This window comes from Tamandua tetradactyla, chromosome 8 (assembly GCF_023851605.1).
Source record: "Tamandua tetradactyla isolate mTamTet1 chromosome 8, mTamTet1.pri, whole genome shotgun sequence".
Classification (NCBI taxonomy): domain Eukaryota; kingdom Metazoa; phylum Chordata; class Mammalia; order Pilosa; family Myrmecophagidae; genus Tamandua; species Tamandua tetradactyla.
Window position 1 is genome coordinate 89,877,243 of NC_135334.1, and position 576,716 is coordinate 90,453,958.

The 576,716-nt window shown below is 37.4% G+C and overlaps 5 protein-coding genes, 1 long non-coding RNA gene and 5 pseudogenes across 11 annotated transcripts in view; 6 read left to right on the plus strand and 5 right to left on the minus strand.

Annotated features, from left to right (window-relative positions):
- Nucleotides 1–24,437: 24,437 nt before the first annotated feature.
- PSMA1 (proteasome 20S subunit alpha 1) lies at nt 24,438–36,665 on the minus strand. Its single transcript, XM_077114069.1, has 10 exons — nt 36,535–36,665; nt 35,107–35,151; nt 34,740–34,841; nt 34,518–34,621; nt 32,491–32,579; nt 31,658–31,728; nt 31,418–31,547; nt 29,343–29,422; nt 26,101–26,211; nt 24,438–24,807 (listed from the first exon to the last, which is right to left on the minus strand). Exons 1-10 carry the CDS (start codon nt 36,535–36,537, stop codon nt 24,751–24,753), a joined length of 792 nt encoding a protein of 263 aa, XP_076970184.1. The 5' UTR covers nt 36,538–36,665; the 3' UTR covers nt 24,438–24,750.
- A 1,276-nt stretch (nt 36,666–37,941) lies between these two features.
- On the plus strand, nt 37,942–38,863 carry LOC143645235 (purine nucleoside phosphorylase pseudogene; annotated as a pseudogene).
- Nucleotides 38,864–102,909: 64,046 nt separating this feature from the next.
- On the plus strand, nt 102,910–103,969 carry LOC143645236 (KATNB1-like protein 1; annotated as a pseudogene).
- Nucleotides 103,970–137,622: 33,653 nt separating this feature from the next.
- Nucleotides 137,623–140,563, minus strand: LOC143645237 (V-type proton ATPase subunit d 2 pseudogene; annotated as a pseudogene).
- Nucleotides 140,564–176,856: 36,293 nt separating this feature from the next.
- On the plus strand, nt 176,857–389,294 carry PDE3B (phosphodiesterase 3B). Of its 3 annotated transcripts, XR_013156831.1 has the most exons (18): nt 176,857–177,971; nt 312,865–312,915; nt 324,041–324,289; nt 327,899–328,041; nt 334,673–334,779; nt 344,718–344,928; nt 346,013–346,089; nt 353,919–354,070; nt 355,554–355,691; nt 356,510–356,621; nt 358,079–358,192; nt 368,862–369,061; nt 373,957–374,160; nt 376,198–376,359; nt 383,400–383,655; nt 384,755–385,009; nt 387,567–387,698; nt 388,688–389,275. XR_013156831.1 is itself a non-coding variant. In XM_077114071.1 (17 exons), exons 1-16 carry the CDS (start codon nt 176,970–176,972, stop codon nt 384,967–384,969), a joined length of 3,393 nt encoding a protein of 1,130 aa, XP_076970186.1. In that variant the 5' UTR covers nt 176,857–176,969; the 3' UTR covers nt 384,970–385,009; nt 387,567–389,294. The 3 variants fall into 3 exon arrangements, 2 of the variants coding, with proteins under 2 accessions (XP_076970186.1, XP_076970185.1); XM_077114071.1 differs by having other exon boundaries at nt 387,567–389,294; XM_077114070.1 differs by lacking the exons at nt 387,567–387,698; nt 388,688–389,275 and having other exon boundaries at nt 384,755–387,486.
- LOC143644719 (CCR4-NOT transcription complex subunit 7 pseudogene) lies at nt 181,440–204,344 on the plus strand (annotated as a pseudogene).
- A 1,492-nt stretch (nt 389,295–390,786) lies between the features above and the next one.
- CYP2R1 (cytochrome P450 family 2 subfamily R member 1) lies at nt 390,787–415,377 on the minus strand. Of its 2 annotated transcripts, none has more exons than XM_077114072.1 (5): nt 415,106–415,377; nt 408,652–408,793; nt 397,106–397,738; nt 396,181–396,510; nt 390,787–395,363 (listed from the first exon to the last, which is right to left on the minus strand). In XM_077114072.1, exons 1-5 carry the CDS (start codon nt 415,319–415,321, stop codon nt 395,188–395,190), a joined length of 1,497 nt encoding a protein of 498 aa, XP_076970187.1. In that variant the 5' UTR covers nt 415,322–415,377; the 3' UTR covers nt 390,787–395,187. The 2 variants fall into 2 exon arrangements, with proteins under 2 accessions (XP_076970187.1, XP_076970188.1); XM_077114073.1 differs by lacking the exon at nt 415,106–415,377 and adding an exon at nt 410,704–411,230.
- A 58,768-nt stretch (nt 415,378–474,145) lies between these two features.
- On the plus strand, nt 474,146–474,463 carry LOC143643668 (peptidyl-prolyl cis-trans isomerase A pseudogene; annotated as a pseudogene).
- Nucleotides 474,464–489,754: 15,291 nt separating this feature from the next.
- Nucleotides 489,755–493,261, minus strand: LOC143643669 (calcitonin-like). Its single transcript, XM_077112257.1, has 4 exons — nt 493,166–493,261; nt 491,996–492,090; nt 491,090–491,227; nt 489,755–490,130 (listed from the first exon to the last, which is right to left on the minus strand). The coding sequence occupies exons 2-4, from the start codon at nt 492,079–492,081 to the stop codon at nt 489,929–489,931; spliced, it is 426 nt and encodes a 141-aa protein (XP_076968372.1). The 5' UTR covers nt 492,082–492,090; nt 493,166–493,261; the 3' UTR covers nt 489,755–489,928.
- Nucleotides 493,262–504,338: 11,077 nt separating this feature from the next.
- LOC143643670 (uncharacterized) lies at nt 504,339–534,643 on the minus strand. Its single transcript, XR_013156317.1, has 4 exons — nt 534,472–534,643; nt 531,991–532,098; nt 530,425–530,493; nt 504,339–505,432 (listed from the first exon to the last, which is right to left on the minus strand). It is a non-coding gene; the product is annotated as an uncharacterized LOC143643670 (long non-coding RNA).
- A 41,650-nt stretch (nt 534,644–576,293) lies between these two features.
- CALCB (calcitonin related polypeptide beta) overlaps nt 576,294–576,716 on the plus strand; it is a 5,025-nt gene continuing 4,602 nt past the window's right edge. The window contains exon 1 of one of the 3 annotated variants that reach the window (XM_077114077.1): nt 576,294–576,428. Coding sequence is in view for 2 of the 3 variants with exons in the window: in XM_077114076.1 (XP_076970191.1) it covers nt 576,488–576,580 (93 nt within the window). In the remaining variant the exon portion in view is untranslated. The other 2 variants (XM_077114076.1, XM_077114074.1) reach the window with 2 other exon arrangements.

Sequence of the window (576,716 nt, forward strand, 5' to 3'; positions counted from 1 at the left end):
GAGAATAGATCCAAATAGACATACTCCAAGATATTTAATAATCAGAATGTCAGAGGTCAAAGAGAAAGAGAGGATCTTGAAAGCAGCAAGAGAAAAGCAAGCCATCACATACAAGGGAAGCCCAATAAGACTATGCGCAGATCTCTCAGCAGAAACCATGGAGGCGAGAAGGCAGTGGGATAATATATTTAAATTATTAAAAGAGAAAAACTGCCAACCAAGAATTCTATATCCAGCAAAATTGTCCTTCAAAAATGAGGGAGAAATTAAAACATTTTCAGACAAAAAATCACTGAGAGAATTTGTTACCAAGAGACCAGCTCTGCAAGAAATACTAAAGGGAACACTAGAGACAGATGCAAAGACAGAAGAGAGAGATGTGGAGAAGAGTGTAGAAAGGAAGACTATGAGTAAAGGTAAAAAGAAGGAAAATTAGATATGACATATCAAACCCAGAAGGCAAAATAGTAGAAGAAAGTACCACCCATGCAGTAATAACACTGAATGTTAATGGATTAAACTCTCCCATCAAAAGACATAGTCTGACAGAATGGATTAAAAAACAGGACCAACCTATATGCTGTCTCTACTCAAAGGACACGAGGCAAGGACACAAATGGACATTTACACACCAATGTTTATAGCAGCATTATTAACAATTACCAAGAGATGGAAACAGCCAAAATGTCCATCAACACACAGTTGACTAAACAAACTGTGACATTTACATAAGATGGAATATTATGCAGCTTTAAGACAGAATAAAGTTATGAAGTATGTAACAACATGAATGGACCTTAAGGACATTATGCTGAGTGTGATTAGCCAGAAAGAAAAGGACAAATACTGTATGGTCTCACTGATATGAATTGACATTAGTGAATAAACTTGGAATATTTCCTTGGTAATAGAGACCATCAGGAGATAGAAATAGGGTGAGATATTGGGTAATTGGAGCTGAAGGGATACAGATTGTGCAACAGGACTGAATATAAAAACTCAGAAATGGACAGCACAATATTACCTAACTGTAATGTAATTATGTTAAAACACTGAGTGAAGCTGCATGTGAGAATGATAGAGGGAGGAGGGCTGGGGACATAAATGAAATCAGAAAGAAAGATAGATGGTAAAGATCAAGATGGTATAATCTAGGAATACCTAGAGTGTATAATAGTAGTGAAATGTATAATGAACAAATTTAAAAAATGTATTTGCATGAGGAAGAACAAAGGAGTGTCATTATTGCAGGGTGCTGAAAATAGATGATAATTAATACTTTAAAATGTCACCTTATGTGTGAGACTAAAGCAAAAAATGTTTATTTGTTACAAAATTTAGATTTTGACTAGAGCATTTCCTAATATAACTCATGTAGATAGTTTGATTGAATGTCATAAGCACTTGGAATCTCAGGTAGGACATGAGATTTTGTTGGTTTGTCCAGAATGATGCCCCAATGAATCCCAGAGTGATTTGATCAGTGACTGGAAAAGTATTTGCAAGTCCCCTTCGGGGAATGGTGAGAGTGGGGGGAAATTCAACTTCCCCAAGTTGAATTCTTGATATTCTCACAAGCAGTGTGGACAACAAAAGCTATAGGCTGAGCCCCCAGGCTTGGGGTTTGTTCATATGAAACTTAACCCCACAAAGGATAGGTCAAGCCTACTTAAAATTTAGGCCTAAGTCACCCCCAAGAGAGCCTCTTTTGTTGCTCAGATGTGGCCTCCCTCTCCAGCCAACATGACGAGCAGTCTCACCACCCTCCCCCTCTCTGCATGGGACATGACTCCCAGGGATGTGGACCTTCCTGGCAACATGGGTGTCATGGTTAGGGACAGGTGTCAACTTGGCCAAGTTGTGGTACCTGTTCATCTGATTGGGCAAGCGCTGGCCTGTCTGTTGCAATGAGGACATTTCATAGGATTAGGTCATGATCACGTCAGCTACATCCACAGCTGATTCCATTTGTAATCAGCCAAAGGGGAGTGTCTTCTGCAATTAGTGATGCTAAATCCAATCATGGGAAGCCTTTTAAGGAGGACTCAGAGGAGACAGGTTGCATTCCTGCTTTGGCTGGTGAGCCTCTCCTGTGGAGTTCGTCCAGGCCATCCATTGGAGTCATCAGCTTCGCAGCCTGCCCTGTGGATTTTGGACTCTGCGTTCCTACGGTCACGTGAGACACTTTCATAAATTTTATATTTGCAAGTGTTCCCTGTTGGTTCTGTTTCTCTAGAGAACCCTAACTAATACATCTTGGTACCGGGAGTGGTTCTTAAGGAACAGAATCTTAAAATGGGTTTTTATGAATGGTTTTCTACTCTGACTGGGCTCAGAGACACTAAGGACTCTGATTCCCGTAATCAGAATGACACTCCCAATCCATGGACTGAGTTGGCAAAGGAGATAGTCAAAATATCATCATTTGATTCTCCTAATGCTTCGCTTGTACGAAGCCAGACTCTGGGGGATAATGTTTTTGACACCTTTACAGAGTTTTGTAGGAATAAGAGTTATAGAGATGTTGGTTGGTTGTTGTTAGATACACTGTCTACATTAAAGGCTGAAAGGGATGGGCTTAAGGCTTCAAACAAGAAGCTTAAGTGCCGTCTGAAAGATGTAGAGGTTTCTATGAGTATCCTGAAGGAAAATTTTATTTCCTGTAGCCGTAGACTTGAGATCTCTGAAAATCAGACTCAGAATCTTATTGTTAGAGTAGCAACTTTACAATGTAAACTGAAATCTCAGTCTTGCATGGTGTCTGCCGTTAAAGTGAGGGCATTGATTGGAAAGGAGTGGGACCCTGAAAAATGGGATGGTGACATATGGATTGATAATGATGTTGGGGGTGAGGTTGAAACCCTAGACCATGCTGAGCCTTCTTTAGATAACCCTGTAATAGTCTGCCCTGAGGACATAGCCGCCCCACCTCCAGCTTGCCTTGAGGAATTGGCCACCCAACCTCCTCCTGAAGGGATTAGCCCTAGAGTTATTAATCCTGTTTCACCAGATGAAACTACAAATGAAAGCCCTGAAGCAAATGGCTTGGAAGATATTTCTAATTCTTTTCATGACCCACCCCCACCACCCCTCATTTCTTCTAGACCTATAACTAGACTAAAGTCCCAACAGGCCCCTAAAGGTGAGGTACAAAGTATCACACATGAGGAGGTATGTTATACTCCAAAAGAACTGTGTGAGTTTTCCAATTTATATAGACAGAAATCAGGGGAATATGTGTGGCAATGGATCTTAAGAGTGTGGGATAATGGTGGGAGGAATATAAGGCTGGATCAGGCTGAATTTATTGATATGGGCCCACTAAGCAGAGATTCTGCATTCAATGTTATAGCTCGAGCAGTTAGAAAAGGTGTTAACAGCTTGTTTGGGTGGTTGGTTGAAACATGGATCAAAAGGTGGCCAACATTACCTGAGGTTGAAATGCCAGAACTGCCCTGGTATAATGTAGATGAGGGGATCCAGAGGCTTAGAGAGATTGGGATGTTAGAGTGGATTTATCATGCAAAGCCTGCTCTTACACCCCAGGAATGTCCAGAGGATGCACCTTTTACCAGAACAGTGAGAAATAAATTTGTGAGACTAGCACCATCATCCTCAAGAGCTCTGTGGTTGCACTTCTCTGTAGGTCAGATATTACTGTAGGAACTGCTGTCACTGAGCTGGAATCCTTAAACACAATGGGGATGACAGGATCCCGAGTTGGCAGAAGCCAGGTGGCAGCACTTAATCACCAAAGACAAGGTAGACGTGGGTATTATAATAGACAACAAACTCAAAGGAGGCATCAAAATTATATGACACGCAGAGATTTGTGGCATTGGCTAGTAAATCATGGGGTGCCTAGAAATACAATAGAAGGGCAGCCTACTAAATTCTTGTTGGAGCTGTATAAACAAAAGAGTTCTAGGTCAAGGGAACAGAAGTCTAACCTGAATTACAAAAACACAGAATCACGGCCCCTTAACCAATTTCCAGACTTGAAACAGTTTACAGACCCTGAGCCCCTTGAATGAAGGGGAGGCCAGGTCCCTATGGGGAAGAAACCTGTTACACTGCCACAAATTTATACTGTTAACCTTCCTCTAAGTCTTCCCCAAGGAGACTGACGGCCTTTTACCAGGGTAACTGTGCATTGGGGAAAAGGAAATGATCAGATATTTCGGGGATTATTAGCCACTGGTTCAGAAGTGACATTAATTCCAGGGGACCCAAAACGTCACTCTGGACCACCAGTCAGAGTGGGGGCTTATGGAGGCCAGGTGATCAATGGAGTTTTAGCTCAGGTCCCCATCCTGTAGTTATTTCCCCAGTTCCAGAATGTATAATTGGCATAGACATACTGAGCAACTGGCAGAATCCCCACGTTGGTTCTCTAACTCATGCAGTGAGGGCTATTATGGTGGGAAAGGCCAAGTGGAAGCCACTAGAACTGCCCCTACCAAGCAAAATAGTAAATCAAAAGCAATACCATATTCCTGGAGGGATTGCAGAGATTACTGCCACTCTTAAGGACTTGAAAGATGCAGGGGTGGTGATTCCCACCACCTCCCCATTCAACTCTCCTATTTGGCCTGTGCAGAAAACAGATGGGTCTTGGAGAATGACAGTGGATTATCGTAAACTCAACCAGGTGGTAACTCCAATTGCAGCTGCTGTTCCAGATGTAGTATCATTGCTTGAGCAAATCAATACATCCCCTGGTACCTGGTATGCAGCTATTGATCTGGCAAATGCTTTTTTCTCAATAGCTATTAGTAAGGACCACCAGAAACAGTTTGCTTTCAGCTGGCAAGGTCAGCAATATACTTTCACTGTCCTACCTCAGGGGTATATCAACTCTCCAGCCCTATGTCATAATCTTGTTCGCAGAGACCTTGATCGTTTCTCCCTCCCACAAGACATCACACTGGTCCATTATATTGATGATCATGTTGATTGGACCTAGTGAGCAAGAAGTAGCAACTACTCTAGATTTACTGGTAAGGCATTTGCGTGTCAGAAGATGGGAGATAAATCCAACAAAAATACAGGGGCCTTCCACCTCAGTAAAATTTCTAGGTGTCCAGTGGTGTGGGGCATGTCGAGATATCCCTTCTAAGGTGAAGGATAAATTGCTGCATCTGGCCCCTCCCACAACCAAAAAACAGGCACAACGCCTAGTGGGTCTTTTTGGATTTTGGCGACAACATATTCCTCATTTGGGTGTGCTACTCCGGCCCATTTATCAAGTGACCAGAAAAGCTGCTAATTTTGAGTGGGGACCTGAACAAGAGGAGGCTCTGCGACAGGTCCAGGCTGCTGTGCAAGCTGCTCTGCCACTTGGGCCATATGATCCAGCAGATCCAATGGTGCTGGAAGTGTCAATGGCAAATAGAGATGCTGTCTGGAGCCTTTGGCAGGCCCCTATAGGAGAATCACAACGCATACCCTTAGGATTTTGGAGCAAAGCCTTACCATCTGCTGCAGATAACTACTCTCCTTTTGAGAAACAGCTTTTGGCCTGCTACTGGGCCTTAGTAGAGACTGAACGCTTAACCATGGGCCACCAAGTTACCATGAGACCTGAGTTGCCTATCATGAGTTGGGTGTTGTCTGACCCACCAAGCCATAAAGTTGGGCGTGCACAGCAGCACTCTATTGTAAAGTGGAAATGGTATATACGAGATAGAGCCAGAGCAGGTCCTGAAGGCACAAGTAAGTTACATGAAGAAGTGGCCCAAATGCCCATGGTTTCCACTCCTGCTGCCACATTACCTTCTCTTTCCCAGACCAGAGCTATGGCCTCTTGGGGAGTTCCTTACAGTGAATTGACTGAGGAAGAGAAAACTCGGGCCTGGTTTACAGATGGTTCAGCACGATATGCAGGTACCACCCGAAAGTGGACAGCTGCAGCATTACAACCCCTTTCTGGGGTGTCCTTGAAGGACAGTGGTGAGGGGAAATCCTCCCAGTGGGCAGAACTTCGAGCGGTGCACCTGGTTGTTCATTTTGCTTGGAAGGAAAACTGGCCAGAGGTGTGTTTGTATACTGACTCATGGGCTGTTGCTAATGGTTTGGCTGGATGGTCAGGGACTTGGAAAGACCATAATTGGAAAATTGGTGACAAAGAGGTCTGGGGAAGAAGTATGTGGATAGACCTTTCTGAGTGGGCTAAAAACATGAAGATATTTGTGTCCCATGTGAATGCACACCAGAGGGTGACTTCAGCAGAGGAAGATTTTAATAATCAAGTGGATAAGATGACCCGTTCTATGGATACCAGTCAGCCTGTTTCCCCAGCAACTCCTGTTATTGCCCAATGGGCTCATGAACAAAGTGGTCATGGTGGTAGGGATGGAGGTTATGCATGGGCTCAGCAACATGGACTTCCACTCACCAAGGCTGACCTGGCTACAGCCACTGCTGAGTGCCCAATCTGCCAGCAGCAGAGACCCACACTCAGCCCCCAATATGGCACCATTCCCCGAGGTGACCAGCCAGCTACATGGTGGCAGGTTGATTACATTGGACCACTCCCGTCATGGAAGGGGCAGCGATTTGTTCTAACTGGAATAGACACATACTCTGGATATGGGTTTGCTTTCCCTGCATGCAATGCTTCTGCCAAAGCTACTATCCGTGGGCTTACAGAATGCCTTATCCATCGTCATGGTATTCCACATAGCATTGCTTCGGATCAAGGAACACACTTCACAGCAAATGAAGTGCGAGAATGGGCACATGCTCATGGAATTCTCTGGTCTTACCATGTTCCCCATCATCCAGAAGCTGCTGGATTGATAGAACGGTGGAATGGCCTTTTGAAAACTCAATTACGGTGCCAACTAGGTGGCAAAAACTTGAAAGGCTGGGGTAATGTTCTCCAGGAAGCTGTGTATGCTCTGAATCAGCGTCCACTGTATGGTGCTGTTTCTCCCATAGCCAGGATCCATGGGTCCAGGAACCAAGGGGTGGAAATGGGTGTGGTGCCACTCACTATTACTCCTAATGATCCACTAGGAAAATTTTTGCTTCCTGTCCCTGCTACCCTGAGTTCTGCTGGTCTACAGGTTTTAGTTCCAAAATGGGGTGTGCTTTCTCCAGGAGAAGCAACAGTGATACCACTGAACTGGAAGTTAAGATTGCCACCTGGCCACTTTGGGCTACTTATGCCTCTGGATCAACACACCAAGAAGGGGATTACATTATTGTCTGGGGTAATTGACCCTGACTATCAGAAGGAAGTAGGACTGCAACTACATAATGGAGGTAAAGAAGAGTTTTCTTGGAATATAGGAGATCCCCTGGGGCGTCTATTAGTACTACCATGCCCTGTGATTAAAATCAATGGAAAACTGCAACAACACAATCCAGGCAGGACCACTAATGGCTCTGAGACTTCAGGAATGAAGGTTTGGGTCACCCCACCAGGCAAAGAACCATGGCCAGCTGAAGTGCTTGCTGAGGGGAAAGGGAACATGGAATGGGTAGTGGAAGAAGGTAGTGATAAATATGAACTTCGACCACGTGATCAGTTACAGAAACGAGGACTGTAATGCTGTTTTGTTTGTGTTATACTATTTAAGTTGTAAGATATCAAGTTTAAGAATGAATGTTGCCCAAGGATTTGCACGCTATTCTGGAGAGATTTAATGTGTTTAATATGCAGGACAGTTGAGTTTTGTCAAAAAAAAAAATGTGCGCTTATTTGTTTTCATTTGGAAATTAAGTATGGTCTAAGGTGATATATATATATGTGCCAAGTTGACAAGGGGTGGACTGTCATGGTTAGGGACAGGTGTCAACTTGGCCAAGTTGTGGTACCTGTTCATCTGATTGGGCAAGCGCTGGCCTGTCTGTTGCAATGAGGACATTTCATAGGATTAGGTCATGATCACATCAGCTACATCCACAGCTGATTCCATTTGTAATCAGCCAAAGGGGAGTGTCTTCTGCAATTAGTGATGCTAAATCCAATCATGGGAAGCCTTTTAAGGAGGACTCAGAGGAGACAGGTTGCATTCCTGCTTTGGCTGGTGAGCCTCTCCTGTGGAGTTCGTCCAGGCCATCCATTGGAGTCATCAGCTTCGCAGCCTGCCCTGTGGATTTTGGACTCTGCGTTCCTACGGTCACGTGAGACACTTTCATAAATTTTATATTTGCAAGTGTTCCCTGTTGGTTCTGTTTCTCTAGAGAACCCTAACTAATACAATGGGACAGAGATCCTGGAATGAGCTGAGACTCAGCAACAAGGGACTGAGAAAAACCCTAGAATGAGCTGAGAATTAACATCAAGGGATTGAGAGAACTTTCTCAACCAAAGGGGGAGGAGTGAAATGAGACTGTCAATGACTGAGAGATTCCAAACAGAGTTGAGAGGTTATCCTGGAGGTTATTCTTATGCATTAAGTAGACATAATCTTGTTGTTCAAAATGTAGTGGAGAGGCTGGAGGGAACTGCCTGAAAAAGTACAGCTGTGTTCCAGTAGCCATGTTTCTTGATGATGATTGAACAATGATATAGCTTTCACAGTGAGACTCTGTGAATGTGAAAACCTTGTGTCTGATGCTCCTTTTAGCTACTATATCAACAGAAGAGTAGAACATATGGAATAAAAATAAATAATAGGGGGAACAAATGTTAAAATAAATTTAGTTTGAAATGCTAGCGGTAAATGAAAGCAAGGGGTAAGGGGTATGGTATGTATAATCTTTTTTTTTTCTCTGTTATCATTTTATTTCTTTTTCTGTTGTCTTTTTATTTCTTTTTCTAAATCGATGCAAATGTTCTGAGAAATGATGAATATGCAACTATGTGATGATATTAAGAATTACTGATTGTATATGTAGAATGGAATGGTATCTTAATGTTTTGTTTTTAATATTTTTAATTAATAAAAAAGTTAAAAAAAAAAAAGAATCAAGGCCACTGGAATAGAGTTTACTTCCACCTATTCACTCCAATACACCATACATTAAAAAGGGATATCTATATAATGCATAAGAATAACCTCCAAGATAACCTGTCCACTCTGTTTGAAATCTTTCAACCACTGAAACTTTATTTTGTCTAATTTCTGTCTTCCCAATTTTGGTCAGGAAGACTCTCTCATTCCCATGATGCTGAATCCTGGCTCATCTCAGGAGTCCTGTCTCACAGTGCCAGGGAGATTTACACCCCTGAAGTCAAGTCCTCTGTAGGAGGAAGGGCAGTGAGTTAACCTGCTGAGTTGGGTTTGAGAGGCCACATCTGAACAACAAAAGACATTCTCTGCAGTGACTCTGAGGCCTAATTTCAAGTAGGCTTAGCCTATCCTTTGCAGTAATAAGTTTCATAGCCCCAAGTTCGCAAGTTCAAGGGTCAAGGGTTCAGCCTATTGAATTGGTTGTCCCCACTGCTTGTGAGAATATCAGGAATTCCCCGGATAGGAAAGATTTCACCAGTTTTGTATGCACTTTTTTTTCCTTTTTTAAAAATGTTTTTTTTATTGTGAAATATAATAGCAAAAAAAAAGAGAAATAGCAATAATTTTCAAAGTACACTCCAACAAGCAGCTACAGAAGAGATATCATAGTTTGATATGATTTACCATTCCACAGTTTCAAATTTTTCCTTCTAGTGCCCCAAAGCACTGGAGACCAAAAAAATATCAGTATAGTGATTCAGCAGTCATACTTATTTATTAAATCCTGTCTTCTCTGTTATAACTCTTCCTCCTCTGATCTTTATCCCATTCTATAAGAATCTTTGAGCTATGCCCTTTCTAACGTTTTCATGTTGAAAATGGGTGTTTATAATATAGGATAGGGGGAAGGAATTAGTTGATATTCTTGGCGAGGCTGGCTCCTCTGGATTTCAGGGCTTATTTTGCTTAAGAATCCTCTGGAGGTAACATGTTTCATGAAAGTAAACTAAGTACATGAAGCTTTTATAGAGTCTCAGCTAGAGACCTAGGTTTTCTTTAGGGTTACTAGGCGTGATGTTGGTTGGGATTTGGCAAACAATGGCAATTAGTAATATCTAGCTGAAGCTTTCTTAAGAATAACCCCAGAATAGACTCTCGACTCTATTTGTACTCGCTTAGCTACTAATATCTTGTTTTGTTACCTTTCTTTTCCCTCTTTTGGTCTGGAAGGCATTATTCATCCCATGGTGGCAGGGAAAGGTTCATCCCTGGGTATCATGGCCCACATTGTCAGGTAGACTTGCACCCCTGAATATCATGTCCCCCGTGTGGGGAGGGGGGGGTGTAATGATTTTCTTTGCAGAGTTGGGCTTAGAAAGAGAGCAGCTACATTTGAGCAACTAAAGAGGGTTATTGAAGGCAACTCTTAGGCATAATTATATGTAGTCTTAGCTTCTCCATACAGAAATAAGTTTCATAAGGGCAAGCCTCAAAATCAAGGTCTTGGCCTATTTTCTTGGGAGTCCCAGATGTCTGAGAGAACACCAGGGGTTTCCCAGATGGGAAATTTAACAGTTCCATATTTTTTCTTCAGTCTTTCATTGGACTCTATCAATACTTTTAATCATCAACTCACCATACTCTGGGATGTTTCTGGGTGTTACATTAAGCCATGTAGAATGACGGGGCCTTGTTCCCATTCTGATCTCCATGTGTTTGGGTTGTTTACATGAGCATCCAGCAGATTGATTTAGATTGTATGTTACAGAGAATTTAGGTTCTAGACACAATAAACCTCTCTGCATTTGGTCTCATACATAGGTGAAGCTACTGTAGAGTACATACACTATCATCTTTTGCCCTGTATTCTGATTTACCTTAGTCCCAACCGGATTGGCTTCGTTTTTATCTCTAATTGAAGCCTGATCTCTTTTTTATGTAATGGTAAATCATATCAAACTATGAAATCTCTTCTGCAGCTGCTTGTTGGAGTGTATGTACTTTGAAAATTATTGAAAGTTCCAGTTCTGAATCTTAGGTATCACAAAGGTACTTAAAGTTCTAGGGAAATACCAGTGTATTCACATGTAAATCTGCATATCAGAAACTAGAAATACACTTACAAATTTGGCTCCAATTTTCTTGTATTTTCAGAGAGACCATAGCATATCTGTTCATTTGCTTCTGGCTTATTTTGCACAATACATTGTCCCCAAAGTTCATTTAGTTCATTGCATGCCTCACGACATCATTTTGTAGGAACACAGTATTTCCATATATAGATATATCACAGTTTGCCTTTTGGCTTCTCACTCATTGTTTTCTTTGGTCCTTTCTATCCATTGGGCATCATGGATAATGTCCAAAATAAGCAAACCATGTCTGACAGTGTCCTCACTTCATTATACAATCAGTTGCACTCTCAATCTTAGACAATTTTCATTGGCCCAAAGAGACAAAGAAACTATAAACACAGCCTTACCAAATTATTTACCCCTGGTATTGCTGTGGTACTGTTGCTCTTCCTGTTAACTATAAGCCACAGCATGCAATATTAATTTTCACCCTATAGCTCTCTATTATTGTTTCTTTGTACAAGATCAAACCTTTGAAGGAGTTCATGCCAGAACTTAAAATTGTAGCATTAATCGGTGGGAAACATGGTACTACACATCCCCTTTCAATAATATTCACCTTCAATCTTACTTATAACCCACTAATTAGCTATCATCACTTCTATCCATTACTTACATTTAAATTCAACCTCATTGGATAGCCTTTCCCCCATCTCTAGCTTCTATGTATCTCTAGGTCCCCTGTATTCTATAGTGTAAACCATTGAGATTACCTTGGTCAGAATCATAATAGTGAAATCATACAGTATCTATCCTTTTGTGACTGACTTATTTCACTCAGCATTATGCCCTAAAGTTTCATCCATGTTGTCGAATGCTGCAGGGCCTCATTTTATCTCACTGCTGCATAATATTCCATCATATGTATATACCCATTTTGTTAATCCACTTGTCTGTTGATGGGCACTTGGATTGTTTCCATCTTTTGGCAATTGTGAATAGTGCTGCGATGAATATCAGTGTGAAAATGTCTGTTCACGTCACTGTTTTCAGCTCTTCTGGAGTATTGGTATTGCCGGGACATAGGGTAACTCGATATTTAGTTTTCTGAGGAACCACCAAAATGTCTTCCATAGCGGCTGTACCATTATACATTCCCAACAGCAGTGAATACGTGTTCCAATTTTTCCACATGCCCTGCAACATTGGTAGTTTTCTGTTTGTTTAATAACAGCCATTCTTATAGGTGTGAGATATTTCATTGTGATCCTATTTTTAATTTTAATGCAATTTTACTGATATATATTATATATTCACATACCATGTATCATCCAAAGTGTACAATGGTTCATAGTATCATCATACAACTGTGCATTTTTCATCACAATGAACTTTTTTTTCTTTTATGTGAATAATAACATATATACAAAAAAGCAATAAATTTCAAAGCACACCACAACAATTAGTTGTAGAACAGATTTCAGAGTTTGGTATGGGTTACAGTTCCACAGTTTTAGGTTTTTACTTTTAGCTGCTGAACAAGCAGCTCCAAGACACTGGAGACTAAAAGAAAAATCAATATAATGATTCAGCAATCATACACATTTGTTAAACCCTACCCTCTCTGCATAACTCCGCCATCTCCTTTGATCTTTCTCCCACTCTTTAGGGGTATTTAGGCTATGCCCATTCTAACTTTTTCATGTTGGAAGGGGCTATCGATAATATGGGATAGGGGAATGGAACTAGTTGATGTTCTGGAGAGGCTGACCCCTCTGCATTTCAGGACTTATCTGGTCTAGGGACCCATCTGGACATTGTAGGTTTCCTAGTGCATGGAACCTTTGTAGAATCTTGTATTATGCCTTAGGTGTTCTTTAGGGTTGTCAAGAATGGTTTTGGTTGGGGTTTGGCAGACTATGATAGGTAGCAATATCTAACTGAAGCTTGTGTAAGAGTAGCCTCCAGAGTAGCCTCTCAACTCTATTTGAACTCTCAGCCACTGATACCTTATTTGTTACACTTCTTTTCCTCACTTTTGGCCAGGATGGGATTGTCGATCCCATGGTGACAACACCAGACTCATCCCAGAGTCATCTCCCCCCACTTCTAGGGAGACCTTAACTCCTAGATGTCATGTCCCATGTAGGGGGAAGGGCAATGATTTTGCTTGCAGAAATGGGCTTAGAGAGAGAGAGAGGCCATATATGAGCAACAAAAGAGATCTGCTGGAAGTAACTCTTAGGCATACCAATAGGTATGCTAAGCTAAGCTTCTCCACTACATAAATAAGCTTCATAAGAGCAAGCCTCAAGATTAAAGGCTTGGCCTATTGATTTAGGTGTCCCTAATGATTGACACAGTATCAGGGGTTTACCCAGTGGTAACGTTTAATAGTTCAATGTTTTTTCTACCATCTCTCAAGGGACTTCGCCAATACTTTTAAAAATATATTTTTTTATTGAGAAATCTTCATGCACATGCATTCCAAACATGGTGCACAATCAGTGGTTCACAATATCATCACATAGTTGTGTATTTATCACCATGCTCATTTTTTTTAGAACATTTGCCTCACTCCAGAAAAAGAAATAAGAAGACAAAAGAAAAAACTCATATATATCATACACCTTACCCCTCCCTCTCATTGACCTCTAGTATTTCCATCTACCCAATTTATTTCAACCTTTGTTCCCCCTATTATTTATTTTTTATCCATATTTTTTACTCATCTGTCCATACCCTAGATAAAAGGAGAACTAGACACAAGGTTTTCACAATCACACAGCCACATTGTAAAAACTATATCGTTATACAATCATCTTCAAGAAACAAGGCTACTGGAACACAGCTCTACAGTTTCAAGCACTTCCTTCCAGTCACTCCAATATACCATAAACTAAAAAAGGGATATCTATATAATGTGTAAGAATAACCTCCAGGTTAACTTCTCGACTCTGTTTGAAATGTCTCAGCCACTGACACTTTAGTTTTTCTCATTTCTGTCTTCCCCCTTTTGGTTAAGAATGTTTTCTCAATCCCTTGATGCCGGATCCCATCTCATCCCGGGATTTCTGTCCCATATTACCAAAGAGGTTTACACCCCTGTGAGTCATGTCCCATGTAGAGGGCAGTGAGTTTATTTGCTGTGTCAGCTTATAGAGAGAGGCCACATTTAGAAACAAAAGAAGTTTTCTGGGGGTGACTCTTAGGTCTAATTTTAAATAGATCAGCCTATCCTTTGCAGGAATAAGTTTCATAGGGGCGACCCCATGATCCAGGGTTCAGCCTATTGATTTGGTAGTCCCCACTTCTTGTGAGAATATCAGAAATTCTCCAAACAAGGAAGTTGACTTTGCCAGTGCTTTTTGATTATCTGATTAATATACTCTGGGATGTATTCAGGAATTACATTAAGCTAGACAGGATCAAAGGCCCTCATTCTTATTCTGGGCTCCCTGTGTTTGGGTTGTTTAAATGATCTATCCACACAGGTTGAATTAGAGAATATGCTACATGGGCCACGGTGGCTCACCAGGCAAGAATACTTGCCTGCCATGCCAGAGGACCCGGGTTCAATTCCTGGTGCCTGCCCATGTTAAAAAAAAAAAAAAAAATCTGTAGAGTATATGCTACAGAAAATTTAGGTTCTGGACAAAATAAACCTGTCTTCCTTTGGTTTCATATAGTAGGTGAAGTTCTAAAATACAGACAATGTCTTCCTTACCCCTCTATTCTGAATTACCTTAATCCTGAGGTGATTAATTCTTATCTCTAAATACCACATTATACATATATAGCACAGCCTCTCAAAATCCAGAAATAACAATTACCACGTGGGACTAAATGTGACTGCTATAAGAGCTTGCAATCCAGGCCCCTGTTTTCTTATAAGTATTTTGTAAATGAGACCATACAATATTTGCTCTTTTTTTTTTCTGGCTTATTTTGCCTTACCAAATGTCCCACAGGTTTCTAGGGTACATAATCCTTTCAAACTAGTACAACCCATCTCTAGCTTCCATATATCTCTAGGTCCCCTATATTCTGTATTATAGGCCCTTGACTTTACCTTTACCATGATCATAAGTGTGCAATCATACAGTATCTGTCCTTTTGTGTCTGGCTTGTTTCATTCAGCATTATGTCCTCAAGGTTCATCCACCTTGTCATGAGCTTCAGGGCTTCATTTTGTCTTATTGCTGCATAATATTCCACATTTTGTTAATCCACTCATTTGTTGATAGGCACTTTGATTGTTTCCATCTTTTGGCAATTGTGAATAATACTGCTGTGGACATCAGTGAGCAACTGTCTTTTTGTGTCACTTTTTTTAGCTCTTCTGGGTATATACTGAGTAGTGGTATTGCTGGGTTCTCACTGTGATCTTGATTTGCATTTCCCTTATAGCCAATGAACATGATCATCTCTTCATTTGATTTTTAGCCATTTGTATTTGCTCTTCAGAAAAATGTCTCTTCATATCTGTGCTGGTTTGAAAGGATTGTATGTACCCTTGAAAAGCCATGTTTTAATCAAAATCCCATTTCATAAAGGCAAAATAATCCCTAGTCAATACTGTATGTAATTAGATCATCTCCTGGGGAGATGTGTCTCCACCCATTTGGGTGAGTCTTGATTGGTTTACTTGGAGTCCTATAAAAGATTAAACATTTTGGAGAATGAGAGATTCAGGGAGAGCAGAAAAGAACGACATAGCCATGAGAAGCAGAGAGTCCACAAGCCAGCAACCTTTGGAGATGAAGAAGGAAAACGCCTCCCGGGGAGCTTCATGAAACAGGAAGCTGGGAGAGAAAGCTAGCAGATGGTGCCTTGATCACCATGTGCCCTTCCAGCCAAGAGAGAAACTGTGACTGTGTTTGCCAAATGCCTTCTCACTTGAGAGAGAAACCCTGAACTTCATCAGCCTTCCTGAACCAAAGTATCTTTACCTGGATGCCTTTGATTGGACATTTCTATGGATTTGTTGTAATTGGGACATTTTCTCGGCCTTAGAAATGTAAACTAGCAACTTATTAAATCCCCCTTTTTGAAAGCCACTCCATTTCTGGTATATTGCATTCTGGCAGCTAGCAAACTAGAACAACACCTTTTGCCCATTTTACAATTGGGTTGTTTGTTGTTGAGTTTATAATTTATTTGTGTACACAGGATATCATCAGACCTTTACCCAATATGTGGTTTCCAAATATTTTCTCCCATTTAATTGGCTGCCTCTTTACCTTTTTGACAAAAAGTATGTATAATTGTTCATAGTGAAGTCAAAACTTTTGATTATAAGGGGTACCCATTAAGGAGCACCCATCTGTCAATTTTTTCTTTTGTTGCTTGTGTTTGGGGTGCAAAGTTTAAGAAGCTACCTTCTGTTACTAGGTCTTGAAGATGTTTCCCTATATTGTCCTCTAGGAGGTTTATGATATTGGCTCTTATATTTAGGTCTCTAATCCATTTAGAATTAATTTTTGTATAGGGTATAAACTGGGGTCCTTTTTCATTCTTTTGGCTACTGATATCCAGTTCTCCCAGATTATTCTGTCCCAGTTCATTGGATTTGGGGCCTTGTCGGAGATCAGGATTTGGTGGTCTATCTCCCTACTCTCTATTTATTCCATTGGTCCATACTTCTATCTTTGTGCCAGTATCGTGCTGTTTTGACCACTATGGCTTTACAGTAACCTTTAAAGTCAGGAAGTGTTAATCCTCCCACTTTCATCTTCTTTTTTTAGGATGTCTTTAGCTATTTGAGGTCTCTTTCCTTTCCAAATAAATTTGATAACTAGCTTTTCCAAGTCTTCAAAGTAGGTTGTTGGAATTTTAATTGGTATTGCATTGAATCCATTGAGCAATTTGGTAGAATTGGCATCTTAATGACATTCAACCTTCCTATCCATGAGCATGGAATGCTTTTCCATCTATTTAGGTCTTCTTGGATTTCTTTTAGCATTGTTTTGTACAAGTCCTTGACATCCCTGGTTAAGCTTATTCCTAGGTACTTGATTCTTTTGGTTGCTAGTTTGAATGGAATTTTTTCTTTAATTGTCTCCTCAATTAGGTCATTACCTGTGTATAGAAACATTACTGATTTTTGTACATTAATCTTGTACCTCACCACCTTGCTGAATTTATTAGCTCAGGTAGCTTTGTTGTGGATTTTTCAGGGTTTTCCAAGTATTGGATCATGTCATCTGCAGATAATGATAGTTTCACTTCTTCTTTTCCTATTGGAATGCCTTTTATTTCTTTCTCCTGCCTGAGTGCTCTAAATAGGGCTTCCAGTACAATACTGAATATATGTGACAATGGTCATCCTTGTCTCATTCCTGATCTTAAGGGAAATGCTTTCAGTCTCTCACCATTGAGTATGATGCTAGCTGTGGGTTTGTCATATATGCCCTTCATGATATTGAGGAAATTCCCTTTGATTCTTACCCTTTGAAGTATTTTTATCAGAAAAGGATGCTGAATTATGTCAAATGCTTTTTCAGTATTAATCGATATGATCATGTGATTTTTCCCTTTTGATTTGTTAATGTGCCATATTACATCAATTGATTGTCTTATGTTGAACTTACCTTACATTCCTGATATAAACCCACTTGGTCATGATGTATAATTCTTTTAATGTGTCATTCATTTTGATTTTCTAGTATTTGTTGAGAATTTTTGCATCAATGTTCATTAGGGAGATTGGTCTATAGTTTTCCTTTCTTGTAGCTTCTTTAAACAGTTTTGGTATTAGAGTGATGTTAGCTTCATAAAACTGGTTAGGTAGTATCCCTTTTTCCTGAATTTTTTGGAAGAGTTTGAGCAGGATTGATGTTAGTTCTTTTTGGAATGTTTGATAAAATCCCCCTGTGAAGCTGTTTGGTCCTGGGCTTTTCTTTTTAAGATTTTTGATGACAATTGAATCTCTTTACTTGTAATTTGGTTTGTTGAGATCTTCTATTTCCTCTCAAGTCAGTGTACATTGTTTGTGTTTCTAGGAATTTGTCCATTTCATCTAAGTTTTCTAGTTTGTTGGTGTATAGTGGTTGATAGTATTCTCTTATGATTTTTAAAAATTTCCTCAGGATTCATAGAATGAACACTCTCATTTCTGATTTTATTTGCATCCTTTCTCTTTTGTCAGCCTAGCTAGGGGTCTATCAATCCTATTGATTTTCTCAAAGAATAAAATTTTGGTTTTGTTGGTTCTTTGTATGGTTTTTATTCTCCATTTTTTTTTCATGTTTTCTTTTTTAAATATCTTTATTTTACACAACAAACATACATTCTATACATGGTGTACAATCAATAGCTCACAATATCATCACATAATTGTGCATTCATCACCATTATCATCTCTTTGAACATTTGCATCTCTCCAGCAAAAGAAACGAAAAAAGAAAAAACTCATACATGCCATACCCCTTACTCCTCCCTCTTATTGTTTTGTTCTCCATTTTGCTTAGTTCTACTTTAATCTTTGTTGTTTCTCTTTGCCTGTTTGCTTTGCACTTAGTTTGCTGTTCTTTTTCTGATTTCTCCAGGTGAACAGTTAAGTTGATTTTTGCTAATCTTTTTTTTGTTTTGTTTTGTTTTGTTTTGCATGGGCAGGCACCAGGGATTGAGCCAGGTCTTGGCATGGCAGGTGAGAACTCTGTCACCACCGTCACACTGCCCAATTCTTTTGTTTTTAATATAGGCATTTAAGGGAATAAATTTCCATTTCGGCACTGCATTTGCCACATCCCATAAGTTAAGTTATGTTGTATTCTCATTATCATTTGTCTCCAGATATTTACCGATTCCTCTAGTAATTTCTTCTTTGACCCACAGATTATTTAAGAAGGTGATGTTTAATCTCCATTTATTTGTGAAAATTCTGGTCTTTGGTAATTATTAATTTCCAAACTTCATTCTATTGTGGTCAGAAAAAGTGCTTCGGATAATTTCTAACTTAATTAAATTTATAAAGACCTATTTTGTGTCCCAGCATATCATCTATCCTGGAGAACGTTCCATAAGCACTAGAGAATAATGTATATCCTGGTGTTTTGTGGTGTAACCACCTATATATGTTTATGAGGTCTAATTCATTTATGGTATTAAGTTCTCTATTTCCTTGTTAGTCTTCTGTCTAGTTGTTCTGTCTACAGTGAAGAGTGGTATATTGAAGTCTCCCACTATTATTGTTGAAACATCTATAGCTCCCTCAGTTTTGTCAATGTTTGTCTCATGTACTTGGGAGCTCCTTGATTAGAAGCATAAACATTTATAATCGTTATTTCTTCTTGGTTTTGTCCATTTTATTAATATGTAGTGTCCTTCTTTGCCTCTTATGGTGTCTTTACATTAAAAATATATTTTATCTGAAATTAGTGTAGCCACTCCTTTCTTTTGATAACAGCTTGCATAGAACATCTTTTTCCATCCTTTCAGTCTATTTGTGTCATTGGGTCTAAGATGTGTCTGTTGTAAGCAGCATATAGATGGAACATATTTTTTAATCCATTCTGCCAATCTGTATCTTTTAATTTGCAATTTCAGTCTGTTCATGCTCAAAGTTATACTGTAAAAGCAGTTCTTGAATCTACCATCTTAATCTGTAATTTTTATTTATCAAATCTATATATTCTTTTCCCCCTCTCTTTTTATCCTTTAAATTGCCCTTATTGGTGCTCTTCAGTTTTGTGCCCTCCTCCAGACCTTCTTCTCCTTCCTTTTTTCTTCAGCTGACAGGACTCCCTTTAGTATTCTTTGTAGGGCAGATCTCTTGTTGACCAGCTCTCTCAGTCTTTGTCTTTGAAGACTTTAATCTCTTCCGCAATTTTGAAGGACAGCTTGGCTGGATACCCAGTTCTTGGGTGGAAGCCTTTCTCATTCAGGATCTTAAATATATCATACCATTGCCTTCTCTTCTCCATGATACCTGTTGAGTAGTGCAAACTCATTTTTATGTGGTTTCCTTTTTATGTAGATAGCTTTTCTCATGTGGCTTTCAGGACTTTCTGCTTCTCTTCAACATTTGGCAGTCTAATTAATATGTGTCTTGGAGTTGGCCTATTTGGATTTATTCTATTTGGGGTTCATTGGGCCTATTTGATTTGCATATTTATGCATTTTAAAAGGGCTAGGAAGTTTCCTTAAATTATATCTTCAACTCACCTTCCCAGCCCTTTATCTTCTCTTCTTCTGGGACATGATTCTTACATTTGAGCACTTTTTGCTGTCCATCATTCCCTGAAATCCAGTTCCATTTTTTTCCATGTTTCTTCCCATTTGTCTTTTGTGTGCCCTGGTTTGATTGTTCTATCTTCTAGCTCAAGTATTCTTCCTTCCTCCTCTTCAAAGCTGCTATTGTGTGTCTCTAGTATATTTCTAATTTGGTCTACAGTATCTTTCATCTCTGTGAGATTTGCTACTTTTCTATTTAATCTTTCAAATTCTTCTTTATATTCTCCTAGTGTCTTCTTGATATTCATTATTTAAAAAATAAATATCCTTGAGTAGTTGTTCCATATTCTGTGACCCTTCTGGTGTTTTGATTTGGCTGTTTAGCTGGCCCATTTCGGCCTGGATCTTCACACGCTTTGTGATTTTCTGTTGTTTGGGGTATTTGATGATCTTAATAAGGTTATTTTGCAAGTTGGTTTCCTTCACTCACCTAAAGTTTTCTGCTTACTTGCCTTTGCATTGAAGGTCCCCTTTGCACTTGGTTTGTGAGTAATTCCCTACCAAACCAAGTCCCGGAGCTCATGTATGGGGTGCAATTCTTCTTGAGGGTCTATTAAAATCTAGGTAGGTGTTTCATGGCTAGTTCAGTGGCAGAACACCTCCCTGAAATGTTAAGAGACCGGGCTGAACTCTCAGCCAATGCAACCCCCGCCCCCACCCCCCATTCATGCCCCCAATAAAGAGAACAAAAGAAAAACATCTCAGCAATAGTAGACCCTGAAGCCAGGAGAAATCCCAAGATATATTGGGAATGAACTCAGACTGGCGCCCACAGAAGAGAAAGAGAGAGAGAAAAGAAAAATAAGTTAAAATTAAAAAATACAGAAAATTTAAAAATAAACACTAATAGGGAGTTTGGCAGACTGCACTTAGCACTTCTTCCCAACAGATGTAGCCCTTGAGCCATCTCATCCCCTTAGGCCTGCCTCTCCCCAACAGCAGCTGCCACCTGGGCGAACTGGTATGCATGCCAGAGGGCTGGTTCCAGCATATGGCAGCAGGACGGCCAGTCCCAGCATGCAGGACGGACAGCTGATGACAATGCCTGGTGGGGCAGCTGACTGCAGTGCCTAGTGTCTGGCGTATCCGTTGCTCACGGCGACGATGGTACAGCTATTCATGGTACCTGGCAGAATGACCAATCCCAACATACAGTGGGCACATCTTTTTTGTGGTGAGTAACTAGGCTTGCCTCTGGGATACCCACAGGAGCTGCCGGCTGCAGAGCCCCACTGGGATGTCTCCCTGCTGGGTCAGGTTGGATTGGAGGGATGGTTGGTGCCCTTGGATCTGCATTTCCCCATGTGCTGCCACCCACTCCTTGCAGGGTCACAGACTCACCTGACCCTCCTTGTCCCAATCTCCCCACTGTCTCTAGCAGGACCTCCCTACATAATGCTGAAGACCCTCTTTGATGCGTGCACCCCCCAAGATTGCAGTCCCACTCATTTTACTGTCCCCTCTATTTGTCCCATGGAGCAGGGGTGAAACCAGCTACCCTATTCTGCCATCTTTCCAGAATGCTCTTGTATGCACTTTTGTATTGTTTTATGCAATTTTATCACATTTAGATTCATGTGATCATGACCACAATCAACATACACTTCTATTACAAGGATCCCTGGTGCAATGCTTTTACAGACACAGCCATCAGGGAGGCTATTTCCCCCAACACCTGCTCTCCTCCTTAACCCCTGGTAACCACTCATCTAGTCTATAATACTGTCATTTCAAGGACATTATACAAAAGGAATCATACAATGTAACCTTCCTGAGATTGGCTTTTTCCATTTCAGCATAATTCCCCTTAAGATCCATCCAAATCAACAGTCTGTTCCTTTTTTGTGTATTCATTTTAACTAGGCATTCTCACAGATACAGTTATCTGGTTTCCAAGCCCACTGACTTAGAAAGTGACCAACTATCACCTGGAAATGAAACAAAAAGTAAAAACTAGACTTAGCAATAACAAAGCTCAGCAATTTAGTGCTACCTGTAGTGTAGGACCAACCATACCTACTTTAGTTGCTTCAGAGGCTCATTGTGTTACAGAATAAAATTTGACATTTAACATGATGACCCTTAATCATTACAGAAACTATTAAATATTTAAATGCAAGAAAATGTAGTGTTTTATAAAACCCCTTATAGTTCTATACCTAAAACTGTCACCAACAGTGCATATTTTTTTGTGTATGTGTTTTAAAACTTTTTATTGCATAACATATAAACAAAGCAAAGTAATGGTGCATATATTTTTGTGTATTCTTAAATACAGAACTTAGAAGAGTATCAGGACTTTATTTATTTAGCCTCATTAATTCTTCTACTTGACCTCTTGTAACATGCATGTGGTTTTGGGGGTTACTTTTACTTTAGCATGTAATTATACCATTTTGAATAATTTTCTAATTATAAATTATTTGTGAGCAAAGACTTGTCATATATCAAGAATCACAAAAATCCAATGTTTAGAAATTGAGGCCTAGAGAAAGTTAGTTGTACAAAATCACACAATGGTCAAACACTGGAAAAGCTAGGACCAGAACCTATTATCTACTTTAGTGGCTTTTATTTTTAAACATGCCAGTTCTTCATGGCCACACATAAAGATGCTCAATAAACTCCAAGTCAATTTAGAATTATCTTCATATCAAAGTGACAGGTTTTATATATCCTACAATTAGTAGAAGGAATATTAGGAATTTTATTGCTTATACTTAACTCAGCACAGATTAAATAGAATAACTGAGTATAATAGACTAGACAAAACATTTGAAAGGGCATCAGTTAACTCTGTGTATACTGAGACTGAATCTTATTGAGGGTGGGAAGAATTTTAAGTTCCAAAGACAGTCTATAAGACTAAAATCACATACTGAAAAAGATGATTAAAATTGTTCCCAAAGTATAATGCAGACTCCTGTTTTTTTTTTTTCAGCTGAGCACAGTCAAGAAGTTTGTTTCAGATAGAAATTATAAAACAACAAAAAGACACACACAATTTTTTATCTTTAAACAAAAGAATGATTCAGCAGAGAGAGCTCACACAATAAAAAGCCCAGGGGAAGCGATACCTACATGATAAAACAACATATTATTGAATTTTCCACTTTGCTCTTTTCAGGATATAAACTCATTGAACATCATGTGATGGCAGATGGGAGGAGTTCTTCTCATTCACTATTTTATTATTTGTGTGCGTGAATGTGTGAGAGTTAAATGTGCTTGATGCACTCTACTGTAGATCACATAGTTCTTGTGGACTAGTACCAGGCTAACAACTCTTAAGGCTACTTCCAAAGCAGAGACTGACATCTCACACAAATTCACTACTTAGAGGACTTTCTCAACAAGGCCGCCAGGAGTTTTTCTTACCACTCTTCCTTTAAGAAGTCAGATTTGAACCTATTAAGACTTTAAGATTTGGGCAACACGTAAAAAATATTAAACTAACATTTAATGAATTTTAGAGTTTACAAGTGTTTTCACAGAAATTCTTCCATTTAATTGTCACAATAACTAAAATATGGCTAAGTAAACTGTCCAAAGCCATTAGCAGCTAAATAGAATTAGGACTAAAATCCCAGTTCCTATCTATAAGTGAACATTTCCTCTCCAGAAAGATGCAGTATTTCAAAAAATAAAATAATTCCTCTAGGCTTCTTAGCAGCAAGTTTGGATTGCTGATTTTTTTTAAAAATCAGATTTCCTCTAATTTCTTTTTGCATGGTTATTCTGAAATATTATTCATTAGAGTACATAGCTCCATGGGAAGGCAGTCTGCTGGATGGGGGTGGGGAAAATAAGAAATGCTGAATTGGGATTAAAGTTTCCCTTCTGTTATTTTGGCAATAGTTCCCTACAATGAGACCAGAGCTATCACTACTGCCACTTGCAGGTTAGGAAGAAAAGCAGTTCACATATTAATTATCTTGCTACATTTGTCGGGAAGTGGTGGTTTCTTAGGTTTTAATCAGAATCTCTGGGGCGAATCCTGGAAGCTGTATTCTGAACCAAATCTTCATGGATTCTCACGCAGCCAGTCCATACCTTGGGGAATTATTATAATGCTGTATGATAGATAAGAGGTATTATTTTCCCTAAAACTAAAAATAATTTAATTTGGAAAACAAGGCAAATGAGTAACTATAATGTCAGACTGCTATTTACACTTGAAGACACCTGGAAAAAACAAAAACAAAAACCCACTACGCCAGCAGGTGAAACAAATTTATTTCACAGTTGAGTTTTAAAACCACAAAGATACTAGGTTCTTCATATAAAAATGGTAGTATAGATACCCTATACTTTCTAGAAAATTATTATATAGTCCCTCTCAAAGAAAAAAAGCGCTCCATTGTATGGTTTCAGTTAGGTTACTTGGAAAAAACTCACTTCTAGGCTGATTCTTAAAACACACCATTCCACCACTCTGCATCATTTGGTTCAAAGTACAGATTATTGTCATTCCGGTTCATGTTCCTGCACTGTTACATATTTGATAATACACATATAATCTGGTTTATCGCTTAATGTTCCATTGGTTCATCAGCCTTTTCTGCAGGTTCATCAGAAGGTTGAACAGGCTTAAGAGGGGGGAAAAAAAAGAATATGAATAAAAGAACATTTTTAAGATCAATATACACTTCTAACCACAAATATTACATTTTTTTTTAATTAATGGGAAAAAGGGATAGGAAATGAGATATTCTGGATACCTAATTTTAGTTCATTGTCTTGCTAAGATTTCTGAACAAAGATTTTTTGTTTTTTAAACAGATATAATTTCATGGTTCTGAAAACCAAAATATGATTGAAGAATTCCAAATTCTGGCATTTATCATTTTATCTTGAGCTCTTTTTCAATGGTAAAAAGACATTCCTTAGATTATCACTACTAGCTTTAAAGAACAATTAGCACTTTTTAGACATTCTTATCTTCTTTACCACTAACACTCAAAAGCATTCTTCCCACTGTTAGTTTTTGCAATCAACAGCAATTTAAATAATACAAACTTTGAAACAACGCATGCTATAGAAGAAATTTCTGTACAGGACACTTTTTATTTTCAATCACAAAACTACCATATAAGCATCTATAAATAGCAAATGTGTATTCTAAATATCCAGCAAGACCCATATTTAACCCAATATTCACGAATACTTCCTGATCCTTTTACATGTGTGAAGAACCAACTTAGTTTCCAAGCTATACACCCATAAACCACTTCTCCTAGTCTCCACCCACACAGAATCTGGGCTGGCCCTGTGACTCCCTTTTACCAACACCAACTGAATTCATAGAATTGATGTTGTGCCAGGCTAGGGCCTCAACCTTAAGAAAGCTAGCAGTTTTCACTTCTGAGCTTTTGAATTTCTGCAAGCCCTGTGACAAACTACAGTGTTAGAGAGCCCCTGACAGTACATGGGTAGAGGCCCAGCCATCCCAGCAGAGGTCTTAGTCTTCTAACTGCTCCTCCCAGGCACCAGACAAATGAGTAATGACAACTTGGATGTCCCAGCCTCATCTTTCATCTGACTGTAATGACTGAGAAGTGAGACCAGGAAAAGAATCACCCAGCTGAGCCCCAGTCAATCCAGAGAATGGTGAGAAATGTTTGTTGTTTTAAGTCTGTAAGTTCTGGAGTAACTAATTACATAGCAATAGATAATCAAACCATCAATTCTTTTCCCTCTTCATATTTATAAAGATCACTGACTCTCTTTGATACTTTACTCATTTCTTAATTTTCCTACTGCCCTTTGAATTACAGATCCATCTCAATAATTAAAGACAAAATTGGTAGATTTTTACACAGGAACAGTAGCTTAAGATAGAACTAAAGTCTCTTCTGTTTATAATTTGTTATATTATATACCTGTGCCTTTCTCTGTGGTCTTTCTTCAAGACCTTCCAGGAATGGAGACACATCATCATCATCATAGATTGTAAATTCCAAGTCTTTACCAACAATTCCAATGGAAACATTCTGAATGGTAAAGAAAAGTTTAGAAAAAATAAACAGAATTTAAAGTTAAAAATGTTTATGCTAAAATGGGTAATAAAAGCAGAATAAAATTTTACATAGTATCTAAATAAGACTTAAAATATACTTCAGGGTAGGGAGGGTAAGCCATAAAGAAAGTAGTAGACCCTTGCCATTTGCAGATTTAATAATCAGTTTTGATCATCACAAATAACCCTAAAGGTCTATGTCATGCAACCTGGCTTACAATGGGAACGTGCCGAAGATCTGTGTGAGGGAACACACCACTTGGCTAGAAAGTTAGCCTTACCCCTAAGAAATAATCAAATTTGTTCTTGTTTGAGCTAAGAAATGACTGGTTATTAATTAGGGAATAGAATTAGTTTTGGGTTCTAGAGTATTGAATTTGGTGAGGGCTTGGAACTATTGACTATACACATGGAAAAATTAAAGAGCAATTCTTAAAATGTTCAGTGAAGGGCGGGCCGCGGTGGCTCAGCGGGCAAAGTGCTTGCCTGCTATGCCAGAGGACCTCGGTTCGATTCCCGGCCCCAGCCCATGTAACAAATACGGAGAAACAGAATACAATAAAAAACAAGAAAATGTTTCCCTTTCTTCCTTCCTTCCTTCCTTCCTTCTCTCTGTCTTTCCTTTAAAAAAAAAAAAAAAAAAAAAAAAAAAAAAAATGTTCAGTGAATGGTAACCAGAGCAAAAACAATTCCTGTGAGATTAAAATTTCAGTGAAACCTTGATGTATAAGGATATATAGGCCTTTCCCTATGATTCAATAAAACATGAAATCAGGTACAGATTTTTCCAAATTGTGAATGTCAAAAGTCAACTGCATACTCAAATTTAAATGACAGTTGTTTTGGGATGATGGCATTATACGTATTTTAAACAAATACAAACAATTTAATGCATTTCCCTAATTTGTTCTGGAAAGAATATTCATTACTTTTTACAATAGGAAAAAATGCTTTAAAAAAGATTATGCATGCCAAAGTCTTCACATAGACATTAAATAATTATCCAATCACTATATTAAAATAGATGTAACAGTGACTGATCTCACTTTCATTGATGATCATTCACCTCAAGTAGGCCTTTAGAGGTTCCTGAATCACATTGTACATTTTCCTAGATAATCCAATTACCCACTCTCCTGAACAACTCTTTCTACATTCTCTGTCTTTTCAGCTGATAAACTTCCTATTTCACCAAGAAAACAGAAGTAATTAAAACAGAACTTTCACAAGCTGCACTGTAGCTATTCTCTTTGCTGCATCTATGTCCTTAGGTACTCTCCCATTTCTGTTACTATGAACGAACACATCAACATTCCTCTCTAAGAGGCAGCCTTCCACCTGTGCACTATTCAAGGACATCGTTCCAGCAGTTTTTCTTCTATTTTCCCAACAGAAAATTCTTCTCTTCACACCTGATTATTCTCATTACCATGCGACATATTGTAATTTCCCCCATCTTAAGAAAAACAACGCACAAAAAATCCTTACTATATTATTTTCCAGTCACTACCCCATTTCTCTAGACTCCCAACAGATAATCTTCTCCAAAGAGTTGTCACCAATTTTTCTTCTCCCATTCTCTCCTAATTCCATTCCTATCAGGCCTTTGTCCCACCATTACATTAAAACTGCTTTGTCAAGTTCCCAATGACTACATCACTGCTAATTCACTGGTATATTCTCAATCTATACCTTCTCTGATCTATTAGTTTTTGACATAGTTGATCATTTCCTCCTGGAAAGTTTCATTTGCTTTCAAGGATACCTCATTTTCCAAATTTTCCATCCTTTTCAGTCTCTTTTGCTGATTCCTACTCATCTCCCAATTTCTAAAATGTTACAGTACCCACGGCCCAGTACTCAAACCTACTGTCTAACAAGCTCATTCCTTTAGGAATCTCATCTAGTCCAGTCTTGTGGTTTTAAATACCATTCTCACATAAAGATTCCAAAATTTCTATCTCTAGCTAGACTAGGCCATTCTATACCAAACTCTAAGAGTGCATATCCAACAGCTTATTCTATACCTCAACTGGACAAACAACAGGTATTTCAAACTTTACATGTCCTAAACTGAGTGCCTGATCTTCCAATGTAACTCCCAGCCCAAACCCATTCCTCCCAGTCTTACCCATCTCAAAATATCTTAAATCTCTCTTTATAGTTTATCAAGCCAAAAGCTCTGGAGACATCCTTTTTTTTCTTCCATTCATACCCCATAACTAATTCGTTCGTAAATCTTTTTGGCTCTAATTTCAAAACCTATCTAGTAGTGAACCACTATCTATCATCTTCAACTCTATCACTCTGCCTCAATCTACCATGATCTCACCTGATTTATAGCAGCCTTAAGGCTATTTCTACCGGTGTACCCACTAAAATCTGTTTTCAAAATGGCAACCAAAGTGAATCTCATAAAACCTAAATCAAATCTTGGTATTTCTCTAACAACTCAGTCAAGTGCCTACAATGGTTTATAGGACGTACATAACCTGGGTTCAATTACCTCTCTGAACTCTTTCCTTCTACTCCCCTCCCCCCACTCCTTGCTACTGAGTCTAACTAACATTACTAGCCTTGAACACTAATAATTTTCTGGCCTTGGGGATTTTGCACTTGTATTTTTTCTCCTGGAAATTGACCTTACTCTAGATAATTGCATGACTTACTCCCTCCCCTCTGTTAGGTCTTTTGCTCAAATTTCACCTTCTCAGTGAGGCCTTCCTTGACCATCCTATTCTAAATTACATTCCCCCTGCCACAGTACTTACCTATAACTAAACAGTCATTTCTTTTTCTCTTAATCTGTTTTATTTTTTCCTAAAGTATTTCTTAACTTCTAATATACTATATAATTTATTTATGTATAATATCATTCCACAAAGGAATGTATGTTCCATAAGGGCCAATATTTTTGCATGTTATGTCTGCTATATTCCCAATGCCTAGAAAGTGCCTTGCACATGTAAGTGCTCAATATATATGTATATTTGTTGACTGAATTAATAATACCAAGATATACCTCTCTGCTGAAGATATGAAAGTCATTCTGCATCAGATTTACTGTTTGTTAGTTTACTTTATACCAAAAATAAATTCATTTACCTTTGTAGTTAAGTCCTGCTCTGCAGGAAGTGTTTCTCTTAAGGCACGGAGACCATGTTTAACCAGTTCATTCAAATTACCTATATGTAATAAATTAACAATTATTTCTTATAATTACTTATACAAGAAGTATAAGACTTGCATACAGAAAAGTACAAAACATTGTTGAAAGAATTAAAAACCTAAATAAATGGAAAAACATCCAATGTTTCTGGATTAAAAGCCTTATAATATTAAGATGGTAATACTCCTTGTACTGGTTTGAAAGGAAGTATGCCCCCTAGAAAAGCCATGTTTTAATCAAAATCCCATTTCATAAAGGTAGACCAATCTCTATTCAATACTGTGTGCATGTTTGAAACTGTAATCAGATCAAGAGTGGTTGTTAAATTGGATTAGGTGACGACATGTCTCCACCCATTTGGGTGGATCTTGATTGGTTTATTGGAGTCCTATAAAAGAGGAAACATTTTGGAGAATGGGAGATTCAGAGACAGCCAGAGAAGAATGACATAGCCATGAGAGCCCACAAGCCAGCAACCTTTGGAGATGAAGAAGGAAAATGCCTCCTGGGGAGCTTCATGAAACAGGAAGCCAGGAGAGAAAGCTAGCAGATGATGCCTTGCTCACCATGTGCCCTTCCAGCCAAGACAGAAACCATGACTGTGTTCGCCATGTGCCTTCTCACTTGAGAAAGAAACCCTGAACTTCATTAGCCTTCTTGAACCAAGGTATCTTTCCCTGGATGCCTTAAATTGGACATTTCTAAAGACTACATTAACTGGGACATTTTCTCAGCCTTAGAACTGTAAACTACCAACTATTCAATTCCCCCTTTAAAAGCCATTTCGTTTATGGTATATTGCATTCTGGCAGCTAGCAAACTAGAACACTCCTCAAATTGATCAAAAGATTCAGTATAATCCTTATTAACTGCCCTCCAGATTGGAATGTGCTAGACAGAGGATGCTTACTTCCTCAGCTCTCAATCAAAATCTTGGACAATAAGTATCTAATGAGCTTCCCTGGGCAAAAACATATATTACTATATTTTTGTTACTGAGTGTGCTCTGTGATCCATTATGGAAGGGAAAAAGCACAGGAAATTAAGCATGGATTCCTTTAGGATCTCCCTTTTTCCTTAATTAATCAGGCTGTATATCCTTATTTTATTCTTACTACAAATCTTAGCCATGAGTACAAGTATATGCTGAGTCTCATGAGTCCCAGAGACTCCAAATGTTGGGATTATCTTGGGAACCCCTGACCCACTTACCATAATTAAAAATGTTTACTTTTAACCCAGCATCTCCCAAGCTGATAGGACCAAACAACACCTTCTCCCAAAGTTAAACCTATATTAATTTACAGCAGTTTGCTTTGAATACTATTAATAAGGCATCTATTTTTCTAAATTCACAGATCTTCGATTTCTTCCTTAGAATGCTATATATTGCATTAAGGAGTCCTTAATGCCACAAGAAAACCAATAGGAAGCTAAAGAGAAATGTTAAAGTTCGGTTAAGTGTTAAAAAAAAAAAAGAGAAATGTTAAAGCTTCCAATGTGAAGCAGAGCACCTGAAAACCCGCCCTATTATCACATCTTACATTTTTTTTACTTTTTTTACAATAGCTTTACTGCCTTTTTACCAATTGCTTATGGACTACTTGCTATAGAAATATCTGTGTGGCTAAAAGTAAGAACAGAATCACAGAAAGCTAAAAGTTGGAAACAGAATTCATAATAGCAATCTAGTACAGTGTTCTAGTACAGTGTTCTAGTACAGAGTTCTCAACTCTGGCTGGGGCAAAATTAAGACCAACTGAATCAAGAATTTTCTAGGTTGGGGTTATATATTTATATTTTGAAAAAAGTACTACTAGTGATTGAATCTACCATAGTGACCAAAAAGGGGAAAAACTAGTATGTGACAAACACTTCATGGATTTAATTTTATAAAACTCTTTCTTGAAGGCTGATAGTTTTCTTCATTTTGGACATGTGTTTATTTATGACGTAAAGACTGGAGTCGGGGGTAGGGCTAAAAAAAAAAAGCAGCAAGGCTGTCACTTACACTCCATAAACTCAGACATATGTCTTTCCAAGTAAGTACGAGCTGATTGAGAACGGGCTCCAATGGACATAGCTCTGCAATCAAAATAGTTAGCAGATGGACAGGTTTGGAAAATATGAGGGCCCATATCCTACAAAAATAAAAATATATACTTTATAATTCTTGACTTTGGTTGGACAGAAATACAAAATTTCTATAGTTAGAAAAAAAATCTGTTATAACAACACACTATGCACTTACATCATAACCAGCAATGAGCAGTCCCACACCGTATGGTCTTCGACCATATCGTTGTGTTGGTATCTGGGTCTCTTAAACCAGTTAAAGAGCCTACTCTAACAAGAAATAAAGTACTATCTTTATTTTCAACATAGCTCAAGCCAATTAAACATGATTAACCATGGTCTCTGGCTTTTTTCTTAGTTGCCGTAAAACGGACCATAAGTTAAACACAAGAAGAAAAAAATAAAATACAGCAGCGGCATTTCTTTGTATAATACTAATTTTTTTTGTTTGTTTTTTTTTTTTTTTACATGGGCAGGCACCGGGAATTGAACCCGGGTCCTCTGGTATGGCAGGCAAGCATTCCTGCCTGCTGAGCCACCATGGCCTGCCCAATATTAAATTTTTGATCCTCCATCAAATTCAAGAACGCACACTACCAAACTCTTCCCATTTAGTAACTCATTTTTTTGGAAATGACATGTCCAAAACTTTTAGACTTTTGGTACATCTTGAACCACTAATAAGAAACTTTAAATTCACTCTAAAAATGATGCTAGGATAGTTTTCCTGAAACTGGCCTTATTTATATCTGGAAAATATCAATTGCTTGTAACGGCTAATGAAAGAGTCTATGTATTTCCTTATTTAGAACCCATTCTTCTACAACTGTTCCCACCCCTCTCTCTATATAATTGAACATACAATATGTGGAAAATGACTTCCAAATTTAAATATTATTAAAAATTAACTAACTTTGTTATATATTATATTCTGAATAACTAATAGATGGATTACATATCGAAACCCTTTAAAGGTCATGCTTATAAATGCTAACATAAAAAGGATACTGCTTCCAATTAGAGAAACAAGACGAGACACGGGAAGAGGTCTGTCAAATACAAATCTGGAATCCAAACATTCCTGGCGCATGAAATTACTAAAAAGGAAACAGGATTTTATTAGTAATTTCAAACCTAAGAGTTAATCCAATCTAAATAAAATAGTTTGGTTTCATTTTTGCTTCCTTTCATCGTTTATATGGATTACCTCTGTATAAAGAAATCAGAAAGGTAAGAGAAACACAACCATAAGAATACATTTTTGAACCAATGTCTGAGACGAAATGAGGTTTGTAAAAAGACTAAAGTATGTCTTAGCTCTAGAAAACCTTTGTCTCAGAGCACTTTACAGAATAGAGAAGAAAGGACTGAGCAAGAGAATAAAAACAATCGCTCTTCTCTTATCCTTCCCACTGTCAGCAAGTTTGTCTTAATTCTAGCTCTTGAACCAGCAAAAGAATACCTATATTGCTTTTTCTCTGAAAGCAGACTAACATTTCCCCAGTACAGCAATTATGAGAAATAGATTCCATATTAGAAGACACCTTAACATGTTCCTGCCAACGTTACGTCTCTCTGTAAGCAGAGCTTTAAAGGAGAGGCTTAACACTAGACTGTAGTCTCATCATTAAACCTGCCAAGATTCACACAAGAACACTGGGCAAAGGGGATTTCATGCCTAACTATTAAAGCCAAGAGGATAAACAATAAGAAATGGGTATGCTCCTTTCTTTCCATGTTGCTTTATCCAATTTATGCGTATGTCATATTGCATGATCAAATTTTAACCAAAGGCAGCAAACTATTCAAAACTTTTATTTAAGTCCATTTTCCAAGGTGTCTAAAACTACACTGTCCAACATGGCAGCTACTATCAACCTGTGGCTGATGAGCACCTGAGAAATGACTAGTCTGAATTGAGATATGCTGTTTAAGTACAAAATACACATCAAATTTCAAATACTTAGTAACAAAAAAATTTATATTTTCTCCTGTTTCTTTTGACTTTTAAAAGATATAGTCACCAGAAAATTTTAAATTATTTATGTAGATTGCATTATATTATTTTGCAGGGTAGTACTGGTGTAAAGGGTTTTGCTTGAATCCCTGTATTCGTGAAATGTTTGACAATGTAACACATTCTACATTTTCAAGAGTAGATGGAAAAGTACAATGCTGTCAAGATGACTTAGAGCAAGGGTCTGGCTGGATAACTTGAAAATTTTAAACATCAGCATTACTATTTTGCCTTTAAATTACTTTCTTAATTAATCATGGACATGAGTTTAGTTTAGCTAAATCTCACCACCACCCCCAACATACACATGTTCACATACTACTTGAAAGGCACTATGTTAAGTGCTCTACAAGTTAGGCTGTTTAAAAATAATCTTGAGAAAGAAAATACTGAGTAAAAAGCTACATGATTTACAGAGACTCCAGCTCTTCATTTATATATTGCTTCTCAATTAGAAAAAAAATCTCTAGCTCCTATGGACTCTAGTGGAAATTTATCTGTTACTTTTACAAAACTCACCACTTTGCACATTGTATCATAGACATTATACTTATTATGTAGAGTTAAGTTAGATTTTAAGCTTCTTGAGAACAAGATCCTTGTTTGATTATTAAGTTTTGCAAATAATAAAAGTCTAATAAAAATTGATATATGGAAGAAACCAAGGGTGGTTCAGTTCATTCTTGGAAACTAGAGAAAAATTTCAAGCTTGTCTTAAACATAGCATTATTAAAATATTAAAATTAATATACACTGATTTAACAAGCATTACTTCATTCAATGACTTCTCAAAAGCATATTATTAATATGGCTAATTCTATTAGTTACTACTACAGGGATGGAGAAACTGAATACTTAGTAAATCAGCCCAAGCACTAAGGCATTTACAATCTTTATACACCTTTTAGCAAACAACTTCCTACAACACTTTATTTGGATCTTTTCTAGAAACAGAGAATAATCAATTATAAATCTAAAGGGAGTGTTTCTTTTTTTTTTTTTAAATAACCATACTCACCATAGCAGTCTAGCATCAGCAGTAAGCCCCGCAATTGAGATACCAATATGGTTGTCAACATGGAGAATTTTTTTTTGATGGGCTGCAAGCTCTGATTGTGCCCTCTAAATAAAAACATTATAAGACATAAAGACAAGTTTACAACTTTACCGTGTATACAGTGGACTTTACATTTCGTAGCTATGTTTTTCAAAGGAGAAGACAGATTTGCTGTTTACTTACCTTCAATGCAACCAACACTGCATGGGTTTTTGATTTCAGACCAACTGTAGCTGACCCTTGCTTGACAGCTTCCATTGCATATTCAATTTGATGAATCCTGCCCTAAAGAGTGGAAAAAAAAACCTCACATCTCAGAAGACACATTTATAAAGTAAAACCTAATTTAGAGCTCTCAAAACTCAGGCAAGCATAGTTAAACCTCAAATAATTTTTTTAAAACCAGGAAATTTAATGATAAATAAAAGTTCCAGGATGTCTGAAATGATTATATTCCATTTTCTTACAGTATCCAATCTTATGAATCTCTAAACATATTGCAGCCACCAAAAGTCACGTCATAGAAATGGTATAAAATCTATTATTCTACCTGAGGGCTCCAAACAGTGACATCATTGTCATACTGGTTGCGAAACTGAAAGTGAAGGAAAAAAAGAGCTATTAATATAAGAACATTACAAATCTCAATTCTTAAAATGTGCTATCATTAAGAAATAAATGTTCTTGAATCCTCTGCATTCAACATTAACCCAAGTCTATTAACGTAACCTTATATAAGATCACTACTGTGTTCAGTTGCAAGACAATCCCACAAACATTTATGAGGAGGAGGTGGGTTGGGGATGGGGAAAGAAGAGGAGTGTAGGCAGAGCTGGACAGAACTTACTTTCCCAAATTCCTATTGTACCACTCTCCACAGCATATATTTTTAGGTTGAATACCAAAGTTCATAACTGTCAACTTTCCTTTATGTTTTTGCTTATGCATTCATTTACCCTGGGCTCTAATAAATCCCCCCAACCCCTACTTCTTCCTTAAATCAGCTCAAATATTTTAATCTTGAATTCTCCGTCTCTCCAAAAATCTCAGCACACGCTCCCATAGTTCTTTATATACACTTCCTTTCTTTTTTCTATTATGAATAGGGGCATGTCCGACTTCTCTTTGAACTCCCACTACATGTAAAACAGTGTTTGTATGTGTAAACACATAAATATTAATCAACAAACACAAAAATGTCCTCAGGAAGTTAGAGGTGGACACAAGTAATTACAGCAACAGAACCATTACTATTATAATGATGGTATTAAAACAAGTCTAGAAGCATAGTACTGGAGAGAACAATCACTGGGATGAAAGGATTGAGTGCTGCCGGAAAGGCAAACACACAACTGGAAGCCCAGAGCCCTATCATGTAACCCTCATTCTAGCACTCCGGCTCTCACTCTTGGTTTCCCATCTCTAAAACTAGTTTACTGGACAAAGTGATTGAAAAGGGCCTTTTCTGATTAAGCCCTAGGGATGAGAATAATTATAAATCATAGGGATATGATAAATCATTCATTCATCATTAATGATCATTTCCTGGTCCACAAGGAAAATCGGCGCCGTTCAGGAACCCAAACTCTGAGTCAAGTTCTCACTGGGGGTACTGGGGGGCCTCCAAGACCCTATTTTCTCCTCATCTCTCCCACACAGAACACGAGAAGCCATACTGGACCGTTCGGGATTTACTTCACTGAAAGACGCTGAAGGGAAGACTGGGCTAGCTGATAGAGTAAGGAACTGTCCCAGACCACTGGGAAGCGAAATAAGTCCCGGGGAAAAGGCCGCAGCGGACCGACTCTCGACCGGCCTGGCCGGAGATGCTGAATCACTGCCCGGGCCCTCGCGTCGGCTCAGGCTCCCATGCCCCATGGCCCCGGTCCGCTCTGAAGATGACAGGAAAGACGGTTCGACATCTCCCAAGCCACCGGACCTCAAACCCAATCCTGCTAGAGCTGGAGACTAAACGCACCATCGTTCCTGCGCGGGACCGGCTGCGGCCTCCTGAAAAGCTCCCGATCGAGGCGCGACGCCGAAACTACCGCTCGGCGGTCGACAGAGAAGTCTGCGAGAATTTGACCGCGGCAACGCAGGGCAGGGCAGTCTATTCCAGAGGCATCGATAGACCTTCACCACATCCGGGACTTCAAAGCTGTCAGGTCTCTCAGGGATGGGCGGGACTTAAATTGATCAAGGAACTGAGATTGGCCGGAAACCTGGCCAATAGTGCCTCCGGCGCCTAAGAGCAGCCGGGCAGACGCTTACCACGTTGACTTTCTCCGATCCGCCTGAAGTTATCTGTGCTGTAACCGTTTGCGTGTGTCAGCCATAGCCTTTCTCGAGTGTACATGCTTAACCCTCTATGTTGAAATACTCTTCCCAAAGATGGATAGTCATCTTTGAAGGCTGTTGTCATTTATCACTCTTTATTATAATTGTTTCCCCCACCAGACTGACATTCCGTGAGGGTGCTCTTGTATTTCTTTTTCATGTAATTCTCTGCCCTCAAAATCAAGCACCATGCCTGGTAGAACAGGCTGCTGAAAAAAACATATTTTTCTCCACATTTACAAATTTTCTCTTTTGAAAGCATCTTTTGATAAATCCTTAAGTGAATAGCTCCGCAGACAACCGCCAACCTAATATCTGCCCACTGCTAATAGTGACTTATTTTCTTTATACAGAATAAAGGCTAATACCTAGACTCAGGAAAGGTAAGAGGTGAAAGAGACCTTAAGTCCAATCTGAACTTTGCAGATGAAGTCACAGATTCAGATCACTTAACGATGACTCTTAGGTTCCCAGCAATTTAGTGTGGGAACCTTGGTCCAGTGCTCTTTCTTCTCTAAAAGGTCTGTCGTTTTTTAAACGGAGGGTCTTTTCATTTAGCTGCTTTCAAATGTCCCTTTTTCTTTTTTTTTTTAAGTTTACCTTTTTCTTTTTTTTTAAGCTTACCTGCTGTTAAGGATTTCAGTATACTTCTAAATGACTTTTTTCTTATTTCAAACATGAAACATGATCATTGTAGAGAATTTAAAGGAAAATGAAAACAGCTGACTCAGAGATAATTACTATGAATATCTTGTTGAAGTTGTTTCAGATTTTGCTTTTAATTCTTTTGTACATGTATTTATTATCTTTTACCAGCTTGTGACAAAAAGGAACATAGTTTTAAAACTTTTTCCACTTATTTATTGTGAATCTTTTTCCATGTTAAACATTTTCCATGGTAAACATAATTACCTAATATTATGCATTATAAACATATGATATTTTATTTACTCAAATCCTTATTGTTGACTAGTGTCAACCACACCCAGCGACTGCAGTTTAGCAAAATGGAATACAGCTGGCTCATCAAGAAGGCGCAGGCAGGACCATGGAGAAAGAATTCACATATGGAGATTATCAGAACACTACAGAATGGCTTCTATTCCACAGAAAGCACTGGCCTTAAGTGGCTGAGATCTGTGGTTCTGTGTTAGGAGGTCTGGTTCATAAAGTAACTCAGGCCCAGAACTTTGACTACACTGAGATACACAACTTCTCTCAAAATAGAGTACCAATTCCTGTTGGACAATGGGTATTTGGGTTCCTGAATGACTAATCCTGTGTGGTGATGCAGGACAGATTCCACTTTCATGAAGGTTGCCTGCTCTGGAAAGTAACATTCCGAGTGTGGGTTTTCTGACTTATGGGTGAGAATCCCTAGTAATCACCAATGCAACTGGAGGGCTCAACTCTTAAGTTCGAGGTTGAAGATATCATGCTGATCTGTGACCATATCAACATGTCTGTTTTCTCTGGCCAAAACCCTTTCAGAGCCCCCAATGATGAAAGGTCTGGCCATCATTTTCCTGCATTGTCTGATGCTTATGATCGCAATCTGAGTCAGAAGGCTAACTGTGCTTGGAAACAAATGGGGTGGGGGAGCAGCGAGAGCTACAGGAAGGCCCCTTTGTGATGGTAGGGGGCCCCAACTTTGAGACCATTGCAGAGTCTCATCTGCTGCAGACACTGGGACCTGATGTACCAGAAGTTATAGTTGCATGGCACTATGGACTTTGAATTTTTGGCTTCTCTTTCACCATGAACACGGTCATCATGAATTATGAAAGCTTAGAGAAGGATAATCATGAGGAAGTACTGGAATCGAGAAACAAGCTGTGCAGAAATTGGAAAAGTTTGTCCCCATTTATAGCTGGAATTCCGTCCTCTGGCATTGCCATTTGACCAGCCTTGGAGCAATGTGGTATCTAAGTAGCTGCTATCTTGTTGGGGTCACCTTCCTCCCCCCTTAAGGAGTAGCAGGAAAGAGGAGGATCCCTATCCTCCTGGTGAGCTTCTCTCATCAGACCGTTTTGGTGCCAGTTCCTGTTTTGTTCATTTATCTTCTCCAAGGAATTTCCATTCTTGTTGATCCCCCAGAGCTGGAGCCTGTACCCTCCCACATGTCTGTGGATATTCCCATGATTTGACTTCGGCCTTCAAACTTGACATTGTGATTGCTACTAACTTTAAAATGATGCTTTTACATTTCTGGGGACTCAGTTCTGCCATCCCCTTAGCATTGGCGACCACACAAGGACCAAACCCAAACCTCTCAAACTTTAATGTCATTTTTTTTTTAATGAAAAGAAAGATGTATGATAAAAAAATCTCTATTGTTGAATATTAAGGTTTTTTTATCCCCCACCTCCCAGGCATCTCATCTATAAGCTGTTTTATACGTATATAAATATATTTATATAAATATGTGTATTATCAGCATTCATACTCTTTTCTTTAGAATAAATTCCTAAACATGAAATCACAGAATAAAATGAAATGCACATTTTAAAGGCTTTTTATAAATAGAGCCAAATTGCCCTCAAGGAATATTTTATTAATTCATATTCTCAACAGTAGTGGATGAGATTGCCATCGTTTTTCTTTTTCCCTGCGTGGACTGGAAATTGAACGTGGTCTCCCAGCATGCCAGGCAAGCATTCTATCTCTGAACCCAACCATGCATCCTGAGGTTCGTTATAAAATCACCAACACTGACTGCTCATTTTACAATTGCCATTCAGTACAGAAACATTTTTGCAATTCTTTTCCATATGTATATACATGCCTCACACACACATATATAATAAATATACTTTTTTTTTTTACAAATAAGATCACTCTAAATTGTTTTATACTAATACATTTTAAAAGTTTGGGCCATCTTTTAATTTCGTTAAGTAATTATATTATTTTTAATAGATGCATAGTATTCACTGTGTGGAAACATAATAATAGCTTATTGGTGAGTAATTAGGTTATTTACAAAATTTGCTACTCTAAAAAAAGCTATAATGACTCTTCTTGTACATTTGCTTATTTTGTTTACTTTCCGGATTATCTCCTTATGATGAATTTATAGGCATAGAATTGCAGGTCAAAGGTAACCTACATTTACAATTATGGTAAATGTGGCTAAATGGAAGAATATACATTTATTTTCTACAGTGCTTCAAAGTCTACTTTCTTTATATCCTTATCAACATTTGGTATTGGATTTTTGCCTATATCAAATTGATGGGGGTGGCACCCTCTTCTTTTAATTTTCTTTTTTTTTGCTTACTAGTAAAAAATCCTTTCATAATTCTTGGCTATTTGTATTACTTGAGTGAATTGCCACTTCATTTTTCTTCTCAAGTTTTTATTGACGTTGTGCTGATTTGAAAGTATTATGTGCCCCAGCAAAGGGAGGCAAGGTTTCTTTTAATCCTGATTCAAAAGTGCAGGGTGGAAACTTCTGATTAGATTATCTCCAGGGAGATCTGACATGCTAATTGTGGGTGGTGATCTGACCCCACCCATTCCAGGTGGATCTTGATTAGTTTACTGGAGTCCTTTAAAAGAGGAAACATTTTGGAGAGAGCTTAGAGCAGAGCTGATGCAGACGCTTGGAGGGCAGTTGTTTCAGAGCTGACAGAGCTGATGTGAGACCTGGACATTTGGAGATGGGGGGCTGGCAGACGTGTGGCCCGGTGGACATGAAGCCTAGTGACATGGAGCTCGGGGGGCAGCATCACATGCCTTCCCATGAAATGCTGAGCAGGCCAGAACCCAGAGTTGTGTCCTGGAGGAGCTAAGTGAAAGCCCACAGATAATGGATCAGGAACCCCCTCAGGAAACAGAGATTGAAAGCACCAGAGTCCAGGAGCAGGGAACCAGCAGATACCAGCTACCTGCCTTCCCAGCTGACAGAGGTATTCCAGACCCATTGGCCTTCATTGAATTAAGGTTTCTTTCCCTGGATGCCTTAGTTTGGACATTTTCTCTGCACTAGAATGTAAACTTGTAGCTTATTAAATTCTTGTTTTTGGAAGACATTAGCATATTGCATTCTGTCAACTTAACAAACTAACACAGATGTGTTAATGATTTTCCTCATTGATTTGTTTGTACTTTCTGCCATTAGGTTACTGTGTTACTTTTATAGAAGGAGACTGTTGTATACAAAGAAAAAAAAAAAGAAACTGAAGCTGGCCTAAGTAAAGTTGGGGGAAGGGTAAAATTGTAAACATATAATAGGGAATTACATAAACATCCAAAGATAGGGATTTTTACTGTTTTTTACTGGCTAAGGTCTTCCTAATGCCTGGAACAAAGCGTGTCATATAGTACACACTCAATAAATACTTGTTTAATGAATAAATAAATCTCTGATTCTAAAACCTGTCCTTTTGATTATTTCCTAAGCACATATCTGGGGCTTTGTGATACTACCTTCATTCATAGTGATTGGCTGAGTCTTCAGAGTGTCTTTTATGAAAGCTCTACTTGTAGATAACTGGAGGGTATTTGGTTGATCTTTTTGTCAAAGCTGAAGGTCCTAGTTACTTAACTAAAGTTTTATATGGCTTTCAATTCCTCTATGCATATTTTAGGGATTTGGCTCAGGATACATCTTGATCCTTAACTAGGAGCTGAAAAATTGATCAATAAAGATATTTTGTAGGAAACTGAGCCAGCAAAAATAGCTCTAATTCGTTCATTGAAAGGCCATAGGTAACTCATGTCAAGCTTTTCTAGAATCAAAAAAAAAGAATTCTAAATGAAAGCCAAGTTGAAATTTTTTCCATGACCATGTAAATCTTGTGTCATGCTATTTAGAAAATGTACCCAATACATTGAAGAAAATGAAATGTATAGGGTACAATTAGAAAATAACTTATATTTGCTCCGACAGTACTTATGGAGTTGGTTCTTCCCTGCTCCTTTTTGAGTAGTCTGAACTCAGTCTTATTTGATTTCCCTTGTATGTAGTAGATTGTTTTTCTCTTGCTGCTTTCAGGATTTTCTGCTTCTCCTTCAATATTTGACAGATTGATTAGTATTGCCTTGGGGAAGGCCTATTTGGATTTATTCTGTTTGGCATGTTTTTTATTTGGTCAACAGAGTCTTTAATCTCTGATTTCTGCAATTTTTCTATTTATTCTTTCAAATCCCTCTTTGTGCTCTTCTACTGTGTTCTTGATCTCCTTTATGTCATTTGCTATCCCACTTATTTTATTAAGTAGAGTTGTATGAACAGCTTTAATTAGTTGTTCCAACGTCTGTGTCTCCTCTGGTATTTTAATTTGGTCATTAGGCAGGGCTATATCTGTCTGCATTGTGATATTCTTAGTGATCTTCTGCTGTTTTACTGGCATGTAAATATCTTGATTGATTTGCTTTGGGAGTTGATTTCTTTCAGTCATCTAAGGCCTTGAATTTGCAGGATGGTTGTACAGCAGGGAGCAGGGCGCGGGGTGGAGAACTCAGTGCAGTGATTTGCTTCAGGGCAGGTATGGGCACAGGTTGGGGATGTTACGCTGATGCTTGTGAACATGGGCTTCCAGTGGCCAGGGAGGATATAACTGTGTGGGTGCCCTGGTCTGAGGGGCGTAACCAGGGCTGTGCCCTGGTGTGTGCTGGTCTATGGCATGGGGCTCTCTGTGCGCAAATGTAGAGCTGTGGCATTACGTCTTTGTGGATTGGGGATAGGGGATAGATGTGACCTGGCTGTGCAGTTTGGCATTTTCTCAGAGCTGGGAAGTGAGAATGCATGTACAGTTCTAGGACTGCTGTAAAGTGCGGTTCCCAGAGCTGAATCACGTGATTGGGGCCCTGTGTATGTGTGGGCCTGGGAGTGCCATAAATGGATGTGCTGAGCTCAGGGAGGGTGGGGTGAGGCTCTGTGACACCATGTGGGGGGGGGCGGTAGTCTAGGTATGGAGGTTAGTGCCCACCACCTTTATGCACTGGCAACAGCCTTCAGGGAACAGGGAGGGGGAGGTTGTGCTCGTGAGGGGTGCAGGAGAGGTGGTTTGGGCTGCATTTGGGGTGGGGTGTGGGGCAGGTATGTGTACTGAGGGCTGGCGGGGTTGGGGCACCTGGATGATGCCCCAACATTACAGATGATGGGGTTCAGGTGTGTGGGGTGAGTTGCCAGTTACTGGGCTCTGCTGGTGAGGGTAGTCCACCCAAGGAACACGGCCTGGCTTACTTCTTAGTCCCGTGTTCCCGTCCGTGCACTCCTGTGGGCTCTGTGGCTCCACGAACCTCTGTGCCAGGCTCCAGCTTTCTGCCTCTTATTCTCGGCCTCTGCAACCAGAGCTGCCACATGTGGTGCAGAAGGCCCTCCCAGGTCACCACACTCCCTAACTGCCACCTTAGTTGTCCTCCTATCCCTTCTCTAATTTTTCCATGGAGCAGGGCTAATCTCGAGCTACTCTAGTTGGCCATCTTCCCAGAAGTTTCTCTCTGCTCCTTTTTTAAAAAAAAATATTTTTATTGAGAAGTCTTCACACACATACAGTCCATCCACAGTATACAATCAATGGCTCACAATATGATCACATAGTTGTGTATTCATTACCATGATCATTTTTTAGAACATTAGCATCATTCCAGAAAAAGAGATAAAAGAAAAAAAGAAAAAACTCATACATCCTGTATTCCTTAACACTCCCTCTCACTGACCATTAGTATTTCAGTCTACCCAATTTTTTAACCCCTTATCTCCCTTTTATTTATCTATTTTTCCTTATTATTATTATTATTTTTTGCTTATCTATCTGCCCATACCCTGGATAAAAGGAGCACCAGACACAAGGTTTTCACAATCAAGTGATCGCATTGGAAAAGCTATATAGTTATGTAATCTTCTTCAAGAATCAAGGCTACTGGAACATAGTTCTACTGTTTCAGGTACTTTCCTCTAAGTTGCTCCAATGCACCATAAACTAAAAGGGATATCTATGTAATGCATAGGAATAACCTGCAGAATAACCTCTCAACTCTGTTTTTAATCTCTCAGCCACTGAAACTCAGCCATTTTTAGTCTCATTTCTCTCTTCCCCCTATTGGTCAAGAAGGTTTTCTCAATCCCATGATGTCAGGTCCCAGCTTGTCCCAGGAATCCTGTTCCATGTTGCCAGGGAGATTTACACCTTTGGGAGTCATGTCCTGCAAGGAAGGGAGGGCAGTGAGTTCACCTACCAGTTTGGCTTAGATTGAGAGGTCACATCTGAGCAACAAAGAGGTTCTCTGGGGGTGACTGTTAGGCATAATTATAAGCAGGCTTTGCTTCTCTTTTGCAGGAAAAGTTTCATAGGGTCAAACTCTGTGCTGGTTTGAAATGATGTATGTACCCTAGAAAAGCCGTTTTTGGGGTTTTGATTCTAATCCTATTTGTAAAGGCAGCCGTTTCTTCTAATCCCCATTCAGTATTGTATGTTTGAAACTGTAATTAGATCATCTTCCCGGAGATGTGATTTAATCAAGGGTGATTGTTAAACTGGATTAGGTGGAGGCATGTCTCCACCTATTTGGGTGGGTCTTGATTAGTTTCTGAAGTCCTATAAAAGAGGAAACATTTTGGAGAATGAGAACGATTCAGAGAGAGCAGAGCAGAATGACATAGCCACGAGAAACAGAGTCCACCAGCCAGTGATCTTTGGAGATGAAGAAGGAAAATGCTTCCTGGGGAGCTTCATGAAACAGGAAGCTAGGAGAAGAAGCTAGCAAATGATGTGGTGTTTGCCATGTGCCCTTCCAGATGAGAGAGAAACTTGGACTGTGTTCACCATGTGCCCTTCCACTTGAGAGAGAAACCCTGAACTTCATTGGCCTTCTTGAACCAAGGTATCTTTACCTGGATGCCTTGATGAGACATTTCTATAGACTTGCTTTAATTGGGACATTTTCTCAGCCTTAGAACTGTAAACTAGCAACTTATTAAATTCCCCTTTTTAAAAACCATTCCATGTCTGGTATATTGCATTCCGGCAGCTAGGAAACTAGAACAAACCCCAAGATCGAGAGCTTAGCCTATTGAATTGGTTGTCCCTACTGCTTGTAAGAATATCAGGAATTTCCCAGATGGGGAAGTTTAATATTTCCTCCTTTCTCCCCGGTTCCCCAAGGGAACTTCACAAGTACTTTTTATTCTCTGCCCATTAATCTGGAATATATTGGGACATCACACTAAATTGTAAAAACCAACAAGATCTCATGCCCTATTCAAGATTCTATGTGTGCCAGTTTAAAAATATTATGTACCCCAAGAAAAACCATGTTTTAATCCTGACTCAGTCTTGTGGAGATTTTAATGCTGATTCAATACTGTAGAGCAGTAATTTTTTATTAGGTTTTCTCCACAGAGATGTGACATGTCCAATTGTGGGTGTGACCTTTTGATTACCTGGAAATGTGACTCCATCCATTTCAGGTGGGCCTTGATTAGTTTACTGGAATCCTTTAAAAGAGGAAACATTTTGGAGAGAGTCAGATATGACAGAGCTGACAGAGAGAGAGCCAATAGGAACTTCAGAGCTGACAGAGAGAGAGACTAAAGAATCAACAGAGCCACTAGAACTGACAGAGCAGACAGAAACTTCAGAGCAGAGCTGGCAGGCAGAGAATAGAGACAGTTATTTGGAGATGCTTGGTGCCCAGCAGATGTTGCCATGAGATGTTGAGTAAGCCAGAATGTGTACAGAGCTAAGGGAAGCCAAGATATGAAAGCCAGTCCCAGAGAAGCAAAGTGAGGACCCCCATAGGAACAGAGGCTAAAAGCAACGGAACCCAGGAGCAAGGAGCCAGCAGATGCCAACCTCATGACTTCCCAGCTGACAGAAGTATTCCTGACCCATCAGCCTTATTTGAGTGAAGGTAACCTCTTGTTAATACCTTAATTTGGACATTTTCACTTCTTTAGAACTGTAAACTTGCCCTTTCAAAAGCCATTCCAGTTCTGATATATTGCATTCTGACAGCTTGCAAACGAACACACCATGTAATGATGGTGTTCAAATTAACTGACCATACAAGTTAACTTAGATAATGTACTAACCAAAATATAAATTTTGCATAAAATAAATATCTCTGCCTTTGGTCTTGCACAGAAGTTCAAGTTTTAAAGTATGGACCATATCATCCTTTACCCTGTTTTCTAATTTGCCTTGGTCCTATACAGATCAGTGTCATTCATATCTCCAGTTGAAGTCTGATCACTTTTTCAACTTTTTAACGTTGCTGAATGGGATACTGCTGTCTTTCATGGCTTCAGAGCTTTAACTCTGAGTCTCAGGTGTTACACGAATACCCGAAGTTTCAGGAAACAAACAGGTTATACACAAATAGCTCAGTGTCTCAGAATTTAGAAATAACAGTTACAACTCCAGAGTACATGTGACTTCTATAAGAGCTTACAATCTAGGATTCTTTACAATAGACCCTAACCTCAAAACCCGTGCTCTCCACTTCAGTTCTCCGAGTTTGTATATTATAGTTAGTTCATATGAGTGAGGCATGATAATATTTGTCTTTTTGTTTCTGACATTTTATTCAACATACTGTCCTCAAGTTTCGTTCACCTAGTTGCATGCCTTACAACTTCATTCTTTCTTGCAGCCTCTCAGTAGTACATTGTATGTATAAACCACAGTTCCCCCTTCCTTCCCTCAGTCCTTGTATCCTTAGGCCACCTCCATCCATTATGCATAGTGAACACTGCCACTGTAACACCACTGGGCAAATATCCACTCATGTCTCCACTCTCAGTTCCTCCAGTTGTAGGATCATATGACAACCCCACCCCTGGCCTCCTGTGAAACCACCACACTGCCCTCCAAGGGGCTGCACCTCTCAGTTTCCCTACCGACAGTGAATAGGTACATCTCTTTCTCTATATTTTCTGTGGCACTTATTTCTCTCTGTTCATTTTTAAAGAGTTCTGTTCACACATCATACAATCCAACCTAAGTAAACAGCCATGCCTTCGCCACCCTAATCTACATGAAAACATTTACTTTTCTTCTGCAAAGATCCATACCCCTCCCCCTAACCCTCCCCCCCCCCGCCTTGTTAACATTTAGTTTTGGCATAATGCCTTTGTTACATTCATTTCTTCCCTGCTTCTTGAATGAAATATCACACAAATCTCAGGACTTTTCTGGCACTCAAGTAAAAAGAGTTAACTAGCCTATCAAATAGTCTCAGATAAGTAAGTAATATGTCCAGTTACAATAATAAAACTTTAAGGGTAAAGTTCTTCCCCCATCTTCAGCTTCCCATGGTAAAAGGGGATATGGTTGACTTCTTCTCCTATGTTCCTGTATAAAATTTCTCTCCTAAAGCCCCGTTCTCATCACTGCCACCAACTAAGTTGTCTTACTTCTTCCAAGTTGAAACAGGAAGGGACAAGAAAGTTCTTAACTTGGATATACAGTGATTAAGGGTTGGTCTTGGCAGGTGTTTACAGTTGACACCAGTTACTCTAAGGATTCTTTGGAATCATCTCCATCCTTCCCTAATAAGCAAATGTTAGCAATCTCTCACTTGCACTTATAGTCAATTTGGTTTCTTTTGTGCATCTATTTGTTCACCACTGTATTCATCTCTATGTAGAAAAGTGAGTGTCACTTAATAAGTACCATATAAGTATTGAATTAATTCCTCAAACATGAGCTAGACACCAATACACTGTGACACCTACCATCTTTCTCCAGATCTAAAGATTTTATCAAAGTTCCATTAAACCCCTCTTGCTGGGCATGAGGTGAGGGAAAAGCAACATTCACTAACAGCACAATAACAACCATCTCAAAGTCTTCTAAACTCCAAATTTTTCTGATTAGAAGTGGATGGACAGTTAAGGGTTGCAAAAGTAACCTCTTTTTTTTTTTTTTTTTTTTTTTTGGTGATTACTACCTTGATGTCTTTCACCTCATTGTGGATTGTGGGAGTAGTTGGCATTTTATTTCCTTTGCGCCTCAGCCAAAGCTGAGCTAGAAAGAGTTGAACTTTAACATTGCACATATTTGTTTTATGTGTCATTTCTATTAAATCAGAAGCCCCATGAGGGCAGGGACTGTATCATATTACCCTTTGTTTATTTAGTGTGTTGCAAAACTATATGTGCAATAAAGTTTAAAGATTTTTAGTTAAATCTTTTTTAACAAAAAAAGATTTTTAGTTAAAAACTATGAATAATAGTTGCAATAGCAGTTCCTAATACATTATATAGTACAAAAGATTGAAGAAAAAAATGCTATATTTCTAGTGCTCTTCTAATAAAAATCTTTAAATATGAAAAATTTACAGCAAGATTGTGGAATTGCTTGTACTTTTATGTTACTATGCTAGAAATTCTCTCTTGCCCCTATAGATATACTTCATCTTTTCCAGACTACATCAGCAGCTCCCTTCCCCTCTGACTTCTGATTGGGCTCAGCTAACAGAAGGCACAAGCAGGAGAAGAGAAGGCAACAGGGAAGAGAAAGGTTAGAGTATTAATTACCCACCCCCCACCATGCTGGCAACAGGTTGACAGAGTCACTGCATCATCCTTGCTGTCTCCTTGCCCACATTTCTGATTAAACTCTCTTCAATCACCCCTAATGAGCATGTCATCTGTTTCTTTCTGGGACCTTAACTTATATAATAATATTTTTATTTTTTACAATGTGCAATATATCTTTTTTTATTTTTTATTTTTATTTTTATTTTTTTAAATTAATTAATGGAAAAAAAGAAATTAACCCAACATTTAGAAATCATACCATTCTACATATGCAATCAGTAATTCTTAACATCATCACATAGATGCATGATCATCGTTTCTTAGTACATTTGCATCGGTTTAGAAGAACTAGCAACACAACCGAAAAAGATATAGAATGTTAATATAGAGAAAAAAAATAAAAGTAATAATAGTAAGAACAAAACAAAACAAAACAAAAACCTATAGCTCGGATGCAGCTTCATTCAGTGTTTTAACATGATTACTTTACAATTAGGTATTATTGTGCTGTCCATTTTTGAGTTTTTGTATCTAGTCCTATTGCACAGTCTGTATCCCATCAGCTCCAATTACCCATTATCTTACCCTGTTTCTAACTCCTGCTGAACTCTGTTACCAATGACATATTCCAAGTTTATTCTCGAATGTCGATTCACATCATTGGGACCATACAGTATTTGTCTTTTAGTTTTTGGCTAGACTCACTCAGCATAATGTTCTCTAGGTCCATCCATGTTATTACATGCTTCATAATTTTATCCTGTCTTAAAGCTGCATAATATTCCATTGTATGTATATACCACAGTTTGTTTAGCCACTCGTCTGTTGATGGACATTTTGGCTGTTTCCATCTCTTTGCAATTGTAAATAACGCTGCTATAAACATTGGTGTACAAATGTTCGTTTGAGTTTTTGCCCTTAATTCCTTTGAGTAGATTCCCAGCAATGGTATTGCTGGGTCGTATCGCAATTCTATATTCAGCTTTTTGAGGAACCGCCAAACTGCCTTCCACAGTGGTTGCACCATTTGACATTCCCACCAACAGTGGATAAGTGTGCCTCTTTCTCCGCATCCTCTCCAGCACTTGTCATTTTCTGTTTTGTTGATAATGGCCATTCTGGTGGGTGTGAGATGATATCTCATTGTGGTTTTGATTTGCATTTCTCTAATGGCCAGGGACATTGAGCATCTCTTCATGTGCCTTTTGGCCATTTGTATTTCCTCCTCTGAGAGGTGTCTATTCAAGTCTTTTCCCCATTTTGTAATTGGGTTGGCTGTCTTTTTGTTGTTGAGTTGAACAATCTCTTTATAAATTCTGGATACTAGACCTTTATCTGATATGTCGTTTCCAAATATTGTTTCCCATTGTGTAGGCTGTCTTTCTACTTTCTTGATGAAGTTCTTTGATGCACAAAAGTGTTTAATTTTGAGGAGTTCCCATTTATTTATTGCCTTCTTCAGTGCTCTTGCTTTAGGTTTAAGGTCCATAAAACTGCCTCCAAATGTAAGATTCATAAGATATCTCCCTACATTTTCCTCTAACTGTTTTATGGTCTTAGACCTAATGTATAGATCTTTGATCCATTTTGAGTTAACTTTTGTGTAGGGTGTGAGATATGGGTCTTCTTTCATTCTTTTGCATATGGATATCCAGTTCTGTAGGCACCATTTATTGAAGAGACTGTTCTGTCCCAGGTGAGTTGGCTTGACTGCCTTATCAAAGATCAAATGTCCATAGATGAGAGGGTCTATATCTGAGCACTCTATTCGATTCCATTGGTCGATATATCTATCTTTATGCCAATACCATGCTGTTTTGACCACTGTGGCTTCATAATATGCCTTAAAGTCAGGCAGCGCGAGACCTCCAGTTTCGTTTTTTTTCCTCAAGATGTTTTTAGCAATTCGGGGCACCCTGCCCTTCCAGATAAATTTGCTTATTGGTTTTTCTATTTCTGAAAAATAAGTTGTTGGGATTTTGATTGGTATTGCATTGAATCTGTAAATCAATTTAGGTAGGATTGACATCTTGACTATATTTAGTCTTCCAATCCATGAACACGGTATGCCCTTCCATCTATTTAGGTCTATTTAGCAGTTTTTTGTAGTTTTCTTTATATAGGTTTTTTGTCTCTTTAGTTAAATTTATTCCTAGGTATTTTATTCTTTTAGTTGCAATTGTAAATGGGATTCGTTTCTTGATTTCCCCCTCCGCTTGTTCATTGCTAGTGTATAGAAATGCTACAGATTTTTGAATGTTGATCTTGTAACCTGCTACTTTGCTGTACTCATTTATTACCTCTAGTAGTTTTGTTGTGGATTTTTCCGGGTTTTCGACGTATAGTATCATATCATCTGCAAACAGTGATAGTTTTACTTCTTCCTTTCCAATTTTGATGCCTTGTATTTCTTTTTCTTGTCTAATTGCTCTGGCTAGAACCTCCAACACAATGTTGAATAATAGTGGTGATAGTGGACATCCTTGTCTTGTTCCTGATCTTAGGGGGAAAGTTTTCAATTTTTCCCCATTGAGGATGATATTAGCTGTGGGTTTTTCATATATTCCCTCTATCATTTTAAGGAAGTTCCCTTGTATTCCTATCCTTTGAAGTGTTTTCAACAGGAAAGGATGTTGAATCTTGTCAAATGCCTTCTCTGAATCAATTGAGATGATCATGTGATTTTTCTGCTTTGATTTGTTGATATGGTGTATTACATTAATTGATTTTCTTATGTTGAACTATCCTTGCATACCTGGGATGAATCCTACTTGGTCATGATGTATAATTCTTTTAATGTGTTGTTGGATATGATTTGCTAGAATTTTATTGAGGATTTTTGCATCTATATTCATTAGAGAGATTGGCCTGTAGTTTTCTTTTTTTGTAATATCTTTGCCTGGTTTTGGTATGAGGGTGATGTTGGCTTCATAGAATGAGTTAGGTAGTTTTCCCTCCGCTTCGATTTTTTGGAAGAGTTTGAGGAGAGTTGGTACTAATTCTTTCTGGAATGTTTGATAGAATTCACATGTGAAGCCGTCTGGTCCTGGACTTTTCTTTTTAGGAAGCTTTTGAATGACTAATTCAATTTCTTTACTTGTGATTGGTTTGTTGAGGTCATCTATGTCTTCTTGAGTCAAAGTTGGTATGTCTTCTTGAGTCAAAGTTGGTTGTTCATGTCTTTCCAGGAACCCGTCCATTTCATCTATATTGTTGTATTTATTAGCGTAAAGTTGTTCATAGTATCCTGTTATTACCTCCTTTATTTCTGTGAGGTCAGTAGTTATGTCTCCTCTTCCATTTCTGATCTTATTTATTTGCATCCTCTCTCTTCTTCTTTTTGTCAGTCTTGCTAAGGGCCCATCAATCTTATTGATTTTCTCATAGAACCAACTTCTGGCCTTATTGATTTTCTCTATTGTTTTCATGTTTTCAATTTCATTTATTTCTGCTCTAATCTTTGTTATTTCTTTCCTTTTGCTTGCTTTGGGATTAGTTTGCTGTTCTTTCTCCAGTTCTTCCAAGTGGACAGTTAATTCCTGCATTTTTGCCTTTTCTTCTTTTCTGATATAGGCATTTAGGGCAATAAATTTCCCTCTTAGCACTGCCTTTGCTGCGTCCCATAAGTTTTGATATGTTGTGTTTTCATTTTCATTCGCCTCGAGGCATTCGCTAATTTCTCTTGCAATTTCTTCTTTGACCCACTCGTTGTTTAAGAGTGTGTTGTTGAGCCTTCACGTATTTGTGAATTTTCTGGCACTCTGCCTATTATTGATTTCCAACTTCATTCCTTTATGATCCGAGAAAGTGTTGTGTATGATTTCAATCTTTTTAAATTTGTTAAGACTTGCTTTGTGACCCAGCATATGGTCTATCTTTGAGAATGATCCATGAGCACTTGAGAAAAAGGTGTATCCTGCTGTTGTGGGATGTAATGTCCTGTAAATGTCTGTTAAGTCTAGCTCATTTATAGTAATATTCAGATTCTCTATTTCTTTATTGATCCTCTGTCTAGATGTTCTGTCCATTGATGAGAGTGGTGAATTGAAGTCTCCAACTATTATGGTATATGTGTCTATTTCCCTTTTCAGTGTTTGCAGTGTATTCCTCACATATTTTGGGGCATTCTGGTTCGGTGCGTAAATATTTATGATTGTTATGTCTTCTTGTTTAATTGTTCCTTTTATTAGTATATAGTGTCCTTCTTTGTCTCTTTTAACTGTTTTACATTTGAAGTCTAATTTGTTGGATATTAGTATAGCCACTCTTGCTCTTTTCTGGCTGTTATTTGCATGAAATATCTTTTCCCAACCTTTCACTTTCAACCTATGTTTATCTTTGGGTCTAAGATGTGTTTCGTGTAGACAGCATATAGAAGGATCCAGTTTTTTAATCCATTCTGCCAATCAATGTCTTTTGATTGGGGAATTCAGTCCATTAACATTTAGTGTTATTACTGTTTGGATAATATTTTCCTCTAACATTTTGCCTTTTGTATTATATATATCATATCTGATTTTCCTTCTTTCTACACTCTTCTCCATACCTCTCTCTTCTGTCTTTTTGTATCTGACTCTAGTGCTCCCTTCAGTATTTCTTGCAGAGCTGGTCTCTTGGTCACAAATTCTCTCAGTGACTTTTTGTCTGAGAATGTTTTAATTTCTCCCTCATTTTTGAAGGATAATTTTGCTGGATATAGGAGTCTTGGTTGGCAGTTTTTCTCTTTCAGTAATTTAAATATATCATCCCACTGTCTTCTAGCTTCCATGGTTTCTGCTGAGAAATCTACACATAGTCTTATTGGGTTTCCCTTGTATGTGATGGATTGTTTTTCTCTTGCTGCTTTCAAGATCCTCTCTTTCTCTTTGACCTCTGACATTCTAACTAGTAAGTGTCTTGGAGAATGCCTATTGGGGTCTAATCTCTTTGGGGTGCGCTGCATTTCTTGGATCTGTAATTTTTGGTCCTTCATAAGAGTTGGGAAATTTTCAGTGATAATTTCTTCATTAGTTTTTCTCCTCCTTTTCCCTTCTCTTCTCCTTCTGGGACATCCACAACACGTGTATTTGTGCAGTTCATATTGTCCTTGAGTTCCCTGATACCCTGTTCAAATTTTTCCATTCTTTTCCCTATAGTTTCTGTTTCTTTTTGGAATTCACATGTTCCATCCTCCAAATCACTAATTCTATCTTCTGTCTCTTTAAATCTATCATTGTAGGTATCCATTGTTTTTTCCATCTTTTCTACTTTATCCTTCACTTCCATAAGTTCTGTGATTTGTTTTTTCAGTTTTTCTATTTCTTCTTTATGTTCAGCCCATGTCTTCTTCATGTCCTCCCTCAATTTATCGATTTCATTTTTGAAGAGGTTTTCCATTTCTGTTCGTATATTCAGCATTAGTTGTCTCAGCTCTTGTATCTCATTTGAACTATTGGTTTGTTCCTTTGACTGGGCCATATTCTCAATCTTCTGAGCGTGATCCGTTATCTTCTGCTGCTGGCGTCTGGGCATTTAGTCAAATTTCCCTGGGTGTCGGACCCAACAAGGTTGTAAGATTTTTCTGTGAAATCTCTGGGTTCTGTTTTTCTTATCCTGCCCAGTAGGTGGTGCTCGTGGCACACGTTTGTCTCACGTGTTTGGAAGGGATCCCCCCGGTCACCGATCTTCGCGGCCTGGGGATTTCCGATCCAATTCTCTCCGTTGGTTCGGGGGGCCGCGCGTGGTGGGGGCGTCAGCCGCTGCGGCTTGAGGGGACCCTGTGGCTGGTCGCAAGCCGCAGCGGGCCTGGGGAATTCGCCACCGGACCAGGAAGTCGCCCGCGGCGGAGGGGCGTTGGTCACTGGCCGCCACGGCCTGGGGAATTCCCCACCGGACCAGGTAGCCACCTGTGGTGGAGGGCCACTGCGGCTTGGGTAGCCCTCTGATCCGAGACTCGTAGCTGGACCAGGAGACCGCCCGCAAAAGAGGGGCACCGGCCGCCTCGGCTTGGGAAACTTGCCTCTCCGAGACTCTCAGCTGGCCGGGGAAGGAGGGAGGGAGGAGCTCCGGCCGCCACAGCTGCCACTGCTCGGGAAATCGCGCGCCGCTCGGGGATGTCACCGCAGCCGAGTCTCACAGTCAGACTAGCCAGTCCAGACTGGGGTACACTGTGTGTCCATTCCCTGCCGTGGCCCTGGGAGCTGTTCTGCACTGTTTCAGTTCACCTAGTAGTTGCTTTGGAGGAGGAACTAAGACGCACGTTCCTTACTAAGCCGCCATCTTGGCCCCGCCCTCCATCTTTTTTTTTTATTTTGATGTGAGAAAAACCTGTTCCTTCAAGTTGAGTTTGTTACACTTCTAAGAACATAAATATAGATAGGTCTGAAACAGCTGCAAATGGAACCCAAGTTTATGAAATACGCACTTCCCTGTTTTCTACCTGGTGTAATGCGTAGGAAAAATCAACCTACAGTTGATTTGATAATATTTTTTATTATAAAAGAAATACATATTTATTTTACATTTTGTTAAAAGCAGATAATATGAAAAATAATCCTCCTTAATTCACTAGATAGAGAAAAATCACTTTTAAAATTTTGGTAATTTTTTTTCTCCAAAAATATCTAAAGAAGGGAAGAAAATTACCTTGAGAGTATATTTCCTAGTATGTATAGTATGCATATACATATTATATATATATATAGATTTTATATCTATATAAAATATGTATATGCATACTATATATATATATATATAATGAACATTACTCTGTCTATAAAAATATTTAATTTCTTTGGATCACAATGGAAATTTAACCCTGAGCTCCACATGATGAGAAATTCTATCTCAGTTATTTTTGGGCTTTTCATCACCACATAACTTTAATTGTTATAGAAGTATCCAGAAGTACCAAAAGTTGTTTGGTCATCTGCTCACTTTGATTTACTATGGAGATTCCCTTTTGTACCATCTTCCTTTCAGATTTCATGACTCTGATATTCTTTTATCAACCTTGGAACCCATGAATCTTGAGTGATACTGGGAGCCCCTGCATCAGGATGCACCTCCCTAGGCATCCCATATAACTTTCTACCTTGAAGTTTTGTCATATCCTGCATTCTGTCACAGAGCAAAATGCGAGTCCTAGCTGTTCACACAATCTATAATTTCAGACACCTAAATCATGAGAAATCTCTTTTCCACCTCACTTTGAAATGCATTATTTCCTTTTTTCCCCTTTCTCATTTCAAAAGATGGGAACAGAGGAGTTGGGGCAAGATAGTGGCATAGGGAAGTGTGTAATTTAGTTAGTCCTCTAGGGCAGTTAGTAAATAGCCAGAAACTGTCTAGAACAACTGTTTGGGGGACTTCCATGACCAGACAGACATTGTACACCAGTCTGGTATAGGTGGAAGGGCCAAGATCACCATGCAGAACTGTAAGTCTACCAAACTGTGGAGGCTTATCCCTCGCCCGCTGGCATGGCAGGCTGTTTTGGAGACACTTCCCCCTGGTGAAAAGAAGCAGCCTCTATTAGGAGTAAAGGCAAGGAGAGTTCAAATAAACTCCAATTGCAGACTTAACTAACACATTCAGACTGCTGAATATAAGCTCTGAGCACAGATAAACTAGAGCAAGCATGAAAGCAACCCTGAGGTCTCTTCTGGCAGAGAGAAGGCAGGGCTGATAGGGGAAATGAACAAACAAAAAACCCCAGAAGCTTTGGGGTTGGCTGAGCTCAGAATACTGGAAAGGACTGTGCCCCAAGAAAGGGGCACATAGAGCTGGGTACCAGTCTGGCTCTTGATTGGTGAACCCAGGGGACTGGGACTGGTTCAGAAAAGGATTTTTTTTTTCACTTTTGTAGCAGTCATTAAAGAATGTCTCAGGCATTTTTCAATTGTCAGCACTGACCCAGGCAAGAACAGAGTTAAGTATGTTTGAGATAAAGTAACTGTCAGATGAAGGAGATGATTCCTTAAAGGGCAAATCTTCCCCTCCCCCCCAAAATGGGAGGCAGGGCTCAGCAAAAGTAGCAACTCTCTTTCAGAGAATTCAGACCCCAGGGACTTGAAAACAGAAACAGCTTAAACCCACCTTCTACCTCAGCCTCTGTCTCAAGTACATCTCTGGCAGGGACAGGATCTGCTGAGAATTAAAGGTACTGTACCACTTTACACTGGTGGCAAGCTGCAAGCTGAAAAACATGTTATTCTGGGCAGGATAAGAAAAGCACAGAGGGGAGCGATGCCACCGCAGGTCAGTCAGCAGCTGGAGAGGGAAGATGGACGCTGGTCTGCACCCACAGGAATGGATTAAAAGGACATGGCCTGACTTCCGGGTCAAGATGGCGGCTTAACAACGTGCGCATTTTAGTTCGTCCTCCAGAACAACTACTAAATAACCAGAAACAGTACAGAACAGATCCTGGGGCCATGTCAGTGACCAGACACACAGCGTACCCCAGTCTGGACCAGCTGGACCAGCTGCAAGCATCCCCCAGAACCGTGAGTTCCCAAAGCTGTGGCAGCCAGCACCCCTCCCCCACAGGCCACTTCCCAGAGGGGAAAGGAAAGGACTTTACCAGCAACACGGGTTGAGCACAATCAAACGCCAATTGTGGAATTAATTAACAAATTCTGACTACTAAAAATAGGCCCCCAGCTTAGGTGAACCTGATCAAAGTGGAGGTTGCTCATTTTTGCCCCAGTGCCAAGGGGGCAGGGCTGACAGAAAAAGGAGAAAAAAAAAGAAGGAAGCAGAGGTTTTTGTGGCTGTGTATCTACAAAGGCTTGACTGCCTCTGGATACAGTGGCAGGACTTCTCAGTCTGCAGCTGCCCCAGGCATAGGCAGAAGTGAGCTCTTTTGGGGGCTTATCTGGAGCTTGTGCCTTCCCCAGGGGAAGGGTGTAGCCCAACTTAGGTGGAATCCCTCCCTCAAGGAATTCAGACACCAGGGCTTGGTAATTTGAAGCCACTAAAGCCAGCCTACAACCTCTCCTCTGTCTCCACCACACCCCCAGCAGGGAGAGTCTGCCAAAATTAAGGTACCACATCATCTTATGCTGGTGGGACCTGCAGTCAGACAAGCGCCACATACTGGGCAGGATAAGAAAAACAGAGTCCAGAGACTTCACAGGAAAGTCTTTCAACCTGCTGGGTCTCACCCTCAGGGAAAACCGACACAGGCAACTCTTTCCTCCTTATAGGAGGCCAGTTTGGTCTGGGAAAATCTGGCTGGGGTCAATAATATCTAAGTAGACCCTCCTAAGTGTGTGTGTGTGTGTGGGAGGCACCAGACAAACAGGGCAAGAAACAAGAAAACAAGAACTGAAAAATTCTCCTCTGTTAAATAAAACTTAAGCTAAAGGTCCAGATAAAGCTGAACGGAATGTCAAAGAACAGACAGACAACAAATTCATCCAGCAAGAAAACCCTAGATAAAAGAAGTGAAAGCAATCTCCAGAATAAACTAATTAAGGTAATTAAATGCCTAGACGCCAGCAAAAAATAACAAATCACACTAGGAAAATTGAAGATATGGCCCAGTCAAAGGTACAAACCAACAATTCAAATGACATACAGGAGCTGAAACAATTAATTTAGAATGTATGAATAGACATGGAAAACCTCATCAAAAAGCAAATCAATGAACTGAGGGAGGATTTAAAGAAGGCAAGGAAAGAACAAAAAGAAGAAACTGAAAGTCTGAAAAAACAAATCACAGAACTTACGGGAATGAAAGACACAGTAGAAGAGATGAAAAAAACAATGGAAACCTACAATGGTAGATTTCGAGTGACAGAACATAGGATTTCTGAACTGGAGGATGGAACATCTGAAATCCGACAAGAAACAGAAACTATAGGGGAAAAAATGAAAAAATATGAGCAGGGACTCAGGGAATTGAAAGACAATATGAAGCACAAGAATATACGTGTTGTGGGTATTCCAGAAGGAAAAGAGAAGGAAAAGGAGGAGAAAAACTAATGGAGGAAATAATCACTGAAAATTTCCCAACTCTTATGAAAGACTTAAAATTACAGATCTAAGAAGTGCAGCGTACCCCAAAGGGAATAGATCCAAATAGACATACTCCAAGACATTTAATAATCAGAATGTCAGACGTCAAAGAGAAAGAGAGGATCTTGAAAGCAGCAAGAGAAAAGCAAGCCATCACATACAAGGGAAGCCCAATAAGACTATGCACAGATCTCTCAGCAGAAACCATGGGGGTGAGAAGACAGTGGGATAATATATTTAAATTATTAAAAGAGAAAAACTGCCAACCAAGAATTCTATATCCAGCAAAATTCTCCTTCAAAAATGAGGGAGAAATTAAAACATTTTCAGACAAAAAATCACTGAGAGAATTTGTGACCAAGAGACCAGCTCTGCAAGAAATACTAAAGGGAACACGAGACAGATGCGAAGACAGAAGAGAGAGCTGTGGAGAAGAGTGTAGAAAGGAAGACTATGAGTAAAGGTAAAAAGAAGGAAAATTAGATATGACATATAAAATCCATAAGGCAAAATAGTAGAAGAAAGTACTACCCATGCAGTAATAACACTGAATGTTAATGAATTAAACTCTCCAATCAAAAGACATAGTCTGGCAGAATGGATTAAAAAACAGGACCCATCTATATACTGTCTCTACTCAAAGGACATGAGGCCAAGGATACAAACGGACATTTACACACCAATGTTTATAGCAGCATTATTAACAATTACCAAGAAATGGAAACAGCCAAAATGTCAATCAATAGACAGTTGGCTAAACAAACTGTGACATTTACATAAGATGGAATATTATGCAGCTTTAAGACAGAATAAAGTTATGAAGTATGTAACAACATGAATGGAACTTAAGGACATTATGCTGAGTGTGATTAGCCAGAAACAAAAGGACAAACACTGTATGGTCTCACTGATATTAACTGACATTAGTGAATAAACTTGGACTATTTCCTTGGTAACAGAGACCATCAGGAGATAGAAATAGGGTAAATATTGGGTAATCGGAGCTGAAGGGATACAGATTGTGCAACAGGACTGAATATAAAAACTCAGAAATGGACAGCACAATATTACCTAACTGTAATGTAATTATGTTAAAACACTGAATGAAGCTGCATGTGAGAATGATAGAGGGAGGAGGGCTGGGGCATAAATGAAATCACAAAGAAAGATAGACAATAAAGATTGAGATGGTGTAATCTAGAAATGCCTAGAGTGTATAATGATAGTGACTAAATGTACAAATTTAAAAAATGTTTTTGCATGAGGAAGAACAAAAGAATGTCATTACTGCCTTGTGCTAAAAATAGATGTACTTAATATTTTAAAATTTCAACTAATGTGTGAGTCTAAAGCAAAAAAATGTTTATTTGGTACAAATCTATACTTTGACTAGTGCATCTCCTAATATAACTTATGTAGATAGTTGATTGAATACCTTAAGTACATTGAACTTTGTATAGGACATGAGATTTTGTTGGTTTGTCCAGGTGATGTCCTGATGAATCCCAGAGTGATTTGATCAGTGAGTGGAAAAGTATTTGCAAAGTCCCCTTCGGGGAATGGTGAGAACAGGGGAAAACTCAACTTCCCCAAGTTGAATTCTTGATATTCTCACAAGCAGTGTGGACAACCAAAGCTATAGGCTGAGCCCCCAGTCTTGGGGGTTGTTCATATGAAACTTAACCCCACAGGGGATAGGTCAAGCCTACTTAAAATTAAGCCTAAGAGTCACCCCCAAGAGAACCTCTTTTCTTGCTCAGATGTGGCCTCTCTCTCCAGCCAACACAGCAAGCACACTCACCACCCTCCCCATGTCTAGATGGGACATGACTACCAGGGGTGTGGATCTTCCTGGCAGCGTGGGGCAGAAATCCCAGAATGAGCTAAGATTCAGCATCGAGGGATTGAGAAAAACTCTAGAATGAGCTGAGACCCAGCATCAAGGGATTGAGGAAACCTTCTCAACCAAAAGGGGAAAGAGTGAAATGAGACAAAGTGTCAATGGCTGAGAGATTCCAAACAGAGTCGAGAGGTTATCTTGGAGGTTATTCTTATGCATTAAGTAGATATCACCTTGTTATCCAAGATGTAATGGAGAGGCTGGAGGGAACTGCCTGAAAATGTAGAGCTGTGTTCCAGTAGCCATGTTTCTTGATGATGACTGTATAATGATAAAGCTTTCACAATATGACTGTGTGATTGTGAAAACCTTGTGTCTGATGCTCCTTTTATCTACCTTGTCAACAGATGAGAGGAACATATGGAATAAAAATAAATAATAGGGGAAAAATGTTAAAATAGATTTAGTTTGAAATGCTAGTGATTAATGAAAGGGATTAGTAAGGGGTATGGCCTGTAAAAATTTTTTTCTGTGTCTATATTTTTCTGTTGTCTTTTTATTTCTTTTTCTGAATTGATGCTAATGTTCTGGGAAATGATCATGATGATGAATATGCAACTATGTGATAATATTGTGAATTTCTGAGTGTATGTGTTGGGAATGTTTGTGTTTCTTGTAATTTTTTTAATTAATAAAAAATTTCAAAAAAAAAGAAAGAAATGCACAGAGTCTAAAGACCACATAGAAACATCAGACAACCTGCTGGATCTCATCCTCAGGGAAACTTGATACTGAGGATGTCTTGTCTGGTAAAATCTCATTGGCATTGATCATAACTGAGGAGACCCTCCTCAATAAAGGCTCCATATAGGAGGGCAAGAACAAGAAAAACAAGAGCTAAAAAATTCTGATACACAGAATGCTTAGACAACAGCAACAAATCATGAGCCATACTAGGAAGCATGAAGATATGGCCCAGTCAAAGGTACAACCTAATACTTCAGGCAAGATACAGGAGTTGAAACAACAAATTAAGGATGTCAAACAAATATTCTAAATCAAATCAGTGAGATGAAAGAAGATATGGCAAAAGAGATGAAGGGTATAAAGAAGAAATTGGGTAACCAAAAACGACTTGAAAGCTTGAAAAAACAAATGGCAGAAATTAAGGGAATGAAGGACACAATAGAAGAGATCAAAACATAATGGAGACTTACAACAACAGATTTGAAGAGACAGAAGAAAGGATTAGTGAACTAGAGGACATGACATCTGAAATCCTACCACAAAAGAACAGAATGGAAAAGAATGGAAAAAATATGAGCAGGATCTCAGGGAATTGAATGACAGCATGAAGCATATGAATATATGTGCTAGGGGTGTCCCAAAAGGAGAAGAGAAGGGAAAAGGGGCAGAAAGAATAATGGAGGATATAATTACTGAAAATTTCCCAACTCTTATGAAAGACATAAAATTACAGATCCAAGACACACAGCATACCCTAAACAGAATAGATCTAAATAGACCTACTCCAACACACTTACCAATCAGATTGTTAAATGTCAAAGACAAAAGGAAAATTCTGAAAGCAGCAAGAGAAAGGTGATCCGTCATACACAGGGGAAGCTTGATAAGACTGTTAGCTGATTTCTCAGCAGAAACCATGGTGGTGAGAAGGAAGTAGTATGGTATATTTAAGATTATGTAAGAGAAAACTGCCAACCAAGAATTCTATATCTAGCAAAACTGTCCTTCAAAAATATAGGAGAGTTTAAAATATTTTCAGAAAAATAGACATTGAGAGAGTTTGTGAAAAAAAAGACCTGCTGTACAAGAAATACTAAAGGGAGCACTATAAGCAAATATGAAAAGACAGGAAAGAGGTTTGGAGAAGAGTGTAGAAATGAAGATTATCATTAAGGGTGAAAAAGGAGAGAGTAAAGAATAAGGTATGACATATAAAATCCAAAAGATGAAGTGATAGAAGTAAGTACTGCCTTTACAGTAATAACATTAAATGTTAATGGATTAAATTCCCAAATAAAAGGGAAGAGACTGCCAACATGGATTAAAAAAACAGAACCCATCTATGTACTGTTTACAAGAGACTCACTTTAGACTCAAGGACAAAAATAGGGTAGACATTACAACACAGTGAAAATGGGATAGTATATGGAAAAAACACAATCAATGCAAACTAAGATCTATAGTTAACAGTAACATTGTAATATGCTTTATTAATTGTAACAGAAGCAATATAGCAAAGCTAATTGTCAATAAGAAGAGAATATAAGAAAAGGGTATGGGATTATTGTTGTTATTTCTCCTTTTTATTTTTCATTTCTTCCTCTTTCTTTGTGGAAGAAATGGAAATGTTCTCATATAGATTGTCATGGTAAATATATGTATATAAATATAACTGTGATTATACTAGTAGCAATTGATTATTTACTCAGGATGGATTGTATAGTGTGTGAATAAAACTGTTTAAAGAATAAGCACAAAAATACAAGTGCTGGAGACAATGTGAAGAGAGTGAGGTAACTATTCACTATAAGTAGATGTGCCAGTTTGAAAGGATTATGTAATTTAGAAAAGCCATTTAGTAATCCTGATCCATCTTATGAAGGCAGCTATTTCTTTTAATCACTGTTCAGTATTGTAGGTTGGAAATTTGATTATATTACCTCCAGAGAGATGTGACACAATTCTGGGTATTAACCTTTGATTAGAGGGTAATGTGACTCCACCTATTCCAGATCTTGATCTGTTTACTGGAATCCTTTAAAAGAAGAAACATTATGGAAAAGCTCTAGATCCATGAGAACCACAAGAACCATGAGAGTCCATGCAGCCAGAGGCCTTTGGAAACAAAGAAAGAAAAACATCCCTAGAGGAGCTTCATGAAATAAGAAGCCTGGAAAGAAAACTAGCAGATGCTGCCATGTTTGCCATGGGCCTTTCCAGTTGAAAGAGAAGTCCTGAGATTCATCAACCTTTCTTGACTGAAGGTAACCTCTTATTGGTGCCTTAATTTGGACATTTTTATAGACTTGCTTTAATTTAGACATTTTCACGGCCTTAGAACTGTAAACTTGAAATTTAATGCATTTCCTCTTTAAAAGCTGCTTTGTTTCTGGTATATCGCATTTCAGCAGCTAGCAAACTAGAGCAGATTTTGGTACCAGAGAAGTGGGATGCTGTTGCGGTTTACAAAACCAAACATGTTGGAACAGCTTTTTAAATGGATAAGGAGAAGATTCTGGAAGAGTTGTGAGGAACTTAATAGAGAAGGCCTAAAATGCTTTGAAGAGACCATTGGTAGAAATGTGGACTCTAAAGATACCTTTGGCCAGGTTCTAGACAGAAATGAGGCATGGTTATTGCAAACTGGAAGGAAGGCGATCCTTGTTTTAAATGGCAGATAATCTGGCAAAATTGACTGTGGTTTTGCCTGGAAGACAAAATTTAAAAGCCATGAACTTGGATGTTTAGCAGAAGAGATTTACAAATTAAATATGGAAATTAAAACCTGGTTTCTCCTTGCAGCTTACAGTGGAAGGCAACAGGAAAGAAATAAGCTGAGAACTGAATTCTTGGATACAAAGAAACCAGAAACTGAAGTTCTGGAAAATTCTGGGCTTCCAAAATAAAAGTGCCCCATGTGAGGACTTAACAAAATGTGAAACCAGTTAGCCATTTCAGAAAAAGTGAGGATTGGAGATGGAGTTATCCTTCTGTCTGATGAGCATGATTCTTGCTTACTACATAGAAAGCCAACCAGAGTGCTGTGGGATCTGTATAAACACAACCACTGCCAATCTGGACTAAAAGTCTTAAAAAAGGAACAAAGTGAAGGTAAAATAACTTCAGAGGCAGAACTAGGAAATCTGAAGTCTGAAGTCAAGAAACCTCAGGCCCAGAGAGTGGACCAACCCAAGCACTTGGAGAGGGTGAGTTTGCCCCGATGGCAGAGGCTGGGCCTTTCATCTCCTTGCAGTGGAAGAGTTGGCTCGCTACAGGTCTCGGAGTGGGTGGAGAATACTCCTTGGGGGTTGGGGAGAGCCTGGTTGCCACCACACAGAGGCATTGACCGTGTGCTCCAGAGATGGCAGAGAGCCCGGATGTGGCCCCAATGGTGGAGCTGAGAAAAAGAAGGTCTCTCCAATGTCCCTCCAAGGTTGCATTCAGAGACAGGCAGGCACTGCATAGGCCCTTAGAAAGAGTGCAACTGCCACTTTCTAAAGCCCCAAAGATAAATCACTCTCAGACTTTGAAATCTAATGGCGTTTGCCCTGCAGGTTTTTGAAACTGTTTGGATCCAGTGACCTCTGTGTTCCTTACAATTTCTCCCTATGGGAATGGTGGTATTTATCCTATGACTGCCCCTCCTTTTTATGTTGGCAGCAAAATAACTTGTTCTGAGTGTTACAGGTGCAGAGCCAGTGGAGAATTTTGTGTTAGGACAGACCGTGCTTATAGCTGACTTTGATGAGATTTTGTACTAGTTTTAACCTTGTATTGTATTTGTATTGTTACTGAAATAGTTTAAGGCTTTTGTGATATTGTGTTGGAGCAAATGTATTTTGTATATAGGAAAAACATGTTTTCTTTTTAGGGTCCAGAGGGTGGAATGTGCCAGTTGGAAAGAATTATGAACCCTAGAAAAACCATGTTTTAATCCTGATCCATTTTGTGAAGGCAGCTGTTTCTTTTAATCCCTATTTAGTACTGTAGGTCAGAAACTTGACTAGATTATCTCCACAGAGATAACACACTCAATTAATTGATACACTCAATCTGGGCATTAATCTTTGATTAGAGGGAGATGTGACTCCACCCATTCCAGGTGAATCTTGATTCGTTTACTGGAATCCTTTAAAAGAGGAAACATTTTGGAAAAAGCTCAAGAGCCATGAGATCCTTGAGAGTCATGAGAACCATGAGAGCCCATGCAGCCAGAGACCTTTGGAGATGAAGAAGGAAAATACCCCTGGAGTAGCTTCATGAAACAAGAAGCCTGAAGAGAAAGCTAGCAGACATCACCATGTCTGCCATGTACCTTTCCAGTTGAGAGAGAAACCCTGAACTTTATTGGCCTTTCTTGAGTGAAGGTAACCTCTTGTTGGTGCCTTAATTTGGGCATTTTTTAATTTAGACATTTTCATGGCCTTAGAACTGTAAACTTGCAACTTAATAAATTCCCCTTTTAAAAGCCATTCTTTTTCTGGTATATCACATTCCAGCAGCTAGCAAACTAGAACAACAGGAAAGTAGAATGGTACAGCACCTTTGGAGGGCAGTGTGGTGACTCCACAGGAGGCTAAGTATAAGGTTCCCATATGATCATACAACCCTGTTATTATGTATCTATTTGGAAGAATTGAAGAAAAGGGACACAAAAGGACATTTGCACACTGGTGTTAATCACAGCAGTATTCACAACTTGTGATGGATAGCTGTGGCTTAAGGGTATAGCTACCGGTGAATGGAAGGAGGAACTATGGTGTATACGTAAATGGAATATTGAGCAGCTACAAGAAGGAATGAAGTTGTGAGACTTCATCCTTGAGGATATTATGTTGAGGAAAATAAACCAGAAGCAAAAAGACAAATATTTTAAGTCATCACTAATATGAACTAACTATAATTTGTAAACTCTGAGAATTGAATTCGAGAGCATAGGTTATCAGAGAATCAACATGGACAGAGCTCATGCAATAAATGACTAAAGAGTACAGAATATTCAATAATGCTTATTGCAAAGGTTCTTGATTGTAAACTTTTATAGCAGTCACATCTATTCTGGAGTTTTAACTGTTATTTATAAATTCTGAGATGCTGAGCTCTTTGTGTATAACCTGGTCTTCCCTTCAAACTTCAGGTATCTGTGTGATACTTGAGACACAGAGCCAGAGCTCTGCAGGTATGAAAATCAGTATTATCCCATACAGCAACTGCTAAAGAGCTGAAAAACAGATCAGACTTCAATTATGATTGAAGATATGGATGAAGATATGAATGAAGCTGATCTGGTTAGGATTAAGGTAAATCAAAATACAGGTAAAGTATAATATTGATCATATTTTAAAACTTCAACTTCTGCCAGAGACCAAAGGAAGAAATGTTTATTTGGTACAAAGTTTATATTTTCTGTAACACATTATCCAATCTAACCTGTACGGACAGTTTATTCCAATAACATAATTACATGGAACCTCAAGTAGGGAGTGAGATCTTGTTATTTTGCACAGGTTAATGTAATACCCTGATATATCCCAGAGGTATTTGGGCAGAAAAATGTAAAAATATTTGTAAAGCCCCCTTGAGGGACTGGAGAAAAATATGAAGCTATTAAACTTCCCCACTTGGGGAATTCCTGATGTTCTCACAAGCATTAGGGACTCCTAATGTAATAAGCCAAGCCCTCTATCTTGGGACTTGTACTTGTGAAAGTTACTCCTGCAAAGAAGAAGCTAAGCATACTTATAATTGTGCCTGAGAGCCACCCTTGAGAGCCTCTTTTGTCATTCAGATGTGGCCTCTCTCTCAAAGCCAACTCTGCACATAAACTCACTATCCTAGCCCTTACATGAGACTTGATTCCCAGGGGTGATTGAGAAAGTCCTCTTGACCAAAAGGGAGAAAAGAAATGAAACAAAAGACTTCAGAGTCAAAAAGTCATTCTGGAGGTTATTCTTATGTATTATATGGACATTTTTTTTTAAGTTTCTAGTGTATTAGAATAGCAAGAAGGAAATACCTGAAACTTTTTAATGGTAATTCAGTAGCCTTGATTCTTGATGATTGTATAACTATATAGCTTCTGCAGTATGACTGTGTGACTATGAAAACCTTGTGTTCTAGTTTGCTAGCTGCCAGAATGTACCACACCAGAAATGGATTGGCTTTTAATAAAAGGGGATATATTTTGTTAGTTCTTCAGAGGAAAGGCAGCTAACTTTCCAGTGAGGCTCTTTCTTACCTGGAAGGCACAGGATGGTCTCTGCTGGTCTTCTCTCCAGGCCCCTGGGTTCCAACAACTTTCCCCAGGGTGAGTTCTTTCTGTATCTCCGAAGGCCTGGGCTGAGCTGCAAGTGCTGAGATGAGGAATGCCGAGCTCTCTCATTTAAGCACCAGCCAATTAAGTCAAACGTCACTCATTGCAGTAGACACGCCTCCTAGCTGACTGCAGATGTAATTAGCAACAGATGAGGTTCACGTACCATTGGCTCATGTCCTCAGCGACAAAACTAGGTATGCTCACCTGGCCAAGTTGACAACTGAATCTAACTAAAAACACACCTTGTGACTGTCACTCCTTTTATCTAGCATATAGGCAGGTGAGGACAAAAATTAAGACAAAAATAAGTAATTAAGTAATAGGAATAAAGGGTATGGATGTTTTGGCTGTTCTTTTTTCTTTTTTTGGAATAATGAAAACTTCTAAAATTGATTGTGGTGATGAATGCATAACTATATGATGATACTGTGAGCCATTGGATGATTATGTGGTATGTAAATATATCTCAATAAAACTGCGTAATAAAAAAAGACAAGAAGAACTTCTGTTGTCTTTAGGAGGATTTTGGCTTTTGCATTATAAAAATTCCTGAGGTCTGGATATCTCTTTGAATGGGAGTGAGGGGTGAACAGATAGAATAAATATCTCAACAAAATAAAATGCCACTAATATTTTGTATCAAATTTTATATGCTACTTCAAAATCTGCTTTGTATTTTACCATTAGATCACAAACATTTCTTCATGTTACATGCATTTAAACATTTGCATATTTGTAAGTTATTCCATCATATAAATGTATTATGATTTATTTAACCAGTATTTGATTGCCTTTATGTAGCTCATACTAAAGCTATTCTTCTTTGCACTTAACCCTACTTTCATTGTTGGTGTAATTATTATTATTATTATTATTATTACTAGTAATTCAGAAGCTAAAGTTATCTTCTGGTTATAGCTAGAGCCTGGTACAGAGCAAGTTGAAATTAATAGACAATTTGGAAGAGTAATAATTTAGGGTTCTACCTAATTATATGATATAATTTCTCTTCCTCAATGTAGGTGGCTAACAGAGGCGCCTGTACAAAAGCCGTTGGCCTACTTAAGAGTTGTTTAGAATTTTTTTTCCCAGAAATTAAACAATTATTATAGAATATTATCTAGATAGTTGAGTAACACAATGAATATTACATGTCCATGGGAAATTTTCAACTTAGCTCTTATGGGAATTCATTTTTATTTAATTCTTTAAAAATCCTGAACTAACTAACAATGGGTTTTCTGGTCTATTCTTCTTACAAATACTCTTTATTGATCAATTTTTCAACTACTGATTAAGAATCAGAGTGTAACCTGAGCTAAAACCCAAACCATATGTAAAGGAGCTGGAAACCATTGAAACCCCAAGAGACCAAACATCTCTTTTATTGGTCCACAAGTGGGACTTTGCTATAAAAGCCATGTTGAAAAAAAGTAGAGCCAACCACCTTCAACTCACAGTGCAACAATGTATGCATAGAAGGTAATGCTTAAGAGGACAGGTTTTGAAGTCTCATTCATTCAGCAAATATTTATTGATCCCTTATTATATGCCAAACATTGTTACTAAGATGCTGAGAACACCTCAGTAAACAAAATAGACAAAAATTCCTGAGGGGAAGAGTGGTAGAGGGTGAAATCAGAGAGGAAATGGGAGGAGACTTGCAGGTAGTTTAGGGTCATACAGCCATAAAAAGGCCTTTGACTTCCACTGAGATGGAAAGTTACTGGAGATTTTTTTTTTTAATTGTAAAGCATGATATATATATATATATATATATATATATATATATATATATATATAAAGCAATAAATTTCCAAGTACATTTTAACAAGTAGTTATAGAACTGATTTCAAAATTTGGTATGTGTTACAGTTCCACAATTTCAGGTGTTTCCTTCTAGCTGCTCCAAGACACTGAAGACTAAAAAGAAATATCAATATGATTCAACAGTCATACTCATTTGTTAAATCCTATCTTCTCTGTTATAACTCCTCCTTCTCCTTTGATCCTTCTCCCAATCTTTAGGGATATCTGGGTTATGCCCATCCTAACTTTTTTCATGTTGAAAATGGGTATCTGACAATAAGGGATAGGAGCATGGAACTAGCTGATGTTCTTGGAGATACTGGCACGTCTGGGTTTTCAAGACTTATCTGGCCTATAAATCATCTGAAGGTTTGAGGTTTCTACAGAGTAAACTTCTGGCGGGTAACAAGCTACTTCCTATTACTAGGCCTTGAAGATGTTTCCCTATATGGTCTGCTAGGTGTTTTATAGTACTGGCTCTTACATTTAGATCTTTGATCCACTTTGAGTTAATTTTTGTATAGGGTGTAAGGTTGGGGTCCTCTTTCATTCTTTTGGCTATTGATATCCAGTTCTCTCATGCCCATTTATTGAAAAGACTAATCTGTCTCAGTTCAGTGAATTTGGGGGCCTTGGTGAAGAGCAATTGACCATAAATTTGGTAGTCTATTTCCACACTCTCATTTGATTCCTTTGGTCAATACTTCTATCTCTGTGCCTGTACCATGCTGTTTTGATTACTGTGGCTTTATAAATAAGCTTTAAATTTAGAAAGTGTTAGTTCTTTCACTTCATTCTTCCTTTTTAAGGATACTTTCAGCTATTCAAGATCTTTCCCTTCCAAATAAATTCGATAACTAGGTTTTCCAAGTCTTCAAATTAGGTTGTTGGGATTTTGGTTGGTATTGCATTGTATCTATAGATCAGTTTAAGTAGAATTGGCATCTTAACAACATTTAACCTTCTTATCCATGAGATTGGACTGTCTTTCCACCTATTTAGATCTTCCTTGATTTCTTTTAACAATGTTTTGTAGTTTTCTGTGTGCAAGTCCTTCACATCCCTGGTTAAATTTATTCCTAAGTACTTGATACTTTTAGTTGCTATTTTGAGTGGATTTTTTTTTAATTGTCTCCTCAGTTAAGTCATTGCTTGTGTATAGAAACTTTATTGATTTTTGCACATTAATCTTGTATCCTGCCACTTTGCTGAATTTGTTTATTGGCTCAAGTTACTTTATTGTAGATTTCTCAGGATTTTTCAAGCACAGGATCATGTCTTCTGCAAATGATGTAAGTTGTACTACTTTCCTTCCAATTTGGTTGCCTTATTTCCTATTTTTCGCTGGATTGCTCTAGCTAAAACTTCTAGCACAATGTAGGTAAAAGTGGTTATAATGGGCATCCTTGTCTCATTCCCAGTCTTAGGGGGAATGCTTTCAGTCTCTCACTGTTAAATAAGATGCTGGTTGTGGGTTTTTCATGTATGCCCTTTATGATATTGAGGAAATTTCCTTAAATTCCTACCTTTTGAAGTATTTTTATCAGAAAAGGATGCTGAATTTTGTCAAATGCTTTTTCACTGTCAATTGAGATGATCATGTGATTTTTTTTTCTCTTTTGATTTTTTAATGTGCTGCATTACATTGATTGAGTTTCTTGTGTTGAACCACCCTTGCATACCTGGTATAAATTCCACTTGGTCATGGTGTATAATTTTTTAAATGTGTCATTGGATTAGATTTGTTAGTATTTTATTGAGAACTTTTGCATTTATATTCATCAGGGAGATTGGCCTGTAGTTTTCTTTTCTTGTAACATCTTTATGCTGTTTTGGTATTCAAATGATGCTAGCTTCATAAAATGAGTGAGATAGTGTTCCTTTTTCCTCAAATTTTTGGAAGGGTTTGATCAGGATTGTTAGATTTTTTTTTTTTTTTTTGGAATGTTTTGTAAAATTCCCCTGTGAAGTCATCTCACCCTGGACTTTCCTTTGTAGGAAGATTTTTGATGACTGATTTAATCTCTATACTTGTGATTAGTTTGTTGCAATCTTCTATTTCCTCTCAAGTCAGTGTAGGTTATTCATGTGTTTCTAGGAATTGTCTGTTCATCTAAGTTGTCTGGTTTGCTGCAATATAGCTGTTCATAGTATCATTTTATGATTTTTTTAAATCTCTTTAGTTTCCATGATAATAACCCTCCTCTCATTTATGATTTTGTTTATTTGCATCCTCTCTCATTTTTCCTTTATCAGCCTAGCCAGAGGTCCATTAGTTTAATTAATTTTTCTCAAAGAACCAACTGTTGGTTTTATTAATTCTATTTTTTTTATTTCTCAATTCATTTTTTTCTGCTTTAATCTTTATTATTTCTCTTCTTCTATTTGCTTTGGGGTTAGTTTGGTGTTGTTTCTCAAGTTCCTCCAGGACAGCAGTTAAGTCCTCATTTTTTACTCTTTCTTCTTTTCTAGTATAGGCATTTAGGACAATAAATTTTCCTCTCAGCACTGCCTTTGCCATATCCCATAAGTTCTGACATGTTGTACTATTTCCAGATATTTACCATTTTCTCCTTTGATTCACTGATTGTTTAAGAGTGTGTTATATAATCTCCATATATTTGTGAAAGTTCTGGTTCTTTGGTGGTTATTGATTTCCAGTTTCCTTCCTTTGTGATCAGAAAAGTGCTTTGAATAATTTCCATCTTTTAAAATTTGTTAAGATCTGTTTTGTGTCCCAGCATTTGATCTATTCTGGAGAACATTCCATGAGCACTAGAGAAGAATGTATATCTTGGTGTTTGGGGGTATAAGCATCTATATATATATTTATAAGGTCTAATTCATTTATCACATTGTTTAACTTCCATATTTCCTTGCTGATCCTCTGTCTGGTTGTTCTATCTGTAGTGGAGAGTGTATATTGAAGTCTCCCATTATTACTGTTGGAATGTCTATTGCACCCTTCAGTTTTACCAATGTTTGCCTCAGGTATTTGGGAGCTCCTTGACTGGGTACATGAGCATTTATGATTGTTATTTCTTCTTGGTGAATTGCCCCTTTTGTTGATATGTAGTGTCCTTCCTTGATTCCTATGATGTATTTACATTTAAAGTCTATTTTGTCTGATATTAGTATAGCCATTCCTGCTTTCTTTTGGTTACAGCTTGCATAGAACATCTTCTTCCATCCTTTCACTTTCAATCTATTTGTATCCTTGGATCTAAGATGCATCTATTGTAAGAGCATAGAAATGGATCATATTTTTTAATTCATTCTGTCAATCTGTATCTTTTAATTTGTGAGCTTAGTCCATTAACATTCAAAGTTATTACTGTGAAAGTAGTTCTTGAATCTATGATATTTTTCTTTGGTTTTTATTTGTTATCTCTATATATTCTTTTCCTTCTCTCTTTTTTTATCCTTTAAGTTACCGTTACTGATGCTCTTCAATTCTGTACCCTCCCCCAGATTTTTTTTTTCAACCACTAGGTCTTCTTTTAGTATTTCTTATAGAGCAGATCTCTTGTTAACAAATTCCTTCAGTATTTGTTTGTGAAGATTTTAATCTTTCCTTCACTTTTTAAAAGCATTTAAAAATATGAAATGTAGCATATATACAAAAAAAAAACAATGAATTTTGAAGTACATTGTAACAAGTAGTTATAGAACAGATTTCAGAATTTGGTATGGGTTACTGTTCCACTATTTTAGGTTTTCCTTCTAGCTGCTCCAAGACACTGGAAACTAAAATAAATATCAATATAATGATTTGGCAGTCATACCCATTTGTTAGATTCTGTGTTCTCTGTTGGTAACTCCTTCTCCTTTCACCCTTCTCCTAACTTGTAGGGGTATTTGGGCTCTGAACTATCTAATTTGTTCATGTTAGCAATGGGTGTTGATAATATGGGATAGGGGGATAGAACTAGCTGATGTTCTTAAAAAGGCTGGCCCCTCTGGGTTTCAGGACTTATCTGGCATAAGAAGCCATCTGGAAGTTGTAGGTTTCTAGAAAGTTATCTTAGTATGTGAAACTTTGTAGAATCTCAGGTAAAGTCCTAGGTGTTCTTTAAGATTAACAGGAATATTTTTTTGTTGGGGTTTTGCAAACCATGGAAATTAGTAATATTTAGCTAAAGCTTGCATAAAAGTAGCTTCCAGAATAGCCTCTTGACTCTATTTGAATTATTTTAGCCACTGATACCTTATTTTGGCTACATTTTTCCCCCTTTTGGTCCAGAAGATATTGTCAATCCCATGGTGCCAGGGCCAGGGTCATCCCTGGAAGCTGTCTCATGTTGCCAGGGACTAACACTCATGGATGTCATGTCACACATAGTGGGGAGGGTAATTACTTTACTTGCAGAGTTGGGCTTAGCGAGAGAAAGAGAAGAGGCCAATCTGAGCAACAAAAGAAGTTTTCTGAAGTAACTCGTAGGGACAACTATAGGCAGACTTAGGTTCCCCAATTACAGAAATAAGCTCCACAAATGCAAGCCTCAAGATCAAGAACAGTATCAGGGATTTCCCCAGAGGTAAAGCTTAATAGTTCCATATTTTTTCTCCTATCTCTCAAGGGACTTTACCAATACTTTTTAATTAACTCCCCAACATACAGTTTCCCTCACTTTTGAAGGACAGCTCTGCTGGATAAAGAATTCTTGACTGGAAGTCTTTCTCTTTTCGAATCTTAAAAATATCATCCTATTGCCTTCTTTCTTCTATGGTGCCTGTTGATTAGTCCAAACTCAGAATTATGTGACTTCCCTTGTATGTAGTGAATTGTTTTTCTCTTGCTGCTTTCAGGACTTTCTGCTTCTCTTCAGCATTTGAAAGTCTGATTAGCATGTGTCTTGGAGTGGGTCTATTTGGATTTATTTTATTTGGGGGTCATTGGGATTCTATGATTTGCATATTTATGTCTTTCATAAGGGCTGAGAAGTTTTCCCCCCATTATCTCCTTAAGTAATCTTCCTAGTCCTGTAGTTTCTCTTCTCTTTCTCAGACACTGATGACTTTTATGTTTGTGTGCTTCATGTTGTCTATCATTTCCTGAGATCCAATTCCAATTTTTCCATCCTTTTTTTTGCCATTTGTTTTTTTGTATGTTTGAATTCAGTTGTTCTGTCCTTTAATTCACTTATTCTTCCTTCTACCTTTTCAGAGCTGCTGTAGTGTGTCTCTAGCATATCTTTAATTTGGTCTACAATATCTTTCATCTCTTTGAAATCTGCTATTTTTCTATTTATTCCTTCAATTCTTCTTTATGCTCTTCTAGTGTCCTCTTGATATCCTTTATGTTATTAGCCAACCCACTAAATTTATTTGGGAGATTTGTCCAAATGTCCGTGATTAGTTATTCCAAATTCTCTGTCTCCTCTAGTGTTTTAATTTAGTCATTTAGTTGGGCAATATCTACCTGCATGTTCATGTGCTTTTTGATTTTCTTTTGGCTTCAGAGCATTTGATTATCTTGATAAGGTTATTTTGAAAGTTGATTTCTGTCATTCATCTAATGTTTTGTATTTGCTTGGGTTTGCATTAAAGGTCTCCTTTTGCCATTGATTTGTCAGTAATTCCATGCCAAACCAAGGCCTGAATCTCAGGCAGGAGATACAACTCTGCTTAAAATTCTATTGAAAACTACCAGATAGGCAGTTTGCCAGACTGCACTTTCCAGGTCTTCCCAGCAGATTGTGCTTTTGGGCCATCTCTTCCCCTCAGGTGCACCTCTTCCCAACTACGACAGCAGGGTGAGCAGGATGGAGACCCAGTACAGTTTCAGCCAGTGTGTGCTGAAAGCTGCCAACCCCAGGGCTGGGGGTAGGCAGTGTGCACTTCAGTGGAGAATCCACTTGTGGGCCTGATGGGTCTGGGAGCAAGACACAATGAGTCTGTTTTGCCAACCAACTATTAGAAAGACTCCACTCTGTGTCTCCCCCTCCACCCAAAAGGAGAGCACCCAAGTCTGCCAAAAAACTAGCCACCCACAGTGGCCTGCTTCAGGGGTTGGAGGCAGACACTGTGCACTGGCTGGAAGGTTTTTGCATAGGCAAACCAAATCTGTTGGCTTCTGGGTTCCCCACGGGAGGTCCCAGCAGTGGGGCTGAGAGGGAAGATCATTCAAGCTAGCTGTGTGATCAAGGCAAGCAGGAGTGCAGAAGCACTCTGCGCCTTTGGGATTCGTTCCTTCCTGTGTGCTGCCAATTGCCCCAGCTGGAGTCATGACTGAGCACACTCTCCCACGTCTCTCCATCCCAATTTCTCTGCTTTATTATCCAGGACCTCCCTATATACTGTAGAAGACCCTCTCTCATCATTCACACTCTGGAATTGCTGCCCTGGTTGTTTCTTTGTAACTTCTCTAGTTGTTTCTTGGAGCAGGAATGAACTCAGCTGATCGTATTCCTCCATCTTCCCAGAAGTTCTACTGGAATTTTTTTTTTTTAACAAGTGCACATTTTTTTATGATTAGGTTCAGCAGATATAACATCATATTTCAATAAATTTAATCAGAACAAACAGTTTTGTGTGGGGTCCCAGCCATTCCACCCATTGAGGATTGGTATTCTGTGTGTTCTGTCCCCCAGCAGTTTTTCCATATAGTTCCTGGCTATTTACTAGCTCCTCTGGAGGATGAACCAAACTCCACACCTCACTATGCTGTCATCTTACTACTGCAGGGTTCTGAAAAGAGTATTGTCATGTCTGACATTGTAAAAGTATTACCTGGACTCCTGTGTTGATAGTACACTATGGGGAGCCAGGGAGAAAGCACACTAACAAGATCAAGATTATCACAATAATCCCAGTGAGATATGATGGTGGCTTGGACCAGAGTTGTAGTAGTGAGGTGATTGGAAGCAGTTGGATTCTGTATATACTTTGACAGCAGAGCTTGTAGGACCTTGCTAAAGGATTGGATGTGGGGTGTGTTTTGGTTGGCAAAAACTATTGGAATGCAATATATCAGAAATGGGTTGGCTTTTACAATGGAGATTTATTAACTTACAATTTACAGTTTTTAGGCTGTGAAAATGTTCAACTCAAGGCATCAGCAGGATGATAACTAGACTCCGAAGAAAGGCTGCTGGTATCCGGGACATCACTGTCAAATGGGAAAGCACATGGCCAGTGTCTGCTGTGTCCTTTGCTCCTGAGTTTCACTGCTTTCAGGTTTTGGTTCCGGTGTTTCCTCTCTAACTTCTGTGGGTCCTTTATTAGCTTCTCTGGGGCTTTTCATTATAAGCTTCTCTTTTTAAAGGACTCTAGAAAGGGAATTCTGACCCACCCTGGGGCAGGCTTCAACTGAGAAAAAACTAATCAAACGGTGCCACCTATAATAGGTCTGCACCTACAGGAATGGAGTAAAAGAACATGGCCTTTTCTGAAGTATATAACAGCTTCAAACTACCACAGGGTGTAAGAAAAAGAGAAGGCTCAAGATGATGCCAGTATTTTTTGCCTGAGCAACTTGAAGAATGTACTTAATGAAGTCTAACACCAAAAAGAAAGGCTGCTTTTCGCATTCTAGGCCTTCCCTGCATCCAGACAGCCTGTCTGTAGCCTCACCAGAGCCAAACCCTTCCTGCTGCCTTTTCATATTGGCCTTGGATGACAGCCCCAGGCTACACCAACTTCCAGATCCCTTTAACTCTTCAATGTCCAAGAGTTTTCATGAGAGTTAGGACTTGCAATATGAATGTGGTTGGTAGGTAAATCAAATTTTAAGTTTTAAGCTTAGAGTTTAAAATATTTAACAGAGAAGAGACAGGAGGAGCAGGTTTGCGGGACAAGATCATGACCATAGTTTTATACATTTCAAGTGTGAGATGTCCATTAGACATCCAAGAGGTGATATGGAGTAATTGGTTGGCACATGAGATTGAAGTTCAGTGGATAGGTTCAGACTAGAGATGTAAAATTGGAGGTCAGCATTCATTATCATATAGAAGCTATTTAGAGCCATCGGACTGGAATGAGAGTAGATGGAAAAGACTTCCAAGGATTGAACACTGGCATTCCGACATTAAGATAGAATTGGATTTGCATGTGAGCTAAGCTTCTTACTCTGGGGCCTTGGATATTCACCTTTCTGAGCTTTCAAGTTTTTTGTTTGTTTGTTGCTTGTGATTTTATTGTTGTTTAAACCTGTAAAAATGGAGATAATATTGTTTATTATTTTCTATGATTGTTGAAGGGATTGAGTTTTTCCATTTAAAATGCTTGGTGCATGTTTGAGCTGTTATGTACCCCAGAAAAGCCTTGTCCTTTTTTCCTGATTTTTTCTTGTGGAGGCAGCCATGTTTCTTTTAATACTGATTCTGTATTGTGGGGAGGAAGCTTTGACTGGATTACTTCCATGGAGATATGACACATCAGTTTGGGCATGACATTTAGAATAGATGGAAATGTGACTCTGCCCATTCAAGGTGGGTCTTGATTAGCTTGCTAGAGTCCTTTTAAAAGAGGAAACATTTTGGAGGAAGTTTAGATACTTGGTGAACAGAAGTGACAGAGCCAACACTAAACTCAGACATTTGAAGATGTAGAAAGAAAATGCTCCTGGGGAAGCTGTTTGAAGAAGCCTGTAGAGAAAGCTAGCAGATGTCCCCATGTGCCATCCAATTGAACATCATTGGCTCTTTCTTGAGTCAAGGTACTATTCCTGGATGCCTTAGTTTGGACATTTTTATAGCCTTAGAACTGTAAACTTGCAACTTAATAAGTTCCCTTTTAAAAAATTGTTCCATTTCTGGAATACTGCTTCTGGCAGCATTAACAAACTACTACAACATGGTAAATGTTCAATAAATATGAGCTATTATTATTATTACTTTTGGAACCATACTTACCTTTCAAAATGTTGCTGGTTTCCTCAGTGTTAATATACTTAGATATCAATACAATAATATTGCCAATTGCTTATGTAAATAAAGAATGGCAAACTGGAAGTTAAGTAAGCCATCTTTGTCCTCCATTTCACATCTCTTAAATAAGGTACAATTTAGCCAAACATCCTTCTTTTCATTTTGCTAACTTTTAAATTCCCCTTACATATTTAATTTTGTTTTAATTTCTTTTGACAATTTTTAGTTATTTTTATTTAGCTGCTAAAATCTATGATGTACAATAATACAGACTCACCTTTAAAACTTTGACATTCAGGATGGGCTGCCTGCCACAAAAATAAAAGCACGGTAAAATTTGAAATAAGGACACCCTTCTTTAATATATTTGAATTATTTGATCTGTATATTATTTCATACTTTATAAAAATGTCTTCTAATTTTGAAAATAAATTTACTCTTATTGTTTTAGCATAATAAAATATATTCTGGTCTCACTTTTATAGAAACCTACGCTGAGATTATTTGGGAAACTTTTTTCAACATTAAAAATAGGTATTTATTCCTTTAATGGGCCAATGTCAGCATTTTAAACTCAGTGTCAGGATGACATTAGAATTTCTTTACCTTTGGCTTATTGTTGGGGTGGCAAGGGAAACAACTGAGAACAAAAGAGCAGAAACATTTTATAATGAAAAAGAATATTCTTCTAAAGAAATTGAAGATATTCTTTTGTTTTATTTACTTTTCTATTCTTTAAGACAAAAGAAAAAAAAAGTCAATCCCTAGTCTACTATTAGGCTACTAATTCCTAAGATATTGGGCACAATAAAAGGAAAGTGCCCTTTAAAGCAATGATTTCTAGAATCTAAGTCCAAGCTAAGTGCGCAATTCTCTTCTCTGCTGCTAGGTGGCAATTAATGCCTTGGAGAGGAAACAAAACCCACCAATACCACCCTGGAAAAATACGTGCATTTTCTCTTCCCTGAGGTAAGAATTCTCTTAAGGATAATAGTCTTTTATTTTCTGCTTAGTTTTGCCCCAGTCAATTTACATTCACCTTTTCCTTTAATTGTTAAGAATAACACGTACAAATCTAACAGACTGCTATAGCTAAGGAAGAATAGATAATATCTTTTAAAGAGGGTGGTTTCCAAAGGGAGTGTATGCTCATGAGTGATATAGGGTAGGAAGTTGCTATAATTTCCCTGCAGGGTTTTTGTTTTGTTTTTTTCAATTTTACTAAAGAAAAATTTCCTGTGAAAAGAATGATAAATGGCCAATGCTAACATCTTGCCAAATGCAATTAATTATAAATGGAATATGATTAATATGAAACAAAAATGGAGAAGGAAAATAATTTTAAAAACCAAAAAGCAATTTCAATGTGCTAAATGCCTTTTTTTGTGTGTGTGCATGGGCAGGCACTGGGAATCAAACCGGGTCTCTGCCATGGCAGGCAAGAACTCTGCCTGCTGAGCCACCATGGCCCACCCCATGCTAAATACCTTTTTCAAGTAAACTATAGGAAGAACAATTAAATAATTCCTCACAAAGTAGCAGAGGGGTACAATATAAAACGACATAACTAATTTTAAGTTCAGACAAACTTATCCAGATTTACTCTTCTTGTAAAATTGGGCAACACATATTTTCTACGTAATTATAAGACTGTGAATCAGGTCCATGTCTTTTTCTAACTAAGTTTAATTGTGTAAACACTGTTCTTTGTGATCTTCTTTACCAAAAGAATATAAACTGTGGGTGTTTGTTTAATATATAATCCAAAATATCAAATCCTTGTTCAAAGGAGATTCTCAGCCTGAATTTTAAACCAAAGACTCTGCAAGCTGGACTTAATGACGTCTAACACCAAAAAGAAAAGCTGCTGCTGGCATTCTAGGCCTTCCCTGCATCCAGATGTCCTGTCTGTTGCTTGGCCAGAACCAAAACCTTCCTGCTGCCTTTTCGTGCTGGCCTTGGACGACAGCCCCAGGCTACACCAACTTCCATACCCTTTAACCCATCGATATCCGAGATTTTAAAGAAGAGATAGGCTTTCCAAAGTGAATGTGATTGGAAGGATGAGTATTTTAAGTTTAGTGTATAAAACCTTTATCCACATCCCCAAACCATAAGCTTCCTCCCACAGGAGCTCAGTCAGCCCATTGGCATCAGAAGAGCACCGTTTGGAAGCGAGAGTGTGTGGCCAGCTTGCAGGTGAGGCCAAGGCTGCCAAGGCAGACCATGCGGTTTGTCCTGTGCCGACACCCAATGCCTGACTTGTGCATTTCCAAAGCATTTGTATGCACACAGCACTTCTGCTGTGTGGGGTGTGGGTAATTTCAAAAAATATATATATTTTAAATAACTCGTTGACAAAACTTATGTAATGGCAGATATAAAATGACCATGCGTGGATTTGAATGGGGGCATTTCTGAGTCATTGTGCCAGAAAAAAAAAAAAATCTATTCTGTGTTTTAAAAGCACTCTTGGAAATCTTACTAGTGGCAGCTATTGTTTTCATTTGGGGTTTACAAAAGTTCGCTTGGGTGTGGAAATTTTACCAGAAGCTAATGCACAAAGCAAGCTCTACAGTTGAAGGTAAAATGTACCTGCGGTTTTACTTTTCTCCACGTAGGGGAACATTATTAACTGATTTGCAAGGCTGATTCTCACTTGGCCAGAATAGATATTTTCAGATGAACGTTTATACTTCTATGTCAACATTCCTTCTTATTTTCAAATCTCATTTCTTAGTTCTGCATACACTGTTATTTTTAATTATTATTACTATGCCTGTTGCCAAGCCGTTCCACTTTCCACAGAGTTGATTAGAGTCCTAAAAATATCCAGGCCAAAATAAAGTTCTGGTTTCCAGATCAGACTGCATGAAAAAAGAAAAAAAAAAAACTTGCAAGAGTGTTAGCTTTTACCGAGCTCTTAGAAAAAGGAAACAACAACAACAAAAAACCTCACAAAGGAAACTAAAGCTATAGAGAAGGCGCTTCAAAACAGTACCCAGGGAAAAAAGAATTAAAGGATAAAACAACAACAGCCACAACATATACTACTGAGATGAAAAGGATTTATGGAAGTATATAAAAGAGAATAAAAATAGATGTGGTATATCTATAAGCTGACAGTGCCTGAAGTACTGGGTGGCTGGTTTAAAAGCTGAACCTCTCTCAACATCCAACATAAAAGGCGCCCGCCCTCTGGCACAGACTTTTCATTTGTGGCTTCAGAACTGAAATGCTTCCTTTGACCCTTTCCGTCCCCTAAGCTCTGTTCAAATCTTCCCTCCTCTGGTTTCAGCTTCAATACTTGCTTCTCTGCTTTTGCCTAGCCCACAAACACACATGGTTGCCTTCTGTGCCATGCCCTTGTCTCCTTTAAACTGACATGCTGAACAGAGGGACTCCCCACCAGCTACGTCGTCTCAGGCACCGTGGGTAACATTCCTCCCACTTGGACCCAGTCCTCAGGATTCTTTCCCCCTGTGAGAAACAACGAACTAGACCCAGGCATTTAGGAAAGGTTAGGTTATATCCTCAGGAGAGGTATGATATCACTTCTAATTCAATGAACATTTCCAGAAAGTAAGCTGAGGTCACCTAAATGCAGAAAGAGCAAAAATGTCCATCATTTCTGGACATAAAGTCTGTTTTTTTGAACATAAGTTTCCAGTACTAATAACTGCTACCTGACAGATTGCAATTGGGTTTTCACCGAAAGATAAAATAGTACAACCCCTGGAAAGAAAATATGATGGAAAAACTATGAAAGCAAAAACAAGAACTAACACATGGAGTTGAGATCAACTTTTCCTCTTAGAAAATCTGAAGAAAATCCTCAATTAATAAGGAAGATTGTTTTATAATAATTCATCTAATGTAGGTTTAATGCTCTTTTTTAAAAAATGTGCATTTTATTTCTGTGGAAAGAATTTTAAATCCCCTTTCATTTTGGGGACAAAAGCATGGGAGTACTAGTCTCATGTTCTATGTAAAAGAAACTAACTGCTAACACAAAAAATGTTATAAATTGATTTAAAATAGTAGTTTTCTCCCCTAATTAAAATATGACATTTTCCTCTACTTTTCCCATTGCCATGAGAATATGTATACATATAAAAGACATCCTTGCATAAAACCCTTTGACCAGATTTCATAACTCTAGTCCTATGCCAATAAGGACTTTATTTAGTTTTGGTCTTTCCACATAAGCCTGTAAGTTTCTGACAACAATACCAGTTTAGTCCTCTCTGTCCTCTGTCCCTTGACCCCCTCCTAAAACCTGGCTTGGTCCATTCACTCAGAAAGGTGAAACTGGACCCTGGTTCTACAGAGCATTTTGTCTTTATGTGGGGAGCACAGAACTGCGGGGAACTGATCTCTGGCCAGGGAAAGATACAGAGATTGGCTGTCATTCCAATTCAGTTGGCTCAAGAGAAGTTCAGCTTCCTTGCCCTCTCACAGATGGTCCCTTCCGAGTTGACCTTTAACTAATGAGCCAGGCTCTACATTTCTGACCCTGCTTCATTTGTTCTCTGCATATTGCTGGTACCTTCTGGAAAGGAGGTGTTAGGGAGAGGAAAAGTGGAAATCCTGATTTGAAGTCTCTACAGAGATATCCCCCCTCCTTGGCAAGAGTGCAGTATTGTTAATTAAAAAGGATATCAACACGTGGCGTGGAAAATTCATAAAAAAAACACAGAAAATTGCACATGGTCTATGTATCAGGGTAGTCAGCCCATAGAATCTTAGGGGAAAATTCTAGTCCTTCTGCAAATATCCTATCATCTTTTTTAAACTCCATATTTAATGGAACTTTTGCAAACATCTACATTTTTTTTCTTTTAAAAATCGTTATCACCACTATTTCCACACTGTAGAAATTAACTTCAGGAAAAATTATAGTACATATAGATGATGGTCAAATATGTTATAAAATTTGATGTGAAAACTTTAAAAATGCAATGTATACATATATATCATTACCATTTAGTTAATTTTGAAAGAGACACAACCAATTGTAAATATAGATTTAAAATCTATTGCTGCAAATGTTCTAAAAATGATCACAGTAATGAATATGCAACTATGTGAGGCCCTGATTTTATAGTATAGTTGGACTGTATATGTGTGAAGATTTTTCAGTAAAAATTTTTTTTTAAAAAAAGAAAGCTATTATGGTAAGACACAAAATCTTTGCTATCCAGGTGAAAAAAAGAGAAGTGACATAACTTAAAACATGGACTACAGTTAGTAGTATAATTATAAAAGTGTGCCATCATCAAATGTTCCACACTAATGCAAGTTGTTAATAATAAGGTAATATATGGGAATCCTGTATTTTATGCATGATTGTTCTGTAAACTGAGACTTCTCTAATAAAGAAAAAAATAAATTGAAAACCCTCCATGCCATGTTATAAAATTTTAAATATGTATATGTATGTATGTATGTGTGTGTGTGTGTATATATATATATAAACAATACAGTGCAGCAATTACAAAATTGTGAAAGTATTTTTACAACTGTGAAAGTAAAGATTTGATTTCATTTTCCTGATTTTTGTTGTACTTTGATGACTTCAGGGATGGTGATTTAGTTGCATGCTTGGTCTCTCTCTTTGTATCTCCTTCCTCATTTGGGGGGCGGTCTTGTAATCATTGATCCAGTTCATGCTATTAACCTTCCAAAAGGCATTCAGCTAAAGCCAGAAAAAAATTTTTTTCCAAACAATTTGTTGGCAACTTCATGAAGGCAATTGACTGCTTTTCAGTAGAAAATATTTCCTTCCCTATTGTGTCACCTCTACCCCCAAAACACTTCACAAGGCTCTGGCTTAGCCCTCCGGTGATTGCCAGACAATGGCTTCCTTTGAAAGATAACTTAGAAGCAGTTGGTGTCACAGGCCTGAGGTAGTTTCTTAAGAAAATTGTCATGGCTCTTCACCTATTCTCTCTGCTGAAGGAGTGGTGGTATCAGAGAGCTGGAAGGGGATTTGAAATCATTTAATCCTACCCATGATTTTACAGGGGAGGAAACTGAGGCCCAGAGAGTAAGGGCATAATCCAAATTCTAGAGCAGAGGCTCTTGATCTTTTCTGTGAAATGGACCACCTTGGGAATCTGGTGAAGCCTATGGATTCACTCTCAGAATAATTTGTTTCAGAGCATAAATTAAAGTATTTGAAGTTGGCGTATGGTATATATCCAAAAACGAACTCAAAACAGACATAGCAATAGATTTCTTCTGCAGGAAAGGAAAAGCATCTCGGAGGAATCTAAGAACCAACCAGATGGGAGTGTGACTGGGCCTCAGGAGCCAAGGAGGCTCTTGGACAAAAGCAGCAGGAGATGTGTCCTCTCAAAATAGCTAGAGAATGCCTATTTAAATTAATGTAAAGTGCAATTATCCACTTCACACCCACTGGAGTTATTTGAAAAATGGAAAATAACAAATGCTGGAGAGGATGCAGAGAAATAGTAACCCTTGAACATTATTGGTAGAATATAAAATGGTGCAGCTGCTGTGAATTGTTTGACGATTCCTCAAAAAGTTAAACAAAAACTTATCAGATGACCCAGATTCCCATTTCTAAGTATATACTCTAAGGAAAGGAAAGACTCGGAAGGTGATATTTGTACCTCAAAGTAGCATTATTCACAATCGCCAAAGTTTGAAGGAACCCCAATGCCCATCAGCAGGTGAAAGGATAAGCAAAATGTGACATACACATACAATGGACTATTACTCAGCCTTAAAAAGGAATGAATTTTTGATACATGTCTCTACTTATGAATGAACTTTGAAGACATCCTGTTGAATGAAATAAGCCAGACAGAAAGGGGAAAATATATATGATTCCACTTATATGAAATAGCTAGTATATACAAACTCATAGAGACAGAAGTTAGAGTAGCAGTTTGCAGGGCTGATAAAGGGAGGGAATGGAGAGTTATTGCATGATGTATGCATGGCTTCTCTTTGGGCGGGTGGGAAAGTCCTGGTAATGGATGGTGTTAGGGGTAGCACAGCATTGTGATTATAGTTATTCCCACTGAATGCTATGCTTGGGAGTGGTTGAGATGGGAAATTTTATTTGCACAATTTTATAAAAGAGAGTAACTAAAGAGACAATGGCAGTGACATGCAATACACATTCCTCGATGGATCTAATAATGGAGAAGAAAAAAATAAAAAAAAGATGTCATTGAGACATATGAAAATATTGGGATATAGACTGTAAGCTTCATATCAATATCAATATAAATTTCTTGAACTTGATAACTGTAGTTAAAGTGGTTATATAAATGAAGCCTTTGTTCTTAGACAATGTACATAGGAGTATTGTGTGTTCAAGGAACATGATATATATAACCCACTCTCAAATGTTAAGAAAAACAGAGAGCTAGGTAAATGATCACAGATGGATTGATAGCCAGGTGGATAGATAGAAAGTGATATGGCAAATGTGACAAAATGTTAAAATTGGTGTATCTGGGTATCAAGGGGTAGAGGGTATGTTGGACTTCTTTTATGGGTGTTGTATTATTTTTACTACTAAGTTTGAAATTAATAAAATTAAAGCAAAAAATGGACATAGGTCCTAAAAGAGCTAAAATGATAAAACTCTTAGAAGAAAACTTAGGATAAATTTCCATGACCATGGATTAGACAATGATTTCTTTTTTCTTTTCTTAAGCAGCTTTTTTGAGATATAATTCATATACCACAAAATTCATCCATTGAAAGTGGATATGATTCATTGATTTTATTTACAGACTTGGGCAACCATCACCACGATCCCATTTTAGGACCTGATTTATTTTATGTTTTTTTGAAACAACAGGGGGAATTTATTGGTTTATGTTCCCAGAAGACTAAGCAATGACAACAAGATCTAGATTTTTCTCAGTCTGTTTATTCTTTTCTTCTGCAGTATTGGCTTTTTTTTTTTAAGGCAGATTTATTGAGCATAAGACACATACATATATATAACTCACTCATTTAAACTGTACAATTCAATAATTTTTAACCGAGTTGTATAACCATCACTTAGGTAATTGTTTCTTAGATATGAAACCTAAAGCATAAGGAATAATAAATAGATAAATTATACTGCATCAAAAATTTAAAAATTTTATGTTGCAAATAATATTATCAAGAAAGTAAAAGGAGCTCACAGTGTGGGGGAAATATTTCTAAATCATATGTCTCATAAGGGACTTGTATCCAGAATATACGAAGAGCTGTGACAGCTCAATAATAAAGAAAAACAAATCAATTTAAAAAGGGATAAAGAATTGGAATACATCTTATCCAATGAAAATATACAAACGGCCAATAAGCACATGAAAATCAACAACATTAGCGATTAGGGAAGTGCAAATCAAAACTATGAGACACTAGTTCATACCCAATAAGATAGATAAAATCAAAATGATGGCTAATAACACATGTTGGGTAAGATATTGAAAAATCAGGACCCTCAAACACTGCTGGGTAGGAATGTAAAATGGAAAACAATCTGGCAGTTTCTCAAAGGGTTAAGCAGAGAGTTACCATCTAGATTCGCAATTCCACTCCTAGGCATATATAGAAGAGAGTGAAAACATGTATACATCCACACAAAAAGTTGTACGTGAATATTCATAACAGCCTTATTCATAATGGCCAAAAAGGGTAAACCAAACATCTATTAACTGCTGAATGAATCAGTAAGATATAATATATCCACACATAGCAATAAAAAGGGATGGAGTTCTGATATGTTCCACAACATGCATGAACCTTAAAAACAGTATGCTAAGTGAAAAAAAGCCAGTCACAAAAGGCTTGAGTCCATTTATGTGAAATGTACAGAATAGGCAAATCAATAGAGACAAAGTCGGTTGGTTGTTGTCTAGGACTGAAGGGTTGGGGAGAAGGGGATGGATTGTTAATGGATATGGGGTTTCTTCTAGTGGTAATGAAAATGTTCTCAACAGATCATAGTAATGATTTCACATTTCTGGGAATATACTAAAACCCCTGAATTGTATACTTTAAATGGGTGAATTTTATGTTACATGTATTATATCTCAGTGAAGATATTACAACAGAAATACATAAGAATCCAAAGAAAACCAATTCTATTAAAGTACAATGATCAAAATATTAAAAACAAATTTATGATATAGTAATGTATCTGTCTTTTTTTATTAACACATTAAATTATAAGATGTAACAGCAGGTCCATTAATTTAACCATAACTAAAACTAACTAAACAAACAAAATACAAAATAATCAGAGGTCTGCATGGCAATCTAAGCTTACAAATGGGAGGTTCTTGGAATCCAGGTTTAAAAGCCTACAGGAGAGATAGTGAGAAAACTGGTTTAAATACAAGTCTCCAGACTCTTAGCCTAGTGCTCTTTTGACTTAATTTCACCCTTTTCCTTCTTTTAATAAAGGGGTTTAGTTGGAAGTGAATGAGTTTTATTTTTAACTACTATACTGAATCTGTAAGAGAGGGTCAACAGAGTTAATTGTGTGGTAGTTTCAAAAGAAAAGAGGATTTAGAAAAATTTATAATATTTTTTATTGTGAAATATAACATATATACAAAAAAGCAATAAATTTCCAAGTACATTTTAACAAGTAGTTATAGAACAGATTTCAACGTTTGTTATGGGTAAGAGTTTCACAATTTCAGGTTTTTCCTTCTAGCTGCTCCAAGACACTGGAGACTAAAAAGAAATACCGAAATAATGGTTCAGTAGTCATACTCTTTTGCTAAATCCTATCTTCTCTGTTTAACTCCATCTTCTCCTTTGTTCCAGAAAAGAAGATTTTGACAATGACCCTCTCCTTCCTACTCGACTCCTGACCCACCCTCACAACCACCAACCCCAACACACCACTGCCACCGGATGATGCTATAATTCTCATCCCTTGCAATAGAAGGTATTAATTTGGAGAAAAAAATTGGCAGTAAATTTCAGTATAGAAAAAATGCTTTGATGCTCCTTTGTGGACTATATTGTATCATTGATCCCTATCAATCCTAGATCTGCTATGTTGCTATAAGAAAAATGCTGATGAAAAACATGCTTGCTATCACTGTTTGTTTTCCATTTAAACTCATAAGAGTCAGTAGTGACAAAAATGCATAACAAGGTCTATGTATGGCTTTTGATGAAATGTGCTTATGGGTTGTTTTGAATTTTATATAAACCTCTGGATGTGGATTAACTTCCTTTGCTCAATATTTATTATTGTTTCATCTGCAATGAGATGGGAGGTGTAAGCACTTTGATTAGTGAGCTGAAAGGCTTCCAAATTTCATTCAAACCTTTCAGAGTGAGCCCCATTATGCGCAATCATCTGTCTTGATAATTTCCTGAAGTGAAAACCAAATCTAAAGGGACATTCTTGCCACTTCACACAAGGCCACGGAGGGCAGCTCTCCGGTGCCCTTTGAGCTTCCTGGCAAAATGACGGTCATGCTGTGTGTGCAAGGCCAGAGCTCTGGCTGACAGGGTGAGAATGTGAACAGATTCTGTTCTGATTGATATTCCAACGGCAAGAGGATGGAGTCAATAGGTAATGATAATAATAATAATAATAATAATACACGAGACTGGTTCTTTTTTATTTCATCAAGACAAAGTGTTAAGCCTTCTCAGTCTCATCTTCCTCCACAACCTGTTATTCTGTATTTAATAAAGACATGTGTTGGGTGAAATGGCGATCTGAAGAGATTCTGAGCAGTCATTTCCTGTAATCATGCTGAGAGGCAATGGAGACCATGGACTGCCCTCTGGGGCTACGACTACAACTTCTCATCTCAAAGGACGAGGCTGAACACAACTGGCTTATCATTTAAAAGGGTCATTATGAATAAGTTGGAGGAAAGCGAAGTTCAAAGTAAATATATTTATGCATTTCATAAACATTCATATGTTTCATAAGTAGTCAAGGAATTGAATCAAAGTAAAAACAGCATAGCTTGATAAAAACATTATGCTAAGTTTTACCCCAAACCAGCAGAAATGAGCTTTAAAAAACTTTGCTTTTTCATATACTGCCTTTGGAATCCTAAAATTGTACTGAAGTTACTCAGAAGCCCTAAGATGCTACACCAAATACATTTATTTGGTAGATAAAGCTATTACAAGATCATTCACGAGCACTGTCAGCTGGTGTTCTTTCTGGCTTTACTGAACACAATGAATTGATTAAGGTTGGGAAAAGCTCATCAGTGAAGATGAGTACACTGCTTGTGACATTTAAAAAAAACAGATAAGGAAAAAAATGGACAAAGAGACATAAGGCAAGCAAAAAGATACTAATAAATGTAATTAAACAGAGGCGGTGCAATCAGCTTTTTCTTGCTTTATGGGTGAAGTAACTTGTTAAATATTTTATGGAAAAAATAATCTTAAACCCTATAATTATCATTGTTATTAATAATTTTTCTTTGCATTTTTCTATATGCAAAATAGAAAACGGGATAATAATTCCTGATGTGCACAAAGATATATATGTGAGTAATTACCATAAAATTACTTTTAAGTACTTAGCAAATTCAGAGTACAATACTTTAATTAGTATGTCCATTATTTCTTGCAAAGAGTGGGAAAAAATGTCATGGATTTGCCTGTCCTATACCAGATTACTAATATGTCTGAAATTGAAATGTTTTAACACAGTGCACATACAACAGTCCAAAAAAGGATATTCCTACTCACCAAAACATAAAAGACCAAGAACTTTCACAATAAGATCACCTTGTGCCCTCAACACTCAAGAATCTGACTTCATTGACATTACTATTGGATCATTTGCATCCAGTAGATTTCTTAATTTTTTTAGTATTTTTGTTGATACATCTTCACATACATCCGTTCCATACATAATGTACAATCAGTGGCTTACAATATCATCATATAGCTGTGTACTCATTGCCCACATGATGTAGTCAGCAGCTTCCATCATCATCATGCTCAGTGCAATGTACTATTCTTACAATGATTACAAGTTTGTAATTTTCAAACTATAATTATTTGTAAATTACTTGAGGGCAATTCTCTTTTTTGGATGCTTCTAGTGTTTAGACTCTCTGATTGAAGCTCTAATATGGTTTGTTTTATATATTCCATTATCAGGATCTGGTGAGGAGCGGAAGGCCAACCCAAGAAATAAGAAATTATATAGCTCTCTGAGAGTTCACATTTAAGGTCCCTATGAAAAGGAATCATCCCAAAGAGACATGATTCCTTGGCCAGCGGGACTGGTCTGCTGTTTGATGGGAGGGGTAATCAGTTGTGGAAGCATGGAAAAAAGAAAGTCTCTAGGACAAATGCTGATAGTGTTTATCCAAGAACTCTCCAGGGAGAGGGATTCTTAGCCAAATGTCTCTGAATATTGGAGTGCCACTAGCAAGGACATTCTCAGTGTGGACATGTGTTCAGGGATTATACCCAGTGAATTTTGAGTTTCTCAAGCTTCCTTAGCATGATGTAAGTATCCCTACTGTGGGATTGATATATCCAGCTATGATAGCCTGACTTCTTACATGTTCAGTTATTCTAATGCACCTAGTTCTGATTTTAATTAGAATCTTGAAAGTCTTCTTTAAAGAAGGGAGAATCACTAGCCATGTTGATGTAGAAAATCTGTTGCTATGATATTCACTCCTCATTGTAAACTCATAAGGTGACTTTTCTGACTCAATGTAGTTTTGACAAAATGATTAGTTAAAATACTAATTTGATCTTGTTCTCTCTATATTTTTCTCTTTCCCCACAGTTCAGAAGGTACTGAGACTTTATAATTCCTCACCACAGGGATTTTGGCAGGACAAAAAGGAGAAAGAGCTTCAAGTTAGTGGTTTCTCCCACCTTGTAGAAAAACTGAGCTGGGTATCCTAGAGGGATGGGAGACAAAGAGGCTTAGAGACGTAAAAGGCTTCCCCAGTTGTCTCCATGAGGCTGAGAAGGGAAGGGTCAGAGCTGGGAAGGTGGGAAGCATGTCGGAGAAGATTGGCTACAAGGAGTGTTGAGGGAGGCTGGATCCTAGGTTCTGAAGGCTCCCAAGTCCCAAGCATCACAAAATCCACAGTCACCAATCCTAGGGAGTAATCTTCAGACTGGAACAGTTGGTGCCTGGGAAGTAGCCAGGCCAATGGCACCTTTGCAAGGAATTACTTAAGCAAGCTGAATTTCCCTGCAGCTTATGGGATCAGGCTTTGGAGTCCAAAGTAAGCTGATTTAAAGAACAGAAAGAAACCTGGTTTTACTTGCACAATTGAATATTGGTGGCTAAGATTTTTACCCATAGCACATCAGTCTTATAAACCCAGTTCATGTGAATGTATGCTCAATCTGCTAAGAGAATTTGGTTTTTGAACTTGAAAAACTGAGGACCAAACCCTGGTCTATGGTAATAAGTGCCATTTGGTGAAGGCTCTTGGAGATCAGCTACTGGACTTCTTGTAACAGGTCACACCTGCATATGCACGTCTCTACACACACTCGTCTTTGCCTTCGTGTTTTGAAAGAAACGCTAGTCTTAGATGAATTTCTACTGACCCTTCAAATATTTAAATGATCATTTTATACACTCTATAAAGAAGTAGTCTTTTTTATAATCCCCCAATTAATAAGGTTGTTTTTTCTTTCCTTTTTTTTTTTGGTGCATGGTCTGGGAATTGAACCTGGATCTCTTGCATGGAAGGCGAACATTCTACCACTGAACCACCTGTGTACCGGATGAGGTTTTATTGTAGAGCACAGCTAACATTTTCCATACTATCCATTTCTTTTTCTATTTTGAAATAATTATATTTTTGCAGGAAATTGCAAAAGTAGTACTGAGAGGTCCCCTGTACCCTTCACGCAGTTTCCCCCAATAGTAACATCTTACATAACTATAAAACAAAATCAAATCCTGAAAATTGATATTGGTACAATCCACGGGCCTTATTCACATTTCACCAGTGTGTATGTGTGTGTGTATAGTTCCATGAAATTTCATCACATATAGATTCATGTAACCACAATCACTATCAAGATACAGAAATGTTCCAGTACCACAAAGATCCCTCATTCTATCCCTGTACAGTCATTCCTATGCCCCTTCCTTTCCCATCCCATCCCTAATCCCTGGAAACCAACAATCTGTTCTCTAGCTTTATAATTTTGTATTTTTTGAATTGTTAGATAAATGGAATCCTACAACATGCAACCTTTTGAGATTGGCTTTTCCTACTTAGTATAATGCCCCTGAAATCTGTCCAAGTTGTTGCATATATTAACAGTTCGCTCCTTTTCATCACTGAACAGGATTTCATGGTATGGATGTAGTTTGTTTAACCATTTACCTATTTAAGGGCATTTGGGTTGTTCCCAATTTGGGGCTGTTACAAATAATGCTCCAGTGATAATTCTTGTACACATCTTTGTGTGACAAATTTTTATCTCTCTGGGTAAATGCCCAGAAGTGTGGTTGCTGGGTCATTTGATAGGTACATGTTTAGTTTTTTAAGAAATTGCCAACTAATTTCTGGAGCAACTGTGGTACTTTAACTCAACACCAGCAGTGTATGAGAGATCCAATTCTTCCTTCAGCATTTGGAATTGTTACTATTTTCTATTTTAGCCACTCTAATTGGTGTCCAGTGATACCTCAACATGGTTTTAATTTGCATTTCCCTAATTTATAATGATGTTGAATTTATCTTTATTTGCCTACATGACATCTGCATATTCTTTTTGCTGAAATGTGCCTTCATGTCCTTTATCCATGTTCTAAAAGGATTGTTTGTTGTTATACTGTTGGGTTTTGAGTTTTTAAAAATACATATACTATATACCAGTCCTTTGTTAGGTATATGGTTTGTAAATGCTTTCTCCCAGTCTGTGGTTTGTATTTTCATCCTAACAGGATCTTTTGTAGAGCAAAAGGATTTAAGTTGATGAAGTCCAATTCATCATTTTTTTCTTTTATGGATCATGCTTTTGGTGTCATATCTAATGACTCTTCACCTAGGACTATGTTCTCATCTATGAAGTTTCATTGTTTAATATTTTTACAGTTAAATCTATAATTCATTTTCAGCTAATTTTTATATAAGATGTGAGCTTTAGATTGAGGTTCATTTTTTTGGTCTGTGGGTATCTAATTGTTCTAGCATCATTTGTAAAGAAGACTGTCTTTCTTCCATTTAATTGTTTCTGCACCTTTGTCAATAATCAGTTGCATGTAGTGTGTGGATCTATTTCTAGATTTTCTATGCTGTTCCATCGATTTATGTATCTCCCCCTTCACCAATAGCATACTGTTTTTTTATTGCTATACACCTGAAATATGAGATCTGTTTTTTTAAAAAAAATTTCTCTGAATAACAGCTATGGTTACTGTATATATTATATATTTGCAGGCATTGTTTTAAGTGCTTCACATGCTTAAACTCATTTAATCCTCGAAAAAATCCAAAGGTGATAAAATGTAAGCCTATTTTATAGGTGAGAAAACTGATTTCAGAGCAGTTAAGTAACTTGTTGGATGGTGAAGAGACCTTTTGGAACCCAGGCCCATGTGCTACCCAGCAGGCTTTATTACCTGGCTGCAGTGATCGGATTTTAATCTCCTCACAGAATTGCTTTTACTGGACTATGTGCCAGCATCTTGCCATTGGCTCGTGTTGAGGAACGTGATAAGAAACAGCCCTGTGAAACTGATTCTTGCATTTACTGTAGGCAAGTTGATGAAGATACGGGTCACTGTATCACAGTGTCCTCTTTAGGAAGACAAATGGAAAAAATGTCTCTCAGATCTCAGTACCAGGAATAGATGCGTTTCTCCTGAGTAAGTGGTTTGTTTTTATCCTTTGGACGTTGTGAAACTATAAATGACTACATTTCCCACTTTGTGCTGACTGCAATTTCTCAGTACCAAATTCTCAGCTTATCTTTAGCAATGATGTGTGATGGATCTAATATTACTTCTGACTTCATCTTATTTTTCTACCCTAATTTTCTCTTCTCTCTTATTTCCTCTCTCTAACTCATTAAAAAAAAAAAAAATCTCCAGTGGGCAGTCCCGTTTCCCACTCCTTCCCATCTCTGATTTCTGCTCTGCAGAGCCAACCATAATCACATCTTTTAGCCATTTCTCCTGGCGGATATAACGTTGTTTTTTATCCCTTGACTTTCCAGTTTTAGAATTACCTATTGATTTCCTGTTTTGGAAGTTAGGATTGAGCTCTCTTATATCACTGTCTGCTACAATACCCTTTACCTACTCCTATCTTCCCATTATTATATTCCACAAATTTTGCCTAAATTGTTTTTTTTGGTTACCTTATTATGCCTATGGAAATATTGTTCACTAGGTGAGCTAAGAGGTGTTCACATTCTACCTTATACAATAATTTTGTTTTCCTTCAGGTTAATAAGCATTGCTTTTTAAACTGCAATCTCCATGCACAATCACTAATTTCTTCCCAACTTCTCTGACAGAGTTATAAATTGCTCAATCAGGTTTTATTTATTTTTTTCACAGCTATATCTTCTGGATGTCATCTTGGAGCCATCTGCTGCATAGCTCCCTCTGCAGAGCCGATCTGTACGCCCATTGTGGGCCACTGGCCCCAGTTCCAGAGGGAGAAGAGTAACCCTTGTGCACCTACTGGGAGATGTGTGTCTGGCCCAGTCTGTCTGGTGGTGGCCTGATGGACTCGCCGTCCCAGAACTTTCTCTGTGTGTAGAAGTTGGCTCACTGGGTTTTCCACAGCTTTGGGAGAGAAGTTAAGTCATGTTGCCTGGGGCAAGGGATTGCTGGCTGTAGGATATAAGGTGCAATGCCCAGGACTGTGGAGAAAGTGTTTCCTAAGGAAAAGTGGACATTTGTATCTGTATAAATGGAAGGATTCTTTGTGTCATACGTGCATGCCCAAGACAAGCTGCTTGCACAGAAAAGATCAGAGAGGGCCTCTATGCTTTGGCATCAAGCTATTCTATAAACTCATATGGATAAGCCCTGAAGAAGAACATTCTTACAGGTCAATCTGCAAAAACTGGAAAAGGTGTTTTCTTTTTCCTTTTCTCTGTCTCTCTCACTTTCTTTATTAGCTCCTGGTATTTAAGGAAAGTTTTGCTGTAATACTAGCTAGATACAGCCTTAAGCAACAGATGCCTCTGAGTCTAAATTTCAGAGGTAATGCATAAAAATATCACAATGTCTAGGTTTCAACAAAATAGAACAAAACATACAAAAAGGGTGGTGCGATGGTGGTTCAGTGGCAGAATTTTTGCCTGCCATGCCAGAGACCTGGGTTTGATTCCCGGTGCCTGCCCATGAAAAACAAAAAAGGAAAACATACAAAGAAACAGAAACTGAAAGTCTAGGCAAAGGAGATTAAAGCATTAGAAACCATCAATGACAAGGACCAAATTGGGGACATTCCACACATAGACATCTAAAAAATAGTCCTAAATATTTTCAAAGTGCTAAAGGAAGACACTGGACAAAGAACTGTAGGAAATCAGGAAAACAAACAATAGATGAGCACAAAGAGAATATTAATAAAAAATTAGAATTATGTAAAATAAAAAATTAGAATGATGTAAAAGAACAGAACTGAAGACCGCAGTAACAGAAATGAAATGTTCCCCTGAGGGATTCAGTAGCAGATTGGAGTTGGCAGAAGAAAGAATCAGGGAACTTGAAAATAAGATAATTGAAATCACTCAGTCTAAGAAGCAGAAAGAAGAAAGGATTAAGAAAAGTAAACAGAGCTTGAGGGACCTGTGGGAGATCATAAAGTCTACCAATATATGTTTTGTGGACATCCCAGTAGGAGAAGAAAGAAAGGGGCAGAGAAAAAATTCAAAGAAATAATGGCTAGAAACTTCTCAAATTTATCAAAAGCCATGTTATACACATCCAAAATGTTCAATGAACTCCAAACAGGATAAATACAAATAGAGTCACATGGCAACGTATTATAATATAATTACATATATAAATAAATATATAATATATATAAAATAATATAATGTAATTATAATCAAACTGTCAAATGTCAAAGATAAAGAGAATTCTGAAAGCCATAAAAGAGAAATAATGTGTCATATACAAGGGAACCTCAATGAAATTAAGTGCTGATTTCTCATTAGAAATCATGGAAGTAAGAAGGCAGTGAGATGACATATGTGAAATACTGAAAGCTAAAAAGTCCCAACCAAGAATTATATATCTGGCAAAACTTTATTTCCAAAATGAGGGAGAGATTAAACATTCTCAGGTAAACAAAAGCTGAGGAACGTCATCATCAGTAGATCAGCTCTATAAGAAAACATTCTTTGTATGTTTTCCTTTTTTGTTTTTCATGGGCAGGCACTGGGAATCAAACCCAGGTCTCTGGCATGGCAGGCGAAAATTCTGCCACTGAACCACCATTGCACTGCTCTTTTCGTATGTTTTGTTCTATTTTGTTGAAACCTAGACATTGTGATATTTTTATGCATTACCTCTGAAATTTAGACTCATTCTGGTGGTTGAAAGGAAAGGGCAATAGACAATAGATCAAAGTCACATGGAGAAATAAAGGTCTTTGGGAAGAGTATCAATATTGCTAAATATAAATGCCTGTGCTATTGTATTTTTCGTTTGGAACTCCACTGTTTATTTCCAACAGGATCTAAAGGGCAAACACACAAAATGTAATGATACATCAGTGGTTTGGAACTTGTATAAATAAGTGAGTTTTTACAAGAACTACGTAAAGTTGGGGGGATCGAGGGATATAGAAACATAGTTTTGTATTCTAATGAAGTTAAGTTGAAGCCACAGCAAACAAATTGCTATAAACTTAGAACACTAAGCTTAAACCCCATGATAACTACAAAGAAAACAGACAATGTGCAAGCTCATAGAAACAGAAAATTGAGTACAGGTTGTCAGGGGCTCAGGGTGTGGGGCAGGTGCAATGAGGAATTAATGGCTAATAGGTGTAGGGTTTCCCTTTGGAGAATTGGGAAAGTTTTAGTAATGGAGGGTGGTGAGGGTAAACATTGTATATGTGATTAATCCCACTGAATGATATGATATACTTCAGAGTATTTAAGAGAGGAGAATTTAGGAGATGTGTATATATGTATATATATATATATATATTGTACAGAAGGCGGAGTAAGCCGTGATGCAGTCACAACAAAAGCTCTTTTAGGGAGAATTGAGGTTGGAATGGGCCTTCAAGTGTGTCCTTTCTTTGAGGCAAGGGGTTCTGGCCTTTATGCCCTGCTCTCCATCACTGACAAGCTATCCAAAGTGACTACAGAGATGTGACCTTGGGCAAGGCAGCTTTCTTCTGTTGAAGACAATTGTGGAGAGGCACTCAGATGAGAGCTGTCAGCCAACACTCCCAGTAGGTGGAGGAATGGGTCCCTCAGTGCTGTGTACCACAGCATCCACTACAATAGCTAAATTGTTCCAAATTGCAGCCATACCTAGGAGTGGGATTGGGGTGGGAGAGGAAAGACGAGTGTGAGATATGTCATCTACCAATTTTCATAGCTGATATCTGGGAAAAGTCATTGAAAATTGCAAATATTTTAATTTTATATGTATTTAATCAAATTTATAGTCATTCCAGGTCAAAAGTTTCTTAACAAAAGCTTCAGATCAATGAAATTTACAAAGAATTCCTCTATCATAGAATACCCACCATTTACCAAATTTTGTTTGTTTTCTTTCAAAATCTATTATGCAGACATGTTTACATGTTATAATCAACAAGCTGTATTCATGCTATTTTTTTTGCCTTTTTAAGTTTTTATTGTTACACATTTTTTTTGTATTAAAAAGAAAAACATAATTACCACAAATTACAAAGGACTAAAGCAGGACTAGAATAATGAATGAATCACTTCAGCCTGAAAAGCAGATACTCTCAAAAATACTAATGTAATACAAGCTCATTCAAGTATTTTACATTTCTTCTTTTTTTTTTTTTTTGTCCTTTTAAATGTGATATCTTAGTACATGGTAAAGATAATGTACTTTGAGTGAAAGGTGGAACCTTCTCCACAAAGCCAGATGATAAGTTTTCCTCTCTCGTGAGAAATGGGCTCTAAGTTCTTATCTTCTCTGCCTTTGCCATTAACATGGCTGGAGGAGAAGGTGGGCTGGGTCAAATCCAGGGACCTTACACATGGGAGATACTTGGGGTCCCATCCAGAAGGGTGCCAATGATCACGACCACTCAACCCAGGCTTTTCCTAAAAACACCCCTGTCTTCCCTAAGTGGCCTTCCTTGTCTCTCCTCCCCACTTCCGGGGACTTCTGAGCAGTTTAATTTCTTTCTGTTATAAAATCATCAGGAAAGGGGTAAAAAAAAAGCTACAGTGGAACCAAAAAAAAACAAAGCAACTCTTACAGTGAGTCCCTGGGGTCCAGGCCGGGGCAGGACTGTTGGCCGTGTTGTACTGGTAGTGCATTTGCTCCTAGGTTCAGGGGAAGACAAAAGAAATTGGTCCCTCAACAGGACTGAAACAGACCTCCTGACATCTGGTGCTCTAAGGTTATGCTGGCGTAGACAAACCTTGGAAGGTTACAGGATGAACAGAGATTTGGAGCAGGGTGTTGTTTTGTGTCTTAACCACCACCATGGGAGGATGGTGGCTATGAAGTGGCCTAGCCCTGATGGCCCTGCCACTCTGGTATGCTTGTCCCAGATAAATTGGTCCTAAATTCAGGTGTCTTCAGAAAATGAAGATGTAAACTACTTTTTGCAACATTAACTCCTAACATGTTACCGAAAACAAAAACAAAAACAGAAACAAAAACTCCCTTCCTCCCCATCCTTAGCCTACATTGAGATGAAGCCTCACCCTGCCACCCCAAAGGGGCTTCCTCTTTCTGGGATGTCTGTAGGGGAAGATCGGGGGAAGATGGTACCCCCGTGGCTCGTGTGTCTGGGGTCGACTCTAGATAACAGCAGCCTTTACTCATACCCCAAGGCTTCCTTGTGCCCCCAACCCCAGCAGACGACAAGCACTGAGGTTTCTGTGGTGCTGGATACAGCACAGGGCAGAGTGATCTGAAGGAGAGAAAAGAGGATTAAAAGGAAGGAGGAGGGGTTCCAGGACAGTGTCTGTGGTACAGGCACCAGACTGGGTAGGGAAAGGCCTCAGATCCCACTGTCCTAGCATAGACCAGACACTCATCTAACATCCTTGGCTTTTAAGATGGTTAGGTCAGAAGAACTCAGACAGGCTTCTCACATACTAACCACCAGGTGGGCAAAGATGGGCGTGGTGTGTACAGGCTAAAAACATGAGGTGCTCAAATCAGAACACAAGCTCTTGCCAGCTTGGGATACTGTCTACTGCTCCCAACTTTTGGGCCCAACAGAGGAAGCAATCAAGAAAGAGAGCCAATGAAATTCTAGCAATTGAGCAACAAGACCACAAACTTCTTCCCATTGGCCAGTCCTCACTGAGGGTGAACACACCATCATGCCCATACCCAACACACATCCCACAGTCTGTGAGGGTCAGGTTCTCACCACACCCCGGGATCTAAGACAGTAAGTAGACTCTCACCACTCTGTTGTCATTCACAGCCCAACCCAAGCAGTTACTGTCTGGAAAAGATGTCAGGTATACTCTACATCCACTAATACCTTCCTGCCGCAGGGTTTCAATCACTGGCAGGATTTCCCTCCAGCTTCCTATTTATGCTATTTTAATTTCTGTTTTCACTTTTTTGTAAATCACATAGCCGATGATTTATAATTTTTATTAGCAATTCACCATTCCATCAACACTAATACTTTCATAATGATTTATTCCCTGTATTTGGGGCATTTGACTTGTGTAAGATTTTCACAATAATAAGTGTTACAGCTATAAACAAATAGTTAAAAAAGTTTTTCTTTTTTCCTAAAGTGGAAATTATTTCCTTTTTCCCTAATAGGCATGCATTCCAATGCTGCTTTTTAGAATGTTTATCCTAATTTATAGTACTATAAGCAATGTTTGAGTACCTGTTTATCCATAATTGTAACATTGGGTTTATCTCATTTTCACTTTTGCTAGTCGAGTGAATTGTTGCCTCAGACTTGTTTTAATTTCAGTCTTCTTAATTATTAGTGAGGCCAAGAAGTTTACGTTTTGTATTTTTTGTTATTTATATTTTTTGGTCATGTATCCCTTAGAAAAGCACACTAATCTTCCATACTTTTTTTTATCATTTCCTTGTTTATTATAATAAACTTTATTTGACAATTTATTATTAGTGTTTTCTCATCCTATTGCTCTTTACCTTAAATTTGCTTTCTTATTAAATATTTGACTTTTTGTTTTATAGCACAAAACCCATTGGCTTTGCCATTAATAATTTCTCTAAATGTTTCAATATTCCAAAGTTGATACTTTGTTTCCTATTGAGAAATTATTGTATTATAATATATTACTGTATTGTCTTCTATATTTTATGATAAATATTTAGTTTTTTTAGTGCTATTATTTTATGATTTATTGGAAGATTTCTATGAAGATGAAAATATCAAATACATTGGTTTCAGCCAGTTTTCCATTCCATTTATTTATTTATTGAAGTTGTAATTTTACAGAACAATCACACATAAAATACAAGATTTCCATATGCTACCCTATTAATAACACCTTTCATTGGTATTACCTATTTTAATAATTGCACTATTAGCTATAGTACATGATTTAACATAGGGTTCACTGTTTCTGTTGCGCAGTTTCTTGGATTTGTTTTTTTTATTTTGTTCTAGTAACATATATAAAACCTAAAATTTCCATTTTGTTTTTTTTTTTGCATGGGCAGGCACCAGGAATCGAGCTTAGGTCTCTGGTATGGCTGGCAAGAACTCTGCTTGCTGAGCTACCATGACCTGCCCTTAAAATTTCCCTTTTTAAGCATATTCTAATATGTAATTCAGTGCTATTAATTACATTTACAATGTTGTGCTGCCATCACCACCACCACAAAATTTTTCCATTGTCCCAAATAGAAACTCTGTACATTTTAAGCCTTAACTCCCTATCCCCTACCCTCACCCTGTCCCCTGTAACCTATACACCAAAGTCTGACTCTATGAATTTGCTTAATCTAATTATTTCATATGAGTGAGATCATGCAACATCTGTCATCTTGTGTCTGGCTTATTTAACTCAAAATGATGTCTTCAAGTTCCACCCATGTTGTCGCATAGATAAGAACATCATTCCTTTTTATAGCTGAATAATATTGCATTGTGTATATGTATATATATATATATACATATATATATACACAGTGTATATATGTATGTATGTGCTGGTTTGAAGCTATTATGTACCAGAAAAGGCCATGTTCTTTTAATCCGTCCCTGTGGGGACAGACATATTGTGGGTGGGACCTTTGGATTAGGTTGATTCAATTGAGATGTGACCCACCCAATTCAAGGTGGGTCTTAATCCTTTACTGGAGTCCTCTGTGAGAGGACAAAAGAAACCCCCAGAGACATGTGGAGAAAGCTTAGAGAGAAAAGTCCTGGAGATGCTAAGAGAGGAGTCACAGAAGCTCAGAGAGGAGGCCACTTGAACCAGAAGCTGAAAGCAACGAGACCCAAGAGTGACCAGCAAACGCCGACCCTGTGTTTTGCTAGCTGACAGAAGAATGGTAGATGCCAGTGACCTGTCTTCAGAATCCAGAATCATCCTGTTGATACCTTAATTGGGACATCTTCATGGCCTTAGAACTGCAAATTTTAAGTTAATAAATCCTCATTGTGGAAAGTACCTGAAACTGTTGAGCTGTGTTCCAGTAGCCTTGATTCTTGAAGACATTTGTATAACCATATAGCTTTTACAATGTGACTGTGATTGTGTAAACCTGTGTCTGATGCTCTTTTTATCTAGGGTATGGACAGATGAGTAAAAAATATGGACGGAGGATGAACAAATAATAGGGGGACAAAGGTTAAAATAAATTGGATAGATGGAATTACTAGTGGTCAATGAGAGGGAGGGGTAAGGGGTATAGTATATGTAAATTTTTTCTTTTTATTTCTTTTGCTGGAGTGATACAAATGTCCTGAAAAATGATCATGGTGATAAATGCACAACTATGTGAGGATATTGTGAGCCATTGATTGTAAACCATGCATGGAATATTTGCATATTAAGACTTATCAATAAAAATATTTTTAAAAATCCCTATTGTAAAAAACCAATCAATTTCTGGTATATTGCATTCTGGCAGCTTTAGTAAGCTTAAACAATACCACATATTCTTTATCTATTCATTGGTTGATGGACACTTGGGTTGCATCCATCCTGTGGCAGTTGCTATGAACATCAGTGTGCTGCTATGAGATGTGTGTAAAAAATATTAACATTGTATTGTCGTCTATAGTTTATGATAAATTTTTAAAATTTTAATCTTCAAATGAAAATGATCTTTAATTTAATTATTTAATTCCTCTTAATTTATTGTGGTATATGGTATAGAGCGTGGTCATGAATTTAGATTCTTTACAATGCTATTTAGTTTTTCCTACATTGTTTAACAAGGATTCCTTTCTTCGTGACTTATTTCACCAGCCTTTGCACGCACTAACCTATTGTGCAGGTTTGAATTTATTTCTAAAATTGGATTTAATCAATTGGTCTTTAAAAAAATAAAAATAAAAAACCCATCAATGTTATTAGACTCTTCCTCCTTATTTCTCCCTCAAGGAGTGGAATAATTTTGGTTTTAAAATAATATGCATATGGGGGAAGAGGTATCCCTGCGGGCGGTGCATGCGGCCACGTTTGAACCAGTTGAGCGGCGCTGGCCCCCGGGTGGCGCTAGGCTGCCGGGTGGCTCATCACCAGCATAAGGGTTGCAGTGAGGCGCCTCCATATTGGGAGGCGTCGGGATTTCAGAGATTATGGCATGTGAAACCCTCAATGTTAAAAAATGGAACTTCTGTAATACTACAGAGAATCATTCCATTGATCGTCCTAGAAATTTCACTAATAAGAACATGAAGGAGGTTGAGAAATGTCTAAATCAGTTGGCTACTTTCATTAATGGAGAAGCTGGACAAGCTGTGGAAAGCCCAGATAAATTACATAAACTAATCTACTGCAAAAAGCAAGTTCATCATCCTTTTCCAGATCCTTGTTACAGATGAAACAGTCTCCGAGGAGTGGGGGCTGTGACATGACAAATAAAAACCATGAAGTGGCTTGTACAGGTCACCTGCCTGAAAGATTATGCCTTGATAGTGGAACATTGTTGGTTAACTCCAGGGATTCTGATTTCGCAGACAGAAAGTTCATTATCAAAATATACTGGATTCCCGGTGCCTGCCCATAAAATGTATATATTATATATATATATATAGTGGGGTTTTTTTCCCTGAGGTTTCTCAGGACCACCAAACGATGGCCCACATTGTGTTCAGCTGAAATTTGAGATTGAAAGTAGCCTTAACTTTCTGGAGGAAGAGAAATATAAATGAACCTGTCGCCTATTTGGTGAAGGTATCGCTTCTCGGCCTTTTGGCTAAGATCAAGTGTATTTGGTGAAGGTGGAAGAAGATCTTGCAGTTGTGGATTGCTTTCCTGTGCTCACCAATAGTTTACAGGAAGAAAAACAATAAGTCGCCCTTGGCAGCTGCTTAGACTTGTTGCCTCTACTGAAGTCACCACTTTAAAAGCAAATGTCAAGGTATGTAATAGTTGGTTTAGACTGGTTTCAAGTAGTCATCAAAAGGTGGTAGTCAGAATGATCATTCCAAACAGAAATTATAAATAATAGAAGTATTCAGTTTTTAAAATAATAATTCCGTGGGTTGTGGGAATAGCAAAACCATCTTACTTTGGTAACAGGATATAAATGGCAATATAGCTAAGAATGCAGAAGCTTAATTCTTACAATTGTATTGGGAAGTTTCATCTGCTAAAGAGTGCTTGGGTATTCAAAAATATCCTTGGACTATTTGATTTCCAAGAAAAAAGTCTTGTCTGAGAACTGTGAGCTGTGAAAGAAATCAAATCATTCTTTTTTTCTTTTAAAAAGCCGCATAACAAAACTGCTAATGAAACTCTAACAATCTATTTCACATTGAAGTGGAAAATGTCCAAAAGGAACAGCTTCAACTTCAATGAGGTGAAAGTGCACTAAGAAGATTGTTTGCCTTTGCTGCATTTTGGATTTATATGGTTATTTGGTAACATTGTTTAAGAACTACTGGCTCTTTGTGCAATCCTGCATATTGCATAAGAACATAATTTATATTATGGGAGAAAAAAAGACAGGACTTATCGCTAAGAACCACAAAGACCAATCGTCATTAATTTTTTAAGATTGTGTTTTATAAGAAAACACTTAAATGTGTGCAAGTATTTTTTTATGTTGAAAAGACTGAAAGATGAAAACATAACAAATAATCAATATTAAACATTTTTTTTTGTCCACACTAAATACTATATTTGTTTAAACATTTTTTTTTTTGTCCACACTGGGATATTATGTTTGCAGAATGTTAATAAGCCGATATGTTGTTGTGATACCAGTATCTGTTAAAGAATTTAAAAGCAATCATGTTTCTGGCATGATAAAATCACGGAATTAAATCAGCAGCTTTACATTCAGGTAGAATGTTGATGTATGAAACCTATTCACCATTTTAAAAGTGAAGAATACTTTTAGTACCTCTGATTTTTTTTTTCCAGAATCATCATATCCTGTATGTTTGTGTTATGCCTGTATAAAATTTTAAAAAGTGAATACATATTTGCATGAATGCTTAACTGGAAATGTCCATGAAGTTGGCTCATTTATGCCCAGTTTTTATTGTATGTAGATTTCTAACATTTTCAGTTTTGTTTGAGAAAAAAATATATCTATATGCATATGGTCGTAGGTATATGCATATGTATATGTGAGGCTGAAAAAGTCATGGAAGGAAAATTTTAGCAATTGTTAACTTGCATGGTTGGATTACGGATCACTTTCTACTTTACATTTACCCATAAATTCTAATATATATTATGTTACAATAAACATCACTTCTTTGTTTAAAAAAGGAGAAACTGTTTAAATGAAGAAAATAAAAATATTGACTGTGCAATCAAAGTTAATTATTAAGAAAAGAAAGATGGAGGAAGATGAAGAGGAAGAGGAAAGAAAGGGGAGGGTTGGGAAGTAGGCCACTTTAGGGACAAATTCAGATAAGTGGCATTTGCTCCCATGTTCCTTTATATGACAAAACCTTATCACTGCCAGTCCTCTGTCTAAGCACATCTCAGCCTAGCTGTCCCTGATGATTCTGATGTGCCCACTTCTCTTGTCACAATCTGTCTCAGTCCTGCTCCTGGAACCTACCCTCTGTGACTGCACCCACACCTGCCTTTGGCCTTTGACCCAGTTGGTCACCACCATGACTGTCGGCTTTCTTTCTGGAATTTTGGTGTCAGACTTTGCTCTTTGTCTGTTTAGGTAACTGCTCAGATCTGTTTGTAGTCCTCCTTCAATTGCCAACCCTCCGCACCCTTATTCCACCCCCACCCCTAGTTCCACCAGCTTCTGGACTATCCTATTCTTAGCTGCGCCAGAAATTTGGGGTGACAGATCACTCACTCAAAACTAGTTATGCACTTGACATGGTGTTTTGGACCAGAGATAGATACCTGCCCACAAGAGTGCCAGCTTGCCGTTTGTGCACTCTGACTCAAAGAAATAAACGAAAGTCAGCATTGGAGCTGGCAATGTATCAATCAGGATCCAATTAGGAAAACAGAAACCGCTCTAAATACTTTAAACAGAGGGATTTAATTCAGGAAATTTGTAACACAGCTGTTGAAAAGCTGGAAGAGGCAGCTAAAAAAAAATGGAAATTTGTATCTGCAGAACTAAAGTGAAGAGGTAATATGAACAGGCTCCAGAGCTGCCAAGTGCCCCAGGGGTTGTGGGGAGAGAAGTGTCACCCAATAGTGCTCAGAACTTGGAAGGGGCACCGGGAAGGGTTTCTGAAGTATGGATAGAGCTGCCTTGGTTTATAGTTTTAGCACAGTGAGGTCCTTTGATAGGGCAACATAGCTCATTATATTTAAAATAATCCCTCTTTTACTTGAACTACTTTGAAGGAGTTCACTGTTTTTTGCAAAGAAAAAAACCGTTTCAGGACATCTTTTCCTCTGAGTGTCTTTAGCCCAGCACTTCTCCCCTCTTTTCCTTCCCTTTTTCCTTCACAATGCCGATTCCCTTCAATGGAGAGTTGAACTGTTTAAGAATTTTGTACAGTGTTGCTTTATAACATCACAATGTTTTAAAATTCTGACATTTTTGCATGCTTCTTTCATGTACCTTTTACACTTATTTTGTCAAATTTTATTTAATAAAATTCTTAATGTCCCATTAGTTAGCATTGTATTAAACCTATGAATTGATATGGGAAATGTTATTATATCACTTGAGTCTTTCCAGTTCTGAGTGGGGAGACATCCATCTAATCTGACTTCCTTTTACTGTCTCGTTACGGTTTAGGAGTTTCTTTATAGTAATTGTTAGGTTGGCATTAAAGTATTTAATGGGTATTTGAGGTCTCAGTTGTGAATAGGTTTGCTTTTTACGCTTTCTTTTCTGGCTATTGTCCCAATTTTTAAAAAGTCTGTTTATGTTTCCTGCTGGTAATGCCATTTGAGGAAATGAGGAATTTCCCAGTGGCAGAAGGGGTGCTTAGCAGAGATGAATTTGCTCTGTCTGTTCACTGGTACACGTTCGTTTCTCTAGTGGACAATGCTTGAGTAGTGCCTGGCCCGTGTGAGCCACGTATGTGTATGCCTTTACAATTCCCCTCTGTGAGGAAGCCAAGTTAATTGACCTGCACTGGGATTGAACTCATGTCCTTAGACGCATTTGAAGGCACAGGCAGTACAGACCTTTGCTTCCAACAACCCTCGTTTCTAATAATTAGAGCTGCTTGGGCTGCTTTGGAAGGTATTGGTTTCTGTGATATTAAAGGCTGAAAGGCTATTTGGGAATTGGTAAGCAGGTTTACAATCTATGGATTAGGGGTAAGTCTAAATAATGTCTTTAAAAATACGGTGTCCTTTTAAAATTACACAAGTAAGATGTTTTCACGGTAGAAAAATGAGGAAAATCAGATAAACTGAAAAAAAAAAAAACAAATTTCCGTAATCCTATGATTTAGAGATAACTGCTGTTAGTGTCTTAGTGTATTTTCTTCCAATGCATTCCTTTAATTGATGTATATAATTATACAAATAAACACGCACTTACTGTATTTCCTAGTTTCTAACGTGGGCTTTTCCACATTTTAACAATTCTGAAATTGAGATGCATTTTTATAATCAACGATTAGATTTAATGAAATATTTCTCTTCTCCACCAATATAGTTATACTTAAATGTAGTCAAATGGTATCTTAAAATCGAGGTATGTATTTGTTAATTACATTTTTTATTTCCAGGTAATTTTAGATTCATATGCATTTGTAAGAAATAATACAGAGGGATCCATTGTACCCTTTACTCAGTTTCCTGGAATGGTAACGTCGTGCAAAACTACATTACCCCAGCACAGCCAGAATGCGAACACTGATACTGAACATTTTCATCCCCAAAAGGCTCCCTCATGATGCCCTTTTTTAAAAAATTGTTTATTTTTATTGATGTATGTTATATATTCACATGCCATGTAATAATCCAAAGTGTACAATCAGTGGTTTATAACATCATCATATAGCTGTGCATTTATCATCACAATTGACTTTTTCTTTTTGAAAAGTAATATATATACAAAATAGCAATACATTTCAAAGCACATCTCAACAATTAGTTGTAGAACAGGTTTCAAAGTTTGGTGTGGGTTACAATTATACAACTTTAGGTTTTTACTTCTAGCTGCTCTAAGACACTGGAGACTACAAGAAATATCAATATAATGATTCAGCAATCACACTCATGTGTTAAACCCTACTTTTTTGTTTAACTCCACCATCACCTTTGATCACTCTCCCACTCTTTAGGGGTATTTGGGCTATGCCTTTTCTAACTTTTTCACGTTGGAAGGGGCTGTCGATAATATGGGATGGGGGATGAAACTAGTTGATGTTTTGGAGAGGCTGGGCCCTCTAGGTTTCAGGACTTATCTGGTCCAGGGACCCATCTGGATGTTGTAGGTTTCTAGAAAGTTACCCTAGTGCATGGAACCTTTGTAGAATCTTATATAATGACTTAAGTGTTCTTTAAGATTGGCAGGAATGGTTTTGGTTGGGGTTTGGCAAGTCATGATAGGTAGCAATGTCTAACTGAAGCTTGCATAAGAGTGACCTCCAGAGTAGCTTCTGAACTTATTTGAACTCTCTCAGCCACTGACACTTTATTTGTTACACTTCCTTTCCCCCTTTTGGACAGGATAGCATTGTTGATCCCACAGTGCTAGGACCAGGCTCATCCCTGGGAGTCATCTCCCACTCTGCCAGGGAGAATTTCACCCCTGGATGTCATGTCCCCTATGGGGGAAAGGGGGCAATGGTTTCATTTGCAGAGTGGGGCTTAGAGAGAGTGAGGCCACATCTGAGCAACAGAAGAGGCCCTCTGGAGGTGACTTTTAGGCATACCTATAGGTAGGCTAAGCTTCTCCACTACATACATAAGCTTCACAAAAGCAAGCATCACAATCAAGGACTTGGCTTATGGATTTGGGTGTCCCTAATGTTTGACACAGTATCCAGAGTTTTCCTGGTGGTAAAGTTTAATAGTTTCGTGTTTTTTCTCCCATCCCTCAAGGGACTTTGCCAATACTTTTTGAGTATCAACTTAATGTACTCTGGGATGTATTCAGGCATTACACTAAGCTATTCAGGATTAAAGGCCCTCATTCTTCTTCTGGGCACTCTGTGTTTGGATTGTTTAAATGATCTATCCAGACAGGTGGAATTAGATTATGTGCTACAGAAAATTTAGGTTCTGGGCAAAATAAACCTTTCTTCCTTTCTCAAAGGGTAGAGAAGGTTCTGAAATATAGACGATGTATTTCTTACCTCAAAATACACCAAAATATTAACAGCAGTTATCTCTCAGTCATAAATGGTGCTCTTTTATAATGGATCCAACTACCTCCTCTTACCTGCTCCTCTATCCAGCTCCTCAACCCTCTGGAAAATGACCAAACTGTTTTCAATTTTTGAAATTTTGTTATTTCTAGAATGTTCTACAAATGGAAACATAAAATTTGCAAACTTTTGGATTTTGTACTTGGCATAGTTCTCTGGGGATTAATCCAGGTTTTTGTATGTATCAATGTCTGTTTTTATGGCTGAGTCATATTCCACATATGGATGCATGACACTCTGTTACCCTTTTCACTCACTGAAATACAACTAGGTTGTTTCCAGTTTTGACTATTATGAATAAAACTGCTGTAAACATTCATGTACAAGTTTTTAAATTTTTAATTTATTTTTTAACTTTTTTTATTGTGAAATAACATATGTACAAAAAAAGCAATAAATTTCCAAGTACATTTTAAAACATTGTTATAGAACGTATTTTAATGTTTGGTATGGGTTGCAGTTCCATGATTTTTTATTTTTTCTGCTAGCAGCTTCAAGATGCCGAAGACCAACAAAAATTTCAATATAATGATTCAGCAGTCATATTCATTTGTTAAATCCTATCTTCTCTGTTGTACTCCTCCTTCTCTTTAAATAACAATATACATAAAAGCAATAAATTTCAACGTACATCTCAACAATTAGTTGTAGAACAGATTTCAAAGTTTGGTATAGGTTACAATTGCACAATTTGAGGTTTTTATTTTTAGCTGCTCTAAGGTATTGGAGAGTAAAAGAAATATCAGTATAATGATTCAGTACTCATACTCATGTGTCAAACCCTACCTTCTCTGAATAACTTCACCATCACCTTTGATCTGTCTCCACTTTTTAGGGGTATTTGGGCTATGCCCTAACTATTTCATGTTAGAAGGGGTTGTCAATAATACGGGACAGGGAATAGAACTAGTTGATGTTATAGAAAGTTTGACCCCTCCACATTTCAGGACTTATTTGGTCTAGGGCCCCACCTGGAGGTGGTAGGTTTCTGGAAAGTTACCCTAGTGCATGAAACCTTTGCTGAATCTTATATAATGCCTTAAGTATTCTTGAGGCTTGGCAGGAATTTTTTTTTAACTTTTTTATTGTATAATATGACATATATACAAAGCAAAGAAAGAAAAAAGCAATAATTTTCAAAGCACTCTTCAACAAGTAGTTATAGGACAGATCCCAAAGTTTGTCATGGGCTGCCATACCATCATCTCAGATTTTTCCTTCTAGCTGCTCCAGAACATTGGAGGCTAGAAGGAAATATATATATTTTCATCATCACAATCGACTCTCCTTTTTTCATTTTTGTAAAAAAAATAGCATTTATATGAAAAAAACCAATAAATTTTCAGAGCACAGCACAACAATTAGTTGTAGAACAGATTTAAGAGTTTGGTGTGGGTTACAATTCTACCATTTTAGGTTTTTACTTCTCGCTGCTCTAAGATACTGGAGGCTAAAAGAAATAGTAATATAATGATTCAGCAATCATTTGCTAAATGCTATGTTCTCTTTGTAACTCCACCATGGCAAAACCATGGCAGGAATTGTTTTGATTGGGGTTTGGCAAGTTATGATACGTAGCAATGTCTAACTGAAGCGTGCGTAAGAGTGACCTCCAGTGTAGCCTCTTAACTCTATTTGAACTCTCTCAACCACTCATGTACAAGTTTTTGTATGAACATAAGTCATCAATTCTCTGAGATAAATGCCGTGAGTACAATTACCAAGTTTTATGGTAGTTGCATCTTTAGTTTCTTAAGAAGCTGCCAAATTGTCTTCCAGAGTAGCTGTGCCATTTTACATTTCAAAAGCAACACACGAATACTAGAGACCTGGGTTCAATTTCCAGTGCCAGCCCATGCAAAAAAAAAGAAAAAAGCAACATATGAGTGATATGGTTTCACTGCATCCAAATAAGCATTTGTTTTGTTTGTCCTCTCTGATGGATGTATAGCGTTTCCTCATTAGTTACAATACTATTCAAATTATTTGGTGTTGGGTGAGTTGTGGTAGTTCGCATTTTTGGATTTGTTTTATTTCATCTAAGTCATCCAATTTTATGTGTGAGGGGTGTTTGCAATATTCGTTTTTATCCTTTTGATATCTGCAGGGTCTGTAATGATATTCCCTGTTTTATTCCTGATATTGGTAATTTGTGTCTTCTCTCTTTTTTCTTTGTCAGTCTTACTAAAGGACTATTAATTCTACTGATAATTTCATAGAACCAACTCTTTGTTTCATTGATTTTTCTCTATTCTTCTGTTTTCAATTTCACTGATTTCTGTTCTTTGTTATTTTGTCCTATCTGCTTGCTTTGACTTTATTTTGCTCTTTTTTTCTTAAATCCTTGAATAGGAGTTTACATTACTGATTTGAGGCTTTTCCTCTTTTCTAAAATATGCATTTAGTACCATAAGTTTCCCTGAAAGATGCATTTTATGTTGAATAGATATATTATGTGTTAGTCGGTATCACTGCCATGTTTACATCAACAAATCAACAAATATTTATGCAGTATTTAGACCAGGCATTGCTTTAAATCCTTGATATGCACCAGCTTACAAAAGTACCAAAGTTTCCTATCTTTGTGGTGCTTACATTTTATCAGAGGGAGACAGAAGATAACTAATAAATATATTTGACATAGCATGTTAGAAGGTGATAAATGCAGGAACTAAAAGTACTGCAGGGTAAGGGGTAATAGATGTGTTGCTGACTATAGCGTTTAATGCTTCAGTATATACTGTACTGCATTTAATGCTACTGCTGTGGTATTAAATAGGGTATTCAGTTATGCCTTGTGAAGAAAATGAGATTTGAGTAAAGACTTAAAGGAGTTAAGGGAGGGAGCCAAGTAAATACCTGTGATTGATGTGTTTCAGACAGATGGGGAAGCTAGAGGAAAGGCTCTAAGGTTGGCACATGCCTGGAATCTTTGAGAAATAGCAAGGAGGCCAGAATGGCTAGAGTGGGGTGAGTAAGGAGGAAAGTGGTAAAGATGAGGTCAGAGAATAATGGGGTATGAGGACTTTGGCTTTTACCCTGAGTGAAGTGGGGAGCCATTGTAGTATGTGATGTGAAAGATTCACATGACCTAAATTAGGTTTTAAAATAATTACTCTGGTTGCCATGTTGGGAATGGACTATAGATAAAAGCAGATGTTGTCTTGGAAGGCTACTGCAGTAATTCAGGTGAAAGGCAGCATGATTTGGGGAAGTGTGGTAGCAGCAGGAGTGATGAGAAGTGATTATAATCTAAACATATTTTGTGAGTAGTGCTAATAGGATTTCTTCATAGATTGGATGTGGGGTGTGCCAGTGTGAAGTTGTTATGTACCTCAGAAAAGCCATGTCCTTTACTCCTCATTCAATATTGCTGGGTGGAATATTTTTGATTGTTTCCATGGAAATATGACCCACCCAATTGTAGGTGGTAACTTTTGATTAGATGGTTTCCATGGAGATGTGTCTCCACCCATTCAAGGTGGGTTGCTTACTGGAGTCCTTTAAGAGGGAACCAGTTTGGAAAAGCTTTAGAGCCAATAGAACAAACAGAGCCAACAGAATGAATAGAGCCCTGGGAAAGCCATTGAAAAAGGCTGGAGAGAAAGCTAGCAGATGTCACCATCTTTCCAGTTGAGAGAAACCCTGAACATCATCAGCCTTCTTGAACCAAAGTATCTTTACCTGGATGCCTTAATTTGGACATTTTTATAGGCTTGCTTTAATTTGAACATTTTTCACAGCCTTAGAATTGTAAACTTGCAATGTAATAAATTTCCCTTTTTAAAAAGCCATTCCATTTGACGTATATTGCATTCTGGCAGCGTGAAAACTAGAACACAGGGTGTGAGAAGAAGAACGAGGTCTACGTAAGCAGCCTGATGTAAATCATTAGCCATAGGCAGTCACATCCAATATCACATGCACCCTCTACCTTACAACACTTGCCACAGCTTGTTGGGCAATGGCAGTCACCTTCCCTAAGGGCAACTGATCTGTAGGCTGGACATTAGTATATACAGTGTCCTGGCATAAGAAAGTTGTCAAAATAAATGGCAACTAACTGGGTTAATAAGATCTTTTTCTTTTAGGCATCAGAGCTGGAGAGAAATCAAATTCATCAGTGAGAACAGAAACTGAAAGACATGGAGAGAATATAGTTTCAGACTTTATGAGTAAGCAGAAACCCTGAATAAACAGGAGTGCTGAGCAAGCAAAAGCATGAGGCAGGAAAAAGCATGAGGCAGCAAAGTATTGGAAAAGTGATAGAAGATAACCAAGAAAGTATCAAATTCTCAGGAGAGACACTTAATGGCCAGGCCTGAGTCATGGGCCAACCCTGGAGTGAGAGCGTGAAGTTAGTCCTTCTATTACCAGAAGTGGGAGAATGGGGAGAGATGGGCAAAAAGACAAACGTGGACTGGCTATGTAGAGGTAGACTGAATCGGTGCCATGGAAGATAGTACCATTTATAAGCCAGAATTGTGAGGGTGTAAGGAAGCCAGAAGAAGCAGAGGAAACCTATCTGCTGAGAGCAGCAGAAAAGCATAGCAGACATTCAGGGAGAAGCAGTGATGGCAGTCTATGCTGCTGCCTGAGAGAAGGCACTGTTTCTCATCTTTCTGTTTTTGTCCCATCCCAGGACAGCCTGACTGTGCTGATCCTTGCATTTTAATGCTCTAAGTTGTATTAGTGCATTCCCAGTTGTATTCTTTCCAAATACAGCCTTTTCTACTTGAACTAGTATGAGTTGGTTTTTGATTTATGCTCTAGGGATAAAGAGGATACACTTGGCTGGCAGTTTCTCAGTAGCTACTTATCCGTCAGAATTGAGCATGGCAGACAAGGCACAAAAGGCAAAAAATGAAAATACATGGTATAAAATAGAATATCTAACTGGATCGTGTTAGCATTTTACATACCCTCTTCCAATTAGTCTGCAGTTTGAAGAAGGTACCACTGACCTATTCTACACATGAAGAAATTAATGCTCATTGAGGTTAAGTAATTTGTCCAGATCATGAAATCTATGGAAGAGTGCAATACCCAGCTCTGAAGTCATGCCTCTCTGATTCTGGGGACCTTGGGCTCATTCCATCACACTATGCTGCCTTTCAGAGGAGAAGAAAACTGTTCTGCTCAGTTTCCATTGCTCCTTCTACTGTATAATGCCTTCTCTAGAGCCTGTTGCCTAGTTAAGAAATGAACAGATATACAACAGCTGTGGAAAATTTAAGATAGTCAACATTCAAGCTGGGGCATATTTGCTATCATTCATATCTTACACATGCATGGCAGGTATTGCCAATCTATCACAGCCCCCTTTTCCTGCTGAGCCCAGAAAGGGTTTCATCATCCTTTTCAACACAGGATTCTAGGCAGCCATTACCAGTCAATCTGAGTTGACACCTAAGATGAAAACTTAAATTTCTTTGTATGATGATCTGTTTCCTTATAAGATCAGGCATAGATCTGGAGGATCTGAGTTGCCAGGCTTAAGGAACTTTAAAGTTTAGGCAAATTTGTCTGTTTTTTACCAGGCCTAGACACTGATGTATCTCTGATTGTCTCTGCTGACTATGCCTTGGAAAGATTTTTTGTATTTTTTTTTTTTTACATAAAACTTTGCACCTATAAGATTTGTTTTTGATGAGAATATCTTTCTTGTTCATCTCTAAATCACCTGCACCTAGAACAGTGTTTGACATAGAATTGGTTCTCAGTGATGTTTGTTGAATGAATGTTTAGGCATCTAGGCTTACACCTATCTTTCCCAGAGAGAAAGAACTAGAATTTAGGCTAATGACAAAATGGAATGCTTAAGGGGACACAGTAGGGCCAGTGTGGTAGGGGATGGATCTTTTTGGAGGAGGCAGCCAAGGAAATATAAATGACACAGGTTGTAACAAGCATTCAACTGAATTTCTTTATGCCTATTCTTCATTTCTCTCCATGTTCTATGCTATGGGAACCTGTTTACCTCTGGTAAGATGGACCTGGGGATCACAAACAAGAATGGGGTAGAGGCATGCAGGGAAGGGGAGGCATGTGGTATACAGCTTGAGCTGGAATCTAGTCTTAGCTCTGAACCTAAGGGCCCCAGCTTCAGCCTCTGGACCTGCTGGACACCATTATTGCCCATTCTCAGACTTCCTCACATAGGGCTCAGGACTCTTAGCCCACTACCAGCCCTGTACAATTCCCTCCCCCTACTCTACCTTCTTTCCCCTTATTCTTTTTTCCATCGATCATAGTTAATGGACTTTGAGAGGAAAATAGGGAAGAGGGGATGGGAAATCAGACTAGAAGGAGATGGATATATTTGGCTGTGAACCTGAGAAATGGGCCAATATGTCATTGAAGTCGGAATTGGGATAATGCTGTCAGATTTCCGAACCCTATTTGTTATTTTCTTACCCTGATTATTGGAAGTTATTTTCAGTCGAAACCTGTGCTCTTGTGTACTGGCTTGAATACAGACCCTCCAAACTCATGTCCACCTTCAATCTCAGACTGTGACCTTAATTGGAAATTGGGCCTTTGCAGATACAATTAGTTAAATTAAAATGGGGCCATACTAAATTAGAGTGGGCTCTAATCCAGTGGCTGGTGTTCTCATAAGAAGAGAAAAGAGAGACACAGAAACACATAGGGAGAATGCTATGTGACAACAGAGGCAGAAATTACAGTGTGTTCAAGGCCAAGATATGCCAAGGATTGCCAACAACCAGCAGAAGCTAAGAGAGAGGCATGGAAAAGATTCTCCCTCAGAATCCCTGGAAGGAAGTACCCTTCTGCCATCACTTAGATTTCAGACTTCCGGCCTTCAGAATAGTGAGAGAATAAGTTTCTGTTGTTTTAAGACACCCAGTTAGTGGTATTTTCTTCTGGGAGCCCCAGAAACCAATACACCTGTATTGGGAGAACTCCAGGAAGCTGCAGTACAGCACTTAAGGCTATATGGGAGGCAGGGGCAAAATACCTAAGGTGTTAGCTTTGAATTAAGATTGAGGTAGGCTCCACTTACTAGCTCTATGATTTTGGTAGTCTCTTTAATTGCTCTAGATTTTAGCTCTTTTATCTTTCAGATGCAGATAATAGTACCTACCTGTTTTAGTTTGGTAAAGCTGCCAGAATACCAGAAAGAGAATGGTTTTTTAAAGGAAATTTATTAAGTTGCAAGTTTACAGTGTTAAAGTCATGAAAATGTCCAAATTAAGGCTCCAACAAGAGGTTACCTTCACTCAAGAAAAGCTGATGCCATCTGGAACACCTCTGTCAGCTGGGAAGGCATATGGCTGGCATCTGCTGGATCTTTGGGTTCTGGACACCTCTCTCAGCTGAGAAGGCACATGGTGACATCTGCTAGCTTTCGCTCATTTCATGTGGCCTCCGCAGAGGCATTTTCCTTCTGCATCTCCAAAGGTCTCTGGCTGTGTGGGCTCTGTCATCACTGAAGCTTTTTCCAAAATGCTTCCCTCTTAAAGGACTCCACCTTGAATGGGTGGTGACACATCTCCATGGAAACCACCTAATCAAAGTTTCCCACCCACAAGTGAGTGGGTCACATCTCAATGGAAACAACTTAAACAAAAGGATCCCACCCAGCAATATTGAATGAGGATTAAAGAACGTGATATTTCTGTGGTACACAACAGTTTCAAACCAGCACAATACCTTATGAGATCATGATGGTTAAAAGAAATTAGGTCTCTAAAGATTTTTGTAAAGCGGGTTTAGGAAAAAAGTGGGTTCAAGTGCTACCTATTGTTATCATTAATAATACTATCATCTTTGGTATATACTTGCACATAGTGAAGTATTTTCTTCCTTTCTCAACACTGAGAAAGAAAGAAAAATAGACTGAGTTTCTGAGAATCTACAAAATAAATAAAGGAATTTATGGGGACTTGTGAATCTGTGTCCAAGAAGAAATCTTGGAGGTCAGCAAGCCTACAGTATTCCCCAGCAGAGATTATAGTAGGGGCCTTTGGAGGCCAACAGTTCATAAGACCATAGGGTGACTAACAAGGACAAGTATAAAAGGTTTACTTTGGGAAAGTTTTCCCACATTGCCTGTGCACTACTTCTTGGGACAGGCCTGGAAGATAAGGAGTGACCATCTCCAACTTAGCCAAAAAGTTAACCAATAAGACAAAAAATGGCTGTTAAGCCTTTAAGCCTTGACACATCTGGCCTTCCCTCTCTTTGCTTCTGTGAACTCAGTTTCTCACAATTAGACTTGTTAGTATAGATGCTGTGCTCTACCACCCTCCCCAACTCCTGTATGATGCCCCAGTGTTTGCCCATCACCCACTGTATTAGTTTTATAATGCTGCTGCAACAAATTATCACAAATTTAGTGGCTTAAGCAACACAGATTTATTCTCTTACAGTTTTGGAGGTCAAAAGTCCAACATGGATCTCACTGGTCTAAAACCCCAGTGTCAGCAGGGCTGGGTTCCTTCTGGAGGCTCTAGGGGAGAATCTGTTTTCATGCCTTTTCCAGCTGCTACAGGCTGTTTACATTCTTTGGCTCAAGGCCTCCTTCCATCTTTAAAGCCAGCAAGGTGGGCAGAGTCCTTACCACACTGAATCACTCCACTTCTGCTTTGTTATCATATCGTCTTCTCTGACTCTGACACTTCTGCCTCCCTCTTCCACATTTAAGAACCCTTGTGATTATAGCTATATAATCCATGAGAATCTATTATAAGGTGAGCTGATTATCAACCTTAATTCCATCTGCAACTTCCCTTTTGCTATATAACATAAAATGATAGTCATGGGTTCAGGGGGTTAAGATGTAGACATTTTTGAGAGGCCATTATCCTGCCTACCACATCCATTACCATTATGTCCTGCTTTCTGATTCTAGAATTGAGACTGAAATGAGTAAACTTCTTCAGCTCCTGGGCCTGAGCCATCCTCTCTGTAATGTGCCTATGAAACTCCTGCCTGAGAGAGCTGGTCTCTGTCTGGCCTGACTGCCTCCCGCCCCTTCACTTGACCTTTATATAAAGTGACCCATAGTGCCTTATATTGAGTGTTAGAACACTGGCTGCTTTGCTTAATCAGATATTCAATAATATTCAGATTTTTAATTCTGACAGCCAGGCTAGTAGATTCAATTTTTCTTTAATGAATATTTTCAAACATTAGAAGCCTGTCCATCCATACTATGCTACAGCCTTATCTGATAGTACTTTCATTAACTCAGTTAATGCCTGGGGGCACTTTGTACAAACTACAATAATCATTAGCTGCCAATTCCTAAAGCTACCCAGAGGTTACCTGTATTTTTTAAGGCACATGCATAAAGGAGCATTTATGAACACACAAAGTGGTCAGTGTGGTGGGAAAAAGATATTAAACGTCTATTAAAATGTGTTAGATGTCATTTTTTTAAAGGGGAAGGAAACAAGGAGGGGACTAACATTCATTGAGAACCTGCCCTGTGCCAGGAATTGCGTATTCATATTTATGTACTCGCTTTCATTCTCATGGCAATGTAAGGAAGTAGCTTTCATTATATCCATTTTACAAATGGGAAAATTGAGGCCCAGGGGTCATACAACTAGTAAGAGGTAGAGCTCAAATTTTGAGCTCTGTCTGTCTAATTCCAAAGCTTTTTTCCTTTCTCCTAAAGCAAAGGAATAGACAAGAATAAGGGTGCTCAAACTGAGAATAGTGGAATGAGCTCTCAGCTTCCACGGGGGTACTTCCAGGGGCGCTTGGTAAGAGGCAAGCTGAGTGAGCTGGGCCTTAGGGCCTGTCTTCCTTTAACTAGATCAGCTCTGCTGTTATCAGTTTTACACATTGGGATGTAATGTAAAATTTCAATAGAGAAAACTGTGGGGTGAGGTTCAGCTAGAATAGTCGTGTGAAGACATTTAGACCGGAACTGTGATTTTAGGAAGTCTATCCTAGATGTCCTCAGTTAATTGATCAAATCTTCCAATGCACTGGTTATTCACTGGATGTGCATCAGAGGCTTTTGGAAGGTTACCACTTTCTAGAATGAAAAGAGATCACATAATGTATCTCAGTTAATAAGTGATACAGGAAACGCTTAGATAGAGAAGAAACAAGATTCTCCAGTCACTTGTTTGCTCCACAGTCAAAGTGTGAGCTGGTGACAGAAGGGAAGTCAGACTCACTGAAGATGGTGCTGATCAGGCTGTAGACAGTAGAAGTTGCTACAGAAAAGAAATCTCTCGTAGTGATAGTAAAATGGGGTATGAGGAGGGACAAGGATCTTTTGAGAATCATCTCTTTTGGAGACTATATATGGTTAAAAATCAGTGTGCTCCCTTTTGAGAGTCCTCCTTGTCATGTTACCAGGGGCTCTAATTGGCTCATACTGAGTGCCAGAGATAGTCTCAAAACCAGCAAAGTCCCATTAAAGTATCACTTACTTAGATCCATGACAGAGATAACAACTTCGAAAATTTTAAGCCAGTGCCTCTTAGGCTACAATGTCTGGGTGAGTCACCATCTTAACAAAGAACAGAGGCTAAAAAGAAACCCTTATCTTCTCATTCAGGGGATCTCTCTGTGGCAGATGGAGCTTTGCACCCCAGAATAAAAACATATTCTTAATCTTAATTTCACTCCTGTGAGTGTGAACGCATTGTGCATAGGATCACTTGAAAATGTTATTTTTTGTTAAAGTGTGGTCCGTTGAATCAGGGTGGGTCTTAATCTATCGCTGGAGGCCTTACAAAGAAAAAGCCGCAAGGAGAGGCTGCTAGTCAGAAGTTAATGGAACCCAGAAGAGAAAGGAGATGGCATTGCCATGTGACAGAAAAGCCAAGGAACCCAAAAATTACTGATCCCAGGGGAGGAAGTAAGCCTTCTAGTCTTTGAAACCATGAGCCAGTAAATTTCTGTTGTTAAGGCAACTCATTGTGTGGATTTGTCATCACAGCCAGAAAACTAAAACACCCTCTCACCTCTGCTTCTCCAACTTGCTCCTTAATAATCCTTCAAGGAGGGGATGCAAGAGGCTCATTGGTAGAATTCTTGCCTGCCATGCAGGAGACCTGGGTTTAAGTCCCAGCCCAATGCACTTCCCAACAAAAACCAAAGAAAGAAAGAAAACAAACAAACAAAAATTCAACAAATATTGCTGCGGTAACAGGATACTCACATGGAAAAAGAATGAAATGTGATGCTGAGCATATAGCATACAAAAAAGAAAAATCTCTCAAAGAAGAATATTATAAATAGCCAACATTTATTTATGGGGCACTTTAATCTTTACAATAAATAACTTAAGTAACAAAGCCTTATAATTTTTCTCCCAAATCCACATTACCCTTCTTTCATAGTAATAGGGTTCTCTATTTTAAGCTGGGCACAAGGCTGCTTGGAATTTCCTAGCCTCCCTTGCAGCTAGGTATAATGCTGTGACTAAGTTCTTGCCAAGAAGATGTGAACTAAAGTGTTACGTGGCAGCTTCTTGAAACTTTCCTCAAAAAAAAAAAAGCTCTATTTAATTTCTTTTTCATCCCTATTCCATCCTACTTTTTGAAATACAAATGTGATGTTTGGTGCTCTAGTTACCATCTTGGATCATGAAGGTGAAAGGTGCAAAGAATGAAGAACAGGTGGTGAGGTGAGCCTGGGTCCCTGAGGACACTGTGGGATAGATGCATCATAACAGCCCAGGACTCTATCTGAGAGAGAAAGAAACTATATTGTTAAAGTCATTATTTTGTGTTTCTGTTTCTCACAGTCAATACTATTCCAAACTGATATATTCTATACGTTAGCTCCTGTTATTACTCCAATTTTGCACATGAGAGAATTGTGGTTTATCCAGATCAAATCATTGTCAAGGTCACTTACCTAGAAGATAAAGGAGTCGGCATTCGAACCCTGATTTGTGCCAAAGCCCATGTACCCTACTCCTTCTAAAAGTTCACTTTTAGACGACAGGGAAGCTCGTTTTTGAACTTCTGTGGTTGGGAAGAAGCTTTTCAGCAAAACATCTTGCCAGTATCTTCCCATGAGACTAGAGTCTACAACTTGTTCCCTCATACCCCCTCAAAACCCGCATCCTCTATTTCTTAAGTTACATTCGAAAGCCACAAAGGTCATGGTGAGACTGAAGTGCATATCACCTGAGAGCTCTGGGATGTCACAGAAATCACCAGTGGTCTGATTTGTATGAAGGCTCTTCAGCATTCCAGGAGGAATGGTAAAAAGCATCCTGGGAATTAATGGGGGACCCTAGATAAATGGCTGATACCCTTGAACAAAGAGGGCATGATGAAGTAGGCCCAGTTCCTAGGAGAAGAGCAGAACCTGGTGCTGGAAAGGCAGCAAATCATCTTGAGGGGCGGGGGTGGGCTATGAAAGGGCATATCCATCTTCCTCTGGGGGACTGAATTAGATAGGTGAAGAAGGCTGAGCAGGTCGTGTCACTGAGGGACTGAATTCAGGAACAGATTATTAAAAGAGCTTCATGGGGAACAAAGAGGTTTATGGCCATCTTTTTTAGTCCAAACAAGCTTGTTTAGATGCCAGACCACCTCAGGTTTGTTGAAAGAGCATTCACTCTTTAGAGAGCACTTCCATTCCACTGCAGTATTAGAGAGGGCTGCAGTGTAATTAAATGGAGGTAACATTGGCAGTGGTGATCAAAGTTGAGGAATGGACGAGAAGAATGGTAGCACCAATAGAAACAATGGAAAGGGAATTAAGTGGATCCCTTCCTCTCGACTGCACACACCTGCATCAGTGGGAGAGTCAGAACCAGTGGTGGATGAGTGGCAGGGAGTTGGTTTATTTGAAGCCCTAGTAGAGGCATGACTAAGGGTACATCTGACAAGATGTTACTTAGGATCTTTGAGGGGATATTAAAAAGATATATTTCAATGTGCATGACATACATATTTTCCCCAACCTCTACCTCCCATTGAAGACAGGGAGCTCCAGGTAACAGAGTTCTGTGACTAGAAATCCTTTTGCCTCATTCCTGTCTTGACACTGTCTTCTCTGTTCTTGCATTTACCTGCTTCTCACGTTGGACTTGCATTTTGAACCATTCCTTGTTCCTTGGCCTTAACCCACATATGCCTCCTAGGGTTTAATTGCTGCCATATATTCCTGGAATCTAGACTTGCTCTTTCCCTCAGTCTTTATCATATCCTGGTGGCTCTGGGGAACTCTGCATCTCTACTTCCCAAAGCTTCTCCTACCTCCTGGGCTCCACTTTTGCCTAGACCTGTCTGGCCTAATCTGACCTCCCTCAAGTGAAAATCAAATACATAATCACCCAGGCCCATACTAGCAGCCTAGATTCTAAGACCTAGAGCACTTATCCTCTACATATGAAAGCCCTTGGATGGGAAAAGAGCTGAGACGTTTATAGACCAGGCTACTCTGGGGATGAGGGATAGGACATGAGGCAGACAAGCCCTAGAAACAGGATGGAGTAGCAGAGAGGCCCATTTGTGGGCAGAGACTCATGCTCTACTTCTGGTAGAAGGCCATTTTATGTTTTGCTTCCTCTCCTGCTGTAACCAGGATAAAAACAAGGGCTTCCTTATCAGTGAAAGCCAGATAAGATTGCCCAGTTACCTGATTTCACAATGTGCCTAGCACAGTTCCCAGCTTTTTGGGAATTTTAGTAGGTTTATGCTCTCCTGACCCTGTCGGTCAGCAGGTCTCTGCATTTAATCATGTTGGCTCTACTTTGACCCTGGTCAACCCAAATGCAAAATTCATTCCTTTCACTAGTTCCTCCCAAGCAAAACATGTACACCAAATATTTCAAGTTATCAGACATTTTAGGAAGGAGAGCGAGTTGTAAGGCACTGTATGGTGCTGAGTCCCCTGCCATGTTGCCTCCATCTTCCTTTCTCTACCCTTAGTTCCTTCATCCCAGAGGGCCCTCCAAATTTCACATTCTTTTCCCCTTTGGTGCAGAGAGGATTCTGCCTTGTTTACACCTTTGGATTCAAGAGGTTAACAAAGTATTTCTTTTCAAGCAATTAGTTCTCCCCCTAACAGGAGCACTAGTACCAATCTTTAAGGCGATACAATTTTCTCTGTTACATTCCTTTAGTTTTTTTATTTTCATATATCAAATAAACACAAAAAACTATCAGTGTGATCCATGTTACTCAGAGAAAATAAGAAGTTCAACTCTCCCAAATCAGACATTATATGATAGCCCTCCCCAAATTTAACCCATACAGATACGCTATTTCTTCAGGCTCTTTAGATCGTGCAGAAATTCCTAAATCTGACAGGATCTCTGGGGGATAGTCTCAAATCAAACTGCAGAGATTCTAATACAGTACAAGGAGGGGCCTAGGATTCTGCATTTTAACAAGTGCTCCACACAAGGATGAGTTTCAAGGAATACTGCACTGGCCACATCCCAATGGCTCAGTAGCCGTATGCTGCTAGTGGCTCCCACACTGGACAAGCCGATACAGAAGTTGTCTGTTATCATCAGAAGTTCTGGCAGATAGTGCTAGTCTCGACCATTTACTGTCCAGAGCACCTACAGTGATGTTTGGCAAATGTTGTTTTACTCCCATCTTTTGTCCACTTTCCAGACTCTGACCTTCCTTTGGGGCTGCCTCTCCCTAACCTGAAAACTCCCCCACAGCCTCATTTTCTCTGACTGCTCACTTTGCCTCTTTGCCTAAATTTATTTCCTCAGCTCATGGCCAGGATGTGGTGTTGGGGTCTTCTTGTCTCCACACAGGTGCTTCTAGTCGCTTAGGAAAGTCTCTGCCATTAGGAGGCTAATGATATTTGGATATTTTAATTGTACCCTCTTTTTATTGCTTTACTACCAGCCTCTTGGTCGTATCATTCAAGACCTAATAAATTTTTTCTCATGACTAGGAAGAAGATCTGCTGCTTAGCTGATAGGTCAGAGCAGCAGTTTGTGCTTCATTAATGTGACGGCTTCTAGAAGCAGAAAGTAGGATGATAGAAGGAGAGCGAAGAAAAGGTATTCTTGGCAGAGATCCAGGGCAAAGAGCAGTTTGGCTGAAACCCTTCAGCTCCGTTGGCCAGGAAGCAGCAATCTACATAAACAGGAAGTAGAGAAGGTTGGGGCAGAGGGCAGTGGTTAGTTGGTGAGAAATAAGAGCTGACACCAGATGTGTGTAAGTGGTTACTTGCAAAAGAGATTCCGATACTGGTCTCAGATTTGCATGCTAACTTTTCTGGCTCTCTCTTGGGAGGCCTTGATGACTAAGTATGTTGGTGGAGTCTGTGTTGGTTCCCATTCTCAAATGAATAAATCTTTGAGCTGGATAAATAAATCTTATTTATTCTTATCACACTTTGAGGATAGGATTACTATTTCCATGCTTTTAGGTGAGAAAACTGACTCAGAGAGATTGTTACCTTTCCCAAATCGTTTTACATTATGCTATTATGCAACACTTTGGATAATTATCTCCTTTATGAAAAGTGACTGTTAAGTGTAACCTATTAGAAAGAGGGTGCATTTTATATAATATATAGACATATATAATTAAAGAGATTTATTACAGAAATTGGGTCCCACAAACTGTGGGGCTGACAAATCTAAAATCTGTACGGCAGGCCACATGCTGGAAACTTGGATGAAAGTGAAGTTGTATTCCCCGGGAGGGGCAGGTTGGCAGAAGATAAGGCAGAAATTCTTTCTGACTTCTGAAATACTCAATTATTTCTGTAAGATCTCCAATTAATAGGATAAGGAGACCCTCCTTATTGCTGAGGGCATTCTCCTTTGTTGATTGCAGATGCAATCAGCCATAGATGCAGTCAACTGACTGATGATGTAAATTCTTTTATGAAATACCCTCAACCGTAACAATCAGGCCTGTGCTTGCTTGACCAAACAACTGGACACCATAGCCAAGTTGACACTTGAAATTAACCATCGCAGATCCTTAGGCTGGAAATATCTAATGAGGTCTTAACATACAAGATCTCCTTAAAATGATATTGATAGAATAGTGCAATGATTAGGAATTCAAGGTCTAGAGCCAGAGTGTCTCTACCGATTGGACCAATTATTTAACTTCTGTGTGACTCAATTTCCTCTTTAATAAAATGAATCTGATAATACTAGCACTTATTTCATACGGCTGCTTTTAAGATACAATAAGTTAATATGAGTAAACCCCTTAATAAAAGTGATCAATAAATGTTAGCTATTATTATAACTATTAAAGGCAAGAAAACTAAAATACTACCTTCTTATCAGAAATAATAGTTATTGTTTTTGTAGCGTGATAGGTTCTGTATTGGTCTGGATTCAATCAGTTGTAAGTAACAGAAACCTAACTCAAACTAGATTAAGTGGAAAAGGGGCTTTATTGACTTGTCTATCTGAAAAGCCCAGGATTATGTATACCAGCTTCAGGTTTAGCTGAATGACTTTATTAAGACTTGGCTTCTTTTTATCTCTTAACTAGGCTTTCATTTATGCTAACTTCATTTTCAGGCATGTTCCTCCTATAGGGGCAAGATGGCTGTTAGCAATGCCAGACTAATGTCCTCACAACTTAACAACCATGGTACAGAGATCCAGAAAAAATTATGGTGATTCTCATTGGCCCAAACTGGATCACACTCCTGAACCAATCACTGTCTCTCTGATTGTCTAGGCCCGGATCACGTGCCCATCACTGAGTGCGTGGCAGGTGTTTCCACAAAGGGAAATTAAGGTGTGGTTACCAGAAGAAAGATAACAGATGTATGTAGAGACAGATTCCTATTTTGTGGAGCCTGAAACTTTATAATTTTAGGGACTTCTTTAATAAATATAGGTATAAAAGTGAAGTTTCATTTGAAATGAGAAAATAAATCACAATAAATTACTGGAAACTTAGAGACCTACATTCTATTTAGATGATTTGCCGGATGTAAATGGTTGTAAATGGTTCTCCATTGCAACCTGGCTTCCCCTCCACACCTAGAACACTCCATAACTCCCAGCATCTTCAACACTTACAGGGGCTCTGCAAATGAAGGACAGTGAAGCTTAAGCTTCATTAGCTTCACAATACATTTTGCCCTGGATACAGGGCAAGAAAGAAGAAGCAGACTTCCATTTTCTTAATAGCAGATTTCTTGTCATTAAGAATCGAGATCTGGTTTTAAATCCAAGTAATTGCTCAGGCCACCGAGTCTGGAGAACTTGGATCTTGGCAGTACAAGCCGTCATCATTTCGTACTTTGTGGCACTGTCTAAACCCAGCTGGATTTTTGCTACACTGATTTTAACAGCTCTGCACTCACGTAATTCAGTGCTTTGAAAGGCCATGTTTTATTTGGCACTGATGTTTTCAACAAACTTTCAGGGACCGTTGGCCCTGGGAGCCAAAAACTGAACCTGTCCTGCCACAACTCCTGGTTCTGTCCTAACTTGCTTCCTTCTTCTCCTCTACCTTTTCTCCCACCTCTTCTCTTCTTCCTCCTTCTTTTACTCCATCTTTTCTTCCTCCTTCTCCTCTTTCTCTCTGATTGTTTTGACAGATCATTGAGTTCAGACGGTACATCATACATGAGGCCTAAATTAGGAGCAGATTCCACTGACGTCAGGCCATTTGTACATCCAGTGAACTTGGCTCAATTTTTGGCATTTTTAAGCCGTGTCCATTGGAGACGCAGACAAGTGCCTTCAGGGCAACAGAGACATTCCAGATGGTCATGATCAGATAGGCTCTCCAGAGGACTGCTTCTCTTCTGGGCCAGCACTTAGAGTGCCATAAGCCACTCTCGGTACATCCCCACAGCTGCTGTTGACTCTTGGAAAGAGCGCAGCAAACACACTGTGACTTATCTGGGGAAACCTGCAGATGATTAACTCTGGCTCATTACATGCTGCATTTCCACCCAAGCAGACTCCAGGCTGGGGGTAAAAGCAGGGTAGGAAAGAGGACAGACACAGTGGAACACCAGGAGTTTGGCAACATAGCAAACGTTGTCCCCCAGCAATGCAGACACATTGGGAGAAAAACGTGGAGGCAGAATGGGCTTTGGTCCCTGCTGTTTGGCTCACTAATGTGTGAATTTGGTAGATTGCAGTAGAGGTCTGCCCAGCATTCTCTCCTACATGCCTCCTTCGGGGAGCAGTACCTTATTTTCTTTGGGGCACTCCTTTCCTACCCTCTATGGCCTCAGGGTTCTCCTCCTTTTCCTAACCCAGCCTCTCTTCCAATCTCCAGTGATTGTACTCAGCTAGTGATTGTACAGTGTAACAGCCCCTGGACAGAGCAAATAAGCATGTGGTTTTATGCCAACCCACTGTAGTCCTTCCTTGAAATTTGTCAAAATATCTAAATTGGATCAAGACTATTTAAAAATATTCATATATCTTACAACTCTGAAATGAGAGAGAAAGGAAAACAGCTGCCACTCCAGCTGGAGAAACAGAGACATTCAGAGTCAGAAAGCCACGCCACCACTTCTCTGAATCCCTGCCACAACTACCTAGATTAATGGAGTCAATGTAGGATTACACATATGTGACTTTTCCTGGCAGCTGAAGGTTATCCCTTCAAGTGTGAAAGGCCTCTTATTTTTAACCATATTATTTGCAGACTTTAAAAAAATGTCACATACTTCCATTGCTTTTTCTTTCTTTCTTTCTTTCTTTTTTTTTATCTTGCATGGGCAGGCACTGGAAATCAAACCCAGGTCTCTGGCATGGCAGGTGAGAACTCTACCTTCTGAGCTACCGTGGCCCACCCTCCATTGCTTTTTAAAAAGGAGATACCACGTTTAACCTCTTCGGGATGTCTCAGGGTCATTGAAAGAAGCATCAATTAAAAGGTTTTATGAAAATATAGTTGGGGCTTATTTTTTTCAGACTGTTGGAAACCTGCACTTCCTACCTTCTGTTCGTTCACCCAAGCACCACAGAAAAGGCTTCCAACAAGAATGACCTTCAGGTACACTGGTCCCATTCATATCTGAAGCCCTGATTCTCTTCCTGCCTTGCATCCCCCGTTCCTGATGTGTTCTTACATTCCTCTGGCTCCTGAACTTCTGTTTGCTTCCTGCTTTTAGTACAGCAGTTTCCCCTTAGATCTCACCTGTGATACAGCTGCTCTGTGACTGACCTTTGGACCTTTTCCTCATATACCATTCACCTTTGCCCTTGGGCCCTGTTCTGCCTCCAGCTGGCACTTGTACTAAGTCAGGCTGGGGTCCCTTGACGAGGGGTCAGATGTTATGTTCCTGTCCCCTTTCACATGGTTAAATGGACTGGGATCATTTACAGCAGTGACAAACAGCTTTACACACCACAGTAACCCCTAGGGTAAGATTTTAAATAGCCGGGGATAGGGGAAGGGTTACAGAAGATAGTAGTATGACCACAGAAGGCATATTGTAATTGGCAGTATAGAAATCAATTCTCTGCTGCGAGTCAATTACCTTTTTTAATTGATTAATTGGGTTACAACTGCCTCTTCAGAATTGTCAAATTTCCAAACCTGACAGGATCACTTGCTGGTCTCTGTCCTACCCAAGGCCACCCAGATTATAGCATTTTCTTCCTGCCTTAACTTGCCCAGCTCTTTATCTCCATTAAAATGGTTTAAAGATGAGTTGGTAAAAAATGAAAATGCACATATTAGACTTCTCAAGAACTGAAGGGAGTGAACATGCTAAAAGTATCATTCTGAAAGAATGGATATTCTTGTTAAAAGCTATAGGAAACATTGCAAAGGGTGAATCATATCAAATTGAAAGTTTAAGTATAAACTTTCCAGCTTATTTTAAGAACTTCAGAGGATCCTGGTAAATTCCAGGTTCTCGATAACCCACTCTTGCCTCTTTGCATGGAGCTGGCCCACGGCTCATCCTGCCACAGAAAATACATAAAAGTTCAGCCTGGAGCAATAGTTCCAACTCTGATATGCACTAAGAGGCTTCCCCCTCACTTTCCACTTCTCCTGCTTCCCCTGTGCCCTGTTCTGCTCCCCTGGCTGTGTGATGCCATGACGTGCTTTAGTGCGGGGGTTTTCACCCCGGCTGTGCATTGGAATCGCTCAGAGAGCTTTTTCAAAACTCTGGTGTCCAAGCCCAAACACAATCAATTAAATCAGAATCTCTGGGTTTGAGGTCCTAGTGTGGGATTTCCTCCACCAACATTTCATTGAGAAATTGTTCAAATGTATAAGAAAGTTGAAAAACTTTACAGGGCGTCTGTATACCCACCATCTAGATTCTACCATTAACACTTTATTATACTTGTCTATCCATCAATTCACATCCTTCTAATCGTCCATTAATTCTTATTGTTTGATACATTTAAAAGTAGGTTGTAAATCATGGTCTATTAATCCCTGAGCCTGGATAAAATGTATATGGGTGCTTACTTGTTATTATTCTTTGTACTGTACACATATACATATATTATAGATATTCCATTTTATCTACTCAGTAAAAATTTTAGAAAGGATGACTAGTATTTGTTGCCTACAGGAAAATACTTGGGTGGGGGTTCCCTTTGTTAGAAACACCTATTCTCTTTTCTTTACCTATAGAAATCCTACCTTCCTTTAGGAATTCACGTAACTCCCCCTTTCTAAGGAGTTTCTCCCTTGCTAAAACCACCATTAATCCCCCTTCTTCTGAATCATTATCATTTATTCTACCCTCAAATTAAGCACTATTTCATTTCGTAGTCCCTTTTATTTCAGCTAGAGAGGTGGCATGTTTCTGCGAGTCTCAGATCCATTCCCACGTTTCCCCTGTTCTGCCTTATTATTTCCTCTCTTGGGATTCCTCCCTTCCCTTAGCTCTTCATAGGTTCAAGCCATGCGAAGCACCTGCAGAGGACTGGAAGCAGGGAAGGGAGAAGTCAGAGTATTTCCCACTCACTCTCTCTCCCTGTTTCCCGTGGAATCTGGCAGTGGCCGTGTCTCTGCTTCCTGCTGGACCACCCTCCCTTCCAGCCCTTACTTGGATAGTCCCCACGGTGGTTCAAGCTTCCTCTGGTTGACAGCCCAGGCGTTTGGTCTTTGGTAATATCATCTCCTCCCAGTGTCCCTGTATCACAGTGGAGCGACTTCTTGCCATTGTTGATCTCTGGGTGACTTCATGCTCCCCTATTTGGCTTTTCCATTCATCTGTCTAACTAATTCTCTGAAAGCAAATTCCTTTCCTCTGAAAGATCTGTCTATTTTTCTGGCTGGACTCCAACTGATACAATGTATAGTAAAAAGAGCACAGGTTTGGAAGATGGAGAGACCTAAGTTTGAATCCTGTTGCTTACTCTATTTGTAAACTTGGGCAAGTTACTTAACCTGATCTGTAAACTGGGAGATATTAACACCTACCTCACTGGGTGGCTATCTGTGTTAAATGACATACTATTTGGAAAGTGTCTATACCACAGTCAGGATTAGTAAGTAGTAGCTACTAACATTGATTTATAAATTCCTTCCCAGGTTGACCACATTATTTTCATTGTGTCACAGTGCTTTACTTAAATGTGTTTGTCACATTCCTGCCTTTTAAATTCAATTTATCAGATGCTTATTGAGCACCTACTGTGTGCTAGCAATTGTGCTAGATCCTAATTCTAGAAAATAGGAAGCCCTTGCCTTCAACGTGCTGGCAATGTAATGGGAGTGACAGCAATGTAACTCTACAGGAAGACAATTGGAGAAACACACTGTGCTGGTTTGAAAGGATGTATGTCCCCTAGAAAAGCCATGTTTTAATCAAAATCCCATTTCATAAAGGTAGAATAATCCCTATTCAATACTGTGTGTTTGAAACTGTAATCAGATCATCTCCCTGAATGATGTGATTTAATCAAGAGTGTTTATTAAGCTGGATTAGATGACGACATGTCTCCACCCATTTGGGTGGATCTTGAGAAGTTTCTGGAATCCAGTAAAAGAGGAAACATTTTGGAGAATGAAGGAGATTCAGAGAGAACAGAGAATGCTGCAGCACCATAAAGCAGAGAGTCCATCAGCTAGCGCTTTGGAGATGAAGAAGGAAAACACTTCCCAGGGAGCTTCATGAAACAGGAAGCCAGGAGAAGAAGCTAGCAGATGATGCTGTGTTTGCCATGTACCCTTCCAGATGAGAGAGGAGCCCTGATCATGTTCACCATGTGCCGTTCCAGATGAGAAAGAAAACTCTGACTGTGTTTGCCATGTGTCTTTCCGCTTGAGAGAGAAACCCTGAAATTCACTGGCCTTCTTGAACCAAGGTATCTTTCCCTGGATGCCTTAGATTGGACATTTCTATAGACTAATTTTAATTGAGACATCTTCCCTTTTCTTGGCCTTAGGACTGTAAACTAGCAACTTATTAAATTCCCCTTTTTAAAAGCCACTCTGTTTCTGGTATATTGCATTCTGGCAGCTAGCAAACTAGGACACACACCAACCTGAGGCACGAGTGACACTGATGGTACATGGTTGAAGGACTGACCGATTCTGTCTAGGAATATCAGAAACAACTTCAGAGACAAGTGTAGATTGCTGGTTTTGAAGAATGAGAAGACTTCCAACAAGCAGAGGACATAGGGAATGAGAATTCAAGTCGAGGGCATGGCATAAGCTAAATTATAGAACTATGATCATGAGTGTATATTCAGAGAACAGTTTGTACGTTTTGCACCCTGAACAAGAGCATGTGGAGAGAGAGCTAGAGAGAATCCTTGAAATTCTTGTCAGGTACTGGGTGTGGACTTGATTCTACCAGGAAAAAAATCTACAGCAATTTTTGAAGAGAGAAGTTATTTGATCCGATTGTTACTTGCAACATATGAAAAAAGAGAGTTTGGAGATCTAGCAACAAAATTCTACTATAGCCCTGCCATACAATTCACAACACTTGGGGATTGATTAATATGGGATGAGCAAGAGGGGCTAATTAAAAATGCTAAGGCAGCATTTCTCAAAATGCTGAAAAGATCCCTTTCAAATCTTTGTCATCTTTTCAGTGAAGCATTCCTGCAACCCTGTTTAAATTTTGAAGTTAAAATTAAATGCTCTTTTCCTTTTTTCTGTTTTCTTTTTCTCCATAGTACTTATTGCCTTTTGATATACTATATATTTTTCTTCTCATTTTGATCTTCATGCACTGGCATGTGAGCTCCATTACAGCAGATATTCTTATCTAATTTTGTTTATTGCTCTATCTTTAGGGCCTAAAACCATTCTTGGCATGTAGTAAGTTCCCATAAACATGTATTGAATCAACAAAATAAATGGATAAATGACTCGAGTCACCTCATATCTCTGGTATCAGATAAAATGTCACTTCCTTAGAAATGCCTTCCTTGACCCCTTATCTAAAACAGCTATTCCCACCATAGTTATCTTTTATAGATTCATCATGTTTTCTTTCCTTCATAGTATCCATCATTATCTGAATTTACTCTATTTATTTATTTGTTATGGTCTGTTCCCTCCAATCGCCCTTACAATGTCGGCTCCACAGGAACTGGGACCTTGGCACAAGTAGACTCTCAATAAATATTTGCTAAATGAATGAATGTGAAAACCACTGTGCTAAAAAGCTTTAGATGGACTATCACATCTACTTCCAATAGTAACCCTCAATTATGTAGTAATTAGACCTCCCTTTTCTCAAATGAGGAAACAGAGGTTTAGAAAGCTTTTGCAGGTAATAAGTGGTGAATCCCATTTTGAAAATAGCTAGTTTGATTCCAGAACTCATTTGTGTTAGTTTATTTAACTACAGGACTTTTCAGAAGCTTTACAATCTACAAGAGGGGGAAAGTATATGCAATATTGCACAAACTTACTTGACTACAGAATCCTCTTTAGTGGTAGGATATTCCTAGAGTTTTATGGATGTATTTATGGAAATGCTACCACAAGGTTTCTAGCCCATTTGACTGGGAACTTGGTAGAGCTTATGTGGCCTAACATGCCTACAAGATATGAGATGAGGGAATAAAGAGCTGCTCAATGGAAAGAACAGAGAACCCAAGGAGGCCAGAAGAAGCTTTTTACTATCAAAAAAGGCAATAGAGCAGGAAAAGTGTGTGTGAGAAAGTGAGAGTGAGAGCGAGCAAGAGAGAGAGAGAGAGAGAGAGAGAGAGAGAGAGAGAGAGAGAGAGAGAGAGAGAGGTTGAGAGAGAGAGAGAGAAAAAGAAAGACAGAGTAGGCCTTCCTAGTAAGAAAAAGTGAAAGTGCAAAGATCACTATTTCTTCAGCAAAAGCTGTGACTGTCCAGTATGTAATCCCGAGGAAGTAAAGCTTGGTCTGTAACACAGAGGAACCTGCAGATCCCCAATGGGTGAGGAGACAATGGTGGCAGTGGTAATTTACTCAATATCTGTTCTCTTTCTTCCTCTTTTCTAACAGAACCCTGTGTTTCGCCTGGCAATCTACTCTCCCTCACTGAGCCTGTGCTTCTCTGAGCCAACTGTGGCCACCCGTTTCTTCTCACCAGTGAATGGTTTAGAAATGGATAGGTCACTTAATGGAATTCTGGTCAGTGTGACATAAAGGCAAGTCTGTCTGGGGCTTCTGGGAAAGGTTTTCTGTTCTTGAAAGAGAGATATTCAGGAAGAAACATTGGGTCTGTATATAATGCCTGGGACTGGACAAAACCAACATTAATAAAGAGAATGGCAGAGCAAAAAAGTTGAAAGAACTCGGACTCATGGTGTATCCAACCGAAATCCTTAGCTGGACTTTTAACTATGTGAGATAATAGATGTTTCTTTTTATTAAAACCATTTTTTTGTAGCCAAAGCATTTCAGCTGATAAAGTAGGAAACAGAACCCCTCACATCCTCTCTATGTGTTCATGCAGGCCACAGTGAATATTTGGAAGGGGCACTGCAGCATCAAGGAAGTCCAAATAAAGAAATTCTACATTTCTTTGAGTGACACACATTAATAAGTTTGGGAAATTGGTGGCATGAGATTGGGGGAGGGGGCAGTGTTCAGTTTTATATTTCACTCACATCTAAGCCAAGCCATATGGGTGCCCAAGCAAAAATAATTTCACAGTCCTTTAACCCAATATTCTATAAATATTTGTTCAATAAATACATTTTAATAAGGATGAGAATAGCTGATTTTTCAATTAATTGAAATTTTAGACCCCTTTCTTTTTGTTCGAAATAAGAAATTATACATATATTGATGGTAATGTAACATTTTAACTTATTTGGAACTGTTTTTCTGTAGTACAATGCTGGATTCTAGTTGTCATTCATATTATTTAAGGATAAAGGTAACACGTTAATAGAGTTATCACAAACTGTATACATTGTTTTCCTGGCTTTTACGTTGGCATTCCTTCCTACTTTTGTATAATTCTTATTTTCTTTTTAGTTTTCCTATTTTTTTTTTGGAACCAGATATCTTAGGAGATATATTAAAGGGATTAAATTTTAGCTAAGGAAAGAAATAACTCATTTCCAGTGAATAGCATTATATGCCACACATTATTCAGTTTCAGAACTTTGGTCTGACTTCCTATTTTAGGTGACTGTCAGTTGACTGTCTCAGGATTGGGTGGCAGGGCCTTAGTTACGCATTCAACTTGCTCAAGGTGTTGCAACAGAAATGGTCCATGCCAACTCCAGGGTGCAGCCTGATTTGGCCGGAGTGGGACTTGTGTTGGAAACAAACATGAGGGGAGTAGCTGAGTCAGATCGATGATGGAATTCTAGAGCAAAGATCCCAAAGTAGTGCAGCCAAGGATTTTAGGGATTCTCCCTGGTCCTAAACTAGGCTCTAGCTTTCTTGGTGCCCAGCTATATGGCTTTCCTGGGTCATATACAATCCCCACTTGAAGGGCTACAAGAGCTACAAGGGCTGCTGTTCTTCCACCTCAAAAGAAGATGGTGGTCGGCTGCATTCTTGCCTGGCAGCCTGTAGATATGGCCTGGAGAAGAGGTAGGCCTTGCCAGACTAGTCCTTTGGGTGGTTGGTAACTCTGGGGGACTGGAAGCTCAGTAAAAACAGAACATTCTCTTTGTCTAGATAATCCTGTCTATATGTTCTCTTCAAAGAATATTAGACTGTCATGGGCTTCAGAGTCTGATTCCAATAGATTTTTAAAGATGTTTTAAGGAGGAAAAGTGAGCCCTCCTTCCCACTATCCCATGAACTTGCCCAGATAATTTTTCCAAGGCTACTCATTTAGTAAGTGGCAAAGTGGGAATAAAAATCCGTGTTGTTTAACTCCCAACACCTGTCCACATAATCATTATATTGCATGAGACTTCTGTGTCACAGTTTGTGCCAAATAACTTCATACAGTAGAAAATCCTGTAAAGGGTTTGCTGTCAGAATAAGATAAGAAGACCAATCCCCACTCCCATTCCATATCTTTCCGTCCTCCACTTTTCACTTCTATCCAAAATTTAAGCAATCCTCTCCCACTCATTGAATAAAGTAGAGTACTGCTTGCAGATTATAAATGCATGGCTTCTTGCTTCACCACAAATAAGTAAATGGGTCCTATCTCAAACTCAAGGGGAGCATCTCAGTGGGCATATTTATCATTTAAATCCCTCCCACCAGAGATAGGGGATCCAGCAGGCTGGAGGAACTCATAATCCACTAAATTTGGATTGGAGAGGTAATCACAGTCACTGTGACAAAGATGGTATCCCAGAAGTGGGCACTTGTTCAAACCTATCTTGGTCAATAAAAAGGCTGGACTATCACCAAGTTATTTGGGAGTAGCAAGGAAAGTTGTCCTATTCATCACCACCCCTTTCAGATATTTGTTTGAAAGAAAAGAATGGATCATGTTTCACATTTCTTCCTTAACCTTGGTAGAGAGATCTCAGGCCTTCCAGCTACCTCTAGGCACTCAAAGTTATTAAAGTATGGTAGTTATAGAAACTTATTTCTATATATGTGTACACATTATTATTTTGTAAGCTTATAATCTACAAAGTGCTTGCAATTTGACCTTTTCTTGGAAGGAGGATGGGTTGAAAAATAAGCAAGTCGTGCTCGTAATTTTAGAGTAGCCTTACTTGAATAGGTACTGACAATGGTACTCAGTGATGTAATGGATGTGATAGTGATGAAATTTAAATAAATGAACTTGAATGGGCAAGACAATAGGCCGTAGCTATTGGCTTAATGTGGACAGAAGCAAGAGGGGTGGGGGAGGGAGAGAGAAAGAGAAAGAGAAGAGAAGAGAAAAAAGAAAGGGAAAGGGAGAAGGGAAAAGAGGGAAGGGATAACTTAGCAGGGACAAGGATTGTGTGTGTTTCTTATGGATTATGTACAGGCTTAACAGAAAAGAGAGCCAATCTGAAGCCAATTCAAATTTCATCCGAACAACAAGTTCAGAAAGGTGAAGTGATCCCCACAGAGGATTTGTTCACCTGATTCTCACAACTTTTGGGAGGAAATAAAAGCTGAAGATAAATACATCAACCCACATGGCAGGCAGTTCAAAGTGGAGACTCCAAAGTACCCACAAGAAGCACTCATGAGAAAATAGTCAACTTTGAATGCAGCCAGAAAGAGCTCACTTTGCCAGAGCTAGGGGAAACCAATGCCAGGTTACAGTGCCAGTCAGGCAAGGCATTTCTTGTCCCTTTGTCCTTATTTGTCTCCCTGTTTTTAAGACTGCAGGATCAAGAGACAACCTGTTGGTGGTTAGGCAAGGAGGTGTAGAAGCACTAGGTAAGGAAATAGAGATGAAGTTAATTAAGCCCCCCTTTCCTGATGCAGGCACTCTGTCAAGGGGAGAAACTTTAACTTTAAATGAAATTTGGAATTTTGACTCTTACATTTAATTATTGAGCATTTAAATAAAAAGAAATAGGACTATTTGTATGATTGGATGTAATCACAAAACTTTTAATATCTAGGAGTGATCTGCTCTGGATTTCTCTGAAGGGAAGGAGTAGCTAGCTCCTCAAAATGGGCAGTGGGATAAAAGAATAAATTTGTTTTGGATTGCACCCCATTATTCCATGAATTTAAAGTGCCTGCCACAGTGGTTTTTTTTTTCTCCACAAGAGAGAAATGCATCTTTTATTTAAAGAAATTTGTGCAAAACTATAAGTAGTAGCCTTACTGACAAATTTAACACTATTTGTATCTGGGGAATATGAGCTTGAAGTGTGCTGCTTTCCAAGCACACCAGATCAAAGTTCATTGGGGAAAAAAAGCTACAGTATTTCCCAAAAAATGTGATCCATGTTGTCCACATACAGCTTTGGACTTGTATGGACATGGGGAAGAAAAGATGAGTTAAAAAGTATTTAACTCAGTATTTGGGCCTATGGAGCTGCATGGAAAAGCGAGACTAAATGCGTTTATTAGGTCTAATTTTTAACAACCAAACAAGAATGTGACAAACGTGGAAACAAGATTTGAGGCTGCTGGAAAAAAAATGCTTTACTTCAGGTTGCTTTACTGTGCTTTCAGTGGGTCTGCGATTTATGGATGTGCAACCTGGTTTACTTCTGTGTAACCTAAATAACACGATTCCTTTTATTTTCCTCTATAATTTTCTTTTATTTTCCTGACTTTGGCCGCCCCCCCAGTTGAGTTATAAAACTGGAATGTAACTGTTGATTTTAGTCCAATGTCTCTGTGAAATGCTGCTATCCATACAATGTTTCTCCCTCGTTCCTTCAACTTTATGTTTACATAAGACACAGTGCCGTGGAATTGTCTGTCGAATGCCAGCACACCCATTTGTTACCTCATGCTCATAAAACACATCCTCCAACATCTTCCCCACATCGCTGTCACCCATGGCCTTGAACAAAGGTTTTTATACTCCGTATTGATATGCTACACTCTTCAACTGTTCAACGTCATCTGCTTTGCCCAAAAGGTGCAAGCCCTCAGGATAGAGCTTGCCACAGGTTGGCTAGAGGGACTTTCAGTCATCTTTGCTTAATTCAGGGCCAAAGGAATTAAGAATGACGATAAGAGTACATCTGTCAGCCTCAAACTCAAGAATGGGACACATAATTTCTGTTGTGACAACACCATGAGTCTTACAGAAATTATAGAATGCCTCAAGGGAAGACTTAGACAGCTTATTGAGAAGTATTGCAATATTCAGTGCATCCAGTGTATTTTCAGACATGCAGGCTTGAGAGAATGGAGCTAAAGGTGTTTCAAACAGAATGACATCAAAGAGATGTGAGGGTGTGTTGCAATGTTGACTGCTTCCATTTCCGTGAAACTGCCTAGTGGGTGGTACTTCAAAATTTCTTTTACACATTTTTTTTTTTGCAATGCACCATTCATCAGTAGAATCACATCGTCTATCATGTAACTGCACATAATGTAGGTGTAGGTGAAAAATGTGCTGAATGGCTCCAAGGAATGATTCCAGAAATAGTGAAATTCTTCACATAGCTTTTACCTCCTCTCAGTGTCAGTGGTGGAAACAGTGAGAGGACTTCTTTGACTAGACAAAAAGTTGCCATAATCAGTGGTCTGGAGAAGAATTTTCAGATCTTCCAAGGTCCTACACTGGACCAGGTTGATGTAGCCCTGCTAGGTCAGGAGGCTAACTTTGCACCCTGGCTCCAGGCCCTCCAGGGAGACATGGTCTACCTGCTATAGTGTTTTGAGTTTTGTTTTTTTTTAATCTCATGGGCAGGCACAAGGAATCGAACCCGGGTCTCTGGCATGGCAGGTGAGAACTCTGTCCCTGAGCCACAGTCGCATCACCCATGTTTTGAGTTTTATTTTCCTATTGTATATTTGCAACTGAAAGGGTTCTAATACCAACCAATATATTTCATGCATAAACAGCAAATGTACATAAAAATGCATTTACTAAAGTAATGTCTTACTTCAATTTCTAGCTCTCTTAGCTTACTGGAGAGGACATTTAGTAGTTAGAAGAAATGTACTTTAATATTGGGAATGGCTTGCTGAGGGTGGTTTTTCAGTGAATTTTATAGGGGATCAAATAAGAGATTGTTATGCTAACTTTCTCAAGAGAGAGCTAAGCAACAATTTTCTTTTTCTCCCTCATAGAGAACTCAAGCCACAGCTGTATTCCTGAAACAAAACTATGGAACTCAAATGTCTCTTTGAATTTGGAGTCTTGGAATGTTTTTTGCTGCTGATTTCCAATTCATAATCTTATACATCTCTCTATGTTCTCTGACACTGCCTTTCTTCACTTTGCACAAATTTTTACATTTTGTTCCTTGAATTTGTAATTAAAGAGATAACTAGTTTAACTCCAACAAGAACTGAATTGAAGCTAAATATTTACTGCTTTTAGCATGCCTGATAATTTCCATTTTTGTCTTACTTAAATACCCATAGTATTAGCATGTTTTTGTTTTCCACTCAATTTTTTTAACCTTTTAAACTGTGAAGTATAACATATACAGAAAAGCAATACATTTCTAAGTATATTCTAACATGTCATTGTAGAATAGATTTTTAAGTTTGGTATGGGTTACAATTCCACAATTTTTCGTTTCTTCTTTTAGTTGCTCCAAGACATTGGAGACCAAAACAAATAATAATATAAAGATTCATCAGTCATACTCATTTGTGAAATCCTATCTTCTCTGCTATACTCCTGCTTCTCCTTTTTTCCCTTTTTTGTGAAAAAATAACACATATAAAAAAAGCAATACATTTCAAAGCACATTGCAACAATTAGTTGTAGAACAGATTTCAGAGTTTGGTATGAGTTACAATTTCACAATTTCAGGTGTTAAATTCTAGCTGCTCTAAGGTACTGGAGACCAAAAAAATGTCAATATAATGATTCAGCAGTCATATTCATTTGTTAAACCCTACCTTCTCTATTTAACTCCACCATCCACCTTTGATCTTTCTTCAACTCTTTAGGGGTACTTAGGCTATGCCCATTCTAACTTTTTCATGTTGGAAGGAGCTGTAAATAATATGGGATAGGGGGATGGAACTAGGTGATGTTCTGGAGAGGCTGGGCCCTCTGCATTTCAAGACTTATCTGGTCCGGGAATCTAGAATCTTATATAATGCCCTAGAAGTTCTTTAGGATTGGCAGGAAAAGTTTTGGCTGGGATTTGGCAAGTTAGGATAGGTAGCAACATCTAACTGAAACTTGAATATAGTGACCTCCAGAGTAGCCTCTCAACTCTATTTGAACTCTCAAATACCTTATTTGTTACACTTCTTTCCCCCCTTTTGGTCATGATGTCATTATTGATCCCATGGTGCCAGGGCCAGGCTCATCCCTGGGAGTCATCTTCCATGCCACTAGGGAGACTTTCATCCTTGGATGTCATGTCCCACATAGTGGGAAAGGCAATGGTTTCACTTGCAGAGTTGGGCTTAGAAGGAGTGAGGCCACATCTGAGCTCGTTGCTGGGAATAACTCAAAACCTTTTTTCCTTTTGTCTTGAAGAGTAGGTAAAGTCCTAAAATACAGGCAAAGTCTTCCTTACCCCTGTATTCTGAATTACCTTAATCCCAATGTGGTCGGCTTCATTCTTGTCTCTAAATACCACATTATACATCTATATAACAGCTCCTCAAAATCCAGAAATAACAATAACCACTCTGGACTAAATGCAACTGCTATAAGAGATTACAATCTAGGCCCCAGTTTTCTTATGACTGTTTTCTAAATGGGACCATACAATAGTTGCTCTTTCATTTCTGGCTTATTTTGACTTACCAGATGTCCCATAGGTTCATTCACATCATTGTATACCTCACAACTTCATTCCTTTTTGTAACAGCACAATGCTTGATCATATGGATACACCATCGTTCACCAATCTACTTCTCAGTCAGTGCATCTTTAAGCCACTTCCATCTACTGGGACTCGTGTATTACTTCAAAAGTCAACAGTCCATCAACACTCTCAATTTTAGATAATTCTATTGTTCCCAAGAGAAAGATAGCCAATAAACACACCCTCACCAAATGGAAAATCCAAACCTCACCCTAACCCTTGTCCCTTCCCTGTTATATACCCCTTGTATTGCTGCGGTACTGTTGATGTTTTTCTGTTAAACATAGCCCGTAGCATACAATAGCATTTCCCCCCTATACTCCCAAGCTATACACTCTTTGTACAAGATTCATAACTTTGCAGTACTTCATGCAAGAACTTATTTATATTTATAGTGTTAATCAGTGGGACACATGAGTCTGTACAATCCCTTTCAATCATGTTCAACTTCAATATGATAACGTTACTTATAGACCCACTAGTGAACAGCCTTCACTTCTGTCTATTCCCTTATGTTTATGTTCAACCTTATTAGCTAAACGTTCACCCGTCTCAAGCTTCTGTGAATCTCCAGGTCCCCTATATTCTGTATTTTAAGCCTTTAATTTGACTCTTACCATGGTCATAAAAGTGGAATCATACAGTATCTATCTTTTTGTGCTTGGTTTATTTCACTGAGCATTATGTCCTCAAGTCTCATCCACCTTGCTATGCAGTTCAGGACTTCATTTCATCTTACTGCTGCATAATATTCCAGTAAGATAAAGGTCGTCTTTCATTCTTCTGGCTATTGATATCCAGTTCTCCCATGCCCATTTATTGAAAAGACTATTTTGTCCCAGTGTAGTGGATTTGGGGCCTTTGTTGAAGATCAGTTGACCATAGATTTAGTGGTCTATTTCTGGCCTGTCAATTCAATTCCGTTGGCCAATACTTCTATCTTTGTGCCAGTACCATGCTGTTTTGACCACTGTGGCATTATAATAACTTTTAAAATTGGGAAGTGTAAATCTTCCCACTTCATTCCTCTTTTTTTTAGGATGATTTTAGCTATTTGGGCTCTCTTTTCCCTCCAGATAAATTTGGTAACTAACTTTTCCAAGTCTTCAGAGTAGATTGTTAGAATTTTGATTGGTACTGCATTGAATCTGTAGATCAATTCAGGTAGAATTGACATCTTAACTACATTTAATCCTCCTATCCATGAGCATGGAACATCTTTCCACCTATTTAGATCTTCTTTGATTTCTATTAGCAGTGTTATGTAGGTTTCTGTGTACAAGTCCTTCACATCCCCAGTTAAGTTCATTCCTAGATACTTAATTCTTTTAGTTGCTATTTTGAATAGAATTTTTTCGTTAATTGACTCCTCAATTAGGTCATTGTTTGTATGTATAGAAACATTACTGATTTTGCACATTAATTTTATAACCTGCCACCTTGCTGAATTTGTATATTAGCTCACATAACTTTGTTGTAGATTTCTCAGGATTTTCCAAGTATGGTATCATGTCATCTGCAAACAATGAAACTTTCACTTCTTCCTTTCCAGTTTAGATGCCTTTTTTTTCTTTTTCCTGCTTGATTGCTCTCACTACAACTTCTAGTACAATGTTGAATAATAGTGGTGCCAGAGGGCATCCTTGTCTCATTTCTGATCTTAGGGGGAAAGCTTTCAGCCTGTCACCATTGAGTACGATGCTGGCTATGGGTTTTTCATATATGCCTTTTATCATGTTGAGAAGTTACCTTTGATTCCTACCCTTTTTTTCCTTTGGGTGCATGGTCCAGTAATCAAACCCGGGTCTCCTGCATGGAAGGTGAGCATTCTACCACTGAACCACTCATGCACCCCCTGACTCCAACCTTTTGAAGTGTTTTTATCAGAAAAGGATGTTGAATTTTGTAGAGTGCTTTTTCAGCATCAATTGAGAGGATCGTATGATTTTTCTCTTTTGATTTGTTAATGTGCTGTATTACATGAACTGATTTTCTTGTGTTGAACCATCCTTGCATTCCTGGTATAACCCCCCACTTGGTTGTGGTGTATAATTCTTTTAATGTGCCATTGGATTCCATTTGCTAATGTTATGCTGAGAATTTTTGCATCTATGTTTATTACGAAGATTGGTCTGTACTTTTCCATTCTTTTAGCATCTAATCAGGTTTTGGTGTTCGAGTGATGTTAGCCTCATATATGAGTTAGGCAGTGTTCCTTTTTCCTTAATTTTTGGGAAAAGTTTGAACAGGATTGGTATTAGTTCCTCTTGGAATGTTTTATAAAATTCCCCTGTGAAGTCATCTAGCCCTGGGCTTTTCTTTGTAGGAAGATTTTTGATGACTGATTGAATCTCTTTACTGTGATTGGTTTGTTGAGATCTTCTATTTCTTCTTGAGTCAGTATACCTTGTTTGTGTATTTCCAGGAATTTGTCTATTTCATTTAAGTTTTCTAGTTTGTTGGTGAATAGTTGTTCATAGTATTATCTTATGATTTTTTTTTCTTAAGGGTCTGTGGTAATGTCCCCCCTCCCATTTCTGACTTTGTTCATTTGCATACTCTCTCTGTTTTTCTTTGTCAGCCTTGCTAGTGGTCCACTGATTTTATTGATTTTCTCAAAGAACCGACTTTTGGTTTTATTGATCCTTTTTATTGTTCTTTTGTCCTCCCACTAATTTAACTCCAGTTTAATCTTTGTTATTTCTCTTCTTCTATTTGCTTTCGGGTTAGTTTGCTGTTCTAACTTAAGTTCCTCCACGTGATCAATAAAGTCCCCAGTTTTTGCTCTTCCTCCACACAGCCTTTGCCACATCCCATAAGTTATGATATGTTGTATTCTCATTTTCACTCATCTCCAGATAGCTACCAATTTCTCTAGCAATTTCTTCTTTCACCCATTCATTGTTTAAGGCTTTGTTATTTAATCTCCATATATTTGTGTAAGTTCTCATCTCTGGTGGTTATTGATTTCCAGCTTCATTCCACTGGGATCAGAGAAGGTGCTGTAAATAATTTCAATATTTTAAAATTTATAAAGTCCTGTTTTGTGCCCCAGCATATTATCTATCCTGGAAAATACTCCATGATCACTAGAGAAGAAGGTATATCCTGGTGTTTTGGAGTGTAACAACTTATATATGTCTGTTAGGTCTAATTCATTTATCAAATTGTTTAAGTTCTCTATGTCCTTGTTAATCCTCTGTGTGGTTGTTCTGTCTATAGAGGAAAGTGGTCTATTGAATTCTCCTACTTTTATTGTTGACACATCTATCACTCCTATCAGTTTTGCCAATGTCTATTTCATGTAGTTTGGCGCTCCTTGATTGGAAGCATAGATATTTATGATTGTTATATCTTCTTGGTTAATTGGCCCTTTTACTAATATATAGCATCCTTCTTTGTCTCTTATGATATCTTTACATTTAAAGTCTATTTTATCTGATATTGGTATAGCTACTTCTGTGTCCTTTTGGTTACAGCTTGCGTGGAACATCTTTTTCCACTTTCACTTTCAATCTATTTGTATCCTTGTGTCTAAGATGGGTCTTTCGTAAGCAACATACAGCTGGATTATATTTCTCAATCCGTTCTGCCAATATGTATCTTTTAATTGATAAATTTAGTCTGTTAACATTCAAAGTTATTACTGTAAATATATTTCTTGAATCCACCATCACATCCTTCGGATTTTATTTGCCATATCTATATATTCTTTTCCCTCTTTCTCTTCTTATCCTTTAAGTTATCTTTACTGGTACTCTTCAATTCTGTGCCCTCCTAAAGACTGCTTTCCACTCATTTTAATAAAATCAGCTCAAATTTATAAAAATAAACCAAAATACTTTAAAGAAAAATAAACTAGTATAGACAATACAGAATCATCATAAAATCTTTATCAAAGAACATGTGTTTAAAAGTCCCAATTTAGGCATAGAAAAGGTGGGCTCATGGATGTCAATGGAGGAAAGATCAGATCTCATTCATCTGAGGGTCACTACTACCTAGAAGTAGGCTGCTCCATAAATGCTTGCTTAAGGAATAAATTCCCTTCTTGGAAAAGATGAGTACAGATATGTATGTTTGATAAATGTTTACTTAATTTTCAAGATGAGTACTTTATCATTTTAATTCTACTTTCTTGACTATTATGTTCAGGCCATTTGAAATCTTTAGACTCAAGCCTTTCCAGATCTCCCGTGCAGAGATGAAAATATTTAAGGCACCTACAATTTTTCATCCTTTCCTTGTCATATGCTAAAGGTTATCTGAGAGGATGCAATTAGAAGTTATATTTTACTTCAAATAACCTCTTCTGGAGTATTTGCCATGACACTAAATGAGATTTCAAATGTAGCAATTTAAAAGTTTGAAAATAATCCATGATAAATAAATGAATGACTGCAGGACCAAAGTTTATCAATATAATTTATGTATTCACTAGCTGGATGTTTCTAATTTGTATGTGTTAGACGCTTTCATGGTAAAAATTGAGCTATAATTAAAAAATGAAAAGATTAAAAAGCATAGGGTCTAAAAGTTTAGATTTAGAGTCAGATTTCTATTTGAACTCTAACTTGGCCACTTGTTAGCTGTACGATCTTGGGAAAGTTATTTGCCTCAATTTTTTTCCTAGGCTAAAAGGGAATAAATAGACACTCTCCCCATTGGCATTCAGAACCAATCATGACACAGAAAAAGAGAATAGATGGGGTTAGTTTCCTGGGCTTCCATAACAAATTACCATGGACTTGAGGCTTTAAAACAACAAAGATTTATTCTCTCACACTTCTGGAAGCCAGATGTGTGAAGTCAAGGTATTCACAGTGCTGCATACCTGTGGAAGGCTCAAGGGAAGAATCATTCTGTGGCTCTTGCAGCTTCTGGTGGCTCTAGATGTTCCTTGGCTTGCAGCAGCATAACTCCAAATAAGTTAAAGTCCAAACAGATTAAATCCCTAAATCAAATTCTTTTGATTTTCTGAGGGAAAGTTAAAAAAAAATTAGAGTCCAAAATGTTTCCTCTCCAATTTCTCATCCTACTCAATCTTACTAAGAGAGGGTAGTTATAAGGTTGAATCCCCTTAGCAGCACAGCTCCTGGAATGGACATGGCTTCTTCAAGAATTCAAAAGTCAAGTTGGTCTTCATGATCCCCAACTTCATAAATTCTGCACTTTATAAAAAGTCCAAAGAGCTACTAGAATGTTCAAAATCACAAGAGTTCTAGATCAGTACCTAAACAATTTAGAAAGCAAGCTCCTTCTTCGATTATATGGCAGTTATGATAGGGAAAATCACTTGGATCATGTCATTTGGTGAGACCAAAAACTATATCAAGGGTATCCAAATGAAGGTTTTGGTTCACTAAGATTCATCCATTCATATTATAAATATTTGTTGAATACCTCCTAGATACCAGAAGGTATTCCAGCAGTGGTAAATAGACAAAAGTCCTCGCCCTCCTGGAACAGAATTGGATTCTACTGGGGAAAGCATTCTTTAAATAAGATAAGTAATTAAATATATAATATGTTAGTGAAATGCTAAGGAGAAAAAAATGAATAAAATAGGATTATGAAATGGTGGAGGAAGAGATTTTAATTTTAGCTAAGATGACCAGGGAAGGCAACTTTTTACTAAAAACATAAAGGATGTTCAAAAAGCAGGCAAGCAGGCCATGTGTTGGATACATCCCAGAATATATTAAACAGATAATCAAAAAGTATTGGCAAAATACAAGCAAGATCATGGGTTAATCCAAAGCATTATGCTAGGTGAGAGAAACCATACACAATAGACAACACACTGTATGACTCCGTTCATATGATGTTCTAGAAAAGGGAAAACTATAGTGAGAGAAGACAGAAGAAGGGATGCCAGAGGCCAACGGTGGTAGGAAGGTATGATGGTTAGGTTCAAGTTTCAATTTGGCCAAGTGATGGTGCCCAGTTGTCTGGTCAAGCAAGCACTGGCCTAACGATTACTGCAAGGACATTTAGTGGCTGGTTAATAAACCAGGAAAAATTTATCAGTAAGCAGAAACAATACCTATGTCATAAGTTTTTTGCAAGGATTAAACGAGAAGCTCTAAATAAAAAAAAAAAAAAGTATCAGCAAAATCCCTTGAGGGATAGGAGAAAAAACATGGAACTATTAAAGTTTACCACTGGGGAAACCCTGAATACTGTGCCAATCATTAGGGATACCCAAATCAACAGGTCAAGCCCTTGCTCTTGAGGCTTTCTCTTGTGAAGATTATGTATATAGCTGAGAAGCTTAGTCTACCTATAGGTATGCCCAAGAGTCACCTCCAGAGAATCTCTTTTGTTGCTCAGATGTGGCTTCTCTCTTCGTAAGCTCAACTCTGCAAGTAAAACCATTGCTCTCTGCACTACATGAGACAAGACATCCAGGGATGAATGTCTCCCTAGCAATGTGGAAGATGACCCCCCAGGGATGAGCCTGGCCTTGGCACTGTGGGATCAACAATGCCACCCTGACCAAAAGGGGGAAAAGAAGTGTAACAAATAAGGTATCAGTGGCTGAGAGAGTTCAAATAGAGTTGAGAGGCTACACTGGAGGTCACTGTTATGCAAGCTTCAGTTAGACATTGCTATGTATCAACCAAAATCATTTCTTCAAATCCTAAAGAATACCTCGGGCATTATATAAGATTGTACAAATGTTCCATGTACTAGGGTAACTTTCCAGAAACCTACAACCTCCAGATGGGTCCCTAGACAATGCAGAGGGCCAGCCCTTCCAGAACATCAACTAGTTCCATCCCCCAATCCCATATTATCGACAACCCCTTCCAACATAAAAAAGTTAGAATGGGCATAGCCCAAATATTCCTAAAGAGTGGAAGAAAGATTGCAGGTGATGGTGGGATTATACAGAGAAGGTCAGGTTTAACAAATGAGTCTGATTGCTAAATCGTTATATTGTTATATATTTTTGTCTCCAGTACCTTAAAGCAGTAGGAAATAAAAATCTTAAATTGTGGAATTGTAACCCATACCAACCTCTGAAATCTGCCCTACAAGTAATTGTTGCAATGTACTTTGAAATTTATTGCTTTTATGTATGTATATATTATTTAAAGAGAAGTATAACAGAGAAGATAGGATTTAGCGAAGAAGTATGACTATTGAATCATCATATTGAGATTTCTGTTGATCTCCAGTATCTTGGAGCAGTTAGAAGAAAAAACAAAAAATTATGGGACTGTAACCCAAACCAAACTTTAAAATCTGTTCCAAAACTACTTGTTAAAATGTACTTGGAGGGTGGACCATGGTGGCTCAGCAGACAGAGTTTTTGCCTGCCATGCTGGAGACCTGGGTTCAATTCCTGGTGCCTGCCCATGCAAAAAATGAAACAAAACAAAAAACCAAACATTTAAAATACACTTGGAAATTTATTGCTTTTTTGTATATATGTTATATTTCACAATAAAAAAAAAGCAGGCCATATGGATACGAAGGGAACAATCAAAGGCTGGAGGCAGGAGTGTTCCTGGAGTATTTAAGAAATACTGTGACTGGAGCACAGTAAGCAAGGCAGAGAGGGATAGGAGATGGGATCAGAGGGACACAGAGGGACCAGATCATTCAGATTCCTGTAGGTGTTTACTCTGATGATATGGGAAGCCAATCGAGTGTTAAGGACAGAGGATTGACCTGAACTAACAAGATTACCCTGGCTGCTCTCTTAAGAACAGTAATGGGCCGTATATGAAGGGCCTTTCCATCCTATCTAACACATTCAAAACCTATTAATTTCCTTTATCTCTTTGACACCCATGTTTCTGGCACCCTGTGGTGAAAATAGCGGGGTTCTGTCTAGTGACAGCCTCTACGATGGCTTACGAACAAGTACTTCAGTGCGGTGCCGCAGTGGCTGTTACCTCTTTCTTGCTATGGCCTTTCTTGCTATGGCCTGCTCCCTCTGGATAGTTTCCTCTTGCTTCCTACAATTGTTTCAACAGGATAATCACTTTCAGCAGAGACCTGAATTAAAGCTCTTTTGAAACCTGTGTCCCTAAGGGCCTATTGAGTTTCTATATCTATGTCATGTCAAGACTTTGTCTTTCCTCCACTTTGAATATTAAAAGCTTTGAGTAGCATTTCTTTCAGCTGTGTATTTTATTGGCAGCTAGATGATAGGCTTCTGGGTGTTTTATTTTTGTGCTCTGTTTCCCTATTATTTTTGAGAAAGACTCATTTGGGTTTATATCAGCTCAATCTGTTATTTAGGTACGTCCCTTTCCTCTTTTGTACCTATACCAAGTTAGTTATATTTGCTGGGTTTGAGCAACTTTTTTTTTTTTATCTCTTTGTTCTTACACAAACATTTTTATTTTGTCACTCTTTTGCTTTCTGACCCAGACATGTATTTTTCTTATGCACTTTTCTGGATTTTGCTTTGTGGGGTCTCCCATTGTGAAAAATATGAAATCTATGGATTCTGTGTTTGCCAAAAGCAAAGAAATCCTCACATTCCATTCACCTTTCTGTGCTGCCTAATCCTCCCAGGAGACAGGTGTCCAGCAGATCAACTCGAACCCAGGCCTGGACTTAAAACTGTCTTTTCTGTCTCCCCATTACCCCATTTTGTCTTTGCAGAGCGAAGAATCCTAATTCCATATATTTTTTGGGTATGCACTCTCAGGAAACAGGTAATACCACCATACTCATTTATAATATCTGCATCACCTCATCCATTAGTCTTCGAATATTTTAACCTTTTTTTTTTCTAGCCTTCCCCTTTCAAATATGTCAAAATTTTATGTTCCCAATTTTTATGGGGTCCCAGTCTTCCAGGGGGACTCCCCATGGATTCTTCATCTACAGCTCTAAGAGTGAATTTCTTGAATGTACTTTGAAACTTACTGCTTTTCTGGTTTTTTTTTTTTTTGTATATATGTTATATTTCACAATAAAAATGTTATAATTTAAAAAAAGTGAATTTCTTAATAACTTCCAGAGTCTTCTCATTCTGGGAATCTGCCTTCTGAGATTCTGTCTCTCTTCTTTTGTTAGTTTACTTTGGGATCTAGTCATAGCTTATGAGTTAGTGATGATTTAATCATCTCCTCTTTCTAATTCTCTCCTTAAGAGAAGCTAGAACTGGGTACATTTTATTTTTCCTTTTATTTTCTCTTATATTTTCAAATCATATTTTCTCTTTCATGTCAGTCCAGCCTCTTCCAAGATCTCAACTTTCCTCCTGTGGAAATTTCTTCCTCTAACTAAATCGACCTTTCTTTCCCTATGTTGTAATTCTCCCATTACTCCTGTTAAGATAGGAAGATTGAAGCATGTTTTTTAAGCCATTCCAGTTCTTCCTAGATTTCTTAAACAAATCTATAGGCACTCTTCTAATATAGGATTTCCTGTCTTCTTAGCCTTTGAATTTGACATAATTTCATTATTTCTTACATGGCTAGCACTTACTAAAACCTAAGGCTTACCTGCCTAGACCACACACGTTAAAAGCTGATCTAACTGTACAAGTGGAAAAACTAGCTAATGATATGGCAGAATAGAAACCCTTGTGAATTTCCAAGTTCAAATGTTTTGGCCCAACCAACAGTTCAGTTTTTGTGTTTCTTAATTTCCATTACTTTTCTGTTTTTTAAGATTTCTAGCTGATATAATAATTGCAGGGGAATGAAATTTTCAATAAAGTATACCTCTCTTTTTCTGTTGAACTTCTGAATTAAGAGCTAGATAGGGAGTAAGGCACATGGAGAAAAGAATATTGCATTTATTATTGAAAAAGGTTAAGTTGGAGAACATGGTTTTGGTGTGAAGCAGCAATGGGGCTTCCTAATATTAAATCCGTAAATTAGATAAACTTACTTATGTAGCTACAAATAGTTCAGTCACCACAGGACAACCACCAACCTTGCAGACACAGAATCTTTACAAATCTGCTACCAGCCTTGCCAAGAGCAGACCATAACAATGTTTTCTGCAGGCTAGAATATCTGAAAAAGAATGAAGAAGGGAAAGGAATATCGGATATCTCTCATTTCTCTATCTCCCTCCTTCTCTCATCTATCTATCTATCATCTCTCTCTCTTTTCTATCTATTTACCTACTTATTTTAAAAAATAGTAATAACATAGATCTAACATAAATTTTGCCATTAATTAATTTTTAAGTGTAAATTTCGGTGGCATTAATTTCTTATACATTGTTGTGCTACCATCAACACCATCAATTACCAAAACTTTTCATCATCAAAAACAAAAACTCTGTTTTCACTAAGAAATAACTCCCCATTCCCCCTCGTCTAGCCCCTAGTGACTTCTATTCTGCTTTTTTGCCCTATGAATGTCCTTATTTTAGATATTTCATATTTTTATGATAATGGAATAATAAAATATTTGTCCTTTTGTATCTGATTTATTCACCGAACGTAGGGTTTTAAAGATTCATTCATGTTGTAGCATGTATTGGAACTCTTATTCCTTTTATGGCTAAGTAGTATTCCATTGTATACATGTACCACGTTTTGTTAATTTATTCATCTGTTGAGGGACATGAGTGGCTTTCACCTTTTAACTATTGTGAATAATGCTGCAGTGAACACTGATGTACAAGTATCTGTTTGAGTTCTTACTTTCAGTTCTTCGGGGTATGTACTTGTAAGTGGAATGGCCAGGTCATATGGTAATTCTATGTTAAGTTTTATGAAGGAATTGCTGAATTGTTTTCCACAGCAGCTGCACTCATTTAAATCCCCAAGAACAATAATGCACAAAGGTTCCAATTTCTCCACAACCTCTTCAGTACTTGTTATTTTCTTTTTTTTTTTTTTAAATAGCCATTCTGGTGGGTTTGATTTTCATTTCCCTAATAACTAATGATGTTGAGGTCTATTCATGTGCATTTTGGCATTTTATATATCTTTTTCAGGAGAAATGTCTATTCTAGTTCTTTGTCTATTTTAAAATTGATATGTACGTCTTTTTTCCCCCTGCAGTTCTGTTTATTACAATTTATATGATTCTGTAGAGATTCTACTATCTGAAGTTTCTCACACATTCAGGTATTTTGCGTGATGTCTGATGTGATCAGTAATAAAGTTTGGAACGAAGTAGTAGCTGTGATTGTATCCCTCTTGCAATCTAAAAACAACAGGAACTTCCTTTTCTGTACAGGCAGCTATGAAGTTGCCAGGAAGTAACTGTCCCTCTGAGAGGAACTGGTCATCTTTTCCTTGATCAATTAGTATGTCGAGCTGAGACCCTGGATGTTTCTTCACAAAATGGGTGGCATCATAAGCCTTCCATTACTTTGAACGGATCCCAAATATCCACTAAAGGTTTTTTCCCCCCAGGGACAGAGCACTGGATTACAAGTTGGAGCAAATGCTGACACGGATTTGTATTTTTCCTGCATTCTTCAAAGCACAAATCAGAGCTCCATGGCTTCCCATGTAATGGCCAAAAATAGACATCCTTTTGGGGTCCACTGGGAAACTGACATTTATGAGTTTGGGAAGCTCCTCTGTTATGTAAGAGGACATTCTGTAGTTAGTTTTCCAAGGATCTTCAGTGGCATCCACATCAGACCCAGCATCAGAGCCAAAGTCCCAGCTCTCAACTTCTCCTTTAATTTTGCAGCCACAAGGACTGGTATCTGGAGCAATGATGACAAGACCACGTTCTGAGGCGACTTGATGGTAACCAGTTTTTTTTTGTATGCTGTATGGCAGGGTCACATTTCATTATTTTTCCATGTGAGTATCCTGTTATTGCAGCACTGTGTGTTGAATTTTTTGCTGATTTGTTTTGCTTGTTTGTTTTTGGGGGGAAGTGCATGGACCTGGAATCGAACCTGGGTCTTCTGTGTGGCAGGCAAGAATTTTACCACTGAACTACTCTTGCACCCTGGTAACCGAATTTTGATATGACATTTTGTACAGGCAAGTTGAGCCAGTAGAGTGTGGGGTGTTTTCCAGTGTCTGCCTTTGGTGGTAGGTGCACAGCAAATTTCATTTCTATTATACATAGAAAAATAATTGAAGAATCAAGATGAAAATTATTTTCCAGTTTGTAATTTATGGAAATAGTTAAAGAGACAAACATAAATGGTAGAGGCAGGGCAACCAAGCAAATTTTATAATAATGGATTTTTTTCTTAGAATTTTTTAGAGTAAAATGCTAAGCCTTAAAATATCCTTGTAATGAACGTCTACGAACACAATTTTCTTGAGACATCGAACCAGCATTCAGACCAATGAACATGATTAGGTCAGGTATGAATTAATTTTCCTAGGTTTCAGGATCAGAGAATTAGATTGACCTTGACCATAATCCTTGGTTATGGCACACTCTCCTCCACCCTTCCTTCCTTCTTTCCTTTCTTCTTTCTTCCCTCCTTACCTCTGCCTTCACTTTCTCCCTGTCCCACTTCCCTCCCTTCCTGCATTACCTCCTTCCAAACTTGCTCCCTCTTCTAGGGAGTTTTACAATATCAAAGCCTTAATCTGTTTTTAGATTTCCCCTATCCTCAACCTCCTTCTCCTCCCAGGCAATTGCTTTTATTTGTTGTGCTGAGTTTGGAATTTGAATAAACATTGAATATGACTGGTATGCCATATATGGAGGAAAATAACTCCATTTCTTCTGGTTTCCCCCATAATTCTAAATTCATTCCTGAAGCTCAAAGGAAAGGCATTATTTGGTCTCAAAATTTGCTCTGTGTGCCAAACCAGGGAGTCTGGGTTGGGGTTCAGGGAATGTAGAAAAACCTGACAATGAACAAGTCTGAGGTGGTTTGGAATTTTATTATTAAACTTCTGGGTTGTTCTGCTTTTCACCCAGTTGTGTCAGAAGAAAACAACCAAAACATTCATTTCAGTCTTTCGCTAATCATTGCTTAGAATAACACAAATACATATTCAATATTTAAATATCTGTATTGAAACTAAGAATTATCATAAAGATGCCCAAATTGTATTATATACTGATTCACAAGTCACTTTAAAACTATTTCCTAACTTTTCTTTCAATTACAAGTTTGAGTATTTACAGTCTGTACAACATCCTATACACATCAAAAAGCAAATAAAATATTGGGTCTTTCAATTATTTTTATTATACAAGTGGTTTATATCCATTAAAGAAAGTTTGTATAATACAAATAATTAGAAGGGGAAAATTCATTCATGGGTAATTCCTGAATCCATTCTACTAAAGCAACTGATACTGTGCTAGATGCTGAAGAAAATACATAGATGACTAGAAAATAGACTGTATCCTCTAGGAGACAAGCATAAGAAATACATTTTGTTTCAAGTATTCAATGAAAGATTAAAGTTTATGAAGTATCCTCAGTATTGCTGCATTTTCCTGTTACCTTTAGTGCAGTCACTTAGAGGGAAGCTTTCTTTATGCAGAGATCATATGATCTGTGGGTCCCTGAGCCACATTATGCTTTAACTTGAGACCTAGTTCTCCTTAGACCACATGTACCTGCACTTCCTTCTTTAGAGAGGCAAAAGTGAGGAAGAAATTTCCCTGCTTGTTACATGGGCTAGGAGGGCTGGGTGGTTGGGTGATGAAATGTGGAGTGTTGATGGAGTTCCACCCAGAAGACAAAGACATTACATTAAGATTGAGGAGTATTGATTCATTCCAAATTTACATGGAAGAAAATCACCAATGTAGAACATTTTTCTAAAATCAATCTGAATAAAATTTTGAGAAGAGGATTTTAATGAATTTAAGTATAGTCAATCACACTGTAATTTGTATAGGTAGAAATTACCCATACAGTTAAGGTAATATATTGGTCATGTATAAACTTAGGGCAAAAAAGTCAATTGGTTTTACTTGTGCTTCATTTTGTGCTATTAATGGTAGATTTCCACTGGTTTCAGAATATTAGGATTATATTTCTAAGTTTTCAAAATAATTGCGTTGAGAACTATATCAAAAATATAATTGTGAGAACCTCTACCCATAATTATTCAACATGGAAAGGAACTGGAAGAAAAGTATTTCAGTTCTTCTTAAGTATTTCAGTTCATCTTAAGTAAGGTGGTTGAGGCAGTTGAACACAGGAGAAATTGACAGTTGTCTAACTATTCCAGCTCTCTTCCACTGGTAAAGCAAAACAGAGAGTTTTTAATTCTCCTTTGCTTATATTTTTTACAAACTTGTATTTTCATATTAAATTAATAACAAAATCAACATTAATTTAATCTTTTGCTTTTATTTGCCCATTTTTCTATTAATTCATCCAGTAAATACTCATTATGTACTATGAGGCAAAATACTCTGCTGGACATAGTATTATCATATGCTTCAGTTAAAGTATAATTGCATGCCATTGAGGTATGGATTTATATAATAAAATGAAGCTGCTATGAGGAGATTTTATTTACAACATAATTTACTTTAAATTCAAAGAGCAAATAGCTCTCAGTTTTGAAAACTGAGAGCTGTTTCTTTGTTTGTTAGAGAATACTCTTAAACTACCATGCAATTCTAAGTTATGAATTTTTATTACTAAGCAAATAAATGGAAAACGCTTCCCATGACAAGGAGCAACGGCAGTGGCTTTGTTTATGGTTCTCATTGTGGTTTGTTTCATTATACAATGAGTCACATTTTTTCCTTTGTTAGTTATGGAGGTTGAGAAAAATCTGGTGATGTTTTACATAGGCTACAAAAATAAGTGATTATTCCCCAAACTGTATATCTAGCCCTTAAGTCTCTCTCCAGAGTCCTGGCCCTATATTATCAATTGCCAATTAGACATTTCCCTCTCAGTGCTCCACAGGCAAAACAATCTCCATATGTATAAAGCTGAACTCTGTAGTCTCCCATAATGCAATCTTCTTGAATTCTTCTCCTCATGGATAGTACCACCATCTATCTAGTTTCTTAACCTAGAAATTGGAAACTCAACTAGAACCCGTCTTTTCTGGCACCCTTCATAGTTATTAGGCCATGAAGTTCTATTATACCTTTAGAATATCTCTAAAACCCACATCATCATTGCCACCACCACTTTAGTGCCACTTACCTTTCTCTTGCTGGACTATTGCACAGACATTCAAATAATCTTTCTGTCTCTGGTCTCTCACTACTCTGTGTCGCCATTAGAGTTTTTGTGTTTTTTTCAACCTTAAATATGTTTATGTCATTCTCCTCCTGAAAGTCTCTGAATAGGGCTTCATTAATTGCAGGATTAAGTCCAATCATTTTAACATGGTATTTAAGATGGCATTAATTTATAATCGGGTCCTAACTTTTCCTTTTAGGCCCATCTCTCTACCAGTATCTTCTACATCTGCCAAATGGGATTGTTTTTCTAAATATACCATACATGCTGTTTTCGTATCTATGAGTTATGGAATATGCTATGCCTTTGCCTGAAAAGTCATTGCTCATCTCTCCAAATGGTAAACTTTACTTATCCTTCAGGACCTAGCTCAAATATTACCTCCTCTAAAATGCCTTCCTTGAAGTCCCCAGGAAGTGTTGGTCCCTTTGCTCTCTGTGTTGGGCTATTCTTTGCTTTTTCCTCTGGATCCTCTCACTCTTCTCTATCCTGCCCTGTGTCATGGCAAACTGACCTCTTTGGGCAACTTTAAACAGCTTTTGTTGCCCTCTGACTTTCTGGTGGATTTGTACAATGGGAGGTCCTGGAAGCTCAGTGGGCAGAGGAGAGAGAAACTATGGTATTATTTTCTTAACTCCCTCTCTGGCCTTGGATTGGCGGGGGCTACATTAATATACTGAAACACAATTCCTGATGGGCAGTCCTTTCCCATAGCTAAAGCCTTCTTTCTGGATTTTGCTAATAGCGCCTTCCCTTTGCCTCTTCAGGCCTTAGGCCAGGAGCAATTTCTCAGTGTTGATGTTTCATTATCCCTAACCCTGCCTACACCTTTGTAAATAGATCCTTTATTAAACCCTCTTTAATCACTCCTTTTGAGTATGCCATCTGTTTCCTGTCCTGACTGGTACACCCCTGTGGTACCATTTAGATATCTCTTTAACAGTACTTAACACATTCTATTCCAATTATTTTTGCTGTCTGCTTCCCCTATTAAGCTGTGAACTCCTTAAATGCTGATCTGAATCCAGAGACAGAATCATTGTGACTAGAAAGAAAAGAGGCTCTTTTTTAGGAGAGCTTGGCAAAGGCCAGGGTAGGACCAAAGGTCAGAGCAAGGGAGCACATCTGGTAGAAAACCTGAAGGTCATGGTTGTAATCTTTGAGAATCAGGTAGGGAGCTGCTTGCCTGCCTTACCCATGGAGATCAGAGGAGTCAACTTGGTTGGGAGGGGAGTCCATACATACTTAAAGGGGAAATCAGAAGGCAGGTGCTGAAAGGGATTGAAAAAATCAGACCCAACTAATTATCTTTGCCAACTTCAATCCAATTTAGACTAAAGTCTGAGATACTTGGCCTGGCATTTGGCATCCAATGATAGAGGCTTCCAGGTTTCACCCAGCAAAAGGGCCAAGAACAAAGAGGCAATAATTCAAAGTCCTGTGTATGATTTCTTAAACTTTTACAACTGTTTTAGGTGAGAGTTGGAAGATCCCATTCGATATCACTTCTCCTTTCTGCCCAAGTTTTCAACAAATTGAGAAATAAAGGATTAAGATAAATAGAAGGCCAACAAAATAATGAAAAATAGAAATGATAGCTCAAACTTCTAGAGCACTTACTTTGTACCAGGCACTGTTCTAAGTGCTTTACATATATTAACTCAATCTTTACAATAGATACTATTAGTTCTGTTTTGTAGGGGGAGAATTGTAGGGAGAGAATTTGAGTCAGTTCCCCAAGTCACATTGCTATTATTAAATGGCAAACCTGGGGAAGAAACCAGTTTGGCTTGAGTCTGTGCACTTAATCATCACATATATGGCTTTGAGAAATAACACTTATTTATTATTGATAAAACTGATATTAGAGAATGTGATTTGTATCCTCGAGCAAGAGGGATTCCTAATAGTGAACTCTTAATCATAGGAAGTTATAGGACTTCTGCAAACTTCCCTATAAGGGGCCTATCTCTAGAAAACCTGAGGTACGGTGATGCAGAACAGAAGTCATCATCTCTGAAGGCAGACCGGTTCCTGAGAAAGTGATCAAGCAAGAGCAAGCAAAGAAGGGGCTTGCCTATACATGTCCACTTTCTTTTCTCATACTCATCAATCAGATTAAGTAATTTCTCTTCTATTGGGAAGGAGAGTATTATACTAGTGGAGCCCCCTCCACCTAGAAGGAAGCATCAGGAATTGGGAAGAGGTATTTGCCCTCAATGTAACTTCCTTATGTTTATTACTTTTTATTACTTTTTTAGTTCCTGATATCAATGCCATATTGTACTGTAATTATTTACTTGTCTGTCTCTACCTCTCCCTTCCTCCCTCAACTGTGAGCTTCATAAGAACAGTAACTTCTTTTTTTTTTTAACTTATTTCTATCTCCAGTGATTAGCGCATGATACGTACTCAATAATTGCTAGTTAAATGAAAGAATGAATACATAGATATTTTCTCCTAATTTGCAGAAAATATAGAATTAAGGATTTAATACATACTAGGATAAGTGGTAAGCTCAAAAATAGATTACCTGCTTCAGAATTCTAGCTACTTGGTGTCACTTCACCTTCTGCCTCTTTATTTCCTAACCTTTTTTTTAATTGTAAGGGTTTAACAAGTGAGCTGGACAAACAGTGCTTCCTACTCTTACAGTTGCTACAATTCAGGACTTCTCTGAAACTGAAATCAGAAAAGGTGGTAAGTAGGAACACAGCCTGGCAGTTTGGTACAAAGCTTGGTTGTTCCTTGTCTAGTGGAAAGAAGTACAGGGAGGAGGACATGGATTTTGGAGTCATTCAATAAGGTTTTGACAGCCCATTTTGCAGTTAAGAAGCTGTGTGACCTTGGGAAGGATCCTGCTTGTAGCACAGGAGCTTTGTTCTGGTAGTTCTGGGGCACTTCCCTTCTGAGAGGACGTCACCTGCTTTTCAGAAAGATTCCCACTTGGTCGCTTTTATGGAATTACTCATGCCCTAGCCCATGGCCTCCTTTTCCATTTTGAAATCTGCCTGCTTTATCTTCCAAACATCAGATTCTGCTACCTGATAGCATGTGACTATCGAGAAATGTGATTATTTCTCTTACCTCTTTAATTTTATCCTGTTTTTCTAGTTTGTGATTGTATCTCAATTAATTATTTCCTTAGTTACTGATTGACTTAATGGAATCCAGTTTCATTGACATAATTTCTGAACTTTGGCTACCACTAACATCTATTTGAACCACAGTAGCTTGTCAAATTGCCCTGATATTTTTATTGCCTCTTCCAGAACCACTGAAGCTTATAGCAAATGGTCACTTCAAAATGCGTCAGTTATTTTAGCATCTCAATAGAGTTATCCAAACGTGACACATGTTTCTTTGACCAATCAAGCCTGTATGTAACCTGGTAACACCTGGTAACACATATATCTGGTAACACTATGTAGGGTTATCCAAATCCTAAGCATCTAAAGAGATGGTCATGTTTAAAGTAGGATGCAGAAATAAGTATTTGGGAAAGACCTCAGCAAGACTCAGTTTCCCAAAACTGAACTCCCACTAGAGCATGAAAAATTTCTTGTCAACTTACTTCCGTTTACAGATCCTTCCTGGTTCTCCTATTTTCAATGAGCCAAGTTCATTCTTGTTTTTATAGACTGTTGATTCACATATTCAGAATACTCCCTGAAGGCTAAGTAATGAGCAATAATGACACATGCTCACATTTATATGAGATTTCACAGTTATTATAGCATTTTCACATCCATTCTCTCACTGTATTTGTGTTCTAGAACAGAAGATATTATACTGACTCACCTTTAAACTACTAGAATAATGGTTCTGTGCTTGGTGTTTTTTGACATTCTGGGAATGCTTCTTCCTCCAAGGCCTTTGCTCATTAATTAATTAATCAATTCAGAAAACACTTATTGATCCCCTTCTGTATAAAGCACTGTGCTGAAAACTCTGGAGAAAAGGACAAATATGATATGGGCCTTGCATTTAAACCTGGGAGGAAGATTTAAAGTTAAACAACAAAAATATGATACACAAGTAGTATAATATACATTTATATAAAAGACTAAAAGAATATAGCAGGAGAAGAGGTGAATTTTGAGCCAAGTTTTAAGGTAGTTCAAGTGTGAAAGAAGAGGAAGCTATAAAACCAAAAAAATCCCGAAGTAAAGTAGGATTAAATTAAGTGTTTTTTTTAAAATGTCATATAATAGAGTAATTTTGTCCTTGGGAGACTATATGACAGAGGAGGGTTAGTTGTGAAATCCAACAAACAAGATAGTGTGTCACAACTTTAAAGAGGTTGGAAATAATTTCCTTGGTACTGTAAAAGTTTAAACATTGTATTTCCCAGACCTTGTTACATATAATTTCTAGGTAATAGGCATTGGAGAACTTTGTGCCAAACATGCAGGACTAAAAGGTTTTAATAGCTATCATTTACTAATCTTTATCTTAATAATCATGATAGAGGTGACTACATGGCATCTGAAGCTACATAATTTTAGTATTTCCCATTTCATAAATAGGGGTATTTTTAGTTTCATACTTGAAGGGTATTGGGCAAACACTTTGAATTCTCATGTACCTAATAGTAAAGACAAAGTGATTTCCTTTCTATTTGGTTACAAACACTCTCGATGTGTGTGTGTGTGTGTGTCTGTGTGTGTTTAAAGGGTGTTTTTTTTTTTTTAACATTATAACATATTAAAAAGCTCTACTTGAATTGTTTTTTAAAAAGCAACTACAACAGAAGAAAGAACAAACAGTATTTCCCCTATAACTAATATTGACTTAACTTTATAGGGTCCCAAGCCTGAACTTCTCTATTTATTCATGAAACAGACCAGGTTATTGGTCCATTCGGATTTACTTCCAAACTTCACAGTTCAGACCGTATAGCCAGTTTAGTTCTTGGCCTCTCAGGTGACGGGTCTTACAATAGTTATGGAAAAGGCCATAGCAGTGCTAGGAGATTGTGAAAGAACCCTTTACTCTGGCTCATAGCCCAGTAGACTAGAGTCCCTCAGGAAAATAGCATTTCCACTCGTTCCAGCTTTAGCCTTTGTCTCAGACCATTCTATTCCAATTAGAAGAAAGGACCAGAAACAGATCACATTCCTGTAATATTCATATTCATTTACACTTTTCCTTCAGGGCTACATTAACTCTCCTGCCATCTGTCAAAGTGCACTTCTTGACTGCATGGACATCCTACTTAAACATTGCACAGATGGCGTTATGCTGATTCTTAAGGTTGAGAAAAAGGTGGATAATATGCCAAAGCCCTTGTTAAGACCCAGTATTCCATAAGTTTGGAGATAAACCCCATTATGAAACCCTTCATGAAACGTATGAAGTTGCAGGTACCTGACACTTAAATGAAATTTTTAGGGGTCCAGCGATCAGGTGCATGATAGAATATCTCTGCAAAAGTAAAAGACAAACCCCTGTATCTTGTGTTCCCTGCCTCAAAGAAGGAAGCACCATGCCTGGGAGAGGCCTCTTTGGGCTCTGAAACAACACCTTCCACACCTATGACTATCCACCCATATACCGAGTGAAAGGCAAAGCTGCTAGCTTTGAGAGGGGAGGCCCAGGCTGCAGTACAAACACTTGAGGTTATAGAATCCTGTAGATCTTACAGTGTTGGAGATGTCAGACACAGGAAAAGATACAATGCATAACTTATGGCAAGCATGATTGGGAAATAATAATGCAGGCCCCTGGGATTCTGAAGTAAGGCCATGACTTCTGCAGTATAGAATTACAAGCCTTTTCAGAAAAAACTCTTGGTTGGTTATTAGGTGTGAGAGAGGCAGAACACCTAACTATGGAGCACCAGTTTCCAGAGCTGGGCTCTATTGGATATGTCAAGTTATAAAATCAGACAGGTCCAGCCGCAGTCCATTGTGATATGGAAATGGGACATCTGGGATTGAGTCAGAGGAGGTCAGAAGACACAAGTAAACTTCATGAGCAGGAAGCCCAGACCTCCGTGTCACTCACCACAGTTGCAACAGCATCATTCCCTAGCTTGTTCCTATGGCCATATAGGGAGTCCTGGACAACAATCTGAATGAAAGGAAACGTTCAAGGTTGATTGACAGATGTGTTAGTTTTGTATGTGTGAATAAGATAAAAATGAATTGTAGGGCCACGGTGGCTCAGTAGGTAAGAGTGCTTGCCTGCCATACCCGAGGACTCGGGTTCGATTCCCAGTGCCTGCCCATGTGAAAAAAAAAAAAAAAAAAAAAAGATAATTGTAATTTTTTGAACTACAAAAACCTTTGCAGATATATTTGAAAGAGAGTGGAGAGAGAAAATCTCCCCAATGGGAGGACTAAGTACACTTAGTCATCAAATTTTTATGGAATGAGAAGTGGTCTGAGACTATATATATAGACTTGGACAGTGCCCAACGGCCTGGTTGTCTGGTCAGAGGCCTGGAAAGAAAAGAACTGAAAGATTGGAGACAAGAAATTCTAATATAGAGGCATGTAGATGAACATTAAAAGTTTTGTATCACAATTACAGACTAACAGAAAGCACCCACCATGGGAGAGGCACTGACAACCAAGTAGATACAATAACTAGGTGAGTTGACATGAGCAAATCTTTGTCATTGACCACCTTGGAATTGGCATTATGGGCACATAAACAAAGTGGCTGTGGTGGCAGAGATAGAGGGTATGCATGGGCCAAATAACATAGTCTTCTAATTGCTAAAGCCAATGTAGTTTCTACTGCTTCCGGATGTCCAACAATTAAGCAACAGAAACCAATGTAGATATGTCACTATTTCTCAATGAAACCAACTGTCTACCTGGTGATAAGTCAACAATGAGGGCTAGTGGTTTGCCCTCACAAGGATAGATACCTATTCTGGATACAGACCTGTCTTTTCTGATTGCAGAGACTCAGTCAATACCCATGATCCGAGGCTTACAGAATGCCTGGACCCCACAGACATGGAATTCCACACAACATAGATTCCAACCAAGGGGCCCATTTCATAGTGAAGGAGGTACAGGATTGGACTCGTGACCATGGGATTTACTGGTCATGTCACATTCTTCACCATCTAGAAGCAGCCAGCTTAACAGAACACCAGAACAGGTTCTAAAGGCATAGCTGAAATATCAGCTCAGAAGTCACACTCTGGAAGGATGCAGTGTTAACCTTTTCAAAGAGAAGTGCAGGATTTTTCCTACTCCTTCAGCTAGTCATATGGGATTTCTCTCCTCTTCAACCCCATATAGGCCCATATATGAGCTGGAGGTAGGGTGCTGTGGCAAATGTGGTGGGTGCCATAGGGAACAGACTTAAACCAGAGACCTCTAAAGAGTTCTGCATCCCAATAGGAGGAATACAATGGAAACCATGGAATGGAAGCAGGAGAGGTCCCACTTGCTATCATTCTCAATAACCCACTGGCTACTGTGGGATTTTGTGCTTTCTGTATGTGCAATTCTAGCCTCTGCAGAGCTGGAGACTAGTTAACAGAGAGGTGGACTCTTACCAAAGGCACATCAGGAGTCTCACTGAATTGCAAACTCTGGTTGTTGGCAGGGCACTTTAGACTCCTTGTGTCCAGAGACCAGCAGGTGAGAAGAGGAATCACCATTTTGGCAGAGATAATCAATACTGATCATCAGGAGATAGTGCTGCTTTTACACAATAGAGGCCGAGAGGAAATCATATGACTTGTGTGTATTATTTGGTAGTCTCCTGGTACTCCCTCTGCCCACTGTAACTGTGAGTGGACATGTGCAACAAACCTAGCTTGAAAAGGATATTATTGTTAAGGGATAAGAACGCTTAGGAAGGCTTGGGTTGCACCACGAGGTAAGCCACCGAGACCGGCCAAAGAGCTAGCTGAGGGTGAGGGGAATTTAAACCAGATAATCAAGGAGGGAAGTATAAGTACTTCTTATCCAAGACTGAGTGCAGCAATGGGGTCTCTGGTTCATCTTACCAACCTCTTTTTTGTAACTTTCCCCTCAGGAACCATGGAGGACCTATTCACTAAAACTGCGTGGAGATGCAGATCTGTGCAGAGAAAGGAGTGGACTGCTGGTAACCTTGAAAATGTGCTTTCAAATCTTCTGCTGTAAGGTGCACACTTGACTGTTGGACTCAACTGTCACCTTTCTGGATATATCCTTGTTTTTGTGCTGAGGTAACCTTCCCTTGGGCTTTTCCTAGTCAATGACAGCATGGCAGGGGTGTTAATGCATGTCCATGCCTGTGAGATGAGGGATCCCTGTAATGGGTGACTTTGGCTTGGGCTTCCCCATTGGCTTAGTTGAAACTTTCTGAGAACTTGTGCTGTAGACTAAATCTGTTTCTACTCAAGCCTCCTTCCTTCCCTCTCTCTTTCATTGGTGTCAGACATGTGCACTTTGAAAACTCTCCCTATTTTCACTGGCTTTCTTCCTTTTATCCTTCACAGGCATTTCCCCCAATAAATCTTTTGTATATCTAATCCCCATCTTGGTATCTGCTTCTCAGAGGATAAAAATAAGACAGTGCCACTGTGGACTAGAGACTTTATCCAACAAGAAAATTGTAGAGTATGAAGAAGGCAAACTTAGAATCTACCCTCCTATACTAGATCTCCGGAAATTGCTCACGTAATGTTGACATTGTTGTCTGAGAATACCAACTCATAATTTCTTTATTATTTTTGCTATCTTGAATAAGGAAAAGCTGCTAGTAGACAAAGAGAAAAATGAAAGGAAAGGAATCACTTACTCTATCTTTAACTGCTCTTTCACTTTTTTTTTTCCTATTTAAAATTTCTATTATGACTTAAGCTATGGGTCATTGTACAGTCTGGCATTCTTCAAATTTCTATAAATTGGCATCGGAGCAAACTTATTCCTATCACTAGGAAACCACTCAGAAGTGTGTACCTTAATGGACTCAAAGCATCAACTTAATCCATATAAATGGGAGGATTTTATTATTGCCTTGTCAATTGTTTGAGAAGAGAACTGGACATTAGAAATCTTGTACTATATTCTGATCTCATCTTTTCTATTAACAGTTGATCACATTCCCTGAATTTCCAGAAACCATACCTTAACTAGGAAATAGGGTTAAAGGTGTTAAAGGAAAGATATTTCACTCAATGAGACTTTAACTGTATTGACCATACTTCATTGAGTATGTCCATGTGTGTGAGTGATGTAGGAAAAAAAGGCTTAGGATCTTGAATCAGAAGACCCGAACTTAGCTCTACAATTTGCATGAAACCTTGGTAAATCCTACTGCCTCATTGAGTCTTGATTATCTCATAGGTTGGTATAAAGTTCAAATGCCATGGAGTATGTGAAAGGGCTTTATGAATTATAAAATGCCATATAGATGTGACCTTTTATGATGGTAATGATAATTAGGGATCTTCTTTGAGACAGCTCCTGATATATGACAGATGTATGTGGCTTAAGAGAAGCAGGAAGTTAATTTAGCACATCACATCAACAAGTATGTTCAAGGCCATTTTAGGTCTTACTCAATACTGCCATGGCCAGCCTTAGAACAATGTAGTTCCTGGACCTTCTGCTTCAGGATCATTTGAGGTATTTGGTAGAAATACAAATTCTTCTGTCCCACTTTGGGTTTACTGAATCAGGATCTTTGGGGGTAGGGCTTGGCATTGTTACCACCTGGGTTAAAGTTACCTGGGTGATTCTTGTGCACCAAGGTTTAAGAACTACGGAAACAATGGAAACACCCAGAGGTTTTGGAGTCACACTGCCTGGGTTCAAATCCTGACTCCACCAATTACTAGGTACACAGTCTTTGCCAAGTTAATCTCTCCATCCCTCAATTTCCCCATCTGTAAAATGAAGATTATTAATTTAGCAACAGGGTGTTATAAGGAATGGGATTGAGGATTAGAGTCTGGTATGACATGGGTACTGCATGTTCTTTTATTTTTATCATTTCTCTACCTTATGTTCCAATGCCTAATTCATGCCACCTTTCCTGATCTAGCATTGCAATCTTTTAGGGATTCCATTTTTTATTATAATTATTTGAGCACATGTTGTTCCTCACTGGTCATCAACAAGCATCCCCATTCTAACACACACACACACACACACACACACACACACACACACACACACACACTCCATATTGAGAGTACATGGAACAGTGCCTGAATTAATAAGTATTTGCTTAATGGAATCAAATAACTGATGGGGATCTATTTTTTCCAAGCTGAAGATCCAGCTTAATTTTTCACAATAGTCAGGCTTTCTATGCCCATGGTATACTACTTACATACTCATGATTTAGAGGCTGGTAGTGTACAGGAAAACTGGAAACAGAATTGTGATGTGAGTACATACAAGGAATAGTTAACATTTTCCTCCATTCTTACGTTCCACTAAGATAACAGGACTGGATCCTTTAGTTCTTATGTATATGTGGCCAAAGAAACTGCTTGCAGTGTAATTCTGGAGGAGTAAAGGGCTTGAGGGCAAGATTGATGAAGGATGGGGGGATTTTGATTATTAGAGAAACTTGGAGCCTGCCGTTTATTTTGAAATTATTTTTAGTAAAGATTTAGTTAGGCTCATTCCTATGAAGGTTTGGAAATGTTTGGTCTAATTTTATAGCACAATAAAACCTCATGGTTTCTTGGTTGGCTGGTATTTGTTTAAAGAGAGTTGGTTGCTGGTCCGGACAACGTTTGAGAGGTTATAATAAGAGGAAATCTGATGTAAATCTTTTCACCTGTAAAAAGGAGGGGGTCACTAAGGAATAAAATCAGCCACACCTATTCAGTCTGATGGGTAAAAAGCCAAAGTTTTGATTTGTTTAAAGTCTTGTTCATATTAGAGTGGATGTTAGTCATCCTTTTAAATACGATTATACGTTCCAAAAAAGTATTAAAACCCCAAATTTATATATAAAGTTTCTTGTTTTTTTTCAGCTTATTTTCTTCTTTTTTTTTTGTTCTTGTTATTTTTCACAGTTTGTACTTATATTTAATATAAATACCAAAAACACCAAACTATGCTGGAGAGTTGCTCACTGGAAACAGTCCAAGCATAATGCTAGTGAAGACTGATGTTAGGTTAAAAACTGGAGCACTGCGGTTAATCCTTGTTATATAGCAGCATAAAGGACATAAAATACCCTTTTTTTGTCTCAATTATCTGACAAGACATTATAAAAATTCCCTAAATGTACAAATCTTGCTCTGCATGAGTAGATCTAGTTATATGTTTACTATTTTCAGAGGTCGTGAAAACACTGTGATTTTAAACAAAGAATGTTGAATAAGACCGTTTAAATGGCTTATCATCTGAATTTTTTTCAAGAACTGAGATATCTCAATGACTTCTAAGGGGTACAAGATAAAAAGACAATTAGACTAAGATACGCAACTCACTGAAGCCAGGTAATTGTTCAGTCAGAGGTATGTTAGATGTTTTTATTTCTACACTATACAGGACCTGTAACCTCACATTATATTTTTCATTCCTTTATTTATAGGACACCACTATGAATATAAAATAAGTGCTATTTAATAATATTTATTTGTAAAAATATAAAGTTACTATAGGCATACCATTAAGAGAAATTGCTATTTTATGGTTAGATTTCTTTTTACAGGAACCAAATACATGTGTGTGTGAATTTCTTTATATTTCATCAGTTATCCATTTAAATTATGGAATTTTAGCTAAAATTAATAAAGATAATAATGAAACAAGGTGAAGCCTTATCCTGGCTAAACGTTTTAGAATGAAATCCTTTCTTAATGCCAACATAAGTACCCATTTATTCCTCAGTCCACTGCAGTCTGGCTGTTGCCCCTTTTATGACTTAAAATTTATTCCATGTAAGATTATTAATGACCTCCTGAAGACACTTTTCTGTTCTCATCTTTTTTAGAATCTGGCATTTTATTTTAATGTCCTCCTTCCTGAAACTCCCTCATTTTGATTTGTGACACCACTCTTTCTGGTCCGCTTTCTAAATTTGATTCTTTCCTTTCAATTACCCTTTGGAGCAATTTGCAACTCGTCCCTTATACGCTGGTGCTCCTCAGAGTTCAGACTGTGATCATCTCTTCTTACGCTCTATAATCTCCGGGAGGACATCTCACTTTTTTCCCCAGGGTTCCACGTCTACCTAGATAATACAGCCCTCCAATCTACATCTCTAGGCCAGACTGTGCTCCTGAGCTTCAGGTTCATATATCCAACTGCCAAGAAACATACACACATGGATTCAACATGTGCAAATGAAACTTACAATATTTACTCCCAATAATTCCTTTAAAGGGTATTTCTTATTCTGGTTAAGGCTTCAAGATTCACCTAGTGACCTAGGTTAGACCTGGGTGTCACTGTCTTCTTAAGCTCTTTCCCTCCACCCCAATCCCATGGAATTGATCAGGAAGTCTATTGATGCTATTTATTATATTAATTCAATCCTTTCTAACTTTACTGCTGCTGCCTTAGTTCAGACCTTTTATGTTTCATTTGGCCTGTTATAATGGTTCTTTTTAATTAAAAAAATTTTTTTTAACTAGAGAAGTTGTAGATTTACAGAAAAATCATGTAACAATTAAAGTGTTACCATATACCCCCTATTGCTGACACTTTGCATTAGAGTGATACCATTGTTACAATTAAAAGAATATTAAAATTGTACTTTATTAACTATAATCCAGTTTATATTGGTATATTTTCTCCCCATGTACCACCTTATTATTAACACTTTGCATTAGTGTGGTGCATTTGCTATAATTCATGAAATAACATTTTTAATCTTGTACTATTAACTATAGTCATTTACAGTTGAATTCACTGTGTTATACTGTCCTATGTTTTAACTTTTAATTTTTATTCTAGTAATATATTTATAATGTAAAATGTCCTCTTTTAACCTCTTTCATATATATAATTTAGTGCTATTAATTACACTTAAATAATGTGCTACTATGACCATCATCCATATCTAAAACTTTACAATCAACCCAAACAGAAATTCTGTACAAATTAAGTGTTAGCTCCCCATATTATAATGGTTTCTTAAATAAACTTCTTGGCTTTGGTCTTATATTCTCCCAAACTATTCTTCATGTAGTACCGGGATTGAATTCTGTAATGCACAAATTAAATACAGTATGCCTCTCCCATGCTTTAAAACCTTTAACAGCTCCTTATCATCCATAGAATAAAATCCAGGCTCCTCAGAAGACCTATAGGACTTTCCATGTTTGGTTTCTATCCATCTATTCAGCTTTTTTCTCCATGCCCACCCTCCTCCCCATCCCTAACCTGGCCTGAAGTCCTACTAACCAGATTACAGCTCCCCAAATGTCCATGACATTTCATGCCTCCATACCCTTGCATATACTGCTGTCTCTGTCTGGGATGCTCTACTTTTCCCTTGTCCACCTTGAAAACACTATTTATTCTTCAATTTCCAGGCCAGCATCTCTTCATTTATACCCTACTATTGTACATGGTAAGAACCTTATTAGAGTATTTCATACTGTCCTGCATTTGTTCACACATTGTCTCCTCTACTAAACTAAGGGCAAGGATAATATCTTATTCATATTTGTACCTTTAGGATCTAGGGCAGTGCCTGGCACATGTAGAATGAGTGAATAAATATTTGCAGCCATAAATGTTCTCTTGTTTTCACTACTTTTTTTTTTTTTTTTGATTGGGCCGGCACTGGGAATCAAGCCCGGGTCTCCAGCATGGCAGGCGAGAATTTTGCCACTGAGCCACCATTGCAAAACATTTTTAAGGCCACAATGGATGAAACAGGTTGTTAAAATTTGATTTTTTTTTCCGTTTCTCCTTATCACCACACATGGTCCTAAGTCAACATCTTTTCTGCAGAATGAGATCTAAGCTAGTAGGCCCCCCAAATTTTTGAAAAATTTCTGCATTTATGGTATAGAATTAGAGAAGAGGCATTAAAATTCCTGTAGTATTTTCCTTGTGATGAAAGAAAGCCACTAATATATCTATTTAGTTAGGAAGACAAAGGTTTAGTTGAAAAAATAGCATTGAAAGTAAGTCTTGAAAAAGAGTTGATCAGATGATGTAATCTGGAGATCTCTTTAGGAAAAACTCAAATTTGATAGAATACAGGAAAGTAATGAGGAAGGGTAAGGAAGAGGGTAAAATGAAAGGAAAAGAAACCAAATTTACATTTACTGAGCATCTACTCATTGTTAGTCACGTCACATATGTAAGTTATTTAATCCATAACTATCACCCTATGAGGTAGACATTGTTATTTCAGATAAGCGAAAATAGGGATTGAGACATTAAGAGACTTCCAAGATCGTGCAACTAGCTACAAAGTGGTAACAGATCTGACTGACACTAAAGTTTCCTGCCTTCCTATGAGGATAACCTGCCTTTCAAATAAAGTTCCCAGAGTTTCTGTGCTGATGTGTGCTGCTTAGTAACACACACAAAGACACATTATTTACTCCTATTTGCAATAAGTTGGGGGTTCACTTAGCAGCTAAGCCATATAACTATAATTTTTAATTTCCATTCCCAATGCCTATCTTAAAAATTCACAAATGAATAGTATTACATATATTGATGATGGTAGACAATGAATTGCATGAATAATTTTGAGCTTCTTTTGCTAAACAACATGAATACATTTTAAGAAGGTTTAGTGGAGAAAGTATACTGCTAAGTTTTTCTCTGGTGTGCCTCACTGCTGGCTCCACTTGGAATCCAGAAATGACTGCTGTCTGGGGTAAAAGGCAGTTTGCTCTTGTGCCTTTGGTATATTGCTTGGCCTGGCAGTGTGTCACTCTCCTGGGCAAGTATCCAGCTTGTGGTAGTGAGGTGGTTTTGTGGCAGAACTCCACAATTAACCACAAGTTCAGTGTCAACGGTAGGCTGCCACCGTCGTGGCTGTGATCCTACAGATCTGCTTGGATAGCCAGAGCTGAAGAAACTACTGCTTGTCTAAGGAGGGAACAAGAAAACTTGGAAAGAGTTTGCATTGCTGTTTATTGTTCAAGATTCGGGTTTTAGATTTAATACGAAAAACCCAGGAAATTTCTGATTAACAGATATAGATTTAATACTTGTGCCAGTTGTTATTGTAAAATATACAGTGTTTGTACAGATACAATTGTTATTCTGAAAACTAGAAATAGAAAAAGGAAATTCTAGAAGTATTAGAATATACTCTTTCATAGCAAAAGAAATCCGGGTGCCATAGCTTGAATGAAAAATAAAATCACCCACACATCTCAACCATTTTATATTGGAAATTAAATCAAACATAGTTTTCTGTAAATCTAAGAGAAAGGGTTTCCTCACTGATTTTATGCAAATGGGTGCTAAGAAGTATATTTTTTCAATAAAAATATGGAACCTTTTTCTATTGTCATATTTTAAGTATCTTCTATTAAAATCCACTGATCAATATGGAAAATAAAATCAACTAAAAATATGATTTGTTAAAAAAATTTTGAGAAATACATACTTCAACAAAAAATTTGGAAACTTACTATGGGATGAACACTGTCCTAGGCATTGGGTTAAGACTGAATGGGACTGAATTTTTGTGCTCAGACAGTACATTGCAGAATATCCACATAAATAAAAAAATATGATAAAAGAATATAAATCTTTATATAACCAACAGGTACAATAAACTCCATTTCCATATTAGGGCCATACCACCTCTAGCCTCACTTTTTTTTTTGTCCCTGCGTACCTTATACTCCAGCCATAGGATACTTGGAGTTACGCAAATGCTCCATGGTTGTACTCCTTCAGATTTTACCACTTGCTTTCTTCTTTTTCTCAGATAATCTTTTCTCCCTACTTTACTTTGGTAAATTCTACTCATCTTTCAAAATCCAGCCCCAAATTCACCTTCTGTGACTCCTCCAGAGTCTGCTTCTTACCTGCTAGTATTACTCAGGTTTCAGTTGGGTTGGGTCAGGTGCTCTTCCCCTGAGCTCCCAAAGGATACTGAATTTACTTATCTCTATATCATAGCTCCTATTACACTGGCTTCTAATAGTATTTTTACTCTTCTAGTTTCCACTAGACCATGTACCCTTAAGGGCAGAGTCCATGCCTTTCATCGTTGTATCCTTGCCATTCAGCTCAGTGCCCAGCACAACACTAGGCACTTAATGAATGTGGAATGAATGTACTCATTAAAGGAGAGAGATTAACTGTTCTTGGAAAGGGGGTATATACAGAAGAATAGACCAAGTAAAAAAGGAGTGGGGGGATTAAACATAGAGATGAAAGGAGGGGGAGGGGGAAGAGGAAAGGGAGTGACATAAACTCCCCAGGTTAGAGGATAAACAAATCATAAGAATAAGCTAAGATAACCACACAGTGGGGAGAATCTGAAAGTGAGTGATCCCTGAAGCCCTGTTCCCAATAGCTTTTTTTTTTTTTTAACTCATATCCTCTTGCGCTCTTTAAAAATGTCTATGTGCAGACTATCTTCCAGATAAAGATGCAGCTCTGAGGAAGCTGCGAAGGAACTTCATAATTCTTTTATGTACTAAACATCATCTAGCACAATGCTCTGTATTTAGTGCACTCAGTAAATATTTGTTAAGATAAGGTAAAGAGAGTTAAAATGCAGCGTGGATTCTGAATATTAGCTGGGAAGAAAATCAAAATTGTAACATGCTTGGGCAATACAGTAGCCATGCACATTGAAAACAGAATTCTCTTTTTATACTGGAGAAAAGCTACTCTGTTCTTATTTTCAAATATTAGTTTGTAAACGGTAATTATTTCATGAATTGTTACAAAGTTTTTATGTATCTTAAAGGAGGACTTTAGTTTTAGAAAGTTGGCACCTCAATTATACTGGTTAGTTTATATTTATAATATAATATAATATTTATATTATAATTCCTGAAAGTTTTCTTTGATATTTAAAATGGTCAGACTCCTTTATCCTTATCCCTGAGATAAGTTCTTCTTTATTTGAATTCTGGAGGATTTCATTTAGAAGGAACACTCAGTTCTTCTAACGGATCCTATTCCAACCTATTTTTATGGTCAATTTCAAATGTTTTCTTTTTTAGCTTGAGAGTTCCAAAGAGGAGCGTCAGAGTATTATAGACCTGCTGAGGTGTCAGGTTCTGTGCCTGGACACTCAGTTCAACCAGAGCAGTCTGTTTTAATTTGCATAGCATTTTCCTAGAAAAATATTTAAAACCATGGCTGAGAAAAGACAATATAGGATGGGGACAGTAATAAAAAGCCCTTTAAGAACTGGTAACCATTATTCACTGTAAATGTAAATATAGTAAATCTTGAGAGGCTTCTCTACAAATCATTCTGAGAAGTCAGATCCTGAGGAATCACCTGATCATGGAACTTTTGTTTGACAAATGACAATGGCTGGACAGGATCCTATGCCTCATCCAACTTCCCGTACCAGCCTTTCCTACTGCTACTTCATTATAATAATTATAATAGAGTCACCAATAGGTGGAGCTAAGATTCATTTAAAAAATATTTCATTTGGAAAGGTATTTATGGGAATCTTGCTCTAGAAATGGATTTAGAATTAGGAAATAATCCTACCTTCTTTTAAAGAGGTTGAAACAACAAGACATGGAGGGGAGGCGCTATACTTACCACAAGACAGGGCAGGTGGGAAGGAGAGGATGAGACCTAATATGAGATCCAAGCATTATTTTGGCTTCTCTGAGAATGAAGGTTCAAGGACAGGGCAGGAAATTCATAAGGAGGGCAATTCCCAAAATCCAACCTACCAGTGATTAGTACTAGATGTCCCAGATGCAGAAGTGGGTATTCTACAATAATGGGACATCCCAACTGGTGCTTGTGAGTTCAGTCAGGTGGGCAGGCAGGTGGCATCATAGAAAGTCTATCATAATAGCAGGGTCCTTAAACTAGTATTTAAGGGCTTTAGGCTCTAGGGCTGAAAAAAATCTAGGCAGGGTTTAAATTCTTCCATAGTTAATTGGGGCATTGGCAGCTTATCGGTGTAAGCTTAAAATGGAGAACAAGACAAACTTCTTACCCTATAAACTGGGGCACATGGGAAAACTGGGTCTTTGGACCCTGAGTGTAAGGATCCATTATTAGAAAACACAAGGGGCTGCATTGCACCAGAGAACTCTGAGCTTGACTGTAAGCAGCAGGAGCCCATGTCATGGATCATGGATCATTCAAAATAGGAGAGTGATTCTAGGTGGGAATATCATGGATCAAGATGTAAGGGAAGGTAAAGTCAGGAAAAATGAGAGTGGGGTACTGACTGATGAGAGAAGTCAAAGGTGTGGTGAGACTTCAGGCCTTTTTTCACAACAGATAATGCCTACACATTCTTGAACCTAAAGACAAGGACTCAGTAATTCCATTGGTTGTTTGAGTCTGGCAGAAGAATAATTAAATAATTTAACCTCTAAGAAATGCAGCCTAGTAATAATCTTTGACAAAGACTGTAAACAGAGAAGGGAGTTGCTATAAACAGTTAGCTCATTCTTTTTGAGCATATCTTTAGTTAAGTAAACTTCTGATGGTCTTTGGTCACGTCTTTGCATTTTATTTTAGAATCCTCTCAGGTGCTGGTGTTCAGAGGGATAAACTCCAACTGTGGGTTATTTCAAGAGTAGAGCTTTTAGCCTTATAAAGTCCAGGGATGACAGCTGAAGGAACGCTGAGGGAGAATTTTGAAGTAAAACAGCTTTATAAAGAGGGCTTTGAATTTCCATTCTTTCAGATAGCAGCCCTTTAATATAAATCCTTTTATTTTTGTCAACACAAAGTTTGGTTTAGTTTGTGGTACAAATAATTCAAAAGTTGCTCTTGGCAATCTGAAAGGTGGATCCTAAGGATATCTATATTTTTGGTATATAGGCACCATAGCTTTTTATTCCTGAAGAGATCTTAGAGGCCAACTAAATTAAATTAGTTCATTACAATTGAGGAGACTGAAGCCTGTGAAAATTATATGACTTGCTTTAGGCCAGGGTATAAATGGCTGGGTCAGGACTAGAACACATGAAACTGGATATCTAGCCTACTACTGTTTCCATTACTATGCTTCTCCAACTCAAATGGCAATCTAGGTTAAAAAAAAAGTAATTTGAATTTGTTCTGATTTTTAATCAAATTATTATTTCCTATCAGGGCTTATAATGAGCAATTCAGTAATGCTGATGCTAGTTTTGTCATACCTTTCTGTACAAGCTCAAAATGTACCCATAAAGTTTTCTATTTTAATCTTTGGTGGTGATGAATTCTGTATATATCATTTAAAAAATGTATTTGTTGAGTTCTACTAAAAGATTTTTTTCCCCCCACTTTCAATTGTTGTAGTGGAAAAAGACCCAATGGATCGTTTTCTTTTAGGACAAACCTTTGAGAAAGCAATTAGAAAATGATATTAAATATTTTTTCCCTTATCTGGCATACAGAAAAGGAAAGGGAATTCTGGTCTTTCAGCTTGGTCAAATTCTTGTGCTCATTTTTCAGTGATTTTTGCTTATATGTGAACTATGCCCATATACAAGAATAGTCTGATTTAGGTCATGGCTGTGGGCAGAGATTAATTGGTGAAAAATGGGTCTGTTTGTGGGATTTACCACACAGTAAGGTTTCTCATCTCTCTGGAAAAATGTGGAATTAGCTCTTTGAGAAATGCAGGCCTGTCATGAGGTTGAAGGGAGAGCTTGGGTGGAGGGAAACACAGTTCACTCTCTAAGGCAGTTATGATTGGTTAGCTTCCAGAGCAGTCCCTTTGGTACAGCAAAGTTCTTTTCTTCCGGATTTCAAGTCAGTGTTTCCTACATATTGCTCGTTTTACCTTGGCTTCCTTCAAAGCCAACCAATCCAAACTGGGGAGTGGTCTTGGAGAGGACTCTTGGCCTTCCCATATCCCCTCTAGAGAACATGCTGTTACAGTGAAAAAGCCTTCAACTTGGAAAGAACATCTGCGACCGCGGCAAATTTTCTGTGTTGTGTTGGAGGGGCATACAAGATGTGAACCAGTGGGTATACATGGCAACGGTGCAGTGGAGGATGGGATGTTAGCAGTTCTTCTCCGCTGAAGATATTGAGAAGATAAGATCCTGCGTACTTGGATGGTCCCAAAGAGTACTCCACGTGGATGCCTCTCCTGGGAGAGCCACTGCAAGTATCCTGGGCCTGCTGCGTGGCTCAAATATTCACGCTCCTTTGGAAGACAAGCCTAGCCACAGTGATTAGGGTTTCTTCGCCATGCCCACGGTGGTGGCTGACCTTCATCAGATCGCAGCTGGGTTCTGACAGTCCAAAGGCCCACCCTGAACCGGGCTGAGGTCAGAGAAAGCCCCCCTCCCTCAGCGTGGTATCCGGACTAGGCACTTACCGCCCCTTAGGGACCACAGACATTGCCTTTCCCTGAGACCCAGTATGATCTGTTGGGGTCTGGCCGGGTGTCTGTGACTTACTCCCAAAGGGAACCTGCGCGACCCGGGTTCCAGGATGGCTGGCTTGCCGCCTTCTATACGAAGATGCCGGCGGGTCTTCGGGCTGCAGTACTCACCTCCGCCCCGGCACGCTCATTCAGCGGGGTCCTCGGCTGGTGTCCCCACCGGGTAGAGCGCCGCGGCGCGGGAGTCGGAGGCACCGGGCGCGAGCGCGCGCGGGCGGCGGGCGGGGCGCGCGGCCGGTCCCGGGAACCGCGGGGGAGGAGCGCTCGCCGCCCTCCCGCCTGCTGCTCGCGCGCCCAACGGACCAGGCAGGGGCAGTGAGGTAACTGTTGCAGCCAGCGAGAGCAGGGAGGCGACGCCGAGTCTCCAGTCCCGAGAGGTGGCGAGGGAAAAGGAGGGGGTGGCCGAAGCGGTCCCACAGAGAAGCCCCTTCTGCTCCTCTTTTGAGCCAGCATGCCGCGGACCCCGCCGTTCCTCAGCCCGCGCGGCGGGGACCCGGGGCCGCGGCGGCGGGCGCAGCCCTGACGCGCTGCGGAGCCGAGGGGTGACTTGAAGGCTGGGGCTGGGGGTCCGGGAGGGCCAGCGGCCGCAGCGGTCCGATCCGGGCGTCCGGAGCCCCACGGCCACCCCCGGGTCCCGGCCATGAGGAGGGACGAGCGAGACGCCAAAGCCATGCGGTACTCGCAGCCGCCAGACCGGGCCGGCTCGCCCCCTGAGAGTCTGAGGAACGGCTACGTGAAGAGCTGTGTGAGCCCCTTGCGGCAGGACCCTCCGCGCGGCTTCTTCTTCCACCTCTGCCGCTTCTGCAACGTGGAGCTGCTGCTGTCGTCGCCGGCCTCCCCACAGCAGCCGCGGCGCGGCTCCCCCTTCTCCCCGGCGCGGCTCTCGCTGGGCGTCCTGGCCGCCTTTGTCCTCGCCCTGCTGATCGGCTCCGGGCCCGGGAGCTGGGCTGCGGGGGCCGCCCTGTTGCGGACCCTGCTGAGCGTCTGCTCGCACAGTCTCAGCCCCCTCTTCAGCATCGCCTGTGCCTTCTTTTTTCTCACCTGCTTTCTGACCCGGACCAAGAGGGGCCCCGGCCCGGCTCGGAGCAGCGGCGGCGGCAGCCCCTGGTGGTTGCTAGCGCTACCCGCCTGCTGTTACCTGGGGGACTTCTTGGTGTGGCAGTGGTGGTCTCCGCCTTGGGGGGACATAGACGCAGGGGGTCCTCACCCGCCGCCGCTCCCGGCCCCGCAGACGCACCCGGCGGTGGCGGGCAGGTTGTTCTTGGTGCTGAGCTGTGTGGGTTTGCTGACGCTCGTGCACCCGGTGAGACTCCAGCACAGCATCCTGGTGCTGCTGTTCTCCAGCTTCGTCTGGTGGGTCTCGTTCACCAGCCTCGAATCGCTGCCTTCAGTCCTCAGGCCGCTGCTTTCCTGCCTGGTGGGGGGCGCTGGATGCCTGCTGGCCCTGGGGCTGGATCACTTCTTTCAAATCAGGGAAGCTCCTCATCATCCTCGGTTGTCCAGTACCGTGGAAGAAAAAGTGCCTGTGATCAGACCCCGGAGGAGGTCCAGCTGCGTGTCGTTAGGAGAAAGTCCAGCCAGTTACTATGGCAGTTGCAAAATGTTCAGGAGACCTTCGTTGCCTTGTATTTCCAGAGAACAGGTATGTTACCAGAAAGCCAGGCTTGGTAAGGAGGTGATTGTGGTTTTATCGCCTGAATCCCCGAGTTGAATTAGGATATTTGAAAGCGTGTTAGCTTTCAGGGTGAAAAAAAGGGAAAATAAATTTACTCTGGAAAGAATTCCTAAAATACAGGAAGCTTTTTAAAAATGCTGAAGCAAGTACTGTGGAACTATCTTTTATCTTTGGGTAAAAATGAAACAGTAGGGTAATTATATTTCGCTTTGTAAAAGACTTTGTGCAGTTGATGAGTTCTCAGAAAAACGAGGTGAATTATTTGTGGTTTAATAGATTGACTACTCCCACCCTTAGCATCCACTAATGTATATCTTTTGGTGACGTCTGTCTTTTGCTGTTATGGCGATGATGCCTCCCCAAATGAATATCTGTCTGTCTAATCTCTATATCTATATGTGTATATACACACACATACATATATGCACTCATTCAATATGACTTTTGAGAGGAATTTTAATCACTATGGTTTCATTATTCATGATAATCCAGAGGGGGGAAGCTGAGATCTTATCATTAGAACGGTGATGAGCTTTTGAACTGAGACCTGTTAATTTAGATGAAAGATAGTTGGAAATAATTTTTTTAAGAAACTTAAAAAAATTAATTTAAACAGCATAGGCCAGAATAATCTTTTACAGCTAACTCATGATCGGTCTTGTGTGTTTGTTGCATAATTAAGAGAATGTTTGAACAATTTAGCCTTTAAACTTAGTAATAACTAGAAACTTTGCCAAAAACATTTGCATTTTTTTCATAGGTCTAAATGTTTTTGTCTTTCAAGGATTGAAATCTTCATTAGGGAATGCGTTTATACGTTTATCTTACCTTGGAAAATCTACCTGTTCTGTAGCAGTAATGAACTCAAATATAGCTACTATTTGAGCATTTACTAAGTACAAAATGTTTTTCATATTTTGTTTCAAATCCTCACAAGAACTCCTTATGGTAGGTGATAGTAATCTCATTTTAGAGATGAGAAAATTGAGGTTTATAGAGATTACCCAACTTCACACATATAGTAAGTGGCAGTCCTGGGATTTGAACCTAGATTTTTCTATTCTCAGTGTTGTGTTTTGTACATTGAAAAGGATGTGTGTAAAGGTTTTGTTCAAGTGGGTGTCTATCTACACCACTCATTTTCAGATTTTTTTGATTAGTGATATATTTTATACTTTGACCCAGTATGTTTGAACAAAAGTTTCTTGTTCTACCTACTTCAATGCACTCTTCTTTACTGTTGTCTTCTGTTCTTGTCTTTTCTCTTCCATTAAAAGTAATCTGCAAACTCATACAGTGATTTTATGATAATATGTTGAATACTGGTCTGTAGTGTTCCAATGAGGTGACGCTTTCCTTCTTGAAATGGCTTTGGAGGCTGCTTTTCTGGTTTCTAGTTATTTGGCCAAATGCTTGAAAAAATTTTATTATGCTTTTGTTTTCTCAGTTTCCTACCATGAATAATCGACACTACTTAGGAAAGTGTGTATTAGAAGAAAATTGTGAGAAGATACACTATAAAGCAAAATAGTATAAATTGTTTTTGTAGAATGAACTAGCATTTGACGTTTGACTATTGTGAATAGACTACCTTTCCTACTCACTGTTTTTGCAGTTTTCTTATTTTTATATGCAATTTACCTGAACTTAATAACATTACAGTTTAACATATTCTAATAGTAATTTTTGGCGTGGTAAATCATATCCTTTCTCTTGCAAATTGAAAAAAAAATCCTAGTCTTCTTAATCGGAAGTGGTGCTCTTTCCATCAAAACAACCTTTATCAACCTTCAAACTAGAGTGCAGTGCCAGGTAACTTTATGTGTTATTTGTATTAGAGGAAAATACAATTCATGCTTCTAAAAATTGCAATATTTTCTTAGTGCAGAAAACCTTATTCACACTCCCTCTCTGAATGGGAACAATTTTGGAATCTTAAAATATTTGCTAACTGTTGATGGATTTACTTACACATAGTTAATGTTCACAGTCACAAAATAATACTATTTTGGCATTAAAAAAAGGGATATTTTTAACTCGGCAGGGATTGTAATAACAAGAATTTTAATTTATGCTTATTCCTGAAGTTTAACAGTACATCTGTGGGTTTTTTTTTGTTTTTCTTTTGCATGGTATAGCAAGTGAAGGAAATTAAGAGGAAATCAGTACTTTTGTGGAACTAAAAGATCAAGAGATGTTCTGATTTCCAAATCATAAACTTTGTATATGGCAGTTGTAAAACCTTTGTCTTATTTCAGAAAGTGAATGAAGATTAAAATATTTTGGGTAGAACTGATATAGGGGGACATGTCCTGGATTCATAGGCAGGGAATCGAGGATCAAGTCTTGGCTCTGTTTTGGTATCTTGGAAAAGTCACTGAACATTTCTGAGCCTCGGCATCTTGTCAAATCAGAGAATCCCAGTATATGAATTCTAAATTACCTTCCAATCTGAGAATCTATTTCATTTAGCTTACACTTTTTTGTAAGGTATAACTTAAAGTATGAATAAAACTTTATAAATTGGAAGTACTTAAAATTTTACTTAAGTGATGGATATTGATATCACTAATCTATATTTTACAAGGTGTAATATCGGAAAAGATGAGCAAATATTCTGTATTTTCTTGCTAGAGAAAACTTTATTTTTAAAAGTGTATGTGGATTTGCTTTTGTGATGACAAAATTATTGTGCTTTCATTTGCCTAAGAATTTAAACATTTTTATTAGCATCTTAGAAAACCATATGGAAACTTACATCAATATAAATGTTTTAAATTGAGTAAGAATAGATTTAAAGTAATTTTTAACTTCTGGGATGTTATGTTAGGTATTATGTTGGAAAGGATGGCGAATGTTTGTAAAACATGAGATTTTCGTAGTCAGTTTAAATATTTGATGTAAATGCTATATATGCATCGGTTCTTAACTGATAAGTTTTTTTTTTTAACAAAGACTTTAGAGATTTGAAGTTTAAATCTATCTACTGCTGACTGTGCTATGTTTTGGTGGGATAATAAAAACACTGTGGAGAGAAACAGTTTGTAGTAGATTTGCTAGTAGTCAGCTGAAATGAATAGGAAGTTAAAAGGCCAAACATTGCACATATATATTAGTTGTCTATATCAGAAGCTTTGACCATAATTTAAGACATATTTTGTGCCATTTTTGTTGTATATTCTGCAAAGTAATTTTCAGCTTTTCAACCAAATCATTTTGTGTGTGATAGATTAAGTAAATATGAGGTTTTGAAAGGTATAAGTTAGTGTGTGAGACATTTTTCTATACCTAAAATTCTAAGTGTTTTCTAAATGGTTAGGTAAATATTTAAAAATTCTGTGGTCTTAAAGCCCATAAATATTTTAAGTGTTAATTTTATTTAAAAAAAGGTGTGTGTATATATATATATATATACATACCTTTTTTTTTTTAAAAAAAGTAATTTTAAGATTAAGTAAATCTTTGCCAACCCTAAGGAATTTACAAGGCATTATATATTCTGCTGTGAATTTAAGAATAGAATAGTATATGTTAAATTATGACTTCAATGAATGAGTATTTCATTCTAATATCATGTTAATATTTTGCAGTAAAATACCAACCTCTGTAATAATTTCATGCTCTATTTCATAAATATTATATGTACTCTGCCATCAAAGTTATCTTTCAAAATCACTTTGACCAAGTTACTCCTGTTTTATTTATTTATTTTTTCAAGTATTTATTTTAAGGTGACCAACTGTCCCAGTTTGCATGAGAATGAAGGGTTTCCCAGGATGTGAGACTTTAAATACTTAAAACCAGGGCAGTTCTGGAAAACACTCCTTCTATTTTAAAAATCTCTTATAGCCTTTCATTGTCCACAGATAAAGTTCATGTCCCTGACCCTGGCTTGCAAAGTACTTCAAACCTGCTCTTAATAATTTTGTTTGTTTTCTTTGTTTGCTTTAAAAAGCAACCTAGGACTTAATGAACTCCCCACTCCCCACCACGTTCATCCTTGATTTAGCTATTTGAGGGTTGCTATTGTAATGGAGCTTGTTGTGGATTTTCCTTTTCTCTTTTTCTTTTACATTCCTACTGGTTGTAATCTCCTTTAAGAAACAAATAAGATTAAGAAATCTTGTGATACTCTAATTCACACGTAAATCAAGAAGAAAGCTCCATGAAAGCAAATTAGCTGTGTTTAAAAAAAGCTGATAAATCACGTGAGGCAGTGATGTGTGATGGCATGTTTTCATCATATCGCATGAGGTAGAAACATCTCAATAGTTTGTTTTCCCACACTGAGTGGAAGGTCAATAGAGTCAAATGTAAGTAAACTATAAAGTTTATTTTCATTGTCCTTAGATTTTCTATCCCCCTCAGAGGCAGGCCCTGTTCACTTTCTTTTCCCTTTCAATTACCGAGTCTACTTATTCCTTAGCTCACTGTCCTACCGTTCTGTTGCCCATCCAAAGAAGGAAGAATCTATACCTGCTAGAAAAGTTTATGTAAATATAAATGTGTACAGGTATAGAAGAGATTTAGAATTTATTTAAGTGAAGTCGGCTCATTTTATAGAAAGGAAAGAAATTCCAGAGAGATAAAAATATTGTCTCAGGGTTTTGCAGCAAGATATTGGGAAAACAGGGACTACAGCTTGGGTTTTGACTCTGTCTACTGTTTTCCATAGAAAGCATATACACCTGCAGTCATAGTTTTCCAAGGCTGTACTTAATTTCACCAGCCATCTCTAATTAGTGATAAAAGGCTATGTTCCTAGTTAAAGGAGGTGGGGGATAGTGGTGGCAGATAAAGAGGGAGAGAGGACACAGTTCATAATAATGACCTTGAAAATAAGCTTAATACCGGATATAGTTATTTCAGGGTGACTTGTCCTTACGCAAGTCACCCTGAAATAACTCACATCAATGTAAATGTAAGTCTTCAGGGGTCCCGCATATAGCATAAATGTAGTGAGAAAGGAAGAGAAGGTAAAAAGAAGGATAAGAAGAATGAAAATGAACTTGACTATTGCTTTCTTTGCCTGAACACATTCAATTTATACAAACCAAACCAAACAATTGTGTCAGCCAAACAAAACTTTAGAAGAACTGGATTCTGTCTGTGCTAGTTCTTGACATTTTAGTTTGGTGTTCATCTTGTCAATTGCAAGCTGATCTATGCTTATTTGAGTGGTTGTTAGAAGCCTGTTGTTAGAACTTGGGGACAGAAGATTGTATCTCGCACTGTCTTTTTCTTATAAGGCTTAGAACCTTCCCTTCAGCATTGATTTACCTAGTCAGTGTCTTATCTCTATAGATTTTCCTTCCTCCGTTAGCCAGAGTACCTTGTTCGACTACTTCTTTCTCCCTCACTTTTCTTACAACTTGTGTTCAGCATATTTTAAATTTCAGTTAGCATTTATATTTTTAAATGAGAAGTGTCATACATAAAAGACTGTACGTGTATTTATTTTATATACTTTAAAGAAAAATAAAACAAAAGTAAAAAACAAAAACAAAAAGTTTACTCATTACTCCTTTCCTTTGAAGCCCCCTGTGTAACATTTCTCAGATCTGCTTTTTCTCTGCCGTCGGTAGCATATCTCTCCTGAGCTTTTTGTCATTCATTCCCTTGTTTGTCTTTATAATTATAACCCCCTATAAATGTATTTCTAAGCAATATATTATTAGTATTGCTTGCTTTTGAATTTTAGATAAATAGAATAATATTGTATGCATTCTTCTGTAATCTTTTCTTGTTATTTCTGAGATTCAACCATGCTGATGAGTAGTTAACTTTTCGCAATGCTATACAATATTTCATTGTATGAACAGAGCAAAATGTATTTATCTACTTCACTATTCATGGATCCTTCAGTAGTTGAAAGTTTTTTGCTAATATGAATGACGTTTCTGTAACATACTTGTAAATGCCTACTGGCACATGTGTGTGTCTACAAGTAGAATTGTTTGGTTTGCATGGTATGCTTATATTTACCTTTATGATGTGTGGTAGGCAGAATAATAACTCTTCCAAAAATGTCCACATTCTAATCCCTGGAATTAATGAACATGTTACCTTAAATGGCAAAAAGGACCTTGCAGATGTAACTGAGTTAAGGACCTTGAAATGGGGAGTTTATCCAAGATTATTCAAGGGGGCCCAGTGTAATCGTAAGGATCCTGAAAAGTGGAGGAGCGAGGCAGAAGAGGTCAGTAAGGAGATGTGACAACGAAAGCTGAGTTGGAATAATGCAGTGTTAGAAGGACTCATTTCAACCTGCTGCTGCTGGCTTTGATTATGGAGTTAAGGGGCCATTTGCTAATGAAAGTAAGAAGCCTCTAGAATTGGAAAAGACAAGAAAAGTTTCTCTAGATTCTCCAAAAAGAAGCAAAACCCTGTAGATTCCTTGATTTTAGCCTAGTAAGACCTTAAACTTATAACCTATAGAACTGTAGGATGATAAATTGGTGTTGTTTTATGCCATCAGGTTAGTGATAATTTGTTTTAGCAGCAACAGAAAACCAAGACTATGTAAAGCAGAATTGTTTTTTTGCTGGTTGCAAATAAGAATGCCTTTGAATTCACATTCTCACCAGTGAATGGTTGCTATTTGCTGACTTTAATTTTTACCAGTCACGTAGTATGAAATGGTATTTCTTTGTGCTTTTAATTTTAATTTTCCTGATTACTAATGAAGTTGAGTATTTTTAATGTGCTTATGGTCTATGTTTCTTATTCAGGGATTACTTGATCATGTCTTTTGCTCTTTTTAAAATTAGGTGGTTTGTTTTTTCTTAACAGTTCATATGAGTTCTTTATATATTCTGGATACTAATGTTTTGTTTGTTATGTGGGTTGCAGATATCTTCTTCAAATTTGTGATTTGTCTTTCACTCTTTTTGTTTCTTAATAGAAGTAATTAATTTTAACATAGCTAATTATTTCCTTCACTCTTTTCCTTCAGTGGTAAGAGTATTTGTGTCTTTTATGAACCCATAGTCTATTGGACATCATAAAATATACACTTAAATTGTTTTGTTTTGTTTTTTGAGCCACTGAGTAGTTAAAATTTATTTTTTCCCTCTATATTGCAATACTTGATAAATTACATGAAATGTATGATTAAAAACAGTTTAATTAAGGGTGCAAGGGTAGTTCAGTGGTAGAATTCTCACCTGCCATGTGGGAGACCTGGGTTTGATTTCCAGTCCATGAACTTCCCAAAAAACAAGCAAGCAAGCAAGCAAGCAAACAAACAAACAAAAATTCAACAAACAAACGAAAATTCAACAAATGGTGCTGCAATAACGGGGTACCCATTTAGAAAAATAATGAAATGTGACCCTGCCATATAGCATACAAAAAAAAAAAAAAAGAAAAAGGAAACAGTTTACTTGCATTGAGCAGCAACAGGCAATTTGGACAAAGTCACAAACTAGATGGATTTTAAGTGAACTTCAATTAAGGCCCATTGATTATATGATAAGCAGTTTTCCTTTTGTTCATCACGCATACACACATCATCATCATAATCTCCCAATCTATTCATTATTGTCTTTAAGAAATATATGTTAGATGGAATCTGCATATGGCAATATTGTCATATTTGGATATTCCATCAAAAGAAAAAGTGTTCTCTAACACTTATCTGCACATAATCTTGATATTTTCAGTGGCTGTTGTGTTTTTAGGAAGCTGTTATTAGGCATTAGAATTAGGTTAAGAGAATATCTGAAGAGGGAAATATTATAAGTGGTCTGGAAAATTATTATACGCCTCAAAAGAGAAGAATTACATAAATTATTATGTCTTATGTCAGTTTATCCCATTTGCCAAAGCATTTCATCATAATGTGGACACTTGCAAGGACATTAATGTATTGCATTCAAATTTTATTTTCAAGATGTAAAAATAAAATCCCAACATCACATATACTTAGATATCCACTTTATATGTAAAATTAGCTTCTTCTGGGTGGTCCACAGTGGCTCAGCAGGCAGAGTTCTTGCCTGCCATGCTGGAGACCCGGGTTCAATTCCCGGTGCCTGCCCATGCAAAAAAAAAAAAGTCTAAAAAAAAAATTGAGGTTCTCCTGAAGGAGGAATTTCTCATTCCTATCAAAATAGCTAAAGTTTGAAAAGACAGTTGAAATTTCTGAGCTTCTGTAAGAGTTTTATTAGGAGAAAAATGGAAATGCAAATTTATCTTTAATGGAAAATAGTTTTGTTTTCTTTTTTCTATATTTATTTTTTTTACATTTAAAAAAATTATTTCCTTTATTTTTTTAAATTTTCAAAATTGTATAATATAACATATATGTAAAGCAAAGAGAGAAAAAAGCAATTATTTTGAAAGCATTCTTCAATAAGAAGTTACATAGCAGATCCCAGCGTTTGTAATGGGCTAGCATTCCATTATCTCAGATTTTTCCTTCTAGCTGCTCCAGAGCATTGAAGACTAGAAGGAATATATATATATATATATTTTATCATCACAATCGACTTTTTTTCTTTTTTATGAAAAATGTCATATATACAAGAGAGCAATAAATTTCAAAGTGCATCACAACAATTAGTTGTAGAACAGATTTCAGAGTTTGGTATGGATTACAATTCCACAATTTTAGGTTTTTACTTCTGACTGCTCTGAGATATTGGAGAATAAAAGAAATATCAATATAGTGATTCAGCAATCATATTCATCTGTTAAACCCTACCTTCTTTGTATAACTCCACCATCACCTTTGATCATTCTCCCACTTTTTAGGGGTATTTGGGCTATGCCCATTCTTGTTTATGTTGGAAGGGGCTGTTGATAATATGGGATAGGGAGATGGAACTAGTTGATATTCTTAAGAGCCTGGCCCCTCTAGGTTTCAGGACTTACTTGGTCTAGGGACCCATCTGGAGGTTGTAGGTTGTAGCTTTCCGGAAAGTTACCCTAGTGCATGGAACCTTTGTAGAACCTTATATAATGTCCTAGGTGTTCTTTAGGATTGGCTGGAATGGTTTTGTTTGGGGTTTGGCAAATTATGGTAGGTAGCAATGTCTAACTGAAGCTTACATAAGAGTGATCTCCAGAGTAGCCTCTTGACCCTATTTGAACTCTCTCAGCCACTGATACACTTTCTTTCCCCTTTTGGTCAGGATGGCGTTGTTAATCCCACAGTGCCAGGGCCAGACTCATCCCTGGGATTCATCTCCCATGCTGCCAGAGAGACTTTTATCCCTAGATGTCATGCCCCATGTAGGGGGAAGGGCAATGGTTTCACTTACAGAGTTGGGCTTAGAGAGAGTGAGGCCACATCTGAGCTGCAAAAGAGGTCCTCTGGAAGTAATAGACATACTTATAGGTACGCTAAACTTCTCCACTACATACATAAGCTTCAAAGAGCAAGCCTCAAGGTGCAGGGCTCGGTCTTTTGATTTGGGTGCCCCTAATGTTTGACACAGTACCAGGGATTCCCTCCCTAGTAAAGTTTAATATTCCATATTTTTTCTTCCATCCGTCAGGGGACTTTGCCAATACTTTTTGATTATCTGCTTAGTCTACTCTGGGTTGTATCCAGGCATTACATTAAGCTATACAGGATTAAAGGCCCTGTTTTTATTCTGGGCTCCCTATGTGTGTATTGTTTAAATGATCTATCCAAATGGTTGAGTTAGATTATGTGTTATAGAAAATTTCGGTTCTGGCCAAAATAAAGATTTTTCCTTTGGTATCATAGGTAGATGAGGTTCTAAAATATAAACAGTATATTCCTTACCCTATATTCTGAATTACCTTAATCCCTACCTGATCGGCTCTGTTCTTATCTCTAAATACCAGGCCATACAGATATAAAACAGCTCTCAAAATCCAGAAATAACAATTACCACTCCGGACTAAATGTGACTGCTATAAGAGCTTACAATCTAGGCCCCTGTTTTCTTGTAAATATTTTCTAAATAAGACCATATAATATTTGCTCTTTTGTTTCTGGTTTATTTTTCCTCACTAAATATTCCACAAATTCAGTCATAATGTTGCATGCCTCACGACTTTGTTCCTTTTTTGTAGCAGCACAATATCGATCATATGTATACACCATCATTTGCCAATCTACTTCTCAGCCAGCGATCCTTCAGCCACCTCCCCTCATTGGGCATCACATATAACATCCAAAGTCAACAGTCCATCAGTACTCTCAATTTTAGATAATGTCATTGTTTGTTTTCTTTTTATTAAAGGCTTTAATTTCCTTGTGGAAATGAGAAAAGTAAAATGCCAAATGAGAAAATATGTTGGATTATCTTCACTAAGGAGTGGAGAAACTTAGCTCACACCTTTATTAAAGGTCATTAAAACAGTTTTTAGTAAGAATTTCAGAAGTTGCAGGGTTTTGCACTGAAAACAAAAAGCAAAAATCAGGCAGTGAAGAAAGAGGACCATGCTGAATAGCTGTCTCAGTTTTGAAATTTCTTTTTGCTTTTTAGAAAAATTATGAGTTTACAGAACAATGACACATAAAACACAGGATTCCCATACAGCTCCCCATCACCAATACCTTGTCTTTGTTATAATTGATGATAGCACATTTTAATAATTTACTATTATCTGGAGTCCATGGTTTAACTTCGGATTCACTCTTTGGTTAGTATAGTTCCATGAATTTATTTTAAAAATTTTATTGTCATGTATACAATCTAAAATTTCCCCTTTTACTCATATTCAGATATATATTGTGGTGCTGTTAATTGCATTCACAGTGTTATGTTATCATCACCACCATCCATTTATCAAAACTTTTCCATCATTCCAGATAGAAACCCTGTACATTTTAAGCCTTAACTTCCCAATCCCTATCCCTACTCTGTTCCCTGGTAACCTGTATTCTAGATTCTGACTCTCTAAGTTTGCTTATTCCAATCATTGAAAACAGTGAGATCATACAATATTTGTTCTTATGCATCTGGCTTATTTTACTCAGCATGATATCTTCAAGGTTCATTGATGTTGTTGCATGTTATAAAGGCTTTATTCCTTTCTATAGCTGAATAATACTCAATTGTATGTATATACCACATTTTATTTATCCATTTTTTGGTTTATGGGCATGTGGGTTGCTTTCATCTTTTGGCAATTGTGAATAATTGTTTTTTTTGTACTTGTTACCACTTATATCTTTGTATATTAAATGTCCGAAAACAAAGATTTATCATTGCTTTTTATGCATTTGAATTTTAGCACCTGTAGGAAGTAAGAAGTGGAGTTACCTACCAAACAGTACACTAACATAATACTAGCATTTATAATTACCGAAATTGTTACCTTTATGGCAGACCTTTATTTCTTTATGCTGCTTTTAACCACTGTCTAGTGTCTTTTCCTTTCAGTCTGAAAAACTTCCTTTAGCATTGCTTTTAGAGCAGATCTAGTGGTGATGAACTCCTTTGGCTTTTGCTTATCTGGAAATGTCTTAATCTCTCCTTCATTTTTGAAAGAGACTCTCACTGGTTATAACATTCTTGGTTGGCAGATGTGTTCTTTCAGCACTTTAAGTATTTCAACTCATGGCCTTTTCCCTCCATAAAGTCTGATGAGAAGTCAGCACACAGTCTAATTGGGGCTCCTTTGATATGACACATTGTTTTTCTGATGCCCTTTATATCTTTCTTTGCATTTTTCTTCATCACCTTGAGCATTTCTAAGCTTTTTTAAAGGCTTTTTTTCAATATGTCCACATTCTCATCTTTCATGGTGTTTTCTGGATTTTTTCCTATTTCTTTGAATAGGCAATCATCTCCTGTCTTTTTGTTTGCCTTGTACTCCTTTGTTGCGCACTCTACATTGGAATAATTTTCAACTGTTAACTTTGGGATTTATTCCCTGAGATGTATGTTTCTTGATTTTTGTAAGCAATTGATGATAGGACAGATACTTTCATGTGCTTCCAAGGCAAATGCAATGTGTAAGGTTTTCCCTATTTTTCTGGGCCACTGTCTTGTCCTGGGTCTTTGCTTGTTAGTTTGTCCCCTGTGTTTCCCAGTACACAAATCTCCCTTTCCTGGGTGTTTCTATCTTGCTGACCTTTGCCCCAGAATGTTTTTTAGATTCCTTTTGTTGTCTCCTGTTGCTTTTGCCTGGAGGGCACAATGGAGAGTACCTTTCCAAGCCAGTCTTTTCCAACCAAATCAGGGCTAGGAACCCACAAATGGGGCACAGGCCCACTCCAAAGTGCCCTAAGGTGGGAATCAAGAAGGGCTCCAAAAGTTTCTCCAACAGAACCCCAAAATTCAGCTTTCCTTGTCTGCCCTGCAAATGCAGCCCTTCAACTAACTTGCCCCTGCAACTCTGAGGAAGCTTAGCATCTTTAGTTGCCACCCCACCACCACAGCTCCTGTCTGGGGAGAGTTGAAACAGTGGCTGCTGTCACCTTTGTCCTGGGTTGGTTGAAGCAATAGCTGCTCTCAGAGCTGAGCCCCCAGTGATCCAAATTTGCTAATCAAAAGCTGTGAAGAGCAACACAGCTCTGACTTCCCTTTCCCCCTCACTGGGTGAGAGGTCTCTATAGGGCCCTGGATACCGCTGCCACTAATGCTACCATCGTTGGGTTCTGTCTCTGTGGCAAGGAGGAGGAGGAGGAGAAGGAGGAGCATGAGCTCAGCATCGCAAGTACACAAGTAGAGGATAAATTATTTTTTGAAACAAATCTTCAATCAAGCATAACATTTTGATGCTTGGCATCTAGACTCTCTTGTGCCCTCACTATGCCAGCAGCAACTTAGATCGTAGCCAAAGAATTCGTGAAGTTTAAACTTGCAACCTGGATGAAGAGATGAAGAAAATTTGTTATCCAAAAATTTAATGACATTGCTATGGATACCAAATTTACAGGTGTGGTTGCAAGGCTCACTGGGGAATTCAGGAGCAGTGCTGACTATCAGTACCAACTCTTGTATATAATGGAGACTTGTTAAAGATAATTTGGCTGGACTGACATTTATGTATGAGCAAGGAGAATATACCCTCCAGGAACTTTACCATGGCAGTTCAGTTTTAAAATTAATTTGATGGAGGGCATGTATACCCAAGACTCTATAGAACTACTAGTAACATCTGGTATCCACTTCAAAAAAACATGAAGAGGAAGGAATTGAGACCCAGTACTTTGCAGAACTTCTTATGACATTTGGAATAGTCCTCTGTGAAGGAGCCTTCAAGTGGTTATTTCATAGTGGTTATGACTTTGTTTATTTAATCAAAATCCTGACCAACTCAAAGTTGCCTGAAGAAGATCTTGACCTTTTTTGAGATCCTTTGGATGTTTTTCCCCCTGTCATTTATGATGTGAAGTACCTCATAAACAGCTGCAAAAATCTCAAAGGGGGATTACAAGAAGTTGCTGAGTAGTTAGAGCTGGACCACAGCATCAGGCAGGATCTGATTCATTGCTTACAGGAATGGCCTTGTTCAAAGTGAGAGAAGTACGAAGACATCAGTGCCTTTTTCAGTTGGTTTTTAGGTCGAGAGTATTAAAAATCTTATCTCTGGCATAAGTTTCTGGGCAATAAAGTACATAGTAAGTGAAATATATAATTAAAAGTACCACATAAGTCGTATGCACCACACTTGAATGAAAGTATTCAAGACTGTCATCTTGAAATGTAGTGCAGAGGAAATGGAATAATAAATTCTTCATGGAATCACAGCTTTAAATTTAAAGAATTTAAATCGCAGCTCTAAAAGCCTTGCAATCTAAATATTATTTCTTAGAGGAGAAAACAGAGGCCAGAGGGAGGAAACAGGCCAGAGGCTAGCAACTTTTACCCTAGATCACACGATTACGAGTGAGAGAACTCCAGAGTTATTTCTGTCACATTAGCACTGCTTCAACCAATCAAGGAATCCTTATGCTAGATTTTCCCTAGCATTACCTTCTCATACACATCAAACTGTTGATAAACATAGCATTTGCTCATACCCTCTTCAGTTTTCTGGCTCCAGATTTGCAGGGTAGGACCCATGCTTTTATCCTAAATTGAAGCTTATTTACAAAGGGGGTTTGAATTCTAAAGCAATTAAATCTGAAGTGATAGCTGCATAAAATTCATATTGGGCAGACCCTACTTAAGTGCCAGAAGGCAGAGATCAATTCCTAAAGTAAATTGAAGGAAATCAGTCAGAGGAGAATGTGAAATATAATGCACCCCATTCTACTCTCAAGTTATATAAAGATATATACAAGTACATCCTGCTATAGATAACGTGAAGAAAATTAGTTGTACGTAAACAACAACAACAACAAAAAGCTGTGACTAGTGACCCGTGGTACCATCCCTGTTCTTGAGAAAGAGGATTTTTATGTCCTTTTCTGTTACCTGTGAGCTAGCCAGGGGCTGGACCCCAAGGTGGCCTGCTGTGAGAGTAGGAGATGTGTGCTGGTAGCTGCCCTGCTGAGAGAGCAATTTGCAATTCTTTACCGTAATTTAGTCACTCTATATCTTTCCCTCTCTTTCCTGGATGCTGTATAGTGTTCTGGCCTCCAGAGTTTCAAAATAGCTGTTTCAGACATTTCCTGCCTGTTTAAGAATTGTTTTGGTGGAAGGACTGAGTCCTGGAGTCCCCTACTTTGCTGTCTTCCCACAATCCTCTTCTTGTCTCAGTTTTTAACAGAAAGTTTAAGAATCATAAGTGTAGTCCAAATCCATCCAATTTCCTGAATGCAAACTTCCCACAGTGGAGTGCTCTGGAAGTAGAGAAAACAGAAGTTCAATCATGACCTTTTTCTTTTAGTCACTTTTTGCCTATGAAGTTAAAAGAAGAAAAACCTATGTTTCACAAGGTAGATACTGTTATTATTTCTATTCATATAGTCGGTGCTGGAATCACCTTTCCTCCTAGTGCATTGAATCTAGAAGCAGTTCAGACAAAAATGACAGGTTCTTTTCTTCCTTCCTAATCTTTAAAATTTTTCTTTTTCTTTTTTACTGCACGGCTAGGACATTCAATACAATGTTAAATGAATGTGGTAATAGGGGACGTACTTTTCTTTTTTATTTTAAAGGGAATGTTTTCAGGATTTATATAAATTATGATGTTTGCTGTAGATTTTTGTTGATGCTCTTTTTCTTTTTTTGATCTGAAGAGACGTTGAATTTTATTGATTTCTTTTTCTACCGCAAGATGAAGAAATGATCTATGTTATTATGTTTTGTTTGTTTGTTTTACATTGGCAGGCACTGGGAATTGAACCCAGGTCTCCGGCATGGCAGGCGAGAAGTCTGCCTGCTGAGCCACTGTGGCCCACCCTATGTTATATGTTAATTGATGAATTGCTTGAATATTCTAATATTAAACTAATATTATCTTCTTATGATACACCTGGTTAAGTCTTGATATATATAGATATATATATCTATATATATCAATAGATTGCTGGATTTGGTTCACTGCTGTTTTGTTTAGGATTTTTCCATTACATTTGTGAGGAATATTTGGCCATAATTTTCTTTTCTTCTCTCACCATTGTCCATTTTTAAAGTATGGGTTCTACTCACAACATGGATTGAAGAATGTTGTCTTTCTTACTTGCTAGAAGAGTTTGTGTAAGATTCTATTTGTTCTGTGAATATTTGCTAGCATTGGTGTATATAGTCATTTTGAGCTGTTGTTCTCTTTGTTGTTAGTGCCAGGATTGGTGAGATCTTTTAATTTCTTTTTGGTTAAATTGTTAAATTTCTAGGAATGTATTAATCTAATGTTTTAAAATTTATTTCATAATTTATAATATCTTTTATTATATGTTTAATCTTTTCAGCACATGCACTTATGTCCTCACTTTCATTCCTAATATTATTAATATCTTTTATCTTTATTTCCTACTCAACCTTGACAGAAGCAAGTTTGTGTGTTAATCTTTTTAAAAAAAAAATCCAATTATCTTTGTTCCTCTTATTGGTGCTTTTTGTATATTTTATTATTTTTTTGTATATTTTATTTATATCAGTTTTTATCTTTATTATTTCCTCCTTTTTTAAGAAACAATTTCTATAAGTCTTTTTCTTGCTTATCTAACTTTGTAAATGGGATGCTGTGCCCGTTGATTTGGAATCTTTTCTATTATGCATTTAAGACTGTACATTACCTTTTAAATACTGTTTCAGTTGACTCTCACAGGTTTTGATGTGTAATACTGTTAGTGCTCAGTCCTAAGCATTTTCTAATTTATCTTTTTAGTTGTTTATATTTAAAAAAATCTCTTCTGAGAATGTCTGACCACAAGATGGTCGTTATATAGTTTTTTTAAAAATCTAAATTAATGCTCCTTATAGGGACTGAGAATTGTTAAGTGAAAAATATAAAGTAGTCCCATGTTCGTGGTATTCCCAGGCAACTGCTAGAAGCAGATTCTCTCAGGCTTCAAATAATTGCTACAGAAAAATTCCAAGGAAATTGAGCAGTCCATGGTCAAAATCCACAAAGTATACAAAGAAACAAAACACTATGAGTAAGAGCCTGCAGGAAATACATATAGCAAAAAGATACCCACAAAGGCTTCAGATGTTTAAATGACTATAAGTCAATTATAAAGATATATGTTTAATATGCTTAAAAAATAAATAAAAGTTTCAGAATTTTTTGGGGAAGCAGGAGATTAAAATATGAGCATACAGATTTGAACAAATAGAACTTTTCAAGCTGAAAAAAATAATCACAAATTGTAAACTTGATGCACATATTAAACAGCACTTTAGATACAGAATTTGTGAACTGGAAGGTGGATCCAGAGAAATTATCCACCATGTGGTACAGAGAGAAGAAAAGGAGAAGACTAAGAAAGGTCAAAAGACTTCGAGAATAAGGAGAAAAGGTTTATCGTGGATTTAATTGGCATTCCAAAAGGAGATAATAAAAGGGAAAAGGGGCAATACTTGCAGAGATAATGACTGAGGATTTTTATACAACTGATGAAAAATGCCAATGCTAATATCCAGAAAGTCTTCTGAGTCCCAAGCAGAATAAAACAAACCAACAGCAACAAAAAAACCCTACCCTTAGAAACCCATCATTATAAAATTGCAGAATACAAAAGATAAAGAAGTACAAAAAGGAGTCAGAAAGAAAAGAGAAATTACCTACAGAAGAATGAACAGTATTAGCCTGAATGCAGGTTTATTGATAGCAACAATGGAAGCTGTCAAACAGTGATGTGCTTCCTGTGCTGAGAGATTAAATAACTGTCAACCTAGAAATCAATGCCCAGCCAAACTATTTTTATTTTTTAGAAAGAAAGCAAGGTTAAATCATTTCAGAAAGCAAAAACTGAGGGTTTTTTACTGCCAAAAAAAAATGCTCCAAAAAAAGTAGAACTGAGATCCAGAAGGAATGCTAATGATAAATATGTAGATAAAGCTAAGTAAACAATGATGTTATAACACATTACTCACAGTGTCTAAATTGTGAGAGGAAAACAGGCCAGAAATAAAATACTAGAAGACACTGGAAGGAAAAATTAGGATAGTGTGCTAAAAAGTTACTGTATTTTTAAGAGGAGAGTAAAGATTCTGACTATAGATTTTGCTAAGTATACATGTTAAAACAGACAGTAAAACTGCTGAAAGAATAGAAATTGAGCATGTAATTTCTAAACGTGTAGAGGGGAAAAAGGAGAAAGGAGGGAAAAAATCAATACAATAGAAGAAAGGAGAGAGAAAAAAAGGAACAGAGCAAACAGGACAAATTTAGAAAACATGTAAAAAGATGTTAGAAATAAACTCAAATACTGAATATCAGAAATAACAATAAATAGAGATGCGAAAGTGTTACTTTAAAAGGAGATAAAGATTGTCCACTTGGGTTTTTTTTTTTTTAAATTGACTATATACTCTTTACAAAGATAAGAATATATAAAAGTTGAAAATAAAATAATGGGGAAAGATGTATAAGACAAATACCATAAAAATTTGATAAAACATTAATATCAGACAAAGGTAAAAACATTACTAGAGGAAAAGATGCTTATTATATAATTATAAAATATTTAATTCACCGAAGAAGATAGAATACTAAACTTATAGTGTACCTAATAACACACATAGCAACAGACACACACACACACATACATATACACACACTCACATATGATCAGTTCTCCAAATTCATCTCCAATAGGGAGCATTCCTTGTGTGTACTATTTTTTTTATACCTTTAATTCAGTCCCATCATGTTTGTACGTTATACTTTGTGTATGCACTCTTAAGTACCCTCCTAATTATTACACAATGCTTTTTTGAGTATGACAATGTGCTGGGTAGGCTGTTTGGGAAATATAAAGATGAATTTCTGTCCTTAAGGAGTTTGTATTTAGTAGTGATAGATGTGTAAACTAGCTTACTCTGAGACGGGATTAAATTAATGCTGTATTTCCAGACTGAGTTTTTATGGCAGGAAGACATGTTTTGGAAGTCTTCAAAGAGGAGACATTTGAAAGACACAAAGGGCTTGATTAAGTACAAGACATTGCGATTGATAAAAATTGTGAAGGTAAAGAAAATTCATGGCTTGTTGTTGAAACCAGAATGGGCAGCCAGTAAAAGGAATGTAGAGTTTATGAAGGAATATAATGGAAAAAGACACTGGAAAGTTGTTTGAGAGTAATGTGTGGAGGGTCTTATGCCATTTGAATTTTTGGATTAATTTCATAGGCAGTTGAAATCCATTGGAAGATTTTCAGAAAAAGAGACATTTTATTTTAGAGAGGTTACTGACAATGTAAAGGGTAGGACAGAGAATCAAAGGATTGGGAGTAGGAAGGCTATCGTAATCATTCATACTAGAGACTTGAGAACAATCCCTTTTCGTCGTCCTGATACTTCTCTTGTAAACAGTATTAAGTAAAAGAGAAATTTGCCCAAGGGATTATATGGGAGCAATTCTTTAAAAAATTGTCAGTATTAATTAGGACAGTAAAGAAAAGTTACAAGTGATATTTTTGAAAGTGGTTAAAGGGGTAATTTGGATTCCTTATCTATTGAAGTTTCAGAGTTAAAGATTAAAAACCTTTTACTAGAGGAAAATTTTGTCAGCTGCAACAATCATAACTTACCTTCCTTTAAGCTTATGCTTCCAGTTTTGTCACTTTGGAGTTGGAGGTGTACTTACCCTAGTTCTTGCTCTGTGGTTCACTGCTACGCGTATTGACAGCTATGCGGACTCACCCCAGGGGTGGTAAGAAGGAAACCACAGGTGAGGGGACAGACAGAAGAGAGACAGAGTATATAAAAGGTGACTACTCCAAACTTCTTCCTCGGTCTAGCCAGGTATTAGGAACCTTGCTTTGCTGCTTCTTTCTCACATGTTTCCCGCTGTTTCTGCTTATTGAATGCATCCTGAAAATAAGTCATTGTAGGTCTGATAAATAAGAGTTGTTATTTTTAATACTGTTTGTCGTACTGTGCCATGATGCAACAGTGTCCTAAGTGGTTTATAAAGTCTCTCTTTGCTCTGTGTTATGTGATTTCAGACCTTTATGTATTTTGAATTCTTACCTGCTCTTTAATAGTTATTTTGCTTGCTCTTTCTGTTTTAGCTGTTGTTTCTTACTGTTATCAATCTTTAACAGACCTTCCCTTTCTTAGTTTGTTACTGATTATCAGCAGTGGGAAACTACTTAACCTAGTTAATTAGAAATGACTGTAAAAGTAAGGATGAAAAGGCCTGAAAGTCTTTCTCGCGCATAAAATATTTGGACTTTGTAACATCTGTTTGATTGCTCAGAGTCGTTCTTTGCTTGTTTCAGTAAAGAACATTTGGATAAATGAAATATTAGTCATATTGTTTCAAAATTCAGAAATATAGATGTATTTCTTTCCTTATCTTTTTTTATTGAGGTACACTATATATACTGTAAAGTGAACAAGAACACAGTTCAGAAAATTTTTATCTATGTATACACCCATGTAATTACCATTCAGACCTAGATATAGCATATTTCCACCATCCTAGTTTGGCTCCCTCTTACTCTCTCATAGTTAATAGCCCTCAGTTCTGAACTTTATTCAGAGATATCAGTTTTGCCTATTTTTGAACTTCATATGTATGAATTTATTTATTATGTACTTTTTTGGTCTGGCTTTTCTCACTCAGCATTATGTCTGTGCGATGCATCCATGTTGTGCATAGCAGTGGTTATTCTTTCTTCATTACTGTATAATAATCCACAGCTTAATTATAACAAAATGTATCCGTTCGACTTATGTTGAACATTTGGGTTATTTTCAGTTTGTGGCTGTTATGAATAAAGGTGCTGTGAAAATTGTCATACATGTCTTTGGTGGATGTAAGCTCTCATTACTCTGATATGTTGTCAGAACTGTATTTCAGGGACCATAAGGTAATGTATGTTTAGCTTTAAGAGATACTGCCCAGCAGTTTTCTAGTGATTGTACCAATTTGCATGCCCATCAGCAGTATATGAGAGTTATATGTATGTCACATCCTTTCCACCACTTAGAATTGTTAGTCCTTTTACTTTTAGCCATTCTAGTGAGGGAATAATGGTATCTGGTTTGGATTTAATTCACATCTCCCTGATGAGAATGATAAATATCTTTCTGTATAATTTTTGGCTATTTGGATAACCTTGCTGTGCCTTTTCTGATCTTTAGCTCTTCTCTCCCCCCTTCTTTTCTTTAACTTTTTATTTTGAAATATTTTCATACTTAAAGGAGAGTTATTAAAAGTAATACAAACCCCATACAGAGAACTCCAGTATATTCCCACCCCCCATACCTGGATCTACCAATTTGAACATTTTGCACATTAGCCATATCATTTTGTCTTTCTATCTGTCTGTCTATCATCTCTATCAATCCGTTATCCATATCTCTGTACCAATCCATATTTTGAATACCTCAGTGAATGTTGTATTTATCATATTAAGTATCATATTAAGTATCAAACACTTACTACTGCTATATGTATGTCCTAAGAACAAGGATATTCACTTATGTAAACACCTTAAGTACAGTTAAATTCAAGAAATTTAACACTGATGTCTATATTCTACTTTTTTTCATATGTCTCAACAATGTCCCATTGGATCTTTTCTCCCTTGCTAGATCCCATCTAGGATCATATATGGCATTTAGTTATTGTTGTCTCCTTACTTGCATTTTCTTTTTTTTTTTTAAATTGTGGAACCACATATACAACTTAAACTTTCCCGATCTCCGACTCAACTAAGCATATCATTCAGTATGACTACTCATATTTACAGTATTGTGGTACCCTTACTACCTTCCATTATAAAATGTACCCATCTCCCTAAACAGAAATCCTACATCCAATATGAATTAACTTCCCACCATCCCTACTCCCTGCCCTTGGCAACCTGTACTCTATTTTTTATCTCTATGAACTTGAATGTTTTCCAATTCTTGCTCTCTCTCTCTCTCTCTCTTTTCACGTTACTATGGGGCTTATATTTAATGTCCTAAATCTATAACAATTTCATTTGCTTTGATACCAACTTAACTTCAATAGTGTACACAAACTTTTTTCCTATACCTATCCATTCCCCTATCTTTGTGTAGTTCTTTCACAAATTTCATGTATATACATTATATGCCCCAAACCACTGATTTATCATTGCATTTTATGAATTTGCCTTTTGAGATCCTGTAGGAAGTAAAAGTAGAGTTACAAACCAAAAATACTGTTGTACTGGCATTTATATTTACCCATATCATAACTCACCTGAGATCTTTATTTATTCATGCAGTTTTGATCTGTTTTTTTTGTCTTTTCCTTTCAACCTATAAAACTCTCTTTAGCATCTCTTGTAGGCTGATCTAGTGGTAACACATTCCCTCAGCTTTTATTTATCTGTGAATGTCATAATCTGCCTCTCATTTTTGAAAGACGGTTTTGCCCTATATAGACTTCTTGGTTTTCAATTTTTGTTTTCAGTACTTTAAATATGTCACCCCACAGCTGTCTTGCCTTTATGGTTTCTGATGAGAAGGAGGCACTTAACCTTACTGAGGCTATCTCTTCTCTGTTGTGGCTTTCAGTATTCTCCCTCTATCTTTGGTATTTGACAGTTTGATTATAATATGCTACAATGGGGGGGTCTGTTTAAGTTTATCCTGTCTGTAGTTGATTGGGAATCTTGTATGTGTGTATATCCATGTCTTTCATGAAATTTGAGACATTTTCAGCCATTATTTCTTTGACTATTCTCTCTGCGCCTTTCTTTCTTCACCTTCTGGGACTCCTATAATGCATATATTAGCATATTTGACGATGTCCTAGCACTTCCTCAGGCTCTGTTTACTTTTCTTCATGGTTTCTTCTTTCTAATTCTCAGATTAAATGGTTTCAATGGTTTTATCTTCAAGTTCCCCTATTTTTCCTACTGCTAATTCCAATCTCCTTTTGAACCTCTCTAGGGAATTTGTAATTTGTTACTGTGGTCTTCAGCTCTTTTTGGTTGCTTTTCATAATTTATAATTCTTTACTGATATTCTCTCTCTTTTTTTTTTAACATGGACAGGCACCAGGAAACGAACCCGGGTCCTCGGGCATGGCAGGCAAGCACTCTTACCTGCTGAGCCACCGTGGCCCGCCCTGATATTCTCTTTGTGTTCATCTGTTATCTTGATTTCCTTTAGTTCTATGCCCATGTTTCCCTTAGCTCTTTGAGTATTATTTAGGACAATTTAAAAAAATTTGATATTTCCCAGATATGGTCCTTGTTATTGATAGTTTTTATTGCTTTACTCTTCATTACCTAGACCATCACTTCCTGTTTCTTTGTATGTTTTGTGAACTTTTTTTTTACATTTTAAATAACTTTATTGACATATAATTCACATACCATACAATTCACCCTTTCAAAATGTACCTATTCCCAGAATTGTTCAGCCGTTACCTCTTTTGTGAACTTTTGTTGAATCCTGGACGTTTTGATATTTTAATATATTATCTGTAGAATTTAGACTCTGAGGCATCTGTTCCTTAAGCTTTTATCCAGCTATTATTCTGATGTAGCTGTTCTTGAGTGCCAAAAGCTCACCAAAAAAAGAAAAGAAAGATGAAGAAAAAAAGTGAAGTAAACACCTTTCCCAATCTTGGCAGATTGATCTAAGCAAGTTCTCTCCCGCAGGGCTCTATATGAGTTTAGAGAATACCTCTAGACCAAAGTACAGAGGTCTCCCTCACCCTTTCTGCACATGCATCTTCTCTTGTGTATGTACTTGTAGCCCTAGAAATTCCCCTGATTGCACAGATGCAAATGTTCCCTCTTCCCTAGGGAATAGTTCCCTCATGGTCCAGGACATTGCACTATGTGTCCTGCAGGCAGTAATCTCTTGTCCCAGACAGCATGACTTGACTGCTCTACCTCAGAGTTCTGTAGGAGAGTTCTGTCAGCTGCTTTCTACTTGCTGGCTAAGTTCTGGAATGGTGAATCCCTCAGGCCACCACCAGACTGATTGGGTCAGACATTCATGCTCCCAGTATGAACATGGGGGTTACTCTGTTCTCTGTGGAACCAGGAGAAGAGGCCTGCACTGGGAGCACATGCTGGCTCCATGGAAGGATGGGAGAGGGGCCAGCCAGGACACTGCAAGATTTTACTTCTACTTGATTTGGTGCTCACCCTGTTAACAGAAGTCTTTTAATGGTTTTCTGTAGCTGTTGAGAAAGATGTTTCCACTAATTCATGGTTGTTCAAAGTTTATATGGGGGGGGTGGAGCCCTGAAGTGTCTCAGTGTGCCTTCTTGAACAGGGTGTATTTTCCCCTCTTAAAATTTTTTTTTTGTTTATCTTTTTCTTTTTGATTTTAGGAGTTCTTATATTCTGAGTATGAGTCCTTTTTATGATATATGTATTGTAAATATTCTTTCATTCTGTGACTTGTGTGTTTACTTCCTTAATGTTGTCTCTGATAAAGAAAAGTTCTTGTTTTAATGAAGTTCCTTGTATCAATATTTTCTTTTATGTGAGTGTTTTTATGTTCTAGTTAAGAAATATTTGCCTTTCTCTGAGGTCATGATGCAATTCTCTTATGTTTTCTTTTAAAACACTTATCGTTTTAACTTTCATGTTTAGGTTGGTTTTCCATCTTGAAAAACTTATCCAATCTTGTGTGAGATAGTGATCAAAGTATATTTTTACCCAGTATGGGTACTCAGTTCAGTCAGTTCCATTTACACACAAAAAAGAAAACACCCTTTTCCTGTGTCTGAATGCTCTGATGCATTTATCACAAATCAGGTAACTGCTATGGCTCTTTGGTTCTACTAATCCATATTTACTGTAATACAAACACCAAATTTACTGCTGTTGTTTTATTTTATTTTATTTTTTAAAAAATACATGGGCAGGCACCAGGAATCGAACCCGGGTCCTCTGGCATGGCAGGCAAGTGTTTCTTGCCTGCTGAGCCACCGTGGCCTGCCCCTGCTGTTGTTTTAATACTTAATATCTGATAGTGTAGGTCTCTCATGTTGCTGTCCTTTGTATTGTCTTGGATATAATAGGTCCTTTGCACTTCTTTATACATTTTAGAACCTGCTTTTCAATTTCAACGACAAAAAGTTTATTTACCCTTTTTGGTACTTTTTATTCCTTCCTACAGTTATATCTGATATCATTTTGTTTCTTGTGGTGCAGATTTGATGGCAAAAAGTTATCTTAGTATTTCTTAGTCTGAAATAATCTTAACTGATTTCCACCTTCACTTTTGAAATATATTTTCACTAAATACAGAATTCCAGATTGGCAGTCTTGTTGTTTTCTTTTAGCACTTTACAGAAGCCATGTCATTGTCTCTCAGCTTTCATAATTTTTGTTGAGAAGTCAGTGATAAATTTAGTGTTACTTTGAAGGTAATGCACCCTTGCTTACATCTCCATTTACATGTTAGATCTTTTGACTATTTCCAACCTATCTTTTATGTTTGTTCTTTTTAACTTTTTCCAATTTAGTGGGTGTAAAATGGTGCTTTTAATTTGCAGTTTTCCTGTTACTCTAATGTGATATTGTCTTAGTTATTTCTATTTTTATTTGCCACTCGTATTTCGTCTTCCATAATGACTATTCCCTTTTTTCTTTATTTTCTTAATGGTTTATACATACAATTTTTTTTTTTTGAGTGCATGGTCTGGCAATCGAACCCAAAATATATATTTATTTTTGCATGGGCAGGCACTGGCATTCGAATCTGGGTCTCCAGCATGGCAGGTGAGAATTCTGCCACTGAGCCACTGTCACACCTATACACATTTTAATAGTCATAATAATAATTATATATTTTTGGTTATATAGATTGCTCATATCTTTTTCCAGTTTGTAGGCTTTCATATCACTTTCTTTTTGGTGTCTTTGCTGAACAGAGTTCTTCATTTTAATATAGTTAAATTTATTGATCCTTTGCTTTAACATTAGTGCCTTTTATATTTTAGTTAAGAAATCCTTTACAGTTCCAACCTGATAAACTTGTTCAGCTGTATTTTCCTCTAAATTTTTAAATTTTGCTTTTTTATGTTTAAGCATTTAATGTAGCAGAAATTAATTTTTGTTCATGGCGAAAGGTAGGGATTAATTTTTATTTCTCCATTTATCACGATACCATTTACTGGATCATTCCTCCTTTGCTTAATGATCTTTAATCTAACTGTTATCATTTATTTAGCTTTCATCTGTTTTGAGGCTTTGGATTCTATTTCATGTATCAGTTTTGCATCCCTGTGCCAGTGCCATACTTTCTTAATTATGATAGTTTTATAATATGTCTCAGTATTTGAAAGGCAAATAGCCTCACCCTATTATTCTTCAGGGATATCTTGGTTATTCTTGGACCTTTGCTTTTGGCAAATATCCCAAAGTAGTCTGATGAAATTTTCTTTGGCATTACATCAGATCTATAATATTAATTGTTTTTAGAATATTTATAGAAATGAAATAAATTTTGATTTTTTATTGATCACATATGTAATCAATTAGATAAACTCGTTTCTTTTTTTTAAACATAGCAACATACAAACCTAAACATTCTTACCATATGATCATCCCATTATTAGTACATAATCAGTAACTCACAATATCATTACATAGTTGTATATTCATCACCACGATCATTTCTTAGAACATTTGCATCAATTCAGAAAAAGAAATAAACAGAAAAAAGAAAAAAACTCGTACATACCATACCCCTTACCCTTCCCTCTCATTGACTGCTAGTAATTCCACCTACCCAGTATATTTTAGCCTTTGTTTACCCTATTTTTTTCTATACCCCTTACCATTCCCTTTCATTGATCACTAACATTTCAATCTACTAAATTTATTTTAACATTTGTTCTCCCATTGCTTATTTATTTAATTTTTTTTAAGGAGACCCCACCCGCCCCGCCGAGGCCCAACTCGCAGGCCGGCTGGGCGAGACCCGCCCCCCCCCCCCCCATTGCTTATTTTTAATCTGTATGCTTTATTCATCTGTCTATACCATAGATAAAAGGAGCATCAGACACAAGTAAACTCTCATTCCTAATAATCATGTGTTGATTCTTGGGTATTCTTTGTTGATAATCAGGTTTTTTTTCTTCCTTTCTAATCCTTAAAGCTTTTAATTCTTCTTTCATTCTGCCAACTGGGACCTCAAGGATATAGTAGAATAAGAGTGCTGGTAAAAGTCTTGTTTCTCATTTTTGAAGACTAGTTCAATGTCAAAACTGATATTCATGTAGCTCTAGGTGGATATCATTTGTATCTTTGTGAAGATTCTTTCAGAGTCATGAATGGGTGCTGAATTTTGCCATTTTTTCCTGTAGCTGTTGAGATTATCATGTGGTTTTTATTTTTCTAATTGGCTAATGCAGTAATTATATTATTATTTTTGAAAACTTGTATTTAACTACTCTTTTACTTCTGAAATATACCCAACTTGGTATATTCTTTCATATATATACTGTTTAATTCAGTTTGCATTCATGTTATTGAGTTAGACTTGTCTGAATTTTCATTTCTCGCTCTATTCTTGAATGGCTTTGGTATCAAAAATATATTAGCCTCACAGAATAATTTGGTGAGTATTTTCTCCTTTTTAAATATACCACAGAAGAATTTGCAAAAATTGGCATAATCTCTATTCCCTGAATGTTTGACAGAATTTACTTGTAGTATAATTTTAGAATGGTGTATTCTCTTTCAGAAGATTTCTGTTTGTTTTTTGCAGGGTTTCTCAACATTGGTACTATTGACATTTTTGGCCAGATAATATTTTGTTGTGGAGGGCTTCCTGTACATTTGGATGCTTAGCGGCATCCCTGGCCTCTATCCATGAGATACCAGTACCAGTCTCCCAATTATGACAACCAACAGTGTCTCCAGTCATTGGCAAGTATTCCCTGGAGGGCAAAATTCACGCTAGTTGAGAACCACTGCTTTAATGGTTATAGAATGATTCATACTTAAATATTTTTTTGAGTCACTTCTGGTGGCTTTTATTTTTTAGTGAAAATGTATTATCTGGGTTTTCCTAGGCCCCATGCCAATGAATAAGCTGGAGGGTTTAATTCCTTGACATATACTGCAACCCTTGTTAAACATAGTGGTCGAAAAATTTTGCATTAGTATAGATCTATTGGTAAATTCAAGTTTTTCTTTTAACCCAAAATGTTTGTATGTAATTCTTATTCTTGAACAGGTTTTGCTAGACTCACAATTCTGGATTGATGGTTGTATTCATTCTGCACTTTAAATGTGTTATTCCACTGCCTTTTGGCTTTTACTGTTGCTTTTATTCTCACTTTTGAGAGGTCGTTGTGTTGTTTTTTAGATTTTTTCTTCATTTTTGATATTCTGAAGAGTCACAACAGTGGTCTAGATGTACTTTAAAAATTTTTTAAATTTATTCTACTTAAGATATGTTATGCTTCCTTTACCTGTTAATTTATGTTTTTACATTATTTCTCAGGTTCTAAGTTGTTATCTCTTCAAACAGTGCCTCATTTCCCTTTTTCTCTCTTCTCTTCTTCTGGAATTTTCATTAGACACAAGTTAGATATTCTCATTCTGTATTCCATATGTGGAATGAGTTGCTGTATGGTACACAGACTCAGGCACAACCAAAACTTTCAGCAAATGACCACTTTATTACTTACACAGTACAAAGGGTCCAAAAGAGCAGGGGAACAGATGCTATCATCGATAGTTTCCCAGGGAGGCCAACTGTTCAGGTCATGGGCAGTAAATGGCAGCAGCATGTTCCTCTTTGTGAGAGAAGAAAGAGACCATGTACTGCAGAGGGAGGTACACTCCCATTGAGAGTTCCTGCCTTGAGAAGTATCTTGGGCTACATTTTCCTGGTTTTCTTGCTTAAGGTATATTTGGGCCTTGTCATTAGATCTAACATCCCACTTGGTGTGCAGAATGGAAATGGATTGAAACATCTGTTCACAATCAAAAGGGGAAGGTAGGGTAGGTGAGGGCTGGGAGATGGCTGTTGAGTGTGCATCTGTGATTTCCTTAGCACCATAATATCTTTTAACTCCTTCATATTTTATATCTCTTTGTTTCTTTGTGCTACACTTTTGGAAATTTCTTCAAATCTGTTTTCTAGTTTAGCAATTCTAGATCTTGTTTACTCTGCTTTTAACACATTTATTTTGTTGTTATTTCAACAAGTTTTTAAATTTTTGGCTATTTTTCAAATCTTCCTGATCATTTTTTTTTTTTTTTTTTTTTTTTTTTTTTTTTTTTTTTTTTTTTAAGGAAAGACAGAGAGAAGGAAGGAAGGATAGAAGGAAGGAAGAGAGGAAGAAAGGGAAACATCTTTTAAACATTTTCTTGTTTTTATTGTATTTTGTTTCTCCGTTTTCGTTACATGGGCTGGGGCCGGGAATCGAACCGAGGTCCTCCGGCATAGCAGGCAAGCACTTTGCCCGCTGAGCCACCGCGGCCCGCCCTTCCTGATCATTTTGATATCTTATTCTTTGCTCATTTTTCATATGTTCTGTCTTTTGATTCTTTAAACATTTCATACTTTGTTACTTTATATTCTATACCTGCTATTCTAGTCTCTAAAAAGTACTTGAGCGTTCAAAACTGTTGTTCATTGTTCCTGCTAGTTCTCATTCATAGTTGTTTCAATCACGGTTCTCTAGGAAAGCATAACCAACAGGAAATACATGTATATTATATAAATATTTTGAGATTTTTTATAGGAATTGTGTCATGTGACTGTGGGGATAGGCAAGTCCAAATTCCATAGTACAGACCACAAGCTGGGAACTCTGATTTAGGTTTTTGATGATTCCCCATAAGAAGGTGACTGGTTGAAGTAGAGGTGGAAATTCTTCCTTCTGACTGCTAAAATCGTCACTTCTCCTTTTAAGTCCTTTAACTGATTGGATAAGACTTCTCTCATTGTTGAATGCCATCTCCTTATCCTTAGTTGATTGTAGATATCATCAACCATACATGCAGTCAACTTACTGATGATTTACGTCTAAATAACCCCATAGCAACAGTCCGTCCAGTGCTTGCTTGACCAAACTAGCCAAGTTGACACATGAACCTAACCATCACGATAGTGATTTGTTTCTTTTTTCTGTTTGCTGATCTTTGATTGTATGTTCCTGTTAGGTTGCTCTTGGTTTGAGAATTCTTTCCTTCATGAAATGATTTCTTTTCTGCTTCAAGGAACCAGAGGACACTACTGACCTTGGTCCCCTTTAATCTCCCTACGGGTCCCCAATCAGATTTTGGAGTCTCAAGTTCTGTTTATTAATTCATTTTCTCATTCATTCATTCATTCTTGAAACATTCATTTAGTGAACTATGATTGGGGAGATTAAAATATGAATAAAGCATACTTTGCCATTAAGAAATTTGAAGTCTAGTACAAGGCATAAGAAAAGGCCATGAAGGAGGCATAAACAAAAAGTAGAGAAGGCTTAGGGAAAGTAATGGTCCTGTCTTGGTCAGGACCTTGCTATAAAAATAGATGACACAATCAAATGCGTAAACTCTAGAGAATTTAAAGAAAGCATTATTTATAGGAGAGTAAAACGGGTTAGGGGAAACCACCATGGGGATGGTGTAGTATCTGGCTAGCAACAGAGGTTAAATATTACCACCCTTAGATTAGTGCAAAGATAGGGAGTTGTTATCAGGATTCAGAGAGTAGCTGTGTAGAGGTGCTTTTGAGAAAGCTATGACTTCTGGTAGAGGGACATTGTTAACCAGAGGTGACTTCATGTGAGAGCTGGGGGAGTAAACACCTCAGGTTCACACTCTTCCTGTCTTTCAATCTCCCCCCAAAGTCTTCCATTGACTATATCCAACCAGAAGACATAGGGCAAGGGAAACTTTTTACGCAGTTTTTCCAGGACAGTTTTCTGGGGCATAGAACAGAGTGGAGATGAATGGAGAATGGAACTGGAGGAATAAATGAAATATATGCAGCACAATTGGCTTTTTAAGGACACAAATGATACCAATATCTGTGCAAGTTGGGGAAGGGGTCTAGAAACAGGAGGAAATCTTAAACAAAGATAGAGGAGTATGGAAGTAGAGTGTGTTCAGAAAATGGAAAGTATGTCAGACAGTTTGGAGTATATGTTGAACAAAGAGGAATAATAGGCCATAAAAATAAAAAGATAATTTAATTTTTGGAAAGAAATGCTAATCTTTGCACAGCTTTTCCTTTTATTTATTAAATCCTACATCATATCATACCTTTTATAAATGCATGAAAATCAATATTGTCTTCATCACTCAGTGGAAGAGACTGTGTCAAGCTCTGTGCCTCAGTATTGCTGACTGAGTGATTCACTAGTAGTGGTTTCATACAAATAATAGAAATAGTGGAAGCCATTTAGAGAGTGTGGCCTACAGTTAAGAATGTAGGCTCTGGAGTTAGACTATCTGTGGTTGAATTCTGGCTCTACTACTTTCTACTCTGCTGACTTTAGGGAAGTTACCTAATATAGGCCTCTGTTTTCTTCTCATTTGTAAAATATGCGCAGTAATATTACTATATCATAGAGTTGTTTTCAGGATTAAATGAGTGATTCATATACAGTACTTATCCCAGCTAAGTACTGTAAGAAAAAATGTTACCTACTTTTTTTCACATTTTGGAAAGGGAATTATAGCTGTCTTCAAATATTTGAAAGGCTATCATATGAAATAGTGATTAACTTCTTATTTTCATGAGAACTTCTAGGGTCAGAACTAAAACTAGTTGTGTGTTTAAGTAATGGGCAGGCAGATTTTGAATTAATATAAGAAAAATTTTTGATCCTTCGAAGTTGCTTAAATTAGAATGGATTTGCTCATGAGATAGTGATTTGCATATTTAACCCAGTTTAAATGTCATTCGTATTTATTTAAAATTATTTATTGAGCACATTCAAATGTGCTTGATTATTTCCTAGTTACTTTGATTAGTACCATGAACAAGGCACATAAGATTCATGCCCTAATGGAGTGTTTAAAAATTCTAGCAGAGGGAGTTAGAAAATAAAACATAGTGAGATAATTTTAGGTAGTTTTAAGTGATGTAATGTGTAAGGAAAATAAAACAGAACAATGGAATTAAGGGATACAAGAGCCTGGGGTGGTGGAGGTGATGTTTTTGAGTAAGATGGTCAGGGAAAGCCTCTGTGAGGAGGTGACATGTTAACTTACACATAAATGTTGAGAAGAAATTAGTCATGGAAGATCTGGGAGAAGAACCTTGTAAGCCAAGGATTAGCAGAGGCCCTGTGTTGGGAAAAAGCAAAGTGTGCTTGGGGGTTAAAAAGAAAGCTGGATGGCTAGAGAGTGATAGGAGAGCTAAGAGGATCCACGGATCACATAGAGCCTGTAAACCATGTTGACATTTGGGTTTCATTCTAATTGCATACTTACTGTGAAGCCATGAAACAATTTTAAGACATAACTTTTGTTCTAAAAAGATTATTCTGGCTTTTTAATGGGCTGTTGATAAAGGGTAGTTACAGCAGAAGCAGGAAGATGGGAGGCTGTTGTAGTAGTCTGGGTGAGAGATACTAGTGGCTTGGACTATCTCAGGAGACTGTTTGCCCTTTCTCCAACCCTCACTGATCCTTGGATAGAATTTCCTTTGTTTATATTATTTATAGTGTTGTGCATGTACTACTGTTAACGTACTTTTACACTGCATTTTACATGGCCTTTCTCATTAAGAGTCTGAGTTTCTTAAGCATAGGAACAACGTCTTATATAACTCTTTTGCCTTCTGAACCCTTAACACTGTAGGTAATTAATAGATGACCATCAAGTAAATCTATGAAAGTTATCTTTATATGAATGCAGGGCTTTCTATAGCTGTTATAAAGTGTTCAAAATATATAGCTATAAAAAATAAAATCTGGATTAGAAATGGAATAAAAAAACATAGTTCCCTGCCCATATATAGTTAAAGAAAACCTGCTAAGAAAGGAAAGCTTACAACTTTTTATTAGAGATTAAACAATCAGAGAGATTTAAGGAAAATAAAATAGGAATTATAGACTTATTGCTCTGTTAATTAGGATAAGACTAAATTTATGTAACACAGAGACCCAAATATAGTGGCTCAAATAAGATAGAAGTTTATTTCTTACCTAACATCACACATTTGGGCCGGTGGATCATCCATGGACCCAGTTTCCTTCCTTCATGAGGCCCTGCCACGTGCGGGGTTTTGTCCTTATCTGTGTGGTTGAAGCTAGGACATTGCCACACTCCTTTTTCACGGTGAGAAGGGGGAAAGAGAGAGAGCCCAGAGCAAGAATTTCCTTTTAAGCAAGTGAGGCGAAAGCTGCACATAATCATTTTTGCTCTCATTGCATTTGTATGAACTTCGTTGCTTGGCCCCACTTATTTCAGAAAGACTGAGAAATCTAGTTGCTAGGTGGGCAGCCATAGGAAAATGTACTAGTTTTGATTTTTAGGTAGCTGTAGTCACTGTAATTAGGATTATTTAATGTGAATTTAGGAATTTTTGTTTTGTTATTAAGAAGTGAATTTTTTTGGTACCTCAAATTGTGAGATGAGTTAGTGGCACAATAACTAACATTTAATTTTTATTGCTGTAAATGTCAAGAACTGGAAAGTGCAGGATATTTTTCAGATTTATAACTTTTTGTGCTATGTTATAGCTGCTAAAAATGAACTTTATTTTGGTGGCTTAAAATTCTGATCTTGTTTCTTTTAATAGTTTCAGTTAATAACTTAGAGCTCATGTCTGGAATATAAAATATTTTACAATTACTGATTGGTATGTCTCTTTATATTCACATAGCAGAAAAGTGATCATATTAAAATTGCTAGATATCCCAGATAAATATTAATCCAAACAACCTGAAAATAACTTACTTGCCTTTCATTCTAATTTACTTTTCTTTTCTCTGTTCACCCCCTCCTACCCTCTGCTCATAATTCTTTAGTTTTGTTCTTGCCTGGCCAAGACAGTCAGGAAAACTAGAGACTGGATAGTGAACAGACATATGTTTAAATACACAGCTATAACCATAACTAAAAAAGTATTTTACACATCTTTATGTTACTATTTGTATACTAGTTAATTCATATAATACAATTGAATCTATTTGGAGCTTTTGAGCACTGTCTTTTGTAATGTTAAAAAGCAATATACAGTAATGCCAAATGCCACACTTTTTTTTTTTGTTTGTCAATTTACAGTTACACTAATTTGTTTCGGAATAGTTAAGAATACTCAGAGTTGAGGTGATTATTTCAAGTGTCGGAGATAAGATTTATTTTAGGTTAATGAGAAATAGGTTATAGTTACCTAACTATAGTTTCGTTAATTAATCCTCCATCGATTACCTAATCATGGTTAACTTTATTGCACTTTAACTATGTACTCTCAAGTCTCTATACCTTTTCTTAAGTTACTCCTTTAACTCTGGAGATCCTCTTCAGCTTACTGAAATCCTTTTATACTTTAAGAATTCACTCAGGTGCCACTTTCTTCAAGAACTACTTTCTCCTAATACTGTGGTAAAAATTTACTCTGTACTTTTCATACCCACAGGGGAAAAAAGCTAGCATCTATAGTTAGGAAAGAGGCATCTCTTCAAATTATTTATTTATTTTATTTTATTTTTTAAAAATATTTTTATTGAGGTGGCTTCACACACATGCCTTCTGCCTGTATTACACAATCAGTGGCTCACAATATCATCACATGGTTGTGTATTCATCACCATGATCATTTTTAGAACATTTACATCACTCCAGAAAAAGAAATATAAAGAAAAAGTTCATGTGTCCCATACCTGTTACCCCTCCCTCTCATTGACCACCAATATTTCAATCTACCCAATTTTGTACCCTTTACCCTCCCTATTATTTATTTAATTTTTATCTTTATTATTATTATTATTTTTTTATTAATCAAAAAAAGAAAAGAAATTAACACAACATTTAGAAATCATTCCATTCTACACATGCACTCAGTAATTCTTAGTATCATCACATAGATGTATGATCATCATTTCTTAGTACATTTGCATCGATTTAGGAAAAGAACTAGCAAAACAGCAGAAAAAGATATAGAATGTTAATATGGAGAAGAGAATTAAAATAATAATACTAATAAAATATATATATATATATATATATATATATATATATATAAAAGGAAAAAGAAAAAAAACAAAAACAAAAGATACAAACAAACAAAAAACTATATTTCAGGTGCAGCTTCATTCAGTGTTCCAACATAGTTACATTGCACTTAGGTATTATTGTGCTGTCCATTTTTGAGTTTTTGTATCTAGTCCTGTTGCACAGTCTGTATCCCTTCAGCTCCAATTACCCATTATCTTACCCTGTTTCTAACTCCTGCTGGTCTCTGTTACCAATGATATATTCCAAGCTGATTCTCGAATGTCGGTTCACATCAGTGGGACCATACAGTATTTGTCCTTTAGTTTTTGGCTAGACTCACTCAGCATAATGTTCTCTAGGTCCATCCATGTTATTACATGCTTCATAAGTTTAGTCTGTCTTAAAGCTGCATAATATTCCATCGTAGGTATACGCCACAGTTTATTTAGCCACTCGTCTGTTGATGGACATTTTGGCTGTTTCCATCTCTTTGCAATTGTAGATAATGCTGCTATAAACACTGGTGTGCAAATGTCCGTCTGTGTCTTTGCCCTTAAGTCCTTTGAGTAGATACCTAGCAGTGGTATTGCTGGGTCGTAATCCATTCTGCTAGTCTATGTCTTTTGATTGGGAAATTCAGTCCATTAACTTTTAGTGTTATTACTGTTTGGATAATATTTTCCTGTACCATTTTGGCTTTTGTATTATATATATCATATCTGATTTTCCTTCTTTCTACACTTTACTCCATACCTCTCTCTTCTATCTTTTCGTATCTGACTCTAGTGCTCCCTTTAGTATTTCTTGCAGAGCTGGTCTCTTGGTCACAAATTCTCTCAGTGACTTTTTGTCTATAAATGTTTTAATTTCTCCTTCATTTTTGAAGGACAATTTTGCTGGATACAGAAGTCTTGGTTGGCAGTTTTTCTCTTTTAGTAATTTAAATATATCATCCCACTGTCTTCTAGCTTCCATGGTTTCTGCTGAGAAATCTACACATAGTCTTATTGGGTTTCCCTTGTATGTGACAGATTGTTTTTCTCTTGCTGCTTTCAAGATCCTCTCTTTCTCTTTGACCTCTGACATTCTAACTAGTAAGTGTCTTGGAGAACGCCTATTTGGGTCTATTCTCTTTGGGGTGTGCTGCACTTCTTGGATCTGTAATTTTAGGTCTTTCATAAGAGTTGGGAAATTTTCAGTGATAATTTCTTCCATTAGTTTTTCTCCTCCTTTTCCCTTCTCTTCTCCTTCTGGGACACCCACAACACGTATATTTGTGCGCTTCATATTGTCATTCAGTTCCCTGATCCCCTGCTCAAGTTTTTCCATTCTTTTCCCTATAGTTTCTGTTTCTTTTTGGAATTCAGATGTTCCATCCTCCAGTTCACTAATTGTAGCTTCTGCCTCTTTAGATCTACCATTGTAGGTATCCATTGTTTTTTCCATTTTTTCTTCTTTGTCCTTCACTCCCATAAGTTCTGTGATTTGTTTTTTCAGATTTTCTATTTCTTCTTTTTGTTCAGCCCATGTCTGTTTCATGTCCTCCCTCAATTTATTGATTTGGTTTTTGAAGAATTTTTCCATTTCTGTTCGTATATTCAGCATTAGTTGTCTCAGCTCCTGTATCTCATTTGAACTATTGGTTTGTTCCTTTGACTGGGCCATATCTTCAATTTTCCGAGCGTCATCCATTATTTTCTGCTGGTGTCTGGGCATTTGATCAGATTTCCCTGGGTGTGGGACCCGGCTGGTTGAAAGGTTTTTCTGTGAAATCTCTGGGCTCTGTTTTTCTTTTCCTGCCCAGTAGGTTGCGCTCGTGGCGCTCATCTGTCTGCGGGTCCCACCAGTAAAAGATGCTGTGGCTCCTTTAACTTGCCAATCCGAATCTCGCAGTCGGCCCGGGAAACTGCGCGTGGAGGGGAGGTCGCCGGCCACCGCGGCTTGGGGGAGTGCCGGTCCAAATTGCCCAGCTGGCCCGAGACGCCAAGTGTGGCGGGAGGGCCCCGCTATCCAACGTTCCCAGTCAGACCGGGGAGCCACGTGCATGGAGGGGACCCCAGTCGCCAGCCGCCCCGGCCGGGAAAATGCGCGCCCCTCGGGTATCTCACCGCAGTGGATTCTCCCTGCCCGTTCAGCCGTTCCAGAATGGGGTACGCTGTCTTTTTGGTCTCTGTCGTGGCTCCAGGAGCTGTTTTGTATTGTTTCTGTTTCTTTAGTTGCTGTTCTGGAGGAGGAACTAAGACCTGCGCGTCTTACTAAGCCGCCATCTTCTCCGGAAGTCTATTATTATTTTTTTAACTCATCTGTCCATACCTTGGATAAAAGGAGCATCAGACACAAGGTTTTCACAATCACATGGCCACATTGTAAAAGCGATATATTTATACAATCATCTTCAAGAATCAAGCCTCTGGAACACAGTTAAACAGTTTCAGGTACTTCCCTCCAGCCACTCCAATACACCATAAGCTAAAAAGGGATATCTGTATAATACATAAGAATAAACTCCAGGATAATCTCTCAACTGTTTGAAATCTCTCAGAGACTGAAACTTTATTTTGTCTCATTTCTTTCTTTCCCCTTTTTGTCAAGAAGTCTTTCTCAATCCCATCATGCTGGGTCCCAGCTTATCCCAGTAGTTCTGTCCCACGTTACCAGGGAGATTTACACTCCTGGGAGTCATGTCCCACGTAGGAAGGAGGACAGTGAGTTCACCCACCAAGTTGGCTTAGAGAGAGAGACAACATCTGAGCAACAAAAGAGGTTCTCTGGAGGTGACTCTTAGGCATAATTATAAGTAGGCTTAGCTTCTCCTTTGCAGGGATAAGTTTCATAGGGGCGAACCCCAAGATTGAGGATTCAGTCTATTGAATTGGTTGTCTACACTGCTTGTGAGAATATTAGGAATTTCTCAGATGAAGAAGTTTAATATCTCCTTTCTCTCCAGTCCCCCAAGGTGACTTTGTAAATACTTTTTTATTCTCAGCCCAAATCACTCTGGGATATATCGGGGCATCATGTTAACCTGTACAATCCTACAAGATCTCATGCCCTATTCAAGATTCCGTGTAATTATGGTGTTCAAGTAAACTGATCATGCAAGTTAAATTAGATAATGTGCTACCCCAAATATAAGTTTTTCACCAAATCAACATCTCTCCCTCTGGTTTTACACAAAAGTTGAAATTTTAAAATATGGACCATATCATCCTTTACCCTGTATTCTGATTTACCTTAGCCCTATCCAGATCAGTTTCATTCATTTCTCTAGTTGAAGTCTGATAATTTTTTCAGTCTTCTTAACAGTTGCTGAATGGGGTAATGCTGGCTTTCACAGCTTCAGTGATCTAACTCTGAGTCTTTTGGGTGTCACATAAATACCCAGAGTTTCAGGGAATGTTCAGTCAGGTTATATAAAAATAACTTAGTATCTCAGAATTTAGAAATAAAAGTTACAACTCCAGAATAGATGTGACTGCTGTAAGAGCTTACAACCTAGGACCCTTTACAGTAGGCCCCGATCTGATAACCCATGCTGTCTGCTTCAATTCTCCAGGTTTGTGTATTATAGTTAGTCCATAAGAGTGAGGCATAATAATAGTTGTCTTTTTGTTTCTGACATTTCATTCAACATACAGTCCTTAAAGTTCATATACCTAGTTGCATGCCTCACAATTTCATTCCTTCTTATAGCAGCTCAGTAGTCCATTGTATGTAAACCCCACTATTCCCCCTTTCATTCCTCGGTTGTTGATCCTTAGGCCACCTCTGTCCATTGTGAATCAAACACTGCTGCCATAAACACCAGTGTGCAAATGTCCACTCTTGTCCCCACTTTCAGTTCCCCCAGGTATATACCTAGCAATGGGGTTGCAAAATCAGACAGCAATTGCACCCCTAGTCTCCTCTGGAACCACCACACTACCCTCTGACGGAGTTGTACCTCTCAACAGTGAATAGGTACAACTCTTTCTCCACATTTCCTCTAGCACTTGTTTCTCCCTGTTCATTTTTAAACAGTTTTATTTACACATCATACAATCCAACCTGAGTAATTAACCATACCTTTGCCACTATAATCTATATGAAGACATTTCCTTTGTGGGAAGAGGCATCTTGATCCTAGTTTAAACTTGATGGGAAGGCAATTTAATGTTCTAGGAGAAGTTTTTATTAAAAATGAGGAGTTATATTGAAATGAAAGCAATTGTGAATTTGGAAAATTGTTTCTTTAGCAAAGAAAAGCCAAAAATACTCTCTATTTTTATTCTTTCAAAGAAAAAAACCCTTGCCCACCAGACAGCTTGTAGAAACTGTGCATCTTTTGTCCTAATGGTGGAGATGAAGGATGCAGATATATGATATTTCTTTATAGGCGGTTTGGGATAGCCTTCTGAAGATTTTCCTGGCAATCTGATTGCTTTTATTGCTACCCAGAAGTATTTCAAGCCAATCTGAAGCATCATATCTAGGCTGTGCTAAGAGCAGACAGTAGTTCCTGGGGGAATCTTTCTTGCTGACCCATAATTTGAGATAGTGTGACAGTTTATGGAGCCATGAAAAGTGATCCTTTTAAGGTTGCCGCTGTTTCTGTTTTAAATGCCTAACAAACTAATTTTTGGTTGCTTCTTGTCTCACAGACCATATTGATGACTTACAATTATTTTTTATTGGTATCTTATTGAAAAGATATACTCTTAAGATGATACCTCTAAAAGCGAATTAGATGCTAATTGGAACAGCTATTACGAGTTTACTCAGATCACCATGTAGTTTCCTTTTGCTGCATAATACAAAATATGTACTTACTTATTACACAGATTCGAAGGGTTTCTGAATTGATAGGAGGTATTTTCTTATAAAGGTGTATTCAGAATTTTATTTTTAGAATAGTAACTTGAAGGTATACAAGTTCCTTTTTCATTTCGTTTTGTTGAAATTGAGTTTTATTGTTGCATTTGGTAAAGAAATTAAAATTCTCATCTAGATTTGTTTCACCCTAGGGAAATCATGAGTGTTTTCTGGAAATTAGAGATTTGAATTCACAATATTTTTCATATGATCAAGTCAGTCCATCAGTCTTCTAACTGTGGAATCTCCAAAACATCAAAGAGTTGCATGTTTTTAAGCTCAGAGAAAAATGGGTACTTTGAATCCTAGCAACCAAAGGCAAATAGATATGTCAGTGCCACACTGATGTCAGCACTCTGTCCTATTTACTTGTGAACCCTTTTGTTTTAGAAGTGTGTTTACAATGTGGTCTTTCTGGGGAGTAGGACTACATGACTGAATATGTAAACTCTAAGACATTGTATACAGACTTATTTATTGTTATTTGTATTTAGTTTCATTTTTGCTGGTCTTTACATTTATAATTAATAGTGTCTTTGTACAGGACACTGAGTGTGCTTATCTGTCTGATGAGCCACATTACTTAAATTTTTTTTAGAACAATTATAGGTTTATGGAAAAATCATGCAGAAAGTACAGAGTTTCCAGATAACCCTTCTTATGTAGTTTTCCCTATTATTTACATTTTGCATTAGTATGGTAATTTTGTTCCAATTGATGAAACGGTATTATTATAAATATGCTATTAAGTTCAGCCCACTGTTTATATTAGAGTTTACCCTTTGCGTTGTACAGTTCTCTGTTTTTTGTGGTAACTCATATAGAATCTAAAATTTTCTTTCCTATCCCTTTTCAAATGTACAACTCAGTGGTGTTAATTACATTCACAAAGTTGTTTCTCCATCATTATCATCCATTGCCAACATTTTTTATCACCACAAACAGAAACTGTATGCCAATTAGGCATTAACCCCCTATTTTGCTTCCCCACCTGGTCCCTGATAAATTGTATTTTAGTTTCTGACTTTATGAATTATGTCATATAAGTGAGTTTATACAGCATTTGTTCTTTTGTGTTTGGCTTATGTCACTCCAACGTGATGTCTTCAAGGTACATTCGTGCTGTAGCATACATCAAAACTTCATTTGGTTGAATAATATTCCATTGTATGTATACACCAGATTTTATTAATTCATTGACCAGTTATTGGATACTTGGGCGGCTTTCACTTTTTTGCAATTGTGATTAATGCTGCGGTAAGCACATAAGATCTGTGCAAATATCTGTTCCAGTCTCTGGTTTCAATTTCTTAGATATTATACTGAGAAATGGGCTTGCTGATTCATTTTAATTCTAATTTTCTAAAGTTAGTTTTTAACTTTTTGAGGAATTGTCAAACACTTTTCTACAGTGATTGCACCAGTTTACATTCCCACCAATAATGAAAGTGTCCCTATTTCTCTACATCCTCTCCAACACTTGTTATTTTCCTTTTTTTTAAAAAAAATACAGCCATTTTAGTAAGTGTGAGATGGTATCTTACTGTGGTTTTCTTTGCATTTCCCTGATGGCTAATTATATTGAACATCTTTTCATATATTTATTGGCCATTTGTAGGCATTCTTTAGAGAAATGTCTGTTCAAGTATTTTTCCCAGTTTTTAATTTGGGTTATCTGTCTTTTTGTTGTTGAGTTGTAATTCTTTTTTTTTTTTTTTTTATTTATTTATTTTTTTTTATTAATTAAAAAAAGAATTAACAAAACAATTAGAAATCATTCCAATCTACATGTACAATCAGTAATTCTTAATAACATCACATAGTTGCATATTCATCATTTCTTAGTACATTTGCATCGATTTAGAAAAAGAAATAAAAAGACAACAGAATAAGAATTAAAACAATAATAGAAAGAAAAAAAACAAAAAAAACAAAAACAAAAAACCTATACCTCACATGCAGCTTCATTCAGTGTTTTAACATAATTGCATTACAATTGGGTAGTATTGTGCTGTCCATTTCTGAGTTTTTATATCCAGTCCCGTTGTACAGTCTGTATCCCTTCATCTCCAATTATCCCTTCTCTCTTTTTTTTTTTTTTTTAATTAACGGAAAAAAAGAAATTAACCCAACATTTAGAGATCATACCATTCTACACATGCAATCATTAATTCTTAACATCATCACATAGATGCATGATCATCATTTCTTAGTACATTTGCATTGGTTTAGAAGAACTAGCAACATAACCGAAAAAGATATAGAATGTTAATATAGAGAAAAAAATACAAGTAATAATCAAAACAAAACAACACAAAACAAAACAAAAACCTATAGCTCAGATGCAGCTTCATTCAGTGTTTTAACATGATTACTTTACAATTAGGTATTATTGTGCTGTCCATTTTTGAGTTTTTGTATCTAGTCCTGTTGCACAGTCTGTATCCCTTCAGCTTCAATTACCCATTGTCTTACCCTGTTTCTAACTCCTGCTGAACTCTGTTACCAATGACATATTTCAAGTTTATTCTCGAATGTCCGTTCACATCAGTGGGACCATACAGTATTTGTCCTTTAGTTTTTGGCTGGATTCACTCAGCATAATATTTTCTAGGTCCATCCATGTTATTACATGGTTCATAAGTTTATCTTGTCTTAAAGCTGCATAATATTCCATCGTATGTATATACCACAGTTTGTTTAGCCACTCTTCTGTTGATGGAGATTTTGGCTGTTTCCATCTCTTTGCAATTGTAAATAACGCTGCTATAAACATTGGTGTGCAAATGTCCGTTTGTGTCTTTGCCCTTAAGTCCTCTGAGTAGATACCTAGCAATGGTATTGCTGGGTCGTATGGCAGTTCTATATTCAGCTTTTTGAGGAACCGCCAAACTGCCTTCCACAGTGGTTGCACCCTTTGACATTCCCACCAACAGTGGATAAGTGTGCCTCTTTCTCCGCATCCTCTCCAGCACTTGTCATTTTCTGTTTTGTTGATAATGGCCATTCTGGTGGGTGTGAGATGATATCTCATTGTGGTTTTGATTTGCATTTCTCTAATGGCCAGGGACATTGAGCATCTCTTCATGTGCCTCTTGGCCATCCGTATTTCCTCTTCTGAGAGGTGTCTGTTCAAGTCTTTTTCCCATTTTGTAATTGGGTTGGCTGTCTTTTTGTTGTTGAGATGAACAATCTCTTTATAAATTCTGGATACTAGACCTTTATCTGATATATCATTTCCAAATATTGTCTCCCATTGTGAAGGCTGTCTTTCTACTTTCTTGATGAAGTTCTTTGATGCACAAAAGTGTTTAATTTTGAGGAGTTCCCATTTATTTATTTCCTTCTTCAGTGCTCTTGCTTTAGGTTTAAGGTCCATAAAACCGCCTCCAGTTGTAAGATCCATAAGATATCTCCCAACATTTTCCTCTAACTGTTTTATGGTCTTAGACCTAATGTTTAGATCTTTGATCCATTTTGAGTTAACTTTTGTATAGGGTGTGAGAGATGGGTCTTCTTTCATTCTTTTGCATATGGATATCCAGTTCTCTAGGCACCATTTATTGAAGAGACTGCTCTGTCCCAGGTGAGTTGGCTTGACTGCCTTATCAAAGATCAAATGTCCATAGATGAGAGGGTCTATATCTGAGCACTCTATTCGATTCCATTGGTCGATATATCTATCTTTATGCCAATACCATGCTGTTTTGACCACTGTGGCTTCATAATATGCCTTAAAGTCAGGCAGCGCGAGACCTCCAGCTTCGTTTTTTTTCCTCAAGATGTTTTTAGCAATTCGGGGCACCCTGCCCTTCCAGATAAATTTGCTTATTGGTTTTTCTATTTCTGAAAAATAAGTTGTTGGGATTTTGATTGGTATTGCATTGAATCTGTAAATCAATTTAGGTAGGATTGACATCTTAACTATATTTAGTCTTCCAATCCATGAACACGGTATGCCCTTCCATCTATTTAGGTCTTCTGTGATTTCTTTTAACAGTTTTTTGTAGTTTTCTTTATATAGGTTTTTTGTCTCTTTAGTTAAATTTATTCCTAGGTATTTTATTCTTTTAGTTGCAATTGTAAATGGGATTCGTTTCTTGATTTCCCCCTCAGCTTGTTCATTACTAGTGTATAGAAATGCTACAGATTTTTGAATGTTGATCTTGTAACCTGCTACTTTGCTGTACTCATTTATTAGCTCTAGTAGTTTTGTTGTGGATTTTTCCGGGTTTTCGACGTATAGTATCATATCGTCTGCAAACAGTGATAGTTTTACTTCTTCCTTTCCAATTTTGATGCCTTGTATTTCTTTTTCTTGTCTAATTGCTCTGGCTAGAACCTCCAACACAATGTTGAATAATAGTGGTGATAGTGGACATCCTTGTCTTGTTCCTGATCTTAGGGGGAAAGTTTTCAATTTTTCCCCATTGAGGATGATATTAGCTGTGGGTTTTTCATATATTCCCTCTATCATTTTAAGGAAGTTCCCTTGTATTCCTATCTTTTGAAGTGTTTTCAACAGGAAAGGATGTTGAATCTTGTCGAATGCCTTCTCTGCATCAATTGAGATGATCATGTGATTTTTCTGCTTTGATTTGTTGATATGGTGTATTACATTAATTGATTTTCTTATGTTGAACCATCCTTGCATACCTGGGATGAATCCTACTTGGTCATGATGTATAATTCTTTTAATGTGCTGTTGGATACGATTTGCTAGAATTTTATTGAGGATTTTTGCATCTGTATTCATTAGAGAGATTGGTCTGTAGTTTTCTTTTTTTGTAATATCTTTGCCTGGTTTTGGTATGAGGGTGATGTTGGCTTCATAGAATGAATTAGGTAGTTTTCCCTCCACTTCGATATTTTTGAAGAGTTTGAAGAGAATTGGTACTAATTCTTTCTGGAACGTTTGGTAGAATTCACATGTGAAGCCATCTGGTCCTGGACTTTTCTTTTTAGGAAGCTTTTGAATGACTAATTCAATTTCTTTACTTGTGATTGGTTTGTTGAGGTCATCTATGTCTTCTTGAGTCAAAGTTGGTTGTTCATGTCTTTCCAGGAACCCGTCCATTTCCTCTAAATTGTTGTATTTATTAGCGTAAAGTTGTTCATAGTATCCTGTTATTACCTCCTTTATTTCTGTGAGGTCAGTAGTTATGTCTCCTCTTCCATTTCTGATCTTATTTATTTGCATCCTCTCTCTTCTTCTTTTTGTCAATCTTGATAGGGGCCCATCAATCTTATTGATTTTCTCATAGAACCAACTTCTGGCCTTATTGATATTCTCTATTGTTTTCATGTTTTCAATTTCATTTATTTGTGCTCTAATCTTTGTTATTTCTTTCCTTTTGCTTGCTTTGGGGTTAGCTTGCTGTTCTTTCTCCGGTTCTTCCAAATGGATAGTTAATTCCTGAATTTTTGCCTTTTCTTCTTTTCTGATATAGGCATTTAGAGCAATAAATTTCCCTCTTAGCACTGCCTTTGCTGCGTCCCATAAGTTTTGATATGTTGTGTTTTCATTTTCATTCGCCTCGAGGTATTTGCTAATTTCCCTTGCAATTTCTTCTTTGACCCAGTCGTTGTTTAGGAGTGTGTTGTTGAGCCTCCACGTATTTGTGAATTTTCTGGCACTCTGCCTATTATTGATTTCCAACATCATTCCTTTATGGTCCGAGAAAGTGTTGTGTAAGATTTCAATCTTTTTAAATTTGTTAAGACTTGCTTTGTGGCCCAGCATATGGTCTATCTTTGAGAATGATCCATGAGCACTTGAGAAAAAGGTGTATCCTGCTGTTGTGGGATGTAATGTCCTATAAATGTCTATTAAGTCTAGTTCATTTATAGTAATATTCAGATTCTCTATTTCTTTGTTGATCCTCTGTCTAGATGTTCTGTCCCTTGATGAGAGTGGTGAGTTGAAGTCTCCAACTATTATGGTATATGAGTCTATTTCCCTTTTCAATGTTTGCAGTATATTCCTCACGTATTTTGGGGCATTCTGATTCGGTGCGTAAATATTTATGATTGTTATGTCTTCTTGTTTAATTGTTCCTTTTATTAGTATATAGTGTCCTTCTTTGTCTCTTTTAACTGTTTTACATTTGAAGTCTAATTTGTTGGATATTAGTATAGCCACTCCTGCTCTTTTCTGGTTGTTATTTGCATGAAATATCTTTTCCCAACCTTTCACTTTCAACCTATGTTTATCTTTGGGTCTAAGATGTGTTTCCTGTAGACAGCATATAGAAGGATCCTGTTTTTTAATCCATTCTGCCAATCTATGTCTTTTGATTGGGGAATTCAGTCCATTGACATTTAGTGTTATTACTGTTTGGATAATATTTTCCTCTAACATTTTGCCTTTTGTATTATATATATCATATCTGATTTTCCTTCTTTCTACACTCTTTTCCATATCTCTCTCTTCTGTCTTTTTGTATCTGACTCTAGTGCTCCCTTTAGTATTTCTTGCAGAGCTGGTCTCTTGGTCACAAATTCTTTCAGTGACTTTTTGTCTGAGAATGTTTTAATTTCTCCCTCATTTTTGAAGGATAATTTTGCTGGATATAGGAGTCTTGGTTGGCAGTTTTTCACTTTTAGTATTTTAAATATATCATCCCACTGTCTTCTAGCTTCCATGGTTTCTGCTGAGAAATCTACACAAAATCTTATTGGGTTTCCGTTGTATGTAATGGATTGTTTTTCTCTTGCTGCTTTCAAGATCTTCTCTTTCTCTTTGACCTCTGACATTCTAACTAGTAAGTGTCTTGGAGAACGCCTATTTGGGTCTAATCTCTTTGGGGTGCGCTGCACTTCTTGGATCTGTAATTTTAGGTCTTTCATAAGAGTTGGGAAATTTTCAGTGATAATTTCTTCCATTAATTTTTCTCCTCCTTTACCCTTCTCTTCTCCTTCTGGGACACCCACAACACGTATATTTGTGCGGTTCATATTGTCCTTGAGTTCCCTGATACCCTGTTCAAATTTTTCCATTCTTTTCCCGATAGTTTCTGTTTGTTTTTGGAATTCAGATGTTCCATCCTCCAAATCACTAATTCTATCTTCTGTCTCTTTAAATCTATCATTGTAGCTATCCATTATTTTTTCTATGTTTGCTACTTTATCCTTCACTTCCATAAGTTCTGCGATTTGTTTTTTCAGTTTTTCTATTTCTTCTTTATGTTCAGCCCATGTCCTCTTCATGTCCTCCCTCAATTTATCGATTTCATTTTTGAAGAGGTTTTCCATTTCTGTTCGTATATTCAGCATTAGTTGTCTCAGCTCTTGTGTCTCATTTGAGCTATTGGTTTGTTCCTTTGACTGAGCCATATTCTCAATCTTTTGAGCGTGGACAGTTATCTTCTGCTGCTGGCGTCTGGGCATTTATTCAGATTTCTCTTGGTGTTGGACCCAGCAAGGTTGTAATATTTTTCTGTGAAATCTCTGGGTTCTGTTTTTCTTATCCTGCCCAGTAGGTGGCGCTCGTGGCACCCGTTTGTCTGCGGGTCCCACCAGTAAAAGGTGCTGTGGGACCTTAAACTTTGGAAAACTCTCGCCGTCCTGGGGGTTCGCTAGCCGAAGCGGCTTGAGCCGGCCCGGGGTCCGAACGCAGGGAGGGTTGCTGGTCGCCGCAGCCAGGGAAAGAGCCCGTCCGAATTTCCTAGTCGGCCCTGGGCAACAAGCGTGGCGGGAGGGCGCCAGCGGCAGCGGCCCGCCCGAGAGAGTGCACGTTCCCCGGGAGTCACGGGTTTGGAAGGGTCCTCCCCCACCCGTCACCGTTCTCCGCGGCCTGGGGGTTTCCGATCCAATTCTCTCAGTTGGTCCGGGGGCTGCGCGTGGTGTGGGCGCCAGCCGTCTTTGTTTCAGGGGACCGCCTCTCCAATTCTCCCAGCCGGCCCGGGAAGGGGGAAGGGAGTAACTCCGGCCGCTTGCCACCCCGCCCGGTAAGGCCCGCGCGCCTCGGCGATCTCACCCGAGCTGCTTCTCTCAGCCAGCCAGCCGTTCCAGGATGGGGTACGCTGTCTTTTTTATCTCTGCTGTGGCTTTGGGCGCTTTCTGTATCGTTTCTACTCCCCTAGTAGGTGTCCTGGAGAAGAAACTAAGATCCGCGCCTTACTAAGCCGCCATCTTCCAGGAAGTCGTCTGTTGTAATTCTTTATGTAATCTGGATATTAAACCATTATCAGATATATGGTAACAAAATCTTTTCTCCCATTCTGTAGATTGTCTTTTCATACATGGCTTTTTTTTTTTTTTTTTTTTGCTTTGTTTTTTATTTGAGACCTTGTAGATTTTCTGAAAAATCATGCAGAATACATGACTTGTTTTTAAGAAAGAAGTTCAGGCTCTTAGAGGTGAAATAATCTAGCTTTGTCTTGATCTAGGCCTATAATTTCATTGTGCCTTAATTTTCTTAAAGGCTACTGTTTCCTAAGAGTTTAAAATATGTGATTGAGTGTTAAAATGAAGTTCAGATTACTCCCTGAAGTATGGGATTTTGTGTGTGTCTTTTGCAGGGTCAGAAGAGACCCAGGTAGAAAAGGCCAGTGGACATTTAGATATTGCAGGTTTGGTGCATGGAAAGAGAGAATGAGGCCAGATATCTAGCTTTATAAGTTTTTCTGTATGTTTTATTGAAGGCCTACCATATGCCTCTGGGGATTCAGGCCTTGGAATTAAAGCAGACAACAAGACTGGCTTTTCCCTTGCTCGTGGAGTTGATAGTCTAGTACCTAGATTCTAGAGGGTAGATTATTTTTGCATAGAAGATCATAGTTGAGTTCATGAGAATAGGTGAGATTGAGGAGGAAAAGGAGTATAGTAAAAAGCTGAGGACAAAATAACTTTGGAAAGTCCTATATTACAGATGTTTCAGTGGAAAAGCAAGGGTTCTGGGAAGTACATTTTGTGGTTGGCATGACAAAGATGAGCATGCGAAGAAGACAGAGTCAGAGTGGTAAAATGAGGGGGATTTACCATGAGGCCAACTGAACGAACGTATGCTCCAGGGTCTTTCAGTTTCAAGTTGTGTGTGTGTGTGTGTGTGTGTGTGTGTATTTCAAGAATGGTTAGACATTTAAATATGTTCAAGAGAGGAAAAGGATGCATACAACACAAAAGGAAAAAGATCAATAGCAAGAGAAGTTAAAGCAGAGCAGAAATAGTAGCTAGAGCAAGAGGTAAAAGGAAATGAGATCAAGACATAGGAGTGAACTCAACAATGGAATACAGTGAAGTAATGAACATCCTTCTCTGTACACTTTAGTTCTTTAGCCATCACTGTATTAGTTCTGTGTCAGTGTTCAGTATGCTAATTAATTTTCATAATGCTGATCTGAAGCAGTTCTTCCTAAACCCATAACATATTCTGTGCTTAGTTGGCTTCAAAAGAATAAAATTTTTAAAGAGATTTGCAGTAGGATAGTTAAAATATAGTCTTTGTTTCGTGGCTTAAATGAAAGATCATTACCTACATTAATTTAACATGTTAAACTGGGTCTTCCAAATTCTTCTTTGGCTACATGAAGCGGTTGCCCAAAATCAGTTTCAAGATACATGCCAAATCTTTTGCTGGGAATATTATGTAAACTGATTGTTATGAAAGATATGAGATAAGGCTATATGCTCTTAGTTTTATAGATGGTATGGAAAAGTGTTCAGAAGTGTACAGTATTAGGTAGGATGTTTATTATTACTTTTTCCTTTCAGTCAAATATTTATTGAGAGCCCTTTGTATGTCAGGCATAGATCAAGGTGCTGGAGATAGAACAATGAGCAACATGGACACGAAGTCTTTGCCCTCATAGAATTTACGTTCTAGTGGTGGTGATTGAAAATAAGTAAATGAGCACATAAATGTAAAATGTGTTGTCAGATAGTGAGGAGTGTTATGAAGAAAAATTAAGGGAGCATAAGATGACAGAGAGTGGTAGAGGGTGATATTTTAGACAGTGATGAGGAAATCCAAGTAGGACATTTAAATACCACTTTTTGTCAGTGTATTTAGAAAATAATCTTATGCAAACCAAAATATGCTTTACTAATATCAGTTCATTTTAATATCAGACTGACATTTACTCACCTCAGTTTTCTCATGTCTGAAATGGGAATTAATAATAATTCCCTATAGATTTGTTGCAGGATTTAAATAAGATTGTATGCGTGCATGCGTGCATCAATGTGTCTGTGTAGGTATAATGTAACTTTGGTACAATGCTTGAGACCCTATCGACTCTCAATTTAGCTCTTTTCATCATGACTTTATTTCCTATTATTAATTATATATACCTATATTTACACCAAATAGATTCTAAGATATCAAACACCTGTTTAAATACCTTCTTTTTCTACATATACCTCCAAGTCCCAACTTCTGTTGTTTACTTTTTTAGGTATTAAAAATATTTTAAAGTTGAAATACAACATACTGCAAAGTGCATAAAGTGCACTAATCTTAAATATACTACTCAATGAATATTTTCTTAGGTATACACCTGTGTGATCATCACACTGATCCAAATAGAGCATTCCCAGCACCTCAGAAACAATCTTTTTTCACCGTTTGCAATAACCCTTTGACAGGTAACCACTATTCTACCTTTTTTCCCCATTCGTTTTTGCATTTTATAAATTGATTCATAAATCGAATCAAATGGTATGTTATTTATATAAGGCTTCATTTGTTCTAAATGTCTACAAGATTCTTCCACATTGTTACATGTACCAGCAGTTTGTTCTTTTTCAGTTCTGTGTAGTATTGTGTGCTATAAATGTACCACAGTTTCTTTATCCATTCTCCAGTTTATGGACATTAGGGTTATTTTGGGGGTAAGTTATGAATTAAGATGCTGTGAGCCCTCTTATACATCTCTTAGTGGACATACAAACTGGTTTTTGTCGACTATATACACAGGAGTGGGTTTACTGAGTTACAAGGTAGATACATGTTTAATCTCTAGAAACTGCCAAGCTGTTTTCCATAATTGTACCAATTTTTGTGCCTGCCAACGATAGGTGAGAGTTAATTCTCACCAACATATCCATATAAGTAGTATTCAGATTTTCTGGTATGTATGTAGTGTGTCTCATTATCACTTTTGTACTTCTTTGATGTTAATGATGCTTCAGTATTTTTATATGTTTATTGGCAATTTGTGTATTCTTTTTTTGTGTGAAATTCTGTTTATCTCTTTTGTCTTTTTATAAAATGGGATTGTTCATCTTTTAAAATTGATTTGTAGTAGTTTTATTTATATCCTTTATGTGTTCTTGAACAAAACCTTTGTTGAATATATATTTTGGGAATATCTTCTACTGGTCTGTGGTTTATATTTTCATTCCCCTAATGGTATCTTTTGATGACTGAATTTCTTAATTATAATGAAGTCCAATTTATCATTTTTAGTAGGCTAATACTTTGTGAATATTAGTTAAAATATTTGATTACACCAAGATTATGAACATATTCTCTACATTTTTTCTAGAAGCTGTATAGAAAACCTTTCACTCTTAGTTATATGATATAATTTGAATTAAATTTTGTGCATGTCCGAGAGAGAAGCTGTAACTGATTCACCGTGTGCCTTCTCACTTGAGAGAGAAACCCTGAAGTTCATCAGCCTTCTTGAACCAAGATATCTTTCCCTGGATGCCTTTGATTGGACATTTCTATAGACTTGTAATTGGGACATTTTCTTGACCTTGGAACTGTAAACTAGCAACTTATTAAACTCCCCTTTTTAAAAGCCACTTGAATTTTGGTATATTGCATTCTGGCAGTTAGCAAACTAAAATAGACTTCTTTTCCAATATCCATTACCTTATTTTAATGATTTCATCTTTTTTTCAAATTACAAAGTAGCAATTGCTTAATGCTTAACATGTGAGCAGTAAAAAGAAAATAAAAATTGCATATAATGAAAAAGAAATTTGTGCATATATGAAATCGGGGTCAAGATTCATTGATTTTTCCATACTGGTTTCCAATTGTTCTAGCATCATTAATTGAAAAGACTGTCTTTTCTCCACAGATTTGTAGTTGTGGCTTTTTCTTATTGAACTCTGATTCATTAGTCTATGTGTTCATCTGCCTGCTATTGTCACACTATCTATAAAATAATTCTGGGAAATTTGAAAATTGGGAATGTAAGTTTTCTGATTTTGTTCTTCTTAAAGATTGTTATGGCTATTTATGGCTAGAGTACAAATCCATATACATTTTGGGGTTAACTTATCAATTTCTAGAAAAAAACCTGCTGGGATTTTGATTTGGATTGCATTGGATCTATCGATTGATTTGGGGAGAATTGATGTCATAACAATAATGAGTCTTCCAAATGAAAAACTGTGGTAATTTTCTCCATTTATTTAGATCTTTAAAATGTTTTTCTTATGATTGCTTTTTTAGCTTTCAATGTAATGTCTTGTCCATCTTATATAAGATTTATTCATTGTTATTTGATTTTTTGAGGTTATTGTATAAAAATGGCACTTTATAAATTTCATTTTCCATTTGTAATTAGTATATAGAAATACAGCTGAAAAGTCTTGACCTTGTAGCCTAGCTAAATTCACTCATTCATTGTATTTGATTGCAGATTTTTGTATAATCATGTCATCTATGAGAAAAGACAGTTTTACTTCTTTTTGATCTGTATACTTTCCCACCCTTTTATCTTTCCCCATTGAGTGGACCTGGTACCCTTGTTGAAAAGCAATTGGCCATAGATATCTGGGTTTGTATCTGAACTCTCAATTCTGTTCCATTGGCCTTATGTCACAACCACACTGTTCTTTAGCTTTGTAGTAAATTTGTTCTTTTTCAAGCTGGTTTTGGCTAATTGCAGAACCTTGCCGTTCCATATGAATTTGAGGGTAATGCTTCCAAATCTGCAAAACAGGCTGCTGGAGTTTTGATAGGAATTATGTTGAATCTATAGATAGCTTTGGGTAGCATTGACATCTTAACAGTATTAAATCTTCCAATCCATGAATATAAGGTGTCTTTATGTTTATGTAGGTTTTCTTTAATTTCTTTTAGCAGTGTTTTGTAGTTTTCAGTGTACAAGTCTTTTACTGCCTTTGTTAGATTTATTCTTAGATATTTTATTCTTTTAGATGCTATTGTGAATGGAATTGTTTTCTTAATTTCCATTCTGGATTGCCACTGCTGCATATAGATACGCAAGTGATTTTTGCATGTTAATCTTGTACCCTGCAACTTTGCTGAAATTATTTTATTAGCTCTAGTATCTTTCTTGTGGATTCTTTGGTATTTTCTATATAAAGGATCATTTCATCTGTAAATAGGGATAGTTCCACTTCTTCCTCTCCAGTTTGGATGTACTTTGTATCTTTTTCTTGCCTAGTTGCCCTAACTAGAACTTCCCCTACAATGTTGAATAGAAGTGGTATAAGTGGGCATCCTTGTCTTATTCCTGAAATTAGTGGGAAAGCCTTCAGTCTTTTATTATTGAGTGTTATGTTAGCTGTAGGTTTTTTATACATGCCCTTCATCATGTTGAGGAAGTTCCTTTTTTTATCTGAATGATTTTATCATGAAAAGTGCTGAATTTTGTCAACTGCCTTTTCTACATTAGTTGAGATAATATTGTGGGTTTTTTTCCTTTGTGCTTTTAGTGTATGCATTACATTGATTGAATTTCTTATGTTGAACAACACTTGCTTTCCTGGGATAAATCCTACTTGGTCATGGTGTATAATCCTTTTCATATGCTGTTAGACAAGGTTTGCTAGTATTTTGTTAGGATTTCTTTGGTTTATTTTTGAATATTGAACCAACTTTGTATTCTTAAAATAAATCCCACTTGATCATGTATTTATCCTTTTTATAATTGCTGCATTTGAGTTGCTAAGTTATTCATATTTTTTAGAATTTTTCACCTATGTTCATTAGAAATATTGGTCCGTAATTTTCTTTTCTTGTAATGTCCATGATATTAGGGTAATGCTGGCTGCATACAACAATGTTTGAGAAAGTGTTCCCTCTTTCACTGTTTGCGGAAAGAATTCTGTAAAATTGGTTTCTGCCACTTTTAATCTGCATAATTATCTCTTTTTTCTCTTATAAAGCTTGTGAGGTAGTCATCAAAATAGGGCATGGTTATATTCGTTTATGGTTGAGGAAATTGAAGCCTAGAGAAATTAAACCTGATTAGGCACCTGGTAGTTACTGACCTGGTTTTTAAAATCGGTTCTGTCTTACTTCATGCTGCATAACACACATGGAGGAAAATGACTGCCAAAGTGATTATATAGGGGTCTTAAGAAATACTGTGTTCTTTCGAAAATGTATAAACCGATACTTTCTGCAAGCCTAAGAAACACACTCTTGATGATTTTAGTTGTATCTGAGGGTTGTTGTGACTTAAAGTCGCTAAACTTTATAACTCTCCGCCAACTCTGTCAACTTGGAAGTTCATCAATTCCAAAACTAAACAAATCAGTTTTATTTCTCTGGGGGAAGAAATGGTTACTTGGAATTTATTGGAGTCCTCTTTTTCCAAATTTTCATAGTCCTGTCAAAAATTCTTTGGTTTTGTACAAGTTAAGATATTTTTGACTTTGACTCCTTCCAGCATAGGACGAGTTAGGGGAGGCAGTTCATTCTATGCTGTCAGGTCCACGATTCTGGGGAAAAGGTCATACAAGGGAAATATAACGTGCTTTCCCCTGGTTCAATCATTTTCATCAGAGAGCCTTTCTTATAAAAAAGGAGATTTAGCTTTTATTTCTTATGAAAGTGTCTTTTCATTAAGTGACATAAAATCCTAGAAGAGCTGTGCTTTGTTTGTTGGTTACTAAAGGATTCAAGTTTTCAAACGATTTTTTCCTAATGACTTTTCATTCAATAGCTATTTAAAATTTTTGTTGAGGATTGTATTGGAAATACTTCTCTGAATTTCAGCAAGTTTTCATGCTGTTTAGTTACTATACAATTTATCCTGTGCCAGTGACGTTATTTTATTTGCTTCATATGAATACCTCAATAAATTTGTCTCATTTCCAGTTAACTTAATTAGAAAGTCTGGCTCTTTTTGAAGCAGCTTCTCATTTTTAAAGCATAAAGCCTTATTTAGTGAAATCTACAAAAGAATAATGTTGGAGAATTTAATACTTTCTAGCTGAAAAATGTTCTGTGTTAATAAAATTTCAGGATTTTAGAGCTAGAAACTTTTAAAAAGATCATTTAATCTTCCTAGTGCTTGTGATATTGCTATCTCATAGCACTTTTTCTTGACAATTATAGTATTTAATGCTTTTTAAAAGCCTTTTAAATTAGATGTCCTCAATAATTTAAACCTATATAACTTAAAGAAATAGATATTATTTTTAGCAATTTTCATGTTAAAAATTGGAGTTAAAGTATTAGCCTGCTGGTCTTTTTCCTTTTCTTTAGTTCTGCTAGCAATAGTAGATCCTCATTCTCTTGCTGTTCTAGAGGTCTAATTGGTTAGTTCATGGACTCTAATAAGGTTAATTTTTCACATGAAAATCAGGGATTTCATTTTGGTTTTCATATAAAGCTAGGTGTGATTAGACTTGGTAGGTAAATATGCCGGATAACAAAATTATAAAATTATAATTTTGGAGACTAAGGTTAATGCTTGGTTGAGAAGATTTATTAAAATTCTGGTATAGAAAAATAAGAAGTTGATTGATTTTAGTAGAATAAAGCTATCTAGCAAGATAGTAAAAAATTATCAAGGTAAGCTGTCAAAAAGTAATTTACAGAAGAATATTTGAATGTTGAATTACTTATAAACTTATAACTTTAATTCTTTGCCTAAGATTAAAATCATAATACAGTGCTTTAAAAACTGTCGTTGTAAAGGCTTGCCAGTTTCTACTAATTTTAGGTTATTATTTTTCAAAATATTTGCTGAATAAAAAGCAGCATGCTAAAGTTCCAAATGAAGTGTACCCTCCAAATGAAATTTTCCCTTTTTTCCTCTCTTATGTTCTTACCTCTAATGTTCAAGTAACAGTAGGTTTGGGTAGATATTACTGGCAAAGTCTTCTAATAAGAGTAAATTAGTTTATTCTCCTATTGTAGATATTCTGATGTTATTAGTTTCCTTTTCTGTATTTTATCATGGTCCATTTATATTATGGGAACCTGACAAACAGAGAGCAAAAGAGCAAAAGGTCAGCTAGAAGAGGGAAGAGAAGAACTGAAACTAAAAGTGGTTAAATATACACTAGTCAGTTATCAGTTACTATTTGTATATTATCCATGGTAAATTTTAAAATTAGTACTGTTTTCTCCTCTTATTGTAGGAGCCCTCCTTTGGGCATTTTGTTAACAGATGCAAGTGTTATGTGCATAACAATTCTATGACCAACTTGTTCATTGATTTTTCTCATGATAATTACTAATTTAATATTAATTTTATGAATACACATAAAATTTATCTTCCTCATAAATTTTATATTGTATATGTTAATGTTAAAAACTAATGGATTTAATAATAATCTAGCTCCCTTCCACTGGCCTCAATGAACAGGTTTAGCTATACATTCTGTGGCATTTTCTGATGTTTTATTGAATGAGATGGCTAAAATGAGTACTAGATATTATCTATATTATAGTTATATTTAGATTTCAATTACGCTATCTCTTTACAACTGACAATCAAAAATAATTTCAAAAGCTTGAATCTATTCATTTTTTATATGTTTTTAGTTCTTTCAAAATAACACATGTATAGAGTTAAAAATCAAATTGTGCTAAATGACATTAAAATGAAAAACAACAGTCCTCTTTCCAGTTCTTCCTTACTCTTCAGTCCTGCTTCCTGGAGGCACTCAGTTCTAATTCTTCTCAACATTTTTAGCAGTATTTATCTACATAATTTAGAATAATCTGCATCATCTGCTAATTTCTTGATTTATGCAATTTCTTTATAGTAATTGAGGATTTAGCTCTCTTAGAATCCTCCCTTCCGTTCTTCTTCCATTGTCTTTCATACATCATAATTTTAAAATTTATTTTTCTGGTATTTACATTCTTTGTGGAAATATTGTTTACTATTGAAATAATTAGTTCACTTTTCTTTTTTTAGCATTCAGTTTACTATTGAAAAATTCACTGCCATTCTGATTTCTCATTAGAAGCTTTTAGGATGTTCTATATCCCTGATGTTCACAAATTTTACAACACTGTGCCTTAATGTGTGTCTGTTATATTCATGTGCTAGATGTTGGATTTTTTTTTTTTTATTTAGGAGATTAATATCCTTTAATTTTGGGAAATGTTTCTTGTTTGTTTTTTGTTTTTGGTAATTTCCTTTCTTCCCTTGTTTTTTTGTTCTTTCTTTCTGAACTTCTTATTAGTAGGACTTTGTATGTCCTAGAAAAATTGTCTAAATTTTAAAATCTTTTCTTCCCATAGTCTATGTCTTAGGTTTTTTGTTTTATTTTCTAATTCTTGTTCATTGCATCTTCCTATCCTTCTGAATTATAATATTTTTAGTACCATAGTTCTAATTTCTTGGAGTTCTTTCTTATTTGCTGTTCTTATTTTATTATGTTTTTGTTTTATGGATGAAGTATCTATTCTTATTCTCAGATTATATTAATTGTTTATTGATAAGGTTTTCTACTGTTGCTTCTTCTTTCCAATTCCTAATTTCTTTATGCTCATTTTGATCTTTGCCTTTCTCTTGGAAGCTTTCATCAGATCCTTGAAATCTTAGTTGTCTCCAAAGCAGACTTTAATATGGTTTTTATTCTTAGCTTATTTGAGAGGTGATTCCAGGAAATGTGACAGGGGAGAAAGGAAAGCCAATAAAGTGAGCAGTGATTGAAGGGGTTACCGCTGTGGACAACTGGGGCTTAATACAGTTGGAGACCATCTGAGAGATTGTATGGAACTGTGTTGTCCACTAGCTACATGCGACCATTTAAGTTTCAATTAAATCAATATAGTTAAAAATGCAGTTTTCAGTCATAGAGCTAAATTTCAAGTGCTCAGTAGCCACATGTGGCGAGTGATAACTGTACTGGACAGTGTAGATATGGAATATTTCTGTCATCATAGGACATTGCATTGGACACAGTTGGTTTAGAATATACCTGAGAATTGTCCCACTGAGGTGTGGATAAGTTCGGTTATTTATCTAGCGATATCTGCCCCTTATTGGTTAAGGTGTTCCAGGGGTTGTTAAGCCCCTGTCATTTCTGACCTTTCATAGTAGGAGCTATGTCAGTCTGCAACCTCACTTCTGTTCTTGACTGGGTACATCTGACTCCAAATGTGGACTTTTCCTAGTTTATTTTCTCGAGAAAACAAAATTCTGATTTTCTGCCAGTATGAGGGAGGTAGTCACTTGACTGATTATGGTGGAGATAGTCTGTAAATGTGAACATGTAGATTTTCAACCAAACTACCCAGATTTAGTGGGAAATCTTACCCCAACATTCCATATTAATTTGTGTCACCAAGTCTTAAATTTTAAAGAGTTCTGTGGAGTTAATTGACTTATGTCTTATCCTTATCTCCTACTGCAGGAATTTAAGATTCAATTTACTCCGATATTCAAATCCAGTTACCACCTCTCTGTAACTTGAGAAAAATTATGATATATAGTGTTTCAAACATATGTAAAAGTATAGAGAAAAACATACTCACAATTCTGGTATAAACCCAACTGGACCCTAATATCTTGTCTGCCTTCCCCCCCCCCTACAATTTTATTGTATTTTGTTTGCTTATACTTCATTGAGAATTTTGTGTCTATTTTCATAAGCGATCTTGGCATATAATGTTCCTTTCTTTGTAACCTCTATCCTTTTCTGGTATTGGTGTGAAGATAATATTAGCCTTATGAAACAAATTGGTGAGTGTTATCTCTTTTTATATTGTCTGTAATGTCAGCTCTTTTTATATTAGCTGAAACAGTTCACCAAATAGGGATTAGCTGTTTCTTAGTTGTCTGTGTGTTTGTGTGTATATGGGTGTGTTTGTGTGTGTGAGAGAGTGGGGGAGGGGGAGAGAGAAGGTGGAGAGGGGAAGAGAGAGAGTATATGTGTGAGGTGAATGCCTCTTTCTTTCTAGTTTAGTATATGTCTTCCAAAAATACATTTTAAGAATAGTTCTTTCCACGAAGGTCTGCTAGTGTAAACTCTTTTATGTCTCTGAAAGTTTCTTTAACTTCTATTCTTGAATGATAGTATAGCTGGGTGTAGAATTCTAAACTGACTTTTTTTTTTCTTACCTTAGTTTTTTCTTCCTCAGACATCTTTTGAAATATTTCCAATTTTTTTAAAGTTTGGTATGATTACCATGTGACTTGACAGTTAGTTTGAGTCATACTTAAATTTTAGATCTATATTAAAAATGATCATCCATTCCAGTATCCAGTAGGATACCAGCAGTATTAATGGCAGAAAGTGCCTTAAATGGTCTTAGATGGCTTTCTTCTTTTTTTTTTAAACATTTCTTATTGTGAAATATAACATGTGTGTCAAAATACGGTGCATTTAAAAGTACATTTTAAGAGGTAATTATAGCCCTTAAGCCTTATCAATGTATATCTTATCAATATATATCAATAAATTTTAATACATAAGTAAACCTACACATAAATGGTATATATAATAGGGAGCATTTTTTTGGCTGGTGTACAGTGAAGTATTTATTAAACATAGAGACATGTGCAGAAAAATTTCATAGTATTCATCTAAACATTTTGATATACTTTGCCTCTTTTTAAAAAAATTAATTATTATTATTAATTATTGTTATTGGACCTGAAGTCCTTTATTTTTTAAAATATTTATTGTTTTTCCTTTTTTAGCTTTTTTTAAAATTATTTTTTATGGATATATATTATATATGCACATACCATATTCTAGAAAATTAAATTTAATTTATAGTGGCAAAAAGCATGATCTGTTGTCTGGGGAAGTCATAAGAGGATTGACTACTGATAAGCAGATGAGAACTTTTGTGGTGATGGAAATGTTTTGTGTCTAAACTGTGGTGTGACTTCACAGTTGTATAGCATTTTTCAAAAACCATCAAACTGTACATTTTAATAGGTATATGTAAATTTACTTCAATAAAATTGATTTTTAAAAAAGGGAGGGTGGTGGGATGGTGGCTTAGTGGCAGAATTCTCACCTGCCATACTGGAGACCCGGGTTTAATTCCCGGGGCCTTCCCATGCAAAAAAGGAAATACTTGGTTGGATAATCTTATGTGCTTTTTCAATTACCATAGTATAGAATTTTGTTTCCTTTTCATAAGCGTTTGTTTATTACTATAACTTTTTACATAGACATTGATTGACAGTTTAATTTGTTATAATAAAGCACAATTCTAGAATTAAAATATTTCAAGTAAGATTGTAATGCTTTTTTTAACTTTTTAACTGTGTATGTGTGTGTGTGTGTGTGCGCGTGCATATGTGTGAGTGAATGTGCATTTGTATTCTTCACTATAAGGCACCTAAAGCAAAACCGAACAATAACTAGGGAAATGTAGCTTTATTTTTACATAGTGCAGAATAAAGCAAGCCAAAAAAATTTGGCAAATAAAATTGTAGCTTTGAGTTTTTGTTTTGTAGCTTCAAATCCCTGTTTGTGGTTAAACTAAAATGTTTATGTTTAAAGGTGGAGTGTTTCCTTTGGAGAAGGTTTACTATATCCTTGACTCATTTACAAGTGAACTATTTTAAGGTTTAATTAAACATTGATAAGGCATGAATGTTAAATGTATATTGCAGTTATGTCCCCTGGTATACATTACTGGGAATGTCTTCCATTACCTAAAGGTGAAAATACTTTATGTGATGAAAAAAATAGGTCTATAATACCTACTTTAAATCTTTCATGTGGTCCTATTAAAACCAACAAAAGATTAAACCTGTTATATATATATTGAATTAGCTGCTGAGTAATAAATTAGGATACAGTGACCATGTGATCAGACTCTTGGAGTGCGTTTAAACAAATGAGGAAATGCTGAAACAGGCACTGTGGAACTTTGGCTGTTGCCCTGATAACAGTTTGCCTCACACTTGCTAGAAATAACCTTTCTTCTTTTACTTTTTTCTTCTCCTCCTCCTTCTCCTTCTCTTTCTCCTTTTTTGTTGATGTTAGAGCAAGTTGAATTTGCACACTGATACGGACTCAGACCTGTGTAAATAAATTTTAAAAGAATACTGTGTTGCATGAAGAAGGTGGAAAATAAAAACTATAGTTTTAATTAGACTATATTATATGACACTTGAAACTAAAACTAAAACTTAAGTGATTTATTGGGTGAGACGGTAGACTGAAATTTGCATTTTGCTGGGTGACTTTGGATAAATTACTTAAGCTCTGCATGGTGGTTTGAAGCTGTATGCACCCCAGCAAATTCTCTATATAATCCATTCTTGTGGGTGTGAACTCACTGTAAGTAGGACCTTTTGATGGGGTTACTTTGGTTAAAACATGGCCAAGCACAATCAGAATGGTTTTTTTTTTTATAGTCAATTGATTATTTTTATTAGAGCAGTTGTAGGTTAATAGAAAAATCATGCAGATAGTATAGCGTTCCCATAAATGTCACTCCCCCACCCAGTTTTCCCTATTAACATTTGTATATGCATGGTACCTTTGTTAAGACTGATGAAACAATAATATAATTACACTATTAATTATAGTCCATAGGTTTACATTAGGGTTCACCAGTCAGTTGATTTTTGAAAAAAGTGCCAACCAATTAAAAAGAGAAAGAATCATTTTTAAAACAAATAGTGCTGGAGCAATTCGATGTCCATATGTACTCCCCACCCGCCCCCAAAAAAGAGCATTGATCCATACCTCTCACCAAATACAAAACTGAAAATGAATCAAAGACCTAAATTTGAAACCTAAATCTATAAAACTTATAGATGAAAATATAGGAGAAAATGTTTATGACTTTTAATTAGGTAAAGATTCAGAATGGTTCTTAATCCAGTTACTAGGGTCTTTCATCAGTGGAATGTAATTCAAATAGATATAGAGAAAGCTACAGAGGGAGCAGCAAAAGCGGAAACCGATGTAACCCAGAGAGGAAAGGAGAGGCAGAAGAGGAAGCCATGTGTCTTACCATATGACAAATCAAGGACCAAGGATTATCAACAGCAAGCCCCAGAAAGCCACAATCTTTGGAAAGAAAGGTTGCTTTGGTGCTCCCTTGTTTGTACTTTCTTTGTCCTAGTCTCAAACTGTGAGCAAACAAATTTCCATCGTTTAACCTGACCTATTTCATGGTATTTACTTGAGTGTCCTGGAAAACTAAAGCACGTTGGTCCTTCGTTATCTCATTTGTAAAATGCCAATAATAATAGCCCCCAACCCCTAGTGGTTTTGAAAGGATTAAATGAGATAATGCGTTTGAAATGCAGACACATAGTTTCTTAGTTTGCCAGGGTAGCTATAACAAATACCACAGACTGGGGACTTAACCAACAGGAATTTATTGTCTTGCTATTTGAGAGGCTAGAAGTCCAAACAAGGTGTCAACTGGACCATGCTTTCTCTGAAGTCTGCAGAGTTCTGGTGGTGCTTTGCCAGCAGTCCACGAATCAGTTTCTGCTGCCATCACATGATGATCTATCTTCTATCTCCTGTTCCTGACTGTATCCAATTTTCCTCTGCTTATGAAGACTCCAGTGATATTGGATTAAGGCACACCCTGATTCACTTTGGTCTCATCTCAATTAGCAGTATATTCAAAGATTATATTTACAAATGGATTCATGTCCATAGGACCAGGGATTAGGACTTGAACATCTCTTTGTGGGGAGCATGATTCAATCCATAACACATATGAAGTACTCAATAAATGATTGCATATCATCATCGCAGACATGTCCAAAATGAAATGTCCTCCACACCTGACTGTGGCTATTTTAATGTATGTTTTACAGTAAGCAATATATAATGTATTTTAAAGAAATGTGATAGGTCTCTTTCAAAGAAACTAAAAGATGTGTATTATAAATTTTAGCTCGTATATGCTGTAGAGTTTTTTCTTTTTTTAATTAAAAAAATAACAACAAACAAACACAAACGTTCTTAACATATGATCATTCCGTTCTACATATATAATCAGTAATTCATAATATCATCACATGGTTGCATATTCATCATCATGATCATTTCCCAGACCATTTGCATCAATTCAGAAACAGAAATAAAAAGACAACAGAAAAAAATTCATACATATCATACCCTTTATCCCTCCCTTTCATTGGTCAGTAGCATTTCAATCTACTAAATTTATTTTAACATTTGTTCTCCCATTATTTATTTTTATTCTGTATGTTTTATTTGTCTGTTGATAAGATAGATAAAAGGAGCATCAGACACAAGGTTTTCACAATCACACAGTCGCATTGTGAAAGCTATATCATTATACAATCATCTTCAAGAAACACGGCTACTGAAACACAGCTCTATGTTTTCAGGCAGTTCCCTCCAGCCTCCCCATTACATCTTGACTGACAAGGTGATATCTATTTAATGGTGAGAATAACCTCCAGGATTACCTCTTGACTCTGTTTGGAATCTCTCAGCCCATTGACACTTTATTTTGTCTCATTTCACTCTTCCCCTTTTGGTCAGGAAGGTTTTCTCAAATCTCTTGATGCTGAGTCCCAGCTCATTCTAAGATTTCTGTCCCATATTGCCAGGAAGTTCCAACTCCCTGGGAGTCATGCCCCATGTAGACAGGGTGACAGTGGTGAGTTTGCTTGTTATATTGGCTGGAGAGAGAGGCCACATCTGAGTGACAAAAGAGGTTCCTTCGGGGGTGGTTCTTAGGCCTCATTTTAAGTAGGCTTGACCTATCCTTTGTGAGGTTAAGCTTCATGTGAACAAACTCCAAGATTAGGGACTCAGCCTATTGCTTTTGTGGTCCCTACTGCTTGTGAGAATATCAAAAATTCTCCACTTGGAGAAGTTGAATTTTTCCCCCTTTCTCACCATTCCATCAGGGGACTTTACTCACTGTTCAAATCATTCTGGGATTTATTGGGACATCACTCTGGGCAAACCTACAAAATCTTATGCCCTAACTCAAGTTTCCCTGTATTTATGGTGTTCAATTAAGCTGTCTACATAAGTTACATTAGGAACTGCACTAGTCAAAATATAAATTTTGTACCAAATAAACACTTTTTTGCTTTAGTCTCACACACAAGTTAAAATTTTAAAATATTAATTACCATCTATTTTCCACACCCTGCAGTAGTGACATTCATTTGTTTTTCCTAATGCGAAAAAAAAAACATTTTTAAATTTGTACATTTAGTCACTATCATTAAACACTCTAGGCATTCCTAGATTATACCATCTCAGTCTTTATCATCTATCTTTCTTACTGATTCCATTTGTGCCCCCAGCCGTCCTCCCTCTATCATTATCACATTCAACTTCATTCAGTGTTCTAACATAATTGTATTACAGTTAGGTAGTATTGTGCTATCCATTTCTCAGTTTTTACAATCAGTCCCGTTGCACAATCTGTATCCCTTCAGCTCCAATTATGCAATATCTTACCCTGTTTCTATCTCCTGATGGTCTCTGTTGTCAATGAAATTCTCCAAGTTTATTCACTAATGTCAGTTCATATCAGTGAGACCATACAGTGTTTGTCCTTTTGTTTCTGGCTAATCTCACTCACCATAATGTCCTTAAGGTCCATCCATGTTGTTACATACTTCATAACTATTCTGTCTTACAGCTGCATAATATTCCATAGCGTGTATATACCACAGTTTGTTTAGCCACTTGTCTGTTAATGGACATTTTGGCTGTCTCCATCTCTTTGCAATTGTAAATAATGCTGCTATAAACATTGGTGTGGAAATGTCCATTTGTGTCCTTGCCCTCATTGCTGAGTCATATGGCAATTCTATACTTAGCTTCCTGAGGAATTGCCAAACTGCCTTCCACAGGGTTTGTACCATTTGACATTCCAACCAACTGTGGATAAGTGTGCCTCTTTCTCAACATCCTCTCCGGCACTTGTCGTTTTCTGTTTTATTGATAATGGCAGCTGTAGAGTTTTTAATTGTGCTTATTACAATTAGATTTGTATAGTAAACATCTAGATAGGGACAATATTCATTTTTACTTTTCAAAATAGCTGTAATGACCTAGTTGCAGTTTTCATGAGTATTTCACTTTAGCATTTTGGTGTATGCCAAATTACAAAATATCTCAAAAATCTGACAGCATGTAGTGACAAGATTGTTTTACCCCATCTTCAGTCATTATTAAATATCTACTATATTCTAGGTTCTTGGAATAGCACAATGTACAAGATCCTCAAGATCTTTGCTGTCATAGAAATTAGATCCCTTTGGTGTAGGAGCTACTGGGGAGAAGAGATAGGACAAGACAACAAATAAAGAATGAGATAAGTTCAGATTTGACAAGTGCTGAGAAGAAAATAAGAGGACAATGAGATAGCGTGTGACCAGAAGGACTACTTTAGACTGCATGGCTAGAGACGGCCTCTGAGCGGAGATGGCATTTGAGCTGAGACTTCAGTGATGATAGTGAATTGCATGAAGATCCCAGGCAGTGGGATCAGAAGCACAGTAGCATCTTTGGCCTGATGAGCTTGGCATATTTAAATGTCAAAATGTTGAGTATTGCTAAAGGGTAGCGATTGGGTGGAAGAGTAATAAAGGAGATAAAGGCTGGAAAGATAGGCAGGGACCAGCTCACATAGAACTTTGGAAATAATTTCTACTGACTCTCTGTGAGGCTTGATGCTTGCTACATGCAAAAAGTAGTAGGGAAAATATGTGGTGGTTAGTAACAGTGTGGCTTTTAGAAAATAAACAAAATATACAAGAAGCTTTTTATTGGGGATTTGGAAGTATAATAAGAAAAATAACTCTTTATTTTATAGCCTTTGGGATAAACCAGGTCTGACTGATTCCTGACTTCTCTTTAGTGAAATACCAGGTTTTAAAAATGTGTTTTAAAAGCAGCAGAGGAGATAACGTGCACACACATCTTCTTAATAATTCCTTAAACTTTTTGTATTATATTTTACTAGGTTTGGGGATAGTTTTTTTTTTTTAAATAAGTGTATTTGAGATGGGGAGGAGCAAATAATTTAGCTGGAGTTCAACACTTTTCTTCTACTCTTATAATATAAGCAATACTGGTATGCTATATAGCAATGTACAAGAGAGAAACTAAAGAGAACTTGTTAAGTTTAAGAACACTCATTAATTACATGAGAAAGGTATAGCTTTTGAGAGTCATCATTTAAAAGATAAAACTATGTTATTTTATTTAGTCCCCTTTTGGTCAAATCCTATAAAAAGCACAAGCAATGAAAGAAAAAAACAAATAAATGGGACCTCCCATTTATTTTGTGCTTTGTTTATTTTGTGCTGAATACTTTTGTGCTTCAAAGGAGTTTGTCAAAAAGTTTAAAAGGCAGCTTACTCAATGGGAGAAAACATTTGGAAGCCACATATCTGATAAAGGTTTAATATCCAGAATACATAAAGAAATCCTGCAATTCAACAATAAAAAAATAACAACCCAATTAAAAAATGGGCAGAAGACTTGAATAGACATTTTTCCAATTAGGAAATACAATGACTAAAAGACACATGAAAACATGCTCAACATTATTAGCCATTAGGAAAATGAAATAAAAACTGTGAGTTATCACTTCACACCTACTAGAATATCTGCTATTAAACAAATAGAGAACTGCAAGTGTTGGAGATGATGTGGAGAAATAGGAACACTTACTCACTGATGGTGGGAATGTAAAATGGTACAGCTGCTGTGGAAGACAGTTTGGCAGTTACCCAAAAAGCTAAGTATAGAACTACCATATGATCTGGCAATCCCCTGCTACTAGGTTTATACTCAAAAGACTTGAAAGCAGGGTTGTGAACAGACATTTGTACACTGATGTTAATAGTGACATTAGTCACAATTGATAAAAGGTGGAATTTGCCAAGGGTCCATCAACTGATGTATGGGTAAGCAAAATATGGTATATACATACAATGGAATATTATTCAGCTGTAAAAAGGAATGAAGCCCTGTGACAGCGTGGATGAACCTTGAGGACATTATGCTCAGTGAAATAAGCCAGATGCAAGAGGACAAATATTGTATGACTTCACAAATAGGAACTGCAGATAGAATGAGGGTAGAGAATGGGGAGCTGCTGCTTAATTTGTACAGAATTTTTAAATAAGGTTGATTGTAACTGTTTGGAAATAGATAGAGGTTTTAGTAGCACATTATGGTGAATATAAGTAACAGCACTGAATTGTGTGTATGAGTTTGCTTGAAAGGAAGGGGAAGTTTATGGTTGGTGTATGTCACTAGATGGAAAGCTAGAGGATGAAGCGTGGAACTATAAAACATAGTGAGCCCTGTTGTGGATGATGAGGGTAGTTAATACTACAAATAAAAGAATGTTCTTGCATGAACTAGAACAAATGTATGACAGTATTGCAAGGGTGTAAGAATAGTATGATATATGGGGAAAATACACCTATACAAACTATGAACTATAGTTAACAGTAATATTTTAATATTTTCCGTCAGTTGTCTCATTGTCACATCAATGTTCAGTGTAAATAATAGGGGGTATAAGGTATATGGAGTTTTTCTTTTTTTTGAGCAATAGAAATTTTCTAAAATCGATTTTAGTGATGAAATCACAACTCTGTGATTACATTGAGAGCCACTGACTGGACATATAGGATGGATTGTATGGTGTATGAATAAACTACTTAAAAAAATCCTATTATAAGTGTATATAAATCTGTAAGTTCATGTTTTTATATATGCGAACAGTTTGAGTCTCAAAGTGAACATGCTTTGTACATTTAGTAAAATAGAGGTTTAGGTATACAAAAAGCTTATTTGAAGGGGTACTTTAGGAGACAATTTATTGTAAGGGAAGAATGAGCCAAGTATAATAAACTTGGTCCAGTATAGACTTAGTTGAAAGAGAAGTATACCATACCTTAGTTTCTATCCCTTAGATTTATTCCTAATCCTAGTTCCTAATTGGATTTATGTCTCAGTCATATAAATGCTCTTTAGAGCATTGAGGAGAGTGTATAAGCAAATATTTAAAGAGCTGTTTCATGAAACTTTGAACCCATGCCATTTAAGCAACGTTGGTTTGAGACCCATCCCTTCTTTTATATTCTGCAAGGATCAGTGCATAGCTTTAGTACTCTCAAGGCAGAGGATACCTGAGAAGTGCTATGTTCAGTGGAATTTACTTAAATTGTGTTGCAGTAATCCTCTGATGAAGTCATTTTGGCCAGGCGTTGGACAGTGCAGGTATGCATGAGTGGGGAGAGTTCAGGGAACACTTTTAATAACAGATTTAATTTCTTTCATTGATTTCTAAATTTCTTCTTTTATCAGTTTGGAAACATATTTTTGGGGAAATGTGTTTGTTCTATTCATATAGTCAAATGTATTAGCCTAAAGTTATTCATAATAACCTCTCTTTACCTTTTTGAATACTATGGGATCCAAGGTGATATATCCTTTTTAAATTCCAGACTGAATTTGGATTTTCACTCATTAAAAAAAAAATTATTCTTGCTAGAGGGCTGTCAGTGTTACTAATGCTACTAATCTTTCCAAAGAGCTGACTTTTTGCTTTGTTGATTCTCTGTATTCTACGTTTGTTTTCCATTTTATTGATTTTTCCTCTTAATTATTTTTCCCCTTTTATATTTCTTAGATTTGCTTTTCTGTTCTTCTCCCTTGGTTCCTTTTTTAACTTTTTATTTTGAAATACTTTTCAAAGTTAAGGACAGTTACAAAAATAATGTAAAGGCCATACAAAGAATTCTAACATACCCCTATCACCCAGATACCCAGATCTATTGAATTTAACATTTTGCCACATTTGCTGTATCATTCTGTCTATTCATCCATTTATCTGTCTGTCTGGCCATCTATCTATTTATCAATCCATTTTTTTTTAACACTTGAGTGCAGGTTGTATACATCATGCTTCTTGAACACTTAATACTACCATGTACCTGTCCTAAAAATATGGATGCTGTCTTATATAATTGCCTAACATACAGTTATCAAGTTCTATAAATTTAACATTGATATAAAGCTTATAGTCTATATTCCATCTTTTTTACATGTCCCTTGCTAGATCCCATTCAGGATTGTGAATTGCATTTAATTGCCATTATCTCTTTTGTTTTTTCAGTTGTGGGAACATATATGCAATATAAGCTTTCCCAACTCAGCTACTTTCAAACATACCATTCAGTGGGATTACTCCATTTCTAAAACTTCCCATCTTCTCTAACAGAAATCCTACACCTATTATGTATCAACTCCCCATTCTCCCTCCTCCTGCCCCTGGGGTACTCTAGTTTTGGTCTCTATGAGTTTGCATATTTTCCAGCATTATATATGAAAAAATCTGTTTTTATTATTGAGAACTTAGAACATTTCTGTCAGCATTACAGCCAATATCATGTACATATTTATGATTGTTGCCAAATTTTGGGGAAACTTTCTAGTTGCTTTCATATATAAAATGGAAGCTTTCAGGTTCAGGGCACTTTTTTAAAACTTTTTTTATTGTATAATATAACATATATACAAAGCAAAGAAAGAAAAAAGCAATAGTTTTCAAAGCACTCTTCAACAAATAGTTATAGGACAGATCCCAGAATTTGTCATGGGGTACCATACCATCATCTCAGATTTTTCCTTCTAGCTGCTCCAGAACATTGGAGGCTAGAAGGAATAAATATTTTTTATCATCACAATCAACTTTTTTTCTTTTTTGTGAAAAATAACATATATACAAAAAGCAATAAATTTCAAAGCGCATCTCAACAATTTTAGTTGTAGACAGATTTCTGAGTTTGGTGTGGGTTACAATTCCACAATTTTAGGTTTTTACTTCTAGCTGCACTAAGATACTGGAGACTAAAAGAAATATCAGTATAATGATTCAGCAGTCATACTCATTTGTTAAACCCTAACTTCTCTGTATAACCCCATCATCCCCTTTGATCTTTCTCTCATTCTTTTGGAGTATTTGCCCTATGCCCATTCTGAATTTTTCATGTTGAAAGGGACTATTAATAATATGGGGTAGGGAGATGAAACTAGCTGATGTTCTGGAGAGGCTGTGACCTCTAGGTTTCAGGATGTATCTGGTGCAGTGACCCACCTGGGGGTTATAGATTTCTGGAAAGTTACCCTAGTTCATGGAACCATTGTTGAATCTTATATATTGCCTTAAATGTTCTTTAGGATTGGCAGGAATGGTTTCAGTTGGGGTTTGGCAAGTTATGATAGGTAGCAATGTCTAACTGAAGCTTGTGTCAGAGTGACCTCCAGAGTAGCCTCTCGACTCTATTTAAACTCTCTCAGCCTCTGATGCCTTATTTGTTGCACTTCTTTCCCCCCTTTTGGTCAGGATGGCATTGTTGATCCCATGGTGCCAGGGCTAAACTCATCCCTGGGAGTCATCTCCCGTGCTGCCATGGAGACTTTCACCCTTGGATGTCATGTCCCATATGGGGGGACGGCAATGGTTTCACTTTCAGAGTTGGGCTTAGGGATAGTGAGGCCACATCTGAGCAACAAACAAGGTCCTCCAGAAGTAACTCTTAGGCCTACCTATAGGTAGGCTAAGCTTCTCTGCTACATACATAAACTTCAGAAGAGCAAGCCACAAGATCGAGGACTTGGCCTATTGATTTGGGTGTCCTAAATGTTTGACATAGTATTAGGGGATTCCCTGATGGTAAAGTTTAATAGTTCCATTTTTTTTTCTCCCATCCCTCAAGGGACTTTGCCAATACTTTTTGATTATCTGCTTAATATATTCTAGGATGTATCCAGGCATTACATTAAGCTATACAGGATTAATGGCCCTCATTCTTATTCTGGGCTACCTGTTTTTCGCTTGTTTAAATGATCTATCCAGGCAGGTTGAGTTAGATTATGTGCTACAGAAAATTTAGGTTCCAGACAAAATAAGCCTTTCTTCTCATGGGTTTATATTCTAGTTTGCTAGCTGCCGGAATGCAACCCACCAGAGATGGATTGGCTTTTAATAAGAGGGGATTCATTTCATTAGTTCTTCAAAGGAAAGGCAGCTGACTTTCATCTGAGGTTCTTTCTTACATGGGAAGGCTCAGAGTGATCTCTGCTGGCCTTCTCTCCAGGCCTCTGGGTTCCAAAAGGTTTCCCCGGGGTGTTTTCTTTCTGCATCTCCAAAGGCCTGGGCTGAGCTGTAACTGCTGAGATGAGGTGTGCTGAGCTGCTTAGGCTGTGCTACATTGCGCTCTCTCATTTAGGCACCAGCGAATTAAGTCAACCGTCCTTCCTTGCAGGAGGCATACCTCCTAGCCAACTGCAGATGTAATTAACAACAGATGAGGTTCACGTACCATTGGCTCATGTCTGCAGCAACAGAACTAGGTGCCTTCACCTGGCCAAGTTGACAACTGAATCTACCACAGCTTATATTTAAGATCCTAAATCTATAACAATTTTGTTTGCTTTGATACCAACTTAACTTCAGTAGAATACACAAACTGTGTCCCTAAACCCTTCATCCCCCATCTTTATGTAATTCTTGTCAAAAATTGTGTTTATGCATTATGAATTCAAAACCATTGGTTAATCATTACATTTTATGCATTTGCCTTTTAGATCCTGTAGGAAATAAAATGTGGAGTTACAAACCAAAAACACAATAGTACTGATATTTATATTTACCTAAAACATTACCCTCACTGGAAAACTTTTATTTCTTCATGCGATTTCATCTCTTTTCTATTGTCTTCTCCTCTCAACCTGCAGTACTCTTTTAGCATCTCTTTTTGAGCTGGTCTAGGGGTGGTGAACTCCTGAAGTCTGTGTTTATCTGGGTAGATCTTAAAACTCTCCCTCATTTTTGAAAGACAGTTTTCCCAGATATGGAATTCTTGGTTGACAGCTTTTTGTTTTCAGCACTTTAGATATGTCATCCCACTGCCTTCTTGCCTCCATGATTTCCAGTGTGAAATTGGCATTTAATCTTACTGAGGCTCCCTTGTATATGACAAATTGGTTCTCTCATGCAACTTTCAGAATGCTCTCTTTATCTCTGGCATTTGACAATGATCATAATATGCCATAGTGTGGTTCTATTTGGTTTTACACTGCTTCAGGTTTTTTGTGTTTATTTAGTTTGTGGATTTGTACATTCATGTCTTTCATTAAATTTGAGAAGGCTTCAGCCATTATTTCTTTGAATATTCTCTCTGCCCCTTCCTCTCTTTCTTCTCCTTCTGGAACCCCACGAGGTGTATACTGGTACACTTGATGGTGTCCCACAGGTATACACACATATAAACCTACATAAAGAGAGATGGATGCATCTATATATGTATATTAATACTTTTTGGTTCATGTTTTGAGAATACTATTGCAAAATAAGAACTATTATATTTATGTAGAGTATCCAAATGATGCAGACTTTGCTAGTAAATTTCTATTTTGGATTGATGTACTTTGAGAAATTACATTTATCCTTTAGTAACTGGAATAGTAGTTATTGACTACTTGCTTCCTTCAGTTTGATACTTTACTTGAAAATTGTGAATTTTATGATGGGATAAACTGATTTATTTAGTTTCTTAACTATTAGTTTAGTTTCTGTTATGTTGTTAGATGATTTTTCTATTTCTGTTTCAAGGGCCATAGGCCACAAGTACCTTTGCTCTAGTCAAATGCCAGAGATAATCAGTCATCTAGAAATTATGTGCCACACATTTATTGTAAGTGCCTACTATGGATATGTGCACAACAAGTATTGGTTTCCCTTTCAGGATGAGAGTATAGAATTAGAGCATGAGAGAATATAATTTTATGTTATTACTAGCAATGATAATTCTTTTTTTTTTTTTTTTTTTTAAGAAAGAGGGAGGAAGGGAAGGAAAGACAGAGAGAAGGAAGGAAGGAAGGAAGAAAGGGAAACATCTTTAAACATTTTCTTGTTTTATTGTATTTTGTTTGTTTGTTTGTTTTTTTTTTTTACATGGGCTGGGGCCGGGAATCGAACCGAGGTCCTCCGGCATGGCAGGCAAGCACTTTGCCCGCTGAGCCACCGCGGCCCGCCTGATAATTCTTTTTAACTTTTCAGTTGTGATAGCGAGATTGTCTCTGGTATTTAAACACCGTCACCAATTTTAAGTTTGTAAACAATTCATGTTCATGATTTGCATCTCAAATACTAAGGTAAGATGTAATATGGGAAGTAAAAGTTTCTACACCCTTATAGTCTTACTCCCCAGAGGTAAACAATGCTAACAACTTCTTGTGTTTCCTTCTATAAGGTGTGGTTGTGTATATGAATTTACATATATAATATATATTCCTCTCCTTTTTCTCTCTTTGTGTATATATAGTTTCTACAATACTATTCTGTAACATTTTAATGCATATTGTTTATCTTTCATAAATCCATCTAATTCTTAATAACATAGTTCATTATTTGAATGAAATGCAATTTATCAACCTGGTTTCTATTATGTACATTTAGGTTGTTTCCAGAGTCCTTATAATTGTATATTTATGTCTTGTGTAAATTTATCCATTGGTATATGACATTAACATTAATTCAAAGCAGTTGCCAAATTGTCTTTTACAATAGTAGCAACAGTTTACATGGCCTGCAAGTGTTTTAGAGAGTACTTGTGCCTTTGTATTTTGGCTGACACAAAAAAAGACAAAAATAATAGACAATATATAGGTAAATTAATGATGAACAGAAATATTTTTTGGTTACGAGAATAATGCCAGTTATTTTCTTTTAAGCTGTTGTAACCTCTATTCAAAATTGCATGGTGGAAATTTAATTATATGTTTTATCTCAAACATGGCAGTTAGATTTTATCCTCAAAATATTTAGATTTTTGGATTTTATGCCAAAGATGGTTATTAGAAAAGTTAACTCATATGGGACATGTATGTGCTCAGGTGATTAAAATCAGTGATGTTTGTTTTAAGTTTTAGCTATTTTATGAAGCTAAAGCTTGTTATGATTGAAATACATCATTAAACTTCTCAGTATAGACTTTATAGTCATTGAACAATAGCTATGATTTCTAAATGATTGATTCAAGTGGATTGAAATTTTGTAGCCATCATTTGTACAGGTTGGTCAGGCAAGATCATTAATAGATTATAAATTTATGGTGAACTTTTTTGTACACTGTATGGTGGGTCACATTTCATTATTTTTCCATGTGAATATCCCATTATTGCAGCAGTATTTTGTTGAATTTTTGGTTTGTTTGTTTTGAATCTTTTTTTTTTTGTTTGCTGTTTTGGGGGTGTGTGGGAAGAGTGGAAGTGCTTGGACTGGGAATCGAACCCGGGTATCCCACATTATGGGGAGCTTTTAATAAGGAACAGGACATTTATATGTTTTTAAAGTGTCTTCTCATAGATTGCTTATTAGTTTCAAGAGAAAAAAAATACAACTTGTACAGAGGAAAAAGCAGACAACACCTTGATCAGGTGATCAAAATTCGTTATCAAAATCAAGGAGCCAATGGAGATGTGTCTCCAGATGTGATACTCTGAGAAGTGATTAGTATTCCTACCAAGAACGAGTAACCTGAATCCAACTATGAGAAGACAGCAGACAAACTCAAACTGAGAAACTATTACGAATAAGGGACTAGATTCTTCAAAATGTCAGTATAATAAATGACAAAGAAAGGCTTTAGAAATGTTTCAGATTAGAGGACACTAAAGAGACATATCTAAATGTAGTACCTGATTCTAGACTAGATCCTATTAAAAAAATGCTATAAAGGACATCATTAGGTCAATTGACAGAATTGAACCAGGAGTATAGATTTGAGGAAAGTCGTCAGCAAATGTTGATTTTTTTCTGAAGTTGATAACTGTAGTGTGGTTATATAAGAGAATATCCCTATTCTTAGGAAATTTGCATGAAAAATTTGGGGATAAAGAGCCGTGGTGAAACTTAACTTATCTACATGTATGTATACACACACATATACAGAGAGGGAGAGAACAAATGATAAAAATGGTAAAACAACTGGGGCAAAATATTGACAATAGTTGAAAATATGGGTAAAGGACATTCTGTAGTATCTGTAAGTTGTATCTTCAAATAAAAAGTTAAAATGGATTAAAGGTATTATTTTATTCACAAAGTTGATTTTTTTGTAAGCAAACATTTTTGATCAGCAATGTTATTTATTAAGGAGGGAGAATAATCCCCAAATCTAGCTATATGTCATTAAGTCAGAAATGCTACTAATACTGTGTTAAGAAGAGTTTCGCCTGAAGAACAGTAAAGGATAGTATAATTAGCAGGTGTTAAATATTGGGTTGCAAACGAAATATTTTTAGAATCTAGAGGTGGGAAATGTTAGTGTGTGCTAGATGTTAGGACAGTGATGAAAGCGCAGAATTAGTGTGATGATTGTGGTGGTAAGCTGGAATAGAAAAATGGATAGAGTGGGTTAGTTGAGAATTGAGACTTGGAGAGAGATTGGAAGTCATCTACCAGTGTAGAGCAGTCACTTCCAGTTTTTTTTCCTTCTTGAGGACAGCTAACCTATGTCACTGCTTTTAACATTGCACTTTCTTTTTCACATTTTAAAACCTGTGAAATCAGGATGTCACTTACAATCGATGGCATCTGACAATGGTGTTGATGTGGAGTGAATCAGTTCTTCATAGAAGATTTGTATTTCCTTCTGCCAGTAATCTGGGGCACTACTAAGATGGCTTTAACTTAAATTTTATGGTTGAGTATTTTGAAGTACAAAATGGTTCCAAAGTGTAAATTCAGATTACCTATTTGTGTGAGTTCTGGCTGGCAATTCAAATTCAAATGGGAGAAATCCCCTCTTTTCTATACCTACTATGAAAATTGAGAAGGCAAGTTCATGCTGTTTCTTTCCATATAATAGTTTTAATTTTTTTTTTGTCTTGTACATCTTCTCTCACAGTTTTATTCTGGGGTTTCCTATTAGATTCCCCATCTTGGGCATTTTTTGTTCTTAGTTGTACATAAAAATAATGGTTACGAAATATTTTTTTTTCCTGGCCAGCACCCACTTCCTTGCTATTTGGATTCATGTTCTTAATTATATTTTTCCTATTCTTGGTCTTAGCATATCTTTAACCTCACCTGACCCAGATGAATCCTTCTAATGATAAAATAATATACCTTAAATGTATAGTTCAAGCCCCCTTAAGCCATTTATCTTGTGGAGAAGCAGTGTAAATTCACTAAATTTTTGGTTTGGAGGACATTTCGGTAACATTGTGGGACAGAGGAATGAGCATACATATGCCCTAGAGTTAGTCGGACACTAAAGTCTCCGCAGCTTTTCTCTACAGGTCATTTAACCTTTCTGAACATTAGTTTCATCTTGTATAGAACAGTTACGACAATACCACTGTGATAATGCCATTGTGAGCCTTTTGTGAGATAGGATATGTAAAGGCCTGTGTGGTGTCTGGCACAGATGTGGTGCTGAATAGATGATTGTTTGTTGTTGTTTTTTTTTTTTTTGGTGAACTGTGGTAGCTATTGTTTCTGGCTGCCCAGGACATCCTCTTCTATCCAATCCCTCTTCTGTTGGAAATATATCTTGCCCTCCCCTTTGCACCCCACTCCCCACGCCCTAACCACCAAAGGGGTTCAGGTCTGAGTGGGCATGTGACCCAAGTTCATTAGAGTCTTTTCCATGAGAGATTGATATATAGGCATGGGGGAGAAAGCCTGTCTTTCTATTGAGCTTACAAATTGAGTGTTGGACTCAAGCTATTGACAGCCATCTTCCCATATGGAGAAAGTCTGTTTATATAATAATACTAAAGAGAAACTATTAGGTATAAGATGTAGGGGTGAGAAGGGAGGAGAGACAGACTAAATCCACTTCCCTTTTCTGAGGCCATCTTTCCTGCAGCTCTTCTTTCAGAGCTATGCCAATTTTCTTCCCAGCTTTGTGATTTGAGTTGGTTTTCTGTCACTTGCAATGAAGAGTCTTGACTAATAGGATGATGATATTATTTGCATATTAATCTTTTCTTGCCCAAAGAACTGTCTTTTTGGCTTCTGTGTTAAATAATCAAAGACTAGTATATTATAGGCCATTAAATGGAGAAGTCATGCTTGAAAAAATGTATGATTTTTGGAAGATCGTGGAGTTAAAGGTTGTTTCTCATGTGTTACACAATTCTTTCTGGTGGTACTACAGAGGATATTATATTAAGAGTAAACTTCTATTTAGATTTACAAAGAAAAATTGTAGTATAATTTTAGGTAAAAGCCATCAGCCATTTTTGAAGTTTTGATTTAAGATATAGTGGGAAAAGCAATAAAATTATTAACTAAATGAATCAGTTATTTGCAATTATTTGTAGACTTAATCTTTATTGTCTCTGCTTCCCATGACTCTCAGGTAGGGTGAGCAGGGCCCAACTGATATGAAGTTTAAGGAGTGACTCAGAATGTACTTGGGACGACTGGTGGTGTAATGAATCAATGTCAGCATTCACAGCTGGTGAAAAAGATATTTGTGTTTTCAATCGGGATAGTTTGCAATTTGATTAAGATATGTGAACATATTGCAGAAGGAAAGAATTTCTCTAAAATCGTCTTGCACATTGGACACCCAGTGCAGTGGAAGGGGTTTGTTATAGGCTGAGAAGCCAAGAAAACATTAACCATTTTTTTGAGTCCAGGGATAGCTGTATCTGGAAGGGTAGTGTAAGAAGTCCTATCATTTGCACCTCCCCTTTTTTTTGATGTGCATTAGTATTTAAATTTTACCCAAGATTGAAAAAGTGGCTTATCTGGGAGTGCTGGTATTTGTTTTTAAAGTAGATGATGAATCTGTGGATTGATTTAACTAGTTTTCTTTGCAGGTGGTTGCATAGGAGGATTAATTACAAGTCCTCCTGTTGTCACACTTAAATAATGTTATGATATAAGACATTAATTAAAATGAACTATTTGGTTATACTTCTGGTTGTCCCATGATTCCTTTAATATGTCTCATAAAGTGGTACAAAAGAATGAGAGTGAATTCCTTTACTGTCAGATCCATAGACTTCTTTCTTTTAGTATTTATTTTAAAAAATTTGAATACCAATAGACTAGAAGTAGTCTTTGTCTTAGGCAGATCTATGTCATAGTGAATTGAAATATTTAAACAAGTATCAGTAACTCAGAGCATTGGATTGTAAGTGCTTATGCTGAATATAAGTTTTTTAAGACCTGAGAGAAAAGTATCATTGAGGTGCCTGGGAAAGGAACCACAGAGAAGGCAGAATTTAAACCATGGGCGAAACTAATGTGTAAGTAGCATCTCAGTAGGTAAAAATTATATAGAAAAACAACAGACAGAAGAAATGGCATTTGTGATGGGAGCAATATCAATTATTATCATGTGGCTGGAATTCAGGGCGCTTCTACTGCTGTGAGTGTTGCATTCCTAAAGAGGTGTGAGAGAATACTGGCTTTACCATGAACACTGCTCGTCCTGGATGGGGATGGCATGTGCAGGTGTAATTTTTTTGTGACTGCTGCAGGTCAAATATTGGTGAAAGAGTAAAACTTCTTTCTCAGCATCCTAGCTACTCTGTGATAATTTTTCATTAGTTTACTGTGCTATATTCCAGGGGAGGGTGGCGGCAAGTTAGATTCAGAAAGAGGAACTATAGTGTGTGTGTATGTGTGTAAGTAACTGGCCGTTTGTATTGGTCCTGGTAGGTTGCAAGTTTACACTGAATATGATAACGCCCTTCTCTTGGCCCCGTTTTAAGTTTGTTTTTCTATTTGTGAATCTGAGTTAACAGAGTAGCAATGATTTATGTAGTTTTGAAATTCATGTTTTGGTACCCTTGGATTTAATTGCTTATTGTAGCAATTTGAACATCCATTTCCTGAGACGATTGATGATGAACGGTGATGAATTTAGAAAAAGGTTCGAGTACCTCAGAGCAGTGCTAATAGAACTTTCTGCAGTGTCGGCAAGTGTTTTTGTAATTCTGCATGGTTCAATACTGTAACCACTAGCCCTTGAGATATGGCTAATGTAACTGACAAATTATGTTTTAAGTTTATTTAATTTTAATTAATTTAACCTGTAACACATGGCTAGTGGCTACTGTATGGACAGCACAGCTTTTGAGCTTAAGCTGTTTTGACTCCTTTCTAGCTCTGTGGTTTCAAGAAGGGCTGACCAAGTAGTCTTTTCACTTACATATGATATGCACATTTTTAAAATAGACTGTTATTTTAAATGATTTAAATATTTTTTTGGTGATTACCAAGTGAATGAATTTGATATTGCCAATTGTCTAGTAAAATTATTAATTAAATAGTTTATTATTTGTACTCTGTCTAAATCCAAATAAAAATTTTAAGTGAATGTCAGGGAAAGACAAATTAGTAATAGGATTATTAAAATAATGTTAAAAGAAAAGGAGTTATTTAATGAATGAAGTGAGCATAAAGGAAGGGAAGGAAATCTAGGTAAGTTTAGGTGAGCAATTGTTGAGCAAATATCTATCTGTACTAACTTGCAGATAGGATACATAGAGAAATCCAATAAAAATATTCTTTGTATAATAAAAATGTATGTGCCATTTTGTCAAGAGAGAAAAATGTCCCAAAGAATAAACACTGAAATTTCTTGTTATTTTTGTAAGGGGTGTTGAATACGTGAAAAAATGGTATTGTTTCATAGCAATTTTATAAATGATGGAGATTTTTCCATCATTTATGCATCACACCTTGATAATAGTTTAGGACATAATATTAAATCACAGATCCGTGAAGATATTTATACAGAGTGCCTAAAAAAGTGATTTAGCTGGTGATCTAACTTGTTGCAGGAGTAGGCTTACAAAATTTAAAGAAGTGGCTGATTAAATGCATCCTTTAGATTCTTCCTACTTAAAGTGTAGTTTGTGGACCAGCATCAGAATCACTTGGGAACTTGTTAGAAATGCAGAAATCCAGGTGCCACCTACACCCACTAAATCAGAATCTGAGTTTTAACATGAACCTCAGGTGATCTGAAGCACATTAATGTTTGAGAGGCACTGTTTTTCCCTAACCCTTTTGCTTATGGATATACTAACCTAGGCTTTTGAAATAGTTCAAGATTAATATTCCTAAGAGTGTCTGAAGTGAAGCTATTTTTGTATGCCTAATTGAAAATTGAAAAGAGATCTTCATTGTTTATGTACCAGCTGTGTTGGTGGCAGAGGTGACATTTTTACTGAAGATGAAAGGGTATGTCCTATATAATCTACCTAGTTGGGGGCTATTCTTCTTCTGCATAGTAGCTGTGTACAGAAACATGTCAGAGTCTGGCCTTATTATTTACTGGTGATTGTATCAAAAGCCTTTTTCTACTAATTTTTAATTAGAGAAGTTGTAGCTTTACAAAATGCATGCAGAAAATACAGAGCTCCCATATTCCCCCTTTCCCCTTATTATTAACATCTTGCATTAATTTGGTGTTTTAGAACTGATGAAAAATATATAATTGTATGATTAACTATAGTCTGTGATTTACATTAGGGTTCCCTGGTCATTTTGTATAGTCTTACATTGTTGTTTATTTAAAATTTTTATTCTAGCAACATAAATACAACCTAAAATCTAACCACATTCAACCATATAATTCATTACTGTTAATTATGTTTGCAATCTTGTGTTACCACTACCACCATTTATTACCAAAACATTTCCATCACCACAAATAGAAACTCAGCATAATTGAATCATTAGCTCCTTATTCTTTAAGCCCTGCCCCAGCCTCTGATAGGTAACCTATATTCTAGTTTCTGACTCTATGAATTTGCTTATTCTATTATTTCATACCAGTGAGATAATATAATATTTGCCCTTTTGTGTCTGGCTATTTCAATCAACATTATGCCTTAAAGCTTCACCCAACTTGTCACATGTTTTAGAACTTCATTTGTTTTTACAAATGAACAATATTCCGTTGTATGTGTATACCACCTTTTATTTATTCATTCATGGCTGAATGAATGGAGTTGCTTCCATCTTTTGGCAGTTGTGAGGAAACACTAAACTGTCTTTCACAGCAGCTGCACCATCTGATGTTCCCACCAACAAATGAATGCGCCTATTTCTCCACATCCTCTCCAACACTAGTTTTCCTTTTTTAAAAATAGCAGCCTTTCTAGTGAAATGGAATCTCATTGTGGTTTTGATTTGCATTTCCCTAATGGCTAATCATGTTGAGCATCATTTCATGTGCTACTTCGCCATTTGTATATCTTCTTTTGAGAAATGTATCTTCAAGTCTTTGGTCCATTATTAACTGCATTCTTTGTCTTTTTGTTGTTGAGTTATAGGATGTCTTTATATATTGTGGATATTAAACACTTATTGGATATGTGGTTTCCAAATATTCTCTCCCATTCTGTAGATTGCCTTTTTACTTTCATGATTAATTTCTTTGATGTACCAAAGTTCTTAATTTTGATGAGGTCCAACTTATTAATTTTTTCTTTTGTTTCTCATGCTTTGTGTGTGAAGTTTAAGAAACTATTGCTTAATGAAGCTCATGAAGATGTTTATCTGTGTTTCTTCTAGGAGATTTGTAGTTTTGGTATTTTTGTTTCTTCTAGGATATTTATAGTTTTGTAACTTATATTTAGGTCTTTGATCCATTCTGAGTTTGTGTATATGGTGTGAGGTAGAGGTCTAACTTCACCCCTTTGGATAAGGACATCCAGTTTTCCCAGCACCATTTGTTGAAAAGACCATTCTTTCCTCATTGAGTGGACTTGGCACCGTTGTCAAACCCCCTTGACCATAGATGTGGGAGTTTATTTCTAAACTCTCAATTTAAATCCATTGTTCTGTATATTAGTCCTTGTGCCAGTACCATGCTGGTTTGATTACTGTGGTTTTGTAATTGGTTTTTAGATCATGAACTTGAGTCCTCTAACTTCGTTCTTCTTTTTCAAGATGGCTTTGGCTATTTGGAGTCCTTTAACTTTCCACATAAATTTGATGCTTTGCTTTTCACTTTCTGACCACTAGTGTTTGGAAACTACATAGCTGATAAAGATTTTTTTTTTACCCCTCATCCCCCCTGTTATTAATTAATTAAGTAATTAATTTATCCTTATATATTTATATGCCCTGGATAGAAGGAGCATCTGACACAAGGTTTTCGGAATCACACAGTCACATTGTGAAAGCTATATCTTTATATAGTTGTCTTCAAGAATGAAGGCTACTGGAACACAGTTTCAGGTACTTCACTCTAGCCATTCCAATACACCATAAACTAAAAAGGGATATTTATATAATGCCTAAGAATAACTTCCAGGATAACCTTTTAACTCTATTTGAAATAATCTCTCAGCCACTGAAACTTTATTGTGTCTCGTTTCTCTCCCCCTTTTGGTCAAGAAGGCTTTCTCAATCTCTTGATGCTGGGTCCTGGCTAATCTCAGGATTTCTGTGGCACATTGCCAGGGAGATTTACACCCCTGGGAGTCATGTCCCATGTAGTGGGGTGGCAATGAGTTCACTTGCCTTGTTGGCTTAGAGAGAGGCCACATCTGAGCCAGAAAAGAGGTTCTCTGGGGGTGACTCTTAGGCCTAATTTTAAGTAGGTTTAGCCTATTCTTTGTGGGAAAAATTTTCATAGGGTCAAACCCCAAGATTGAGGCTCTGCCTATTGATTTGGTTGTCTCACTGCTTGTGAGAATATCAGAAATTTTCCAAATGCGGAAGTTGAATATTTCCTCTTTTCTCCCTAGTGCCCCAAGGAGACCTGGCAAATACTTTATGCACTGCCCAAATTACTCTGGGATATGTCAAGGAATCATACTAACCTGGACAAACCAAAAAAATCTCCTACCCTATTCAGGATTCCACGTACTTATGGTGTTCAGCTAAACTGACCATACAAGTTAAATTAGGAAATACACTACCCAAAATATAAATTTTGCACCAAATAAATATTTCTCCCATTGGTCTCATATAGAAGCTGAATTATCATTACTCTTTATGCCTTTGCAATTTAGATCCCAAAAGAAGTAACAAGTGGACAAAGAAAATATTGTATTTGTTACCATGTAATTCCACTTGCTATTTCTTATAACTTGTTACTTTTCATAACTACCCATATGATTACCTTTACTGAAAGTCTATTTCTTTATACTGCTTTATTCCACTGTCTAGTATCCTTTCCTTTCAGTCTAAGGAACTCTCTCTCTCTCTTTTTTTTTTTTAACACATGGGCAGGCACCGGGAATCAATCGTGGGTCCTCTGGCATGGCAAGCAAGCACTTTTGCCTGCCGAGCTACTGTGGTCTGCCCTAAGGAACACTCTTCAGCATTGCGTGTAGAGAATTCATGTGGTACCATACTCCCTCGGCATTTGCTCATCTGTGAATGTATTAATCTTTCTCATTTTTGAAAGGAAGTTTTACCAGATAAAAAATTCTTGTTTGGCAGTTGTTTTCTTTTACCACTTTAGATATTTTGTCCCACTGCTTTGCCTTTGTGGTTTCTGATGAGAAATTTCACTTGATTTTGTTGGGATTCCTTTTTACATGACTCGTTGCTTTTCTCTTTCAGCTTTCAGAACTCATTTTATATCCTTGCGTTGGACAGTTTGATTAGTGTGTGTCTGTGCATGGTTCTCTTTGAGCTTGTCTTGTTCGGGTTTAGTGGGCTTTTTAAATGTGCATATTCATGTCTTTTGTTAAAATTTGGGAAGCTTTCTGTCATTATTTCTTTGAATATTTGTTGTGCCACTTTCTCTCTTTCTCCTCTAACTAGCATTTCCGTAATGCATATGTTGATATGCTTGTGGATGTCCCACAGGTCTCTTAAACTCTGTTCACTTTTTAAAAAATTCTTCATCCTGTTTCTCAGCCTGAATTATTTAAATTTGCTTATCTTTGAGATAATCTATTCTTTCTTCTGACAGCTCCAATCTGCTGTTGCAACCCTCTAGGAAATGTTTCATTTTAGTTTTTATGATTTTCAACTCAGTATTACTGTTTGGTTTATATTGATAATCTGAAAGAGATTCTCACATTACTTATTCATTGTTTTCTTATATTTTTACTTATTTCTCTATGCTTTTCTTTATCACCTTGAACATATTGTTGATGATTTTTTGTTATTTCTAACATCTGTCCTTTTTTCTTTTTGATGAGTTATGGATTGTTTTGTTTCTTTGGATGGACCACCATTTCCTGTTTTTTGCTTATCTTGTAATCTTTTTTCACATTGTACATTTTAATATGTTAATTTTGAGATTTACTTCTTGAGCTGTCTGTTCTTTAAGTTTGTATTCAGCTAGTGATGTGACGGAGATTTCCTTGAATGCCAGTAGCCAACAAAGACAAACTAACCAAAGCACAAAACAGCTTTCAGTCTTTGAAAATTGGCTCTGCTTTGTCTGGTGCTTTCCTTCAGGACTTAGCCCTTTTATCAGAAAAATCAGTCAGAAGGGAATGTGAAGTGCAGAGTCCTCTTTGTCATATCTGAGATTGCTTGGAACTGTGGAGCCTGCCTCACCTCCTGGGCTTGTGCCCTCTCACAGCCCTAAGGCCCTTGCCCCCTTGTTCACAGTCCACAGGAGCTTAAGTGCCCCTCTACTCCCCTTGAAACAGACTTTAACCTCCTCCTGGGTGCTCCACTGTACAATTTAAGGCAAGCAGTCCTTGGCCCCAGACCTCAACTCAACTGTTTCTTACTGCAGTTCAGGTGTCTGCAACCTGCTTCTCTTCCTTTAGGACAAATTCTGGGAGGGCAAACCTGAGACACATTTCCTGGTTCAGTCTTTTGGCTTCCCATGGATAGATTGGCACTGACCTACAAGCACCTGGGTAGGCACATAGCAGTTCATCTCCTTCTTCTGAAACAGGCCAGGGCCTTCCAATGAGATTGCAGGCTCGTGCCACATGGTGCCAGGAGGTAATCATGAAGTGGCTATCAAGGGCACCACGAGCTTTAGCTGTCGTTTTTCATGCTGCATTTTCTTGATTCTGCACGTGCCCAATTACTGCAACTCTTTTAACTGTTTTCTGGAGTTTTAAGGAAGATGACTGCCAATTTTTGCTCATGGTCAAGTTTTCTTTGGGGGGATGGCGTGCTGGACCAATTTCAGCTGCTGTCTTGGTTGACTGTGCTTCCAGTACGTTTTATTGCCAAGCTTTGACTTAAATTACATTCTATATTTGCTCAACATAGCCCTTAGCATTTAATTCTAGTGCTTAAGTAGACTTTCTCCCCACCTCCTTCCCTGAAAAACAAGACTAATAATTTTACATTTCTTCTTTCTCTTCTTTTGATTATGCTCAATAAATTTCTGAAGTCGAGAAGAATATTGTTCTAGTTTGCTAGCTGCTGGAATGCAACACACCAGATATGGATAGCTTTTAATAAAAGGGGATTTATTTCATTAGTTCTTCAGGGGAAAGGCAGCTAACTTTCATCTGAGGTTGTTTCTTACGTGGGAAGGCACAAGAGGATTTCTGTTGGCCTTCTCTCCAGGCCTCTGGATTCCAGCAACTTTCCCCGGGGTGATTCCTTTCTGCATCTCCAAAGGCCTGAGTTGAGCTGCAGGTGCTGAGATGAGGTATGCTGAGCTGCTTGGGCTGTGCTATGTTGCACTCTCTCATTTAAGCACCAGCCAATGAAGTCAAACATCGTTCCTTGCAGCAGGCACACCTCCTAGCCGACTGCAGATGTTATCAGCAACAGATGAGGTTTATGCACCATTGGCTCATGTCAGCAGCAACAGAACTAGATGCCTTCACCTGGCCAAGTTGACAACTGAATCTAACTACCACAAGTATTGTGTTCTGTATGTTTAAAATGTGGTTTAGGAAACTCTGTTAAGTGGATTTAATATATTATGCATAGCAAGACTCAAAGACATCTTCACATGATGGCATAATTTCTAGAGCCTGACAATACTATTCAGGTTTTAAAAATATTTACAGAGTTCTTTATAAGCATCTTAAAGAATTTTGCTAATGTGAATTGCTTGCTCAAGAGAACAGTCTATTTTGTGTGCTTGGTTTAATCGCTAACAGCTGATATAAACTCTCTTCCACATAAATAGTTGAGCAATATTGCATTTAGTTTTTATTTACTACCATCTCAATAAATGTTTTCCTATCTAAATCTTCCTTTATTATTTTATCTACCCATTCAGCTTATTTTAAATTGGAACTATCTTCTGGAGCACTGAAGGTCTGATTGATGCGCTCAATACCAAGAAAATCTTACTACAAATAATATTTTGTACTATTTTTATGGCATTTATAGAGATTAGGTATGTAGCCCTTACTGGGGAGCCCATACCTAGAAATCATAGTTCTATTCCTGGCCATCCATTTGCTGTATTATCTGAGCAAGTTATTTCATTTGTTTATGCTTTAGTTTACTTATAAAAGATGCTTCTTAGTTTGTCTTAGTTTTTGTGTACCCCTAAATAGATTTTAAATGTGGTATACACTTCTTTAAATTTATCTTAGACTCTTTTCTTTCAAATTTCCTGGTGTGGAATTGAAAACCGAAAGTTTATTTATAAAAAATTTAAATTTGTAAATATGTCATATGTGTATTTTCTTATGTATATTTTAGTAATTTGGGTTAAACTTAACTTGTTCAGGCAACTGAAGCACCCCCAAACCACTTCCTCTTCCTTCTTTCCCTCTCTCCTTCCTTCCCAGACAACACATGTTAAATAATTTAATTTAAAAATATATAATAAATAACTACCTAGCACTTATTTTTCTAAACAATTTGTTTACTAGCCTATTTGATCCTTTAATGTACATCCTTTAAAGCACTCTTACCTGCTGAGCCACCGTGGCCCCTATTTGATCCTTGAGGTAGATGTTATTATTATCCCCATTTTATAGAAAATGAAATTAAAGTTCGGAGAAGTTAAATAACTTGCATATAGTTACACAATTATATTACTGTTATATAAAAGAGTGTAGAGGGAAAAGTAAGACACCTCATGCCTAACAATCAGCCCGTCATTTATCTTAACCAGAAACAAACACTGTTCTGAAAACAGTCTATGCATACACAAGTATATTTGTGCATTTATTCTTTCCTCCCAACATAGTATACTGTAGTAGACTGTACTTAATGTTTTGCACTTTGCCACATACACATGACAATATATCTTAGAGTTTTTTCCATTTCACCATTTACAGAATTGCTTCATTCATTTTTTTTTTTTAATGAGCTGTATGGGATGCCATTGATTTTGCCACAATTTTACTAACCAGTTCCCAGTTGTTATTAAAAACAGTTCTAGAAAAACAAAGCAAGCAATGAAATATACTATAAAAAAAGAACTACCTTCCATACCTTTATCCATAGATCACTTCACACATATTTTGGGTGTATCTTTAGAATAAATTCCTAAAAGTGGAATTGCTAGAATGAATTTCTTTTCTTCTGTAGATAAACATATTCTATAAAGTTTACTATTAATAATCTGATAAAGATTGTGATTTTTTTCTTTATTTTTTATTATTTTTTCCATTTTATCTTGGTTTTTATAGTAGAACGTGCATTTTACTACGGTGGAAGTTTCTTTACTTTTGAGAAACATGAATTCTTCTCTACTTATATGTATGTTTGCAGAGCTTTCATTAATATTTTATATACCTTGTGGCAGGCAGCATCTCATGTTATCTTTGATGATCCTCATTTTATGGTTTTTGCACCTCTGAGTATTTCTGTCTCTGTGATTGTGAGCTGAATTTATTGACTCCTTACAATAGAATACCACAGAAGAGAAGGGATGTCACTTCTGATACTAGGTTATAAGAAGACTATGACTTACATCTTGGGTGTTCGCTTTCTTACCTGGAACACTCGTGCTGTGAAAAGCTCATGAGGAACTGAATCCTTCAGTCCATCTGCTTGTGAAAAACCTGAAACCTGCCAACAACCGTGTAAGTGAGCTTAGAGACAAATCCTTCAGCTCTAGTTGAATTCTGAGATGGCCTACAGCTTTACTGCAGTCTCATGAGAGAACTTGAGCCAGAGGCACTCAGCTAAGCCACTTTCACATTGCTGATCTGCAGAAACTGTGTGATTAGAAAAGTATTTGTAGTTTTAAGCACCTTGGTTTTGGGATAATTTTTATGCAGTGGTAGATAACTAATAGATACTCACTGTATTCTTATTATGCTATGAATTTTTTTAGGGTGGTAGTGTCTTGTGCAGATTTGAAAGGATGTGTATAACCTAGAAAAGCCATGTTTTAATCTTAATCCCATTTTGTAAAGGCAGCCGTTTTTTTCTAACCCCTATTCGGTACTGTATGTTGGAAACTTTAATTAGATTATCTCCATGGAGACGTGACTCACTCAGTGTGGGTATTAAACCCTATTAGGTGGAGATGTGTCTCCACCCATTCCAGGTGGGTCTTGATTGGTTTTACTGGAATCTTTTAAAAGAAGAAACACTTTGGAAAAAGCTAGATAACAAGAGAGAAAGCTGTGAGATGCTGAAAGAGCAGAGAACACTGCAGAACCACGAAGCAGAGAGTCCAACAGCCAGTGACTTTTGGAGATGAAGAAGGAAAACACCTCCTGGGGAGCTGGAGAGGAACCTGACAGATGATGCCATGTTTGCCATGTCCCTTTCAGCTGAGAGAGAAACCCTGACTGTGTTCGCCATGTGCCTTTCCACTTGAGAGAGAAACCCTGAACTTCATCGGCAATCTTGAATCAAGGTATCTCTCCCTGGATGCCTTAGATTGAAAATTTCTATAGACTTGCTTTAATTGGGACATTTCCACAGCCTAAAAACTGTTAACTTGCAAACTTATTAAATTCCCCTTTTTAAAAGGACATTCCATTTCTGGTATAGTGCATTCTGGCAGCTAGCAAACTAGAACATGTCTGGTGTTAAATGTTGAATTGATAGAGCTTTCAAAACATAAAAAACTTAATTATAAAAGTGTTTTTCTTACTTTCTATAGTTGAAAGTTTAAATGTAATAAAGAAAAGAGCTGAAAATAAGGTACTCTCTCCAGCCAACCTAAATGGCATCTGTTTCTTTGAATGAATGAAAAATAGCTAATAATAGATGGTAACATACACTGAACTCTTTCTACATATCAGAAACTGTTATAAGCATATTGTGGAGGATTATCTCATTTAACCCTCACAAAATCTTAAGAGGTACTTCAAGCTTTAAGAAGTTGCATAGCTTTACTGACGTTTTATAGGCAGACAGGATTTAAGTCCAGTTCTCTTTGACTCCAATTTTGCCAGTGTGCTATATGGAGATCAGATAATCCCTCAGGTATAGAAATCCATTCTGAGTTCTTAAATTTTGATGGATACTGGAGACACAGTGGTAAGCAAAAATGAGACATAATCCCTGATTTTCTTGATTGCTATAATCATATGAAGGAGATAGACATCAATAAAATAAGTGTGTATTTACAAGCTCGTGTATAAACTATGAAGGAGAATTCTATGAGACCTTCTAATAAAAACAAAGCACAGTTACAGGAGAGTGAGGTATGACTGAGAAACTGAGAAGCTGTAAGAATGCCATTATGGCTGTAGCACAGAGAACAAAAGGAAGAGTGGTGTGAGATGAGGCTGGAAAGATGTACATGGGCTGAATCAGAAGGCCTTGGAGGTTGACATTCTGTTCTTTGGGAAGCTTTTGAAAGTTTTAATATAAGAAATGGTATGTAAAGGTTTTCTTTTTGAAAAGATCATCTTAGCTGAAATATGGAAAATGAATTGTAGACATACCGGAGTGGATGTAGAGAGACTGTTAGGAAGCTCTTGCAATAATCCAACTGAAAAAGGGACTAGAGTGATGGCAAAAGCCTTTGCAGGAATGGAGAAAAGTAGATGGGTCTGAAAGATGGTTACAAAGGTAAAATTAACAGAACTTGGTGAGAGATTGATTACAAGGGGTGAAGGAGAAGATCTCAAGGATAACAGAAAGGTTTCTAGTGACTGTATGATTGTGAGAACCTTGTGTCTGATGCTCCTTATATCCAGGGTATGGACAGATGAGCAGAAAATATGGATAAAAATAAACAAATAAGTAATGGGGGGTGTCATAGATGGAAATACTAGTGATCAGTGAGAGAGATGGGTAAGGTGTATGGTATGTAAGAAGTTTTTCTTTTTTCTTTTTATTTCTTTTTCCGGAGTGATGCAGAGGTTCTATAAAATGATCATGGTGATGAATGCACAACTATGTGATGATATTGTGAGCCACTGATTGTACACCATGTATAGAACGTCTATGTGTGAAGGTTTCTCAATTAAAAAAAAAAGAAACAACCTCAGATAGGCATTGCATACAAGTCACTATTCCATTTTTCTAGGACTGGGGAAATTCGATGAGGTGTTTCAATGTAAAAAAAAAAGATTTCTGAATTGCCCAACTGTATGGGTGCTGTTGCTATTTATTAAGCTATAGAACTTTTGAAGGGGGATTCAGGTTTGGTGGTAAAAATCATTAGTAAGATCTTGTTGAATTTGAGATACCTTTGAGACATCCAAATTGAAATGTTTAGAAGGAGCTGGGTATATTAGGTTCTCAGAGAAGTTTGGGCTGTAGATAAAAATGTTCAAATCATGGGCAAATAGATGGTAATTGAGGTGATGGTTAAAAACCCTGGTGAGTGCAAGTGAGAAGAAAAGGGGGTCTAGATTTAGGGGTATTGGTATACCAATAATAACTGGCCAGGCCAAAGAAAATAACCTACAACAACAGTAGGAAGACTCTTTCATGCATTTATTTATGCATTCAACAAATAATTATTGAGTTCTTACTATCTACAAGGGTTCAAGGATATAGCAATGGATCATACAGTTCAAAGTCTCTTCCCACAGAGCCTGCACTATTGTGGATAATATGTGAATAAATAAGTAAACCATTTAGGAACAAGTGCTAAAAGAAAATAAGGGTTATGTGATAGTAACTGAGATAGAAAGACTAGAAGAGGATCTAGGTTTTTGAGAACAATCAAGAGTTTCCCTTTAGCCATATTGCTTTTTAAATGTCTGATATCCCAGTGGTTAGTATTGCAGCTATGTGCCGGCAGATAACACCGCTCAGCTTGGTGGGCCATAACATGCAGCAGTTGTTATTTATTCCTGCCTCTTTCTCTTACACCCCATATTCAGACCATTAGCAAAATACTGATAACTCTACCTTTAAAATATGTGCCCAACCTGAACAAATTTTAAAATAAATTTAGTTGATTGAAATACTAGTGATCAATAAAAGGGAGAGATAAGGAGTATGGTATGTATGAATTTTTTTTCTGTTTTCTTTTTCTGAATTGATGCAAATGTTCTAAGAAATGATCATGATGATGAATATACAACTCTGTGATGAAAAAAAAGAATGTTCACATTGTATGTTGATTGGTTTTATTAATAAAAATTAAAAAAACAAAAAAAAGCAGATAAATACCAAAAAAAAAAAAAACCCAAAACCGCTAAATAGTCCACACAAAAACCTGCGCAGGAATGTTAGTTTTTCATAATTGTCCCAAATTGGAAGCAAGCAATTTGCCATTCAATGGATGAATAGAAAAGCAAACTGTGGCACAATAGGTATTATTCAGCCATTTAAAAATGAGTATCAAGTCTTGAAAAGGCATGGGGGATCATAAATGCACATTGGAAATGAAATAGGCCAGTCTGCAAGTCCTGGACACCGTGTGATTACAGCTATAGGGAGTTCTGGAAATGGCAAAATTGAGTCAGAAAAGAGAGCAGCGGTCACCAGACAGGGCTCAGCGAGCAGGCGGGATGGCCAGGCGAGCACAGGATGTTCTAGGACAGAGAAACCCCTTTGTTGATCCTGTAATGGTGAGCACACGACATTGTTCACTTGTTAAAACCCCCAGAACCGCACAACACAGAGTGAATCCTAACGCAAACCATGCCCATCAATCAGACCACGCTAATGCCAGGTGTTGACAATAGAGGAAACAGCAAAGTGGGGTTCGGGGTTCGGGGTTCGGGTTCGGAGAATGGGTATATGGAAATTCTCTGTATTTTCTCAGCCATTTTCCTGTAAACCTAAAACTGCTCTAAAAATAAAAAAATTCTTATTAAAAAAAAATGTATATGTGCTCAACCTGATTAATTACTAGTTGTATCTTTAGTCCAAGCCACCATTTCCTCTTGCTTAGGTAATTGCAATAACTTCTTCCTTGGTCTTTCTACTATTTTGTCCTCATGCAACCTATTCTTAAGACATTGCTATAAGAGTGATCTTTGAAAACTGAAATCTCACTATGCCACTTTCTTGATCAAATGATCCATTTGTTTCCTATGACTTCTAAACACTTTACATTGGCTGTAACTATCCATAAGACATGGTCACTTCCTTTTGGCTTTATATATTCTAAAGTTCTTTTACTCCACTTCAGATATACTGGCCTGACCGTTTTGCTCTTCTTTCAAGATATCAGGATTATTCCTGCCTTTGGGATATTTGTATTTATTGTTGTTTCAACTCGGATTGCTTTCCCTCTGTATTTTGCATAGCTTGCTCCCTCACTTCATACAAGCCTCTGTCCAGGTGTGACCTTATTAGAGAGACCTTCTTTGACCACCCTGTAAAAATAACCCAATTTGCTTTTCTTCTTTCTAGTTATCATCTAGTATATATTTGCTTATTATATGTCTGCCCTTCTAGGATGCAAAAAGTTTGTCTTGTTTATCTCTGTGTCTTAGTAGCCTAGAATAATACCCAGTACATAATTTCTGTCCAATAAATATTTGTTGAATGAATAATCATGTAAATCAAGAGGTCAGAGGAGAGCTCAGTGCTGATATGTAAATTCAGGAGTCAATAACTTACAAGTGATATTTAAACCCAAAGTACAGTATTATCAAGTCACAGTGTGTGACCAGAGTAGAAAAAGGGAACCAGATTCAACCCTTGGGTCATTTTGCCATTTGTAAATGAGACTAGGACCCAGCAAGATAGAGGATAAATCAGGAGAGATATATCATTAAAAATAAGAGAGGAAATGTTCTAAGGATACACTTGTTTTGAATGTTCTGAGAGTTTGGTTAAGATGAAGTTTGCAAATTAACTGTAGGATTTGGCAAGATGCTTGTCTTGTGCCATTCAAAAGAGTCTTTCAATAGAATGGTCAGGATGGAAACCAGATTGGAGTAGGTTGAAAGTGAATGATAGATGAAAAAGTAGAGTGCAAAGTTGAGTTCTGTTGAGAAGTATTGCTGTGAAGGGGAACAGAGAATTGGGCAATTGTTGAAGGAAGGAAATGGAGTCATGGGAGGAATTAAGTATTCCCCAGAATGTTCTGAATTTGAGGATCATAGTTGTCTCCTTTTGTCTTATATTGAGGTCTTGTTATTGTTGGTTAACTGGAGGATTGGTTCAGAATGACTATTTAAAAAAAGCTGTGGTAACGTTTATAGCAACATCTTCCATTTTAATAATTTTTAAATATGTAATTCAGTGGCATTAATGACTTACGATTTTTTCATCACCTCAAACAGAAACCCTTGACCCTTTACGTAATAACTCCCCATTACTCCTCCGAACTCCCTGGTAAACTCTTTCTCTTTCTGTGAATTTGTTTATACTTGATATCTCATAGTAGAATCATATAATTTCTTCTTTTGTGCTTATATCACTCAACATAATATTTTGAGGGTTCTTACATATTATAGCAAGTATCAGAATATTATTCCATTGTATGGATATACTACCATTTTGCTTATCCATTTATCTGACAATGAACACTTAGATTATTTCCATTTTTTGATTATTGTGAGTAATGCTGCTTTGAGCATTGGTGTACAGTAATCTGTTTGAGTCCCTGCTTTCATTTCTTTGGGATATATACCTAAGAATAGGATTTCTGGGTTACATGGTAATTCTATGTTTAACTATTTGAGCAACCACCAAACTGTTTTTCATAGTGGCTGTGCCATTTCACATTTTCACCAGCAACATACAGGGGTTCTAATTTCTCCACATCCTCCAACAGTTGTTATTTTCTGTTTCTTTAGTAATAACCATCCTATGGGTATGAAGTGGTCTCTTATTGTGGTTTTTACTTGCATTTCCCGGATGGCTAATGATATTGAACAGCTTTTCATGTGCTTATTGGCCAGTTGTATATTTTCTTTAAAGAAATATCTGTTCAAATCCTTTGCCCATGTTTTAATTTGATTGTTTATGCTTTTGTTTTTGAGTTATATGTGTTCTTTATTATCTAGTTACTAAACCTTTATCATATGTATGATTTCCAAATATTTTCTTCCATTTTATAGGCAGTCTTTTTAAACATTTTTTTATTGTGAAATATAGCATATATGCAGAAAAGTGATAAATTTCAAAGTACAGTTTAATAAGTAGTTATGGAGCAAATCTAAAATTATGGTATGGGTTACAGTCCACGATTTTAAGTATTTCCTTCTAACTGTTCTAATACATTAGAGATTAACAAGAAACATCATATAGTGATTCAGTAGTCACAGTCATTTGTTAAATTCTATCTTCTCTGTTACAACTCCCTCTCACTTGATCCTTCTCCAAATCTTTGGGGATGTTTGGGCAATGACCATTCTAACTTTTTCATGTTGAAAAGGGGTATCAACATTATGGAGTAGGAGGATGCAAATACTTGATATTCTTGGAGAGACTGGTGCCTCTGGGTTTCAGGGCTTATCTGGCATAGGAGTAATCTGGAAATTTTAAGTTTCTGAAAAGTAAACTTAGTTGAGTAAAACATTTATAGAGCCCTGGGTATTCTTTACGGTTTTCAGGAATATTGTTGCTTGGGGCTTGGCTTACCATGGAAATTATCAATATCTAGCTGAAACTTGCATAAGAGTAATCACCAGAATAGCGTCTTGACTCTATTTGAACTCGATTAGCCACTGATACCTTATTTTGTTACATTTCTTTTCCCCCTTTTGGTCAGATAGTCATTGTTGATCCCATGAAGCCAAAGCCAGGCTCATCCCTGGGAGTCATATCCCATGAAAGGGGGCTGATATAAATGGTATCTTCGTTTTCTTGATAATGTCCTTTGATGCACAAAAATTTTAAATTAGATGAAGTCCCATATATCTAATTTTTTCCTGTGTTGTTTGTGCTTTTGGTGTAAAATCTAAGAATTCATCATCTAATACAAGGTCATAAGGGTTTTCCCATATGTTTTCTTCTAAGAGTTCTATGGTTTTAGCTCTTAGGTTTAGGCCATTAATCCATTCTGAGTTAATTTTTCATATGGTATGGGATAGTGATTCACTATCATTCTTTTTGCATGTTGATATCTGGTTTTCCTAAAACCGTTAGTTGAAGAGGCTGTTTTTCCCTTGTTGAGTGGATTTGGTATCCTTATCAAAAAGCAATTGACCATAGATGTTTGTGTGTGTGTGTGTGTTTTTCTGTACTCACAAATCTGTTTTATTGGTGTTTTTGTCTGTTCTTATGTTAGTATCATGTTGATTAGGTTACTGTAGCTTTGTAGTAAGTTTTGAAATTGAGAAGTGTGAATTCTCCAGCTTTGTTCTTTTTCAAGATGGTTTTGGCTATTTGGGGCCCTTTGCCATTCCATGTAAATTTGACAGTTGGCTTTTCTATTTCTGCAAAAAAATGTTGCTAGAATTGTGATCAGGATTGAGTAGACTCTGTGGAGCACCTTGGCTAGTGTCTCAGTTTGCTAGAGCTGCTATGGCAGATACTACCAACGAGTTGGTTTAAAGAACAGGACTTTATTGGCTTACATTTTTTGAGGTTCCAAGTCCAACATCACAGTACTGGTGGGTATGCTTTGTTTGTAGTGTTCTTCTGCTGGCTTGCCTCAATTCTCGGGATTTCTTGAGTTGCATGTCTTCCTTTGTCAGATGGCTATCTGCCTCCTTATCCAGCTTCTTCTGACTGCTAGCCTCAACTGACTGTGCCTGAATTTCCTCTGCTTGTAAGGACTCCAGTCATATGGATTAAGGCCCACCATGATTCAGTTTGGCCTCATCTAAATAGTGTCTTTAGAGATCCTATTGGCAAATGAATCCACACCTTAACTACTAATTCCATCTTCTAATTTCCTAATTACAAATGGGTTCATACCCACAGGACCAGGGACTCAGACTTGGACATGTCTTAACGATTCAACAGCTAGGATTGACATCTTAAAAATGTGAAGTCTTACAATCCATGAACAGGGCTACCTTGATATTTAGGTCTTAAAAAATTTCTTTCAGGAGTGTTTTATAGTTTTCAGTGTACAGATCTTTTACATCCTTGGTTAAATTTATTCCTAGATATTTTATTCTTTTAGATGCTGTTGTAAGTGGAATTGCTTTCTTGAGTTTTCTTTTTGGACTCTTCATTGCTAGTGTGTTGAAACAGCTGATTTTTGTTTGTTGTACCCCATAACTTTGCTGAATTATTTTAATAGCACTAGTAGCTTACTTGAGGATTCTTTGGGACCTTCTATCTGTAGGATCATGTCAGTTGCAAATAGAAATAGTTTTACTTCTTTATTTTTTTTCCAATTTGGAGTCGTTTGTTTCTTTTCCTTGCCTAACTGCTGTAGTTAGGCAAAAAAAGCTAGAACTTACAGTACAATGCTAAATAGCAGTGGTGAAAGCAAGCATCCTTGTCTTGTCAGAATGACTTTTTTTGCAAGGTGGTAAGGCCTGGTTTCCTCCCCAAACCTTTTCTCTACCAAGGTGCTCTTTTTTCCCCCTATTTCATTAGAATCCTTAGTAATGATGTCTGCTTATTTGAATGATAACTCTAGTAAAGTTGCTCCCAACAGTCTGTCAAAGGAGATCATTGTATTGTAAGGTATTTCAACTGTTTTCCTTTTTCGCTGATTTTATTACATTGTATGACTATCATAGACCCATTTCAAGTGACAGTGATAGAGAAAATAATTGTAATTATAATAGATGTTAACATTTGTTGACATCTACTATGTACATGGAACCATTTGAGTAGATTTACATGCATTTATTGATTTAATATCCAGAACAACCCTGGGAGGCAGGTAGTATTATCCCTAACAGATGATCCAGGGATATGATTTACAGATTGTTGGAGTTATTTCCTCAAAATTATACAATTAGTAAATGACTGGAATTTATATCCAGTTGGTACTTCTGTAGAACATTTGCTTTTAACCATAAGAATTATTCCATTTCTACCTTAACAAAACAAGTGTCTCATCTACTTATTATGTTAAATAAGTATGCCTTTGGTGAATCATTTTGACAAAGTAAAAAATTCTTTTTCTCTGCCATTAAATCTATTATATCAATGCATGTTTTGGACTGGGTGATTGATAACTCCATTATTTTTACAATAATCAGTTTTAGAGCTAGCTGGGACATTTAATTCAGTAGTGACTGGAATAAAATTTGCTAATCAGATAGACCCGTTTCCTAAATTGCATTTTTTCTCCTGTGTCTTTTTTGGCCTACTCTGTTGGCTGTGAATTTTAGTTTTAAATTTACTTGTGCTTCTAATAATAAGCTCTATTTATTCCTTGAGCAGATTTACTAACCTTACAAGGCTTACCATTTCCAGAGTGTCGGAGTAGCTATATCAGGATTGCATTTCTTAAATATACTCTTTTGGATTCATGACATTCCATTTTGACAGTGATGAAGAGCATGCTCATAGGCATCATTGAAAAGGAATGTTAGAACTGTTTATATGATAGTTCTTCAAGGTTCTTTAATTTATCTAGTATAGAAATGTCTATCAACATGCTTACTATAAAGTGTATAAAATATGTACATGCTTTTGTAAAGTTTGTTATTGGCAATATGCTTAAGTGGCAAGTAAAAGAATTTTTAGGTATTTAAGTTTAGGGGTTATTTTAGAATTAAAATTTAACTGTTTTCATTTATGAATTTAAATAAGCTCTTTCATTTCAGTTGATTGACCAAACCAACTATGGCTGATAAATGTATTGAACTTGTTTATGCTAATACTGGAAAACTAAAAGTTTTGTTTCAGTTGTTATGCTTTTGTGAAAGTCACTAACACTTAGAACTTAATGAAAATATTTTTAGTGCTACCATTGTGAAGAAATTGCAGGAACCTAGATTTAGTCAATCCATGCTAACGTTATAACGAATGTAGAGGCAATGCCGAAGAACTGAGGGATATCAGAGAAAAAAAAAAGAATGTAACATCTTTTGAGCACTTACTGTATTCAGCTCAGTGATTGGGGTTCTATATGTTAATATATAATATCATTTAATTATCACAGAATTTTAGCAAGGTAATTATTATCCTCAGAAGAAACTGAGGCTACAAAGTCTTAATTATCTTGGGTTTCAAGTAAATAATATCTGCAATAGTGACAATTTTTCTTTCTTTCTCCAGTCTCAGACTTTGCTTTTTCTCTAATTGCATAAAGTCAGCACTATCAAAATAGTGTTTTTTGAGCATCTATTGAATGATTATATACTTTCTCTTCTTTCGTTTATTAATGAGGTGAATTGTATTAATAGATTTCCCAATATAGAATTATTTTTTAATTCCTAGTACATGTCATATGATTCTATTATTTTAATGAAAAAATTCAACCACAAGGAACGTTGAAATAATTCAATGAAAATCTGTATATCCTCTGGTTGAACTCAACAGTTATTAACTTTTTTTGCTTTATTTGCTGAATGCTTTCCTAAGCTGTTTGAAATCATTAGAAATTATATTCACCTTGTATACTTCAGTATGCATTTCTAAGAATAAGGACTCCTACATAAACACTATACACTTAACACATCTAAGAAAATTAGCAATGATTCAGTATCATCTAATATCCATTCTATGTTTCCCCAAATGTTCTAAGAATATTTTATACAAGCTATATATAATGCTATAAATCTCATTTTTTCCCTAAACCGCACAAGATATACACATTGCACGTGGTTATTTCTCTTTCTTCTCATTTAATCTAGAATAGCACCCTCCTGCCATCTTTTTTTCCCCCAATAAAATGAATCAGGGCCAGTCTTCTTGATAGACACTGTTTGTATTTTCATTCAGATAAATTAAACATACAATTTCACACATCATTTTATTATGACATAGAATTATATAAATGAGAAAAATGGGTAGTTGAGTGGGTAAGTTAGTTATTAAGATAACACAGTAGATAAGTGGTCAGTTTGAAACCAGGCCTCTCGATTCAAAACTCACTGTATTTCAACTATGCTAAGAAATCTCTAATTTAAAAATGGGAAAAAAATGATCTTACAAGATTCAGGTGTTGTTTTACTTTTCACTGATATATACTTCTCTCCTCTTTTATTTATTGCAGACAAATACTATAGTAGATAAGAAGTATGTTCTTAAAAACACATTATCTTATGAACTGCAAGGCAATGGGATTTTAAATAATCTACAGGTTACTTGCAAATCTACATTGACTTAGAGATATTCTTTTGATATATTGTCACATCAAGTAGACTTCACTGTATAGCTTTATTTTAGGATCTCCTTGGGTTCTGGTTTCACAGAATTTTAATCTCCTCTTACTTATTTTTAATATGCTTACACAAAATGTGTTATTTTGTAAGCAAGACTCATTGGCTGTTTTCCTTCAGCCAGTGCTACACACCTGCATATCAGATATGTGGTGAATCAGGAATAAACCCTTTCAGTCAGGAAATCATTTTAGGTTTACAGGTGATTTTTGAGGTGATTTTACAGGTGCACCTAAAGTAGAATAAAGTCCTTAACTCTCTCCAAATCTGCTTATAATTTAGCTGCACATTTTAGTTACTGTTTGCTTTGAACTTCAGGGCACAGTAGTTATATTATTTCTTGTGAGTGGCACAGACAAAAATCCAGAAAGTTTCAATGCCTGGGTGTTACGGTAGAGGTGTTGAAATTAGTTCATTTCATTTTTCTGTCGTATCTGCTGGCTATTTAGGCACTATGTGTCAAATTAAGGGTTTTCTTCTCTCTGTGTTCAATTTTTTTCCTGTAGTTACGTCAGGATTGTTAAGCTTTTGGAGATTAAACCACACTGACAGGATAGATCATTAATATTTACTGTGCTCAAGCACAAGCACTATGATAAGTGCTCTTCCACTTTAATTCTTAGAGCAATCCTTTGAGGTATTTACCATTGTTAGCTCCACTTGTATAGATACAAGGCAAAGTTACATGACCAAGATCACACAGCTATTAAGTAACAGAGCCTGGATTGGCACTTGGTTTTTGGAACTTGATTTTGGAAGTCCAAACTCTTCACTACATTGCTACTCCTACTGTTATTGCCTCTACAACTCTATTTTACAGATGAGGAAACTAAGTTACATAGAGGTTGAGTAATATGCCTTCAAAGTCCTTCATTTTCTACTTGGCCCACCTAAAAATTCTTTGATGTGCTATTTGTCTAAAATTATTTCTCTAGAATTGAGGCAGATAATTAATGCATGATAAATACCTTTCACAATTCTGCTGAAGTGATAGCTACTAAGAAGATTTGGGTAGTTGAATAACTTTTATATACAAAAACAAACTTGTATTTTAAGCATGGGAATGTAAAAGGCCATCTAGAAAATCTTAACAAAATCAATATTGTTTTGAAATTGCAATTTGAGAATGACTTGACTCAGATACTAAATTTTGGTCTTTTTAACTAAAGAGGATACCAGGGATAGCTAAGAGATGGTCTCTGCTTATGCCATTCTCTCTTATTCTTCCCTATCCTTCCCTACCACCTTTCATTCCTTTTCCTCCTTTTTCTATTTTTGGTTAATCAATTCCTGTCTACTTTCTCCTTCAGGCTCCCTCAGAAATAATCTCTTTCTCTTCTGAACTTCCATAATAATTTAAGATTTTTTCTCTTGCTTTTGTTTTGCTGAAGTACATCCTTGAGTAACCTTTTAAGACAGGGTATATGACAGATATGTTTTCTGAGTTCTTACATACATGAATATAACTTTGTTCTCTCTCAAACCTGATTGATAGAGAAATGTATAGTGTCTAAGTTCTTCAACATTGTTTTTCTTCAGAAATATGGAGACTCTCACCCAGTTTTTTTTTTTTTTTTTGAAGTTACATGCTAGTCTGACTGTTGGTAGGTGATTTTTTTTCCCCTCTCAAAATAGAAGGATATGGTCAGTAACACAATTCTCTACTGCTTTGTTGTGAGAAAGGTTTCTGATTGGTACTGATTCCTGATACTCTTTTAAATCCTTCATTATAGATTTGTAATCTAGAATGGTGGTTAAGAACACTGATTCTGGAGCCATAGTGCCCAGATCTGAATCCCATCTCCATCATTTGCTTAGTCTGTGACCTTGGGTAGATTGCTCAATCCCTCTGTAACTCAACTTCCCCAGGTATAAAATGGGAATTAATAATATAGCACCTACCTCCTACGGTTGCTAGAATGAGTTAATTAGACTCGTGCCAATTCATAGTAATAAGGGAATGCAAATTATAGCTTTGGGCCAAATCCAGCCTACAGCCTGTTTTTGCACTGCTTGTGAACTAGGAATGTTGGTTTTTTTTTTACACATTTAAAATTTAAAAGATTGTTGAAAAAATAAAGAAGAATAGAAATAGAGTAAAGCTTAAAATGTTTACTGTCTTTCCCTTTACTGAAAAAGCTTACTAACCCCTTAATTCATTATATATGCTTGTTTAAAACAATTACAATGATCTGTTTGCAGGAGAATGAGGAAGATGGGAAGAAAGTACTTTATAAGTAAGTTTAGAAAATCTTTTGACTTTCTCCTGAAAATTATTTTATCTCACTTAATTTTTATTGACTTTTTAGGTTTTATAATATAATGACTCACCTAATTACAGTGAGCACTAATTTTATGAAGGAAATATATTTTAAATCTTGTAGGGCAATGTTTAGATATTTATTAATTACCTTTTAGCTTTCTAAGAACTAGAATTTTTCTTCAGTACTTCCTTTGTCTTTAGGCTAGGGCCAGGATAATTCACAGGACTAGCAATCCAATTTCTCTTTCTCCTTTGTCTGTTTCTTTTCATTATAATTAAAGTTAGACTCATGGTAATTATAACAAGAAAAATGTAAAGTGTAATTAGGAGGAATTGCCATTATAAAGAAGAAATTAAAAATGTATTTGGTTTTAAAAGGTTGAATAAAGCAATAACCAAGGGTGTCACTGGGAGGTCTGTGAAATAGGCTGTGGTATTATAAACTAAGGAAAAATATAAGAAAAGCTGAGAAAGGAACATGGGAAGGGAGTAAACAGGAGTATAAAAAGATTTGGTAATGGTAGTACAGCATCAAGAAACTGCTTCCCATGCTGTTTGGGCATATTCTTTGTTAAAAGTTCTAAGAGTTGTGGAAACCAACTCAAATTTTATTCTAGCCCCCTTCTGTGAAAAGCTGGGTGACAAATGTGCCCCAAATCGACTTTTTAAAAAAAATATGGTATTCATGCAAGCATGTGCCATTGTGGAATAAAGTTCGTTTCTGACGTAATATAACTGACCTTTCTCAGCTTGTGGCATTCCTGTTTTCCCAAAACACGTGTTTGTCATTACTCTGTCTTTTTACAAGTCTGTAGGCATGCATCCAGGAAAAGAAACTCACAACAATAAAATAAGTCTATAATATTGCCTAAGATAAAAAAAAAGTGACTTCTATAATTGTATCCTGAGAGATCTTTTTTTTTTTTTTTTAGATCACAAATTAGTACTAGAATATTTTCGGGGATAACGCACACAGTGGATTTTTATCATTAGGAAACACATGGTTTTTCGTGAAATTGCAGTTTTCTCTGTCTATAAGCAACTTAGATATTATTTGTACTGTCAGAATTTTATGTTAAATTCAGTAGTATTCCTAGTACTGAGATTAGTATTTCTGTTCTTCATTATAATGCAGCTTTCTTTTGAATGGACTTTAAAATCCACTACTATTTCCACCTAGGTGGATTCTTAAATTTATAGACTACAAAATATAAAACAGTGAATTTTTAATCTTAAAATTAAATAATTATATCTGTTGTTATAACATGGGTCATAGGTTATAGTTTATTGAATAGTTTAGAATGTATGGACTGATTAAGCATTGCACATTCGTTTTAACACTAATGTTGAAAACATTCCAGGGAGTTTATTGCATACATACTCTATTTTACTAACCACAATGAGCTCTACGAAATTTAACTTTTTTTGTAATAAAGGGCTTTGACTATTAATAAATATACTAAATATGAAAATATTACAATATATACAGGGCTTTCCTAGTACAGTATTCTCATTTTAGCCTAACAGCAGCCTATCGATGAAAAGATAATGTCTAAAAAGGTAATGTCACTTGCCTAATGTCCCATAGTTAATAAATAGCAGAGCCAAGTCCTGGATGCCTAGTATAGTACCTTAATCCATTATACTGTGATTTCTGTACATACAGAAGATATGAGCTAGTGTATCAACTTCTTCTAAACCTGTATATATTGCTATACTAGCTGTTTTGAGTAAATTCCTAATACCAACTTTTTCTCCTATAATTTATCACATGCTCATAAAAGCAGAATGAAGAAAGCACAACTATACAAATCATAGAATTTAGAATTAGAATGTAATCTTATACCTGACTACAACGTTGCTTCCCTGTACTTACTTCCAGACATTCTTATTCAATAGATTAGTGTTACACCTATGGATGTATGCTTTTTAAAAGTTTTCTAGATGATTCTCATGGTAGGTGATGTTTGGGAACCACTGGTAGCCCATTCTTTTGTTTTATAGACAAGAAAACTAAAAGCCAGAAAGGTGACCGTAGTTAATGGTAAAACTTGGACTTGAAGGGAATCTCTTAAATCTTAGCCCAGTCCTTTTTACCTTATGTCCCTATTTCCCTATAACTTTCTAGATGCTGTCTTTCAATGTGCCTAACACATTATAAGCATTACAATACTGAAGAAAAGATTATTCTTTGTAATAATAATGACAATAACAATTTTTCTGTTATAAAAACCATCATTTTGCATTTTAGTGATATTTACATTGTCCTGCATTAGCCTCCTTTTAAGTATCAACCCACTTTTCTACCTCACTTCATTAAACTGATGTTTGGCAGTGGAACATATTCTCTCATTATTTATACTTTGTGTTAATATATTCCTGGTCTCCCCAAGACTGACTTCAAAACCCTCAAATACTTCTTCAGAAGATGATCCATATATCAAATAAACTTTGTAACAGACACTAGATAACCAGGTGTTTTGGTGGAAAAAGTTAAATGACAGTTAAATGATAGACTTTCCTGTTGTCGGGCAGTTTACTATCTAGTTAATTGTGTCTGGGAGACTGTATTGATGGGTAATAATTAATAGTAATATTTTGATAAGAACCAGACAATGAAATCTGGCCATAAAAAGAGAACATGAGTAAGAAGGAGGCTAATAATTAAAATAGCTGCCATTTATTGAGCTCTTACTATGTGCTGAGCACTGAGTGAATTGCTCAGTCCTTTACAATAATTCTATGTGATGACTGCTCTGTGGGAGATATTTTTCAAAGTGTAGAGGAGATATGCTAGGTATCCTAGAGCGAGTATTATTTGTAGCTAGATCTAACCCAGAGGAAGTATGTAGATCTTCTGGATAAATGTATGTGTGGTTGTTATCTCCATATTATAGATTAATTTCATTTTATTGATTAGGAAACATTTATAGATTAGAGTGTTTGAATAACTTGTCCTTGGTCATGTGTGTAGTAAGTGGCAGAGTTTCAATTGGAACCCAGTTGTGACTCCAAAGTTCATGTTCCTAACCAGTACCACTGGTGCAGTTTTTTACTTAGTAAACACAGAGTTTCTATTCTGTGCTTGACATACGTAGTATTAAACTTCAAAAGGTCAGAAGTAATTAGGTATTTAGATCCAGAGATTAGCAAAGGTAATAATCCTAGTAATACTAGTTACTAAAGGAGTTCTAGTTGAAATTCCAACCCAACTGAAGAAGTAAAGAAGCCTATTGGACTGTTGTATTAATTTCCTGAGACTGAGTCTTATGTATAAAGGAAATGCACACAGATAAATGAATGCCAAATGTAAATTGAACACAATGCTTGAGAAGATGTTATTGATACCCATATCTTTGTACTCTGGCTAGAAGGAAGATGAAAAAATTCCTAGACAGAATAGAGGAAATAATATATAGAGAAATTCAGGAGGTACAAAGCCCATGTTAAGGAGATTGAAAGCAAAGAAATGTGACATAAAAGAGGAAGTAAGAAGAAACCTTGAACCTTGGAGCTATTTTAAAAACTTGAGATGCTTTATACTGACGGTGAAGCAGAATTGTCACCAAAGAAGAGGAGTAGAATGAAGACATTGTATTATGGGATTTTAAAAAGTAATTACATGATGGTAGCATTTTGAGTGTAATTAACACTGCTGAGTTGTATGCTTGAAAGTGATTGAAATGGCAAATGATATGTTGTATACATGTTACCACAGGGGAAAAAAAGTGAGTCAAGACAGACAAATCAAAACAAATAAGTGGCTTCTAGGCTGTGTGAATATATCTTAATAAAATTGCGTTAAAAAAGTAACTATAAATGTAATTCTGTATAGAGAGAATGTTAGACCTTCAGATGAAAAAGTGGAAAAACAGAGGATATTCTCCAGAACATAAGAATGAAAGGAAACACTTTACTAGCACTGTGTAGAAGAGGTAGGTTGTAGTTGCCCAGTATGGTAGTCACTAACCATAAATGGCTCTTCAAACTTAAATTAAACCAACTGAAGCTAAATAAAGTAAAAAATCCAGTTCATTTCAAGTACATGTGCCTAGTGATCCCCATATTGGACAGAACATTTCCACCATCAAGGGAAGGCTTTTAGGATAGTACCACAATAGATTCAATGTAGAGGTGCGCTGGTTTTTAGGGTATATTTTCAGGATTTGTCAGAGAGACTTTAAATTTATAAAAGTCCTTATTGTTGTCCAGTCTGGTTGAATCACATAGGGATAATAACAGCGAGAAAGAGAATATAGAAACATCTTTAGGGCCTGTTAAATTTTCAGGCATAAAACAAAGATGTTGAGAATAGCGTGTGTGTGTGTGTGTGTGTGTGTGTGTGTGTGTGTGTATGTGTATTCTCTCTCACTCTTACCTTTTATGACTTCTCAGTCACATGGAAATGAAGAAGGAAAATGGTAGACGATAAATATCTAGTTTTATCTATGCCCTTATCCTTTGCAAGTTAAGGACTAAGCCTTTGATCTGCCTGGGTGACCTGTCTGGGTGACCTAGGAATGGACTCACCCATGACTATGGCAGTGAAGTTAAAGGGAACTGAAGTGTGGGGTAGGGTGTCCTTGGAAGCAAGGCATAGAAGAGAGCCTGGTAAACAAAATGAGTAAAGAATGCCCAATTCAGAAAAAATAAAATTCAGAAAAAGAAACTATCGGAGAAAGCTAAAGCTTCAAGGGAATTAAATGCTTGTTGAAGTATATGTACATTTGAGCAGTTTTGTGGGAAGCAAGAATTTAATTTAGAGAAGAAACGGGTCTGCTGCTTGGGTCAGATTTTGTAATGATAATGGATCATATCCAGTTCTTTTTTAACTGAAAAGGGTAGAATCAAAGTTGGTATAAGAGAACTGAAGTCCACAATTAATAAAGATTGTAGAAGAGTATCTGATTATTTGTAAACATTTTCAAATTACCAAATATATATGAATTTTTTCCAGGGTATGGAGAGGATTTACAAAAGAGATTGGTAAACAGTCTTCATTGTTCTTTGAGGTACTATAGAGAAAGGGAGAGGTTCTTGAATTCTGGAGATAGACCCATGTCATTCTGATTTTCAAATGGAGGAAAGGTAAGTTCCATAAACAATAAACTGATTGGTTTGAGAATCTCAGGAAAGGCTAAAGAAATGGGTTTTCAGTCCTAGAGAGAGTTAGTAATGATCACTAAAAGTCAGTATTGGCTCACAGGGTATAGTTGTGACAGACTGGACAATTTGCTTCTGCTCTCTACTGTAGCTTTCTCATCTTTAAAATGAAAATAATAATAATAATTATATTTCATAGTGTTATAATGAAGAAATGAATTTATGCTTGTAAAGTACTTAGAACAGATATGGTACCTAATAAGCTCAGTATCAATGTTTGATAAATAGTTAGAGAGATACGCATGCAAACTGCATTCCCTTTTATCAAACTGGCAGCTCAAGGAAATGAAGTGGATAATCTATTGGGATTTCAGCATTTTTTTTTTTAATGTTCAGTTGCCAGTGACTCTGAAATTTATATCTCCAACCTAGTTATTTCTTCTAAGGTCCTAAAATATGTAAACACAGAGAACAAAGAAAACATAATTGAGTAGTGAATTAATTCTGAGCCCTCTGTCACCCTGGCAAAAAAGGGAAAAAAAAGGGGGGAGGGCAGCAGGGTGAGTGTATGTGTATTTCTTATAAAAGAGAGCAACTATTTCTTGGGACTAAACTCTTGGTGAAAATTATCATGGGAGCTCTTGCATTAGGGACCTTAAATAACTTTAAGGATGATTTCAACAACATTTTATAGACAACACATTTTTTTATACCAGCAATGAATAAAAACCAAGAGGAGGACGGTGCAAGGGTAGCTCAGTCTAGAATTCTCACCTGCAATGCCAGACACCCGGGTTTGATTCCCAGAGCCTGCACATGGCAAAAAAAACCAAAACCAAAACCAAAAGCATAGGGTTAAAGTGTACCTCAGTCATATATTATAATTGTTTGTTAAGTGTTTATCTCTTTTATTAATTCATAACCATCATGAAGGTAGGGACTATTTTCTTTTTCTGGAGGAGGATTATGTTTTGTTCTTTTCACATCCCCTAGAGCAAGTGCTTTACACATTGTAACAGTACTTTTTCTCCCTTGAATTCTGTAATTATATTATCTGTGAAATTTATGAAATGTTAAACTGACTTTGAAAAATTACTGATTCTTTTAACCATTATTTCTTAGTGTAGAGAAAGAATGTGTGTTTGAGTGGTCATTTATTCTTAAGGTTTTGAATCTTTGGTTGAATCGTCTCTGTGATCTAGCTAGTTAAGTTACGGTATATGTACACATATATAGCAGATCCACTTTGACATTTTTTTCCACTTACTTTCCCAGTTGTTGTGGTGGCTCACCCATGATTTCTTTCCATTTAACTATACAGAAATATATAAAAATATACTTTTGGAAGCATTGATTTCTGCTTGCACTCAATTGTTAACTAAAATGTTAGATAGCTACTAGTTAGCAGAAATTCAGTGCCACAAAGCCAGGGGTGGTTTGAAACTTTATCATTCCTTGTTTCTACGCTCTCCCCCCTCCACCCCCAATCTTTGTCCCTTCACCATTTTTTTTTTTTTTACATGGGCAGGCACCGGGAAACGAACCCGGGTCCTCTGGCATGGCAGGCAAGTGTCCTTGCCTGCTGAGCCACCGTGGCCCGCCCTACCATTTTGTTTTTTATAAGCCTTTTTCCCTGCCCATGCTTGTCTATAGCACATAGAAGGATTGCTTAGCATTTTTGACAGGAAAGGAAAAGAACAAACATCTGTTGGCTTGATTCTCTTTTTTTATATTTTAGGAACCTGAATCTGAGTCATACAAGAAATGGGAATATAGTCTAACTGTCATACATGCTCTGTTATGTTACTGAGATCTTCCTTCAGGACTGAATGATTTATTCCCCCAGCTGCTGGGAAGGTTATCCACCGACAGCTCTTAGCAAGCAGCCCTTTCATGGAATTGTCTAGTTGTCTGAAGAAAGCCCCCTCAAACAAGCCTTTTTTTTTTTCTAGGCAGCCCAAATTCAATGACTAATTAATAGGAGTTATAAAGCCCCAGGCTTCCTTTTCCCCAATTTAGGACAACTCTGAAGGGATGTCTTAAATGATCTGAAGAGTTGCTAGGCATTTTTAGAACAGATGAAAATATTGCCTAAATTTTTTTTAACATTTTTTAATTGTGAATATAATGTATATACAAAAAAAGCAACACATTTCAAAGTATGTTTTAACAACTAGTTACAGAACTGATTTCAACATTTGGTATGGGTTACAGTTCCACAATTTCAGGTTTTTCATTCTAGCTGCTCCAAGACACTGGAAACTAAAATATCAATATAATGATTCAGTAGTCATACTCATTTATTAAATCCTAACTTCTCTGTTATGACTCCTCCTTCTCTTTTGATCCTTCCCCCAATCTTTAGGGATATTTGGGTGATGCCCATTCCTACTTTTTTCATGTTGAAAAGGGTGTCCACAGTATGGAATAGGGGGATGGAATTGGTAGTTGTTCTTGGAGAGACTGGCACCTCTGGGTTTCAGGGCTTCTGTGGCATAGGAACAATCTGGAGGTTTCAGGTTTCTGAAAAGTAAAATTAGTGCATGTAACTTCTGTAGGATCTCAGAGCCCTGGGTGCTCTTTAGGGTTAATAGGAATGATGTTGTTTGGGGGTTGGCAAATCGTGGCAATTAGGAGTATCTAGCTGAAGCTTGTGCAAGAGTAGCTTCCAGAATATTTTGAGTTCTTATCCTAATGTGATATAATCTCTTCCATTGATGTGATCTTTTGAGATATTTGAAGGCTGTCTTTAGGCTCTGTTAGCTACTGCTTAAACAACTAACTAATGGAATTTAATAAAAGGAGTAGTGGCTAAATATGACTCAAAAACATGAATGAGGCTAGAAGGAACATGAGGATCTATTCATTGGTAATATTTGGAAGATCTTACTGCAAGTGGCAAATTTTTAGTTACATATAATTTCATTTTCTTCTCTATGGGTTTAATCTCTACATAGTTTTTGAGTGAATAGTACTTATTTAGTCATAGTATTATAATGCCTATTAATTGTTGTTTTAGACCAACATAATACAAATGTTATCTACTTCAATATTGTAAAAATATTATAATTTATAAAAATGAATAGGTATATATGAGGAGGATAAGTACTGTAATTTCATCCTTTTATGTACAGGCAGTCAAAAAATACCCAAAACAGAAACTGTTCATTGTGGTTGACTCTAGGCAGAGGGACAAAAGGGAAGCTTTTAGTTTCCATTTTAAGACTTTTTGTGCAGCATCCCTTTTTAAAAGAAACATGTTATATGCGTGCTTTCTGTAAAACCAAGCAACTAAAATTTAGTGATCATGGTGCCGGGGAAATAGTTTAAAAAAACAACCACAAAACTTCTTTAAAAATCTTTTTTTTTTTAGCATTCGTATTTTGAATAAGGTGGTTTGCAAAAGGAATGGATTGTTTTATAAAAACGTGTATAAAAATGATCTTTAAGTAGCAGAACTTCTATAAATACCTTTTCAAAGAAGTGCACAAATTCCTGTATTTCAGAATATGAAAATCCTTTTGAATAGTCACTCTGTAGTTCACTACAGATGGAATGAAAATAAATTAAAAAGTATAATCTTATTTTCAATGTTTAAATTTTGTGTTTATTAATTTTATCACATATAGCAAAACATTTCCTTTGGGATTATTTTATTGTAAATGAATATTATAAGTAAATTATATATAGCCTTTGCTTTAATATTATGTAGACCTGAACTATTTTCACATAATTAAAAATTAGGTTTTAAAATATTAAGAATCACTCCAAACCATATTATTCTAATTCCCCGTTGGAGTCTCAGACCTCAAATTTGGTTGCATAATGGGTATACAGTTCTGTGACTTAATTGTTCTCCTGAATATGTAGCTGTTTATGTTTCATACTGGCTACAATCCCAGTTTATCATTGGCAGCTGTTTTGATTTGAGGCAGGTGGCCTGAAAAAGCAACATCCATAATTTAAAACACTAATACTTTTTCTGTGTATTTTCTAATCTTTCTCAGAAACCTCAAGGCTTTTCAGTACAGGGGTAATTTCAAAGTCATAATATTTTTTGAATTTTCACGTAATTGATATATAATAAACTGATATTTGTATAACAGTAGTCTCAGTTTTGTAAAATAAACAATTGCTAATTTACTTTAATTTAGAAAGGAGCTTAAAGGGTCTTGTACTTTCACATAAAACTTCTCCTAAAATAAATACTGATCAATATAGAAAAATGGCTTTTTACATTCATCCTTTAATCATTTCAAAAGGGCAAATTATTACCAATGGAATTCTCAGCATCTAACTTTTTCTAGTTCTGTTTTCCTATCATTCATTATGGCCTTGGATGGTCTCCATGACAGCTGTATTTATTAACAACATTATAGGTAAGATGGGAGGGAAATGGTTTTTGTCTTAATTGCTCAAAATCTTCATATTAAAATGATAATCCTCAGAGAAAAGCTAACTTCATAAATGTGTAAGGTGGTTTCCATTCTTATAGAAAACTTGTTTTTATCTAGGTTGGTACATATGCAAATGAGAAGTGATAGAATATTGAGTTTGGAAAGGAAGTGAAAGATCATCTAATCTGGCCTCTCAGTGCTTGCATTCCCCTGAGCATACTGACAAAATAGTAAGCAGGCTTGTACAGAGACTGATCCAATGATGAATAGCTCGGTACTTCAAAGGATAATACATTCCATCTTTGGACAGCGCTGACCACTCGAAAGTAAATACTTACAGTGAACCAAATCCTGCTTCCTTGTGTTCTCTTTTTGTTTTTGTCCTTTGGCCCTAGACTTCCTTGGGATTATAGAGAAAAACTAAACTCTCTTCCTTATGGACAGTCATGAAACATTTGAGGACAACTTTTGTGACCCCTTTACCTCTCTCTCCATTGAAGATGTTTCTTCTTCAGGTTGGACATTTCCAATTCTGTCAGCCATTTTCCAGATGCCCCAGAGGCCTTCTCCGTCATTCAGGATGTGCTGCTAGGGGTCTCTAGCAGGAATTCTTATCCTGGAGGCTATACACCATGAATAGAATTCAGAGAATCCATGCATTTGGATAAAAAAAATTATATCCTTATATTTACTAATTCTAAATGAGATTTGGCAATTAAAAAATTGTGATTGTAGACAGCACACCATGATAGTATTAGCAGACCCTGAGACTTTGCATGAATCGAAATCACGGTTATTTTCATATCACATTACAGTTGTAGATACCTTGAGATTTTTATTAACATTTGTCATTGCTTACTGTGCTAATTAAGAAGAACATATATCAGTGAATCTCAAGTTTGTCTTAATAATATTTAGCTATTAGAGAAAATAAGAATTTTATTGAATATTTGGTTTCCTGTGTTTTCTTATATATTTTATTTTGTGCTTTTAAGATTATTATTACTCTGAAAAGGACTTAGGCTTTCCTAGACTGCAGAAAGGGGTACATTGCCAAAAAATGGCTCAGAACCTTTCATCTATGCTTTTTCTGAAGTGCAGTCTTAGAAATTAACGTTTCACATCCATAGCTCACTGACAGTAAATAGAGTAAATAGATTATAAGATTATAATCTTATAATCTCCTTGCTTGTTTATCACATAAACCAAGATCCCACTTGCTTTTTTGGGCAGCCAGATCATACCAGGTAGAGTTAGTTCATCTTTTGATTCTGGTCTGTCCTGATCTTTTTAGTTTCTGACTCATTTCTTGGTGTATTCTCTCTTCATCTATGTTTCTGTCATCTGTATCATGCCCTCTGTGTCACAGTTTGCCAGACATGGCTGCCCATCAGAGTCCCCTGAGGAGCTTTAAAAAACAGACTCATAGGCAGCACCTCACATTTACCCTGTCAGAAACAATGTACACCTGGTGATTATGCAGTCAGCTTGGCAGTGGTCTCTGGGTTTATATTTGGGAAACCTATTATTATTATTTTTTATTGTTCTTTAAGTTTTTATTTCATAACATAAACTTAACTCTGCAAGTCAGCTAGACTTGGAAGGGAGGATAATATAGAACCCAAAGAACTACAGCAAGAGCACGATGAGAGGATACTGAGGCCGACCAGGGAAGGTGAGATGCAATTCTGAGCTACAGAAGAAATGGTCTGGTGGTGAAGACAAAACATAAATCAAATTTATTAGACTTGTCCACAATGAGCAGTGGTGATCTTCTTTCTGGCCTTGCCATCCCTGGACCCAAAGTACTCCATGGCTTCTACAATATTCATTCCTCTTTCACCTTGCCAAAGACCATGTGCTTGCTGTCCAACCACTCAGCCTTAGCAGTATAGATGAAAAACTGGGAGCTGTTTGTGATGGGTCCAGCATTGGCCATGGACACGATGCCAGGACCTGTACACTTCAGGAAGTTATTATCATCAAACTTCTCCCTGTAGATGGACTTGCCACCAGTGCCATTATGGCATGTAAAGTCACCACCCTGGCTACATAAACCCAGGAATAATTCTGTGAAAGCAGGAACACTCACACCAAATCCTTTCTACCTAGTGTTCAGAGCACAAAAATTTTCTGCAGTCTTTAGAACTTTGTCTGCAAACAGCCTGAAGGAGACGTGCCCAAGGGTTCACCATTGATGGTGACGTTGAAGAACACGGTGGGGTTGACTATGACTGTGGGGGGGGGGGGGACTGTGGTGGTGGGCATCGTTGTCTGCTGGACCCCCATTATTTTATATCATGTCATATATAAAGAGGTTCATTACAATGTTATAAAGTTAGAGAACTCTGTCATGTCTCATTAACTGTCTCTCTCCCATTTGACTTGTAGTACGCTTTAGGTTTAAATTGTCATTTTACATCATGATTATATTAGAATTCAAACTTCTCCATTTCGAACAGGCTTATTTTAAGAAATTAGGTCTATCTAGTTCATTTCTTTGATCTGCCATCTAATAATAAAACTTGTCAAAAAAGAATATTAGATCACCCACTATTTTAATAAGTCAATATAGGCTTCACCACCCACAGCTTATTCACCTTTGTCATAAATGATTCTTTAAATGTTTGTGATCAAATGATAGCCTGATTATTTTGTTTTTGTTTGGTTTGGTTTAAAAGTTGAGCCTCAGACAAGGACATGGGTGCAGGTAGTTTATTTGAGAGATTATCCCAAGAAGCCAGAGAAAGGGAGTGGGGAAGAATAAGTCAAGGAAGAAGGAGAAGCCAATAAGAGTACATTTTTGAAGTGGTTGTTGTGGGCAGTGGAAGATAGTTTTTACTGGGATGCTTTGAAAAGTGTTGAATGCCTCCTAAAATTTCTATCTTAAATTGCCCCCTTCAACCCAAGGAAGTTATTAAGTCCCTCGTAGTTCTAGACTATGCTTGCTCATTGGCAGAGCCTTGTGTCCTTGTGTCCTTGAAAGCCCTGGGACAGAAAGTGGAAGTTTAGGCAATAGCGTATTTGAGGTGGCATTTTATTAGCAGGAGCTGAGTCTTCCTAGGATAGTCAACTATAGGTATGACTGAAAGTGGACTGAGGCTGCGATGTGGCATACCAATGGTAACTGTTACACTCATCTTTTATAATTTATAGATTCTGTGTTTTTCTCTCTCATCTAAAAGGCAATTACATTTCTTTATCCCTAGGATTCTTCAAAGTTTACCAATAATTATTTGGTAGTCTCATGTACTAGTTGCCTCTGTATCCTGTGACTGTAATTCACTATGACAAGGGACTTGGATTTACCTGTCTTGGGCTTTAATTTCAACATTACAATGTTGATCAAACCTGACAGAGAAAACCGGGGCAATATAGTAGAGTTTTGCTTTCTCTCCTGAAAAAGCCGATCTTTTTATTTGCTTGGACTAATCTAGAAAAAAAAATTCCTTTTTGATATCTGTAGCATTTTTGCAAGCTATAGATTATCTGGGGATTTGACCTTCTTAAATATTTTAAATTTAATTTCTTTTTAATTTTTTTTTTAAAAGTACCCCTCCCTCAATTTTTTTGCAATGGAAATCATGACTACACTTTCTGTGAAGTCTTTGAAACACTTTCTTAAATTTAAGGAGACACATTTGATGCTGTCCAGGCTTCCTCTTTACCGTCATCACAGACTCTGAGCTGATGCTTAATTTTTTTCTTCTTGATTCTGGTTGGCATTAGAGCCTTCATTAAACATCTCTGTCTTTTTGTCCTACAAAGCTTCTCTCATTTTGGAATTTTTGTTCTCCTCTCTGATTCTTTCTTCTTTTCTTTTGCCTCACCCCTCTTTCCCTCTTCCTCTAAAGCTTATTTAATGTTCTGTTATGGTCTATTGACTTTCACATTCTGGACTATCTCATTTGTTCTCATTTATCACATTACCTTTTAAGACTCTTCTTCAGTCTTATCTAACCTGAAAAACTATATAGTGCTCAGGTATTAAGGAACGGTAGATTATTGGAGAGGTAATTCCACATATTTGTGGAATTTTGTTGAACCTAGGACTCCTGTTTTTCCCTTAGCCATAAGCCATTGGATCATAGTAAAAATCAACTTTACTATTGTCATAGGTGAGAAGTAATCTAGTTCTTTGAGGGAAAAATATTAAAGTTCCAACTCAGGTGATTTTAAAATTAAGAATGTGCTGATACATTTTTATTCAGTAAGTATTTTTAAATCATTTTAATTTATGACTAAAGAAAGTAAAAGGATGGAAAGGTAAAGGAAACCATTGGGAGCAGTAAAAGGGAAAATATTTTAGGGAGAGAGAAAATATCAGAAAATGGTATTGTGGGGTTATATTAACTACGATAAAGAGACTGCTGCGTTGCTAGGTAAATTGGATTAAAGGATGGGAGAGAGGCTAGTCTTGGTAATCACAATTTGACATGGGGGCCAAAGAAAAGTGATTAATTTGGGGGATTTCAGGCACATCACTATGAAAATGTATGTGTGAGCATGTATGTTTTGTTTCTTGGTATAGGAGATCTCACATAATAGATTTCAGTAAATGTTTGTTGAAATTATTGTTAATGTGGCATACATGTAATGATTGTTGCGTAGATGTAGTAATTACAGTCTATATGTGATTTATGAAACTTGTTTTCTTGGAAAAATACTATGATGGTAATTTGTTTGTTGTTCACTAGCCTCTCATAAATATGGAGTGAAGTATGTGCTGTATGCTTTTTTGAGTAGTGTATCAGCTTTATTTAAAAAAAATTCAAGTAAGGAAATAAATCCCAAACTTCTAACCTCTCATTTTTAGTTATTTGTGCTAGGATGTTTCAGAGAGACCTTTCGAAGTCTGCAAAACTTTCAGTCAAGAAGGTGATGTTTCTGTAAATATTTCATTAAATATAATTTTCTTAGCCTAACTTTGATAACTGATTTTATTCACTCAGTTCCCTATTCAATATATATTTATTTGCATGCCTTCTATTTTCCTAACCTCTGCAGATAAATAAGGCAAGAGCCTTGCCATCAAAGAATCTAGTAGAAGAAATAGAGATATAAACAAATACTTGAATTTTTAATGTCAAAATTGAATACTGTAAATGATGGATATATTTTTTAATGAGATCTTTTCTGTAATAACATTTAATATTCTGATAATTCTTGGCATCATAAATTGAATCACTGGGCATGTAAAGTTGACATATTATTCTCAGATACCAATTCTGATTTCCTTAGGCTGAAAATTATGATTGTCTAAGAATCTAATAGTTTGATATTCATAGGTAATATTAAGCTAAATATCTACCTCCATATCTTCAGCATTTTATACCAGACAGAATTGTATTTTTTTAAATGCCTCTGTGTTTAAATGACAGAGTAAGTTAATTTAATTGAAAAGAAAATGAAAAACATAAAGTGTATTTTTTAGAGCATCTGAGGGTAGCAGGAATTCCCCCAACTAATCACATCTACTATATTCAGTTTTGAATTTCTTTTTATTAGTATAATTTTAAAATAAGCTTATAAATACGGAAATAGTTTATAAAATTAACTTAAAAAGCTCTTCAAATCACTGTTGTTTTCCTTTGAAAGATAATGAAAACCATATTTTCAAAAAAGCCATGGTCAATCAACTCAGTCAAGTATCCAAAATATCATAGTAAATAAGATGTATATCAAGCCTTAAGAATCATTGCTTTTTGGGAAAACTTAAGCAAGCACTGATGATTTTTAAAAACTCTGCATGATGATACATGACTAAATGGTGTTTGCTTTGGAAGTTAAAAAATAGACTTGTAAAAATGGTTCATCTCTTACCAACAAAATATTCACTTATTTATTTTTTAACAAGATAGAGTGAATGTAGAAGCTTGTACTTTACAAATGCCCTGTTTAGATTATGTGAAATAACATATAGCAGTCTTTTTTATAACTGTTTTTATAAACAACTAAGGTTTTAAGCAAAGTGATATGGGTTGGGACTTAACTTAGATAAGTAGGCAAGAACTTCAGAAATTATCCCATGACACAGAGGGTTAGTTAACTTTTCATGAATTATTTATTCCTTTCTGAGTTGCATGGATATTTGTGGAAATTGAGGTTTAATTTTTCCTTTATAATTTGGTAATGTAATTTTACTGGCCAGTTTCTTTAACACTTTAGCTTTAATTTTCATTGCTCTTTAACTTTTTGTAAACACATACTTAAATCAAGAGAAATTATTATCAATATCAGTAATAATAACAATAATAATTAAATAATGCTAACATTTCTTGAGATCAGTGTGGTAGTTAGATTCAGTTGTCAACTTGGCCAGGTGAGCATACCTAGTTTTGTTGCTGCAGACATAAGCCAATGGTACGTGAACCTCATCTGTTGCTAATTACATCTTCAGTCGGCCAGGAGGCTGATCTGCTGCAATGAGTGACGTTTGACTTAATTGTCTGGTGCTTAAATGAGAGAGAGCAATGTAGCCCAGCCCAGGCAGCTCAGCATTCCTCATCTCAGTACTTGCAGCTCAGCCCAGGCCTTTGGAGATGCAGAAAGAAGTCACCCTGAGGAAAGTCGTTGGAACCCAGGGGCCTGGAGAGAAGACCAGCAGAGACCATCCTGTGCCTTCCATGTAAAAAAGAACCTCAGTGGAAAGTTAGCTGCCTTTCCTCTGAAGAACTAACAAAATAAATCCCCTTTTATTAAAAGCCAATCCGTCTCTGGTGTGTTGCATTCCGGCAGCTAGCAAACCAGAACAATCAGTTTCTACAGTAATATGTTAAACCCTCATGTGTATTATCTCATTTGATCTCTCAACAACCTATAAGTATGGATATTATAATTATTACCAGTTTATAGATGACATTATTTAAAGGAACTCTGTAGCTAATCATCTAGAAAAATGAACAGTGTTTAGGAATGTTAGCAACCACATCCCAGTTTATCTACTTTATATGTCTAGATTTTTGTGTATGGTAATATTTCTGTTATATTTCTTATTTCTATATCTCCTCATCCTTTTTATTATTTTTAAATTTTTATTAACAATACCATTATTTTTCATGTCTGCTCAGATGTGAACTCTCCAGGTACCTTTGAATATGTACACCTATTCTGCCTTCATGCCGTCCAGTGAACACGATGTTTTACAGTCTTGAAAACACAATGTGTGTTTTTTGCATTATTTATTGCTTGAAATGTAGCTTTTGAGCTCAGGACTGAGACTAAAATTTTTCTGAATGAAAAGTACCTACCACAATCACTGTAATCTAATACAGAATGACTTTGGGAATTAGCTTTTTCTGAAGATTTAGTAATGTTTCTTAATGTATTCAACCTAAAAGTTAGAAAAAATAACAATGCTTAAATGAGAAACTTGCAATGTGATAAGTCATTTGACAACAGTGAATGTTTTGAATCACAAATAATTAAGCAGCTTTATATTATATAAAACTCTTTCAAGAAAGCAAAGCATGAGCAACAAAAGAAAAAAATAGATAAATGGGACTTCACCAAAATTAAAAATTTTTGTGCATCAAAGCATATTGTCAAGAAGGTGAAGAAAAAGCAAATTTAGAATATAAGAGAAAATATTTGGAAACCCTATATCTGATAAGGATTTAATATCTGTAAGATATGAAAAATTTCTCCAATTCTACAACAAATAAAAGAGTCCAATTAAAAAATGAGCAAAGGATTTGAATAGACCTTTCTTTAAAGAAAATATACAAATGCCAATAAGCACATGAGAAGATGCTCAACATCATTAGCCATTAAAGAAAAGCAAATCTAAACTATGAGCTACCACTTCACACCCACTTTGGATGGCTATTATTTTTAAAAAACTGATAATAACAAATGTTGGCCAAGATGAGGGTAAATAGGAATCCTTGTACATTGTTGGTGGGAATGTAAAATGGTACAAACACTGTGGAAAAGTTGGTGGTCCTCTGAAAGTTATGACCTAACAATCCCACTTTTAGGTACGTACCACGAAGATATGAATGCAGGGACTTAGACATATGTTTGTACACCAATGTTTATATCAACATAATTCACACTAGCCAAAAATGGAAGCAGCCCAAACGTCCATCAAAAGATGAGTAGATAAACAAAATGTGGTATAGAGATATGGTGGAATAATTTTCAACTGGAAAAATGAATGAAGTTCTGATATATGCTACATATGGATGAATCTTTTTTAAATTTCTTAAATAAATTTAGTCAATAGAGGGTGGAATGTTTTCCAGACATTAAAATATAGCTTTGAAATATTGATTTGTGGCTGCTAATATTCACCGAACAAAGCAATATAAACAATTGCATAATCAGAGGAATGGCTACAACATAGAGAATGCATAGGAAACCAAAAAACACCTGGAAGGCAACAGGCCAACAGAGCAAGCAGTTTCTTCCTGGTGGCGGGACTGGGCGGTTGTCTCATTTCTTGTTTAATATCTCCAATTTCTTGTTTAATAATCTTGTTTAATATCTCTAATACGTAAGTGATGGAAGTAAAGAGCAAAATGTTTAAAGCATTGGTAGCCCCCACTTAATCCCCTCTTACTCCTTTCTTCACAGGGAACTACATTCATTAGTGTGTTGTAGAGCCCTTTAGATGTTTTCTTCTGACTCACCATGCGTTATTTTAAAAATTTACATTTATAATCAGAAAAAACATGAGATAGAGGAGAAAACATACAAAAAGGAAGACTCTCTCAAAATGACTCACAGCATAGAAAATTCAAAGTATACACATAATTTTTATGATCAAGAAGAGAGGCCAGGCCCAGGGAGCTGGGGTGCTGGGCATGTGTTGGGACAAAGCTAGATTGCCTCCTGTTGCTTTGGCTGTTTGCCTTGCCCCACTCCCTGCAGTCCGGTCTCTCCCCTCCCCACCCTGCCCCAGGCTCTGGGTAGGGTTTAGGAGCTGGAAATTGGGCTGGAGAGAGGCCCGAAAGGATGCTGTGGTCTGGGTTGAGGTGGGGCTGGGAGAGGCTCCTTCCCCTGTTTGTTCAGGTTCGGGGAGATTCGGGGCAGGAGACATCTGGTCCAAGGAATATGGATGAATCTTGAAGACATTATGTCAAATGAAATAAGCCAGACACAAAAGGACAAATATTGTATGATTCATAGGAAATTCTTAGAATAAGCAGTTTCATAGACACAAAAGCAGAATAGTGAATACCAGGGATTAGGGAGTGAGGGGAATGGGGAATTATTGCTTAATGAGTATGAGTTTGTGTTTGGGGTGAAGAAAATATTCTGAAAATAGACAATGGTGAAGATTATACAACACTGTTAATGTAGTTAATGTCACAGCATTTCACACTTACCATTAGTTGAAATGATTTTTGTTTTGTGTATTTGCCACAGTGGAAAAAAAAGTTAAAACAAGAAGTGACATCTCCATTCCCACATAAATTTGTGTAGATTTATTTCCTAGATGAAATTATAGCTCTAGTAACATTTCTTGAACCTCAGTGCAAGTGCAAAGGATTTTATATATTTCAAAATCCATTTAACTGTGCAATTGAGGAACTTCCACGTAACCTTTAATTGGAAGTGATTATCTGCAATGCAGTGACATGGTAAAAGGCAAATATCAAGAGAAGAATCTAAAAGAATTCTGTGAATAGCCTTCTAAATGATGAATATGCTCAGTTAAAATCTTATGCTCTTGCTCTGATAATCAATATTTAACTGTGCCTATCTGTATGAAAAGACATTTTTAAAGGTGAAGTATGCAAAATCTCATCACAGATTAGTGTTAACAAATGCACATTGATTTTGATGATAGGGAACAGTAACTTTGAGTCCTAAGAAAATTCCGTTCTTTTTTCATGGTAGACTTTACAAAAAAAATTGTACTTATTATATTTTGAATTTCACAAATAAAAACTTTGTGGAAATAGGTTTGTGTCTTGTTAGGTAAGTACCTATGTAATAACCTTAATTTTGCATTTTGGCCCCAAAGCCTAATATAGTGACATAAAAACTTTCCCACCCCCACAACTAAACAGTTAATTCTTTTACTTTTAAATGAGTCCTTTCTCATCAACACAAAGAAATCTCTACTAGTGTTTTCAGCTACTAGAGGTTAAAAAAAAAATTCTGTATCGTTCTTTGAACAGACTTCAGATGAGCATTTGATCCAACTAATCCAATTCCCTTATTTTACCAATATGAGTCTCAAGATTTAGTGGAAGATAGTCATTTATAGAACTGAAAATAGAGCTCAAGTATTCTGTTTTCCTATTTAGTGTCTTTTGTACTCTATTTATATGCATCTGTTTAATGCATCTTTGTACTCCATTTTATTTGTATGTATTTTATCTGGGTGATAAGATATTAAAAAAGAAGTATGAGAGAAACAGAGTCTATATCATCAAGGGACATTATAATCTAGCTGGGTAGTCTATAAACCAGGGTCCTAGCAAGAAAAAACCCAGTGGAAGGAGTAATTGAGAAGGGTTTAATGAAGGGACTGTTTATAAAAGTGTAGGCTGGGTTAGAAGAATTCTAACCCTTATTACCATCCTAGACCCCAAGAAACAAGGGGTAGCTGCAGGAGATAGAGGAGGAGCATGCCCCCAACAAGAAGTGTGGCTTTTAGTGGGAGAATCCATAATTTGCATCTAATTTATATTAATAATTGGTGAATTAGTAAACAGTCTTTACGGACATACGTGCAGCCAACCTTATGATATTTAGCTGTCCTCATTAACCATCAGCATACCAACAAGGCTAAGTTATTTTATTTTTTAGTAGTTTAGTGGTCTAGAGTTAGCACATTTATCAGCAAACATTAGGTTGATGTGTATTTTCCTCTTAACAAGTGAGCAGCCATTATTTCTGAAAAAAAAAGTATTGGATTAAAAATTGAAGTATCATAAAACAATCTGCTAATATATTGATGATTGACCTTAATAAAACTGTCTGGTTTCCTTTTTTGTGCCGTTTAGCACTGCTGATGCCAAATATTACTTGTGCTGCATTACTAGAAAGTCCAATGTTTGGAAAACATCATTCCACATTAAAGAGATAATAGTTGCTCCCACTTAAATAGGATCTCTAGAAGTTACTTGAAGCTTGATTTTGACTTGTCAGTTTTTTTAGCTGATACGTGTGACATTATAAAACTCTCAGTGTTAAATATTTCTCAGATTTGTACTATTTCATATATGGAAAATTAGTATTTAGTGGTTCCCTACATTGTAAAGTGTTTCTTAAAACATAGTGTTAATTTATTTCTGATTAAAGCTTATTGAAAAAAAGTCGTTTTGTCTATACAAAGCATGAAACTTTTAAGGCAGTTTATTTAATAAGTTTAGGATACTGCGATGATCTGTAGGGAATTAGATTTTTTTTTTTTAATAGACAAGCAGTTCCCAGTTTTCATTTTCTAATCAAGTTGCTATGGGGCTAGTATCTTTGTTTGCTTAATTTTAAGCTCAGTTACCATGACAAAACCTATTTACTCAACTAATGCCTAGCGGTGTCAAATAGATACTGCTGGTAACTTGAATTCCTATTTGACCATTAAAAATCTCAAATAAAAATTGTAAATTTTCTTTTCAAATGAAAAAATAATAGTTTGGTTAGTATAAATGGATTGTTTCTTCACTGGTTAATTAAAATCAATTTCAATTGTTTTTATGGTCTTTTTCTTTAATATTTTTCTAATACCTTTAATATTTAATATTCAGTTCTAAAATGAAGGCAGGTAAGGATCTAGTAAATGTATCTGTTAAACATCTAAAATTTTCTCTATGAAAAATTATTTAATTTCATTCAGTTGTTAAGAAAATAATCTTAAATGTTCCTGTGTAATTTTCTTATATAGTCCTTTTTGTATGAAATGTTTACACGCTTTGAAGATAGAGCCTATTATCAGAATCAGTGAGTTCTTTTTTATAGTCCTGAATCTTTGCCAGACTGACAATGTGCTTGTTCAAATTGAATAACCTGATTTCTGTTATTATGTTCTAAGTTAACTTATAGTTTCTGCTTTCAAAAAGCCACTTTGCTCAAGAAATACTTCCATAGTAACCTTTAAGTATTTCTTCTATTTTAAGAGTCAGAGCCATTAACTGAGAGTAGAGAGTAGGAACTATGGAAAATAGTGAGCTTCAAGAAAGATGTAAAAAGCTGGAAGCAGATTTTTTTCCCCATTGATTTTGGGGATAGTCAGATGTGAGTTTGGTTGGAAAGAAGCAGGGGTAGAATTATAAAAGGCATCAAAGATAAATTTATGCTTTCTTTGTTTTATTAGACAGAAGGCTTGTCTCACCTAAGACCAAATAGTTTCTTTGTTTCACTTGAATGTCTGCCTATATGTGGATTTTTTTAGGTACCTACATAGGTAGGAGGAAAATGGAAATCATATTCTTTAAATGTTTACCATCCCAATTTCTTTTTTCTTGCAATTTCTTGTGGTTTTTAATATGTTCTCCTCAGAAGATAAATATCTCTTTGGTGGGAATTTAGCCAGGGATAGAGAATATAGAAATTTGTTCATCTGTAGAAAAGCCAGGTGGGGCCTGGGTCAGATATCCAGAAAGACACAGGAGGTCTAGAAGAGATGTAGGACGTAAGAATAAGAATCCTTATTCTCTTGAGAACACCTAGAGAGAATAAGGATTTAAGAATACTGGTAAATTGAGGGTATCTCGTATTGTACTTAGAGCATGGTTCTCTGTGCTTTAATTCCCTTCACAAACTAATTAGGCCAGGGTATGTGGGTCTGTTTCATAACTTTATACTGGTTCTAAATAGTTTAACGTTAAACAGAACTAGTCAGTAGTTGTTTTACTCAACTTCAGAATATCAAATGAAAAAAAAAAAAAAGCCCAAACAAAATAAAACAGCCTCCTAAGTGTCAATGCCCAAATTTTAAAATGCTTATTAGTCCATCAGGTAGGTTCAAGTTCTACCTGATTCAAACAATGAACAACTTTAGTATTTTCATAGTTTGCTCACTCAACCCATGTTTATCTTAAATCCTTTTAAATATTTTTGCTTTTGGTTTTGTATTTCTTGATAGAAAAAAAACATTAGATGTGTATTTTAAATACCACTTTATACGGTTTGAGGTATCAGTACAGCTTTACTCATACTAACAACTGATAATAGTTTCGTGTTATGCATTTCTTACTGAATTTAATAAGAAAAGGGAAGAGGGAGTGAGTCTTTATTGAATTTGTCTAGAGTGTTCAAGGAACAGCAAATAAGCCAGTATACATAGAAGGAAGCACAGATGGCTTTATAGGCCATGGAAAAATTAGGCTTTTACTCATCTAAGAGGGGAAGTCATTGGAGAGTTTTGAGCAGAGAAGTGACATGACGTGACTTATACTTTTAAGAAGATCACTTGTGATACCAGACAAAAGTGCAGTGTATTCACTACCTGATGTGCTCAAATAACCAATTCCTGAGACACTGGAGATTCAGAGAGGAAAGAGTTTGTTGTTAGGTGTGAGGTAGATCAAATGGCCTATCATCTGTCTTGCTGAACTGCACTAATTCTGATAGTTTTACTGTATCAAAAGATGGGCAGGTTTTAGGATAATGAGCACAGTGGCCCCAGATGATGTAATTAGAGGTGATCTAATCATTGAGCATGTGCAGATTAGTCACAGAGCGTAGGTAAGAAAATGGCAGACTTGATATGATCATGGGCATGACTTTGTATTATAATGAAATATAGGTCACTTATAAGTTAAAGTCTAAGCTACGGTACATGTCAGTTGGGCCCTTTTTGTTTAGACCCAATTTAGGTTCTTAAGATAACTGGACTTGGGGTGGGTTCATTTTGGGCTGACCCAAGGCCCTTCATTAGGGGCTGTCTTTAGTGATCTTAAGACTCTAAAATTAGAAATTAAAAAAAAGGATAAAATGGGTGCAAGTGACGGTCAGTCACAAAGATTTCACAATTACAGGGGCACAAGATAAAGGCTACCCAATCATTATCAGAGATCAAGGCAGCTGGATTATAGTTTAGAGATTTCAGGTATTTCCCTCTGTCCATTCTAATATATCAGAAAGTAAAAAAAGGAATATCTATATAATGATTCAGCAATCATTATCATCCCTTAAACCCTAACTTTTTTATTACACTTGGGCAAGAAAAGAAGCAGAGAGATATTTAGGGTGATATGGTAATAATCCAGGCAAAAAACCAGAGTGGCTTAGGCAGAGTGAAAGCAGTAGAAATATAAGTGTTTTTATTCTATACATATTTTGATTTTCCAGTGTGGGGTGTGGGAAAGAGGGGAGTCATGTTTTGGGTGTAAGCTGTAGTAATGATTGGTTTGCCATTATTTGAGATGGGGAAGACTGTGGGTAGATCATGGCTTTTGTGGAAGACCAGTTCATTGTTAAGTTTGAGATGTCTATTTATAGACATCCAAGTGGAGGTGTTGAGTAAACAATTGGCTCTATGATTCTTCAACTCAGGGGAGAGGATATATAAATTTGTGAGTCATCATCTATTGAAAGATATTTACTGCCATAAGACTAGATGAGAGAGAGAGAAGAGAAAAGGTCCAATACCAGAACGTTGGTGCACAGCAATGATAAGATGTCAAGAGGAGGAACCAGCAACAATTGAGATGTACTGGCCAGTGAGTTAGAAGGAAATATGGGGAGTGTGCTATTTTGGAAGCCATATGAAGAAAATACTTACTTGAAGTGTTGCATTATATCAAATAATGATAGGTCAAGAAATATTAAGCTGAGAATTAACCATTGTGTTCAACAACAATAGTGACCTTGACAAGGGCAGAATCAGTGAGAGATAGAGCTAAAAGCACAATCAGAGAAAGTGTAAGAGCGAATGGAAGAAGAATTGGATATAATAAGTAAAGAAAACTCTTTTGAGGAATTTTGCTGTGAAGGTTGCAAAGTGGAAGTCTGATCATGAAAAGTTGTGTGCATGTATATAAGATGTGAGAAATTTCAGTATGTTTACAATCTAATGAGAATTATTCGTTGAAGGAACCAGGATGAAAATGGTGTTTCCAGAGTCTAGTGATTGCTGAAACTCTGAAGGAAGACCTGTAGGAGCTGTAGTCATGAAGGGGCGCAGCTATTGCCAGAGCCATGGCTATAGGCAGGGAAGCAAAAGATAGAAATACCCGGACCTCTCTCTTTTCTCAGACTCCAATTTCCTGCTGGTTGCTCCTATTGACCAAACGCAAACAGAAATCAGTTGCAAGGGAGCCCAGATAATGCAGTAGATAGGACTCTTCAGTCCAAAGAAGGGTAAAGAATGGATCTGGGAGGCAAATACAGAACAATCAGCACAATCAATATGCTTAGTGTCTCCATATATTAAATGTGGCACTATCTACACTGGCTAGTGCATAGTAGCATTTAGTAAATGATAATAATTATTACAAGATGTTCTGTAGGATACCAGTTAATGCTTAAAGCTTTGGATTCAAGCACATTTAGCTTCATATTCTGTCCCTGCCACTTGCCAGTTATGTAACTTTGGAGAGTTTACCTCATCTCAATCTCTCTTTTCTCATCTGTAAAGTGGGGATAATAATAGATAGCACAGAAAATTCTTGTAAAAACTAAAGGAGATGATATATATTAAGTGACTAACATAGTGCTGGTACATAGCATGCAGTCCAAGTCACCACAACCATCAGATTATTTGAATAGTAAGAACAGTAAATGGGATTAGTTATAGTGTAATACTAGTCCCTACCACCACCTTTTTTTTTTTTTCCTTCCTGCTTTTCAGTTTTTCTGACTGGGCCCCTTTGTCATGTTAGAGTTAAGGTATTTGGTACTTTAAACTGTTAACAAAGGTCAGCTTTAATTGGGTTAAACTTTTGGCTGTTTGTATATTTTATATTTTCGATTTATTTTAAATCAACATTAAAAGGGTTATATGGTTTTCTACATTGGGCCTAAGCTGAGAGGTAAAGAAATAGAAAAAGTTTGAAATACTGAAATTTGCTAAATTTCATTACTATAGATTTGTTACCAAAGCTCAAGCAAAATATCAAGGAATTGGACTGCATAAAGGATATTGAAACAGTTAATTCACATTTGTATCATAATAGATATTCTTTTAAATTTTGCTTAAATATAACGTTCTGTAAGTTTGATTTGAGGGCACATAAATGTTTTTCTTTTTGGCTACAAGGGAACAATGAAATAAAACCTCATTGACGTAGTTGAACCTGATAACATCTCCTGGTTGTCCTGCTGATGTTTCACTGTGGCTTTGGTGGTTTTGTAGAGCTCTGTAGAGCATGTTAGACTCATAAACATATTCAAACAGAAACTTTTATCAGGATTCAACTCTCTAACCACAAAGAAAAGCTGAATTTAAATAAAGGGACAGTCTTGTGTTCACTGTGTCAAATCAACTAAAAGAAATTTTAACAATGTAAAATTCACATGTTACTGAACTTAGAAGAAATACTGTTATCGAAATAAGTTTTAGAACAGATACCCAAAGTACGTGTAAAGTTATAATAGTTTTTGATAGTGTGCTGTATTAGAACTTAGAAGGAAGCATAAATATAATGAGGAAAACTCCTGAAAACAGCAAGCCAAGTTTCATACTTTCATTAGATGATTCCTTACAGCATAATAATATGGGCTGTAGTCACAATCAGTTCTTTTTTTACTGCTGTTCAAATACCATAGTTGCTATAACTATTTTTTTTACTTGCTATTCAAATTTTAGCTATATTTAAATCATTTATATATTCTAATATTTATTTACAGGATCTGCTTCTATATTGGGGTTGAAATTTAGATGCCTAAAGTTTTGCTGACTCGGAACAGTGAATATACTGAGTATATGCTGTGTAGTTGGAAGTAAGATTTCAAAGGAGCTACGTAATATTTATATAAGAGGCATGAATGCTTCAATTAAAGTTTCTTCAACTTTTAATATACATGTACCAACTATGCATGGTAGCCAACTACCAATTTTAGATAAATGTATAAAAACAATTCATGAAAATTTTTTAAAACTAAAAAATTAATTATTTTTATATCAGTGAATATTGTTTGCAATATTCAGCTCAATGATTAATGCCTCCCTTGTTGGAGGTTAATTTTATATACAGTCATATTCTTTTCTTTTCTTTGTTTCTCTTAAGCTAGAAAAGTCCTAACAAAATTGTCATTTATGAGGAAAGGCAGCAAGTATTTTGTTTGTTGGCTATTGGTTCTGAATACAAAGATTAAACATACATCCTGGAATTATGAGGTAAATTCTCACTGGAGACTGCTTTCAGGGCTGTGTCAGTTGCTACATTGAAGGGCATTATCATATTTGAGAAATAGAGGTTCTTTCACTGAAGAAAGTGCTTTTATATTTACTATTTACTTTTTAATATTTGCTGCCTTTTTCCATTGTGCACTGAAAAAACGTACACTCTGTGGCCAAAATTGAGTGCATTTGTGTTTTTGCTGTTTCCTTCAATACTGAATCACATCCAGCACATGTGTTTTAACCACTAGCTCTTTTCTGTGAATAAAGCAGTGTATAGATTTGCAGTTGAGATTTTCTCATTGCTTAGCAAAACTCTTCCTTACTGTACAGATAACTGATTCTCTCTCAGAATTGATTCCAACACACATTTTCTATACAATACTATAGTTCACAAAATAATGATTAAAGGGGGAAGAATTTATCTTTTGTAGTATGAGTTTTCAGTGATAAACGATAAAAAGCCGTCTACCATCCTTCCGCATGTATATTACACATAAAATAAGAGCTGATTCAGACTCAGCTCTTGAGTACATTTATCTAGCAGTGAAGTAAAATATCTGCTACTGTATACCTCATAATAATGAAGGCTCTTCTATATTGTATACATTTGTTATGTGATGTCCCAAGGTGTCATATGGTAAAAACATTTGGGAAAGTGTTTGATCTGTCTTCTCGGCCAGCATAATGTTTATCATCTGTGTGGCTAGTTTTTAAGTCTCTCAGCAGTAGTTTATCTTGTCTGTTTTTCGTAGGAGGAGCACATAATCCAAATGGTCCTTCTATATTTTTGCATATTCTCTTTTGGCAAAAGAAATCTTCAGTCTCTTACAAGAAAGCATTGTGTACTTATTCTAGAAAAATTTTATTGGTTTACCAAAATGGTTTTTGTTTTGTTCGAATGTCACAAAAGTTTCCATGGCTTTCTACTATTAATTGATAAAACTTCAAAGTAGATAACGTGCATAAGAGTATAGGTTAAATAAATTGCCAGTCTAAAACAAAAAAATCCATCTTTTAGATAGTTACTCTTGTATGTCCTAGTAATGTTTTGTTGTGTGCATGTGTGTGTAGATTTTCACTCTGTTTGCAGTAGCATCCTCCTCTTGATATAGGCTTAGCATTTATTCTGAGTTATGTTACTTTTTTTAAAAAGTTTAGTAAATGATTTTATTTATTTATTTTTGCATGGGCAGGCAGCCGGAATCGAACCTGGGTCTCTGGCATGGTAGGCGAGAACTCTGCCTGCTAATCCCCCATGGCCTGCCCAGTAAATGATTTTTTAAAAGCAGTTTTAGGTTTACAAAAAATACAGGATTCTCATATATTGCATTAGTATAGTACATTTGTCACAATTGATGAACCAGTGTTGATTCATTAGTATTAACTAAAGTCCATAGTTCACATTAGGGTTCCTACTCTTTGTGTTGTACAGTTTTTGACAAATGGATAATGGCATGTATCTACCATTTCAGTATCAGACAAAATACTGTGCTCTGTACTCCACCTATTCATCCCTCCCCCCACCCCCAACCCCCTGGCAACCACTGATCATTTTACTGTCTTTATGATTTTGCCTCTTACAAAATAGTGTGTAGTACGTACAATGTGTAGCCTTTTCAGACTGCCTTCTTTCACTTAGCAATATTCGTTTAAGGTTCCTCCATGTCATTTTGTGGCTTAATAGCCTAATTTCCTTTTGTCATTGTATAATAATCCATTGTATGGGTGTACCACAGTTTGTTTATTCATTCAGCTATTAAAGAATGTTTTAGTTGCTTCTAATTTTTCACAGTTATGAATAAAGCTGTTGTGAAATGTGTGTGCATGTTTATTTGGGCATGAGATTTCACTTATTTGAGTAAAGACTCAGGAGCACAATTGCTGAATCATATATTAAGCTTTCGTTTAAATCTTTTAGAAACTGCCAGAGTGTACCATTTTGCATTCCCTACCAGCGATGAATGAGAGTTCCTGTTGCTACACATCCTCTCCAGCATTTGGTGTTGTCAGTGTTTCATTCTAAATTGTGGGTAGTGGTAGCCCATTGTTACTTAATTTGCTTTTCCCTAATGACATGAGCATCTTTTCATATGTTTATTTGCCCCCTGTGTATCGTCTTTGGTGAGATGTCTGCTTAGGTCTTTTGCCTATTTTTAAAGCTGGATTGTTTGTTTCTTATTTTTGAGTTTTAAGAGTTCTTTAAGAGTATATTTTGGATATAAGCCCTTGATCAGATATGTGCTTGGAAAATATTTTTTTCCCACTCTGTGAGTTGTGTTTTCATTGTCTTAATAGGGTATTTCACAGAAAAGTTGTTAATTTTAATCAAGTCCAATTTATCAAATTATTTCTTTCATGGATTATGTTTTTGGTATTGTACCTAAAAAGTTATCACTAGTTCAATTCTTGGACCCTGCCCATGCCAAAAAAATTTAAAAATTAAAAAAAAAAATCACTAAAGCCGAAGTCACCTAGATTTTCTCCTATGTTATCTTCGAGAAATTTTGTAGTTTTGTATTTAGGCTTTCTTACATTTCCAGCCCTACATAGCTAGAATAAATTCTCCTATATTGTATTCTTTTTATACACTTATAGATTCAATTTGCTGATATTTTGTTGAGTATTTTTGCATCGATGTCCATGAAAACAAGAATATGAATATGGTCTGTAATTTTTCTTCCTTTCTATGTTTCTTCCTTTGTTGTCTGTAGTCTGGTTTTGGTATTAAGGTAATACTAACTTCATAAAATGAATTAAGAAGTGTTCCTTCTGCTTCTATTTTCTAGAAGACATTGTAGAGGTAGACATTGTAGAAGACATTGTAGAGGTATCATTTCCTCTTTAAATGTTTGGTAGAATTCACCAGTGAAACCAACTAGACCTCATGCTTTCTTTTTTTGGCAGATAATTGTTTATGCAATTTCTTTAATAGTTATATGCTTATTCAGATTATTGACTTCTCCTTGCATGAGTTTTGATAAGTTATGCCTTTCAAATAATTTAACCATTTCATTTAGGTTTTCAAATTTCAGAGCATAGAATTTATTTAATGTTCCCTTAATATCCATGGAGTCAGTAGTGACTGTCCCTTTTTCATTTCTGGTGTTAGTAGTTTGTTTGTTCTCCCCCTTTCTCTTGGTTATTCTGACTAGAGGTTTAGCAATTTTATTGATCTTTTTGAAGAATCATCTTTTGGTTCTGTTTCTTTTCTCTTTTATTTTCCTGTTTTCAATTTCTTTGCTTTTTCACTCTATTTTTTGTTATTTCTTTTTTCTTGCTTACTTTGGATTTTAATTTGCTCTTCTTTTTCTAGTTTCCCAAGGTAGAGGCTTAGATTATTTATTTTAGGTTGTTCTTCCTTTCTAAAAATTTTATTTTCTATCATTCTATGCTATTATATTTCCTGTCTCCTCAATTTTCTGATGAAGCTAAGAAGTTTTGTTGTTTTATAGTTTTTAAGCTTTTTTTCCTGATGTTAAGATTGAAGCAATGACGTCTAAGTTCTTTACATGTTGAATTGGAAGTCTGTCTTACTATCTGCCAATAACTTTGGATTTAGGAAAGTTATTTTGAAACATTTATTTATATTTTGATTGGAGATATAATGCAACCAATAAAAATGCAATTTTCACTGTTATATACAATAATATTCATATCACATAAAAATACTTTAGGTAAGATGATTTGTACTCTGTTAAACGATAATGCAGGCTTTAGGGCACTTGTCCAGCTAATAAGAATATCATAGTTTTAAAGTGATCATGATATTTATATAGAAATCAGAATTAATCTTATATTTCAAAATTATGAAATAGGTTTCTTTTTAAATATACAAGACTACTGAGGGCCAATTAGTGATTCACAGCTCATACTTTGCTAAGTAATTACTAATACTCTATTATTGCTTCCCAGCTGAAATTTTTTATCTAAGTCCTAATATTATAGAGACATTTGGCAATATTTTAGTTAAGGATTTTGCTCTTTTAGGTATCTCTCATCATATCCTCTACTTTCTTGGATCACTTCTATTAAGAACAAAAATGCTCTACAACTTATGATGTAAAACAAAACAAAACTAACATTCCCACATCTGTTTCCAACTTGTTCCATTTTGTTTTTCTCATACAGCACGTCTCTCAAGAGTTTTCTCTGTTTACTGTCTCTACTTTTCTATCTTTCTAAATTTTTCTTAATTTTTTCTTAAAACAATAAGTATTTGTAAAATATGCATCATATATAGAGAAGAAGGATAACAAATACCATCTACCCACCATATCATTAACTTTGAAGTTCCAAGTATGCCTTTCCTGGATCCAATTCCCTTTTCTTCTTCTTCAAGAAGAAATAAAACTTTCTTCAAGAAGAAGAAAATCCTGAATTTCTTTAGTTTACCATATATTTTTATTCCTAAGGAGCATATTTTAGTCTATATTTTATTTTATATGAATGAAATTATATTGTGTGTATTCTATGAATTTTCTCTTTCTGCATTGTGTTTCTGGGATTCACCCACATGGTATGCAGCTGACCTACTACATTCATTTTTACTGCTGTATTCCATTGTATGAATATATCAAAATTTCTCCATTTTACTGTTGATGGACATTTTTTCTAGTTTTTGGCTACCCCTCACTGTACATCAGTGAGCATTCTTGCAATGTCATCTGGTATCAAACTCTCTATAGCAGAGATCAGCCTTTTGTCTTTTATCCCCTTAATCTGTTGTGGATTGATGCTTTTATAAAAGTATCTCAACAATGTTAAATTATTATAAAACTTTCCAGACTTTGACTGTTAATTTTTGTATTTGTCTTATTCTGGACCACACTTTGAATAACACTGCTCTAAGATATATACCTAACTGTGATATTACTGTTTCATATATTTGCTTAAGCAAAAAATTTTGATTTCTCAAAATCATTCATTTTTAATTGTTGAAATTACATAGAAGGCAGTCTGCCAGTTCTCTGCCCCTTTCTTTGTGTTTTCCGTTCCATAATGAGACCTGCTGCTTTTTGTTAAGTGTTCTTTTGATCCTAAAGAAAGTGACTGAAAATAAGGGTGAGATGTTGTTTAATAGTTGATTCAAGGCCAGCATAGCAAGTACAAGTGAGAGGAAATCATGGTAATGGAATGAAGTGTCTGGGGGGAATGAGTTTAATAAGGGGGATAGTCTGTGATAAATATGTTACCGTAGAGAGATCTAAAAAGAGTAAGCATAGAGAAAAAAACGTAAATAGTAAGGATTTTAGAGACCTATAAGAGTACAATGGAAATTGGTTGCGTTGCCTCTCAGTTTACCAGTAACCTTTGAGGAGCAGCCTCATAGTGGTCTCAGTGCATTAGAAAACTACCAGAATGAAAGCTAAGAAGGGATTCTCCTATAAGCAATAGGCAGGACTACTTTATATCAGTGTTTCTTAACCTTTTTTTCATTATCATCCTCCCTCAGGGGCCTTTTTGGACTTTTTTCCCCCTCATGGCTCCCTCCCCCTCACCCCGTCTCCCCATGAAATTTTAACACCACAGAAAAACTGTATATCTAGGTATGAACTGTGGCCCTTTGGAGGGTCACAAACCATTTTTAGAGTTAAGAATATTTTTTCACCCCAAGAGCCAGTTTTCACCTTTCAGGTGAATATACGGCCCCTGTCGAGTATGTGTGATGTGAATATAAGCATGGCTCTTGGTATCGGAGTGCAAATATTTAAATATTATTTAAATTTTATTTAGTCATATAGGTGAATGAATGGGGAAGAAGGAAGACTGACTCAATATGGGAAATGACCCAAATGAAAATATACTTGAGTCAGCAGAAAAATCAATTTATACTTAGACTAATGAGTCATGGAATTGAGGTGTAGGTATTTGTCACAATTTGATGTTATCCTTCTAGAAGAAATGTAGACATATGGATTAGATAATCATATGATTAGGCAAGTTTGTAAATTCAGAATGCAAATTAATGAATTGATACTTACCAGGTTGGTAATTTTTGGTGATATATCATACGCCTATGTCTTCACTCCTGTCTATTTTGACTTTTATTAGTGAACTTTAGAAAATATCAGATTTATAAGCATCAGAGGATGGGAGAATAATGAATAAACTAGTAGACATCCTTAGTCTCCAAAGAAACTTTGACAGATATGAGAGGGTAAAATTGGGACAGAAGTAAAGTATGGCAGTTGACTCAAAAAAGCCAACTGTATAAGAACAGCACAGAGAAAAAGGAGCATAGCAGTTTTCAAATACAAACTTTAGTTTATGGTAATATAAATGTGAGTATTCCTGGAAGTTATTAACATATTAAGCTGAATTAATTAATGTCTCTAGAATCTAAAATGTGTGCTGTTTAAATCACAACCTGCAATAATTCTATACATATAAAATGTTGTACACCTTTAATAAGTATACAAATATATATAATATAATTTACATGTAGCTATACCATAACCCTTTAATGGGCATTGGTCTGTGAATTTTCTGAATGATTATAGTGTGTCTGGATTTTCTTCAGGAAGAAATAAGTTTCTCTTTACTGGCAGTATATAACTTTTCTGCAAAGATGTTGACAAGGAGATGATAATAATAATTGAAAATGTTTTAAGTGATTAAGCTTGGGAGTATTATCTAAATAGGGGTCAGCAAAGTACAACCCAGTGACAAAATCCTCTTCCAAATTTTTAGTTATTTTAGTTATCCTTTATTGAAGATGTTGCCTTTTGTCTAAATATTTATTTCCAGTTTGTAACTAAGTGAATTTTTTTTTCCAGATGATTCTTTGGGATTGGGATTTGAAGCAGTGGTACAAACCTCATCATCAGGTAAGTGTTATCACTAATAATAATTGTCTGAAACTTTGATATTTACATTGAAGTTATAGGCACAAGATTTCTGTGCCATAAGATTTTCTTTAACTGAACTAAAATAACCAGAAACTTTATTTCAGCAGTTTTTTTTACCCCCCCCCAAAAAATACATTTAATTGTAAGAGTAAAATAAAATGATAATAAATCAACTTATATAAATGATTACTTTAAAAATGTTTTTAATATAATCTTGGTTTATTGACGGTGAGAATTTTCTTTCACATTGTGGACCACTGATCCATGGAGGAAAAAAAATAGATTGAAAGCCACAGATGAGGAAAAGCAAAGCATTTGGCAAAATATTTTATTAGGGAAATATATGCACTCTACTTAAATTTTTTTGGTAAACAGTCTATTGAACTATACTATATGTACAGAAAAGTGTACACAGCTTCATGAATTTTCACCAGCTCAACATCCCGTGTTATTTAGTACCCATATCAAGAAACATTACTAGCATCCTAGAAGCCTCACTTGTGCCCCATTTCTATCATTGCCATATTCCAAGGGCAGCTTCTATCCTGATTCTGAACTTGATATAAGTGGAATCATATAATACATACATTTTGGGGGCCTTGCTGGTTTTTTTGTATGACATTCATCTCTATCAAGTGTATTTATGGTTTGTTCATTCTCATTCCATGTGTGTTCTACTCAATGTTTAATTTTTGATCATTTAAGTAACATGTTCCTATAACAAGAACTGGAAAGTACAAATAACATTTTGGTGTATATCTTTATAGATCCCATTACAGATCCCCATTACAAATTATATTGTATTTTCTACTCTATAAAAATGGTAACTTATTTTTCCACAATAATAAACATCAATAAATATTAAATCTTTATTACTTATGCTGCAGAAATATTACCACTGTTTATTAGACTTATTTAATCAGTTGTGTATGTCCCATTGAATGACTAATTTTTAATCTGTGAATGGAACAGTTATAACAGCTCATAATTATAAAATATTCTCTGGGCTTTGGTGACCTGAAAGGGGATGCTTCCTTAATCAAATAATATCTAAATTATTGGTAAAATCTAAAGATAATCTGTAATGGTAACACTTGAACTTGTAGTCAAACTGTATGATACAAGGTACCTCTCTCCATTTTCTTCTTTCTCTTCTTCCCCCTCCCTCATAACCTCTCCCTCTTTTCCTTTCTAATAACCCTTTATAAAAAGTCAAAGTATGACATTCATACATAAAAGTGCTCAATTCATAAGTATGTACACGACAGGCCTCTCTTGGAGATATTGCTGGTTTTATTCCAGACCACCACAATAACACGAATATCACAGAAAAACAAATCACACAATTTTTTTAGTTTCCTAGTGCATATAAAAATTGTTGATGTTACACTGTAGTCTAAGTGTGCAATAGCCTTATGTTTTAAAAAAAATGCACATACCTTAATTAAAAAATATTTTGTTGCTAAAAAATGTTAACAATCATCTGAGCTTTCAATGACTTATAAACATTTTGCTGGTGGAGCATCTTGCCTGAGTGTTGATGGCTGCTGACTGATCAGGGTGGTGGTTGCTGAAGGTTGGAATGGCTGTGGTAATTTCTTAAAATAAGACAACAATGAAGTTTGCTCCATCAATTAACTCTTCCTTTCATGAAAGATTTCTCGGTAGCATGTGATGCTGCTTGGTAGCATTTTACTCATAGTAGATCTTTCAAAATTGGAATCAGTCCTCTCAAATGCTGTCACTGCTTTATTAACTAAGTGTATGTGATATTCTAAATCCTGTTATAATTTTCAAGACTGTTCTGATTTTCAACAGAAGTGGATTCCATGTTAAGAAACCACTGTTTATTTGCTCATCCATAAGAAGCAACTCCTCATCTATTAAGTGTTATCATGAAATTGTAGCAATTCAGTCACATCTTCAGGCTCCCCTTCTAATTCTAGTTCTCTTTCTGTTTTCACCATATCTGCAATGACTTCTCCCACTGAAGTCTCCAACCTCTTGATGTCATCCATGAGGGTTGGAATCAACTTCTTCCAAATTCCTGTTAATGTTATTTTGATATCCTCTTAAATGAATCATGAAAGCTCTTAATGGCATCTAGAATGGTGAATCCTTTCCAGAAGGTTTTCAATTCACCTTGCCCAGATCCATCAGAAGAATCATTATCTATGGCCGCTCTAGCTTTATGTAATATAGTTTATGAAATTATAAGATTTGAAAGTTGAAGTGACTCCTTAATCTATGGACTGCACAATGGATATTGTGTTAGCAGGTATGGAAACATCATTAATCTTGTTGTATGTCTCCATCAGAGCTCTTGGATGATAAGGTGCATTGTTAATGAGCAATACTATTTTGAAATGAATGTTTTTTTCTGAGCAGTCATTCTCAAAAGAACTTAAATATTCGGTAAACCATGTTATAAGCAGATGTGCTGCTATCCAGGCTTCCTTCTTTAATTTATAGATTACGGGGAGAATAGACTTAGCATAATTCTTAAGGGCCCTAGTATTTTCAAATGGTAAATGAGCATTGGTTTCAACTTAAAGTCACCAGCTGCATTAGCCTCTAACAAGAGAGTCAACTTGTCCTTTGAAGCTTTGAAGTTAGGTATTGACTTCTCCTCTCTAGCTATGAAAGTCCTAGAAGGCATCTTCTTCTAATATAAGGCTTTTGTCTTTATTGAAAATCTGTTGTTTAGTGTAGCCAGTTCATCAGTAATTTTTGCTAGAGTTTCTGTATAACTTGCTGCAGCTTCTATATCAGCACTTGCTGCTTCACCTGGCATTTTTATGTTATGAAGATGGCTTCTTTCCTAAACCTCATGAACCAGTCTCTGCTAGCTTCAAACTTTTCTTCTATAACTTCCTCACCCCCTTCAACTTCATAGAATTTAAGATAGTTAGGGCCTTGCTCTTTATGAGGCGTTGGCTTAAAGAGAATGTATTGCTTAACATTCGTGTGCTCACTGAAGTAGTACTTTAATTTCCTTCAAGAACTTTTCCTTTGCATTCAGAACTTAGCTAACTGTTTGGCCCCAACCCCTAGCTTTTGAACTAACCTGATTTTTGACATGCCTTCCTCACTAAGCTTAATCATTTCTAGCTTTTGATTTAAAGTGAGAGAAATGCAACTTTTCCTTTTACTTAAACACTTGGAGGACATTGCAGAGTTAACTAACCGTCCCAATATTGTTGTTACTCAGGGAAAATACGGAGTCTCAGGAGAGGGAGAGAGACAGGGAATGGCTGGTGGGTAGAACAGTTAGAACACTGGCAACTCAGTGTTTTATTTCTTTTTCTTGCCTTATGCATGGTCTAAAACTTACAATGCAATGTTGAATAGAAGTGGTACTAATGGCTAGCCTGCCTTGTCTTCTCATTGAACACAACGGGAAAATGTTCAACATTTCATTACTTATATTTTCTGCAGACACCCTTTATCAGATTAAGGAGGTTCCATTCTAGTCCTAGTTTATTAAATTTTTTTTTTCTCTTTTTAGCCTTGAATTAGTGTCAGGTTTTAACAGATACTTTTACTGAATCCACTGAGATGATCCCTTGACTTTTTCCATTACTCATTAATGTGGTGAATTACACTGTTTAATTTTTCATATGTTAAAACATCCATGCATTCCCAGAACAAAGCCAATTTGATGATATATATTTTAAAAAGGAAAATGCACCACTGGATTCTTTTCATTAATATTTTATTTAGGAATTTTGCATCTATGTTAATTTGAGGTGGCTTATAATTGATGTTTTCAAAATGCTTTTGGCATGTTTTGGAATCAAAATAAGGCTTCATAAAATAAGGTAGGGGACTAACAACTCAAAAGGGAAAAATCCTATTGTCATCTCATTTGAAGCTGAAAAAGCATTTGACAAAATTCAGCATCCTTTTCTGAAAAAAACACCTCAAGGGTGGTGCGACAGTGGCTCAGTGGCAGAATTCTTGTCTGCCATGCCGGAGATTCAGGTTCGATTCCTGGTGCCTGCCCATGTTAAAAAAAAAAAAAAAAAAAAAACACACTTCAAAAGGTAGGAATCAAAGGTAACTTCCTGAACATGATAAAAGGCATAATCCATAGTCAGCATTGTAGTCAATGGTGAGAAGCTGAAAGCTTTCCCCCTGATATTGGGAATGAGGTGAGGATGCCTTCTGTCACCACTATTATTCAACTTTGTACTAGAAGTTCTAACTAGAGCATTCAGACAGGAAAAAGAAATAAAAGGCATCCAAATTAGAAAGGAAGAAGTAAAACTTTCATTTGCAGGTGACATGATAACATGGTACTAATACTTGGAAAATCCTGAGAAATTTGCAACAAAGTTGCTTGAGCTAATAAAAAAATTCAGCAAGGGTAGTGAGTTATAAAATTAATGTGCAAAAATCAGTAATGTTTCTATACACAAGCAATGACCTAACTGAGGAGTCATTTGAGGAAAAAATGCCATTCAAAATAGCAACTAAAAGAATCAAATATCTAGGCATGTAAAGGATATAAAGGATTTGTACACAGAGAACTGAATAACTTTGTAAAATAATTAAAGAAGATCTAAATAGGTGGAAAGGCATTCCCTACTCATGGATGGGAAGGTTAAATGTAGTTAAGATATCAGTTTTACCCAAATTGATCTACAGATTCAATACAGTACCAATAAAAATTCCAACAACCTATTTTGAACACTTGGAAAAGCTAGTTACCAAATTCATCTGGAAGGAAAAGAGAACCTGAATAGCTAAAAGCATCCTAAAAAAGAAGAATGAAGTGGGAGGATTAACACTCTCTGATTTTAAAGCCACAGTGGTCAAAATAGCATGTACTGGCACAAAGGTAGAAGTATTGACCAATGGAATCAAATCAAGAGTGCAGAAACAGACCACCAAATCTATGGTAAACTGATCTTTGACAAGGCTCCCAAATCCACTGAACTGGGACAAAATAGTCTTTTCAATAAATGGGCATGGCAGAACTGGATATCAATAGCCAGAAGAATGAAAGAGTACCCTTACCTTACGTCCTATACAAAAATTAACTCAAATCGAACACTTAAATATAAGAACCAGTACCATAAAGATCCTAGATGAAAATGTAGGGAAACATCTTCAAGACCTAGTAGTAGGAGGTAGCTTCTTAAACTTTGTACCCGAAGCACAAGCAACAGAAGAAAAAAAAAAAGATAAATGGGAACTACTCAAAATCAAATGCTTTTTGCGCCTCAAATGATTTTGTCAAAAAAGGTGAAGAGGCAGCCAACTCAAAGGGAGAAAATATTTGGAAATCACACATTGGATAAAAGTTTGATATCCTGTATACATAAAGAAATCATACAACTCAACAACAAAAGAACAAACAACCCAATTATAAAGTGAACTAAAGATATGAAGAGACGTTTTTCTGAAGCACAAACACAGATGGCTAAAAAGCACATGAAGAGATGCTCATTCTCGTTAGTTATAAGGGAAATGCAGATCAAGACTACAATAAGATACCACCTCATACCTGTAAGAATGGCTGCTATTAGACAAACAGAAATCTACAAATGTTGGAGAGGATGTGGAGAAATTGGGACACTTATGCACTGCTGGTGGGAATGTATAATGGTACAGCCACTATGGAAGGCAGTCTGGTGGTTCCTCAGAAAACTAAATATTGAGTTGCCCTATGACCTAGCAATAGAACTACTTGTTATATTCCCAGAAGAGTTGAAAGTAGTTTCACAAACAGATTTAGCACACCGATGTTCATAGCAGCACCATTCATAATCAACCAAAGATGGAAACAATCAAAGTGCCCATCAAATGATGAGTAGATTAACAAAATGTGGTATATACATATGATGGAATAGTATGCAGCAGTAAAATGAAATCATGTCCTGAACCACATAACAAGATGGATGAGCTATGAGGACATAATGCTGGGTGAAATAAGCCAGACACAAAAGGATAGATACTGTATGATTCCACTTTTATGACCATGTTAAAGGTAAATTCAGAGGCTTATAATATAGAATACATTCACAGAAGCTTGATATGGGTGAACAGTTTGCAAATGAGGTTGAACTTAATTATTAGGAAATAGATAGAACTTCACCTACTCTTTGAGCCTAAAGGAAGAAAGTTTTATTTTGTCCAGAACCTAAATTTTCTGTAGCACATAATCTAACTCAACCTGTCTGGAGAGATCATTAAACAACCCAAACACATGGAGCCTAGAATAAGAATGAGGGTCTTTAGTCCTGTATAGGACTGATGTAATGCTGGATACATCCTAGAGTATATTAAGCAGATAATCAAAAAAGTATTGCCAAAGTCCCTTGAGGGATGGGGAAAAAATCATGGATCTAGTAAACTTTACCACCGGAGAAACCCTGGATACTGTGCCAACCATTAGGGACACTCTTGTGAACTTATGTATGTGTAGTGGAGAAGCTTAGCCTACCTTCAGGTATGCCTCAGAATAACCTGTGGGGGACCTCTTTTGTTGCTCAGATGTGGCCTCTGTCTCTCTAAGCCCAATTCTGCAAGTGAAAACATTGTTCTTTCCCCTACATGGGATATGACATCCAGGAATGAAAGTCTACCTGGTGGCATGGGAGATGACTCCCAGGGATGAGCCTGACACTGGCACTGTGGGATCAACAATGCCATCCTTACCAAAAGAGGGAAAGAAGTGTAACAAGTGACATATCAGTGGCTTAGAGAGTTCAAAAAGAATCTAGAGGCTACACTGAAGGTCACTCTTATATATTCTTCAGTTAGACATTGCTACCTATCATAATTTGCCAAACCTAACCAAAACCATTCCTACCAATCCTAAAGAATACCTATGGCATTATATAAGATTCCACAAAGGTTCCATGCACTAGGGTAACTTTCCAAAATCTGCAACCTCCAGATGGGTCCCTGGACAGATAAATCCTGAAAGGCAGAGGGACCAGCCCTTCTAAAACATCCACTAGTTCCATCCCCCAACTCATATTATCGACAGCCCATTCCAACATGAAAAAGTTAAAATGGGTATAGCCCAAATATCCCTGAAGAGCGGAAGAATGACCAAAGGTGATGTTGGAGTTATACAGAGAAGTTTGGGTTTAACAAATGAGTATGAGTGCTGAATCATTATATTGATATTTCTTTTAGTCTCCAGTAACGTAGAGCAGCTAGAAATGAAAATGTAAAATGGTGGAATTGAAATCCATATCAAACTCTAAAATCTGTTCTACAACTAATTTTTGTGATGTATTTGAAATTTGTTGCTTTTATGTATATATGTTATTTAAAGAGAAGGAGGACTATAACAGAGAGGATAGGATTTAACAAATGAGTATGACTGCTGAATCATTATATTTTCATTTCTGTTGGTCTCCGGTGTCTTGGAGCAGCTAGAGGAAAAAACAAAAAATTGTGGAACTTTTACCCATACCAAACTTTAAAATCTGTTTTGTAACTACTTTTTAAAATGTACTTGGAAATGTATTGCTTTTTTGTATATATATTTCACAATAAATAAAAAAGCATTAAAAAATAAGGTAGGGGAAATTTATCCTTTTTTTTTATTATCTGGAAAAGTTTGGGTAATGTTGGCATTATTTCCTCCTTTAATGCTGGAAGAATTCTTTGGCGAAGCCATCTGGACCTGGACGTTTTGTGTGTAGGAGGCAAGTTTAAATTATGGATACAATTTCTTTAATAATATTACGACTATTCAGGTTTTTAATTTTGTATTACTAGAAACTCCCTCTCTTCTCCCCCCAGCACAATGTTTCTATTTTAATTTCAAAATAGTAATCTTTTTTTGAGCATTTCTATTTCTATTCGATATCTTGGCCACTACTTACAAATCAAGAAATGTCTTGTGGGGAAAGCATCTCTGAATTGAAGCTCACTTGTTTTTTCTTCTCTGTTCTCCGTGGTCTTGCTTGGCCTTTCAAGCCTTCCTTCCGTGATAGAAAGTTTTGGTCTTCCAGCCCCTTGAGACTACATGAAGCTCTATTCCATTTCCTATGATCTTAACTGTTCTGTTTCTCATCTTCTCTGCCCTATGTCACTTAAGAATCTGCAGCAAATTGCTAGAGGGAAAAAATAGCAGAGTGTTGGGTTCATTTCATTGTTTTTCCTTAACTGATTCTTGTCATTTCAAGCTCTGGCTGCTTAATTATGCTCTGATTACTTGAAATGGATGATGTTTTTATATTATTTCAGCTTTTCTAGTTCAAGGCCAGAAGAGTTGTCTGATACAAACTAATTTCCCCTAGCTGGAAAATTAGGCCTGCTTCTCTAGTTACTTTGAACCTATTCCTTAGCTATAAATTTGAAATAATACCAATACCTTCATAAAGTTGATTAATATAATAATAGTACATGGCACTTAAAATATTTGAATTGGCCCTACCCCATTCTAGATGTCAGAGTGAGATGCTTCAGGGCACACCTACAGAAATGGATTAGCTTTAAGAAAATAATTTTCTGGGGTCCATAGAGCTTTGAACGATAACCAAGAAAAATCTTGAGAGCTGCCATAGAGAAATGACGCATCACCTATAGGGGAACACCAATTCAAAGGACAGTGGATTTCTCATTTGAAACCAGGGAGGCCAGAAGGAAGTGATACATTTTTCAAGTGCTGAAAGAAGAGGACTGTCAACTGTGAATTCTATATCTGGCAAATTTATCCTTCAGGAATTAAGGGACAGGGTATTCTCAGATGAAGGGAAACTAAAAGATTTTTTTCACCTTCTTTCTATCCTGAAAGAAGGGTTAAAGGAAGTTCCCTAAACAGAAATAAAAGGATATAAAAAGGAATGTTGGTGCATAGGGGAGAATGAACAATGAAAAGAGCAGAAATATGGGTAAATACCATAACTATTCTTGTCCTCCTAAGTTTCATGAATCATATTTGATGATTGAAACAAAAATTATTAACACTTTCTGATAGTTAAGACAATGTAGGGAAGATAAAGAGACCTAAGTGGGAGTAAGGTTTCCGTATTTCATTCTAAGAAGTAAAGTGTTGATGGGAGTAAGCTGTACTATGTCACATTATATACATGTACTAATCAGAGTAATCACTAAGAAAACTATGTAAAGCAGTTCACTTAAAAAAAAAAAACAACTATGAAGCAGTCAAGATGAAACCCTAAAAAATGTTCAAATAACCTTAAGAAATGAGAAACACAAAATGAATAGAAAACAATAAAACAGCAAAGTAAAGCCCTAACATCAATATTACCTTAAAAAGATAAGACAATATGAAAAAGGAAAAATTAACCAAAAATAGCTGATGAAAAAGATTTGTCTATGAAAATGAATTATTTTTGTACATAAGGCATTTGTGTTGTCATAGAAGATATTTATGAATGGATGGTAGTTAGAGTGTACTTTTGTAGTGGAAATCACATTGTACTGTCTTCATAAATTTGTAATTTTTTCTTTCCTAACTCTAACAGTTTTAGGTAGTATTGACAAAAGGCTATTCTTAAACAACAACAAAAAATCATTCCATACAACTACTATTTGAATTTTGTTGCAGTTAAATGAGACTGAAATTAGACAAAATCCGCAATAAAAGGTGTTAAAAATTTTAAAATTATGACAGGGAAAGTTTAGAAGTTTGATGATCAGAGAATTTAGGGTCAAGCACCAAATGACATGATTTCTTTTATACCAAATAGGTAGAGGTTAATTAAATTGAACTTAACCAGTTATAATTAGGGTGTGGGAAAACAAGGGCTATAGTACACAGCAGGAGTATGACTTTGAGGAGCATAGTCTAGGGCAATTTTAGAGTAATGATCAAATTTTAGCCTATTCCTTTGGTTTAATTCAACAAACCAAAAGTTTACTGAAAGTTCTGTGTCAAAAGTGTGTTTGATTATCCGCAGTGACATATGATATGTACAGAGACATTTGTTCCAATGTTATTTATAGTGGGCAAATACTAGAAATAGCTGGGCTTTGCCTGGGTAGAGAGGAATGTCTTAAAATTAAATACACACAAATGAATACGTCACAAGAAAGAAAATAATTCCAGAAGCAGCAAAAGCATTCTTTAGCTATCATGGTCTAACTTCATAATTTTTCTCAATTCCCAAATGTGTTGAGAATACTAAGTGGACAGTTTCATTGTCGATTTATTAAATAATTTGAATAATTATGAATTCAAGACACACCTGTATAGGAATGTAAGCTCAAGGTACAAGAAAACTAGGAAAAGTAACACTTTTAATTTACTGTTCTAATTATCAGTGTACTTATTTCTATGGGTCATGGAGTTGAATATTACTTATATGTATTTTCAAAAAATAGAAAAACATATGTATTAATCAATAACATATTTTCTAAATTAAAATAATGTATATTTCCTACCAGTTTTTTAGGGCCCAGCCAAATGCTTCCCCTTTGAGAGTACTAATTTCACTTTAAATACATACATGTACTATACTTTGTTTTATGTGCTCTAAACGTATTATGAGATTTAATTCATGTCAGCCCTTAATGGGTAATGTTTTATTACTGTTTTACAATGAAAAAACTAAGGACGTTCATATGTTAAATAACTTGTTCAAAGATCCCCCAGTTAGGGTTAAAGTCAGATATCAATTTCAAACTCAGGTATCTTTGCCACAAAGCTTTGTCACTATGCTAGACTGCCTCCTAAGTGAGTAAGGTAATGAAAGAAATACTATGTATGTATAATAAAATGTATTTTGGCATAAATGAAATCCTCAATAAATTAGTGAAAATTCCAAATTACAGAATTTAAAATAAAAACAGATTTGGTTCTATACCATTTATAAACCAAGTCAGTATTATATCAGTGGTAAATACCATTGACTATGATGAGATAAGTTAATATAAAGAAAAGAACAAAAATTGAGGTTCACAGTATCTGTGAGATACTTCAATATCAAAATTTTGAAATCTGAATTATACCTTAGTATTTCTGCCATGTCCATGTAAATGAAAATTCATTTTATAGGATTAAATTACTTGGATATTAGACAGGTCTTGATTTAAAGTAGAATAGGCTTTTCTTAAATGTTGTTTTCTTTGTACCAAAAAGTCTATAATTTTACCTTTTCTTCTTTTCTAGAATTCTGGAGGTGGAAATGGAGTTGATCTTTCTGTGCTAAATGAGGCTCGCAACATGGTGTCAGATCTTCTGATTGATCCCACCCTTCCCCCACAAGTCATTTCTTCTCTGCGGAGTATCAGCAGTTTGATGGGTGCTTTCTCAGGTTCCTGTAGGCCAAAGATTAATCCTCTCACACCATTCCCTGGATTTTACCCCTGCTCTGAAATAGAGGACCCAACTGAGAAAGGCGATCGAAAACTTCACAAGGTCAAAACACAGTGATCAGTCAGCCCTATTTGTCACATTTAATATTGTCACATTAAAATCCTTCTTTAAATTCTTTGTCAAATGAAATACTTTTGGAAGGAACAGCTTCTTTTACACTATACTAAACCTCTTGAGACTTTAGAGGTAGTTGTAAACTCAAATAATTCTAGATGGGTATTTAGTTTTTACTTAAAATAACATTGCTATAATTAGGAATTATAACCCAAATTGTAGCCACTGTTGTTATTGTTAAGTGGAGAACAGCAAGCAAATTTAATCCATGCTGTTTATAGAAACTAGTAATTAAATAAGGTCAAATCTATTTTATTATTCAGAATGCAGGAATTATTCTTGTTGAAAAGCTTAGTGGAATATTTTTTTAATAATTTTCATTTTGTGGTTTACATAGCACTTGCCAAAATTGATTTTTCACATTTTAAACACATTATAGCATTGATTTTTTCTGTTTTTGTTTTAAATATTTTTATTGTCAATCCTTAACAAACATACAAACATTCTATACATGGTGTACAATCATTGGCTCACAGTATCATCACATAGTTGTGTATACATCATCATGATCATTTTTTTGAACATTTGTATCTCTCCAGCAAAGGAAATAAAAAAGGAAAAATTCATACATACCATACCCCTTACCCCTCCCTCTCACTGACCACTAGTATTTCAATCTACTGAATTTACTTGAACATTTGTTCCCCCTATTATTTATTTTTGTCCTTATTTTTTACTCAACTGCCCATACCCTAGACACGAGGAACATCAGACACATGGTTTTCACAATCACACAGTCACATTGTAAAGGCTATATCACTATACAATCATCCCTGTATCTTCTTTTTTTAAAAACTTTTTTTTGTATAGTATAACATTTATACAAAGCAAAGAAATAAAAAAAGGAATCGTTTTCAAAGCACCCTTCAACAAGTAGTTACAGGACAGATCCCAGAGTTTGTATTGGGCTACCATACGATCCTCTCAGATTTTTTCCTTCTAGCTGTTCCAAAATATAGGAGGCTAGAGGGCTTAAGTATTTTTTTATCATCACAATCGACTTTTTTTCCTTCTTTTTTTTTGTGAAAAATAACATATATACAAAAAAGCTGTAAACTTCAAAGCACAGCACCACAAGTAGTTGTAGAACATATTTCAGTTTGACATGGGTTATGATTTCACAATTTTAGGTTTTTACTTCTAGCTGCTCTAAAATACTGAAGACTAAAAGAGATATCAGTTTAATGATTCAGCTTTCATATTCATTTGTTAAATTCTATCTTCTCTACATAACACCACCCATCACCCTTAATCTTTTCATCCCTCTCTCTGGGGGTGTTTGGGCTATGGTGGTTCTAAATTTTTCATATTGAAAGGGTTTGTCACTAATATGGGGTAGGAAGATGGAACTATCTGATGTTCTGGAGAGGCTGGGCTAGGTTTCAGGACTTATCTGGACCAGGGACCCATCTGAAGGTTGTGGGTTTCTGGAAGGATACTCTAGCACATGAAACCCTTGTGGAATCTTATATATTGCCCTAGGTGTTCTTTAGCATTGGCTAGAATGGTCCTGGTTGGGGGTTGGCAGGTTCTGATAGGTTGCAAGGTCTAACTGAAACTTGCATAAGTAGACATTGATTTTTCCATTATTAGAATGGGATTAATTTTTCTTTAAATTTCAATGTTTCAAAATGAGATTACCTTTGGAAAATAATAAATATTGTTCTAAATAGTTAAACATTATGCTTTTTCAGAGTGCTTTTATACTCGTTTATCAGTTTATAAATATCTTCACCAGTTTAAATCATAAAATTTTGAAACTAGAAACATTTGAGTGATTATTCTAGCTCAACTATTCCACAGATAAAGAAACTAACCATGAGAAAATGATATTCAAATCAGTTAACTTTATTAATTATAATAGTACAGTTTTTGGAGAGATTTTGATCTAATTTCATTAATTTCATTTTGCCAGTTCTTAGCATTAGGATTCAGAACTGTTGAAAAATTAAGCAAGCCCAATTTGGGCAAAAAAGTTGGAAAATTATGATGATTGCAATCTAGCTCATAGGTATTTATGTGATACTTTTGTTTTTCATAAGTTTATACTAGTCAAAATCCAATGATCATTAGTACTTAATTATATGGCCATTTTTTCAGCACTACACCTTATGAAAAAGGGGTTAATCACAAGTATCCAAAAGGGATAATACAAATTCATCAATAAACTAATGTATTTGTGAGTTAGTGTTAATTTGATATATTGCTCTTTGTTTATGTTTCCATTGATATTTGATGTTTAGAATTGTAATTCTTAATCATAAAATCATATTTTATCTGTCATGATATTTACTGTTTACCATGTAGAACAATTTACTAGTAAATTTTTAGAATCATTTCAAACCTCAAAATTAATTAATAGGATGCCTAAATACCTAATTTCCTGATCATTTTGTTAATCAGGCTTAAATCTTGTTCTATTATCTACTGGTAGAAATAATTCATATAAGAACCAGGAAGTATTCTAATTTCTTTTCATTGTATTCTTCAAATTCCTTATTAGAATACCATATCTAATTTGGATATCAAATCTAATTTTCTTTATATAAAGAAATAATATAAATTATTATTATAATAATATAATAATTTATATTATTATAAATAATATAAATAATTATATTTTATATTTTTTATAAATATAAAATAATATAAAATACCTTATGCTACTTCAGAAAAATGTTTATGAAAAAATCACCAATAAGGAAAAGGGTGTTAGAACAGGTAATTTAGTATAAATGTTTTATACATATGTTAAGAACTAAGAAAGATTATATGGACCTAAATTATAGCCAGCAAGGATTATGTTACACAAAGAACTTTTTTTACTGTAACTCTAACTAGTCTTGAACCTTTATAAAAGCAATATTCTGGGGAAAATTTAAATATATAACAAAGATTTATCTGTTTGAGATTGCTTTAGTGACTGCTGCTAGGAAAAATTCATAAACAGAAAATCTTTTATGTAAATATCAATAAAATAAATACTTAGCATAGTAAAAAATGGAATATTTTGGTTAGTATGACATTTGGATTAATTGAGAATATTTTTTTTAATTAAGGTAAATATTAGAATGCCAAAGGTGCTCAGAATTTAATTGTTAGTTCAGATGTTAGCTCAAATTCCTGCAGTTTCTCCAAATGAACCACTATGTACATTAGATAACATTGCATAGGAAATATAAAAGGTTGAGGATATAGGGATGATGTTCATAGTTTTTACTTGCAAGCTGTTTTTCCGAATAAATTTTTCACATCCACTTAAAACTCCCACTTGTTTCATGAAACAAGGGGCTAAATGTACAAAAGAAAAAAAAACCTAGTTAAATTGTAGGGCATTCAAAAATAGTTTTTTGGTTGACAGTAAATAGACCAATAACATAGAATGTGAAATTTGGAGGAAGATTGACAAAAATGTTCTTTTTCTCCTGGATATTTTAAAATATAATTAGTATTGATATTTACATGTGCCATCTTCACTATTACATATACATAATATTAAAGGGTGACAATTTTAACCATTGCTAAATTACTTAACAGGTACTAAATAGTAGGAACAGCTTACCCACACCACACCTGAGGAAGAGTTCCGGAACGTCAGGTCTGCTCCCTATTGACCCCTCATCGTCACGATGGGAACACAGTAACAGCGTATGGCCTCAGCAGGGATTTGGTGTTCCAAGGTAAAATCCCAAGGTCTTTTTAAGAAATTTGAATTTAATACATTCTCTTTGTTTCTGTGAATAAAGTTTGGAGTAGTTCTGAAAGCGGAAAGGAGTGGACTTATTTTATGTACAGTGCAGCATGGGTAGTAATAAAATGGCGTAATAGAGAAACTGAGTCTTAAAAAGAAGGTAACATTGTTTCTTTCAAACTTAGGTAGTCTGGGTACAAAGCATGCTGGAAGAACATGAATCGTTGAGAAGGTTTAAGGAAACTAGGATCACTTTAGGGCAGGGTGTTGGGAAAGTTTTTAGATCGGTAAAGGTGGCCATTAAAGGGGCAGCCGCCACTCAGTGCATTACTGTCCACGGATAGGTCAGCAGCGGTTGCTGACTTGTAAAAGGGGAGCGTGTTCCCAGGACGCATCTTAGAGGGTAGATAGAAGATAACAAAACTCTTTTCAAACCCTATTCCTGCAGGAGGGCTGAGACTGCTAACCTATTCTATAGTTCTGTTGAAGATTTACTTAGAATTTAAGAGGACTAATCTTGCAGATGAAGGGTATCTGTAACTACAACTGAATGAGACTGGGAAATGCAGGAGCTGAAATCTTCTGAATGTTCCCTGCTAACAAAGGATTCAGTTGTAATAACTGAAGGCCAGGAAAGATATTGACCTCATGTGTGGATTTTAAGCTTCTATCTAGTCAATTATCTATGTTGATACAATTGGAATTAGTTTAAATCTCATGTGAAACCATTCCGTTATTATCGAGCATGTGTTTGTTGTACTTTTAGTTTGAGCTTTATAGTTTCCCGTTCAAAACAGTAGGTGGCAGGATTGGATCACAACTCCAGATGTTAAAATTTGTGTTGATATTTATGTGAAATATGACCAGATAATTTAAAATTTCCAGATTCTTTTGTGGTTTATTAATTTGAATCTTCTGTGTTATGTTCAAGTAGATGAACTCTTCTTTTATAAAAGAAAACTAAAGTGAAATGATATGTAGAATAGAAGTGGATTATAGTATGAAGTATAGGAAATGAGTTTACCCAGACCTAAACATGATAGTCTTTTTTTTTTTTTTAATTGGAAGCAGAATGTAGGTAGGTGAGTGATGTCAGGAACTGAAAATATGAAAGATGTTTTTAAAACTTTCTCTTGAGAATTGTGGATTAAAAAAATGATGGAAATTATTCTGTTTTTAATCTATCACACTAATGTAAATACAATGGATTTACAGTAAGGTTATTTTTATCCTGCTTCCTCAGATGACTGATGTTGAAATTGAAACTCTGAGAATTATGCACATGTACAGTTAAATGTAGGCAAATTCTAATCATCCCTTAAGATATATTCATTTAACTCTCATTAAAACAAAACCATATGCCTCTTAAAGGATTTAGAAATTGGTAAAATAATTGATTGAGATATTATATGCACCTCTTTTAAAGAGACCAGGCTAGAAGTGATTTTGTTCAGTGTGCAGAAGGTGAAATCTCTAAATTAGTGCTGTCCAATAGAAATTTCTGTGGTGATGGAAATATTTTTTTTTCTTCACAGTGCAGTATAGTAGCCACTAGCTACATGTTGACTATTCATCACTTGAAATGTGCCTACTATTTCCAAGGAGTTGCATTTTTAATTTGATTTAATTTTAATTAGTTTAAATTAAAATATAAATAGCCATATGTGTCTAGAGGATACCATATTGGACAATGCAGCAGTAGATCTTAAAGCAGAATAATGTCTTCTTTTAAACAGGTAGGGTCAGAACCTTAAGGGCAGAGAAACTTTTGACTATAGAATTGTGAGGCATTCATCTTGACTTTTTTAGAGTATTCTATAAGTGAGATTACATATCCTAGATTTTTGAGTCTTAATTTGAACTCGGCTTTGGATTCTGATCATGATTATGATTTCAATGTGATTCCAACATTGAACCTCTCATTCCTGAATCTGTGCCTGACTTTCTCATCCTTCCATTTGACTTTTCATCTGTTACTATTGTTCAGCCCTTATTTCTTGGTATACTGCTAGCATCCTCTAGTTCAGTGATTGCTTGCAACACTGAGTTGCCTAGAAAACCTGACATTATCTTTGCATCCTGTTACCTTATTCTAAAGATATCACTTGTCAAGTCTATCTCTGCAGAATCTTTTCCTCTTTATTGCCTCCTCTCCTTTATCACATTGCCTGTACCGTTTCATGCTTTCATTGCTGCTTACCTGGACTGTTGAATTAGAAGTGTCAAATTTGTAGCCAAGAATTCAAAACACTGTTATTCCCTTATGATGGAGTTGCACCGTTACTTGGAAAAATTAAACAAACTAAAAGAGAGGAGCAGTCTTTCAGAGAATGAGAATAAGACAGATTTGGAAAACTGCTAGGTGAAAGCAACAGGCATGTGATGTTTTATACTTTCCTTGAAGTTTCCTGAGAATTTGTTTTTAGTTTGACTCCACTTTAAAACATAGTCAAGTATAAACTCATTTGTTTAAAGAACAATTAGGGATTTAATTTTGTTTTTAATTCATGCTTAGTCTAGAGAAAAATTGAAGTTTTATAGCCATAGTGGTTATACCTAAGTTATGTCAGGAGAAATCAAATGAAGAAGACCAAAAGCGACTTATTCATACTCTTAAGAGTTTATCACTGTTTGATCTCTTGGAAAATTTAAGATTTTGTTAAGAAGGCTATGCCTTTACGTTTCCAACATCATCTTTCTCTACTTATTTGAAACCCCAAGCAAACTTAACTATTTGATATTCCCTCTCTTTATTCATTTCTATGCCTTTCTCTAACTGTTCTCTCTACCTAGAAGATCTTTTCACTTTCATTTATGTATGTTCATTTTTCAATCTATCTTTAAAGATTGGGCTCAGATATCAGGTCTCAACAATAACATCCTGACATCCACTTCTCTTGTTTTCTAAGGAAAAGAAATCTGTTTCACCTCTGTTTTTGCATAACACCTTTCCCTGGCCTTTTTTAGGGCACTTTTCACTTTTTACCTTGTGTTAGCTATTATGATCCCTCTGATGCCTGCTTGATTATTGTGAAGAGTTTGGATTGCATTAAAATGAATCTTTGAGGATAAATGACTGTTTAAGAAGTGTCCTGCGGTTGTGTCATATCCATACTGGATTGTGACAATTGATTCTGCTTCATGCCAGAGGTTTAGACCTGAAATAGTTTCTCTGCTCATGAATTTTCAAGAAACGCTGAATAATGCTTGTCAGGATTAGATAAGAATGAGATTATCACTCTCTGAGTTCCAGTGTTAGTACATACAGATAAAAGAATAACCAAACTGATATCCTTGGACTGGCTTCTAGGCCCTTCCTGAGAATATACAGAGCACATATTCAGGGCTCACAGCTACTCTTTGAACAGTCTTTCCCTGAGAAAAAAATAAAGTAGGCAAATTGCTTGCAATTTTAACCCCGTGACTATCAACTATAAGAATCTCCTACACTAGAGAGACTGTCTAACCTATTTGTGATTTATCCTTCATCTCCATAATTGTTCTGTAATCAGATCTAATAACTTGTAAGGCACTTGCCTGGCAAGGGTATGTCCCCAAATAATGTACTTGGGAACCAGCTTCTCAATTCTATGTCTTAAAATTTATCAGCTGTTTGTACCAAGGTTATATTAGTAAGCCCAAATGCTATTTGATACCCAGAAATTCAGAAGTGCCAATGCTATCTATCATCCCTCTTAGCTTTTTAAGAGAATGGCTTTATAAATCTAGACATTTATACACCTAATTAAAGAGAAAATGAAGCTGTAGAAACCTTGTTAAGGTAATTTACACTGCCTAAAAGTAACTCTCAACATATGGCTTAATTTTGTGACATCCATTGTAATGTTTGCATTCGGCTTAATCACTCACTTCCTGAGTCTGCCTTTAATCACCTTCCTACAAATTATTAATAATTATTGGGACTCCTAGACGGTTTCTTATTTTGCCCTGTGCTTTTTCCATCATTGCTTTATGTAATCTCATTGAGGTGTTTGTTTTTGTGATTCTGGGCCAGAAATTAATGAGTGGATTCTGGAAATAAACTGAGAATTTATAAGTTGACCTTTGCCTCTTAATTTTGAAAGGCTAACTGAATATCTATTTCAGTTATTATAAGATCCTGGATTAAGGTAATAGACTATGGAGTGGCACTGTGGGTCTTTTCTGAAAAGAAGAATTCCTTGTGTTTCTTTTGAATTTGGGCCAAAGTGTGGACCTTGGTAGAAAACACAGATTTTTCCGTTTGAATTGTCCGGGGTGGTATTCTTCTTCTTTTCCAGTCTCTCCCAGTCCACATATAGATAATGATTGAACATCGATAGGGGATGAGTTTGTTGTGCAATATTAGTTGTATATTGCCTTCTTTTATAACCTTGTCAACAAATTATTATTACTACTGGTTAGAGGAAAAAAAGTAAGATAGAATTTAAAGGTTAAAAGGCACTTTAGAAATCCTTTATTCTATGTCTCTAATTTTACAGCTGGAGAAACAGATACAAAGATAGAATCAGAATTGTGATGTTATAGCGCATACGTTTTAGAGTCAAAGAAATGGGAAATTGAATTTTAGCTCTTCTGCTTATTAGCTGTGTGAAATTTGAAGTCATTGCTTAGCCTCCTTAAGTCTGTTTCCTTATATGTAAATTAGTAATAACGACAGGTAACTAATAAGATTGTTCAGATGATTAAAAGTGGTGAAGTATATAAAATACTTAGAACAATGGCTGATATGTACTACATACTCAAAATAGTACCTGTTGTTATTGTTGCTATCAGTAAAGGAGTTGTAATGAAGTAGTTGCCAACTGATTTTATATGCCTTCTCTTAATGACACAGAGTGGAGAAACAGAGCAAACAAAGATTTCTAGGAAAGGAGCCAAGGAGAGCCTTAAAAGCAGAGGGTTAGATAAAAAAAGAAAAAGAGTTCACTCACTGGATATTGGGAAGGTGAAACCATATGTTTTCTGGTTACTTAAGAATAGGACCCTAAAGAGATGTTCATTCATTTACTCCACAAACATCTTTTGAACACTTTGTAGTATTAACTAGCATTCTCTAGAGAAACAGAATCAGCAGGGAATATCTGTAGATATAAAATTTATAAAAGTGTCTCACGTAACTTTTGAGCACCATAGAGTCCAAACTCCGTAGGGCAGGCTGTGAAGCCGACTACTCCGATGATGGGTCTAGACGAACAGGAGAGGCTAGCCAGCTGAAGCAGGCAAAGAGAAACTGTCTCTTCTGAATCCTCCTTAAACGCCTTTCAGTGATTAGATTAAACCTCACTCATTGCATAAAACACTCCCTTTGGCTGATTACAAATGCAGTCAGTTGTGGATGTAGCTGATTTGATCATGACTTAATTCTATGAAATGTCCTCATAGCAACACACAGGCCAGCACTTGCCCAACCAGACAAACGGGCATAACCACCTGGCCAAGTTGACACATGAACCTGGCCATGGTAGGCACTGTACGTTGCATCCACAGTGAATGCAGAGATGAGTAAGACATAGCCTCTAAAGAAAATCACAAATTAGTAGGGGAAAAGAAACCCTAAACAATAAAATTATAATATAATATGGCTAAGTACTATTATAAAGACATGAACAAAACCTCTTAAATCACAGACTAAAAGATCTTCCCTTATAAATGGGGTGGGGATTGCAGGAAAGATGGGGGGAATTGGAGGAGCTCATTGAAAATTTAACCCAGATGAATAAAAGTTGAGTGAAACTAGACAAAGAGTCTTGATTTATCCTTGTGCCTGTGATGACTCACCAGATCAAGAGTTGACAGAAAAAAACAGGCCACGAATATCTAAGGAATATCTAAGATTTATGGTGTGCTTGCTATATGAATGGCATTGGTCCAAAAGTTTTCATATGTACCAACTCATTTAATTTGTAGTAGATATATTAAACTTAAACTGTATTTTATGTATCATATTGTTATACTATGACAGCCTGCTTACGCATAATTTCTGCATAACAGCCCTAAAGTCTACGTCAAATATCTCAGTTGTAGGAAATGACTAGCCTAAAGGTAATCAATACCTGTGAGGAGAGGGAACACGAAATAATGGAAACTGTACTTTAGGACAGTAGTTCTCAGTGAAGTCCCTGGACCAGAAGCATTATCTGAGAACTTGTTAGAAATGCAAATTATCTGTTACCCACTCCACACCTACTGAATCAGAAATCCTGAGGATGGGAGCAGCTGTCCTTCAGGTGGTTCTAGTAATCTGCTTTAGCCCTACTGTTGGCAAACTATAGCCTGTAAACCAAATCTGGTCCATAGCCGGTTTTTGTAAACAAAATTTTATTGACATAGCCATAACCATCATTAATTATTGTCTATGGCTACTTCTGTGCTATAGTGGCAGAGTTGAGTAGTTGCAACAGAGGCGTTATGGCCTGCAAAGCCAAAAATGTATTTATTCTCTGGTCCTTTACAGAAAAAAGTTGCTGGCTCCTGCTTTAGACTGTAGACACAGGTCAGGATGCCAAACCCAGCAATGATATTAGCAGATATTTCCTAAATGAATTGAAGACATTGAAGAAAAGAAATGAAATGTCTCATAGTTTTAGAATTATTAACCTGTTATTTTTCTTTTTTAGTCAAGGATGCTATCTGAATGGGCCCTTTAGTTCAAATCTACAGACAATCCCGAAGCAAAGATCATCTTCTATATCGCTGACTCATCATGTAGGTCTGAGAAGAGCTGGTAAGAAATTATTCTGTATGATTTAAAAACAGGAAGTCTCAGAATATATGGTAGTACTTTTTATTTTCATTACACATTTATGTCTAGTTTTGAATACCATTTCATGTTTTGTAATTCAACATGACTATTTGACTTGGCTCATTCATTAGTTAAGCATTTTTGGAGCACCAGCTATGTACAAGGTACTTCATTAGGCACTAAAGATAGAGAGATAAAAATATAATAATCTCTTTTACTAACTTGAATAGTTGTGCCAGTTTGAACCACAAAAAAATTATGCACCACAGAAAAGCCATGTTTTAATCCTGATCTGATCTTGTGGAGCAGCCATTTCTTTTAATCTTAATTCAATATTGTACAGCAGAAACTTTGATTAAATTGTCTCCACTGAGATGAGACATGCCCAATTATGGGTGTGACCTTTTGATTAGATGGAGATGTAACTCAGCCCATTCAGGGTGGATCTTAATTAGTTTACTGGAGTTCTTTAAAAGAGGAAATTTTTGGAGAAAGCATAGAAACAACAGAGCTGAGAGAAACTTCAAAGCAGAGCTGACACAGATGTCAACACTTAGAGGACAGAGATACAGATGTTTGGAGATGCTTGGAGCCCAGCAGACATCACCATGAGATGTTAGGCAAGCCAGAACCTGGAGAGGGCCAAGGGAAGTCAAGAGATGAAAGCCAGCCCTAGAGAAGCAAAGTGAGGCACTCCCTCAAAACAGAATCTGAAAGCTATGGAGCCCAGGATCAAGGGATCAGCAGATGCCAGACACATGACTACCCAGCTGACAGAGGTATTCCTGACCCATTGGTCTTCCTTGAATTAAGGTATCTCTCCATGGATACCTTAGTTTGGACATTTTTATAGGCTTAGAACTATTGTAAACTGTAAAAAAGTTGTAACTTATTAAAAAAAATTTAAAGCCATTTTTAAAAGCTTTTACTTTTAAAAATGTGTCTGGTATATCACATTCTGGCAGCTTGCAAACTAACACAAATGTAGTTTATATCCAGAAGAAGGGAAAGTCGTTTGAAAGTGTGTTTCTTTTGTAGAATGGAAATTGTGGGGGAAAAAAGTCTCAGTACTAGAGTAGGAAAATCCCTTAGTATATCCTTGTAAATCATTCTAATTAAGGAATTTTCTTTAAACCAGAAGGTTATTGAATGCTTTGAAAGTTCTTAGATTAAAGATATTTTGTAGATACAACAGAGCAGTAGCAGAGCAATATTGATATTTTGCTTTTGAAGTACAATATGTCTGATATTAAGGCAATGGGATATACAATCACAAAACTAATTTGTACATAATGTCTGGCACATGGTAAAAATTATTTAAAGAGATAATGAATGAAAATTCTTTCAAAACTAATAAAAGAAAGCAACTCTGGAGCAAGTTGCTACATGTACATCATGGGAACACAGGCTCAGACACAACTTTGAGCAAATGATTGCTTTATTACTTACAAAATACAAAGAGTCCAAGGGAACAGAAGAAGAGATCTATTGTGCCAGGCTTCCCAGGGAGGCTAACAGCTCAGGTCAGGATAAGTGGATGGCAGCCCTGGGTGCCCCACTTTGCATTGGAAAGGAGAGACAAATCTGTGCTGCCAAGCATGGAATACTTATACCATCTGGGGAGAGGGTATCCACCATTGAGAGTTGCTATTCTGATAAGCATCTGGGGCTACTTTTCCCAGTTTCCAGGTTCAGGGTACGACTGGGCCTTTTCATTAGACCTAACATCTCTCCTGGAAGTTGTGGAGTGGAAATAGACTGAAACATCTGTGCATAATAGAAGAGGTAGGTGAGGGCTGGGCTATGGCTGCTGAGCATGTATCTGTGACTTACCCAGCAGTAACCAACCAGTTCATGTAATTTAGTGAACCATAAGAAAGGTAAATACAGAGAAGATCATAGCTAGGCACATCATCATCAAGCATCTGAATGCTACAAGTGAAGAGAAACATCTCAAAGGAAACCAAATGAAAAGACAGGCTATTTTCCAAGGAACAAAATTAAAACTGACTTTTCAATAACAGCTATCAATACCAAAGACAATGGGATAACATATGAAAAAAAATTACAGTTAGAATTCATTATCCAATGAAAAGCTCTTTAAAAAGGAAGGTCTTTTTCATACAAACGATGATAAAATTTATTGCTAGCAGATCTACATTATAAAGACTGACCAAAGGAAGTCCCTTAGGTAGGAGATAAATGATTCAAATGGAATCATTGAAGTACAGGAAGGAATGAAAAGTGCTTGTGAGCATAAATATGCAGATGAGAATACTGATGATTTAAATCATCAATAACAAATTCCTTGTAGTGTTTATAATGTAGGTAGAAGTTAAATATATATAATAGTATAAAAGTGGGAAAGGATAAATGGAGTTAACTTGTAAGGCACTTGCCATACCTAAGAAGTAGTAAAAAGTTCTAATTTAAAGCAGACTACTTATACAAAGATGTATGTTGTAATATGCAGGGTGACAAAAGAGTAGTAGGAAAAGTTATAGCTGAAGAGCTAGTACAGGAGACAAAGAAGAATAATGAAAAATATGCTTGGTTAATCCAGGAGAATCTAAAAAAGGAGAAAGAAATAAAAACAGAAGGAGTGAATAAAAAAGAAAAATCAAGATGGTGGATTAAATGCCACACATTACATTAAATATCTACCTTGGGGATTAGGAATGAGCTGATTTCAGAGTTGTTATATAATATATTACCTAAAATGTCCAGTTTTCAAAAAATTGGACTGCACACTGCAAAACACAAAAATTGCCACTTTGAATCTAAAACACAGACCCAACTCTATACTGTTTACAAGAGGCATACATTAAATATAAGCACACAGATAGGTATGATCTCAAATAAAATTCATGTATACATTTGGAGATTTTAATTCACCAAGTTCATTAACTAATAGAATAATAAAATAAAAATGTCAATATAGATATGTTGAAGCTTTGAACCTGATTAACTAATCAAATCTAATTAATTATACACATTACACCCAACCATTACATAATATGTATTTTTCCAAGGACACAGAACATTTTCCACAATTGACCATTGGTATATAAAGGAAGTCTCAGTGATTTTTGCAGGTTAAAATTATACATACATAGAGAGACATCGGCTTCTGGAATGATGGAGGGGTGGATCTTGGTGAACTCATTCTCTTTCTAAAACAATAAAAATTGGGACAAAACAGCCAAGATCAATCATTTCAGGGCTGTGGAAATTAATAAAAGCTAAAGAATGAACTGGAAATTGCCTATTTATGAGAAACTAGTGAACCTTGCTGAAGCAGTTGTTTCTATGACATTTAATTTGGCATTTTTTCCCCATGCTTCCTCCTTTCCTAGCTCAGTTGCATGATAGCCAAAAGCCAGTGACTTTGCAGCCATCAGAGGGATCTGATCTCTTTTGGAGCTCTATTAAAAACACCATCAAAACAGCACAGTAAATATTTCATCTGAATTTACAGCTCCCTAGAAAATCTGTTTTGAGGATGTTATGGCTACTTGATTTGGCTTAAAGTTCAGTTCATTGAGGGGGAGGGGACAGGGAGGGGACTGGGAGGGGAGTCCTACCCCAGGGCATGTTCATATGATAGCAGTCTGTTGGCAACATTGCAGCTGCCTAAGGCTGTGATCCCAGTTGGGGCAAACCAGAGCCTGGCTGGGAATGTAAAAGGAAATCCTTGAGACTGGAAGACCATACGGAACTTTCAAGAGCTCTGACATATTCCGGGAGATCTAAGACTGCACAATTGTGCACATGCCTAGGAAAGATCTAAAAGGAGAAGGCCCAGGTGGCTTAACTGTGGCTGGCCTTAAAGCTGAAAGTCCACAAACTGCAAATAGACGCTAAGGCTCTCTTGTAAACTGCATGAAATTTGAAGCTGTGTCTTTTCACACTGATCCTCTTGGTAGAAGATTTTAAATTTTATGACAGATCATTGACTGACCACCAAATAATACTGGCCCAATGGTGACTCCTAGGAAATTCAAGCTTAAAAATCAAAACAAAAACTTATATTTTTAAAAGTAACAGAGAACTCAGTGGCCACACACTGAAGGGCCAAAGAAATCTAAACCTTGGGAGTAGGGCTGGGTCTGATACCAGATTTGTTATAATATATTATCTAAAATACTAGATAGTGGTTATAGTTGCACATGTCCATGAATATACTTTAAACCTCCCTCTGAATTGTACAGTTTAAAAAAGGTGAATTTTTTAGTGTATGAATGATATCTCATGTCAAAAAAATTGCTACTGCAAATAGAAAGAAGAGAGCTTTATTAATAGTTTAACAACTCACGAATTGGGTAATACCCAAAAAAGCAGGTGTTACAAAGGTTTGAGGGGCATTGGGAATCTACAGTGAAAAAAAAAGAAAAGGAGGTTGTCTGGCAAGTTCTGTTCTAATGGCTTATTGGAACATTGAGGCAGAAAGAATCCTGTCTGAAATGGATTTTTCAGAGTTTAGCCCTCTTTTACTTGTCCTATTTCCTGTAAGTCCTCTTTTCCAAGCTGTGCATTCCTGAAGTTTGATTGCATCAGCATAGGGACCTTGTGTGCCTCCTTTGCCTGGAGCCATTTTGTAACTCAGGGCTTGAAGGTCAATTTAGATTCTTTTACCATTAATAAAGCTCTTTTGAAAAACGTAGAGAACATGATCACAGTGAAATTTGTTTAAAATGCATTTGCAGGTAGCTATCTAGAAAATTCCCAAATTATAAATTATGCATGGGATCAAAGAAGAACACACAATATAAATTAGAAAACATTTTGAACTGAAAGATAATGAAAATATGATCTATCAAAACTTTAGAAAGAAAGTAAAGCAGTGATTACAGTTGGGAAACTCATAATAAAAAGAAGAAAGATTAAAAATCTATTAGGTTTACATTTCAAGAAGCTATAAAGTTAACAACAAATTAAACCAGAAGAAAGTAATAGTTAATATAAGAGCAGAAATTAATACAGTAATAAACAGAGATAAGGAAAATGAAAATCTGAATAAGAGGAAAAAAATCAACAAAATTCATTCTTTGCAAAGATTAACAGAGTTGATAGCTCCAGTAGAAATTTGATAGAGAAAAAGAGGGAAAACACAAATTTTCAATACAAGAAATGAAAAAGGGAGTATCAACAACAAATTTATAGGAATTAAAAGGATAAAAATAGATATTTGGATAACTTTATGCTAATACATTTCTCCTAATTTAGATGGAATTAATTCCTCAAAAAACAAAAATAGGTGACATTGATCTACAGATATTGAACCTATAGTTAAAAACCTTCCTACAAAGAAAATTATAGATCCAGATGGCTTCACTAGTGAATTCATCCCAACATTTAATGAAGAAATCTTTATAAAAGATTATGTCCAAAGCATTTTACTGTGGTTTCAAATGACAAACTTAGTGGCTTAAAGCAATACAGATTTATTGTCTCTTACAGTTTTAGAGATCAAAAGTCTGAAATGGATCTCATGGGACTAAAAGCAAGGTATCTTCAGGGATGTATTCTTTCTGGGACCTCTAAAGGAGACCTTTTCCTTATGTTTTTCAGCTTCTAGAAACTGCTTGCATTCGTTGGCTCAGGGTCTCATTTCTCCATCTTCAGAGCCAACAGTACACTGCTACCTCTTTGTCCTTTCTCTTCTGCTTCCATCTTCCACCTATAAAGACTCTTGTGATTACATTGGGCCCATTTAGATAATCCAGGATAATCTCTTCATTACAAGGTCAGCTGATTAACAACCTTAATTTCATTTGCAACCTAAATTTTCCTTTGCTATGTAACCTTAGGTATTCATAGGTTCTGTCGATCAGGATGTGGATATCTTGGGGGTCATTATTTTTCCACCACAACCAATCTTATGCAACTCTTTCAAAGAAAAGAGAAAGAAGGAACACTTCCAAGCTTGTTTTATGAGGCCAGCATAACCCTGATTCAAAACCTGACAAGAACATTGCAAAAAAAAAAAAAGACAGGCACCATCAGTCATGAACATAGATAGAAAAATCCTAACAAAATAGTTGTAAATAGAATCAAGTGCTATATTAAAATGATAATATAGCATGATCATGTGGGAGAGTATTCCAGAATATAAAGTTTTTTAACATTTTAAAATTCTCTGCATTAATAGAATAAAAGAGAATAATCATACGGTCATCTTAATATATGCAGAGAAAACATTTGATATTTGTTCATTTGATAAATTGATAAATGTTCATAATAAAAATTTTAAATAAATTGGGACTAGAACGGATCATCCTTAATCTGATAAGCAGTATCTGCTTGACTTTTATTGCAAACATCATACTTAATGACAAAATTTTGAACACCTGACTAAAACAAGATAGAAGTTGTTCAGTAGTAATACATTGTCCTGGGATTTCTAGGCAATGAATTAAGATCAGATAAGAAATAAAAGAAATAAAAATTGGAAAGAAAGATGTAAATCCTTTTTTTAATTTGCAGATGGCCATTTTATATACATGGAAATTCTAGAAGAATCTCAAAATGTACTAATACAATTAATAGCAAATTTTGCAAGATTATTGGATACCTAAAAATTATTTGTATTTCTCTAAACTATAAGAAAACAGTTGGAAAATAAATTTTTAAACCATTTGCAACAGCATCAAAACTCATCAAGTATTTAGAAATATATTTAATGAAAAGTGTGCAGTTCTGCTATACTTTGTGATTTTAGAGTGGGGAAAGATTTCATTAACAAGACACAAAGTCACTAATTAATCATATGGGATTACAAGGATAATTTTGAGTACAAGAAAATGAATAACTTCTGTTTATCAAGAGATATCATTTAAAAAAATCTGAAAAGCAAATATCCTTAAAAACTGAGGAAGATCGAGAGCACAGCTATATAAAGAACTATAAATAGAGGCGTTATAGACAAACCACAAATCTAGCAGTTTTTGTGTGTCAGGGATCTGCATACTGCTTAACTGAGTCCTCTGCTTAGGGTCTCATAAGGCTGTATTGAAGGTGTCTGGTTGCATTCTCATCTGGAGGATCACCTGGGATCCATACTCACTCAGATTGTTGTCAGAATTCATTTCCTTTGGTTGTGGGAACGAAGGCTCTGATTTCTTTATGGCTATTAGCTGGAAGTCACCCTCAGCTCCCAGAGGCTGCTTGATTCCTTTGTGTTCCTTAGTATGGCTGTTTACTTCATCAAGCTGCAAAGAAGAATCTTTAGAGTGAGTCTGATAGTAAGTCCCAAATCCATCATCTAATGCAATTATGGGAATGAGTTCCCATCCCTTTTGCTGCATTCTATTGATAAGAAGCAAGTCACGGTCCTTTCCATGCTCTAGGGGAGGAAATTATATACAACGGCTTGAGCACCAGGAAGAATCAGTGGAGTCCACTTTGGAGTCTACCACAATAACCCAATAGAAAATGAGCATTTGAGAAAAGAGATTGGCCTGTAAATGTAAGAAATGTCCTTCAACCTCGTGAGTAATCAGGAAATAAAAATGTGAAAATGCAGTGCCCTTCAATTCACTTTCAGAGCAGTAAGAGAGAAAGAGTGAAGACACTAAATGTTGGTGAGAATTTGGAGCATCAGAAACTACCCATATCTTGCAGCAGGGGATTACAAATATGGAAATGACTTTTGAAAATGGTTTATAACTATCAAGTAAAGTTGAATAATTCCACTCCTAAATTTTTTTACATACACTGGTGAAATGCATGTATATGTATGGCAGAATATAAATGTGTTCCTAGCCACATTGGTTGTAATTGCCCCAAACTAGAAACATCCCATAAGTCTGTCAACAGTTGACTGAAGAAATAAAATTGTGCTATATTCATAACATACAATTTTATATGGCAACGAAAATGAGTGAACTATAGTCACATGCAACAGCATGGAAATATCTCTTTAAAAGTAAAGTAATCAAGCATAGAAGCTTGGCTGATGCAATTTATGATGCAATTTATAAAGTTCAAAAAAGGCAAATCTAATCTTAGTTGTTAAGGGATGCGTACATAAGTGGTGTAAGTATAAAGAAAGGCAAGAAAAGCAATGCCATCAAAGTCAAGACGATGATTTCCTTTAATGGAAGGGAAGGAAGTTAGAGGTTCTGGGTTTCTGATCTCTGTCAATAAGATCATTGCCATTACGTCTTAGCTTGGGTGATAGGCATTCCTGTTGTAACTTTTCTGTATGTGTATTATATTTTACAGTAAAAAATGTTAAAAGTAAAGATAATGAAATTATAGAATATATTTCTTAAGGGTTGCTAGATTTCCTATGCTATTTTTTCCTTTCCTCGAGGCTCTATGTCATATCAAATTTCTATTAAGGAAAATATATCCTAAGATCATTTACCCTTTATTCCTCTCAACTTTCTTTTGTCAAAATTTTGGTCACTTGCTAGTATACCTAGAGCAAGTTACATCTCCTCTCTAGCCCTCAGTTTCCTTTTCTGAAACATGAACATTTTGGACCAGATTATAAAATCCCATTCAAAAGAAACTAAAAATAAAAATAATAAAAGAAAGAAAGAAAAAGAAAAATCCCATTCAGCTCCAACAGTGTATGAATTTATAGGAGCCTCTAAGCAGTCCAACCAATTGAACAACAGTGGCAGCCCTGGAAGGAGTATATCTCACAGAGTTAACTCTGTTAACTAACTCAAGTTACTTATTTTCTTTGGTACATGTAAATGAGGGCCCTGCTTAACTCAGAGTTATTGTGAAGATTTAATAAAATAACTCATCTATAAGTGCTTACCTTGCTATGCTTGAAAATATTGAAGACCCTTAATAAACTGTTGCTTGCTTTCCTCTCAGATTCACACTTTACTTGAATCTTTATTTCCAAATAAAGTTTTAAATCTGCCTGTCTCTCTCCCGGTGTACCTACACTGCCTTAGTTCAATCACTCAGCTGTGCTTTCTGGATGAAATCAACAGAGTTAGAGACCCACCCTTTGTGTTCCAGAACCAGTCTGTTTTTTCCTTACTTTAGCATTTAGCACTTGTTTTTTTGGTAATACATGGACAGGCACAGGAATCAAACCCGGGTCCTCTGGCACAGCAGGCAAGCGTTCTTGCCTGCTGAGCCACCGTGGCCCACCCTAGCACTTGTTTGTATCCTCCACTAATCTACATTGTTAAGGAATGCATAGGTGAAATAAGTAGGTTTGTTGAGTTGCAAAGGTGGCATCTTTTTCTCCTTTCTGAAACTCCGTACTCTTTCTAGAACATTGTAGACTCTCAAATATTTGTTGAATGAATGAATGAGCTGGAAAACTTTGGTTATATTTTTATAAGAATGTGCCAATTTTGTTTGCATATGATTTTATCGGATGCTCAACTTGATTAATACTATGAAGAGCTTGAAAATAAAATTTGGTAAAGATGCTTTACTCGTGTAGATAGTCAAGATGGTAGAGAAGCAAAATGTGAAAGATAAAGACCAATATTAATTACAAAAAATAAGTGCCACACATAGTATGAACATTTTATTTGTACTCTTAATCATTATCTATTATGGGCTTCCTGCCAGAGGGTATTTACTCCATAGTCATCATCAGTCAACAGGGCTGCCACTGTTGTTCAATTGGCTGGATTGCTCAAAGGCTCCTATAAATTTATATAATGTTGGCGCTGAATGGGACTTTTCTTTTTTTTTCTTTTGGATGGGATTTTATAATCTGATCCAAAATGTTCATTTTTGATAATAACCAATATCATCTATATTCTGCTCAAATTCCTAGGATGTTTTCAAGTTAGCCCCAAGTAGAAATTGATTTTATTATTTAATTGTAGATACTTTGATTTTTTAAGACATAAAATGCTCTTTATAAATACCCCAAATTAAATAATATGCACGCACATATATTTATTTATTTATCTCTCTTTTTTTATTTTAAGGTGCTATACACAGTCCAAGTCTTCTGAATTCTCCTGGCTATGGATCAGTGTCTGCTGGCTCTCTAACTAATCGATCACCCATAGAATTTCCCAATACTGCTGATTTTCTCAGTAAGCGAAGTGTTGTTTTACACAAATCTCTGGGCAATGCTCCCAGTACACCAGAGTTTTATCAGCAATTTAGAAATTCTGATAGCAATCTGTGTAACAGGTAAGTTCCCCAAATGTTTATTATTTTTGGTTCAAAATGTAGGTTATTTTAATAAACATTACCAGTTTTCTAATTCTGTATTATAATTGATGATGAATTAAGACTACATCCTGTTATTTATCTAATAGTTTTAGTTCTAAATAAACTTGCTCTCATGTCTGTGCTGTTATTCCTCGGCCAATTAAATGATCAATATCTGAGGTGAAATGTAGTGGAATTGTGAACCTTTATGAGATATTAGTAAATCTATACAGAACTATTTTAGTATATACCACTTGTTCTAGTTCATAATGAAGCTGCCAGAATGCAATATACCAGAAACGGAATGGCTTTTAAAAAGGGGAATTTGTAAGTTGCTAGTTTACAGTGCTAAGGCCATGAAAATGTCCAAATTAAAGCAAGACTATAAAAATGTCTAATCTAAGGTGTCCAGAGATAGATACCTTGGTTCAAGAAGGCGGATGATAGTCAAGCTTTCTCCTCAGCTGGAAAGCACATGGTGAGATCTGCTAGCTTCTCTCCAGGGGCTTTGCTCATTGTTTTGGCTCTGTTAGTTCTGGTGGCTCTCGTGGTTCTTTCCAAAATGGTTCCCTCTTAAAGGGCTCCAGTAAGCAACTCCACCTTGAGTGGCTGAAGACACATCTCCATGGAAACCATCTAATCAAGTCACCATCCACAATTTGGTGGGTCGCATCTCTGTAGAAACATCAAAAGCTCCTACCTGGCGATATTGAATGAGGATTAAAGAACTTGGCTTTTCTGGGGAACAACAGGTTCATACCAGCATACCACTTTAGTGCTTATTCAAAAGTACCCATTTTGTATGGTGTTCAGTCTCATTTCTGCTTGAGTGTAATAGAGTTTAACTCATATTCCAATGGTGATTTTCAAAAATATTCTGTTTACTTGAGGGACACGTGTGACTGCTTTCTAAGATAAAACCTATTAAATTTATAGAAAGATTAAAATACTGGGATGTGGTCCAGTTGGGATCTTAGTTAAATATTAAGCAGGTTTTCTAATTGTGTTTAGGTTAAAAACTTACCTCATCTATTATATAAATTTATCTGTTTTGTTTTATAAGCTGTGGACATCAAATACTGAAATATGTTTCTACGTCTGAATCAGAATCTGGTACAGACTACCATAGTGGAAAATCAGGTGAGACTGCAAAAGTCTTATGTCTTTGAGTTTAGAAGAAATTTCTTATGTGTTTTTTTCAAAAAGATAAATGAATGGGTTTCATTTCAGTTTATCCATCTTTAAAATGAAAATGATAATATGTGTACCAACTTCAAAGAGGAGCTGTTAGGAATAAATTATAAATAGCTGGTGAAAGTCTTCTGAAAAATAAAAATATGCTGAACAAATGAATGCACTGTTTTTTAAATTATGGCTAGGGTTCAAAAACAGTGAAAGTAATTATATTAACATTGTAATTTGTATTGTACAATCTAAACGAAAAGGATTTGCATAAATTTGTTATTTTTTATGGCACAGAGAAGAAGTGTTTTAATTATGGTTAAGCACTTAGTTTGGTTAATTATGCTATTTTGAAATATTTTATATCTTTAAACTAGAAGGATTGTTGATAATGAAATTATGGTTTGTCTTCCAACTTCCAGTAACGGTGAACCTAGGTAAATCAGGCCAACATTGCTGAGGGTAGCTAGGATATTTGGACAAGTTATTTTTAAAAACATCTATTTGAAGACATTGAAGAACTAACAAGCCCCTAAGAATTATAAATACAAAATCTGAAGGAAGATTGAGGTTCAAGCAAGTGAGCCTGCAGTTTGGGGCCATCAAAAGGGTTATTCCACAGGGACCAGTGACTGTTAGGATGAGCAGTGCTTTTGATAGCTTCATGGGATGAAAGGGATAGAGACTGAAGTTGAAAGCTTACCATGGTGGAAATAACATGGTATACTCTGAAGCTCTGAGTCCTTGGAATAAAAGTTGGAAAATAGATAAGCCCTTTCAGGGATCATAGGCTTATCTTGATCCTTGAAATTGAATTAATGTGATCCTGTGTTGTTAGTGCATCCAGGAATTGGAGAGAAGCAAATATAAACCTGTCTGGAGAAAGATAATATTTCCCAGGTTCTCAAATTAATTCTACAAATAATTTTGCAAATGCAGTACACAGTAAGAAAAAAATAATCAGGTAGTCTATGTAGTCTACTTCTGGTTCCAGCTAAAGTATCAAACCCATGTTCTATTGAAAACGACTAAACGATGTATGAAATATATAAAACAGCTCTTCGGAGGCTGGGCTAGCTAGAAATTAAAGGGGTAGGGTTCCAGAAGAAAGGGAACTGCAAAGAAGTAAGCCAAACATCTTGCTTGATTTTTCCTCTCTAATCATTTGCTGATTCCTAAACTGTACTGGGCTAGAGGCTAGGAGGCTTAGAGGTTAAAACACTAATCTGAGCTTTTGGCATTGATATAGTACTGAGGAAATGAAAATAATGTTCAGAGCCTGCAAAGAAGGCAGGGTTCTGGTAAGTATAGGATGATAAATTTTATGACAATGGCAATCTGAAAATCAATTAATATAATATACCATTGGTTTTAGTTTGCTAGTTGCTGGAATGCAACATATCAGAGATGGATTGGCTTTTAATAAAAAGGGATTTATTTTGTTAGTTCTTTGGAGAAAAGGTAGCTAACTTTCAACTGAGGTTCTTTCTTACATGGGAAGGTGCAGGGTGATCTCTCCTGGCCTTCTCTCCAGGCCTCTGGGTTCCAACAACTTTCCCTGGGGTGATTTCTTTCTGCATCTCCAAAGGTCTGGGCTGAGCTGCATGTGCTAAGATGAGGTATGCTGAGCTGCTTGGGCTGTGCTACGTTGTGCTCTCTCATTTAAGCACCAGCCATATAAGTCAAACATCATTCATTACAGGAGACATGCCTCCTAGCCAACTGCAGATGTAATCAGCAACAGTTGAGGTTCATGTACCATTGGCTCATGTCCACAGCAACAGAATTAGGTGCCTTCACCTGGCCAAATTGATAACTGAACCTAACTACCACATGTCCACCCCTTGTCAACTTGGCAACTACATGCATCACCTTAAACAATATTAAGATGCAAAAAATTCTCTTCTGGCTGTGGACCTGTGAATCTCAAAACAAGTTGTCTGGTGCCAATATGCAAAGGAGGGACGGTCACAGATCCATAGGGAGAAATTGGAAGGACAACCTGCAGGGCAAACACCATTGGATTTCAAAGTCTGAAAGTCATTTATCCTTCAGCTTTAAAAAGTGGCAGTCCCACCCTTTCCAAGGGCCTATGCACTTGGCCCCTCTTTCCAAATCAACCTCGGGGAACATTGAGGAAGCCACTTTTTCTCGTCTCCACTCTTTCCAGGCATTGGGGCCACCCCTGGGCTCACTGCTATTTCTGGGGCACATGCTCAACCCCTCCATGTGGTGGGAGCCAGGCTCTCCCCAATCCCCAAGGAGTGTGCTATACCTTTTCCAAGGTCTGAGGCTATACACCTCTCCCACTGCAATGAGTTGGGAGACTCATCCTCTGTCCTCAGGGCAAACTCACCCTCTCCATGTATATGGGTGGGCCCACTCTCCTGGCTGAGGTTTCTTGGCTTCAGACCCAAGCTTCCATGGTTCTCATTCTGCAAACTCCAGTTTGTCCCTTTGTGTCCCCCTTTGTCCAGATTGGCAGTGGTTCCGTTTACACCAACAGTCTCTTCAAGCACTCCAGGACTTCTCCATCATTCTCTTCACAGTTCCTCCAAAATCTTCCCCTTAGCCATCCAAAAAAACATTCCAGCATATCTGGTATTTGCAAACTGCAGCAGCACCCCACTCTCTGGTACCAAATTCTGTTCTAGTTTGCTAACTGCCGGAATGCAACACACCAGAGATGGATTGGCTTTTAATAAAAGGGGATTTATTTCATTAGCTCTTCAGAGGAAGGGCAGCTAACTTTCAACTGAGGTTCTTTCTTACATGGGAAGGTGCAAGGTGATCTCTGCTGGCCTTCTCTCCAGGCCTCTGGGTTCCTATAACTTTCCCTGGGATGATTTCTTTCTGCATCTCCAAAGGTCTGGGCTGAGCTGCGAGTGCCAGGATGAGGTATGCTGAGCTACTTGGGCTGGCTATGTTGCTCTCTCTCATTTAAGCACCAGCCAATTAAATCAAAATCATTCATTGCAGCAGGCACACCTCCTAGCCGACTGCAGATGTAATCAGCAACAGATGAGATTCATGTACCTTTGGCTCATGTCCACAGCAACAGAACTAGGTACCTTCACCTGGCCAAGTTGACAACTGAATCTAACTGTAACACCATTGTTCTAGTTTGCTAGCTGCCGAAATTCAATATACCAGAAATGGAATGGCTTTTATAAAGGTGAATTTAATAAGTTAAAAGTTTACAGTTCTAAAGCATGAAAATGTCCCAATTAAAGTAAGTCTATAGAAATGTCCAATCTAAGGCATCCAGGGAAAGATACCTTGATTCAAGAAGGCCAATGAAGTTCAGGGTTTCTCAAGTGGAAAGGCACATGGTGAACACGGTCACCCTCTGCTAGCCTCCTCTCCAGGTGTTTTGCATCATGAAGCCCCTAGGAGCATTCTCCTCATCTCCAAAGGTCACTGGCTGGCGGACTCTGCTTTGTAGCTCTTGTCATTGTATCATCCTTCTCTTCTCTCTCAGAATCTCTAAAGGTCATTGGCTGGTGGACTTGGTGGTTTTCTTGGCCTTGTGGCTCTACTCAGCTCTGCTGTGGCAAAAGACATTCTCTCCAAAAATGTCTGCTCTTTTATAAGATCCCAGTAAACTAATCAAGACCCACTTACAGTTGGTGGAGGCACATTTCCATCTAATTAAGTTTACCACCCATAGTTGATTGAGTCACATCTCCATGGAGATAAGCTAATTAAAGTTTCCAGCATACGATACTGAATAGGGATTAGATGAAACCGTTGCTCCCACAAGGTTAATTAAGATTAAAACATGCTTTTCTAAGGTACAAAAACCTTTTCAAACAGGCACAACCATATTAGAATAGAGAACAAAATAATGTGCTCAACTTAATGAGTGTAGAAAAAAGCATTTGACAAATCCAATTCCACTCACTGATTAAAAAAAACTCTCATCAAAGTAGGAATAGAATGCAACTTCCTTAAACTGATAAAGGGCATCTACAGAAAAACAAAACAAAGCTAACATAATGCTTAATGGTGAAAGAATGCTTTTCTTCCCTCTTAAGATCAGAAACAAGTCAATGATATATGCTGTCATTATTCAACATTGGAGGTTTTAATTGGTGCAGTAAGACAACAAAAGGACAATAATGGCATCTAGAATGAAAAGGAAGAAACAAAACTGCTTCTATTCCAAGAATCACATGATCCTTATGTACAAAGAAATCCACATGTACAAAAAACTACTAGAACTAATGAACAAGTTTAAAAATGTCATAAGCTAAAGATTAATATACAAAAATAAATTATATATCTTATAAACTAACAATAAATCATAAGAAAATAATTCTATTTACAATAGCATTAGTGGAAGATTTGTATACTAAAACTATGAAACATTTTTGAGAGAAATTTAAAAATCTAAATACTTAGATAGGCATTTCATAATCATGGATTGGAAGTCTCAGTATTGTCAATAGGACAGTTCTCCCAAATATGTCTGTAAATTCAGTACAATCCTTATCAAATTCTAGCAGCTATTTTTGTAGAAATTGACAAGTTGATCTTAAAATTTATATGGTAGTACAGAGGGCATACAATAACCAAAACAATTTTGAAAAAGAAGAACAAAGTTGGAGAACTTAAACTGCTCAGTTTCAAAACTTGTTATAAAGTCACTGTAATCAAGACAGTATGGTATTAGGACAAGAATGGGTATATATATCAATAGAACAAAACAGAGAATCCAAAAGTAAATTCTTACATTTATAGTCCACTGAGTTTCAATAAAGGCTCCCAGATAATTCAATAGGGAAAGGATAGTTTTTTCAATAAATAATGCAGAGACGATTGGATATCCCTGTGCCAAAAATAGAAACTTAGACGCTGACCTCACAAAACACACAAAAATTAACTCAAAATGGATCATAGGCCTAGTGAAACTATAAAACTTCTAGAAGAAAGTATAAGAGAAAGTCTTTGTGACCTTGAGTTGAGTATTCTTAGATACAGTACCAACAGCACAATCCAAGAAAGAAAAAAAAAACATTTCATTAATTTCACTTCATTAAAATTGAAACTTTTCATATTTCAAAGACAATAAGAAAAAGAAAAGACAAATCGCAGTTTACAAGAAAATGTTTGCAAGTTATACATCTAATATAGGACATGTATCCAAGATATATAAAAAACTCTTACAACTCACAAGAAGTCAGTCAATTCAATTAAAAATGGGCAAAAGCTTTGAATAGACATTTTGGTTAAGAACATTCGTTGAAGATCAGTATCTTTTATGAAAAGATACTGAAGAACATTACCCATTAGGGAAATGCATATTAGTACTACAATGAGATAACCTCTGCACTCACGCTAGAATAAGTATAAAAAAAGGCAGACAAAACCAAGTGTTGGTAAGAAGACAGCCAAATTTGAACCCTTGTGCCTTGCTGATGGAAATATAAAATAGTATAACCACTTTGGAAAACAATTTGACAATATCTTAAAAAGTTACCCAGGAATTTATCAGATGACTTTGCAATTCCACTGCTAGGAATCTACCCAAGAAAAAATATATGACCACTCAAAAACATGTATGTGAATGCTTACAGCATCGTTACTGATAATCATGCAAAACTGAAACAACCCAAAAGGCCATCAACTTGTGAACTGATAAATATCATTTGGCGTACTCATACAGTGAAATTTTATTCTAGAATTAAAGGACTTAATTTTGATTCACACTACAACACAGATGAATTTCAAGGATGTCATGCTAAATGAAAGAAGCCAGCCTCAAATAATGTGTATTGTGTGATTCCATCTATGTGAAATTCTAGAAAAGGCAAAATTATAGAGACAATAATTGGAACCATGGTTGCCTAAAACAGGAATAGGAATTAACTGTAAATAGGTATAAAAGCACTTTTTGGGATAATGGGAATATTCTAAAACTGGCTTGTGGTCACAGTTGTACAACTCTGTAAGTTTACTAAAATTGTTGCATCATATACTCAAAATGGGTGAGTTTTATGATATGTAATTATATTTAACGAAAGCTTTTAGGAAACAATTGATTAATTCTCACAGTTCTTTGTGTTGACTACTCAGCTAGTAGATGCTCATATGAGATCTCTCCTGATTGCAGTCAGTTTGAAGGCTTGATTACTCTGGATTTCCAAGATATATTACTCACACACCTTTTGGCTATTGACCAGTGCATCTAAATATTGCTTCTCAATGTAAATTGGGCTTCTTAGAGCTTTTTGGCTGGATTCCAAGAGAAAAAGAAGTGGAAGCTGCCAGTCCAATTAATTGTTCAACCCAGAACAGACAAAATGTCACTCTGCCACACTCTGTTAATCAGAGCAATCATAAGACTGTCTAAATACCAGAAATTTGGGAAATTAATGATATCGGCATGTAGATGATTGACAAGAATACATTTTTTTCAGCTGTTTCTATTATTAAGTGTAAGATATAGTTATTGGCAGTTCAGCTCATTAAAAATAAATCATATAGTATATCTCAAATGCCAACAAGTTTTACATTGATTGCTATTTTAGAATACTAATGTAGTTGCTGCCTTATTTGGAAAATCGTATTTTCCAAAGGCTATATTCTCTGATCATCATTATTAGTTAATGATGTTTAGTATAGTCATTGTGTTAAGTTCAGGTTTGATCACCTGTTATGTGAAGCACACACTAAGATAGGATTATATTATTCACAGATTTATGGAAGGGAAAAGCTTGCTGTTATTAAGTACAAAATTCAGGATTTGAACCTAGTTCTTCTGAAACTCAATTCTAATGAGTATTCTTAAAAAATATTTTTACTTAAGAAACATTCATATTGAAAAGTACCCAGGTCATAAGCTTATAGCTTGATGAATCTTTAGCATGCCTGAGTAATCAGCACCGAGATAAAGAAACAGAATATTACCAGCACCTCCGAATCTCCCCTGAAATCCCTTTCCAGACATATCCCTAAAGGGTACCATCTCTCTGTCTTTCAATATTCATATGTATCAATTTTGATTTTTTTTCACTTTTAATAAAATAAATAATAGGAAATGTACCTTGTAGCTGGCTTCCTTCACTTAACATTATTATTTTTTCAACATTATATTTTAATAATCCATATTGTTGCATGTGATTGTAATGAATTCTCTTTGCTCTGTAGTGTTCATTTGTGTGAGTTATAACGATTTATTTACTCATTGTACTGTTGATGGATTTGCAGGAAGTTTCCTATTTTAGGGTATTACAAACATAATGAATCGGAACTTTTTCTTTTAACATGTCAGTGAGTGCTGTTTACCTACCAATGCTGCTTCCTTTTTCCATATGATTTGGGAGAAATAATATTCTTAATCACTTTGGCTTGGAAATAACTCAAAATTCATGATGTTGGTGCTTACGTTTTTAGTTGTGGCATTGTCTCATTCATCTATAATTATGAATTTAGGGTTTTCAGAGGGGTTGGAATTGTTTCCATCAAATTGGTAAGAAAGTTCCTATTGATAAGGACTGACTTTTTCAAATGTTTCTCACTTTTATAAAGAGTATTTATCCTTCTCTTTCATCCACAAGGAAATATGTAACATGAGACCAAAAGATAAAATGGTGTGTTCCTGAACACAAGATACCTGGACAAAATAGTCTACCAAGTGTGAATTAATGGTGTCATTAAGTAATTTAGAGTATGGTTCACTTTATCTGAATATTTTTTACAAATAGTCTTTAGTCTTATAAAATTGTCCATGTAGGACAAAATTTATTCCTATTTGTTTATTACTATATTTCTTTTTTTGAAAGTTGAAGAAGAAAGCACCATTTTCTCAAAAGAATCTTTCAACCATATGGAAACTCAGCAAGAAGAGCAGACAGAGAAGAGAAACTGCAGAAAATTATTTTTGGAAGGTGATAATCACCTAGCAGAAGAGGTACTACATGAGCAACAGCTAAATGTAAGAAATAAACTTTCAGTATGATTATGTTAAGGTGAAATATAATACTAGTTAGTACTGGTTTCATTATTCTTGCCAAGGACAAGGATTTAATGTAATGGGATTAAAATTTTTTTTACTGAAACATCACTATACTGAAAATCTTGATTAAAAAATAATGATTACTTCCTCAATAAAATTGCATTGAAAAAACAAACAAACAAGCTAAGAGGTTTGAACTTGATTCTGTGGGTGAACAATTGTGGGAGGCCATCCTCAATAAAGTGCAAATGCGGAAGACCTAAGATTTGTTCTGTAATTGTCCTAACTTCCAAGAAGTAAAACCAGCTGCATATTTCCAATTCTTCCCTATTATAATTCTTCCTCTGTTCCCACTTGAGGATATATTTAAATTTTTTTTTAAATTAGAGAAGTGATAGGTTTACAGAAAAATCATGCAGAAAATGCAGACTTCCCATAAATTCCCCACTCCCATTATTAACACCTTGCGTGAATATGGTGTTACAACTGATGAAAGAATATCATATAATTGTACTAATAACTATAGTCCATGATTACATTAGGTTCACTCTATTGTCTAGTCTTGTGGTGGTTTTTTTGTAATTCTAGAGACATCTACAGAACCTAAAGTTTTCCCATTTAGTCACATTTGCTATAATCCAGTGCAATTAATTACCTTCACAATTTTGTGCCACGATAACACTTTTTAAGATTTTTGTTCTTAAGCAGATTTTAGGGTATCTTGTTAATCAAATGGGTCTAAAATTTTATTCTCTACTGCTTCAAATATTTCTTTTTAACTAGAAAAATGTTATTTTCTGGTTTTACTTTCACTTAAAAAATGATTACCTTTAACCCTATCATCCTGAAAGAACAAACTACATTCATTTTTAAATGAACACTTTTTATTTAGTTGTATGGTGAATATATTATTTTCTATTCTCATGTTTCCTTCAATTGAGTACTTTAAAGTATAGGGCACACATATGCATAGTAATTACAAAACAATTAAAATAATTTACTTGCTTTCCATAGAAATATTTTTTGTTCTTGGAGTTAAAAATTTAAACTTTTGAGAAAAAAATATCTGTTTCTTTTGGAAGGTTACCTTAGTAACGCATGCCAGTATATAATATGAGTTTCTTTCTAGTACCCTTTGATACTTGTAACTTCTAAAATGAAAATATTGGAATTTATATCTGTGTAGTGATTTGGAAATATTACAGCATTTTTATTTATAGAAATAATGTATAGAACAATAAATCTTCTGATACCTACAAGACATGTTTATCATGGTCTGAGGATAGCATTCTACAAACAGGAGAAATAGAAAGTACCAAAAAGAGAATATTTGAGAATGGCCATTCTAGAAAATATACTGACCAATTTTTAATGTTTAATTTTAAATGCTGTCATAGAAATGTGGATTTAACATTGTTTATAAAAGGGTAAAGTTGTTTTTATTTTTCTCCATTATGTACAGATTAAACAGGAATCATCACTGGACTTTAATTTAATAGAAGATCATGACTCATTAATAGAAAAAATGAACAACTGGAATTTTCAGATTTTTGAACTTGTAGAAAAGATGGGAGAGAAATCAGGAAGGATTCTCAGTCAGGTTGGTTTTCAAATTTCTGCTTTTTAAATGATAAATTAATTTTTTTTCTCAAATATTTTTAAAAAGAGGAAAATCTAAAAATGGTAACATATCAGTTTTAGTTTAGATGCTACTTCAACGTTATTCATTGAACTTTTTTTCACAAAAAAATTTTCAGCACAAAATTTAAAAAATAAAACCTATATTTTATATATCTATGTAATTTATATATTACATATAAAGTAGTATATTTGACCATAGCACTGGGATTTAATATAGTCTAAAAAGTAATAGAACTTTACTTTTTGTTGAATCTTAGGATCAAAAAAAGATACGACAGGCGATCTAGTTCTAACCACTAAAACTTATTTATGCTTCTTTTTTTTTATTCACTTGCCTTCCTATACTTTACTCAAGGCCACATGGTTCATTTCATACCAGAACCATGGAAATAAATAATGTGGAACGTGTATATGTTCATCTCACTATAGTCTTTAGGGATAAAAATGTTATAATTATGATATTGTTCTTACTTCTGTTAACACCTAGGTCTAATAGAGAATAAAATTTGCATTCCCTTCAATAAATAATGAATAAATAAGCTAAAGGGGAGAATTGAAAATTTTTAAATTGGGAATGATCTAGAAAGCTTTCTTTTGATTTCAAGGGTTTTAGAGTGATGTCTGTTTTTTTGTAAAGAATTCATAAAGAAGTTTTAAATGAATTATTAACTTAAGTACATTTATATGGTTAATACTTCTAAGAGCAAATTCTAAAACTATTCAGTGCAAATTGAAATTTTGAGTTTTAAAGTGAACTGCATTTTAATTGATATTTAGGTCATGTATACCTTATTTCAAGACACTGGCTTATTGGAAATATTTCAAATTCCCACTCAACAATTCATGAACTATTTCTGTGCGTTAGAAAATGGCTATCGAGACATTCCTTGTAAGTATTAATGGATCTTGTTAAGTTCAAATAATACATTTAGAAGGTATTACTTTTTCCCTTTAACTATTCCCTTAACTGCTTTTATGATTATATGTTTCAAAAATTTAAAAAATAGAGATTTAAAAAGAAAATCTGTATCCCAATACCTAGAGGTAACTGATTATTAATATTTTGATATATATCCTCCAGACACTTTTCTTATATAAACTGATTTTTATATAGTATAATATTGATACTTATTTATAATGTACTTTTTCTCTTAATTATTGTATAATGTACATCTTTCCATGTTAGGAATTATTTATATAAGTGCATTATCTTTTTTAATGTTTGTTAATATTAAAGTGATATTAATACTTGGTAATATTACATTTCAGAAAATTCTTGGCTTAATTTTTGTTTCAGTTTATACATAGAATTTCTGTTTATAACCATGCTCTGATTTATAGAATGATTTTTTAATGGTCATTTGATTTTATGATAAAATATAATTTAAATTTTGTATTAGAAGAAGATATAACTTTCTCTCTGTGTAGACGCATTCTGCAGTGTCCCTCCATGTGTATACATTCTTTAGTTGGAAAGTCAGTTATACAAATAGAGTACAAATTATTATTAAATTGGTATAACAAAAAAAGAACAAAATGGGTGTAACTCATTAATAACTGTTTGATAATTTGAGTTACAGATACTACAATTTCCACGAAGTATACATTTAAAGAAGTGATTGGATTTTATTAATAGAATAAAATGATACTTATTAAATTTCAGAGATGGAAAGTGGATAGAAAGAGGTGGTAAGGGGTCTTCACTGACAGCTCCAATTAGAATATATAACAGGCTCTGGACCTAGCTATTCTAAATTTCAGTTCCCAAATTTCTAAATGGTAATAACAATTGTATTTATCCAAAGATATAGTGATAAGATAAAATAATCCACGTAAAGCACATATTAGAATCCATGGCACATAGTAAATGGTCAGTTAAAGGTGGTGATTTATTAATAATTCAACTCCTAGTGGATTGGCACCATGTCATCTCTGTTGTCTGAACACTTGGTTGTGTCATTTGTTAATGCTACAGAGTTTTTACTCATTAATTACTTGTTGAAGTGTAAGTGTGGGACTCCATAATCCAGAAACTATTTACATGATATTTTTAAAGCCACAAAATAGCAACCTAAGTAAACTTACCAATGTTTTCAGTTAGCCCTGGTTATCCTACTTTTTCTTTGACCTCTGCTATATTTTCATAGTATATGTGTTTTAAAAAGATTGTTTTTAATGCATTAAGAATCTCCAAAAATAAGACACTGCAAAATACAATTGTGGGAAGTTAGTCTGTCTCATATATTTTATTTTTAAGGATATAGTATGAAAAAAAAATTCTTGTACTTTTAAAATGTCCTATGTCAAACATAATGATAATTCTATAAAACATTTTGGTGACTTTAGATCACAATCGCATACATGCCACAGATGTCCTACATGCAGTTTGGTATCTGACAACAAGGCCAATACCTGGCTTTCAGCAGACCCACAGTGATCATGGAACAGGAAATGAAACAGGTAGTTCCTTCCATCATCTTTCTTTTCATTATTTGATTAAGGAAAACAAATCAATGTTCTCATTTTATTATCTCTGTTCTTTTAAATATTTTCTGTTGACAATGTAATCATTGTTGTTTTTTTTTTTTTTTGTAATCATTGTTTTGTTGACAGGTCAACCATAAGCCTTGTTTCTCATTATAAGTCCCTCCCCTCATTTTTTGAACCCTGAGTAAGCACATTGAAAATTTATTAAATTTATTAAATAAATTTATAAAATTTATTGAAAATTTATTAAATGTGCATGGCATATTTGCATAAGTAGGCACTCTACTCTTGCAAGAAAAGAGAGGTGAGAGGCTTGAGGCCTCAGCACTGTAGATCAACCTGCTTTTATATACTTGTTCGTGGATGCTTGATGGTAAATGACTAAATATGTTGGGTCCATTTGCCCCACTCTCCTTCCTCCTTTCTGATGCCCGATCACAGATGATTCACTCAGGTAGGTTCGTTTGACCCCCAGGTGCTGTTTATTACTGTTCTTCTCAGAGATATCTTTCTCCTTGTGGCCTGACCCCTTCTCGGAATTTGCCCTTTGTGCTGCCCTAATTCTAACCCCGCTCTCAACACCCCTCCACTCCCTGCAGAGAGTTCCAGCTCCCCTTAATCTGAAGGGAATTTGTGTTGATGATCCATCTTCTGTAGCTGCTTCAAGCTGTCAGTAGGTCGCAGGCCTTACTTGTGGGAGCATAGATGTCTCTGGCTATGCTATTGAGGGTGGCTGGTTGAGCTTGGGGAACGGGAGTGTAGCTTCTCGCAAGGAGGCGTTTGCTGTGAAAGGCTTCTAATCTGGAAGAAATAAACTTGGTGAGAAGAGGGTGCATGTGACAAGTTAAAGTGCTGGAATGAGGTGATTGATCGGACTGTGACTTTAGCTGCCACAATGGCCCATTTATTCCCTCGAGTTGTGTTAGTATTTTCTCTTTGTTGGCCAGGGCAATGAATCACAACTATTTTGGTGGTAAGAACATGGCATTTAAGAGTTTGAGTATCTCTTGGTAGTATTTAATTGGAAGAAAGCCTTGCTCTTTCCACACTGCACATGTGAGCATGCAAGACAAGGCATAGCCTTTTCTCTTTTTTCTAGTTCTAGAGCTCAGGCGAGGGCAATTAGTTCTGTTTTTTTGAGCTAAAGTCCCTGGGGCAGGGCTTTACCTTTACTCTAGTTTGTGGATTATGGCATACTCTACTCTCCTTGTCCCTTGTTAATGAAGCTACTTTAAAAAATAGGAACATTTGACAATTGTCTTATATTGGAGTCATCAACCACAAAACATAGCAGATGTTTTGTCCTATTTTAATTTTACACATTCACTAGGGTTATGCTCATTAACAGGTGGAACATAATTTATATACTTGCTTTGTTTTTCTTTTAAAGTTCTTTTTTGTTGAAGATGAAGTCCTGACTTAGAGCTGACTACATGTACTTCTGGAGAAGGCTTGGAGTTAAGTAGTGTAACTGACAAGTAAATTTAGTTGTTTCTATGATTTGTAACTTTTTTCAAAGAGTAACCAAAACCATGACCAACAACATCATACTGTTGTCTAATATCACATAGATGAGTGTCAGGATATAACATAGACAGTGAGAACATTGTCAAGTCTTTAGGAATTCTATATGATCTCTAAATATATGAATAACATTTTCACCTATATAAATTTACCTTAACAGTAGGATAGAAAATTTCTTTTAATTATTGAAATACTTCCAACACACTTCCTATGTAATATGTTGAACTACTTTATTACCTTAGTTTTATAAGGTGAAAGAACAAATTCTTTGTAACAGTTTTCATTTAAGAGTAAGAAGATATGTATTCTGAAATAAAGGATGATATGGTTTACATAAGCATCAACAAGGATATTATTCTGATATAAAATCTTTGTCTTCTAACAGAGTGTTAAGAAATACTTTTTGTAACCTTTTATTAAGAACAGACCAGCAATCTACATTATTTTATCATAGAGAAAACATATTCATTTTTTTCTTGCATATGTAAGACTAGCTATAGTGGGTTTAGTTCACAAGGAGAAATAGTCTCAATAGGGGACATGAAAAAGGGTAACACTGAATTGGACACCAGTACTGACATCTGACCAATTAGTGTTCTCTATGCCTCAGAACCAATAAACAAAGAAGAGGTACTCTATGCTAGTTTGTGTGATTGAACCTGTTTGATCCTGATTATCGAGAGGAAATAAGGTTCTTCCTACACATGGAAGAATGTATGTCAAGAATCCAGGGAATTCTCTGGGCTCCTTGGTACTCTCATGTTCAGTGGCAAAAAGATAATGGAAAATGATAGTAATCCAGTACCACCAGGGTCACTACTAGTGCATTCCCTTGGAAGTGCAGGTTAACTCACTAGGCAGAACACCGTAATCAGTAGAAGTGCTGGCTGAGTACAAAGGGAATATGGAATAGGCAGTAGAATATAAAAATTATACATTTCAAGTACAGCTATATGACCAGCCATAGGAATGATATCTATCTATTATTTTCCTCATTGTTTTGATGTTTATTTATTATATCTATATTGAGCCTAGTGAATATATAAGGTTGATGGACATTTGGGTTGTTTCCACTTAATAGATATTATGAATAATGCTAAAATGAACGGTAACATGCAAGGTTTTATGTGGACATATGTTGGGCATATTATGAATAAGGCTAGTATGAATGTTAATACACAAGGTTTTATGTGGACATATTTTAGGCATATACCTAGAGTGGAAAGGCTGGGATATATGATGACTCTAAGTGTTTTCCAAAACCTCTATACTGTTTTATATTCCCACCAATTATCCATGAGGATTCCAGTATCTCCACATCTTTGCCAAAATTTGTTGTTATCTGACATTTTTATTATAGCCATACCTAGTATCTTATTGTGCTTTAATTACAATTTCCTTAATACTAATGATGTTGAGCATCTTTTCATGTGGTTATTGGCCATTTCTGTACCATCTTTGGAGAAATTCTCTGTTCAGAGCCTTTGCATATTAAAAAAACTTTTTTTTTATTAGAGAAATTGTAGATTCACGGAACAATTTTGCATAAAATATAGGATTCCCAAACACTACTCCATCACAAACCCCTTGCATTGGTGAGGGACACGTGCTTTAATTGATAATAGCATATTTTTATGATTATACTATTAATTAAAGTCCGTGGTTTAACTTAGGGTTCTCTGCTTGTGTAATGTAGTTTCATGGATTTTAAAAAACATTTTATTGTTACCATATATACAATTTAACATTTTCCTTTTTAATCATATTCAGATACATGTTTCAGTGCTGGTAATTGCATTTACAATATTGTACCACCATCACCACTGTCCATTACCTAAACATTTCCATCATTTCAAATAAGAATCCTGAACATTGTAAACCTCAACTCCCCATTCCCTATCGTTACTCCATCCCATGGTAACCTATATTCTATATTCTGATTCTATGAGTTTGCCTATATTAATTGTTTTAAATCAGTGAAAGCATTCAATATTTATCCTTTTGTGTCTGGCTGATTTCATTCAACATGATGTTTTCAAAGTTCATCCGTGTTGTCACATGTTTCAGAACTTCATTCATTTTTACAACTGAGTAATAGTCTATCATATGTATGTACCACATTTTAATTATCCATTCATTGGTTAATGGTCATTTGGGTTGCTTCCGTCTTTTGGTAATTGTGAAATATGCTGCCATTAACATCAATGTGCTTGCATCTACCCTATTTTTTAAAAAATTTTTTTTATTGTATAAAATATATACAAAGCAAAGAAAGAAAAAAGCAATAGTTTCCAAAACACTCTTCAATAAGTGGTTTCAGGACAGATCCCAGAGTTTGTTGTGGGCTACCATAGGATCCTCTCAGATCTTTCCTTCTAGCTGCTCCAGGATGTAAGAAGCTAGAAGGCATAAATAATTTTTTTAACATGACAACTTACTTTTTTTGTGTGTGTGAAAAACATACATACAAAAAGCAGTAATTTCAAAGCACAGCACCACAATTAGTTATAGAGCATATTTCAGAATTTACTATGTGTTATAGTTCCATAATTTTAGGTTTTTACTTTGAGCTGCTCTAAGATACTGGAAACTAAAAGAGATATCAATCCAATGATTCAGCAATTATATTCATTTGTTAAATCCCACCTTCTCTGTATGACTCCACCATCACCTGTGATCTTTCCATCCCTCTCTTTAGGGGTGTCTGGGCTATGGCCATTTTTTCCTGTTGGAAGGGTCTGTCAATAATATGGGGTAGGGAGAAGGAACTATCTAATGTTCTGGAGAGGCTGGACCCTTTAGGTTTTAAGATTATCTGGTTCAGGGAACCATCTGGAGTTTGTAGGTTTCTGGAAAGTTACTCTAGTGCATGGAACCCTTGTGGAATCTTATATATTGCCCTAGGTGTTCTTTAGGATTGCTTGGAATGGTCCTGGTTGGGGTTTAGCAAGTTATGATAGGTAGCAATATCTAACTGAATCTTGTGTAAGAGCAGCCTCCAGAGTAGCCTCTTGACTCTATTTGAACTCTCTCTGCCACTGATACTTTATTAGTTACACTTCTTTTCCTCCTTTTGGTCAGGATGAACTTGTTAATTCCACAGTGCCAGGGCCAGACTCATCCCTGGGAATCATCTCCCATGCCAGGTTAGTTTGCTGTTGTTTCTCAAATTCCTCGAGGTGAGCAGTTAAGTCCTCAAATTTTGCTCTTTCTTGTTTTTTAATATAGGTATTTAGGGCAATAAATTGACCTCTTAGCATAGCCTTTGCTGCATCCTATAAGTTCTGATATATTGTATTCTCATTTTCATTCATCTCCAGATAGCTACTGATTTCTCTAGCAATTTCTTCTTTGGTCCACTGGTTGTTTAAAAGTGTGTTTTTTAATCTCCATATATTTGTGAATATTCTTGTTCTTTGGTAGTTATAGAGATCCAGCTTCATTCCATTATGATCAGAGAAAGTGCTTTGAATAATTTCAGTGTTTTTAAATTTAGAAAGACCTTTTTTGTGCCCCAGCATGTAATCTATCCTGGAGAATGTTCCATGAGAGCTAGAGAACAATATATATCCTGGTGTTCCAGGGTGCAGTGACCTATATATGTCTCTTAGATCCAATTAATTTATCAAGTGTTTAACTTCTCTATTTCCTTGTTGACCTTCTGTCTGGTTTCTCTATCTATAGAGGAGAGTGGTGTATTGAAGCCTTCTACTATTATTGTTGAAATATCTATTGCTCCCTTTAGTTTTGCCAATGTCTGTCTCACGTACTTTGAAGCTCCTTGATTGGGAGCATAAACATTTATTATTGTTATTTCTTCTTGGTGAATTGTCCCTTTAATTAATGAATAGTGTCTTTCTTTGTCTCTTATGATGTCTTTACATTTAGGTCTATTTTGTCCAATATTAGTACAGCTACTCCTGCTTTCTTTTGATTACAACTTGTTTGGAACATCTTTTTCCGTCCTTTCACTTTCAATCTATTTGTGTTCTTGCATCTAAGCTGAATCTGTTGTTAGAAGTATATAACTGTGTTTTATTTCTTAATCCATTCTGCCAATCTGTATCTTTTAATTGGTAAGTTTAGTCTGTTGACATTCAAAGTTATTACTGAAAAGGTGTTTCTTGAATCCACCATCTTATCTTTTGGATTTTTTCTGTCAAACCTGTGTATTCTTTTTCCCTCTTTCTCTTTTTATCTTTAGGTTAGCCTTACTGGTACTCTCCAATTCTGTGTCCTCCTCCAGACCTCCCTCTCCTGTCTTTTTTTCAGCTGGCAGAACTCCCTTTAGTATTTCTTGTAGGGCCAGTCTCTTATTGACAGATTCTTTCAGGATTTGTCTGTGAAAATTTTAATCTCTCCCTCAGTTTTGAAGGACAATTTGGCTGGGTACAGAATTCTTGGCTGGAGGTCTCTCTCTTTCAGAATCTTAAATATATCATATCACTGCCTTCTTGACTCCATGGTGCCTATTGAGTAGTCTGAACTCAGTCTTACATGGTTTCCCTTGTATGTAGTAGATAGTTTCTCTCTTGCCACTTTGAGAATTTTCTGCTTCTCTTCAACGTTTTACAGACTGATTAGTATGTGTTTTGGGAAGGCCTATTTGGATTTATTCTGTTAATAGTTTGTTGAGCTTTTTTTGACTTGCATATTTATGTTCTTTATAAGGGTTAAGAAGTTTGCCTGCAATATATCCTCAGCTACTTTTCCTAGTCCTTTACTCCTCTCTTCTCCTTCTCGGACAGCAATGATTCTTTTATTTGTGTGCTTTTTTTTTTTGTCTGTCATTTCCCTCAGATTCAATTCAAATTTTTCCGTCTTTTTTGCCATTCGCTGTTTTGAATGTTCGAAATCATTTATTCTGTCCTCTAGTTCACCTATTCTTTCTTCTGCCTCTTCAAATCTGCTGTGTGTCTTCAGTATGTTTTCCATTTGGTCAACAGAATCTCTCATCTCTGTGATATCTGCTAATTTTCTGTATATTCTTTTAAATTCCTCTCTATGCTCTCCTACTGTCTTCTTGATCTCCTTTATGTCATTCGCCATCCCACTTTATTTAGTAGAGTTTGTTTATTGTTCCAACGTCTCTGTCTCCTCTGGTGTTTTAGTTTGGTCGTTAGGCTGGGCTCTATCTGTCTGCATTGTGATATGCTTAGTGATCTTCTGTTGTTTTTGCTGTATGTAAATATCTTGATTGATTTACTTTGGAAATTGATTTCCTTTAGTAGTCTAAAGCCTTGTGTTTCCGGGTTGGGTGTGTAGCAGGATGCAGGACACTGGGCGTGACACAGTAGTGGGGTGATGCGTTGCAGTGCAGGTATAGGTGCAGGCTGGGGATGCTACACTGGTGCCTGTGAACATTGGTGCCCTGGAGCCAGGGAGGATGTAGCTGTGCTGGTGCATGGTCTGGGGTCAGTAGCCCTGGTGTACACTGGTCTAGGGCACAGGGCTCTGTGTGCACATACTCAGAGCTTATGGCGGTGGGTCAGCGTTATGCCTGCTTGGGCTGAGGGTGGATGTGACCTGGCTGCACCAGTCAGTGCTTTCCCAGAGCTAAAGGGGTATGACTGGGGTCTGTGCACATGTGCAGGTCTAGGAGTGTGGTAAACTGATGTACCTGTGCAGAGAGCTCAGAGCTGGTGGGGTGGGATTGTGTGAATGTATGGTCTGGGGGTGGATGTAGCCTGGGTATGGAGGTAAGCGACCCGAGCCTTTATGCCCTGGCGATAGCCTACAGGGAGCAGGAAGGGGAAGGTATTGCTCAGGAGGGGCGCAGTGTATTCGAATAGCTAAAAGGAAATATTTGAAACTATTGAACTGTAATCCAGTAGCCTTGATTCTTGAAGATGACTGTATAACCATATAGCTTTCACAGTGTGACTGTGTGATTGTGAAAACCTTGTGTCTGATGCTCCTTTTATCTACTATATCAACAGAAGAGTAGAACATACGGAATAAAAATAACTAATAGGGGGAACAAATACTAAAATAAATTTAGTTTGAAATGCTAATGATCAATGAAAGCTAAGGGTAAGGGGTATGGTTGGTATAATCTTTTTTTTCTTTTCTGTTTTTGTTTTATTTCTTTTTCTATTGTCTTTTTATTTCTTTTTCTGAATTGATGCAAATGTTCTAAGAAATGATGAATATGCAACTAAGTGATGATATTGTGAATTACTAATTGTATATGTTAATGTTTTATTTGGTTTGTTAATTTTTTTTAGATTAATAAATAAATTTTTAAAAATGTGAGGGTTTATTTTTAGACTCTTAATTCTTTTCCACTATTTATATGTTTATCCCTATGGCAGTACCAAACTATCTTGATAACTGTAGTCTTGTAGTTAATTTTGAAAATGAGTCTTCCAACTTTGTTTTTCTTTTTCAAGATTGTATTGGCTAATTCTGGATCCCCTTGCATGTCCATATAAATTTTAGGATCAATTTGCAATTTCCATATAAAGACAGGTGGGGTTTTGATTAGGGTTGCATTGAATCTGTAGATCAATATTTGGAATATTGCCATGTTAATAATATTGAGTCTTCTGATACATGAATAAGGGATATTTTTCATTTATTTATATCTTCTTTAATCTTTTACAGCAGTGTTTTGCAGTTTCACAGCAACAGTTTGAATTTGTTTTGTTGTTTATTCCTAAGTAGTTTATTCTTTTTTATGACATTTTAAATGTAATTACTTTCTTTGTTTCATTTTTTGATTGTTCATTACTAGCATGAAGCAATACAAATGATTTTTACATATTGATCTTGTACCCTGTACCTTTGATGATGAGTTCTAATAATTTTTTAGTGGATTTCCTAAATTTTACAAGGTAATGAAATCTGAAAATAGAGATAGTTTTACTTCTTCCTTTCCAATCTGGATGCCTTTTACTGAGGCCTCCATCTAAATTAACCAGCCAATTAAAGGAATTGGTCTTGATTCCAAAAGAAAAACAAAGTTGGAAGACATACTCCCAATTTCAAAACTTACTGCAAAACTACAGTTATCAAAACAGTTTGGTATTGCTTTAGAGATAAACAGATCAATGGAAAAAAATTAAGTGTCTAAAAATAAACCCTTACATTTTCAAACCCAATTGATTTCAACAAGAAGACCAAGACCTTTTAATTCATTTCAAATAAATGGATTGGTTAATGTAAGTCCTTGCCAGCTTTTTATTTTTCATGCTGTTAATTTCATATTAAATATATATAAACTACTTTATTAAGATTCTAATATGTCAAGTCTAAACGATTGTTAACTTTAAAAAGGACGTCTTTTGCTATTATTGGCATTTTAAATATATTTTTTAAATTCTAGGGGAAATTTAGAATACATATAACATGGAAAAAATTCAAATTATTGGCTCTGATGTTGATAACTAAAGTCTTCGTACTCGATATTTGAATGTTTACATAAATCCTTATTCATACATTTAAGTGTCTCTGTTTTTATAATTTTTAATAATTTTTTGTTTTAATTATTTTAAAAATAGCTCTAGTGTTTGGTGACACTAAAACTCAATTTAGGTGCAAAAACATAATTTAGACAGTATGAAGATACTCAGATATTTTTGTTGCTAGTGTACATTAAAGTCATTATGTTAAAAAATTCTCATGATGACATATGTTGAGTCAACTGTATTGTGAGAAAAAAATCATTTTAACCTGTGACAAGCCAGATCATATTCCTGAGTTCCACTGGTGAGCGTAACCGATGAAATTTTGTATCTCTAAAATATGTTTGTTTGTTTACTGTTGTTTAATCTGTAGTTTCGTTTTCCTTCTTACAATTTCTTAAGATCTGTTTAGCAAAAATACTAGCGTGACCAGTAGATAGATAAGTCCACCAAAATAGAAAAATAAACTAATGGTAAGGTATTGAGACGCCAAAAATATTTAGAATTAAAGAGGATTAAACTAAAGTTACACTGACTGAGACATTCTATAGTTTTCTATGCCTTTTCATTTTCCCTAGTTTTTCTTTCCATTATCCTAATAGGGGCTTCTTGAAAGGTTAAAAAAAACAAAAGATGTTAGAGAGATTATAGTCAGGGCTACAAATGAAAGGTAATCTTTCTGGATAAGGTTTTAAAATGATCCGTTCTAGTTTGCTACATACCAGAATGCAATATATCAGAAATGGAGTGGCTTTTATAAAAGGGAATTCATTAAGTTGCAAATTTACAGTTCTAAGGCGGTGAAAATGTCCCAATTAAAGCTAGTCTATAAAAATGTCCAAATTAAGGCATCTTCATGCAAGAAAGGCTGATGAAGTTCAGGGTCTTTCTCTCAACGGGAAAGGCACATGGCGACGTCTGCTTGCTTTCTCTCCAGGCTTCTTATTTCATGAAGCTCCCCCAGGGACATTTTCCTTCTTCATATCCTAAGTTCTCTGGCTGTGTGGGCTCTTGTGGTTCTTATGGCTCTAAAAAGGAACTCTCTCCTAAATGTTTCTTCTTTTAAAGAATTCCAGTAAATTAATCAAGACCCACCTGGAACGGGTGGCGTTATATCCCTGTAATCAAAGGTTAATACCCACAACTGAGTAAGTAACATCTCCTTGGAGATAATCTAATGAAAAGTTTCCAAACTACATTATTGAATCAGGGTTAAAGAGTTGCTGCTTCCCCAAGATTGGATCAGGATTAAAACATGTCTTTTCTAGGGCTCATAATCCTTTCAGCTAGGACAGCATCTATGTTGACAAATATGCTGGTAATATATTAAGTTCCTAAATCTCTCTTTCATCAAATTTTATTCTCTGGTATTGCTTTTTCTTGTCGCCTCCTATTCCTTGACCATCATATTTAGCTCTTAAAAAACAAATGTTTAGAAATCAGAGTTTTTGTTTTTGTTGTTTTTAGTAGCCTGTGTAACACAGCATCAAACTGGCATGATAATCCTTTCATATTCTGTAAAGGTAATTACTTGAGGGTTGAACTTAACTACTGTTCCTCTTTAAGGAACATGTTTCTAAATAGAGTCTATTTCTTAGGTAAGTTAAATGAAAGACAGTAATTATATTACCTATGCAGAACCCCTTCCTTAGCATAATTGTGGTGAGGTTATATGCTAATACTGGTCTATTTTCCTATTTCTTTTTCTTCAGATTCTGATTGTCGAGTTAACCCTGGGCGAATTGCTTACATTTCCTCAAAGAGCTGCTCTATTCCAGATGAGAGCTACGGCTGCCTGTCTTCAAACATTCCTGCATTGGAGTTGATGGCTCTGTATGTGGCAGCTGCTATGCACGATTATGATCACCCAGGGCGGACAAATGCATTTCTCGTGGCTACAAATGCCCCTCAGGTAAGAAGCACTTCTTCAGAAAGTTTAGAGTAATTCTGAAATTTTACATCCATGCTGCATGGATGTAAAGTGCTTTGTAAGCCATTCTTTAATTGAATCATGTGGTCATTCCACTGTAATCAATTGGATAATAGCACACAGTATTGAAATGATGTGTGCTAGGGAATTAGGAAAAAATAACCTTCTTCAACTAGAAAAGAAACAATTAGTTCATGAAATAGTGACTTAGCTCTTTGTAAATTTCTGGAGTCTTTGATGTCTGTATTTTTTTCCTTTGATCAAATTTATAAAATTCTTTCACTAGACCTGAGACTTATTCCTCTTTCTGGCCAGGTTCTTTGTATGGCCAAAAGCTATAATGGTTGAGCAGAGCTATTATTTTTTTTTTTCATAGCTATTATTTTTTCTTGTCGCTGTCCTCTTTTTCTCCTAAGACATGGCTTAATACCCAGATCCCAAATCTTTTAGCTCTGAGCATGTTAGTGAAGTAAAAATTCTTCTAGTACAATATCATTTTTATATCCAGTGCAGCTGATAAGGTACAAAATGTTGGGGTCACAATTTGCGTAAAGAGTAGGAGTTCCCTCAAATGGATACTGTAATTGTAATAGGCTTTAAACATTAGGACTTGGAACAAAATACTTGGATCTAGGTAGAATTTACTATAGTTGTGGTTCTTTGTTTAGGCTGGTGAATCCCCAAATGTCGTCTTTGTGTTTCCCAACCTTGTTCCTTAACAAAGAGGAGGTGTTCAATAACTGCTGAATTGATCTGACTTCTTCAGTTTATTGCTCCATCTTCTGTGCTCCTTTTCTCACATCTGTCTCTTGCACACACTCTCACGTCTCTCACCAGAACAAGAGCAGGATTCGTTATGAGACATTCATTGTGAGTGGGGTGGACAGAAGGAGAAAGAGAAACAGAGAAAAAGTAAATAGGTTAAAAGGGCTCTGTGATTCTTTTTTTTTTTTCAATGAGACTATATTTGTTAATAGCTCATGATTTCCACAAGTAACTTTTTGATAAATTTCAATTTGTAATAATTCATTTAGGAGAAACTTTCAGGAGCATGTATTTCTCCAATTGCAAGATAATTCTCCAAGAATCAGATACCCATTCTCTCTCACTTAACACTTCATAATCTTTGAAAAGCCTAGTCCTTTGGAGAATCATAGACCTGGGGAAATAATGGTATAGTGGAAAAAGCAGTGGACGTAGAATCAAGAAAGAGCCTGTGTTTGATTCCTTCTTAAATCACTTATTAGCTGTGTGACCTTAGGCAATTTACCCTGATCTCTGTGTCTCAAAATATGTACCTTGTATGATTAAGGGTAAAAAGAGATAATATAAGGAAATTTCTTGACACAATAGCACTATATACAGTGGAGTCTGAAATGTCACTCCATCAAAGTTTCTACCTAATTTAATATTGTGAGTGTTAAATGAGATAATATATATGAAAATACTAGCATCAGTCAGGGAACTTAGTTGGTTCTTAACAAATATTACTACATCAGAACCTATAACCACCCTCGAATGGCAGGAAGAAACCTATCTCCACTCATATTTGTATGTTTTCTACTGTTTTATGTGGTATGAGAAGTTGTTGAAGCAGATATCATGCAGATAAAAATTCTATACTATTTCAGCCCACTCCACTTTTATTCATTCTTTCATTTGCCTGGGGTATCAGTGAGTCGGAATTGCTCATTAACTCTCTTTCAGGGATCCTGCTGGTGAGAGAAGTCTAGAAGTCTTACTGCTCTTACATGCATATCATTTGAGACAATGATACATGAATACAATTTATACAAGTTGCATACCCAAAATGGTTGCCTTAATTCAAACACTGTCCGAACATATCAATATTTATGTTATTTCTAACTTCTCATTAAGGATTGTCAATAGATGAAGCAAAGATTAGTGTTAGAATGGAAGAGAGATTGATTAGAGTTCAACTATGAAAAACTTCACCAAGTGTCCTTGCTTATTCCCTGCAATATATTGAAACCAGGATGGGGAAAGTCACAATGTAGAAGGAATTAAAAGAAAGAAATTAAATGGGAATTTTGGGGGAGTTTTGTGGAAGCTGCAGATGATTCACAAAGGTCAGCAGACAACACAGAAAAGGTTTAGAAACTAAGAAGTGCATAAAATGCATGTGTAGAATTGTATAATATCAACATATTTTATCTTTTAATGTCATAAATATGCACAGTTTCTTTTTTAGTTTCATATGTCATATTTTTGTTTCTTTTTCATAGTTTTTTAACTTAACATTGACCTACATATAGCCTATGACCAAATACTTAATTCATATTTTACATCCCATAAAAGAAAAAGAAAAACTTCAGATTTCTTTGGCACAAAGAGAGGGCCTAAAATTTTTACATGGCTTTTCCAGAACATGGGTGCACTGCGCCCCTAACCCCTGTAATGTGGAAGGGATACTGTATATTATGTGTGTATATATATATATATATATATATATTTTTTTTTTTTCAACGTGTGCAGGCACCAGGAACTGAACCCAGGTCTTGGGCATGGCAGGTGAGAACTCTGCCACTGAGCCACCATTGCCTGCCCTGTATTATATTTTATTATCTACCCTTCCTCAGTGGAATATAAAGCTCCATGAGGGCACAGATTTTGGTTTCTTTTATTCCCTAATACCTCAAAATTACTGACACACAAGAGTAATTCATTAAATATTGTTGAATATTGAAGATTGCCTGAATTATTTGTTCTGTGGGACACTAACTTATCTGAAATTTACTCTGTTCTTCCAAAGTAGCTAAATTCATGAGGCCTTTTTTCAATTATTGCTTGTGAGATAAGGGCTCTCTGGTCAAAGCCTGGGGCTTAGAATGGTCAGGTAATAAAGTAGGTTTTCTCATCTTTGGGAACTCTCTGGGTTTAATTTGTCCATAATTGGTGAAGATAGTATCTATCCTGTGGCCTATAGAGACCGTAGTGTACAGTGCTACCAGTTGGACCCAGCATCCCTCTTCATTCCTGTGCGAAAAAGCATACTTGGAAGATACGGGAGGATTATTTTGAATCCATGCCATAAAAGAAGGTGTAACACTTAAAATTAGGCTTACCCTAGAGGGATATCTGTATTAAAACTCTTAAGAGATTTTTGAGCTGTTTTCAAATGAAAAGTTGGCTAAAAGATGAAGGTTGGTGCTTGAAATGTTAGAATTTCTAGAATATTTTATTTTGATAAGTAGGTTAAAATGAAATAAAATTTTAAGTTGAGATGTGTAAATCTGAGGCAATCATAGATATGTTTTGTCCCCCAAATTCTGGATCAAGATGGTGAAATGGTGACTAAACATATGCATTTTTGCCCTTTCTTCATGGGGACTTATTAAAATGATTGTTAAAAAAATTCAGACTTCAAGCTCATTACAATAGAGAAAATGGATGGCAATGTATTATCACCATAAATTAGAAATTTCCTAAAATTTCTAGAAATGGAAAGCATATGGACAAAAATGGGCAGATGAAACATAGGTAGAAGCCCAGAGAGATACCCTATTCCCATGTTGAAGGGATTATGAACTTACTCATTTCTTTAATGATTTCGCTAACAGAGTTTATTAAGTCAGCTAGCTTCATAAGGAACTTGTTGTACATTATGATTTATTGAGCTAGGAGTTCAACTCCTCCTTTCTGAAAAGACAGAGCTATTCTGATAGTCTTTAAGTCTTCATCATATTTGAGCACAAATTATTCAAATCACTCTTAAATGTTACTTGATCCCTTAGGGAGTCTTTGAAGCTTACTTTTTCTTTGGGATTTGTGATATTTGTAAGTGGTATTAGGGCTAGTATGAAGTACCTTTATGGGGCTCATTATATAATTTATCATTGCTTAAAACATCTAATGATGTTATGCATCTCTGTTTAATCTAGGCTATAGCTAACTTTCACAAATAAGTAGAGGTATTTATTTTGGCTCTCAGCCTATCTATTTTAACTGATTGCATTCTATTTTTTTTTATCTGTCCTTCTTTCTCTTTAGACAGTGAGCTCCACGAAAACAGGGATGGGTTTTCTATTTTAATCCTTAGCCTTTAGCACAACCTCACTGTGGAGTTCATTTAATAATTAGCATGCTTACTCAGTAATTTTTAAAATGGATTAATTTGTAGGTAGAAGATGGCTTAGAAATTCTACAGTCCAGTGGCTTTGAATCTGTATCCCATAGTCAGTCCTAGGGTACTGAGGAGGACTGCAGGGTCTGCACCAGAATGAGAAGGATTAAAAATGAGTGGTCCCAGGCCCTTTCAGACTGTTAAAAGCAGAGGATTTGTGCTTTTATCAGTTTCACGCTTCTCTCCTACTCCCAGGCACTGTGTCAGTTGGGAGAACAGGATGAGTCCTCCTCAGATATGTGGGTCTCTGACCCTCCCTGAGCGGCACCCCTTCTTTCTCTTCTTGGGTCACCTCCACCATTGACTCCATATTGGCCAGAGGATAGAGACATACCCCAAAACCTACTCTATATCCCTAAAAACCTTATCTGAGATGGTTTACTAATTGAATGAAATAGGTTTCAAGTATCAATTTTACATCTCTTAGAATATCGAAGTATGGTGTCTAGAAAGAGGGTGGACTTGGGAGACAAATAAATCTGGTTTCCAAAACTAACCATTTCACTTACTTGATATATATTCTGGAAGGAAAATTTATCTTAACTTCTTTGCACTTCATTCTACTCATGTATAAAATCATCACAACCCTCTTTCATAGGTATTAAAATACCAGCTAAAATGCCTGGCAGATAGTAAGTACTCATTGTGTGTGTTCTTCTAGCCTGGTCCTAATTCTCTTTATTTATTAAAGTTTAATATATATCTGCCTCATTTTTTCTTTATTCTTTTTTAGGCAGTTTTGTACAATGACAGATCTGTTCTGGAAAATCATCATGCTGCATCAGCTTGGAATCTATATCTTTCTTGCCCAGAATACAACTTTCTTCTTAATCTTGATCATGTGGAATTCAAACGCTTTCGTTTTTTAGTCATCGAAGCAATCCTTGCCACAGACCTTAAAAAGCATTTTGATTTCCTTGCTGAATTCAATGCTAAGGTTTGTTATGCATGTTAAGCCTGATCTCAAAAATGGAAATAATTATTGCCAGTGTTACAGATAAAAGGTGTTTTTAATATTAAGTTAGAATCAGTACTATACATGAACTCACAAGTATCTGATATAAGATAGTACGTATACCTGTATTTTAAAGTAAAACATTTTTATTGTTATGGTAAAATATTCTAAAATCGTATTGCTTGCTCAGTTTCCCTTTTTTGGGGGTGGGGTGGGGGGGGTGCATCGTCTAGGAATCGAACCCAGGTCTCCTGCATGGAAGGCGAGCATTCTACCACTTGAACCACCCATGCACCCTTATATTTTCTTTTTGACACCTAGATATATTGTTGAGGATTTCTTTCACTTAGTGATAAACTAATTAATTATGTCAAAAGATTCTGTGGGTAGATTTTAGAAAGTTGTGCACCATTGCCAACTAAGGTATTATGGAATTAAAGATGTGTTCCTAAAAAGCCAGTTATAGCTAACTCCCTAACCTATTACATCTTTATATTAGTGGTTCTTAACTAGTTAGTGAGGGAGAGGAGAATTCTCCTCCCATCCACTTGAGAATAATTCACTCATTCAACAACTGTTTTTTGGGATTGCCCACTAAACTAGGGAAAAATGAGGAAAGAACACGTCAAAGTCCCTGCCTTCGAAGAACTCACATTAACCAAGGAATCTATCATCACTGCCTTAGTATGATGGTGGTGCCAATGGAAGTGTGTTCTATCCCTCAGACATTTGGGGTTAAAAAAAAGTTGAGAACCACTGCTTTAGAATCCTAAGGGAAGGCTTCCCCTTCTTTTGTTGGCAGGAAGCTGCTGCTTTCTTGATGACTTCAGTGACCTAAAAGAAGCTGTACCTTCAGGGTAGGGGAACTGGAAACAAAGAAGGAATACTAGTTTTATGCTTCTGTTCTAATTTTAATAAAATACTTGTAAATATCAGTGAGGAAGTGTAGTGTTCTTTTAAAATTATTTCATAGTTGTAGAATTCTATTAACTTTTATTTTTATTTCATAATAAAAATTCCTAAGTATTGAAATCAGAGTCTAGAAGTTTTTACAGGTAAAACAATATCTAACAAAATAGTTTTGAATCTTTGCCCCTCAGAGATATCTTGTTCTGTAGTCCCTTGGGAGAATGTTAAATGAGTGGTTCTAGAGCCAGTTGCACCAAGTTTCAACCAAAAGAGCTGTTCGTTTATGTGTTTCTATGTTAGTCTTCTACACAAAATTTCCTTTAGCAAAAGGATTTGGTGCAAAAAAAAAACCAACCATCACACTAAAGTTCAGAAGCCACTGATCTGACCTGTTTTCTTCACTTTTTACAAGAGGAAATTTGAGTTCTTGAAAGGCATAGTAATTTGTCTAAATAATAATTACCATTTATTTAAATAATGTTAGTTACCATTTACTTAGCATTTTTCATATATCAGTCCTTATGACAATATGGCTAGATAGTATTACTTTTGCTATTTTATAGATGAAGAAATTAAGACCCAAAGAGGTTAAGTATTTTTTCCAAAATTCACACTAAATTACTAAATTAGACTGTCAGATTTTGAAACCATAGGGATCACCCTTTGAGACTTGTGTTCTTTCAGCTAATCACATTGTCTTTCATAGCTAGAGCCAAGTTTTCCTTAGCTTCTTGAGTGTTCTTTTTTGAGGTAGAGACAAATAGCTACAATTCTTAGGATTTATTGATATCATGTATACATACTTGTACATGTGTATATATATGCACATATATATATTTATAAATTATGCTTCTCTATAATCACAAATATTAAAACTCATGGTTTGTTATATATTTTAGAGAGCCTACTTCCAATGAAACAAAATCACAATGACACTTCAAATAGGAAATTTACCCAGGACCTTGGACATCTCATGTTACTGCATAAACTGATTAAATGAAGAATTTACTGAAATTTCTTTCTATCATTTGGAGAGGAAACAATCAAGATATTTTGTTGAAAATCCCTGTGCCCTCAAAACCTGAAATCATTCTTTTTTTTCCAAAATAGGCTAATGATGTAAATAGTAATGGTATAGAATGGAGCAATGAAAATGATCGCCTTTTAGTGTGCCAGGTGTGCATCAAACTGGCAGATATAAATGGCCCAGCAAAAGTTCGGGACTTGCATTTGAAATGGACAGAAGGCATTGTCAATGAATTTTATGAGCAGGTAAGGTAAAACATGAGATTGGTGGGATTTTTAAAAGCTGCCACATAACTACTTTTTGGGATTTGGATACCTACATTGTGCTTAAAATATGAGTTACTTTGGCCAAAGGGTTTAGAAATTACTGCATTTGCTCTGGTTCTTAATATTTACTTAGCTTTTTTTTTTGCCTTTGCTGTAAAAACTTTTTAAAAATAGCTTATTACCTCTCTGGAGTGGGTTGAATGTACTCTTGATTCCAGAGATGAGGTTAGGCTGACTACATTATGATTCCAAAGTCCCTTTCAACCTTGAGGGTCTGTAATCTAGAATATTTTCAGGTGAAGTGTTTTTTAAGTGATTCAGGGTATACTTACTCAGAATGTACTTAAAGACTATCAACCCATTTTCAACTTCTGATATAGAAAGTTTTACTACCCTGCTATGTAAACATTGACTATGCAAAAGTCTAGGCAAAAATTAAGAAATTAGAGGGCTGAAAAGGGAACAGAACAGATGCTTAATGGTTTCCAAGGATTTCAAAATATAAACATACTATTTCCTTTTCTCATTTCTTTAAAAATCTTCGCTTTCTCAGCTATTTTGCAGAATCTGTACCATTTTTTCCCCCAGTTTTGAAGTTCCCTAAAGCTAGAGTACAAGCCTAACTTCTTGTTGACTCTAAAATATCAAGTACATCTTCTTGGTTTGGGAATTGCATTCCTTGGGAATCCTTGTTGACCTTAATAATCAGGGAAGATAAACAAGTGAGGCCTTTGTGACGCGGCTTTCTTCCCATGAGTTGCTCCTGTTCTAGGAGTTATGAAGTTGCCCATATTTAACCACGGCATCCTTACTTGTCATACCTTTTCATTCCCAAATTGTACTGGATGACAATAAATATGCAGTCTTTCACCCAGCTCATCTACCACACATACTTAATTCTTATACCTTATCACCTACAGATCATATTGAAAAACTGGTAAATGTGCATTGTCTTTCATCAATCTTGGTTAAACATCCCAATACAATAAGACATACTCTGCTGTTTACAAGTTACAAAATCTATACTATATAATCATGGAAATATATAGGTAGTCAAGATTATTAATATTTTACAATAATTTGAACTAAATTATGTGTAATTTTAGGTAATAGATGGTTATACATATTAACCCAGTTTGTAGATTATAATTAACAGTTTATATATTCCCATTTCCATTCTCAGTGATAATTAAAGCCTGCTTTGAAGTTCTCCAGTAGACCTTGTGTTCACAAAAGATGAACTTTATTCTAAATAAAATACTGTCTTTGTATTATCTGTAATACAAATGTGAAGTGCCACTTTTTTATAAAATGCATCAATTCTGGGAAATACATTAGAAAGTTCATTTAGACCTAATTTATAATAAATTATTTTAAAAGTGTATAGGAATAATACATATCAAATTAGCTTCGAAGCCATGCCAGCATTTGAATCCTGGCTTTTCTTCCTTACCAGCAGCATGACCTTGGGTAAGTTACTGTACCTCTCTGTGCCTCAGTTTCATTATTGATAAAATAGGGATAATGATAGCACCTTCTTATAAAGTTGCTGTGATGATTCAGTGAAGTAATATAAGTAAAGTGGCTAGAATAACTCCTAGCACATAAGTGCCCTATAAATGCTAGCTTTCTAAATCTGGAAATACCCTGAAAATAATATGTTGCATTATTGTAGACAGTTTCATTTAATTTTTCTAGTTTCATTTAATCTTGAAATGTGATGACACATATCAAAAGAGGGTAACGTTATCTGACTCTACAATATAGAGTTGGCATGAAGGTTCGATGTACTAGTATATCTGAAAGTCTTGGTCATCCCTCATCAGAATTATTAAATTTCCTTCTCAATCTGATTATGTTATTAAACTTCCTTCAATTATCTGAAATGGCTAAAAAAATTCTAATCTTGTCCAACATTTTTTCTTTTTATTACCTAATAATGCTATTTTTATACCCCTATATCCCTTTAAGTGCCAAACTAGGAAAGCCAAACTTGTGGGATATACCTATGAAATTGCAGAGTCCTGTGGATAAACCCAAATGTTTTCTGAAAAACAATAATCAGTTTTTTTCCTCACAGAAGATAAAGTCATAGAAGATTTTTTTTTTTTTTGGCATTTAAAAAGGGGAATTTAATCAGATGCTAGTTTACAGTTCCAAGGCTGAGAAAATGTCCCAATTAAAACAAGTCTATAGAAATGTCCAATCTAAGGCATCCAAGGAAAGATACCTTGGTTCAAGAAGGCCGATGAAGTTCAGGGTTTCTCTCTCATCTGGAAGGGCACATGGTGAACACAGCATCATCTGCTAGCTTCTTCTCCTGGCTTCCTGTTTTATGAAGCTCCCTGGGAGGCGTTTTCCTTCTTCATCTCCAAAGGTCACTGGCTGGTGGACTTTGCTTCCTCTGAATCTCCCATTCTCCAAACCTCTTTTATACATAGTAGATTTTTAATCACAGGGAAAGTTAATCACTGGAACAGTTTCTGGTTGTTCCCTCAGGGCCGTGCTGGCTCATCACAGATAGATACGGCTCGCCTGCAGAATTTGTGCCTTGTGGGGCATATTCATTCCCAGCCAGGTCAGACACTACGTATTCAAGTGTTAATAGTTTATCATTCACTGAATGCCCAGCACTCTGCTGAGCATTTTATGTAGTATTGCTTTTCACCCTCAGAGCAACCCTAAAAGGTAGGTTATTATTCAAATTTTACACATGAAGAAATGGGGCACAGAGCTTGCCCCCAATCAGAGGCTTTAATTGGGCTCTCCAGCACCCTAGACCACAGTGGAAAAGTATCAGATAGCAGGCAGTTGGGGCTCTAGGTCCAGAATCCTCACCCGAACCACAGTAGGTCTACTACTATCTATTTTACATATTGATTTTTAAATTTAGATTCATTAGGTTAAATGATTCTGCTATTAAAAAAAGTTTGCATTGTACTATTCCCCTCCCTCCCCACACAGAGAAGGAGAAAACACAGTTTGCATTATAGAATTTTTCAGGATATTAGTAAAATTCTGATACTTATTTTTTTTAACTTTTTTTATTAATTAAAAAAATTAACAAACAAAACATTAAGATATCATTCCATTCTACATATACAATCAGTAATTCTTAATATCATCACATAGTTGCATATTCATCATTTCTTAGAACATTTGCATCGATTTAGAAAAAGAAATAAAAAGACAACAGAAAAAGAAATAAAATGATAACAGAGAAAAAAAAGATTATACATACCATACCCCTTACCCCTTGGTTTCATTTACCACTAGCATTTCAAACTAAATTTATTTTAACATTTGTTCCCCCTATTATTTATTTTTATTCCATATGTTCTACTCTTCTGTTGATATAGTAGCTAAAAGGAGCATCAGACACAAGGTTTTCACATTCACAGAGTCTCATTGTGAAAGCTATATCATTGTTCAATCATCATCAAGAAACATGGCTACTGGAACACAGCTCCACATTTTCAGGCAGCTTCCTCCAGCCTCTCTGCTACATCTTGAACAACAAGGTGATATCTACTTAATGCATAAGAATAACCTCCAGGATAACCTCTCGACTCTGTTTGGAATCTCTCAGCCATTGACAGTCTCATTTCACTCTTCCCCCTTTGGTCGAGAAGGTTCTCTCAATCCCTTGATGTTAATTCTCAGCTCCTTCTAGGGTTTTTCTCAGTCCTTTGATGCTGAGTCTCAGCTCATTCCAGGATCTCTGTCCCACGTTGCCAGGAAGGTCCACACCCCTGCGAGTCATGTCCCACGCAGAGAAGGGGAGGGTGGTAAGACTGCTCGTCATGTTGGCTGGAGAGAGAGGCCACATCTGAGCAACAAAAGAGGCTCTCTTGGGGATGACTCTTAAGCCTAAATTTTAAGTAGACTTGACATATCCTTTGTGGGGTTAAGTTTCATATGAACAACCCCCAAGACTGGAGGCTCAGCCTATAGCTTTGGTTGTCCACACTGCTTGTGAGAATATCAGGAATTCAACTTGGGGAAGTTGAATTTCTCCCCACTCTCACCATTCCCCGAAGGGGGCTTGCAAACACTTTTCTAGTCACTGATCAAATCACTCTGGGATTCATCAGGGCATCACTTTGGACAAACTAACAAAATCTCATGTCCTACCTGAGATTCCAAGTACTTATGACATTCAATCAAACTATCTACATGAGTTATATTAGGAAATACTCTAGTCAAAATATAAATTTTGTAACAAATAAACATTTTTTGCTTTAGTCTCACACATAAGGTGACATTTTAAAGTATTAATTATCATCTATTTTCAGCACCCTGCAATAATGACACTCCTTTGTTCTTCCTCATGCAAAAACATTTTTAAAATTTGTACATTGTACATTTCACTATTATTATACATGCTAGGCATTCCTAGATTATACCATCTTGATCTTTACCATCTATCTTTCTTTCTGATTTCATTTATGTCCCCAGCCCCCTCCCTCTATCATTCTCGCATTCAGCTTCATTCAGTGTTTTAACATAATTACATTACAGTTAGGTAGTGTTGTGCTGTCCATTTCTGAGTTTTTATATTCAGTCCTGTTGCACAATCTGTATCCCTTCAGCTCCAATTACCCAATATCTCACCCTATTTCTATCTCCTGATGGTCTCTGTTACCAAGGAAATATTCCAAGTGTATTCACTAATGAGAGTTCATATCAGTGAGACCATACAGTATTTGTCCTTTTGTTCCTGGCTAATCACACTCAGCATAATGTCCTTAAGGTCCATTCATGTTGTTACATACTTCATAACTTTATTCTGTCTTACAGCTTATGTAAATGTCACAGATTGTTTAGTCAGCTGTCCGTTGTTGGACATTTTGGCTGTTTCCATCTCTTGGTAATTGTTAATAATGCTGCTATAAACATTGATGTGTAAAATGTCCATTTGTGTCCTTGGCCTCATGTCCTTTGAGTAGAGACAGCATATAGATGGGTCCTGTTTTTTAATCCATTCTGCCAGACTATGTCTTTTGATTGGAGAGTTTAATCCATTAACATTCAGTGTTATTACTGCATGGGTAGGACTTTCTTCTGCTATTTTGCCTTCTGGATTTTATATGTCATATCTAATTTTCCTTCATTTTACCTTTACTCATAGTCTTCCTTTCTACACTCTTCTCCACACCTCTCTCTTCTGTCTTCATATCTGTCTGTAGTGTTCCCTTTAGTATTTCTTGCAGAGCTGGTCTCTGAGTCACAAATCCTCTCCGTGATTTTTTGTCTGAAAATGTTTTAATTTCTCCCTCATTTTTGAAGGATAGTTTTGCTGGATATAGAATTCTTGGTTGGCAGTTTTTCTCTTTTAATAATTTAAATATATTATCCCACTGTCTTCTCGCCTCCATGATTTCTGTTGAGAGATCTGCGCATAGTCTTATTGGGCTTCCCTTGTATGTGATGGATTGCTTTTCTCTTGCTGCTTTCAAGATCCTCTCTTTCTCTTTGACCTCTGACATTCTGATTATTAAATGTCTTGGAGTATGTCTATTTGGATCTATTCTCTGTGGGGTATGCTGCACTTCTTGGATCTTCAATTTTAAGTCTTTGATAAGCGTTGGGAAATTTTCAGTGATAATTTCCTCCATTAGTTTTTCTCCTCCTTTTCCCTTCTCTTCTCCTTCTGGGACACCCACAACACGTATATTCATGCGCTTCATATTGTCTTTCAATTCCCTGAGTCCCTGCTCATATTTTTCCATTGTTTTTCCTATAGTTTCTGTTTCTTGTCGGATTTCAGATGTTCCATCCTCCAGTTTTGAAATCCTATGTTCTGTCTCTTGAAATCTACCATTGTAGGTTTCCATTGTTTTTTTCATCTCTTCTACTGTGTCTTTCATTCCCATAAGTTCTGTGATTTGTTTTTTCAGACTTTCAGTTTCTTCTTTTTGTTCTTTCCTTGCCTTCTTTATATCCTCCCTCAATTCATTGATTTGGTTTTTGATGAGGTTTTCCATGTCTGTTCGTACATTCTGAATTAATTGTTTCAGCTCCTGTATGTCATTTGAATTGTTGGTTTGTTCCTTTGACTGGGCCATATCTTCAGTTTTCCTAGTGTGATTTGTTATTTTTTGCTGGTGTCTAGGCATTTAATTACCTTAATTAGTTTATTCTGCAGGTTGCTTTCACTTCTTTTATCTAGGGTTTTCTTGCTGGATGAATTTGTTGTCTATCTGTTCTTTGACATTCTGTTCAGCTTTATCTGGACCTTTAGCTTAAGTTTTGTTTAACAGAGGAGAATTTTCCAGTTCTTGTTTTCTTGTTTCTTGCCTTGCTTGTGTGGTGCCTTTCACCCACACACATTTAGGAGGGTCTACTTAGATATTATAGACCCCAGCCAGATTTTCCCAGACCAAACTGGCCTCCTATCAGGAGGAAAGAGTCACCTGCGTCGGTTTTCCCTGAGGGTGAGACCCAGCAGGTTGAAAGACTTTCCTGTGAAGTCTCTGGACTCTGTTTTTCTTATCCTGCCCAGTATGTGGTGCTTGTCTGACTGCAGGTCCCACCAGCATAAGATGATGCGGTACCTTTAACTTTGGCAGACTCACCCTGGGTTCGGGGGGGTGCTTGCAGCTGGTCCAGCTGGTCCAGACTGGGGTACACTGTGTGTCCGGTCACTATTGTGGCTCTGGGAGCTGTTCTGTACTGTTTCTGGTTATTTAGTAGTTGTTCTGGAGGACGAACTAAAACACGCACGTTGTTAAGCTGCCATCTTGACCCCTGATACTTATTTTAAAAGATGTATATTTTCTTGTTAACTGACTAGCAACCATACTAATTGATGTGGGAAGTGTGAGAATAAGGATTTCTCAAATATTAAAAATGATACAGCAGTTCAAATGAGTAATTAAATTCATTGGCATTTTTTGGTAAAAAATTATTTGATGTATACTATGCTGATTAACAAGTCTCAAAATAATTTTAACAGCAAAGCTCATTGATTATGTTCTTAATAATTAAAAATTTACTCTTCTTTTTAAATTGTTCAGGGAGATGAAGAAGCAAATCTCGGCCTGCCCATTAGTCCCTTCATGGATCGTTCTTCTCCTCAGCTAGCAAAACTCCAAGAATCTTTTATCACCCACATCGTGGGCCCCCTGTGTAACTCCTATGATGCTGCTGGTTTGCTCCCTGGCCAGTGGGTCGAAGCAGAAGAGGATGATGATACTGAAAGCGGTGAAGAGGCAGAAGATGGTGAAGGGTTAGATACAGATGATGAGGAAATGGAAGAAAATCTAAATTCTAGTAAGAATACAAGGGTGTTATTAACTTGTACATTTAATTTGGATTTGGATCTTCATTTCTAAGATACAGATTCAGCAATCATATTTTGAGTAATTACTGTGTGCTGGTTAGTGTGCTAATGCTGACACACAACAAACATTCTTTACGTATCTCATTTAAAGTAGTAATGAGGTGCTCCCTCTAGCAGCTCTTCAGCTGGCTGTACCTACCCATGGTGCCACACATCAGAACATTTGTGAGATGGGTGGGTCTGAATGGCCAGTTCTCCTTCAGCTTACCTCCTTCTGCCAGGCAGCTGAGGAGCACAACTTCCACAAAGTAGCCTGCAAATGTGCCTTTACATAGACTTGGATTAAAATAGTGAGAGAAAAGGAAAACACATTCTTTGAGTCTAACTGGAAAACTAAGTTTTTGTGGTATTATGGATTACCAAACTGTAGTGACATTTTTCAGTATAAGGCAGCAAGTACAAATGGAAAATATAAAAGAAATACTTGTTGCTTTTGTAATTGTGAGTAAAGTCTGTTTTTTTAAGTAGAATTTGAACTATATCTAGCTAGATTTTTGTTTTTTAAGCATACTATAAATCAGAACAGATAGGATGACTACAAAGAAACTTTTCTGTCACACACACTTTGTACTCAGAATTAGTATAGCAAACAATAATCTTATTCTATTACCATTTTAGTATCAACTTGGAAAAGTTGACTGACTTTCAAAATCATTTATAGTCACTTAACTTTCGGTAATTATGTTTGATTCAATACATTGACTTTGCATTGTTATTATTCATCATATGAAATTTCAGGACCATCTTCCCCTTACCTCACCCCAGCATTCACTAATCGCCTCCTCTTCTTTATTTTTACCCAGAACACTTAACACCATCTAACAACTCATATTTTGTTTTTAATTGCTTATTTTTAAAGTCTTTTCATTAGAATGTAGGTTCCATACAGGCAGGGATTATTTTTATATGTTTTTTTTTTCTATAACTGTAGTGGTTAGAAAAGAATATGGTTGTCACTCAGATATTTGTTGAATGAATGACTGAATCATACTGGTATGATTAGATTACATGTTTCCCAAATTTTCACAGAACCTCAAAGAAGGAAAGGCAGACGACGAATATTTTGTCAGCTGATGCACCACCTCACTGAAAACCACAAGATATGGAAGGAAATCATAGAGGAAGAAGAAAAATGTAAAGCTGATGGGAATAAACTGCAGGTGGAGAATTCCTCCCTACCTCAAGTAGATGAGATTCAGGTCATTGAAGAAGCAGATGAAGAGGAAGAGCGACAGTTTGAATAAGAAAAGGCGTATTGAAGAAGCCCTGCAAGATGTACCCAGGGTCAGAAATCATTGCCTAGTTTTCACTGTGCTGACTTTCAACTGACCCATTCCCAAGTGGGCAGGCCTTAATACTGTGAGAGGATCCTTGCTGTGCCAGCAGTTTCCCATTCCTATGCACTTTCATCACATAAACTAGAAAATTATCCTTAGAGCTTGGCTTGAGTTGGCCCTTGGTGCAAAGCCCTTACTTAATGCCTTCACTGGTGTATAAATACTTTGCCAGAATGCTACTTTGCTAAATAGTGAGCTCATTATTTTTCATGAGGGATAGCTATAACTAAAAATAACTCAAGTGACTTACTTTAGTTCCCAGAGTAGCCAGAACTTTTTGCTTTCATGAAAACAGGATTCATATTATATTTCCAAATGTGTCTTTTATGTCTTTGAATATTTGGGAAAAGGTCTGTGCCTATCTAGAAAGGAGTCTAATGCTGCCTTCTTGAGGGAAATCTGCTCAATGCAATACACTGTTCAGAGCTGTTCTTCCAGCTGTGTTTATCCATAAGGACGGAGTGACCTTTGTTATATTTAACAAAATCAAGGTGCATCAATTTCTGATGCTTTTACTGTTGTATATTATCTACTATTTGTATTTTATTTCTGTTCAGAGTATTCAGGTTTGCCATGGAAATCAGCAGTCTGAATTCCAGTCTTAATTGACTTTATGTTCCGTGGTAGAATTTTAAAGCTATTTAGGTTTAACAATGAAGGAATTTTATTCTTTAATCAAAACTGTTATTTTTACTTTTGCTCAGGATTAGTGTTTTTAAACATAATAAACACAGCACAGTTTTGTCAGAAGAAAAAATTTTGTCCGGATATTATGTTAAACTTTTATGAAATAAGCATCGTCTCTTTTCTTAGATAAATTTGAGGCTAATTAAAGCCAAAGAAAAGGATATCTGTATCTTCAACATTAATGCAAAATCAAATGAAACTTATCCTATCAAAGATAGAGAACAAAAGAGATATACTGAGCTCTAAAGCACACTCATATTGAATGAATAATTGGAACACGAAATTATGTTTAGATCCATATCTTAGATGTCATGTGGTTAACTATAAATCTGTCAGTCACCTTTCTGCTACTTTCCCTCTGATTCAAGACTACAGGACAGAAATGACTTATGATGACTCAATACTTCTAGAGTCCATCTGCAAGTCTTATTTCTGAGATCAAGTAAATGGTGGGACTACTTTTTACATTTTTGCATAGCAAATCTAAATTTTTTAGCAAATCATTTCACAAAAAAGCACATTATTAAATAACCAAAATTATTAAGATTATTGCAAGCCCATATTTCCAATATTTGTAAATTTACTGGAGTATGGATATGTATTTTATTGAAAAGATTTGATGATATAAAGAACAACCAAAATGACAGCAAGATCATAGACAAACATTTTCCATTATTCTTGGAGATCATATCAGAATGTACTATGTCTGGATCCATGCAGCTTTTGTTGACAGTGAAACCATTAATTTTCTAAGACAATTTCTTTAAAGTATATTTGCAGGCAATTTCTTACCTATCTAGAATATTGGCTTAATCTGAATAATATCAAAGATCTATGAACGTGATGGGAAATTTTGATCCTGCACATTATTATAATATTTAATGAATCACTAAGCTTTACATTGAGTGTTGAGTTCTTTCTTCCTACTTTCACTATCATTGCCACATCATTTGTAAACCAGTCCCACCATATATTACTGAGTAATAAAATTTATTGATAATTTATTGAGTTTGCATATATAATGTATATTTCTTATGCTTATATTTCTTTTAGAGTACATTTTTCATACTGCATAAGTATATTTCTGCTATTGCTTCCTCTATTGTAGAATACATATAAGTGTGTGTATATAAATTCACATAGGTGTACGTATACATAATGTGATGCAATCAACTTTCTGTTACTTTCTATTTTGTTGAATTTTTGTTTGGGGGAGTTCTTTAGTGTATACTTTTATTTTCTCAAAATAAGTATGTTCTTATTCTATTAAAAATATCATTACTGGGAAATCATTTTTAAATAATTTTAAATTATTACATTTTGAAGTTAATGCTGTAACTCTTACCGAATAACTGATGTACATCAAAACAATCCAAAGAAATAATGAAACATATCCTTGCTGAAACTTTTAAGTTCATAATTGTAAGAAATGAATGTGAGGGTACATTTGTTTATACAGTGCTATTAAATGGATTCTTACTTGAAGAATTGCCATAACTCATCACAGATCCTATTTGGTTGCTATTGAATCTTGATTAGTTGTTTTGTTATAAGAACTTTACCATGAATTTTATGGGTTTTTTTTAGGTCACTGGTCTTGGATATAATCTTTAGTGTTCCAGTATATCTTCGTGCCTCCTGACACATTTTTCTCCATAAAAATCTATTTTCAAAGTTCTTTCATGTTTTGAAGACTTTCCTGTCATTTCACATCTTAACTCTGCTGGTGCTATTGGCTTTTTTTTAAACTCATTTTTATAATAATTCTAAATTGTGGCACTGCTTAAGTAGTCAGAAACTTCTTTTCTCTTCTCTAGATTGCATCACCTCACAAGAACAAACTTCACAAAATGATGGTTCCTTTATTGCAGTTGCCAGGCTAATCCAAGAATCTCTAATGGGTTTGTAGGCTTAAGGTGGAGCAGGAATGACTAGCTTCTCAGAAGAAGGTGAGTTTTAAACTGAGAATTGAGTTACCTCAAAATAAATAAATAAAAAATGTTATCTCAAAGATGATTCTTGTGAAAATAACGGAATGTGTAGAGGCCAGGACAAATAATACATCCTCCATTGGAGACACTGAAGAAGATTTAGGGTGGCTGATACATAGAGTACCAGAAGAGTGAGGGTAGAGAGAGGACAGTTAACGAAGGCCTTTAACATGAGATGTCATTTAAACTTTATCCTAAAGGAAATGGGAAACAACAAATGAGTTTGGAAACAACAATTGAATTTTGGGAGAGTGACAATTAGATACACATTTTATGAGGATCTTTCAAATAACACACTATATTGAATGAAAGAGCAAGATTGGACATAGAGAGACCTTAATGGTCTAGAGTAGGATAGATTGTAGGACAATAGGGAAGTGAATGGAATTAGGAGAGATTTAAGATATAGAAGCTCCCTGGTGATTAACTGGATATAGTAGTAAGAGAGAGATGATGATGGTGACCCCCAGGTATCTGATTTGGTTAACTGTGAATGTCATTCACTGAGATAGGGTATAATAGGGAAGGAGTAGTTTTAGGTATAGTGGAAAGTGAGAAGATGAATTAATTTTGGATTAAATTAAAATAAGATTTTTCGTTTCTTTTTTTAAAGCTATTCAGGTATATTTAAATATGGATGTGGACCTCAGTAGAGAGATGTGGGCTGCAGGTGTAGATTTGGAGTCAACATTGAATACCTGATTCAGTGGCATTTTTGTAGAACAGCATCAAATTTTGCTGTTATCAATTTTAGTCTGGAAATGATTCCCAAGTTCAGAGTCCCAGAATTCACTTTAATTCTCTTTAAGAGGCTCACACAGAGTCAAAACTCCCAGCTTGGAGGCTCCCTACTCTTTTGAGGAAAGCTTTTTAAGAGGATATTCACAGATAATTTCATGTGAAAGAGATGTAGTTATTAAAGTTTTGTCTCTATTTTCCTTTGATAGCTTTTTCAGTTTTATCATGTGTAATGAAAATGCGGACATTCCAAAAAGATATGAACAGTCCACCATTAAGAAGGTGAAACTCAAGAAGGATAAATGTGATTTCTTGCACTTAAGACCAAATAACTGTTTCCAGTGAAGGGTAAATGGAGAAGGACAGGTTTAAAAAGACTTATAATGATATGTCTTTGGAGCTGTTGTCAGTAACTATCAGCATGTTTCTCTGTTAAAAAAAAATAAAGGCCAAGAAGGTCTTAAATTGCATTCCTCAGAATATACTGTCTGCATCCACCCTATTGTAAAATAGCCAGATAAGTTTGAAAAGGAACACAGAGAGAAGGGTGATAAGAATCAAACCATACAAAGAACTCAGGCTATTTAGCATGATTCACATTTACGATAGGAGCCTGCCACCTTATTCTTCTTGGAGTGTTTTGGCTACTGGCCCTCTGCATTTCCAGATAAAATTTTAAAATCAATTTATCAAGTTGATAATATCCCAAAAAACCTTTTGGGATTTTTATTTTGACTACATTGAATACAAAGATAATTTGGGGAGAATTAACATCTGTAGAATATTAAATTTTCCAAGTCATTTATAAACATGGTATATCTTGTTTATTTAGAACTTTTAAATTTTTGCTTCATAATTTTATAGTTTTCTGTCTTGCATGCCTTTTATTCTTGATCATGATTTTTTAGTGTTATTTTAAGTGGCATATATTTCCTTTCTAACTATATATTTTGTTGTTGAAAAATAGAAATGTACTTTTGCACTTTAGCTCTTGTATTCAGCAACCTTTACTAAATTTTATTGATTCTAATAATTTATTTGCAGACACATTTTCTACAAACACAGTCATGGTGATAAAAATTACAGCTTTGTTTCTTCCTTTCCAATCCTTTTATGTTTAATTATTTGTTTGCTTTGCTTTACTGCTCTGTTTAGAACTTCCAGTAAAATACTGAATCTAGTAATGGGAATCCTTTTCTTGTTCTCAGTCTCAAGGAAAAACATTTTTTTCTAGTATGTTTGGTAGGATTTTTTTATTAGAAGGTTACAGTCTACTCTGAATGTGTTAAGTTTTACATTGTTACTAAAAATAACAGTTCAATTTTATTCAGGCATATTTACTGAATCTCATGAAATGGTTATATAATTATTCCTCTTAAATATAGTGAATTGCATTGATTTATTTTCTAATGCTAAGCCAACCTCGCATTCATGGAATATATATATATATTTTTTTAACATGGGCAGGCAATGGGAGTCAAACCCGGGTCCTCTGGCATGGCAGGCAAGCATTCTTGCCTGCTGAGCCATCATGGCCCGCCCACATTCATGGAATCTTGAGTTATCCTTATTAAATGTTGTTGGATTTTGTGTGTGTGTGTGGGGGGGTAGGTGGGGTTAAGAACTCTATCTCCTATCTATTTTTATGCATTTATATTTATTCTTTTGAATTTCTGTTCATGCATGAAATTGTTGATATTGGCTTGTAATTTTCCTTTCTTTATATAGACATGAATTTGGTATTAAGGTTACTTGAGCAACAAAAAAATCAGTTGGGCAGTGCGCCTTCTATTTCTATTCTCTAGGCGTGCTTGTGTAAGATTCTTATTTTTTCCTCAAATGTCACTAGAATTTACTGGTGAATTCATCTGGACTTGGAATTTTCTTTGTAGATATATACATTTTTTGCATTATAAGTTCAATTTCCTTATTAGTTATGAGGCAATTTAGAATTTCTATTAATGCTTGTGTTAGTTTTGGGAAATCAAAGAAGAGCTTCTAAGGTAATTTATATATATATATAAGTGCTGCACTTTAAAACTTAAAAAATACCATGCCTAGGCCCCACTGACAGAGCTTCCAATTTAAACTGGGTACTAGAACTTGATAAAAACTTAAAATTTAAATTTCAAAAATATCTTTCAATTTGTGGTTTGAATGATATGTAATCAAACTTTTAATTAAATCAGAACACATTAAGATGTCTCACTTCCACCCTATCCTCATCTACCCTTTTCTCACAGTCCCCTAGAAATTGTTTATTAATTCATCCAGCACTTTTTATTCAATGATTTTTGTTCAAATACAAATATATACTCTTATTCTCCATTTCCTACAAAAAGGCAACACACTTTATACATTGTTCTGCGTATCAGTTATCTAACGCTCCTTAAGAAATCATCACAAAACATAGTGGCAAATAATCATTTCCCCTCATATTTTCTATGGGTCGGGAATTCAGACATAGTTTGGCTGGGCAGTTCTGACTGAAGACCTCTCATAAGGTCATAATCGGCTGTCAGTTGTGTCTACAGTCATCTGAAGGTTTGAGAAAGAAGGGAAGTTCTATTTCCAAAGTGGCTCACAGTGTTGGCAGGTTGATTCCAGCTACTGTTGAAAGGCCTCTTCTCAGAACTGCCAGATGCCATCATGGCATGGTGATTTGCTTCCCTCAGAGTAAACCTCAAGACCAAGCTGAAAAACTGCAATGCCTTTAGATCAAGCCTCAGAAATCATACACTTCCATCATTTTCTATTGTCACACAGACCAGCCTTGATTCACAAGGTTGCGAATACCAGTTGAAGAACCTTTGGGGCACTGTTTCGGAGGTGACTACCACATTCTGTAGATTGGTTTTCTTTTTATGTTTTGTTTGGCTTTAACTTAATTTATCCTGGAGATAGAGAATTTCTTCATTCCTTATACAGTTTTATAGTATTTTACTGTGGGGATATACCATTTTGTTCTACTATTCCTCTATTGATAAACATGTGCTGTTTCTGATTTTTTTTTGCCATTACAAATGATGCTGGCACTCAGTGAATAGCCTGGGACTTACGCTTTTCAAGTGTTCAACTGTATCTGCAGAACAGATTCCCTAGAATAGAATTTTTTCAGTCAAAAAGTGAATGCAATTATTTGATAGAAATTGCCATATTCTCATTCAGAAGATCTGTGTAACTTTGCACTCTCAGGTGTGTATGGAAGTGGCTGTTTCCACACAACTATGACAAGAGTGTGTTGTCAAATTTTGAAATTTTTCCCAGTCTGCAGAGGAGCTATGTTATCTCAGTTAAGTTCACATTTGCATTTATTCTATTATGAATGAAGTTTATTTATCTTTTCAGGTTTTTACAATGTGGTGTATGTGCATATGAGTTGTTCATTCATGTCTATTAACCATTGTTTTCTTTTTTATGCATTTTATTGATATACTCACATACCATATCATCCAAAGTGTACAATCAGTGGCTCACAATATCATCATATAGTTATACATTCATCACTGCAATCAATCTTTGAAAATTTTAATTACTCCAAAAAAATAAAAATAATAAAAATAAAAGTACAAAAGAACACCCAAAACATTCCATATCCCTTTATCTCCCCCTATTATTTATTTGTTTTTTCTCTTTATTACTCATACGTACATATACCAGATAAAGGGCATCAGTCACAAGGTTTTCACAATCACACGGTCACACTGTAAAAGCTATATGGTTATACAGTCATCTTCAAGAATCAAGGCTACTAGATTACAGTTCAATAGTTTCAAATATTTCCTTCTAGCTATTCGAATACACTGAAAACTAAATAGGGATATCTATATAATGCATAATAACCTCCAGAATGACCTCACAGCTCTATTTAAAACTTCTCAGCCACTGAAACTTTGTTTCATTTCTCTCTTCCCATTTTTTGGTCAAGTAAGCTTTCTCACTCTCACAATGCCAGGGCTAGGCTCATCGCCGGGAGTCATGTCCCATGTTGCCAGGAAGATTTACACTCCTGAGAGGCATGTCCCACTTAGCGGGGAGGGCAGTGAATTTATATGGCTTCAAGAGAGAGAGGCCACATCTGAGCAAACAAGGGGTTCTCTGGGGGTAACTCTTAGGCATAATTATAAGTAGGCTAAGCTTCTCCTTTGTGGGAATAAGTTTCATAAGGGCAAACCCCACGATTGAGAGCTTGGCTATTAAATTGGTAGTCCCCAATGATTGCAAGAATAGGCTGTTAAATTGGTAGTCCCCAATGATTGCAAGAATATTAGGAATTCCCCTAGGTGGGGAAGTTCAATATTTCTACTTTTTTCCCCAGTCCCTCAAGGGGATATGCAAATACTTTTAAATTTTTCTGCCCACATTACTCTGGGATGCATCAAGGGATCACACTAATCTAAACCAACAAGATCTCATCCCCTGTTCAAGGTTCCATATAATTCTGGTGTTCGAAAAAACTGACCATACAAGTTAAATCAGATAGTGTGCTACAGAAAATATAAATTTTGCACCAAATAAACATCCTTCCTTTGGTGTTACACAGAATTTGAAGTTTTAAAATACAGTCAATAACAGGCAGGCCACGTGGCTCACCAGGCAGAGTTCTTGCCTGTCATGCTGGAGACCCGGGTTTGATTCCCAGTGCCTGCCCATGCAAAAAATGGGAAGAAAAAAAAAAAAAAAAAAAACTACATCAAAATACAATCAATCATCCTTTACCCTTTAGTCTGAATTACCTTAGTTCTAACTAGATCAAGCTTCATTCATCTCTAATGGAAGTCTGTTTTCTTTTTTAACTTTTTAAACAGTTGCTGTATGAAGTAATGCTGACTTTCATAGCTGCAGAACTCTAACGCTGAGTCTCAAAGGTCACACAGTTTCCCCAAAGTTTTAGGGGACAACCAGATTGTACACAAAGAGCTCAGCACTCCAGAATTTAGAAATAACCATTACAACTCAGGAATAGATATGATGCTGTAAGAGCTTCAAATCTAGGAACCTTTACAATAAGCCTTCCACTGATGACCTATGTTCTTAAATTCAGTTCTCAGAGTTTGTATATTATAGTTAGTCCATTATTAGTGAGGTGTTATAATACTTGTCTTTTTTTCTGGCTTATTTCATTCAACATACTGTCCTCAAAGTTTATTCACCTAGTCGCATGCTTTACAACTTCATTCCTTCTTGCAGCTGCCCAGTATTTCATTGTCTGTATACACCTCAGTTCGGCCTTCCTGACACTGTTTGCTAATGAGTTATTGCACTTTCTCTTGTTTCTCCTTATTACATTAGGGAAACTAGCCCCTTGTTTGTAATAAGATTTGCATATTTTCCAGTTTGTTTCTGCTTATGATATTGTTTGCTTTGCAGAAGATTGTTGCTGTTTTATTACGTAAAATTTATCAATTTTTTTATGCAGTTTAAAAAAAGTTTTTTTTTATGGATTTCGAGTTACAATTAGAAAGGCTTCGTCATTTCAAAGTTCAAGAAGAATTCACCTATGTTTTCTTCTAGTACTTTGATAGTTTTACATTATGCATTTAAACTTGATCCATTTGGAGTATACCTAAGCTTAAGGTATGTGATATGGATTCAGTGTTTTAACATTTTCCAAATGACTACAGTAGTCTCAATACCATTAATTTAAAAATGCATCTTTGCCCCACTGATCTGATATTCCTCTCTATACTTAGATCTATTCTTAGACTTCTTTTTCCATTCTATTTTTCTGTCTATTCATGCTGTTATCACAGTTTTAATTATTCAAGCTTTATAGTTTGTTCCAATAACTAATGGGCCAAACCTCACACATGGGTATTCTTTTTCAGAATTTTTGTGGCTATTTCTTTCTTGTTTACTTTTTCATGTGAATTTTAGAAACAGCTTGTCTAGTTCTAGGGAAAAATAAAACTTCTTAACATACTTATTAGGGACACATTCAATTTATATATTAAGCTAGGGAGAACTGACATCTTAATGAGAACATGGTTACTGTCCATTTGTCCAAATCTTCTTTTGGTTCCTTTAGGTGTGTTTTAATGCTTTTCCAACTTATATTTTGTATACTCTTCTTATATTTATTTTTCATATTTTTATTAATATTGAAAAACGGTACTTTCTCTTCCATATATCTTCTATTGGTCATCATATCTTGATTTCTTTTTGTATTTTAATGTTTTAGCCTGTTACATTGCTGAAGTATCTTACCTTACTGAATCACCTTTCTTTTCCCTTTTTCACCTTTCTTCTGCCACCATGCTTCAAAATACCACTGTAGTACAAATTAATTTGGGTACTAATTTCTTCTTTACTTCTCTGTTGAACTTGGCTGGTACCTGTCCAGAAGAGAGCTGGCAGCTGGAACCAAAGTCCCTCAGAACAGAAGCAAGACAGAAGGCATAAGAAGAACCTGGTACCAGGCAAGAGGCTGAAAATCCATCTCAGTTTAGGTGGATTGGCCCTTCTTAGCATCTTAGGAAACACCTGTCACTTGCACTTTTGCTTTCTTTGACTGAGAAATTCTACTTTAGAAATCATAGGAACTTGAAAACAGAAAGCATGGCTAATGCCTGGTATTGCTTTAGTCCAGTTATTAAAGTCGGGTCTGTGCTCTTTTGATTTTATGATGCTGTAACTTGTGTCCACACACACACACACATTGATTAGACTAAAGTTTCAGAAAGCCTTGGTCCAAAACATCTATACACATTCAGCGTCTTTCAGCACAGATGAGATAGGACTGGGGTTGCAATGTCATGCCTAACCTGGGATTGAGAATCGGTACTAATTCATTTGGAAAATGCAAGTGAAACCGCTGAAGCAGTGCTGTAAAAAACAAAAACATTTCCATCCGAGCCAGCTGTTCTCCAAGACAATGTCTTCTCCCTAAACAGAAAAAATATATAATTTTTAAAACTCACAGTATTTACCAAAATTAATATCTAATATTTGGGTGCTATTCATAAAATGTAGAATTGAAGAAAAGTTAGAGAAAGTCATAATTGTTAAAGGATTCTCTTAAATCCAAAAGAACAAAAATTAGCACTACGGTCCCCAGAACTCTCCTTTTAGACTTCTATAATCCTATTAATTCCATCCTCCATTTTCCTTGCATATTGCAACAGAAGCTAAAATATGCCATCAAAATCTAATCTGAAGCATGACATTTTGTTCTATTAATCCAGGAGAAGTCCATTTCACTTCAACTGATTAAATGTGTACTCTTCCTCAACAAAGAAGAAGACTTTCTAGTCCATCTTTCATGGGTCCTGTGATCTGTGCACTTTTTTCCAGAAGAAGGAATATTTTCCTAGTTGGAGATAAGGGAAATTAAACTGGGAGATGGGAGACTTAGATTCTAGTTTTATTTAAAAATAAGATATCATTTCCCTTCTTTGAGTCTCATTTTCTCAAGCTACTTGTTACTGACTCCTAGCACCACAAGTTTTATATATAAACAAAACAGTTTCAAAAGCCAGAGATTCTCAACAGTTTATTTCTAGTTATTAAATTAAGGCTGTTTATTTTGAGTAGAAACAGGTGATATTTTCTCTAAGCCATTCTCTCCTATAAGAATCAACTCTGTATTTTCAGAATTAGAATATACAATTCTACAGCAAGATGCTTCAGATTAAGATGTTATACATCATGAATCATCATTATAGCTTATTCTAAATTTATGCCCACATGCAAGTGATCTTACCTAGGGAAAAAGGAACAAAAGCTTCCTTTTTGGCAAAATATCCACTGCTATCCAGAAATCGCTCAGGATAGAATATTTCTGGGTCTTTCCAGTACTTTTCATCAAAGTGTACAGAATAAAGATTTGTAATTACTGTTGTGCCTTTAGGAATGGAATAACCACGTACAACTGCATCTTCAGAGGTTGCATGAAAAATCCCTAATGGAACTATATTACAGAATCTTAAAACTTCATGCAAAACTGCCTCTGTATAAGGCATTCTGTATTTGTCGTCCCAAGAAGGCTTCCCATTGGGGCCTATAATTAAATCAATCTCTTTCTGAACTTGTCCTGTCAGAGAAAAAGTGTTCAAGTTATTATGCAATTCTTAGAATTATATATAAAGTAGTTTCCCTTTGGTATACCATATAGGATAACTTAGAACCAACAGGGTATGGGCACATCTAGATTGAGAGTTTTGTTATTTGGGAATTCTGTTTAAATATATGCCATATATTTTGTACTACCAGTAAGCCAATATTTTGAATAATCTTTTTTTGAAAAACACATTTAAAATAATAAAAATAAAAATTAAACAAACCTAGAATTGGAATAATATCCTCTTCAGGCAGGAAATTAGTGACACATAAAACATGGATTCAAAAAACCAAGATTCAGGTCCCAGTTCTGCTGCTTCCTATGGCTGACCCAGGGTGTAAGTTAGCCACTTAGTTTTTCCCCTCATTTATAACACTGGCTTAATGGATGTGTTCCAGAGGTTTGTTACATGAATTGAGATAACCGATTTGAAAACTCTTTGGAATTAGTAAATATTTCTCCTACTCTTGGCTAGCACAGGAGTACCTAAATAAAACGTTTCATACTTGGTCAAAGACTCTACATGTAAAGGCAGACCAGGCCCTGAGATAATCAAGAGAAATCTCACCTTGAATGTTAGGATAAAGAGCCATGAAAAGAACTGCCCATCGTAGCACATTGGTTGTAGTTTCAGTTCCAGCAATGATGAGTTCACCCACTGAGAAAATTAGGTTTTCTTTGGAGAAAGTAGATGATGGGTCATTTTTACCTTGATCCATCTCATCTAAATAAGCATCAACAAAATGCTTAGGTAATTGAGGCTTTCTGTTGACAGACGCTTTTTCAATAAGCCTGGAGAGAAAATCATAGACCACAGCTGCATTTCTAAAAAGCTGCTGATGTTTTCCAAAAGGTAAGATGCCAATCCATGGAAAGGCGTTATACAGGAAGACAGAGGCACTGGCAGCCAGTTCCACATTTTCACTAAATAAATCGATCATGTGCTGAAAATCAGTGTCTTCATAAGAGAATCGTTCTCCAAAAATGATCAAATTGGTTATGTTTGAAACAGCATTTGTTATTAATTGCTTAAGGTCAAAAGATCTACCTTTGTATGTTTCAACAGCATCAATGAAATATTTGGTTTCTTCTAAAATTTTAGATTCAAAAGACTTTTGGCCATATCCGAAATAACGAAAGCTGTTTACAGCTAATCTTCTGTGATCAACCCATCCTCGGTCATATCTGGAATTGAGTAAGCCTAAAAGAAAAAAGTATTAAAAATATTTAATTATTCCTACTTCCCTGTATTTAACAGCTGAAAATACTACAGAGTAAAAAAATGGCTAATCACTCCAAATTGTATTTCTAGAAAACAGACCCAGTAATTAAGCCCCTGTTTTCTGTTATTCATTCATTAGCCACAGAATAAAATTTGTCTACTCCTCATCTGGGGCCTGGCAGCAAAAACCTTTTATCAGCCTTATGTAATTCAACCTTGGTGAACTAGGCCCAGGTGACTTCATTCATCAATGTTTACAGAATTGTATAAACTAATTTACAAAACACAAATTACTGCCTATTCTATGGGAAAAATTTATGTTGGACTAAACATCTTAAAATCATCTTTCTAGGATTAGAAATTATCTAGTTTCTAATAAGAGACAGAATTTAAGGATACATATTTCCTCCTACTTAAAGGCATATGATAAGAAACTGAAAGAGGCAAGGATGGCCTGAATTGTGTCAATTTAGGGAAATAAAAAAGAGGGCAAAAATGAAGCCCAAACTTTTCTAACTGTTGATATTCCTTGCCTTAAAATTTCAAAGTCTCTACAGTATACTCTGCAGTTCTGATGTGGCTACTATGGAAAATTTTTCCTTTAACTATTGAAGAAAAACATCTTCAGTGCCTATATTCATATAACATGCACTTGAAATTTCACTCATCACTAGAAAAAATATACACAGGATTAATGAAAAATGTCACATTCTTTTGTGTACATGATGTGCATATATCATTCATATTCTAACAACTTTTGTGCAACAATATTTTAATTTGGAGCTTATTAAATATAATATGATATGAGTGATGGTTTGAAGCGGGAGGTACCCCCCTAAAACACATGTTCTTAAAGTTATCCATGGCTGTGGGTGTAAATACATTGTAAGTAGGATCTTTTGATGAGGCTACTTAAGGTGTGACACACCTCTTTCAGGATGGGACTTAACCCTGTTACTGGAGTCCTTTATAAACAGAAGTACAGAAAGAGAAAGAGCCACAGAAGCAAGAAGCTGAAATCAACAAAACCTAGAAGAGAAGGAAGAGACCAGCAGACCACCAACACGTGCATCACTGGCAGCCTATCTTAAGGAAGAACGTATCGCCTTTATGATATCTTGATTTGGACATTTTCTCGGCATTAAAGATGTAAGCTAATAAATTCCCAATTGTTTAAGCTAACCCATTTCATGGTATTTACTGGATCACCCTAGGAATGAAAACACAGGATGAGGACCAAATTGAGAAAAAGGCAACTTAAAAGCAGTAGGATCTCATGGCGCCCTGGCTGGCCCCTCCTCATTGCCCTATATAGCCTGCCCTGCAAGTCCCTGGTCCTGTTCCAGAGGGAGCAGATTGACCCTTGTGCACATGCTGGGAACTTGTATGCCTGGCCCATTAAGTCCAGTGGCAGCCGGAGAGACTGAATTGAAACTATAACAGGTTTGCCAACTTGAGCTGTGTGCAGAAGGCAGCTCATAGAGTTCTCCTACAGAATTCTACAGGAGAACAGTCAATTTGTGACTGCCTGGGGCAAGGGTCTGCTGGCTATAGGACAGAAAATGCAGTGCGTAGAACTGTGAGAAAACTGTTCCCAAGGAAGAAAGGGCATATCTGTCAAAAGATTTCCTAGGGTTGCATATGCATGCACAGAAAGGTTCAGGGGGGCCCCTATGGTTTGGTCTCTGTCTATTCTCTAAACTCATTATATAAATAAGCTCTGAAGAAGAGCACTCATACAGGTCAATCTGCAAAGATTAGGAAAAGTATTTTCTTTTTTCCTTCCTTTTATCTGTTAACTTATGACATTCAAGGAAAGCTTTGTCATAAAACTAGCTGGAAACTGCCTAAGAAATAAATGCCTCAGATCTAAATTCCAGTGATAACACATTAAAATATCAAGATGTCCAGGTTTCAACAAAAGATTACGAAACATACAGGAAACTATGGCTTAGGCAAAGGAGACAACTAAAGCATTAGAAACCATAAGGAGGATCAGGCCTGGACATGCCAGATAAAGACTTTAAGAAATGGTCCTAAATATGCTAAAATAGCTGAAGGAAAACATGGACTGTAGGAAATCAGGAAAACAACAGAGAACACAAACAAAAGAGAGATGGAAATTATGAAGAACTAAACAGAGCTGAAGACCATAGTTAACAGAAACTTAAAATTCCCTAGAGGGGTTCAACAGCAGATTGGAGCTGTATCAGACAGAATCAGTGAACCTGAAGGTAAGAACAAATGAAATCGTCCAGACTGAGAAGCAGAAGAGGAAAGAATGAAGAAAACTGAACAGAGCCTGAGGAACCTATGGGACACCATCAAGAATACCACTGTGAGAGTCCCAGAAGGAGAAGGAAGAAAGAAAGGGGCAGAGAGAGTATTTAAAGAAAACAATGGCTGAAAACTTCCCAAATTGAATAAAAGACATGAATATACACATTCCAGGTGCTCAACAAATTCCCAACAGGAGAAACTCAAAAGACATGTGACAGCATATTAAACTGCTGAATGCCAAAAATAGAGACTTCTGAAAGCCACAAGAGAGTCTTGTCACATAACGGGGAGCTTCAGTAAGATTAAGTGCCTATTTCTCTTCAGAAACCATGGAGGCAAGCAGGCTGTGAGATGACATATTTAAAGTGCTGAAAGCAGAAGTTTGCTAACTAAGAATTCTATATCCAGCAAAATGGTCTTTCAAAAAGAAGGGTGAGATTAAGACGTTCCCAGATAAACAAAAGCTGAGGGAGGATGTCACCACTAGACCAGTCTAAGTGATGATAAAGAGAATTCTGCATATTGAATAAACGACAAGAGACAATAGATCAAAGCTGCAAGAAGAAATAAAGATCTCCAGTAAAGCTAATTACCTGGGTAAATATAAATGCCAGTACTATTGTATTTTTGGTTTGTACCTATACTGTTTACTTCCTACAAGATCTAAAAGGCAAATACATGTTTGTGATGATAACTCAATGGTTTTGCACCCATAATCTATAAACATGTAATCTGTGACAAGAACCATATAAAGGTGTATAGGAACATAGTTTGTGTACACTATTGAAGTTAAATTGGTATCAAAGCAAACAAGATTGTTTTAGATTTAGGATGTTAAATTTAAACCCCATAGAAATTACAAAGAAAAGACCAGAGAATACGCAAGTTCACAGAGACAGAAAGTAGAGGACAGGTTGCCAGGGTTAGAGGAGGGGGAGATAGGGAATTGATGCATAATTTTCTGTTTGGGAATATGGGAAAATTTTCATAACAGAAGGTGGTGAGGGTACTGCATCATAGTAAATGCCAGTAAGTCCACTGAATGGTCTGCTTAGGAGTGACTGGGATAGGAAATTTTATGTTGTGTATAAGCTCCCATAATTAAAAAAAAAAGCAAGCAAATAAAGAGACAATAACAAATGCAATATGTGACCCTGAATGAGACCTAATAAGGGAGAAGAAAAGGCTCAAAAGGATAGTATGGGATATATGAAAAAATTGGAAAACAGACAGTAAACTTTATAACATTACATTTCTTGAACTTGATAACTACACTTGAGGTTGTTACACAAGTGAATATCCTTGTTCTTAGGAAATATACATTGCAGTGCTGAAGATTCAAAGAGCATGATATATACAACATATAAAGTGTTCAGGAAATGGATGGATGGATAGATAGATAGATATAGATAAATATGGCAAATATGGCCAAATGGTAATGTTAGAGGAACTGAGTACCTTGGGGCGTTAAGGGTAAGTTAGAATTCTCTATATGAAGGTTATTTTTTTTAACTGTCCTGTAAAGTTTGAAAGTATGTCAGAAAAAAAAATTTTTTTTTTACATTGATGGACATTTGGGTTCTTTCTAGTTTTTGACTAGTATGAATTAACTTGCTGTGAACAGGTGATCAACTCTAACAAATATAAAAAGTATTAGTGTGCACATTTGTTTTGATTTTTCTTAGGTAAACCTCTGGGAGAGGAATTGTTGGGTCATATAAGAAGTACATGTTTCAGATTATAAGAAGCTGCCAAACAGTTTTTTCGAATTGGTTAAACCACTCTGTATTCCCACCAGCAATGTATAGGTGTTTCCTGGAAAAGCTTCACAAAGAATTGTCTACACCTCTCTCCAATTATATTTCTTCCATTCATTCTTTAATGCAGTCCAGTCCAGGTTGATCCCTCGCATTCCATGAAACAAATTTTGTTCAGGATAACCTAGACCTCAAGCAGTATAATAACATACTTGGCTGGTCTTTTGTCTCCAGCTCTTGAAGACAGCAACCTCTGACTCTTTGGAATTTCTTGGAAAAGCGACCTCTGAATCTTTGGAATTTCTTGTAAAAGTAGTGCCTTAGGTTTTTCATGGTGGGCCCAGGACCACATCAGATAGTCACAGATGACTAGTCACTACCTGTGTCTCAGGGTGGGGGCTGGCCACACCAGAAAAATCACCCATGTGATTAAGGGATTGAGGCTTTGAGCCCCATCATCAGTCCACCTCTGAGACTTGGGGGCTGCAGACTGAGTTCAACGATGTGGACACTGATTCTATCAATCATGCCTACATAATGAGATCCCGTATACATTCGGGATACTTGAGGCCTAGAAGAACTTCCACACTTCAGAAGGTATACTGCTGTGCCAGGAAGGTGATACGATCTAACTCCATATGGACAGAACATGGAAACTTCTGTTTGAGATCCTCCCAGACCTCATCCTTTGCATCTCTTCTTTTGACTTATTTGTATCCTTTTATTATAATAAAACTATAATAGTAAGTACAGTGCTTTCAGTAAATTATCAACCATGTAGGGATGGCAGGAATTCCCAAATTTGTAATTACAGATCAGAGGTACAACCACCTGGGCACCTTGCAACTAGAGCCCGAAGGACAATCTTGAAGAGGATGGCTTTTACCCTAAGGAGTCTGGCCTAACTCCGGGTAGTTAGAGTCAGAATTAAATTGACTGAGTTACTGTAGTATTTGCAACTGGTGTCAGAAGCTTTTGTGGAAGTTGGTCTAAGTTTTGCTATCTTTATATCATCACACTGCCAAACCCAATGGTCAATTCTCAGTCCTCACTTAAGTGACATATCAGCATTTAACAGAGTTGATTAGTCTCTCTCTCTCAAAACGTTTTTTCTCAACATGGCTCTTATCTCACTGGTTGTGCCTTCTCAGTACCCTTTGCTGGTTTTCGCTCACAAAACTGGCCTCAGTTCTGGAATATAACTTCTGTGTTCATATACATGTCCTTTTTAAATTTTAACCAGTCTCTTGGGCTTAAGTTCCATTTATATGGTGACAACTTCTAAAGTGTTATCTCCAACTCAATCATCAACCTGATCACTAGACTCAATCATACAACTACCTGTACAACATCTCCACATGGATATCTAATAGCTCTCTTAAACTTAACATGTTCCAAATTGAATTCCTGATTCTATACTTCCATCTAACCTTGCCATCTGGCAGACGTCTCCAATTTAGTAAGTGATAACAACACTCTTCCATTTGCTCAGGTTGAAAACCTTAGAGTCATTCTTGACTTTTTCTTGCAGAATCTACAACCAATCCAACAGCAAGTCCTATTGACTCTCCCTTCATAGTATAGAGGATCTGACTACTTATAACCATCTCTGCTGCTCTTGTTTTAGTCCAAGTCCAAGACACAATAATCTCTTGTCTAAGTTATCATGATAGCTTCTTTTTAAAAAAGACTTTTATTGAGAAATCTTCACATAATAGCTTCTTAACTGGTCTCCTTACTTCTAATCTTTCCTCTCTTGATACCATACAGTAGCCTAAGTGATTATGTAAAAAATGCAAGTGAGAACAGGACACTGCTCTGCTCAAAACTCTCTAATGACTCCACATCTCATTCATAGTAAAAGCCAAAGTCCCTTAGTGGCGAAAAAGGGCCTACATGATCTCTAACATCTGTCCCTGTTACCTCTTTGGCCTCACTCCTGTTTTTAATCTTACTCATCCTGAATCCATCAACTTTTCTTTCGTGGAACATACCACCATCTAAGGGCTTTTGTATTTGCCTCTGCCTGGAATCCTCTTTTCACAGATATCTACATGGCTTGTTCCTAATTATCCTTTGGATTTCTATTCAAATATCACCTTGATCAGGTATAAAAATAATAATAATATTCTTTCTATTTTCTGGCCTTCCTTATTCCCTTTACCCTACTTGGTTCTCTTCCATAGTTCGTGTCATCTGCCTTATGATTTTTAGGGTTTTTTTTTTTTTTTTTTTTGCAGATTTCTCCCTCATCATAAGGTTCAAGAAGGTAGAAACTTAGTTTTGTTTACAACTGCATCCCCAACCTCGAGTACTTGGCACTAACAATGTTTAAGAAATATTTACTGAGTGAAAATAAATACTTCTTCAAAGTAATTGTTGTTACCATTATCTGTATTAGTAATTATGTGTTTGTCTTTTTTGTAAATTTTTATTTGTGCTAGGCTTAACACTACATGTTAAGAACTATCTCTGTCTTGCTCACTATTATTTTCCTATAGTCCCTAACACAAAGTAGAGACTCAATAAATACTGTTGAATAAATTAATAAATCTGAAGACAGAATCCTCTAACTTAGAACATTGACTTGATGACTAAAAAGACTGTTCAAAAGGTTAAGATAAATTGAGTAGATTGAAATACTCGTGGTGAATGAAAGGGAGTGGTAAGGGGTATGGCATGTATGAGTTTTTTCTTTTTTTTTCTTTTGCAGGAAAGATGCAAATGTTCAAATAAATGATCATCATGATGAATACACAACTATGTGATATTGTGAGCCATTGATTGTAACCTTGTCAAGAATGTTGGTATGTCAGTTCATTGTTTATTTAAATAATAAATTTTTTTTTTTTAAAAGTGTTCAATAAACAAAACCAAGGCTTATAAGCATAAAGTCATTCCACATTTTCATAGGCTTAGAACTGGAAGAGACCTTGGAGGTGGTGTAGAATCCAGTCACCTTCCTAAGCTTGAATCCCTTTTGAACATCCACACCGAGTGGTCACTTGGACTAAATCCAGACAGGATTTTCACTTACCCACTTATAGTCACCCATGCTCGTGTGTGTGTGTGTGTGTGTGTGTGTGTGTGTGTGTGTGAGAGAGAGAGAGAGAGCGCGTGTGCATGAGCATCTGTTCCCATGTGGGTGCATTTTAAAAAATGTATGTATATATACTTTCCAAATACAGGCAACAGAGGGTTCCTATGTAACAAAAAGAGTTTTTTTTTTTTTTTTTTTTTTTTGGTACCACTCATCTTCTCATCACCTGGATTATAGAATGAAAATTGAATTTATGATCTTCCCAGCTCTCTTCTTTGTTTCTAGTTTCATGCCATGAAACCCTTTCTTTCCACTAAATTCACTGAAATCTGGTTTTGTAAGGTCTATTGCAAACATCTCACTTTCTTCAGCCTTTTCTTCTCTGGCTACAAAAAGTCAGGTTTAACATGTTCTCTTTACTCCTGATTTCTATCAAATCCATTTTACCACTAACTGTCTCTTTTGTTGGCAAGAATATTATGTCTACAGTAGCAATTTCCCCAGTAAAATATACCAGCAAATATCCAAAAGTCCTTACCTCTATTATATCTTATCACTATGCTAGATTTCTAATCTGTATTAGACATATATCTTCCATTTCTTTCATTTGTTCAGATGGTCGATAGTATAGTCCCACCAAGAAATTAAGTCTCTACTCTCCTCTTATGATCCCCATATAATATCTGATCTCCTCAGATTTATAAATTCCTTCTTAGGATTATCTCTTTTTACAAATGCACTCAGTCTCCACTGCTCATGAGTTTATTCCTTGGGCTAGGGCACTCACTTCTACTATTCCATTTTGAGTTCTATTCCATTATATCAGTGACACTTAGTAGATATTCCCTGCCCTGTATTAGAATCCCAAATTCATTCATTTTTGTACACTGAGTTTAGATAAGAGTGGTGATACTGTTTCTATTCATCTTCCCAGTTACTCTATCTTATAAATTTCCTTCCTCCTCATAGTTCTCTGGGGCATCTGATTTCATAAAATAGCTGTTTATTTTTCTTCTGCTGTCTTTACAGGCAATGTAAGCTAGAGTATGACACATACATTCCTCATTATATATGCACGTATTTACACACACACACTTCCTCTTCTTCTAAAATGCACTTGTCTTCATAACCAAGAAAGTTCATCATTCTGATGCCTTAAGCCACGGTCCAGAAGTCCAAATCCAGTACATTGATAACAATAACAAGACCTTTCAATCATCTTGTTGATCAACCTTTCTCTCCCAAAGTTCCAACTGTAGTGAGAATACCATCGGGTCCCCAAGTCCTTCAATTTCCAAACCAGAGAGATGGTATTCTGCTGGTGCTATCAGCCACTCCCATATTAAAGGCTTGACAGGCCAATAAATGTTTTCTTTTTAGTCAAAATATTAGCTTTAATTTCTATTTAGTTCAGACATTAAAGCCCTCTGAGTTTCAAACTGCAGAAAATTAGTTTCCTGGTTAAGTTATTTCGTTCTTAAGAGTCAACTGCCCTTTTAAGATAGCACAACTTTGTATCTCTATACCATAATTTTAAATGTGTAATATTTAAAATGCATATGATCAATCTCATTAAACATAAAAAAACACATTGCAATGACTAGCCACTTTTCCCATATGGAAAGATCTGTCAGGAGGTCAGAGACACATCTGTTTAAGCTCCATCCTCTTTATATATGGATAGAAGACCAGATGCACACCTTTTCCCCAAACAAAATGAAACATGTCCTAAGCATCACGATGACTTATGAAAAGGTCAGGTGTTTCTACTGAGTATTGTAGAATTACAACAGTAGTTAATGAAAAAATATATGTCAGGAAGGGCTGGTTCAAAAACTTTAAAATAAGGTACAGTTTGACAATTACAATAGTGACAGCAACAATAATACGGAAAGTAAACCACAAAGATACCACTACACATCTAACTAGGCTGGCAGAAGCAAAAAAAAAAAATCAGGCAATACTAAATGTGAGCAGGTGTGTAAATGGATGGATGCACAGATTAATACATCCACTCTGGAAAAACAGTTTGGCATTATCTGTTGAAGTCAGGAATGCAAACCCTAAGAGCCAGCCATTCTAATCTTAGATATAGACCCTAGAGTAGTGCTGTCCACTAAAATTGAGAGCTACAAATGCAATTTACATACGTAATTTAAAGTTTTCTAGTAGTCACATTTAAAAAAGTAAAAAAGAAACAAGTGAAATTACTTTTAATAATACATGTATTTAATCCAGTATATCCAAAACACTATATCAACATGTAGCCAATATAAAAATTACTGAAATACTTAAAATTCTATTTTTCATACTGAAAAATATGTCTGAAATTTGGTTTAAATTTTACACTTATAGCTCATTTCAAGTGCCCAACAGCCACTTGTGGCTGGTAACTTCCTCCCTGGACAGTACAGCCCTGGAAAAGTGTGGGTATATTTCACCAGAATACCTGTACGAGAAGGTACAGAAAGTACTGTTCATAATAATCCTACACTAGCCAAGTTGCGTATCTTGGAATAGGAATGAAGCCACCCAAAGGGCAACTTTTTTCTTTTTTACACAATGGAACAGTGGCAACCCTGGTGCCACAGTTTCAAGTTCAGTTCATGTGTACCTTAAAATAACCCATATAATTTTCTATCTATTTTTCTCTTATTTTCTGAAAATATTATTTTATCTTTCTTTATGATAAAATAGTCTAAACGATATATTTTTTAACTTGAAAAAATATATACTGTATCCAAAATATTACTCTGATAACATCCTATACATTTTGTCATATGATATCATCTTTCATTTTCATCATTTTTAAAGTGGTCTTCTACTACAATATGGTTTCTTCTTTGGCTTAATTATTGTTTAAGAGAGTATTTTAAAAGCTGGGGATTTGTTTTACTATTTACATCACTGCTATCAAGTATCATTATAATATGGTCTAAGAATTTGGCCTTTACAGTTTACTCTTTCTTGACATTAGTTGATTTGCTTTACAATATAGTATCTGACTCATTTTTATTTTTTTCTTTTTAGCTAATTTATTTTTAGCCTATGTAAGCAAGATACTTTTTAAATTTTGCTTTGAAATTAAGTGTGAAACTCTCATTAAATTAGAAAATTCAGAGATTAGAGAATTATTTAGTTAAGGCCTCTAAAGGCTCTCTGGCAAAAACTTTTAGACTGTTAATTTTTAAAACCTTTGTCTCTGACTTTGACATTCTATTTCAGGCTTTCTGTGGCTGGTTCTGTCAACTCAGTCCTTCTACCTTGTTGCATATTGAATCAGCCAACACTTATCACCACTAAACTATACAAAATCCTATAATCCTTTATATAAATTTCCCTTTACATATTATATTGACTAACGGTTAAGAAAGCCTGCTTCAGGTTCTATAAGCAAATTATAAGTTTATAAGCAAATTGATAGTAAGTATGTTACCAAAGTTCTCAAGATTGGCTTCAAAAGGGCATTTATCATTGGCACTTTTCATTCAGTATGTGTGAGTGTGTGTGTGTTTATGTGTGTATTACCAACTTGTTCACAAAAACTGCAGATATTCAGTGCTAATTATTTAAAACACTATTTACAATATTTTTTAGAAGTGGATTACAACAGTAGAAGTAGCATTTACTTGTCTAAAAATATTATTGTAATTCAGCCTGAGAGGTTCTCAAGCACTGTTATTTAAATAAACAAACAAAGCAGCACTCCCCAGTTAATTGATACAAAAGAATCTACCCTTTATGAACTAATTTATTTGAAATAAGGGATATGATTTAAGAGTTTAATAACTCTAGATAAGTAAAAATAAACATACCTCCCATTTTTGTCATCTTCATGAATAAAGGAAGGCATGGTCTGTCTGCAAAAATTTCACTTTGATGAACAAGGCATTCCTTTACTACATCATAGCCATTTAGAACCACAGTTGATATGCCTCCAAGATCTAAACTGAATATCTTTCAGAAGAAAAGAAAAAACATCATTTAAGTGGCAGAAATGCATGGAGAAATATAACCATGGAAATCCACTTGAACTAAGCCCAGCTCTCCTGATATTTGTTTCTTCCCTGAAAATATATGAATTCATTACTTAATTGCCAATGTTTAGAGTGTCCTTCTCTCTTCAAGGCATGTCAAACTCTGTTACTTCATTAAGCCATTCAGGACCTGAAGCTGTAATCTCATAAATGGTATAATGGAAAGAGGACTGTGCTCAGGAAATCTGGGTTCTAGTTTATATTTGCCATTAAATGGATAGAGGACCTTGGGTGGAAGCCTTAACTTTTGGGGGGCCTCAGGGTTGCCACATAAAATATGATATTTTATTTAGACTCTCTTTGATAGTCATTCTATCTCAAAACATTCAATGATATCTATGAATCTCCTTTTATTCCAAGACAAATAAGAAAGCAGCACAATTTACATATCACTTATTACTCCAGCATTAGATCAGGAAAGGGAATGTCAAAAACTCCCTCATTTCCATGACACATTGAGGAACTTCTGAATGGAGATGGGTAGAGATTCTGTCGTTAATTGTTTAGTCAAGGCCTCTAAAGGCTACAGTGGACTGAATATGTCTATTCTCCTTTAAAAGGTATAAACATAAAACTAGGCTCATTTGTGTCTGGGTCTTTGAATTCCCAAGAGGGTTCTCAGGGAACCTGACCTTGGAAGAAAAAGGCATTTGCCACATAGGCATAGGTGACTGCCCCTCAGCTATGGAGAGGGCAAGACAGAATCTCAACCCTATGTTTTGCTGGAGCAGTTTGCCAGGTGCATCATCTCAGGTTCACTTACAATGTCACACCTCAAGTAGTCTAGCCTAATCTAGTGAGAGAACAATGTTACCTTATAGGTAGCATGCCAAGATTGCTTATCCCCATTTACTCAGGGTTTTATTTGCTCTAGACTGGTGTTTCAGAGCCATAATGCCGAGCCAAGCTTCATCTCTGTGCAAACAGGCAGAGCATATTTAGCCATGTACACACTACTCTGGAAGTAAACAAGGAAGCTTAGCAGAGAAATAGGAGTATATATGACAGGACAGAAGTATAGGTTACTAGCTCAGTAGAAGCAGTATAGCAGAAAAAGTGATAATACCTCCAAGTAGTAACAGAAACAACAGTTGAGCACTGGTATCACCAGAGGCTTTGGCACAAGGGTGGCCCCTACCAACTGTGCAGAAGGTGCATCCAGAACCTTGGAAAGGGAGCATGGACTGCCCGTTACAAGCAATGGTATTAATAAAAAATGGCAGTGGAAGAGTTTCAGAGGTTTTGATGGCACAGAGACTGGCTACCAACCAAGCAAAGGTGGGACCCTTTCAACTCACAGTGCAGTCAGTAATGGAAAGTCTCTTTCCAGAAGTGTGATTTTAGCAGAGATAATAAAAGGTGGCTAATGAATAATAAGTGGTCCTGATGCAAGAAAAAACTGACTAATTGATGATTTTAGAAGGATGGTAAAAGCCCCTGGGATTGAAAATTGCATTAGTACAGAGGAAGAACAAACAGAGGGAAGTTTATTTCAGAGTAAAGCAGTCAGGCTGTGGTCACTAGGGATTACAAAAATCAAGGAGGAGTTATGGCTTGAGAAAGTTGTTGTAACAACCACCTTTACTAAAGAACTTGACTGGGAAAATGTATTTGAACCGGTATCTATCCTGGTATACACTGTCTGCAAGAACATTTGGTAAAGATCTGTGACTCAAATTGTGGAAATATCCTTAAACTTCTTTGGCTTACTGAAGGGAACAAGATTGGGTTTATATTTTCTATGATTCATTCAATATTTTTAGTGCCTATTATAGGCTAATTATGGTGCTGCAAAGATATAAATAGAAACACATGAAAAATGTTTTTTACCTTCTAGAAGTTAGTTTATGATCTTCAAGCCCCTCTATTCTCCATCCATCTCTACTCATAATTTTTTACCACTCAGTTAATGGCCACCTCATCCTTCAAATTGTTCAAGCTCAAGACTTTGAAGCCCACGTTGACTTCACTTTTTCTCTAAGACACCACATCCAACTGCTTAGCAACTGTCTCTACTTTAAGAATATAAACAGAATCTGACAATTTATTACTACCTCCATCACTGCCATTCTGGTCCAAGCCATTCCATTTCTCCTTTATATTACTGCAATAGCCTTGTTACCAGACTCCCTAATTTCACCATCATCTCTTCAAAGATGATGCTCAACCTGGCACTCCTGATTCACTGTCTTTGTACTGATTCTTCCTTTGGACTGGAATGTTTTTCCCCTAGATATTCCTACACACACTCCATTTCCTTTAAGTCTTCACTAAAATGTCACCTTCTCAGCAAGGCATGCTCTGACAAACCCACTTAAAATTTCAGGCCCTAGTATTCTCCATCTTCCTTACCATAATTTAGTATACTTCATACTCTATACTCTTTACATATGATATGATTTACTTATTATGTTTATATTGTGTGTCTTCTTCCTACAGAATAAGACCTACATGAGAGTAGGGATTTTAATCTATTTTGTGTGTTGCTATATCTCCAGCACCTAGGACAGGACCTAGCACACAGTGACAATAGATAAGTATATGGTGAATTAATGAATAGTGGTGGAGACAGACATTTAAGCATATTACTGCAACACAATGAGCTAAGTGCTAATAATAGGAAAGAGCTAATAAACTGCAGAATGCTACTGCTTAAAGCTGATAAATGATTACCACACACTTTTCAACCTTTGCTCTGGTTGTTTATGCATTTAGAATGCCTTCCCTAACCACTATTCTGTCCAAATCATACCAAATCTTTAGGGCCTATCCTTTATGATGCCTTTCTGGTCTGAAGAGACCAAGAGACTCAGTGAACTTTCTCTTTTTCTCTCTCCTTTGAATCAACACAGCACATGCTTAGAAATTCTCATGGCTTTTATTTAACACTACCTTAACCAAGAAATATTTACAGTTTTTGTATTCTGCCTGCCTGCTAAATTTTAAAGTCCTTAGGATCAACGATTCTTCTCTGAACTCTCCACAGAATCTCATACAGTGCCTTGCATAAATATTTCAAGTAATGCTTGATACAAAAAATAAATGAGTAAATTGTCAACTCGAATTGCTTTAAATAAAAGGAACTAGTTTATTGTTGTTATGTGCAGTACCTGAAAATAATATGAAAATGCTACTTCTACTTGCTTTGCTACTTGGGGAAAGCTTCTTGAAATCTGGATTAAAATTAAAGTCACTGTAGAAGTTTATATACATTCAGATCAATCTCCAAGGAAATGGCAATTCTGGGAGTGGTGTTTCTATTTAAAATTGCTTTTAAAATGAATGTGTAAGACCTGAGCACTAGCTATCTTCCTTTCAAGAATATAAAGGACAAGTGAATTTGAAGACAACACAAAAGTAGATGTCACTTGAAGTGATTGACATTTCTCTAAAGTAGTTTTTTTTTTTTCTGTAGGGACACATCTCCAAAATATAAGGTAAGACCATGGAGAGTCCAAATTTATTTATAAATAAGCCCTATGCATGCCTAAGAGTTACTTCTGGAGGACGTCTGTTGTTGCTCAGATGTGCCTCACTCTCTCTAAGCCCAACTCTGCAAGTGAAATCATTGCTCTCCCCTCTACGTGGGACATGATGTCCAGGGGGTGAAAGTCTCCCTGTCGACATGGGAGAGGACTCCCAGGGATGAATCCAGACTGGGCCCCACAGGATCAACAATTCCATTCTGACCAAAAGGGGGAAAAGAAGGGTAACTTATAAAGTATCAGTGGCAGAGAGAGTTCAAATAGAGTCAAGAGGTTACTCTGGAGGTTACTCTTATGCAAGCTTCAGTTAGACTTTGCAACCTACCATAACCTGTCAACCCCCAACCAGGACCATTTCAGGCAATCCTACAGAATACCTAGGGCAATATTTAAGATTCCACAAGGGTTCCACCCACTAGAGTAACTTTCCAGAAATCTACAACCTCCAGATGGGTCCCTGGTCCAGATAAGTCCTGAAACCTAGCCCAATCTCTCCAGAATATCAGATAGTTCCACCTCTCTACCCCATATTAGTGACAGACCCTTCCAATATGAAAAACTTAGAATTTCTATAGCCTATTCCCCTAAAGAGAGGAATGGAAAGATCAAAGGTGATGATGGAGTTATACAGAGATGATAGAATTTAACAAATGAATATGAATGCTGAATCATTAAATTGATATCTCTTTTAGTCTCCAGTATTTTTTAGAGCAGCTGGAAGTAAAAACCTAAAATTGTGAAATTGTAACCCATGTCAAACTCTGAAATATGTTCTACAACTAATTGTGGTACTGTGCTTTGAAATTTATAGCTTCTTTGTATATAATTTTTCACAAAAAAAGAAGGAAAAAAGTTGATTGTGGTGATAAAAAAAAATTTAAGCCCTCTAGTCTCCTATATTCTGGAGTAGCCAAAAGATAAAATCTGAGAGGATTGTATGGTAGCCCAAGACAAATTCTGGGGTCTGTCCTGTAACTACTTGTTGAAGGGTGCTTTGAATACTATTGCTTTTTTATTTCTTTGTTTTGTATATACGTTATACTATACAATAAAAAAGTTAAAAATCAACAACAACAAAAAAATAAGCCCTATGAACAACTATCCATACCCTTTCAGAAATACAGGAGGTAATGGTTTCCTCCCACTTCCAAAAAAGGCATAGTATTTTAACAACTCATACTAATTTTGAGACTTTTTCAGAATTGGGAAATACCTCGAAGATAATGGGAGACTTTCAAGGGTGTCTCACTACTAGAATAAATATCCAATACTGCCATAGCTTAAAGAATTAATATATTTAGTAATATTCAGCTGAAGTCTAAGGCAGAGTGAAGTAAACAATGTCTATTCTCTAAAGTATGCATCCTTTGCCTTCTTGCTCCTTTCTCTTCTGCCCATTTTGTACCTATTGCATAGTGTATCTATGCTCAATATATAGTAAAGAACCCTTTACTAGCTTTCTTTGGTGAAAAGCCACGGTCACCTCATTTGGTTTAACCAGCAACAAAACGATATATTTATGCCAAATGCTTATCAACTGAACTAGATCTACACATCCCAAGATGATAGCCTTCCAGAGAATTTATAATTTAATTTCTAATCTATTATAAGAGACTTAAGTAACAGTCTGCCTGAAGGGAATAGTCGCAGTAAATACGCAGTTCCTCACATTTTGAAATTCAAGGTGAAAAACTTAATTACCTATTTTACATGAAACCATTTCAAATAATTGGTTTAAAATATTTTTAAATTTATCGGCCTAAAAATCTGTTTTATAACTAATAACCAAGAACATGTGAGTAGCACTTTACTGTTTTATTACTATTTCCATTACACATATGAGAAAAAATTAAGATTCAGACAAAGGTCAAGTTGCATTTGGCAGAAGAGGACTCAACCTCTAGTCTTATGGCTTCGCATCTTCTGATTTTTCTAGACTCTTATGACGCTTTGCACCAACATATAATGTGATCAAATAAATTAAATGGAAATACACTCAATTCTTGAAGAACTGGAGGGTGGAAAACAAAATCTAAGAATTACGTATTTTCTTTATTAAGTCCAACTTCCCTTCAGCACCCATTTGATCCTCCCGCCCCTCTCTCTACAACACAGAATCATTTAACAGAGCCCAATTCTCAGCAGGGGCTTCACTTGCGTTCTCTTGTAATCCTCGCAGCGAACTCCTCCAGCCAGCCTTCTCCAAATGCACACATCAGAAACCCCCTATTAATAATTAACTTGGTCCTAGAATTCAGAGCGCCTGCTTTTCCCGAGAGGCTGTGGGTTGAAATCTACCCTATGCTCGCCCTTGCAACTAGAGGAATTAGGGGTCCGGAACTGGCGCGTCTGCGGGCGGGGCTGAGCGCGGGCAGCTGACCCGGACCTGGCACGCGGCCCCCTGCACAATCGCACAACGCGCAGGCGCGAAAGTATCCGCTCGGAGCCGCGTGAGGCCTGCGCCAGGCTTTACGCCCTTTAGTGGCGGGAAAGTCGGGCCTGGATCCCCGCAGGGCGTCAGCCCGAAATAGAGCACCCGGCTGGGACGGGACTCCCAGTCAGGGGGTGCTGCGTCGGGGAGTTCCCCTCCCCGCCCGGGAAACGGGTTTCCTTCAAAGGCCAGTAGGCAGAAAGATCCCGGCAAATTGGTGTTCATGAGTGGCCGAAAAGTTCGGCGGAGAGGAAGGCCCGGGCAGACGCGAGCTCCAGTCGGTGGCCCACCCCGCCCTGGGCCCGTCGGGGTGTACCTCGCCATACACTTGGCTTTGCTTTCTCATGTAGACGTGGGGAAGCTTGGCTGAGGCGGCGAGAGAGTAAATGTTGCCGATAAATGGCAGCCCCAGAGGTCCTGGGGGGAAGCCCGTCGGCCGCCTCTGCTTCAGCAGTTGGCGGACCCCCAGTGCAAAGAGGAGCAGGAAAAGGGCGCCGCCGAGCGCCGCTTCGAGTTTCCGAAGCTCCCACATCGCCCAGGGCCTGGGGCGGCGAGCCCGTCTGCCAGCCCGGGATCAGGGCTCTCCGTCCAGCCCTCCCGCTCCCATTGGCCGCATGTGCTGAGGTCCCGCCCTAGCTCCGCGGCTTTGTGGGGCTCTGCGTCCGCGTGGCGGGAGGGATCTGGACGTGGCTCTGGGTGAGCGCACCAGTTTAACAGTGCACAGAGCCTGATGGCCCTTTGACAAGGTGTTGACTCTCGGATGTTCACAGCGTGTCTGCAGAGCCTCACACACTGGGCAAAGTGGATCCTGCCTCCCTTGGGACCAGAACTCCTTAAATGTGTGCTTTGGATACGGGATCAGTTTATGTAAAATTAGACAAATTGGAGACATTATAGTCACTGCACTCTTGGGGGAACCCAATGATGTTCAGAATCTGCATTAGAGAATAGCTCGATCAATGTGAGAGAAAAGACTATTACTCTTTTATAATAGTCTTTTCGTATTTTTCTATTTAGTCTTTATTTTTCCTGTTATGTTATTGAAAGGTTTTAAGATATGAGGTATTTGAGAGAAAGGAAAGTAGACGAAAGGATTGTAAATGAGCATGCTTTATTGGGCTGGGCTCCTGGGCAGAGCTCACCAAACCCAAGAGGAAGTGAGGTGAGTCGCGCAAGGGCTTTGGCGAGTGCAGTTTTAAGGGCAGGGATTAGGTGATGACATGAAAGGGGCGGCACATTAAACAATAGATTATTATGCTAGTGGTTTGAGCAGCGGGTGGTTAGATGTCCGTGAATAGATGTTTGCTGCGCAGACACCTTGATTGTAAAGGTTCACCTCTCGTTTTGGAGTGACTTCATGATTCCAGCCATAGAGCCCTCCCTTATTCCCCCCGACCTAACAGTTATGAGTTATTTGTGTGATCCTTTAAGAATTGCAGTGATTAAGCAATATTTATGTGATGAACCCAGGTTACCTACATTGTCACCCTTCTCTGGTTCTCCAGCACTGCTTGGTAATCTCAGAGGACACTTGTCTGCAGTTGCAAGAGTTTTAAGGACTCCATTAGCTTTAAGCTCATTCATTCAGCAAATGTTTGTTGAATATCTACCATGTACCAGTGTCCTAAGCAATGGAGATACATAGGTAAATAAGAGAAAACAACATCCCTCCTCTCTTAGAGCTTATATTTTTGTCAGAGGGGGTAGGCAAAGTACACATAAATCAAATAATTGTCGAAATCACAAGCAGATGGAAATAAAAATGCGTTGTAGAGAATGGTGGAGGGAAAGGTACTTTAATAGGTGAGGAGTCTTGTTTTAGTTTGCTAAAGCTGACTGAGTGCAGTATACCAGAAATTGATCAGCTTTTATAAAGGGAATTTATTAAGTTATAAGTTTACAGTTCTAAGGCCTTAAAACTTTCCAAACTAAGACATCCGGAGAATGATGTCTTGACTCTGGAGAAAGGTTGATATTTGTCACATGGGAACGCACGTGGATGGCATCTGCTGGCCCTTGTTCCCTGTTCCATTGCTTCTAGCTTCAGATTCCAGTGGCTTCCTCTCTAAGCATATGTGGACGTTCACTTAGCTGCTCCAGGGCAAAGCTCTGGGTTTCATCTCTTAGCTTAGCATCTCCAAGGGCCGGAGATTTCTTTTCTTAAGGTTCTGGCTATCTCTGTGAGTCCTTGAGTACCACACAGGATTTTTCTGTCTCCATCTCCAAGCATTTCCAAATGTCTGTATCTGGGTGAGTTCTGAACTTTTTCTCTCCTCGTGAGCTGGTTTTCTCTCTCCGTGAGCTGTCTTAAACACTCCAGTAAACTAATTAAATCCCATTGATTAAATGGGCAGAGTCACATCTCCATCTAATCAAAAGGTCACACCCACAATTGGGTGTGTCATACCTCCGTGGAAACAACCTAATCAAGAGGTCCCACCCTACAAGATCAGATCAGGATTAAAAGAACATGGCTTTTCTGGGGTACATGACAGTTTCAAACTATTGCAGGTGTCAAGGAAAGTCTCATTAAGAGGATGACATTTAAGCTGAAATCAGATGATGAGATATATTAGTTTCATATTGCTACTAAAATGACCACAAACGTAATGGTTTTAAACAACACAAATTTATTAATCTTCCAATTCTGGATGTCAGAAATCTAGAATGGATCTCACTGAATTAAAGTGTTGGTAGGGTTACGTTCCTTCTGGAGCAGCTACGCAAGTTCCTTGCCTTTTTCAGCTTCTAGAGGCCATGCACATTCATTCCTTGGCTCATGGTTCTGTTCCTCCATCTTCAAAGCCAGCAACAGCTAATCAAATTTTTCTCATGCTAGAAGAGACCCATCTCTCTGGGTCTCTCTCTTCTGCCTCCTTCTTCCACTAACATATCTACAAGTTCTGGGAATTGGGACATGGGCAGCTTGGAGAGGGGTGGGGTGGGGCATATTATTATGCTCACCACAAGAAGGAACCCTGAAGAAGATCTGGAGGAAAGCATTCCATATACTCAGCAAACCTCATTCTCAAAAAGTGTTTCCAGTCTCCCACTTTCTACATTGTCAATGCAAGAACACTGAAGATGAAATCAGCTTTCGAGTCTTGCTCTTGCTCCTGTTTAACTGTTAGGCACTAACTACCTGGACTGTGGATGTCACCATAGTTAGAAGTCACCTCCACAGAGTATGTTTCACAGGATCTCCTGCAATGGATTATTTACTTACTGCCTTTATAAATGCCCGCTATATTATCTTTAGAGATTCCTTAAAACCCTGTTGAACTAAGAACGCTATAGTTAAATGGAAAAAGAGTTGTGAGAGATCCTTGCTAAACTTAGTCCCGATCTCTTGCCAAAGGTCAGTGGAAATGATCCAAGATGGATGTTGAGATTGTGGGTGGGGTACAGTGAGGCACCAGGAGTGAGGAGTGTCATCTACTGGGATGCCTGAGGTCAGCACTCTCTCTCCCCCAGCGGGTCAAGTTTGCAGTGTCTGCTGTGGCCTCAGCTGTCATGAGGTACAGGCAATCAGTTTAGGAGTGTCCCCCACCTCTTCCATCGGTTATTTACAAAAAGGATTAATTTCCATTCCAAAAATATCTTCTAATTCACTTAAATTAAGGAGCATTCCTTCTTTGGCATTCTTCCCCCGACTACAGTTGCAGGGGAGAGCTTACAGTTACTTTCCCTGTCTGCAGTCACAGTCTAACTGACAGTACTGATGAGATCACTGCACCCCTGCCGCCTGTTAGGGGATTAGTAGTGGGGGGCCGGGGGAGTTCTCAAAAATAACGAAGAGTCTTTCGGAACACAGGGCCTTCTCTGTCACCATTTCTCATGTCTCAGTGCTCAGCAAAGAGAAATAACTCACTATGTTCCCCCTCCTTGCACTTGCTATTTGTGTGATAAAAAATATTCAGTAACACTGGTGTCCGGCTTTTATCACACTAGGAAGTTTGGTGGGCCAGGAAGTGATGGATTTCACTGTTTCTTGTCAGGGATCCAATCTTCTGTACGTGGCATGAAATGAGTGCCTGGAGAAAACGTGGATGACCTATAAAGGCTCTGACATTTCTTTGTGCACAGTGATTGTTAACAGTTTCATGGAGAATAGTGTGGCTGAGTTTGACTGAAGTCTCTCTCTCAGCCTTTGGAAACCGTTCCTCTAGGACTCATTCTTAGGGGCAGTGTCAAGTGAGAGTGTCTTGTGGGCTCCCTGCCACTTCTTGGACAGCTGCAGTCTCAGCTCGGGTCCAGGGCGCTCACCTCACAATGCTCCCCCAGCACAGAGTGATGCAACCAGCAAAAGGAAAGCTTAGTAATGCTCATCCTATTTAAAATGTTATCTTTTTCATAATGGATTTTTGCATTAATACTCTTTTTTTAAATGTTGCTTTAAAATATTATTTATCTTGATTACTGAGCTTTGTGGTGCCTCCTTAAATTTCTCACCCAAGATGAATGCCTTATTCTCCTCACCCTGGGAGTTAGGGAACCCAAATGAAGGTTTTGATTACTAAGTAGTGTACAAGAACTGGATCTGTGCACTTGGAATCTCATGGTGCTCCTGGGAACCAAGCACTGAGGTGGGGTTGGAAGAACCCTGGCACCTCTGGGTGGTACCCTTTGAAGAGCCTTATAAAGGTCTCCCACTGTCCACTAAAAAGTTTCCCGTTTGTCCCTGGTTTCCAGAAGTTCAGCCTTACAAATTAATTTTTATGACTTAAACATTCCCTCAAACAAATTGAGTTGGAACATTCAAGACCTACCGGCAGGAGGGTAGCAGCAATAGGCTGTTGCAAATATTGTACTTGTATGTGAATGAGTGTAGCACGAAACTAGGAATGAGGCTGCAAGCCTCCAGGAACCTTACGCGAAACACCGGGAGAACCAGGATGGAGGCCCCGAAGTTTCAGGAAACAAGTTTTATTAGTCTGTGAGCACAGGGCTCAGCCCAGTTACCTCTCACAGTCTGAGCCCCCGAGCTGGGGCTGATACCAGATTTTATAGACAGAATGGCTCATTAAGCGTAGGGTTTTCCTAATATGGTAGCTGGCGTTGCTCGAGGGAGGTGATTGGCTCCGTGCCAATAATCAGAACCGGAAGGATTGCAAAGCTGAGTTTACAGAAGTAGATGAGCGGTCATGGAGGGGAGGGGGCTCCTACAGAAGCCTCTTATCTTGCTTACGTGTGCTTTCAACAGTCCTTGGGGCTGGGAGACTTTCCAAAAAGGAAGTGGCTTGGGTAAACAGGGGGCCTGCTTGCTGCCAGGGGCCTGCCTGCTACATGAGTTTATCAGGCATGAAACATGATGACACTGATTTGTTGGAGGTGATAGAATGATGATGATGGTGATGATGGGCATGGGGATTTTAGAAAGAGTTGCAGAAAGGAAAAGGACTTGAATAAGAAACTTCTTCACAATTTTTCCGAGGGTTACATTCTGTTAGGGAATCATAATTTTCCCAGGAATCATTTCACCCATTTCCTGGGGATTCTTAGCCAACCAATCCTGTGCCACTAACTCCTTTCATCCCCTTCTGAACCTTTCTTGGCATCACTTGACATCTTCTATTCCTTTCCTTGCATTTAAATAGAATGGAAAGTTAATCATGGGTGAGTACAGGGAACATTTTCTTGAAGACCATCTTCCAAATGTGGTAACATAGAATTAGAGGAGGTCTAATGCCCTGTCCAGTGTCACACAAGGCAGCACCAGTGGAACCAGAATTCTGGGCTCTGAGCTTGCCATGTGTTTTTTCAGTCATTGTCACAAAATTATTGAGCACCTACCAGGAGCTGGGGGTGTAATGGTGAACAAAACCAGATGTGGTCCCTGCTTTCTTGGGGACTACAATCTGTTTTTGGATGCAGACGTTAATCAAATGATCACAAATAGAGGTTTTATTGCAAACAATTAAGCTTCCTGAAATAAAGAAACACCATTCTAAAACCATATACAATACAAGAAATACAATTAGTCATGGGGTCAGGGATGGCAGTCTGGAAAGCAGAACCAGTTTACACCCAAGGACTTGTCTTCCCATTACCAATGTTCACTGAAAATCGTAATTTTTCTCTAGCAATTGGTCTTAGATGGCACATTTGAGTGCCGAAGAGGAAGAAAAAGGAAAGTGGATGTCACCAAATCTAGTCTTTAAAGCTTGTGGGCATCACCCATAGATCCACTAAAATCCTAAGATGTGGCCATCTTACTCTTGGTTTGTAAACGATTTTCATAAACATTATTATATTGTTCTTCCAAAAACAGTCAATCTGAATTTAGAATTGCTTCTAGAAATATCCACATCAACAATGCCAGAAATGACAACTTACAGTCAGATAATGAAAAAGGAAATATTAATTATAAAATACGGATATAGGAAACCAAAAAGCACAGTAGTCTGGGATCATTCAGGATAGTGAATATAAATTCCACACATCTCAAAGCCTGAGGGCATCACTTGTAAGACAGCAGAACACATTAATTCATATTCTCCTTTGATGAACATGCTCATCAAAGAGTGTTAAAGTTATTTTAAGAACATTATAAGTTAAAAGTGCAGGGGAAGTGTGTAGTATATTTTTGGAAGATTTGGCTAAATTTCTAAAATGGAGAGAAGAAACCACTAGCACTTGAAGGATTAATGTCAGTTATCCTGAAAATGTCCTCTGTGAACCCATAATTCTTTGACAGTGGTGATGAAGGAGGCCTCTATTGATCAGTGCTCTCTGAGAAAACAAGAAGAGAATTGTCCAGTCTTAGACTCTGAGCCAAAAAAAATCATTTTAATCACCATGAAATGTAACCTGAGTAATTCTTTGATGTCATTTGTGGAGCTGATCCACATCTCAGTGTGAACAGCCTGGACTTGGACCATCATATTTCTCCTAACAACTTTGAAAATATCCTGTGGTCTTTAGAAGGGACATTTTCAGGTGGTTGGTCACATGGAAGATTTATTTCTCCATGATTGTGTAGATGAGCATTTTGAGTAGGGGCAAGGAGTTGAGAATTGGCTGAACCAGGTGCCCCAGGAGATGGCATACCAGTTGACTCCCTCTTCCCCAGGAATATCTGGCTTCCTCCTTTCTGCCTATTTCCAAAACCACCCTCCACAGGCCAGCTCTAGACTATCTCCCCTGGAAAGCCTTATCCAAACACTAGCCAAAAATGGCCTCTGCCTCTGAGCCCCTCCAATACTTATACTCTTTATAACTCGCTCAGCATTCATCTTGCAGTACCTTTTCTTCTTCTTTAATCGTTTTATGACAATGACTCTAAGAGTAGGATCCCTGGCTTATTCTCAACACCTAATACATGGCTAGGTACACCATGACCCTAAATCCATGCTGAACATTTGGCTGGGGTGGGAGCAGACTCCTCTGTCTAGATTCCTCTTAAAGGGACTTCTGGGAAGATTATTTCAGAGCCAATTTGTAGGCTCCAGCAGAAGAGATGTTCTGCCTCTGGGTGGACTCATCATCACACAACCATGTTGGGAAGCTTTCATCTATAGTTTGCAGCAAGACGTGGGAATTTGCTTTCAGAGAGGCAAGGGCCCAGACACAAATGCAGGCCTGTTTCAAAGAACCAGGAATTAGCCTTTTTGATGCATGATTGGAAGGGTACAGTGTTCCTCTCTGCCTTCTCCTGTCTGTCCTCTGAACCACTCATTGCTCACTCTTCCTATCTAGGGGATGGAACAGTAATTTCCCTGATTTAGCTTCATACTGGAATCACACATCCGTGTAACTTTGGGTTGACCCTGTTGGCTACAGTTTTAGAAGGCAGGGAGCAATCTGGTATTATAGACAAGTACTCTAGGGTTAACATGGCATAAAGTTTACAGCACCTTTATAGAATTTTGGAATGCAACATTAGGTTGCATTCAATCCAAAATCAACATTTTGCAGATGTGAAAGGCCCTGAATAGACAAACAATTTGCTGAAGGTCACACAGAGCTGGGGGCAGGGACAGGTGTGCTAATTCCTAGAACTGTGTTCTTTCTATTTTCTTATTCTTCCTCAACTGTAGACAGTAAGCATAAGCCGAGGAAAGTCAATTCTCAGATGTTTGAGTTCCAATTTAAGTAAAGTGAATTGATTTAAGCAGACTTTTCAACAAAGAGTAAAATGAGTTGACAAATTTTCTGCTGGTACAAGTTTTCTTTTCTCTTTTTGGGAAAAATTTAGGAATTTTTAGGATTTACCTGGAAATAAATGAGTAAATACATAATTTTCTGCTGTAGAACTGGAAATTGCCCTCACATTGGTATCTTTGGGTAAATTATATACTGTCAGTATACCTTTCACTACAAATCAGTTTGATCTAAGCAGAAAGACATATTCATTGTCCTAGAGAACCTGGGTTCTTATCAAATGCACAGAAATGTGAGAAAGTCTGCATTTTAGTATATTTTAGTAAAAAGGCCATATTGGAACTGAATAAGTGTTGATCTGTGGATTAACAAATTGGGAATGTTATTATTGAATTCAAGTTCAACAATTCTTGAACATGTTTGGTCTGAAGTTTTGGTTTGGGCACTTTTCATCATAGTTATGTGTTGATATCTTTAGAACAAAATCTTGCAATTAAGTTTATGGTCAAACATTCAGAATTCCTGTGTTTGCTTTGGTACAACTATATACTATTATAATGAACATCTTCCTTAAGGAGTTTCTATTTTTGAGATAATTTTCTTTCCATTTATAGAATTATTAGATCACTGTCAGATCACTAAGCAGAACTCCCATCTGGGAACCCTACTACCTGAAATGTCACAGTCTCCCCCTTTTCCCCCACTCCCCAAAGACAAGTACCATTGTTCTCTCTGATAATATCCTAATATGCAGCAAGTTAGCAACCATTTCATTTTCTATGTACTTTCTCTTTCAGTAGGCCCTTTGATGGAAGGCTTTTGGCAGTCTCTTCTGAAAAGTATAATCTCTGTGCAGTTTGGAGCACTCCAGTTAATTAGATATCCTCAAATCCTGCCAAGATGGAGAAAGGACCAGACTTAAAAAATATATAATGTTTTGCTTGCACATGGATTGATCCAAAAGCAGTATTTTAACCCAAGCCCTGAAATACAGTTTTTGGTAGCTACTATCCTAGAGCAAATGAGAACGTCAAAGAAATGCATTTTGGCTACATGATATACTAGTTCAATTTCAGAACTTAAAAATAAACTTTCAAGTATGCATCAACTAATAGCCTAGAATTTACATATGAATTTAAAATAAAATTAAAACCACTCATTTTGTCTCTCTAACATTTTGTATGAGTGTGTGTGTGTGTGTGTGTGTGTGTGTATTCCCAGTTTTAAAATTTCAAAGAAAACAACAATTTGTTTAAAGTACTTATAGCTAATCCTCTATGATTGTTTTAAAATATAGCATGAAATGGAACTTCTGCCCTGATTGCCCAAGTAAAAGCTTTGAAAGTAGATATCACACTATAAATAAAATAGTAATGGAGGCAATACTATTGCTATAAAGGATAATATATTTCCTCTAAATGTATAAGAGGGGTAAGGGATATAGATATATACGGTTTTTATTTTTTCTTTTTATTTTTTTTTCTGGAATGATGCAAATGTTCTAAAAAATGGTCATGGTGATGAATACTCAACTATGTGATGATTTTGTGAACCACTGGTTGTACACCGTGTATGGACTGTATGTGTACAAAGATGTGTCAATAAAAATATATATTTTTAAATATATAAGAAAAGCTCTGAAATCCCAAGAGATTAATAAACAAAGGGTATGAATGACTAGATAGTTCATCAAAAAGGAATTTTAACTGGTAAACAAACATAATGAAAATGCCTAGCCTTATTTATAATTTTTAAAATGTAAAATAATTCGACTTTGAAATTCATTGCATCTTTTCAGAAAAACCAAAAACTGGGTATAGCTCACATACCCATCTACAGAAGAATCAATAAATAACTGTGGCATATTCATGTAATCTAATTCTATTCAAGAAATAGAAAACCTAATGGTACATGAAAAAAACATGGATGAATCCCAAAAACTTTATCCTAAGTGAAAGAATCCTTACCCCAAAAAGTACGTATCATATACTCCCATTTATATGAAGTTCTGGAGTTGGCTGGAGAAGACTACAATTTTAAAAACTGTGAACAACAGGGCTCCTCAACACTTGCCCTCCTATTCTGAGCATAGACAGATTGGTGTTTTCTTTGTCCCCCACTACCTCTTGGGTCCCTGACATCTGCCTTCACTTATGCTGGACTTGAGTCTGTAACAGAAATAGCAAGTGCCTTTGGCTACAAAAGGTATTAAATAGTTCAGGAAGAAATTATGCCACCTACCCCTAAAAAAAATATTGAGAAGAGGGTTTGCTTCTGGGGTGGAAGGGGCAGGTAATGGGGCAGGGTTTTTTGAAAAGGAGCATGAGGCAACTTTCTGTTGTGGTTGTAATATCCTGTATCTTGATACAGATTTGCATTTCATAAGTGCACTGTTTATCAAAACTCATCAAATGGCACACTTAAGATTGATGCATTTCACTGTATATAAGTTTTACCTAAAAATAGAACAGTAGACAAATACTGAACTCTAATGATATGTGTACTGAAGTGTTTAGGGGTGAATGTACTGTTGTGTGTAACTTACTTTGAAATATTTTATGAAATAACATGTATTGCTGGATGGAGAGAGGGATGGATAGATATCTACATATGTGGTAAAGCAAGTATAGCAAAATGTGAATTATAGAGTCTGGATAGTGGTACATACATTTTCACTGAACAATTCCTTCCATTTTTCTATATGGTTAAATTTTTCTTAGCAGTGTTTAATAAATTAACTCTAAAGTATTTGTCAACAAAAAATATTAAAAATTATAATATGCACTAATGGCCATGATGATATGAAACTGGTATCCCCTTGTTCATGGGAATATAGGTTGGTATATTTTTGGAGGGGGAAACAATTTGGCAATTTCCAGCAAAAGCCATAAAATGGCCTATCTCATCTAATAATTTTAATAGAAATATATACACGGAAATTATCTCAAACATAGAAAATCCTTTATAAAGGAAGATGTTCATTATAACATAATTTACATAATGCTAACTTGGAAATCTATCCAACAGTAAGTTAATAGATAAAATTTGCTTGTATGCCTTTGTTTCCACAGAAAATTTGAGGTGGTTGGTAATAAATTACATGCAATTAAATAGTGGAATATATATATAAATAATGACTGATGAGGGAAATGAATCATTAAGTAAAACATGTACATCTGCTCATGAGATATTACAAATAGTTAAAAAAGGATAGCTGTGAAGAATATTCAGTTTCCACTGTAAATGTCTGTGATATGATATTAAGTGAAAAGTAGACAACAAATGCGTCTGTATACCATGGTTATGGCTAAGGGTTCCTTGTCCAAGGCTCTTTGTAGAGGATCTATGGTGCATCATCCAGATCCTGATTTCAGGAGCCCTGGAGGATTCTGCTCCCTGAAGCATTGGTGCTGATGGTTCTTAGATGGGTCACTCTCTGGAAATCACTCTATGCCAGAAGGGTTGGCCCTAGTCAAGGTCTGTTCCCCCACCCCAGGAATCTCATTGGATGTATTGTTGAGGGCAGAACTGGGATGGCTCAGTGAAAAATGAAAATGTTTTCAAAAGTTATTAAAAGCTTCAAGGCAGTTCTGACATTGTGTTAAGCCAAGCATGGAGCTGTTCTGAGTATGAGGTCCTGTGTGATGTGTACAAGTTACATGCCAATGAAGTTGGTCCTATTCCAGAGAGGCATAAGGCCCAACCTCCTTGCTTGAAGATGGAACAACTCTGAAGTGTTAGCCCTGCTCTAGAGCTCCCCATGGATAGGCTTTGGTTTGCAGTTCAACTTTCCCCTCTGCCCAGCCCCATTTTCTTCACTTCCCCATGGGTGTTGATCCCAAGAGCATCCCTGATCAACTTTCTGCACACAAATCTCCAACTCACTGTCTGTTTCCCAGGAAAGCTGGCATAATACACTGTTGTTAAAGAAAACAAAAATAAATGAGAATAAAAGCCAAGAAGGATATCCAATAATTGCACAAGAACACTCCTTTTTGAATTTTAGTAATATATTTACATAGCATTTATAATAAAAAATATAATAATATTTTTAATTTCTAATTAAAATTTCCAATTTAATTCTCCAATTAAAAAATAAATAGGAGTTCTACTTTTGCTTAGGATGTAGAAAGAAAGGCGTGTCACTCCCACCTGAACAATGAGAAAAAGCTGAGTAGTCTACAAAATCATAATTTTTGAACCCACTGGAGAGCCAAAGTCACAAGGCTACCAGTTGTAATGAATCTAAAGGGTGAGCTGCCCCTCCACCCCATAAGGAGAGATGGATCACCTTTCACCTTTAGCAAAGGATGGGGAGAAGAAGTGGCACTCATAAAAGCTGGTAAGCAGAACTGGGAGAAGGATAAGGGGAGTGAGGCATTGTCTGTGGAAAATTTAGGGGAGGGGGCAGAAAAAAAAGATGAACAATATTTCAATGCAGTGCAATGCTGCTTCAACACCAGAAATTTATTGTCTGACAGTTCAGAGGCTAGAAGTCCAACATCAAGGTGTCCACAGACCCAGAGAAACAGGTTCTGGCGCTGGATTGCAGGCAGTACTTGGGGTGCCTTGGCTAGTAGATGCATCATTTTTTTTTAAACTATGAAATATATATACAAAAAAAACAAGAAATTTCCAAGTACATCTCAGCAAGTAGTTATAGAACAGATCTCAAAATCTGGTATGGGTTACAGTTCCACAATTTTTAATTTCTTTCTTCTAGCTGCTCCAAGATACTGGAGACCAATAGAAATATCAATATAATGATTCAGCAGTCACGCTCATCTGTTAAATTCTCTCTTCTCTGTTATACTCCTTCTCTTTAAATAACATATATACCTAAAAGCAATAAATTTCAAAGTACTTCACAACACTTAGTTGTAAAACAGATTTTGGAGCTTGGTATGGGTTACAATTCCATCATTTTAGGTTTTTATTTCTAGCTGCTCTAAGGTACTAGAGGCTAAAAGAAATAGCGGTATAAATGATTCAGCAGTCATATTCATTTGTTAAGCCAAACCTTCTCTGTATAACTCCACCATCCACCCCTGACCTTTCTCCCCCTCTTTAGGGGTATTTGGGCTAGGCCCATTCTAACTTTTTCATGTTGAAAGGGGCTGTTGACACTATGGGCAAGGGGGATGGAACTTGTTGATGTCCTGGAAGGGCTGGCCCCTCTGCATTTCAGGACCCATTTGGTCCAGGGACCCATCTGGAGGTTGTAGGTTTTAGAGAGTTACCTTAGTACATGGAACCTCTGTAGAATCTTATACAATGCCCTAGTTTTTGGATGTATTTCTATAATACATTTCTTTTTTTGTTTGTTTGTTTTTTTTTTATATATATATATATATAAAGGAAAAAGAAAAAAAACAAAAACAAAAGATACAAACACACAAACAAACAAACAAAAAACCATATTTCAGGTGCAGCTTCATTCAGTGTTCCAACATAGTTACATTACACTTAGGTATTATTGTGCTGTCCATTTTTGAGTTTTTGTATCTAGTCCTGTTGCACAGTCTGTATCCCTTCAGCTCCAATTACCCATTATCTTACCCTGTTTCTAACTCCTGCTGGTCTCTGTTACCAATGATATATTCCAAGCTGATTCTCGAATGTCGGTTCACATCAGTGGGACCTTACAGTATTTGTCCTTTAGTTTTGGGCTAGACTCACTCAGCATAATGTTCTCTAGGTCCATCCATGTTATTACATGCTTCATAAGTTTAGTCTGTCTTAAAGCTGCATAATATTCCATCGTAGGTATACGCCACAGTTTGTTTAGCCACTCGTCTGTTGATGAACATTTTGGCTGTTTCCATCTCTTTGCAATTGTAGATAATGCTGCTATAAACACTGGTGTGCAAATGTCCGTCTGTGTCTTTGCCCTTAAGTCCCTTGAGTAGATACCTAGCAGTGGTATTGCTGGGTCGTAATCCATCCTGCCATTCTATGTCTTTTGATTGGGAAATTCAGTCCATTAACTTTTAGTATTATTACTGTTTGGATAATATTTTCCTCTACCATTTTGGCTTTTGTATTATATATATCATATCTGATTTTCCTTCTTTCTACACTTTACTCCATACCTCTCTCTTCTGTCTTTTCGTATCTGACTCTAGTGCTCCCTTTAGTATTTCTTGCAGAGCTGGTCTCTTGGTCACAAATTCTCTCAGTGACTTTTTGTCTATAAATGTTTTAATTTCTCCTTCATTTTTGAAGGACAATTTTGCTGGATATAGGAGTCTTGGTTGGCAGTTTTTCTCTTTTAGTAATTTAAATATATCATCCCACTGTCTTCTAGCTTCCATGGTTTCTGCTGAGAAATCTACACATAGTCTTATTGGGTTTCCCTTGTATGTGACAGATTGTTTTTCTCTTGCTGCTTTCAAGATCCTCTCTTTCTCTTTGACCTCTGACATTCTAACTAGTAAGTGTCTTGGAGAATGCCTATTTGGGTCTATTCTCTTTGGGGTGCGCTGCACTTCTCGGATCTGCAAATTTAGGTCTTTCATAAGAGTTGGGAAATTTTCAGTGATAATTTCTTCCATTAGTTTTTCTCTTCCTTTTCCCTTCTCTTCTCCTTCTGGGACACCCACAACACGTATATTTGTGCGCTTCATATTGTCATTCAGTTCCCTGATCCCCTGCTCAAGTTTTTCCATTCTTTTCCCTATAGTTTCTGTTTCTTTTTGGAATTCAGATGTTCCATCCTCCAGTTCACTAATTGTAGCTTCTGTCTCTTTAGATCTACCATTGTAGGTATCCATTGTTTTTTCCATTTTTTCTTCTTTGTCCTTCACTCCCATAAGTTCTGTGATTTGTTTTTTCAGATTTTCTATTTCTTCTTTTTGTTCAGCCCATGTCTTCTTCATGTCCTCCCTCAATTTATTGATTTGGTTTTTGAAGAGTTTTTCCATTTCTGTTCGTATATTCAGCATTAGTTGTCTCAGCTCCTGTATCTCATTTGAACTATTGGTTTGTTCCTTTGACTGGGCCATATCTTCGATTTTCCGAGCATCATCCATTATTTTCTGCTGGTGTCTGGGCATTTGATCAGATTTCCCTGGGTGTGGGACCCAGTTGGTTGAAAGCTTTTTCTGTGAAATCTCTGGGCTCTGTTTTTCTTTTCCTGCCCAGTAGGTGGCGCTCGTGGTGCTCGTCTGTCTGCACGGCAGTCGGCCCGGGAAACCGCGCATGGAGGCAGGGTCGCTGGCTGCCGCGGTTTGGGAGAGTGCCGGTCCTAATTGCCCAGCTGGCCCGAAACGCCAAGCGTGACGGGAGGGCCCCGCTATCCAACGTTCCCAGTCAGACCGGGGAGCCACGTGCGTGGAGGGGACCCTAGTCGCCAGCCGCCCCGGCCGGGAAAACGCGCGCCCCTCGGGTATCTCACCGCAGCGGATTCTCCCTGCCCGTTCAGCCATTCCAGAATGGGGTACGCTGTCTTTTTGGTCTCTGTCGTGACTCCGGGAGCTGTTTCGTATTGTTTCTGTTTCTTTAGTTGCTTTTCTGGAGGAGGAACTAAGACTTGCGCGTCTTACTAAGCCGCCATCTTCTCCAGAAGTCCACTCTATAATACATTTCTATAATACATCCAATGAGAGCTATTTCTGGGGGGTGGGGGGACAGACCTTGACCAGAGCCAACCCTTCTGGCATAGAGTGATTTGCAGAGAGTGACCCATCTAAGAACCATCAGCACCAATGCTTCAGGGAGCAGAATCCTCCAGGGCTCCTGAAATCAGGATCTGGATGATGCACCATAGATCCTCTACAAAGAGCCTTGGACAAGGAACCCTTAGCCATAACCATGGTATACAGACACACTTGTAGTCTACTTTTCACTTAATATCATATCACAGACATTTACAGTGGAAACTGAATATTCTTCACAGCTATCCTTTTTTAACTATTTGTAATATCTCATGAGCAGATGTACATGCTTTACTTAATGATTCATTTCCCTCATCAGTCATTATTTATATATATATTCCACTATTTAATTGCATGTAATTTATTACCAACCACCTCAAATTTTATGTGGAAACAAAGGCATACAAGCATATGTCTAAAGACTGGAATGGCTTTAGTTGGGGTTTGGAAGGTTAAGATAGGTAGCAATGTCTAACTGAAGCTTGCATAAGAGTGACCTCCAGAGTACCCTCTCTATATGAACACGCCCAGGCAATAATACCTTATTTGTTACACTTCTTTTCCCCCTTTTGGTCAGGATGGCATTGTTGATAACCCAGTGCCAGGACCAGGTTCATCCCTGGAAGTCATCTCCCATGTTGCCAGGGAGACTTTCATCCCTGGATAGCATGTCCCACGTAGGGGGAAAGGCAATGATTTCACTTGCAGAGTTGGGCTTAGAGAGAGAGAGAGACCACATCTGAGCAACAAATGAAGTCTTCTAGAGATGACTCCTGTGCGTACCTGTAGGTAGGCTAAGCTTCTCTGCTGCATACATAAGGTTCACAAGAGCAAACCTCAAGATCAAGGGCTTGGCCTATTGATTTGGGTGTCCCTAATGTTTGATACAGTACCCGGGGCTTCCCCAGTGGTAAAGCTCAATGGTTCCATATTTTTTCTCCCATCCCTCAAAGGGACTTTGCCAATACCTTTTGATTATCTGCTTAATATACTCTGGGATGTATCCAGGCATTACATTAAGCTATGCAGGATTAAAGGCCCTTGTTCTTATTCTGGGCTCCCTGTATTTGGATTGTTTAAATGATCTATCCAAACAGGTTGGGTTAGATTATGTGCTACAGAAAATCTAGGTTCTGGACATAATGAAGCTTTCCTTCTTTGGTTTCAAAGAGTAGGTAAAGTTCTCATACAGGCAATGTCTTCCTTACCCCCTATATTCTAAAGTACCTTAACAATGCAATATTTTTTAAAATAAAAATTAGTGCAAAAATCCCTGATAAACAAAATATCAGCATTTTAAATGAAGACCATGATTGGACACATCACTTGCATAAATCATGGCTCACTGACTTCATCCTAATCCTCGCCCTGCTGGGCCCTATTCACAGTTTAGATATTTTATTGGTCACAGAATTTTGCGATTTTTAAATAGAAACTGCATTAAAATATTTGTTTTGAGTACTTAGATATTTGGAGCCACTTTAAATTTTGCGCTAGGGGAAAGTGCGGACCTAGTTCCCACCTGGGGACAGCTCCATCTTTCTTTCTCAACGAAGTTAAGACCAATTAGAAAACTCAGATATAGAGTTGCTTAATTTGTTCAGGATTTACGCTTGGCTGGGGATTGCGCTAGATAGCCGGAACAAAAAGGTTCTGACTTGCTAACCCCAAATCTAATTTTTCTATGTATGTTTCCTTAGTGCTCACTGTGTGTTGGCTGCACGTGACCCACTGGTCCTTCATAGGGTAGCTTTATTTGGGGATTCTGAGGAACTCTCTATGACAGTTTCTCAGTCTCTCCTCTAAAAAAAAAAGTGACCTCGAGAGTTTTGAAGAGTACTGTTGAGATACTTTGTAGAATGTTCCTCACTTTTAATTTGCCTGATGCTTTCCTCATTTTGGATTGGAGATAAGGGTTTTGGGGAAGAAGATCACAGATGTGAATGCCCTTCTCATCAAATCATATCAGGATGCATGCTATCAGCATGACTTATTACATGTTTACCTTGATCACTTGGTTATGATACCATCTGCTGGGTCTCTCTGCTACAGACATAAGCGTCTCTGCTACATACATAGAGCGTCACAAGAGCAAGCCTTGAGATCAAGGGCTTGGCCTATTGATTTTGGTGTCCCTAATGCTTGACAGTGTCTGGGGTTTCTCTGGTGGTAAAGCTTAATAATTCCATATTTTTTCTTCCATCCCTTAGAATCACCAGGAAATCTCTGTAGATATAAAATTTATAAAAGTATCTCATGTAACCGTGGGAGCATATAGTCCAAAATCTGTAGGGCAGGCTGTGAAGCTGACAACTCCGATGGAGGATCTTGACGAACTCCACAGGAGAGGCTCATCGGTCAAAGCAGGAAAAGAGACTGTCTCTTCTGAATCTTCCTTAGCAAACTTCCAGTGATTAGATTAAACGTCACTCATTGCGGAAGACACTCCCCTTGGCTGATTACAAATGCAATCAGCTGTGGATGCAGCCAACGCGCTGGTGATTTAATTCTATGAAATGTCCTAACAGCAACAGACAGGCCAGCACTTGGCCAGTGAGACAAACGGGCACCACCACCTGGCCAAGTTGACACATGAACCTGACCATGACAGGTTGGTATTCTTTTTTATATTCATGTGCTCTTTATCACACATCTTTGTTTATCTTTATCCTTGCATCCTACTCTGGATACGAGTTCCTTTGTCAGAAATATGTGTTGGAGTATCACTTCAGTCTGTGGCTTGCCTTTTCCTTTTCTTAATGGTATCTTTAATGAGCAGAAGTTCTTAATTTTAATGAAGGCCAATTGATCAATATTTTCTTTCTCTGTTTATTACTTTTATTTCCTGTTAAAATATCTTTGCCTGTGTTTTCAAAGATCCACAAGACACCTCCAATTAATTTTTTAACATGATAAAAGGTAAGAGTCAAGTTCTTTTTCCCCATGTGAATATCCAATTGATCTAACACCATTTATTTTATTTTTTTTGCATGGGCAGGTACTGGGAATTGAACCCAGAGTCTCTAGTATGGAAGGCCAGAACTCTGCCTGCTGAGCCACAATGGCCTGCCCTAACCCCACTTGTTGGGAACATCACCTTTCACCTGCTGAGTTGAAATATACCTTTGACATAAACCAGGTGATTTATGTTTTAAGTTTGTTTTAAGACTATTTTTTTCCATTAATCCTTCAGTCTATACTTGTACCACTATCACACTGTCTTAATTACTCTAGGTTTATAGTAAATCTTAAAATCTGGTAGTAGTACAACTCTTTCAACTCTTTCTTCTTTATTATCTTGGCTATTTTAGTTCCTTTGCATATAAATGTTAGAGTCAGTCTGTCAGTTTCCACAAAAGCCTGTAGAAATTGTAGTAGGGATTGAATTTAACTTGCAGATCCATATGGACTGAATTGACATTGTAAGAGCTTTGAATTTTCTAATTCATGTATGTGAACTAGAAATAAACTATCTACTTAGATTTTAATTTCTTTTACAATATTTTGTTGTTTTCGTTGTAGAGGCCTTGCCCTTCTTTCATTACTTTAAGTCTAGGTATTTGATGGTTTTTGATGCCATTATACATAATATTTCTTGAAATATATTTTTCTTTTGCTTGTTTCTGATAGGAATAGAGCTGACTTCTGTATAGTGACCTTATATCCAGAAACCTTGATAAGTTTATTTATTAATTCTAATGGTTGTGTTTTGTAGATTTTTTGATTGTATGTAGCCAGTATTCATGTAATCTGCAAAGATGGCCAGTTTTACTTCTTCCCTTTCAATTTTTAAAACTTTTACTTCTTTCTCCCTCTTCCTTCCTCCTTTCTCTCCATCCTTCTCCCTCCCTTTTGTCTCCCTCCCTTCCAGTACAGTATTGAAAGGAAGCAGTGATAATGAACATCCTTGCTAGGTTTCCAAACTCAGTGGAAAGAGTTCACTGTCTCACCATTAAATATGATACTAGGAATGGCATTTTTATATCCATGACATTACCGTCATATTAAGTAAAACATGTGCATCTGCTCATGAGACATCGCTCAAGAGAAGGAAGTCTCTTCTATTCCTAGTTTTTGAGATTCGTTTTTTAAAATCAAGGTGTTGATGTTTACAAAATGCTTCTTCTACTTCTCTTGAGATGATCATATAGTTCTCCTTTGTTCTGTTAATGTGGTGAATTACAGTGCTTGATTTTTAAATATAAAACCAAATAGACTAAGAAAAAAAACCAAATAGACCATTAGGTCTATTTTTGTACTTTTTTATTAGATTTCATTTGTCTGACTATTCATACGCCAATATTGCAGTGCTTTTATTTTAGAGGCTTTAAAATATATTTTTGGTATCTGATAGGTCTAGCTTCCATTGTTCTTTTTTTTTGTAAGGGATTTTCTGGTTATTCTTGTTTCTTGGGTGTTCCAAATAAACTTTATAACCAATTTGTATAGCTTGTGAAAAATATCTACTTATATTAAGTCTTTCTATCTAAAAAGGAATGAAAATTTCTATTTGTTTAAATCTATTTTGACTTTCAAGAGTGTTTTACTATTTTCTGTACGTAGACTGTGGCTGTTTCTTTTAGATATTTTCTTTTCTTTTTTTGCAATTGTGCTGATTTGAAAGGATGTATATCCCCTAGAAAAGCCATGTTTTAATCCTGATGCCACTTTGTAAAGGCAGCCGTTTCTTCCTATCCTATTCAGTATTGAATGTTTAAAATTGTAATTAGATCATCTCCCTGGAGATGTGATTTAATCAAGAGTGGTTGTTAAACTGATTTAGCTGGAGGCATGTTTGGGTGGGTCTTGATTAGTTTCTGAAGTCCCATAAAAGAGGAAACATTTTGGAGAATGAGAGATTCAGAGAGAGCAGAGCAGAACGACCAAGCCACGAAAAGCAGAGTCCACCAGCCAGCGACTTTTGGAGATGAAGAAGGAAAATGCCTCCTGGGAAGCTTCATGAAGTAGGAAGCCAGGAGAAGAAGCTAGCAGATGATGCTGTGTTTGCCATGTGCCCTTCCAGAAGAGAGAGGAACCCTGACCGTGTTCACCATGTGACTTTCCAGATGAGAGAGAAACACTGACTGTGTTCACCATGTGCCTTTTCACTTGAGAGAGAAACCCTGAACTTCATTGGCCTTCTTGAACCAAGGTATCTTTCCCTGGATGTCTTTGATTGGACATGTCTATAGACTTGTTTTAATTGGAACATTTTCTCGGGCTTAGAACTATAAACTAACAACTTATTAAATTCCCCTTTTTAAAAGCCATTCTGTTCCTGGTATATTGCATTCTGGGAGCTAGCAAACTAGAACAGCAATTTAATTGGATTTTTTTTCTCTGGTATCTTTTTTTTTGTATGCTGTGTGGTGGGTTCACATTTCATTATTTTTCCATATGAGTAACCCATTATTGCAGCATCCTTTGTTGAATGTTTGTTTGTTTTTTGGGAAGTGCGTGGACCAGGAATTGAACCAGGTCTCCCACAAGGCAGGCAAGAATTCTACCACTGAACCACCTTTGCACCTCCTCTTATACTCTATCTTTTAACTAGTTTTTGTTTTAATCTATAAAGTATATAAGGATTACTGTTAATATTACTGGAGTTTTGTGCATGACTATAATCAATCTGTTATTTTATTAAATTATTGTCATTTTTAATCCTTTGGGCTTTCCAGATATTTAATTTTAGTAACTTAAAGATCATTTTGGGTTTTTCAGATACATAATTTTATCATATGCACATAGAGATACTTTTATCTCTTCCCTTCCAATCTTTATGCCTCTAATTGCTTCCTCATTTCTAACTGCATTGGCTCTTAACCTCTAAAGTGTTGGTGTTAAATTCATACTTTCATTTTTATTGATATAAGTATTTACTACAGATTTTCTTCTGATAACTCCTATAGAAGATCCTGATATTTATGTTTTCATTAATATTCTGTTAAAAAATTCGGTCATTTCATTTGTATTTTGCTGACTCAAAAGTGGTTTAATAACATGATTTAAAATTTTCTAGCTGAAATAGGTGTTTGGGTTTTTTATTTTCTTATTAAATGTTTCTCTTCAAGGCATCTTTTCTTTTTCTTTAAAGTCTAATTATTTTACTAGAATATACCTTCGTGCCAGTCATTCTAGGTTGATTTTCTCAGATATATAGTATACCTTTTCAATATGTAATTTCAAATTGTCTTTTATTTCAGAATTTATTCTTCATTTATTGGTTTTTAGCATTTTTTCTTTTTTTTTTTCAGTTGCTTTGTTTTTCTTCTTCAAGAATTTATACCCATGACACAAACTTCTTTGCTGATGTTCCATATCACTTCCTTTTAAATCCTTTTTTAAATTTGTTTCATTTTTAGAGTTTAAAAAATTTATCTCCACCTTTATTTCTATTTATGCACTCTCTATGGTGTTTATTCATTAATGTATTCATTAATGTATTCTTTCTGTTTAGTATCCATATTTGAAATATATTTCCTTTTATTTGGAACATTTTACTTGGATTTGTAAGCACCATCATAAAAAAAAGTCTATTCTCAAATCACATTTTGAGTTTTTATGATTCTAATTTAAATTGTTCTTTTCTAACATTTGTATTTTCTTAATTTATTTTAGCTTGTTTGTTTAAAATATTGTAGTTTTCCTTTATTTTGTGGGCATGACTTTCCATCTTGTTTTCATTGCTTGAAAGGATGTTATTCTGCTCCTTATTTTCCATTTTTATGCTAATAACTTTGAATTGGCTTGCACTACACTTCTTTCCAATGCTTATGTTTTAGTGAGATGAGTTTGCTTGCCCTAGAAGGGAGGGTAGCCAGTGTAACTTTTCTAACTTCAAGGTTCTTAGAGCTCCCTCTTCTGTCATTTATTTGAATTGTTAAAAATACCACCTCCCGGAGACCCAGGTTCAATTCCTTCCCTCCCTCCCTCCCTTTCTCTCTTTCTTTCTAGCTGCTATCTACCTACCTACCTACTTATGTATCTACCTACTTATCTAATCTTCTATGTCAATAAGGAAAAGAAAACTACCCCATAGAATAATGGGCAAAGGTTACAAATAGGCAATCTACAGGGGCAGAAACCTGATTGGCCAATAAATATATGAAAAAGTGCTTCAGCTCACTGGGAATCAGGAAATACAACTTATAACATGAAAATAGAATTGCATTTGATTCAGCACAAAGGACATTAAAATAATCTAAGATAATGATTACAAAAAAGGAATCAAATTTTGAATTCTGTTGAAAAACAACCATTACTTCATAGATAATCTGAGAAAAGAAAGCCGGAATAAAAGTCTGATAACACAAAAGAATTATTTCTCTAGTGCTCTCTCTTTGGCTTCTGGACCTTTTGCTTGCACTATTCCCACGTCCCAGAATATTCTCTTTCTACCTCATTATCTAGTTAATTCCTATTCATTTCTCAGGTCTTAACTGTAACCTCTTTATATTATCTCATTCCCCATAGACTAAGATGCCCCTACTATGTGCATACTTGGCATTTGTACTTTCCTTACTATAGCATTTTCCAAATGTTACTTTATCAATTTATATAATTATCTGACTGCCACATTAGACTGTAAGCACCATTAAAGAAGGAATTGTGTCTGCCTAGCATATATTATCTCATAAAAAAAGTCACTAAGTGAATGGTATGAATAAATTTCCTACTGAGATTTAAGAACATAAGAGACAGTATAAAAATCCTCAGTACAGCTATAGGGAACCTGGCTTAGTGAAATCCAGGATTGGATTGGAAATGGGAGGAGATAAAATCCTTCTAGATGCATCTAATAAGTTCTGAGGAATGCCAAATAGTAACAGTTCATTTCTTGGGGGAAATCGTCCTTTTGATTAGTCACTGAAGTATCTATCCAGTTTTCTATGCTGTAGCAGACATTGAAAGTTGTGGTAGATTCATTGTCAACTTGGCCAGGTGAACGTGCCTAGTTCTGTTGCTGTGGACATGAGCCAATGGTATGTGAACCTCATCTGTTGCTGATTACATCTGCAGTTGGCTAGGAGGCGTGCCTGCTGCAATGAATGACGTTTGAGTTAATTGGCTGGTGCTTAAATGAGAGAGTGCAAGGTAGTACAGCCCAAGCAGCTCAGCATACCTCATCTCAGCATTTGCAGCTCAGCCCAGGTCTTTGGAGATACAGAAAGGAATCACTCCAGGGAAAGTTGTTGGAACCCAGAGGCCTGGAGAGAAGGCCAGCAGAGACCATCCTGTGCCTTCCCACATAAGAAAGGACCTCAGTGGAAAGTTAGCTGCCTTTCCTCTGAAGAACTAACAAAATAAATCCCCTTTTATTAAAAGCCAATCTGTCTCTGGTGTGTTGCATTCCAGCAGCTAGCAAACTAGAACAAAAGTAAAAAAGCTGATTCTAGGAGTCAGTCCTTTATGTAATAAAAAGGAAAAATCGTCAAACTACTACTAGTATAGGTCACTGGCAGTAAACTTTGATATTCAAAGAAAATATAAGTATATTTACATTTCAGGTAGCTCATAATTGGATGCTCTAGGAGTCTATTCCATTTCTAAATTCTGAAGAAAATGTGAAAATAGTTTCATCTAATTCAGCACAAGGGATATTGCAATAACCTAATATGATTATTGCAACAGAATAAATCATAATCTTGCTTTTATCAAAAAACAAATAAATGAAAGAAAAACAAAACAAAGAGGTAAGTTTTGAAGTTAAAAAAAAATCTCCTAAATTGTGCCCTAAACCTGTGTTTTCCAAAACAGATCTGAAAGCTTATTATATAAGCATCATCTAGATGCTGATAAAGACACACATTCCCAGCCCCCACCCTATGCTAACGGAACCTGAATTTCCAGGGGTAAGTTTGATTACTGAATATTTACCAAACTCCCCAGGTGATGCTGATGCACAGCCAGTTCTGGAAACTAATCCTAAGCTATCAGAGTCTTCACACCAAGACCTTCCTTCACCTCACAGGTCAAGGCCAGCTTCCTATAGTAAGATTTCTGTTATTTCTTTTACCTACGAACTCCTTATCTGAATGTGGCATTTAATCAGAGTGTATTCTTTCATTGAACCATGAAACAGAGTTGGGAGAAGAGGCACCACAGTATTTTAGTTTCTGTACTGTTTTGGTTTTAAAGCTGCCAGAACACAATATACCAGAAATGGAACGGCTTTTAAAAAGGGACTTTATTACATTACAAGTTTACAGTTCTAAGGCCATAAAATGTCCAAACTAAGGCTTCCAGAGAAAGATACCTTGACTCAGAATAGGGTCGATGATATTCAGGGCTTCTCCGTCACCTGGGAAGGCACATGGCAACTTTTGCTTTTGGCTCTGAAGCTTTTTCCAAAATGGTTCCAGTAAGTGACTGGAGATATGGAGATATTATTGAGATATTGAGGTACTACAGTTAATTAAACTCCACCTTGAATGGGAATCAAAAGGTCCCACCCAGAATTGGGTGGGTCACTTCTCCATGGAAACAACTTAATCAAAAAGATCCAACTTAATAATACTGAATCAGGATTAAAGAACATAACTTTTCTAGGATACACAGCAGTTTCAAAGTGGCACATATACTTTGGATGTTAAGATCCTACTTCATTTTATTCAAACATTTTCTCACAACAGGCATATCAATATTCACACGTATATCTGTTTGTAATCCACTCCCTGACATGAAACATCCTAACATATCATTTTCTGGTAGAGTATCACAGCTCGCTTAGATTGAGCCACAAGTAAGGATTTTCCTACTGCTAAGCATTACGCAACAAAACGCGATCCAGTGCTTAGAAGAAGTTTAATTAACTGTAAGAACCATAGACTAAGAATGAAGGTCTAGGTTCAAATCCCAGCTGCACTGCTGATGGGATTTTAGAAAAGCGATTTCACCTTTTCACCTATAGATTGCTTCCTTGGCAAAATAAAGGCATAATATCTCATATGGAACAATAATAATAGCTAGTCATTAAGTACTGTGCTAAATGGGAGGTGAAAAGGATACCAAAATGAATTATTTCTCATCCATCAGAGAAATGTTAGTGATTGTACAATTATCACAGCTTTTAGTCATAATAGCCCGCATATTCCGTTTTCTGAAAAAAAACAAACCCAAGGTTCTGGTAAAATATTTTTCAAAATCAAGTCAAAGGGAAAACAATAAAGCTTGGATCCCCCTGTTTCAAAAGTCAACGATATCATTGATTAGCTCAACTACTTCAGTATAGCTGATGTACTGCTATGTAACTTCTGAGGCAAGGTCATACAAAGCAATACAGCTTCAGCCTAGCTCTCTCTGAGGATTCCTGTGCTTGGAATCCAAGAATCACGCTCCAAGGAAGACCAGGCCATGGGGAGAGGAGCCGAGGGCTCCCAGCTCTCAGCCAGCTGAGCTCTCAACCCACAACCAGCACTGACCAGTTCAAGTGAGCCGTGTGTGAAATGCTTCCTCCCTCTGGCGCTCAGTCAAGCCTCCCCCAGCTGATGCTGTGCGGAGCAGACACAAGCCTTTCCCACCAAGCCTGACCCAGATTGAACATTTAGAGTCAAATAAATGATGGTTTTGTTTCAAACCTCAGAGTTTTAGAGTGGTTTGATATACAGCAATAGCTCTCCAGAACATTGCCTAATTCGCATGTTTCTATCAATACATGCAAGCCGTTCTTCATTATGTGGAGCCCTGGGTAGAATAATTAGGCATCTAGAGATGAAGAATGTTATTCAAAGCAGTGCTAGGATTACCTCTTCATATTTGTATAATGGATACTTAAGTTTGAAAAACCATGTATGTGCAAGGATATTTATTGCAGCACTATTTATTTATTGTGAAATATATATACAAAAAAGCAGTACATTTCAAAGTACATTTTAACAAGTAGTTATAGGACAAAGTTTGGTATGGCTTACATCTCCATAATTTCAGGTTTTTCTTTCTAGCTGCACCAAGACACTGGAGACTAAAAGAAATATCAACATAAAGATTCAGTAGTCATACTCATTTATGAAATTCTAACTTCTCTGTTATAACTCCTCTTTCTCCTTTGATCCTTCTCCCAGTCTTTAGGAATATTTGGGTTATGCCCATTCTAACTGTTTTTTTTGTGCTGAAAAGGGGTGTTGACAATATGGGATGGGGGATGGAAATGGTTGATATTCTTGGAGAGGCTGGCACCTGTGGGTTTCAGGACTTATCTGGCCTAGGAACCATTTGAAAGGTTTAGATTTCTGAAAAGTAAACTTAATGTGCAAGCAGCACTATTTTTAATAGCAAAAATAAATGAATGAATAAATAAAGGAAACAAGCTAAATGTCGATCGATAGGTAAAATAAATTATGTATATCCATATGTGGAATGCTATACAGGGTCTAAAAAGAAGATAAATCTCTAAATGCACTGATGGAATTTAAGTAAAAAAAAAAGCAAAACAATGTTATAGTATGAATACTCGTGTAAACATATATCATAGGCACCTCACTTATACGTGTAGTTGTATAAGTACAAAAGATTTCTGGAAGAAGACTCATGAAACTGTTGTGTTGACCATGGACACATCTGGGGTCTGGGAGTGCGGAACTGAATTGGAATATAGGAACTTATATTTTCTACATTCTGTATTTTTATATTTCTTGCTTTGGGTATGGGTTTTATAATTAAGAAGCACTTTCAATTGCATCAAAAGCATGCCGATTAGCTATAAAGTTTCAGAATTATTTTTCAAGTTTCCTTTTAAACATATTTCTTATCTAAGGGGCATTTGTCACTCTTAGAAATACATTTGTCTTTCCTGGATCATTACAACCATGCAGGACAGCTGTCATACACAGAGACACCTATTCCAGTGTTTTTGGTGACAGACAGCCATGGCTTTGATCTGGAATAGTAAAACCTTTTAAGGAAAAGTAACAACTTGGTCAGGGTTGATTGCAGCTTCAGAATCTAAGGCACCACAAATGGAAGAATAAAAGAGCTTAACCTTACATTTCTCTGCAATAATGCTAAGTGTTCTCCCAGACAACCTTATCACTTATTTCATTTTTCAACTTGCCAAAGAAATAAACTACAGTAGCATAGAAACTGGGGGACTAGACATGTTGTTAGAGAAACAATGTCAAGGATGACCCCATAGCCATTTACTTTACACGCTGTTACAGGATTCTCATACTGCCTGCTGGTGTACTGCTCAGGCCAAGGGCAAAATTACTCTGATTATCTGAACATCTGAACACACATTAGCTCGGGATTAGTTTAATTGGCCAGGGTGCAGAAGGGTGGGTGGCGGGGAAAAGCAGTAACATAGAAGGAAATTTGCCTCGTATTATCTGTAACTCAGATGGAAGAACCATAGATAATTAGGAATTTAATGTTATCATACTGAGCATCTCAGTATAGATTTGAAGTCTTCAGTATTATACTGTGTTTCATTACAGGAAAGTTTTGATTTGAAAATATGATTAAACAATCACTGTGAAGAAATTTTCATGAAAAATAAACCAAACAAAAAACATCTAACAAGAATGCCCCCCCAAAACTAACAAAATGTAGAAAGAAAGAAGCCTGCAATAAATTATTCTGTGCCATGCATTTTGCCAGGCATGAGGGACAGAGAGGTGAAGGGTGCTGTCCTTTGTCCCCTCCGCAGCTTTGGCTCATATCATTTGGCATGGTTTGTATCACATCATGCTATGGCTTGTTGTAAAATGTGTCATAAAGGACAAAAAAAGTGTCAGTGGCTGAGAGAGTTCAAACAAGTCCAGAGGTTATCCTGGAGGCTCTTCTTACACATAATATAGATATCTCCTTTTTAGTTTAAGGTGTATTAGAGTGGTTTAGAGGGAAGTGCCTGAATGTAGAATGAAACTACATTCCAGTAGCCATGTTTCTTGAAGATGATTGTATAATGATATAGCTTTCGCAATGTGACTGTGTGGTTGTGAAATGATGCTTGTGTCTGATGCTCCTTTTAACTACAGTATGGACAGATGAGTAAAACATGATTAAAAATAAGTAAATAATAGGGGGAACAAATATTAAAATTTAAAAATGTATATATTGGGTAGGTGTAAATACTAGTGGTCAATGAGAGGGAGGGGTAAGGAGTATGGTATGTATGAGATTTTTTCTTTTTATTTCTTTTTTCTGGAGCAATGCAAATGTTCTAAAAAATGATCATGGTGATGAATCCTTAAGAATTTTCCATGGATTCTCATGCCCTTGGGATAATGTTCAAAACCCTCAACTGAATTTTACAAAGCTGTGAAACCTGCTGCTTCCTTATTTCTCCCCAGTCTCATTTCTTGGTACTCTTTCTCTTGTGCTCCCCTCTCTGGGCACAATGCATTTCCTTCAGTCCCTTGAGCAGGCCATGCCTGCTCTTTCATATTCCTGCCTTCCCACAGGCTGTTCCTCTCTTCATCTCACTAGTTCCTGCTCTTCCTTCAAGCCTCAGCATTAGTGCTGCTTTCTCTAAGACATTTTTCTGATCATATCCCTCGTCCTAGGTGGTTTAAGTTCCCCTGCTATATGCCCTATGGCTCCAAGCACTTCCTGTCTATAAAATTCATCACACCAGAATGAAGCTTCTTGAAGCCAAGGCCATATCTTTCTCATTTGCTTTTCTATCCCCAGCACATAGCATTGGAAATAAGCATTAGTTGCTCCATGCATATTTGCTAATTTGAATTATACACAATTGATCAAGGACACAGAGCTGCTTTGTGTCTCTCATTGGTTTTGATGTTTTATATTTTGGCCATTAGTTTCTTTTATGTAGCATTAACTGGTGGTTGGGGATTTTATAAATTCTCTACACATTCTTTCAAAAGGGGTACAACAGGTTTGGAAATGGGGCTGCTTTCAAATATAAAATGATGCTATAATTAAGGAATAGAATTTAAAAAACCCATTTATCCTGGGTCCCCTAAGCGTGCCAGACACATGCTCTGGGGTGCACATCTCTTTATTTTCCATTCTTTTACCCCCTGTCCCTTCTCCCTTTGCCTGATTAATATCCTATCCATCCTTCATGTCTCAGCAGAGCCATCACTTCAGAGACTGTGTGTCTAGACTAGATGACAGCTGCATTCCTAGTGTCAAGAATGAGAGTTGCTCACACGTAAGTAGGAGCTCAATAAAAGTATTAATGAATGAGTGAGTGAGTGAATGAAAAAAGTAGTGCAGAGATTTGGGATAGGATCCTATTCAGGGGAAAGATTAGGATTAAATAGAAATTAGAGAATCACAAAGCTATGTGATAATAGATGATTTCTTTGAGTTTTATGCCAACCAAAAGATGCAGCACACCTAGCATCCACATCTTGGTTTCTAAATAACATCCTCCAGTAGAAGGAGCTAGGACTCCTTGGAGAAATGGCTGATTCTAGAGCTGGGGCAGGGAACATATGAGATGCATATGGAGCATATAGTGTCGGAAACTAAAGAATTTGCAGGTCCCCTTGAGCGTTGCCTGGACTTAGTGACTTTCATCTAAAAGACAGGATATGGGAAAGGAAAATTAGTACTTTTAGTAACAGAAAAAACCTACCAGACACTACCTTAGCCACATGATCAACACATCATCACCAGATATTGACACCATGTATTCCCTGATCACTTCTAATATTCTCCCCTACATCCATAATTTATCATGAGATAACATCAGACAACCCAGGTAGGGAACATTCCTAAAAAATGCATAAGCAGTTTATTTAAAAATGCAAAGTTCTTAAAAAACAAAAAAGGATAAGGAAGCATGATAATTAAATGCAACATAGTGTCCTAAAACTAAAAATAGGACATTAATAGGAAAACTGGTGAAATCTAAATACATTCTATAGTTTATATTTCTGTACCAATGTTAATGTATTAATTTTGGTAAACGTTATGTTTGATAAATATTATATAAAATGTTAACATTAAGAAAGCTTAGTGGAGAGTTATATGGGAACTCACTGTGTTATTAACTCTTCTATAAATCTAAAGTTATTTCAAAATACAAAGTTTGTTTTTATAAAAAGATGTAGCACAAGACTAGGGTGCAACGTCTGTTTGCTGGGAGTGCATTGCAGGGAGCAAGAAGGCTTGCTGATTTGGGTTCCATGAAATCTTGGCCTGCATATAAAATGTAATCCTCACTTGCATAGTATTTTCAATTTTATGGAAGAATTTCACATTCTTAAACTCTTTTGATCTTTTCCATCAAGAGAAAGGATGGTAAAGTAAGGCACTTAGGTTCATAGTGGCTAGAGCAAGCTTTTCCCAGGATCGTGGAATAAAATTGATAATCTCACATAGAATATTTGAGATTAGGTATCTGTAGAGACCAAGGTGTGGTTTCTGAAAGAGGACTGTGACATCATTAATTAACATGTCAAAACTTTGACAATAGGGGCTACCAATTCCTGAAAAATTAGAGCCAAATACTTTGCCTATTTGTAGATGACATGATCCTATATGTAGAAAATCCCACAAAATCTTCAACAGAATTACTAGAGCTGATAAACAAATTCAGCAAAGTGGAGGGATACAAGATCAACAGGCAAAAATCAGTTGTGTCTCTATACTCTAGTGTGCTGGTTTGAAAGGATTATGTTTTAATCCTGATCCCATCATGTAGAGGCAGCCATTTCTTTTAATCCCTATCCAGTACTTTAGGTCGAAACTTGCAACTTAATAAACTGTAAACTTGCGACTTAATAAATTCCCCCTTTTAAAAGCCGTACCAGTTTGCTAGCTTCCAGAATGCGATACACCAGAAACAGAATGGCAGTTTACAGTTCTAAAGCCATGAACATGTCCCAATTAAAACAAATCTATAAAAATGTCCAAATTAAGGCACTAACAAGAGGCTATGTTCACTCAAGAAAGGCCGATGAAGTTCAGGGTTTCTCTCTCAACTGGAAAGGCACATGGCAAACCTGGCAGCATCTGGTAGCTTTCTCTCCAGGGTTCCTGTTCATGAAGCTCCCCCGGGGGCGTCTTCGTTCTTCATCTGCAAAAGTCTCTGGCTGCATTGGCTCTCCTGGCTCTAAAGCTTGTTCCAAAATGGTTCCCTTTTAAAGGGCTCCAGTAAACAACCCCACCTTGAATGGGTAGAGACATGTCTTCATGGAAACCATCTAATCAAAAGTTACCACCCACAATTGAGTGGGTCACATCTCCATGTATAATCAAAAAGCCCCCATCCAGCAATATTGAATGAGGATTAAAGAACATGGCTTTTCTGGGGTATACCACAAATTCAAACCAGCACACCTAGTAATCAGTAATTGAAGAGGAAATCAAGAAAAATTTCAGCCTTGGGTCAGAGATAATAGTAACAATAACCATAACAATCATAATGATAGCCAACAGCTTAATTGATGGTTATAATGCATTCCCGTTAGTAAACATGATTGAAAAATGATTCACCTGCAGAATGGGGGTGAGGAACATTTCCTGTACACTGCATCAGAATCTCCTTGGTCTTAGGGGTAGACATGCCTTGATTGTAGCTCACAGCTCCAGGCGATTGGGGAAACACTCATGTCTTGTTTCCAAGTGCAAGGGAAATTTTGTGCTCTGAGATTCAGTCTTAAGGTATTCGTGTAAGAGCTCTGTGATGGTTTGGAGTTGTATGGACCCCAGAAAAATATATTCTTAAAGTTAATCCATTCCTGTGGGTGTGGACCCACCATTTTAAGTAGGATCTTTCGGTGAGTAGAATTTTAAGTTACGATGTGACCCATCTCATTCAGGGTAGGTCTTAATTGTCTAACTAGAGACATTTATAGGAGAATTAAATTCAGATAAAGAGAAAGAAACTAGAGATTGTGCAACAGGACTGATCGTAAAAATTCAGAAACGGATAGCACAATACTACTTGACTGTAGCACAATAATGTAAGTACACTAAATGAAGCTGAATGTGAGAATGATAGAGCAAGAAGGGCTGGGGGAACATATGAAATCAGAAGGAAAGACTGAGATGATAAAATTTAGGAATGCCTAGAGTATACAATGATAGTGACTAAATGTACAAATTAAAAAATGTCTTTGCATGAGGAAGAACAAAGGAATATCAGTATTGCAGGGTGTTGAAAATAGGTGGTCATTCATATTTTAAAACTTTAACTTCTGTGTGAGACTAAAGGGAGAAATGTTTATTCAGTGCAAAATTTATATTTTGACTAGTGCATTTCCTAATTTAACTTGTGTGGTGAGCTTAATTGAACACTGTAAGTACATGGAATCTTGAATAGGGCATGGGATTTTGTTGGTTTGTCCAGGTTAATGTGATGCCCCAATAAATCCCAGAGTGATTTGAACAGTGAATAAAGAAGTATTTGCAATGTCCTCTTGGGGGAATGGGGAGAAAGGGGGGAAAGTTCAACTTCCTCATTTGGAGAATTCCTGATACTCTCACAAGCAGTGGGAACAACCAAATCAATAGGCTGAGCCCTCGATCTTGGGGTTTGCCCCTATGAAACTTATCCCTGCAAAGGATAGGCTAAGCCTACTTAAAATTAGGACTAAGAGTCACCCCCAGAGAACCTCTTTTGTTGCTCAGATGTGGCCTCTCTCTCCCTAAGCTGACAGGGCAAACAAACTCATTGCCCTCCCCCTCTCTATGTGGGACATGACTCCTAGGGTTGTAAACCTCCCTGGCAATGTGGGACAGAAATCCTGGGATAAGCTGGGACTCAGCATCATGGGATTGAAAAAATTTTCTTGACCAAAAAGGGGAAGAGAGAAATGAGACAAAATAAATTGTCAGTGGCTGAGAGATTTCAAACAGAGTCGAGAGGGTATCCTGGAGGTTAATTTTACACATTATGTAAATATCCTCTCTTTAGTTTATGGTGTATTGGAGTTGCTGGAGGGATGTACCTGAAATTGTAGAGCTGTGTTCCAGTAGCCACGTTTCTTGAAGATGATTGTATAATGATATAGCTTTTGCAGTATGACTGTGTGATTGTGAAAATCTTGTCTGATGTTCCCTCTATCTAAGGTATGCACAGATGAGTAAAAAATATGGATAAAAAATAAACAAATAATAGGGGGAACAAAGGTTAAAATAAATTAAGTAGATTGAAATATTAGTGGTCAATGAGAGGGAGGGGTAAAGGGTATGATATGTGTGAGTTTTTTCTTTTTTCTTTCTTTTGCTGGAGAGGTGCAAATGTTCAAAAAAGTGATAATGGTGATGAATGCATGACTGTGTGATAATATTGTGAGCCATTGATTGTACACCATGTATAGAATGCTTATATGTCAAGAATGTTTGTATCTTTGTTTGTTGTATACAATAAAAATATTTTAAAAAGAGAGAGAGAGAGAGAAAGCCACGGAAGCCAGAAGCTGAAAGCAACAAAACCTGGAAGAGAAGGGAGAGACCAACAGACAGCCCCTTGTGCCTTGCCATGTGACAAAGTAGGCTAGAATTGCCAACAGGCCATCTCTGGAGAGAAAGCATTGCCTGATGATCCCTTAATTTGAATATTTTTCTCAGCTTTGAAACTATAAGCTTGTAAATTAATAAATCCCTATTGTAAAAATCAACACATTTTGACAGCCCAACAGCTCTGAATTAGACTCACATGCCCTCCTCTCTTTTCTCTGGTGCACATATATTCCGTTAGCATCAGATATGTTCCTGTTTGAGCAGCATGCTATATCCCCAGAAGCAACATTTCTCACTCATGGCCAAGCCCTTGTGGCTTAGTTCACTCCTTGATGCCCACACTCCATTCTTGTTGCCCATGTTTTTTTCCTGATTTCTGGCCTTGACAAGGACAGCCCTGTGCATCATATTGTCATCAGACCTCAATCAGGGTAGCCAAGGCCCAGTTCCCTTTCCTTCCAGAAATCTCTCCCATGCCTTTTCCTCCTGAGGAGTCCTAAAGTCCAAATGAACATGATTTTATTGGCAAGACAAGGGTGATTCCTCTGTGGCATCAGTGCCACAGCTACAGCGTCTTACCATGTACACATGCTTACCTCTGTAGTTGGGCCATACATAACATGTAGAAGAAACATGATTCACCTTGCTTGCACTGAAAATATTTGTTCAATAAGTGGATTATAATAGATAAATAGATAAATAAGATAACCCCATGTGTCATTTCTCTAGATGAAAAAAAAATTAGTGACATGGAAAAATAGTCCTCTTTCTTCTTCACTCAGAGCCCTGGATCCCAGGAAGGCACTGGTACAAGTTGAAATCAAGCTGTTTAATCTCAGCTCCTTCCTATGCACTGGTGGAAGATCCCTGAGCCAAGAGGAAGCATTTACAAGAGTGAGAGCTCCCCTCAAACCGAGTAGGGATAAGGCTCCGAGGAATCCCTTGGGAACCGGGTTGGAAGTGGGGGTCAGGGAGGATGTCTATGTGTGAGAAGGAGGGAAGAGGAAACCCCTCCATCACACCGCTCCCCCCTTCTTCATTCATTGAAAGTCCCACCACAGAGCCTGCAGCCTTATTTCTGCAGGGCTCTTGGCTGCTCCTCTCCCACTAGGAGTGGCTAGTTTACAAGAAGGACTGGAAGCCTTAATAGTCTCTGAATTAATTCAGCTGCCACTGCGGCTAACTGAGACAACAGCTCTGTTTGGACAGCTCATTTATGCTCCTGCGTTCCATTAGAGGGAGCCCTTGCTCACCTCCATTTGGCTAAGGGCCTGGGGCTCAGGGAGGAAATGACAGCTATTTACAATAACTTATTCAATTAGAACCGGAAGCAAAGGCAGCTTCTGCTATTGTTTGATGGGCCAATCCAGGGGCTGCTCAAGTGTGCAGGGATTGTTTTATCTGCAGAGTCCACTAGGGCTGTAAATATGGGCGGGACAATAAATATTATGGAAAGTGGTAAAGGGGTGAGGTCAGACTGCAGCTTCAGCAGCAGCCCTAGGAGAGGGAGGAGGCACCTGGGGGGCCAAGTGATTGAGGAAAAGGAGGGGAGGGGAGGGAAAGGAAGATCTGTCTGACCCTAGTGCCTGCTCCTTGGGAGCTTCTAACCCAGTGGTTCTCAACCTTGGATGCACATTAGGAATCTCCTGGGAACTTCAGAAATACTGATACCAGGGTTCTATCTCCCCACCAACCCCCTAGAGATTCTGATCTAGTTGGTATGGCTTCCCTTTTATTCTTTCCTCCCTCCCTGCTTCCTCCCTCCCTCTTTTCTTCCTCACTATTAAAGACTTTAGAAGTCGCTTTGTTACAGCCTGAATCTCTGCCCTGAGTACGTTCTCTGTAAATGGCATCTCTGTGTTGAATTATACCACAGGAGTCCTTGTAACATATCTTCGAAGTCACTCTGTGAAATCCTGTGTTGTCCTATTCGCTTAGCTTCCATGCCCGGAGACCTTGCAAACAGGCCCAGAGGGGCTACTTACCAGATCAGGGATGTGTGCTGGTTGTCTTTAGCCTAAGGGAAGAATTACCTTTCTAATCTCTTTGTCCCTATGATAATGAGACACAAGATGTAGGAGAAAAGGCAGATTGGGGATGGCTAGAGATGGGTATATGTACAGTTGGCTACAGAGGTTTGGGAGCAGGGAACAACCAGGGTGTCATCTTCCCAGATGCAGTTAGGATTGAAGGGAAGCGAAAAAGGACCTGAGATTCTGGGCAAGCTTTTTGTAGGCTGGGATCAGCACTGAGGCTGGGGCTGGACCCCACAGCAGCCATAGGGGTAAGCCTGCACGGGAGCTTAGTGGCCCAGCTATGACGGTCAGGAATTAGAGTTCACAGTGGCTCTTAGTACATCCTTTGAACAGTAGCCAGGGCTACAGATTCTGGTCTGCTCTATCCTGTAGGGCAACACTCATCTCTGCAGGAGACCAAGGAGGTCCCTCAGCCTGGCCTAGGCTGACCAACTTCCTCTGAACACCTCTTTTGTTTATAATGATGTTTGTACACACTGGGCCCCAGCCTCCCCAGGACTGTGCTTGGACAAGAGAGGGGAACTTGTTGACTTGCAAGTTCAGTCAAGGCAGCTTTGAAAAGAGTCCTCATCCCTCTAGGCACCTCCTGAAATGGATGCTGGGGAATCCATCTTTGTCTTGCTAGTTTGGATGGCATGGGAGGAAGAGTTGCCCTGCACACTTCACTGGGGCTGTCACCTTTGCTGCTACTGCCTGAAGGCCCCACTTTGCTTTCCCAGCCTGGTCAGTACTAACATCCATCTTCTGCATGCAATCTGTGTGGTTTGAAAGTATTATGGACCCCAGAAAAGCCATGCTTTACTCCTGATCCAGTCTTGTTGGAGCAGCTGTTTCTCTTAATTCTAATTCAATACTCTAGGTTGGAAACTTTTGATTAAATTATCTCCACCGAGTGGTGATGCACCCAGTTGTGGGTATGACCTTTTAATTAGATGGAGATGTAACTCCACCCATTCAAGCTGGGCCTTGATTAGTTTATTAGAGTTTTTAAAAGGGGAAACATTTTGGAGAAACCTCAGAAATGACATAGCAGACAGAAACTTCAGAGTAGAGCTCACATAGATGTCGACACTTGGAGAACAGAGACACAGATGTTTGGAGATGCCTGGAACCCAGCAGATGTCACCATGAGGTGTTAGGCAAGCCAGAACCTGGAGAGAGCCAAGGGAAGCCAAAAGATGAAAGCCAGCCCTGCGGAAGTAAATTGAGGAACTCCCACAGTTTCAGAGACTGAAGGCAACAGAGCCCAGGAACAGGGGACCAGCAGATGCCAGCCACATGATACCCAGCTGACAGAGGTGTTCTTGACCCATCGGCCTTCCTTAAATTAAGGTATCTTTCCCTCAGTGCCATTGAACATTTTTATAGACTCAGAACTGTAAACTTGTAACTTTAAAAATTCCCTTTATAAAAGCTGTCCCAATTCTGGTATATTGTGTTCTGGCATCATTTAAGAAACTAACACACCATCCCCTCCAGAAATTCCAGCATCCCACATTATGGGATTAGAACTGAAAAGCACCTGATTTCAGACAGGAAGGCAGTAGGTAGCCAGCAGCCTAAGGACTGAGGAGAGAGTCCAGCTGAATCTAGCTGAGGAGAGAAAAGAAAAGAGAAGCCCTGGGTTTCTGTTCACCCACCCAAGTACCATGTGGTCTTGTGTGGCTTGTCCTGTGCAGGTCACTGCCTCTCTGGGCCTCAGGCTTCTTGCCTGTTAAAAAGATCATTAGAACTAGACCAGCTCTCGAGCTCTAGTGGCTTTAAAACTCTGAGAATCCTTATCTCTCTGTAGCCCCAGTCCCCAGGGCGTCTGCTCCTTACCCCTTTGAACCCTACCTCTGGCTCCATAGCAGTTCCCTCTCCCCTGAGTCCCTACCCATTCCTGCTCTTTCCCTCACTGGTGTCATACTCTTGAGCCTGGTTTTCCTTGCCTTCTACTCTCACTATGACCCAGATCATCTTTCCTAGATCTCTCTTATTTACCCCTCAACCATTTGTATTTAGCTATTAGCCAAGGTGTTCATTATGATTGGCATGGATCTTTATAGTTCCTAAAGCACCCTCCCAGAGGTTCTTTCATTAATCCCTGCAAAGAGAAAAACAAAACAAAAAACCAAACTTGACCTGCAGGAGTTCTACAGAGCTTCACTTGCCAGAGGCCTTGTTTGGGCAACTGGGCCATAGGCTGCCTTTTCTGGAGCAGGGTTTCCCCTTATTATCCTGATATGTCTGTGTGAAACTCTGATTTTGAATGAAAGCTTGCTTCCATGGAGATCTTTATAAGTTACAACACCTTTTTTCCTTAGGAAATGTATTAAATCCCATCCTCCAATATTAAAATCAATAAACCAGTTTATGTCTTGCTGATTGAAGTCTTAACACACACAGAAGTGAGGCTGCATGGATGTGGCCCCCCTCAGCCATGCACAGGGAAAATGTCAGGACTGCCCCAGCTCTAAACTATGATGCTTTGAGAGTCATTCTCCTCCAGGGGCCTCTGAGTAGTCACTGGACACAGCCCCAACTCCCCTTCCCCGTCTCTATATCCAGGAGCCTTCAGGGAGCATCTTAATCAAGAATGAAGAAGGGTCCCTACATGTTGGAGCTGGGGGCAGAGGATGGGGAGCAGCTGGCCTCAAGACAAGCCCTGACCATGATTCAGTTAGGAAAATGGAGAGGGTGAACTTTCTTGGAATCAGGGGAAATCCAGAAAAGTCTTCCTCAGGTCATTGTGGGAAAGCACAGTGGGCAGGTGCCAGAAAGGATATGATTTAAAAGATGTCAGGCCTCCCTGATGTTACTGTTCCCTGATGTTACATACCATTAGGGTTTTGTTCTTTTGCTTTTCTTATTAGAGACCTAAACTATGCCAGGTAGAATCCTGTTGCTGAAAATACAAAGTGAAATAAGATGTGTTGGTTTGAAGCGGTATGTACTCTGGAAAAACATATTCTTAAAGTTAACCCATTCCAGTGGGCATGGACCCATTGTAGAACAGACTTTGGATAAGGCTACTTCAGTAAAGGTGTGACCCACATCATTCACGCTGGGTCTTAATGATCTTACTGGAATCCTTTGTAAACACAATGAATGCAGAGATTGAAAGCAAGCCGTGGAAGCAAAAAGCTCAAATCAATGAAACCCAGAAGAGAAGGAAGAGACCAGCAGATGCCACCATGTGCCTTGCCATGTGGCAGAGGATCCAAAAATCACCAGCAGCTGACCCCAGGAAGAAGGTGTCAACTTGGTTTGGACATTCTCATGGTCTCAAACTGTAAGTGAATTAACTACCAGTGCTTAAACCCAACCCATTTCATGGTATCTGCTTTAAGCAACCTATCAAACTAAAACAATTGCCATGTGGCAGAGGAGCCAAAGATTGACAGCATCCAGTGTTCAGGAAGGAAGCATTGCCTTGATAATGCTTTGATTTGGACATTTTCCTAGACTGTAGCTGTATGCAAATAAACTCCCATTGTTCAAGCCACACTATTTCATGGTATTTGCTTTGAGCAGCCAAGGAAATTAAAACAGAATTTTGGTACCAGGAGTATGGGGTGTTGCTATTACAAATATCAAAAAAGTAGAAAAGGCTTTGGAATCGATTAGTGTGTAGACGCTAGAAGGATTGTGGGCTTTTCAATAGAAAAAGCTTTGATTGCTTTGAAGAATCTATTGATAGAAATATGGACACTAAAGATACTTCCAAAGAGGCCTTAGACAGAAATAATGAGTGTGTTATTGGAAACTGGAAGAAAGATGATCCTTGTTTTAAAGTGTCAGAGAACTTGGAGAAATTGAGTTCTCATGTCAGATGGAAGGCAGAATTTGAAAGTGATGATCTTATTTCTTTAGCTAAGGAGATTTCCAAGCTAAGTGTCAAAAGTGCAGGCTGATTTCTCCTTGCAGCTTATAGTAAAATGCTAGAGGAAAGGGATAAGCTGAGAACTGAACTCCTGGGCACAAAGAAACCAGAAATTGATGGTTTGGAAAATTCTAAGTTTCTGCAAAGTGAGTCCCAGAGAATAGTACATTGGTGAGGATTTAACTCAACATGAATCCAGTCAGCCATTTCAGTGCAAGTCAGAATCAGAAATGCAGTCATCCAGAAAGGATGTGTGGAAAGATCTACTGTCTGATTATTTGGATCTCTGTGTGCAACATGCAAAACCAACAAGTTTTTTTTTTTTTTACAAGATCTGAATGAACAGAACCAGTGCCAGCCTGCATTAAAAAGACAGAAAAGAGACAGATTGAAGGAAAAATCACTTCAAGAGCAGGACCATGGAAGTTGAGGTCTGCACTGAAGACATCTTCTTGGGACAAGACAATGGGTCCACCTATGTGTATGAAAAGGGTGAGTCTGTCCTGGAGCTTGGAGAATGTTGACCCTTCCACCCTGTTGTTCAGGGAGAGTGCTGTCACCCCAGTGTTCTCAGAGGTTGGAGTCTTTTCCTGAGGGACTGTGGAGAGTCTGGCTGCCACCCCAGTTTTCTTAGAAGATGGAGCCTTCACCATTTGGGGAGAGTAAGGCCACTGAGCAAGCACTTAGAAGGGGTGGGGCTGCTGCTCCATCAGGCTTTGAAGACAAAACATCATTCCATAGATGACTCTCAGACCTTGAAATTTAACAGAGTAAGCTCTGCTATGTTTTGAAATTGTTATGGACGCATGACTCTAATTTTTCTTCCAATTTCTCCCTTTTGGATAGGAATATTTATCCTATGCTTGTCCCTCCTTTGTATACTAGAAGCATATAACTTGTTCTCTGAATTTCACAGATTCACAGACAGAGAGGAATTGTGTCCCAGGACAGACCACACCTATAACTGATTGTGATGAGACTTTGTGCTAAGCATTGTTACTAAAATGGCTTAAGGCTTTGGGGATATTGTGATGGAATGAATGCATTTTGCATATAGAAAGAATATGTCTTTTGGGGGTCCACGCAGTGAATTGTGGTGGTTTGAAGCTGTGGGTACTTCAGAAAAACATGTTCTTAAATTTAATCTGTTCCTGTAATTGTACACTCATTGTAAAGATTTTGGATGAGATTATAGTGTGACCCACCTCATTCAGGATGGGTCTTAATCCTCTTACTGGAGTCCTTTATAAACAAAATGAATACAGAGAGAAAGCAAGCTATGGAAGCAAAAAAAGATGGAGTCACTGAAACCTCTAAGAGAAAGGTGAAACCAGCAGATGCCACCATGCATCTTGTCATATGGCAGAGCAGCCAAGGACACCGACAGCTGGTCTTTGGAAAGGAAGCATCTTGATAAGGTTTTGATTTGGACATTTTCCCAGGCCCTAACCATAGTGAATAAATTCCCATTGTTCAGGGTGAACAATATCATGGTATTTGCTTTGAGCAGCCAAAGAAACTGAATCATATGACATAGCTTTTGATCTCATGGAACTTCTGACTTATTTTGGAGGCTGATAGGACTGATTGGCTGTGGAATTAATGTTAAGAAGTATAGGATGCCTCCTAGGATTCCAACTCAGGAACTGGATAAATGCTCTGGAATACTCAAACAAGTATGCTACTAGACAATACTGCTTATCTTGGAAATGACCCCTGTTTGCTAATCTAAACCTGGACTAGGAGAAAGTACGAATGAGCTATAAATAAATAAATATCTGGTGGGAAGGCATGTTTTGGGGCATCCTTGAATGTGATGATTTCATGTGCCTTACTAGGAGTCCTAGAAGTTGTTACAGAGATTTTGGCCCTTTTAGTGAATGTGACTTTTATGCAGTCCCCACACTCAGTTGATGTTGATCTGGAATTCTTTCATCTGGGCTGCCTTATCACCTGTCGGGAAAATAATTTCTGGACAACTGAATGACCTGCCATTGGAGAGTTTCAAGGTTCCTCACAGAAGAGTATCCCAAGATGTCCCTGCTGGAAAACAGGTTTCTCTCCTATATACTTCTAAGAAAACTCATGCTAAGTGTGGCACGCGGTTGTCCTGTGAGTTTCACAGGTAGAGCCTAAGAAAACCCCTAAACCTATTCTAACCTAGTATTGCCTAATTCAGTAAATGGCACAACCATTCACTCACATGCTCAGATCAAAATCCAGGAATCTTTGATTCCTCTCTTTTCTTTAGCTACAACCCTAGCAATTAATCAGCAAGTCACTAGCTCCTTTTCTAAAACATATCCCAGATCCATCCGTTTCTTCCTATCTCCACTGTTACCACCTTAACCAAATCAGCAACATCTCTTATATGTATCATGGCAACAGCCTTTTTCCATTCTTGGACCCATCAATTCATTCTCCACTACAACCAGAGTGATCTTTTTAGAGTTATTAACAAACACTTTTTCCTGCTGAAGCGCCCACTCCTTCCTGTCCCTAACACGTGGCTTCCTATTACACTTAGAATAAACTGCAAACTCAATTCAGGCTTACAGGGCCTACTTGGTGGGGCTCCTGCTTTCTTCCTCAGGTTCAACCCTTGCCATTTTCTATTACATTCATCAAGCTCTAGGCACACTGGCTTGTTCTCTGTTCTGAAACACAAGTTCATCCTCTTCTTGCAATTACCGTCTCCTCTGCTTGGAATGCTTGAACCCTACATTTTCCTAATAATCTCTTCTTTTCTTGTGACTTTAATGATCACAAATAACTTGAATAGCCATAGGCTAAACAGTAACTGGTCAGTATGGAATGAGAAATAAATATAGGAAAAAATGATGAGAAGGAAGCATGGAGTTAAAAATCTTGATTTTTGATGTGTAGGAGAGACTTGAGAATGTTTATATCTCTGGGAAAGGAGACAGAAAGGGATGTGGAGGAAAGAGACATAACAAAGAAAGAAGCTCCTTGAGCACCTTTTAAGTGAAAATTCCCTTTGAAGAGAAAATATTTGACCCCAAAGGATTCTAGTTCCCTTATGGCTTCCTTTTCTTTCTATCACTTTACGTGCTTCTACACACTATATGGCAAATATCTCCTTACCCACATGTGCATAAACTATGGGCTTTTTGTGGAGAGGGGATAGATCTTCTTCCTTTTTATATCCAGTGCTTAATACAAAACAGGCCAATAATGAATGAATAAATTTATCTGTTGGCTTTCTTCCTAAGTAACAGGGGTGCCCTGCAGCAACATGAATTCCATACATTGAATGGATAGCAGGAGTGATAAAAGAAAAAGGAAATGCAAGGAGAAGAGGGTGCATGGATGCCAAAGAGAAACTTTACTGACTTAATATTTTTGAAGAGAAGGAGCAGGATTGTCCCATCCTCAATGTTAAGCACGATTCTTTAAATTTTATTTGCATATCTATATATGCATCGGTATTAAATTTAACATTAAAAGAAATGTCAAAGGAAAACAATTTGCAAACACAATCTGTTTTTCTTTCCTTCCTTATAGCTCCTGTCCACATACTGACATCTTTTTACATAGCTATAATCACAACATCTACATAATTGTACATTTTGTTTTTCAAAATGGCATTTGAACAAGCCCTTACACTATCTCGTATCCTTTATAATTATTATTATGATAGTTGCAGGATATTCCATCCAGTTAATAGATGGCAGTTTACTGATTTTACTTTCCCTGTTGTTGGACATTTAGGTTGTTTTTATCTTCTGCTATTAGTGATAATGCTACAATGAGCCTCATGCATAGGGATTTGTCCTCCTTTTGAATTATCTCCTCAGTCTAAATTACAATGAATGAGATTACTGAGTCAAAGGGTGTGAACATTTTTATGGTTCTCAATATATATCGCCACTTTCCTGTTTTATACCCGCTCTCAGAAAGATATGTATACATAAATTTTATTGCACTCTCTGGCCTTAGTATTATCATTACATATTCCTTGCCAAGTTAATAGATAAAAATCATACCTCATTGTTTAATTTGAATTTTGTTATAACCTGAACATTTTCTCTGGTTTGCTTGCTATCTACATTTCTTCTGCTTATGCCTTTTGTCATTTAGGTAAGGCAGCATTTATCATATTTATATGAATTAGAATAAACCCTATATTTTTATACATAATAATCCTTTTCTCTAATATTTGAGGCAAATACTTTTCCTGCTGCTTTCATTTTCACTGGGGTTAGTTTGTTCTTATACAGAAGTTATCTGTAGCACTTTCTCTTTATGAATTTTTTCAAACATTTAAAGTTCAGATACTGTCATCTAAATAAACATAAAAATGCTCAATTCTACTTTGTGCAGTTTATTTGTATTAAATTATTTAAAGGATTTGGAATTTTCAAGTATTGATTTTGAATTTTCTTGATTTTTCTCTAAACTGGTATTCCAGTGACAGCGTCAGATTTTAAATATGAGAGGCTTAGGGAGCAATCTTGTTAAAGGGGAAGACTGGCTCCTGTGTTGAAGCTGCAGTTCTACAGTAAGCATATTGTGTTTACTCAAACTGCATGTTATTTGGTGGTTTGGTCATGTTGGTGAGGATGATGGAGATTAAATGGAGAAAGGCTGAAGCTCCCCAAGCCAGGGCCTCATTATAACTTTTGTGGGCCCTAGGCACTTTTGCCTTCATGGGCTCCTTCCCTCATAAAAAAATATTAAACACTGTATTTGACTGTCTTGATATAAAGATGAATACATTCCAGGCTGGATTCATTATTATATACTCCCTATTATTATAACCTTTTTTTTTAATTTTAAAAGGTATTCAAATTAGAGTGCATAGGTGGTTCAGTGGTAGAATGCTCACCTTCCATGTGGGAAACCTGGGTTCGATTCCCAGACCATGCACCTAAAAAAAAAATGGTATTCAAATGAAACATTCTTGTGGGTTCCTAAATTGTGTCTCCTGTGCCTAATGGATGTGTCAACCCTGGCCCAAGCCAAGCTTTAGCACTAATTGACTATCTATTTATCTACATCTATCTTTCTACCTAATTAGGCATACTTCTTGACATTTCATTCTGTTCCTCAGATATACATTTCTATCTTATGTTATAACCACTGTCTTTTAATAATTAGTATTTTATAATATGTTATAATGGCTGCCAGGGCCAATCTATACCCCAGAGTTCTTCTTTTCAGACCTTTTGACTATATATTTTTCCAAGTGGACTTTAGAGTCCTTCTTTATTGTAGTAAAAACATTCTCTTGAATTTTCAGTGTAATTGTATGTCATCTCACGGAGATATGACATCCTTATAAAGATACAATAGTTGGATATTCTGTACCAGAAACAGAAAGCCATTGCCATGCTGAGGGAGAGTTAAAAAAGAATGGAGACAGAGGCAGTTAATGAAGTTAGTTATTATAATTACATTCCATATGAGAAAGATAGAAGAAAACATGAGCATGTTAAAGAGAGACATGGAAGATATAAAAAAGACCCCACAGAAATTCTAGATATGAAAAATATGCTGGATGGAATTACTAATAGATGAAATCCTGAAGAAGAAAATATTAGCGAACTTGAAGACACAGCAAGAGAAACTAGCCAAAGAAAAGAATGACAGCAGACCTCCTGTTGGAAAATGCAAGCCATAAGACAGTGGCGTGACATCTTTACAATATTGAAAAAAAGAGAAAATTCCTGGAAATTCTATACACAGTGAAAATTCATCTGAAAAGATGAAGGTGAAATATTTTTTTCAGACGCGCAAAGTCTGAAAAAATACACTGCAAGAAATGTTAATGTAATTCCTTTAGGCAAAAGGAACATGATACTAAGAAGTAAAGAACATCAGAGATAGTAAATATATGAATAAATATTTTATAGATCACGTCAAAAGAAAATTGACAGTTTAATGCAAAAATAACAACAACATATGAAGTTTATGACATGCAAACAAGTAAAATATGTGACAAGAATAGCACAAGGGTTAAGAGAGAAAAAATGGAAGTAATCCTCCTATACCATACGTGAAATAGTATGCTATTATTGAAGGTAATTATTAAAAAGGTATGCTATAGACCCTAAAGCAACCACTAAAAATAAAGAGGAAGGAGTGGTGTGCCAGTTAGAAAGGATTATGTGCCCTAGAAAAGCCATGTTTTAATTCTGCTCTATCTTGTGGAAGCAGCTGTTTCTTCCTATTCAGTACTATAGGTAGGAAACTTGAATAGATTATCTCCATGAAGAAGTGACTCATCCAATTGTGGGTACTATCTTTTGATTAGATGATTTCCATGGAGTTGTGACTCCACATTCCAGGTGGGTTTTGATTAGTTTACTGGACTCTTTTAAAAGAAGAAACTTTTTTGGAGAGAGTCCCTTTTAGAGTCAGGAGATGACAGAGCCGTGAGAGATCCATGAGAACCGAGTGCCCACAAAGCCAGAGACCTTTGGAGATGAAGAAGGAAATCGCCCCTGAGAGAGCTTCATGAAACAAGAAGCCTGGAGAGAAAGTTAGCAGATGTTGCCATGTTTGCCATGTGCCTTTCTAGTTGAAAGAAAAACTCTGAACTTCATTGGCCTTTCTTGAGTGAAGGTAACCTTTTGCTGGTGTCTTAATTTGGACATTTCTATACCGTTGCTTTAATTTGGACATTTTCACAGTCTTAGAATTGTAAACTTACAACTTAATAAATTCCCCTTTTTAAAAGATGTTCCATTTCTGGTACATTGCATTCTGACAGCTAGCAAACTAGAACAGTGGTATACCTAATAAGCCAACAAACTGGATAAAATGGAATCAGAAACAGATGCAGTTTCTCTTGGGTAAAAACCTAGAAATAGAATGGCAGGGTCATGTGGTAGGTGAGTGTTTAACTTTTTAAGAAACTGTCAAATTTTTTTCCAAAGTAGTTGTACCATATTATCTTTCCTTCAGCATGGTGTATTACCTTTCCATCAGCAGGGTGTGAGTATTCCAATTGCTTCATATCCTCACCAGCACTTGGTATGGCATGGCATTTTTAATGTTAGTCATTCTAGTGGTTTGTAGAGATGTCTCATAGGGATTTTGACTAGCATTTCCCTAGACTTGGAACACCAGGAAGAGAAGTGGTTGGGTTTGGTGGAACCCCTGAAAGCCTACATTCTAGCTAGCCTAAGTCCTAGACTCAGTCAGGCCTAGATATGCATTCCACTTACCCACCTAACCTGATAAAACTCCTTGTGGACTAGTCACTCTGAGTCTGGCAGGGGCCTTCTCCTTTTTGCAGTGATTTCAGGCACATAAGACCCCCAAATCCCCATCCATACCCTTGTTCCCAGTACTCCTCAGTAAGTGCCTGATGGCCTCATGGCTTATGTGGCCAAGAGCAAAACTTTGCCTTAAATTGTGATGATGACGATAGAGGGAGAATTAGCTGCAAGCCAGGCCATGTGGGGATCCTGAGTTGGCCTCCATCCCTATCCTCAGGCAGCTCTCCCTGATTTCAGTTTTGATCTGTTCTGAGATAAGTCTGATATCTGACCTTGGTCTAGGTCAAGGTCAGAGACAATGCAGGCCTAAAGGTCAGGAAGTCAGGATTCTCAGTCAGTTCATCATCAAATATGTACTGAGGCTTTATTTCATGTCAAATAAATGAATAAAAAACTGTTCCTTTCTTCTAAAATATCCTTTCCAATGAAGAGGATAATTAAATGCATAATTAAAATGTAATACTATGCTCACTTTGGCAGCACATATACTAAAATGTAGTACCTGCTCTAACATGAATTCAAACAGTTTTGCCTGGATCTCTGTGATCTTGGATAAATAATGCCTGGACCACAATTCCCCTGCTATGAAAAGAAAAGAGCTGCAGGAGCCCTTCTCTAGGAGTATTCTGGAAAATCTTTAATTACCAGTTCTCTGGAAAAACATGTCCATAAATTTATTATGAGTTTTACTGATATAAGGGATGTGTAGCCCAAAATTTACGAGTAATAAAATATGCTGTCCTCTTTACGAAAATTCCATATAGTCAATTAATTGTCCCGGAATATTTTTACTGATTTTTGCTGCACTATTGTATCTGTAGTCAACCTATGCTTATAAGTGATAAATAGATATAGTCCCAACATGAGTGACAGTCAATATTTTTCATTGACATAAATATTCAAAAGTAAAACAATAAAGACATATGTTGGAAATGCACTCATTCATCAGTGATGTGAATGACTTCATGGCTGACTTAAATAATAGTATTAGAATGCTGAAAGAATATTTCCTACATTTTATGCTACACACAATGTACCAGCTACAGACAGGACACACTTTTAAGTTTAATCTTCATTATTAACATTTTCTCTATCATTGCTTAAGTCTAGACAGTCAGCAAAATAGTAATTTGTGCACTGATTTATAGCATTTGTTGATTTCAGTGGTATAAATACTCTTACTGTGGTCAAGTTCAAGCTACCCAAGTGACATCACTGGAAAGAAATGTGCAGGAGCACATTATTATGTAGTATATCCATTATATAGATACAGTAGATGTAATTAACCTCAAAAGCATAGATAATAATAAAATGTGGTAAGATAAGTAGAAAGTGATGAATTTCAAGTTTTATCTTTTTAGTAAAATGCATTTAATTTTAAGTTTATATAATTTGATTTTAATAATGACTCAATGTTGTTTAATAATTGTAGTTTGCTAGCTGCCAGAATGCAATATGCCAGAAGTGGAATGGCTTTTAAAAAGGGGAATTTAATAAGCTGCAAATTGACAGTTTTTAGGCCATGGAAATGTCCCAATTAAAGCAAGTCTATAGAAATGTCCAATCTAAGGCATCCAGGGAAAGATGCCTTGATTCAGGAAGGCCAGTGAAGTTCAGGGTTTCTCTCTCTCGGCTGGAAGGGCACATGGGAAAGTCTGCTAGCTTTCTCTTCCAGCTTCTTGTTTCATGAAGCTCCCCAGGAGGCATTTTTCTTCTTCATCTCCAAAAATTACTGGCTGGTGGACTCTCTGTTTCATGGTTCTGGAGCATTCTGAAGCTTTCTTTCTCCAAATTGCTTCCTCTTTTAAAGGATTACAGTAAACTAATTAAGATTGACCTGGAATAGGTGGAGACACATCTCCACCTAATAGGGTTTAATACCCACACTGAGTGAGTCACATATCCATGGATATAATCTAATTAAACTTTCCAACATACAATACTGAATAGGGATTAGAAGAAATGGCTGCCTTTACAAAATGGGATTAGGATTAAAACATGGCCTTTCTAGGGTACATGCATCCTCTCAAGTCAGCACAATAATCAACTCAAATATTTCTACAGTAGGGTCTGTAGGGGCTTGAGGACTCTTATACCTTTCCAAGAAAATGAGGGAATCACTGAAGATCAACCCCTTTAAAGTATCAGAGAAAGCCAGAGGCCATTCTAGTCCACAACTAAGGATCCTATATAATTCCAGGTTTGTAATAATCTCCTGAAAGTTCCCCAAGGAAAGAAACCTTGCAGTTCTTCTAAACAGCCTGTCCTTTCTTTGTCTAACCTCAGTCATTTCAGCTTCAGAGAAGGCTCTGATGTCTCTTGGTGGGTCTTTTGAAACCCTGTGATGGTTCCTTGTTTAGTACATCTCTAAGATTAGGGCAGCATCATTCTTTTCATCAGTATCTGCACAGAAAAAGTCATTAAGATGAGAGGCATGTCCAGCCTCTTCAGTCCCACTTTCCTGAGGAAATATGAGCAAAGACTGAATGTTTTGAGCCAAGATGGAGCCACCTGTTACCCAAGTCAAAGTCTGTTACCAAAGGTGACATGATCTCAGCAATCTTGGTTCTTAATGCCTTATTGAGTTAATGATTTAGCAGCAAGTGCCAGGCTCTTTGCTTGGCTAGGGTAGAAGGAGATAATAGTGCCCAGATTCCACTTAAAGGGATTCTCAGGAGTTTGCTCTGGCAAGCATGCCAGCATCTCCCTGAAAGGAGGCTTCTCATTCTGACTCCAGAAGTGACTTTCGAGAGCTTGGAACTTCATAGTCCCTCTCTAGGGACATAATTTGCCTACTAATTTGGCCCTCTAAGATGCTTCTTGATATTGACTCTTCTCTTGACTTTCATCCCTGAGATTGGTCTAAGATCCCTTTGCTCGTCCCCTGACCCTTTTCTGTCTTTGATCTCTTCCCAGGCTCAGTGCACAATTTCTTAAGATCTCCTCACTGTGGAGTCTCAAAGAGGTACACAACTCTTTAATAGTCAATATAAAGGCTCTGTGTATTATTCTCATGTAAAATGCAGTTATTAACAAGCTCCAAGTGCTGGGTGCTGTGCAAGACACACCCCAGAAACTAAAAAGAAAGAAATAGATAAATGACTCCTGCATTTAAGATATTTAGAGTACATTAGAGGAGACAGAGATGTTAGCCAACTAGAACATCATATATTCAGAGCTATGATCAAAGTATTATAAATCTTGCCACTTGAAATTTAAGTTGCATGGGCAGACTGTTAATAGAAATCTGGACTTTACACTGCTGGTGAGGATTTGAAAGTAAGGAACATGCTATCAGAAATTAGAGGAAGGGAAATCCTTGTTATGTAGTGGCAGGAAGCTTAGCAAAATTGTCTCCTGCAGTTGTATGGGAAGCAGATTGTAAGCCATGAACTGATAGCTAAGGAGATTTTCAAGAAAAGTGTTGAAGGTGCCACCTGGTTCTTTATTACTGTTTATAGTAAAATGTGAGGCAATATAGATAAATTGAGAGAAGAACTGTTGAACAAAAAGGAACCAAGTCATAATGATTTTGAAAATTCTTGCCTCCCATATGACAAAAGATGCCAAAATTAAGAGATTCACTACCAGGAAAGCATGTGCTAGAGAGAAGACTGAAGATGTGAACTATACAATATTTTTATAAAATCTCAGAAAGATCAAAAGATGGGTGTATTCCATCACCATAAGGGTTCTTTCAAGAAATTTAGGGCATATTCCACACAGACCCTCTAAGAAACCAAAGCCAAGGATAGAGAAGGGATCATCTTGAAAAGATTTGAGAGTGTGGCTTTTGTTTAATGGAGAAAATCTTTGAAATTCATGGAAAACTGATAAGGGTCTTGAAAAAATAATTTCAGCAGAAACACTGCTGGATTGGACTAAAAGAGGCAGAGAGAGTGCAAAATGGAGAAGAGGCTATTAGACCCTAAATTTCTACTAGTTGGAAGCAGGCTGATTAGACCACATAGCTGCAAACATGTGCTACTTTCATGAAAAAGGAAGGATGACTCAGATGGCAGAACTGACAGCCGGGGAGAAATATTATCAGACCTTGAAACCTAATCAAGGATGTTTTCCCAACTAGATTTTAGAACTGCTGTGGATCGGTTACTCCTTTTTACCTACCATTACCTTTCTCTTTGAAACCAGAGTGTCTATAGCTGTTATCCTATGTCTTCCCCAACACTGTATGTTGGGTGTGTTGTGGAAGATAACATGTCGCTTTATTTTCACAGGTCCTTGGATGGAGAGGAATTGTGTCCCAGGAGCTATACTTAATAGATACATCCAGAAGCCTCATCTGCACATGGAACTGATTTAAATGATGATATTTTGGACTTTGAGCTGATGCTGTCATCATGGAATGAGACTCTTAGGAACCTTAGGAGGGGGTGAGTGTATTTTGCCTATGGATAGGATGTGATTTGTTGGGGGTCAGTAGGTAGACTCTGCTAGGATGAATTATAGGGTGACTCACAAGATTCCCAACCCCCAATGTATCCTTATTGTATAATCCTCTCCATTTGACATGGGCTGGACCTGTGAAAATGATGGGTGTCATTCCCATGATTGGTTCACCATAGATGATTTGCATATGTAATTAAGGTTCCAAAGCCAACAAGATTAAACTAGGTGCATCTGACTTAATCAGGTGAAAACCCTTAAAAGAGAAACTGGGCCTTTTTGAAGAGAAATATTCCCCTGCTGGCCTTGAAAAAGAAGCTACCATGCATTCCATAGCTTCACAGAAACAAATTCTGCTAACAATCACATGAGTTTGGAGCAGGACAGAGCCTCAGATAAGACCCCAGCCCCATTTTAGGCTTGAATTGCAGCCTTGTGAGGCCCTGAGCAGAGAGCCCAGACAAACAGTACCTAGGCTCCTGCCCATGGAAAATGAGATGATAAATGTGTGCTCATTTAAACCACTAAGGTTGAGTAAAATTGCTACACAGCAATGGATAACCAATATAGATGGCCTGTGGGAAATTGAGAAAAGGGAGAAAGATTCATGGAATGGAGAGAAGATGACATGGCTTCTGACTGAATGAAGACAGGGTATGAGGGAGGGTGTAGTGGGCTGTAATGTGGCCACTAAAGCCTCAGCTGGAACTGAGATCTGAAAGATGGGTAAGACTTAACTGGGAATTGATGAGATAAGAAGACACCAGTCCAGGGGAAAAGGATGTGGAAAGACCTTCTGGCAGGAAAAATACGCTGAATGTGACAAATTGAAATAATGTCAGTGCAAGTGGAGCTTGAAATGTGAAGAGAAATGAGGCTGGAGCAATGGTCAGGTACCATACCATATGTAGCCTCGTGGACTATATTAAGAGTCTTACATAGTACTGGGCATGTTGTTGGCTACCTTTACGAAGGCAAGAAACCAATCCTACAAATTTCCTAAACTTACAAGATGAGCCAAGCTCTCCAGGAAGTCTTCAAAGTGCTTCTCTTTATGAAAGCAATTAATCTTATCACTGTCCTGGCAAGCTTGAATAGGAGAGGTGAGGCCTAGATTTATAATACTTGGCTCAGGGCCTACCAGAGGCAAGGACAAAATATTGTTAGCTGTACCATCACTTACATACAGCAGTGAAATGTCCAGAAAAGTTTAATCAAGAACAGTGAAACCTGAAGATCCATGTAATTGAAGAGCCTTGTCCCTCATCCCTAGATGCATTATTGAGAGTGAGTAGATAATGGTCTAGGGTGTATTCAGCTAATGCAATGGCTCATACAAAACCAAGTCTATCTAGTGACTTCATAGAAAATAAAAATGTGATCTACTTTAGCTCCTCAAGAGTTAATACCTGTGTCAATTTGAAAGGATTTATGTAGCCTAGAAAAACCATATTTTAATCCCAATCAATTTTGTGGGAGTAGCTGTTTCTTTAAACCCTATTCAGTACTGTATGTTGGGAACCTGATTAGATTATCTCCACAGGCATTGATTCTGCTCATTTCAGGTGGGTCTTGATTAGTTTACTGGAATCCTTCAGAAGAAGAAACATTTTGGGAGAGTCCCTTTAGAATGACAAGAACCAGGAGAAGAATCCCCACAACCGGAAGCCTTTGTAGATGAAGAAGGAAAATGCCCTTGGGGGAGCTTCATGAAACAAGACACCTGGAGAAAAAGCTAGCAGACATTGCCATGTTCACCATGTGCCTTTCCAGTTGAGAGAGAAACCCTGAATTTCATTGGCCTTTCTTGAGTGAAGGTAAGCTCTTGTTGGTGCCTTAATTTGGACATTTTTATAGACTCACTTTAATTGGGACATTTTTGCAGCCCTACAACTGTAAACTTGTAGCTTATTGAATTCCCTTTTTAAAAACCCATTCTTTTCTGGTATATTGTATTCTGGCAGCTAGCCAACTAGAACAATATCCAATCCTTGCTTTGGTAGGCTGATCTTAGTCACAGTCAATCCTCCCTGGAGAGTCTACCCAATTGTGAATCTTCTGAGGAAGCAGTAGAGCAGAGAGAGTGAATTCTGATCAGTATTGGAATTTTCTAAGAGTAAAAGTGATCCTAAGATAGAAGGAGCCACCTCAGGAGATAGGAACCTCAAAATTTAAAAAGTAACTAAAAGACCCATTGGGGGATGGTTGAGAGGAGGCTTAAGCATGGATTTTTGTCTACACAACATCAAGAGGTTCTTCCAGCCCTGAGAGTTTTAGAGGCAGAAAGGAGGATGTGAAACAGTAGCCAGAAAGTGGGGAGAGAAAAGGCATCAAGGAGGGCAAGTGGGTCCTTTAAAAAGCACTCAGTAATGAGGAAAAATAGTTCTTGATTCTGTTCAGAGTAGAAACAGTTTATGCCATTATACCTGACTTAGAAGTGAGGAGAAAGAAGTCTGACAATGCATCCTTTCTGGGAATGGTGGCCTTCAATTTGAACTTAGTTCTGTACCTCCAGTCAACTCCAATGGGTATGCTTTCCAGGTATTGCAGGCTGAGCTATGTTAGCTTTGTCACATAGAGTATTAGTAGTGTATTGCCATGTAACAAATTGCCTCAAAATGTAGCAGCTTATATAGCATGTCAGCAGAGTGATGTCACAGAGAATGGTGGAGTAATAAGCTTCAGAAGTTGGTTCCTCCATTAAAATGAACCTTATTCTGGAAGTAATTATCAGAATCAACTATCTCAGAACTCTTGAAACTTATCAGAAACTTAAAGCAACCAGGTCAAGTCCTTGATAAAGGGAGAGGCTAACAAACTTTGGTAAGAGAGTGACCTGCATGAGCCAGCTACCATCTCCCATTCCTCAGCCCTGCTATGGCTGTGGGGATGGTGGCCTATGTTCCTAGAAGAGCTGGCTGGTGCCAGAGTGTGCAGTAAGGACCTTGTCCTCCAAAAGTTTGGGGTTGTGTGTTTTGGTCAGTCTGGACTTTCCCTGAGGGGTGGGTGCAGATGCTTGCCTCTGTTTTGGCTCCATAAGTCTGTGACAGCTTCTCTGGCAAAATCCAACAGAAGATTTAAAGAGACATACAAATTTTTTTCTAAATCTATACATTTAAGGATATCTCTTTCATGTTACAGGCTGACCACAGGGATAATGGAACAGAAGCTAAAGTGACCACACTCAACAAGGAATAAAACTTTTGCAAAAGCAGTGGAAAAGTCACTATGCATATGGACAGCTGTAGCTCTCAACAGGCAACAAAAGCAATCCCTGAGGAAGGGGAGAATTTTATTTCCAGAATTACTACATTATAATTCTCAGAATGTACAGCTCACAACAAAAAAAATCACAAAGCATACAAAGAAACAGGAAAATATGGGTCATTCACAAGAAAAAAAATGTGACAGAAACTACCCCTGAGGAATCCCAGACATTGGAATTAATAGTCAAATATGTTAAATCAACTAATTAAATATACTCAACGAGCTAAAGGAAACCATGGACAAAGACTAAAGAAAATCAGGAGAATGGTGTATGAACAAATGTCAAAAAGGAGATGGAAATGATAAAATGGAACCAAATAGAAATTCTAGAGTAAATATATAAATAAATATAAAAGCCAGTGTTCTTGTATTTTTAGATTATAAAATTTCTTTTTTCTTATATGATTTAAAATATAAATGCTTAAAACAATTTTTATTAAGCTATGTTTATATATGCACAATGTATAAAAATGTCTGACAAATACAGTACAAAGGGGGAGAGGCAGAGATGTATAAGAGCAGAGTGTATACAATTGAAACTATGTTGATAATATTTGAACTGTTATAAGCTTAACATATTAGTTGTAATATCTAAGGTAATCACCAAGAAAATAAAAACAACATACAGAGAAGGAAAGAAGGGGATCAAAATGGTACACTGCAAAAGTCAAATGAATACAAGAAAGAGGCAGTAATGGAGGAATTTGGGAACAAAAACATATAAGGCATACAGAAAACAAATGACTAAATGGTAGAAGTGAGTCCTTCCTCATCAGTAATTACTTTAAATCTAAATGGTTTAATTGTTCAATTAAAATACAGAGGTTGGCAGGTTGGATTAAAATAAAACATTATCCTTATATATGCTCTCTACAAGAGTCACTTTAGATACAAAGACATAAAAGGCTGAAAGCCAAAAGGATGAGAAAAATTATTACATGAAAATAGTAACCAAAAGGGAGCTGGGATGCTTATATTATTATCAAACAAAATTGATTTTAAGTAAAAAAAATTTTACACATGACAAAGAATGACATTTTATATTGACAAAAGCTTCAATCCATCAAGAAGATATAGAACTGCTGGGGGAACATCAGGGACCCCAGCAGTCTGGACCAGGTGGAACATATGGGACCCCACACAGAACTATAAGTCCCCCAAGCCGGAGGCTAACACCCCTCCCCTCCAGGCATGGAAGGTTGATTCCCCTAGGGGAAAGGAAAGAGATTTTACTAGCAGCAAGGGCTTAGCTCAACCAAGCTCCAATTGCAGAATTAATTAACAAATTCTGACTATTTAAAATAGGCCCCCAACACAGATAAACTTGGAATAAGCACTAAAGTTACTAGGAGTTTTTGCCCTGGAAGAAAAGGGGTGGGGCTGACAGAAAAAAAAAGGCTTTTTGAGTTGGACAGCATAAAATACTGGAAAAGGGCTGAACCCCAAGAAAAAGGGACACATAGAGCCTGGAGATACATAGAGTCATGAACCAACTTAACCCCTTGATTGACAAGCCTGAGGAGTGGGTGTCTGGCTCTGAAAATGGCTGTTCTTTTACTTTTTTCCTGCTACTTAACAGTTCATTAGATAGAACTGGAAACATTCTCAGGCTCCAGCACTTCCCTGGGCAAGGGCAGAATTAAACTTGTCTGACAGACAAAGTAACTAGCCAGGTGTAAGGAGTTAATTCCCTAAAGGGTGTATCTTCCCCAAGAAAAAAATGGGGCCCAGCTCAAGTGGAATCCATCCTTCAAGGGATTCAGGCCCCAGGGACTGGAAAACTGAAGTAATTATAGCCATCCTATAACTTCACCTCTGTCACAACCACTCCCAGCAGGAAGAGTCTGCTGAAGTTAAAGGCACCACATCACATTACACTGGTAGGAAGCTGTAGGCAAACAAGTGCCACATGCTGGGCAGGATAGGAAAAGCACAGATACTAGAGGTTTCTTAGGAAAGTCTGTCAGACTGCTGGGTCTTGCCCTCAGGGAAAACCAATGCTGGCCATACTTTCCTCCTGAGATGTGAGCCTGTTTGATCAGGAAAATTCTGATTGGGTTCTATAATATCTGAGGAGACCCTCCTAAAAACAAAAGGCCCCGTACAGGCAGAGCAAGGAACAGAAAAGCAAGAACTGAAAAATTCTGATCAGCTAAACAAAATGTATGCTAGAGGTCTAGAATAAGTTGAACTGAATGTCAAAGAACAGATAGAGAACAAAGTCATCCAGCAAGAAAATCCGAGGTAGAAGAGTGAAAGCAACCTCCAGAATAAACTAAGTAAATTCTTAGACACCAGCAAAAAATAATGAATCATACTGGGAAAATCAAAGGTATGGCCCAGCCAAAGGAACAAGCCAACACTTCAAATGAGATACAGAAATTAAAACAACTAATTCAGAATGTTTGAACAGACATGGAGAATCCTCAAATGTCTAATTAATGAGTTGAGGGAGAATATAAAGAAGACATTGGACCAACAAAAAGAAGAACTCAAAAGTTTGAAAAAATAAACCACAGTGCTTATGGGAATAAAAGGCACGATAAAAGAAACAAAACGAAAACCAAAAACCAAATCTGCAACAATAGATTTGAAGGGGCAGAAGAAAGGACTAGTGAACTAGAGGACTGAACATCTGAAATCCAACATACAAAATAAAATATATGGAAAAGAATGGAAAAATATGAGCAGGGTTTCAGAGAATTGAATGACAACATGAAGCTCATGAATATACAGGTTATGGGTGTCCCAGAAGGAGAAGAGAAAGTAAAAGGAAGAGAAAGACTAATGGAGGAAATAATCACTGACAATTTCCTGTCTCTTGTGAAAGACATAAACTTACAGATCCAGAAGTGCAGCATACCCCAAACAGAGTAGATTCAAATAGACATACTCCAAGACACTTACTAATTAGACTGTCAGATGTCAAAGAGAAAGAGAGAATTTTGAAGGCAGGAGGAGAAAAGCAATCCATCACATAAAAGGGAAGCTGAATAAGACTATGTGTGGATTTCTTAGTAGAAACTATGGAGGTGAGAAGGCAGTGGTATGATACTTTTAAGATTTTAAAAAAGAAAAACTGCCAACCGAGAATTCTATATCCAGCAAAACTGTCCTTCAAAAATGAGAGGGAGGCAGACCATCGTGTTTCAGCAGGCAGAGTTCTCACCTTCCATGCCAGAGACCCAGGTTCAATTCCCAGTGTCTGCTCATGCAAAAAAAAAAAAAAAAAATGAAGGGGAATTAAAATATTTTCAACAATCAATCACAGAGAATTTGTGACTATGACATAGCTCTGCCAAGGAGCACTACAGATGGATAGGAAAAGGCAGGGGAGAGGGAGGTCTGGAGAACAGTGTAGAAATGAAGACTATAAGTAAAGATAAAATGAGAAAAAAATTAAATATGACATATGTGCTGGTTTGAAAGGGTATATGTATCCTAGAAAAGCCATGTTTTTAATCCTAATCCCATTTTATAAAGGCAGCCATTTCTTCTAATCCCTATTCAGTATTATATGTTTGAAACTATAATTAGATCATCTCCTTGGAGATGTGATTTAATCAAGAGTGGTTCTTAAGCTAGATTAGATGGAGGCATATCTCTACCTGTTTGGGTGGGTCTTGATTAATTTACTTGCATCCTTTATAAGAGGAAACATTTTGGAGAATGTGAGAGATTTCTGAGAGAGCAGAATGACATGGCCACAAGAAGCAGAGAGTCCACCAGCCAACGATCTTTGGAAATGAAAAAGAAAAACGCTTCCTGGGGAGCTTCATGAAAGGGAGCTAGGAGAGAAAGCTAGCAGATGACGCCATGTTTGCCATGTGCCCTTCTGGCTGAGAGAGAAACCCTGACTGTGTTCACCATGTGCCTTCTCACTTGAGAGAGAGATCCTGAACTTCATTGGCCTTCTTGAACCAAGGTATCTTTCTCTGGATGCCTTTGATTGGACATTTCTATAGACTTGTTTTAACTGGGACATTTTCTCAGCCTTAGAACTGTAAACCAGCAATTTATTAAATTCCCCTTTTTAAAAGCCATTCCATTTCTGGTATATTGCATTCTGGCAGCTAGGAAACTAGAATAACATATAAAATCCAAAAGACAAAATGGTAGAAGAAAATACTGCCTTACCATAATGACTTTTTTTTTGCATGAGCAGGCACCGGGAATTAAATCAATAATAACATTTTAATGTTAATGGATTAACCTCCTCAATCAACACCACTGTGCTCTTCAACATCACTGTTGTCAGTGAGCCTTTGGGCCACATCTCCTTCAAGCTGTTTGCAGACGAAGTTCCAAAGACAGCAGAAACATTTTGTGCTCTGTACACTAGGGAGAAAGGACTTGGTTGTGAGGGTTCCTGCTTTCAGAATTATTCCTGGGTTTATGCGCCAGGGTGGTGACTTCACATGCCATAACAGCACTGGTGGCAAATCCATCTATGGAGAGATGTTTGATATTGACAACTTCATCCTGAAGCGTATAGGTCCTGGCATTGTTTCCATGGCCAATGCTGGATCCAGCACAAACAGCTCCCAGTTTTTTATCTGCGCTGCTAAGACTGAGTGGATGGATGGCAAACATGTGTTCTTTGGCAAGGTGAAAGAGGGCATGAGTATTGTGGAAGCCATGGAGTGCTTTGGGTCCAGGAATGGAAAGAACAGCAAAAAGATCACTATTGCTGACTGTGGACAAATCAAATAAATTTGATTTGTGTTTTGTCTTCACCACCAGACCATTTCTTCTGTAGCTCAGACGAGTGTTCCACCTCCCCTGGTCTACCTCAGTATCCTCTCATTGTGCTCTCGCTGCAGTTTTTTGGGTTCTACTTTAGTCTCCCCTTCCAGACTAGCTGGATTACAGAGTTAAGTTTATGATTATGAAATAGAAACTCAAACAAAAACTTAAAAAAAGAGATATAGACTGGCAGAATGGGTTAAAAAGCAGGCCTCATCTATATGCTGTCGACTGGAGACTCATTTTAAACCCAGGACAAAAGTAAGTTGAAAGTGAAAGGTTGGGAAAAGATATTTCATGCAAACAACAATCAGAAAAGAGCAGGAATAGCTATACTAATATCCGACAAATTACACTTCAAATGTAAAACAACTAAAAGAGACAAAAAGGACACTATATATTAATAAATGGAATAATTCAGCAAGAAGACATAACAATCATAAATATTTATGCACCAAGCCAGAGAGGTCCAAAGTACGTGAGGCAAACACTGACAACACTGAAGGGAGAAATAGACACCTCTGCCATAATAGTTGGAGACTTCAATTCCTGGCTCTCATCAATGGATATAACATCTAGACAGAGGATCAATAAAGAAGCAGAGAATTTGAATAATACAATAAATGAACTAGACTTAACAGACAGTTACAGAACATTACACCCCACAACAGCAGTATACACATTTGTCTCAAGTGCTCATGGGTCATTCTCAAGGATACACCATATGCTAGGTCACAAAGCAAGTTTCAATAAATTTTAAAAGATTGAAATCATACAAAACATTTTCATGGATCGTAATGCAATGAAGTTGGAAATCAATAACAGGCAGAAGGTCAGAAACTCACAAATATATAGAGGCTAAACAACACACTCTTAAACAACCGGTGGGTCAAGGAAGAAATTACAAGAGAAATCAGTAAATATCTTGAGGCAAATGAAAATGAAAACACAACATATCAAAATTTATGAGATGTAGCAAAGGCAGTGCTAAGAGGGAAATTTATTGCCTTAAATGCCTATATTAAAAAAGAAGAAAGAGCAAAAATCAAGGGATTAACTGTTTACTTGTAAGAACTAGAGAAAGAACAGCAAACTAACTCTAGTAAACAAAAGGAAAGAAATAACAAAGATTAGAGCAGAAATAAATGAAATTGAGAACATGAAAACAATTGAGAATATTCACAAAACCAGAAGTTGGTTCTTTGAGTAAATACAATTGATGGACCCTTAGCTAGGTTGACAAAAAATAAGAAGAGAGAGGATGCAAATAAAATCCAAAATGGAAGAGGAGACATAACCAATGATCCCGCAGAAATAAAGGAGGTAATGAGAGGATACTATGAGCAATTATATTCTAATAAACTAGACAACATAGATGAAATGGACAACTTCCTAGAAAGATATGAACAACAAACATTGTCTTTAGAAGAAATAGACTACCTCAGCAAATCAATCATAAGTAAAGAGACTGAATCAGTCATCAAGAAATTGCCCCCAAAGAAAAGTTCAGAAACAGATAGCGTCACCAAACATTCAAGAAAGAATTAGCACCAATACTGCTTAAACACTTTAAAAAAATTGATGAGGGGGGAAAGTTACCTAACTCCTTCTATGAAGTCAACATCACCTAATGCCAAAGACAAAGATACCACAAGAAAAAAAAAATTACTGACCAATCTGTCTAATGAATATAAATGCAAAAACCCTCAACAAAATACTTGCAAATAGAATCCAGCAGCACATTAAAAGAACTATATACCATCACCAAGCAGGACTTTTTCCAGGTATACTAGGATGGTTCAACATAAAATCAACTAATGTAATGCATCATATCAACAAATCAAAGCAGATAAAGCACACATGATCGTTGCAATCAATGCAGAAAAGACATTTGACAAAATCCACATCCTTTCCTTTTTTAACTTTTTAAAATTGTGAAATATAATATATATACAAAAAAAGCTATAAATTTCTAAGTACATTTTAGCAAGTAGTTATAGAACAGATTTTAAAGTTTGATATGGGTTACAGTTTCCATGAGTTTTTGTTTTTTCTTCTAGTTGCTCCAAGACAATAGAGACCAACAGAAATATCAGTATAATGACTCAGCAGTCATACTCATTTGTTAAATCCTGCTTTCTCTATTATACTCTTCCTTCTCTTTAAATAACATATGTACATAAAAGCAATAAATTTCAAAGTACATCACAACAATTAGTTGTAGAACAGATTTCAGAGTTTGGTATGGGTTACAATTCCACAATTTTAGGCTTTTATTTCTAGTTGCTCTAAGGTATTGGAGGCTATTCTTATGCATTATATAGATATCCTTTTCTAGTTTATGGTGCATTGGAGTGGGCGGAGGAAAGTACCTGAAACTGTTGAGCTGTGTTACAGTAGTCTGGATTCTTGAAGACAATTGTATAAAGATACAACCTCTCCATTGTGACTGTGGGATTGTGAAGACCTTGTTTCTGTTGCTCCTTTTATTCAAGATATGAACAGATGGGGGATTGAAGGGTAAAATAAATAGGGTAGATAAAAATAGTGGTGGTTAATGAGAGAGAGGGGCAAGGGGTGTGGTATGTATGAATTTCTTTTTATTTTTAGTTCTTTTCCTGGGGTTATGCAAATGTTCTAAAAAATGATCATGGTGATGAATACACAACTATGTGATGGTACTGTGAGCCACTGATTGTATATCATGTATGGCATGTATATGTGAAGATATATCAATAAAAATATTTTTTTAAAAAGGAGATCTAGTAATTATAAACATAACAACAGAGCCCAAAATATATGAAGCAAAAACTGACAGAATTGAAGGGAGAAATACACAGTTCTACAATAATTGTTGGGGATTGTGGTAGTTAGATTCAGTTGTCAACTTGGCCAGGTGAAAGCACCTAGTTCTGTTGCTGTGGACATGAGCCAATGGTAGGTGAATCTCATCTGTTGCTAATTACATACGCAGTCAGCTAGGAGGCGTGTCTGCTGCAATGAGTGACGTTTAACTTAATTGGCTTGTGCTTAAATGAGAGAATGCAATGTAGCACAGTCTAGCAGCTTGGCATTCCTCATCTCAGCACTTGCAGCTCAGCCCAGGCCCTTGGAGATGGAGAAAGAAATCACCCCGGGGAAAGTTGTTGGAACCCAGGGGTCTGGAGAGAAGACCAGCAGAGACCATCCTGTGCCTTCCACGTAAGAAAGAGCCTCAGTGGAAAGTTAGCTGCCTTTCCTCTGAAGAACCAACAAAATAAATCCCCTTTTATTAAAAGCCAATCCGTCTCTGGTGTGTTGCATTCCGGCAGCTAGCAAACCAGAACAGATTTGGTACCGGAGAGTGGGGTGCTGCTGCGGTTTGCAAATGCCAGATCTGTTGGAACTGTGTTTTGGATGGCTAAGGGGAAGACTTTGGAGGAACTATGAAGAGATTGATGGAGAAGTCCTGGAGGGCTTGAAGAGACTGTTGGTGTAAATGGAACCACCGCCAATCTTGACAAAGGAGGACACAAAAGGGAGAGATTGGAGTTTGCAGAGTGAGAACCGTGGAAGTTCGGGTCTGAAGCCAAGAAACCTCGGCCAGGAGAGTGGACCCACCTGTATGTGTGGAGAGGGTGAGTTTACCCTGAAGGGCGAGGATGAGTCTCCCCTCTCATTGCAGTGGAATAGTTGTGCAGCCTCGGGCCTTGGAAAAGGCGTAGCATGCTCCTTGGGGGACTGGGAGAACCTGGCTGCCACCATGTGGAGGGGTTGAGCGTGCACCCCAGAAATGGCAGAGAGCCCAGGGGTGGCCCTGATGCCTGGAGAGAGTGGAGCCCAGAGGTGGTCTCCTCGATGTTCCCTGAGGTTGATTTGGAAAGAGGCCGGCCACTGCATAGGCCCTTGGAAGGGGTGGGACTGCCGCTTTCTACAGCCGAAGGATAAATGACTTTCAGACTTGGAAATCCAATGGTGTTTGCCTGCAGATCTTCCTTCCAATTTCTCCCTATGGAAATGACAATCTGTATCCTTTGACTATCCTCCTTTGCATATTGGCACCAGACTTATTTTGAGATTCACAGGTCCACAGCCAGAAGAGAATATTTTGCACCTGTTTAAGGTGATGTGAGTAGCTGCCAAGTTGACAAGGGGTGGACATGTGGTAGTTAGATTCAGTTGTCAACTTGGCCAGGTGAAAGCACCTAGTTCTGTTGCTGTGGACATGAGCCAATGGTAGGTGAATCTCATCTGTTGCTAATTACATACGCAGTCAGCTAGGAGGCGTGTCTGCTGCAATGAGTGACGTTTAACTTAATTGGCTTGTGCTTAAATGAGAGAATGCAATGTAGCACAGTCTAGCAGCTTGGCATTCCTCATCTCAGCACTTGCAGCTCAGCCCAGGCCCTTGGAGATGGAGAAAGAAATCACCCCGGGGAAAGTTGTTGGAACCCAGGGGTCTGGAGAGAAGACCAGCAGAGACCATCCTGTGCCTTCCACATAAGAAAGAGCCTCAGTGGAAAGTTAGCTGCCTTTCCTCTGAAGAACCAACAAAATAAATCCCCTTTTATTAAAAGCCAATCCGTCTCTGGTGTGTTGCATTCCGGCAGCTAGCAAACTAGAACAGGGATGTCAATGCTTTTACTTTCAAAATGGATAGAACAATTGGACAAAAGATCAGTAAGGAAAAAAGATTTGAACACTATGAATCATTTAAACCTGACAGCAATACAGAGCACTGCCTCCACGCCAGCAGAATATACACCTTCTCAGGTGCACATGGAACATTCTCCAGGGTGGACATGTTAGGCTACACAACAAGTGTTAATCAACTTACAGTTGTATGAAGTATCTTTTCCAACCACAATGGGATGAAACTAGAAATCAATAACAGAAGAACAACTGTAAAACTCTCCATGTGTAGAAATTAAACAACAAACTCTTAAATAACGATTGGGTCAAGGAAGAAATTACAAGGGAAATTAGAAAGTGCATTGAGATGAAATTAAAACAAAAAACCAAAATATCAAAATTTATGTGGTACCGCGAAAGCAGTGCTCAGAGTGAAATTTATAGCTCTGAACACCTACACTAAAAGAGAAAGAAGATCTCAAATCAATTAACAGCCGCACACATTAAGGAACTAGAAAGAGAAGGACAAATAAAATCGAAAGCTAGCAAAAGGAAGGAAATATTAAGATTAGAGTGAAGATAAACAAAATAAAGGCTCAAAAAACAATAGAGAAAATCAATGAAATAGAATTCCTACAACCCAGCAACGAAAAGATAACCCGTTAAAAAATTGGCAAAAGACTTAAATAGACATTTCTCCAATGAAGATATACAAATGGCTCATAAGCATATGAAAAGATGCTCAACATCAGAATCCAGGAGCCATTAGAGAGATGCAAATGAAAATCACAAACTATCACTCCACACGTGCTAGGATGGCTATAATAAACAAAAATGGAATTAAGTGTTGGCAAGGGTATGGAAAAACTGGAAACTCTAACTATTGCTAGTGGGAATATAAAATGGTGCAGCAAGTGGGGAAAACAGTCTGACTCTTCCTCAAAATGTTAAATGTAGAATTATCATATGATCCAGCAATTCCACCCTGAAGTATTCCTAATAGAATTGATAACAGGGGTTCAAATAGACACTCGGACACCAATGCTCATAGCAGTATTATTTTTAGGCAGAAGTTAAACGCAGGCCAAGTTCATCAACAGATGAATGCCTAAACAAAATGTTTGTTTTGTTGTATATATATATTTTTGTGTATATATATATACATACATGCAGATACATATATTGTATATATACGTTTACATATATTGGTGTGCAGATATATATAATATATCCATATATTACATATATATTATATATATAATGAAATATTTATTATTTCTCATAGTCTCTGAGGATTAGGAATCTAGGAGAAGCCTAGCTGGATGGTTCTGGATCAGGGTCTCTCATGAGGTTTTTGGAATTGCAGTCACTTCGGTGTTTAACTGAGATTAGAGAATCTACTTCCAAATTGACTCAACCTCAGTTCCTTCACTAGCTGTTAGCTGGATTCCTCCATTCCTTACCATATGGGTCTCTCCACAGCCTGCGAGTGACCTCATGACATGGCATCTGGCTTCCCCTAGAGGGAATGGTCCAAAAGGGAGAGAAAAAGTGAGTGAGCAAGCGAGATTGTGCACAGAATGGAAGCTGCAATCTTTTATAACCTAATCTCCAAAGTGATATACCGTTACTTCTGCTGTGCGCTAAAGGTCACACAGATCAATCTTGATACAAGGTGTGGGTGTGAATGTGAAAAGGTAGGGATCTTTGGGTACTATCTTGCAAGCTAGCTACCATGAAGGGAACAAGATTCTAAATCCCTTGATGGATCAAGCAGAATTTTGTAACTTAGCAGTGCTCATATAAATGGTTGATGTTTGAGTATTTTGTGCTGAGTTGTCTTCATCTGTAGTAAAGCTGTTTTGCACTTTGAATGACTGTCCCAGAGGTATTGAGGGAATGCAAAGTTAATGCTTTAGTCAAGATCTTTGGGCTATGAGTGACAGAAATTTAACTAAAAACCAGTGTGAGTGAAAAACAATGTATTGGCATTTATTACTGAGAAAAACAGAGGTGAACTAACCTCAGACGCAGATGATTCTAATGAGTAAAGCACTTTTATTCTCAGGACTCCCTATCCATCTTTCATCTCTACCTGCTTCTGTTTGGCTTCACTCTTTTCTTCTGTCATACCATACAAGCTTCCTCCATGTAGTGAGGAAAATAGAAATAGCATCCCCAGTTAAATAGCCTTCCAACTTAAAACATAAAAGAGTCTTTTCTCCAGACCCAAATTGAAATCCGGGGGAAGGGTTTTGAATGGTCTAGCTTGAAGAAATACTCAACCCCAGTCTAAACTGTGGGACTAGTGGGACAAGTATCATGATTGTCACCTCTACAAAATTGAACAGCTTAACATAGGTGTCATTGGAGCATTTAAAGGAGAAGGGACAGAAAAAAATATTTGAGTGATACATAATGAGTGAAAGAAGCTTGATACAAGAGAATACGTGCTATTTATTTATTCATTACTCCCTCTCCTTTTATCATCTATCTATTGTTCTAGACCAGGCAAAACAAATCCAAGATGACATAAATCAGATCAGTGATTGACTGGGGCAAAGCTTTGGCAGATATTGGCTTCAAAGTGATATGAGGAACTTTCTAGGATGATGGAAATACTCTATACTTTTTGTGTGTGGTGATGGTCACGTGGTTGTACACATTTGACAGGACTCATTGAACTATAGTTTGCACTGTATGATTTTATATTTATGCAATACTGTGTCTTATTAAAGTGGATTTTAAAAGTAAGGAAAAAAGTAAAGTTTTTTAGAATTAGGGGGAAAAGAATTTAGTGAATTAGAACAGATAGTGGCATAGATAAAGACTAACTCCAGTTCTTTGAAAAGTCCAGTAAAGTGGAAATTGTTGGTCAAACGTAAGTAATCAGAAAAAGAAAATGAAAACCAATGTAATAATCAACTTAAGAATCCAGAAGATACTAGCCAAACAAACTTTTACACAATCACCTGGGAGAAGAGTATTTGGAGGGAAAAAATGAGTAAATTAGAAACCATAAAAATAGTGGCATTGATAAAAAAGACTAATTCCAGTTCTTTGGAAAGTCCAATAAAGTGTAAATTGTTATGTGAATCAAGAAAAGAAGAGACATTGCAGTTACACATATTCAGATTGAAAAAGAGGAGAAAATATCAAATAGGATTTAAAATTATATGAAAATAGTACAATTATACTAATACATGTAAAATCTTTAAAATTAGCAAGTTTTAGAAGCATATATGTGTCAAAGATAGATAGACTAAAATAAATAAAAGGATAGTGGAGTAGAATGGAGATGGCAGAAATTGAGAAATTTAATAACTTTGCAATAAAAGGCACGCTGCCAAAGGTTTTACCGGTGAATTGTATCAAGCTTTAAGGTTCAGATAGTTGCCGTGCTGTTTGCATTGTTGTAAGATAGAGAAAAAAATTCAAAAATTTCCCAATTCATTTGATAACATTATCATTTCTCCAATTCTAAATCTAGCAAACATAGTACAAAATCTAAACAAATCACAGGCAAATTGAATTCAGTAAGAAAGTGGTTTAAGAAAGCAGATTCTAGAGCCAAATAGTCTGGGACCAGGTTTGTGTCCTGAGATGGATTTAATAGCTGTATGGCTTTGATCAACATTCGTAACATCTCTCTGCCTCAGTTTTCTGAAGACAAGGCTAATGATAGTAGCCACCTTATATATGTGTTGTGGAGATTAAGAGTTAACATCTGTAAAGCCCTTATTACAGAGTCTGGCATACAGTAAAGAATAAAACATGCTAACTGTTATTAGTTTCTACATCTGGAAATGTATTACTCAAATAAATCAAATGAGAAAAGCCAATAAACTAATAAGATAAATAATAAAAATAGAATCCTGTTAGATACAAAAAGGTAATCCAGTACTCATTTCTGACTTTAAAAGCCTCTTAACACACAATGAAAAGAAAGAAAAAGAATCTCCAGCTGAAATCAATTTCCTGCATCATACTTAATGATTAATCTGATTAAGTCTGCCCTCCTTATAGCTGTTTCTCAATAAACTCTATTTGGTTAGCATATATTATTGTGGCATTTTATAGGAGCAAGCCAGGAAGGTTCACTGTGGTAGGTTGAACTATGTACCCCAGAAAAAAACACCATCTTCTTCATCTGACTCCATTCTTGTAGGTGTGAACCCATTGTAAACAGGACCTTCTGAAAAGTTATTTTTAGTTAAGATGTGGCCTTCGGACTTAATTCCATGACTGGGGACTCTCTGAAGAGAAACCCATGTAGAAAAGCAAGAAGCTATAAGTCAATAGACCCATGAAGAGAAAGAAGAAGACATCGTTTTGTGCTTTGTTGTGACAAAAAAGCCAAGGACCAAGGATTGCTGGCAGCTGGCTCCAGAACCTCAGTTCTCTGGGAGAAAGCATTGACTTTCTGATGCCTTGATTTAGATCTTCTCCTAGCCTCAAAGCTGTGAACCATTAAAGTCCTGTAGTTAAGTCAACCCACTGCATAGTATTTATATTAGCAGTTGGGAAACTGAGACCCATGAACACAATTTTTACCTTAATATTTTAAAGAAAATTCTAGTTGATGCAATAAGAAACAAAACCATGAAATAGTATTTACTATTGTTTGCAACTGATAGAATTGTCTACCTGGAAAACCCAATACCAATTAAAATCCAAACAAGATTTTAAAAAATGTACAATTTATTCTTTCTTCTCAAAGAATAAATGTGTGAGAATTGCCGAGAACATTTTGAAAGTGAAGATTACAAGGATGACCCTTCCCTACTAGTTGGTACACTGTATTATTATTATACTTTGTGTTAATACACAGATTAATGAAAGAGAAAAGAAAGGCCAGAAGATCAGCATACGATAAGGGTGGTGCTTCAAATCAATGGAGAGTCATACTGGTTTGTTAAATAAATCATATCAGTACAAGTAGATATAACCTTATCACTTATAAAATCTATCACCCCTTTGGGAATGTTGCCACTGTAGGGTTTCTGAGATCCCTCATGTTGTCAGGGGGTATTTTCAGAGCCAACTTGGAGGCATGCATTGAGCAAGTGATTCCAGAAAACCATGGCTTATTCAGAAGGGTGCGTTAAATCCCTAACAACATATGCATTTCTCACTGCAATTCTGCCTATTGTTTTTCATAAAATGAAGCTATATTGTTGAGTACCTATGTGTTCATGATAAATAGATCTTCTTGCTCTATTGTTCCTTTTTTCTAGTGTATAACATCTTCCCATTTCCCATCAGTATTGTTTGCCTTGAAGCCTATTTTGATCATATACTAAGAAGTTACCTGAACTTGTTTTTGTTCATATTTGCCTGTTATCTCTCTTACAGCTTTTAATTTTAATCCATTTTGTTCTAATGTATCTCTTGCAGAAAAAAAAAGCATTACTGGATCTTTTAAAAATATGCAGGCTTATAGTCTTGATCTTTTAGTTGGTGGCTATGACTAATCTACAGTTATTATCAAGTTGTAGAAGCATTTATTGCTGCCATTTATTTCACATGACATATTTCCTGTACTTTTCAGCGTATTTTCTCCTACTTTGCACTGTATAAAACAAATTCTTCCTTGCAAGTTTAAAAGTTATGCATTTTAAAAAGTTAATGGTGTTTGTCTTAACTTTATATATATGTGTGTGTGTGCTGTATGGCGGAGTCACATTTCATTATTTTTTCATGTGAGTATCCTGTTATTGCAGCATCATTTGTTGAATTTTTGTTTGTTTTTTCTTGGGGGAGGGGGGAAGTGCATGGACTGAGAATCTAACCTGTGGCAGGCAAGAATTCTACCACTGAACTACCCTGGCACCCTGTTTGTCTTAACTTTAAAAAGATCCATACTACAAATAAGTAAGAGAAATAAAGACAAATAAATAAATTAAAATAAATATTAAAATGGGGGATTGGGGGAGGATAGAATGTTTTGGGTGTTCTTTTTTACTTCTATTTTTATTGTTTTTAGAGTAATGAAGATATTCAAAATCAATTGTAATGATGAATGCACAGCTAAATGATGATACTGTGAACCACTGATTGTATACTTTGGATGATTATATCTCAGTGAAAAATCACTGAGGAAAAAAGACCCATATATTACATTTCTTATTCTTTTTTTTAAAACTTTTTTATTGCGTAATACATATACAAAGCAAGGAAAGAAAAAAGCAATAATTTTCAAAGCATTCTTCAACGAGTAATTACAGATATGTTCCATTATTCTTATTGAACACCAATAGATCTACTACCCAGCTTTGGAAATGAAATCTTACAAGTACTGTAAAAGCCATTCGTACATCTGTCTCCATCACATCTCTTTCTCACCCCCCTCAAAATTAATTGTTCTTTTGAATGTAATGTTTATAATCCCTACACATCTTTATATTTTTGCTACATATATGTATATCCCTAAATTATGTATAGTATTGTTATGCATGTTTTAAATATAATACGATTAGTATTATATGTTATGTATTCTTTGCTTTTTTTTACTATTATATCTGTGATATTGAACCAAAATTGATGCATCTATTTACACTTACTGCTATGCATTTTATTTTACATATCTGTTATGTGAATAAACCACAATTAAGTTTTCTAAGATATATATTATCTAGTTGCAGCAGCAAGAGTCTGGAACAGAGACAAATTGAACATTCTTTAAGATGATTTTAAGACGACAAAATGAAAACTGGTTACCAAAATTAATTAGTGAAAAGAAACAAGTAATTTGACAAGTTGGCCATTCAGCAAATTGACCAGGAGCCCAAATTCTCAATAAGAGGGAAAGCAAGTTGTGGTGACGAAAGCAATTCCCTCAAATAATGCCACAAAGCATATATATCAGTTACATATTGCCACAATTACACTACATAAAACAATCTTGAAATCTCAGTGGCTTATAACAATGAATATTTACTTTTCTTGGTTTGTGGGTAAGTTGAGATGTGATTTACTCAGGTGGCCTAAGCTGGGCATGGATTCTGGGTGCAGGTCCACACGTCTCATTCTGAGGCCCAGGCTGATAGGACAAAGGATATCTAGGGTATGCTCTTTCATGGTGATGGCAGAAGCACAAATGTGTAAAACCCAAGCATGGAGTCTGCCAATATCCCATTAATAAACAAGTCAACTTTACCCTTTAATTTAATATTACCAAGTCCAGAATTAAAGGGTAGGGAAGTTGACTTCACCTACCAGCAGGCCATGGTAAAAGTGAAAGTATATGATACTACTATAGGGTAGTGAAGAATTAGGGGCAATGAGTCAAACAACCATTGCATATACAATGGAGCTCTGTCTGTTGGGGATGAGTATGTATACTGGAGCTCTGACCATTTGGGGTGGGCTCAGTTGGCACTAAAAGACATTCTTTCTCTGCATTGCCCATGTGACATGTGAGTAGTAAAGACTATGCTGCAGCCATCTGCCTGTCCATGTGGTTCCTTGCTTGCCTTATGCACTCCTTACGTCTAGTCTTAGTTTTCTGAGCCAGTGTACTCTATGTTGTGGTTTGGGTTCTCAATCAATTGAGAAATATCCACTGGGTCCAGGTGGGAATTAGATACAACATTAGCTCCATTATTGGTGACACTGCCTTGGACCCAAGGCTGAAATGGGTCTTCCCGCTATTTCCCTTCCTGATCTGAATTTACCTACAAAGTTGTAGGTATCAAACCTATCATGTGCTCTGCCTGCCTTCTTTGTTTGTGTGTGGGAAGAAGAAGAAAAGCTTATCAGAATCAGTAGAGGGATAAGGTGGGTGAGAAATGTGTTCAAGTTAAAGAAATGGCTGTGTAAAGATCTGTGGCAAGAATCAGATCACTAACAAACTGGCGGTCATTGTAGAAGTCTCTAGGAAAATGGAGGGATTCACTATTCAGGACATGTAATTGCTGAAGATGAAGGCCCATGGGTAGTTTAGCCTGAAGAAAATTTCAGGCCCAAAGCGATTCTGAAAATTGACCACAAACGTTAAAGGGAAGTAAATTCTCTTTTCTGCCATAGAATGAAAGCTCCATGAGCCTTAGGCAGGGAGTTTTATCTGTTCTGTGTATTGCTGTATCCCCACTGCCTAGAACAATGCCTAACATACAGTAGGCACTCAATAAATATTTGTTGAATATATGAATGTCTCTGCTAAATTTATCATAGGACCTTAAGTAAGGTACTTCTCTGCACTTCAGAGAATGAAGAAGTTGGATTGAATGGCATCCGATGTCCTTTCCAGTTTAGCCAATCTCTGATCCCCATTTTCGACTCTGAGCTGTTATTTCTAAACGGCGTGGAGGGGCTCTTAAGGGAGGAAAGGCAGAATGGAGAAGGACAAACTGAATCAAGGAGGAGTGCATGGGTAACCTCTGGGGGCTCAGATCAGGGGCTGATCTGAAAAATAAATGTGAACCATCTTCTTTGAGACTCCTGGGGATCTAATTCATATGAAGGACATTTCACTAGAAACTGAGCATGCGGGACACTGAGGTTCCCACCCAAGAATGTTGCTTTTGCTTCAAGTGAGTCAGCCCAGTCAACACACCACTCATACGCTCCGAAGCTCTCCTGGGAAAAACAGCATAAGTACCAGCCGGGACTCCATTTAAGTGTATCGAAAATACATTTTAATCTTGCTGAAGTTCACAAATGACAACGTTGGCATTTCTTTAAACAAATAATTCAGTCAAGGCACAGCATTACAATGTGTCCCCAGACGCCCAAGAGGCAGTGACTTCATGTCCCCCTGAGGTTTAGCAGAGCTGCCAACATTAATAAGATGACTGACAGAGCCCATATTTGCTACCAGATTAGCCAATGAGACATGCTGTCATATTTACTGTACACAGAGTCAAATATTTAAAAAGATGCACAATAGATAACTGCAATAGGCATATTTCGCATTTAGCTTTTTAGTTCCTTTCAAATAAAGAAGATAGTTGTCAATATCAAGATGGACACAAATACGTGTTATTTTCCGTGGAGCCTTTCCTACAGGTTGCTTTCACTACAGCTTAAAAGAAGTGGAGTTTAGCTTCATGGTGACCTAGGAGGAAGAAAAGAATGGCCCATTTATTTACTTATCATCAGGCACTTGACAATTATTATCTCATTTACTTTTTTTTTTGTCATGGGCAGGCATGGGGAATCGAACCTGAATCTCCAGCGTGGCAGGCAAGAACTCTGCCTGCTGAGCCACTGTTGCACCGCCCCCATTTACTTTTATAATAATGGTAGGAAGTGTGTATTATTGTTTCCCTCAGTTTACAGATGAATAAATTGAAGCTCAGCGAGGTTAAGCTACTAGCCCATAGTCATAGAGTTAGCACGGGGCAAATGAAGTTCTTGAACCCAAGTCTGCTCTTAATTCAGAGATACATTGTCATATACTCCAACAGGAAAGTATCATTACCTTTCAAACTCAAATGCTAGAATAACTGCAGGGAATAGTGTTTTAAATAAACAGGATGATCTCAGTGTCATAGGGGAAAACAGAAGATGAACCCAAATTCCAAGGGTTTCAGCTATTGGGACTCTGCCCTTTCTCCAGACATACACCCTCTTTCCTCAACACACACACACAAACACAAACACACTGGCGTAGGTGCCTTCTTCCATGGATTTTTTCAACCGTATGGGCCCATTAGGCTCAGCGTGTGGACTACTCCCTCACAATGCCCAGCCCCCGCCCGCCCCTCAACGGTACAAAGGCAGCCACCTTCCTGCAGTTGTCCAGCTGCTCCCGCCTGCAGCTCCCGGCGGCGCCGGCCGAAGGCCTTGGAGCCCACGTCGGTGGGCACGAAGTTACTCTTCATCATGCCCGCCGATCTGCTCAGCAGGCCTGCCAGCCGGTGGGTCACGCAGGTGGCAGTGTTGCAGGTTCTCTTCTGGGTAGTGACACTGAAAACAGGAAGAAGGATGAGAGAAGACTGTCTGTGAGAGGCCGGTGGGGAGGAGCCTGCCCCATGGGACCAGAACGGTAAAGTGGCTCTTCTGAGAGGCACCAATTAACTTTAAGTGTTTCTCCTAAACACAATTACCAAGGCAGAAAATTACAAGGGCCATTAGGGAAAAATGCCAGACTCCTTCCCCATAGACATTCCCAGGGGTGTCAGAAAACCCAAAGGTGACTCTGGGTGACTGGCCGTGGAACTCAGGGCTGTACCAGCCAATCTCCTTTATTAATCTAGTACCATAAGCAAATTATGGCAGCACACCCAACCCCATCCAAGCACAAACAGCAATCTGGAAGTCACACCCTAGTCTCAGGCGCCTAATGTCCTTCTCAGGAAGATGAAAAGTCCCGTCTTACCTGGAAGAAGAACAGAGTTTGCAGCATCCAGTCCCAGAGGTGTTTACCTGCTCCTTAGTGCACCTGTTCTTGCAGCTTGAGTTGGTTCGTGCGGACCACCCACCCAGCTCTGTGTCCAGCTACTGCCTGGGGCTAAGACTACTTCTAAGCATACGTCCTGGACACCGTGAAGCCTGAGACATGGGCAGAGCAATGATCACCATAGCTCAAGTCTTTAGAAAAATAGTTTTATTCCCCTAAATGATCAGCACATTCAGAAGCAGGACTAGGAATCTCTGCTATACGAGCTTATGGGGCCTCAGAGGGCTGCCCACTTTCTCTGATCTCTTCTTGGGTGATTCTTTTCTGGCCTTGAGTCCTGCTCTTTCTCCTCCTATCTGAGGTTTCAGACATCCTCTGCCATAAGGAAAGCCACTGAGATCAGCCCAGAGAGTAACCACATGCATTAAATGATAGGAAGGAAGCAAGAGAAGAACTTAGAAAAGAGAAAGAAGAGTTTAGCTGGCATCCTGGGGCATGCCAAAGTAAGGGCGGTGGTCTCTCTCCAAGCCGCTCGCCAAATCTCTTTTTTTCTTGCCAGGTGCTCCAACCCCGATGGCAGTTTGGGGGAACGTGTGAAACTTGTTCAGGTCCTGCGTGTATGTGCCCAGCATGCATGTACTCAGATTACCGCACCGCTTAGATCTGGGGCTGTCCAGGCTGCAGGGAAAAGACATTCCAGACAATACCATGCACCTGGGTCTGCCCTCCCCGGGTGGCCACACAGAGGGTTAGACCAGGGAGGGAGCTCTTGGAGCAGGAGCAGGAGGGGCAGGCAGGTGGGCAGCTCACAGCTCCTCCATCAGGAGAACTCAGGGGTAGACTGGACCAGTCTGCAGGTTGGGATTGGATTGGGGAAAGGCTGGGATGGGGAAGGGGTGACATTTGTCAGCATTCCACATGCTGCTCAGTCCTTCATGCTCTGCAGAGGGAGTTCTCAGGGCAAATGCAGGTGCAACACATGCCTCTGCCTGCACAGAACTGGGGCCAGGGGAACAGTGGTTTCTGCTCCAAACTCAGGGTACACAGGGAGGTAGGGTGGGGAGGGGTGCTCTCTCTTGGCCAGTGACAACATGCACATCTTCAGAGATGCTCCATGGGCAGCAGGCAGATCATATACATCTAGTGACCCAGACCTACCTTACGCACTGCTCTATCTGACCCCACCTTGCACATACAAAATGAAGGCTCTTTCAGGTATGAAAGAACAATGTATGCAGGTTAACCAGGTGGGGCCACATTTCTCAAACCTCCTGACACACACCAGGTCCAGCCCTGGCTTCATACTTACCAGTCCCACCTCATCCAATGCTGGGAGTTATCCTCAATACTGCAAGACCAGTTCTCAGAGTAAGACACCTTCCCATTTCACTTCCTAACAGCCTTCAGAAGTAGAACTATTTTATGTAGTCTAACTGCAGTCCCTCAAGCTGTAGCTGGGTCTCTGTCTTTGGTGGAGCCTGAGAACACCTGGGTCCTGGGCCCTGGGGAGAATTGACAGTCTGCTGGTTTCCTGGCCAGGGCTGTTCTCTCCTACCTCTAAGGGTACATCTTCCTGGGTATGGCAGGAGGTGGGGAGACCCTGTGTGGGACAGATCAGTTGGGGTGAGGAGTTTTACCTGGGGCCCCCGATCTTTTGTTCCTGCTCCAGCTCTCTGGCCATCATTTGCATAAAGTCCTGCATCAGTGCCGCCAGTGAACGGCGCGCTTCCTCCTCACTCAGTGTATCTAGGTCCAGGGGACTTTCCAAGGCAGACCTGGGAAGAGCAAGCAAAGTCTGAGCCTCCTCTGGAGGATAACCAGCCAGATTTCCTGATCTCTGTGACTTTCCCTGAAGATGTGGCCACTTTGACTCCAGCGTGGACATGACACTAGGCTAGTGTCTGTAAGAGGACAGTGATTGACCAAGAGTCAGGCACTGGTTTGGGCTCCAGGCAGCAGTATGATAGAGCCAGCTTATACAGGCTTCAAAAGTGTTGGTTAAATTTGCAGGAATTACAGAACTGGGCATCAAACACAGCTGTTATTAAAAATTAGATTATGTTAATTTACAATTAGTGCTTAAGCTGAAAAAGATCTCAGTTTAATAGATATAATTTGTATGAAGGTGAGAAATAGATTACAGTAAATCACATATCAGATTTAAAAGCAAAATATTTATTGGCAAAATAGCAGATGGGGATGCAATTCCATTTTTCAAATCATGGTTGACTTGAATAAATGGTTTGGCTGCTTATATGAGAGTTCTGTAAAAAACAATAAGCATATCCTATGAGACTCAGTGGGCTTTATGACATTTACAATAAAGAATATTGTATATATTATTACCACTTGTAAATCATGTGCTACACATTCCTTATACCAGAAAAGCTTATCATACTGTCTATGAGTGTATAATACACATTTGTATTCCTCCCCTTTCCCCTAGAGTCTGTTAAATATCCAGCACACAAATTCTGAGGTGCAAAATTGTAGCATCGCTGGGAGAGTGGGAAGGGCGCGCCCTCCCGCGGAGCTGCTCTTACCTGAATGGCATGGCCTGGAGGCTGCCAACCTGAAACAGGATCAAGATGCTGAGAGCCAGGAGGGGGGAGAACTTCCAGAAGCCCATGACGCCTCTCTGCAAGGAAAGAATGATGTCATCCCCTGCATCAGTTCAAAGTTCTATGAGCCCAGAGACCCAGGGTCCTCTTGCTCCTGCCTCTACTCGCTAGCCTCACGGCTTTCCACTGATATTTCTCTTTACCTTCATTTCCTCATCAACAGTGCAGACTACTGGGAGGTGCTGTGAGGATGCAGCATGCTGGGTTTGGTAGAGCTCGAGGTGCTGCCCTAGAGGGACACTGGGTAGGGAGGTCTCAGTCCTGAAGTCTATCCCCCGATCCCACCTGGACACACACACACACACACACACACACACACACACACCTGTTGGTCAGGTCTCTGCCAAGTTCACCCTGGGAATCCCCTGTCACAACAGCTTGTCCCACAATGCCTGTCTTTTTCAGGGTCTGAGAAACCCAGAGCTGTCCTCCTTGTGTGGGCTTTTGCATCAGTGCATGGGGGGTTATGAGGGAAGGTAAGCAGAGAGGGAACTCTCTGCTGTTGGAATCCCTGAGAAACTGGAGGGCCAGACTCTAATGCTCAGCTGCCCCACCCTCCGGTAACCCAGACTCCTGCAAGAACCAAGCCAAGCAGCTTCAAGTTGGGACTCCGGACTTCCCTCTGTCCTCTCTTCGCATAGGAAGGAGACTACACTTAAGGGTTACTTCCCCTCAATCATCGTGTCCATTCGCCACCCACTGGCGCTAGCCCAGGTTCTGAACCAACTTCCCGGGGACCTCCAGGCACTAGAGGCGACTCTTGACTGCGCTGTTCCTGCGTCCTGCTCGGCGGCAGCGGGGGGTATAGATCCAGGGTGCCGAGATCCGCCCAAGCATGGGTGCTGCAGCAGAGCGCCAGGCTGGGGCCCTCAGCCAAGCCGGGGGAGCAGAGCAGGGAACCCCGAAACTAAGTCAGTCCAGTTCTGCAAGAGCCTGGGATGGACCAAACCACTAAATAGAGACTAATAAAGGGACAGACACAGAAGTGGCCAGAGAGACAGAGACTGGCAGGGAGATAAACCAAGAGATAGACTAATGAAGAGACAGGGAGAGCAGGAGAGGATAGCAAAATGTAATGATCTCGGGGCTCACCTGGCGGCGAGTGCTTTGGAGCAGAGGTGGTGTCCGCCGCGTTCCGCGAGGGCACAGAAGTGGAGGCGACTCTTGGACTTCACAGTGGCTCGGATGCCTCCCACAGCCAGCGGCTGCTCTTATTTCCGCAGCCATCTGTCGGGAGGGGGTCCCCGAGCGCCAGGCAGCCAATGGGCGGCGGGGTCCCCTGCCCCAACCGGATTGCGTCACCCCAACGCTTCCAGAACCTGGAGCACCCAGCAGGACGGCCCCACTCAGATTTGCATTGAGGTCCTTGATGAAAGTAGGAGAATGGTAGGAACCAAAGAAAAACGCCCTAAAAGTGAGCGGAAATTTGAGAGCAGTTTTCACGTAACGTGAGACTTCACTTCTTCAGTTCCGCCTGCTGTTGAACACGCGACGCCCTCCACCCTCAGTTGTGAAGTCTTGGAGGGCAGGGTCCCGGATGGCAGGAGCGCCTAGCTCCCCCAAGGGTGACCCCCCCACCCCTACCCTCTGCACGAGCGAGGCGTGGCGGGGGAATGCTAGCAGGGTGAATTCCGGCCCAAGCCCCGCATCCGACTGCTGCAGCTGGAATCACACAGAGAGGCGGGGCTGATGGGAAGCCGGCGTTGGAGGGGGGAGCAGGAACTCTGTCAGTTCGATTCCTGAGCTCGATTCCAGCTGCTCCAATTCCAGGCTGTATGATTTGGGGCAAATAACTACTCAGAGTCTCAATGGACTCAACTTTGAAATGGAGGGTGATATTCCCACCTTGAATGGATATTGTGAGAAGTAGCCCAGCGCCTGGTCCCCTGCAAGGTAGGGCTCTGGGCTAGTTTCCTGAGCTGCCTGGCTTCCTGGAGGCTCTGTCCAGATCAGTTAGGTAGGTGGAGGAGGGCGGGGTGCCCCGCTGGCCTGAGGGTGAAAGCGGAAGGTTCAGCTTCCAAAGCCCCCACCCCGGCCTCTAGCCCTCCCTCTTCCTGTCCTGCCATCCATCACCTCGCGCTCGGTCCGCCTGCCCGAGCCATTTGCACAGCTGCCCCTTGCTTCCCGCCGCTGTTTGCCAAGGTGCCCCAGTGTGGTCCGATTCCCGCCGGGCACTCCCCGCCCCCTGCGCTTCGGTCCTGGACTGAAGAGCAAGGCAGGCTTGACAGGGCTGTGGGTGCCTGCCTAAACCAAAGCTCACACTCACTCCCAGTCACATTCATCCTCACACACCAATTCGTTACTCGGTTCAAACGTGTGCCCACTCCACGAAGCACAGGCACCCGCAGACGACTGCTGCTCGGGGTCATCCGCAAAGGTTCACTATGAAACGCGCCGCCACTCAGCCTCCGAAGCCCTCAGCCAGTATCCCCGCACACTCGCGTGATGCCCACTGCTCCTATCATACCCACACACAGTCTTAGGAATAGGCGTGCTACATGCACACTCGATTACGCACAGACTAGAACCATCTCCTATCCTGCACCGCCGGGTTTCAGGACTGCTCCGCCTGAAAGCTGGGCTCCAGGCGTGACAGGAAGGTCCAGGGACCCTACTAAGGTAGCGGATAAGGTGGGGAGATGGAAGCTTTTCGGATCCGGGGGCGTGCGGGGTCTGAGTATTCTTTGCGCGCTATGCACCCGCAGACCCTAATGGTCCCAGAGCCGCGAGCGCAGCGGCAGTCTCCAGGGTCCTGCAGCCGGGAGGCAAGGACCACGTCTTTGCGGTTCCCCAAGGCAGAGCAGAAACCAGCCCCAGGGTGCGCTGAGTGACCGAGCTACTGAACTCCAGGTACCCCCAGGACTCCGTCGGCACCCCGGCCCTCGGTCCCCAGCAGCCTCAGCATTCCCTGGAACAAACCCGCCTCCCGTTACCCACCCCACTACGCCCCGCTCGCCTACCCACCCCAACCCCTGGGTTGGTGGCCTCCGTGCCCGGGAAGGCCGCAGGGACGCCTAACTTCCGAACTTCTTCGAGGGCGGCACCGTTGTCGGGAATAGGTCAGAGCTAGAGAACCAGGTGCCCGGGGCTCGCTCTGTTTCCTGCCGCTCCGCAGGGCCCCCGAGCGAGGCGAGCTCGCAACCCCGAGACACGGAGAACTGGCCCGGGAGGGCACAGCGCGCTTCAGGCTCAGGGCGTGGGAGGGCAAGAGGCCAGTGGAGCCGGTCTCACAAGGCCGGGTCCCGGGTCACTGCTGAGCTCCAGTTCCGGACTTTGGGGTTTTTTGGTTGTTTCATTTGACAGCTGGGCTTTCTACCGGTTGCTGCGCGTCCAGTTGCGGCCATTGCGTGGCGCGGCGCTCTTGGGTATCGGAGGTTTGGGTCTGTTGCAGGCTCACCCGTCCAGGTGCCAAATTCTTCTGCAAAAATAATTTCTCCCCAGACCAGAGATTTCTAATCTATGAACCTCCTGATCGTTTGTAAAAAGTGCTTTTTTTTTTCTGGAGAGAGAACCCATAGATTTCATTAGAGTAATGGTGACTGCACAATGGTTAAGAAACTACTACTCTAGGAGCAGATTTCGTGGCCTCTTGACTTTGCGGGCTTGGGACTCTGTCTGTGACTGTCTCTGCGTCTTCAGCCTTCAAAGAGGACACGAATTCCCCACCTGAAAACACTCTGGCTGCTACAAACAACCGGCTCGCGCTGTGGGGCGTGAACTCCGATCTACCTCCAGGGGGCGCTAGTGTAGCTCCGAGCAATTGCGAGCTTTACTTTCAGGATCGGTATCTTCAGCTAGGAAGAGGTTGTAGGAAGTGCCTGGCGCTGTGCTGGGGGCCAAAGATTTAAAATAAAAGAGTATTTTTCATCGGCACTTAGCACTGTGCCAGGAACATTAGTAGGCGCTCTTCCAATGTTCATTAAATGAATAGACATTAATTCATTCTGGCACATTCACCAGTTGGTCTCACCGATATTACAAAGCTCTACTCTCAACCTGCGGTAAATCTGTACCGGGTTAGGTAGAGCGACGTTTCGGCTTGGATTCCGAAATTGGGAGCGCAAACAGTTCAACCAGAGCCCTCTCTCTGCCACCCCCCAATTTATTTGGCAGGACGAGTCTGCTCCCTGATAGAAGTTTCCAGGAATGAGGCAGGGAGGTAAGTGTTACTTCTTAGGGTTTTTCCTAAACACTGGGTCTTCTGGTGTGAAATGCAAACCCATTCTTCTCTGCGCGCCCCCCATAATTTACCCAGTGAATGAATAGTGGTTCAGGCTTCACTTGCGAGGATCCCTGAGGCTGAGTCTGGCTATCCCTGAAGTTGCTCTGAGCTTCTGGACTAAACAGCGCATGATCTAGGGACAGTGGACAAAACAAACAAACAAACAAACAAACAAACAAAAAAAACCCCACCAATTTTTAAATACTCGCCTGACTATTTAACCTGTGATCTTACCATCTGATTTTCTAATCTTTAAGCCTGGAAATCAGGGTTAATTAAAAAAATAATCTGGTTTGGGACAGAAAAAAGTTTATAACACTCTGATAAATTATAACTATAATGTTTCTCTCCATTTGTTTAAATCTGATTTCTGTATGATTTGTTTTAAAAACAAAAATAAAAATATCTTGTCTGGATGTGTTAGACTGAAATTTTGTTTGACGATTCTAAGGTAACTGTCCATGTGATTAAAACGGTTACACCTAAAGGCTTACTCTTTTAACTGAGTAAACCAACTGAGGCAAGAATGAAAAACAAGCAGAAAACTCAACTAAAACAACAACAACAAAAAGTTAACTTTATTGTTTGTATACAATGTATGCATGACATAGAACCACCACCAACAACAAAACCACAACAATAACAACTGCAAAAGCAGCAACCAACAACTCTACGAACTCATTCTCTTCAGCCCAGCAGAAATTTGGGGCTAACTGGAGAATGTCCCTTGAAAATGGATTGTATTATTTAAAGAAGTGCAGAAACCAAAGCTTTCCATCAGTGAGTTTATTGAAGAACATGGAAAGAGAAGTAATTGTTTCTGAATCATTTTCCTAAGACATTTTAAGAGCACAATAAAGCCCCTACTGGGTAAGCTGGGGCAGAAGTGGCTGCCAAACAAAGAGCAGAAAGTAAACACTGGTAGGAATTTTGCTGACATCTTTAGAACAGGGTTGGCACATTTATAAATGGTAGAGGAGGTTAACATCTAGTTTACTTAATGATCTTGATATAAATTATCTGGAAGATCTTAGGTAATTACGTGCATTATATCAGATACGTATATGAAAATTTACAGAAAACTATATTGAAATAGAGCAAAACAAAAATAAGTATAAACATTAAAATTACCAACTGTGTGCTATGCACTACGTATATATTATTTCTCCTTGTTTCAACAGATTAGTAAAGCAGATATCATTAGCTTCATTTTATAGGCAAGGAAATAGTAAGAGCATCAGACTTCAATTAATTGATGATGTTTTCTCCAGGCTCCTTCGGGAGACCTGGCATGCCAGCACATGGCTTATCTGGCTGTCACATCAGGTAAGAGGTCTGGTCCCCTGGATCCAGGCACTGACTCAGAGAAAGATATGGGCATGTCTTCAGCTCTAATGTGATTTGTAGTGAGAGGACTGATGACCAGGCATAAATCATTTATACTTTCTGGGCCAACATTTGGGAGATTGGCAGTTTTGCAGCAGGAAAAAAAAAAATATTGGCGCTGCCACTTAAGACAAGTAGATTGCTAAAGAACAAAACCCAATCTGATTCACAGTAATATTCATAGAATAATAATTAGAAATGCTTCAAAGTTGTAACAAGCAAAAATTCAAATGACTTAATTTCCTATATTTTGTATTATGCATTGCTTCGTCTTCTCTGAAATTGTGGTTGATTTTGTAGGGTGTTTCATTTGCCAGTGGATGCAGTAGGGGCTTAAAGGAAAGGGTCCCGGAAGTCAGGATATAGGGTTCTAATTCCTGCTCCTAACCCAAAAGGTGTGACTTTGATAAAATCATTTGGGCTTCTGTTTCCACATTTGTCAAATTGGATTGAGAAATTGCTAAATTCCTTTCTAATTCTGACATTCTATAAATGTGCTGTAAGCTTTATGCTGTCAGTACAGTACTTTTCTGACAGCAGGTCCATCACCATGTGGCTTCCTCCACTTGACCTGAGAGGTGCCACTGTCTTCTGAAAAAGTAGCTGAAGGGCTCAACATGGAGAAGGAAGGATATATCATTCTAATGAGTGACACAGTCAGAAAAGCTACTCTTCCCTTCTCCCTCAACCCCGCAACATTAATGTAAAGAATGAATGATTTCCAGATAGGAGGAATAGGGGAGCAGATATCCTGGTTTTTCTCCCCCTGTCACCAAAGGATGAAATTGTACCTCTAAGAAGGGATAGAAGGCAGGCCAGGTAGACGGGAAGCACCAGGCTTTTCACTGCTTCATAAAAAAGGATCTGCACCTAAATCCTGCAGAAGTTTCTCAATGTGGTTCTTTAATGAATCTACCCAGAGCCCAAAATACACTTCTGATGGAGCCTGATGTGGCCCCACCCATTCAAGGTGGGTCTTAATTAGTTTACTCGAGTCCTTTAAAAGGGAGACATTTTGGAGAAAGCACAGATGCTAGAAGAGCTAATCCAGAGAGCTGAGAGCTGACATAGAGAGCAGAAACTAAGACCACAGACGCTTGGAGATGCTAAGCTGAGATGAAACCGAGAGTTTGCCTTGGAGAAGCTAAGTGAGGAATGACAGACCCTTAGAGAGAGAAACCCACAGGCATCAGAAGCTGAAGGCAATGAAACCATGAGCAAGGACAAGCAGATGCGGGCCACGTGACTTCCCAACTGACAGAAGAGTCCAAAGTGCCAGTGGCCTTCCTTCAAAATCAAAGTTATCTTTCTCCAGATGCCTTAATTTAGACATTTTCTTGACTTTAGAACTGTACATTTGTAACCTAATAAATCCCCTTTATAAAATCCAATCCATTTCTGGTAAATTGCATTCTGGCAGCCTTAGCAAACTGAAACAGTTACCAAAGGAGCAAAGGAAAAATACAACTAGTTAAATGGAGTTCGGGGAAGACCAGGGTCCCCTCTTTCTAGGTTCCTTCCTTGTGTTAATGATATTATGATGAGAAAAGCTATACATAAATGAAGCTAGTAGGTCTTATGATCTTGGTCTTATGATCATTTTAGGAGAGTTGGAGGTGCCATATGAGTAGAGGACAAAGAATGGGCTCATATAGCTAAGGTCTTGGGCTGTAAATAAAAAGGGTATATTGAGCCTTTATGTTCAAGACCATTTTGGACTTGTTATTCTGTTATTATAGTCTGAATAGGTAGAGAAAAAACAAGTATTCATAAATTCAGGTTGCCTTGCTTGCTATGTTTGCTTTCGTCACTTCATGGAAGGGAACCTGGGCTAGGGAACAGTTGAGTTCACTCTCTTGACAGCTATATTAGCTGAATTGAGTTGCTAACCGTTGGGTGGCCTATTGTCTCAATTGCTCTCCCTGTCCCTTAGTGCTGCCAAAGAGGCCAGGCTTGCCTAGAAGAAGCAAGATAAGGTAGTAAACAGGATTGAAGGCTCACTGTATACAGGAAAAGAAGGAAGAAAAAGTAAGACCAACCCACAAGAACCTACTGGTCTCTTAGGGAGATAAGAACTTACACATCTGAAATAAAGAAATTTAAGATAGTGAATATGCTTATTAGTTTTCTACTGCTGCTGTAACAAATTACCACAAATTTAGAAGCTTAAATTTATTGTTAGGCTTCCGTAGTTTAGATGTTTGTTCTAGCTTGAATGCTGCTGGAATGCGATATACCAGAAATGGAAGAGCTTTTAAAAAGGGGAATTTATTAAGTTGCAAGTTTGTAGTTCTAAGGCCATGAAAATGTGCAAATTAAGGCACCATCAAGAGGTTACCTTCACTCAAGAAAGGTGGATAAAGTTCAGGGTTTCTCTCTCAGCTGGGAGGGCATTTGACGAGGTCTGCTAGCTTTCTCTTCTGGCTTCTTGTTTCATGAGATTCCCCTGGGGGGTGTTTTCCCTCTTCATCTCCAAAGGTCTCTGACTGCGTAGGCTCTGTTGGTTCTGGTTTCTCTGTTGGTTTCTGGTGGCTCTGAGGCTTTTTCCAAAATCGTTTCCTCTTAAAGGGCTCCAGTAAGGAACCCACCTTGAATGGGTGGAGACATATTTCCATGCAAACCATCTGATCAAAAGACACCACCCATAATTGGGTGGGCCACATCTCCATGGAAACAATAAAAAGATCTCACCTAGCAATACTGAATGAGGATTAGAGGACATGGCTTTTTTGGGAGTGCATAATAGCTTCAAATGGGAACAGATGTCCAACATGAGTCTCACTGAGCCAAAATGTTGTCAAAGCTGTTATTTATTTATTTATTTATTTATTTATTTATTTATTTATTTTTGTGGCAGTTCTAAGGGGAGAATCTATTTCCTTAGCATTTACAGCTCCTGGAGGCTGCCCCCAGTCTGTGGCCTCCTTCCTCCATCTTCAAAGCCAGCAACAGCAAGTCAGGTCCTTCTCACATTGCATCACTCTGATCTCTTCTACTTTCTTCTTCCATTTGGAGGGACCCTTCTGATTAGCATGGATCAATCTGGATAGTCCAGTACAATCTCCCCACTTCAACCGTACTTAATCACATCTGCAATGTCCTTCTTGCTGTGTAAAGTTACATATTCCCAGGTTCCAGGGATCAGTATGTGGATATTTTGGGTGGTTGGTGGGGGGTGGGGGGAGAAGGGAGGCATTATTCTGCTGACCACTTAAGTGTTTGATTGGTGAGGGCTGTGAGTGGTGAAGACCTGGAGAAAGAAGCTGCTATGGGCTGGAGCACTTGAGGAAGCCTCCCAGAGAAGGTGTGGCTGGAGTTGGAATATGACTAAATAGAAGGAAAGTGATGAAGTCCGTGATGTAGTAGTGCATCTGCAGGGGTGTGGGGCAGGTGAGGAGGAGACAGAGCAACTTGGGGTCATCCTCAATGCTTCTTCTGGGAAGGGAACCCTACTGAATATGTCCAGTATGACGATCTGCATTCTCCTGTGTTCAAAAATCATGAAATTTCACATATAAAAAGTTCCTCCCTTACCAACTTCCAGTTTGTTATGTGTTCCTTCAATATTTCTGTTCAGATATAGTTCAGAACAAGGCAACATATTGAGTCAACTGTTGAGTGTGACGTGGATGTCTCTGGTGGAACTCCAGGGATACTGAGAAGGGTTCACCTCACCTGCACTTGATTTGCTGCAATGGCCTGCCATAATGATGCTATAAAACCCTAAAGTTGGGGCTTGGAGTTTGGGCCCCTTGACTTAGATACCTCTACTAGACTTACCTTTGACAATAACCAAACAGCAGAGTTTATAGCACTGTGTTAAAACCTACCTGAAAAAAAAGAATGCTTAAAAAGAAAAAAACAACAACAAAAAGCCAAGCCCGTATCCCGAATTTAGTGGCTGCCCAAAGTGTGGTAGGTAGCAGGGAATTGTTAGAACATATGAGGAATGCACATGAGCCCCAGAACTTTTTTATTTTTTTATCTTTAACTTTTTTTGTATAAAATAACATATATATAAAGCAAAGAAAGAAAAAAGCAATGGTTTTCAAAGTACTTTTCAACAAGTTACAGAACAGATTCCAGAGTTTGTCATGGGCTACTATACCAACCTCTCCGATTTTTCCTTCTAGTTGTTCCAGAATATAGGAGGCTAGAAGGAATAAATAATTTTTATCATCACACTCAACTTTTTTTTTCATGAGAAATAACATTTATCAAAAAAACCCAATAAATTTTAAAGCACAGCAGCACAATTAGTTGTAGAACAGATTTCAGAGTTTGGCATGGGTTACAATTCCACAATTTCAGGTTTTTACTTCTAGCTGCTCTAAGATACTGGAAAATAAAAGAGATATTGATTTAATCATTCAGCAATCATATTCATTTATTAAATCTTATCTTCTCTGTATAACTCCACCATCACCTTTCTATCCCTCTCTTTAGGGGCATTCGGACTATGGCCATTCTAACTTTTTCATGTTGGAAAGGGCTGCCAATAATATGGGGCAGGGAGAGGGAACTAGCTGATGCTCTGGAGAGGCTGGGCCCTCCAGGTGCCAGGACTTATCTGGTGCAGGGACCCATCTGGAGGTTGTAGGTTTCTGGAAAGTTACCCTAGTACATGGAACCTTTGTAGAATCTTATATATTGCCCTAGGTGTTCTTTAGGATTGGCTGGAATGGTTTTGATTGGGGGTTGACAGGTTATGATAGGTAGCAATGTCTAACTGAAGCTAGTATAAAAGCAACCTTCAGAGTAGCCTCTTAACTCTATTTGAACTCTCTCTGCCACTGATACTTTATTAGTTATACTTCTTTTCCTCCTTCTGATCAGGATGGAATTGTTGATCCCACGGTGCCAGGGCCGGACTCATCCCTAGGAGTCATCTTCCAGGCCGCCAGGAAGACTTTCACCCTGGATGTCATGTCCCACGTAGGGGGGAGGGCAGTGGTTTCACTTGCAGAGTTGAAGCCCCAGAACTTTTGACCACTCATGCTTGGGGGAAGATTTCTAATGTCTCCCTGATCTCAGGAAAGAATGGGTTGATCACTCATACTCAGGCTTCAGGGCCCATGGAGGTTTGAAGTGTGACCTCCTCCTCCTCCCTGTAGTGGGACAGACCAACCTCCACCAGAACCCAGAAGCAAGGACACCATGTGAGTTGACTTTAGATTAGATAAAGAACGAAAATGCCTTTGTGGCAGAAAGAAGAAACAGGATACTGCAACAGCAAGTCGTGGGATTCTCTTGGCCTTCCATTCTTGGAATGTGGGCCCTGCTGACTGTGTCCTCAGAGCAGAACTGACAGCTGCTCAGGGGTCTGCTCTTCCTAACTCCAGAGGCACGTTCTTTGCAGTAGGCCCCAGCTGAGGTCCCTTTCAAGACCCAGAGTCTATTTTTAGGGTGGCTTCAGCTGCCAGGGAGGTTGCTGAGTGTGGTGGATGAGGGACAGGCTGGTCACTCTGAGAAGTAGATGAACTCAGCAAGTGACGTCAAGGAATTACTCAGGCTGGGTTCCTCTAAGATGATTAAAATTCTGCTTTGGCTCAGAGTCACATGCTCCAGAATGACTCTTCACTCCCTGTCTATTCCATGGGACAAGAGAGAGAGAAAGAAGAACCTTCCTGCTATTCCAGAATGCTCATTATAAAGGCTATTTCTTTGTAGTTATGATCAGGGAACAATTGCCTATAAGGGGATTTCACAGATAAGGGAAGTCTGCCTGGAATTGTGAGGACTATGCTTTTAGGGTCCCATGTTTTTGAGCTTTGGCTCTACCACTTTTTTATTGTCCTTGAGCAGAAAGTGATCTCTCTGAGCCAAAGTTTCTCCATCTGCAAAATGGGAACAATAATAACTACCTGGCAGGATTAAAGACATTTAATATTAAACACCAGGCATATTGTTTGGCATGGGGCAGGCACTCAAGGGTGGTGAGTCTGATTATCGTAATAGAAGAGCTTATTCCTTCAAGTGCCAAATTGCATTAGCCTAATAAGGTAAATTAGAGAAAATCATTACACACTCCTCTGCATTGCAAAAAGAAGGCAATCTATAAGTCTTTAATTCTCAAAAGAAAGCCAGTCCTAAGGTCACAACAGAATGAAACTGCCTTCCCCAACCCTCCCAGAGGCAGGTCTGGCCATGCTTCAGTCTCATTGCCCAGAAGAATTAATGATGATTTATATTAAACATCTGGCATATTGCCTGGCATGGAGTAGGCACTCAAGAGTGGTGGTTATTATTATCATTATAATAAAAGCTTACCCCTTCAAGTGCCAAATGATATCAACTTCTATGGAAAATTAGATAAAAGGCATTGTACTCTTCTCTGCCTTCTTAAAAAGAATAAACTGAATATAATTTCAATCCTTGCTTCATGGTTCATTGTCACCATGATAAGAATATCAACTAACGTGTTGGGCACTAATAGCATGTTGTTCTTAGAGACTCTAAGATGTATACAGCTAGTTGTCCCAAACCAGATGATACCAGGCCATCTCTATTTATGAGGTCTAAGATATTATATATGTGCATATATAATATATATATATGTTATATATATATATAGTTTATCTTATTTCCTTCCTATCGGTGTGTCCATCCCTAACTGTGTGTCTATCATGATCACTCTGTCACTTCTTACTGGGCTTGTTGTAACTGGCTTTAGCACCAAGCCACCCACTTCCATCTCCATTTGGTACACAGGAAAACAAACAATAAATGAAAAACCAAGCTTATTAGAATGGCATGGGAACAAAGAATCCATAGGCATTCAGGGAGAACCTGTAAATAGTTGTCAAGAAGTGTAATAAACAGGGGACTTTGGGGACAGCTCCTAATCTGTGCTCAATAGAGCAGAAGCAAAGCTTGTCCAAATTATGTGTGACCAGAGTGCAAACAGGTACTGAGTGAGCACTTGTGGTCAGGCAGGACATGGACAATGGCTTCATCTGACTTGGGCCCAGGGAAACAAACAGACTGAAAACAGCCAGTCAAGTTCGAGCTGTGTGTGAGTGAAGCATCTGGAGACACTGAATGTGGACATGAGGAGTGATGGTCAGGAATGGTACTAATAGGTTGTTGTGCTTTAACTATTCAGAGCCTATTTTCTTCTTTTATTCTCAGCTTTGTCTGGCTTAAGGGAGGGTGCCAGGCAAGTGACACCGGATGAGTGGGTGTCTTTGTCATTTTTTTCAGGAGGCACGGTGATGATGAAGGCAAATTCCATGTTGTGGGAAGGTTCAACTTCAAGGAGTGTAGCAGTGCTTAAAAGGACCCTGAGGACGAGAAATCACATTTTCATCCCCAAGAAAATCTGTAATTGGTTCTTGTTGCTGGGGAGAGGATCAAGCCACTTGCTAGTGTTCAGATCTTCTGTTGATTTCTGTAATGCAAAGTCACTCTTTGGCTTCAAAAACCCCAGAGGCACTTCAAGGGCCTTGGAAACTCCTCCTGGAACCAGTTTTCCTCGGCACACCTCTAAGCAATAGTCAAACTTTCTTAAGCAATCAATGCCTGACTTTCCTTCAGCACCAATAAGTACCATTCACCGAAGATCTCTAGTTAAAATGAGAATGTGGAGGAGTCCGGGGGGGAAAAAGACAATGGATTAAAGGATGGTTGTTTTCTCCTTTTCCCTGATTAGGCTTGTGTAGTCTTGAGAATGATTTACTCCTTTTGCCCTTGTCTCAGAATTTCGAGTTTTCACTGTCCACAATACCATGAAGAAATCTTTTCTCTTCTCTCTGTAGGGAAATAGAGATGCCAATTACTGCAGGCCTCAAGGCAGGATAAGGGGAAGCGTGTTGAGAAAGTTTAAGTCCTATATGTTGAGCATTAAATGTCTAGATTCGCCTCCCTGACTCCCCATTTATTTTTCTTTGCAGTCTTAGTAGGTGTGGGGTTGAAGTCAAATCATATATAGTCATTTGATCATAGATAGATTGTATTAGGCAAGTTGTTCTACTGGCTTGGGCCTCTTTTTTAATATCTAGAAAATAATAACATTTAACTAAAGAAGCTGAGGCCCCCTCCAGTTTGGTGCTTTCATTTTATGAATATAGGGAGTGAGGTGGACAAGGGAATATAGGAGAACAAATAGCAGAAGAAGGAAATTAAGTGATGGCAATTAGATTTACTCGGAAGTTAATTGGGAGACACTGATGAGAGTTATTTTATTTTGGTTTTGTGAAAAAGGCCAGCCTGAGTTGCTGCTCAGGTGTTCTGGACGAAGCAGTCTTGAAGGAAGTCACCTTTCAGTAACACAGTGAAAAGGGACAGCTTTGTCTTGTGAACCTTTTTTCTCCTCCCACCGCTAAAACCTTCTCCAATTTCGGAGTTCCTGCCCTCACTAGGAATTCCATTCCCTTGCATCGCTTCATCCATCCTCCCCAGGAGGTATGCTTATTCACATTTGTGATGGTCTCCCTTTGGTTTTAGAGACAGAAGCTGCTCTAGGTATTTTAAACAGAAAGGAATTTCATACCGAGAATTAGATGTTAAAAAATATTTCAAGTTCTTGAAGATTCTATCTTTACCACAATTATAAAGGTGGGGACTCAGGAGGCTGCACATTTGAACTATAAACATTAAGAAAACTCCATGAAGCTGTGATCTAGAGATCAGAAAGCTGCCTCTGGTACTGCCACAAACTATCATTCAGCACCCATAAAACTATTGCTTGGATGGCAGAACGCTGCTGTAAAACCCCATTCCGAGACTGTGCTTGCCTGCAGCAAACTGAAGAAGGAGCAGGGAGATAGTGAGCATAGTCTCACTCTTTCCTTCCTAGTCTTATGGAAGGCATGTAAATGGACTAAATCTGTCTTCGGATCCCAAATACAAGGAAGTTTGGGAACAGTCACGTTCTAAGGAGTTGAAAATGTACCAAGGGCACTGATGCCATTTCCACAATAACATGGTGGAATGAATGTTCTGAATATTCTCTACCTTCCAGGGTTAAGGTGTAGCTAAAGAAATGAATCTCTAATAATCTCATCCATCAATGACAGAGACCCTTTTCTTTTTGTTAGGGGTGCAAGGATTCTTCAATCTCAACATGTATGTGATCCTCTACCAATTTTACCTTTGGCCTAGGTGCCTTTTGGTTATGAATGTCCTACAGAAGGGAAAGTCCTCACTTAATCTTCCATTTTGTACTGCTCAGGCTTACAATACATTTTCATGTTTACTTTTGTAATAGAGCTCATCAGTTAGGTTGCCCCACCTCAGGTCCTCATTTCCCTCTAATCTGATGAAACACCACCGTGAACACACATAATGGAATGTGCGAAGGTGGCCCATTTTTGCTTGTCACCTGACTCTGTGCTGGGGGAACACTGTGGAGTGAGCACTTGGGGTCCAGGCCAGGGTCACAGCTGTCCTAGAAGTGTCAGGAAGCCCACAGGACACTTTCATCCCACACAGCCCTTCAGGCTGAGTCCTGGAGAACTGGTTCCTAAAGACCGAGGAAGAGGCTTGCTTGAGCACAGCAGCACTGTTCTTTGTTGAGACCATTGTCATTCTGGGCATAGAAATGCCAGGTGGCCATTCCATCCTGCATACTGAAGACGAGATCCCTGCCATGAACCTGGGAAACCTTCACTTCCTTTCTACCAAACATCCTTGTCTTGATAAAAGCCGTAGACAAACATTATTGAGGGTTTTCTATCATTCAAAAAAAAAGCAAATTCAGGGAGAATGCAGTGAGTGATTTCTCTTTGCTGAGCAGTGAGAGAACATGATAAATGGTTACAGGGAAAGCTCTGTGTTCTGAAAGACCTTTAGTTATGCCTGAGAACTCCTCCCCCTACTAATCTCAAGCAGGCGGTGGGGGGCGTGGTGGTGGGGGTTGGGGATGTCATCAATGCTGTCAGTTCGATGGCAGCCACAGCCAGGAAACATAACTGTGAGCTCTCCACTGCTAATGTAGCCAGGGGAAGCATGCCAAAGAAGGAATGCTCCTTAATTTAAGTGAACTAGAGGATATTTGCAGCATCGAATCAATCCTTTTTGAAAAAAAAAAAAAATGCCAGGCAGCCATCTGACCAAGACCCTTCTCCTAAGCAATGACTGAGGCCAAGCTCGAGTCCATCGACGTGGAATTCAGGCCAGGATGACCTCGGAAGGGGTATTTTTGGATCCTCTCCTTCCTCCTGGTGTTTCCTTCTTCACTTAAACTCCAATCTGAATTCTTTTCTCAGGGGAACTTTCTAATGTCCTTACCCCAGCCAGTGATTTGGCATTTTAACCAAGTCCTGACCTAAGGAATGATGGTCTTATTGTAGATCATCACTGTTGGATGGGTGACGGTGAAATTGTCATTTGGCATTATCGTATAGATCTCTACAGTGTAACTATATCTCTGTAATTAATTGTGGTCAAAACAGTTGTAAAACATGGACTAGATTAATCAATGGATATAAATAATAAGAGCTCAACGAGCATAATGAATGTTCACAAATGGCTATGTGTGCAGGAATGCATGGCCAAGGAGTCAGTGATCTAAAGCTCACTGAAACTACGGTCTAAAAATCCAGGAAAAGTTTGCATCTCTTGGTGGCCAGAAGTTCGAAGACAAAGGCAGGCATAGAACTACTGGGAGATAAGATCAAAACCAATTGGATGGTGCTGGATTATGCCTATGTGTCCCAGCAGAAGTATTAATATCACCTCCTCTCGCTGTCTGAAGGATGGCGATATGGACAATCAATTTAGTCCTTGTTACTTTGACGATCACCAACCAGTCTAGGACATGCTATAATCAAAAAGCATAAATCCTGTGATGTCGCTATCATTAGATGAGTCCTGGTACTATAAAGTACAGGAGAGGCAGAACTTCCCTAGAGGTGGAAAGAGAAAGGATGACAGATTCCATAAGGAGATAAAGCTACTGATAGACAAGCCCTCTGTGCATCTCTTTAGGTAACAGAATCAACTACACCCTGATATTGAAATAAAGATGTTGTATATAATAGGTATGTGAAATATTTAAATGGTATGCAATTAGTTAGTATACATAACTATTTCATGTGATTCAGTCTCTATGAAGCAGCAATTTCTCAGCTTCTGAGAATAGAGAGAATAAGGAAAGGACCCTGCCCTCAGGGGACACTACATCTACCTCAAGATGTATTAACAGACACCCCTCAGTCTTGGAATATTTTTCCCAAGCAGGACACTCTGATTCCCCAAATCATTTCCCTTAAGGGACCCTACCGTATGTTTAGAAAAGGTCTTGAGCCCCTGATATATTTATAAAAGCAGAGGAAATGGGAAAGTGTCAAGCAGTCATCGAGAACTTTCTATCTAATAGAACTTTGAACTTTCTTCAATGATAGAAATCCTCTGTACCTGTGCTGTCCAGGACCACAGCCAGTAGCCATAGGTGGCCCCTGAGCACTTCACATTGGCCAGGGTGATTGAAGAATGGACTTTTCACTTCATTACATTTAAATTGCCACCCGACTAGGGGGAAGCTCTCTGGACAGTGCAGATTCTAGACCTTTCTTGCAGTTCAACTAACATAATCAGGATTCTCAGTGGATTTGTTTTTCCTACTCACTTGGATATTTCAACATTGTGAATGTATCTCTTAAGTCCTAAATGAAACTAGGTAAATCACAAGGAATGACAATTCAACTACCTTCGCATTAAATGGGAGAATTTTATTAAATCAGACTTGTTGAGCATTACTGGGTGCAGGGCTCAGAGATGGAATGTGGTACCCACAGGTCTGCCCTGAGGGGTCACAAAACCTATTGATAGTAATGCACCTGTGCTGAGAGTGGGCATCATTTGGTGTTAGGCTTGGAGGCTTTTTTTCCTACTCTTTCCCTTTCACACCCACTGGATTTGATGTGTCAGAAGCTTCTGGTTACTTAAGCTTTAAAGTAAATGGAGGCCAGGCAATATTTCTGCATTATAAAAAGGGGACTCATGTCCTGAGCTGACTGAGAATACAGAGTGTTTAATTTCCTGTCCATTAAGGAAAAAAAAATTGAGAAGACCTCGTAGGAGGGATTAAGAGCCACATTTCATGCACATTACTCACTGGTGAACTATCATTTACAGAAATAAGTAAAAAAATTCAATGAAATGGCAAGGATTTCAGCTGCTTTCTTTCTTAATATCTTCACTTTGGGAGAAAAATGTAACTCTAATCCTGCAGTTTGCCCTCTGGAGTCATCAAACGGTAGAGACATGATTAAATTTATGTGTGATGATAATCATATATCTCTATCTTTTTGGTCAATCACAATTTCTAGTTATTCTTTCAAATAAAGTTTTTTTTTTAAATTAATGTAACTCAAGTGTCTTCAAGTCTGTCAACCTCTTGGGACTATTCTTTTATTTAATATTCAAATAAAAACGAATTAGGTTACCATTCTACATTATAGCACGTCCTAATTTTAGCATGCCTTTTCTTTTTAGTGTGTTTCATGAATCTTATTTTTTTGTGAGCCTGGCTCTTGTTCATTGCAAGGGTTGGAAAAAGGAGGGAGGTATTGAGAAGCATTTTTCAGAGGTTCTGGGCAACTGAGCCACCAATCGAGTGGGCCCTGAGTTTTATCCTCCTAGGGGATCCTGTGTCATATTAGTAAGGCAGTTGATTAGAATTTAGGATTGTCATCAACTGAGGAGACAGTAAGAATAATCCAGTACTGGGGATATTGTTTTCATGAAGTCTACTTCCTGGGTAGTTTTTCAAGATACAAGTTCGAATCTTAAATCTTTGCTGGAAGGAAGCCAGTAGATCAAACTGTACTTTACCACACGGAGCTGGCAATGCTTCACAATGGGAGGGCAGGCGGATCATCCACTCATCTTAGGATCCAAGACACAAGGTGGCTAACCTCTGTGTTATTTTATTAAATAATGAAAAGTTTCAATTAATTTTTTCTGGTGGTAAAAGTATTATATGCATATTGTAAAAAATTCAAGCAATATAGAAAAGTATGAGAAAGCAAAAATTATTAGAAAATCCAAAGATAATCACCTTTCATATCTGAGTGATCATTCCATCAAACAGCCCTGTGCTTGCATGCGCATACATCCATGCAGCCACACTGATTTCTTTTTTTGATTTAGAAAAAGAAATAAAAAGACAACAGAAAAAGAAATAAAATGATGATAGAAAATAAAACAACTATACGTACCATACCCCTTACCCCTCGCTTTCACACTGATTTTTGCCTAAATGAAATCATGAAAAAAGAAATCTGGACCTTTTTTCCATTCTTTCTTTCTTTTTTTTAAAAAGTTTATGTCATTTTCCTCTTCTTTTTTTCCATTCCCTTTCCCACCAGTCAACAGTTTTAATAGCTTGGAGTGTGTCCTTTCACAACTTTCTCCTTGCTCATTCAATTACAGGCAATTACGCCAAATTTATCTCCACCCACATTGGAGGATTTCAGTAATTGCTTTTGTTTTTGCTTTTCGACTGGGCTATTTGATATTATACATTTCTGAATCTTGCTGTTCTCACTTTATAACACTTCAGAGAAATTTTCCCACATCAGCAGAGAACCATCTAATTCATTCTTTCTCATGGCTGTATTATAATCTACAGTAGAAATTTCCAAAGTTTCCAAAGTTTCCTGGCTATTTTTTCACAGCTTCCATAGGCCAAAAGAAATGCTTACCACTTCCGTTTTTCAAGTGAGTAAGTGCCACACAACTTGAAATACTTATGTCCTATCAACTTGGTTATTTAAAAAAAAATGTAAATAGGGAAGAAAGTGTATTTTAATTTCATTCTTAAATAGCCACAATTAATTACTAATATGAGGTGTGTGCCTGATGCTTATGGCGACCATCTCAAACTTTGAACTTGGATGTGTTTCAACACCTTCGTAGTCTGTTCCATTGTGGTTTTTGTGTGCTTTTCATCACAGAAGCTGCCAGCTACCTAAAGATCCGATATCAGCAAAAGGAAATTAGCATGGTCTAACATTGAAATCATAAACTATCTCAATCTAGTAGTTTGTGCGGTGTCTGGCAGATGTCAATTATTGTTGTGTTTTCCTAGAAAATGTTAAATATCTTGTAATGTCCTTCTGAGTTTGCTGCAGTGTCTGAGGGTGCATCAGGACAAAGTTTGGGGACCATGGATCTGTGGTATGGATTTTTAAAATTTATAAACTCTTAAACAGAGAATTGATTATTTAAAGCAAATATCATGATATCTTGTGGGGTTTATAACATTTGTAGAATTAAAACTTATGACAACAATAGCACAAAGGACATGAAGGGGGAAATGGAAGTATGTTGTTTTTTATTGGTATTATTGCAGGCTTACAGAAAAATCATGCATAAAATACAGAGCTCCCATATACACCCTGTTTATTAACCCCTTGCTTTAGTATGGTACATTTGTTACAATTGATGAAAGCACATTTTTATGTTTGGACTATCAATTATATTTTTTAAGGATTATGCAGCATGTGGGATGGGCGTATTATTTGAAGACAGACCATGATAAGTTAAGAGATACATTGTAAACATAGAACAACCAATAAAATATAAAAAAAAAATAGTGGCGATAAAATGAAACAAGAAATACTCAATCTCAAGGAAAATAGGAAAAAATTTAAAAAGGAATCTCCAACCTTGTTCAAATAGCAAGATACTATTTTAAAAGCCAGCAATATTGATCATAACACTGAACTCCAGTTAAATGACAGAGATTGTTAGACTGCTTATAAAGTTACAGAAAGTTGAAAGAAAAGAGGTAAAGGATATGCTATGCAAAAAATGATCATTCTAAAGGTAGTGTGGCTTTAAAAATATCAGACAGAAGATATCAGAACAAGGAATAGTATTGGGGGCGAAATGAGACATTTCTTTTAAAGATAAAGGAAGCACTTAGTTAAGGAAACATAACCATCCTACATGTCTATTCCCGATAAAAGAGATTCAAAATAAAAGGAACAGCAACTGAGAATATGGGAAGGAAAAACAGACCGATCTGCAAATAGAGGTGGTGATTTCAATCCATTCCTCTCTCATAAGTTTATGGAACAAGTAGAAGGAAAATCAGTAGGGCTTCTGAAGACTTAGCCACTCTACCAACAGAATCTACACTTATAGATCACTTTACCACCAGCAGCAAAATACATAGCCTTTACAGATGTACATGTAACATTTACCGAGTCCATATACCAGACCATGAAACATTTCTTAATAAATTTAAAATGATTGAAATCATACAATATGTTCTCTTCTGTGTCTCAATACGTTAAAAATGATTGAAGCAATAATGAATGTGTTCAATGACTACACTGGAATTAAATTAGAAATTCATAATAGAAAGATACCTGGAAAATTGAGAAATATTAAGAGACACTCACAAGGGGAATTAAAAAGTGTTCTTAAGTGAATAAAAATGAAAAGAAAACATCACAATTTGTGGAGTAAGGCTAAAGAACTGCTTAGAGGGAGATGCAAAAGTTTAAATGCATGTTTTAAAAAAGAAAACAGTTCTAAAATGAATGATCTAAGAGTCCATCTCAGGAAGCTAGAAAAAGAAGAGCAAATTAATTCTCAAGTAAATAGAAAAAAGGAAATGACAAATATAAGAGCAGAAATCAATGAAAAGGAAAATGAACAAATGATAAAGTCAATAAACCACAAGCTGGTTTTTAAAATATAAAATCGGTAAACCTTTAGCCAACCTGATCAAGAAAAAGAGAAGGTACAAATTACCAACATCAGGAACACCAGAGGTCATTGTGGCAGATACTCAGCTATGAAAATAATAAGAAAGGAAAATTATGGCCAGATTTATATAAATAAACATTTAGGTGAGATGGACAAATTGCTTGAGAGGTACAAGCTACCAAAGCCAACGAAACGAACAGTTCTCTATCAACCAAGAAAACTAACATTATTCCTAGGAAGAGAACTCGAGACCCAGATATTTTTTCCCATGAATTCCACCAAACTTCTAAGGAAGAAATAACACAAACCCTATTCAGACTCACTTTATGAGTCCAAGTAGTTTGGCGAGGACAGAATTATTCAGATGCTAAAATTGAACAATCATCATAAGAAAAGAACCAGCAGACTAACTATACCCTTAAAATGGGTTCATCAAATTGCATGCAAATCACAATGTAGCTGATTAAAAATTTAAAAGCAAAATAGATAGTATATCAAATGGTGATGAGTTCACTGGAAAAAAATACGTAAAAGGAAGAGAGACGGAGACTGCTGGGTATGGGGTGATGCTACTTTAAATTGGTCAGGGAAGACCTCAGAGAGGTGACTTTTGTGCAAGAAACTGAAGGAGAAGAGGAAAGAATAAAAAAGTGATATAGAAAAGTACAAAGAAATCAACAATTTATCCAAAATGACCAGAAATAACCAGATTTAATACTTGGCAAGCAAATTTCCAAACATATCTTTATGTGCATAATGAGCCAAGAGGATGGGTGTACCATGATAGGCAAGCAGATAAATAGATAAAATTGTTTTGTAAAATACTGCACATGCCTTTGAAATATATTGCATTTATCTTATTTGAGTTTATCAGAAAAAAATAAGCTGAAGTAAAAGAGAAGAAATTGCTAGATTACAGAATATTTCTTCAATAACAGGATCATAAAATGATTACAAAATGAAGCTGTACTTTTTCTTCTTTTTCAGTTCATGTTTCTGCTTTTTAGACAATTATAGGATTTCTTCTTGCTTGAAAAATACTTTTTCACACTGCATTTTTATTTTTATTTTGTTAGACTACATAGTTTTTTCAATTAAAAACATGATTTAATACTGTATGGGTTCACTTTATATAAACTAACATTAATGAATGAACTTGGAGAATGTCAGTTAGGAACAGAGGTCATCAGGAGATAGAAATATGGTAGAGACTGGGTAATTGGAGCTGATGGGATACAGATTGTGCAACAGGGCTAGTTGTAAAAATTCAGAAATGGGTAGCACAATATTACCTGACTGTAGCACAATAATGTTAGTACACTGAATGAAGCTGAATGTGAGAATGATAGAGGGAGGAGGGCTGGGGGCACAAATGAAACCAGAAGGAAAGGTGGACGATAAAGACTGAGATGGTATAATCTAGGAATGCCTAGAGTGTACAATGATAGTGACTAAATGTACAAATTAAAAAATGTTTTGCATGAGGAAGAACAAAGGAATGTCAGTATTGTAGGGTGTTGAGAATAGATGGTCATTCATATTTTGAAACTTCAACTTCTGTGTCAGATTAAAGCAAAAATGTACCAAATTTGACTAGTGTATTTCCTAATTTAGCTTATATGGACAGTTTAACTGCCCGTAAGTACAGAACCTTGATTAGAGCATGAGATTTTGTAGGTTTGTTCAGTGTGATGCCCTGATAAATCCCAGTGTGATTCGAACAGTGAATAAAGAAGTATTTGCAAAGTCCCCTTGGGGAAATGGTGAGAAAGGGGGAAAATTCAACTTCCCCATTTGGAGAATTCCTGATATTCTCGCAAGCAGTGGGGACAACCGAATCAATAGGCTGAGCCCTCGATCTTGGGGTTTGCCCCTACGAAAGTTATCCCTGCAAAGGATACGCTAAGCCTACTTAAAATTAGGTCAAGAGCTACCCCCAGAGACCCTCTTTTATTGCTCAGTTGTGGCCTCTCTCTCAGCCAACACGGCAAGCAAACTCACTGCCCTCCCCCTCTCTACATGGGACATGACTCCCAGGGGTGTAAGCCTCCCTGGCTATGTGGGACAAAATCCTAGAATAAAATGAGACTCAGCATCAAGGGATTGAGAAAACTTTCTCCACTGAACGTGGGAAGAGAAAAATGAGACAAAATAAAGTGTCAGTGGCTGAGAGATTTCAGAGTCGAGAAGTTAACCTGGAGGTTATTCTTAAGCATTATATCGATATCCCCTTTTTAGTTTAAGGTGTGTTAGAGTGGTTAGAGGGAAGTGCTTGAAACTGTGGAGCTATGTTCCAGTAGCAATGTTTCTTGAAGATGAATGTATAATGATTTAGCTTTCGCAATGTGACAGTGTGATTGTGTCTGATGCTCCTTTTATCTACGGTATGGATAGATGAGTAAAAGATAAAGATTAAAAATAAATAAATACTAGGGGGAACAAATGTTAAAATAAATTGAGTAGATTGAAATGTTTGTGATCAATGAAAGGGAGTGGTAAGGGGTATAGGAAAAAAAATAGGGGGAACAAAACTTAAAATATATTGGGTAGATGGAAATACTAGTGGTCAATGAGAGGGACGGGCAAGGTGTATGGTATTATGAGTTTTTTTCTTTTTATTTCTTCTTCCGGAGTGATGCAAATGTTCTAAGAAATGATCATGGTGATGAATATACAATTATACGATGATATTGTGAGCCATTGATTGTACACCAAGTATGGAATGTTCATATGTCAAGAATGTTCATGTTTGTATGTTGTTTTGTTTTGTCAATAAAAATATTTTTTAAAAAACATGATTTAATTAACAAAAAGTTAATAACAGAGAGTTAAATATGCCATGTTATTTTAGGAACAATGCTTGCTGGGGATAAGGTGTTATTTATTTCTTTAATATTTTTTCAACTTACTGAGACATAAATTACAAACACTCAAAAGTACACTTTTTTAATTAGAGAAGTTATGGGTTTGCAGAAAAAATCATGCATAAAACACAAAGTTTCCATATACTGTACCATCCTATTTTTAACACCTTGCATTAATGCAGTATATTTGTTACAATTCCTGAACATGTTTTAATAATTGTTCTATGAGCGATAGTCTGTCATTTACAGTAGGGTTCACTGTGTTGTACAGTCCAATATTTTTTTCTGAATTTTTATTCAAGTAATGCATATACAACCTAAAATTTCGCCTTTCAACCACATTCACATATATAATTCAGTGCTATTAATTACAATCACAATATTGTGCTACTCTCACAATTACCAAAACTTTACAATCAACCCCAATAGAAAACCCTGTACAATTTGAGCATTGAGTCCCCGTTCCCTCCCCCACCCCAGCCTCTGGTAATCCATATTCTAGAGTCTGACTCTCTGAGTTTGCTTGTTCTAATTATTTTATATCAGTGAGATCACACAGTATTTGTTCTTTTGAGTCTGGATTATTTCACTCATCTTGATGTCTCCAAGGCTTCATCCATGTGGCCATGTATCAGAACTTCATTCTTTTTTACGTCTGAACAATAGTCCTTTACATTTGTATGCCACGTCTTAGAATTGTCCAGTAGTTCAAATGGTTTGATAGTGTAATTCAGGTTGTCTATATCCTTATGGGTTTCTGTACTTATTATATTAATTATTGAATTAATTAATGTATAATAGACATTGTAAATACTTCCTTGTGTTTCCATTTCCCACTAATCTTTTGAATTTATCTACTTTTCCTCTCAATATTTAATTCTTTTTGCTTCATGTGTTTTAAACCTCTCCTATTTTTCCTTCAGACTTTTTTTTGTTATCCTTTTCCTCTCCTTCTGTGACCTCCCTTATATGTATTTTAGGTTGCTTGATATTGTTTCACAGATTGCATAGCATCTCATTTTTGTTCTCAATTTGCCTCAAATCATCTTAGTTTTTATTTCTCTGTGTGCCTCATTTTGAATATCGTCTATTCCTTTTATCTCCAAGTTCACAGTATATTTTATCTGCTATGTTTGATCTGTTGGTAATCCCATACAATGAAATTTTCACTTCAGATATTTTATTTTTCTTTTCTAGAAGTTCCTTTTAGTTTCTTACGAAAAGTCTTCCATTTCTCTCCTCATTATGTTCATGTCTTTCTTTAAATTCTTGAGCATATCAACCAGATTTATAAAAGCAGTTTTATTATTATTGCTGCTAATTCCATCTACTTTATCATGTCTGCATCTGTTTCTATTAAATTTCTTTTTCTGGGTCCACATTCTCCTCTATCTTCTCACGTCTAGACATTTTTGAATAAATGGTAGATATTGTAAATAGTGCATTGTCAAGTGTTGGATTTTGTTATATTTCTTTAAAGGGTGTGGATCTCGTTCTGACAAGCAACCAAATTACTTGTGATTCAGTGGAATATCTTCTAGGCTCATTTGAAAGCCTTTGAAGCTTTTGTGCTGGTTTGAAAGGATATACGTACCCTAGAAAAGCCATGTTTTAATCAAAATTCCATTTTGTAAAGGCAGAATAATCCCTATTCAGTATTGTATCTTTGGAACTGTAATTAGATCATCTCCCTGGCGATGTGATTTAATCCAGAGTGGTTGTTAAGGTGGATTAGGTAGAGCATGCCTCCAACCATTTGGGTGGGTCTTGACTAGTTTATTGGAATTCTATAAAAGAGGAAACATTTTAGAGAAAGGGAGATTCAGAGAGAGCAGAACAACACAGCCACGAGAAGCAGAGTTCATCGGCCAGTGACCTTTGGAGATGAAGAAGGATAATGCCTCCCGGGGAGCTTCATGAAACAGGAAGCCAGGAGAAGAAGCTAGCAGATGATGCCATTTTCTCCATGTACCCTACCAGATGAGAGAGAAACTCCAACTGTGTTCACCATGTGCCCTTCGACTTGAGACAGAAACCCTGAACTTCATCGGCCTTCTTGAACCAAGGTATCTTTCCCTGGATGCCTTAGATTGGACATTCCCATAGACTTGTTTTAATTGGGACATTTTCTTGGCCTTAGAACTTAAACTAGCAACTTATTAAATTTCCCTTTTTAAAAACCATTCCATTTCTGGTATATTGCATTTTGGCAGCTAGCAAACTAGAACAGCTTTTAAAGGGTGCATCTAGAGTAGATCTTTCTGTAACATGAGTATAACCCCAGGGTTTCCTCATGAATGCCGTATATATTCAACAATACCTTTCTATTCTAATTATGGATAACTTGAACATTCCTGGCTCTATATAAGCTCTGAACATTTTTTGGCTTTCATTCCTTAGTAATTCTTTATTCTCACACTGTCCTTTGTGCAGTCTTTTTGAATTTTATACAACACATTCACAGATCTGAATTCATTTGAACCTCAAAGGAACTCTTGTTCAGATTTATGAGTGCTTTCTCTGCATATCTCCTTTCTCTCCAGTTTTCTATCCTGCAAATTCTAGCAGTCTTGGCCTTCCTGAACTCTAATATCCGTCAACTCAATGAGTACTCCTCTGACTTTGGATTTCCCATGCCAGTGCCCACAGGCTAGAAATTGTCTAGAGACTAAACTCTGGGGCTATTGTAGGGCTTGCCTCATTTACTTCCCTTTTTTCAGTGATCACAGTCTTTCACTTTCTGTCATCCAAAGCCCAAAACAGTTATGTTAAATATATATATGGCCAAATTTGGAATTATTTATGATTGGAGAGTAAATCCCAATGCTTTTACTCCCTCCTGGCTGTTAGTAAAACTCTAGAGTATTTTGGTTGTCTTTTGCAATCATTTTCCTCCAGTTTTTCAGTCCTATTTCTGTATTTATATGATCATCATTTATCATTTTACCTTTTTGAGTTCTTATCGTATATTAACTTTGGTTTAACTGATTTTATCAACTTGAAGTTTTCTTTTAAGAGGGACTCTTATGTTACATTTTTGGAGCTTTTTTGTGTTTAAAATGTTTTTTATTAACCATTCTTCTTGAATGACAACTTGGACAGGTTTATTATTTGTGAATCACATATATTTCCTCCTTAGAATTTATAGACATTTCTCTACTATCTTTTGGCATTGAATACTGCTGTGAGAGGTCAGCCTGATATCCAGGTTCACTTTTAGGTGATTTTATCTATTTATTTCTTGCTTAAATATCTGAATATTCTTATCTTTATCCTCAAAGTTCAATAATAATCAGGGCCTGCCATTGATATCCATGTATGACTTTTTTTTTCTGGGATATAGTATATCTACCTTTTTCACCTACAGATGTTGATTTTCAGATTAAGGTTCTTCTGTTTCAGGGAAATTTTCCTGTATTCTATCTCTAAATATTTTTTGAGGGGGGATCTATTTGTTGAGTTCACTGTTTCAGGAATGCAGACTATCTTTCACTGACCTCCATGTCTATTTTTTCCATACTATTTGTTTTATTTTTTGTCTTTTTTTAATATTAATTTATCATAATTTTCTTAAGCTTTTCTCCTGTCTTCATTTGATTTTTAGCTAGTGTTTGTTCTGCCCATACATTTTCTAATTTACCGACAATTAATAATGCTGTTTGGAGCTCAGTTTATTTCCCTAGCTTTACATTTCTAATTTTATTTCCATTCTGTTACTTTATTTTCCATTTAGTCTTTGAACTCTTTCTTTATTGTTTACTAAGTATTCCATAAAGTTCAGCACTTCCAGGCAATTTATTTTTGTTTTGTGTGCTGTGTTATTTTCTAGACTGGGCTCTTTGACTATCCTTACTTTTTGGCCTGCTTGCTTTCTGGAAGTCAATTCTTATTGATATCTCTTTCACATCTTTTTCTTCTCTTTGGGGTCTGGATTTTGATTTCAGTCCACTTTTATGAAGCCTATTCCTCCCTTGGGTCTTGACCTCACTTACTTAGAGAGGCCCCATCTTATTCCCCAGTATAAATTAGGACTTCACAGTTATGCTCTCTTCCAGCACCCTGGTATTTTCCTTTATAGGATTTTTTGCAATGGATGATTTTGATTACAATTTGTGAAACAAAACCCCTTCTAGCTTTGTGGTAAAGTTCTGCTAGTTCTTTCAAGACAGTTTTAACTTGTTTTTGTTTTTTGTTGTGATTTTATTGTTGTTGTTTTGTTTTTAAGCATTAGGAGTTTCAACCTTGTACTTTGTTATCTGGTGAATAAGAAACAATTAAGGTGAAACTTTCAGGGTTTCTAAGCCACACAAATGATATAGCTTGCTTGGGGCCTGATTAAATCTAAAGGTCATTGGAAGGTTATTGATTTTCATGGCTTAGTTTGTTTTATCCTTTCTATTAAAGCCCTTACCATCTGTTAAATGATCACTTCAATACCCCTTAACTAAAGAGTATTCTCAGAGGATCACAAAAGAGATGATCAAAAGGACAAAGATTGATGGATGAAATAAAAATCTGAAATGCTTTTGTGGACCTGTCTGAAAACAGTTGTTTATTTCATGCCTGTCTTCAAATCTATTCAATATGAAATCTGTAAATTCTGAAAATTGCTGACTTTATATTTTTCAGACCCTTTAAACCCACACACGCACACACAAAAGGTATTTATTTATAGCTATATAACCAACTTTTATTGAGTGTTTACTGCCATTACTATAACTTAAGAGTTGTGGCCAAGTAAAGATTGAGAGGAATTCACATGCTTGAGGAAAATACATTAAGCTACCATAGTGATATATCTAGAGCCAAACAAAAGAATTTTAAAATAAGAGCAAGATTATTTGAATTCAATCTGTATAAAATATTTCAAAATACTATCTACCCAAATCAACTCAATATGAAGGTGCCCAGCATATATGAGAAAAAGTAGAATCATTTTGAAAGCAGAGATTTTTTAATTTAGTATGATGCATTCCTCTTAGAGCGTAATAGCCACTGAGGTACCAAAAGAGTTTTTGGAAATTTTGATGTCTCAATACAGAGAGTATTGAGAAAGTAAATCTCTAAAGATTGGGTTAAAAAAATGGTTGGCAACCTAATGATTTCAAATTATTTGTTTTTAAGAAAATTGAGAATGGGCCAAATCAAGATGTCATCTAATAGGTGATTAAATGTTATTTTTGAAGTTAAATCACTAGGTGATTTTTGTTATATAGCTCAGAAATAGTCCAAACAATTGTGATATTGTTATACCAAAACTTCTGTCTTTTACACTCTCATTTTTTTTTTGTTAATGAGATCTTTCAGCTCTTACATCTATTCAAACAACAGCAACAACAAAAAATAGGAATAGAATTGCTGCTAAACATTGGTTCATTTTCGTAAGAAGTAAGAAGTGTCTACAGATACTGGAACTGATTTAAAAATATCCTATCCATATTGTTAGATGCATTTCCAGTAATAATTTTTTATATTTAATAATTATTTCTCAAAATATGTAACAAATTTATAATGCTTTAATCAATTCCATTATTAATATTTATAATGATAATTCAATTCATAAGGAAATTTTACACTTAAAGCATTACAAACAAAAGAAATAGAAAATATGTCCTTTTTTTCATAAAAGTGTATAATGGGATGAATAAAAGACTCAGGCACAAAATACAATGCATTACAATAAAATTCAAGGGAAAAAGAAAACTGCAAAATTTCTGACAGTTAAAGTAGAGTCTGTTCTTATACTTTTAAATGGATGGTGTACTTATCAAATTGCTATAGACTGTAGATTCCAGTGGATATATTTAAAAGAGCAATGTAATAATTTAAAATGTCAATATTTACAATATACTGGAAAGTAAATATTTTAAAACTATTTAAACTTATGAGAATCATTTTAGACATCACCTTAAAGGGTATAGTGGGCAAAAATACTTGAAGATCGTATACTAAACTGTGTGAATTTGTGATAATTTCGCTTAGTTTACATTTAAATTTCCTAATCTGAAAAAGTAGGCATAATTATACCAAACTAATAGGTATTATGGGAAGCTAAATGAAATAGTAAATGCAAAAATCCTGGCATGAAATAAGCTCTCAATGAATGGTGGTTCCAGTCCCTCTCATTTGTCAAGTGAGGAAACCAACTGACCTTCCCCCAAAAGAGATGGAGTGAGGTCGGTTCCAGCTCCAGTAAGGGGGGCTGTGGAAGTAAGACCTAGGGTCGATATCAGCAGCCATGAGGAGAGGAGAGGGTAAAGAATCCCAGTAAGACCAAGGGACTGGGTCCAAAAGGTAGTGGCAGAGTCAGAAAGGAAACCAAGCAATTCCTCTCCTTCTGCACATACCCAGCACTCTCTATTTGTCTGGTGCTGTGTGTTAGACCCTCTCCATTCATTATACCGTTTAATCTTGTGGACAAATTTACATGAATTTTATTTTTTTAAATATTTATCTCCATGTTGCAGATGAAAAAATAGAACCTACAGAAAATTAAGTAATTTGCAGCTAATAAGTGTCTGAGGCAGGAATCCAGGTATTCCTGTTCCCAAACCTGACCCTGCCTGTCTTCAAATCTGCATGCTTAATTTCTGCTCTACATGTTCTTTCCTAAAGAAGACTGCATCAGACAGTACCACTGGGATTGGTGTCTTGGATGTAAGAATGGGTCTTCAGGTCCAGGAACTTCAAAAGCCCAGTGTCCAGTGGACAGCAAAACTTGCCAAGACCTATGCTTCTCCCAGAGTGAACTCTAGGTCAGACCCACAGGCAAGGATGGCAGCTCTCTCTCCTGGGTCAGACTCAGACAGCTACTGGTTACTTTTCAATTTCATGGATCCCAGGAAATCTACTTTATGCTCTATGGGCAGGCTACCATGAGAGGAAATCTGTCTCTTAAGAAGGTGTTCATGTGTCAACTTGGCCAAGTGGTGGTACCTGTTTGTCTAGTTGGGCAAGTGCTGGCCTGTCTGCTGCTATGAGGACATTTCATAGAATTAAATCATGATCACATTGGCTGCACCCACAGTTGATTCCATTTGTAATTAGCTAAGAGGAGGTGTCTTCTGCAATGAGTGGTGTTTCATCTAATTACTGGAAGCCTTTAAAGGAGGCTTCAGAAGAGACAGGTTCTCTTCCTGCTTTGGCTGGTGAGCCTCTCCTGTGGAATTCATCCAGACCCTCCATCAGAGTCCTCGGCTTCACAGCCTGCCATGTGGATTTTGGACTCTATGTTCCCACGGTTATGTGACACACTTTGATAAATGTTATATTTACAGATATTTCCTGCTGATTCTGTTTCTCTAGAGAACTCTAACTAATACAGAGGGTGTCCCTGATGGGGTCATTCTTGTGGGAAAGACTTGCTTGACCAAAAAAGCATCATAATACGATGTAGAAAGTTCTCTAAATTCATTGGTCATTAACATTATTTTCCCTTCTTTCTCTAATTTTCTCTGGATCTGCAACCTCAGCAGCATTTCATCTTCTTATTCTTTCATTCTCTGCTTGATGCCTTGGTACATATAATCCCTGCATTTTGGACCCTTCCCATTTCCTCCCATCTCTTACATACTTTATCCATAATTCTAATTCTGCCTCTTGGGAACTGGCTTGGAAGAGACAGAATTTTCCCTGTGTTTGTTTGTGGTTGGCAGGGTGATAGTGGAGGAATGGAAGGGAGAGAAACTGATACAGCCAAGATTATTGGGGACTCTCATATATTGAGACATTTTGTTCTTTCACCTAAATTTCTCTCTCTGACAAGATTACCATATCTTTTAGATCAAACAAATCAGAGAAACATATCTTGTTAGATCAAACAAATTAGAGAAACACAGTAGACAAAGTGCTACTTAGCGATCTATTAGAAGCAAGAATTGTCAGGAACTCATCGCTTAATCTTTGACCATTTGCCCACTGCATTTGAAGTTACAGAAGTGGTATATGCAGGGATTACTCTAGGTAAATATATACTTAATTACTGTGCTGGTTTGACGCTGTTATGTACACCAGAAACTGTGATGTACACCAGAATCCTTTCTGTGGGTGAAGACCTGTTGTGGGTGGGACTTTTGGGGAGGGTTATTTTAATTAGAGATATGACCCATCCCATTCAAGGTGGGTCTTAATTCTTTTACTGGAGTCCTTTATGAGAAGGTAAAGGACAGAAAAGCCCCAGAGATGCTAAGAGAGGACCCACAGAGGAAGCCACTGAAGGCAGAAGCTGAAAGCAAGGAAACCCAGGAAAGAAGGATGAGCAGATGCCAGCCATGTACCTTCCCATGTGACAGAGGTGTCGTAGATGCCAGCAGCCTTCTTTCAGAGAAGGTATCCTCCTGCTGATGTCTTAATTTGGACAATTTCATGGCCTCAGGCTTATAACTTGTAAGCTAATAAATCCCCATTGTTCAAAGCCAGTCTGTTTCTTGTATATTGCATTTCAACAGCTTTAGCAAACCCAAACAATTACTAATAGAACTTTTTTCTTAAAAAAAATTTACAATTTTTTCACATGATGAACTAGCCTGGACTATATGTGATTTTCAGGGGCTCCTTTTTGGTCAGACAAAAGGACAGGTTGAAATACTCTTTTTTTTTTTTTTAAATACTCTTTTCTTCACCCCTTTACTCTATGCTCCTGGATTGTACCTCTGAATTTTTAAGAGATGGCATGTAAGAGAACATTTTTACCAAAAATGTAGAAATGCCTTAAACTTCATGTCTCTTTTCTCTTGAGCTCCACACTGGCAAGTGGCGATACTGTCAATGTGATGTTACCACACCAACTGTATGGGGAAATTCACTAGTGACCCTAAGGAAAGACAGTCCAAAATAGTAGTAACCCAAAAGGAAACTCATTACAAAAGTGGGCAATTAAAAATCTTGGTTCTTCCCTCTGAAACGCGCACTCACTCCTAATTGAGTACCCTTAACCACAGCCATAAGAGTTTTGAATGAAAGCTGAAGAGGTGAGCTGGAATTCTCCCGAGGCTAGAGTGGCACACTAATAACGTGTGTTTGTGTGTGTGTGTGTGTGTGAAATATTTATGAGACATGTGGACATATGTGGGATGGATGAAACAACAAGATGTGGATGAATCACACTGCTTAATGAGCATGTCTGAAGGGTAAGAATTAAAAAATCATTTTCAACCTGAAAAAATCCTTTCACTACTTTCTAAACTCTGCATTCTGGAAAACGCTGGTTCAGGTAGATGTTAATTAAAGCTCCAGTTCTGTCGTTCAATGAACTTGAGAAATCCCGAATACCAGCACCTCTTCTTAGAAGTTCATGATCACATTAGTATATTAAAGGCTTTGAACAACCTCAGAAAAAGAAAATTTTAGTTTAAGGGGAAGCAAGCTTATTTGTGCAGAATATTTTTTGTCTTCACTTACTTTTTTTTCGGTACCACAATGTTATTCTTAATGACATTTTTCAAGAGGATTTTGAAGTGGAAGACAAATCTTCAGAAATATACAAGTCAACTTTGTAAAGAACATTGAGAGAAAATCTATGTTACTAGCTATCTAATCCTACTGTAAATTAAGATGGATACATCAGCGAATACAGAATCAAACTCACAGAGAGGGTTTTTAAAAATATAATAAATAAGCATTTCAAATTAGCAAGAAAATGAAGTAATAATTAACAAATGGTCTCAGAGGAGGTGGCTAATATATTTGGGAGATGCTTTGATTCGAGAGAGGTAAGTGGAGAAAATATGAAAATATAAGGAGAATGCTATCGATGGGGGTTTAGCAAGATGTTAGAAGGAAGAAATAGCAACATCTACTTACTTTTAATCACTCTTCATGTAATGTTAGCTTTTGAATTTCTAATATGTCTAGAACCAGTTGGAGTTATGGTACAAGTTCATTCTGTCTTCCACCACTAGATGGCAAATGGTGAAATTTGTTCCCACTTCTGCTGGGATAGATACTGCCCTCTAGTGGAAATTAAAACAAAACCTTTTTGTTGGTGTCAGTCTATTATAACTACTCTGTCTATTAAAGTAAAATAAAAATTCTGCTCCTCAGTTACACTAGCCACATTTCAAGTGTTCAATAGCCACATGTGGCTAGTGGCTTCAATAATGGATAGCACTAATATAGAACATTTTCACCAATTCTGAACATTCTATTCGATAGCAAGTAATCTAGGTTGTACCATCAAACCCGAGTCAATCAGCTGATGGAGTCCTTAAGCCTCTTGTCACCAGTCGACTGAAATTTCCAAACTGTAGAAATATATAGCATAGTGCTTTTTCCTAGAAATAAATGATTTGCTTTGTCTAACTTTTCATGCCTTTAAAATACCTCTCAAAGAGGAGTCAGTTTCAGAAAATCACAACTCAAAACATTTAACTTTAAGTTTGAATATCATGTTCAATATAATTGCTTTTATTTGAGCACAGAAAAGCACTTATTATTTTTATTAATAGAAAATATTTTTATCCTGCCCCCATTAAATTATATACTACTTGAACTAGTATTACATTTTTAGCTTCCATGTATTCTCCACTTTACTCTTTCCCCGGAATTTATTCTCCTAAATGGCAGCGAGGCAGAGAAAACATTATTGAGGTTTCGGGCTGGGAATCCAAGATACTCACTAAAGCCATTTGGAAAATGTGCTCTGTTATTTACTGTCCATGATATTTCCCCTGGACAAATGCTAAATAGTAGCACAAGAAAACCAATGAGGATTCACAAATATTTAGCTTCTGCTGGGCATGACCACATCAGTAAAAGAAACAACAGGTAGGCACCATGCCCAAGATATCCTCAACAGTTAAAACCCTCTTTTATTTACTCATTATCCTCTGCACATATTTCTTTCAAAATCACCCCAAATCTGCTTTCTGCCATGGTAGATATACTATCAAAGGTGTAATCTCTTTATTTTTCTCATGCATATACTTCCAAGCATCTTGCTGACTATTTTAGTTTTTCAGTTGCTACAGCAAATACCATGCCAGGTGTTGGCTTAAACAATGGAAACGTATTGGTTCATGGTTTTGAGGCTAGAAGAAGTCCAAATCAAGGCATCATCAAAACAATGCTTATTTTCCTGCGAACTGGTGCTCTGGGTCTGGTTTCCGTGATCCTCGGACCTGGGCTCCTCTGTCACATGACAATGCACATGGTGACTTCTCTTGGCCTCTTCCTTCTTTTCTAGGTTCTACTGACTTTCAGCACTGTCTGGCTGCGCCATTTGACTTTCTGGCTGTGACCTACCCTATAAGGCCTCCAGAATGGAATTAAGACCTATCCTGATTCACCTGGGCCACAACATGACTGAGGTAACCGCACTGAAAAGTCGTGTTAACAGGAGTTCACACCCACAGGAATGGATTAAGTTTAAGGACATGTTTTTCTAGGGCACAGAGCCCCAAACCACCAGACCAACAGAGACATCTAATTAAGGTCAATGACCTCTTTCTACTGAGTCAATTTATTCTTTTTTTACCATGAAACTCAGCATACAAAATATTTCCAAGAATGTATAACTACTTAACTATATATTTTACCTATAGAATCCTTTACAAAATACCTTTTGCCTACGTATTCTCTAGACTAGCAATTTTCTCCTATTTTAAAACAAGTCCTCCTATTTTAATGCAATATTTTCCCTCATGATCAGCCCTTGAGAACTGGAGTTTCTTGGTCAGGCCTTGGGGAAAGTGAATAAGAAGAGAGGTTTGAGAGATAAGCTGTCTCCAAGAAATCAAATATAAGACAAACAAATATAAGAGCTTGCGATGAGGTCCTAAACAGCTATTGATACATATATGCAGGGAGGTTGGGAGAAACATGATTCAGTAGATACTTTGGTGAAAAATATTTAGGGGTTTTAGTTATTCTTGATTTCAAGAATTTTGGCAGGATGACAGTGTGACTCACAGAGACCCTTCTTCTCTAAGAGCATAGGGGTAAGCCTACATAGGCCATGTCTGGACCAAGTCGCCTGCAGCCAACTGGCCCAAATGGTACCTGATCAAACCCAGCCAAAGTCAGTGCCCAGGATTTTTCACCTGGACTAAATAAAGAAAGATGGTTACTGGCTTTGTTATTGACACGTGAGATATGACACTTGCCAGTTCCTGTATTCCCTAGCATGAGAGTCCTGGAAGTGTTCACAACTGTGTTCTAGTTGTCACTCAGGCCTTTGGCCCTTTCTGTTTGTTTAAATAAGATTTTTAATCCTTGTCTTTGTCTGCTGCACATATTTCTTTCAAATTCCTTTCCTTTGTCTTTAAAAATCCTTTATCTTCCCAATACATTTCTCTTTTTGTTCAAGCTCATTTGCGTTGGCTTTTTATTGCAAACAAAAGTTTGGACTAAATATTGTTGTCAAAGGAATTAATGCAATCTTAGCCTGCAATATTATGAGGGTCTAAGGCAAGAGAAATGATAATCACATTCTATTCTAAACTGTAGCATCACATTGATTCTGGACGTCAAACTTGTTAAAGAGATTCAAAGTCACATCATATAAAGAGAGGGTGAAGGAATTGGAAATTTAATTTAGAGAACAGGGACTCCATTGGGACAATAATAGCCTGATAATGTGGTTATTAGATTTGTTTTTATACTGTTTCAAACACCTTAAAAGTGATCTAAAGTTCAACAGTGTTTCCAAAAACTTGATTTCCTCTATAGGATTTGCCTCAATCTTGAAGTATCTAGGATTGAAGAATTATTCAACAAATAGTTTCTGAGCACCTACCTCACAATGTGCTAGCCCATGGATTAGCAATTAGGGTTTAAGGAATGAGGAGAGATGTTGCCTCTCCCTTCTTAGCATTACAGCATAATTGAGGACTTGACTACTCCTTGAGATGGCCCATTTTCAGATAATTCAGAAAATCCTTCCTGGGGTCAATGGAAAAAAGTTATGGGAATACATGGATTCTTTGGGTTGTCTGAAAACGGACAAATACTGAGGAGAGTAGGATTTTAGATAAATTTAGTACATTTATTTATTTACTTATCTATTTATTTGTTAGAAAAGTTGCAGGTTTACAGAAAAATCACAAATAAAATACAGCATTCCCATATACCACCTTATTGGTGCAGTGCGTTTGTTACAATTTATGAGGACTATTTATAATTGTGCTATTAGTTGTAGTCCATCATTTACATGGGTGTTCACTCTTTGTGTTATACAGTTCTATGTTGTGTTTTTCTATTTTTATTCTAGTAACACATGTCCAACCTAAAATTCCCACTTTTAGCCATATTCAAGTATATAATTCAGTGCTGTTAATTAGGCTCACATGTAGTGCTTCCGTCACACCACCAAAACTTTTCCATCAATCCAAACAGAAACTCTGGACAAGTTAAGCATTCACACCCCATTCCTTACACTTACCACAGCCCCTAGTGTCCTATATTCTAGTTTCTAACTCTAAGAATTTGTTTATTCTAATTGTTTCATGTCAGTGAGATCATACAATGTTTGTTCTTTTGAGTCTGGCTGAGTTGACTCAACATGGGTAACGTTCTAATTCTGAGAGTCTATGAAAATAAGGATATTCTTTATATCAGTGCCTTTCCATCTGTGAGCTGAAGACCAGAAGGGGCCCAAGGAGTACATGAATCAACATATACTTTAATAATCGTCTTAGATTGGATATGTCATATTGCCAGTACTACAATGCTGAAGGTCACTGAACTTTTCATTCATTCATCAATTCATTCAATATGTATTGATCACCTACCATGTCTCAGGTACTGTTCTAGAAATTGGGGGAAAAGAGAACAAAAATTTCTTCTTTCATGACACTTCCTTTCTAGTGGGAAAGTTTTAAATTTGGAAAAGCTGTGGCATTTGCAATATTCAGTTTTATTTGCCCTATATTTTTATTGGAATGTCCGATTGCAAATTCATGATTCTTTTTTAAATTTGGTGGTGGGAAGTCTGTGCTTTCATCTACAAAGTTGACATACAAGTTGTTAGGGTGTAAATGATACCCTATAAGATCAAAAATGTTTAGAATTTTATCTTGGCTTGTTGTTGTGAATGAAGTTTAATTTAAGTGAAAATCACATTATTTCGCTATGTTCACACACTAAAAAGAGTTTCTTGTATATGGAAGTTAATTTAAAGTGAAGCAGACCTGTTCAAAAATAATAAGATGTCTGTTTCTATGGTAACAGCACCAGAACAGCCCAGGAAGAGGAAGATTTCAAAAGCTTCACTTAACCTGTCCTCGAAATTCTTTGTTTCCTGACGATCTCAGAAGATTCCAGCATCCTAGGGCATACAGCATCAGCTGTGAGAGAAGAAAAGATTGAACTCCATTCTTTATCCCTTCTTTGCACATTCTAATATGTGAGGGCAAGACTATAGAGAGCCATTAGCTAAAGTACATCTTAACAAGAAGGCGGTTAAAATTAGTGAATACTGCTGACTATTCCTGTTCTGCACAGTGGTCACAATTAGGCAATGCCAGCATTCCAAATTATGCTAAGAAAAATCAATATATAATAGATGATATCTGTGTGGATCATTCTGAAAGATTGCTGGCCTATAAACAGAAAAAGAAGGGCCTGGCAGTATTAATATATTTAAAAGAAAGATCTGTGAAAAGAATACAGTGAGTTGGCATGAATATGGCAAACATGGAGTGAAAGAGGAAGATTTCGGCAGCGTTTATAAGTATTGTCTAGGAATGGAGAGAGACTAAATCTGGGGGATTAGACATTGAATATGGGGAGACAACAAAATAATTGCTTGTTAGTCGTATCTTTGCTAGGGGACAGAGATTCTTTAACAGATTTTAGCATGGCTTGAATGAAATCTCTCTAGTTTATACATTTTCCATGCTTGCCAAGTAATTTTTTTTAATTTCTTAATTTGCCTCTTGATTATTCAGCTGCAAAGAAGTAGATGCAAGGATACTATTAAGAGAAGAAGTATATCTTCCGTTGTAAATGAATAAATTTCCATGGGGTTGGGAAGATACAATCAGTGAATTTGGGTACACAATATGCTTGATAGCAATCATTTTTATTCTAAATTAGTAAATTTGACCTTCTGACTTATACGTGCTTTCTCGATATTTTAAGGTCTTCTAGCTCAGGTTCATGCATTTTAGCATGGGTTGAATGAAATCTCTCTAGTTTATACACTTTCTATGCTTGCCAAGTAATTTTTTAATTTCTAAATTTGCCGGGGGTTTTTCTAAAGACCAGAAAAGGAGACCACAACTTTGAACAATGATGCCGTCCCCTGAGAGTCTACCTAAACAATTAGTTCTTCATGCAGGTGAATTATCTTCTGGTGGTCCTTTGATCTAGAAATGTCAGATCATTGGAAAAGTGGAAGAGTAGTTTCTCTCATTAGTTGCTGGCCAAATTAAAAAAAAAACAACCAGAAACAAATAAAACCCCTTTGCCCAGATATATGGCTTTATTTCCACCTCATCTCTGAAAATCCAATCTCAGACTATACATACGCTTAGATGATTAAATATAGTACACAACTAATCGAGGAGAATTGCATTTTTCATGATAGATGCCAATTAAAAACTCCAAGATTTCAAATGTTTACCTTCAATGACCTTTAGGAACTTTTTAGTTGTTGTTAGCATTCTAAGTGGTTTGATTAGGAACTTTTTTTCAGGCTTAACTCAGTTGCAAATATGGCTTAAGTTGTATTATTGTTCATCACAGATTGGCTATAAACTAAACTCTGCCTACAGATTGGCTATAAACTAAACTCTGCCTACAGCAAAATATATTGGATCTAATGACAAATCTATAAGTACCTTTTAATTTTAAATAGTTGATAAGCGGGATGCGGAGCCCAGTACAGAGTTGGGTTCATGAATCAGGAGACTTGGAGATGTTCTTGTTACTAAATGCTTGGGCACATGCTATCAAGGAAGGCCAAAAGCAGAAAAAAATCCTGTCAGTAGGAAGCTTCAGGTACCTCACAACAGCCAGATAGTATAAAAATGGAAATAAGCCACTAATAACCTATTCAAAAGAAAACCAGATTGTTCAGTAGAAAAACACATTTCTTGGAATTCGAATCACCATCATAAATCTTTTGCTAATGGATTGGATTTTATTTTCCCAAAATGAAAAAGTCTTGTTTGTTTTTTATTATAAAAGCAATGAGATTAATGGGAAAGATGTGGTATAAGCACACATTTATCCATGCCTAATATTTACAGAAATGAAGCAAATGAGTCACTAAGAAAAAGAAAACTTCGTTAATGCTGAAAGTAGGGCAGGCTTCATCTGTAGATGGTACAGCCTCAGGAGACAGATGCCAAAGCACAAGATTCTCTTACTGAAGAGCACAGTGGGTGGGTGGGGGATTACACGAAGTGGATGAGTAGATGCAGAGGGACCTCAGTGGTCATTTTCAACTAGAGGAGCAGGAGCTGGTGATAGGCAGAGGCTGCAGGAAGGATGGAAAACACCTACCTGGTGTGGAGGGCATCTTGGAAGAGATAGTGTGCAGCTGAATGGCACCATTGTATTTTTCTGAACTAATCTCCTAAGCAGTAGGGATCCACAGGCGAATCTTTTTGCAGGAATAATAGTACTGAGTCATAAAATTAAATGTGCACTAGCCCTTTAAAGAGAAGGGCCAATAATGAAAATATATCCTACATAAAAGGCAATGAAATAAACCCACATTTAAAGGATACTCTCTCCATTGAACGGGGAGTAGCACAAAACAAGCCAATAATGCAAGATTTTCTGTAAATTAGGAAAGAATACAGAATAGGGTTTTCTGAACTGCAGTTTTACATGGACACAGCCATCCACCAATTCACCATAGGTAAGAAAATAGTAGAAGGGAGAATGCATATTGTAGACATCCAAACTTTTATCTCTCATGCTAATAGATAGATTAAAATAGTGCTCAAGTAAATAGGAAGAAGAATCAAGGAGATTCTATCCCTATGAGTCTACATTAAGAACTACATATGCAGAAAAACATCTAGCATGGAAACCATACAAAACTTTATAGCACAAAGGAATTAAAGGGTATTTTATGTAAAACATGGATAATATAACATTTTGGAACATTTACTTTAGGAAACAGAAAAAAAATCTAATTATTTTGTTCTTTCAAGGAAATTAAAGAAAATAAGAATTAAAGCAGGAGATTTTGCAATAGACTGAAATGAAAAAGCTACTGGCAAAGCTAAGAAGATAAGGAAGAAAATGATCACTTCTGACATAAATAATATTGTATCAACATTAATTTAGTATTTTCATAATTATATTATGCTTATGTAAGATGTTAATATATATTTCACTGATGAAGCATATGTCTTGAACATTGGGATGTAGAAGTTACTCAATAATTAGCAGTTGAACAAATGAGTAAATTTCATTTGTAGTGCTGTGGCATAGTGATAAAAAGCTCTATCAGAAAAATTATTGGTACAGTGGTAAAGAGAATTATGCAGGGACCTATTTTAAAAATACAGAAATCTAGGTTCCACCCTGTATCTATTAAATTAGAATTTCTGAGAAAATAATCACAGTGATACAATGTGATACTAATGAGAGACTTCAACATATCTTAGTTCTTGACAAATTACATAAATAAGAAAAGTCCATAGAAAATCGTAATCCTATAATTAACAACCTTAATTTAATATGGTGATTTTTAAACAGTTTAAAAACTGTGGAGTTATTTCTTCAATGTAAATATTACATAGACTCTCAAGGATTAAGAGAAGCCGCTCTGCTACTTGTTATTTGGCTATTTATTTAGCAAATGCTTTCGGAAGCAATTTTCAATCACTTGTGATGGACAACAGCTCATATTCTGAACGTGCTCTATGATGAGCTCCTGTTCTCCATCACAATCTAGGCCAAAAGGCCTTTGATCTGCTGTCCCTCCTGCAGAGCATCACACTGATTTGATAGACTGATGACATCATGTTGTTTGTCCCTGATGAGCAGAAAGTGCTCTCAATGCCCGTGGAAGACATATGTGCCCCAGAGGGTGGGGAGATTTTTAAGGTCAAATGATCTGGAGCAGCCTGTAATGGCTCTCCAAAATAAGGGCCAAGTTATTGTGATTTACACTGTGCAATGAAAGAGATATAATGTTTGGTAGGCAGTATAATTGGACTACTTTTTCAATTCATGTTTTGCATTATCAGGGTATGCTGCCATTTTATGGTACTGAGTCCCTGATAGATAGAACACAGGGATGCTGGAACCAAGGCTAGAAGTAAGAGTGGTGCCTCTTCCTCTCACACCCAGTGACTCACCTGGGGACTTGGGGCTTCTTATCCCAACCACTGCAGGCTCAGCAGTTCCATCTACCCTGATTTCTGGTGGGGGGGAGAGAGTATGGGGTGGGAGGAGGGATGCTTCCAGCAGGGATGCAGTCAGGATTCTACCAAACCCAAGCTATGGCTACTGCCAGGTAATTGTTGTCCCCTCCTGCCAATAGTACAGCAGATAAAGAAAGGAGTCACTGTATTGTGGGGTAGTTAACCCTGATTATGATGGGGAGGTAGGATTTCTGCTGCATGATGGAAGCAGAGAGGATACTATCTGGAACCCAGGGGGTCCACTGGGGCATCGCTTGGTGCTCCCATACCCAGTTTTAACTGTGAATAGATAATTACAACAAGGACAACCTGACAAGAGTATGATAACTTGAGGCTCAGGCTGCTTTGAGATAAACATTTGGGTCACTTCACCAGGAAAGCAATCTAGTCCAGCAGCAATGCCATCTAAGGGTGAGAAAACCTGAAATGGTAATATTGAGTATGGCCTGAGATCAATTGCACAGCCAAGGCTGTAGCTTATTCCACTAACTTTCCTTTTATAAAGTCCTCATTTACCCCAGAAATTGTCTGTAGCCACCATTCTGAAGATTCACTGGAGTAGACCTAGAGTGAGGTGTGGATCTGAGCAGTACAAGGACTATAGGAGACATTGTCCCCACTCTGTCTGTATTCCCTTGGGTCCCTTTTACCTTTCTATATTTCTCTGCCAGAGAGCTGCTTTCAGGTCTCTGGAGCCTGCTTTGTCTATTAATACAGCGATCCAGTTATTCCTGGGAATTCACAAGGCCAAGGTTCAGCTCTTAACTAATGGGTGATGGATATGGAGAATGTAAATAGCCCTGCTGATTTGCGTCTGCTCAGAACAGAGATTTTGACTCTATACAACCTTTAAAGCTCTTCAAGGGAGTGAGCCAAGTTAATCTTCATGGGCTTTTCTTGTTGTTGCACTTCTGTGAAGTTTTTTTCTGTCCCCACTCTCCTGCCATTTTTTCTTGGTAACATTTCTTAATAAATCACTTTCATAGGCTCTAATTCTGAGGAACCGATCACAAAAACTGATAGTATGGTTGGGATTTAGGGATTAAAATTGGTTGGAGTAGAATCTCACCAGCCTGACAGGATGGTCATTTGAATCATTGCTAAGATGGTTTATAGTCTTTAACACATGCATATTTCTTAACATCTGAGTTTGTAGATGGAAATGCATGTGCAACACATACTACAGGTAGCATTAAATATTTTGATGTGTTTAGACGCTGAGAACTTCTAGTTAGACTACTAAATCTGTCCTCTCACTCTACAAATGAAACGAAATTTTGGGCCACTTCTTGATCCAGGTTTCTTCATTTTCTTGCAGTTCTGGAAGACCAAAGAAAAAGAGTCTGCTACAAGACAGAATGGACACCCTACCTATTCCTCTGGCTTCTCTTTATTTTCTGTTCTCTTCTACCTTCCTGAAACTCGCAGCATCATGGTGCATGTATGAACTCCAATCCTTCAATGGTTTTGCAGTGTAGCCCACAAAGGGCTAAGGTTTTCAGTGAGAAAAAAATGTGACATATGGGAGAGTCCAGGAATGTCAATAAATTTAGCACCTGTATTCTTGTGACCATGAGCAAAGGGAAGTCAATTAAGGCCACCTATTCTGGTCTTCTAACCTTATGAAATGTTTAAGAAAAGAGAGAGAGAGAGAAAAGAAACATTCCTAGGGTTACAAATGGATCTGATCTGGTTGGATATTGCTAGTGCCAAGCGTACACATGAGATACAGCCTCATAGCTTGAGAAGAAACCAATCCAATCCTTCATTAACTATTGGGAAACCTAGTCCCAGAAAGGGGAGAGGGTTCATGGATGAATTGAGGCTAAAATCTGAAATGAATTCTAAGTTTGTTTTTAGTAAATAGGAAAAATACTCATTTATATGTTAATTTTTATCTGGACATCTATATTGAACTTTTATCAGTTTTAATAACTTCGTACATGAGCTTCTGAATAAATGAGATTATCACACACAAATAATGGTGTTTTGTTTTGTTTCCTGCATTTCAATATTTATCCCTTTTATTTTTCTTGCCTTCAGATATTATTTAGGACTGCTAGGATCCTGTTGAACATTTACAATGATGATTTTCCTTGTCTAGTTCCTGATTTTAATAAGAATGCCTCTAATGTTCTATCAGTAGGTATGGCATATGCTAAAGATAGAAATCCCTTATTAAGTTAAGGAAGTGATCTTTTATTCCTTATTTGTTAAGATTTTTCTTTTCATTTTCTCTGTTTGTTCACTAGCTTGCTTGTTTTGAGGAAGGAGTTTTCAATTTTTTATAGAGGTAGTTTAACATAATTACTGAGAGACCTGTTTCTGGAGATGGATTAGATTTCAATCCTTGCTTTACCATATACCACTGGTTTGTCCCTGGGCAAGCTACTTAATTTTTCTGTCACTCGGGGAAATGGGTACATTATCTAACTAATAAAGTGATAATTAAATGAGAGACTAGGTATAAAGCTTGTGACACATATTAAGTGCCCACTATGTACGACCAGAGTACTAGCCCAGCCTTGACTCTTTTGTTGTTTTCCATGTCAAACAACTCCACAGAATCATGCGATCTTAGTTTTAATTTAATCCAGTGATTTCTAAACTACTTGCTACTGTGAAGGTACTTAGGAGATGAGATTTGCATCTTCGGTCAATTAACTGGATCTAAATGGACAGAGGAGATTATCCTCAGAAGTATGAATAACTTCCTCATCCAATGAGTTTGCAGGTCTTAAAAGCCAGAAGTAAGGATTTCAGAAGTCAAAAGGACAATTTCTGTCTCAACTTCAGCATTGGCTCTGGTTGGATTTCAAGCCAGCAAGCTCTCCCTGGGGAATGTGGAGTAAGGTCTTCAACATCACTTAAAAAAATATATGAAAAAATATATACTTTTCACAATATCATCACATAGTTGTGTCTTCATCACCATGATAATTTTTTAGAACATTTGCATCACTCCAGAAAAAGAAATAAAAAGAAAAAAGGAAAAAACCCTCATACTTACCATACCCCTTACCCCTCCCTCTCATTGACCACCAGTGTTTTAATCTACCCAATTTTTTTAACCGCTTATCCCCCCTATTTATGTATTTATTTTTCATTCATATTTTTTTGCTCATCTGTCCATACCCCAGATAAAAGGAGCATCAGACACAAGGTTTTCACAATCACAGTCACATTGTAAAAATTGTTATCTTTATACAATCATCTTCAAGAATCAAGGCTACTGGAACCAGAAGTTTCAGGTACTTCCCTCCAGCCACTCCAATATACCATAAACTAAAAGGATATATCTCTATTTGCATACGAATAATCTCCAGGATAACCTCTTAACTCTGTTTGAAATCTCTCAGCCACTGAAACTTTATTTTGTCTCATTTCTCTCTTCCTCCTTTTGGTCAAGAAGGCTTTCTCAATCCCATGTTACTGGGTCCCCAGGTCATTCTGAGATTTCTGTCCCATGTTGCCAGGGAATGTCATGTCCCATAAGAGGGGAGGGCACTGAGTTCACCTGCCTACTTGGCTTAGAGAGAGAGGCCACATCTGAACAACAAAAAAAGTTCTTTGGGGGTGACTCTTAGGCCTAATTTTAAGTAGGCTTAGCCTATTCCTTGCAGGAGTAAGTTTCATAGGGGTGAACCCCAAGATCGAGGGCTCAGCCTATTGATTTGGTTGTCCCCATCACTTGCAAGAATATAAGAAATTCTCCAAATGGGGAAGATGAATATTTTCTCCTTTCTCCCCAGCTCCCTAAGGGGACTTTGCAAATACTTCTTCATTCACTGCCCAAATTACTATGGGAAATATCGGGACATCACACTAACCTGGACAAACCAAGAAAATCTCATGCCCTATTCAAGATTCTTGCTTCTTACGGTGTTAACTAAACTTACTGTGCTGGTTTGAAATGATATATGTACCCTAGAAAAGCCATGTTTTAATCCTAATCCCGTTTTGTAAAGGCAGCCATTTCTTCTAATTCCTATTCAATACTGTATGTTTGAAACTGTAATTAGATCATCTCCCTGGAGATGTGATTTAATTTAGAGTGGTTGTTAAACTGGATTAGCTGGAGGCGTGTCTCCACCCATTTGGGTGGGTCTTGATTAGTTTGTGGAATCCTATAAAAGAGGAAACATTTTGGAGAATGGGCGAGATTCAGAGACAGCAGAGCAGAATGAAACAGCCACAAGAAGCAGAGTCTACCAGCCAGCGACCTTTGGAGATGAAGAAGGAGAATGCCTCCCTGGGAGCTTCATGAAACAGGAAGGCAGGAGAAGAAGCCAGCAGATGATGCTGTGTTTGCCATGTGCCCTTCCAGATGAGAGAGGAACCCTGACTGTGCTCACCATGTGCCCTTCCACTTGAGAAAGAAACGTTGAGCTTCATCGGCCTTCTTGAACCAAAGTATCTTTCCCTGGATGCCTTAGATTGGGAATTTCTATAGACTTGCTTTAATTGGGATATTTTCTCGGCCTTAAAACTGTAAACTAGCAACTTATTAAATTCCCCTTTTTGAGAGCCATTTTGTTTCTGGTACATTGCATTTCGGCAGCTAGCAAACTAGAACACTGACCATACAAGTTAAATTAGATAACGCACTACCCAAAATATAAATTTTGCACTAGATAAACATCTTCCCCTTTGGCCTCACACCGAAGTTGAAGTTTTAAAATATGAATGATATCATCCCCCCTGTATTCTGATCTGCCTTAGTCCTATCTACATCAGCTTCATTCATCTCTCTAGTCAAAGTCTGATACCTTTTCAACTTTGTAAATAGTTCCTGTATGGGGTACTGCTGACTTTCATAGATTCAGAGCTCTAACTCGGAGTCTCAGGTGTAACATGAATACCTGAATAAACATCATTTTTTATTGGTGTTTCCAGCTTGCTATCTGCCCTATAGACTTTGGACTTGTCAGCCCAATTGTTTACAATACCTCTATTTACATATAAACATAAATATATACATATGCATATACATTTACATATACCCTATTATTCTGTTTCTCTGGAGAACCCTAACTAATAAAATAATATTACCAACTTTTTATTTACCAAGTAATTAAAAATGACTTTAAACAAAACAAACAACTAAAACAATATAACCATAAAATGAAATATATTTTAACACCTTGATTTTAAAATAATATGTGGTTTTCTAAAGTGAATAAATGCAATGTTTTGAGGAACTTACTTATAATATTGCTCTGTTTTTTCCTTCATTTGCCATTGACCAGTGAAAACAAAGTGGTTGAGTGAGTTTGGAACCTTTGATCCAGGCTTTTACTGAACACTTCCAGAGATAGGGTGTTTCATTTCTGAACAATCTTATTAAAATTATTCTTTGAACCGGCTTCCTTATAACTTCAGTTCAGTGCTGCGTGTATTGCTGTACAGAAGCAACAAAGAGTAAATTTGCTTTCACTTTCAAACAAATACCTATCAGATATTTGAGACTGTTTTTCTTCCCTCTTCTGCTTCAATCTTCTTTCTTTGAATATACCATAGCTTGTCAAACTTCTCCTAATTTGCAGAATCTCCTAATTTATAATGATAGGATCATTGGTTTAGGTAGGTTTAGGTAGGAACACTTGGTGGGGTGTGAATATAACATGTAGCCTGCTTAGTCAGAAACAAACTTGGCTAAAGGAAACTGCTAAAAGAGGATAGCTCAACTTGTTTTGAGGTTAGAAGGCAGTATAAAGGAGTTAATGTTAAAAATATAGACTTGGACATCAGACAAGATTGGCTTGAGCTCACGCTCTGTTATTTACTAACTATGCAGCTTTGGGCAATTTCTTTAACCTCTCTATGTCCAAATAAGGTTTAAATGATTCAATTTATGAAGATCTTAGACTGGTGCCTGGCACATGGTAAATGCTTAATTAATGCTACATGATCTTATTATTATTACTCATTTTAGGGACCTGCCTCTTGACTGAAATTATTTGGATCCAGCCAGTCCAGAAATCTATTTATAATAATGTTTGAGGACATTCTTTAATTCAGGATTATAGAACAATAAAAAAACATAAACTGAGAAAGCCTGAACCCATATTATGGGATGAGGTATCCATAGTGAGTATGTATGGGTGACTTCAGGACAATTCGCTGCATGGGGGAGCATCTTCTCTTTTTGGCTCATGGAATAAGAACTTCTTACCCATATACCATCTCAGGGAAGGGCTGGGGAGGGCCCTTCAACCCTTCTTTCCTCCTATTTTTCTCATTCCTTTCCACAGCAGGAGGAGTGCCTTGTTTGATGGATGGAATTTAAGAGAATATGACAGCAGTTGAACTTTAATAGGGAATGGATCTTTGCAATAGGGTGGATTTGTTTCTCTTCCCTTTTTGGGCTTCTTGCTGATAGGGAGTCAGCATGTTGAAAGCCTGTTTTACCCTGCCTGAGGAAGGCAGGAAGGTTTCTGATTCCTGGGTTTTAGCTTCTTCATCTATGTCTGCATAGCCAAATCAGGCCAATTCTTTATCTCCAATTCAGGGGGAAGCTCCACTTTGGTCTCTGGTCTAGACCACTTTCTCCAATCTTTTAAAAAGATTGATGTTTTAATCCAACTCTTAATGTTACTCTCCAACCATGACCACTATAAAATGAAATTCTGATATTTATTTCTATTTCTTCATCCATTGATTGTCATTAATTTTTCACCCACTCCTGTCATTCATATACACATCCATTCAACCAATATTTATTGAGTGCTCAACAGGCATCAGGAACTCTCTTGGGTACTACAGATGCAATAATGTACAGAGCAGATTAAAATTCCTGTCCTTTGTGAGACTTATATTCTAGTAGGGCATTGGGCAATAAACAATATAAGTAAATAAAATACAGAAGTACGTAAAATAAAAAGTACACAAAGTAAGTGCCAGTGAGAAAAAACAAAGCAGGGAAAAAGGCTAGGAGGTGTTGAGTGGGATGAGTGGGATGGTGATTGGATTTTGGATTTGGTGCCCAGGTTGGGTATCACTGCAAGGTGACAATTGAAAAAAGGACTGAAGGAACGAACAGAAGGAGCAAACCCTGAGGCTATCTGGAAGAACCCTGATGGATGAAGATGATGTGAACTCCAGACATGGGAGTGTGCAGAGATGGTGGGTATGGTCGATAAGAAATTCAGCACTTCAGCATTTAAGAGGAAACTTTAGAGGGTTCTGGGCAGAGGATTGATATATGTCTTAAATTTTGACAGTGCACAGAAGAGACAAAATCCTAGCCCTCATAAAACTTATATTCTAGTAGAGGAGGCAGACAATAAACAAAATAATAAGTATAAATGTATAGAATTGAAGGTGATAAATGCTACTACCAAGAGAAAAAAAAGCAGAAAGAGAAGACATTTTATCAGTGTTAAGGATAGATTATTGGGGGGTGCAAAGGTAGTTCAGTGGCAGAATTCTTGCCTGCCATGCGGGAGATCCGGGTTGGATTCCCAGCTCATGCACTTTCCCAACACAAAACAACAAGCAAACGGAGAAAGAAACATCAAACAAACAAAAACTTCAACAAATAGTGCTGCAATAACAGGATACTCACATGAAAAAAGAATGAAATGTGACCCCGGATGTACAGCATGCAAAAAAAAAAAAAAAAAAGAGAGATAATATTATTGGGGGGAGGTAAAGAGGGGGCAAGAGTGGAAGTGGAAAGACAAGTTTGAAGTTACTGCAGTAATTGAGGCAAGAGATGGCAAGGGTTGCTGGGACTATGCAGTAGCAGAGGAGATGGTGGAACATGGTCAGACTCAGGACATACTTAGAAGACAAAGCCAAGGTTTAGGGCTGTGAACCTGGAAGGAGGGAGTTGTCATGACCTAAGATGGGGAAAACTCTAGGAGGAGCAGTTTGGCAGAAACCTTAGGAGCTCATTTTGGTCCTGTTAAGTTTGTAAGGCCCATTATATATTCAAGCAGAGTGTTGAGGGGGCAGTACGGAGTTTAGAGAGAAGAGTTGGCATGAATTTTTCTTTTTCAGGTCTTACTTTTCTTGAGCCATACTTCTCCACTGGGATGGAGTGAAGAGCATTGGATCTAAAGGTTGGTTGCCTGTCTTAAGTCTGACTCCAGGGCTTGTGAGCTCTGTATTCTCAGGCACTAATTAAACCTCCCTGCCTCAATTTTGTCAGCAGTAAAGTAAAAAATAATTATATCTCATAGGATTGTTGGGAGAATGAAATGAATTAATACTTCTCATGAACTTGGCAGTGTCTGCAATGAAATCATTATTTCAAAGTTATAATAGTAGTAGCTACATTATATAGCCCTCACTTTATGTCAGGCACTGGTCTGAGATCTTTTCATATATTAACTTATTTTATTGTGATCCCCATTTTGTAGATGGGAGATGGCTTGGAGAGGTTATGTTACACAGCTGGCAGGCAGCAGAGCTGGGGTTCAAGCCCAGGGAATCTGGCTCCAAAGCCCATGAACTTAAATACCATACTACATGACCTCTCAAAACCTGTTATGCATAAGTATTATTTCCTTGGGTTGTTCCTTCTTCGTATTAGGGCATCCATTCTTAATCTCCTTATGAACTTGCTCAAAGTTCACTTAGAGTTCCAGTGTTTATCAATCATTCTTCTAAGAAGTATTGTTACCTCCAATATACTTTGAAAAATGCTAGTGACTAATTTATAATTGCCCTAAGAATGACCTTTCTCTCTACTTTTTGGGTCCTGTTCCTACCCGTCTTGCTCTAATTTGAGCACTCTGTCTTCTGCCTTCTGCATCTGGGTCATCAGCGCTCTGCCCTTGCAGTTGCAAAGGAGGGATTCAGCTCCACCTACTTTATTGGGAAGAGTTAATTCCTGGTTGGGAGTCTATTGCCCATGGCTGCCGCCACTTGAGGGCCTTCCTGTTTTACCATTTCATGTCTACTCTTAAGTGGACAATAGTTGCATATGTAAGTGGTGACTCAAACACTTGGGCTCACTTCTTTTTTTTTTTTTTTTTTGGCATGGGCAGGCACCAGGAATTGAACCTGGCATGGCAGGTGAGAACTCTGCCTGCTAAGCCTCTGTGCCCGCCCTTGGGCTCACCTTTGCCACACCATACCAAACATAACACATATTATTTCCAAAGGCTATTTTTGAGAGTCCTATTCAGGGGTCTTATTAGACAACTAAATTAAGGGAATGTATTTTGGCAAATTGATAACTTTTAATCATGTAATGATTCTAAATATTTAGGTGTAATCACAATATATATACAACACAAAATTAAAGCAATGACTTTAGTGTGCATTTCTGCAAACAATAGAGCTATATTTTTCTAAAGAAAACCCCTTGTTTCATTGTTAATTCAAAGTAAATATCTACTCTTTGAACCCTTTGTTTTACAAAGTGATATCAATCAAAGGTTGACAAACTATGGTCCACAGGCTGACAGTTTCTGTATGACCCATGGGCTAAGAATGGTTTTTACATTTGTAAATGGTTGGGAAAAAAATGAGTGATCGTTTGTGACACATGAAAATTTCATGAAATTCAAATTACAGTATATATAAATAAAGTTTTATTGGAACAGGGCCATACTTATGAGTTTATATATTTTTGATGGTTGGCTTCATGCTACAATGCTGGAGTTGAGTAGTTGCAATAGACTGTATAGTCTGCAAAACCTAAAATAGTCACTGTCTTGTCCTTTGCAGAAAATGTTTGCTGAACCCTGAGATAAACAAGAAACAAAATGATGTGATAACCACTCTTGCTAAAATCAAAGTCCTGCCTCACCTGGCCTGGGTCTGTTTTCTCCTCCACCCACAATCTGCAGAAGCCTCATTAGGCTTGGGCTGCTGATTGCAATCAGAGGAGACAGTCAGAGAAAAACATTAGGCCTAATTCTATATAACTCTCAATTCTTATCTTAATATGAATTTCCTTTAAAAAGAAGATGGTTCTTGTAAACTGTTGACTTGTTTTCCTGAAACAAAGCAGTCATAAAGTGGAACTGCATTTTGAAAGCCTAGGTAAAAGATGATTTAATTTTTTTTCCTGATTATAAAAAATAGATGCTCAATGTATAAAATTATAAAAAGATATAGAAGCATAAGAAAGTAAATATTACCTAAAATTCCACCTCCTAGAGACAATCATAATTCAACCTTGGGTTATTATGTGGCTTAAAAGAAAGAGCTATCATATTTATTTACTTTCTAGTCTGCCAAAGGCAATCTGAGGGAGGTCTGGATGCAGCCGAGGACCCCTTCAGAAGTCGGGGTGGTGGAGTGGCTCACCTTCATATCCCAAAGTGGAGTCCATTGGCTCTTGTAGGTGGTTAGGGATCAGCTGAGTTCTGTGAGGCTCCAGCTACAGAGGCTGGGGCAGGAAGCCGGTAGATTTACACCTGCCACTGTCTAGACCTATGGTAGCTCAGTTTATATCAGGGATAATAGCAGGAAAATGCTCTGCAGACAGCTACTTACATTCATTTAACCATTCAATCAACCAGTCAGTGATGGTAAGTGCATTAGTTTCCTTGTGCTGCTGTAACAAATGACCATAAATTTAATAGCTTAAAACAGCACAAATGGGAACTCCTCAAAATTGAATACTTCTGTGCTTCAAAGGCTTTTGTCAAAAGGGTAAAAAGGGAACTGATTCAATGGGAAGAAATATTTGGAAACCACGTATCAGATAAGGGTTTGAAATCCAGAACATGTAAAGAAATCCCACAACTCCACAATAAAAAGACATGAATAGACATTTTTCCAAAGAGGAAATACAGATGGCTACAAAGCATGTGAGAAGATGCTCAGCATCACTAGCTATTAGGAAAATGTGAATCAAAACCACAATGAGATATCATCTCACGCCTACTGGAGTGGCCACTATTAAACAAACAGGAAACTACAAGTGTTGGAGACTATGCGGAGGAATTTGAGCCCTTATTTTCTGCTGGTGAGAATGTAAAATGGTACAGTCACTGTGGATGACGGTTTGGCAGGTCCTCAGGAAGCCAAGTATAGAGTTGCCTTAAGACCTGGCAATCCCACTACTCAGGATAGAGCCAGGAGATCTGAAAGCAGGGACACGGACAGACATTTGCACACCAACATTCATAGTGGCACTATTCACAATTGCCAAAAGATAGAAACAACCCAAGTGTCTGTCCATCAACAGACGAATATGGTGAGCGAAATATGATATACACATAAGATGGACTATTACTGAACAGCAAGAGGGAATGAAGTCCTGAAGCATGAAACAACATGGACGAACCTTGAGAACATTAAGTGAAATAAGTCAGACATAAAAGGGCAAACATTGTATAACTTCACTGATATGAACTAATTATAATATGTAAACTCATAGGCATAAAATATAGTATATGGGTTATCAGGATATAGGATGAGGCTAAAGAATGGGGAGTGGGTTGCTTAATGCGCAGAATTAACGCATTAATTTAACGAGGTTGAACTTAAAAGTTTGGAAATGGACAGAGGTGACAGTAGCACATTGTTGTGAGAATAACTAACAGTGCTGAATGGGTGTCAGCGTGTTGGAAAGGGCAAGTTTAGAAACATGATTGTTACCAGAAGGAAAGTTGGAGGTTAAAACGTGGGAATGTATAACAGAGTGAATCTTGTGGTGGACGATGTCCATGGCTAACTGTACAAATACAAAAAAATCTTTCATGAACAGAACAAATTGCAGAAGTTAATAGTAGAGGGGTATATGGGAAAACTGTACCTATTGCAAACTATGGATTTAGTTAACAGTAATATTTTAATACTCTTTCATCAAAAGTAACAAATGCACACAAATTTATTCTCTTACAAATTTACAACTCTAAAATTAAGGTACTGGTAGGGCTGCCTGCCTTCTGGAGGCTCCTAGGAAGACCTCATTTCCTTGCCCTTCCAGCTTCCAGAGGCTGCTTGTGTTCCTTGGCTAGTGGCCCTTCCTCCATCTTCAAAGCACTTTGCTCCAGCAGCTCATAAGATGGAGGCAAGAGGGTCAAAGTGAGGAGAAAGGACCTTAAAGTAACATATGCACAGGTTCTGGGTATAAGGAAATGGATCTCTTTGGGAGGCCATTATTCTATCTACCAGAGTAAAGAGCAATTTCTCTGCTCTTTCCTGGGCCCTATGAAATGAGCATGGCCCTTCCCCTTGAAAAACTGAAATCCAGGTCAAAGTAAATGGCTCGGGCGAAAGCATGAAGGAGTGAAATGCATGGTATGGCTGGGAATGGTGAGAAATCCAGCGATTGGGAAATCCTGTAATATTAGTTCTCTTTGGTTGAAGCATTAGAAATCAGCTTGATGTGGTGTAAGCCAAAGTGATTTTCTTGAAAGGTTGACTTATGAAACCAAGGGCAAAAGTGCAGTGAGACCCCAGGAAGACCTGGAACCACCACTTAGAGAGCAGATAGAAACCCAAGGAGCTTCTCTCCATGTGCCTTCTCCTGGAGCCCAGTTCCCGTGCTAATCTGACCAGGCCACAGCTCGTGAGTTTTGCTGCTTTTTTTTTTTAATACAGCCACCTCTTTGTCCTTAGTCCAATTTCTCAGGAATGAGTTCAGTTAACTGTCAAGTCTTGGGCCCCATCAACTCTAACTCTCACAACATTTCACAGTGTGCACGTGAGGAGACTGGTTTTAGGGGAATTCTTGAGAAAGACTGTTCCTTGGGGATTTGAATATCCAATTTGCACTGCCATGTAATGCCTTTTCTTCCCAAGGGGAAACAGATCAATAATAGGTTTATAATCATTATTCTCCAGTTATGGAAGACTTCAGGTCATGGGACAAAGGTCACCACAGACTTTGTAAAATATCTATTTTCTCTGAGAGAAAATAAACACCATATTCTAATCCCATTCTTTTGTTCAGGAATTTTGCTGGTTCACCTTATTGCATGTATGTCTCTTTCTAATATAATGGTTCTCAGTGCTGGATGTAGAATCACCTGGGGGAATTTCTATAAAATATTCATGCCCAGCTTCCACCCCAGAACAGCTGAAGCAGTATTCATGGTGAGGGTGGGAACAGATAGCTGTTTTTTAAAAAAATATCCTGGGTGAAATGAGTACATGTAAAAATGGGTGAAATCCAAATAAAGGCGTGTAGTTTAGTAAATATATCATGCCATTGTTAGTTTCCTGGTTTTGTCTTTGGGGAAAGCTGGTGAAGGGTACATGGGAGTTCTCTGTACTATTTTTGCAATTTCTTGTGAGTCTAAAATTATTTCAGAGTAAAAAGTTAAAAACAAACAAACACATAAGCCAAAGAATCCCCCCACCTCAAATAAAGAGCTATGAATTTGAAAAATTTAATTTTTTGCATGCTATATGGTAAGGGTCACATTTCGTTCTTTTTTTCCATGTGACTATCCCATTATTGCAGCACCACTTGCTGAATTTTTATCTTTTTGGTGGGGCGTGGGGAGGGCACTGGTGGGGAATTGAACCCGGGTCTCTCGCATAGCAGATGAGAATTCTGCCACTGAACTACCCTTGACCACCCGTGACAAGTTTAATTTTGAAAGTATTAACAACAAAAACTTGCTACAGGTAGTTTTGAGGAGGATGAAAACAGTTGCCTTAATATATTTAGGGGAAGTGATTTCCTTTGTTTACGATCAAATTGGATTCCTCTTGTGAGGAAGCAAGTTTTCGATGGGATTAAATTTAAGAGAGTTTATGGATAGAATTTGTCCTCTGCTTTCAATCCCAGGGAATGTAATTAAAGGTCAGAGTACCTTTTCTACTATACTATAGAAATAAACCAGAAATTTCCTACAGAGGCTCAGCTACGGCCTTCAGACATTGCACCCAATGTTATTTGCCCCCACATGACTAAGCAATCCGGTGCTCGCTTATTCTGTGGCATCTCTTTTGTACTCAGTAAGCTGCTTCTTGGGAAGAAGGAAGTTGATGTCTCATGGTGGAGATGGACAAGGGAGTGGGGGAAGAGAAGGAGGCAGTGTGGGGGTTGCTGAGGAGGACAGGAGCAAAGACTTAGTGTGTGTTGAGATCTCACTTCAATGTCAGATTCATATACTTTGATGAATGAATGTTACACAGCAATTAAAAGTTTAAAAATGTTAGTCATTGGTTTATTGACCCATCCTTAATAGCTTCTCATAAAACTGAGTAAATGTCCATAGGCCAAGATGTTTCCAGGAACCAAGATGTCTCCACATATTAAAAAAAAGACCTCGAGCCAGCATACTGTGGTACTGCTGTCGATATGAGGATGGGATGAAAGGATTCCTGGAGAGCTGAGCCATTGAGCGACGTGCAGGAAGCCAGCAATCCCAATTTGACTTCTGCATTGGGTTGACCAGTGTCCCTCAAAATTCATAGCTACCTAGAACTCACGATATGAACTTATTTGGTAATAGGGTCTTTGCAGATGTAATTAGTTAAGATCAGATCATACTGGATTAGGGTAGGCTCTAAATCTAGTATGACTGGTGTCCTTATAAGAATTTGGAATCTGATCCCAATCCTTCCCAAGCCAAGTGGCACCGGGGGCTATTAGAAGTTGCAAGAGGCAAGAGAGGGTCTTCCCTTAGAGACTTCAGAAAGAGCACAGCCTTGCCAACACCTGGTTTTGGAACTTGTAGCCTCTTAACTGTGACAGGATAAATTTCTGTTGTTTTTTGGTGTGTGGTACTTTTTTTATTGCAGCTATAGGAGTGCAATCTCCAAAGAGGATGCCAAACGGCATGTGCTATACCATGCTAACAGCCTTGGAATAATTTAGAATTTTTGACAATTGAAAAAGTGGTCTTTTGAGATAGATATATAAGACGTATTATAGTCTCCTTCTTGGATATATTATAGTTTCAAGGTTTTAGAAAAGGATCCAGCAACTCTTCTGGTACTAACTGTTGGGTTTTCTTGAGCAGTGAAATAGATCCACCTCCCACCAAAACATGCTTCACCCTTTACATAAATGTCTCTTTAAGCAGTTCCAGGTGAGTAAGTAAATAGAGGAAGATACCTATTATCTGGGTAGATTTTTTTCATTACTTAAAAATGCCTGGGTAGCTCTTCAAGTTAATGAATACTTAACTAATTAATTTATTTTATTAGAGAAGTTGTAGGCTTGCAGAAAATACAGAAATGCTATATCCCACTCCCACCCCACACAGTTTTTGCTGTTGTTAACACTGCCTTAGTGTGGTACCTTTGTTACAATTGATGGAACAATATTATTATAATTATATGATTAACTGTAACCCTAGTTTGCATTAGAGTCCATTGTTGGTGTTATATAGTCCTATTTTTTTAGGTAAACTTTAATTCTAGTAACATGTACACAGCTTACAACATATATGCAACCTACAAGTTCCACTTTTAACAACATTCAAATATATAATAGTGGTATTAATTACATTCAAAGTAGGGTGCTACCATCACCCCCATTCATTACCAAAACTTTTCTATTAATCAAACAGAAACTCTGTACTAATTAAGCATTAACAACCCATTCCCTACCCCCACCCCAGTCCCTGGTAACCTTTTTTTTTTGTTTCTGACTCTATAAATTTGCTTATTCTAATGATTTCATAGCAGTGAGATAATATACTATCTGTTTTTTTGCATCTGGCTTATTTCACTCAACATGATATCTTCACAGTTCATCCACGTTGTCACATTCATCAGAACTTCATTCCTTTTTATAGCTTAATAATATTTCATTTTATGTCTATACCACATTTTGTTTATCCATTCATCTGTTGATAGCCACTTGGATTGCTTCTGGTTTTTGGCAATTATGAATAATGCTGCTATGAACCTCAATGCACAATACCTGTTTAAGTCATTGCTTTCAATTTTTTTGGTTATTTACTTAGCAGTGAGACTGCCAGGTCGTATGATAATTCCACGCTTAACTTTCTGAGGAACTACCAAACTGTTTTCCACGGAGGCTGCTTGATGGATACTTTTTAGTATATACCCAGTTGATTTCTATTACAGTGTTTTAAACCTTTTTGGTTGATTTAAGAAGCAGCTGGATTTGGTGAAAAGAGACTAGGAATGGAATTTAAGAGTCAGAATTTACTTATCTTCACAAATTCCTAGATGTATAACCTTCAGAATGTTTATTGATCTCTCTCAACCTGGATATTCCAAGCATAAAAGAGCTGTAATAACACCTGCTGCAGGACTAGCTTTAACATCAAAGCATATGAAGAACACTGAAAAGTGCCTTGCACCTTTTAGAATATAAATTTATATATGTGAATAGACAAAACCTGTTATAAGCCCATAAAAATAGTAATCTCACTGTTCAGCTGTTGTACAGGCCCCCACAGATCTATTTTGTGGCCTGTTCTTTTCCATGAAATTTCAAAGAGTCAGAGATTTATTATGTGAAGCCCCTGAGGGTAGTGGGTTCACAGAGGCTCTCAGGAAATATATACACCACAGGAATTTGAGTTGCTTCTACATTGTCCCAGATCTATTTAGTCAGGGGTAAGGATGTTGGGCCATCAGTCTGAATATAAATACATATTTCTTTTTAAAAACCCTGGAGACAAATTACAAATTATGACCTATAAATGAACCCAGGGCATTTATGCTTCTTCTTGGAAGATTTCCAAGATGCCGTTAAAGTAAACTTGCAGTTACTTATTGGAGCATTTAAGCATTACCCTTCCCTGTTTCACTGTGCCAGGGAATAGTGGTTTAAGAATTGATCTGCCTGTACCAGATGGCTCAGAAAAAAAGACTGCAAAAATAATTCATGGAAAGTGGATATAACAATGTATGTGATTATTGCAAATGGTATTTATGAGTGTCAAAAGATGTGGAGAAAAATATGGCAACAAATCCGAAAGACATATATTATCTCTCAAATCTGACTGTTCATCCTCTACTGCAAAACTAATGATCTCATTAAGTCAACATTTCCCTCTTCCCAGTCCGCCTAACCAATTTAAAAACCAGTTCCTCCTTATACCCAGAGAATTATTTTAGAATTTACTCTATCACTCGAACACCATGTATTCATCACCAAATATTATGACTTTGATTGGCAATATTGTCATGGTTTCTTTGAAAGGGAATATAATTTTTTTACTCAGGTAATTTTTTTGCAATCTGTTTGAAGGTGTGTTTTGTAAGTTATCCTAAATGAAGTCTATAAAAAGGAAAACTGGAAGAATTCCTCAGCGTTGATTCAGTTTTATCCAAGGGGCACAAAGACTGTATCTAGCAGAGAATTTGGATCACTGGAGAAGTAAACTGTTGTGGGGCAGGATCTTTCCAGACTTGCCACTGATGAGATGAAATATCTCTGTTGGCCATCAACTTTCTTGCACTTTGGTTTCACTGCTCATCAGGTAAAATCTTGATGACTAATTTAATTTCTCAGGTATATTAACCTGAGGAAGAGTGAGTTCCAGGCAGTGGACATAAAATCCTGGAGAGAGGAAAGTTTATTCTCCACTGTAAATTACATACATCATACTTTGGTGAGTTCTGTTTACGGGAGTCAGTTCTCCAAGCCTGATCAACTCTGGGTGCTTGAGAAAACAACTGTGTTTCTAGACTTCCAAGCTTAAACCAGAGCCTGGAGAGGTTGCTGTACCACAGTACTGACCACAATGACGTCTTGCATGAATGATGAGCCATGTATCCAAGTCTCGAAAATCTTCTCACTTGGATAGTGTGAAAGAACAAGCAGAGCAGTCACGGCAGTTGCCACCTGCCACCTGCCACCTTCATTTACACAGAGAGCTATCTCCTGTGGATGCCACAGAACAGCTCTGCCCCATGAATAGACTATTCGGTGGCGTATCCAGTAACTGAGCCAGAAAGCTGCAGGATATAAAATGGAATCCTATTTTCAGGATCTCTGATAATTTCTTCATATACAACATCCCACGACCCCACAAAAGACATATAATAGCCTACTTTTAAGGTGACACTTTTTATACTAAGAATCTGTGAAAAAAAATCTGTTTTTAAGAACTTTAACGTGTTTGAATACAGGGGTATATTCCTCCTTTGAGGGCACACTACGGTCACACCACTAAGCCCGGTAGGGACCGTATCTCTGATAGACTTTACCTCCAGGTGCAGTCTATGGCACCTGAATAGAAACTGTGTCCTGGGGGAGGCTCTTGTTGAACGCTTTGAGGTAGGGTAAGTAGATGTTTTCATTCATTCATTCATATTGCAGACTAGACATTCTGATAGTTTCCTGGCCACTAACCTGTTTAACATAAACATTCTTGATTCATCCTTTTTGCCAAGTCTTTCCGGATTGTTTTATTTATTTTTTTATTCTGCAATAGAATCTTGCTGTAGGTAGTTTCTGTAATTCTTTAGTGCACACGTTCCATTGAACTGTATACTCTATCATAATCTTTAAACAGATTTTTGTCCTTAATCAGAACAGCTGTCTATGAATATTTCATTAGTGAATGTTTACTAGTAACATTTTTTGGATCCTCCTTTTATATTAAAGTGGCTTCATTGATTCTTCTCCTTTGCTGCTAGATGGCTTTACCTTTTTTCCCTAAAACTTCTACCAGAGACCATCTCCCAAATGTCCCAGAAATTCATTGGTGTGATATCCATTAGTTTCTCTAAGGTAAAGATGTCAATGATACCTTTTCTATGTAGTATTAAATAAAACATCCCTATGAAAATAATAGATCCTCATATAATAGAATAATGAAACATATATAAAACACAAAAAGGCATAATTAAATATTTTTTTTCAAAATAGACAAAAATTGGGGTGCCCAGAATATCCTCAAATATAAAGATGTTGACTCAAGGTCAAGATCTCAAGCTCCTCATTATACTCCCCCCAAAATGAAAAGTTAACCGTGTATGCTCATTCTGGCGAGAACACCTTCAGTCATCTGGTGATAACCATCCATCCCTTTGATAACTAGGGCGTTTTCTCAGTACTTACATATATCTGCTGAAAAAATTGTTCACTAGATATATCCAAATCCTTGGTACAAATATTGAAATCAGGTAGCCTTATAACAAGCCACTAGAAATTTCTTTCCAGGTTGATGTCAATCATTCAACACCCTTTAGTTGTTTTCATTTAACCTGTTGCCTTTCTCACAGCCCAAATATCTACTTTTGATTAATCAGGATTTCATGAGATCCATAGCAGAACCTAAGATTGTAGGAACAGAAAGCAAAAATTGTGCAAGTGGGTCACTGAAAGTTGTGGTAAGAGGTACCAACTTTATTTCCACCTCTTAGTTGTCTTTTCTACTACTAAAGGCACAGAGCAATATATAAGATGTTGACTTAGTGAATATATTGCATCCTGGAGGACGTCACCTCAACTCTTGAAAAGGTCACTTACATGGTGTATTGTCTGTGCCTTTATACACAAACAGGCTACTCCACCATTCCATAAACTGCATACTTCTGGAGATGGGTACATGGAAAGCACTTCTTTGAGGTAACATGGATATCTTTGCTGGAGGCAACGTTGTGTGGGATATCAATTAATCTGCCATTCTTAAATCCTTGAGGAGTGATGTTGGGCAAGGAATGCAAACTCATATCAAGAGGACAGTATCACTTGCAATCCGAGCAGATAATTACCCCTCTAGAATATGTGGAGTGTTCTCTGGGCCCTTACTCTAGTTTGCTAGCGGCCAGAATGCAATATACCAAGAACGGAATGGCGTTTAAAAAGGGGAATTTAATAAGCTTCAAGTTAACAATTTTTAGGCTGTGGAAATGTCCCAATTAAAGCAAATCTATAGAAATGTCCAATCTAAGGCATCCAGGAAAAGATACCTTGATTCAAGAAGGCTGATGAAGTTCAGTGTTTCTCTCTCAAGTGGCAAGGCACATGGCGAACACAGTTAGGGTTTCTCTCTCGGCTGGAAGGGCACATGGCTAACACAGTGTCATCTACTGGCTTTCTCGCCAGCTCCCCAGGAGGCATTTTCCTTCTTCATCTCCAAAAGTTGCTGGCTGCTTTGTGGTGCTGCAGCATTCTCTGCTCTGTCTGAATCTCCTAATTTCTCCAAAACGTTTCCTCTTTTATAGGATTCCGGTAAACTTAATCAAGACCCACCTGGAATGGGTGGAGACACATTTCTACCTAACCCAGTTTAACAACCACTCTTGATTGAGTCACATCTCCAGGGGGATAATCTAATCAAAGCTTTCAGCATGCAGTATTGAATAGGAATTAGAAGGAATGGCTGCCTTTACAATATGGGATTAGGATTAAAACATGGATTTTCTAGGGCACATACATCCTTTCAAACCAGCACAGCCCTAAAACAGTATCATATCAATCAAGTGTAACAATCACTTGTTAATCTCAGCACCCCAATTTCCTGCTGCTACTCATCCCAATTAACCACAGGTGAAAGAAAGCCTTAGCAGTTGTGCAGGTGTGCTTGTCACTGCCTGGTTCATCATCTCAGTGGAGTCCCTGTTGACTTCAGATCACTAAGCAAACCAGCTCCAAAATCCCACTGAGAGGACCTGCTTTCCCAGGCCCGCTGTTGCATAGTATAGCATAGGTTTCCCGGAAGCCTCAATCTGAGGCAAAGAATTACATCCTGTTAGTTTCTAGGAGAACTTATTCCCAGAAAAGCAGAAGTGAGGGAAAATCGGAAGTGAGGCAGGCAAAGAGAAAGGGCATATACAAGGGGGTGTGTTACTGAGCTGGCCACAGATTCACAGATGAAAAACAGCTGATCGCATGACTTCATAGGATGTCTTCAGAGAGGCCAAATTCTCCCCTTCGTTAAGACCATCCCGTGAAGCATTATCTCTCCTGCAGGCCTGGGTTGCATTACCTGGTCTCTTCAGGCAGCTGCTGGGGAAGCAAAGCCTTTGCAGGTCTAGCACAGTTGGAAAGGTCCCTCTTTCTTAATCAGTCCTGTGCTTGGAGCCACTGGATCTGTTGGTGAGTGGTGGGGGAGGGGAAGTGTGGCCTGGCTCTGTGACCACTGGAACCCTGGTAGGGCGGGGCTTGCTTGGGGAAGGGGAGGGACACAAGCAGCAGGAAGGTGTGGCCACAAGAATCTGGAGGTAATTGTAATAACTTCAGGAAATAGCGATTATCCCCTGATCTGTATCCCACTGGCTTCTTCCCTGACTAGAGAATTTCACAGGAGTTATCACTAATACATTTCCAGCGTACATTCTCATAAAACATTTATACTTGCTTTCCCTAGAGCACCTAGCAAAGTGCCTGCTACATAAAAGGCTCTTGGTAATTTGGCTTTAGAAGTTTATAATTCTAGTAAGCTTTTTCTAGTGTGTGATGGGTCCACTGAGCAAATTACCATATCAGACCATGGATTTATTTTCTCACAAAGTGTAACTATTAAGCAATAAAATGAATAAACCATCTCTCTCCAACATCCAATTTAATTACCTGATTCATTTCTGTAACTTAAATATCATAACCTACTGGAAATTACTTTTATCCTCTCGAAGAAATTTTTATTTTTTCTTTAAACTTATAGGAATTTAAGCTATTTTTCTAGTTAAACAGGGTATTTGAACTCTTATGCCTTTTTAAATTCAATTGTTTAATTTTAGACTTAAAAGCAGGAATAACTGCTAGCTCATATACTTTGTTAGGTAGATATATTTTACATTTAGTTTGAAGGTAAGAATGGAGAGTAGATTTATGAATGGTAAAAGGCAGATTAGAATACAAGGAGGAAGAGAGATGTATTGATTGACATTGGAAATAGAGGGAGGTTTTTTTGTTTGTTTTTGTACTAGGGACTCCTATATTACAACCAATTAAGATATTAAGATTAATTATCAGAATTGATAGTTTTCTCAACAGATATTTCAAGTGCTTGAACTATCATTTTGTGAAACTCACTCCACAAATGTCTTATATCCTTAGAGAACTCATATATCAACATAATAAGTAAAAAGCATAAGTTAAGCAGTGCGGGGGTCACTCAGTGGTAGAATTCTCGCCCGAAATGCCAGAGACCCAGGTTAGATTTCCAGAGCCTGCACAAGCCAACAACAGAAAAAGCATAAATTGTTGAGATGTTTTAGTTAAATAATGCTATTCATCTGCAATACTTCATATTTATTTATTTATTTTATTTTTTAATTTTTTACATGGGCAGGCACCAGGAATCGAACCCAGGTCCTCTGGCATGGCAGGCAAGCATTCTTACCTGCTGAGCCACAGTGGCCCACCCAATACTTCATATTAAATAAAGATCCTTACTACTCTTTCAGGAATGAGGCTATGTATGAAATGCAGTGATGCTTCTCTACTCTACCCCATTAGAACATCAATGCAGAAACTGAGCCCTCAGTTAGGTCTAGCTCAGACAGGCATTGCTCCGTAACAACATTTGAAAGGTTTATTTTATTATTTTTCTTACTAGAGACAACAGAAGTTTTATTTGGCAAGATGAAGCTATATGATGATGGGAACTTTTGAGAATTTGCTTAACCATTTTATTATATATATGTATATATGTGTTTTTATAATATATACTATGTGTGGCTTATATTGTAAATCATATATGTTGTGCATATTTGAAATAGTGCATTATGTTTCAAATACTGTGTAGGCACTCCCACAGTGCGTATCGGGGCTTACTACTTAAACCTTTGCAACTAGAGCATTGATGAAGTCCTGAACCAGAATTGGAAGAACTGCAAATCTTTTCTAGTTCTTTTCCAGACCTTCTCATTTTGCTGTCCAGGTTTGGAATTTCTATCACTGATCCCTCTAAATAGCAGAATGTATACTTCTGCTATCATTAAAACCCTCTAATTACTAAGGACTCTTAGTCTGCCTGCTGCTATTGCCCAAAGTTCAGTCCCAGATACAAAGAGTTTATAAACAATGAATTAATGCCACACAGGCAATGGGACTTTTGGATACACCCCCTTATAGTAGCTGAGTCACACGCTTTGTGCCACTTCTGTGAGGGTTGGTTCCCCCCCCCCCCCCCCCATTATTCATCTTCGTTCCATATGTTTTACTCGTCTGTTGATAAGGTAGATAAAAGGAGCATCAGACACAAGGTTTTCACAATCACGCAGTCACATTGTGAAAGCTATATCATTATACATTCATCTTCAAGAAGCATGGCTACTGGAACACAGCTCCACATTTTCAGGCAGTTCCCTCCAGCCTCTCCACTACATCTTGATTAACAAGGTGATATCTATTAAATGCGTAAGAATAACCTCCAGGATAACCTCTCGACTCTCTTTGGAATCTCTCAATGATTGACACTTATTTTGTCTCATTTCACTCTTCCCCCTTTTGGTCAAGAAGATTTTTCTCAATCCCCTGATGCTGAGTCTCAGCTCATTCTAGGGTTTTTCTCAATCCCTTGGTGCTGAGTCTCAGCTCATTCCAGGATTTCTGTCCCACGTTGCCAGGAAGGTCCACACCCCTGGGAGTCATGTCCCACGTAGACAGGGGGAGTTTGCTTGCTGTGTTGGCTGGAGAGAGAGGCCGCATCTGAGCAATAAAAGAGGTTTTCTTGGGAGTACCTTAGTACTCTTGGGAGTAACTCTTAGGCCTAACTTTAAGTAGGCTTGACCTATCCTTTGTGGGGTTAAGTTTCATATGAACAAATCCCAAGATTGGGGGCTCAGCCTATAGCTTTGATTGTCCCCACTGCTTGTGAGAATATCAAGAATTCAACTTGGGGAAGTTGAATTTTCCCCCTTTCTGTGAGGGTTGGTTTTACAATTCATCTATTCCACATGTATTTGCTGAGTACTGACTTTGTACCAGGGATAGTGCCACATGCTGGGAGTACAAAGAGGAATAAGATGTGTCTGGGCTTTAACCTGCCCAACCTTAGAGTTTTGTGGGCATTACAGACCATTAAATAAGCAGTTACAGTAGTGAGTGCCGGGATGGGGGAAATATACACGGTGCCTTGGGGGCAAATAATGGGAGTGGGGGCAATGATGGGAGGTTACCTTGATGGAGGAGATGTAAACTGGTATCTGAAGGAAGAATTTGAGGGGTTATTCAGATGGCGAGTGTTTTATAGCTTTCAGAGACTTTAGCAATGAAAAAGGTTAGGATGTCTGTTGCCTAAAAGAATCCCTCATATGGAACATTGTTGCCTTTTCTCAACGGGAGGTTCCATTTTGGCCCCCACATCCCTCACTCAGGGTTTTAAGTTACAGAAAACAAAATCTACTTTAAGTAATTTAAGCAGAAAACAATTTGTTACTGGAGATTGGGTAGATTAAAGAAACTTTGGACAGCCAAAGAACTGGCTGGTTGCTATACAGCTAAGAACAATACAAGTTGGAGAAACACCCAGCCACAAGATAAAATTATTCTGGGAGATCCCACAGCCTCTACTGCCACTGCTCGACACCTATGACATTGGGGACCAGAAACTAGAACCTTCCACAAGCTGCTCCAGAAGAAACACCTGCCACTGCTATGCACAGCCATAGCATCCAATCTCCTAACAGGGAGGCTCCTCTTTCCTTCTGCCTCCTGGTGCTGGGTGCACACGGAGCCCCAGAGGGGGTCTGGATAACGTATTCTAGTTTTCCAGCCTCTTTGGTACTGGATATTATACAAGAAAGGAGTTGCAATGAGTGCTGAGTGAGCTAACGTTCTTTTTTTCTTTATATATTCTCTCTCTCTCTCTCTCTTTTTTTTTTTTTTTGTTTGTTTGTTTTGGCATGGGCAGTCTCTGGGCATCAAACCCAGGTCTTTGGCATGGCAGGTGAGAATTCTGCCCCGAGCCACCATTGCACCGTCCAAGTTGCTAATGTTCTTTATATGTCACATCCAGTTACCAGCCACAAGACCTTGGGAAATTTCTTACTCTTCCTGTACCTCAGTTTTCTAATTTGTGAAATGGAACTAAGAGTGGGAAGGATTTCATAGGGTTGTTTTGAGGAAAATTTGATAACAAGTGATAGCAGTTGGCTAATATGGATGGAAGATGTGAAATAAATGCTATCTTCTATTATTACCAGTAGTAGTAGTGCTATTACCTCAAAGGAACTGCATGCCTGGGAAATGACAGAGCCAGGCCTTGCTGTTGAACTCTCTGTTTTGTACTTAACACATGTATGTTGTATTGCCAAGCCCAGGGTCTGTATTAGTAGATAATATAGAAAAGATTAAGGATGGAATAGGGGAGGGTGGACAAGACATAGAGAACATACAAAGACTCAGTTGGTTGCCTGTTAAGGTGTCTGAAATTTAACCATAAGCATTTAGTTTTTATGGTCTTTTGAGTTTTGTTCTTTGAATTCTTTAAGAATTGCAAAAAATGCATTGTCAGTCTCTGTATTTCCTGTTTGCCTGTTATAATTATGAATTCCCAATAGTAGAATGGTCTCACCAAGGAAAGAATATATATTAATAGTGTGTACCCTAGGATTAAGTCTTGTTCTTCAGACCACTTGCCAGTTGCTCAGCTACTACTACCAAGTTTCTTTTCACGATCTCCTTACAGGTGTCATATAGTACCAAGTTGGTGCTCTCCCTACTTCTCTTATGGCCCAATACCTAGTACTGAGTTCTTATGGAGGTACCCAGTGGTTAGTGCCCTACTCAATTATTAGGTCTTTTAGTTTGTCTGAGCCGTAATCACAAATACTGCGCAATGAGTTGACTTAAACAATGGGAATTTATTGGCTCATGGTTTTGAAAGCTAGAAGGCTTGCTTTCTCACAGGTCAATAGTGTGTTCATGCTAGCTTGCTGCAATTCTTAGGGTTTCTTGCTTGACTCTCTTTCTTCCGTCACATGACTGTATCCTCTCCTTTGTAGCTTCTATGACTTCCTGGTTCTCTTTATAAGGTTTCTAGTAATGTGGCTTATAGGCCCACCCTCATTCAGCTGGGCCACACTTTAGTAGAAAGTAATGTCTTTGAGAAATCCTATTTACCATGGGTTCACACGAAAAGGAATGTGGATTAATATCAAGAACATGTTTAAATTGGGGTACATAATTCAATCTAACACACTAGTTTTAGATTTTTCAATACCTCCACAACAGGAGGGGAGGTTTTGGCTCCCAGTTCCCCCAATTTCTTGAGTGGAAATTGGGGTTAGATCCATACTGTGACTAGAGACATTTCAGACTCGTGGGTGGTCCATCCTTTTGTGGCTTTCTGATCCCTGTGTTTACTCAGTGATGACTGCTTCTGGAGTTAAGAACCTGAGGTAGTGTTCTCAGACCCTAGGCTGGACAACCTAGTTCTCCACAGCCAGTCTCTGTATTGAGGTTGACCCAATCCTCAATGAATGTCCTTTCTTCCAAAGGTTCCAACCCAGGATTATGACCCAATTGAAATTTTATGAACACCCCATAGCAAAGTCTATGAGAATAAGATAGAGACAGGATAGACACATTTGGAAGAAAGGGCCAGCAAGCATGTCTGAGAACATCTTTGTTTGCGTCATTAGTCAGCAGAGCCAACCCTGGCAACATCATTGTAGAGATCAGGGTGATTTTATATACAGCATCCCTCCATTTTTAATTTCCAAAAAGGATTTATTTTTAACCCCAATATATTCTTCAATTTACTTATCTTTAGGAGCCCTGCTTCTCTGGCAGTTTTCCTCTGGCTGCATTAGTTGGAAACCTCTCTGAGCACCTCTCCTTGGCTGCTGATCCTGTCTGACGCATCTATGAAATGACCTCCCTCTGGTAATAAGCAGTGGGATTTCTCAGGAATAACTAAATGTCTTTCAGAAAACACAGCTTTTTCCCAACCACTTATACTTCTCCTCTGAGTACTCAGCAAAAAGAAATAGCTCTCTGAAGTCTTCCTCCTTGCATTTGTTCTTTGAGGGCCAACAAGCAATTATGTATTATATAGGCTTGTTTATAGTCAGTTATATAGAGATGTTGAGTACAACGGTAACTATCATGGAAGGGTCCTGTCTTTAATTTGCAGAGTGGCTAGAAGTTTATAGAAAAGTGAATGCAGTGTAAAGAGATTTTACTTTGCTGTGTGAATGATGACAACATTTTTTAATTGAGAAGAGTACTGCTATGCTTGAGCCAAGAGACTATTACTCTGACTGTTGGGAACCATTTCCTCCAGAACTCATCTTGCTGGTCCGTCATCAGCTGAGAGTGTCTTGGGCTGCCTTCCAGTTCTTGGACGGCTGAAACACACTTGCCTGGGCTCTGGCTGCTCCCCCCACAGTGCTCTCTGAACCCAGCAATTGCCCAGGGTGACTCACACAGAAAACTGTTACCTCATTTTGTTGAATTCCATTGTGTGGGCTGAAGATTGTGTTTATCTGGGAGGGAAGAAAGTGAGGACCAGAGATGAGGCAACTAACTGACAATTTCAATTACAAAATGATACATGAGACCATCAAAGGTCTTAAAAGGGAAAGTAAGATGAGGACTTTGCCCTTCACTTAATTTCTTTTGCTACAAGGTACTTGTGAGTCACAAGTTGAAATGGGGTGAGGCATAGAGAGTTCAAGGGGGTTGATGCAATGAAAGGAAGATATTCCAGTGAACAACCCCAGTGGAATCTCACATGGGAGAATGGCAGGGTATAACTCCCAATTCTACTGAAGGCAATAACTTTTACCAACACCTTCAGTGAGTGTCTGTCCTGATGCTAGACTGGGCTTTCCCAACCTCTTACAATCCTACATAATTTCAGCTCAAAGCCCATTTTGTGCCTTATGTAAATCAAAGCTGTCCCCAAGAGGATACATATTTTCACTCTAGATTCCAGCTTTGGTGTGTGATCCTGCCTCACGTGGACTCTGAGATGAACTCAACTCTTTCCTTGATTTCTTCAATAATATCCAGTTTTGCAAAACAGAAAAAAATACAGTTGGTTTTATTAAAAATGTAGGGGTCAAGGGAGAAGTCACATCATAACTTGTCAGGTAAATAAGCTCAATTTCCATATTATACATTTCTGTTTTTTTAAGTTTTTGTTTTTCACCCTCATCCCCTAACTACCAAGATTTTCTTACTTGCTCTTTACCCCTGTGAATTTGTGACGTCACCTGTCTCACTCATCCCTTCTAGATTGTCCTGAGGGTACTTCAAAGTTTTCTATCGTGCAAAGCTCTTCTTAATTCCAGCTCACAAACTTGAATGTCCATCCCCATCAAGGACCCATCCTTCTGACAAAACAGTGGTAATGACAAATAACCCAAGTGTCATGGTCAGGTTCATGTGTCAACTTGGCCAAGTGGTGGTACCTGTTTGTCTGGTTGGGCAAGTGCTGGCCTGTCTGTTGCCATGAGGACATTTCATAGAATTAAATCATGATCATGTCAGCTACATCCACAGCTGACTCCATTCGTAATCAGCCAAAGGGGAGTGTCTTCTGCAGTGAATGATGCTTAATCTGATCACGGGAAGCCTTTTAAGGAGGATTCAGAAGAGACAGGCTCTCTTCTTGCTTTGGCCAGCAAGCCTCTCCTGTGGAGTTCATCCAGACCCTCCATCGGAATCGTCGGCTTTATAGCCTGCCATGCGGATTTTGGACTCTGCGTTCCTGCAGTCACATGAGACACTTTTATAAATTTTATATTTGTGAGTGTTCTCTGTTGATTTTGTTTCTCTAGAGAACCCTAATACACCAAGCAACAAAATTCATTGCACTACTAATTAGTCATCTATTTATTCAACAAATATTTGAGTGACTACTATGCGCCAGGCACTGTTCTTGACATTGCCCACCTCTAGAGAGAAATTTGCATAGTATTTTTACCCTCTCAGGGTGTACCTGGTTTCAATTGGAACGTCATGTTAGTTGTCGTTGGGCCAAGCCTTTTGGCTAATTCTGACTCCTGCCCCTTCTAGGTCATTTATTCATTCAATAAATACTTACTAAGCTTGTCCTAGATTGTGGGAACACTGGTAAGTTAGACATACTTCTGCTTTCAAGAACCCTGTGGTGCAGTTATAACATTAGTATTCTGAAAGATGGACATCATCTCTGACTCTTGCGTTCTACCCATGGTGGAGAAAGTCATGGTCTTCAGACATACTGAAGAGATGGTGAGAGATGATCTGAGAAATGTGATGGCCCATAAAAGAGTCATGCAGTTAAAAGGCTGGGTAGCCTGCAGCTTGTAGCCCTCCAAGAGTCTTCTCTAACAACTATGGTAAGGCACTGGGAGATGATTGGGATTTGTATAGAGTTTTCTATGCTCTCCATACCTGTTTCACATAGTTGAGCTCAGGTGACTAGTTATAAAGAGGTTTCTTCTTCTCCTTAAATGTCTACATTTGCTTTGAAAGGCACAACCAAAACATAATATTTAAAGTGTGGGCTCTGAAGTCAGACTGATTATGTTCAATTCCTGCTCTCATGGGCTAATACTTAACTTCTCTAGCCTCAATTTTCTTATCTGGAAGGTGAAGATAACAGTATCTACTTCACAGCATTGTTGTAAAGAGTATGTGAAATAATCTAAGTAGAGCACATGGCATACTGCTAAATGAAGAGTAAGCACTCATATGGTTCCATCATGCTTCAGATGTTTATTAAACCCAACCTTTGTGTTGGGCACTGCTCCAGCAACTGAGGATTAAATGTTGAAGAAGGCATTGGAGGACATTGCTCTCAAGGAGTTTAAGCTCTAATGAAGGAAGGGAGACAAATAATATACAGAGCAGTAATCGAGATAATTTCAAATAGTAGTAAGTTCTATAAAGGAAATAAAACAGGTTATAAACATGCTACGATATAAACAATGTCATAAAGATATTGAAGGGACTTCTTTAGATAGGGTGGTATCTTAATTTGCTAGGGCGGCCATAAAAATGAATCACAAGCTGGGTGGCTTAAAACAATGGATATTTATTGTCTCATAGTTCTGGAGGCTACAAGTCCAAAATCAAAGTATTGGTGGGGTCATACTTTCTTCAAAGTCCATAGGGAAGAATCTATTCCTTGTTTCTTCTAGCTTCAGGTGGTGTGCCAGCGATCCATGGTCTCTGCCATGGCTGTTATGTGGTATTCTACCTTCTGTCTCTCTGCCTGTGTCCAAATTTCTTCCTCTTATAAGGACATCAGTCATGTTGGATTAGGGGCCCATCTTACTCCAGAATGACCTCACTTAGACTTGCCGATTTCTATCTTTAACAAACCTATTTCCACATAACTTCACAATTTAAGGTATTGGATATTAGGACATGAGAATATCTTTTGAGGGGACACAATTTAATCTATAATAGGTGGTCAGGGAAGGTTTTTTTTTAAGGAGATGACATTTGATTTTTAAACTGAAAACTGAAGAGGGATCAGGAGCCAATCACCAAGAGATTGTATGTTGTGGGATGTTATAGGAGGGGAGGTTTGATAGATCAGAAAGAATTTTCTAGGCAGAGGAACCAGTAGACACAAAGGGTCTGGGTGGTAAGACAAACCAAGGTTTGTCAGTTCTAGGACCTTTCAAAAGGCCAATCTGTGTGTATACGGGTAAGAGGAGACAAGATCAAGGGGCTATTGGAACAATAGATAGGAGCAAGATTGTGGAAGTCCTAAAAGTTATTAAAAAGTATTTAAATTTTATCTTATCTATCCTGGAGAGTTGTAAGAAGGGAGTGACTCAATATGACCTATAGTTTCAAAAGATGAGAGTTATATGGAGAAAAGATTGCAAGGGTAACAGTGAATGCCAGAAGACTAGTTAGAAGGTAACTGCAAGGTTATGATGGTTTGAGCCAGGTCCCTGGTGGAGACTGAGAGAAGAGGATAGATTGGGAATGTATTGGGGTGGGAGTGGGGAAAGAAGTGGAGAGGGAGTAGAGTTAATAGGACTTACTCATAGATTGGATATAGATGAGGGAAAAGGAAGAATTAAGGATGGTTCCTAAGTTTTGAGCAGAGTGTTCTGTTACTGGTGGTTTCATTTATCAATGTGAAAGAAACAAATGTACATAGAAAAAAGCCAGAAGTTACTTTTTGGATATGGTTTGTTTGAGAGGATTATTAGATAGCCAAGTGAAGCTGTACGTGACTCACTCAATATCCATCCAAACCCAACCTCTTCCTGTAAGCCTTCCTCAGAAGCTAGAAAATTTAAAACATTATTTCTCAGGTTCTCTTGCCACTAGAGTTCCATACAAGACTTAGGGTGAAGCAATCAGAGCCATTCATGATAGGCAAACATGAGCAATTTAAGACGGTGGCTTATGAGACAAATTTGGATATTTGGGAGCAAAAGTTTTCCAGAGTCAAATTGCTTTAGGTGAGCAGTGATAGACTTTCAAATACCACATTTCCATGATCTGATTGCTTTTTCCTGGATATATTTTTTCCTGGTTGCATGGCATCCAGACTTGATTCTCTGGTCTTTAAAAAAATTCTATAAGCTACCCAATACTTTGTAAGGAATCTCATCCTGCTTAAATCAGCTTGAGACTATTCTGTCATATGCAACAAAGAATCCTAATTAATACAATGCCAAATGTTAACAGCTAGCAATACTGTTAATAATCATTTCGCTAACTCCCACGACTCTCCATCTTTTCAGGAATACGTATAAAAAGCCGATTTTAACCAATCAAGGTAGACAGCTGAAAACACACATATGCATAAATAAGCCTGATTTAGTTATCTCCATCAATAAACAGAAGAAATTTCCCCAGTAATTTCCTGTCGAAGGAAAATATCTATGATGCCAGGTTTGAGAAAATAGGGTCTGTCCCACAAGAAATGAAAGACTGATTCATCAAAAATAACCAACTGGGATGGGGATCCTCCCCCAGCCTTTATCTAGTACTAGTTAGTCTTTGGCAGCATGTGCTTTATGTTTTTCTTTGAATGGAGAGATTTCTGTGTGGGTTTGATATATTGCTGGGAGACAGAACAGGACAATGACTTTTCTGTGTCTTTGCTTACTGATCAAAGGGGCACCTAAGATAACTAGAGAGGGGCCCCCCAAAGGGTCTTCTAGATGTTCTGGCTTTCTAGATCTTATTCTTAAGAACAAGATGGGTCTGGGTAGCTGGTGAGCTCACATCAGCATATCACAGCTTTTTGGCCAATCTTTCACAACTTATAATGGATATAATTATATTTCCTGTCTATTTCAAGGGAGGGTCATTGAGCAATGGCAGCTCCTGTATAATTTTAATAATAATTTGGGCTATTGCAGACTGTCTTGGTGTTCTGCCAGTATATACTCTTCCCACTTGCACGTACATCTTTTTACTGCTGGTACCTTTAAGTCTCTAACGAGATATTTTCTCTGGCTATAGAAACTTGACCATGCAGCTCAGTCTAAATGTGCTGGTGAGTGAGCAACCCCTGGAGAATCCTTCAAATGATGATGGACTGGAGTTGGTGGAAAAATAACTAATTGCTCTCTGGGTAGGACAACTCTAAGGCATGTTCTACATAGTCTCCAAGAAGGCCTCCAGCAGAATTAAGCTCCAGTTGCCCACTGTGGTAATCTGTTTGTTAATATGCTCTGTAATGTCTCTATTCCCTTCCTGTCTTTTTCCCCTGTTCCTTTACTGGTGCAACTCCCAAACAGATTATTTGTGCTCAAATTCTTATCTCAGAGTCTGTGTCTGGAGGAATCCAACCTAAAACGACAGCTTGTATTTAAATAAGATGTACTATTTGCCATATGATATTCTAAGAACTCCATATTTACTACCTTAATTAACCCTCACCATAGCCTATGAACTAGATAAAATGATGATCCCTATTTCACAACGGAGAATATTGAGGCACATCAGGGTTAAGTGACTTGTCTGCAGTTACACAGTAAATAAGTGCAGAAGCTAGAATTTGAACAGGCAGTCTGGTTCCAGAATATGTGCATTTAACCACTAAACTATACTATGGACTTGTGCGGTCTAATACAAGAGGCAGCAGCCACATGTGGCCATTTCCATTTAAATTAATTAAAATTATATAAAAATAAAAATCCAGTTCTTCAGTCACCATAGGTAAAGTTCACATACTCAAGAGCCACAGGTGGCTAGTGGCTATTATACTGCATAGCAAAAATATAGAACATTTTCTTCTTTGTGGAAAGTTCTATTGGACAACATTGCTAATAGCCTGGAATGTAAAACCATTTTTTAAACCTGTGGTCTGTTTCAAACTTCTTTAACACTATAGGAATGCTGAAAAAAAACAAAGAAGCATTCTCCTATCCAGCAATCTCCTCTATACAGGGGATAGGTGAGGGGTAAAAAAGGTAGGGAAATAGCCTCCAAGTGGCTGAAATAAATGTCACAATTCAATGTGTTAGAGGTCTTTGGCATTACTCGTAGGAGGGACTCTCAAATCCTTCCCTTACCCTCTATCCTTCTGTTATGCCCTAGTCAGTTCCATTGATCATGATTCTATTGCATTCCTGATGGCATTTAACTAGAAGGTGAAAATTCAGATGGACTGGGCCTGGAGGTAAACACAGATATGTGTTGGTTTGCAAGCTGCAGGAATGTATACACCTGAAATGGAATGACTTTTAAAAAGAGGAATTTATTAAGAAGCAAGTTTATAGTTCTAAGGCTGGGAAAATGTCCAAATTAAGGCACCCAGGGAAAGATTCCTTGGTTCAAGAAGGTCAACGATGTTCAGGGTTTCTCTCTCTGAACATGGTGCCTTGGAAAGGCACATGGTGATGGCTGTTAGTTTTCTTTCCAGGAATCTTCAATGGCTTCCCCGGAACTCTGTCCATTCTGTTGTCTCTAAAGCTTTTTCCAAAATAGTTCCCTCTTAAAAGGCTCTAGTAAGCAACCCCATCTTGAATGGGTGGAGACACATCTTCATGGAAGCCATCTAATCAAAGGTTATCTCCCATAACTGGGTGGACCACATCTCCATGGAAACAATCAATAAGATCCTACCCAGCAATACTGAATGAGGATTAAAGGACATAGTTTTCTGGGGTACACAACAGATTCAAACTGGCAAAAGATATATTAAGAGTGACCAGAAGTAACCAATAAAAACATGATCTTAAGATCCTGTGAGGAAGGACATGAATAACTGAAAATGGGAGACCAACTCTTTATCTAGGGTATGGACAGAGGAGTAAAAACTATGCATAAAAAAATAAACAAATAATAGAGGGAGCAGAGGTTAAAATATTTTGGGTAGATGGAAATACTAGTGGTCAATGAGAGGAAGGGATAAAGTGTATGTGTGAGTTTTTTCCTTTTTTTTTCTTTTTCTGGAGTCATGCAACTGTCCTAAAAAATGATCATGGTGATCAATATACAACTATGTGATGATATTGTGAGCCAGTGATTGTACACCATCCATGGAATGTTTGTATGTGAAGAATGTTTTTGTTTGTATTTTGTTTTATCAATTAAAAAAATTAAAAAAAAAGAAAACAGGGGACCAAAAGCTCAAAAACACAGCAGTTGGAGGTCAGCAAGTGTGGGGGTAAAAGGCCCTGCTAACTCAAGGCCCTTGCTCAGGACACAGCACTGTGACCAATATTCCTTTGATGATGGCTGTGAGTCATCCAGAGAAGTTTAAGAGGAGAGTGCAATGCTTTTTAAAAAGCTTTCCATCCCAAATGGCTTTTAAAAGGTGTGTTTTCTACTTTAAGTTTCAGTTACCTGGGAATTTACCTTAAGGAAAACACTTAATTTTCTGAAAGCATCGAATGAAGGAGGTTTCACTCTAATAAGCTTGACAGGGAAGTTTTTAGGACCTGCATTTCTACCTCCTTTGCAGTGTGGAGCAATACTCTTGGACAGGGAGGAGAGAGTCAATTTAGGTCCCGTGACCCTGAGCCAAAAGAAAAATGTAATCATCTCAGAAGAACCCAACCTGAGTAATTCCTTGACGTCACTCACTGAGTCTGTTCATCTCTCAGAAGAATCAGCTTGGGCCTGGGCCAGGGCCCCCACACTTTGCTCATTCTCTGGCAGGCACAGACAACTCTAAAAATATTCTTGGGTCTCTAGAAGGGACTTGTGAGGGTGGCTATTAGCATCTCTATTTCCCCGGGGCTTGGGCACAGCAGCCCCAAGCATGTGGCTTGTCATAAGAAGTTGGAATGTGCTGAGGAGTGTTCAGTGGATTTTAGTGTGATTTGGAGGTTTTGTGAAGACTTCACAACCCATCCTGTGGAAAAGTCTTTTTAACAGGTTTGGCAGGAAGGAAAGGAGTGTAAAGACTTACATTTCTAGTATAAACTTTAGTAGGGTAGTGTGGTGGTTTGACACTGTTAGGTACCTAGAGAAGGCCATGTTCTTTTAATCCATTCCTGTGGGTAATATCTATTGATTAGATTATTTCAATTGAGATGTGTCCCACACCGTTCAAGGTAGATCTTTTTTTTTTTTTTAAATATATTTTTATTGAGTTATCTTTCCAAAATATTCAAGCCATGGCTCACAATATCATCACATAGTTGTGTATTCATCATCATGATCATTTTTAGAACATTTGCATCACTCAAGAAAAAGAAATAAAAAAGGAAAAGCTCATATATACTATATCCCTTTCCCCTCCTTCTCTCTGACCACTAGTAGTTTAATCTACCCCATTTATTTTACTCCTTATCCTTCCTATTATTTATTTATTTATTGTCCTTATTTTTTTACTCATTGGGTAATACCCTGGATAAAAGGAGCATTAGGCACAAGATTTTCACAATCACACGATCACACTGTAAAAGCTATATAGTTATACAATCACCTTCAACAATCAAGACTACCAGAATACAGTTCAACAGTTTCAGGTACTTCCCTCTATCCACTCCAATATGCCATACGCTAAAAAGGAATATCTATATCATGCATAAGAATAACCTCCAGGATAACCTCTTGACTCTGCTTGAAATCTCTCAGCCACTGAAACTTTATTTTGTCTCATTTCTCTTTTTCCGCTTTTGGTCAAGAAGGCTTTCCCAAAGCCATGATGCCAGGTCTGGGCTCATATGGGGCATCCTGTCCCAGGGAGATTTATATCTATGGGAGTCATGTTCCATGTGGGGAGGGGGGGGAGGAGGGCAGTGAGTTCACCTGCTGAGCTGGCTTAGAGAGGCCACATCTGAGCAACAAAAGAGATTCTCTGGGGGTGACTCTTAGGCATAATTATAAGTAGGGTTAACTTCTCTTTTGCAGAAATAAGTTTCATAGGGGTGAACCCCAAATCAAGGGCTCAACCTATTGAATTGGTTGCCTCCACTGCTTGTGAGAATATCAGGAGTTCCCCAGATGTGGAAGTTTAATATTTCCTCTTTTCTCCCCAGAAGTCCCTCAAGGGGACTTTGCAAATACTTTTTTTATTCTCTGCCTAAATTACTCTAGGATGTATCGGGGCATCACATTAACCTGTACAAACCAACAAGATCTCAGGCCTCAAGGTAGGTAGGTCTTAATCCTCTAACTGGAGTCCTTTATAGAAGGATAAAAAACACACAGAAAAAGCCCAGAGAACTTAGAGAAATGCCCTCAGAGAAGCTAGGAGAGGACCCACAGAAGCTCAGAGAGGAAGCCACTGGAACCAGAAGCTGAAAGCAATGAGATCCAGGAGTGAAGGACCAGCAGATGCCAGCCATGTGCTTTCCCATGTGACAGAGATGTCCCAGATACCAGAAACCTTTCTCCAGAGTCTAGGTATCACCATGTTGATGCCTTGAGTTGGATATTTTCATGGCCAAAGAACTGTAAATTGTGAGTTAATAAATCCCCATTGTAAAAGCCAACCCATCTATGGTATATTGCGTTTCAGCAGCTTTTAGCAAACTGAAACAGGTAGGAAAAACCATCAAGAAGTAATGACCCTGGAAAAGTTCAGGGTTCATGAGTACCTCTATGGGTGGGTTATGGGATGCGCTGAAAATAGGAGTGATTTTAGACTTTTAAAAGGGGCAGGTAGACCCAGAATCTCCTATTAAATCCTTTGCAGTCTAATGTCTATACTTCTTGGGTTTCAGAAAAAAAGGATTACCTTCTGAAGGAAACTGAGAGGCTGTGGATTTAGGGACACCAACCAGAGCTGAGGGTGCAAGTGATGTACAATAATGAAAGTCTTCATAATGAGGGTAAGACTCTCTGCCTTCCTCACTCATTAGGCTTAGATTCCATCTCACTTCGCTTTCCTACCCCCACCTGCTGCTCAACGCAGGTCATCGGAGAACTCTTTTAGGGCAAACCAGGGATAGCATGGATTGCTAAACACCCCAGAAGCCAGGAGAGAGAAGCATGGCACTGGATTCTTCCCTGTAGGAGGAAGCATGACCCTGCCAACAACTTGATTTTGGACTTCTAGCCTCCAGAACTGTGACACAACACATTTCTGTTGTTTTAAGTCCACTAGTCTGTGGCACTTTGTTACAGCAGCCCTGGAAACCTAAGGCACTATATAGCCTCAGGAAGCAAAGAGAATTGTTTCATTCAAGTAAAAAGAGGAGTTCATAAGAAGTAACTTTCAATTAAAAAAAAAGAGTTCTTGGAGATGAAAATTATAATCACAAGAATTAAATAATAATATAAAATTTGAAAGAGAAACAATTTTTAAAAAACTACCAGAAAGCAGAACAAAAGAAAAAACTAAGAGGAGGAAATGATCAAATATACAAACAAAAAAATAATTTCCCTGAAGTGAAGGATATAGTACGTTTTCAGGTTGAAAGTACTTTCTTAGTACTCAGAACAAATATACAACACATGTACCAAGGGATATTATTGTGAAATTTAGATAAATTTGGTGGTAAGAGAAGATTCTGAAAGGTTCCAGAGAGAGAGAGAGAGAGAAAATTTCATAGGAAATGAGAACAAAACAGCAGAAACAACAAAAAAGGAAATGGGTTTCTCAACAGTAGCATTGGAAATGGAAGACAATGGGGAGACTTGCAAAATCCTCGGTGAAAAGTATTTCTAACCTAGAATTCTACTTCCAGAATAATCTATCAGTCATATAATAGTGAATGCACTTCACCTGGTTATGTATTTAATAAATAAAACAAACAAGTCCCATTATTTGTAGACCACATAGTTGTGTTCTATCAAGTCACTACAAATATTGAATCAATGAATACTGAACCATTGTTCATAGAGGAAACATAGGGATAGGTTCCTATAAGCTTCTGGTTACATTTTCATCAGTGATCAATGCATAACCTTATTTTTATGTGTGTGTTTAAAGACACCTTATTTAAGATACACTGTTGATTCACTTACATTGTACTTACGGCCAGCGGCATTATAACTCATGCCTGAACGAAGCTTATCTAACACACCTATTTTTCCATAGGGCACTTGTTTAACAAGTGTTTGTTTTCCCCGTAAGGCACATCTATCTTTCTGTGCTTAATAACACTAGATAGCACTTCAACACCATGCGTGGGGGCCATTTTAAACAGCAAAATCAGCAACAAAGACTACAAAATGTACAGAAAATGTGGCATTGATGTGACACTAATTAACAGTGGAAAGGTCACTGGTTTACAGCATGAAAGTTGAAACAAGGCAGAGCAATTGTCTTCTTCAACCTCAGCTAGGACCTTGAGTATCTGCTGATTCAAAATTTTCACTGCTCTGAACATATCCTCTAACGATGCTGAAATCATTCGCTAGTATTGATTCTGGGGTTGCAAATACATTTTAGCGAACAGGCTAACTCACAAATATGGAATCTGCAAATAATGAGGATTGACTACAGTTCATATTACCAACTTGAGAGGATTTGAGTAGAGTAGGATGGTGGTAGGAGTTTTATATAAAGACTGTAATATACACTGGGAAGGCAGAAGTTTTTGTTTTGCTGAATTCCAAGCACTTAGAAGAATATCTGGCACATGGTGGACTCTCAATAAATATTTGTTGAATGAATGAAACATTCTCTTGAGGAATATTTCTTCTAGGAAATTTGTAAAGAAAACAGAGTAGCATAATACATCAAAATCTCCACAAACTATATTCTATAGAACCTGCTTCTCTCAAATTTTGAGACTATCATTTTCAAATTTTAAAACTAAATGATATAAATATTTAAACTGAGCATGAGAATACGAGAAGATTTAAAAGCCAAAGATATTTTGGGGAAACTATTTTGTAAAGCCTTATGTTAGGTTGACTGGGGATGCCTCGAAGCTCAGAACAGTTCTAGGGAAATGAGGATATGATTTTCTCAATTTAGAAAGCAAATTATTTTATTGACATTTCCTCCCATTCATTTACTAATATGGGCTCCTTTACAAGGAGGGCTAAGGAAAACTGCCTTGATTTACTATTCAAGCTGGTGCACTCTCTAAGAGAAGCACTCAGTTCTTTCCTCACATTAGATTCCACAAAGTTGTCACCAGGACACCAATTCCTTTTAATAAATAAAAAGAGGCATGTTTTTGGTTCAACCATATGCTCTTTCATCTAATGCAACTAATTTAGGTATCCAGCCCAATTCCACTTGGATGCGAATTTACTGCTGATGGGTATTTAGATTGTCTTAGGGTAATGAACCCATGGAGCTGTTCCTGGTTCACCCTCAGGCTCTCATCCTTTCGCTGAGCATTTGCTGGGCGCCTGTTATCAGACACTGTTCGGACATGAGCCGGAGAAGATCACGCCAAATAATGTTGCGTGCCCAGAGTTAAAATGGCAGGTCCCATCTGGCACCCCAGAACATAACTAACCTGAATCGGGTATATTTGTATTAAGATTGCGAAACTTCTCTTTGGGGCTGGTGAGCACTGTCTCTGATCAGGGAGCAGGGATCCGAGTCCACCGGCCTTTGTGGAATCTAGTGAGGACTCTGCCCGAGGCAGGAGCTGTGAATTGTGCGGCACCAAGCCTGTGTAGCTGAAGGCGCAACCCAGAATTGCGCTCCGCACGGTTACAATGCACCTTCCTAATCCAATCCTTCAGAGAAGTCCTAGCGTCACAGACCTTATTTCTGGAGAAAGTCCCGGTTTTCATTCCATAGCCTTGGAGTTCAGTGGCCCCAGATTCATATTTTTGGGCCCCTAGGAAGGCCAAACACCAACCGGGTTCTCCCTGTGCAGTCGTCCTGCTCCCTGGGCTTTGCGCGCTATTGAAGACTGTCAGGCTAGCTCTACCTTGGAGCTCCACGGTCTGGGGCCTTTCATACATTCTCCCTCACCCTCATCCCTCTGCTACTTCTCCGTGCTCCCAGAGCCTTGTGGAAAGTGGTGCTGCCCGGAGCTGCAGGGGCGAGCCACAGTCTCTGCCAAGGGATTGGAGACAGGTGGACGTGGTCTGGGTGTAAGCCGCAAAGGCCTCAGGCAGGGAGCGCTTTTCCAACAGCGCCTGTTTACCAGGCAGCCCCTCTCCCAGGTCAGAATTCGGGAGAGAGACCCAGAAGTCTCCTCTCGGATTTGCAGTGCTTTAGGAGGAAGGGCGCCCAAGTGAAGGCCATCTCTGTGTCCCTGGTTACAACCCTAAAGCGAGCCCAACGAGGTGGGTGCAGAGAGACCTTTCCAATTTACCGGAACAATCCCCAAGAGAGGAACAGTTTCTGGTGTAGGATTACAGAGGTCCTAGAATCCTTGGAGACCTGAACCATGCCCTGCCTGCCACAGTCCCAAACCGCATTTTTGGTGCTGCACCGTCTTCGCAGGGAAGGGGACTTCTCCTGGAGGCCCTACCTTCGTGCACTCTGCACGCCAAGATTGCAAAGGTAAGAGAGTCGCTGAAGTCCGCGGTCGGGATTTTTTTTTTTTTTTGGGGGGGGAGGGTGCTCCTTGGAGTCTCAATTGTTTGCTCCACAGCAGATCCTGCGGCTAATAGTCCCCAAGGTCTTGCCCCTGAGATCTCCGGAGCTCCTTTCTGACCCACAGAAACAGTGCTCACCAGCCTTGGGGATCCCTGGCGCCTCTGGCTTCGCTCCCTTCCCAGTAGCCCCAGCGTGGCTTTTCGAGCCCTCCCTCTTCTCGCCCAAGAAGGGCCGATGGCAGCATTTGGGGGCACAGCTGGGGGGGCCGCCAAATAGCGCGCAGAGCCAGCAGAGAGGTACTCCCTCTCGTCCTCCCTACACGCACTAGCTCTCTCGTGTCCCTTAGGCCAGTATGCGGGTCTATCTCTCCATCACCCGGGACCTGCGAGCCGCGGCAGCACCGACTCGGAGAACCCGGCTTTCCTAAAGCACAAGAAGGGAGAGGCTGTGTCCGTGGGTTGGATGTGTGTCCGTGCGTATGGATGTGTGTATGCGTGTGCGCACGTGGTCGCCGGCGTGTGCGCCTCTGGGTGTGAAACGTGTTTCCGGGAGCTGACACGCGTGGGAGAGCTCTCGGGTTTGGGCGCGGAGGGTCTGTGTTTCCACGCGCGCACCAGTTTACGAGCGGCTGGTGAGGTCGCGTGGGGTTTCAGCTCTCTACGGGGGTGCTAGTGGGGGTGCGAGAGTCAGCGTGCGTGGCGGCGGGGTGGGGAGGGGTCCAGGTGTGGCGTGCGTGACTGCGGGCCAGGCTGGAGCACCCGACGTGGACCCCCTCACCCCCCCCCCTTCCTAAACTATTTCAGCTGAAATCCCTTTAGAACCGGGACTACGAGTCAACCTCCCTGGGGATGTAGGCTACCAGATCGGGGTGTCGCAGTGACAGAAGTGGGGTGCGAGATCTGGATGAGGAGCCCGGGAGGTGAGAAACGCTCTGTCCCTGCACTGTCTGTGACGCCAAGTTCTTCCCTACTAGCCCCCACTTTCTGGATGGAGTTCTAAAGCTCTTCGTCCTCTCTCAAGCTCTCCCTCTCCCGGAGCGGTGACCTCAATGCAAACGATAGTGGGAGCAAATGGCCCCCACCCTGGTGAGCGCGTGCGGGAAGTGCGAGCAATGACGCAACGGAAGCTCGGTCGGTCCTCTGATTGGCTGGTCCTGCTCACTTTGGATTGGCCACGCGAGCTCGTGGGATCCCCCTCCCGCTATCGCTGGAATAAGAGCCCAGGGCTCCCGGGGGAAGGCGCCCGCAGCGAGCGTTGTGTCTATCGCCGGTGGATCTGCCCCTTGCGCTTCCCGGAAACGCGCATCGCTAGGTGAGGAGCTTTCGATTCCACTTTCTCCAGCAGTCCTCCGCCCAGTCTGCTCTCTCTCAATGCCTGCCGCTCGCCTGCCTCTTCTCCGCATACTGCGCCTGACCTGCGGCGGGATGGTCTTAGTCACGCGTCTCTGCCGGGCTCGCGTGAAGGTGGGCGGTTGGGCTGTTTCCCGCAGTTTCTCCCAACGAGCGCTGGTGGAACCCTGGGCTCAGGGCTCCAGCTGGAAGCTCCACGAGCCCAAGAAGGCGGGTTTGCGGACCCTGCGTCAGTACCAGTCGGCTCGCA

Bases quoted from the DNA above. Each gene is read 5' to 3' on its own strand.
- PSMA1 (XM_077114069.1), bottom strand. The intron at 31,548-31,657 runs GTAAGTGCATAG...TTATTTTTGTAG, and splicing joins TGCTCATTGCTGGTTATGAT to GATATGGGCCCTCATATTTT. The intron at 29,423-31,417 runs GTAAGTGACAGC...TATTACATATAG, and splicing joins TATGTCTGAGTTTATGGAGT to GTAATTTGAATGAACTGGTT.
- PDE3B (XM_077114071.1), top strand. From the start codon at position 176,970: ATGAGGAGGGACGAGCGAGACGCCAAAGCCATGCGGTACTCGCAGCCG. The intron at 369,062-373,956 runs GTAAGAAGCACT...ATTCTTTTTTAG, and splicing joins TGGCTACAAATGCCCCTCAG to GCAGTTTTGTACAATGACAG. The intron at 383,656-384,754 runs GTAAGAATACAA...AAATTTTCACAG, and splicing joins GGAAGAAAATCTAAATTCTA to AACCTCAAAGAAGGAAAGGC.
- CYP2R1 (XM_077114072.1), bottom strand. From the start codon at position 415,321: ATGTGGGAGCTTCGGAAACTCGAAGCGGCGCTCGGCGGCGCCCTTTTC. The intron at 397,739-408,651 runs GTATGTTTATTT...TTTTTCTTTTAG, and splicing joins GAAGATGACAAAAATGGGAG to GCTTACTCAATTCCAGATAT. The intron at 395,364-396,180 runs GTAAGATCACTT...TTTTCTGTTTAG, and splicing joins TTTTGTTCCTTTTTCCCTAG to GGAGAAGACATTGTCTTGGA.
- LOC143643669 (XM_077112257.1), bottom strand. From the start codon at position 492,081: ATGGGCTTCTGGAAGTTCTCCCCCCTCCTGGCTCTCAGCATCTTGATC. The intron at 491,228-491,995 runs GTAAGAGCAGCT...TGCTCTTCCCAG, and splicing joins CTCCAGGCCATGCCATTCAG to GTCTGCCTTGGAAAGTCCCC. The intron at 490,131-491,089 runs GTAAAACTCCTC...TTTTCCCTGCAG, and splicing joins CAAAAGATCGGGGGCCCCAG to CCTGGACAGCCCCAGATCTA.